Below are 569,161 nucleotides of genomic sequence, written 5' to 3'. Positions count from 1 at the left end.
TAAATCGCCCAAGTTCTACCCAGGACTATTTGATTTCAAATTCTATACTGGTAACTACCATGTTTGTCTCTGCCCTAGAATTAGTGTCTGAGAATAATTTTGACTACTCCGTGGGAGCGAAGGGGAGTTAAGGGAAGTTCTAAGTGGAAAAGTAATATGATGAGATTTATTTTTAGGAAAATAACTCTGAACGATGGGTTACAGAAGAAAGAGAGGCTGAAGGTCGGGAGAACAGTCTGGATGTTCAAAATAGACCTGAGCAGGACCTAAGCGAAGGCTTTGGCAGCAGAGATAAAGAGGGGGAGGGGCTCTTGAACCATCCCCAGGTAGAGGCGTTAGGACTTGGGGGACTGGCAGGTTGAGGGCAAAGAAGCAGGGTATGTTACCCAGGATTTTCAACTGATGATTGAATGGCTGATAAGACCAGGCTGGGACAGCACTCTCTACTCTGTCCTCTAGGGAACAGAACTCTGAAGGCTATCATTCAAAAGGAACCCATTATCAACGTGGTTGGGTTAAATAGGATTGTCTTGCAGTACTTCTCAGTATGTTTAGACACTATTGTTCATTGGAGCTTCTCAAGGGAACAACTCCATATGCATTAGGGGGTGTCTGGGAGCCTTTGGTGATCTGGGTCCATTGCTCAGGAGGGCTGGGCAGGAGCTGGAACTCTGAGGATTGATTTCTTCAGATCTTTGACAGCATCTCTGTCCCAGTGAGTGCTCACTTGATAAGTGTTGCCAAATACAGATATTTTTAAAAATTCCAAAACCAGTGGCTATAGAGAGGAGTGGGAAATGCAGTCTGGGTGAGTACTAAAATATAGCTACCTCTGGGTGGAACCAAATAGCTTTATATACGAGCCATGTATAATCCAATTCAAATCGACAAGCTTCTGGGTGGGGGATAAAATGTTTTTTGACTGAAAAAAGAACCCAGAGACAAGATGTGGTTCATTGCTTCATCTGCCTCTGAAAGAATCCGGAGGGCCCAGGGCCTCACTGGAGTGGGCTCAGGGATTCAGAGTAAATTCAGCTCGGTGGACTGGGGACTTCCTTGCTTGGCAAGAAAAGCCACCCATGCTGCTGTTTGTAGAATCACATCAGTTCTTTGTACCTTGGCAGAAGTATGCTCCCAGCTGCCCAAGTGTGTGGTTTCTCTGGTCCTACAGTAAAAGCACTTGTGACCTTAAGTAACCCACAAGGGTTTGAATGACAGAGCCCAGATTTCTTCCTGGCAACCGCAGTGCAGTCTGTTGACCCATCACTGTGTGTCAGTGTGGGGCAGGGTAACCCTCATTCTCAAAGACCTGGTATGACACCACCTTAGTGGCAGTCCCCAAACCCATATAACCCTCATGGTTTTTTTTTCCTCTTATTCTAAATGAACTCTTAACTTGTGCCAAGCAGTGTTATGAACTCTTTACAGACATTAACCATCCCCCACAAGGTAGCACCATAACTACTCCTATTTAATAAATGAGGAAAATGGGCTACAGTCTCTCACAGCAGAGAGACAACGATTCTGCTTCTTATCTTTCCATCCAAAAGGTATCCAGAGACTAATCCTATTACTTCCAGCAGAGTTTCCCAGACTTTGGTCATTCACATACCACATACCAATGATTGTTGACATACTTACATTCTGCCTTTAATATTATTTAATGTATTTTAAAACTCAACACACTCTTAAAACCTCAGTTTTCCCCCAAGATCGAGAAAATAGGAACTGACAGGACGCATGTGTTGTTTCTAATCCCCTTAAGATAAATGCCTAGCTTTTACAATTTTGTTCATGTCCTTCCTAAAACTTGTTCCCTAACCATTCACAGACATTGACTTTTCCTCTGAACAGCTTATGTTGTAAACTAGAAAGTTATTCATTCCAAACATTGAATATGTACAATCATTAGGCACTGTTACCAGTTATAAAGTATCCGCTACCACATTCAGGGCAACGTGCCCCATTAATTCCTCATTCCACACCCTCCCTCCATGAAGCCAAACCTGATAACCAGAGGCCACATGGATTTCTTCCCACCCTCCGCCAAGAGTATGCACGAGGTAATTGAGCATTTTATGGTAGACCATCCTACTCTCTAATTACGTCTTTCCCCCACAAGATGTTAAGCCCCTCTAGAAATATTACTGTTATATCCCCATACCCACCAATAAAAGAGCTTTGAACCTCGTGCTCATAGTGATTGATAAAGCCCGGGCGTTAATGCCCATGGTGAAAGTGATCAGATCTAAACACAGGAAGAGCAGAAGAAAGACACGGTAATTGAGCCCCCACTATATGCCAGGCAGCCTTCCCTTATTATCCTGTTCATTGGTAATTAATCTCCACAGCAGCACTGTGTAGGAGGAAACTGAGGTGAAGAGGGGCCAAGTGGGTTACAGAGGTTCATACTGCTGGCAGGTGGCAGAGCTGGGAGCAACCCGGAGATCTGGCTGATTCCAGGTGAGCGGCTTTTTCTCCTGCCGCTGGCTTCTGCACTCTGCCTCTAATAGAAAAAGATGGAGGAGGACAACCTCCTCCATCAAGAAAAGACATCGCAATTTCTCATTATCTCAGAACACGAGTCCTCTGCTGACAAGTACTAAATTAATAGGCAATAGCAAACTGTGACCATTGGCAAAAGACTATGGAAAGAAAGCCTCAGCGTGGATGGCCAAGGTAATTAACCATCAACACAATAAATTCCATGGGCAAGAGTCTTGGGCAGCCTCTCATTCTCTGCTCTGAGTCATACAAATTCCCGACTAGAGCATGGCCAATTGGTTTATGTCTGAAGGAGCTGGGCACCTGTGGGCGCAGCAGCTGCAGGGTTTCTCATCTTGGCTCATTCACAGTGGATTAACAAATCATGCCTGGGAGGAAGAGACGACCAGTCCCTTCGAAGTCTCACTTAACACTCTTGGATAAGAGCGGGGCAGGAGTTGGCATGCTAGAAGGGAATGCCCAAAAGGGGAGCGGAGCGGCTTCTTGGGGGCCTCTGAGGACCTCCGCGTGTGTGAGGAAGGGGCACTGGGTGCTATCTGCTGACCTGTGGACAGTGTGGCTCCATGCACTGAGCTTTGAGAACTTTCCATAGCACGCTAAGTCCCTTCCTTTCATCTTCCCTGGAGTCAGCCTGTGTTGGTTCACTCCTGAGAGAGAGAGAGAGAGAGAGAGAGAGAGAGACGCTTCCTAAAGAGGTCTCTTTAAATATGCAGAAAGAGGTGGGACTGGAGGCATCTATTTCCCACAGAATGCAGATTGCATTAATTAAAACTAAAATAATAGCTGTTTGTCTTAAAAAGCCAAGGATATTGAATTTCAGTAGGAGCAAATGCCATTATTTTTTTAATTTGGGGGATGGTTAAGGGACTTAACTCCTGTGTGAGCTAATATCTCAGAACTCGAGTTTTTTTCTATATAAGGATAACTGTTCTCTTCATGCAGGATTATGATGGGAGTGAGGATTGAAGAGTGGCACATGAATTTTACCACAAATTGTCAGCGCTCTTCTTTTTCTTTCGTTTTCTGTGAATATCTTTTGAACTTAAAAACAATAATCTTGGGGTCCATCTGGATGGCTCAGTTGGTATAGCATGCAATTCTGATCTTGGGGTTGTGAGTTCGAGCCCCACGTTGGGTATAGGGTTTACTTATAAAAAAAAAACCTTGGCATGTAAATTACATTTCAATTAAAATATCATAATCTTATTCAGTTCAACATTGAACTTTTCTCTTACGACCTCTACCCTCCGACCTCTACCTTCAAACTATGCTCATCCTTCAGTTTCTCTTTGAACACTCATGCCCCAAGGAAAAGGGAGGGTTGGAATTGTGTATGGGTATAATAGAATGTCCTGTCCTCTGGAAGGAAAAAAAAATGTAGGAAGAACTGAATTTATTCCCTGGAACATACTTGTCCTGTAAACCACAGGATCCAGGCCATGAGGAGGCCATGTGAGAATACTTGGGGACCAAGACCTTTTCCAACTGACACCGGGCAATTTAAGCCAACTGCCTCACATAAGAAGGAGGGCTTAAGATGACAATAGCTCATGTTTAGTCAGAGGCCACAATCTTTGAAGTATTTAACACATTTGGACTCTTTGCCCTTCTTTACCAAATTATTATCCTGCTACCATCTCCATTTTCTAGATGAGTAATTTGAAGCACAGAGAGTTTAGTCCAAGATCATCCAATTGATAAGTGAAGGAGCCATATGCAAACAACCATAGCAACCAGTCGTCCATCACCCACTGCTCCCTAATGTTCAAGACATGGGGAACCATATGCTTTGCCAAGGCAATGTGGCTTCTGCCTCTCACCAGCTTGGTCATGAACAGCCTCACGCTCAGGGCTGAGCTAACCTCTCTGAGCCCACTCTCAAGAAGAAGCCAGATAAGGCTCTTTGGGTGAGAGGAGGGAAGGTTGAGAGAGAGCATCTTTCTCCAGCTTTTTAAGAAGTGGTGACTAAAAGATAAGGGTGCCTAAAAGATATTCCAGAAACATAGAACGAGAGGGGTGGCGTCAGCAAAGATACTGCGGGAAGTGTGGGGCATTGGGAAGAGCATGAATGGGAAACGGACATGAGGCTGGGAAGAAAAGACAGGCTCCAGACCTCAGAGAGCTTTGTTCACACCAAGGAGCTTGATTTCATCCTTCAGGCCCATGCTCCACTAATTTCTCTGAAGTTTTAGTTAGGAGAATGATTACTTTTCTCCTTAAGTACTGGGTCAGGAGCCAACAAGTCCAACTGTGAAATTCCTCTGGAATCCCATGTTTCTTCTTTAACAGCCAGGAAAACTATGTGTTGTATGCCACAATATATTCATATTTGTGAATATAAGGCTAAGCTTTTACACTTATCACCAGTTGCATTACAGAATATCTGTGCTGTTTATCCTGGGCCTTCCCAGGCTCCAGGAGACCCCTTTCCTCAAAGCAGCCCTTCCCTAGTTCGACAATGGTGGGTCCAGACATGAGGAGTCTGACAGTCCAAGTAGGTAGTGATATCATTGGGTTTAAATTGTAGAAAGTGGTCACAGCATGGAGAATGGAGTGGAGAGGAGGAAGACAAGACAGAGGGAGACAAATGCTCCAGAAACTGTGCCGATGTTACAGGCAAAAGATGGTGTAAAAAGCCAGAAGGCAAAAAATTTCCTGAGCCCTTTAGCTGGGTGTGTTTTTTGAAAAAATAAGAACCAAAAAAGGAGTATTTTCCTCAAGACTTGAAGAAATATCTAAAATTTGGTGTAGAAGAGGATCTTTGGCATTTCTTCTTCATAATTTGCATCATCTTAATGTTGATGCAGGATTCTCCATGGTCAGACTAGACATGCCTCTAGCAAAGCTGGGGCACAGAAAGTGAAATTACAATGCCATCATCTATTTAAGCTTTATATCATTTTGAAAGATGAGTTTATTTAACAAGTTGATACTATTTTAATTTTTACTTTCATATGGGTGTGGGAGTACTACAATCTTTTGTGATGTTCCTTAAGCTCTTAATCTAGTCCCTTAGGGGGAGGAAGCCGAGTTCCCCCATCTGTGAGCCCAGAAGGAGGGGGTGGGGGTCATTGTGCACATTCATTCCAAGGGTAAGATTCACCCAAAGACAGAATGGTTTCCCCAATTGCTGATGCACCATTACTGATGGGGAAAGGCCCAGGGAAGTTGTATTGAGTAGTTAAACATGGTTTCATTGCTGAGAAAACTGGTCTTCAATAGTGGCTGTGAGCCTGGTGGACAAACTTCAGGCTTCCCACTTCCAAACAGGTTTGGCTCTGTTTAGATCTGAGTTGAGGACATGCTTGGATTCAAGCAAAAAATTTTACCTGCCAATGGAAACACTATTTGAATAAATAGTTAATTTGCTACCATCCCTCACTGCAAAGGTGAAGCTCTCATTTTCCTTCCTAACATAAGCCAGATTTCAATCCCGATTTTTTTTTAATTTTTTATTTTTTATAAACATATATTTTTTTATAAACATATATTTTTATCCCCAGGTCTGTGAATCACCAGGTTTACACACTTCACAGCACTCACCAAATCACATACCCTCCCCAATGTCCATAATCCCACCCCCTTCTCCCCAACCCCCTTCCCCCGGCAACCCTCAGTTTGTTTTGTGAGATTAAGAGTCACTTATGGTTTGTCTCCCTCCCAATCCCATCTTGTTTCATTTATTCTTCTACCCACTTAAGCCTCCATGTTGCATCACCACTTCCTCATATCAGGGAGATCATATGATAGTTGTCTTTCTCTGCTTGACTTATTTCGCTAAGCATGATATGCTCTAGTTCCATCCACGTTGTTGCAAATGGCAAGATTTCATTTCTTTGGATGGCTGCATAGTATTCCATTGTGTATATATACCACATCTTCTTGATCCATTCATCTGTTGATGGACATCTAGGTTCTTTCCATAGTTTGGCTATTGTGGACATTGCTGCTATAAACATTCGGGTGCATGTGTCCCTTTGGATCACTACATTTGTATCTTTAGGGTAAATACCCAATAGTGCAATTGCTGGGTCATAGGGCAGTTCTATTTTCAACATTTTGAGGAACCTCCATGCTGTTTTCCAGAGTGGCTGCACCAGCTTGCATTCCCACCAACAGTGTAGGAGGGTTCCCCTTTCTCCGCATCCTCGCCAGCATCTGTCATTTCCTGACTTGTTGATTTTAGCCATTCTGACTGGTGTGAGGTGATATCTCATTGTGGTTTTGATTTGTATTTCCCTGATGCCGAGTGATATGGAGCACTTTTTCATGTGTCTGTTCGCCATCTGGATGTCTTCTTTGCAGAAATGTCTGTTCATGTCTTCTGCCCATTTCTTGATTGGATTATTTGTTCTTTGGGTGTTGAGTTTGCTAAGTTCTTTATAGATTCTGGACACTAGTCCTTTATCTGATATGTCGTTTGCAAATATCTTCTCCCATTCTGTCAGTTGTCTTTTGATTTTGTTAACTGTTTCCTTTGCTGTGCAAAAGCTTTTGATCTTGATGAAATCCCAGTAGTTCATTTTTTCCCTTGCTTCCCTTGCCTTTTGCGTTGTTCCTAGGAAGATGTTGCTGCGGCAGAGGTCGAAGAGGTTGCTGCCCGTGTTCTCCTCAAGGATTTTGATGGATTCCTTTCGTACATTGAGGTCCTTCATCCATTTTGAGTCTATTTTTGTGTGTGGTGTAAGGAAATGGTCCAATTTCATTTTTCTGCATGTGGCTGTCCAATTTTCCCAGCACCATTTATTGAAAAGGCTGTCTTTTTTCCATTGGACATTCTTTCCTGTTTTGTCGAAGATTAGTTGACCATAGAGTTGAGGGTCTATTTCTGGGCTCTCTATTCTGTTCCATTGATCTATGTGTCTGTTTTTGTGCCAGTACCATGCTGTCTTGATGATGACAGCTTTGTAATAGAGCTTGAAGTCCGGAATTGTGATGCCACCAACGTTGGCTTTCTTTTTCAATATCCCTTTGGCTATTCGAGGTCTTTTCTGGTTCCATATAAATTTTAGAATTATTTGTTCCATTTCTTTGAAAAAGATGGATGGTACTTTGATAGGAATTGCATTAAATGTGTAGATTGCTTTAGGTAGCATAGACATTTTCACAATATTTATTCTTCCAATCCAGGAGCATGGAACATTTTTCCATTTCTTTGTGTCTTCCTCAATTTCTTTCATGAGTACTTTATAGTTTTCTGAGTATAGATTCTGTGTCTCTTTGGTTAGGTTTATTCCTAGGTATCTTATGGTTTTGGATGCAATTGTAAATGGGATTGACTCCTTAATATCTCTTTCTTCTGTCTTGCTGTTGGTGTAGAGAAATGCAACTGATTTCTGTGCATTGATTTTATATCCTGACACTTTACTGAATTCCTGTATAAGTTCTAGCAGTTTTGGAGTGGAGTCTTTTGGGTTTTCCACATATAGTATCATATCATCTGCGAAGAGTGATAATTTGACTTCTTCTTTGCCGATTTGGATGCCTTTAATTTCCTTTTGTTGTCTGATTGCTGAGGCTAGGACCTCTAGTACGATGTTGAATAGCAGTGGTGATAATGGACATCCCTGCCGTGTTCCTGACCTTAGCGGAAAAGCTTTCAGTTTTTCTCCATTGAGAATGATATTTGCGGTGGGTTTTTCATAGATGGCTTTGATGATATTGAGGTATGTGCCCTCTATCCCTACACTTTGAAGAGTTTTGATCAGGAAGGGATGTTGTACTTTGTCAAATGCTTTTTCAGCATCTATTGAGAGTATCATATGGTTCTTGTTCTTACTTTTATTGATGTGTTGTATCACATTGACTGATTTGCGGATGTTGAACCAACCTTGCAGCCCTGGAATAAATCCCACTTGGTCGTGGTGAATAATCTTTTTAATGTACTGTTGAATCCTATTGGCTAGTATTTTGTTGAGTATTTTCGCATCTGTGTTCATCAAGGATATCGGTCTATAGCTCTCTTTTTTGGTGGGATCCTTGTCTGGTTTTGGGATCAAGGTGATGCTGGCCTCATAAAATGAGTTTGGAAGTTTTACTATTATTGTATTATTGTTGATGTGTTTCTTTGACAATCCCGATTTTATCAATAGAGGATGCATCATTAATTTTCCCCGACTCCTTCCAACAAGCTCTCCTCATTGTGAGCTCTTCATTCATATCTGGCATCCTCGTTTTCTGGGCCCAAAAAAAAAAAAAAAAAAAAAAGCCAATAACACTGGGGATAAGCCACAGCAATAATAAATAAAAAAAATTATTATAGTAATAATAACATAGCTCTCCTTTATTTAGCACTTAACTCTGCGCCAGAATCTGTGCTGGGTGATTTACACTCACCGTCTCAATGGATCTCCATTAACAAATCAGCACGACCTGTGATCACCATCGCCTTCATTCTATCCACAAAGAGACTGGGGTTTAGAGATGGTCATTCTGGGATTCAGACCCAGGCACATGAGCTCTGTGGACAGCTTTCTGCCAACAGGCGTGGGTCTTCCCTTTGGGGGAAACTCAGCCAGACTTGGTCTACACGTACCCCTTTTTTAAGCTCAACCCCCTTCTGTCAGTGGTACTTCCTGGGATGTTTCCGGGATGTACTTCCGGATCACCTCTCCCCTCTGTCAGCCTCATGGCCATTAAATGCCAGGGCCACGCTCGTTCTTTTTAGCTACTGCAGTTCTTTTCCTGAGGACACGCTATTTTCATTAGGATTAAAATGGCCCTCAGCAATAAATATTAAAAACCTGCCCAGTGAAAAGAGCAGTTTCCTCAGAAGCTTATGAGGATTAGAATTTTTAAGCAGGCCCCGCTACATATGATCACCCTCTCCTTCAGCAGCCCTTTGTGCGCTCCTGCATGGGTGTGCTTTCAGCATCAATCAGACCTGGTGTTTTGCTCAAATCTGTTCCTACTAATTGTCTGCCCATATTGCTGAGTGCGCCGGCTAGAATGGTCAGGGGAAAATAGGACCTCACCCCTTCTCCCACCCCCGGGGGTATTCAGATTCCATGTGCTTGATCTTTGTTGGTGGCGAGATGAAAACTCTTGCTATGCACAGCAGCTTTGCTCCTTGATGTTGATCGGGCAGCCCCGCGCATGGGGAACCTCGGCCCTTCTGTTTGTTAACAGAGCCACCCACGGAAGCCTCCGACCAGCAGAAGCCAGGAAGCCGCTAGTGGGAACCTCTGAGCCAGCAGACAGCTTTGGGAAAGCAAATTCATTTCCGTATGGATTGTGGTTCCACTGATTCGCGGCACGAGATGGTGATCCTCCATTTACTCATGTATAGGATGAAGATGGTAACATCTACCCATTGGGGCTGCCTGGAGATTAACAAAGCCTTCATAAAGTGTTGCGCATAAGGCTCGTAGCAGGAGGATGCTCTTCTGAAAATTAGTATCCTCCCCTCTCCTCTCTGGCTGCAAGCCTGAAGAGTAGGTGAGGCATTCATTATCCATGTTTCTAAACATCCCCGAAGACTTGTGGTTCCTGCATTAAAAACCACATTGACAGTTTCCAGCTAATTGGGTGTTCTTGGGTCTGAGTTTCTCCATATGAATATATGAACTTGAGAGTTTTAAAGAGTGTACAGTAATTATGTTCTTGGACAAACGGTACATTTTCTAGAGAAGCAAAGAGAATTTATTCAGCACCCGGAGCTGGGTAGGAATTGCTTGATATATGGGTGGCAACTCACAGTAACTAATGATTTACAATAAATACTTCAGCAAAGAAAAGTCTGGGTAAACTCTATATTTTATCCTTCTGGCCATGAGCTACAAAAGGCTTGCATCTTAAATCAACTGGTGGTTTGCACCAGAAGGATGTGGTCTAAATAGATTTGTATGACGGGGCAATTACTCATCATGGAAAGGATCCCAGCTGCCGTCGTGGCTTCTCCCTACGCAATCAGTGAGCAAGCAGTTATGGAATTACAGAGCTGACCTCCTGTCCACTGCCCCAAAGTCTCCCAAGCCAGAGTCACAGAGGATGTTCATCAGTGAGACCCAGGAGGCACGAAGAGCTATCAACACCCACAGCTGGGAATATACCATCTGGAAGGGACTCCTTGTCTCCCTCCTCATTTTTGTCATTGGTGCTGATTTTGGCAGGTGGCAGAAGGGCTCCACGGGGATGGCCTCAGTTCAGGATCCTTGTGAGACCATAGCTTTGCAGGGACTGGCAGCACAGTTTTATGAATCGCTAACTGTGTGACCCGGGGCGAGAAAACCACATTTCTCTGGCTTGCTATGCTTTTAGCTCCACCATGAAGATGACAATTTCTACCTAAAAAGACTTTTGTAAACTAAGGTGCACACAAGGTGTTGGCACTCAGTGAGTGTTCTTATCCCGCCTTATGTTCACAATCACTAATATTTACGAATCACTGCCATATGCCAAGAGCACATTGTGAATATAGCTCCCAACAGCTTCGTAGTATCTCTATCTAGAAGCAACAGAGGTCATAACTGACTTGCCTGTATACAGCTAGAATGGAGCTAGTAAATACCAGAGACAGCCTTGGGCTGGGGCAGGTGGGATCCAGACTGCCCTATAGCTCCAGTAGGGAGGAAACCGACCCTAGATGGGAGAGAAGACTTTCTGTGCTGGTTCTCAATACTCAACTTGCATGATCTCCATCCTCAAAGAGTTCATCCAATCTCATTGGAGGGTGATAAAGAAATAGCAGAAGACAAAAAAGCCCAGGGACAAACCCATGATAACTGTGACAGGAGCTCGAGGAAGATCCTGAGCTGACTCTAGAAAATCGGATCCCCTCTCCTACAGGTTCCGTTTCTGCCACCTTTTCACACTTCACTTGAGGTGGGGTTTTTTTGTTGTTGTTGTTTGTTTTTTCCCCCAGTGTCGTGTTTTACAGTTTTAAGGTTCTGATTTTGAACTAAAAGATGAAGGGTGGCTTTGGCTAAAGCAAAAAGAAAAGAAATACACATGCCAGAAAGAGAGAATTAATAATATTAATTCTCCTTCTTTCTCCTTCATACACAGAGATAGGTTTTATGGGAAAACAGAATCACTGTGGACAGAGAGTTATGTGTAAGGAGGTGTGGGGGAGTGAGGCAGAGAGCATCAGTTGAAATTATTGTTTTGTAAGTTCAGAAGGATTTCCCTGACCCCAGCAGATAGTAAGACAAATATTATCTTGGTATCTGAGAGCAGAGGTGACCATCCATTGCTCTGATAGTCAAACTCTCACTTTTATTTATTTTTTAAAATATTTTATTTATTTGCCAGAGAGAGTGAGGGAGAAGCAGGCTCCCCACTGAGCAGGGAGCCTGATGCAGGACATGATCCCAGGATCTTGGGATCATAACCTGAGCCAAAGGCAGAAGCTTAACCGATTGAGCCACCCAGGCATCCCCATACTCTCACTTCTAAAATAAATAACCAAAGGAAAGGTGGTAGTTGCATCCAATAGGTCACAAAGGAACAAGCCAGAGGCCAGGCTCTCAATCCCTGACAAGATGTCCTGTCCTCATAGATCCGTGCAATGAATGGGGGTGAGGGTGAGCAGGGAGTGTGCACCCACCTTTCTGAGAAGCTACGTATTGCTACGTGGACAGCACCTGCCTACCCTCACAGAATCTTCTTCCCCTCTACTAGCTGCACTTGGCGGTCCTGTGTCAGCCTGAGCCTGGCCCTATGTGGGGAGAGAGAAACCGCCCTGTGGAAGGAAACCCAGGGAGGGCATGGCAGGAAGGGGAGGGGGCCGGCACAGCCAATTAATTTTCCTGTGCTGCTTACTTCGTTATCCCCCAACCTGCTCTGATGAGAATAAGCGTAACTGTCCCCAGGATGTCAAGGTCTGGTGTTTTCAGTAAATCACACGGAAATCAGAAGTAGACTCACTGTGTCACTCTGAATAGAGGTACCTCAATCCATGCTCAGGTGGGAATGGTGAGGTTTGGTGGCTAGTCTGCTCCCCTCTGTGTCACGTGCCGTCTTTGAGACCTACTTGCCTCGTCGTGAAAGGAAATTCTGGGTATTTTCCTACTGGGCCTTTAAGACTCTTGTTACATGGATCTGGTCATGAAATAGTTATGTGTCCTATTCCTGAGATCTCCAGCTAGCAGTCACCTGGCCAAAGAAATGACAGTTTACAAAGCAACACCTACTTTGATCCAGAACTAAAGTATTTAGTAGAGCAGTTCCTCCTAAAAGGTGTTTCTTGGAAACATCATTGGTCCCATGGTACGTTTCCAGTGTATTGACGGCGGGACATATCGTTTATATGAGTTCAACCCAGCATTTCCAAAATTTATTTGGTCATTGAATTCTTTTGCTTTCCAACCTCTAGAGGCAGCCCTGAGCCCTGGTGTAGTAGGACATACTTGGGTAAGTGCCGACGCAGTCTGGAAGGATTGCTTCTGCTCCCTGCTCTCTAGTGCAGAGACAGGCTTTCTGCTTTTCACCACATGACTTCAGCATCAGAGGAGTCATCGTAATACCAATAATGCCTTCATTCTCTGCCTCATCCCAACATTGTATCTACAGAGGCTGACAAGTCAGCACTCTCCCACCAGTGACTGGGAGGTATCTCTGTGTGTTGCTTCCATGTTAGGGAAACAATTAGCATTTTCTTCTGCAAAAAGGCTCACTGCAATTTACTAACATTTTTCCCCTAGTAAAAATGATCAGTTTGATATCCCCTTGAAAAGGTAATAGTATAAGGAAAATCCGCAGCTGACCCAGGGGCATGATCAGACCTAAAAGCAGAAGGACCTTTAGGGTATGTACCACTTACCAAGCAAACCCTCCAAGGCAGGTCCTCTTATTACAACCATTTTGCAGATGAGGAAACTGAAGGTAGCTAGCTTCTCCAGGCTCCTACAGGAGCAGTCTGATTGCTTGAGAGCCCATGTGCTTAACCCCAGAAGAACAGGTAGCTGATGGGGATCCCAAGTTGGTGCCTTCAGAGTGACTGTCACCAAGAAGGCCGTGGAAGTTCCTGACGCTCCCTCTTCTAGATGCAGAGTGGTTAAGTACTTCTTCCAGATATTTCTGCTGTCCTTGCCACTGCATATGTCTAATGGTTCCCACAGAGCTTGGCCACAGGGGCAGACTGCCTTCTATTCAGCAGAATTCTTATTATCTGTGGCCTCTACATGCAGCCTCTCCCTACCTAGAGGGCTGGCTTCCTGGGCCTGCATTCACATGGGGCCCCGGACTGTGCTGTTCCCATCGTGAAACTCTCAAAAGCTTCTGAATAAGGGGCCTGCCGCATTACTTTTGCTGTAGACCCTCCCCACCCCCGCCCGTTATGAAGCTGGTCCTCCCTGCCTCTTTGATGTCATGTAAGAGGATTTGGGGTAGCAAATCTCTGTGAGAGGACCCTCCCTGAAATGTATGAAGGAGGGTCCCTAGAGATGATAGGTAGCAACTAGCTACACAATTGAACACATAACACACACTCAAGTTAGGTAAGTATGCCTGTGACAAGAATCATGCTCCCAAGTCTCGATTTCAGCAATTAGCCACGTATCCAGAGGTCAGTCCAAATCCACACCTGTTCTCTGCATCCATATGGTTCACAAGCACCCTGCTATCCAAGAAATGCATTGTTCAAGGACAAACTGCTTTGTTTCATGAAGTTTTATCTAGAAATCATGAGCTGTCCAAATATTCATACCTTTTGATGAAGTCATTCTATATTAAGGAAAGTAGGCTAAGGATATCTTTTTTTTATAATTAAAAAAATTTTTTTAATAAACATATAATGTATTATTAGCCCCAGGGGTACAGATCTGTGAATCACCAGGTTTACACACTTCACAGCACTCACCATAGCACATACCCTCCCCAATGTCCATATTCCCACCACCCTCTCCCTATCCCCGGCAACCCTGTTTGTTTTGTGAAATTAAGAGTATCTTATGGTTTGTTTCCCTCCTGATCCCATCTTGTTTCACTTATTCTTTTCCCACCCCCCAAACCCCCCATGTTGCATCTCTACTTCCTCATATCAGGGAAATCATATGATAGTTGTCTTTCTCCAATTGACTTATTTTGCTAAGCATAATACCCTCTAGTTCCATCCACGTCATCGCAAATGGCAAGATTTCATTTCTTTTGATGGCTGCATAGTATTCCATTGTGTATATATACCACATCTTCTTTATCCATTCATCTGTTGATGGACATTTAAGTTCTTTCCATAGTTTGGCTATAGTGGACATTGCTGCTATAAACATTCAGGTGCACGTGCCCTTTCGGATCACTACATTTGTATCTTTAGGGTAAATACCCAGTAGTGCAATTGCTGGGTTGTAGGGTAGCTCAATTATCAACATTTTGAGGAAACTCCATGATGTTTTCCAGAGTAGTTGCACCAGCTTGCATTCCCACCAACAGTGTAGGAAGGTTCCCTTTTCTCTGCATAAGGATATCTTTTTTAAAAAGGGGGAAAAAATCTATGAACCCTGATATTCAGTGAAGTGGTAGCAAGAAGAAAAAGAGAAAGCAAACTAAATGTTCAGAAACAGAGAGACGGTTAAATAAATTACGGAGTTCAACTTAAAGGAAAGTGCACCAGGGGTTGGTAAACTTTTTATACAAAGAGCAGAGTAGATATTTTGGGATTTGCAGGCCACAGTGTTTCTGTAACCACTAATCAATTCTGCCACTGTAACAGCCACAAACAACGCAAAAATGAATAATCATGGCCAAGTTTCAAAAACAAGCAATGGGCCAGACTTGACTTATGAGAAGTTGTTTGCTAATCCATGGCATCACCATTTGAATGATGATTGTGGAGACTGTATTACATGGGATAGTTAATGAAAATGAGCAGGATAAAAAACTGTATATCCTCAATGAGTACAACTGTGTATTTGTCTGTGTCTGTATATTTTACAATCTAGAAAGAAAACATACATATATGCAAGTAGTAGCTGGGCTGGAGAACGAGGATTGTAGGGTGATTTTCTTTTCTTTGCTCGGAGAGAGATTTTCTCAGCCTTGATGTTCTTTCATATATCTAATGCTCAATTATGTATGAAATAGATACAGGTTCCTGCTGACGAGTGCTTAGCTGGGCCCGTGGCCACTGTGTTGCTTGGCCTTTTCCAGGGAAGCTGGGCACGTCACTGAGCATTCCACAATCTGCAGTGGGGGGAGAGAGAGGAAAGAGAAGTGACATTCTTTGAAAACCATGCTAACTCTATCTTACCCGTGGATTCTTCCAGTTAATAACTGAACATAAGCGATCGTGAATTTGCGTTGGGAGACCACCTGCCTAAAAGACTCTCTTGTTTTGTTTTGCTTTATTGAACTATGGGGTGGTCTCCATTAGTGGATTTCACCGTATACAGATTTAGTCAAAGCCATTATTATATTTAAATTTGTTGAGCTGGAGTTTTATAAGAGATTTATCCCCAAAGGAAATCGACTCGCCTTTGTGTATGTATTCATTTCAAAATACAGTATCTTGTCTCATTAAATCCCAAAGAATGAGGGATTACAACAAAACAAAGCAAGGCACTGCCTTTATTAAGCAGGCTAAACAATGTGCAGTAAAGACGATGAGTTTTCTTTTCTTCCTTTGGGATTACATAATTGAACATAAGTTGATATAAAGAGAAGATTTCTGAATGAGACAGACTTGAAAACAATCTCATTTAAAAGAAAAACACATTTTTTTTCTTTTCTGGAAGGATCTGATATTAAATAAGAGATTTTCTCTCTAGTGCTCCTGTCTCTTAATTATCATAACGAAATAATTTCCCAAACTATACCTCTTGTTACTGGTTGTCATGGAAATAGTTGTGCTATATCCACAGTTGAGCATTAAAATATCACAATGAAATTCATAGAGAGGAGAGTGCCTGGAGAAGTCTCTTTAATTTTAATCTGAATGCATCTGATAATACCTCAAAGATAAATGATTACCATTCCCTTCATCCACAATTGATCAAAAAGCTGAGCAAATCATAAGGCCCTCTTCTCTTTTGCACAAATTTTTGGGTCTACCAGATTATTCTTTTGTGAGAACTGGGAGAAAGATGTTCAATCACCCAGCAATCCTCAAAGTAGAAGACTTTAGGAAATAATATTAATTAGCAATAATCACACCTTAGATAAACCTCATTGGCTATGATACTGCCACTGTACAAAGCTTAGGAAATAACATTAAAAGAAGCATCTGTTGACAGCTTGCTCTATGCTTGGTACTATGTTAAAGGTTTTGCATATATTAGCTAATTAAATCTTCATAGTAGCCCAGGGTGTAGATGCTGATGTTGTACCCATTTTATAGATGAAAAAGACAAGCAGTAAGGTAAGTAACAGAGTTACTAAGTTGTTGAGCAAAGACTTGAACTCAGGTCACTGGGATTCTAAAACCTCTTTTAGTGACTAGTCCAGTATGTTGCCTTACCAAAGGGAAATGTCCTAAAGGAGTGGGAAGGGAAGACTTGGCGGGGGGGGGGTATATCGAAAGAGGATTCTCCCTGAAAAAAGGTCTTCGGGCTAGGAGTCGAGGAAGATAATTTTACATTGTAGAATGTGAGTCTATGAAATCAAGTGCCAGTGGTTCAACCAGGCACTAAAAATGGGAGTAGAGATGGAAAAAACATGAACAGTCAAAGTTATCAGGAATTCCAGGACCTAATTCCCTGTTTCTAAAATAAAACAAAACAAACAACCAAAAACACCTTGAAAATTTTAAGATTTTTTTATCATTTGAAAATGACTTGAAAGTTGGGGATGGGCCATAGAGTCAGCTGGTAACTAGCATTTCAATAGCTTCTCTTGGGAAATTTGGACATACATTCTGTCATATCATAGCCATGTGCTTATACACACATAAACATAGTTACCCAATTTATTTGGCTTAATAATGGACTATATGATATACCATGTACAGTGTAATATAATATTATATATGTAAGAAATTCATTTTAAGGCATTTAAATTAAAAAAACTATCTACATTTACTTACCTTTCTTATTTATAGAGCATATTAATTTAATATTTACTTAATGACTTAGGGTAATCATCACAAACATTACATATTATTCTATTCTAAAATTCATGGCTTTGGGTGTCATTGAATTCTAGGGGACTCTCTGCTCCTACATCACATGACATTAGGCTACTATGCCCTTGAATCCTGAAGCTTATAATCTGGAGGTAGGATGTATCTTATGCTGTGTCAAGAAAATAGTATGTGCTTTGGAGTTTTAAACACTGGAATTGACTCCCAACTGTGTGTTCTTGTGTTGGTCACTTAAGTTTTGTGAGCCTGAGATCTTCTCATCTATAAAATGGAAATAAATTGCAATATTTCACTTAGAGTATTGTTTTGAGGATCAAAGAGAATGGATATAAAGGAACAAAGTTAAAAATGCTTAGTAAATGGAAATTTATTTTATTTATGTCACTTTCTTCTTCTTCTTCTTCTTTTTTTTTTTTATGTCGCCTTCTTTTTGTCAGTGTCCTGGCTTCCTACCATTAGTGCTATTTACTCTAGGAAAATCTCAACTCTTAATTAACTCACTCTTTAAAGCTGTGGACTGATAAATCAGATGACAGGTGATAAAACTTACTAAAATTAAGCCCTGCATAAGATTAAATAGGATCTGAGCAAATAAAAGGCATAGTTTCTATAACTGCTTAAAACTAGACTCCCTGCTCCTGATCTGTGGACTAGAATCTTGAACAGGGATGGTAAACAGGTTTCATCTTGTATGCCAACTCTAGTCTCTTCGAAGTGGCTGTCTGTAACACTGGATTGAAAAGGATTCTCTACCTGAGTCCTAGCTCAGCATGAATGAGGGCAGTGATCAATTAGTAATGTCTGCCTTGGGCAAGGGATTGGATAGGATGAGGTGGCTGGCATGTCAGTCACATATTTGCAAAACCTAATCTAGGTTCTCAAGCTTTCCAACTCAATTATCTTCCTATAAATGAGGGGTATATACATTTTGAATATGGGTGTATATATACGCACATTAGTCAGTATATGTATATATAAACAGATTCATGTGTTTTTATTGAAAAGTCTGAATGCATTGGGGATTCTCAATGAAACAGTTTTATTTTTCACTAACCAGTGTTCTCCACTGTTATGTCTAAGGTCCCTTCAGGCATCATCCATGACTTTTTGTAAAAATTGTTTTAAAAAGAATGATTTCAGCCCAGTTCGGAAGTCAAATCCCAAAACTAATAGAAATTTCCTCTCCTTTTCTCTGTAGCACAGGCTGGATTTGTATTTCAAGACATTTGCAGACACAAAGGCAAATGGGCTTCCCTTTAATTCCTCTTCCCCCTTCTTTTTCTAGGTCAGACTTTGGACACTTCCTTTGCCCCAACCCCAGCCCCATCCATTTCTGGGTCTCTGGGTTTTCTGGGAAGGGGAACTTGAGAGAGGGCAGAAATCCCTGACTGCCTACCTATAATGGAAGACAGCTTTGGTCTCACTCTGGCTTGGCCTAGTTTCATCTGCCACTGGTGACTTTTGTGTATGAGAGTTTATATGTGGTTTTAAGAGGTGATAGTCTTTACTCCCTCCCCTTCCCCCCATTGCTGATGGGTGGTTGTGCCTACGTTTGTGAACATAGTTCCTCACCTCTACCCTCTCTCCAGATGAGGTAAACTTCATTTGGTTGCCACCTGTGTAGCCCCATGGTTTTTGCGTTTTGCATTGGAGCTGTGGGTAATTGCCATTATACATTTCAAAGGTAAGGTGGGTCAACCCCTCCCTCCCCATATCCTTCTCAAGAATATACTACATTGTTTTGGACCAGCCTGCTATCATTAGAGACCTCTAGGAAGGAGGCAGACTCCAGACTCCACATTCCTTATGTCACAAACTCCAGTGGATACACTGAGCTTCCCACTCATTCCTTCTCCACTCTCTACCCCACTGGCAGGGCCAAGGAAGATCTTCAGGTTTCCAGCTCAAACGAATTCACAGTTATAGTGGGGAGATGCTAGTCTTTCCTTCATTGGGAACTCTTAATTTCTGAGCCATTCTCTTAAGTGCCCCTTCTTTATGTTTATGTGGTTTATATTCAGCTGTAGTTTTGGCATCTGGTGCTGGGCCTGACATCAGCAGCTCAGGCAGTCAGAAAGGAAAGATGGATATAAAGTGAGAGAGAGCGATCGAGGATGAGCTGGCATCTGTCAACGTTTCACTGTCTCTCACTTCAAAGATGGGGAGTCTTCTAGAAGCTGGTGCCACTTGCTATGGAGCTAAACACAGGTCTGGCCTAGGAGTTGAGCTGAAGGAGGAAATCTGATGAGAACCAGGAGAGCTGTGGGCTGTAAAAGGCTTGTAAAATAAGCTAGTGGGTTCCTGACAATATGCTTGAGCATAAGCTCAGTGTCTGAGCTTCTAAGAGATGGCTGCATCCTCCCTTCTGCTTTGTGGTTTCCTTGGGAGTTCCTCTTATGGCCAATTCCAGCCCAGACCATACTGAGAAGGGAATTCAAGAAAACACATTTCTAGCTTGGCTAAGTTACACAGTACAAAGTGCCTAAGACTTTGAATTCCAGTGATTCTTTTGTTTTCTACCCACTTTCAGTCTTCTCATCTAGACTTGGATGGGGATCAAAATTGGATGGTGGCTAGTGGCAGTACAGCTAATCTCTTAGGAGTCCTGGATGGGAACCTAGCCCCATTTGTTTGAATGTGGGTGCCCTGATTCTTCCTATTCTCAGTTTTGGACCCTGGTCACCATTTCCAAGGCAGTAGGAAATGTTTCACCAGATAAGACTGCATTTTATCACATTCTGAAAGATTCTATTTCACAACCCCATTAGATGAGATTATATTTTTAAAAGAATCTTTTGTGAAGGAAGGGACCGGTACCTGGACCATGCTAGTTTACTTTTAGCTGTTTAGACATTTCTTTCTATCATCACCTTTCAAGTATAATAAGCAAATTCACAGTGTACATGACAATTTTGCTAATTTAGATCTAAGCCAGTGCTTTTGAAAATATGAGAGGAGTGTAAAAAATGATATCAAGTAGATCCTTGTTTATCTTATATATATAATCCATGCCCTTTCTTAGAAATAGTATATTTCTATGGGACCAGAATGTTATTTTTAGCTTGATTCTATTGTATTCTATTATTAAAGAACTCAGAATCCATTCATTAGCATATTGTTATTAGGGAAAACATAAAAATGTAGTAGATACTTTATTGATATATACAATCTCTAATTCTAGGGCTTAGATTAGAAAGACAAGATTCAGGACATAAATGTAGATGTATAATAGAGACACTTATGATATAGTTCATGAGGTTAAATGAACTATACTCTACATTGATTCCTAAGTGATTTCCTGAATATGTTTTGCTTATAATTTATGCTACATTCACCCATATCCATCCACTACCAAAAAGGATCTGAGGTGACTGATTTTCTAGACTTAAACTAATCCTGTGCATAATTCAAGATAAATAAACTATGAACTATGTATGATTTATTTAACTCTTCCACTAAAGCTGTCTAAATATTTTCTCTAAGTACTAAATATTTCTAAATCATACAGGATATATTTAAATTCAGTGACTGATTTGTTGAAAGTAAATGTAATATAAACCTCCAGCTACATGCACACACATGCAAATGTTCAGAAAAAGGCATGGGAGGATTCACTCCCAAGTGTGAGTAGCAGTTCTCACTGAGGAGGAGCGAGACACTGTGTAGGGAGGAAGCAGGGGGATATTTGGTATCAGGGGAGAAAAAGAAGTGCTTTCATTTGCAATTTTTACAAAACGTGTGTGTTCATGTACTACTATTATATTTAAGGCAACAAACACTTGTAATTAAAAGATAACATCAATTTTAATTTAAAAAGGCATAGATCTGTAGAATCTTTAAATAGACTGATTACCAGCAATGAAGTTGAATCAGTAATCCAAAAGTCCCAACAAACAGAAGTTCCGGACCAGATGGCTTCACAGGAGAATCCTACCAAACATTTAAAGAAGTTAGCACCAATTCTTCTTAAACTATCCTCAAAGATTGAAGAGAAAGGAAAACTTCCAAATTCATTCTAAGAGGCCAATATTACCCTGGCCAGATGCCAAAACCAGATAAAGACACCACTAAAAATAAAAACTACAGGCCAGATCCCTGATGAACATAGATCCAAAAATCCTCAATAAAATACTAGCAACCTGAATCCAACAATACCTTAAAAAAATAATTTACTGTGATCAAGTGGGATTTATTTCTGGGATGCAAACATTTGCGAATCAATCAATGTACCACATCACACCAATAAGAGAAAGAATAAAAGCCATATAATCATTTTAATAGATGCAGAAAAAGCTTTTGACAAAGTACAACGTTCATGATAAAAACCCTCAACAAGGTAGGTCTAGAGGTAATATAGTTCTAGAGGTAATATACCTCAACTTAATAAAGTCCCTATATGAAAAACCCACATTGGACATGTACTCAATGAGGAAAACCTCATTGAGAGATTTTCCCCTAAGGTCAGGAACAAGACAAGGATATCCACTTTCATCACTTTTATTCAACGTAGGACTGGGAGTTCTAGCCACAGCAGTCAAATGACAAAAAGAAATAAAAGCATCCAAGTCAGTAAGGAAGAAGTAAAACCTTCACTATTTGAAAACCGTTGCACATGATATTATGTAGAGAAAACCCTAAAGAGTCCACTAAAAAACTGCTAGAACTGATAAACAAACTCAGTAAAGTTGCAGGATGCAAAATCAACATATAGAAATCTGTTGTATTTCTATATACCAATAATGAAGGCGCAGAAAGAAATTAAGAAAAAAATCCCATTTACAACTGCACCAATAATAATAAGACATGTAGGAATAAACCTAACCAAAGAGGTGAAAGACCTGTTCTTGGAAAATTATAACACTGGTGAAAGAAATTGAAGATGATACAAAGAAGTGGAAAGACATTCTATGCTTATGGATTGGAAGAACAAATATTGTTTAAATGTCTATTCTACCTGAAGCAATCTACATATTTGTTGCAATTCCTAGCAAAATACCAATAGCATTTTTCACAGAGGTAGAACAAACAATACTAAAATTTTTATGGACCCATAAAAGACCCCAAGTAGCCAAAGCAACCTTGAAAATGAAAGCAAAAGTGGAAGTATCACAATTCCAGACTTCAAGTTCTATTACAAAGCTGTAGTGATCCAAACAGTATGATACTGGCACAAAAGTAGACACATAAATCAATGGCCCAGAATAGAAAACCCAAAGTAAACTCACAATTATAAGGTTAGTTAATCTTTGACAAAGGAGAAAAGAATATCCAATAGGAAAAAGCATCTCTTCAACAGATGGGGCTGGGAAGACTAGATAGCTACATGCAAAAGAATGAAACTGGATTACTTTCTTTCGCCATACCCAACAATTAACTGAAAATGAATTAAAGACCTAACTATGAGACCTGAAACCATTAAAATTCTAGAAGAGAGAACAGACAGTAATTTCTGTGACATTGACTATAACAACAATTTTCTAGCTATGTCTCCTGAGCCAAGGGAAATAAAATCAAAAATAAACTATTAGGAACACATCAAAATAGTTTTTGCACAGTGAAGAAAATAATAAAACTAAAAAGCAATCTACTGAATGGGAGAAGATATTTGTTTTTTTTCTTTTTTTTAAGATTTTATTTATCCATTTGACAGACAGAGATCACAAGTAGGCAGAGAGGCAGGCAGAGAGAGAGAGAGGAGGAAGCAGGCTCCCTGCAGAGCAGAGAGCCTGATGTGGGGCTCGATCCCAGGACCCTGGGATCATGACCTAAGCCAAAGGCAGAGGCTTTAACCCACTGAGCCACCCAGGCGCCCCGGGAGAAGATATTTGTAAATGACCTATCCAATAAGGGGTTAGTACCCCCAATACATAAAGAACTTAAACAACTCAACACCCAAAAAAAACAAACAACACAACTTAAAAGTGGGCAGAAGATATGAACAGGCATTTCTCCAAAGAAGATGTACAGATGGCCAACAGACACACAAAAAGATGTTCAATAAGACTAATCATCATGGTAGTGCAGATCAAAACTACAATGACATAACACTTCACACCTGTCAGAATGGCTAAAATAAAAAACAAAAGAAATAGCAAGTGTTGTGAGGATGTGGAGAAAAAGGAAGCTTTGTGCACTGTTGGTGGGAATGCAAACTGGTGCAGCCACTGTGGAAAACAGTATGGAGGTTCCCCCAAAAGTGAAAAGAACTACCCTAAGAATGAGTAATCATACTACTGGGTATTTACCCCCAAAATACAAAGATACTAATTCAAAGGGATACACGAACCCTTGTTTTTTACAGCATTATTTGCAATAGACAAATTATGGAAGCAGCCCAACTGTCCATCAGTTGATGAATGGATAAAGAAGATGTGGTATATATATAACAGGATATTATTCAGCCATAAAAAAAGAATGAAATCTTGCAATTTGCAACAACATGGATGGAGCTAGAGAGTATAATGCTAAGTGAAGTAAGTCAGTCAGAGGAAGACAAATACCATATAATTTTACTCATATGTGGAATTTAAGAACCAAAACAAACCAACAAGGGGGCTGGGGAAGAAATTAAAAAAGAGAGAAAGACAAACCAAAAAACAGACTCTTAATTATAGAGAACAAGCTGGTGGTGACAAGATGGGAGGTGGGTGGGGGATGGGTGAAATAGGTGATGGGGATTAAGAGCACCGTTATCATGAATGCTTAGTAATGCATAGAATTGTTGTGTCACTGTATTGTATGCCTGAAACTGATACAACCCTATGTTAACTGGAATTGAAATGAAAAACTTAATAAAAAATTATATCAGTTTAAAAAAAAGAAGTCTATGTGGGAGGTGTCTGTCACCCTGAGCTCAACCCATGAGCCTGAGATTCCTGATGTTTAAACAAAGTTTAACCAGTGAATGGGCAAATTCACCCCTAGCTACATACCCTTTCTGCTCACGTGGCTGCTGTAAATATTTGATGGGGTCGTGGATATAAAACAATTTGCACAGTAACTGGCATGTAGTTAGCTCTTAATAGATATCAGGAATGATGGCTGTCATTTACGTTCTCACAACAAAATGGCATAGATGGGGATGAAAGTCGTTACATTTTATATGTATAATAATTATAATGAACTTTTCTATTTTTTGGCATGAAAAGATATTTATCATGGATTAGTAAGTGAAAACAAGCACTATTTCAAAGCATGCTTGGGGTGAGTGCAATTCTATAAAACAATCTAGAAAGTGTGTGTATGCTTGTATTTTTGCATGTGTGTAGAACTGGTCTGAGGTTAATCTATACACTAAAACACTGAAGTGATTATCTCTAAGTGGAGGTGGTAGGTAGTCTTTCTCCTTCTCTTATGCTGTTTTTACCTTTACTTTTAAAGTTTAGGAAAGTCAAAACATTTAAATCAAATACCCCGTTAAATTCAACATCATTTAAGTAAGATTTTCTGGGAAGAGTGTTTTCCAGGTAGCTCTTTCCCACTAGTCTTTATTTTTCATTTGTTCCCTTGGAGATGAGGTACTCACACTGGGTACACTCATAGACTTTTTCTTTTTTTAAAAGATTTTATTTATTTATTTGACAGACAGAGATCACAAGTAGGCAGAGAGGTAGGCGGCAGGTGGGAGGGGGAGCAGACTCCCTGCTGAGCAGAAAGCCCGATGCGGCTCCATTCAAGACCCTGGGAATCATGACCTGAGCCGAAGGCAGAGGCTTAACCCACTGAACCACCCAGGCGCTCCCACTCATAGACTTTTGAAACCACTTACTCTATGTACAGACATAATTTTTATATGCATAGTCATGTACATTTATATATGTACAAATCCTAACACAGAAATAGTAGACTAAAAAATGAACATCTTCACACTAAATAAGTAGTCATTATAATACAAATAATTAAATAATTTTCATTTTTTTAAAAAGATACATAGGGCACCTGGGTGACTCAGTCGGTTACTCGTCTGCCTTCGGTTCAGGTCGTGATCCCGGGTTCCTGGGATTGAGTCCCACATCGGGCTCCTTGTTGGGCGGGAAGCCCGTTTCTCTCTCTCCCTGCTGCTACCCCAGCTTGTGCTCTTACTCCTCTCTCTCTCTCAAATAAATAAATAAAATCTTAAAAAAAAATAAATATAATGTCTTTTTTCTCCCCTGAAAGGAACCACATCACTGGATTTCCTTACACTCCTTTCTTCCCCTACTCCATATCATCTATCAAATCTCCTTCTACTACTTTCCACAAAGATGATGGTCGTTTTGAATGATACAGAGGCGCCTGGCTGGCTGAGTCAGTAGAACACGTGACTCTTGATCTCAGGGTTGTGAGTTCAACCCAACCCAACGGTGGGCGTGTAGCCTACCTAAAATAAAATAATAATAATAATATTATTACGAAAACATACACAATTCTTACATACAACAGGTATTTTTAAGGCAATTTTTATATATTAACTTATTTAATCTGTACAAAAACCTTCAGGGTGAGTACATTATTAGCCACAGTGTCTCGGAGGGGACAGGGCCACAGAGCCATCGACAGCTTGCCCAAGGTTTCACAGCTTCTAAGTGGCCAAGGGGGGATTCAAGCCAAGTGAGTCTGGGGTCAGAGGCCAGGCGCTCAATGAGAGCACCTCCCTCCCTCACACACTCCCTATTACTGAAGTCAGGGCGGTGTGATCCCTGACCCAGGTGCTCTCTCTCAACCACGAAGCAACTGCGGCCGCTACGTTACATTCCTGAAGAAGAGGCTTTGCTGCTTCCCTCTCACCAGTTCCTTCCTGGGACCTATGTCCAGGAACGCGACCGTCAGGAATGGGAGCTGACTGTTCCTCAAAACAAAAAGTCAGTCACACAAACAATCCTGGTCTGTTGCCGTTACCCAGCCTCGACCCTGCCCTTGAGTGGTCATTTATTCACCCATAAAGATGATCGCATTCCAGATCTGAAAAGGAATACCAACAGGTTCTGAAACACCGACTACACGCGGGGCATTATTTTGGGCGTGGTGCCCTGAATTAACTTGGTTTGATTCAAGGAAATGATCGGGGCAGGTAGGACCTTGGGGAGGGTGGGAATCTGGAGTCGACCGCGAATATTAAGTTAAATTTAAATGAGAAATGCTTCAGTTACGAACAGAAGAGAAAATGAAATGGCAGCATTTCATTTAGATACTGAGCAGTCTGAAAAATCAGTCCGCTGGGTTGTGAAAGCTGTAACGGACAGACCCTCAAGTCACGCCCACCATATATTTTCATACTAGATTTGAATGAAAACATGTAAATAAAATGCGTGGCCCCGAGGTTTGAAATGACCCCTTTGACCTGATCTCAAGGTGCTGCAACTAAATAGAGTTAATAAGATCAATACACAGAGGACGGGTTTCCCTTGCTTGCTTTTAAAAATATTTCCTGTAAACCGCTCTGTATTTCCATGGAAACACAAAGAGAACCTCGCGGTGAGGTGAGCAGAAAGCAGCAGAGAAAAGGGGCAGATTAGCAGCCTTGGCTACTGTGAATAATTACCTGCGTAAAAGGGATTGCTTTTGGAAATTGCACAATCTTTGTAGCTGTCACTCACTGGTGATCTCAGGTTTCGCTGGGATTGGAAACCAATGGCTTTGGTTCATTTGATTTGCATTCAGAAAGCCCCCCCACCTCTCACCACCAATCCAAGAGATGATGAAGTCCCTTTTCTCCTGTCTTGCTTAGAAAGAGCACTCAGCCACAGGAGAAAAGGCACAATCTGTTTAGCCTTAAGGTTCCCTACTTTCTCATTTACCCAGCTCTTGGCTCCCGGGGATTTTGTTCAGGGTTAGAGAAGAGTTAGCCAAATGCCCAGAGAAGCAGCTGTTCCTTAGAAACAAACTGGGAAGATAAACAATCGACCCTCCTGTTCCTCAGCTGGGGAAGGCAAATGGCTGGCCAGCGGGTTCAGAAAGTGATGTTTCCAATGAGTGCCTACCATTCGACGTCGAGAACGTATTTTCCAACGAGTAAAGCGCCTGGGGGCTTCGGGGAGCTGGGAACTTCTGTACTGTAAAGGAATATGGTGCTCGGACATAAGAAAATGGGCTAAGAGGACCACGCTGGTTCCTCTAGCCTTTAATTAGCTGCATCTCCACGGAAACCCTTTCCCATTTTCCCAGTTGTCTCTGTAAATCAATTTAGAGCCACTTTGCGGAGGCTCCAGGCAGACAGAGCGGAATCACAGCTCTTCCAAGAGGTGTGAGTCTCTCCCATTTATCATCCTAGGGTGCTTGCTTCAAAGCCGAGTCCGAGGACTACTTAAAGGCCAAAAAATCTAAACAAAATGGGCTTGTGCCGTCTGGATGGGGTTGAAAATTTTGAGAATGCGTGGCAGAAAATTCCAAGCACAGACCTGGAAAGCGATTTGCAAGAGACCTCACAAAGGGCTTAGAAAAAATAAACAGTCGATGAACTCCCGTCCACAAACACATACACACACACAAGCAATGGGGCTGGAATAGAAATGTGAACTTTACTGGAACCCGTATTTGGCACAGGAAGAGGTTTTCCCAGCTTTGGCCTTCAGCAAGGAGGTTACTACTGAATTATTGACAACACTGCCAAGCTTGACAGCCTTTTTTACATTTATTGGTTCCCACTCCAGCCTGTAAATATTTAAGCTATTTGTGGTATTGGGAATGTGATTATGTGATTAGAATTAGCGGATCCTCTGATAAGGAAACCCGTGGGATTTATAAATTTTGAAAGAGTATAAAAATAAATGGGTGTGTGTGTGCGTGTGTTGTGTGTGTTTGTCTAGCTGATTTCAGTCACTACAAGAAAGGGTGGGAGTAAGGTTTTAAAGCCAAAACAGAAGTCTAGTCCCAAAGCATGAAGCATCTGAACCCAAAGAATTCTGGATGAGCATTTTTGAATGTTTTTCAATCCGTGGACATCTGTTGACTCACTGAGAAACACCTGAGGGGCAAAGGAAACTTGCAATTCGGCCATCTGGTCATCTTCTTGTTCAAGCATCTGTCCTTCTGGACCCTCTTCCCTAGACCACCAGATCAGTCACTTTCAGTGTTTTTTGATCTTAGCCTACTGCAAGAAATGCTTCTTTTTATCCTGCCACTCAGGATATTTGCAACACACTCACAGATATTATGGAAATGAAAGTTCCTAAAATGATACTTACCCAAAGTTCACTTTGGTATTTTCTATTCTATTCTTTAAAAAAAAAAAAAGAGTTTATTTATTTATTTGACACAGAGAGAAATCATAAATAGGCACAGAGGCAGACAGAGAGAGTGGAGGAAGCAGGCTCCCCACTGAGCAGAGAGCCCGATGCGGGGCTCGATCCCAGGACCCTGAGATCGTGACCTGAGCCAAAGGCGGAGACTTAACCCACTGAGACACCCAGGTGCCCCTTCTATTCTATTCTATTGTATTTTCTCGAGTCTTATCATGACTCACTAAATTAATTTTATGTCCCACTAATGAACTGGGTCCTGCTGTTTGAACATCACACTAGCATGAATTAGGCTTCAGTGCAGAAATTGTAATCACCCTGTATCCCAGCTCCTAACACTTGGCTGCTTGGTTAAGTATTTGCTGAAGAAATAAATGGTGAACCAATAAATGAATTAAATTGAAGTTAATACTGTCTATCCAGTATGTTAAGCAGAAATATTGGTCTGGAATATTTATTCTGGAATACCCTTTAATTTAAAATATCATTTAGTACCTGGAATAGCATTTAATTTAAAAGCCAATCAGAAAAGTTACAATCATAAAATCAAAGGGAAATGTCACCCTTCCAGTGTTGGTTTGGGATATTTCAGTGAATATTATTACCTCTTAGCCAGCTCCTCAATAGTGATAATAATTTATAATAACTATGGCAATAGCAATAACAGTAATAGTCCACACTTACTGAGCTACTATGTACCAGTTTCTGTGTGGGGAGGCGATGCTCTGGAGACGGTTGCCGCCACTTCCCGTTCTTGGAAAGCTCCTGCTATATGACCTTCTTCTTCTGATCTCCCAGTCCACAAACCAAATGTCCTGGAATTCTAATTACAGGTGAGATTACGGTCAAGTGGGAGGGACAAGACGCATGCTCCAACAGGGGGTAGAAAAGGAGCTGAGGGCATGTTGCTGCCATTAAAGAATTGTTCTGGACAACTTCTCTTGCCCTAAACAAAGACGTACTTCCATACTATCGTGTGGAAGCTTTGTTGGGACAGCAAAGGGATAGAACGCATTGGTTAAATGCTTTTCTGTGGTCAGAAGACTCTGTGTTCAAACCCTAGACCCCTTACCAACTGCGTGGCAGGGGCCAAGTTGCATATGCTTTCTTTGCCCCAGTAATGAAATGGGGACCAAGCATGGCCTATTTCATAGGGCTGTTTTAAAGCACAAGTCACAAACGCAACCACCTACTGGGGCTTGGCAATAATGTCAATGAAGTAAGAGGGTTAAAAAGTTCGGGAATAGCATGGGCTGTGGAAAACCAAAGAGCCCAGATCCTCTCTAAACACATTCAAGTTTATATCTGGGCAACAGAGTTCCCTTCTACAGGCCCGATTGGTCTGCATGCCACCAGTTTGCAATTAAATAAGACAATGGTCATAAAACACTTCGCACAGTGCCTAGCACATAGTAAGCACTCCATAAACTGAAGCTATTATTAGCTTTTTTTTTTTTTTTAAATCACATTTGTAAAATCCCTGGAACCATTTGCAGATTCTCTTTAAGAGAGAAAATAAATGTTCTCAGAATTACTCCTTCCCATGCCTCGGTTAATGGCATCATTAAAAATATAGGCGGGCCTTAGGCCAATATAGCGATAGAGGAACTAGAGGAGCCTGTGGTCTGTTGTCTGCAGATGAGAGAATAGGAAGAAGCTCACATTTAGTAAGCCAGAACCATTCCTGGGGTGTGAGGAAGTTACAGGGGAGATCTCTGGGCCCACACATCAGGGACTCCTGCAGCCTTTGCAACAATGAACAGCAAAGCAATCACTTGCAGAGCAAAATGCATTCCTACAGCTGGTACTAAACTCCTGCCTCTCCCTTCCAAGGCGCATAATAGAAGGTTCTGGAGCCGGGCAGACCTGGGTACAATCCTCCCTTCCCCCATTTGCACGGTACAAGGTGGACGTAACCAGCAGGCACAAACACCCTCTGCTCTGTTGTAATGGGTGAGCAGTAACCGTCCAGGCAGCACTCGGCAGCCCAAGAAGGGCCCAATACTTTTAACCTTCCTTCCTCCCCATTTCCTGCGAGCGGTTTTAAATGGTGATGGCTTATTATTATTATTTTTTTTTTCCTCAAACATCATCTTGATTGCCATCCATCTAAGAGTGGGGACAGGGTGGTGTCCGAAACCTCATTTGTCCCGCTCGGTCCTCACCCCTCCACTCCCTTCCCTGAGTCACTCCCATGGGTCCCGAATGACCCAGATGGCCTCCCCCCCTGCCCTAACTCTGCAGTCATTCACAGAAATGTGCCATTCCACTTGGGCTTCCGCCCAGCCTCACAGAGCCCATCAGGCTTACTAGAAAGCTCCCCAAAGGGCAATAAAAAGTCTATGTTAACCTCAGGCCCACCTGCAGCGTCTCTCGAGTACACATCCTCCTGTCTGTCCTCCTCCTTTGATTCCGGGCTTTGTAAATTTTTTACCACATGTTGTCAAAAGCCTGGCAGATCCCCAAATTCTTCCCTGATAACACCCGCTCTCTTTAAACAACCTGGCAGCACTTCTAAGTGAGAAAAAGCCCCAAAATAAAATACACTGTGTTTAGTCTCTAAGGTCATTTCCTGGCTTTGTCCTGCAGTTTCTGTTTCCTCTAACTAATCACCAGGCGACGGTCCTGGCTTTCTTGTGGAAGCTACTTGGAAGTTTGGGGGAGCCTCTGGGCCAGACCGCACACCACCTCCATCACTCTTCTTCCTGCTCCCCAGCGATTCATCATTTGCTGTGATTTAGTGCGGGGGCTTGAGGTGTAACCGTAGCAGGAGCCAGATCGTCGGCAAAGCTTTTCAGGAGGCGAAAGGGCCGAGCCAGCATGATCCACACTGCGCGTGCTGTGGTCACGGTGGGGCCCTTGGTCACGGTGGGACCCGTGTCACAGAGGGGCCCGTGGTCACTGGTGGTGTCCCAGCTGGTGTCCTCATCAGCCCATTTCCAGCTTTTATAAGAATACCTGACATGTATGAACTATTTACAAAGGCGAGGCCAATAGCTTTATTTCATTTACTACTTGCAACCAACATGTAAGGTGAGAACTCTGATTATGTAATTTTTAGAGGGTCCCCAGCTCAGCATCGCAACTCAAGCCCATCTGATGGCAGAGCCCATGCTCTCAACCCGTCTGGGCCGGTCCGCTGTACTTGACCCACAGTTCTGATCCTACCATGTGGAATGGATCCTGATCACAAGGAGAAATAATCCAGTCACATTTACTGAGCTCTTAGGAAATGTCAGGTAGCTTTTGAGAACTTCCATAGATGATCACATTACGCTCACAACAACCCGGTGAGGGTTTACTCTTAGGAGTTCCAGCCTGCCGCGGTGGAAGTAGGATTCCGTGGCAGAACTGGACTTGAACTCAGGCAACGTAACCTTTAACTCTGACTTAGCTGTCATTGCTGGGGCATGTGCTTGTGTGTGTGTGTGTGTGGTGGGTGAGTGGGTTGAAATGAGCAAACGGCATGACAAATACTAAAAGACAGTGTGACAAGCCCCATGTTGGAGTTACACAAAGGGTTCTCTAGATGTATTAAAAAATGGGCCTATTGTTTTAGTCTGTTCTGGCTGCTGTAACAAAACACCAGAGAATGGGAAGCTTAGGAACAACCAAAATTTACTTCTCACAGCTCTGCAGGCTGGCGAATCTAAGACCAAGGCGCCAGCAAATTCAGTGTCTGGTGAGAGCCCCCTTTCTGGTCTGTAGACAGCTGCCATCTTGCTGTCTGCTCGCATGGCAGAAGGTGTGAGGGAGCTCTCTTTGTCTAAGGGCTCTAATCCCAGTCCACATTAGTTTTCAACATCTGAATTTCGGGAAGGCACAAATAGTCGACCTATAGCACCTACAACGAACCTGAAGATTTTCTGAATTAGCATCACAGAGTGTGTTATGTTGGAGGTGAACCTTGAAAGAATTGAAAATTCACCACAGCAGAATGTGCTCTGGGGGTTCTCAGGAAAGCACACGTCAGATGGAAGGAACAGTACGTGGAAAGGCATAAAACATGACAGGCAGGACTGGCATAGCACTGGCATAGTGTGGCTGGAGGCAAGGATCATGGCACCGAGTGGCTTCACAGCAGAGCAGACACCAGATGTGAAAGGCCTTTTAGATTGTTCTACCACAGGTGCCTGCGTGGCTCAGTCAGTTAAGCAACTAAGACTCTTGGTTTCGGCTCAGGGTGGCGAGATTGAGCCCCACATTGGACTCCGTGCTCAGCAGAGTCTGCTCGCCCCTCTGCCTCTGTTCCTCCTCCCCCTCACTCTCTCTCTAAAATAAATAAATAAGTAAAATCTTCTTAAAAAATAAAAACAAATTGTTCTACCACACTTGAAATCCATTCTGAAAGTTATGGGGAGCTTTGAAGGGTTTTCAGGGAAAGAGTCAGGTGGTCATATGTGTTTTAGATAAATCACTATCTAAGGGGTAGATCAAAGTAGAAACCACATCTGTTTTCTGGAGAGAGGGGTCCAGGGAAGGGGCCGCTGCTGTAACTGAGCTTAGTAGTGGGAGGAGGACCTGAGCTTCTGTCACAGAATCATGCATGGGAGGTCTGTCATGGGAGAGCACAAGTGCTTCCCTTAGGAGGACCCCACTGCCATACATGAGCAGGGAGGCCACCCACCGGCTGTACCCACAGAGTGAACCGGTCATCTGGTCACTCATCACATTTCCTGTGCTGCTGTGAGCTCTGGGGTCTCTACACAACTTCTCACGCCTTCCCCCCTTCTAGCTCCATGTCTTTGCATATGCTCAATTCTTGGCCTCTGACGGCGTCTCTCACACAGTTCTCAATGTGCCCGTCACTGTAGTCAGAGCTCCATGAACGGTAACTCACTTTATTCTTAGAAGGCAGGGATGAGATCGCTATAGCCAGAATTCTTTGTACAGATGAGGAAACCATTAGTAACTATGTAGTAAAATGAACACTTTTAGAGGAACAACTAGGAGAGGGTAGAGAGAAGGGGAAGCAGCAAATGTATTTCTCGGAATGGGATGCGGTGTAGTTAAGTGATGAATTTACCCAGTCAGAACCCCCACCTACTCCCACCTCACCTCCTTGCCAGCATTTCCCACCAGAAGGAGCCCTTTCTGTGAGGAGAATGTTTTTGAGACTCCCCTGTTATTCCCTGGCCTCTAAAAATCATCTGGATTCTATGGGAAGGCCACTCTGTCTTCGATAAAACATTAAAAGAAACAACAACCTCCAAAAACCTACATTTTATTCACTCTATAGATGTACACCCACAATTTTTACAAAGAGAAAAAAAACTTACTGTTTTTTGAAATACTAAGAATTTATTACTTAAAAAAAAAAACCCAAAAAACAAAGAGTAAGCCACTAACAGATTATAACTACATTTTAAATTAGTGGAGAATAACCATGAGGGAGGTATGTCCATTTTTGTAAGTGAAAAGATTGCTAGGAACAAGAGCGATGTCTATCACAGCTGTTTGAGGATTCACTGAGAGGCTCTGTCCGGGCTGCCAGGGTCCTGGGCCTGGAGCACAGACTCAGTAAATGCTCCTTCCTTTCCTAGCTTCCCAGGGACAGAACTGCAGCCTGCAGACCAGCCCCAGAGCTGGCTCGGATTTTGGCATTTGTAGACAGTCTAGAACTCAGCCACACGTCACCTCTGCTGCTCTAGGATGCGTGTTGGGTTAGTAAATGTCGAACAACCAGTATTCAAAAAAAAATTTTTTAAAAAGGAAGAAAAAGCCATGATTTACAGTGTGCTCCAATTTCCGTGGTGTAAATTCTCCTGTGCTGACTAATTTCACACTGCTGAGGTGATGTCAGGGAACACGGAATTGGGAAGAGATTCGCACAACTGGCCATCCGTGGCCAGGTCTGTGTTTGCTTAGTACGAGCTGCATGGGGTTCTGACCCCATGTCTGGTCTCCTGAGCTCCTGCTTTGCTCCTAAGACCTGATCTGTACCCCAGACACCCCTCTATTAACCAACTGTCTTGTCTAGTTCTTAAGTGGGAGTTACTCTGGACTATTTGAATTGGTTAATGCTTTGGGTGGAAACTGATGTTGTCTCTTCCAAATGGGAGATAAGCCTTCCCCTCCCCAGAGTGTTTCTCAGAAACCCCTCATAAGCTGAAATGGCATAAAACGAAGAAGCAATTGCCATTAATGTGTGTGGAAAATATTTTGAGTGTTCTTAGACTCCCCCCGCCAAATAACCTCTCTTAGGGTTTTCCGATACCTTAGAACACATCTAGCTAGTGGATTCAGGAGATAAATCGAGATAGAGTACAGATGCTCACAAAACTCAAAAATATGATGGCTTGATGTTGAGATGCTGAGTATAGTTCCTTGGGAAGGAGCTTGGGGGTGCCACCATCGCCACTTGGGACACACACCGCCCACAAGGGAAATCCTGAACACCGGTTTCACTTTTTGTCTTTTCTTGTAACAGCAAAAATTCTCTTCAGATTTCTTCTGGTTAGAGAACACAGTGACTAATGTAGGTCTTCTGTTAAAGCGAGGCAGCATAAAGTGAACTTGCAAAAAGCAGGGGATACATGCATTTCAATTTATATTCCCTAATTCTCTGTGTTACAATGATTTCAAATCTCTGCGCTGTTTAATTAACAGAGAAGGATAGCGCTCTTGTATATTTGGCCCAGAGCAATTAAGCCACCAGCAAAGTTTGCAGGGAAAGGAAGGATGATCATTTAATTAGAGGTTAAATAATGAATTATTAATTATTGAATTGAGTTAGTATTCATTAATTAGTTTATAAAGTGCAATAATTACATCTTTTGTGTTTTAATACGGAACTGTGTTTTATAATTATCTGCTAAGTCAATTACGTAGCCATTAGCATTTTGCCCAAGGGTCAGGTTACCATTGTTTTTTGTTCTCTGCAGACTGCAGATGACAGAGAAATACGGTAACTGCGTTCTTTCATATAAATGGCATCCTGTTTACAGTAAAATGTTAGACAACTTGGGTCACCGAGTCCACAAAATCCGTGCAGTTAATGTAGACAAGAGGACAGACCATTTGGCATCATCTGCATTAGAAGGAATTCAGCCAATAGGGAAAGTTTCCTGCTGTGAATAAGGTGGCAATGGGAGCTGGTTCTAGTAGGGACAAGGAAGGACCCCAGCCAGGGAGGCGTGGGGCCAGGTGGGGTAAGGATAGATATAGGGCTGGGGGAAACACACACAGAGTAAAGACTTCAACTGCAAGCGGACTTACCTGTTTCTCGTTCCCCACAGCTGATCAAAAACTAGAAAATGACAAGACAGAATCCCAATTTCCTTTTTTTTTTTTTTTTCCAGCTGGTGTTCTTTGTCTGTTCAGGATCAAGGCCCCCTTTCCAGAATCCAATAAAAGATATTCTCTAAATAATGTATACATGACACTTGCACAAAAGGTTGAATGCAATTCACAGACCTCGAAGTGTATTCATGAGCTCCAATCTAATGATTCTCAAACTTGAATGTGAGTGAGGATTATTTGGGGGTCCATGTTAAAATGTGGATTCTGAAGTCCCATTCGCATAGATTTGGATTTCCTGGAAATACTCATTTTAAAACACATACTCAAGAGAACTGGATGTGTCTGAGAATGTGACTCCATGGCTCTGCAAGTTAAAAACCCCCTCTTTGTGTTTCCAAAAAGACCTTGAGCAGCATCATACTGGTGAAAAAAATAAGAGCATCCAGATCAGGTAGACCTGGGTCCAAAGACACATTGCTCTACTTCATTGCTAGGCATGTCATTTAGTTGTTTTTAGACTTAGTTCCTTCATCTGTGAAATGGGCATAATACCTAATATGCAGGGCTGCTAAGAAATAAATGAGAAGATGAATTGGAAAATGCTGGCCATAAATAATGTTTGGGATCTCCCTTTTAATCTTCAGTAGACAAGGTAGATACCTGATAGGGGGAAAAATATAACAATGGAAAGAATTGTCATTTCAGAGCCTGGGGAAACCTGAGTAGTTACTCAAGAAATGCAAGAGTTTTTACATGTGTTGGCAGCATTTGTTGTCAAGGTACATCAGTCTCACCTTGATAGAGTCAATGAGGACTGTCCAGGCCAAGCAGGAAGGGCATTAGCTTGGAAAAATAAGGGAACACTTTAGCACTGGAGATCTTCTTCTAAACTACACTGGAAGAGTGAGGGTGAAGTTGACCACAGAGAGAAAGTTCCAGACATGGGAGTGGTTTTGTCAAGGATGTTAAAAGTTACTGAAGATACCTCAAAAGTCCTTTCAGCTCTCTACCCCCAGCAACCCTCTCTCCCCCACGCCTGGTTATTGACCTACTCCTTCCTTACAAAATGGTTTCAATCTGTCTAACATTGTTTCTTTACTAGAGGAATGTTCATCAGGTTTTATAACAAAAGTTGATACGAAAGCATAAGCTTCCCTCTATACAGAGTTATGTGTGAACTACATCTCCGATACAATAAAAGATGCCTCTATTGACTTTTTTGGGCAACTCTTTGTTTAAGCACTGCATTACATTTGCCTTCACTCCGTTCTTCTAGATGGTTTACAAACTGACTCAGCTCCTGCGGAAAATGTGCTCATTCCTGAGTACTTTGGCTCTCTCAGATTCAAGAGCCAGTAGACACTGTTTCAAATAGAACTGGCATTGATCGATCCCGCAGTTTTCTGTGAATGCTCGATAGGGGAAAAAGACCTTCATTTTAAGGGAGCTTCTGTTACAAAATTGTATCGATGAGCATGCGTATTTGAAATTCACACTGCATTTCTACTCTAGGAATATCATAAATTGAGACATTCCCCAGAATTTCTCAACAATCCATTTCCCCAGAATGTGGCTAAAATATACCATGTAACTAAATAGAAAAGATAGAAAAGCCAATACTATGCTATTTTTAGAAATCTTAAAGGATAATGAGAAACGATGAATTGAGTGGAATTCTGATGACCAGGGCTTGAGTCCTCTTTCTGTCTTTTCCTGACTCGGGGAAAATCACTTAAGCTCTTCAAATGTCCACAATGCTTAGATTATGCAAACCTTTAATTTGATGTCCAGAATGATGTCAATTCCAAATAACTTAGTTAAATTGTGATGATGAACTAAGACAGTGCTTGTAAAGCACTTATGCCCATCATACAATATGTGCTCAATAAATACTAGCTATCATTATCAATATTGTTGAAAATTTAATTATGATACATAGGTTGGCCAAGAATATTCTAGCTCCTAGGAAAGTGGAGACTTGCAATGAAAAATGAAGCTACAGAAGAAAATCTCTCTCAAGTTTTGAAAGGGACATTTGTCCACTTTTGAAAAGCTTAAAGGTTGATGGTGGGAGGTTTTTATCTCACACGATCCCATATCAAAACATCTGTCTTTCCTTTTTCCTGGAAAGGAGATTAACAGCAGAATAGTTAATCCTTATCTGAAGTGGCTAGGATTCTGTTTTAGCTCCTATGGGAGTGAAGAGGGAGAGGAAAAAGGAAACGAAGGGGAGAAACGAAATGACTCATTAAGGTGACTCGGGGAAAGTTAGAGGAGAGAAAGAGAACATGATGAGAACATGAGGTTGCCAAGAACTGAATGATTCTCTGAAGGGAAGAAGTGAAAATAAGGAGAAGTAGTTGCCCGTATCTCTGCACACTATCTCCCCAACTCCCTAGTGGCAAGGACATTCTGGTGACGCTCTAGGGCAAGAGTGTGTTAAACACTAGTCGCATTTATTAGACTAGAAGCCAGGACTGATGATTTGGACAATGTCTAACAGAGTGGTTCTCTACTGAGGAGAGGGGTGGGGCATGATCTTGACCCCCAGGGAATATTTGGCAGTTGTCTGGAGACATTATTGATTTCATGATTTCATGATTCTGGGAAGAAGGGAAAGAAGGCAACAGATGAGGCTAGAGGCCAAGGATGCTGCTAGACATCCCACAATGGACATCCCAGCTCTTCACAATGAATGATCATCCAGCCCAAAATGTCAGTAGTGCTGAAATTAGAAATCCTGACACATGCCATCTGAAGAAATGAGTTAGGATTGTGATTACAATAAAGCTACTGTGTTTTACTTTTTGAGAGAGAAAGAGTGCACATGAGTGGGGATGGGCAGAGGGAGAGAGAGAGAATCTCAAGCAGACTCCCCACTGAGTGCAGAGCCCCACATGGGGCTGGACATGGGGTTTGATCCCCAGATCCTGAGATCATGACCTGAACCAAAACCAAGAGTCCGATGCTTAACTGACTGCATCCCCCCAGGTGCTCCTACAGCAACCCCACTTTAAAAGGCTAAGACTGGGAGTAGCAGAATTTGGCACAGTTCAGAGAAAATGTAATCATTCTGCATTGTCTGATGATGGGAAGTTGGGAATCTTCCCAGGTCTCAGCCTTTTGGGCTCATCTTAACCTCAAAGTATGGCAAAATGTTGTCAAAACCAGTTTCCCCCAAATATTCCTGTATCATTAGACATACCGGCTCTGGAGTTGCTAGTTTCCCTGTGCTTCATTTCCACCCCTGCCTACAGCAGCCGGGTAAGACTGGCCAAGCTTCACTTGCATCATCTGTGAAATGGAAGGAATGAGAAGAGAGCCCACAGGACATTGTGAGAGACGAAGGAGCTAACCGATGTAAAGTGTTTGGCCAGATACCGAGTAGGGAATTAGGGCTCCTTAAATACTAGCTGTCATCCTTTCTGTCCTTGGAGAGTTGCTTCCTTGCAGGAGACTCGGGGCTCTGTGCCCAATACCTTAGTAAGGACCTGACTGGTTCTTGGTTTCTCCTGAGGCTAGAACTACACAGAGGGGGCAGGCCCAAGACGGGAAGCCTGACTCTCAATGCAGTGCTCTCTGCAGATGACCTCAGCCCGTAATTTCAGAAATGTGGAGCGTGAGGCACTTTTACACGTGATGCGTCCCTTCTCCCATCCTCTCCCCGTCTGTGACCTTGCTGCAGCAGCATCAGTACAAGTACCAGCAAAAAGGCTTTTCCCCCACTATAAAATAAAGAATGAAACTAAAACCATAGGTTTTCTCATTTACATTCAAAAAGAAAACAGGGTTTCACAAATAATGAGCAAAAATGGGTGGTTAGATGACAGGCCTGATATGAAAGTGGTGCGGATAATAGGAGGAGCGAAACTACATGGAGGCAGAGACTAATTTCTGCTGCTTAGAAGGCAGGAAAGATAAGCCAAGAAAGGTGCTAGAATGAAAGAATCAAGCTGAATTTTGAAGAAGTTATATAAAAAATCTTAAAAGCAGATTCAAAATGTGTTTTTTAAGAAAAATGGATGGGTCTTAAGTGGAAATGGAAATTCAACATAATATAAAATGTCACAGAAATAATGGACTAAGAGAGAACAGATGTTAAAACTTAAATTAAAAAGGTGTGGGTGAGGGAGAAATGGAAAGCAAGAGGAAAATACAGACAGAAGGGGAGAAGGAGGCAGCATGGTGTGTTGGAAAGATGCTGAACCAGCCCCTGGACCTCTGTGTTCTAGCTCCGGGCCCGTGTGTCTTTCTTTGTGACCTTGGCGAAATCCCCGAACGTCCCTTGGCCTCCATCCAAATGAGGGGTGGAATAGATGGGGTCTCCTTTGTCTGGAGGTACTCTGGCCCCGTCCTGCCTAATTGCAGGGGTGCAGAGCAGACCAGGGAGAGCTGGAGTCTGGAGCTGGGCGTGCCCTCTTAAGTGGGGCACCTAGTGGAAAGGTTGGGTGGCAGGGTGGACAGGAAGACCAGTTCCAGGGCAGAAGGATTGGGAGGGTGTAAGAGCAATGGTGAGCACTAGGGGGCAGAAGGCGCTACAGCAAAAGTGTTCCTCCAGGTCTTCCTTACAAGGACAGCAGGTGAAGCAGGCCAGTAGGGAGGTTGGCGTGGTAGAGATCAGCAGCCAGCTTCCGGGTTTTGGTTTGGGGGCATATTTTCACGCCCTCAGAGTGGCTCACTAGTGGGGTAACTTGGAACTCCGTGCTGACGACATGGCGTTTCTGAGCAGAGGGGAGGAGAATGTGGACCCAGCTAGAAGGAGAAGAGAATATGGTAGCCACCCTGTCACAGAAGTGAGGATGGGAGTTCCTCATGTATGAGAGGAAGGGCAGAGCTGAAACTGTAGGGAAGACATAGCAAAATCCAGGGTGCCAGGCGTGGGGATGTGGATAAAGTTCTCTCAATCTCTGATACTCCTCCATCCATTCACTCAGTATAGGGTCGCAGTTAAATCTTGGGCTAGGAAGACGTGCCGACTCGAGGTCAAGTCTTAGGTCCTCCATCTCCCAGCTTGGTGACCTCGGGTGAGTGACTTAACATGGTGAACACTCAGTTGTAAAATATGTCTGAAAGAATCTCCAAGGTTGCTATGAAGTATGTGAATGTGTGCTTGGCACCACCCCTAACACAGGGTCTGCGCTTCACACACGGAAGCTATCCTCATTCCCTCAGCCCAGATCCACTCAGCCCTTCCCGGAGCGTGACTCCCCGTCAGGGGAGATGGAGCAACTATTTTGTTGTTATCGTAGAGCAATCTTGGTGGTAAATGACAACAGCGGGTATATGTGAGGCGTTTGGGAGAGATGCGATGCTGAGGAGGGTGTCAAGCAGCTGGAGGCACTCAGGCTAATGCATACAGTGCAGAACGATTCCAGGTTGAGGGTGGGAAAGAGGGTCGGAGAAGACGGAATAATGAATCAAACGTTGGTTGTGCCATTGCCAGGACTTCTGAGCCTATAGTGAGACATGAGAGGGCCTGGCCAGCTCCATCCCAACATGCGTCACCCGGTTCTTTTGAACGTCCACCAAATGACCAAAGCAAAATGGCTTGAAGTGCAGGAATCTGAGCTCTGTTTGGAGCTTCTCTGAGTCCCACTTGCAGACTTCTTCTTGTGGCAGTCCAGAAGCACATGAAGTAAGTTCCACGGTTCCAAGTGGTTCCAGAACCTTCTGGAATTGCCCAGAGGCCCCCTCCCCCACCCCATGGCTTCCACTCATCAATGAAGATGCAAGTAAAGTCTAACATCAGGGCTATTTACCATTGCTGATCCTCTTGGTGACCCAACACTGGGAGGGGAAAGGCGAGCTCTCTTTAGAGCCTACTTAAGGCACTTTCTTCATGCATTTAGTAGTTTCATCCTCAAGACAAACGTGAGAAGTCCACCAGTGGCAGATGAAGGGTAGACCTTTAATAAGTTTCTGCGGGTCACACGGTCTGTGGGAGATATGAGTTGAACACAAGCTTGTTTAAGTCCCAAGATGATGCTTTTATTCTCTCCTAGAAAAGACATCGCTGCTAATAATACACTTCCAGTTTTTAGGACATCTACTTTTTTCAAGGAAGTGATGTCTAAAAGTAAAGCAGGTTAACCTGTGCGTATGCGTTTGAGTGTGAGGAGCATATGTGTATATGTGTGTGTGGGGGGGGGGGGTCTTCTTTTATGTATAAGGCAGCAGACCCGTCCCTCCCTTTTTCATTCCAGTGTAATCTATGCACATGCAAAATAATTACTTCTTCCTGTAGGAAGTGTCAGTCCTCCAAGCAAAGAAGAAAAGGCTCCAGCATATGTTACCGACACATGTTTTTGCTAGTCTTGTCTCTGTTCCGCCTGCTGTGGCAATCAGCTTTTGCAAATACTGTCACTTACCAAATACAAAAAGCATGTGAATGCCCAGCCAATGGCCTGGGATAAACACAACCAGGCTTTCTGACTTGGAACATCCACCCAGAACAGAGGCTTTGTTTTAAAAGAACAAAACCAGCCTTGTATCATCAAAATCGTTTGTGGGGAGAGAGAGAGGGAGCAGTTGGGATAGCAGAAAGACATGGACCCAACCCAACAAACTGCTTCAGGGTCAGCCTCATACATATGAAGAGAAACTGATAGTATCTGATAGTGGGTTGGCTTCATCCTGCTGAGCCAAAGATGGGTGGGGCCCCAAAACACTGCTGGAGAAGTTGGTATCCGGCCAAATAGCTAAGTAGCCAGTTGGGGGTCTGAGAAGCACATGCACAGAAGGGCTTTGAGCTCTGCCTCTTGGCAGGACGCCCACCCATCAAGTTCTTTCAGAGGGAGTGTTGGCAGTGGGCACTCCTAATCCCAGAAGCTCTTGACAGGTAGGCCGGCTGCCGAGAACCGCCCCCCACCCTCCCCGTTCCCCCTCAGGTGCCAGACTCTGCACTTTGGCCACACCAGCTCCAAGCACGATGATGAGACAAAGGAGGGGAGTCTGGCACCTAGGGTGGGGAGCCTGTCATCTTGTGGTGGGGCATTTGTCGAGTGCTTCCTGGCCTGGGGAGTGTGACACCGAGGGGTGCACCATCCCCGGTGAGCAGACCGTGGCAGGAGTTGGCTGGGGTCAGGAGGGCACAGCTCTGGGCATCTCCAGCTTGCCACTGGTCCAAGACTTGTCAGAGGGCAGCCTTTAAGCATATTTAAATAATAAACAGGGAAGAGATGGTGGGCATTTGCAGCATCGGTCAAAGGAAGAGAACAGTCTCATTTAAAGATCGTGTCCCAAGGGAAATCTGAACTAAGTTTGCCCCCCTGAGGAACTCCGGGATATTGAGAAGGCATCTGGGATTCCATTTGTATAGCACATTTGGGCCTTCCAGAAGAAATGCTCGAGAGAATTTTAAGCCTACAGTTAAATTCTATAATTCTTAGAACTAATGTCCCTGAAAAAAGAGTGGAACCCCCAACTGCCTGACGTTTGGGGACCTAGTCCTGGGAGGAAGTTCTCCCTCTTCCAAGTAGCAGTGGGGTGGCTCAGACTTCCTTCTTGGGATTGAGGCCTTGTTGGTGAGGAAGGGAACATGCTTATGTGGCCTTCCAACACCCCCACTTCAGGAATGAGGAATATATATGTTATGAACTGAATTTTGTGTACCTCTGGGATTCATATGTTGAAAGCTCATCCCAGTGTGGTGATATTAGGTGAGGTCTTTGGGAATGATTAGGTCATGAGAATGGAGCCCTCGTTACCAATGGGATTCGTACCCTCATAAAAAGGGGCCAGCGAGCTGGCTCACTTGGTTTCCACCCTGTGAGGCTACAAGGAGAAGCAGGTGATCTACAACCCAGAAATAAGACCTCACTCAGAAACCAACCCTACTAGCACCCTGATCTTAGACTTCCCGTCTCCAGAGCTGTGAGATATAAATTGCTGTTTAAGCTGCCCAGTCTATGGTGTAAGCTGTCAGAGCAGCCCTAAATGATTAAGACAATATGCTAAGCTTGCAGAAGGCCTTTGGGGCCTAACGGGCTGCAATCACAGGAAGGAAAATCTATCATCTCTGCTGGGCCAGGAGCAGGATTTGTGCAAGTGGCAGCTTGAGCTGCCACAGACCTGGAGACACAGACGAGGAGATTTGGGCTCCTTTTACACTGAGGTAGGCTGTGCTCAGAGCTGTGAAGGCATCTCCCCTACCCCCTCCATCCCCCATCACCCAAACTCCCTTTGCTGGTTCACAGGAGACCAGGGGGTCCAGGAGGAAGACTGTGGACTTGGGTCCTCTCTGGATTCTTCAGAAAGTTGCAGATTTTTCTCTCATCTAGGAAATTGGTGACAAAAACTCTGCAACGACCCGAAAGATGGTAAAGAGAAACCGACATGGAACTAAAAACGTTAGATAGCTCCAGGGAAATGCAAATTGTTATTTCCTACTACGTAATTGGAATTCTTCAGATTATCCTGGTCATTTGGTTGTGTGTGTCTGCCATCATGCCACCATGCATACATCTCTTACTAATAAATTCAACTTCCATAATATGTAGTCAAGCAAAAATCACCCCAGCAGTTCATATTTGGTTGTTGTTGGACTAGCACGTGGCTTACATACATGTCCTCCTGGTAAGCTGTGACTTATCTGATACATGGCTGTTGGCCTCTTACAGGTCATCAGGCACCATCTTTTCCATTTGTGCCTCAGCAGCTTCGAGCACCATGTCTAGTACAGAGCATGTGCTCGATACATTTTTGTTGAACTGAATACAACTTCTGTTTAGTTTCTTTAAACCTTTTTCTGTGTGGGTCATTCACTCGTGCATTTGGCAGAAATTTATTGAGAACCTACTATGTGCCAGATACCATGTCAGACACTGGGTGTACAATGATAAAAGGGAGCTTACAGCCTAGTGGAGAGGACAGACATATACCAAGGGATTACACCCCTCAACCTGTGATTTTAAAAAATAGATTTATCAGAAAACATGCAGCAAGCTGAGGTAGGAAAGTTTCCCTGAGAAAGTGACACTTAAGTTGAGATGGGAAGGAAGGGCAAAGATTAATGTCGTCATTTAAGTAAGACATAAAAAGGGAACACTTATCACTTATATGCTATTACTGAGTGTCACACACCATTTTTTGATTTTAGTCTCCAACAACCCTGGGATGGAACTGCCATCATTACGCCTCATTATGCAGGTGGCAAAATCAAGGAGGTTAAATAAGAGTTTAAAAACTTGCCCGAGGGGTGCCTGGGTGGCTCAGTGGATTAAGCTGCTGCTTTCGGCTCGGGTCATGATCTTGGGGTCCTGGGATTGAGCCCTGCATCGGGCTCTCTGCTCAGCGGGGAGCCTGCTTCCCCCTCTCTCTCTGCCTGCCTCTCTGCCTGCTTGTGATCTTTCTGTCAAATAAATAAATAAAATCTTTAAAAAAATGAAAAATAAATAAAAACTTTCCCGAGGTCCCAGAGACAGTGAGTAATGGGGTTTGAACCTGGAAGGCTGTCTCTGGAGTCATGTTCCCCACATGTGGAGGAGGAGACCAGCTTGTGCAAAGGGCCTATGCCTTAGCAAGCAACGAAACAGCAAGTCTACTCACGCCGAGGCTGGACAGGCTCCTCGCTGCTGTCATATCTAGTCTTTCCCAGCAATGACAATTCCCTTTCCTAAGGAGAACTTTAGCCAGGGTACTGTCCGCCATACTGTTTTACCTGTGAGGCACCTTTCATGATGGTAACAAAAAAAATATTTTTGGAGCCAAGGCACTGAGGCCAGGTGGTGCCAAATGAAAGAGGAAAGGTAAGTGGCCACCGCATGGAGAGGCCAGAGGCAGTATCTCAACAAGGAGACTGGTTGACATCCATCTTCATAGGATCTAACTGCTTCAGGAAAAAAAAAAAAAAAAAAGAGGAAAAGGAAGGAATAGGCTGACTCGGGCAGGTTTCCCTGTTTGTTGCATCTGGTGACTGCGAGTCACAGAGTAAGGAAGTACTTACTCAGGCAGACAAAGCCAAACTTCCACCAGAATGGCAACACCGTGGGCTTTTTCATGGGCACTTAAAATCGGTTGTCAACAGAAATGCAAATGGAGCCCATCTTAGTCTTGAAGCCATATGTCCTCTGCAATAGAAACATTTTTTCCTGCTGAGAATGCTGTTCCGGGTTTACTTGGTTACAGCTTGACTGAGTACTGTGTGGTAACCAAGGGGGGGCAGTAAGAGGGAAAAGCAAATGCCCAAAGAGCTACAACTGATCGTGAACAATCTTTACAGAGACAGAAAAGAATCTGCCCACTGAGAAGCCACCTATCACCTGCGGGGACGGAGTGGAAAGCTCCTTCGCTGTGGGCTCCGCGCATCACCCTCCCCCAGGGACTCCCACTTGCTTGCGTTCTCATGCATCACCTTCTCCTTTTTTTACAGTGATGTTTCCCCTCTCCCTAAAACACTGTTTCTAAACAGTAAATCTCTGGGGTACTCCATGTCTATCTACATTCCTTTGAAACCCAGAATTCTATTCTTGGGTTGTTTTTTTTTTTTTTTTTTTTTTTTAAATTCCTCATTCTAGGGTCCACATGGAGCAGCCAGGAAGACCACTCAGGGAGTCTGTTTTTATAGGAGTGCTGTTCCTCTCCTTAATCATGTAACTCTAGTTCTTAACGCCACAGCCCGCCTGTAAGTGTCTCTTAGGACTGGAGTCCAGAAGAGCATCTGCCCAACCTGGGATTATGTCAGGTGGGGCTAACGTGAAGGCCCATGGGCCCAGGCAACATGGCCAAGCGTTTAAGAACACAAGCTCCCGAGTCAAATTGCCTGGACTCCGCTCCTGGTTCTTCTGCTTTGTAACTGTTCAGGAAGCTTGCTTAATTTCACTAAGCTTCAGTTTCTCTCTCCCTCTTTTTTTTTTTTTTTTTTTTTTTAAGATTTTATTTATTTATTTGAGAGAGAAAGAGCATGAGAAGGGGGAGAGTCAGAGGAGAAGCAGACTTTCCGCCGAGCAGGGAGCCTGATGCAAATCTGGACCCTGGAACTCCAGGATCATGACCCAAGCCAAAGGCAGTCGCTTAACCAACTGAGCTACCCAGGTGCCCTAAGTTTCAGTTTCTAATAAGTGAAAAAGGGAGGCAAGTAGGACCTATTATATAGGATTTGATGAGATAATACTTATAAACACTTACAAGCACAGTACCAGGCTAGAGTAAAAGTCAGGTTAAATGTTAGCTATTATCATTATTAAGATAAGGGGGATTAAAAGCAGGAGCTGGAACCAACGTTAAAGGAGGTTAGTTAATAGATTAGTACTGGTCTATACATAAAATAGATAGGTTGGTAGTTAGGAATTAGGTTAAAGTAGATAAAATGGGAAGAGAACATAGGGACAGTGTCACGTGGCATCTATGCTTGTCCCAGCTTGATCCTTTTGAGCAGGAAAAACCCAGGATCTGGGTATAAAACCCCAGGTCAATAATAACTACCATTTATTGATGCCAGGAACAATGTTAAGTGCTTTAAATAACTTGTTAAATATAGTCCCTGTAGTACTGTGAGGTTAGTTTTTATATTCTTGGAATGTCTAGCACCGTGCTTGGCACGTAATAGATGCTCAGTAAATATTTGTTGACTTTAAAACATTTTGCAGCATTACTAGGTTATCCCTTTTGAAGACACATAATTTGCTTGGCAAGTCAAACATGGGAGCGATTATTATAGGCGTTCACCTTCTAACCACCTAAAGCACAGGAGAATACACATATGTGATCAAATCCGTTGGTGAGAGCTTTCTACGTGGGTGAGAAGGCTTTTCTACATTGGCCTACATTGAAAAGAAGCAGCACAAGCCAGTGATGGGTCAAAGGGGGCATTATTTAGAGAAATTGCTTCAGGTTTTATAGGCACACAGGGCTAGACCGAAAAATATTCTTCTTGGCAAACGAGTAACAAAGTAATTAAAGGAGGCAACATTCAAAACAGAGAAGTGAAAATCTAAAACAGGCAGCGAGACAAATAAAACATGAGTACAGCTCAGCTGGGTGGGGAAATACCAATTAATAGAGCTATCTCTAAAAGGAAAAAACAGAATTGTAATCCCTCTTAGTACTTTTTTATTTAACCAAGGATCTCAATATTTCTCGTGTGAAAAAATTTTATAAATAGCAAAACCAAGGTTTAAAAAATCCTCCCAGAATAACTGATGTTCACGGATTTCACAAAAATTTCACAATTTTTTTCTGCCCATTCTGCCATTCTTATTTTTAGCAATCCTGGGTGTTGGGTGATTGCTGGGGTCTTCTAACCCAGTAAGAGGACAGACATCATTGAAGAACAATTCTAAGTGGCAAGGATTTCCCTGGGATTATCTAGCAGTAGAGAAGATATTAAGATGGACAGCAAACTCTATTTTCCTTCAGAGAATGAGGAAATAGTTGAAGCAGGAAAGGGACTATTTTCTATTTTGTAATGGTTATTGTTCCAGAACCATCACATCAATCAACCAGCAACTATATGTTCGAATACCTGTGAAAATGTTCATATAATTCATTGTGTCACACATCAGTGAGTGGGTACCTTAAGTCATTCAGCGACTCCAATGAATTTTTTTCCCTTGGAGTATCTTACTGGCTCATAGTTTCACAGCTACCATTTTTTGGCAGTGCATAGAAAGCCACGTACACCAAAGTGGGTGACTATACTTTAATTCATTTCTAAATATAATTTCTCTGTGTGTTTCTGTTTTTCTCCCTCCCTCCCTCTCTCTCTCTCTCTCTCTCTCACACACACACACACACACACACACAGTCACTTACATAGTTTCAGTCATGGTCCAACTAGGAAAAAGGAAGCCACACTAGGTATGGAAGAACACATTTACTCCAGGTGACCAGTTACAAAGAAGACAGAAAACCTGAGTAGTAACATGGGGATCATGTAAGTGACCCAGAGACTGGCAACATCAGGAAACGGCTGCTGTCCTAAACTAGAGGGATTAAAGGAGGTTTACCAGAGCCCAGAGGTAGAAATCACTGAATGGAAGCTAGAAACACACTGCATCTGCGCAGAGGAAATCAGAACAATGGAACGGACACAGCCACTTGGGAAGATGGCCCTGTATGCAAAGAGAAAAGGAAAATCACCCAACGTCTTCCATTTTCACCGGTGTGCTCCATTGGTCAAACCCAGCAAGAAACCAGCTGATAGAAGACACTGGGAAATACAGCTTTCAGGTATGAGCCACCCAGTAGAACTGAGCGGAGGAGGGAAGGGACATGCAACATACCTGGTATCAACAGGCCAAGGACAGACACAGCATATGTTCACATATACACACATGCACATAACTTGGTTCCAACATCAGCATGTCCCTCTCTGCATTTAAAGCATGAAGCAATGTGATATAAATGAAGCCAATCATTTGCAAAATAATTTACTTTCCAAGTTTACTTGACCTTATAATTCCAGGACTCCTCTTTCAGTTTGGTCAAGGTGCAGCTTAGAAAAAGAAAGGGGAGAATAGAAACAGAATGCTTAACCATGTGTTAGGATCAGTGTTCACTGCTTCTCAGGCATTATCTCACCTTATCTTCACATCAACCGCATAAGTTCATTATACACTTCCAAGGTTGAAGAGGGAAATTGACCTCCATGCACAAGTGAAGAAACTCAAGGAAGTGAGTACATTATCCATGATAATACAAGTAAATACTGGAACCTAGTTTTATATAGGTGGGTCTGACTCTAAATTTTTACTGACATCACGCACCCTAAGATCTAAGTGATACAAAGTTGAAAACTATTCATTTGCTTTGCATTCTGCAGTCCATTATAATGAAACGGTGATTGAAAAAAGGGGAAGAACAACTTGAACTGAAGAATAATAAAAAGATCTATGACTTTCAAATTACAGAGGAAAATGGAAAAAAAATTCAGTAATCAAAGTAGGGGAAGAAAAGGGAAAATTAATATGTAAAAGAAGATTAGAAAACATAGGAAGATAGTCGATTTAAACCCAAATATATCACTAATTATATTAAATGTAAGTGAACTAAATGTACCAGCTAAAATTAAAATTATCAAGCCGGCTAAAAACACAAAACTCAACAATATGTTGTTTACAAAGCAGGACAGAGATAGTTTAAATGTAAAAGGATAGAAAAAAAGTATTTGGTTGACTAATACCAACCAAAACAACCAAGCAAATAACTAAGCAAAAAGTATTATTAAATATAAAGAGGGACACTTCATACAATGCTAATCAATATGAAAGATCAGTCTAATTCTCTCTACATTTAACATAAAAACTTTAAAGTATATAAAGAAAAATTGCCAGAAGTACAAGAAGAAACAGACAATAATCACATACTAGGACATTTACACATCTGAGAAACTGATAGAACAGATGATAAATTAGTATGGATAGACAAGATGCAAACAACATGATTAACACACTGAATAACATGATTAAGGTACTTGACATAATAGATATCCAGAATAATACTGTCAACAATGGCACCCATCTTAGTGAAGCACACATTGAAATGTTACTAAAAATTATCAAGTACTGAGCCCTAAATTAAGACAAAAGCACTCTACCTCTGTTACTGTAGATTAATTTCTTTCTCTCTCTCTCTTTTTTTTTCTCTCTCTCCTCTTTCTTTTGCGCATTCTTCTTGTTTGCTTGTCTTGGTCTTTGTATTTCATTTTGGAGGATTTCTGAAATGTATGGTGATTTTTTTTCTACTTGTTAATATTTAGGAGAGCTTATTTTAAGCTATACATATAAGAGGAAGGGCTTTACTTATTCACTAGGGGACCTCTAATGTCACTGTCTGTGGTCTTTTCTCTGGGATGATTCAGTTTCACTGAGAACACTAATCCCCTTTTTCTCCTGTGTGAACTCAGAATAACAGTAGTTTCTAGCCCAATCCTATTGTAAGGGTTGATGAGATAATCCACATCAAGTGCTTAAAATATTTCCTAACACATTGAAGCATCCAATATATATTAACTATTATTATTTGAAGTTTTCAACTACTCTCATAGTTTCAAAATTATTAATTAGATAGGTTGATTGTACCCAAGTGTATATAACCAATCACTTTTTTAACATCTCTGCATGGATGTATCTAGGCCAAACATAACATGTTAATTCTCTTCTATCTCAGTAAATACTCACTCAATATATCATTACTGTCTTAATCAGCTCAGGCGGCCATAACAAAATACCATAGATTTGTGTGACTTAACCAATAGAAATGTATTTTCCATAGTTCTGGAGGCTGGAAGTCTAAGATCAGGGTACGAGTATGGTTGGGCTCTGGAAAGGATGCTTCTCTTGGCTTGCAGATTGCTCACTATTTCCTGATATGGTGGAGAGAGACTGAGCTCCAGTCCTTTTCTCTACTTATAACGACTCTCATCCTCTCACAGGCATCCCACCTTCATGAACGTATCTAAACCTAATTACCTCCCCAAAACCCCACTTCTAGATACCATCACACTGGAGATGAGGACTTCAAGATATGAATTTAGGGGGCTATGAAACATTAAGTCTATGAAGGAAAACTGACATAAGGAAATAGACAATAGTCAGACTACTAGGACTTTTACACATCTGAGAGACCGATAGTACAGAAAACAAATCAGGATGGATAGAGAAGATGTGAACAATATGATTAACACACTTGACATCACCTTTGCAATTGCTAAAACCCAAATCCCAACCTGTCCTTGAACCACCCCCTTTATTAGTTTATGGCCTTTCTCCCCAACCAAAATGGATGCTATTAGACTATAAAGACATTCTTTTGTCTTTTGGGCAGTATGGAAAGTATGCCTGCAATGTCTGTATCTAAACTAGCATATACAATAAAATGAGGCATTAAAATAAAGAACTGGACTTTCCAATCTTGTAGCTGTAAAACCATATTCTTTAAAGGTTGGACTTGTTTCTGTTTGATTTTCCTCTTTTCTCATTTTTTTCTGTTTTTCTTTTCTTTCTTTTTTTTTTTTTTTCTCACTTCAATCCACCACTAAATTACTTTCAGATAGAGCCTCGCTCCCTTCTCCATTTGATTGTTGCTGTATCTTCTTCTCTCTCCCTTACAGCATTTGCTGGTGAGGACTCTCTACCTGGTTCCCAGTTGTTATCCCCTGACTGCCATTTCCTGGACTCCTGGGCATCATAAAATTCCCTTGGACTCTTCACAGCAGACTGTTGAATTTGGAAACGTAGGCTTTCTTTCAGATATTTTTGGCTTTTCCTTTCAGACTGCACTGTTAGGCCTTTGAGGCTTCATATTGTTTATTCTTGGAGACTTCCTGGAGTGTCAAAAATGGCTTAAGATGATTAGTATGCTCTGCATGGGCACGTATGACATTCAGTCGCCCTATGACCGAGCTGTGGTTCAATGAGATTAGCACAGAAGAATCAGAAACACATGGATTTCATCCTCCCTGACTACCTCCACTTTTTTAAAAGCAGGGTCTCAGCTTCCCTGGATATGAAATGTTGGAACCTGAGTGAGATATGCAAATCAAAATGAGAGAGGCTTTCTCATTCCTGATGGCTGTCATATCTCTTACATCATCCTAGTTAGTGATTATATGTTTGTTCATTTCTGCCCAAATTCTCTCTCTCTCTCTTGCCTCTAGGTTTTCCTTCCTTACTCTAAGTCCCTATTAATCCCCTTCTCTCCCTCCATCCTTCATCCTAGAAAGAGCTACCTGTTGGCCTCTGCTCTGCCTTACCTAGACTCACATCCTACAGGGATGGCAGAGGGTTTTAAAACCAAGGAATTCCAACACATTGTGAAAGTATCATGATAGAGAAGCATAAAAAGAACTTTGAGGGATACAACTTCCGGGGGCATTTTGTATTTTCCTACCTTTTGTTTGCATTATTTATTACTTTCTTCACAGAAGTGCACTCCATTGTACTCCCCACCCCCTTTTTTCCTCTGTTGTCCATTTCTGGTCTTTTCTCTCCCACCTGAGTTATCTACAGCCACGCTGGCTCTTTCCAACTTCCCATTGTAAAAATTCTTTCTCTCCATCTGGTGCTGCATATGCATAAGGGGTTTGGTGCTTTCCTCTCCTAGACTCTTATCCATTGTCCTGAATGGAAGCCTCACAGTTGGAGCCTTTTGCTGCTCTTCAGTGTGGTGTAGGTCTCCGGGGACCAGAGCTAGCTCCTGGTGGGTCTATAGGCTGAGTGACTGCATTGAGATCTAAATTGCACAGCGCAGAATACATGGCCATGAGTAGACAAGACCAATGTAATTCTACCACAGTGTGGAAATAAAAGGAATGTTCCAGGACATGAGTAAATAGACACCCATAGCAGATACAATCCATGAGACAATCAACAGGTCTGATTGATATTACCGCCCCTTCCCCCCAATAATTGCGTTAACTCATCCCCCTTGGTGCCAATCATGAACGACATATCAGGAAGCATTTCTCTAAGAAGTTTTTCTTTAAACACCTCAGCAAATTAGTGTCATTTCTGTTCACCTGTACCACATTTGAAGCATTCTGCTGAAAGACAACAAAATACTATCAGTTGTGAACATGTCCCGCAAGGTATAAGATCTCTGAAGGCAAGGAATGTTACAAAATGAACATAAACTCAGATGACCATTAGGCTCTTTTCCATCTATCTGCACATTTCCTTGCTGCATCAAGCTCTTTCTCATCCCCTAATGACCCAGCTAAACATCTGTAGGTCAAGTATTCTTACGGAAGACCTAAAGGGGAAATTCTGCAAGTTGTCCATTATGGGATTCAGAAAATTAAAATTAAAATTAAAATTCTGCGCTGTGCAATTTAGATCTGAAGGAAACAATCTACATGGTCCAAGAGAGAGGTTAAAGTACATTGTACTGGATTTGATTTTTAACATTTTACCTATCAATCACTAATACACTACTTAATTATTTGCCAGGCACAAATCTAAGCATCTTACAGATATCAATATGGGTAATTTTCATAACAATGCTTCTGTAGGGGTACTACTATTATCCATGGTTTACAGATGAGGAAAGTGAGATAGAGCAAGATTAAGTGATCTGCATGCTCACGCATTTGAAGGGGCCGAGCCAGGATTTAAACCCAGGCATCCCAGCTCCAGAGCACACGTTGTTTCCCCTCTGCTCTATTGCTCTACAATGGTAGAGATTACAGATGTATATAGTAGTTAAAAGTTTAGAAACTGACTGTTGTTTTTAAATTCTAAGTGGAACCAGACATTTGCCAGAAGCCATCTGCCTCACAAAGATCATCTGTAAAATGGGAATAGAACCTATAATATAGGAAATTATGATATTTAAATTAGTTACCATTTTCAGCCTAGAGCCTGGCATTTGATAATAGTATCCATTATCCTAAGAAACAAAAGGAACACTGAGTGCTGTATATATGCATTAATGAATGAATGGATGACTGACTGAGTAGATGATTAAATAAGCAAATACATAAACAACCATATTTCCCAGATTCAAGGGGAGGGAAAAGACTCACCTAGCAACGACAGGAGTATCAAGGCCGCACTGTTTGAGAAGGATATGGGGTGGGAGGATATTGTGGGGGCCGACTGCAGAATACCATCTGCCAAACAAGGTTCTAGCCCCAGTTCTACGAGCGAAGCAATAGATGTTGGGATTAGTCATTCGAAGGGCTCACTGTGTCTGGTTATCCTGGTTATAGACTTTTTATAATGATGTAATTATGTACTAAGTAGTGGGCATTTTTTTGTTTTTGGCTCATTGATTCTCCAGAGTGTTCCTCATTTGGGAAACTTCCCTATTGAACACGTCTAAATGGAAATCAGATCCTTACTTCCACTATTTTTTTTTTTAAGATTTTATTTATTTGACAGAGAGAGAAAGAGAGCACAAGGAAGAGGAGCAGGAGAGGGAGAAGTAGGTTCATTGCTCAAGGAGCCCGACGCAGGGCTCGATCCCAGAACCCTGGGATCATGACCTGAGCCGAAGATGGACAGTTAATTGACTGTGCTACCAAGGCACCCCCTTATCTTCTGCTATTAAATCTGACAATCCAAAGCTGGGACACATGACCTGATCTCAGCTAATGCAACTTCTTTTTGTCTTTGAAGCTTGATTGAGTCACATTAAGACCTAGGCCATCTGATTTTGTTCCAGCAAAGGAATGCCCAGAAGTGATATGTATATCAACATGCTCTTGAATGACCCTAATGAGTAAATGGCCCTATATTTCCCTCTTATTTCTTTTTTTTTCAAATAAAAAGGAAAAAAACAGACCTTTCTTTACAGCATTAAATTCTCTATAAATCATTTTAAATTATTTGGAAAGAGACATTTCTTTTAGTTCTTCTTGCCTGGTGTTGGAAGAAATCTTTCTCTCTAGAGCATTGATTTCATTTTGAAACTACAATGGAGATTAAAGACATAATTTTTAAAAATCCCTAGTAACTTTTTGTTCTCCAATAGAACAATTATTGACCTAAGTGTGTATGTGTATATACATCATATAGATCCACAAATAGTGTACTAGAAGTACAAGTCCCTTATTACTCTTTAATATGGAGGTTCTTTTTTTATTTGAGAGGAAGGGTAATTCATTTCATTCGTTTAATACATTACCTTTTAAAGCATGTTTTTATAATTCTCAAAACTTTCTGAGGTGGATATTATTATCTTCATTTTACATATGAGAAAACTGAGGCTCAAAGAGATTATTTCACTTCCCCAAGGTGAGGTGGGTTTCAAGTACCAGAACCAAGACATGAAACAATACCATCTGATTGCCCTCCAGTAGGTTACCAAAACTATCACACATTATTTTCCAGGGCACTTGGTGGTTATCCTTCAAAAGTCCTCATCTTGATAAACAAAAACTTTAAAACCAGATCTAATAAAGAAGCTCAACATTTAACATTAAATTTACTGGCCAGAAAGCCCCTGGCTCACCACTAGAGATTTTTAAATGATGGAAAGAGAGTAGTTCACAGGTTGTGCTGTTCTCTTTCAACCATAACTTTTCTCCTAGGTTTATAGTTATGGCTTGGCGTTAGAGTACAAAGCAGTAAAACCTAATTGAATAGAAGTCAGATGAAGGTCTTTTCAAGCCGGACATAATGTGAGTAACACATACAGATGAGTCAACATTTAGAAAAAATTTCAGTTACAAAGACCCCAGTGGAAAACCTAACTCCTAATTTATAAAATCTTCCCACCATGAAGCATAGTTATTGTGATATACACAGGAATAGGCCCATGACTATTTTTAATGGAAATGAAAACTATACCAAAAAATTCAAATCTAGGGCCTCAAAGTATATTTCTAATACAAACCCATACCCTACCAAAACAAAACAAAACAAAAACAAAAACCCACAACAAAAAATATTTGTAGTTCCCTCAGATTTTCTCTACCTTAGTGTGTAGGAAAAAATGACTCTCCATGTAAAACCTCTTACTACATCATATTTAATACATTCAATTCAAAAAAATACATTAAATACAGTCTTCCAGTCTAATTTCCATTGTCCTATAAGTTGGAGCCCCCTTTTGTTCTGATGGAATAATATCCATCATTCTGATACTGTGGGAATTAAAAAAAAAATGCTACTTTGATATTGTATTTTGCACCATGCTATTGTAGTTGCACACGCTCCTTATTTATGAGTCAGAGCTGTCCTATCCTGGAGGTAAGGAGTGTGCTGACTATAGATAGATATTGATTTAGCCAAGACTATCCAGTTACTGTGGTAGGCTGAATAATGACCTCCCCAACATGTCCATTTCCTAATCTCTGGAACTTGTATACGTATTTCCTTAAGAGGAAAAAGGGAGACTGCAGATGTGATTAAAAGTTCTGAAATGAGATTTTTCTAGATTATTTGGGTGGGCCCAGTATATTCACAATATATGATAAATAGAGGCAGGAGGACATCTAAGAGGAGATCAGCAAGGATATAAAGGACTTGAGCAATACTATAAATGAACTGGACCTAACAGACATATATAGAACATTCCATCCAACAATAGCAAAATATATATTCTTCTCACATGGACATGGAATATTCTCCAGGATAGACCAAAAAGCCACAGAAAAGTCTCCATAAATTTTAAAAGATTGAAATCATCCAAAGTATCTTTTCAAACCACAGTGGAATAAACTGGAAATCAATAACATAGGAAAACTGGAATATTCACAAATATGTGGAAATAAAACAACACGCTATTAAGTGAACCAAAAAGGAAATCAAATGGGAAATTAGAAAATACTTGGAGATGAATGAAAATGAAAACACAACATACCAAAACTTATGATATGCAGCAAAAGCAGTGCTCACAGGGAAATTTATAGTTGTAAATTCCTACAATAAAAAGGATCTCTCTCAAATCAATACCCTAACTTTAGACCTCAAAGAAATAGAAAAAGTAGGGCAAATTAAATCCTAGTAGCAGAAGGAAGAAAATAATGAAAATTAGAGCAGAGATAAGTGAAATAGATTTTAGAAAAAATAGAATCAACAAAATCAAAAGTTGATTCTTTGAAAAGATCCACACATCTGACAACTCTTTAGCCAGACTAAGAAAAACAAAGAGAAGATGCAAATAACTAAAATCAGAAATAAAGGTGGGAACATTATTATTGACCTTACAGAAATAAAAAGAATTGTAAGAGAATACTATGAACGATTGCTAAGTCAACAAACTGGATCACATAGATGAAATGGACAGACTCCTAAAAACACACAAATTACCAAAATTGGTATTTTATTTCATGACAAAATAGAAAACCTGATCAGATTTATAACAAGTAGAGAGATTAAATCAGCAATCAAAAGCCATTCAATAAATAATAGTCCAGGACCAATGGATTTACTGGTAAATTCTACAGAACATTTATAGAATTAGCATCAATTCTCAAAACCTTCCAAAACAATAGAAGAAGGGACACTTCCTAACTCATTCTATGAAGCCAGCATTATCCTGTTACCAAAGCCAGACAAAGATATCACTAGAAAAGAAAATTATAGACCAATATTTTTTTGAGCACCAGTACAAAAATTCTTAAAATATTTGCAAACCAGGGGCACCTGGGTGGCTCAGTGGGTTAAAGCCTCTGCCTTCAGCTCAGGTCATGATCCCAAGGTCCTGGGATAGAGCCCTGAATAAGGCTCTCTGCTCAGTGGGGAGCCTGCTTCCCCCTCTATCTCTCTGCCTGCCTTTCTGCCTACTTGGGATTTCTCTCTGTCGAATAAATAAATAAAATCTTTTTTTAAAAATTTGCAAACCAAATTCAGCAACATAGAAAAGAATCGTAGTCAAAAGCCAAGTGAGATTTATCCCAGGAATGCAAGGTTGGCTTCATACATGAAAATCAATTAACATAATATGTCATTGTACCATAATAAAGGACAAAACCCATGTGGTCATCTAACAGATGCAGAAAAAGCATCTGACAAATCCAACATGCATTCATGATTACTATTTCTCAGCAAACCAAGGATAGAAGGGAATTGCCTCAACTTTATAAAGGCCATCAATGTAAAACCTTCAGCTAACATCATATTTAATGGATAAAGATTGCAAGCTATGTACTGAAGAAATGAAAGTTAACTAAATTGGGAAATAGAAGTAAACTATTTGCAAGTGACATGGTCCTATTTGTAGAAATATTTGAAGAATACATACACACATTACACATACGTACACACACACTCCACAAAAGTCCTAGAACAAATCTAAGCAAGGTTGTGGAATGCAAGAACAGTATGCAAAACTTGTTTGTATTTCTACATATCAGCAACAAACAATCCAAAAGTAAATTTAAGAAAATAATTCAATCACAGAGAACAAAAAAGAGTAAGATAGTTAGCTGTAAATTTAACAAAAGGTCATTATTTACACAATGAAAACTACAAAGCATTGCTGAAAGTAATCGCAAAATATATCAATCAATGGAGAGTTGTTTCGTGTTCATCAATTAGATTCAAGAACCTTTTATGGAAATTGACAAGATAACATTAAAATGTATATGGAAATGAAGGGACCTAAAATAGTCAAAACAATTTTGAAAAGGGAAAGGTATCAAGACCATGTCGTATTTGTATAAAAATAGCCCTATGCATCCGTGAAAGAGAATTAGATCCAGAAATAAACACTGACATTTATGTCAATTGATTTTTTTTTTAAAGATTTTACTTATTTATTTGAGAGAGTAAGTGAGCAAGAGAGCACAAGCAGGGGGAATGGCTGAAGGATGAGGACAAGCAGGTTCCCCACTGAGCAGGGAGCCTGATGCACAACTCGATCCCAGGACCCGGGATCATTACCTGACCTGAAGGCGGACACTTAACTCACTGAGCCAGCCAGGTGCCTCTGGTCAATTGATTTTTTTAACAAAGGCACCAAGACAACTCAATGAGGGAAAGGTAGGCTTGTCACAAAGGGTTGTACCAGCACCATCTACAAAAATTAATTCAAAATGGATCATAGGTATCAATATAAGAGCTGAAAGTATAAAATATCTAGAAAAAAACATAGGAGAAAATCTTCTGGTTAGACAGAGCTCTCAGATACAATAGCAAAGGTACAAACCATAAGAGAAAAAACTAATAAATTGGACTCCATCACAATTAGAGCTTCTGGGCTTCAAAAGACACCACTAAGAAAATGAAGGGACAAGACATAAAGTAGGTGAAGATATTTGCAAACCATATATCTGATGAAGGACTTGTATTCAGAATATGTAAAGAACTCTTAATGCTCAAAGAGAAAACAGTCCAGTTACAAAGTAAGCAGAACAGCACATGAATGGCTAACAAGTACATTAAAAAGCTTTCAACATTTATGAGTCATCAGAGAAATTAAAACAGGAATTTACTATTGCATACCCACCAGAGGAGCTTGAATAAAGAAGACAGACAGTATCAAGTGTTATTGAGTATTGAAGAAACTGGACCTTCATAAATTGCTAATGGAGGGTGCCTGGGTGGCTCAGTGGGTTGAGCCTCTGCCTTTAGCTCAGGTCATGATCTCAGGGTCCTGGGATCGAGCCCCGCATGGAGTTCTCTGCTCAGCAGGGAGCCTGCTTCTCTCTTTCTCTCTGCCTGCCTCTCTGCCTATTTGTGATCTCTGTCTGTCAAATAAATAAAATAAAAATCTTTTTTAAAATATTGCTAGTGGAAATGAGTAACCTTACAAAACAATTTGCGGTTTTTTAAAAAGTTACATAAACTTACCAAAGAATTCAGCCAACAATTCCCCCCTCAAAAATCTACCTGAGAAATGAAAATATATGCACAAAGACTTGAACAATATCACAAGACTGCAAGCATTACCACAACAGCCCCAAACTGGAACCAGTTCAAGTGTCTATCAACCTGAGAAGTAGATGAGTAAATGTGGTATATTCATACAATGGAATATTATTCCCAATCAAAAGGGATGAAATCATGATATTTGTTAAAATGTGGATTTAACCTCAAAAACATGGTAAATGAAAGAAACCAGATCCACGAGGATACACACCGTGTGATTCCATTTACATGAAATATACAAAAATGTGCGTTTATAGAGGCAGAAAGTTGATCAGTGGCTGCTGGGGCTGGCAGTGCGTGAGTGCAGACTGCAAATAGGCTTGAGGACAAGTTGAGGGGTGATGAAAAAGTTCAGTCCAAATCAGATTGTACTGAAAGTTGTAAAACATCATAAATTTATTAAAAATCACTGAATTGTACACTTAATTTATGGCATATGACCTATATTCCAATAAAGTTTTTTTTTCATAAGTTGTTGGAGGGGAAAAAAATTAGCCAGGAGGGGAAAAAAAATCAAGATTAAGCTTTCTTTAATCACATAGCCTGCTGTGTTTACTTTTATCGTAGCACTTAATTATACTTTTTCCAATCTCCTGCCTACTTCTCCGACTTACATTCCCCATTGGAAATGTAAACAGAAGCATCACTGATGGACACGTTAACCGTTCTTTCCTGCTCAGGACTTTTTCCCACGCTAGGTCTTTCGGTGGAGCGCGTCTGTCTCGGCCAACTGACACTTCAAGCACCTGGAGCTGAAACCAGAAGCAGAAACCAGGACGAGCCGGGCGACCAAAGAGAACAAAGGTCCACGATCCACAATTCTGAGAAGCCGTGGTTCGCAGAACTGTTCAATGCACCCTAAGAACCCAGGCTGAGAACCCCGCTGTGAGGACTCTCTGCCCTGCCAGCCAGCCCGGGGCGGGGGAAGGGTGCTAGCCTCCAGAGTGAAAGGAGGAAGTGAGGAGAGTACAAAATGTTGACGAATAACCCTGTCGCACATGCTTTCTCTTATTCCAAAAAATGGTATCCCGTGGGTGGGCCGCTAGAGGCATGTGAGGGCCATTTGTACCACCAGACAAACGGAGAACATCAGGTCCATGGCCCTAAAACACTGAATCTCAGAAGCTTACTATCACATTTCACAGTTTTGGGGAAAACCAAGCACGATCGGGCAGGGGTTTTGTCAAGGAAAGACCCCTGCCAAACCAGGTCCTAGGAGCTTCCTCTCTCTGCAGGGACTGGGATTGTGATGTCTGAAGCAGGCCTTTTAATACTCCGGACCAGACAAAGGGTCTTATCTGTGAATCAGAGTTTACAGGCTAGGAGGACAGGTTTGCATCCTATCCATATTTTTCCCTGCAGAAGGCAAAGGAGACAAGAAGATGCTAGTCCTACATGTGTGCAAGTGGAGGTTTATGTGACCTGAGCAGAGGAGGAGGAAAGGGGGAGGCCATCCTTTAGGAAACTGGCATGTCTTTTCTTTTTTCATTCTTTTTTTTTTTTTTTTTTTTTTATTTGACACATGAAGTTGGGAGCAGCAGGCAGAGAGGAGAGGGAGAAGCAGGCCTCCGGCTGAGCAGGGAGCCCAATGTGGGATTTGATCCCATGGCTCTGGGATCATGACCTGAGCTGAAGGCCGACGCTTAACCAAAGAGCCACCCAGGCCCCTGAAACTAACATTTCCTCAGAGCCCCCTCGCCAAGCACCATTTTCTTTGATGGAGTCCTTCCAGGAACCTTGTGGGATGGGGATTTTACCTACATTACAGATCAGAGACTAAGGCTCAGAAATCTGTCCTACCCATCAAATAGGTAACATTATACATCAGCTACGGGTAAGTACTTGCAGCTCCAGATTTAGAGTGATGGGCGTTATGTATTTAGTAAGTCCCTGTGAGCCCCGAGCCCCTGTGCCTTTATACCACACTGTGTCCAGTCAGGTTCCGGTAGTTTTTAAAAAAGTGTTTGGCCTTTCAGCTTCGGCTGTCTGACTTCTTGTTTCTGGATGATAATAAGCCAGCCAAAAGTCCTCCTGGGAATTCTTTCCTCCCGGTAGGGCCCGAAGAATAGAAAAAAACACCACTGTGCCCTTAAAGTTTCCCTAACAATCCCAACTATAAAGCCTGAAGTCAATGCAGAGAGGATATTATTAACAAATGTTTTCGGCAACGTCTTCAGAGGGTTCGCAGCCGCGCACGCCACTTGTGAAATCTTAGGGAAGAAACCCGATCTGGAAAATGGTTGGGAACCACAAACCCCAGTATCAGACGTCTAAGAGGAGGAGGTCCATTGCCTTCAGAGCACTTGTTTTATCATGGACAATAAAAGTGTTCCAGTTGATTCAACAAAAAATAACCCAAAACAAGGCTATTTATTTATAGGACTACGGCTTTCATTTCCTTGGCCTTCAGATCTTTAGCGGCACATTCTGAGGAGCAGATGCTGTCGTATAAGGAAGACCACCTGCTTTCCAGGGCATTTCTGCAACAAACAGCTTTGAGAGAGAGGGAAAAGAAAGATCACGGGATAAAAAGGAGAGAATTAGAAATGGGGAAACGGGAAATTAAGAAGTTGGCTTAATGCATCGCTTCTGAATTATTCAACTGCTAAAAAGCTGACAGATTTCTTTTGACACTTGACTGTCTCACTCTGGGTCTATATCCATATTCCACTTTTTAAGGACCTACTTTAAGAGAATTCTGTCCATCTGCACATATCTGTGACATATTTATCGTTCCTTGCAAAATGTAAACATAAAAAATTTATAGAACATTAGGTATTAATTAAATGGTATTTTAGTTTTAGAAAAGTTGCGCAGCTTTAAAAGAACTCCCAGGGGTGAATCTTTGGGTAAAGAAATCTTCTTTTGGAAATTAAAATAGCTTATACTCTCTGCTCCCCCTCACAACCCCATTACTTAGTACTTTCAAATTTCAAAGTTTCTAAAACTGTGTTAAACTCTTACTTGAGGCAACAGGTATGTCTTGAGTCCCTTGAAATTATAGCCTCAAAGCCTCAGTCCCCACATGCCAAGGAAAATAAGACATTAAGGAAATTATTCATATAATTCCAACCAAGTTAACACACTCACCTGAAACATACCAGTAATAAAAGTCATAAAAGGAAAAGCTTGCAGTTTGGAAGTCTCAGGAAATAATTTGTTCTAGAAAGCTGTATTTTCCATATGCTGAAATTTTTCCTTTTATTAAACACCCAAACATTGTTATTTTAAATTTTAACTGGTTTTAAGATTTTTCTCAAATATATCAGACATTACTTTGCCTTCTTAACAATGTTTATTTAACTATAATTTACTCTTATCTATACTTTCAAAAAGGATTTCAGAGAACGACTTAAACTATGCTCCACACATACTTTGAACTCTTTTTGATGTCCTGGGGTCTTCATATCAAACACCAGTGACAGTATGAGACTATAACAAGGCAATGTCCTTGGAGAGATAAGCATATCAAGTCATCGTATTCTGTGGTGGCCATATCCTCTTGTGGTTTTTTAATTCTTATGTCAGTTTTTTTTTTTTTTTTTAAGATTTTATTTGTTTATTTGACAGACAGAGATCACAAGTAGACAGAGAGGCAGGCAGAGAGAGAGAGAGAGGGAAGCAGGCTCCCTGCTGAGCAGAGAGCCCAATACGGGACTCGATCCCAGGACCCTGGGACCATGACCCGAGCCAAAGGCAGCGGCCTAACCCACTGAGCCACCCAGGCGTCCTTATGTCAGTTTTTTTTATGTTGCTCTGTCTCTTCCCTTGCTCTGTCTCTTCCCTTGTCATTCATATGACAAGGCTACATCTGATGGTTCCCTCCTTCTCACAAAGTATGGCTAATATTCCACAAGCATGGAAAGCAGATGACCCATTAGAATAAAAAGGTGCTAAGTAAGGGCTTAAGAGACGTTCTGCTGGGAGTAACACACAAACACGTTAGAGCTCTTCTGATGTGTTGCTCAGCAACCAGAAAGAAGCAGGTTGAAATAGCTTTCCTTGAATAGAGGTGACAGATGAAATGTTGAACCCACCATATTTGAGATATACTTATGCTCAAAATTATTTGTCGATCCAAATTCAAATTTCACTGGATATTCTGCATTTCTATTTGTTAAACTTGTCAACTCTAAGAGGCACTGCTGACCAAGAGCCTCCAGGCTCTTCACTGCAATGGTTAAGTGGAGGTGCCCTGACTCCAACCATGTGGCTCTCAACAAATTCTTTAATTCTAGACATTGTGGCAACAGAAATATTCATTGAACAAGGACTGAAGTGCTGGTATTGATCCTCATCTTGTTTTTGTGCCATAGCCCTTTATCTTCTTGGCTAAATGAAGAGCCTGGGGGCTAGGCTGGCTCTTCCCCATCCCCCACCCCGCTAGATTTTGCTGATGTTCTTGTGCCTATGTTGTCTATGGTTGGGGAATCTTAGAACTTGAAACTGAAGAGCATTCTTAGTTCTGCTAATGAAACTATTTAAAGTGACTTCAATATACCTATCTTCAAATGTTGATTCTTCTGGGATATTTAACTTCCTGGACCATACTCTGCAAAGTAACCATTAGAATTTACAGTCTTGCCTGGGACAGCTTAACAAAGGAGCCAAGAATATATGGTGGGGAACTGATAGTCTCTTCAATAAATGGTGTTGGGAAAACTGGACTCTTTCCTTACACCGTGCATAAAAATCAACTCAAAATAGATTAAACATTTGAATGTAAGACCTGAAACCATAAAACTCCAAGAAGAAAGCATAGGAGATAAGCCCTTTGGCATTGGTCTTGGCAACGATGTTTCAGATTAGACATTCAAGGCGAGGGCAACATCACTGGTGTCCCAGAGTTACCCATGCATCCTTAGATCACAAACTTCTCTCTCTCTTCTGAAGTAACCCATTATTGTAGTTTCTTTGGCAATAATTTCTTTTCTTTCCTTTATATTTTTACCATCTACATATGTATTCCTGAAGAATACAGTTCAGTTACCTTATTTTTTTACATTTCTAAAATGGGTTTGTGCTGTATTCATTACTCTTTCCTTTTTTTCACTCGACAATATATTTATATTCACCCATATTGTTCTGTGTAACTGAAGTTTTTTTTTTTTAATTGACTATGTCTTTCTTTCAGTGGACTCTCAGCATCACAACCCTTCTGTTCACTGCCATAGTCCCACCACTTCTTAAATTGTGCTCGAAAAATAATTTTGTGTGTGCGAAAACCAAAACCATCTATACCCACAGAGCTTACTGTCCACACCAACATAACTTCTTTATACCAGTCTTACTCAATATTATTTCATTATTCCAGGAAAATCCTGCCCAGGAACATAAAAGTTGCAAGTAGTTTTATTTTTCATTTCAGAAACTTCCTTTAAAAACTCATTTAAATAAACATTAAACTCTCCAGTTCTTCAATAGATAGCATCAAACAACTGAAACATCTAATTATTCTCCAAGATTCTTTGAGCACTTGCCTCTCTTGGCTCTGCCTGGCTGTAGCCACCAGTGCTAGACTACCATATCCCACTTCTCACCTAGCCTGAGTCATGTGCCCACATTGAATGACTCGCCTTTAACCAGACTCCAGAACCCCATATGAATCTCGTGATTTTTGCCCTCTGCACTCAGAGATGCACTCAAAATCTGTCAAGATCCTACGTGGCAATTACACAAGTATTTGCTCTATAACTAGGACCCTAACCATGGTAAAACTGAACTCAGCTTTGTATTATTAACAGGTCGTTTTGATGATATTTTCAGGCAGCCATTGTTGTGCATTTGATTGACTTTGTAAATGAACTGAAGAAACCACAGGCAGCATATTCGGGTTTGGGAGTCGGTGTGCTGTGTCCCCACGCAGCATTCCTGCTAACTGCTAAAGAAGCCAGTACTTTGCAAAGAATAACAGAGAGGCAAAGCTTTTCATGGAAATAAAATTACAAAGGCCTGATACTTAAAGATTCTACTTTATGCGGAAGCATCAGGAAAGTCTAAGAATAGATCCTCTGAACAAGATACTAATGATTCTCCGTAACTCTCCAAGGATTTACAAATAGAACGTCAAAACAAGACTGCAGAGCCCACACTTATGCTTTCTAAGGAAAAGTAGAGAGCGTACTGTCAGGGTGTCTGGAAAAATATGCTTCATGACCACTAAGCTTGCTAATGCCTAAAACATACTGACCCTGAGAAATTAGAGTTCCACTCATTGCAAGAGATGAAGGGCCCAGAGTTTCTAAGCATCGCCATTGTTAGAACCATCACTGATGTCTCACCCTCTGCTCAAAGGGTCATCTCAGGATAAAACAACAGTGTAATAATTGATGAGAACGTGGGCACCTTTGAATAGAGTTTTTTTTATCCATGGGATGGACATCCATACCCTAATCCTCAGAAACTGTGAATGTTACCTTATATGGCCAAAGGGACTTTGAAGATATGATTGTTAGGGTCTGAGACGGGGAGATTATCCTGGATTACCTAGTTGGCCTGATGGAATCACAGTAATCCCTATAAGAGATACAGAGGAGGAGCCGGAGTCAGAGTTAGGAGAAGGGGATGGATGAGAGAAGCAGAGATTGGAGTGATGGTCTTTGAAGATGGAGGGAGGGGTCATAAACCAAAGGAGGCAAAAAGCAGGAGGAGGCAGGGAAACAAATTCTCCCCTCAGAGCTTTTGGAAGGAAGCTGCCATGCTACCACCTTCCCCGTAGCCCCGTGAAACTGATTTTGGACTTCTGACTTCCACAGCTGTGAGAATAAAGGTGTTGTGGTGAAAGACACCAAGTTTGGGGTGATTTCTTACAGCAGCCATAGGAAACTTAGTCAAGCAGATACTATACATGGTCCCACTAACTATCTTAAGACTCTGTATTCCTTTTGGATCATTACATAACGAATTAGTACAAATGTGATGGTTTAAAACAACACACATTTTATTATCTTGGCTTTCGTAGATCAGTTCAGGCATGACTGAGCTGGGTTCTCTGTTCAGGGTCTCACAAAGCTGCAGTCAAGGCCTTGACTAGGGCTGGGGGTCTTTTCTGTGCCTTAGGATCTTCTTCCAGGCTCGTGAGGTCATTGGCAGAATTCATTTTCCTGCAGCTCTAGAACTCATGGTGTCCTGGAGAGAGGCTCTGTATCTTCCATATCTGACCTCTAGACCGTCTTAAAAAGGTCTCATCTGATTAGGTTGGGCTCACTCAGGATAATCTCTTTTTTGATTAATTCAAAAGTCAACCGACTTGGGATTTTAATTAATCCTCAAAATCTTGGGACACCTGGGTGGCTCAGTTGGTTAAGCAGCTGCCTTCGGCTCAGGTCTGATCCCAGCGTCCTGGGATCGAGTCCCACTTCGGGCTCCTTGCTCAGCGGGGAGCCTGCTTCTCCCTCTGCCTCTGCCTGCCATTCTGTCTGCCTGTGCTCGCTCCCCACCCCTCTGATAAATAAATAAAATCTTAAAAAAAAAAAATCCTCAAAATCTTTCCACCTTTGCCATGTAACTTAACCTGACTGTGGGAGTGATACCCCATTCTTTTCTCAGATCCTACCCACACTCAAGGGGAGGAGATTATACAAGGTGGTATATCAGGTGGTGGGGATATCGGTGGTTATCTTAGAATTCAGCCTCCTGCAGACACATAAAATGTCATTTATTCTATGCAATGTACTATTTAACATGGTTAGTGGATGCTGATATACATATATTTAAGGTCATAAATTTAGCTAAAATTCTCATTCACCAATCCTATTTTTTTTTCCATAAAGTCTCAGTTTCCTAAACTAAAAATTTTCATATTTCTAGGATTTACTGAAAATCGAACCCTGGCCATAGAGGTTGTTACTTTTCTAGATACGAATATATGTTCAGTGTGTATGTAAATATACATAATACGAACAAAATTTAAATATATATATATATATATATCTTTATGCTGGAAGCTATTCTGTTTTATTGATTAGGAATCTTGGTCAGTGAAAAACAAATTGAGTGACCTAGAATTATGAAACAAACGAGAGAGTGGAGGCCTAGAGATCAAAATCCAGGTCTGGACAATTCTTGTTCAAAGTGCTACCCACTGTACCATAATATAATCAGTGTTTGCCTCTCAGAAAACACATTATGAGCTCTATATTAGAATTCAGATTTATATGCTATTGATGGCAATAATTTCCAGCAGTACAGTATAATACAAGTCCTCACAAATGCTGGCATTTTCCCTTCACACCCCTAGGGAAGCTTTAATCTACCAACATTATCAATTAAGCGCTAATCCTGTGTTCTTTATTGCCTCGTGTGTGTGTTTAAGAAATTGACATGGCCTCATTGCTCAATGCGCACATACTATTTATAAGGTTCATGTCCTTGCCACTTAATCATGGAATCCAATAATTTATTATTCATTTCATTTAGGACAATTAATGGTTTTGTTGGCAATCATTTTACAGCTACAATTTGGCAGTCCTGATTAAGTCAAGTCCAGTGACCTAATGAAAAATAATCAGAAAGAAATAAGAAAGAGAGAGAGGAAGGAGAAAGCTCACATCTTTATTTTGTATTCTCTTCATTCAGAGCTTTTTCATAGAAGCCATGGGTCAGTATAGATCAAGTTTTTATTCAATATGCTGACCCTTTAGTCCCAGAAGGGTTAGGTTTAGAATTTTCTCTAACGTTCCATACCACAAAAATGCTTCTGGTTTTTTTTTTTTGGTTTTTTTTTTTTCCCTTCTTATTTGCCTTCTCATGGAAACCAGAATTTCTAGCGCAGAGGACACAACTCTGGGACAGAAGCTAGGGGTTGTGGCTTCTCCCTCCAGCTCTGCCTCTAACAAGTTATGTGATTTTAGCAAATAACTCAGGGCCTTGGTTGTATACCTAAGAAATACACCTAAGAAATAACAGAGGACTTGTAAGCTCCACCCAGCTCTAAAATTCTATGAATTCTCTATTGAACTAAATCCAAATGAAATTCAGAATCTTTATTACAAAACATTATTTTGTGTCACGACTTTGGTATTACTACTTTTATTTCTTTTTAATAGCTCGGAAACAACTCATATTCACTATAATAGCAAAGTAGAAATGAAACGGGGAGCAGAAATCTTGATAAAACTGCTATCTTATGAACACTTCATATGTACCTGGAAACATGCTAAATGCTTTGCAATTGTATTTGATCCTCAGGACAATGTTCTAATAGGATGATTACCTCCATTTTACAGATGAGGAACTGGAGGCTTAGGATGGTTAAGGGTCATGCCCAAGGTCTCATTGCTAAGCTGGAGAGCCACAGAGCTCAAATTGGAATGTGGACACTGAACTCCAGAAACTGTGCTTTTAGTTTTTCCCATCACTACCTGTCCCTTGTGCTGTAGTCAATCAAGCCCAACATTGCCCCACTGGGGGGTTACCCAGACTGATAGTGAACCCTGTGGTTCCCACTCTCCCTTCCACACCCTCTTTGGATAACAAGGGGTAGAGGTCGAAAGGCTTGTAGGTGTGGGCTCATTCCTTTCAGCTTTCAAGTATTCCACTTCTCAGGGTCTCGGGTTGTCTCATCAGCTTTAAGAATCAGGGTAGTTAAAAGGCAGAGCTCCCTTTGGCAAGTCTGGAAGACCGCCTAACTGTGTCCCGGATGGCTCCCCTTTACTGACATGGAACTGCCAGCAGAAATGGACCTCTGTTTTTTCCCAGTCTTGGAGAAATTATTGTCAAATGAATGCAGGACATGTCAAAATTTAAGACTGATCAAAAGGGTAAAAGTAAAAAAGTTAGAGTCCCCTAGAATTTAATAGTGGGATGAACATTAGAAATCAGTTTTTTTCCTAGATGGTTAAGAAGTGATTCAATGGGTTTGTACAAGTCACTCAGCTACGCAGCACGGTAGGAACAGAACTGACACCCAGTTTCTTGACTCTCTTGGTTTGCTGCTGTACCTGCAATGGGGGGGTTCTGATGTAGAAAGAACACAGGACACATGAGAGGGGAGTGCAGAGACTAAAAGGGGTAGTAGACTTTACAACTACAAACCAAAGAATGCCAAAGAGTGCCGGTGAGCCACCAGAAGGAGGGTGAGAGGCAAGGAAGGATTCTCCGCTACAGCCTTGAAAGTTCTTCTGACACCTTGATTTTGGACTTTTAGCCAGAACTGTGAGAAAATATGTTTCCTTTGTCGCAAGCCACCCAGTGTGTTTTGACAGCCCTGGGAGACTAATATACTTGTTGATTTAAAGTAATAATTATTGCTGCCCGTTGGACGTAATTTGTGATGGGTGTGGGAGAAGACAGAGCAGAATATTAGGAAAGCATGGGCATTGAGAGTCAAATGCCCTGAGTTCAAAAAAGGAAGAACACATTCTATGTACTATGTGCTTGGCAGTTGTTGGGGTTTTTTTGGTTTTTGTTTTTTTGCATAAACCTTCCTGCAATTTTGTGTATAAACATAGATATGCTTCTTCTTCTTTTTTTTTTTTTAACACAAGGGGAATTATCGTACTCTCTTGTCACTTTTTTCACTTATCATGGACATATTGCACATTGGCCACAAAAAGATTTGTCTCACCTTTTGATGGCTACAAAGTTTTCATTGTAGGACTCTACACAATGTATGTTACCATTCTCTGTAGAAGGACATTTTGTTTGTCTCTGGTGTTTTACTATTTTTACATACTAGTACAATGATAGCTGTATTTGGCAAATATACCTATGGGATAAATTCTTAGAACTAGAACCTATAGGTCCAAGAGCAGGTGTTACCAATCACCTTCCCAAAGGACTGCTCCCCATTTTCACCTCTCAGGATTTGAGAAGACCCGTTTCCCCACACCACTGGCCACACCAGGTGGAGTCAACAACTTTAACGTTACTGGGCAATATTTTTCATATTCCTCAGATGTTATTGGGTGTGGATAGGGAGAGAAACTTTCTATGCTGGGAACTATGACCCAACCTCAAAAATTCTACTTCATGTTATTTTTCTTCTCTAAGAGAAAATATCCTTCCCAGAGAGATTACTTTGTAGCATTGTTCCCTGAACCCTGCCGCCACCCGCGGGTTAATCCCAGCCATCCCTCATCACCTTTCAGGGGATTCTCACCATGACCAGAGAAATATTTTGACTTTCCAAATCCTGGATTGAGGACTTGAGTGAACTTCAGGCTGACCCATTAATCTTATGTCAGATAAATTTGTCTGTAGTGCATTGTACCTGAGGTCTCTTTTCCAGTTGACTCAGATTTTATTTGGTGAGTGTTTCGCATTGACTGACAACATCTCCAGGATATCAAGAAACAGACTTGATACCCTCAACCAGAGGGCCTGCCCCAGCAGGCTGCTCTATTTATTTGGGATAGCTTGCCTCTTATTCACCCTGATTCTGTATGTGTGTACATTGGCTTCTCAGCATCTGGCAGAGCCAGGTCCCAAAACCTCCTTTCCTGGCTAATTCCTCTTTTCCAGGAGACTCATGAGCAGAGTACGTTGGAGGGACCCCACAGCCTCTGTTCTTATCCCAGTTTATCCCTGTCTGCTTGCAGACCTCCGAGACTGATGCCCGGAAGCAGCAGATCTGCTATTCTGCGCAGCTAGCATACCCCCCGCCCCAAAAGGGGCCGCAGCCCCTCATGCCACCCGCCCCTGGGCTCCGCAGGGGCATCTCTCTGCGTGACTGCTCCAGGGCACCGTCACCAGCTGGCTGCCTGTCAGCTGTGTGAGATGTAAATGTCCCTGTGCTTCCAGCCCTCCTCTACCTTTTCTTGACATTTTGCAGTAATCTGGGAAAGGGAGCTAGGAGATGCTTTGAATTCCCCACCTCTAGTCCCCGTGGAGGGGGCAGGGACAGTGGGGGCTGCAGCCTGTCTCCCGGAGTGGATCTGAAATTCTTTCTCAAAACAAATCCAGATATGTAGGTTATGGATATGTTACCACAGTAAAAAAGAAGAGAAAAGGAAAAAAAAAAAGGAACAATAACAACCAAAAACAAATGAAAAGCTGAGTGCATTCTATTATTTTCCTTCCAAAAAAGTCACCAAAATTAAGGTCTTTGATCCAAATGGTATCTCTCCCTCTTGCATGATAACGTGTCTTTGTAGAGAAACAGGAGGGCAAGTGTGCCCTTCCAGGACATGACTTCCCAAATGCCAAGGATGCTGGAAATATATGTATGACAGTGGTGTAGTGCTGGGATACGAAGCTTAGCCTTTTGTAGATCTCCCTCGGACAGCAAATGATTGTCATGAATTCTGTCTCATAGTTACAGTGGAGGCGTGGATATTTTCATCTCTGGATTGCCTCGAACCTTCCCTTCCCGCGGGTCTCCGCGCCATCAGAGCACACATGGTCAGGTGGGAGGCGTAATAAACAAACAGTGCCCACAGCTTTCGTTTTCATAAGCTTCTCAGCCTGGCTGCTTGCTCTTTGGGGCTTCAGGGAAGGCTACCTTCATCTCCTGTTCCCCCTTCCCAGAAGCTTTGCACCACCTCTCGAATGGACCAGCTCTCCCTGGGAGGAAATGGCAGACACCGTGCTCTGTATACCCCAGCCCGAGTCTGGGCAGGATCTGGGCAGGGAACCACAGAAAAGATAAAAAGATGTGAGAAATGAGGTAGAGGGCCCCAAACCAGAAGGGGGTAAAACGTGGCAGCAGGAAGAACCACGGAAAAGGATGTGGATCCCAGCAATATGATCTGATTACCGCGCCTTCTCACATGCTGTATTAGAAATACATTAGCGGCTGAATTGCTATTCACTCGACTCTGCCAGTGTCTGAAAATCATTTTAAATACCATTTAGTAGCATTTAGATTATTTTATGATAACACAGTACCCATTGAAAGGATTATTAAGCTCGTATTTGCAGTGGCCTGGGAAAAAAAAATAATAAAACTTATCTCTTCGAAAGATGACTCCCACAATTGCCCCTTCAGCAATTATTCATCTAGGAGCCTCTCTGCCTACATTAGAACCTGCGGTAAATTGTCATATGCTAATTCAGGCCTCTGCTGTGGGTTTCTCCTATAGGAGTTCAGGCTCTCATTACCTACCCATTGATGCACGGGATCCTGGACTCCATTTCCTCCAGTTTGGTGTCTCTGTTACAGTGTTTGCTCTGAGCCAAAGTAATTTCTCTTCCTTTCCATATACCTATTGCTCCTCTGATAATGGGTTTCTAGGGCAATATTGCAAATAATAAGCCAATGGTCAGAGCTCGCGTGCTTGCCTCCAAAAATAATACCTCATTAGGCAGCAGATCTCAGCTTTTCCCCGTGGAACAGGGAGATTTTATAAAAAGCATCACTCTTCATGGCTCACAGAAGCCCATAACTCACTCAAGGAAGATAATGTTGCAAAGTGAAAGCTGGTGAGTTTCTTAGCAAGCATGTTGGGGGGGCTTGCAGTGATGGGCGACAGTGATACGGCTTGGTTTGGGCAGGCCAATGTTGTACATCTCTTCCCAACTCCAGGTTCAATGACTTGCTGTCAGACAGGTAGCCTATAATTGGCCATGAATATTGGGAAATGCTACAGATGGGAATTTTGTTTCTCCCTCCCATCCTCTGTCTCTGCCTTTTCTGTTTTTCATAGAGCTGATGATTAAGCATCTGCCACACTCCCCCACCTCACTGGACACTCGGAGCAAAATGGTTCCCCAGACACGGCTGGTTGGAAACCAAGACTCATTCATTGCTGGTCCCTCACCATGAAAGTGGGCTGGCTGTTCCCTGAGAAGCACCACCTCTGACACCAGACTCATTATTTCTATCCAATTCATTTAATCCAATACCTACAACTCCAGCTTCTCGCCTATTCCCCTGGACTGTAACCAAGAAGCTTCTGGAGTGAAAGTACCATGAGCCTGATTATACTTAGTTTTGAAAGGGAAAATCCTTCTTCTTTTCAGTAATTTACTTTGAGGTTGGAAGGATAGTTTAGGGTTTCACAGGCTTCAGGAAAATGGGAAAGAACTGCTTCTGTTATTACATCTATTGTTTTCCTAAAACACTGGAAGCCAAACGAGTCCCAATGTCTGTTTTTAATTCCTTTAGCTTAAGGCTTTAATTATTATTGAATCAAAATTTCATTTTCTAAAACTCTTATTATATTGTACGTGAAAGAGAAAGATTTTCGTGGGGGATGAAAGATACAGAGGAAAGGGGATTCACAAGAATGAAGTTTCCAATTCTAAATGTTCTCCCTTTATCATTATTTTTAGAACCAGCCTGGACTGTAACAGTATTGTTTAAGTAATATTTTAATTACACAAGCCCATCGTTCAAAAGTACGAAGTGTAAAGTACAAAATCAAAAGTAATATTTCCTATTGATGCTGCACCTTGACCCACCGTTCATAGTTAATTATTGGCAAAATTTTACAGAGTACCTTTCCAACTTAAAATAATACATTTGAGTGCTAAACATACTATTGTACTTGATTATTAAATATTCATCATAAACTCACAATAGTTTCCATTTTTTTTCCAAATATGCTTTTACTCATACATACAGACATCAAACAATGCTCATTAATATTAAAAACCTGGCTGGCTTGCTGCATTAATTACAAAAACCTGTGGTTTTGTTGCTTCCCCCCCCCTTGGAATATTTTTTCCACTAAACCTGAACACAGTAGAGAAAATGCGGAGGAAGTGAGAATCCAGAAGCCCACTCAGCTCTAAGGGCATTTTCTGCCCCCAAGAGATATGTGATCCCAGAAGAAGGTACCCTTCCGTGTCATCATAATTCCGCCTTCTCAGACCAGAGGAAGGGATTCTTGGATAGACTCAAGTCCATTAAAAACAACAACAACAAACGAAACAAAACAAAAAACCCTCACAAAACACTCACAACAGCAGCCCTCTGTTCTCTCCTCTCCAACCTATCAAGGGCTCATGTCTTCAGATACAAATCCCAGGGTCATTTATGGGACCACGTGGCCAATAGTATGTGTGTTGGGTGGGGGGGCATCTGCTTCAGGGCCTCTCACCTCTGTTCCCCAGGGCCTGGAAGCTTGAGATTCACCCGCAATTCATACGGAGCCCCCAGCCTCCCAGCGTACTGCTCATTTGCCTTTGCCCCTTTCTGATTCCCACAGAATCAGAATGGATCTGATTCTGATCCAAGGAAGGAGGGTGGATCTTGCTGCTTTTAAAATGGACTTTGCTGGAACGCCTGGGTGGCTCAGTTGGTTAAGCAGCTGCCTTCAGCTCAGGTCATGATCCCAGCATCCTGGGATCGAGTCCCACATCGGGCTCCTTGCTCGGCGGGGAGCCTGCTTCTCCCTCTGCCTCTGCCTGCCATTCTGTCTGCCTGTGCTCGCTCTCTCCCCCCTCTCTCTCTCTGATAAATAAATAAAATCTTAAAAAAAAAATAAAATGGACTTTGCTAAGGGCACTTGCTTAGCCTCAGGCCTTGGAGCAGTTTCCTTGTCAGGAGAAGTGGGTCGTGCCCAAGTACCTCATTAAAGGCTCCTCTGTGGCTGGGGGGAGCCTCCTCTCCTTGGTATTGTTTCCATTGTTACTGTGTCAGTCTTATCTGGGCAGCGAGCCGTCTATTTCCGTCTATTTCCGTCTATTTCCAGACCTCTCGCCTTTGCTCCTCCACTTCCCCTTCCTGTTTTGTGCATCGCTCAGCTTCCTGGAGCCCGCAGCTCTTACAGCCTGGACAGCCCTGACCTAATTGAGAAACGCTGTATGGGAATGTTTGGGCTTCACCCCAGAGCATCATGGAGCCGCTGGGAAGACGACACTGGACGCTCTCAGGGTGTGTGGTTAATATGCACACATGGGAGCGCCCTGGCAGGAGGTTATTTGAATACTTATGCACCACCCCCCACTCACACACACACTTCCACTATATGCTCTCTTCTAGAATGTTGATGCAAGGGAATGGCCGCCTTCTTGAATAAAATACAGCCCAAATCCTCCAACGGTGGCTGGTGAAGTTTAAATTTCCTACAGTGGGAAATGGCTGGGTTGTCTGTGTCTGGCTGTTGTCTAGATTTGGGGCTCCTTTTCATTGCCTCTCTGCTTCCCCATCACGCTAGTCTAAGGATTAGAAGTCAGACCCTGGTTCATTCTGGCCTCAGCTATGGATATTCATTCATTCAATAATTATTTATTGAGCACCTATAGTATACCAGACTTTGTTCTAAATGCCAGTGATATTGAAGAAGATTCCTGATTCTCTCCAGGTTTCCTATAGTACAACTGGGACAAGAATGGAATGTTTACATAAGAATAGATGTTAATAACAGGGACATAAATAGAGAGACCCCAAGAAATTGAAATTATCTGGTTTACAAGATACACTTGATCTCTGGGGTTCATATAGCAGGCCACATGAGAAATCTCAGCCTTGATATTAGACTCACCACTCAGGAAACCATTTACATAAATCTCCTACCCTCAGAGCATAGACCCCACTGCTCAAGTCTCAAAGAGAGATAATATTTCCTCTCCTTATAGCTTAAAGCCTGTCTTGTTCTGCAGGAGGCAAAACGGATATAAAGTCTTCATGTGTTTTTTGGATGCTCTGTAGCCTTCCTTTCTCTCTTTCCTACTTGATCTAAGAAAGATTTTTTTTTAATGTGTTGATTTACCATCTCTAGTATTTTTCTTTCAGCTTCTACTTGTATGTGTATGCCTGTTTTATTGTGTTTATTTTAATACATAATATATTTGGTTCATAAAGGTTTAGAGCAGTAGTTCCTTCCTTGTGGAATGAAACCATGGCCAATAAATACAGCTGTCTTTGTTCTGTTTAATGATTTCTGATGTGAATTAGCTTTCCATAACATTCTGATTCTCATTTCCTTTATATTTTCAGCTTTTTAAATACATTTATGCATCCTTTTCTTTTTATCTTTTTCGAGTCACTTTTTTTTTTTTTAGCTATGTCACTTTAAAATAGTATGTAAATGAATTTTGTTTTTTGATCTCCATGAAATATTGGTCTTTTAGCAGGGAGAATGAAGTATTTACCAAAAATATGTCAGACATCTTGGGTTACAAACTGTATCTCTCAAAATTTCTTTTGCTCCTTTATATTCTCACATTCAGTATGATAGAGGCAAGCTAAATTTTTTGTTCTTCCTTTATAGAAAGTCTTTTTGGTCTGTTTGGATGCTTATGGAACAGAACTTCTAAAAAGTGTGGTCTGTGCAACCACGGGGGTCCCTGAGACCCTTCAGGGAGTCCATGAGGTCAAAACATTTTTCTAATTTTACTAAGATACTATTTTCTTTCCCAGTGTTGACATTTGCACTTCATTTGCTAAAGCAATGAAGCCTTAGCAGGAATCAAGGCTGTGGCACCAAATTGTACTATTAGAACCTGGATATTCCAGTCACTGATAAGGAGAGGAACATATAAGTCATTTCCACAGCATGTCTAAGAATGATGACTATCTTGAGGAGAAGAAAACCCTTGGGCAATTTTTGGAGTTGCAAGTTGAGGTAGTCATGTTTTTTATAGAGCACTCCTTCTTACTTGAAGGAACAATTAACAAACTATGGAACTCAACCTTGGATTTTTGTCAAACCTTTTTTTTAATGGACCGAGACGGTCACTTTGAGGAAAAGAATTTGTTGTCACGGATAATATTTAAACTTCCTAGAAAAAATTAGAGTTTTGGACAACTTGAACCACCACTGTGAGCTTGTCAGCTTTGCAATACTTCAGGCTTTTCTGATGATATCAGCGGTGATATCAATAAATGTGATCTTTAATAATTATATGATGAAATGTGTCCACATTTGGAAGGTCTTCATAACTCAGGGAAACAATATATTTCCAAATGACCAATGAATGATGTCATAATATATGGGCAAAGATCCATTTAAAGTGTAAGACACACCAATGGATTTTGCTATAATTGAACATGGAAGTTATTTAATATAATTGCATTTTCCAAGTTATAATCAACCTTTCATAACTACCACTTTTCAAGTTTCAGTGCAGCATTTTAAAAATATCTATAATCATCTGAAAAGGCTGTTAAAATACTCTTTTTTCCAACTACACATCTGTGTGAAGCTAGATATTTTTCAAGTACTTCAACCAAAATAACATGTTAAAACAGACTGAAGGCGGAAGTAAATGCAACTCCTTCTGATTCTCCTAAGCCAGACGTTGGAGAAATTTGCAAAAATGTAAACCAATGTCTCTCTTCTCGTAATTTCTTTGTTTTGGAAAATGTAGGGCTTTTTTCATTAGAATATGCTACTTATAATAACATGTAATGGGCTTATTTTTTCAATAAATACCTAATATTTTATTCACATTCTACATTCTGGTTTCTAATATGGCAAACATTGACAGATAAAATCTATATAAGCAGGGTCCTCCTCACATATGTCCCAATTGCACCTTTCCTGACAATTTCATGAGTCTAGGTTAATAACCACTCGGCTCTGAGCATGTCAAGAAGACCTTCTGTGCTGTGCCCATTGTACAAGATAATTGCAAGAGATAACTGCTTATCTTTTATCATGAAGTTGCCTCCCATCTCATCTACCATCTTTCAGTTCTTCCCTTACATGTCCTTTTCTCAAGCAAGACTTCCCCTGATGTTCCAGATTAGATTAAGTGCCCTTACTACACACTTCATACCCAGCTGCATTTCTCTGCACACCGTTCAACAGACGTGCAGATACTCAAAAAAGGTCTGCTTCTCACAAGATTCAAAGTCCCCGAGGGTAGGAACCTTGTCCAAGTTCACAACATGATTTCCAACATCTAACATAGTGCCCAACACTTAGTAAGTATTAAACAAATGTTTTAAGTAAGTCATTCTTTAATACATTTGAATATCCCAATGTCCCTTAAGAAGGTTAGTAAGACTTCTTTTTATTACCATGTACTCATTCTCAGTCTTAATATTTCATTTTTCCAAGTAGTGTGTATTGTGTATTTAAAATTCCTTTTGCCCTGATCATTTTCCTTTTTCAGGAAGGATTTCTCATTTTGTTTTTGTTTGGTCTTTTTCATTCCTTTCCCTTACCTATCCTGCCGGCTCATTTAGCTTAGAAAGAAGTAAACTTCTTATAGCTATGCTCTTCCCAGAGACATGCATTCTGTCTAGAACCTCACTTAACCAATAAGCATGTGTCCACACAGACAATTTGTGCAGGCAGGCAAGGCCAGACTTCCTTGGAACCATGGTCTCATTTCTGAACTGTTGAGGAAGTCCCACCTGTACTTCTTTTGGATGCAGATAATTCCATTCCCAGGTGGGATGTTGAGTACCACAATCAGAGACAGGGCTTTAAATGCAAGTCCTTGCAAGCAAAATTGTACTTGTATTTAAGTCTCATTTAAGGTCTTAGTGACTTCACATCATCCTTTCTGAGAATACATTTGAAGGATGGGTATGGCCCCCGGGGACAGGCAAAGCCAGGGGAGAAGGCAGAGAAGTGCTACTGGGTCTCCATTTTATTGAGCACTGCACTGGCTCTTCACCCACGACCCTCACAGACTTTATTCAACCTATTTTTATAGTGTAGTAATGTAAGAGAAGTTGCCAAAGGAGCTGGTGCTTTCTATATGGTCTGTATTCATGGAGACTAACTACCTTGAAGCAGATCTTTGTTCTCAGAAGACTTACTGGAACAGCCCCCTTAGTTAGGAAAATAGGCAAGTTGATATTCATTGCTCTTGAAGAATAGTGTGACAGATTATTTTCGGCTTCATCAAAGCTGTCTCATCCCAGGGTGCCAGGCTGGCTCAGTCGGTAGAGCATGAAACTCTTCATCTCAAGGTTGTGAGTTTAAGCCCTACATTGGGCATGGAGACTACTTTTAAATAAATAAATAAATAAATAAAATGGCTGTTCCTACTAATACCCCTTGGACGACTGAAATCAGAGGTCTCCAGGTTAGGCAAATTTATAAGTAGGCTAAGAATTTTCCTGGAAGGAAAGGATGGAGACCTGACCCCTTCCCTTTTGAAGATCAATGATATTAACATCTCTAATGACTTAGAGTGGTTTGGGGTCAGTCTGGGGGAAAAATGTTAAAAAGAAAAAGAAAAAAGGAAAGATTCCAAAAGCTGCCAAGAAGAACTCATTGTGAGGGAAGGGGGCAACGAGCTTGGAGAGAAGACAGCAGTGAAAACCACAGCTACATCGTTGAAAGCCTGGAGAAAGATCTGTGAACATAGAACCTAGGCCTCGGTGACATGGGATAAATACATCTAAGATTAACACTGGGAGAAAGGCCTCCCTTTTCTCCCTCGGTAATAATTGTAGCCTCCTTTATGCCAGTGAAATAGAGACAATATCATTCTGTGCCAGCTCTCATGTTTTTACACCAGGTGTTAGCCACAGACACAACAGGAACAAAATCTGGGCTTTTGCTAGTGAACAAGATGCCCTACTTCTTCCTTTCTCCAAAAGGAGTTGAACTCTATCCTATGCCTTCTGGAATGAGTAAGGCCATGGAGTACTTAGTTGATTGGGGTAAAAAGGACCCTAAGAGAGACTAGACTTTCTGCTCCTCTCGATAGATATAGAATTTAAAAATTAACATAAACAGAAATAATTTCAGAAATACACGTGACCTCAGGACTCCCCCAGACCAGCGAAGCACGTTGTGCAGAAAAGTTAACATACAGGCTTGAGACTGTCACCCTCAGAAAGGCCTGTTTGTAAGGCTGGCCCTTGGCTGGCATCTGGAGACCTGGGTTTGAGGAATATTCCTACGACTCTTAACAGATGAGTGGCACACTGGGCCTAACCTGTGAAAACAACAATGTTTATCTTCCACACCTGCTTTTCTTGTGGAATCTCAAATTTTGGTACCTGCTAAGCAGAGGGCATCTGTGTGACCAGTACCAACATAAACCTTGGGCCTCAAGTTTCTACCAAACTTCCCTCACAGACACTTCACACTGGTTACAACTTGTTCTGGAGGAATGAAGTGTGTGGCTCCACTGGGAGAAGGCCTTTGGAAGCTTGTGCCTGGTTTCCTCCAGACTTTGTTCCCTACACCTTTTCCCTAGGCTTGTTTCAGCCTTTTATCCTTTCCCTGTCATAAATCATAGCCATGAGTATGGCTATGATACTCAGTCTTCCCAGGGAACCACGAAACCAAGATTGTGATCTTAGGGGCCCCCCAACACACAAGTAAAACACATTTGTTTTCAATCACAGGGGATGCCACTTTTTCAACGTGATTATCAAATTTTTGCTATTCTATGTATTTACTATTGTATTCTTTTTACACAAAAAGCTATTCATTTTTCTTACATATTAATAGAGTTATGTTAATTTTTAAATCATTTTCTATTTCGACATCAAGCCAACTGAACTGGAAGGGATTTTAGAAGAAAAAGAGTCCTATCCACTTCGTTCATGAGGAAACTGAAGCCACAGCAGAAAAAACCAGAAGATGGGTTTCAACAGACTTTAGGAATGAGAGCTTTTTTTGTATTTAAGTCTAAATACAAAATCACCATATACATTACTTAAAATAGTGACTTTAAAGTAAATACATATATTTTTATATTATATATTATAAATAAAGCAAATATATACATATGTATATAACTGGCCTACAATGTATTTTACAGCAGGAAATTTTACTCTTGCTCTGAAATTAACCCAATTATATTAGGAATTCAAGAAAATCTGTTGACATGTGATATCATCAGCATAATGAAAACTATTTAAAAGCTTCTATGAATAATCAAATCAACGGCCAAATAAAATCTCACCCAAAGTAGCTCAACTTCTTCTACTTGCATTTCTTTTTTTCTACTCTGACATTAACCTAGGTCATTGTAACAATCAAAGGGTGACTTGTGTACTTTTATCATTTTAGAGTCCTACCAGTCTTTGCCTCTCTTTGGTCTCCAGACTGCCAAAGAACATGTCTTACCTGCAACCCAAAGAGTCAGCAACATGTAAGACTACAGAGTACCTCTCGTTCTTAAATTTCCCCTGTAGTCATCTTGTGTGGACGGCATCGAGCAGGCTCCTTTGCCTACTGCTTTTGGTTGGATTTGAATAATGGGAGGCCCTGGTGGTGAGCTGCAGGGCAAGAGGAGAGTGAGGTGGGATAGTTATTCTCACTTCCCACCTGTTCCCCCTGCAGGGTCATAGTAGGTTGGTTCAGACCCCGACAGAAGGCCAAGATTGCTCTGAGTCCCGTCATCCCTCCCCAGGTTGTCCTCTGTCCTTGTTTCTTGAGATCTAGGGTTCATGTTGCCTTCCAGGTGCTGCTCCCCCAGCGGAACTACACCATTGCTTGCTGCTTTTCTGAATGATGCCCCCACCTTTATAAATCAGCCTTAAGTAATCTTTCCTCCAATGTCCAATTTGCATCTGCCGTCTGTTTCTGCCCAGGACCCTGATGGAGGCAAACATTCTTTAACCCTGGCTTTAACCTTTGATGACCAGAAGCAGCCACATTGGCTGAGAGCATTTTAGAATTGTAGGTGCTTGGGCCCTTTCCAGACATACTGAAAGAGAATCTTCTCCTTTTTAATAAGATCCTCAGATGAGTCACGTGTAATTTAAAGGTTGGAAAGCCCTGGCATAACACATCAGTGCATATAATCAAATCTAGCATCAGAATGTTAATGGCTTTATTGAAAGACTGTTATCGGGCCCTTAGTGTCCATTGAGAGCTGCTTCTCCAACTCGGAGGAGAATACAAAATCGAAAATGAAAATGTCCTGATTTGGTAAACCTAGAGAATCTCATGTTCAAAAGTTGTTGATTCTAGTCTCAAAATAATTTCATTTTAAAATCAGTAGAACATTTGGAAGGAAAATCAGAGGAAAGCAGTGCTTACAGATATAGTTATGAATAATAATTAAGTCCACCTATGCCAAACATCATGAAAAAAAGACAACAGTAGAATTAACTGGATGAAAATCTTTGCCATATTGCGTACAAGGATTGGTAAGTGGAGCCTCATTTGTCAGCACTAAGCTATTCGTGTTGATTTTTCTACCTCTGCAAACTGGAAGTCTGTGATGCAGAATGAAGAAATAATTGTCAACAAGATCTCTCTGGATTGGGGGAAAAAAAAAAAGAACATTTAGTCAAAATAAGAAAGCAATCCTCGCTAATTTTCGACGCTTGTCTACATGCAGAAAGCGAGGCAAGATCCAAGGAAGGGTTGAGAACTGTGCAATTTTGCTGGTCTGTTGAAAACACTTCGCACATTATTCAAGGGAAAATCAGACCCATCATGTATGCAGATAGCCTTAAAGGCATCCTTCCAGGTTAAAAAAAATTTATGAGAACACAGTTCAAGTTATTCATCCTCCTTACCATATAAGATTACCTCACTTTGCACCAGGTGTTCTTGAAAATAATCTGCAACTTCCTTATATTAAAGGAGAAATGTTTGATTTATAGCTTGGGTTTAAACCTATAATGAGGCATTCCATTCCGAGTGATCTCATATACCCAAAGCAATAATAACCCCAGGGTGTCCGTGCACGGGAAGCCCTGGCTGGATGGACGTTCTGTAATCTGGTGTCAGCTCTTTTTCTCCCTGCTCAGAATTGTGGGGGCATGCGGTCTTCTGGGCTGTGGAAGGGGGCTTGGCTAAAGGCATGCTCTCTCAACGGTAGCGTGCCTATCTTTAACAGACCGCCTCCCCTACCTGTACCCCTACATCGTTCTTTTATCTAGTTTGTAGGATGAGAGAAAACTAAGTGAGGCCTTCCCTCCCTAGATGCCAAGCCAACAGTCATGTGGTGAGACGCACCACAGGGGTAACAGGCTATTCTGGGCTCAGACTGTGCCTCTGTTATATGGACTGCTGGGCCCATGCCGTCGCAGGCAACAGCCCTGCCATCAGCTCGATCCCCGGAGTTTTGCACACACAGAGGGCTCACTGGCAGTTGGGCATCTCCCAGTCTTCTGGTCCACACCTTGGTCTCCCAGTCACTTGGGCTCTTTCCCCAGACTTGCCTTCCTGACTTCTCTAGCCCTTTCTATCCTCATAGCTCTGAGCGTGATGAGTAGGAACCCGCTGGGTCGCTCAGTCGGTTAAAGCCTCTGCCTTCAACCTCTGCCTTCCGCTCAGTGGGTTAAAGCCTCTGCTTTCTGCTTAAAGCCCTGATCTCAGGGTCCTCGAAGGAGCCTCGCCTTGAGCTCTCTGCTCAGCAGGGAGCCTGCTTCCTCCTCTCTCTCTGCCTGCCTCTCTGCCTACTTGTGATCTCTGTCAAATAAATAAATAAAATCTTAAAAAAAAAAAAAAGAAAAGAAAAGAAGAAGGGACTATGGACCCAGCCTGCTTAGGGTCAAATTCTGGCTTTGCCATTTAGTAGTTTGGAGAGCGTGATTTGCACTCCCAGTGCCTCAGTTTCCTTAATGGAGACATAATCATTACTATTTTAAAGGATGTTGTGAGGATTAAATCATTAACATATAAAAAAACTCTTAGAGGAGTGCCCATCAAATAGAGGAGGGCTATTTATATTTATGATGATTATTATGATGTTCATTAAAAATACATTTTTTATATGCCCTCAAAAATAAATTTACATATACCTTCTTATCAAGAAACATAATATCAAAATACATCCCTTTGTCATTAAATATTCTTTAAAAATGTGATTTTTTTAAGAGCTGTATAGTCTCACATTATATAGATACTACAATATACATTATATGATATCACGATCACACCATCTCCTGTTTTCTCTTTTTGTCTTGCTTTTTGTCTATTTCCAATTACTCTTCATAAACAATAATAATTTGGTGAGTTGTTCTTTTACATAAATTTCTATGCAATGACTGCTGCTTTCAACCAAGATGGAGTAATGGAGATCAGATTCATACTGCCCTACCAAAAATCTACAACAATGAGAAAAAACATGAAACAATGGTTTCAGACATCAAACAACAGGTAGCATAGGATGGTGACCCCCGAGAGAGGGGAAACATGAGAGCAATTCTCCCATTGCCCTACCTTATTATCTGTAAAGAGATGCCAGATCACATCCCAGGGAGACTCCAGGGCAAAGGTCTGCAGATATACTAGCTGTAAACCTGGGTTTTGGAGTTGGAGGAATTTAAGGTGGCAAAGTATTAGAGACGAGAGCTCTCCATCCAACAGAAGATTATCAGACTGACTGCTAGAATGTAGCAGATAACCTGCACGAGCACCCCACTCCAACCCAGCAAGGCCAAGGAAAGAACCACCCCCACAGGAGTAGATGGAATGACTTGTGCAATTCATACAAGGCCAGGAAGAGTCTGTGTTCCTTCCAACCACTGGCAAAATCTCATACCTGGGGGACCAACCACAGTGCTCCAGAAGCAGTCATTTCAGCGGTGGGGCAAAATTTGTCATATAAATATGACTGCTCTGGGGGCATCTGGATGGCTCAGTCGGTTAAGCATCGGCCTTCAGCTCAGGTCGTGAACTCAGAATCCTGGGATCAAGCCCCACTTCAGGCTCCCTGCTCAGAAGGGAGTCTGCTTCCTCCTCTACTTCTGCCCCACCCCTACTCCTGCTCTCTCTCTCTCTTTCTCTGTGTCAAATAAATAAATAAAATCTAAAAACAAAGAACAACAAAAGAAAGGACTACTCTGGTCCCTTTTAATGAATTCTAAATGCCATGAACAAAAAGGGCAAACTGTTCCCAAGGAACCTACCTGCATCACCTGCTAGTATTGGCTCACAGGTAAAATCAGGAGAAAGTCCCAGGAGAACGCAGTACATCATCGCCAAAGCGCCCTAGCGCACCCAAGGAGAAACGTTTGGAAGAAGATCAGCCTAGCCTGCTATGGAGAAGGGGAGGGTCTGGTTCAATAATGTTGATCAATCAATCCATCCATTCAAGTCTATACTAAGTCTCTACGAATTTTAGCACCAGTCAGTACAGACAACGCCTTCTCCACAGTGCTCAGCCACTGCTTGGGGAACCCGGACATGGCCAATTCCTTTGAACCCCCTGGCCATCTTCCCTGCAATATGCCTGTTTTATGAAGGGAAAGGAAAGCATCTGATGAATGTGAGAAATCTTGTTTCTTAAAATACAATCAAACTGCACGTCCTCTGAAGGCTCGATTTGATTTGTGCTAAACCAACAAAAGGATCTGTTGGTAGACCACCCTGTTATGAAAGTTGCTGACACTTTGTGTCCAAGACAAGATGCACTGAGAATCCGCTCTGTTCCTGTTCTTGGATCACACACTCTCTGAATGGACTGTCTGTGGTATATTGAATTTCTCCCATCATCTTCATTCCAAAAATGGCTATTAGCTGGTTTCAATTTGAGACAATTTTCAAGCCGTGATTGCATCAAACTAGAATCTAATTGGGGGAAAGTAATTTCTGGAAAAATCCCAAGCCAGGAGATTTTCTATCTGAGAAAATTATATACTGAGCCTGCCAACTCAGAATGGAGTTCTGAGCATTAAACACAACTCTGCCATTGTCCATTTCTGTACCCTGTATTTGGTGAAAAGCCTTGCAGGACAAGGCAGAAGTTGCTGAGGTTTATTCTGGGGTTGTCTTAAGACCAAAGAATGAGACATTTGAAGGAAACTTAATGATAATGTCTTGGGCCTTTTCTAACTTCAGAGACTCAGCACACGCCATGCCTTTGTTCAGACTGCTCCCACATGGGAATGCCATTCTCACGTCTCTAAATTGAGCCAACATTTTGAGACTTACATTATCCAAGAGCTTTTGCTCTCTGCTCCAGCCTCCTGGATCTTCCTTTCCTCTAAATGCCCGCATATCCTGGGAAATGTAAAATTTTAATGAGGTATGATTTGTGGAGGGGGGGGAGCATTCATTGTTTTCTGACTGTTTTGAAGGAAAGTGGCACATCATTCATCATAGGCATTCATTCAATTGAGGGGCTCTAGCTCCCTGAGTAGCAGCTCTCCACTGGTGCTCATAGCACCCAGGGCTGACTGCTTTCCCAGTAGCTACTGCCCTGTGTTGTGTGTCCAATGCCTGTCTCTCTCTTTCACTGAACAAGAGTTCCGTGGGGCCCAAGATCCTGTCTGGGAGGCATTACCACTCCCGGAACACAGTACAAAGTAAAAACTCAATAGACATATGTATGGAAGGAGAGAAAACGAATAAATGAATGCATGAATAATAAATGCATGAATAAATGAATAAATTCTAGAAGCTAATAACTACTTATTGATTGATTCATTGTTTCTGGGGCTAAAGAACAGAAGAAGTGTTTTCCTCCATGCTCAGTGAAAGTTGAAGATAACACGTCGCTGAGATCATTCCCAGCAAGCATTAGTTGGTAATAAAGGAAAGGAATGAGAAACAAAAGCAACTGCAGTCATGTTAAGCCCTGTAAATACCCAAAACATGAGCTCCGTTATGCAAGCATACCAGTCTCTTTCTTTGGAACAATCGAACACTGTTTTTTCTACTCTCATCCTCCAGGAAACTCACCTCCACCACTTTGGAGGGAAACAGAGTCTTGCACTCTCTCATTTCATCTGGCAGGATTAGGCTAGAAATGTATTTTGGCAGGGACTGATGGCCCCACCTACCGCCCCATCATCCTGCCTAGCCAAAGATAACACCTCCTTTCCTAGCAGGTAGGTGTGGTCAAATAACTAGCTTCTGGCCACTGCTACATGAGTAGAAGTGAGGCATAGGGGTTCTGAAAGTTTTCCTCAAATGAAGGAAACCTGTCTCCCCTCCCCCCATTTCCGTCGATCCCTTTCCCAGAGGCTAAAACATAGTGGAGGGCCAAGCAACAGATTGGAAGGACCCTGCCTCCCTGACACTGAGCTACGTACTAGCCTCTTGCATGAAGGAGAGATCATTTTGCAATTTTGTTATTCAGGGTCTCTTGTTCTTTACACAAGATGCCTCTAGAAGAATACTAGAGAAAAGCTGGAGAACAAAACTTGCCTTGGTAAAATGCTTTCTGTGCAACAGGCACTCTGCTAGATGACAGTCTTAGAAAGTATTATATTCCTTGTCTTAGAAACAAGGACCCTGAAGTTCAGAGAAGTCAACTACCTTGCACAAGATCACATGCCAGGGAAATGGCGGTGCCCACGTTTGTTGGTTTCCAAAGCCCATACTCTTTCCACTTGACCATAACAGTGGAAGTGATAGTTAGAGATAACATTTATTAAGTGCATATTAGGTGTCAAAATCTGTGTTGAGCATTATGCATGAATTAACTTAATTCCGACAACTCTTTGATATAGGTTCTCCTATTGCACTTATTTTATCAATGACAAAAGGACAGCTTAAGAGTTCTTTAACAAACTTCCTAAAGATACAAAACTAGGAAGAGGCAGTGTTACAATTCACACAAGGTCCGATTGACTTCAGAGCTACAAGTCTTATACCTCTGTTTGACTATAAGCACATCTTTAAATTATTCTTCAGTTACAAGAGGAATAACCAGTGCCCCAGGCTTTGCCTTAGGACAAAGAGCAAGCCATCCTTCTGAATCCAAGGGCTTAATATGCTCATATGTGACCAATTTGACCCCAGTGTAGAACCGGTAGAAATTTAAAAACAAAAAACCTTTTATTAAATTATTTAATGCACAAGAACTATGTGATAAGACTCAACTGTCATTTTGCTATTACCAGCATTTACCTTACTGTCACCAGCTGTTAATTTGCAGCCTAAATCAATAAGTCATTGTATAGAAGCTGAAAGAAATTCATTATACATGATTGAATAATTTAATTCTGCTAAAATCCTATTGAAAAGCTAGGGATGTTATGGAGTATGATGGACCAAACATAGACATAAATTAAGCTTCTGTGGGCCCTTGGCTGAGGCTGCAATGACGCTCAATACTTTTTAAGTGGCCATTGTGGCCTCACTCAAAAATGAAACTATGAACTCTGTTCTCAAATACAGAGTTTTGTTTTTGTTTTTGTTTTCATTTTTATTTTAAATCATATATTTCACTAACAGAAGCTTAGGTGTTTCTATCAAACCATCAATACAGAAAAAGGGAATTTATTCCAAAGATATAAAGTTGGCTCAACACTTATCAATAAATAATTTGCCACATTGGTAAAGGAAGTAAAGTCGTATAATCAGCACAGTAGTTGCAGAAAAGGGACTTGGCAAAATTTAACACCTCTATCACAAATATTCTTAGCAAACCAGGAAAAGAGAACTTCTTCAAGTTGATAAAGGACAACTATGAAAAACTTACAGCTAACATCATACTATATGGTGTAAAAACTGAATGTTTTCCCCAAAGATTAGGAATAAGAAAAGAGTGTCTCTCTTTTTGGGTTCAGCTTTATACTGGAGTTCCTATCCAGTGCAATAAAGAAAAACAATGAAGCAAAAGTCATTAAGGTTAGAAAGGAAGAAGGGAAATTGTCTCTATGCAGAGACAATGTGATTGCTCATGTAGAAAATCCTAAGGAATTACATTAGTTTCCTATTGCTGCTGTAACAATTACTACAAATGTGGTGGCTTAAAACAACACAGATTTGTTATCTGCCAGGTCTGTAGGTTAGATGTCCAATATGAATCTCACTGAGCTACAATGCTGAGTGCTGGCAGGACTGTGTTTCTTTCTGGAGGCTCTAGGGAAGAATCTGCTTTCTTGACTACTCTAACTTCAAGAGACCACCCACATTCCTTGCCGTGTCACCCCCTACCCTCACCTTCAGAGTCAGCAACATTACATCTCTGTAGCCACTCTTTATGTACAAATGTTTTCTCAGACTATGCATTGCCATTTGGTTTTCTTAGTGGTATCTTTTGAAGAACAGAAGTTTTAAATTTTGATTAGGTCAATTTATCATGGTTTTCTTTTATGGCTCGCTCTTTTCTATTACCTATTAACAATGTTTCCAACCCAACATTGTGTAGCTTCTAGAGGTTTTTCAGTTTTAGCTTTTATGTTAGAGTCTATGATAATTTTCAGATGCATTTCAAACTAATTTTTTTGTACAGTGAGTGACAGGCTCAAGTTGGTTATCCGATAGATCCAGACCACTTAAGAAAAAGAGTATCGGGGCGCCTGGGTGGCTCAGTGGGTTAAGCCGGCTTAACCCTTCGGCTCAGGTCATGATCTCAGGGTCCTGGGATCGAGTCCCGCATCGGGCTCTCTGCTCAGCAGGGAGCCTGCTTCCCTCTCTTTCTCTCTCTGCCTGCCTCTCCATCTACTTGTGATTTCTCTCTGTCAAATTAAAAAAAAAAAAAATCTTTAAAAGAAAAAGAGTATCTTTCTTGTCAATAAATTGTTTGTATATGAGCAGGTGTGTTTGCAAACTCTATTCTTGTCCTCTATTTGCCTATCCTTTAGCCAATCTCATACTGTCTCAATCACTGAAGTTTTATAGTAAATGTTGAAATCAGGCAGCGTGGCTCCAATAATGTTCTTCTTTCTTGATCTTTTCTCAAAATTGCTCTGGCTATTCTAGATGCTTTTCATTTCCCTATATATTTTAACACTTCCTTGCTAATTTCTACTCAAAAAAATCCTGCTGGGTTTTCATTCGGAATTGCATTGAATTTATGGGTCAATTTGGAAATAATTGACATGTCAGCAATATGCAGTCTTAGAATCCATAAACATTGTATAGCTATTTGTTGAGACCTTTAACTTTTTCAAGAAATAAAATATCGTTTTTGGCATAGACATCTTGTAGCTTTTCTGATTAGATTTATTTGATGCTGTTTTTTATTATTTATTTATTTTTTTTTTAAAAGATTTTATTTATTTATTTGACAGAGAGAAATCACAAGTAGATGGAGAGGCAGGCATAGAGAGAGAGAGGGAAGCAGACTCCCTGCTGAGCAGAGAGCCCGATGCGGGCCTCGATCCCAGGACCCTGAGATCAAGACCTGAGCCGAAGGCAGCGGCTTAACCCACTGAGCCACCCAGGCGCCCAAAATGGAATGTTTTTTAAATGTAACTTTATAATCATTAGTCCAGGGGTAAACAAAATCTTTCTTTCTTTCTTTCTCTCTCTCTCTTTCTTTCTTTCTTTTTAAGGCTGAAAAGCTTAGGTACAGATTGTGTTTACAGTGTCCTTTAACAAAGGAATTAAAGTCAAGTTCGGTCTCCCGTCAGTCAATAAAAGTTGGCTGAGTACCTACCATATGCAGAACTCTAGCTGCCCCAGGAATACAAAGTTGATTACATACAATCCTCTAGAGGATTTTTTGAAGAAATTCTATCAGTGCTTTCCAGAAGTATCCACTTCTTTCAGCAAGTTTTTAACTCAGTGGTTCCCCAGGGGCATTTTAAGAAAATACAGATACCCAGACCCCACCCAAAGCTACTCGTAAGCAGAAATTCAAAACTTCCCTATGAAGAAGTCATTCCAAAGGACAATTGTCCTCCGCACATTCATTTTGGCCATGGCGTTGTTTTTCCTTCTTAAGAAAGGCATTACTGTATTCCTTTCACCCTTACCCCTAGACCTTTCTACATAGCCTGCATTATACGTAACCTCGAAGGGTGGGTGGGTGATTGCTCGCTAACAAAAACCAAAGCAGGGAAATCTGCTAAAGCAGCATTCTGTGATCTCCTGGGGATGTGTTCATTGGACTGAGGGGCATTTCAGTGAGGTGAACTGGGGGACACCAAAGGTTCTGAGGAGGGCTGCATACATAATTTGCCAGGCTGAGTGAAAAATGAAAACCTAGGTGCCTTGTTCAAAACTTATTAGGAATTTCAAGACAGCGAGAGGAGAGCATTTACCCAAGCAGGCGGCCCTTCCAAGCGGGGCTGTAGGTTACATGAAGCCGGACCTGGTTCTGAGGCAAGCGTGTTTCATTTATACTCAGCAGTTCCACATGCTTGGTGGTAATCAGGCAGGCTAAGCAAAGGAGTTGATTGCATTTCCATGCCAATGGCCATGTTAAAAAAAAAAAATACTCTTGAGTTCCTCATTTTTTATTTAATCCTCTTCTGACTGCTAGAGAAGTCATTTGAAATGATCATCCTAGCTCCACGCTCTTATTTTGGATAAGGATACGTACGCTTAATATTGCAAGTTTACTTTTTTGGCCATATCCCATAAAAATTGAAAACCTAAGAAGAAGACATGAATTTTTACCTTTTTTTTTTAAACCTTCATTTTCACCTGAGATTTGCTCAATGCCATTCCTGTAGCTTTCAGCTTTTGTCTCGAGGAGAAGCACCAGTTATGGAGCACCCAGGGAATGTTTGGTGTTGATTCTTCCTAAGAACAAAACCAGGAAGGAGGAAATATTTTCCCTACTTTTTCAGATGGCAAACCTAAGGCTCAGAGAAGTGAAATAACTTGTCTAAGGAGGGGGTACAGAGAAGTCATTAAGATTATTGAATTAAAATCGGGCAGATTTTAAATTTCATGGTGGGACTAACATGTGTGATACTTGGGGAAAATTACTAAACTCCTGTGAATTTTATTTTCTGTCATTGTATAATGGAAAGAATAATATCAACTCAGAGGATTGCCGAGTGGATTAAGATTATATAAGTCAAGTACCCAGTATGAGGTAAGCATGTGATAAACGTGATGATTATTATTAAAGTCACATCTAGTAAGTAGCAACAGTGGTGTTTCTTTCTCCTTTGTTAAATGAAGATAGCATTGGTAAATTTCCACTCTTGTTTTAGATAATCCCTGGATTAAAGAAAAAGTAATAATCATCAACTACTTTCAAGTTGAGCTTGAGACTAGGACAAGAAACTGTTACACGCAAATACTGGCGAAGACACAAAATACAGTGCTAACTAGCATTTTGAAAATACCACACCTAACTGTTCAAAGCCTTGGCTTTCTCCTTGATTCCTGATTATTAGGTTTAAAATACCAAGAATATCAACTCACAGGAGAGTATGAAGTATTGTCTTACAGATGCACTTAAATGAGTTAACTACCTTTCTAGTACCTTCTGCCCTTCCCTGACACAATGGTAGAACACTTAGCATACTTTACCTCCTATTATAATTTTCCTTTTGGGGGAATTTTTCCAAGGGGAAGTGGAGATAAGAGCCCAGATCCTATTATATTCTTCCTGATATAACTGTGTCTTTGGCGAAGTGCCCTGTATACAGTGAGCAGGAAGATATGGTGGTTGCTTACAATAGACAAGGGAGAGAAGAATTGGACCAAAGTATTTTCAGAGCTCCTTCAAGCTAAAAAAAAAAAAAAAAAAATCTGTGATTCTGTACTGCACACCTATAGAGGGGAAAGACAGATACATTATTATTTTTTTTTTTTAAAGTAAGGCTTATCAGGTTTTTTTTTAAAATTACAAAACCCCTTCTGCTCATTGTAAAAATGTTGGATAATACAGAAAAGCAGAGAAATTTAAGAGAAAAAAATCACCCACATTTCTACCCTCAAAGCCAATCACACTTTGATATCCTTTCTTTAGGTAGCCCCTTGTTATGCAACTTATGCCTGTATTCTTCTGTCCTTTCTCTCCTTCCTTTGTCACATACTTAGTGCCCTCATGAGGTCCTTCATGCATTGCTCATCCACAGCTTTTGTCAGTTTTACCTCCAGAAGCTCAGCCAGGTTCTCACAGTGAATATCAGAGAAAAATCTCCTCTTACTTTCTGCAGGGGAAGGGGAAGAGTTGGCATAGTGAATCTCTGTGCTGTATGGATAGTCTTGTTTGAAGAGAGGGTCAAAATTTAAAATTGAGGCCTTAGATCTCCTGGCCCAATCCCAAACTCCTTTCTGTCATGGTCTAAATTGTAGACACAATTTCAAAATGGGACCCATAGTTTTGCTTCAGCAAGATGATGTTTGCTGACTAGAAACATGCCAGTGCACTCTGTTTGTAGCAAAGGGTTGCCCTTGCCCTCAGGGGAAACTGGAACCAGAACCTAACCATACATGTATTTAATTGGAGCCCAACCAGCCTGGAGAAAGGGAAACACCCAACTCCTGTTGGCTCTCGCCCTCCATTAAGAGGAGGGAAATAGCCAACTCTACCTATTTTAGCCATCCTGTCCTGCCTTACAGGGGACTGAGAAACACTTGTTAAGTTTCAAAGTCCAGAGGCACAGACTCACTAGAAGACTGAGACCTAATCATAGGATTAGCAATTACCTCTCTTCCCCTCATATTCATCACCACCTCCTACAGGCCTATTTTTAGGATTTCTTTTACCCAGTGACATCAAGTCAGCTTAGGCAGAAAATACAGTGTGCAAAGATTGAGCAGACAGCAGAACTAGACTCAGATATGACATTGATACTGGAATTATCAAACCAAGAATTTAAATCATAGGATTAATATGCTAAGGGTTCTAATGGACTACTTACTCAGAGATTGGCAATATAAAACTCCTTCCCAAAGTTATCTGACCCATATACGCTCCTGTACAAGGATCCTGCCATTGTCCATCCTTTCCAACATTTAGTATTGCCTGAGTTTTTAATTTCTGACAAACTGGTGGGTATGAAAACATCTTTCTGTGGTTTCAAATTGCAGTGTTAAGTTCAGCATCTCTTTATATGTTTATGAAACATTCATATTTCTTTTGCAAAAACCTGATTATACCTTTCACTTTTTTTTTTTTTAAACTAGATTGTTCGTCTTCTTTTTGATTTGTAGAAGTTGTTTTCCAGATATTCAATATCTTCAGTTCACTGCCCTTAATTTTCGAACTTCCCCTAATTCATCCATGGCGGTCAATCAACAAAGGTTAGCTTTCTGTGGAAACACTCACATTCATGCCTATCTAATCATCTCAAAATTCATTTCGGAATTCAGCAAGGAAAATTAAAAAAAAAAAAAAAGTTCTGAACACAATTGTTATACTTGAACATACTTTTTCTTTTCTTTTATCCTCACCCCAAAGTTAGGGAAAGTCCCGGAAATGGGTGAGTCTTTAAGGATCAAAACTTTTCAACAAAATCTTAGAAGAGGAATTTTGCTCATTCACTGCTTGACTGCTCACCTTTATCTTTTGGTTTGACAGCATAATTAAACCTACATATATTTTATGTTCATGAATAGCCTTAATTCCCCTAATTATATCAGCTCTGAACTGTAGACAGAAACAGGAGGGGGGTGACAGGGAGGGAGAATGTGGAACCAGAGGCAAGAAAGTTTATTGATGTGGCCTCTGTCTATAGGGTGTATCATATTTTTAGGAAAAGGAGGAAAAAATGCATTCTGAACTGGTTTCAGTTACTTATGTTACAGAGGGGGTCTCCATGCCTAGAACAGCTTTCATGGATTTATTTGCCAATTGACATAAATTAAAACCAGACCAAACTTCATTCCTTCTCTTGTGTTTTTCTCCGGTAGATTTTCTTTGCCTTCTCCCCGTTCTCTCTATCCTACCCCAACCTCTAGCCTCTCAACGTCTTTAAAAATAATTTTGCTTTGGACAAGTTTTCTTCTTTCTCAAGAGACATTTCCCATTGCTCTAGTTCCCATTCTGCCTGAGGGAACTTTTTCTTCTCTCCTTCCATTCCTTCATTTTCTCAATTATATGAGCCCCTGCGTAGATTCCCTAATAAACATTCAGAAAGCAGGAGAGGGCTCAGCTTTATTGACTGAGTGATTTCACTTATTTATTTATTTATTTATTGAGACAAGGAAACTTTAAGCCTAACAGGTTCTTTTAAGAAAAGAACCTTTTTATATTAAGTCAATCATTTACATTTTTTGGATCCTTTTAACAACAATTGAGGACTCCTTAAAATCACGAAAACGTCTAAGCACAAAATCTTCACCCAGCTCCGGAGAGGCAGCTTGCCATAATGGAAAAAATAAAGAACATTGTCCTTAATAAGACCTGAGTTCAAGGGCCCCTGTTCCATCTCTTTCCTGGGCAAGACTCCCTCTGAGTCTGTTTGCTTTTCTGTAAAATACTGTGCAGGTATGTTATGGAGATTTTCAACGAGCTAATGGTCAGAAAAGACTTTGCTCATCGTTCCAGTTAGAATTCAAAGTTAAGGTGAAGGGAATTTATTAGGATTTGGGGAAACAAGAGATGACTGGAAGAGGAGGGAATGCCCATCACCAGAAGCCCCAGCCACTCTGCTCTCCAGACTGAAGCATCAGCAAGTGCAATAAAATCCAGGTAGTCCACAAGGGAATGAAGAAGCCAAAACTATGTCCCGTCCCAAGGCAGTTCCCTACCCAGAGGAGAAATGGCCATCCTATTAACACCCCAATCTTTTCCCCAACCAGAAAGCCAAGTTCCCAATGAAAATTTGAATTCTTTTAGGAAGGGGAAGAGGATGCTAGATGACCAAAAAGTGACCAAGGCGGCATACATAGGTTCTCAGTGCTAATTGCGTTCTTAGGATAAAAAAGATTCAACGAATGAAATTAGACATACCTACTTCACGTAAAATGTAGCAGTCACTTCCCTCCCGGAATGATCCTGCTCTTTTGCCCAAATCTTACTGTCCTTTCTGGTTCTGTAAAAACATCACTTCATCTCTGAACTTTCCTCCACTATCCCACACGGAAAGGCTTTCCTGGGAAATCACCTCCCACCCACACTCACTCCAGTAGTGGATACCTACTACCCACTATTTGCAATCCCAGCCATTTGCCTGCGTGGACAGGTGTGTGAGAGAAACAAAAGCCTTAGAAAACAATAGTTAGCTTTAAGATGTGTGAAACATGTTGATGCTTTTTGATTATATTCTATTTTTTTTATTTTTTTATTTTTTAAGATTTTATTTATATCTGACACAGAGAGATACAGCAAGAGAGGGAACACAAGCAGAGGGAGTGGGAGAGGGAGAAGCAGGCTTCCTGCCTAGCAGGGAGCCGGTTGCAGGGTTCCATCTCAGGACCCCGGGATCATGACCCGAGCCGAAGGCAGACGCCCAACAAACTGAGCCACCCAGGTGCCCCTCTAATTTTTTTTTTTTAATGCTGATACTAAACTGATTTCTCAATACACTAATGAGTTGCGACAGTTTGAAAGTCACTGACCTAGTGGTTGAAAGGGGGCAATGGACTCAGAGGAACCAGGTTCAAGACTTGTCTCTGTCATTCAGATGTGTGGGCTTAAACAGGTCACTTTGCTTCTCTGAGCCTCAGATTTTGTCAAAGAGAAATCATAACCATTTCCTTTACCTCAAATAACTGTGAAATGATATATAGAAAGTAAGAAACATAGTGCCAGGAACATAGTAATGCTAGTTCTTATTAATATTAAATACTTAATAACCAGTAGAATTTAAACCAAAATGTAGAAAACTCACATTGGAAGAAAAAGAGAAATTTCAGTGCAAATATGGTAATGTAACATTTTTCCTCAAATGGACAGGATCTTTTTATATTGTCAGATGACAATATAACTGAGATAGGATTTTCTTCTTTTTGCCAGATTATCTGATTGGTTCTCTTTCTTGGACCATTTTATATTTTATTTTATATATTTATATATATATTTATATGTGTATAATACATACATATTTATATATAATATTTTATATATTTATATATCAAACATATCAATATTAATAATTAACATTGCCATATTATATTAATATATAAATATAATAGTTTGTTATATGTAAAGATAATAAATATAATATTTTATATTTTATATATTTATATATAAATATATTTTACTTTTTTACTTTATTTCTTTTTTCTTTTTTTATTATGTTATGTTAGCCACTAAACAGTACATCTTTAGTTTTGTTTTTTTTTTAAAGATTTTATTTATTTATTTGACAGACAGAGATCACAAGTAGGCAGAGAAGCAGGCAGATAGAGAGGAAGGGAAGCAGGCTCCCTGCTACGCAGAGAGCCCAATGTGGGACTCGATCCCAGGATCCTGAGATCATGACCTGAGCCAAAGGCAGTGGCTTAACCCACTGAGCCACCCAGGCACCCACATCTTTAGTTTTTGATGTAATGTTCTATGATTCATTGTTTGCCTATAAAACTCAGTGCTCCATGTAATCCATGCCCTCATTCATACTCATCACCTAGGTTTAGATTTTTCAACCAAGTTACAGATCTCTCCATTGGTCCATCTTCTTCCTTCCCATTCTCCTCATCCACATGGCCCAATCCTGTTTCCCTTCTTATTCTTCATTTCCTTTTTGGTATCATAATCTACACAGTTCCTCAAACTGGAAACTTGGCCTCACTCCTCAACAACCCAACATCCACCCCTAACAATAAATCCTGCCAATTCTCCCTTTAAAGTATCCTTGGGACCCATCATTTCCTTTGTATAGCCTTTGTTCAGGCTCTCTTCAGCCTTTCTTTGGACTATATCATAGGCTACTGTATGGTCTCACCACCTCTCTCCACCCACAAATCCACTTTCTACTGTGCTCTCTGAGTATTCTTTCTAAAATACAGTTAAATATTCATGTAATGGTTGTGTCCCCCACTTCTGCCACCAAACTGGGTTTATATAAGATACATAACTCCCTATAGCCGACAGAATGATCTCCAAATTTCTTAGTGTTCCATATGAGGCTCCCTATGAATTCATCCTTGGCTGCTTTTCGTCTTCATTTCCTGCTGCCCTTGAACCTTCAGACCCTTCCAACCTTGTTGAATGGATGAATCACAGTCATAAGCCTCCATGCCCTCATAACATGCTGTTCCCTCAGCCTAGAATTCTATTCTCCTTTTCTGTATGGAAAACTTCTGTTTATCATTCAAGTCTTAATCTGTCCATTTATTCAATAAATATTCATAGAGCACATAAATGCTCAAAAATTCTTCTCAGTAATGGGAGTACAAGGGTGAAGAAAGAGAGTTCCAAACCTCAAGCTCTAATAGAACTGTGAAACCCTAGGCAGGATTAATCACTCTCTTCCCCCATGCTATCTGAATACTTTATACATAATGTTTAGTGAGGCCTTTATCACATTATATCCCAGCTCTGTGCTTCTACATGTTCCTCATCAGATAATAAATATGCTCAAAACCAGGGAATATCTCATATTCTTGCAATACCCGCTCCAGAGCCCGACACTCCATAAAGAATGCTTGTTATAAGAATGAAAATATGATCTATGTTTAATGGAATAGTTTAATCTCAGATTGATTTTGGTAGGACCCATATTACCAAGTCCAGTCAACGGTTTATTTAAGTCTTAAGTCTGGTGAAAGAAAGGGTGGAAAAGACAGATGATTCATGTATTTTAGAAATGATTACATTTTATATTCCTCATGATTTTTCTGAAATTTTCTCAGGCCTTTTCCCCCAGGATCTCAAAACATATCCACAGTGTTTCCTTTAAAAAAAAAAAAAAAAAAGGCATTTTGATTTTCTCCAGAATTAAGAGACAAGAAATAAATCCATACATGCTTGGTCAATTGATTTTCCACAAGAATGCTAAGACTGCTCAATGGGAAAAGAATAGTCTCTTCAACAAACCATGCTGAGATAACTGGATATCTACATGCAAAAAAATATGAAGGTTGAACTCTACCTCACACCATATACAAAAATTATCTCAAAATGGATCAAAGATGTATAAGTTAAGAAAAAAAAAAAGCCAACATAGGGATAAATGTTCATGACCTTTGAGTTGGCAAAAGAGTCTTACTTATGACACTAAGAGCATGAGCAACAAAACTAAAAATAGATAAAATGGATTTGATCAAAATGAAAATCTTGTGTACCAAAGGACACTTTTTGTGCATCAAGAAAATGAAGATAATCTACAGAAGGAAGACAATATTTGCAACCTACTTATCTGATAAGGATCTAGTATCTAGAGTATGAGAATTGTTATAATTCAACAACAAAAAGTCAAACAAGCCAATTCAAAAAATGAGCAAAGGACTTGACTAGACTTCTCCCAAGAGAAACAGACAGACAAATGGCCAACAAGCACAAGCACGAATAATTAGTTATTAGGAAGTGCACGTGAAAACTATAATGAGATACTATTTTATCCCCACAGGGATGGCTATACTGTTTTTAAAACCCCCAAAGCAAAAAAAGCACAGGAGTTGATTAAGATGATGTGGGGAAGTTGGAATCCTCATACATTGCCAGTGGAAATGTAAAATGGTACAACTGCTATGGAAAATGACTAATGGTTCCTCAGAATTCTCTAGAGAAACAGAACAAAGATATTTATTTTCAAGAATTGGCTCACACAATTATGAAAGCCGAGGAGTCCTGCAATCTGCCATCTATAAGCCAGCGACCCAGGAAATTGCCTCATGTGAATTAGTCCAAGTCTAGGGCTCCATAACAAGGGGAGATGATGATGTTGCTTCCAGTTCAGAGTTGAAAGCCTGAGAACCAGGAACGTGGGGAGCAAGAAGAGATCAATGTGCCAGGTTAGTAGTCAGGCAAGAAGAACCATTTTTTTCCTTCCTCCACCCTTTTGTTCCATTCAGGCCTTGAATAGATTGGATGATGCCCATACTGGGGAAGGCCACGACTTTACTAACTTCACCAATTCAAATGCTAATGTCATCCAGAAACACCCTTAGAGACACACTCAGAAATAATACATAGATAAATATCTGGGCACCCTGCAGCCCCTATCGAGTTGACACATAAAATTAACCATCACAATAAGTTAAACATAGAATTACCATAAGACTGACCAATTCTACTCCCGATAATGAATGAAAAGAGTTGAAAACAGGTGTTCAAACAAAACCATTGACAAGAATATTCATATAGCACTCTTCACAATAGCCGAAAGATAGAAACAACCCAAATGTCCACCAGCTGATGAGTAGATAACAAAATGTGGTGTATCCACACAATTGAATAGTATTCAGTCATAAAAAGGAATGGAGTATTGATGCATACTACAGCATGGAGGACGGACCTTGAAAACGTTATCGGAAATGAAAGGAGCCAGACACAAAAGGCCACGTGTTATATGATTCCATTCATATGGCATGTCCAAGATCGGCAAATCCACAGAGACCAAAAAAGTAAATTAGTGGTTGCCAGGGTTTGGAGGCAGAGAGGGGAACATAGTGACTACCTCTTGGGCCCGGGGTTTCTTTGGGGTGGAGAAAATGTCCTGGATCCAGAGAGTTGCACAACATTGTGAACGTACTAAATGTCAGTAATGGTAAATTTCATGCTTTGTCTATTTTATTGCAGTAAAAAAGAAAGAAAAGATTTTCCAGCAATGGATTTTTGGGCCAGCAATTCCCCATTCAGCCTGAAGGCGCTATAGAAAGACTCTCTCTGCCTGTGGATCTAAAATGAAGTCCCCAGCCACACAGTTTTGGCCAACTCAATTCTCCAGCGTATACTAATTCTAAGAATAGCTCATAATGGAATTTTTTTTTTAATTTCTTAAATACTTGCACAATGCCTGCTATGTGGCAATCTCTATATTATGCATTAGAGAGACACCATGGTGAACAAGCCAAATGTGAAATTTACTATCAAGGAACATAAACGATGGCCAAGAGACAGGAAAGAAATGAAACAGATAATTTCACTAGGATCCGCGGTTAACAAGGAAAATGAAACAGAGTGAAGTGATGGAAAATGACAGGGGAAGAGGGGAATCCAGTTGAGTTGGGAGCCTGAATTCAGGAAGGAACAGCTCCCAAGCAGAAGAAACTGTGCATAGATGAGCCTAAGACTGGAAAGGCCGGGGCATACTCAGAAAAGACTAGAGGGGCCAAAGCAGAGTAGGTAGGAATTGTAGGCATAAACAGGTAAAAGCTATTAGTTATTGGAAGCCATCATAAGGTTTTATTTTTTTTTAAAGATTTTATTTATTTATTTGACAGATAGAGATCACAAGTAGGCAGAGAGGCACGCAGAGAGAGAGACGGGGAAGGAGGCTACCCGCTGAGCAGAGAGCCCAATGCAGGGCTGGATCCCAGGACCCTGAGATCATGACCTGAGCTGAAGGCAGAGGCTTAATCCACTGAGCCACCCAGGTGCCCCCATTGTAAGGTTTTAGGTGTGGGAAAACATGATCTGATTGGTGCCTTTAAAAGCACCCCCTCTGGCTGCTGCGCTCTGGGAGAAGGCTCTGAAGATCTCGGGGCGGAAGTAGGGTGACAGCTATGTTAGAGTCCCCATGAGAGACAGTGGTGTCCCAGAGCTGTATGGGAGCACCCAAGATTCCTCACCCTGTCCCCTGCCTTCCATTTTCAGCCATTTTTTGCCTCTTGGATATCACCTACAATGCCCCTGCCCTAAACCCAGCCTTTGTACCCTGCCCCAGCATGACTTGGCTGCCAGCATCTTGCCAGGACCTATCCTGTCCTAGTCTCCTTGCCAGGGCTGGGGTCAAAGGTCTGAAAATACCCATGACTAAACAACAACAACAACAATAAAAAAAAAAAAATACAAGAAAGAACAATAGCCTGAGGTTTCTATTTTCCAGAACGTGGGCTCTGTTACAAGTAGGTTGGTCCAGACACTTCCTGTTTATAAAAGGAGGTCCTGCAGTTCAAAGCAGGGCTTGATTTAAGGAGAGGCCATACATGCTCCTGCACACAATGGGAGCAAAGGCTCTTGGCTCTGTCATGATTCCATAAAAGCTGGTCCCTAAAGGGCACCCCATGCTACCTTGGAGAGTAGTTTATTTATCCCACTGTCAATGGTGAACCCAGACTGGGCCCCTGGATTCTCTGTTTCTTCTGCTGTTCATCCTTGAGGACTAGCCCAGGAACTAAACCAGAGACAGAGTACACTGAAGAATCCAAATGAGACAAAGAATTTGAATGAAGGGGAAAAAAGGACACCTGTCGAGAGAATAGAGCAAAACTCAGGAAGATACCTCGCACAGATTCGCAGTTTAAAGAAAAATATAGCTTTGGTGTAACAAGAAGTCAAAAGCCTAAGGAGTAAGATTGAGGAGCTTTTGTGAGATAAGAGAAGGCTCTAGGAGGTTTTGATTATTCTCATTTCAATGGATGTAACAGTTGGAAAGGAAGAGAGGCCAAAAGCTGGCGAGCCATGGTTGAATCTTGCAGAAGTTTAGAGGTGTGATAGGCTCCCCCCCCCCACCAAGTTTTCCTAATTTATAAGCAAATGATCCCATGCACATGCAGGCTACTGAGTAAAAGAAGCAGTAATCTTAGCAGAACTTTCCTAATAGACGGAATTTACCAGCAGGTTAACTTGACATACATAGTTAATGGGGTGCATAATCATGACTGTGCTTTGGAGTAATTAGGCATAAACAGTAAATAGTTTACATCATTAAGTGTAATTGGCGTTACTATTACATAACTGAACACATTTTGGCTTTTTTTCTCTGGCCTTAAGTTTTCCAGCATCCGTACTGTTATCAGTGGGACCCCGTGTCCCCGACACTCACGCTGAATGATCACTGTCCTAAAGAATAAACACACAAACCAATGGGTGTGTGAATGTCGCCCGTCTCTCCCTCTGTTCCTCCTAAGTTTGAGGTCTCCCTTGTCCTCTAGCAAGGGTCCTCCTTGGGTAGAACAACTATTTGGAGCTTTCTCATGCAGAAAAAGAAAGAAGGCAAGAAAAACAAGCCTAGGGCTGAGAATGGGAACAGGGGTGGGAATTTGCAGGGGGAAATCACAGAAGTGCTATTAAAGGGAGTTAGACAACACACAAAAGAGGCATTCTTTTAGAAGTATTCCTGTGATTCACTCTTACATCAAGAAATGCAAGCAAAACCCTCAAGTTATTTAGAAATTTCTCTTGATTGCTGGGTATTACTATCATTTTTTGCCATGATCCAGCTCAGACGCTGGATCGCACGGATCATGAGATTGAAAGGGTGTTCATCATTATCATTATCAAACACTGATACAAATATATTTGAAAGTTCTCAAATATCACTCCATAATGGCTTGAGTTCCATTTTCTGTAATTCCCATACTATGTGTCAGGACTGAGAACCCCCGTGGTGTATGTAATTCTACTCTGCCAGTCTCAATCTATTGAGGGTTTGCTTTTTTTACAAATGTGGAAAGACTTGTGCACAGAAAAGACCATTTGCAACTATTTGGTTGACTATAACCCCACAATTGTATCTACGAATCACAATCATAAATATGAAAACCTTGGCTTTCTCATGTCTTTAGGCTCATTTTATAAGTTTGTCCATCTATTTAAAAATACTAGTAATTCTTTAAAAAGGGGGGAAAAAAACCCCTAATGATTCTACCTTAAAAGAAAAATGTAGTGCAGACTTTTACTTTATGTTTCATGATAAATTCAGTAGATAAAACCCCACCAAAGGGTACAACCCATTCATAAATTAATTTAAAATATCTTTAACATTTTTTGTGATACTTTTCGATGTGTCCATTGACTATGCTATAGTCTTCCAGTTAATTAGCCAAACATTAGTCTAGGTGTTGCTGTGAAAGGATTTTGCAGATATAATTAGCACCCTTACTCAGTTCGGTGTAAGCAAAGGTGAACCTGACTTTGTCAGTGAAAAGGCCTTAAAAACATGGCTGAAGCTTTCATAGGAGGAAGAAAAAGAAATTCCTTGTCTGGACAGATTTGGCCCATGTTGATGGAGCTAGAACCTATCAGGTCAGGATCTTCTCCCCTAATGACCTGCCTTACAGACTTTGGATTTGCTCAACCCGCCCCCACAATTGCACAAGCCACTTTCCTTGTGATAAACCACACACGCACGCACACATACACACACACACACACACATGCACGCACACACCTCCTACTGGATCTGCTTTTCAGATTGAACCCTAACGGATTCACATTTCAAATCTGATAGAGCTGAAACTATTTCAAATGCCACAGGGCAGACTTACAAACCCTACCAGCACAATTTCTGTTAATCTAATAAAAGAAATTTTTAAAGGTTAAAAAAAAAAAACCCTAGGTTTTCTTAAATATGCAACACTGTTTCCAAAACTAATCATATTCTTACTTTTCTTAATTAAAAAACAATACATCTACTAATAACATCGCAAATTAAAACCACAAAGCAAGTATGCCAATTACTCTAAACTGTCAAATTTTCTTAATATTTTGAAGAATTAAAATAACAAAACAGTGGGGCGCCTGGGTGGCTCAGTGGGTTAAGCCGCTGCCTTTGGCTCAGGTCATGATCTCAGGGTCCTGGGATCGAGTCCCGCATCGGGCTCTCTGCTCAGCAGGGAGCCTGCTTCCTCCTCTCTCTCTCTCTCTGCCTGCCTCTCTGCCTACTTGTGATCTCTCTCTGTCAAATAAATAAATAATCTTAAAAAATAAAAAAAATAACAAAACAGTGAATTATGAGAATTGTTTTTTTTCCTAAAAGCACACACACACACACAAAAACCCTGTAAAGGTTTAACTTACTTTGAGATATATATATATATATATATATATATATATATACACACACACACATACATATATGTGTATATCTGTGTGTGTGTATGTGTGTGTATGTGCGTATTTGTGTAAGTTGCCAAAGCTATAATGTCACCTAACTCTTTAAAGGTCATAAAAGTAAAACTGAATTTGAATCAGGGTGAATAGTTCTATGATTGGGAAAAATGGTATGAACAACAGACAATAACCTCATTCCACTCAAGAGATTTAATTCCACAAATGTGTCAGAGAGTTTTAAAGACAAATACTTGAGAGATGTATCTAAACGTGAATTTCAGTTTAACCTAATAAGGTAAATTCTATTCGAACCTTCCTTGTTTTGACAGCCGAAGGTGTCTGAAGTGAAGAGAAGGAGCTGTCAGTAAGAAAACACAGGGGCAGAAAGCAGAGGGCAGAAATTAGAGAATGGCTGTAATGATGGACATGTTTCTGTCAAAGCCTTCATGAAAACTCTGATACGGGCGAGGGCTGGAGCTGGCGGAATGGAGAGTAAGAAGGATAGTTAAGAAAGCATCCTACAGAGAAAGTGGCAAAACTTGACGAGGCCACAGGATAACTGTAGCGTAATTTGAGAAGCAATGTTTCAGGTCAATAAATTGATTCTAAACAATACCTATATTTCAGCTTTAAAAGAAAAAAATATATATATATACATATATATATTTAATTTTTGGGTGGCTCAGTCAGGCGGCCGACTCCTGATTTAGGCTCATGATCTTAGGGTCATGAGATTGAGTCCCATGTAGGGTCCTCAGCATGGAGCCTGCTTGAGATTCTCCCTCTCTCTCTGCCCCACCCCACTCGCATATACTTTCTCTCTCAAAAAAAAAAAAAAAAGAAGAAGAAGAAGAAGAAAGAGAAAAAGAAAGAACTATATATGATGAAGTTAAGCACTTTTTTTTAAAGCAAAAAAGAGAGAGGTAAAAAGAAAAGAAAGAGAAAGAGGGAGGAAAAGAAAGAGAAAGAAGGAGAAAAAGAAAAAGAAAGAAATTTCCAAAGGTGAGGAGAAAGGATCTGGGGTCATGAAAGCCAGGAGGCTACTTCAGGAGAGGTGAGACCACTGAAACTCCAACAAGGGAAATGAAAAGAGGCCTAGGTTTAAAGACTCAAATAGAACTTTGGGTGAAGTCTGAGAATGAAGATGTAGAGACAGGTGGGGATGAGAGGAGCGAAAGACAGAAGAAAATTGGAGAAGAGAGAAAGGGGAGCATCTTCAGAAGAGTTATTAGATTCCCTTTGAACAATTCAAATAAAGCCCGGGACTACGCCGTAATGACTTTGACTTGCAGGATTGTGTGTCTAATTGCAGCAGTACACTGAGTCTGGGCCTCCAGGCAGACTGGGATTGACTCAGACTGGGATTGACTCAGATATTTTGGAAAATGATTTGCTAAATTCTTAGATCCGAAATGGGGAAGAAGGTTTTGTGTTGCTTGCAAAAGGACAGAGATCAGCTACTTTCCCCACAGAGTCAGTCTGCTTTGCAAGGGTCATCTTTTTCCTTGCATTCGAGGATAAGAAACCTATCTGCCGTTTGTAGGTTTATATACTTTCCTGGCATTACATGATGTGGATTTCAAAGGAAATCTACAATACTAGTGGCGGGGTCCATTTCTTCAGTCATTCATTCGGCAGATGTCCGTGAAGAAGCAATTGTGTGCCCAGCACTGTACTAGCTTCTGAGATTAGGGAGATAAAACATGAATTCGTCCTTCGAGAAATATGCAGGCTGGTGGACTGTGAATTCATTCTTCCGATCCTTCTGGAAAGTAGTTCAGCCACAGCTCTTAAAAAAACATATGAATTTCACACACCCCAATAAATCCACTGCCAGAAATTTGACCAAATGAAATGACTTTTGTGACTTTTATTTTTTATCAATTTCCATGTAATTTAAACTTTTAAGTTTTAACAGCCTTAGTCGAACAGATGTCTGTTCAAGTGTCTCTGCCACTTAATTACACTGTTGCCTCACTTTCTCTGGGCCGCACTGCTTGTAAGACCAAGAAAGCAATTCCAGCACATTCCAGTCACTAGAGGTGTTTACTGTGCTGGCATGTACATCATCTATCACTGTGCCTAGGACACGGAGGACGCCTAATAAACAATCCTGTCTCCCCTTAAGTGGTAGCCACGGAAGTCTGCAATTACGTACAAATCCATAAACTTGCAAACAAAGCTGAGAAAATAGGTTCTCAAACAAGTTTGCTAAGGTGATCCGGTTATTGGGTTGGTTTTTGTTTTCCCACGAATGTCTTCCTGCCGCTGAAACTCTGAGTTCCAAGTTCCAAATTATATTCACATATTTCGCCGCATTGGGGGATGCGATTGTTTTTCTTTTTCCAAAGGCCGGACCCATTTTGAAGCATCATGAGAAAGGGCAAAGAGCAATGCTTCTGGGTTTCCATGGATAATCGGGGTTGGGGATTCAGCAGAACGATGTGAACCTCGCATTTATTCACAGCTCAATAAACATTTTTTGAAGATCTATGATGGGCCAGACACTGGGCCAGGAACTCGGCATTCAGAATGAAATGATGTGATTCTTGCCCTCAAGGGGTCTATTTCTGGCCTTTATGGACAAATAAATCTGCTATTACAGAACAAGTAAATCCTACCACAGAGTCATGCCCGGTGTTACCACAGGAGCCTGGAGAAGAAGCGTCTGCACCAGACCAGCTGGGGAGGGCTTCCCAAGGTGGTGCTTAAACTGAGCTTTGAAGGATGATGAGGAGTTAGTTAAACAAAAAAGCAGAGGGGCCACGCCAGGAAGAAAGTAAAGTCTACTCAGAGAAACAGCAGGAGTGACCATGGGCGCCAGAAACCATTATTCCACACTTAACATTGACATTATGTTCTCTGGGATTGTTCTTTGGATGAATTTAAAGCAATTTTCTCAATTATTAAGTTTTCTCACAAGAGAAGAAGGGAAGTCTTCACTCTGGAATTACCTCAGAATCTCCACCTTGATCATGGCCTGTCTCTGAGGAATACAGAACCACAGTGATGATTCAGGAGTGGAAGGAGACAGAACATCTCCTAAAACAGTCATTTTCTTGGCCAGGTGAGTCTGCCATGATGGACTTCCCTGGAGGAACCAACTGCCCTGCACTTTTACTCAAAATGCATCCGCACATCTTTTCCCTTAGCACCTGCTCACCTTCCAACATGAACTTTTCGGTTACGTTAAAGGCAAGAAGTGGGGTTGGGCAAATGGAGCGTGACTGGCCAAAATGGTGTGTTTTATTATAATTGACATAAAGCTCTCTGATCCAGAGACATCATAGTAAATGGAATCTTACCTGGCATGGGATTTAGTGCCCAAATTTGCATAGAAGGCTCAGGAGTGTGGGCAAAAGTACCCTTGAATATCCCTTAAGCCATCCACAAAGAATAATGTGCGTGTTTTGTGTTGACAACCCTGTTTAGTATTATGTGTATATAGATGTATAATGCATACAATTGTGGGTGTATAAGTGTATAAGGCATAGAGCAAATGGCGTATAAGCAAAATAAAATTTAAGGTATTTTCATCTGAGTTATTTAAAAGAGTGCTTGGATAGCTGAATTTGAAAACTGAAACCTGTGATAGGTCCCCACTTTAAAATCCTAGTTCAATACTCATGCCGGTCCAGGAGCCTAGGATTTTTAAGAGATCGAAGGAATTTATTCTAGAAGAGCGAGCACGGCTCTTAAGATCAGAAGACCTGGGATCCAGTCCTGCCACTGTCCCTTATTGATAAAGAGGGCCTAAAGATTTAAAAATCTAAGCCTTTATCGGATTTGCCCAAGATAGTCTTGGAAAATGTTCATGTCTATATTTGACATCCAATGTGTTGGTACAGTGCACCAGAATAGGGTAGTGAAAGACCCATGACTTTTCTCCCTTTCTCGACTTAATAAAATTCAACCAGGGACCTTCTTATTTCCTTTGGGTACCTTCATTCATTTGCTCATTCAGTACTCAATAAATGTTTAGACTATTTTTAGAGCAGACTATTTTTAAACTGCAGCAAGATTTTTAAACAGAGTTAAAGAGGTTTCCCCACAACTTCGCGTATGGAATGAAAGATAGCCACAGGAATCATAATGTATACAATAAATTGACCACAGATAATTTTTTCAGAAAACCAGTCTCATTCAACATTGACAATGACTGTGTTGCAAAATTAGGGAACAGAGTGAACAGTCTAGTTTAAACCTATCTGCCAAACTGGTACTAAGAGGAAAATCAACATTGCCTCCACTGGTTTCTGCCCTGGGTTTCCCCAAGGTTATGTATATGATCATCACTGCCATGGGCCTCCTCCTCTGTGAAATCCCTCAGAACTAATGAAAATCAGCTTAGCTACCTTTTTATCTTGAGCTCTCTACACCCAAATGGAGAAACAGCCCTTTTTCTGTGAATGGCTCGATTTCATTTTTTAAAGATGGTCCTGTACACTAGGCTCCGCTAGGGATTTCGAAGGTATCGCCCGACTGTTTTCCAAAGAACTCAGGCGCAATTAAACTGCCAAGTATGCTTTGTCATTGGATTTTTTTTTCAAATATGAGTAATTTAATCCATGTGTTGCTCATTCATAAAAATTTCTACAATGCAGTTTAAGATTTTTAAAAGCCTCTTGTTTTCCCAGGAGGTATTGGGGCCTACTTAATACTTTTCTAGAAACTAATTTTTAAATCAAATTTCCAAGTGGGCAGCTCCCTTTCCCTTATGAAATCTGGATCCTGAAATTGTAGTTTGGGTTGGAAAACAGATTCCAAATGTTTTGCCTGTTATTTTGTTTGTCGACTACTTGTGCTAAGTTCAATTTCAGTGGGAACGTCAACTCAATTTTGTATGGAACTCAGTCTCTTTTAGAGAAAGACAGACTATTAGAGAATGCAAGCGCTATTAGTTGGATTCCACCGCGTGGTATTTTTGTTTGTTTGTTTGTTTGTTTTGAGGAAGCAAATGAAACCCTGAATCCCAAAAGCTAATGGAAAGATGTTTAATTTCCTTCCTCGTGTAGGGGCTGTATTTTCGCAGGGAACTACGGTTTCATTTAGAAAATTACTTTTTCAGGGTTCTCATTATTCTATTGCTCTGGAAGGCTAACTTACCTCCCGCGGACATGAGGTAGCATCTCTGTCTCAGCTAGAATCCTTCTCCCCTGCGCATGTGCAAAGCGGTTCCCTTCCCAGGGGAGGGCCCCACCCACTACGCCAATTCACAGGCTCTGCCTTGCTTTTCTTCTTTTTTCAGCGTCTGTCTTCAAAATGATAAGATATGCCTCAAGAACAGCCTAGAAAGCTGTTCCTCCCCCCTCCCCCCACCACTTCTCCCTGTCTCATAGTCACCCTCCGCTTTCTTTGGTCCGAAACCAACTGTGAATTCCTGTCTGCCTTGCTAAGTGCTAGGAAAGCTGAGAACTCAAGAGGCTGCAAATATTGTGTCTTTGTTTTGCTTGTCATTTTGAAGTAAAGCTAGTTTTTTCCCTGCTTTGGGGGAAAAACTCTACCATGCCAATGGAAGAGGCCTGCGAGAGTTCCCTGCTCCTTCGTGGTGAGATGGAGGGCCTCAGTTGAATTCGTAAACCACCTCCAAGAAAGAAAAGAGAAGGGGTGGCTGGGCGGCTCGGTCAGTTAAGCAGTCCGCTCATGGTTTGGGCTCAGGTCATGATCTTGGGGCTGTGGGATTGGGCCCTGCGTTGGGCTCTGTGCTGGGTTCAGAGTCTGCTTGTCCCTCTCCCTTTGCTCCTCCCCCAACTCTCTCTCTCTCTCTCTCTCTTTCTCTCTCAAATAAATAAAATCTTTTTTAAAAAAAGAAAAGGAGAAATGAAGTTATGTATTTAACGAGTGAACACGAGCAATTCACCACTGGGGGGAGGTGACTTTTCATTGGGTGTAGCTAAGTGACACTCAGCAGGTGGGGATATTGGTTGTGTATGGTTTTATTTCATTCCCAGCCTGGTTTCCTTTTATTTTGGAGCTAATGCCGGCTGTGGGTCTAGTTGTGAGGGCAATAAAACAGAATCAGCAAATCACGCTTACTTTTCATCCTTTTCCAGGATGAAAACAAACAAAAATGTTTGTTTCTATAGCAGCAACCAACTGCTTTATTCCACCAACTTTTCCTGTATCTTGTCTTTTTTGCCAGAAGGTGCTGTGTGTTTAGTAAAATGTTCTATAAAAACAAAACAAAACAAAAACACACACAAAAAAACAAACAAAACAAAACAAAACTGTAGGATCTCCAGAGGCCAACTGACAGGCCAGCCGCAGCACTCACTGTGTGACCTCAGGCAAATCATTTTAGTCCCTCTAGGGCTCAGCTTCCTCATCTGTAAAATGGGCATGACAAGAGTGCTAACCTAAAAAGATTACTGTGAGCAATGAGTGAAATGAAGGAGTGAGAAACAGGGCCTGGCACATAGTCAAGCATTCAAAAACCATCCGCTTTCCCAGAATCTCTTCTGTCTCACATGCAGTTAGAGGATAATCTTCCGAGAATTACCAAATGCTTGTTAGGAGAGACGAACACTGTATGTGGGCTTCTACCTGTCATTTGTCCCACAAATATCAACGGAGCTCTTGTTATGTGGCAGGCTCTGGATAAACACAAAGGTATTATTTCACCCCCTTGAAAACAAAGACTCAAGATTCATTTTCCTCAAATAGTAACAAAGAAAGACAAACGCTCTCCTCTGTTGCTACCCAGCTTCTGTTCTACTCCATGGGCTGAGGCTGGAGAAGGAAATTTGTCCCAAAGGATTCTCACACACCAGAGAGCCATTAAATTAAAAAGCACTGGTGCTTCTGGGAGAAAAAGCCTGGAAAATATCACCACTTTGCACTAACGGCATCTAACCCGCGGACTCAGGCTCCTGACCCAGCTAAGGAGCCCCTTTTGCATGGAAAGAGCCCACGCCGCTGAATGAGAGTAAGTGATGCGTTCCCATCCAGGTGCCCTGGGACTGATGTGTGCTGTTCATTAGCTGTAAGCTGTAGCTACATGTGGAAATCCCAGCACACAGGAAAGAGAATACAACCCTAAGGAACCATAAATCACCTGCATTGATTCTAAAATTGACTGAGATGTGGCTAGAGAGTTGTTTGTTCAGAATTTAATTTGATTCACCAGCCATTGGACAGGCCTTTATTTGGTGTTAAACTGCTACATTTCCAGCTACTGGAGCTGACTCAGGTGTTCCTGAGTTTTTGTCTTTTTTTTTTTTTTTTTTTTTCCTTCCTCTCCAGAACTGCAGGCAAGGAGAACGGAATACATTTCTTTCAAACCCCGCTTCTGTGGGCGTTGAAAACAAACAAAAATGTTTGAGTCAAAGCTGAAACACGCCAATCGAGTGACATGGGTAGCTGCGGCGCCTCCTGCATGGGTGAATTCACAGCTGGGCACAGCTGGATGTGGCTTGGGTTTAGCATCTTCCATCGGTGACCTTTCTATTCCTTTATAAAGACCAAGGGGCAGCGGAAAACACAGGGCAGCGTATTTATAGCCATCGGGTGCAGTTCCAATTGGCTGGCCGAAGTGAAAAATACCAGCCCCTTATTCCCAGCACTCAGTCAACTAACCATCTGAAGCCCTGACCTCAGAATTTACCTTGTGCTCTGTACCTTCTTCTATCTCCTTCCGTATTAGGTACTCACTGTACCAAGCTTCGCCTGAGCCATCCTGTGGTAATGTTCTGTCTCCAAGGTGGTGGAAGTCCCTGTGTCTATCTACAACCTTCCCCTTCTCCCGTTTCCTCATTTTGGCTACGGCCATTTCTCTCCTGTTCCTCCCGGCCTCCACAGTCCATTGGCAAGTTTTTGGTTGCATTTGGCCTCCTCGCTTAGCTTGTGCTCTGAGGTCAGCCATATCAGGCGACCTTCACGCACTGATGCCTTTACAGTGCTTCTGTACCCAAAGAGTAATGGCCACATCCCCCACGCTAGCCATCGGTAGAATGTCTTCTCTTTCTGGACCTATTCTACAGGACTTGGAGGGAAGTCTTGTAATAACTGTTGCCAATTATGATGTACACGCCCATACCCAGTCCTTTCAGGCTCCCCTCCAAAGCCATATCCTTCTAGATGTCCTTGTTGGTGGTCTCAGCCAGATATGACTGCTCTCACCTGCCAATACCCACAGCTGTTTTCTCATGGACCCCTTACTGCCTTATATCCTTTCATGTTTCCATTGTCTAAATAATCTTACCTTCCCTGCAAGATTATGACTCCCTAAATGTGGAAATTGTTTTATATTTCTCAAGCCTATTCCTCTGCTTTTTGCTGTAGTATGTGTTTTGTTTAATTAATTTGGGTGGGGCAAACTCTCCCTTGTTAATACTGGTAATTTTCAACCCTCACATATTAGGCATTCATAAACCCATGTTTTTACATATGATATTTGTAGCAAGTATTTCTAGACATCTCTGTGCCATTACAGCAAAATTGTGTAGCTTGAATAAGCGAGAAAGAAGTGAAAATTGAGGAAAATCCTGGCTCAATAAGAAAAAGGGATAGCAGTCCTTCTGTAAGGGAAGGGGACATCAAAGAGAATAAAAGGAAGGAGAGTAGAGATGTGAAGATACAGAGTTCCCCAGGGTTTAACTAGTTTGTGTAGGGCCCAGTTAGAAATGAGAAGCCTTAAATTGGGGAGGAAGGTAGCAAAGAAGAAATCCTAACTCACCAAGTTTATGCCATGTACTACAATCTTTAAGAAGAAGACATGATCCAACATGGAGTCACCTAGCAGTGGTGTAGGTGGTGGCTTCATGGAATTGGAGAAAGAGAGAGGGAGACGCTAAGTTAGTATCTCAGCTGCCCTTTGCTCTCTGAAAATGGAGGAGATACACACATCCCCTCATGCCAAGAGGCTTCCAGGGATACAAACTGGGAGATTGTAACCCAAAGAATGCGGTGAACTAGAGCAGAATCTTCCAGGTAAGATGGAAGATGTGAAAAAGACACAGAAAGGTGAAGAAAAGTCAACCACCGGAAGTCACTGGGCCCTGACCAATTTAAGAGAATTGCCAGGAGAACATCAACTGTAAACACAAGCTGAGGGCCCAGTATCCAGATCTGTAAGAGATAATGTTGAAAGAACTACTTTTTTTCAATTAGCAATAATCGCACCTCGGATAAACCTCATTGGCTACGATTTGATCCCAAAGGAATTCTCCCCTTAACCAAAGGGCTATGTACCTGTCTGAAAGAGATAAGGATATCATTCACTGGGAAGCTTGTGTCTTGCTCTACAAAGATATATACGTGAAGATATCTATGTTTGCACATTTATAGGTACCTAAATACACAAACACATATGCACATACACACATATACAAATATATACTGTCATGGAAGAAGACAGATCAATTTCCTCCATCCTTACCTGAGGAACCCAGCAAGTTCTAGCATGACAACATAAAGCTGTAGGCTCAAGGATCTTCCAGACTGGCCCTGAGGCTGGCTTGGGGGTGAGGCTTGGATCTAATTTGCCTATCCCCATCCCGTCCCCCCAGAAGGCAGCCCCAACTCTGGCCATGTCAAAGTGTTTCTTACCTACTGGATCACCCATGTTCAAGCAGGAAGTATCTGCTCAAGATTATCATTTGGAATTTTGTGACTTTTCTGTTCTACCTTTTAGTAGCTATGTGACCTTGAGCAAGTTCCCATGTCTGCACATTTCAGATCATCATTTCTATGACATGTAACTACGACAATGAAGAAGAAAGACAGTATTTGCTGGATCTAGCTTGTACACATAGAAGACTGCATTATGAAATCAGAGTTGCATTCCTTTCTGTCTTCTGTGAACTAAAAGAGTTGTCATGAAAATTTGACCAGACTATGCCTAGCAGATTGTCTCCTACAAAAGGTGATGAGAGAAGAAACAGAATTTCTATTACAAGTGCAGACTGTGCTTTACACTACACACTTTTATGCTACATACAAGTCTTGGTTCCTTCCCCATCTATGTTCTCTTCCTTATTCCCTTCCACTGTTTCCAGGGGCTTGATCCCACAGTTCTCCTTTCTCCCTCTAGGACCATTCACGGTCCTCTCTCTGTTGTGGTTTTCCTCATGATCATCTAAGACGCCCTCATCTTTCCGGTCCTGAATAAAACCTTCTTGAGCCACAGCTGTCTTGGCTAGGTCTCACATTCTCACTTCCAAAAAATCACAGTTAAGAGCATTCTACTACCTGCTGACTCTAAATCACAGTCTCAAATCTTCTTATTAACTGCAGTCTAGTTTGATCCTATTCATTCTACTTGGAAAAACACATTCTCTTGATTCACACCAATGACCCACCCTTTCTAAAACATGAAATACTTGAATCATGACTTTCCTTTCTAGAAATGCCAGTGCTTTTAGGGAATAGTTCTGATTCTTCACTTTAGCATTCACCTTCCATGACCCCAATCTATTTTTCTATACCTAAGATTGTCATAAAGACAAAATTAAAATAAATTAAAGAATTCCATGACTATGGAAGTCTAGAAAGCTTTGCTCACTATTCATGTCTTAAAGATTCTCAGTGTGTATTAAGATATCGAAGTCTCTATGAGGAGCTCCACAGGCAAAAAAAATAATAATAATAACTCAGTCAATGAATAATTGCTTGCTTCTTAGTAATATCCATGGAATACTTCTTTTGATTACTATTCAACCTTTTACTATACAGATTTTAGTTCAAGTTGTTTTAAAGGTACAAGAAAATGTGCTTTAGGCTATGTATTTATATCCCTCTCAGAACCTGTTCTGGGACTTGGATATAGTATGTGCTCAATACAACTGGGAATGCTAGGGTACATCCCATCACAAGAGGAGGCATAAATTTTCCTTTCTTTTTAAAAGAAATTAATTTATAGCACATTTGTGTGAAATGAACAGGAAAGCAATGAACTATAAAGTCTCTATGACACCAATATTTTCTTTGACTCTCTCAAAGGCCTCATTTCTCCATAGGACTTAAAGAAGGAAAGAGTAGGCATTTTTTTAACCACTCATTAGAACCAGGAGCCAAGCTTCAGTCAAGTACGTGATCAAGTGTCAGGTTCGTAACCCTGTGAAATAGACAAGATTATCCACATATTTACTGATGATAAATCAAAGCTCAGAGTCACCCCCCAACGAAGTGACACTGTCTGTCTTCAAATTCAGGTATGCTGATTCCAAAAATCCTTGCCCTTTGCACAGAACTGAAGCTTTCACAAACTATGAGGTGAGGAGGGACATGCAAATGTTCACGCTGAAAACCAGAGAAGGAAGTCAAGATAAGAAAAGCATTTGTCCAGTGGCCTCGGTGATAAGACTTTGCCAAGAACATTCTTTTTTTTTTTTTTTTTTTTAAGATTTTATTTATTTATTTGACAGAGAGAGATCACAAGTAGACAAAGAGGGAGGCAGAGAGAGTGGGAGGAAGCAGGTCCCTGCTGAGCAGAGAGCCCCATGCAGGACTCAATTCCAGGACCCTGAGATCATGACCTGAGCCGAAGGCAACAGCTTAACCCACTGAGCCACCCAGGCGCCCTTTGCCAAGAACATTCTAAGGAGAAGACACTGAAGGTGCAAGCTGCCAAGTCCCAATCTTAGGCCCCATGGAGAACCAAAAGAAGGAAGACTGACAAAGAAGGAAATGACAAGGCGCTCAGATTGCCTCAGCTCCTGCAAAGCAACCTGCCTTGGGGGAGCCATAAGCTGTGAACTAAAAGAGTTGTCATGAAAATTTGACCAGATTATGCCGAGCAGATTATCTCCTACAAAAGGTAATGAGAGAAGAAACAGAATTTCTATCACAACTGCAGACTGTGCTTTATACTTTTCCCCACGCTTGCTAACAATTACACTATTAAATCAGGAGTAGTCACTGAATGCCATTTGAAGAATGAATGAATGGAAATATGTTTATGCCAGAGAATCCCTTAAATTCCCTACCTCCTAGGGCCCCTGGGTGGCTCAGTGGGTTAAAGCCTCTGCCTTCAGCTCAGGTCATGATCCCGGGGTCCTGGGATCAAGCCCCACTTCAGACTCTCTGCTCAGCGGGGGCTGGCTTGCTCCTCTCTCTCTGCCTGCCTCTCTGCCTACTTGTGATCTCTGTCTGTCAAGCAGATAAATAAAATCCTTTTTTAAAAAAAAAAAAAAGATAATATATTCCCTACCTCCCCTTAATGAGTAAGGGTAGCCTCACTATCCATGAGGAACGAAACATTTATAAGTAAAACTATTTTGAAATTTGTATTCTGAGAATATAGCAACGTTCCTTATGGCTGGTTTCATACATCAGTCATCAAAACGTCAATATTCTCCACACATATGACTGTCATATTTTGATGTTGCTTTTTCAAAACACCTAGTGTCCACCCAACACTGCCACGCATTTTTAACCCGAAAAGCAAATCAGATGGTATCTTGGCAATCTGTGCTGATTGCAAGCTCCACTGATGGAAAATCCTCTCCTTCCACAGGACACCAGAAGTGCTCCTTGTATGTTACACGGTGAGCGAAAGCAGAACAATGAGAAGAACATAGCTGGGTGACAGCACATCACTGAACATTCGGATGATAGAGTCAGAAATAAAATAAGAACCCCTTTGTTCTCGGCGTTTTCTGCAGAGGATTCTTGGAGCCTCTGCGAAAACCCAATTCTACAAGGCTTTTTTCTAAAAATTACTGGCAGATAGGAACTTTTCAGCTAGCACATGCCAAAGCCTCTGCCAGGAATGTAAGCGGTACAATAATTTTTTTTATGTCTTTAGACACCTAGAACAGAAACCTTAAACACCCAAGTGTCAAAATAAGATAGATAACCCAATAAATTTGCTAGAGCAGGGACAGGGAAAACAAACACAGCCTTCTGTTATACGGATGTCTTTTAACTCTCTCCGACCACTAGCCTGAAACCTTAGCCTGCCACACGTCTTTCCTGTCGAGCTGTTTATTTAGACTCCCGTAAAGCCTCTCGGCACCCATTTTTAATTTTCAGCTTGCTTCTTGTCAGCTTTCTGAAAAGCATAGCAAGATCCACTGTTTAACAAAAACAGACACAAATCAGGGAAGGAGGAGATGGACGGCAGGAGGTGGTGGGTGGGGGTGCCTCCCAGCGAGTGTGAGAGGAAAGCGTTCCTGGTCCCATTTGCTTGCGACTGGGCGCAAGGGTTGCCCACGGAGGTCATTCAGTCTTGCGGGCTTGGGCTTTAACTCTCTGCCCACCCTTGCTTCGGCGTATTCTGCATTCCTTTCATGAAACGCTCTGTAAGTGCTCTTCGGTAACGTGGGCAAGAAAAGGAATCTTCCGTGGCAGTTCATTGCATTCTGGTCGTTTCCTGTGCTTGATTAGAGGGCTTGAGGAAGCTGCAAGCAATCATCTTGTCCTTCGAAAGAGGAAAGATAAGAGGCTTGAATTCAAAGATATCGCCAAGTAGTGTTATTTTTTTTTTTCAACGTAAGTGATAATCCACGAAGTAGCAACTGTTGATCAAGTAATGTTCCATGCAACGTGCTGTGCCTGGACCTAGGGGCAGAGGGAACATGCTTTGTGAACCAAAAATTGGAAACTCAGAGTCTCATATAAAACAACCGCGGTGGGGGGGGGGGGGCTACAACCGTGGTGGGTTTGAACGCAAGAGGTGGAGTGTGGGTGCCTCAAGTCCTGGAATCCACGGGCAGTTTGATGACCTAAGGGGAGCAGCGTGACACACTACTTAAAAGTGGGTTGCTGGTTTTGCGAAAGCAAGGCTTATGATCTCGGTAGTTGTGGGAAATAGAAAATATTTCCACCTCTTCCCTGTCTCTCAGCTCCCACTCCGATGCAGTTGGAAGCAATCTCCGTTTCCTAGAAGCGCAGACACTCAGTTTTTACTTCGTTGATAAGCAACGTGGATAGCAATCTATCCTAGAATAACTTATCATATAATATGTCCTAATAGTAGTGTATCCTATCACATAGTGATTTTCTTAAAACCGTAAGGTTTGGGGACACTGGTAGGCAAGAAGAGGAGAGAAAGAGGTTCTTAGGGGAAAAATAAAATCCAAAGTAAATTGTACCCACGATCCCACTGTGTGTGTGTGTAGGTGTGTATGCGCACATAGGTGAAAGTCTTAGATCATCTCTGACACACAATCCCACCCTCTCCCAGGGTTAGCCACTGTAGCATTTGAGGGCATCCCTTTCCTAGGTTTTTCTTGTGCTTCTATCTGATCTATAAGAATATACGTGAACATGTACAATAGATGTTTACATCATCACAAACAGCCACATGTATGTGCACTTCTTTTGCACAATGGTGGGATCTTCTATACCTATTGGTATACCACTTACTTTTATAATTATATAAAATTATATAATTTTATTTATCTATTATCTATTATATAAATATATACATATAATTATATATAATTAAATAAAAAATAAAGGTTTATCTTGGCCAGTATGCACTGTTCCATGTGCTCTTTATGACAGTTGCTTAGTGTGCCTAAATAAATATACCATTTTTATTGAACCAGTCCCACAACTGAGCTCATTGATAATTTGGGGGATTATAAACAAGGCTGCAATTAACATCCTTGTATGTATATTTTCACTGATTGGCGTAATTATTTCTGAAAGATAGATTTCTAGAAATAGTAAGGCTGATAACTGGGCCTGGCCTTTTGTTATTAATTTATCAAAAGAAAGAATTTGAGGTTGAGGGAGAAAGGATCAGAGGCAACAGAAACACGGAGAGCCTGGAAGACAAATGTTGGCAGGGTTCATCCAAACACTGTTGCGAGAACAAGAAATCTGAGTCTCTGACATCAGGTATCTGTTTCCATTGACGAGGGATCTCAAGAGCTCGGCGTCTCCAGTTTTCCTGAGTCAGCATTTTAATTTTAGGTAATAATTAGGTAAATTGAATAGTATCTAATTCTTAAGAACTTACTCAGACTTTATGCTCACTAAGCAACATTCTGAATGCAGTATGATTTCCCCAAAGATCTCACTTGAGAGAGAATTGAATAGAGGAAAAATGTAGATAGTAAGCTCTCTCCCAGTCTGTGTTTTGGGTTCACGTAAATCTGCCCCTGAGAAATGAATCCTCCCAGCATGCTCATAAAATTTGTTTTTGAAATTATGGAATTAGTTTTTGGAACTACAGAATTACCTACGGGGCTTTTGGAAAAACATTCTGTCATTAACATGTGACCATCTCGCCTCCATTATGTATCTCTGCTTTCAAAGTCCTAGAAAGCAAGACCCAGCCTTACTTGAGTCTGTCATGCCTGCAGCTAGAGGGCAATGGCGGAGTGGGCATCAGGAGCCCCGTTAATTTCTCAAGGTCCTTGACATTGAGATCTCCTGGTTCAACATCTTAACTGCAACATCAACACTGCCTGCACCTGACTCCACGGTCTTTGGTCTCACTTGCCTTGAAAGCACACAAAAATAGCATCCTGCTGTTTATAGAGCAAAGCACAGTTCCCTAAGGGCTGCCATTTAGGACCCAAGATCTGGACCCATCATGACTTTGCAGTCCAATTTCTCACTCTACCTCTCATTCCATCTCTAGGTCTCTGCTTCTGTTATTTTCTCCACCTGAAATGCCTTTCCATTCCCACCACCCTCTCCGTGGAAATCTAACATATGGATTATAGGAACAGAATTCTAATATATTTGTAAAATAGAAGGTACAAATTTTTCCCTGATGGGCCGGGGCTTCCATAGTAAAACCAAGGTTGATAAGGCTGGGAGATGGGCAGGGATGGGGGTGAGTTTTGGACTCACGAGTCACACGGGCCTACTTGCCCCTCCCCCTATCCTTGGGTTTTCTTTTGAGCTCTCGTTCCCACCAAAGAATAAGGCTTAAATGAAATTGCTTTCATAAATGGTCATGATTGTGTATCTGTATTAAGTTTTTTATAAAAGTAAATTTGGCATTATTTTTCAACCTTTCTTGGGTGAGCAAATGGAAAAAGTAAGTTTGTGAAACTCAGAAATTAAATCTGTTTGTCAGAATGACGTGAAACTGTTCCTTAGGACTGAACAAAAAGAGAATTTTTCATTGAGGGGGGAAAATCTTAATTTCTTTCTAAAATGGACCAATGTGACATTTGTTTTCTTTTTGAACCTGGTTACCCAACACCGTATTTTCTTTTTTGACCTTGGTTACCTGATACCACCACCAAGCCATCATTTATAAAGTTGTTTTAGAAAGTCTTTAGTCAAAAGCTCCATGGTAATTCTCCTCATTCTAAATTTAACTTTTTTCCTTCTCCTTGTGAAAAACAGGTAATTTTAAAAAAAAATTGTTAAATATTACTCTAATGTAAGATAATTCTAGATCTAGAGCACCTTTCTCAGGATTTTTATTTTATTTTACTATAATATATGGAATATACAATGCTTTCCAAGTTCAAAGGATTAATCTTTTCCAAAAGTTGTCCTGACTTGCTGTTTACCTTGCTGCTAAAGAACAGAAAGAATCCCAACCATGAATCCTCCACAAATGAAATATAGACTTATGTTTAGATATCTTTGCTACCAATCAGTTCTGCCCTCCCCAAAAAAAGATTAGGAAAAAATCCAGAATACTTCTCTCCTTTGACAGATGTCCAAGCCTCTCGGTATCCCCACCTCTGGAGTTGGGATACCCATATTTATATATATATATATATATATGATTAAAATTGCATAGAGAACTGAAAACTATGTGGTAAGGAATAAATAATGTATAATAAAGTTTTGAGGCAAAAATAAATGGGCACCATAATAATGACTTGATTGGTTTTTAGGTTTCTTGACATCTAGAAATATCTTACTTTAGATGAAATAAAAATTGGGCCAAAGCTAGAGAAAGGAGCTAGTCCTGAGTTCGGCAAGTGTCCAGTATAGCTGTGCAATAAAGATTGGATCAAACAGAACCCAACTCAAAGATTCAAGCCTTAATCTGAATTAAGGATTTCTTTTAAAAAAATAAACCCACCTACTGTCCTACATCAGAGGATATCCTGTGGCCAGTGCCTTATACTACCAGTCTTGAGGAAATAACATCACAAAAGAATGCAATTAGCCCGGAGCAAAGAACTAGATCTTATGTCAACCCAGTATGAATTGCTTAGGTGAGTCATGCAGTCACTTTGAGTCAATTTTCTTATTTATGAAATCTGGGTAATAACACTTGCCTCCCTGTTTCAGAGGAAAATTGAGAGTATTAAATGAGGTCATGTAAGTGACACTACCCTATGACCATAACACATTATTGTTATTATCACAATATCAGTTTCTTTTCAGCCCCAAATCATCTCCTGTGTTCTACATGGCCGGGCCGGTACTCCATGGGCAGAACAACGATATGTCCTAGATTTTCCTGGGTGACCTAACTTTCAACAGTTCTGCCCCACCGTCCTCATGAGTACACTCCTCAAATCATGTGTTCTTAGATTGGAAATCACAGCCAGTAAATCCTTAGTGAGATGTGTCCAGACACACCGTGTAATTAGAGTTCTACACGCAAACAATATTCTAACAGTGATCTCCATCTGAAAGCCATAGAGTGCTCAATACTTTTATTGGGCTTTTAGAAGAAAACTGGCCAAATGCAAAAAGGAAGAGAATGAAATAAGAACCCACCTCAAGAGAAGAAAGGGAAAGCAGCTATCACAGGTGTCTGTTGCCAACTCAGGTGCAACTTACCCTCTGACATTAGATAAAACTAACCTCCTATACTTTTGACAATGGCACCAAGCTGTGAGTATCCCCTCAAAGAGAGGTAGATGTGTGATGGCTAGTTTGGAAGAAAATGCCTTTCAGAGCAAGTCTTTGGCGGTCGTGGAAGCTGGATTAGAAAGGAGTTCATTTAAGTGCACGAATAAATAGAATCTATATACATGGGTATTAGAAATGTCATTTTGACATTTTAAAAAGAATAGATCTCGACCTCAGCTGGAATATGTACGCCCAAGCCTCCCATCTCGTTCCTAGCATTACTAACTGGTGCATTACTGCTTGGACACTAAACGAAGAGAAGTGGCATTCCATCACTGGACCAACATGTTACTTCAGAAATTCCAGTTCTAACACAAGGAGTATGTTGACAATGGATGGAGCAAGCATATACTAAAAACTTCACACAGCGCAGCTGGTAAATCACCCAGAAAACCAATTCTATTTAAACGCTTATGAAAGCTCAGAGGAAAAATCCAAAACATCTTTTTAAAATCACAGTTGAAAGTGAAATGACGTCTTCCAGCAGCAACAGGCTGGGGAAGGAAATGGTAAAACTGGGTTTTCTCCTGCAGTCGGGGAGCTCATCTTTCCTTCCTTTGTATTTTATTTCTTCATGTTAACAGAAAGCAATGAGGGCTACTGTTTGCATCCAGGTCTATTCTGAAACCCTGAGCAGATTGAGATAACAAATCCTCAGGGAGGTGAAAGACCCCAGTGAGAAACTGGTGTAGTCTAGCAGACAAGCTAATTTAGGCAGCCTCCAGGTACCTCCAATGGCCTTTGTCACATCTGGCTGTTGGGTCTCATCCTTCTTTCCATCCACGGCTCCACCACAGCCACAGTAGCTACGCACATGCACCCTGACAAGATTTAAAAAAAAAAAAAAAACTTTTTTGTTTTGAATCCAATAAGCTGAATTTGAAACATCTAGGAAATAATCACTTATAACACAAAAGCCGTCAGGCAACATTACACAAGTAACAATGGCTTTGTCCTAGTAAAACTTTATTTATGAACACACGCATGTCAGATCATTTTTTATTTGTTATACAACATTATTTTCCTTTAGAGTTTTTCCAACCTGTTCAAAATGTAAACATTCTTAACTCATAAGCCAGACAAAAGCAGAGAGCAGGGTGCATTTATTGCCATAGGCCGCAGTTTGCTGACCCTTGTCTTCAAAGCTCAGAAGGGAAAAGAGCACTAAGGAACACTTTCAGAAATCACTCTAGGAAGTTAGCTATGGAGGCAGCCCCTTCCTCCAAGGCTCAAGGTCGATCAGGTGTGCTGGTCATTAGTGCGGTCAAGTGACTATTTCCTGGTCTGCTCCTGGGCACAGAGTGGCATCGTCCTTTCCCACACCCTTGTGATCAGGGAGGTCCTATGGCTTCCTTTGGCCACAGAGTTATAAAAAGTGACATAGTCCCTTCCAGGTAAAAACTTCAGGAGCAAAAACATGACGTACCATATTCCCTTCTCAAGGTTAGAGCACTCATGGGTGGGCAAAGAGCCAACAATTGACCTGTAGTACAAGGAGACTGAGGAAGAAATAGAAGTCTATTAAAAGACTGAGATTTTAAGATGGTTTGTCATCATAGTTTAGTCCAACCTCTACTAAATGCAACCAGCTTATTATATACTATGATCAGGGGACACCTGGGGTGCCTCAAAATGAAACATTTATACCCATGTTAGCAGAAGACAGCCTCTTTGGCAACTGAAAATTAGTTAGCAGATACAGCATGGATTTATTACCCTTGTGTCTTTGGACCGTGAAGAAAACCATAAAAAGTAGTAGATAATTTTTTTTTTTTTAATGATACCGTTCAATGCAGATGAGAGTGTGGTAAGACAGGTCATCTCCTGTTCTGTTAGCCGGAAAACAAACTTCTGCAACCTTTCAAGGAAGCTGGTTTCCTGTACTCACTCGTGTCTTTTACAGATTTTCAAACTCTTTGACTTCATAGTCAAATTCTACTATTAGGAATCTTACCTAAAAAAATAATCAAGGCTAATCAATAATAACAGGCAAATATTTATGAATAATGAGATCTGTTTTTGTTAAAATAAGGAAAGGAAAAGAAAACACCCTGGAAAAATCGTGTCCAACTTTATGGGACATGCCAAAAATTGTTATATTCATATAATGAAAAAATTACAGCACAATTTAGAGGAAGTTTATGAAGAATTTTAATGGCAAAAACAGCTCACATATTATACATAGCACAAATAGTGTAATTCAACGATTTATATGTAAGTTACATATGCTGCATGTAGAGAGGTAGAGAGAAAGAGGACTGGCATGGAACACACCAGAACGTGGTGAGATTACAAATGGTTATTATTTTATTCCATTGACACTTTTATATTTTCAATTTTTCTACAAGGAATATATATTACTCTCATAATCAAAAAAGCAATAAAATGTATTTTTAAAATAGTCCCAAGCTAGCCAGCTTTAGACTCCCTTTTAGGGAGCACCAAGTTCTTTTCTCCTTTCCATAAGCTATGAAATGCCAAGTATCCCCTTTATTGAAGAAGGCCGCCTTTCCTGACATTTTTACTTTGGGCCCCAAATTAAGTTGTAAACATAAAACCAGTCCCCCCAAATCATGACTCATGGAGATCTGCACTGAAAAGAATGACCTATGCTTCTTGCTGACGCTGGCATGTATTAATTCAAACCTTATTACTATTTGATTTAATTTATTATCTTAATTCTTGTAAATGACTTGCTTCCAGAGAGTTTCATAGGCCTTTTACACCCACCCTTCCAGCCTTACCGTCTCCGCTCTAAAGCTAGCTCGCAAATTGCAGTGGCTTACAGAATAATTCTTGTTCCTTTCATGGCATCATTAGGCATCAGGAGGGCAGCCTTCTTCTGTCTGATGATTCCAGCAGCCTGGGTGCTTCCATTGTATAGAACCCCATATGCCAAGCCTTCTTCAGAGGTCTTTGTTGGAATCTATGAATTCAGCTAACCAACAAGTTAGAAAAATACGGCCTACAATCAGAAAGACGGTCCCATGATCTCATGTAACCACAGGGAGGCTGGGGAATGTAGACGATCTGTATGTTGAGGAAGGGGGGATGGAGTTGAAGGACATTAAGCCTATCTCTGCTGTAGTCAATCCAGGAGACTGACTGGAGCTCTCAGCTGTCGTTATCGCCTATGCTGGTTTACCTTAATCCCTTTACTAAAAGATCTCCCCCACCCAGCTAACCTTGTTCCCACAAAACTGCCAAATTCCCTTTGAATCTCACCTTTCAGAAGCTTTTCTAAATGTTTCAGTTCACAATGAACTTGTCCTTTTCTCCATGGGTCTCTTACAGGAATCCATACCATAATACTTCTCAGAGTCTGACGCATTAGAGAAAATCGTGTATGTTTTTTCTTCACCACAGCAAAGGGACCAGACTGAACTAGGTGTTAACCCTTCGTGGTCTCCCCTGATACCTAGCATGATGCTTTCACGTAGTAGGCACTCAGTGAAGGTTAATTTCCTTCCATGTTTTCCAATCAATATTCATTAAAGCTAACTGAACAAAAATGCACTGGCTTCCTAGTTTACATAAATGGTGGTCTTAGCTCTCCCTCTTAGTAGATATTCTATGAAGAATAATTATAGGGACGTCCAGAAGAACCATCCAAAAGTGTATGGGCTTTAAAACCTCTTCGGGGATTGATTTAAAAACCAAAGGATCTAGCTTAAGATTTCTTATTCCTCTGATAATCCCGTCGTATTTTGCAGATTTTAAAACTCTCTGTGGATTTTTTTCCTTTTCCTGCAAAATCCGAGTTCTTCAGTAAATCAACTTTTCAGTCCAGTGGGTATAAAAACAGACTGTGTAGTGAACGGGCTTCAGCTTTGCTGAGTATGCAGGCAAATGGAAAGAAAAGCAAAGAAATAAAATAAAAGTGAGAGGTGTGAACTTTCCCCATCCATCTTAATGGAGTGCTAACCTTCCTGCCTCACGGTGACCAGTCGAATTCTAGAACTATTAAACAATGAGCTGAAATCCAAACATTCAGTCTGGGAGTGAAATCTTGAGAAACGACAGCTGTGTCCAGTTTTGACTACAATTCAGGCTTAAGAAAGCAAACACATGCCAAATAAAACTGATTTTGGCTGTCCTCTGTCAGTTTTAGGCTCTAGAATCTCTCCTCTTAGCTCTGCCCTGAAAGATTCACCCTTTTTAAAAGGTGGAGAGGGCCCAGAGCGTGACCTTGCTTTTAAAGATGGCACTTGAGACAGGGAGCAGTAAGTCAGAGACCTTATCTTTCATCAAGGAGTGCCTCAAAACTCTTAGAATTTAGGATCTCAGCAATTGGTGGTGGTCACCATTTGGAGCAATCTGCATGATGTTTAGTACTAGGTTTTGTTCATTTAAATTAGGCCTACACATACACACACACACACACACACAGATGGCATGGAGGGAAAAGACACAGAGACTTCTTCATAAGAACCCAGAAAGAATAAGTAAGAACATTCATTTCCAGAGCATTCTTCTTGATAGTCTCCTTTAAAAAACACAAGGGACTGGAAGCAACTAACCAGCAACTGTCTACTGGTTCTGATGGTTTGGTAATTGCAGAAAAGCACCAGAGAAAAGAGAACACCTGCTTGGAAGCCAAGTCAGATGCGGGGTTTCATGTCCAGCATCAGGTCTTAGCTGTTTCACCTCAGGCAAACTCCTGAATTCCCTAACCTACGTACCTCATCTTTAAAATATGAAAAAGAGGGACACCTGGGTGGCTCAGTGGGTTAAGCATTTGCCTTCAGCTCAGGTCATGATCCCAGCATCCCAGGATCAAGTCCCGCATAGGGCTCTCTGCTCCTCCAGGAGCCTGCTTCTCCCTCTGCCTCTCCCCAACTTTTGTACGCACACTCTCTCTCTTTCTCTCTCTCTCTGTCTATCAAATAAATAAAATTTCAAAAAAGTAAAAATAAAATATGAAGGATAACATTGGTTCATAACTGTGTTATTTTGGGAACTCAAGAATATCATGAAATCAATAAGCGATCAAAATTATAATTATTCTTCCATGATGACTAGGGGCTCAGGAGGAGTTTTGAGGGAGCCTTTTCTAACACACCCCTTCATTTTCTCCTTCCACTTCAGTTTTGCCTGGCCAATGGTTGCAAACAAACAAACAAACAAATACACAGAAACTCCCACTGAGGGGCACCTAGGTGGCTCAATGGGGTAAGCATCCGCCTTCAGCTCGGGTCATGATCCCAGGGTCCTGGGATGGAGCCCTGCATCAGGCTCCCTGGTCAGCAGGGAGTCTGCTTCTCTCTCTCCCTTTCCCTCTGTGTGTGCTCACACTCTCTCGCTCTCTTTCTCAAATAAATAAAATCTTTGAAAGAAAGAAAGAAAAAGCAACTCCCAGTGAGATCTATACAAAGAAAAAATAATGAGACAGTAAAACACTGAAAGGTTAACAACACTATTTCAGAGTACAGGTGATTTGTGTTTCTTTTTATCTGCCTTTTCCAAATTTCCTATATAAGCATATATTGCTTTTAAATATTCTAATAAATATTTTTGCTAGAAGAAGAGGATGAATACTGAACTAAGATAGTGTGCTCAGTAGCCTAGTTATTCAGCAGCTCTTTGCAGGTTGCTAACCATAAATTAGGCAACTTTATATCCCATTTTCATGGAACAGTTATACATTGGGATTTTCTGTTCCATGTGTTTGATTTGGTCTGTTATAAACCATTATTTTATATAGCAAACACTGTAAGATTAGAGAAAAACGCCATTAAGTTTACAGAAAACACACGATTCCCACCTCTCTGGGAACTTAGATATTAAAAAGTCCTGTGTGTATATTAAAATAATAATAAAAATCAAACCATGTGACCCCTGAGCAGAAAGTAAGCACACATGGAGGCGGGGAGTGAGGAAATCACACTGGGTGCAAACAGCCCCGGCTGCTAAAGCAGGGAACCCCTCTGAATCTAATGGGCTGCTTCGTGTTGATTGGTGGGAGAGGCGGCAAAGAAATAAAGAATCTAGAGAAGGTTAAAAGGCAAGCTAGAGACGGTTAAAGGATTTTCATGAGGTTTGAAAAAATGCCATAGGGAAGGGGTGCTAAGAATTCTGGAATTACGACGATTGTAGAGAAATTCACAGACGTTGGGTTACCAAAAAGGAGAGCTGGTGAAGGCAGGTATCCATCAGGTAACAAAATGACCTATAATGCAACTATAATCGCGTTAGCCTTTTGCCAATTTAGTACTTCTTAAAAGTGAAACATAGGATGCCCTATTTAATGAAAATGTGGTTGGCTGCATGTAATAGAATGTGTAATTAAAAAGTGACCTGAGGGATGCCTGGGTGGCTCAGTCGGTTAAGCCTCTGAATCCTGATTTTGACCAGGTCATAACCTCAGGGTTATGAGATTGAGCCCTGAGTCAGGCATAGCGCTCAGCGGGGAGTCTGCTTGGGATTCTCTCCGTATCCCTCTCCTGCAGCCCCTCCCCCTGCTCATGCATACTCTCTCTCTGTCTCCCCCACCCCCCACACTAAACCAAATAAATAAATAAATCTTTTTTAAAAAGTGAACTGAATAATAGAAGCCCAGAGGCAGGTGGTCTGGAGGTTGAGTCAGTGACAACCACATCAACGATCCAGACTCTTCCAAGCGTGTTTCTCTCTGCCATCCTCCGTGTGTCAGGGTTCCCTGCAAAGCTGCAAGATGAGCACAGCCATTCCAAGCACCACATTCTCACACAACCTCCAAGAGAGTGGGAAAGAGTGGTGGGGGGTGGGTGACGCAAGGAAGGCAAGAGTAGCAAGGGAATTCTCCCCGAGTGTCTCTCTATTCTTACCAGGGAAAAAGACATTTCCCCTAAGCTCCCTGACAATCTCCCCTTATGTTTAATGGCCACAATAGAGTCAAAAGACCACCCCGGTCAAGGAAGGCAGGAAAGCAAGCATCTGCATTTTTAGTTTCTCATGGGGGCTCTTGTCTCTCCACACATGAAATAACCAGGGTAGCAACTAGCTGTTATGTAGAGAATTATCAGCGGGCATTACAACTATCATTTATTAAATAAGTTAAAATGTCTTCCTTCTGTTAATTCACTTAGAAGTTTTCTCTTCCTACAGAAAACTTGTTATTTCACCAACTGATTCAATTAAATTAGTTACTTTAGCAGATATCACGTAAAATCAATATACTTACACTCCTCATAACATCTCTCCTGCGCGTCCGTGCCTATTCACACAGCAAACACACTTAATCTTGGTTTCCAATGTTATTTTTTTATTCTTCCTACAATGTCCCTATTTGCCCCTTGGCTGACATTACGGGACAAGATCCTCTCACAATTACAAAAGATAGCATTTATTTCTTGCTCTTTAGATTCTGGTAGACTTTTCCTTTTTTGTTTCAGATGTAACTAAAGGAACTGTAACAACAACAAAAAACAGAGGCCAAGGATGTGCGGTTTCTGTGAATGTTTACCTTTCTTCTGTAAAGTTTGAAAGAAATATTTTATAAACACTTTGGAAATCGTACCATAAACGATGAAAATTGTATGCCTTTAGGCATGGAAAGAAAATGAAGCAAAATAGAAATTACAGAAAAACGCAGCCCGTAATTGGAGCAGCTCCTACGAACTTATTCAGATGCCATCAATATCATAATTTTAAAAGCAAAAGGTAACTATACATCCATCATAGTTTTGTTTTTAAACAAATAAAACTTGTTTCTGAATCGTATTCGAAATCAAAAGCCAGCTGTTCTGGATGAGTAAAGAATAATTGAAAACTGAAACTAAAAATAAGTGACAAATACCTGTTTTGTTTTGCTTTCCAATAAAAACTCAATACAATACCAAAGAAGGAGAGCAACTTAAAATTGTCATGCATTACAATAATTGCTTTGTAATTAGAACACTTCATCTTTTATAAGAGCTTATTACCCGTGTAGAGTATTCATCTGCACAAATATTCCTAAATTCCCTCAGGTAATTAGTTTCATGAAATATTGCTGGATGGCTCATTCTCCTTCACCATTACTCTGGAGATTTCATAAAATACAAGCACTCTTACCACAATGTTATGTTGAGAAATGTAATTAACAGAAAATATTATATGATATTCACGTCAAACATTACTTGGGCAAAATGCATGTAGACCCTAAGTATTCCTAGATGACCTAATTAGGAAAACCAAATTTATCTCACAAGCCTTCACACCATATTCCCTCTCCAGAGAAAACATTCAAGACCTTGGGAAGCATTCAATTCTGTGTTTAACCTCTCGGCTTCCCAAGACTCCATATCATGCAGTGAATCAATGAAATCACCCAGGAGAATTCCCTTCAGTTCCTTTTTCTGTAAAGTCCTCACGTCTCTAACCCACTAGAGCCAGTCTTAGCTCCCTGTTGGCTCCTCTTTATGACATCTTTATTTCTTGCCTTCTTGGAAGCCATGGACCATATGAGATCTTTTATTCATCAGCTGTCCACCCCAGGCACCCAGTTGCTGAATTCTCTCCAGTAATTCAGAAGAAGAGAAACTTCCTTTTGTTGGACAGTGGAATCATGCAGTTTTCTTCTTCTTTCTTGCTCATACTGAATCCTACACATGCTCTTCCATCTACCTCTCGCTCCCCCAATATCTACAGTTGTTCTGTGTAGCAGAGCCTTGCACCTTTGTACTGTTCTCTTAGCACTAAGTACAAGAAAGTTATTTCTATTTAAAGGTAACTATTGGGGCACCTGGGTGACTCAGTGGATTAAAGCCTCTGCCTTCAGCTCAGGTCATGATCCCAGGGTCCTGGGATGGAGCCCCGCATCGGGATCTCTGCTCAGCAGGGAGCCTGCTTCTTCCTCTCTCTCGCTCTCTGCCTGCCTCTCTGCCTAGTTGTGATCTCTGTTTGTCAAATAAATAAATAAAATCTTTAAAAAAATAAAAAATGAAAAATAATAAAGGTAACTATTGCTACAGTATCGCAACACATCAATTAACACTTTCCCAAGTCAATAGTACAAAGATCAAGATCAAGGCAAAGAAAGGAAGTCTTTCTATTCACCAGACTCAAAACTGCGATTGGTTTTCCAATCAAAAGTGGCTATCATGTGGGGTGCCTGGGTGGCTCAGTGGGTTAAAGCCTCTGTCTTCGGCTCATGTCATGATCCCAGGGTCCTGGTATCGAGCCCCACATTGGGCTCTCTACTCAGCGGGGAGACTCTCTGCCTACCTGTGATCTCTGTCTGTCAAATAAATAAATAAAATCTTAAAAAAAAGAAAAGTTGGCTATCATGAGAAATGATGGGCTCCGAGACTACGATGTCTACTAAAGCCACTATAACTTCTAAGCAAAGCAAGAAGACAATAAAAAATGATTCTTAAAAATATTCATTATAATTTTTTTGCCATCAATTCATTTGCTAAACATCTAGTAAGTACTCACAGCTTTGATAAATAAGTAGGGAAGACACAGCAGAAATAAAAAATACATCAACTGTATTAAAATGAAAAGGTCAGTTTCTATTAAGGATAATTATCACCACTCGAATCAAATCTCCATACAAAACTATAAGATCAGCAAGGGAGAATAGGGTAATATACATGACCCCTATATTTAGCAATACCTCAAAATACCACAAACCTCAATTACCCATAATAAATGACACCAATTTTCAAATTCCCACAGAGCTCCACATTTACATGTTTACAAATGCAGACAATAGAGCAAAATGGCTTGAGGGACTCCATAACAAGGAGAAAAGAGTAGAGTATCTGGATGGAACACAGAACAAAACAGAACAGAACACCCTCAAAAAGATAATATCTAACATTAAATGCTAAATGATCTGGGACTTGATATTCCAAAAATGCCTATAGGAAGGGACTTGAAAGTGAGAGAGGTTAGAGGTGGCAATTTCAGAGAAACATTCCTTCTGTGGGAGAATACAATAAATACAGAAAATACTGTGACCCTTGGAAATATAGCAGTGCTAAGAAAGAAAGAAAAGGGAGAAATTAAAAAAAAAATGCTACAGAAACTAGAAAAATAAGATACACCAATCTTTTTTCCTACACCTGCTACCATAAGCATCTGCCATTAGAGAAATTGCAGATACTAAAGAGGACCCTCTTGAAATGTAACCACAAACTACTTAAAAATGAAATCCAAAAAAGCAACACAGTTTTATGCAAAGATCCTTTAAGAAGTATATAAGTAAACAAAAACAATTCCAGTTGAAAATCCTCCCCAATAAACCATAAGACAGAAAAAACAATAACTAACTTCCAAAGTAAATTAAATAGCTGTAAGCAATCATTTAAAGAAGTTTTTTCAGAGATTTTTTAAATGCTTAGAATCAGAAATGTAAAAACTAAAACTAGAAAGAAATGCAGTGAGAATCACTAGAATTCAAAAAAGAACTTGAAAAAGATAAAGTCATAAAATGAGGAATAAACTATTAGTTGCACAAGGGAGAATCAGTTAAAATGAAAAGTTAGTAAGATATTAAGGAAAGAGGAAAAATAAGTGAGAGTGAAAATGAGAAAAGAAAGAAGTAACAATGATCAGAGAGTAAAGAAGGCAAAGAAGATCCAAATTGCGTATAATTGGAGGGTCTGAGGAAGGAAAACAAAACTATGGAGTCAAAGTCAATACTTAAATTAAAATCAAGTAAATAAAAGAATATTTCCAGAAATAAAAGAATATTTGAATCTATATATTGTAAGGGGCCACAATATATCTGGGAAAAAATTGGCATAGAACAATCCCAATCACACTTCTAGACCTATCCTAGTAAAACTATTATATTTTGAAGACCAAAAAAATCACCAGGGCCTTCAGGCAAATGATCAAATTATCTATGAGAGCAAAAAATTAGGCTGACATCAGATAGTTATGAGCAACATAGAAAATATGACTACAGTGGAGCTGAATTTTCAAGAAGTTCAAAGAATGAAGTGCAAGTCAAGAATTTTATGTTTAATCAAGCTTTGCTTCAAGTGTCAAAGCTGTAGAAAAACGGTTTTGAACATCAGTCACCTCTGGGAATACTATACACGTGAGCCATTCCTGAAGAGTCCACTAGAGAAATGTTTCTCAATCTTTTTTTCCCATTTTTGCTCCTCTAAAAAAAGTCTTTTTAGATATTCCTGATGTACTGCTGTCCTTTGGAAGGTTACACGCCACTGTAACATGGCCACAAGAACCAATTTGAACCCTCTTGGATGTACTGAAGGACAAACTTTTTTTAACCAAGAGATAAATGAATTCTTTTGGAAAAGGATCGATGAAGGATGTATTTAATTGTAGAGGTAGAACTAAAACAATGGTAAGGTCATGAGATGAAAAGGAGTATTTAAACATTTTATGTAGAAATACAAAGTAGAAAGACTATCAACTCCCCAAAAAGAGAAAATGAGAAAGGGTAAAGTCAAATAAGATCATTTACCATTGTATGGATAATCAGTGGATATCAACAGATAATATCTATTTAATACAGGCAAACTAGGTAATAAATTCAAGTAATATGGAGATAAAAAGAATACATTAAAAAAAAATCACATAGGCGACTCCCAACTGGATGGGAAAAAACACTATGAAAGACAGGTATTGGGATAATTAACAAAATTGGGATATGCTCTACAGATGAAAGCATTGTACCAGTGTTAACTTTCCTGGATTTGAGAGCTATATTTTGGTTTCATAAGAGAATATCCTTGTTCTTAGGAAAAACACATTGAAGTATTAAGGGATAAAAAGACATGATGCATGCAACCTATTCTCAAGTAGTGTAGGAAAAAAACGTATTTATGTTTACTGATAGATGATAGTTAAAACACTGTGACAATATGCAAAAAAATTGGTCAATCAGAGTATGTGGGAGTTCTCTTATTATACTTTCTGCTTTTCTATAAGCTTAAAATTATTTTAAAATCAAAACTTAAAAGGGGATTTAGGAGCTATGACACCAAAAGCATAGGCAACAAAAGAAAAAGTAGATAAAATGGCTTTACAAAAATTAACAACTTTTGTGCACCAAGGAGCACAATCAAGAAAGCTAAAAGTCTACAAAATGAGAGAAAATGGTTGCAAAATCATGTATCGGATAGGGGAATAATATCCAGAAAATATAAAGAAGTCCTATAATGCAACAACAATTAAAACAAAACAAAAAAACCTAGGTGTAACTGGCTGCCTCAGCCTGTTCAGTGTCCAACTCTTTTTTTTTTTTAAGATTGTATTCATTTGCCAGATAGCAAAAGAAGACAAGCAGGGGGAGTGGCAGACAGAGAGAGAGGCAGGCTCTCTACAGGGCAAGAAGCCCAATGTAGGACCCTGAAATCATGACTTGAGCTGAAGGGAGATGCCCAAACCAACTGAGTCACCCAGGTACCCCAAGTGTCCAACTTTTGATTTCTGCTCAGGTCCTGTTTTTGGGGTTGTGAGATCAACCCCCACATCACGTTCCATGTTGGGCATAGGGCCTGCTTAAGATTTTCTCTCTCCTTATCCCTCTGCCCCTCCCTAATTGTCTCTCTTAAAACAAACAAACGTCTTTTAAAAATGGGCAAAAAAACTTGAATAGACATTTTCCAAAGAAGATAGGCAAATGGCCAATAAACCCATGAAGAGAGGGGCACCTGGGTGGCTCAGTGGGTTAAGCCGCTGCCTTCGGCTCGGGTCATGATCTCAGGGTCCTGGGATCGGGTCCCGCATAGGGCTTTCTGCTTAGCAGGGAGCCTGCTTCCCTCTATCTCTCTCTCTGCCTGCCTCTCTGTCTGCTTGTGATCTCTCTCTGTCGAATAAATGAATGGGATCTTAAAAAAAAAAAAAAACCCATGAAGAGATGTTTAATAATATCTTTAGCCATTAGGGAGATGCAAATAAAAACCGCAATAAGGGGCGCCTGGGTGGCTCAGTGGGTTAAAGTCTCTGCCTTCCGCTCAGGTCATTATCCCAGGGTCCTGGGATCGAGCTCCTCATCAGGCTCTCTGCTTGGCAGGGAGCCTGCTTCTTCCTCTTTCTCTGCCTGCCTCTCTGCTTACTTGTGATCTCTATCAAATAAATAAATAAAATCTTTTAAAAAAATCCACAATAAGATAACATTTACATCTACAAGGATGGGTATAATTTTTTTAAAAACAAACAAAAAATAACATCTTGGCAAGAGTGTAGAGAAAAGAACCTCATGCATTATGGTCAGACTATCAAATGATGCAGCCACTGTGGAAAACACTTTTGTGGTTCCTCAAAAAGTTATCGAACTATCTTATGGCCCACTAATTCTACTCCCAGGTAAACATCCCAAGATGTTGAAAGCATTGTACACCAAGGATTATAGAAGCATTATTCACAATAGTCAAAAACAGAAACAACGCAAGTGTGCATTGACAGATGAATGAGTTTTTAAAGGTGGTACATTTATAAAATAGCATATTATTCAGCCATGAAAAGGAATAAAGTCCTAGTACATGATACAGCTCAGATGGAACTTGAAAACTTTGTGCTAAGTGAAATAAGCCAGATTTAGGACACATATTATAAGATTGCATTTATATGAGATCCCTAGAATAAGCAAATTCATACAGACAGAAAATAGAATCAAGATTACCAGGTGCTATCAGGACAGGGGATTAAGGGGGTACTGTTTTATGGGTACAGACTTTATTATATTGAGTTGATGAAAACATTTTGGGTTCTAGATGATAGTAATGGTTATACAACATTATGAATGTAGTTAATGAATTTTACACTTACAAATGGTTAAAATTATAAATATTATGTCTATTTTACCATAGTTGTGGAAAAAATAAAAAAGGAACATGTGGAGAAATGATTATGTCATTTCAAATACAATACAGCATGCATGAGAAACTCTTCAAATGTTCTCTGTACCTTAAATACAAAGAATCTGGCACATATTTTCCTTAAAACAAGCAAGCAAGCAAGCCAACAAAACACTTTAAAATCTTTTTTTTTTTTTTAGGAAAAAAAATAAAATCTTTTTAGGAGAGAGAAAACCCTGAGTTATGAATTAATTATACCAATCTCTATACCCTATTATATTACTTGTTAATGATAATCTAACTATACTGTAAATTCCTTCATGTTGAAAATTGCTACTCACCTCTGTGCTCCATGACCTGCCGTCAGATGAATAAGTGAATGAAGAAAGGATGAATTAGTTGGACGAAGGATGCAAGGAGCTATTACAAGTTGGAGAGAAACCAAAGTCTAAGAGGGTTGGGGAAGAGAACATGGTGGGGATCTGACCTGAGGCAGGAAGATATGGAGGATTTGGAAGGGCAGAAAGATAAAGTAGAGACCCATTGAGTGTGAAAAACAGAGAAACATGGACAAGTCACAGGATTCCATTAAGTACACAATAGCACCAGGACTTTTTTGGAAGCTTTTGCTTCTTGGGTTAGAGCCTCAGTGAAGTTCTGATTTGTCCTGGGACTGAGTAAGAAGCTTAAAAATAGAATAACAACTCTTGTCTCCTATTCAGCCGCCAAATAAGCCACTTTTTTGAGTAAAGCCATTTTTCTGATATCTTCTGATTTAGTTCATTTTAAGTTAAGGTAGAATGATTACTGATCAATAAAATTACAGCTATGATTTTAGCTAGCTGAATTAGATGGAGTAAGAGAAAGAATCAACACTCTGATGAACAAATTGTTATGCTAGTAGTCTTTTGGACCCTTAGCTACAAATTTTCTAGGCAGTTACATGCTTTATATAGAAATTATTTTTAATTTCTCTGGCTAATTTGTTGAAAATAGTCATAGTGTTCCCACCTTATTGGAATTAAGTATAACCAAAATTTATATTCTGAATCAAAAGTAGAAATTTTCCCCAAATAGTGTAGATTGTCCTCACCAATCTTGTCTCCCAGTGTTTGTTTATGAGACTGTTTTCTGAAACAGTACCAACATTACATTTCAATGTTTTAATCTTTGACAATATGGTTTTTTTTTTTTAAGATTTTTATTTATTTGACAGAGAGAGATCATAAGTAGGCAGAGCAGTAGGCAGAGAGAGGGGGGAAACAGACTCCTGCTGAGCAGGAGCTTGATCTCAGGACCCTGAGATTATGACCTGAGCCGAAGGCAGAGGTTTAACCCACTGAGCTACCCAGGCCCCCCTGACAAAGTGGTATTACAGAAAAATTGCTTTTTTTTCTCTTACTGGTCAGTTCAGTCATTTTTATATGTCTTTAAACCTTACTAGTCACTTGTTATTTCATTTTCCTCTGTGTGTTTCTTTTATTTCCCTCAGAATATTAGTGTTTTTGTTACTGGTTTCCAAGAGATCATTTATGACTAAGCATGTTACCGATTTGCCATTCATTGCAAATTAAATACCATGTGTTCTCACCACCATTTTACTGTGATGTTTTAATTTTTGGTTGTACAGAAGTTGTGTATTCAAATATAATAATGTTCTGCCTTAAAAAAAAAAAAAGAACACTCTGTGGTCCAGTCATAGATTATTCGAACTAAAATTTCAGATACAAAAAGAAAGGTCAACAAAGGTTTAGGCGAGTAGTAAGAAACCTCTTTTCAAGAATGTAGTCATTAAAATAACTTCCTGTAATCTCTCCCCCAGAAATAAACTCTGGAAGGGTCTAGAAATAGCAGTGTCTTGGGAACATAGGGTACTTTCTTGCAGATGAGAAATGCCAGCCATAGAACCTGTTGAACAAGTATAAATTTTATTTCCAGGAGTTCAGCCAGGTATATAAATAAGGGAGCTGCTAATAGACGTTGATGACTATTGTCTTGGTCTACTTTGAGTATAAACATCCACGTTCATGTCTATTCTTCCCTCACCAGTTTAAGAAAGTAACTAGTCTTGATCTATAATGTTTTGAAATTGAAAAATGTTAAAATAAAGCATGTTGCAAAATCTATAAATATGTATGTACTAATAAAAGCATTAAAATTCTGGAGAAATATACACTAAACATTTTTTCTTTTTTTTTTTTAAGATTTATTTATTTGAGAGAGAGAGTGAAAGCAAGCATGAGCATGCAAATAGGGGGAAGGGACAGGGGGAGGGAGAGAGAATCTCAAGCAGACTCCCTGCTGAGCACAGGGCCCGAATCAGGGCTTGATCTTAGGTCCCACAGATCATGATCTGAGCTAAAAATAAGACTCCGGCACTTAACCAACTGAGTCACCCAAGCGCCCCTACACAAAACTTTTAATAGTTGTCTAAACTGGGAGATGAGGAAGGTGGATGGAGAAGCAGAGAAAATTAGAGAGAACTTCCTTATTACCTATTGTTCCTCATGTGCTTTTTCCTTATGTGTTTTAGTAGCAGTAATCTTTATTAACACGTAGTGTGTACTAGGTACTCTTCTAAGTATCCTTTAGATGTATATCCACCTCAATGTCCTGAGGTCAGGAATATCATTATCCTCATTCTATAACATGGAAACTGAAGCCTAAAGAGGTTTAGCAACTTGCCTAAGGTCACAGAGCTAGTGGGTCTAGGAGTAAGGATCCAACCCTGGTGGAATAACCCCACTATACCTTCAAGCACAAAACAATCTGATAGTCAGAGAAGAGGCAAAATTATAATTCCTGAAAGGAGCACAACACTCCATTTAAAGAACTATTCCTACCCGGGGGCAGGGTTGGCTAGGGCTGGCAGGGTTTGGGAAACAACAGCACCTGACCCAAGCTGTCCAATCAGAATTGTTCTTCCAGATTCCTTCTGCTAGATCTGGAGGGGCAGGCAAGATACTCAGAGGACAAAGAAAAATGCCCGTGCACAGTAAATAAATAAATAAATAAATAAATCTCTTAAAAAAAGACTCAGTGATTCCCAGAAACTTCTATTTCAAACCATTACCATGGTTATTTTGACCATCTGTCTCCACAGCAAATATTAGATTAAATGATATTTATGTTTACTTGTTTCTGTGAAATGCTTTACTCGTTTCATTTACTCTTATTCTCCTTGATACAGCCATTTGTTAAATACACACATGTGGATTTCAGTTTTATATTTTCATAAGACTTTTTGAAGATTTATTTATCTATTTTGAGAAAGAGAGAGAGTCATGAGGGGCCGAGGGAGAGAGGATCTCAAGAAAACTCCTTGCTGAGGACAGCACCTGATGTAGGGCTTGATCTCAGGACCCATGAGATCAGGACCCATGAGATGATGAGCTGAACTCAAGAGTGGGATGCTCAATCGACTGAGCCACCCAGGAACCCCTTTCATAAGACTTTTTATATAAATTTTCAAAAATGAAAAATACCCTATCCGACCATATTTCCTGGCTTCTGATTTTTTCAATGGTCACGAGAAGTTATGCTAGTACCGTATTTTTACTGCATCTATTTCCCTGCTCACCAACTTCAAAAGGAAATATTCATTTCCTTTCTCTAAATTATTTCTCCCCAAGGAGCTGCTCTGTCTTCTCTGAAACAACAGAACAATAACTACTCCAAAGACTCAGGTCAGAGTAGCCAGAGGGGTGCAAATGACCCTTTTTTCCCCAGAGAAGCAGGAGTCCAGAAGAGTGTCACCGCTAGTTATATGATCTGATCAAATCTTAAGAGGAAGTGTATGGTGGGTTTGGAACCAGCAGATTAAGATGTGAGATTGGAAGCCAGATTCTCACCTACAGTAGCTGACAGTCTTAAGGTGCTCCTTAAAGCTTCAGGTAAATAATAAATTAATTAAAACATATTTGAAAATAGAAAGAAAATAACAGACAAGGCAAGGTTAACAAAAATAAGCATTTATTGAGTCCCAATGAACCATATACAGTAAATGTTCACAATAACTTGAAAGAAAGAATAAGCGTTCCTATTTTGAAGATACGGGAAACCGAGTCACAGAGAAATGACATAAATTGCCCAAGGATACAGTAAGTGGAGAGCCAGGATTTGGACCCCTTTCCGTCTCCCTCAAGAGTCCCTACTTTTCCACTAGACTGCATGACCTTTTTTTGTAAGCCAGTATTCTACTTCATCCATTCCAAGTAATTAACTACTCTATCATTTATAGTATCCAGTATTAATTATAGAGGCTGAATTGATAAGGCTCTGTTTATTTCTCTATTATATGCTTAAATATTTTCAACCTTACAGGTGCAAGAATTGAACTCTTCATGGCGTACCCAGATCCACAGCTCTTCTCTGAAACAAAATCACACTGGTTTTTCTATGCCAGTTTTGGCAGGGCAAAATGTTTCTTCAAAGGCAATAAAGTCATCGTCAGGGTCCTGTAGCTTATCAGCTGTAAGTGTCCTCTGCACCTCCTGTCCTCGGGTGCTAGACTGCTGTCTGCCTCCCCTCTGTGCAGACTGCAAAGGGCTTTATTATTACCAGCTGAGAGCCAAGGCAGCTGAAGGGCACATTGTCACTACAGTTTGCTTCCCCACATGTCAACATATTCTGAAAGCTAGTGACATCTGATTTTAGCTCTTTGCTGCCTTCTGTTCCTCTGGCTTTGACAGATTTTAATGAGACAAATGCTAGCCGTGGGTTTCCTTTATCCATCTTCCCCTGCCTTACCCCTCAGGAACTCGCTTTCTGCAGCCATCCTTTGCAAAACGGCAAACCCAACATGAAAACTGCTGATAAAGAGGAATAGTCTTATGCCCAGAGGAGAAACTTAGCAGAGCATTCCCAGCCTGTCTGACATTGACCCCTGCCTCTACCTTTTCAGTATCAGCCATGCTTCTGACACTCAGGAACATGGACATCAAATTGCTCTTAAGAAAGAAACAGCTGATGCTTCCAGAAGTCTTTTCTGTAATGTAAATACTAGGAAATGTGTCAAATAGGGCTCAGGTTCTTCTTACTGAAACCCAAGCAAGTCAGCAGGTATATTCTCAACCCAAATACCTAGGGGGATTCTCAGAATAACAACCATTCATTGACGATCCACCATGTGTCAAATACTTTCTATATATTTGTTTGATTGTCCTTGAAGATGAACCTGTAATATACTTCTATGATGCTGAAGACCAGTTTTGAGGTTGGACAGACTTGTGCCCAAAATTATACTTCTATCCCTTGGGGAGTTTGCTTTGTAGTTTGAAAAATGCCTTTCCAAATGGCAGACCTCCCGCTTGATGAGCTAGAATTAGTAGGACCACCTCCATTCCCTCTTTTCCTACCAGGTTTTCTAAAAATCTCAACTTGGATATTCAAGGGTTGAGGGCAGCTGGAAGAAAGAGGACACCATATAAATTCTTAGGAGGTGTGGAAGGCTTTGGGGGCACAGAATATTTGTGCCTTGCTTGCAGGGAAAGCAAATCACTCATATCTAGCTTGCCCTGGAGGGCAGATCACTGGAATGTCTTCAGGATGATGGCATGAGATAGCCCATTCCATGCCCTACAGCTTGGGCGGAGCCCACTGGAAACTAAGACGTCCCCACATGCCCCAGTAAGATGACAAAGGGAATGAAGTGGCCTGGTGTATGGATGGACAAGTGGCCCAAACTATGAGGGCATCACAACTGAAGGCTATGATAGGATTTTTCAAATATCAGTAGATGTTGGTGATGGCCAGAGACCAGGTGGGATGTGTTTTATCACCAACAAAGATTGGACAAAGACATAGAGACCAGACAGCCCTCCTCTTATGGCTGTGATGCTATTTATGAAAGGTTCCCTCTATGCACAGACATCTTCTGGAAGAAAGAAAGGTGGGGAGAGAAGGGGAGACAGTCTGGGAAAACCCATGCTTTACTCCAAAGTAAATGAATTGAGACTGAGATAATACTTAAATTGACTAGGAAAAAAATCAGCATAAAAAATGGGATAGAATAGGTTGTGAGACCTAGGGCCTAAAAGAAAAACTGAATTCAAACTGTATTTTGGTACAAGAGAGTTGCAGAGTGCACTAATATTACCTGATACACATGTTGTTCATGTTTTTATCTATTGCTTAAAATTACTGGAAAAAACTGGACAATGGAGAGAACTTGGCATATATATAACCAGAGAATTCTTTCTGAGATGACATCAATCTATAAATCAGTATTCATTAACTACATTGATTCAACCAAATACAATGCAATATTCATTATGCCCCATACTTTCCATGAGGATATCAGTGAGGATTTGGTCATTGAGTAGCTGAAATCAAGATATGCAATTATCTTCAGAGAGTATGAAGTAAGAGTCTGAGTAAGTATGAGTAAGAAATATGTATAGGCCTTGGAGTCAGAAAACCTCTTCAAATTCCATAATTTACTAGTTGAGGAAGACTGTATAAATTACTTAACTTCTCTAAGTTCCCATTTTTTTAAAGTTTTATTGTCTGTAAAATGAGGGTCAGAATCATCAATAATGCCTGACTCAAGACTTGTTATGGAGATCTGAGGATCAAGCGAGGTCATGTATGTGCTGAATATTCCTCAGCACGCACTGTTCTTCTCTTCCTATGTCAGGTGAAACACACAAATCGCAGCCACATTGGGTTGCTCCTTCCCAATTTGAGGATAATCTTCCTAAGAAGAACTCCACTTTCTCTTTAGTTCTCTTGTAGCCTAGTGTAATATGCCAAGATTGGTACAGTCTGCACGGCTTCCAGCAGCACCAAGTCACCCTGCCCTCTTGGGCACAGAAAGAAGCTTGGCAAATAAATAAATAAATATATAAATATATAAATAAATTCATGTCCATACATGAGTATGAATGTAGGGAGAACATTTTAAGTAAATAACCAAACTCTCGAGCAATCAATACGCTTGAACCACAATTTTCTCATCTGAGTATTCTAAGATCTCTTTAAGAGGCAAGAATTCATTTTGAAATTGTCTTATGAGACCAGTTTAATAGTTCGGTTCTCTCTATATGATGGTGGTAAAACAGAAGTTTTGTGGTGATTTCATTTTTTTTTTTTAAAGACCCTATCTTTAAAAAGTTGCTTATTTAAAAAAAAAAAAAAAAAAAAAGTTGCTTATAAGAAATTCTCCCTGGAAAGAATGCAATGTTGGACTTAACCTAAAATCTAGATCCATGTTAGTGACTCACGGCTGGACTTAGGAAAAGACATTTTATTTTGAGTATTTATGGAGATGGGGGGGGGCAGAGGAGATGAGAAGCTAAGTATACGATCTGATTCCTTATCTCAAAGAGCATTTGGCACATCTGAAGGAAGAAGATTAACTGTAAAATAAGTAAGTGTCCTATTTTGTATTAGGAATTGAAGTATAAGAAAGAAGTTCAGAGACTAGGAAGCTGAGCATGGACGGGAGCTATATGTTCCTGGCTGTCCTCTACAGAAACATGAGGGATCCCCCCGCCCTTGGGGAGTCCTATTGCTCGCTACCATATTTAAGCTTCTGAGAAGTCTGCAGTTAAGGGAACTGTTTAACTTCGAGTAAATACCTTTACCCAAATATAGTTGACTTCGCTTCTGATCTTCGGGCAGGGGTGGGGTGGGAGATTGCATACCGAGGGCTGGCCCCCTGCGGACCCTCCAGATGTGGCGCCTTTGAAAAGGTGATATGCTGACTAGGTTACTGTTGAGACTAGCATGAAAGATTCGAAGGGAAAACGTCTGAAAACAAGACCCTGAGGCGGTGTCCCTCACCGGCCTGTAGAGCAGGTCCTGTTCTCCCTCATCCCCTCACCCCATCCACGCACCCAGGCTCATTTCCAATGGTCAGGACCTGGTTCGGCCCTGGCCACTATTCTCTAATGGAACAGATCTTGGCTGACCTCAAATATGGCAGTGCCCTGATATGCCCATAGGCTCTAAAGAAGGTCTATTTTTTTTTTAAGGCAAAGTTTCCTGTCATTCACTTAATTGCCCTATGATTTGCCAATCAAAACAAAGGGCACATTTCCCAGAATGGGTAGTTACAGAGATAATTCTGTCTCCATTTCTCCTTCCCCTTGGTTTAAAAAAAACTTCTCCCCATTGTTTATCAGATGAAGCCCAAACTTCTTAGCCTGGGGTACAAGGTCCTCCATGATTACTCACCTCATGCCATTCCCTCGTCCTTTGCCTCTGCTACTGGCATTGCGCGATTCTTGCAGTTCTAGAACTCTCCTGTCTCCCTCCCTTGTACATGCTGTTCTGGCTGCCTGTATCCTTTCTCCCCTGATTCTTTGCCTGGAAAACATCTATTCAAATGTCATTTCCTCTAGAAATCATGCCCCATCCTTTGCCAAGCCTTGGCTAGATGTACTCTTTTGTGTTCACAACATTTGTGGATTTGGTGGCAAAACACTTAGCAGATCATATCATGATTAATTATTGGTGTAGGTCAGTCTCCCCTAGACCCTTGCTACTTGAAGTATCAGAAATGCAGACTCTTCAGGCCCACCTCAGACCCACTGAATCCGAATTTGGAGGTTTTTGGGGTGGGGGGAAGGGCAGAGAAAGAGAGAGAGAGAGAATCCCAAGCAGGCTCCCCAGCCAGCACAGAGCCCAACTGGGAGATCATGACCTAGCTCAAATCAAGAGTTGGACGCTTAACTGACTGGGCCACCCAGGTGCCCCAGACTTTTCATTTTAACAAGATTCCCATGTGATTCCTATGCTCACTAAAGCTTGAGAAGGCTTCCCTTACAGGAAGACTGTGAGGGGCCTCGAGAGGTAAAACTGTCTTTCAGCTCTGGATCCTCAGTAACTACCATGGTATCTGGCATGTCCCAGGAACTAAATTTGGCACTGTGCCTATACCTGAACCTCACCTGACCTCTTAGATTGGTCTTGAATCCCTGTCAAGAGCTATTTTCAAGATTGGTCTTGAAGAACTCCTGTCACAGTAGTTTGTGGGGCCCACATGACACGGTGCAGCCCAAAGCCATCCTCCACATCTCTCCCGTGGGATCCCCACTCTCTGGAAGGCCCACATTCCAGGCCCAGGTCTTGAAGTTATCATTTTGGTGTCAAGGTGAAGCTTCCTCAGCTCATTTTCTGGGGAGCAGCCAACTTTAACAAGGGGGAGTCTGTTGTGAGCAACTGGTAGGGGGTCAGGGCACTCCTAAGGAACTCCAAATAACCAGATAGAAACAACCGAAGGGGTCAAAGGTCCTCTATAAACAAATGGGAGCAAGACAGTGTGGCAGGCAGAACAATGGCCCTCCTAGATATGCCCAGGTCCCAGTCCCCAGAAGCTGTGAATATTATCTTATGTGGCAAAAGGGACTGGTGAATGTTAATCAAATTAAGGATCTTGAGATGAAGAGATTGTCCTGCATTGTCCAGGTGGACTTGATGGGACACAATGATCCTTATAAGTTTAAGAGGAATGCAGGGAGTGTCAGAGTCAGAGGAGTAAGAGAAATGACAACAGAAACAGGAGTTGGAATGATGTAGGAAGGTGCCATTAGCCAAAGAATGAGGACAGTCACTAGACAGGGAAGAAAGCAAGGAAAGAGAGTCGTCCCTTCAGTTTTCTGAAGAAACCAGCCCTGCTGGCACCTCGATTTTAGCCCAATGAGGCTAAATGTCCCATATGGGACGTCTAGCCTACAGAACTACAAGAGAATAAGTATGTGTTGCTTTAAATTACCAAATGTAGGGTAATTTGTTATAGCACTACTGGAAAGCTAGTAAAAGTAGGAAAGCTCAGTTATTCATATGAATGTGGATTCCCTTTTGCACACAAGCTCGGCCACATGGGAATGTCTGGGTTACTCAAAACTAAACTCCTGCCGTCCCAGGCTGCCAGAAATTGATTTTATTTCCAGCTGATCAGCTCTTGGAAAGTTCTAGAAAGAAACATACTCCCTTGAGTGAGGGGGAGTAAAAGGTTGGTTCTATCACAATTTCAAAAGATCCAGCATTTTTCAAGCAGATGTACTACTTCATATAAGAACACTCTCCCAAAGGCATCTTCCTAGCCTAAAACCCCGAGTAGTTCTTGAGAGCCAAAGCTTCCAGAGAACAACAATGAACTTGTCATCCTGTGTTGATAAATTGACTGCTGGGAGCTCTGGAGGCTTGGTGGAGAAAGCCAGTCATCATAATCATGTAGCAAAAGTCCCTGGGGCCATCAATGCAGAAAACCAGTAGCTTCTATTAATAAATCAATCCCTTCCCAGAACTTAAGGGTTTTTTTTTTTTTTTTTCTTACTGTTGGTTTATGGGGAAACCTTAAAGAAAAAAAAGGGTGGAGGGAATGTCAGATCTGTCTAGACCATGAAATCCACCTGACATTATGATTTTTATGGACCGTTGGAGCTATCCCCTTTGAAAGATCTCATTAAAAGTGGAGCTCTCAGCAGCTTTGAATTCACATGGCAGGAGCCTCCCTTTGGAGAACTAACAATGGTCTAGATGCCGGAGAATCCAAAGGCTGAACAGTTTCCTTGGTGTCCACAGCTAACGCTACTTTCTCAAGATTTCTGCAAATCGCATTACTTTAGCTACGGGTAGCTGGCTCTGAGTCTCCCAGAAGAGCTTTCTCTGGAGTTTCCAACCCTAGAAACCAGGGGCGGTAGGGTGCAATTTGGCTTCTGAAAGGGAATATCCATCTTACCTGCTCAGGGCAGTGTTCTGAGTTCGTGGCCCCCAAGAGGGGAGGGAAGATGGGCTTCTGTTCAGAATCTAAGACAACCACCGAGAGGGGCCAGATCCACACATACAGGAGGAGTGACAGCTTAATTCCCGGCCCCCCACCAGGAAACCATGGCAGGGGTTAATTAATTTCCTCTCTAGCGGTTCCCTGGGAGAGTTTGCCTTGGTTCCTAGCTGTGTGAACCCACAACACTCCCTGCGTGAGGCCTGGTGAAGGAGGAAAAAATGAGCTTTTTGTTCATTGGTGTCTTTGTTTCTCTCTGTCTGTCTTTCAGGAAGTAAGTCAGGGAACTCAGTGACTAGGCTTGGAAGGGGCAGAAGCCAGGGCTGTCTTCAGGGGAACTACAGAATAGACAACAGTTGCCTCTGGCTTCTCAAGGTAACCTTTTTAGGGCCCCTACCTTTCATATACATCCTCTCACCTCTCTCGGATCAACCAAATTAATGTAGGGGAGACTTCGAATAATATCTGAAATTTTAAAATCACCTATTCAATTCATTCAATAAATGCCAATCTACTCGGTACCAGAGATTAGAGAGAACAGATCTCCTAAGGGAAGTCACATTTACATTTACTAAGTACCTACTATGGGCCATACATTGTGCTCATTTGTACTGACAACTCTGTGAAGTACGGACCCCTGGCCCCATTTTATAGATGGGAAAAGTGAGGCTCAATAAAGTAAAGTAATTCACCCAGCATCTTATAACTAGTAAGCTGTAAGCAAAGCAAGAAATTAAACCTGGTTTGCCTGCCTCTAAGCCTTCACTTTTTCTGCACCTAGGTATGACCTAGAAATCTGGAATTAAAAACAAAAGAAATTTAAACATCTAGGTTCAACTCTTGGCTTTGCTATCTAGTAGTTGTATGACTTTGGTCAAATGATTTAAATTCTTTAAGCTTGAGTGTTTTCATCTCTAAAAAGAGATAAAATAATATCTATTTCATAGAATTGATGAGAACTAAATAAGATAATGCTTGGTGCCTTATTTAGTACAATATGTGGTACATAAGAAGTTTTCAAGAAGTATTAACTACACATCAAGATGACGATTTTCCATGCTGTTCTCTAGGAACTTATTCTGTGATGGTGACTGCCTCGTTGACACATTTCCCCTTTTCTAAAATTTTAACATTTGTAAATTGCCTTTGAGGATTGTTTCTCCATTAGCAAAAAATGTCAGACTGAGTGATCTTGAGTTATTCATGATCATAAAATGGGCCAAATCAAACTGTAGTCACTAAGTTTTCTAGACCACTTTTTCTTGGACAGACCAGAACTTTGGCTCTCTTACTCCCCCCTCATAAAACTATCTATTATTACCTTTAGTTTGTAAAATACCAGTGATGATCTCCTTCGTAAGGGCATGGTTTTTATAATTATTGTTGTAGCAGACATAAGAATATCTCAAAGCGTTTTTGTAAAATTACAACCTCAAGTTTCTCCTCTAAGGTCTTGAGTTCACAAATGGTGCCTCCCCTTGCCAGGGTGGTTTAGAGGGACAAAGATTAAGTACACCCCAGGAGGTGCGTGTCTGGGACTAGACAAGAAATGCAACTGCACAACTGCCTAGCAGATATCCTGGTAGTGTCTGGTGAAATTGAGGCAACATAAGTCCTGTGACTAGGTAACGCTGTTCTTCAGTTGGTGTTTCAGAGAGCTTCTTATGCAGATCCATCAGAGGCCACCTCTGAGAATGTTTGCTGTGGCCTCCTTAAGACAACGGAGTGTTGGCGGCCGGCTCACATCCTTTAAGAGGGAAATAGACAAGGAAAATGTAGTGAAGGCCCACTAAGGAATACTATGCAGCAAGTAAAAGTAACAGTGTGGATGGGTCATAAAAAATCTAGGGTGAAAAAGAAAAAGTGAGGTTTAGAGCATAAAATCATCTAAGTAAATTAAAAACATCTACACACAAGGTAGCATGACTTATTTTAGGAGGATACACATATATTTTTAGATACCGTTCAAACATATTGGAGGGGTCTTGCATTAACCAATGAAGAGAATATGATGGACATAAAGGAGTATGATGAACTCAGCTTTGTACAGCTCAAGTCCAACCAAACCAAACAAAATAAGGGAGATGCAGCTAGATTGCAATGGGCATAGAGAGAAAAGCATGAATTGTCTTCATTTGAAAAGATCAAAGTTTCATGAAAGTCATGGCATTCAGGTTGTTGGAGAGCAGATATAGGCTGGTCAAGGTGGGAAAGTCTTTTGAAGGTAGAGCTGACTGCATAAGCAAAGACTCTGAAAGAAGGCAGAAGTTATTTCAGGAAAGGATCTAATGTGCATGTTAAGAGATGGTTTGCAGTGGGGTACCTGGGTGGCTCAGTCAGTTAAGCATCTGATCTTGGTTTCAGTCCAGGTCATGATCTATCTCATGGGTGGGAGATGGAGCTCAGCGGGGATTCTGCACGAAGATTCTCTTCCTCTGCCCCTTGCTCCACACTCTCTGTCTCTCTCAAATAAATAAATAATTCTTCGAAAAAATAAAGGGGGAGGAGGTTTGAAATGGAATGCTTGAGAAGGTCAAGTAAATGGATGAAAGCTGGAGGTGGGGAAAGACCTTCAAAGCCACACTAAAGACTGTTTTGAATACAAGGGGCGAGCACTGAATGTTTTAGACTGGGGAAGGGATCGCTCTTTTTGAAAGATATTCTGTGAACCAAGTTAAAGGTAGAAGGGGAGAGAATGGACTGCAGTCAGACAGACCCATCCTTGGGTAGAATAGGAATCCTTTATAGCACAATCACGTAGACATATGAGAAATGCGGTTTTTTAGACCGTATCCCAGTTCACTGTGTCAGAAATTGTCTAGGGAGAGCCCTGACATCTCAGTTTTTAAATTAGGCCCAAGGTGACCCTTACTTACCTCACCAGGGGTTAAGAACTATGTCATCTTCAACCATGGCTGGATGGAAGAATCATATCAGTTAGGGAGATCTTTAGATCCTTGATGCCCGGGCTGTTGGTCAGACCAAACTGAACTCTCCACTCTCCAACCAGGAGGGGCGGGGTGGGGGGGGGTAGGGAGTCTGGGTATGAGCATTCTTTTAAACCCCCACAAGTAATTCTGCAGCCAAGGTTGAGAGCCACTGCACTCCAAGAATCCTCCTTTAGAAAGTCAGGAGCCAGCAAGACTTCTCCCTCATTCCATCTTCATTTAATCTCCAGCTAATTTGATTCTCTCCTTAATTGGTTAAAAACCTCAGGCCCTAAATCACTTATATTAAAGATATAAATTACCCACCATTTTATTTCAAGAACCCCCGGGCACACAGTACAGTGCTTTTCCATCCCTGGCAATTGACATTTGATTATCATAAAAGGACTAAAGTTGGAATTAAATAAAAGTAGTAAGATCTCTGCTCTAGTTGGGTCTGATGAAAAGCAACAGTGACAGGTGCTTGAACATGCCACATATTTTGTATATTAAGCACACCATGAAATCACATACATTTAAAAGTCAAACATACAGATATTAGCTGCATATATCAATTAACATGACAGGAGTGGGTTTGAAGTAAAGAAAGCAACAGACTGGGTTTGTAACCTTGAGCAGCACTAAGACACATAAATTAGGCCTTGGAAGTCTATTATTTATTTGTCAGTGAACAGATTTCTCATTTAAAATGGTGCCTGCCTAGACTTTCCTGGTGTGGCCTCCCCAGCTTTCTATTAAAAATATCTATGGAGACCCAGAAAAACAAGAAAACTTGAAAATTCACACCACCCAAAACAGAGACTGTCAACTCAGTGCCAGAAACTGGGAAGATTTTCCATTAAATAGAAGGAAATATAATATATTAAAAACAACAACAACTGACATTCCCAATGAAATGTAATAACAATCTTTTTTTTTTCTTTTTTTTTTTTTGACAGAGAGAGATTACAAGTAGGTAGAGGGGCAGGCAGAGAGAGGGAGAAGCAGGCTCCCCGCTGAGCAGAGAGCCCGAGGCAGGGCTCCATCCCAGAACCTTGAGACCATGACCTGAGCCAAAGGCAGAGGCTTAACTCACTGAGCCACCCAGGTGCCCCTGTAATGAGAATCTTTTAATGTAGAAACAAGTAATTATCAAAGTAGGTTCCAAATTGAATACTGAATACGGAAGCTGATAAACAAAATAGTTTGTTCAGAGATCACAAATATTTAGGATGTTGATAAAGAAAAATAAAAAATAAAAAAATAAAAAGCCCAATAGAGAGAAGTATACAAAAATAACTGACCAATTAGAGATACAAGTTTTTTTAAGAGGAATACTTTATATTGGGGTGCCTGGGTGGCTCAGTGGGGTAAGCGTTTGACTTTAGCTCAAGTCATGATCTCAAGGTCCTGGGATCGAGCCCCATTTGGGGCTCCATGCTTAGTAGGGAGCCTGTTTGTCCATCTTCCTCCCCTTCTGCCTCTCCCCGCTGCTTGTGTCTCTCTCTCAAATAAATTAATAAAATCTTTTTTTTTTTTTTAAAAGTACTTTGTACTGCTCCTGAGGTCCTGAGAATACTCTGTAAATTCAGTGATATCCGTATCAACATCCCAATACATTTTGTTCTATAATGTGGTGAAATGATTCTAAGCTGTATTTGAAAAGTATCATCAGAGGGAAAGTGCCAAGAAAATACTGACTTTTCCTATCAAATATTTAAATTTATCAACAAACTTTCATGGTTTTAAAGATAGTAGTACAGAAATAGAATGTGGAATAGAAAGCGTATCAATGTGAAGTTTAATTTTTGATTAAATGAGATGTTTAAAGTTGTCAGAAAAAAAGATTGAGCTGGCTTTCTGGAAAAAAAAAATCAAGCTCTCCCTCCAACTTTACACTAAGTAGAATTCTAGACAAACTGAGGACTTAAGTATTTTTTTTAATTAATTTTTAAATTTTTTTAGAGGACTTAAGTATCTTTAAAATAAGAAAATGTTGGGGCACCTGGGTGGCTCAGTCGGTAAGGGTCTGCCATTGGCTCAGGTCATGATCTCAGCGTCCTAGGATGGAGCCCTGCATCAGGCTCCCTGCTCAGCGGAGAGCCTGCTTCTCCCTCTCCTCCTGTTTACTGGCTCCTGCTCACTCATGCTGTCTGTCACTATCTTTGTCTCTCTCTCTCTCTCAAATAAATAAATAAGTAAATAACATCTTAAAAAATAAAATAAAATAAGAAAATGTCTTTCAAGCCTATTATAAAAAACCAGAAATCAAAAAGTAAACAGTTGATTATAAGTTGTAAATTTCTGTATGAAATAAAGAAATAGAAGGAGGAGGAGGAGACAAATCCTGCTGTAAACTAATATCTATGGACATCAGGTGAAATACCAGTCTTTGGAAATTTATATCGATTTGGCTTAAGTCCCTATTCCAGATCCATGAGACTGGCCACCCCTCACCTCTCTCGAAGAATCCTTGATCTAAATCTGCATACACCTCCCTCCTGCTTTCATGCCAACTGTATTCTTTTATTTCCCCCAAACCTCAGATAAAATATATGCATGTTTGACAAAATGTATTGAAGATTTAGAGTGAGAAGACATATACTGACATCAAATTGAATACTTGATTGTTTTGCCCTAAAAATTCCCTTGTACGCTTTCCTCTTTGGAACAAATAATTAGTACTTCTCTGCAGCTTCCCGCCCTCTGTTGTGTTGTCCAGGCCCTTCTATTACGGTATTCCTTCGGACTTCCTATATCTTCATCTCTCTGCTTTCTCTAACTCCCCAAATTTCTATTTTATTGTTAAATATAACATGAGTTAAAATGCATAAATATTAAATAGCAAATACCTACATGGAGAAAGACAACGTCATTGATACCTTGGGACTCTTCTCAAACATACGCACACATACATACACACATGCACACATGCCCCTTTTTCCTATCACAACCACCACTCCATCTGCTAAAAACAACCAGGATTCTAGTAGTTAGGATACTACTAAGATAGTAATCATACCCGGCTTTTCTTTATAGTTTTGCCACCTGAGCATACATCCTTAAACCATATCATTTAGTTTCCTTTTGAACTTGTTATACATAGAATAATCTTCGTGAATGTTCTTTATGTCTCGCTTTTCTTGCCCAACACATGTTGGGAAAATTTATCCATGCCAGTGTGCAACTTTAATGTGTTCGTAGTCACAGATATATAGTTTTCCATTATCACAATGTGTTTATCTATTCTATGTTGATGGCTATTTGAGTTGTTTCTAGTTTGGGGAAATTGTAAACCAGGCTTTGGTAACCACTATTGAACATATATATATATATATATAGAGAGAGAGAGAGAGAGAGAAAAATAGATAGATACATATATATGCAGAAAATCCCTGGATCATAGGACATGCATATCTACACTGGAAACAGTATGCTAGGAGCTTTTCCAGAAAGATTGTATAGTCACATCAACAATTGAGAGGAATTCCTGATCTATACCCTCAAAAACATTTGGTGGTGGCAAACATCTAATAGGTTTGTTTCTATTGATGTTTTAATTTACATTGATCTGGTTACTAATTAGGTTTTAGAAGATTTACATACATTTATTGGTCATTTGGATCTCTTATGAAGTTTCTGTTCAAATCTTTTGTCCATTTTTCTATTGGTTGTTTACCTTTTTCTCTCAATTTGTAGCATTTCTTTATATAAACTAAAAACTAATACTTCATGAATTCTATGTGCTGCAAAAATCCCCTGTTTCTCTCCTTCTATTGTGTCTTTTGTTAAACATTTGCCGGCACTGCACTGAGTTTGGCTGACCCTTTGTTTCCCTCTTTTAGTACAAACTGCACTCTCATTGTCTACAGTCTAAGTGGTTCCTTAAACTACTCTCCTAATTTCGCACTCAAAATACTCTCAGGACAAATGTTAAAATAATAAAAATGTTACCCCATTATATAAGGTTAAAAGACAAATGACAGATTCTCTTACAATGTAATTCATATGAGAGAAACAATGAATAACCATAATATATAAAAAAGAAAAAGTTTATATAAAACCATCAGAAAAAGTCCAAGAGACTATTTTTAATTGGGAAAAAGATAAGAACAGGCAATTCATAAAAGAAAGATCAATAAACATGAGATCAGTTTAATAGTATTCATTAAAGAAATCCAAGTTGACATGATTTGATATAAACATTCATCTCTAAGATCAGTGATAAATAAAATCTTGAGCAAACTCCCAGTTAGAGTGTGAGAAATGGAGAGCAATTAATGAACAGTTAATGGAAATATAAATGTGCTTACTTATTGAGAAGCTATTTGACAATGTGTGTGCCAAATAACTCCCCAAACACTATGTCCGTAACTTTTGAATCTCAAATATTCTTTCTTAAAGTTTACCTTAAGGAGATAATTGCCTAGATATGAAAAGACAGATACAGAAGGCTCTTCACTGCAGCATTAGTAATAGTAATGGAGTCTCTGGACACTCCCTAGGCTGATGGATATCGCCCCAAGAGTATGCTATCATTGACTAACAAGTAGGTTTCAGAGAGATGCCCTGGAGGCAGGATATTTTTGTTTGCCCAAAACATGTAGCTGACTTCTGTTTAATGTGAGTTTGTTGCCTTCATTTAAAAATCAGTCAATTTCAGGGCACCAGCATGGTGCATTCGGTTGCGCGTCTGACTCTTGATTTCAGCTTGGGTCATGATCTTAGGGTCTTGGAATCAGGCCCTGAATGGGGCTCTGTTCTCAGCGTAGAGTCTACTTGGGTTTCTCTCTCCTTCTTCCTCTGCCCCTCCACACCATTCTCCTTCTCTCTCCAGAATGGATAGATGAATCTTTAAAAAGAAAAACAAAATTAAATTAAAAATCAGTCAATTTCACTTAAAAATATTAAGGACTTCTCTGGAAAAATTTAGTTGCCACTTATATTTCCATATGATAAACATCAGCAGGATAAGCTTTCCTGTGGTTTGCCATTTTCTTTTCCAGCCCTGGCTCATTCATTTATATTATCTGCCTAATACCTACACCATTTTAGTGTACAATTCCCGGGCTAACAATTCATTACGTCCTGCCAAGGGCACGGATCTGCCAAAGATTTTATTTTTACCTCTTTTAAAATAACTTTTTTTCTTAATTATAAAAGTAAGGCACACTCACTATATAAAATTTAAAAGTGCAGAAAGCCCTAAAAAAGACAGATATTAGTAATAGTATCCCCTTCTAAAAATAACTCCTGTGGAAAGGGTGTACATATTCTTTTAATCCCTCGCCCGTGCATGTATCATCTCATACAAGTTGAAATTATTTTGTATTCTAGAATGTTCCAGCACAGCATGTCCCAACCACTGCAGCATAAACAGCTCATCATTTTTCATGACTGCATAATGTTCCATGTTATGACCATAAAAGTTATTTATTTCTCTAATGTTGGGCATTTAATTAGATTCTTTATGATTAGGGGGGCTGTTTTGTTTTTCTTTTTACTATAATAAAAAATGCTGGAGTGAAGATCATCACCATGGTTTAGCGCATGTCTGTATTATACGTAGGAGAGAGTCCCAGAAATAGAACTGTGGATCAAAGCATACAAGCATTTTTAAGGCCCTTGCTATCTAGAGGATTGCCAAATGGCCTTTTTGAGGGTTTGAGGGTTTGTTGGATCAACTGATACTCTAGCAATAAGGCAAAGGGTTTCTTCTTGAGTTTGTACCCTTTCCCCTAAGGTACAGACACTATGGTACCATTCTTAATTCTGTTCATTGGGGTCGTTATCCGTATCAGCTAACACCGTAATAGTCCTTGTCAGCCAGGGCCTTGCCAGACTATACAACAAACACCGGCAGGATGGATTCAAAAGACCAATATCATGTCTAAAGTCAGTTCCGCAATCACTCATGAGTGTAAGCATGAAAAATGAAAATTATCCCAAACGCTAACCCGGACCTCACTGCTTTCCCCTGCAAATCCCTTACTGCAGGAAGCCCAGAGAGCTATCGTCCAAGGAAGAAAACTGCCCTGCCCCTTGGCTGCATCAATAAGAGTGAGAGGGGGTCACAATACCCTCGCATTTCCAGAGACTGTTCCGTCCAGATGTGCCCGCCCCAGGTATCGAGGCTCTGCACCAGATGTGATTCCCTGGGAGCTGAAGTCGGGGGGGGGGGGGGGGGGGGAGCGGGTGGCAAGCTCAGGAGGACACAGCTGCAGCTGATGAGGTCATCAGCACAATTTGGGGGGACTAGATGAGTTCACTGGGGAAAGGGAAAAAAAAAATGTCACTTTTCTTTTTTCTTGTTTGAAGTCACTAAGCTTCAGGGTTCGGGAGGGAATTGTTGCTCTGACTTTATTCTTTGGGAGGCGGGTGGCGGCCTGCCAGAGGCAGCTGCTGGAGGGGTCATTTGCATCGCATGCGGGCTGTGGTTTTAGAGGAAGCTCTTCCTTTCCTTAGATCGGCTGTTTCTTTAGAGTCGGGCGGGCGGGCGCACTGCCTCACACAAATTGCGCTCCCCTCTTTCATCTTTTCCCAGCCCCTCCCTCTCCCTGACTTCCTCGGTGCAGTTTAACAAGCTTCCCAGACAGGTCCAGCAGGCTCATCCCGACAGCTTTGAAAGCCAGCTGGTGGACAAAGGAGGAATTATTTCATACACTCATGGCTGGGTGCAGGAGCGAGGCACTTTGCAGAACACACGGGGTCCCCCTGCCTCCCCGCCCTCTCTCCCTCTCTGCCTCTCTCTCCCTTGCTCTCTGCCCTCAGTCCACCCCTAGGCGCTAACACCTTACAGCCGGGACCTTGGCTGGATCTGACGTCCCAAAGTACCGTTAAGATCACTGAACTTTCAGCGGGTTCCGCCAAACCTGATGGGGGCCCTGAGGCAGCAGTTTCCCAGAAGGAGGAGCAAATTCTCTTTTGTGTAGGGGCACATTCTTGAAGTTTCACCAAGGTGATGCACAGGCTAAAAGGACCAGGGATCTGGTTCTCCAATGCAGGGAAAGTTGCTTTCAGTTCAGTGAGGCACCTCTTTTCTTTTGGACGAGGCAGGGGGAAAAAAAGCGGAAAAAAAGTGTAACAGAAGGTAGCTTGGGCAGAGGACAGGGCCGCGTGGCCTTTTCTCTGCAGTGGAAAGTGTGTTTCTAGCCTGTCGGTTGTTGCCTCACTGACAAGAATGTTTCAGGTGTCATTTTACTTTTTATCGCTGGAGCTAGAGATGATTTCAGCCATTACTTCAGAAATGGGAACAAATGGACACTAAGTGGTCCATTTCAATTTCATCTTTAAAGCTCGGTCTGGGGCGCCTGGGTGGCTCAGTGGGTTAAGCCGCTGCCTTCAGCTCAGGTCATGATCCCAGCGTCCTGGGATCAAGTCCCACATCGGGCTCCTTGCTCAGCAGGGAGCCTGCTTCTCCCTCTGTCTCTGCCTGCCACTCTGTCTGCCTGTGCTCACTCTCGCTCCCTCTCTCTCTCTCTGACAAATAAATAAAATCTTTAAAAAAAAAAAAAAAAAAAAAAAGATTCTTTAAAGCTCGGTCTGGATAGAGGCCAGGGAGCGGGAGCCAATAGAAAGAACAATCAGGGATGTGTAACAGTCCCTGTTGAGGTGTCTGTGTCACGGGACAGGCACCATATATTACTCAGTCCCCAAATGGTCTTCCTCTCCTCAGAGAATCTAGCAATAGATAAAGCAAAGAGCTGATTAATCATATCGCATGTGCTCCGCTTCTCACTGGGAGCGTTTGGAAGGTCTTGATTCCTAATACTAATGTTGCTGGGAAGCAGCTTGAGGATGTTGAACATTTTAATTTCTTTAGAATGAGGGCACTTCTATTAGCTGGAATCCAAAGAACCAGCATTCTCAATATTTTCTCCCATAAGTTGTTTTGAGAATAAGGAGGCAAAAAAAGAGGAAAAAATCACATGAGGTTTTTTTTTTTAGAATAATTTGTTTCAAGGGCTATCATAATCGCCCAGGTATCCTGCCGCCTGGTTTTCATAGTGATGATACCAACATGCCCCAAGTCAGAAATGAAAGTAACTTTATTTCCCAACCAACACCAAACACTGGTTACCACACCCAACACACCTTATTTTGTTGAATCTTCATTATAAGCTCACGATGTATTTTATGCCCATTTCACAGACTAGACTCTGGCTCTGCACATTTCTCCTCCTGCATGGCCCATATATTTCCAGGCCCAACCACCTTGGAGTACTTTCCTATAGAGAGTCAATTTCCGGGCCTGCCAGCAACCAAGTGGCCAGACATGGAAGTGACTTGGACCCTCATAAATATATCTCATTAAACTCAGATTAAATCTATCTCTAACTCAACTGCTTGGGATCCCTCTGACCCCATGCAACAGGAGGAGAAATACAGCAGAGGGGACTTGGAAATGGAGGTGGTGGTTGACTCATTGAGCCTTGGCCTTAGCAGAATTTGCAACAAAAATGCAAACATGTGAACACATTGTTAGGATCCCTCTCAGGGCCTCAAAAGGGGCCCAGGAGCTTAAGCTTTATTAGCTTCATGGTAAATTGGCCTCTGCCCAGGGTTCCTGCCATTGTCCAAAGCATTTGGCATTGACTTCAGAGCTCACTTCATGCTTGTCTGAATAGTCTCACTGGTAGCTTTAAGGGTTGATTGGACTTTTGGAAACAGCCACAATCCTTTGGACTCAAGTGTTATGGTTCAGGTAATTGGCCAGGCTGTGGAGCCCCGTTTTCAGGTCAGAAGTTTGGGTGGCGTTCCGCCGATCATTAACTCTATCTGAGAACAGTTCTCTGAAACAGGGGGGTTGCCCTGACAATAGGAGGTACAGCCCAGGATTATTCCAAGAGCATTCAGCAAAGAAGTGGCAGATTCCAGTTTGCAGTTCCCAGGACCCAAAGTCCAGCCTGTAACACAGTCAACTGTCTGCCTCTGTCAAGTGCACAGGGAGTGGAACCCAGGACGGGAGCGCCCCTTGGCTATCCTCTCCAGACACTGGGAATTAGCTTATCCTTACAGCTAACAACTATCATGAGCTGTCTTTGGGGAAGGGTTTTGTTTTGCCCCAACTTCATCCCATGGCTTTAATCCCACTGCATTTGTCATCTTCAGCCTCACTGAATACAGAGAAAGAAAGGCTTCAACCAGCTTGCCAGAGAGGTAAATAGGTTTAAACTTCACCACAGATGGTCTCATCTCTCGGTGCCAGATTTTCGTCAACAACTGGTGTAGCTAGTGACATGGCAAAGAACCACTGCTAAGCCTGGCTTTTGTCCACCTCTCAGATAACAGAGACCAACAGGGAGATGGAGAGAACAGACAGTTTGGGGTGGCGGAAGGAAAAGGGAACCGAGGGAGTGAAGGGAAAAAGAGATCTGTCACATAACAAGCTGGGACAGCCATCTTAACAGACCAAGAATGGGAACTTAAGCATGGTGTGTGTCCAAGCTGTTTACTTATTTAATGCCCCGATCCACAAAGGACGATGCCCCCCCCCCTTTTATTTGAGTTAAGGCTCTATCAAGCTGAAACCATTCTTTTCCGTTCTCTTCTTTGGGTGTATGGAGAGGGGAAAGGTAGCTTTCACCATTTATCATTTTAAATGTTCATTCTTTCTCTTTCCCTATGTACTCACCACCCCCCTGCCCATTTTCTCACTGTGGCTAATGTCTTTCCCTCAAACACATGGTGATGAGAGGAAGTACGTATTTGCCACTGCTGTGTGGCCACACCCCAGTGGTTGACTAGAATGGGGAGAGAAGAGAGGGAATAGCAACAAAAGAAAGATAAAAGGAAAACTGGGACTTGGTCCATAATCTTCAGGTGTCAGAATCCTCCAGCGAACCAAGTCCATCCTATGGTGTGCGTGTGCGCACGTGCGCACGCCTGTGTGGGTCCTGCTCCCCCTCTAAGCCTGGGTGAGCACAGAACACTCAGATCTCCATCCATTCCTGGGATACATGAGGCTGAAGAAGTGCTCCTAGCAGCCGTCACGGTCCAACCAATTATCAAAGAACTGCTGTCCTGATCAGGTTTTGTGCTCAACACGCCAGAGGAAGAAAGGAAGGACTGGCGACGGCTTGTTTGGCATTTCTTTGTAGTTGGGGGACTTTTCTTCCCCTGAGGTGGTGGTTGTTGTTCACCGGGGTTGTGTGAAACCCCTTCTGTGCAGAAACTGGGGCTTCCGCTTTGAAGCCGGAGTGTCTTTGTTCTTCACCTAAGTTGGTGCCATTTTCGACAGGAGTGTTTGTATTGAAGTCTGGTCAATGGCCGCCACCCAGAAGTCAGGGAGGCTACTTGCCAGGTGGGAAAACACAGTGATGGTGAGGCCGGAGGGGATGGTTCTGGGGTGGGGGCAGAGGAGAGATGGGGAGGCATTGCCTGCATATAAAAATACAGAATATGATGCTGTCAAAGTTGGCCTGGATTGGTGGGTCAGAGTTCGCAGTTCCCTGGAATGTGCATGTTAAAAGGAGTGTTTAGGGTCAGGAAGAGGAGGGAAGAAGGCACATGGGATGTATTGTTGGATCACGGAAGAAGAAAAGGGAGTGTAGGTAGATGTTTACAAAATACAATCACAGTAGAACCCCCTGATAACTGGCATTGAAACCAGGAATGGGTTTAAGAGGTATTGACACAGACAGCAATAGCTTCTAGGGTTTCCCCCCAAACATGCCAAGCTTATTTTCTGAAATTTTTATTCAAAATTTTAACTTAGGAAATAACTCAAATGTATTAAATGCTAAGTTTCAAATGCACAAAAGCTGATTTCCATCTTCTCCAGAATTAGGCTTCAAGGTTGGCAAATTTTGCTTATTAGCAAAGTTGGCTTGAATAACCTTAAATTTCCCATGAATTACACACATCTCTGAATAATAATTCCTCTGCACACTAAAGTTGGAAAACCAGTGACCTCACAGGAGAAACAAACAAACTAACAAACAAGCCTGGGTTAGGATGTTGTTTTTCCCTTAACAGTGCTACCAAATCCAGGTGTGACTGGGACAAGAGAGGAGACCTCTGTAGTGCTCAGTGATAGTCTCCCTGGGCACGGAGCCCCTATTGCCTCATCACGTGCTATGGTTTGTTTGTTGTTGTGACAATTAGGCTAGGCCTTGTAGTTCTTCTTACGGCAGGGAGTTGCCTCTCAAGTTGGTATGTGAATTCGCTCCTGATTCAGCTCCACTGTACATCAAAGCATTAACTTGTTGGCTCAGCCCTACCACTAATTAGTGGAGGAACTCAGGCAAGTTCTCAGCACTTCTATGTATTTGTGGGCTTCGTGGCTTCTAAATCCCTTGAGGACTAACAGTCTGTGCTGCTACAATTAGAACCTTACCTTTAGGCTCCTAGCATCAATTTGGGTTTTAACTGTATGCCACACATTAGGACTGCAAAAGGGTCACTCAAGTAGGGAAAGATCATCGGCATATAGGACAGCAAATCTGGCTCTGTTCTGGAGCTAGAGGTTGTTCCCCACACTGGTTGGACACCTCCAACCCTGGACCTTGGGGGCTCGGTGATACCTTATAAAAATGGGCAAATACACTATTACTAACTGGGGAAAAAAAAGCATCTCAGCCCAAACTCTGGGGCAGTGGCCCTTCTTGTTCGTGTTTTTTTGGGATGACCACATTCACAGACTCCTAATGTGGCACACTTCGAACCAATATTCTTTGAATAGTTATTCAAAATGTGGAGTTGGTGGATGGAGAGAACTCTTCCTGGTAACAAAAAATTATTTTCTGGAATAGATTCATTTTCCTAATTTACTCTCCTGGGCTGAATTAGACTTAATAGAAAATTCAACAAAATACAGTAGATACAATAATATAGATATAATGAGCTCTTAAATGCAAAAAAAAAAAGTACTACTTACACCTTTGAGCTACAAGTGGAGAATATGCAAGAGGTATTTCATGGGGTAAATCATCAAATTGTATTGACTGGAGATGCAGCCACAGTGAGACCATAAAGCCTCCTATAGTCGAAGAGCTGAACGCCTGCTGGATGCAAAGTCAGTAAAAAGAATTCACAGCACTGCCACTTTTCAACAACTCGGTCACCTGATGAATTAAAGATTTAGCTGGAAACAAGAAGACTGAGTTATTCTCCCTTTTGCACAGTTGTACCTTTGCCTTATAAATGGAAGAATCTAGAAACGTAACTATATTGCTTGCATTGATCCAACATCAGCACCAAGGGATCATTAACAAAGGTCGTCTTTTATGTGAATACTTGATGACAAATATGAATGGTGCTGAAATGTTCAAAGTGCTCAATCCCTTTTAAAAAAATCTATTGATTAATCCCTGGAACCACCACGTCTGCAGAGCGCTGATGTTGCAAAAGCAATGGTAGATAAAACTGCCGGCCTCCCGTCTGGGCACCAATCATGGCGCCAAACGGTGCCAGGAACCATTGAGCTCTTCACCACCACACATGAAAAGGAAAGACAAACAAACACTTGTTTCACTTAATATTATGTTTGGTAACACAAGAAAAATACTGCTGTTACTAAACTTGGCTCTTCCGTATGCATTTTTTAACTTATATGGCAAAAAGGGAAGTAGGCGCCAAGTACTTCTGCATGTGGAAACGTGAGAGTTGACTTCTAGGGATGTTTTGAAGAAAAGCACTCGTGTGCCTAAGTGGCAGGCTGAACTTTTCTCGTAGAATGCCATTTTTACTTGCAAGAATGACTTATGTAAAAGCTGTGGCTGTTTAGACTTGAGTATTTACCCGACATTTTCTAGAAGAAGAATACAGTGAGCCAGTCACTTGTCACTTGAAAGAAAACAGCGGACGGTATTTGTTGCCAGGGAGGAAACTTGTGCTTCCGAGCACAACTTAGAATTCTGGTGAACTTGTCACCATGAACTTTTTAGCTTCCCAGTACTTACAGACTTTTCTGATAAAGTTGGCAGTAATATTAATAAATCTTTTTTTAAAATTTTATTTATGATGTATCATTATGTTATGATATTTATATTATATAAATATATTATGACCTGATGTTTTATAATGAAGCATATCTATCTCTGGTTCCCTCAGTGAACCAGTATTTTCCAAATGACTAATACCTGATGTTACAAAATCACACCAAGTTAAAAGATCCATTCAAAGTACAAAGTAGACTAATACATTTTCATATGATAGAGTACCAAAAGTTTATTAATTGATTTCAGATTCCACATTGCAACTACTTTTAAGAAACTAACACTTGTCAAGTTTTGGTGAAATGTCAGAGAGGAATATCCATAATTATTGGGAAGGGTTGTTGAAATCCCCCCCCCTTCCAACTACATAACAGTATGAGCCTGGATTTTCTTCATGACCTTCAACAAAACAACAGCTCACATCAGACTGAATACAGAAAACAAATATGAGAATTCAACACTTATGAAGCTAGGCTTGGAGACTTGTGAAAACATGAAACAATGGTAACCTTTTCATTAAATTATTTGTGAAAGAAAAATAACAAGATACAGTTATTTTCACTAAAATACATTATTTATATTAATGTGATATTGGTTTATAATTTTCAATTAGTTAATAAATCTTTTTTAAAATTTCTGTTTTAATTTTCAGTACTATGCATATGTAGTACTATATATGCCTCATCAACAAAAGTCCTTTGGGGGCCCTCAATAATATTCAGGACAAAATAAAGGAGTCCTAACACCAAAATATTTGACCACTGCTAACTTATACTTTTATACTCATTTTTTACTCTTGATTATTCTCCTCTCTCATTATACTGAACTCCTTAGATAGGATAAACACTGTATCTTATTTGAATCTGTAACTATCTTCAGTGCCTAGTTCTCAGCAGATATTAAGCAAACATTCACTAAAGGAAAAAAAATGAATAAATTATTCAACATTAGGATCTGAAATTTTCCTGCATTTTATAATATTGGCCTTCATCTCATTGACCAAGAAAATCCTCAGCAATTACAATGCCTGGGTTGTAGAGAAAAATATAAAGGAAAACCACACATTCTTTTATCTATCTCCTAAGATCATGCATGGCTAACCCTTCACCTCACCATCCCCACTCCCTGCCTGCTGCTGGATCATTCTTTAGCATTGTCCTACCCCCAGTATCTGGAAGCTGTACACACAGACACACACACACACACACACACACACACACTTCACAGTTATAACTCTGAACTATGAAGATTCAGATCAGGCTAGGCAGTGAGGCTTCCCTCTGTTCTCTGAGCTACTGTAATACACTGTATAATACACTGTAATACTACTACTGTAGATCTTTTTAATTGCTCAGGCAATATTTTGCCTGTAATTATCCCTTTGTGTGTCTGTCTTCCTTTCTCATTCATGCATTCCTGTATCTTTAGTACCTTACCTAAAGTCCGACGCTCAATGAGTGCTTAATAATATTAGTTAAATTGAACTGAAATGCTCCCCAACCACGTGGTAGTGTTGAGGTGTACGTCATGCAAAGTCCATTCCACTTCACTTTTATTGAGCACTTACATGTGCCAACCACTATGATTGGCATTGGGGGATTACAAATATTTATATCAATGGGGGAGAAAGAGAGAGAGAAAGAGAGAGATGGCAGCATATTATAAACAAGCTACATGCGCATGTTTCTGTAGAGCCCAGGAAAAGCACATTCTTTCAACAAATATTTAGGACCCCTTCTATGTGGCAAGACATTGTGCAAAATACTAATGGAAGCGTGTCCCTTCAGTGAACTTAAAGTCAAGCCTTGTGAAGGAGACAGGCATTAAACAAATGTCACATAAATAAATATATAAATTACAAGGGGTGTGCAGGGCCAAGGAGGTAAAAGAGTATACAGGCGCCATTATTCGGGGTCTAATGTAGATGGAGGAGGGAACAAGGATCAGAATAGAGGTTTCTGAGGAAATGATTGACATGTACCAGAGTGTAGGCATGTGCAGGAGCAAACCACAGGTGTACTGGGAAAGGCATTCCATGCAGTGGGCAGGGTGGTTAATTTGACTGGGGCGGAGGGCATGGCACGAAAGTAAGCATTTGCCAGTGTCACCAGGCTAGTGAGCTAGAGAGTGAGGTCTGGAGAATGGGAGAGGGATGCTATGGTACAGCACAGAGACCTAAAAGAAGCCTCGAGCTAAGTTCGGATACTTCATTTTCTTCTCGTGATATGCAGAACCACAATTCTGGGTGGTCTATATTCATCTCACATAAGCCCTCACAAGATAAATGGAGCCCGTTTCCTCAAGTAACTACTGTTAAGAGAAAAGATTTCTTCAGATGGATTTCTCTGTCAGCCCTATCCCCATAGGGCACCTAAAAGTCTTGATTTATCATAAATGTTTCGCCCAGAATACACACACAGTAATACAAATGTGGCATATTTAAATGCACTCCTCAGAGAAATTTGCTGGCAGTGATCACAAACCATAAATAAAGGAAAAAATAGCCCAGCTATGGTTGTTTCCAGAATGAGTAGATAGACCCCTACTCGGGCTATTACCTGGAAACCAAAACATAACTCAAGAGAGTCGTGGCAATGTTATGGGAACACCCACCCTGGAGTTGGGACCAACTCTTACTGAAGGGTCAGCCACTCGATTGGGAGGATACTAGCAAAGCTCCAGAGTTGCTTCTACCGGTTTGTTAGAACTGGGGAGGAAGGAAATGGAGGCTGGCTAATCAGCGGCCTAGGTCCCGCAGGTTGATTAAAGTACACTACCTATGTTCAAACTTCAGCTCAACCAGGTGTGTGTCCCAGTTAAGATATTTGACCTATCTGTCACTTGTTTCTTCCTCTGTAAAACGAAGTCATGCCTATTTCATAGACCACTGTGAGCATTCAATGAGATAATATAAAATCGATGTGTAGCAAAGCCTTCATTTAAATGTCAGCTATGATCAGGATTGACCATAACCAATCAGGCAAGAGTTTTTCCAGGTCTCAACACACCAGGCCTCAAGACCAGCCTAACTGCCTTTTTATTTCCATCTGCAACCACTTGTTTGGCACCTTAAAGACACAGTTTTTGTAATGAATCACCGTGTTTTTAGTCTCCTTGCAGATATAACACTCATTTGATGAAATCCTAGCCAACCAGCCATGCAAGAAAACTACTTGGTTTTTTCCTCCCTTTCCTTATTGCTCAGAACTTTTATATCCTGTTAAAAACATTCTAAGAAAGCCCTCTCTATTAATTCCTAAAACATGATTCCAAAGAGCCCTTTCTTCTCCGAATTTGCCCACAGCCTCCTTTCTGCTCTGAACAGACACAGCAGTCTGAGAACCGCAGGTCCCTTCTGCTGTCACTCACCAGCGTGAACCCCCACCCAGACGCGGGCACGTCGCAAGTCCTCATCTCACATCCAGCAACACCTGGAAGCCAAGAGCCGGCCATGTTTACTGAGAAGGCACGGCCTGAAGGAATCACAGACTTTGATATTTTTCCAACCTCAAGGCCCCTCAAAGTCCGATGTGTCCGTGAGAGAAAAGTGACTCTTTCTTACCTAAGCCACAGTGGAACAAGGCTCAATAGAGATCACATCAAATTGTGCCGGGCAAGAAATAAGACTTTCACAAGTATAGGTTTGGTTGAAGCAGGCCCAGAATATGAAATAGCAAAAACAACACCCTTGACCTTCGTGTGAAGACTTTCATAGCAATATCTCTGCGTCTCAAATGAAAGAAAGTACTTAGAACCTTGAAACACTTTTTAAAACCTGCAGACAGCTTAATTTAAGGGGGCTTGTGAAAGGTTCGTTGTCAGGAGTTTCGACCAACTGTTATTTCTTCCTGAATTCCAAGAACCAAGTACTCTGAAGTTTACGTTCATAGGATGAACAAACCCACCACAGCGTTAAAAGGAATAAAATACTTGATGTGGTTTTCTTTGAGGGACAGGTTTAACACCCCTACACACACACATGTAGACCCACTACCTGGCAGATGGCAGAAAGGCAGGTGGCCTCCCACGGTTGGGGCTAGGCTAACATCATACACAAAATTTAAAGCAAGTGCTGGCAACCAGAAAAGTAATTTATGACAGTAAACAAATGGCTCTCAAAAAAAAAAAAAAAAGAAATGTCTGTCAGGTGATAGAAAGCAAGGACAAAAGACAAACATTTGGCAAAATAGTATTTAAAGGAAAGAAGAAAGGATGAACCAAATCACCCCACGGAAGGTTTTGTGTACCTGAAGGTGCCATGCGAGAGAGCTCATAAGTAATGAGCGGGGAAAGAAGTCCGACGTAAGATTATCATCACAATCACAAGGCTGTGCCCAGATCCTTCCTGTCTCAGTCAGAATAGCCAACATAAGCTTTTAGGGCTAGCATGTGTGCTGGAAAACGCAGAACTATAGGTCTAATGAAGAGAAACTTGACTTTGGCAAGAGGAAGGAGGGAAAATTCATCCTGTGACAGCCATGAAACATACATCTGATTCTTGAAGACCCCTTAGAAACGACTCCTGATGCTAAATTCGAGGAAACAATGTGCAAAGTTTTATCAAGGATTTGCCCTCCTGATTGGCATCGGCCCTTGACTCCTCTCTCTTTAAAAAAAAAAAAAAACACCTTATTTTTGTGATTATAAAAAGAATACATGTTAATTGCAAAATTAAGGGACTCAGAGTGAGTATTGAAACCAGTTAGTTACAGATGTCAGTCCAAATAATTGTATCAATATGGTTGCAAAAGCAAGGGCTTCTCTAAATTGCTCTTACGGGCTAGGTAGAAAATATTAAAAATTATAGTAATAATTGAATAATAATTTAGTTATTGAATAATAATTTAGTGCTAAACCCCCAAGTTATATTTTTTTCAAAAATTGGGCAATAAGGGTAGAGCTTGAAAAAATATAAGAATATTAATTTTTTGTCTAGAAAAGGGGTCTCAAAAGATTGGTGTTTGTATTTTACTTTAATAAATAGACATTTGTCAAGGAACAGTCTTTTTAATTTAAAAAGAAATAGAATTAAAATAGAAAATGAATTTTCTAAAGCACTGTAGAAGACAGAAGAAAGTATAGTCTCTCTAAAGGGAAAAAAATTGGAAAAAGACAAAAAAGCATAGGGAGAATAATTAAAACATGATGTTAGAAGTAAAATCAAAATAGTTACATCAATAAATGGGTTGAAATTCCCTATTGAAGTGCAAAGAATTTCAAAATAAATATTTAAAATTTGGTGATAGTTTATTAAAAGTGATAAACCTGAGTTATAAAGATACAAAAATGTTAAATGTATTCCTTCCCCCTTAAAAATTGGTATCACAATACTGATACAGAAAAAAAGAAAATTTAAGGCATGAGCATAAGACAAAGTATGATTTCATGTTGATAAGTGGTTCAATTCATAATGAAAATACGAGTTAATAAATTTTATATACCAAAAACTCATGGCATCCAAATATTAAAAAAGAAAATGTAGATGCCATACAAAGAACAAAAAAAATTGTTTTTAAAAAAAACTGGTAGAAGGGATTAAGGAAGATAGCACAAACAAATGACTTAAAAGCCAAAAAAGCAGAATCAATACATTGAAGCATAAAATAAAACTTTGAAAATTTCATGTAATTTACCAAGCTTTTCTCCTTAAATTTAAAAAAGAAAAAATAAGTTAGAAAAAGTGTAGGTAACCACAGACATGAAGATTTTCAAATGACAAGATAATACTCTATTTTATACTAACAGAATGAAGTGGGTAATATTCTCAAGAAATAGATCTTACCACAATTGACTGAGGAACTTAGAAACTAATATACAAACTAATAGTTATTTTTTTAAAAATGGAAAAAGTTGTCAAATAATAGTAATAATATTCTTTAGTGCCTCCTAAGTGCTCTATCTTGTATTCATTATCCCTGATCTAACAACCGTGTCAGGTAGGTATTATTATCTATATCACTCTGTCTCCACACCACTCTGTATTTCTGTTACCAAAAAACTCATTAAATTCTGTTATTATCCCCCGTCTTCCCTACGGTAGTCTAAGCTCCACCAGGACACTGCTGGATGTTTTGTGTCTACATAACCATCCCTAGATCCCCAGTACCTGTATTTGCATAGAGCCTGTCACAGAGAGTAAATCAATAAACCATTGAAAGAATGAGAACTGTGGAAGATCATACTATAGTAGAGTATAGAGTAGTATAGTTTGGTATAGAAAAATTAGTCTTGTCTCATTTATATATATGGATGCAAAGATCTTAACTTATATATCCTATCCAAAAGATAGGTAGGTAGGTATATAGACAGATACTATAGATCCTATCATATACATATGTGTTCAACTATAATGTCATAGTTGCATTTCTAAGAAACCTCATATTATTGAGAACTACATTTAAAGGCAATTATTTCGGGGCGCCTGGGTGGTACAGTTGGTTGGACATCCAACTCCAGATTTCAGCTCAGTTCATGATCTCAGGGTTGTGAGATCGAGCCCCACATTCAGCTTTGTGCTCAGCGCCAGTCTGCTTAAGATTCCCCTGCCTTCTCCCTCTGCCCCCTCCCCCATGTGCTCACACGCATGCTCTCTCTCTCCCCCAAATAAATCTTAAAAAATAAAAAATAAATAAAGACAATTATTTCAATGGGAAGAATGAGAAGAGTCACAACAACAAAGTTACTTTCCTGCAGGAAGTTTAATATTTTTAATAGAAAAAATGTATAGCTACAGCAAACATATACTGAGCAAATCTAGTCTTTGATTAGGGTATGTGCTTAAGTAAAGCCTTGAACTGTATCTTCCAGTCCTGTCATTATCCCAGGACTTCTTTTTTCTTTTTTTTCTTTTTTTAAAAAATTTATATGTTTTCAGAAAAACAGTTTTCATTATTTTTTTCACCACACCCAGTGCTCTATGCAATCTGTGCCCTCTGTAATACCCACCACCTAGTACCCCAACCTCCCACACCCCCGCCACTTCAAACCCCTCAGATTGTTTTTCAGTGTCCCAGGACTTCTTATACTCACTTAACAATGCTATCACCTTTATCAGACCACTTTTCCTTTTTTCTTGTGCTATTTCCATCAGTGAGCTGATATCTTCAGCTGTCACCCTTAAAGTGCTAGGCTATTGCTTTTGTCTGCCAGTGCCTCCCCTGAGCATTTTCTGGTAGCAAACCCCCCGCTGAGGTGGAGGGCCCAGGACCCAGGCTGGACCTGGAGACTGCCGCGGCCCATGCAGTCCCAGCCCCAACGAGTGGCCCCCAGAGTGAGCTTGGGCATGTCAGTGTTGAGACACTGCTTATCCCTTATCTTGAGATCTTACTATGCAGCCATTACTTCAAGTCTGCAATGTTCCTAATATCCTCAAAATAACACCTTTTGGTGGTGTTTATGTTTTTCAAGTTACCCTGAGTCCATTTCTGTTACGGGGTGCAAAAAAAGAGCCATCTTAATTGATAGACCCATTTTTTAATGATAAATCACAAAAGCATTCAAACAAAATGAGAGGTTTTTTTTTCTTCTATTTTCTATTGCAGTGTTAGTTCCTAGGATCAACGGGGCCTGGGGCAGTCAGTCTAATGCAAAATGTGTTTTCTAAATAATGCATCATATTGTATCCAGTTTGCCTCAGGAAAATGTGTCCTGGAAGAAAATGCAACACTGGAAAAGGATAACCTGTCAGAGATTAAATTTGATTTGGGCTTCTTTCTCTCTGTCTTCTCTCAAAGAGGAAACAGAGGACAGCCTGGGTCTTCCTTGGAAAATGAATTCCTTCTAAGACAAGAAGAGGGAGTGGGAGGTCGGGGAGGCTTCAGAGGCTTGTGTTATACAAGTCTTGGCTTCCCTTCGGTAATAAGTCCTATGGTTTCTATCAGAGAAGGGAGAATTGTCGAGTGTATCTGTTAAAGAGTGTCAGAAAGGAGCATTTCTTTTTGATTTAACGGCACACACAGACCATGATAATATTTGAATGTACAATGGGGTAAAAAAAGAGGTTGATCAACCTCTTCAAGGTTGGTTGGGGGTTCCCAAGAGATAATCCAGGGAGTAACTCTTCATTTTGACCCTCTTTTATTGTCTCTCCTGGGACAGTGATGACATCCAATGCCTCATTTGTGGTAGGTTCAATATACAGGTTTCCCTCTGTTTTTTGATTGTACCATTGAATGAAAAGCTGGCTCAATTTTTGAACCAAGGTCTCTCACAGGATGCTTGTAAACACTGTGCATTCCACTTGTAATAATACTTTAGAGAAAGATATACAGAGGTCTTGTTGTGCCTTAGTTGAGCATGATAGTTACTCTTCACAATCAATGGTTTCCATCTTTTCCCAAGGAAGAGAGAGGAGAAGAAATACTTAAATGTGTTTTGACCTCATGGGGACTTCAGGCACAAAAACAAAATTGGAGAATGTTATCGCAAAAGACTCTTAAAAGCTGATTAAGCCTAAAAGAACTGTGTGCATATGCTTACCAAGAAAACAAAAATGTTCATGATAGACTAAAACGGAAACAGCCCAACGTTCATCACCATTAGAAAGTGTAAAGATGGTCACACAATGGAATACTATACAACAATGAAAGTGGAAAAGGTAAAACTGCAGGCAACAAGGCACATGAAACCTCACAAAGCTAATGCTGAACAAAAGAAGGCAGACATGAAAATTGCCAACTGTGTGGTGAGGATGTGGAGAGAAAGGAGCCCTGGTGCGCTCTTGGTGGGACTGCAAACCAGTGCAGCCACTGTAGAAAACAGTATGGAGATTCCTCAAAAAATTAAAAATCGACTTACCATATGACCCAGTAGTTTCACTATTGAGTATTTACCCAAAGACTACAAAAACACTAATTCAAAAAGGTATACATACTCCTATGTTTATTGCAGCATTGTTTACCATAGCCAAGATATGGAAGCAACCTAAGTGCCAATGATAGAAGAGTAGATAAAGAAGATATGACATATCTATCTATCTATCTGTCTATAATGATATTACTCAGTCATTAAAAAAGAGTGATACCCTGCCATTTACAATGACAACGGAATTAGAGTGTATGATGCTAAGTGAAATAAGTCAGAGAAAGACAAATACCATATGATTTCGCTCATGTGTGGAATTCAAGAAACAAACAAAAAATGGGATTCTTAAATACAGAGAGGATAAACCAGTGGCTGAAAGAAGGGAGGCTGGGTGAGGGAATGGTTGAAATAAGGGGACTAAGAGAGGGGCATTAAGAAATAGATAGAATTGTTGAGTTATATCCAAAATGTACAAAGAACTGATACCACTCAACAATGAAAAAACAAATAATTCAATTTAAAAAAAAGGCAGAAGACATGAGCAGACATGTCTCCAAAGAAGACATACGGAGGGCCAACAGACACATTAAAAAGATGTTCATGTCTAATCATCAAGGAAATGCAAATCAAAACTACAATGAGATACCACTTCACAACTGTCAGAATGGCTACCATCAAAAATGCAAGAAACACTTGTTGGCAAGGATGTGGAGAAAAAGGAACCCTCATGCCCTCTTGGTGGGAATGCAAACTGGTGCAGCCACTCTGGAAAATAGAGTGAAGAAAACAGTATGGAGATTTCTCAAAAAGTGAAAAATAGAACTACCCTAAAATCTAGTAATCACACTACTGGGTATTTACCCCCAAAACACAAAGACACTAATTCAAAAGGATACATGCACCCCACTGTTTATTGAAGCATTACTTGCAACAGCTAAATTATGGAAGCAACCCAAGTGTCCATCAATAGATGAGTGAAGAGAGAAGAGTACCATATGTGTATAGACACACACACACACACACACACACACGAATAATTATACAGCCATAAAAAGAATAGCCTCTTGCCATTTGCAACAACATGGATGGAGCTACAAAGTATAATGCTAAGTGAAATAAGTCAGAAAAAGATAAATGCCGTATGATTTCACTCATATGTGGAATTTAAGAAACAAAACAAACAAGCAAAGGAAGAAAAAAAGAGAAAGAAACAAACCGAGAAGCAGACTCTTAACAATGGAGAACAAACTAGTGGTTACCAGAGGGGAAGTGGGGGGAGGATGGGTGAAACAGGTGAAGGGAATTAAAGAGGGCACCTACCATGATGAACACTGAATAATATATAGATCCGTTGAATCACTATATTGCATACCTGAAACTAACATAACTATTAACTATCCTAGAATTAAAATTAAAAACTTAAAAAAACAAAAACAAAAAACAAATAAAAATACAAAATATTTTATAGTTTATACTTGCAAATAAAAAAGAATTGTTGAATGCTATACTGTACTCCTGAAACTAATATTACACTCTATGTTAATTATACTTGAACCAAAAAAGAAAAGAGAAAGAAAAATTGCCAATTGTATATAAAGTTCATATTCAGACAGAACTGATCTATGTTGTTGGGGGGTGAGTAGTGATCAGAAAAATGTTAACCTAGGAGCGTGAGGGAAGGGGTACTTCCGGAGTTCTGTTGATGTTCAACATCTTAACCTGGGTGCTGGTTACATAGGTGTGCTCAGTTTTTATAATTCACTGAGCTGGAAACCTACTATTAGCTCTTCTTTATATGTGTACAATACTTTGATACAAAAAATTTAATTGATAGGATTTAGAAAGAAGAACAAACAGAAGGTGGGGGTGGTTTTCTCGGCCAGTGAGTCCTAACCTTTTTAAATGTATGGCACAGAGAGACCATGATAATATTTAAGTGCATATTGGGATAAAAAAATTTTTAAAAAGAGTTTGGTCAAACCTGAAGAACTGGTCCTGTGGCCCCAGCTGCTCGGAGGGCTGAGAGGATCAATTCCTTAGAACTGTCCCTCGTCTTTGTTAGTATGTCATCTGTGACTTCCCCTTCTAGCCAGACAGATCTGAGTGCATAGCCAAGGACTGGAAGAGCATGGCTTCAGACACTTAGGCTTGCAAAAATGCATCCTCCCTCTATATCCATTGACCTTCTCCAGCTGTGGCTTCCAAATCCAGTGTGGCCAGTTTTGGCTGCTGCACAAGCATTAGAGACCCCATTTGTTTTCACAGGCCTATCCAGGTCTCACCACACGAATGCTTTCCAAACTGCTTTCTCCTGGAGAGTATCTGTTTCAAATTATTATTCCCCAGATGTTTTGGGTTCTCGTTCTCCAATCTGAATGACATCTAGCTATTTCCTGCCCATATTCCTGATCTCGGTCGGCTTTTGGTATTGCCTTTCGATCTTCACTGGAACTTTCAACACCTCCCACTTTTGCATCCTCCAAGCATTTTGTTAAATCAATTATATCCATTTTTCAGTGATCTCAAAGAAAGCAGTCAGCTGGAAGTTAGAAGCCCCGGATTTATTTCCTGAGATGATGCTTTGGGGCTTTAGGCAAACATTTTGCCTTCTCTAAAAGGGTATGATCTGTGAATTGAGATAACCATTTTCCTAGATCTCCAGCGTAGGAGCATAGGAGTACTTGCACCATTAAGCCCTGAGGCTCCAAAAGGTACTCAAAGAAAAAATTAATTTGAAACAAGGTAGTCACCACAGGCCCCCAAGATTAAAACCTACATCTCCAATCTACTCATTTGCTCCGATTTTCACACCAAAATCTCTATGAATTTGACTTCTTAGATTCATCCATTCGGTTACTGATGTCTCTGATTCAACTCCTGGTAATAGAATTGTTTCCATGTCATTGATCTATTATTAGATTTTGCTCTTCTATTCTACATTCCCTTGGATTTCTAATGCTTCATCCAAACTATTCTGGCCCCATTAAATAAGTTGCTCTACACACACACACCCACTCACCTCCCCCCCCACTACACACACCCACTCACCTCCCCACCCCCACCACACACACCCACTCACCACCCCCCAACACACACACACCCACTCACCTTCCCCTCACATACACACTCACTCAAGCTTGTGTTGGGAGCAAACCACTCCAGAAGTTTCTGCACTCCACTTTTAGAATGTCTTCAAGCCAGGGATTTTTAGACTTAGACTTTCTGAATCAGTAGGAAAAAAAACAAAGATAACAGGGATCACTGTCACAAGATTATTCCCTGGAGTTCTAACATCCTATGAAGTTCTAGTTCTGATGCCGGTCATGGCAAAATAACTTATTCAAGTTCATATGGGATTGGCTCAAGGAAAGGGGCCCATATCTTTTTGTACCAGTTGTGTTAGTTTTCTATGCCATGTAACAAATTATCACAAACTTAACAACTTAAATCAACATGCACATGCATTTTATCTCCCAGTTTCCACAGTTCTGAAGTGAAGGCAGAGTTTAACTGGGTTCCCCCGCCACAGGATCTCATCAAGCTGAGGTCTCATCAGAGGCTCAATGAGGAAAGATCTGCTTCTAAGCTCTCTTGTTGTTGGCAGAAATCATCTATTTGCACTTGTAAGACTGAGGTCCCGATCTTGCTGGCTGTTGGCTATTTGTTATTCTCAACTCTGAGAGGCTGCCCAGAGTTCCTCCTCATGAGGTCTTTCCTATGAGCCCTCTTATAATCTGATAGTTTACTTCTTCAAAGCCAGCAATGGAGAGACATTGTTTTTTATTTCCAGTTTTACTGAGATATAATTGTGTAATTGTATAATTGTATAATATTGTGTAAGTTTAAGGTGTACAATACATTGATTCAATAGATTTATATATTGCCAAATGATTGGCAATATCATATGAGCTAACATCTCCATCCTGTCACACAATTAGCATTTCTTTTTTAGTGCTAAGAACACTTGAGATCTACTCTCTTAACAACTTTTAAGTATATAATATAGTAGTATTAGCTACACTACATTAGGTCCCAGTACTCATTAATCAAGTTAATCTAATCAACTAGAAAGAGAAACATTTTCTTTACTAAAATAAAAATATACCATCCTGAGGATCTGTTAGGCTTCCTCCATTCTGCTATCGAAAGCTGGATAACTGACCATATGGCCCCTTTTCCCTAAAAGCTAGGAAACTGAGTTACTCAATGAATTTTGGTAGACCCCAGAACATCCGCATTAATAGATGGTTTTGCACACACATTGTTAATATGGATAGCAGAGAGTATGAAGAAGGCCATGTATACTTGCTGGGGAAATGAACTAAGAGGAAGCTCCCTGGTAGCAGGTGGATACCCCCAGTGTGAAGCAGGTTTCCACTGAAATATAGGAACACACTGGAAAGCTACAATGAGGAGGTCTGTTACCTATGTCAGTGTTGGAGCTAGACACTGACTTGAAGAGAAAAGAGGAGACTATTCAAGAAAATCACCTAGGACTGGAAAAAAAAAATTGTTCTTCTTGAGACCCTTTGGCACTGGTTCTTGAGGTTAGACCAATTTTGGAGATTTTAATAAAATTTCCTGGTTTGTATGGACTTGGACATTGGCTGTGCCAAGGTTCTCTCAATTGGCAAGTTTTGCTTATGTTTAGCAATTCTTGGTAGTGCCTTCACTGGTAGATGATTAAACTTCAGGTAAATCAGCAATAGCTCTTCATCAAGATCATAGACCCTTGGGCACAGGATAATTGCCAAGAACACTTATATTTCCTATTCCTGAATCTGGGTGGTCTTCGGATGTTGGCAGGTTTGGCAGGGCACATGATAGAATACTGAGTGCACAACACTTAAAATTGCTAGATTTGTTCCTGGGTTCTAGGTGTGCCAATACTGGTTATGTGATGTTTGGCAACTAACAATAATTATAATTCATAAATCCTCTTGATCTTAACTATAAAGTGGAAATTGATGTAATAAAGGATGATTAAAAGCACTTTGTTCATCCAGCACTGTACTAGATTCTAGTGGAGTTAGGAGGGTAGGAGAATATGATTAAAGAATTATGGCTCAGTTCTTGCTTTCAAATGAGCTGTCCTACCTATCTCATAGGGTTGAAAATACCAAGTGAAGTGGTTTATATGCTTCAAAGAAGTGTAATATGCTATGTAAATGCAATTATTGCTTTTACTGAAGAAAACATGCTGGTTCCTATAGTTCAAAATAATTTGTTTCCCTGACAACATGATGCTTCCATGTATTTCTGACCAATTTCCTATCCCCCCAAAATGTCTGCCTCTCTAGGTCAGTGACACATCCTATAATGTTGTCACTTGGAGAAATGGAGGTCATTCTGTCCTTCTTTGTCATTCCTTCTTCAATTTCCAAGACTTTGGCTACCCTTAGCTCTCCCTTACAAGGGCTTGGTGGAAAAGTAATTCCTTTGCCTCAACACCACCTCTGATGTACCCCATGCTGACTCCAAACAGCTCATATTCGCTAAAATTGAGCTTTCCTCCTATTCTCACATATTCAATCAGAGATCCATATGGATAAGCAGGAGATCCCAGATGGTCTGACCACTTCCTGGATCATAAAGCGTCTCAGTATATAAAATAGAAAACTCTTTGAGGATCCACGTATTTGTCAAGATTTGTTACACAACACATGTCCCAGGAAAGTCTCCTGTGAGTTCCAGCACCTCTATCATAAGCCCAGAAAGACAGTTGGTTGGGCTGTTTGTTTATTTAGCTTTCACTTGGGCAGTTGGTCGCAAAGTTTCCTCTTTCTTTTTCTTCTGCATACCTCATCATCTCCTAACTTAGAATACAGTCATGAAGACCTTATTTTAAAAAACACATGAATGTTAAGATCTAGGATGGAATGCTAATTCTCTAAAATAGTGTCATGTTCTTAGTTATTTGAAATATATTTCTCATCATGTATTTGAGTTCCCTGGCTCTCATCTACCCAAGTGGCAAATACCCAATCTGAGTAAATTTTGGCACAATAGGAAATGCCCAAGACTTGCTAAATCTAAGATAAATTTTACTTTAAATATATGTACTTATTTAACAAATATGTAATGGGGGGCACCTGGGTGGCTCAGCTGGTTAACTGTCCGACTCTTGGCTTGGGCTCAGGTTATGATCTCAGAGTCCTAGGATCAAGCCCCATGTTAGGCTCAGAGGTCAACACAGAATCTGCTTGAGATTCCCTCTCTCTCCCTCTGTCCCTCCTGATCATGTTCTCTCTCTCTCTCTCTCTCTCTCTCTCAAATAAATAAATAAAACCTTAAAAAGAAAACAAAAAGCAAATATGTAAAGAATTCTTACTATGTGTGACACTATTGTGGGTGCTGAGCAGAGTAACAAACAAATATCCTTATCTTTCCTAAGCATCCTTATTCTTATCTCACTGGAACTTATATACTAGTGAGAAAGAGAAGACTATGACAGAGAAGAAGAAGGAGGAAGAGGAGGAGGAAGAGGAAGAAGAAGACAAGGAAGGGGGAGGGGTGGGGGGAGAGAAAAGGAGGGGGAGTAGGAAAGGGAGAGAGAGAAGAGGAGAAGGGGGAGGGGTAGAAGAAGAAGACAACGACAACAGAGAAGAAGAAGAAGATGAAGGAGGAGGAGGAGGGGAAGAAAACAGGTTCACTGTGATAAGTACCACGGAGAAAAAAAGAACGACAGGAGTTGGCATGAAATTTAACATTGTAAATGCTAACAACAGACTATGAGGACGAGGGAGAAGCAGGTATAATGGTGGCTTAGGGCAAGTGGTGACAGTGCGAGAGGTAAGAAGATGTCACTTTCTGGGTTTATGTTTAGTGCCCACAGGATTGGTGATAAAGTGAATTGGAGAGAAAGAAAAGACAGTGACCATGAGAGAATCGAACTTGGGGTAGAAAGTGAGGGATGCGTCTTGAATGAGGAAGGTCGAGGAGGTGTTAGATGTTTGGAGAAAGAGAAAAAAGTATGAAATAGAAATTTAGGAAGGAAGAGAAAGGAGAAAATAAAGACCCAAACCATAATAAATAGTCATTTTCTAAAATTGAAAAAAGACATAAGTTCTCAGTTTGGAAGTGCATCCCCAAGTCTTGAACAGGATATATAACAATAAAGTCACATCAGGGGCACCTGGCTGGCTCAGTCAGTTAAGCGTCCAACTCTTGATTTTGGCTCAGGTCATGATCTCAAGGTGGTGAGATCGAGCACCACATCGGGATCTGTGCTGATCATGGAGCCTGCTTAAGATTCTCTCTGCCCTTCCCTCCTCTCTAAAATAAAAGATAAAACAGATTCATAACTGGACACATCATAATGAACCTGCAGACCACCAAAGAAAACTAGAAGACAATTAAAGCTCTCAGACAGCAGACTTTTCCTTCATTGCAATCAATGCCAAAAATAACAGAAAAAGATCCTCAGGGTTTATAGGAAATAACTGTCAATCCACAATTTTTATGCCCCATCTTTCAACTGTATAGACAAATAATGTCATTTTTTACCAAAGAAAGAGTTGGGGCTAAGTTTACCACCAACAGACCCTTACAAAAGAAACTATGAAATGATTACCTCAATCAGGAAGAAAAATTAACCCAGAAGGAAGAAATGAAGCAGTGAACACACACACACACACACACACACACACACACACACACACGCACACACACAAAGAATGAAAAATAACTATTTTTGAATTTTCAAAGTTACAACAAAAAACTCTAAACAAAATTAAAAGATGAGAGTGGGGGCATTATTCATTGTTGGTAAAGGCGGGCTATGGAGCTTGTTATATTTAGCAGGAAGACAAATGTTAAGTACTGAAAGCTGGTAGAAAAAGATATGCTTAAATATTTTGGCAAACATCTAAGAATAGCAGCTAAAATGGTAGGCAAACAATCTGGCTTATAAAACAGCAGGATAGTGGCACCTGGGTGGCTCAGTGGGTTAAGCCTCTGCCTTCGGCTCAGGTCATGATCTCAGGGTCCTGGGATCGAGTCCCACATCTGGCTCTGTGCCCGGCGGGGAGCCTGCTTCCTCCTCCTCTCTCTCTCTCTCTCTGCCTGCCTCTCTGCCTACTTGTGATCTCTGTCTCTCTATCAAGTAAATAAATAAAATCTTTAAAAAAAAAAAAAAAAGCAAATCAGCAGAAGAGAAGGGCGCCTGTGTGGCTCAGTTGATCAGTTGATTAGGCATCTGATTCTTACTTAGTTTTGGCTCAGGTCACAATCTCAGGGTCTTGGGATTGAGTCCTAGATCAGTCTCTCTGTGCTCAGCGCAGAGTTGGCTTCCGACCTCTCTTCCTCTTTCTTCCTCCCACCCCCCACTCTCTCTCTCCAAAATAAGTAAATCTTAAAAAAAAAAAGGAGAAAGGAGAAAAGAATGTATATATCCTATCTACCAGAATAAAGGAAGTAAAAGAAAGTAAGCAAGAATAAAGAAGATAATCAGAAAACCTAAAATAAAAGAGTAGGAAGAAAGATATATCTGAAAATGCAACCAATGTAAGTATTCCAACCTACCTAATAAAAAACATAGCTTGGCTTCCAGAGTCTTTTGTAGGCAATATAAAACTAGACTGTTTCCCATATGGTAATCTCTACTTCAGAGAATAAAAGAAAAGGTAACATTTTCAGCTCATTGTGCGAGGTTAGTATAATAACATTGATATTAAAACCAGACAAGGACTGTAGGATTGTAAGATTGTACAAGAAAAAGATATATTTGCAAAGAGATGCAAAATCCTAAATAAAATATTAACAAATCACTAAACAGTGTATAAAAACCAAACAGTTTAACTCAGGAAAGTTCAGGATGGTTCAACATAAGGCAATCTCTCATATACCTTAAATACAGATAAAAGGAGATAAATATATATAACTATCTTAATACATGCAGAAAAAAATCAATTGATAAAATCCAATATTTGTCAATATTTCTGAAAATCTCTGTAAACCAGAATAAGGGAAATTCCTTAACACCATAAATCTGTAGCAAGCATTATCTTAATAAAACATTTCACCTGCTGTGACTGATTCTCTCCAATATTGTAAAAGTCCTAACTGACAAAATAAGAGAAAAAAGGAAATAAGAAGTCTAAAACTTGGAAAGGAACAAGCCAGCTTCTCTTTGCTTGCTGATGATTTTATGATTGTCTAAGAAAGAATCTAGATGAAGTTAGAATCAATAAGAGAGTTTAAGATACGAAAACATCGGTGGTGTTCCAGTAGACTGGCAATAACCACATAGAAAATGTAATAGACGGGCACCTGGGTGGCTTAATCAGTTAAGCATCTGACTCTTGGTTTCAGCTGAGGTCATGATCTCATAGGTCATGCTCAGCAGGGAGTCTGCTTGAAGATTCTCTCCCCCTGCCCTTCCCTCTACTCATACATGCACCTGTGCTTTCTCTCGCTCTCAAATAAATAAATAAATCTTTTCAAAAAAGAAAATGTAATAGGAAAAGAAGGTACCACTTAAATATCAGTGAAATGTAAAAAAAAAAAAAACAAACAAACAAACAACTAACAACAAACTAAGGACAGATATGCTACAATTTTATGAGAAAGGCTTGAAAATAGCATTGAAGGACACACAGACCTGAATAAATACAGTGACATGCCCTATTCATTGATGGAAAAAATTCAATAATAGAAAAACATCTAGTCTTCTCAAATTAACATGTTAATTAAATTCCAATCAAAGCCCATTAGAAATTTTTATGATACTTAAAGGGCTGATCCTAAAATTTATATGGAAAAAAAAGAAAGATAAAAAGTATCCCAGAAAACTTGGAAGAAAAAATGAGTAGTTTAGCCCCATCAAATATGATTTTTCATAAGTTGGAACAGTTAAGAGAATGTAGGGGCACGGGGGTGGTTCAGTCAGTTAAGCGGCTGCCTTCGGCTTAGGTCGTGATCCCAGGGTCCTAGGAATCAAGCTTCACATCAGGCTCCCTGCTCCACAGAGAGCCTGCTTCTCTCCCTCTGCCTGCTGCTCTACTTGTGCTCTCTCTCTGTCAAATAAATAAATAAAATCTCAAAAAAAAAAAAGTGTGATATTGGTGCAGGTAAATAAACACATAGGTCAACGGCATAGGATAGCAAGACAGAGAAACAGACGTGTGTAGATCAAACAAATTGACCGATTTCTAATTAGTGGGGATAAGATGGCTTATTCAATAAATGCCGTTAGAAAAATGGACCTTTTTTAGGAGGGAGGGGCAGAGGGAGAGAGAGAAGATCTTAAGCAGACTCAGCATAGGACTCCATCTCACAACCTTGAGATAATGACCTGAGTTGAAATCAAGAGTCAGATGCCTAATGAACCAAAACACTTAGCTGGCTGAGTCACCCAGGTGCCCCAGAATAACTGGCTATTTATATAGAAACTGAAATTATATTCTTTACTCTACAGCCCCCCTAAATTCATGTATGAATCAAGATTAAATATGACAAATAAAAACCTAAATTGTTTATAAGAAAACGAAGTATGTCTTTATGTCTCTAAGCTAGAAAATAATTGCACCCCAAAAAGGCATAAAACCTAAAGGAAAATATAAAGTTGATTTTATAAAAATGTAACACTTCTGCACATCACATCAAAACACACCACAATGTAAAAAGCTATACACAGGGAAAAGGGATTTGCAACATATTTAACATAGATGTACATAGATAGATACAGATAGGTAGATACAGATACACCTTCAACTGCTTGAAAGAACCAGGCAGATGTATCTACTAAAGTATATGTTTATATTCCAGCAATTCTCCTCCTGAGTATTTCCTAGAACAGTGTTTCAAAAACTTTAGGTTGTCTGCCCTGGACAGAGAACAAAATCAATTTCAGTGAGCCCTAAGGGAAAGAGAGGGTTGGGGAAAGAGAGCAAGAACAACTATACATTGAGATCTTTATTCATCCATGAATGTGTGTGTGTGTGTGTGTGTATTAGGGACACAATTTTGCTTTGTTTTCTACATAAATAGCCATTTTCCTAGCACCATTTATTTTATCCCCCACTAGTTCACTGCATCAATGAAGTCAACTTGGTAAGCAAGGAATAGAAGGAAGGGGGAGGGGAGGAGAGCAGAAACTCCTGTGGGAATGTATCACAGGCGGGAAGGTGTAGTCAAGGCCGGCGAGGACAGCCTACTACTGCACTCTTCCAGAGACTTGCCATTGGCCGATGGGAACCACCTCAACAGGAAATGCCTGAGAGATTACAATACCCCCCAACCCCACCACGTGGAAACCTACAGCCAATGGTTTATAAATAAGCGGCATGAAAGCCAAGAGCCTTTGTCTCAGTCAGACGGATTCATGGAGCTGGCAAGGCCCAGAATTCTCTTAAGAGCTCGGACTGAGGCTAGACTTGGGCAAAAATCTTACCTTTGCTCCACTCCTTCCTCTCTTCTTTCTTCCCTCGCTTTCTTAAAGATTTTCTCTTTCACAAGCAACTCTCTCCCAGGCTCTGCTGTCAGGAAACCTAACGTTGAGGGTAAATGCTTTTAAGAGTTCCTAGTTGCTACTTAGGTAAGATCCATTGTTACAAGTTTGAGGGGTGTCTGGGGGGCTCAGTGGGTTAAGTGTCTCTTGGTTTCAGCTCAGGTCCTGAACTCATGGGTGGTGGGATGGATCCCAGGAAGGCTCCCCTTGCGAGGCTGGGAGTCCGCTTGAGATTCTCCCTGCTCCTCCCCCACTGCTCTAAAACTAAATCTTAAAGTCTGGGAGCTTCAGCTCTAGGGAGAATCCGGCAAAGGAGAGGAGGGAGGAAGTGAACGTGAGGAGAGGTGGCAGCAGTTCTCACTCCTCTAAAATACTATCCTTACAAATGTTGAAGCAATTTGGGCAAGTTTGGTTTTATTAAGGCTGGGACACCAATGGGTACACCTGGTATCTTCTACACTCTATGGGGTTGATGATCCTTCTGATACTTTCTCTACTTACCTGTTTGCTTAGAATGCTTCATAAAAAATAAAAGCTGGGTTCTGAATCATTCAAACTTGTCCCATTCTCCTCCCCTATTACACTCCCATGCAGACCTCTATGTGGAAGCAACTTTTCTTTTTTTGAAGGTTTACTAGAGCGCAAACAAGTGGGGGAGGAGCACAGGGAGACCGTCTCAGGCTGACTCCCCAGTGAGCGGGGAGCAGGACCTGGGGCTAGAACTCACGACCCTGAGATGGTGATCTGAGCATAAAACCCAGAGTGCTTGCTTAACTGACTGAGCCACTCAGACAATCCCACTTTAACTTTTTGTTAACAAAACGTTATGTGAAAGGTTTCCCTCCTCCAATCTTCATCGTAAGGTCCCTCTGGAGTTCTATGGAGATTCACTAACGCTAACCTCTGCTGGTCTTCATGGTGAGCTTGTGCTCTCAGCTGCCGTGGTGCGGAGATTGAGTAATCGCATCTGGTCTTTGTGATCCCACATCCTCTTACGAAGTGAGCAAAATAATGTGTACCTCCATGGGAAGGAGGGACGGGGAGAAGACGCGAAGGGGAAAAAAACAAAAGTTCGAGAAACTGGGAATCGCAACCTTTATCGGGGGAACAAAATCTACACCGTGAAGATGGCTATTTCCTTTCCGTTTCTAAGGCTCAGTCAGAACTAACGGCTTTGGAGAAAGCCCCAGTGGCCAGTTATATTTTTGACTGCAGGGTTAGCTTTTTTTTTTTTTTCCTAGTTGACTTTTGAATGTGTAAGGAAATCAAGAAACAGTTGTCTCCCCCGACCCCCACCGCACCCCACCCCCATCATCATGGTCCAGTGTAGCTTCACATACTGAGACTGCGCGAGCATAGGCTTCCCATATTCTCCGTCAAAAACTCCCCGCGCTGCGTGTTTACCTCCACCACGTTTCAGAGTAAGGTGAAACATATGGGGAATTCGCAGGAGATCCAGTGCATCAGCCAGGCATCAGTCTGTAGTGATTTGTGGCCATGTACATATAAAGAGACCATAGTCGTCTGCTAACTGCATACATATGGCATTCGGGAACATAAACTCCCAGCCTTTGCCTTCAACACCACATGCTATCCAGGGAGGTAAAAATTGTGGTTCACAACATGTGGGTTGTGACCCTGAGTTGTCTGCCAACGTCTGGCAGGTGGGCTAGAGATGAATTGTGTGCCTACTGCAATTTCCTCTCTTTGGGGCTCCCTTGGGTGTGTGCGTGCCCACATTCTCTAGGCCATGACCTATACCTGGCATGGAGCTCCAACAATAGGGACGATGACCCAGAGCCACATACATATTCCTGTCTTGTCATCTAGTGGGCACATTCTTCCATCTGTCTTTGCTTTAAATACATTAGATACATGTTTCTATATTGCATGGACCTAGGCAACTTCTGTAATCGCTCTCAACCATGTGTGCGTCTTACAGCCCCGATGGGGAAACCTGACCATTTGTGAATATGTACGTCCAGCCAGAGCGATGGACTCTGACTAGAATCGGGGAAATTATTTAGGACTAGAACACTTGTTCTGATTTGAGCTGACAGAAGGGGGCGGGAGATGTCGTCGTAAAAACCTACTTGAATAGCTTTTTTACTTGTTATTTTGCACTCCCATCCAAGGGAAATCCCCAGAACCTTTCTAATAAATTAATTACATTGTCCATTCTATAAATCCAAACATCTGCAGTAACTTCATTTTATTAACTTCTAGATGGTTCATGCTCTGGTTCTGAACGACCTTGAAACGGGGGCCTTTCTGCAAATGGTCAGGTTTTCCTATATGCCAGGACACAGAGTCAATGGTTTTAAAATATAAATATGATATGTTGATTCTGCCGGACTCAAATATTTTAACTACACTTTGCCAACAAAAACCCCTGGTTTGTTTATGGTTTTTTTGGGTATGTGATGGTGTAGAACTTCACTTTTCTTCAGCCTTGTGGTTCTCTAATAATCTGGCAAAGTGGTCCATACCTATTTGCATCACCTTACTGGTGTTCTAATATCAAATCAGCCATAAAAATACTTAATGACAACTCAGCCATTCGGTTGAAGGTCTAATGGAGAACTAAAAGCCTATACTTATGCGTGCTTACACATCTCTAAGGAAAAGCCTGAGCAGAATGAACTGCCGATGCCTGGTACCATGAAGCAGCCACATTTCCATAACGCTCTGTCACAAAAATAGTGTCTTCTGTACGCTTCCATGCACAGCTATCAGCGAGACCTTGGAGCATTCCAGAACGGTCTAGGCACCGAATTGGGCTCAAACACCTGAGCTCAGGCTGGAGACTTGATCTCTTAATATTGCTTCCCCCACCCCTCCTGGGACCACTGCCCCAATGAAGTCTTGCACATGTCTCCCAACTAATATTCAGGAACTGTGTGTTATGAAATAGACCTTTTCTCCCAAAAGGAAATAGTTACAGAAAGGCCCTCCATCCATGGTGAAAATAACCTGGTCCATTTTCTCTTTTTGGAGTTCAAATCTGGACCCTCTTTGTTTGAAACCCCATTTTCATTTCCCTTTGCAAAATTAAAAGGCTCAATGAAGTTGTCTAAATCTCCACCTCCTGTAACACGAAGAAATGCTAGAAGCTTTGAAACGACACTTTCCTTCAATTGCACATTCTCTGTTAACTTTGCTTAAGTACTGGAGAACTGTTTTTGTTTTTTGGTCACAGGACCTAAGAACAAATGAAATTTGGAACGGTTTTCACATAATGTCCCCATAACCAGAGGAGATTCTAAACCATGTTTTCCAGGGATCCAACCTCAGGGCTCAAAGTCAAAGCCCTTGGGTTCCCTTTTCTCCTTTGGGACATACAGGCTTTTCTGTCGCTCTTACTCTCTGGTACAAAGACCGTCTCTGATGGGAGAGTCACAGATCTGGCAGCTACTGTTATGGTAAACACACTTGACTTCCATCTACACCAAAAGCAGGCAAGTTGAAGATAGTTCATGAATCCCCATGTAAGGGAGTAGGCACCCAAAACTTAAAAACAAAAAAAAAAAGGTCTGGAGAATGAGAGGTGATGCTAACTCCGTAGAAGGGCATAGACTAGAACATGGGCATTTTCTGTGACGATTTTCTCTGCTCTCTATGACCCCAAAAGGGAAGGAGAGGAACGCCCCTATTCTCCCTGACCCAGATAGAGGTTGAGACCTAGAAGAAAAAGATTGTGATGACCCCCATTGTGGGTACAATCCAGTCTGGCACCCAGGCCCCAGTCTGTCATGGCCCCCCACTCCATGTATAGCTGGGAACCTGTGGAAGAGAAGGGCCCGCAGGCAAAGGAGAGAGATGGTGATGCTGAGGAGTTTGGTCTAGATAAGGGCATCTGAACAGCCATAAATGGAAAATAAAGCATTGTGGTGGTTGCAGCGTGTGAAGTCCCAAAGGCCAGCAACCAGGGCCAGTCCCCCCTGGGAACATGGACTCGTGTGGAGTTATAGAAGCAGATGCTTGCTTTGGGTCAAAGAAAGGGATTTAGGGAAGCTGCAGGACTTGGGGCAGGAGATGGGGTTTAGCCACACTGTTACACTCTATGGCTCTCCTGTAACCCCCAATGTGCTAATCTTCAGGAAAATACAGGCTATCCAAGTTCCACTTCCATGTGTTTCTTGTTAAACACCGCTCATCACATTCCTATGGTCAAGACAGAGCCTGTTAACTTGCAGGAAGCAGTGTAGTACAGAGACTAAAAATTGCGACCCCAAAGTCTGAGCCACGGTTCAAATACAAATTCTACCACGGAATTGTGACCTTGATTCTTAGTGCTTTAGCCTCGTGGTGCCTTGATTTTTCTTATCTGCGTAATGAAAGCAAAAGACTTTTTATTTTAGAGAGCATGTGCACGAGCTGGGAAGGGGCAGAGGAAGAGGGAGAATCCCAAGAGGACTCTGAGCGGAGTGTGGAGCCCAACATGAGGCTCGATCCCAGGACCCTGAGATCATGACCTGAGCTGAAATCAGGAGTCAGATGCTTAACCGACCGAGCCACCCAGGTGCCCCAGTTAAAGCATAATATTAATACCACCTTAGACTTCAAGGAAGTAGTGATTCAGCTAATAAGCCTGAGAAACCATGACAGGACCTCATCCACGCTAGGCCCTCAGTAAACGGTCTTGTTTAAATTGGAGACTCTTCGAGTGCCTCAATTTCACTCACATGGTAGAAAATGTTCCAGACAATGAGCAAGGGCCAGATCAGACAATAACACGGCTCTGTTCATGACCTCATCAGCCTCTCCTGGTAGCAGTCCAGCCTTGGGTTCATTCTCATAGGCTTTTTTTTTTTTTTTTTGCTATTTTTGCATCAAAGTGTCTAAACTTAGACTTCGTGATTTTTTTTTATATTTTTCTCCCCTCCCAAAAGCGCGGACTAGGATCTAGAGATCGTTGTATCCACCTTGTCCAACCCCAAATCAACATCTTAGACACTCAAAGAATGTTAAATGATCCCTAGTTACCTTTAGTTCATCTGTGTACTTTCTAGATGTCCTCATGAGAACACAACACATCAGAGGGGAAACAGGGTGAGTGTTAAATATCTTAGCACCAGCAGTGGTTTCTTTAAAAAAAAAAAAAAAAAAAAACCCACATGCTTCCCTGTGCTAATCATTTCTCCAAAGAGAAATAAAGAGCACTTGGAACTCCTGGTGCTTTAGCCTCAAGTTGTTTTCTCACTTGAAACAGGAAAACCTGGTGTCCTGGTCGGCAAGACGGAAACCTAACCTCCATCTGAAATTCTCAAGTGGATACGTTGATACCATTCAGTAGAGGGTCAAGAGGAAGAACTCACTGGAAATTAATGTCTGCATTATACATAAATAGCTGTTGGATTTCCAAACGTCTTTTTGCCAGTGTTGGCTTAAAAGGGAAAAGACTCCTGCACGTAAGCACTCCATTATATTGGCAAGAGGCTGTGAATCCAACATTTTCAAAGATCAGTTTTCCTCTGCTTGATTCTGTCCAAGAGCTGTCCACTTCTCTTGTCCTACTCACCGTCGTGTTTGAGACCGACTGAGCAGGTTGGATCTAAACCAATCGAGGCCGAGCTCTAGGACCAGCAAAATGCTGAATTCACAATCCTGTACTCAGAAACCCCTGAATAATTGAACTAAAAAAGACGCCAGCATCCTGAATAATTGAAAAGGCTTCTGCACCAAATCCGTCTTCTCTGGCCCTGAAAAGCAGAAGTGTTTTCACCTGTGGTGGGTGGAACTCTTTGCAGAGTGGACCGCAGAGGGAAGCTTGTCGGGGCACTGGTACCAGACTGTAGGGCGATTATGCGATGTGGAAAGTATGTGTCCGTGATGTCTTAATTATGGCTCCCTACTTGTTGGGTCCTGCAGGTAATCAGGGATGGTTACAGGTAAACGTGACCCAGATCCACGAGGGCTGGAGGAGGTGGGGATGAACACAGTGAGCCGGGAGAAGGGAGGTGTGTCGCACGCTGTCAGACCAAACTAAGGACTGTGATTCATCAACGTGAGACCCAAAGGAGCCCTCCAGTCTGGGGGCTCAGGACAGGACGGGGAACTCCCTTCAGGCTACTTCTTTGGCTGACTCTCTGCTTTTGTGTCAGAGAACATGTCAAAGTATTCCATTCATTTTTAAAAGATCTTTCTCTTGTGCTCCCTCTCACGAGTAAATAAGAAGACATGAGCAGAAGGGGGAGCAGACACAAGGGGAAGCAGGCTCCCCACTGAGCAGGGAGCCCAACATGGGGCTCGATCCCAGGACCCTGGGATTACAACCTGAGCTGAAGACCAACACCTAACCATCTGTGCCACCCAGGCGCCCCTCTGTTCATTCTTTCATGCTTCACCAAGCATCTACCATTCATGCTTTATTGAGCATGAGGTCTAATCTTAAATACCTTCTGTAATGGCCGCCATTTGATGAGCACCTTCTAGGCACAGGCACTATGCTAAGTTAAAGTAGGTTGTAGAATTCTGTTGGGCACAGCAAAGATGGCGCTGGCCTGCCTTCTCTTCCGGCTAGAAAAGGCGCCACCGTGGCAGTATTGGCGCCAACGTGGCGGTTTTGGTTCCGCGTATCTCTGATATTTCCTCCTCTCGCCCAACACACCCTACCCAGTTACTGACTACGTAACCAAACCCCATAGGCTCTCTCCCCGCTGACCTCATTTCCCATCCCCTACCCAATATAAGCTGCAACCCCGCTCAATAAAGTGAGATCCTGCTTTGACAGATCCCCCGAGTCTGGTGTGGTTCGTTAATGCGCCTGGACTCGCGACACTCGCCATCCCGCTCAGCCCCAAGGGGAGCTACCGGCTGGCCCGGACGCTCTCCTCGTGCCTGTCGGCCCGCAAAACCTACCGGAGTCCGACAGAATTCACTGTTAAAAAAAAGAAACTGAGGCTCAAACGGTTAAGTACTACTAGCCAGTGGGTGGCAGGGCTGGTATTGGGACCTAAGTCTTTCCAAAACCAGAATCTACCTTTTCTGCATCACAGTATGCAGACCATTGGTTTGCAATGGGGAAGAGAATGAAGTTGGAGAGGGACTGTTTTGGAAGGTGTTCACACCAACTAGAGGAGGCTAGGCAAGCACCGAGAACACTGTTCTACCATGTATTGGAAATAAGAGCACTTACCTGGCACTAGAAAGGAGTTGGGTTTTTAATAATTCTTGTTAAGACTTGATCTCAGCAGTCTTCATAGGAATGATTCAGCTCTGTTCTGATGAATGATTGAGCTGTCTTGGGGGGCAGGGTCTCTCTTGTCCTCTAGACAAAGGGCCCAGTTCCCATGGTGTAGAGTAATTCTCCGTTGCAGCCCTACATTTGGATAGTTCTGGAAGGCCTTATTCCTGGGTTCATTCATCACAATGCTCCAGAAAACTGGGATGGAGGTGACCTCCCTGCTCTGTAAACAGGGGTGTGGGTGGTCCAGCTGAGGCTGACAGAAAGGAGAAGCCTGGGTTCTAATTCTACCTATTCAGATCTCAACTACATTTATGGGAGGCTTAACACCAGCCAAGGAGAGAGATGCTTTCACATGTTATTTCATATCACCCCTATACCCCTCCAGGAGGCAGGTATATTTGTCACCTGTTTATGAATGGGGCGGGGTGGGGGGAATGGCCTCCAAGAGATGAATGGCTGCTTATAGTCAAGCACCCTTGACACAGTAAAACCGAAAGTTTGACCCTCACATCCAGCAGTTTTTTCACTTCCTAGAAGGAGAAACCCCTGAAGCCATCTGCACCAACATTTACATTTCTCTTAGATGGGGACTTTAAGCTGCTCCTTCTAGCCCCCACCCCTTACCCCGCCAGATGAAGTCAGAGGTGAGCCAGATAAAAGAGGTCACGTTCTGTGAGCACAATGGGCCATGGAAATCACAAATGTGAAATTTGAGAATAAAGAAATCTATAAAGTTCAGGAAACCAGCACACCCCTAACAGGGGTACAGTTGAAGGGTTCTTGTCAGTCCCCCTTCTCTGACTTTTTCTGGCCCGGAGAGGGCTCTTGCTTGCATGCCTTTTGGATGCCCAAGGGTGCCTATCTGAGTTCTGTGTACATCCCTACCCAAATTACCACCAGGAAAGAGTCCACCTGGTCCAGGAAGTGAGCTGAGCCTAGGGTTGCCAGAAAAACCTACAGAATTCCCATTTAAATTTGAATTTCAGATAATTTTTTAGCTTTAAATATGTTCTAAATATTTCATTGCACACATTTATACTAACAAATTACTGCTTATCTGAAATTCAAATTTAACTGGGCATCCTGTGTTTTTACTTGATAAATCTGGCAATCCCTGCTGGAGCCCTGTGGTCTGGGAGTTCCAAAAGCCTGGGTGTCCAGAGTAGAGTCCAAAATAGAATGGGGCCAGGTAAGGGGAAGGTGGGCCCTGGGTAGGCAGAGCCTCCTGGCCCCTCTAGACTCCTAGCTCCTGGGGAGAACTTAATCCCTGTGACTATAACTCAGGGCTGTAGGCTTCTTACCTCTACAGCTCTGGGCCTGAACCAGGGACATCTCCTGCTGAGGCTTGGATGGGGACACAGGACAGTAACTGAGCTTGAACTTCGGAACAAAGAGACTTGGGCTCCATCCTGGGTCTTGGGCAGTCTCTTAAACTCTGAGCCCCAGTAATCTGAACTGTGTGTAAAATGAAGCCTTGCTTGGATTAATATTTGTAAGAAACCTAGCCCCGTGCTCCATATACAGTAGGTCTTTCACTCTCACCTGGAAAGAGTGATCTAGGAAAATGCTTTTAGTTCTCTGCCTTCTTGTTTCTTGTCATTGAGTTGATTTGCCTCAGCTGAACTGGAGAAAAAGGGGTTTCTATTGCCTATTCCTGGGATGGGAAAGTGGCGCTCTATTCTGTAGTAGCTTCCGGTGAAGCTTAGGGAGAGAAACTAGGGCTGAGGACTTGAACTCTTCCCTGAAATCCATATCCCTTTTTCTCCCTCTTCCCTTCTCTCCCTCACTGCTGTTCAGACCCATTCCTGGGGCCTCCTGGGAAGGTGAAGGCCCCATCCTCCCCGAGAAATCCGGGAAGGAGAGGGAGAAGAGCGACCACCTTCCCTGGCCTGAGGTGCTATTTGCTTAATTCGTGTCTTTGCTCTGTCTTGGAAGAAGTCTGCCTTGGATGAGAATTTGATCCCTGTGACTGTAACTCAGGGCTGCACACAAAGGGGGCCCAACAAGCTCACCCCGAGGCAAAGTGCTGAGTGTGGGAGGAGAGATGTAAATGAACTTGGAACTTCAGGAAAGCTAAGAACCCTCTGGTGTTGTTTCACTGCCAACCACCACTCCGGGTATCTTTCTGCTCGAAAGTCAAGAGAAGTGGAAGAGTGGAGGCAGGTCGAGGGTCAACTGGCTCAGAGCCTAACTAAGCCACTTCCTCTTTTAATTCAGGTGATGTAATGGAAATAGAAATATCTTGAACTCTAAGACATTCAGGTCCATTTCTTTCACAGATTATAGCAGGGTTTAAAATGACTAGGGACTAAAACATCCGTGGAGTTCTCTTCTAACCTAGGCCAGTCTTTGCCCTGAAAGCCCACTACATTGGTGGCCCTTCTGTCATAGCCATGTAAGTCAGAGCATAGACTTATGAGTCTTACTTTCTCTAAAAATGGATCTTTCTCTTCCCTCCTCCTCCTCTTCCCTTTGGATCCAGCATCCTCCCAGTAAGGGACATGCACCTTTAAGTTACAATAAGAAAGAAATACAAAAAAAAAATATAGAGATTCCCTAAGCCAAGAAAAAACATGTCTCCAGACTTCAACACTACCTTTTGAGACCTGCAAACATTTGTTCACCTGGTGGTAACATTGGGGTTTTCCTTCACCTATTCATGTTAGAATCTAAGACCCGACCTTTAGAGGAATACACAACTTTTCCAATGAGTTCTGAAATCCTCAAATAATTAGGCATCCACTACATGTAGTAAAATAAATACTATACAAATTACCAGGTGAATTTAGCAAATGTTCATTGAGAGTCCACTAGGGAAGTGGTTAGCATAATGATTAAGAGCAGGGACTCTGAACTCCCCTGTGGCTTCATCTGGACTCCACCTACTAATTGTGTGACCTTGATTGCTTTAATCCCTTGGAGCCTAGCTCCACCGTAACATGAACTATGAGAGTACTACTTCATTGCGTTGTTGTAAGGATTAATTGAAATAATGGCAAGAATCTGTAGTGCCTGGCACTAAGTAATTGTTCAATAAATTGGTCAGGGCCTACAAGGATGATCACATGGTCTCTGTCCTCAAAGTCTGTCTCTCTACTTACTACCTTGAGTAATAATAAAAGCTAGAAACTGCCATGTATCTTGTGAGTAGGGTACCCCACCATGTTCAGGGGCCATATTAATCAGGGTTCTCTGAACAAACAGCACCAACAGGAGATATACAGAGATATAGAAGAGATGATGGACTGGTTCATGTCAAATAATCAGGGGAACTGAGAAGACCTACCATTTGCCGTCTGTAAGCTGGAGGGCCAGGAAAGCCAGCGGTTCAGTTCTAGCCCCAGCCTGAAGGCCTGAGAAGCCAGAGAACTGATGATCTAAGTCCTAGGGCCAAAGAGCCCAGGGGATCCAATGGTATAAGATCCAGTCTAAGTACAAAAATGAACCATGGTCACTGATGTCCAAAGGCAAGAGAGGATGGATGACCCAGCTTAAGCAGGCACCAATTCCTCCTCCTGCCTTCTCTTGAGATGCATTGGAGGATCCACACTGGTGAGGAGAATCTTTACTCAGCCTACCAGTGAAACTCTAAGAGCACCTGCCCAGACATTTTTACCAGCTCTCCGGGCATCCCTTCATCCAGAAGCTGACACATAAAATTAACTGTGACATGGGACTATGAGCCACTAAACCCAGGATAAAGATGGGTGGAGGGAAGCTGGAGGAGAATGTGGCAATCCAACCAAGCCTTGAACGTTCATTGGCCTGGACTGTGTGCCAGAAGGAACAAGGGTAGCAGAGGCAAGACATAGTGCTAGGACTTCTTAAAAACAGGGTCCCTACGTTATTGCTGTCCTTTCTCTTTCCACCAATACCGGATCCCCTCCAAACTGAATCTAGTTGCAACTACTCTAGTTGCTACTCTTCATTCTCCTATAAAGTCCAAAGTCTAAGGACTTACCAGCCGCCTTCACCAAACACCGCTTCCGCCCAGAGCACCCTATCCCCATCCCCCATTCTACAGACTGAAGCACCCCACCCCAGAAGGTTCCCGCTATCAGACCAGCTTCAGGAGATTCACCATTCTTTGTCCTTCCTCTCCACAACCTGCAACATGGACTTGGCTCAAAGGCTTTTTTGCCTCACTTTTCCTGTCCATAAAATGGAAGCATGTGCTCTCTCCACTTGATTAAAAGACTCCTAAGCTACAAAGGCCCTTGAAATCTCCAGAAATAAGGCTGAAGAAACACTACTTACAAATAAGCAGCGGGGGCACCTGGGTGGCTCAGTTAAGCATTAGACTCTTGATTTCCGCTCAGATCATGATCTGAGACATTGAGCCCAACCACACTGGGGTGGGCTCCACACTGGGCATGGAACCTCTTGGGATTCTCTCTCCCTCTCCACCCCCGTTCATGCACGTGACGTGCACATGTGTTTGCTCTCTCTCCCTTTCTCTCTCTCTCCACAAAAGTAAATAAAATAGGCAGTGAAAAAGGAAGGATTATCTGACTCAAGACTTTGCTGGGTTAGCAGGTTGCTTTGATCATGTCTAAGGTTGAATGTTATCGATCAGCTGGAAGCAAGGAAATCCAGAGCTCGGACTCCAGCAAGGGAAAGCTGCTGTATATGTTCAGAATTATTCTCCAAGTCAACTGCAGCGGGTCCAGCGGGAGGAGCCAGCTGTCCTGGAATAGGGCTTCTATCTCTGCTGCTGTGCAGGGAGGGGAAGGGCTAATTCAGGCATGGGGGTGGGTATGGGGGGGGGTCTTCCTCTTCTCCCCTGACCTGACTTGGGGATGCAACACCTGACAAGGGGCAGAATCCCCTCCTAAAGGGTTGTGGTGAAAACCTCCTGATGCTAATTAAAGACAGTGGAAGTGGAAGTGAATATTGCTCAGTGGATGGCTTTGTCATTTGCAGAAACCTTACTTGGTCACTGCCTTCATGTAGTTAGTCCTTCACTGTTGACCTACTGTCAACTAAGCAGCATATGCAAACCACATCTCTAACTCCGACCTGTTCCTCCAGCCTTGGAAAGATGGGAGGGCGGGGCTTAGAACAAATCAACGAACCAATTGCAGAATGAAAAGTTTCATTTCCCGTGCTTAAGGTGCCAAGACCTTTCTTCAATAACACAGCGGTGTTTTAGTTCTCAGCCGGTGGAATTTCAAATTAGCAGCAGCTTTCATGGTTTTTTACAGACCTCCTTGGTTAGATGAAGAGACTCAGTGCCCACCCCTATATTGTTTTCACTTATTTCTAAGGTTGCACTCACATTCTTTGTCTTTGCATAGGTTTTAAAACTATAAATTAGCACCTTCATTCCCTCATGGCTGACCATTTCAAGTGAGAAAGCATTAAAAACCCCCTTTTCATGAAACCGTCATAATCAGAAAAGTACACAAGCAGAATGTTGATCTCCTGGTTTCCTTTTTTGTGATTATATTTATGAAATACTTGAAACCATGAGGTACTACTTAATTTTTACAGCATACTAAATAGTATATGGTACTGTTTGGATACATACATAACAAGTAGTAAAAATATTTAAACATAGGGTGCCTGGGTGGCTCAGTCGGTTAAGTATCGGCCTTCAGCTCCAGTCATGATCCTGGGGTCCTAGGATCGAGCCCCACATCAGGCTCCCTGCTTGGTGGGGAGTCTGCTTCTCCCTCCTCCTCTGCCCCACCCCCTGCTCTTCTCACATGCGGACGCTCGCTTGCTCTCTCTCTCTCTCTCTCAAAATCTTTAAAATATTTAAACATACTTGAATCATAAACATCTCTTTTGGTAAGTAAGGAGACCTGGGACCTAGGATCATTTTACTAGCCAACTTGTAAATCTGCTTACGCGCGCACACACACACACACACACACACACACACGTATATCTACATGTGCACACCCATCCTTTTGATTTTGTTCTCAGTACGATCAAGGAATTCTGGAATTTTCTTAGTAGCCTAGAGAAAGTCTTAGGAAACTTAGTTTATCCTTTAAAGAAAAGGAAGGCAGAGGAGATGAGTTTGTTGGTGGGGGTAATTAATGACCTCAGATTTGGAGGGTTCTAAATGCTTTCCACTAACTCCACTCATGGCCTCATTTGGAGGCTCAGACTTGGCTTGAAGCCAGTGTGGCAATCCAGCTTCACGAAGTGTCCCCTTTTGGAGATCATTTCTTAAGTCTCTTTAGGTTTTGTATTGGCGGACAGAAGGAGACAGGAACAGGGAAGGAGGAGGTCAGGGCTGGGATTTCTGAATTCAAGAAGGATGTCCTGCTGCCTCACAGCCCAGGAAAGTATGCTTGCATCAGCCCTGTGGCCCATGAGGGAGGGTTAAGCTAATTCAGGGAGTCTGGACAGCTCTGAACGGATTCCTTTGAGAGGCTTCAAGCCTCCAAGGAACACCCCTGACTCTGGCAGGCCGGTCAAAGTAGTTTCAAAGAACAATGAACTCCAGGGCAAAAGGAAAAAATCATCGGGTTAAAACATGTACCTTTGAACAGCCATGGGCCAGACTCCAAAATGAATCTTTATGAGCTTCCAAGGAGACAATGAAGGGAAGTGGGAACAAGTGAAAAGTCAGATGAGGATTTCAGCTTTGGAAGCTGCAGGAAGGTGGGAGCGGTGTCCATAAAGGGAGCGCTTAAGCCAGCAGGGAAGGATAAAGAAGGCCAGATGGCCCTCACCCCCTCGCTGGCCAGAGCACCCGCCCAGCCCTACACACTGCCCTCCTGAGAAATGCAGGTGGGTAGTCCTCAGGTCCTGCCAGCTTGACACCCTGCCTTCAGTGGCGACTCAGGGAAGGGACCCCAGTGCTGAACATCCTTGAAACTCTGCTTGGGTTCCCAGTGAAAAATTGTTCTGCCTTCAAAGCCGAATGAAGTTTGGTCAAGGCATGGGCTTTCTCCTTAGGTTCAAAAGTTAAATTAATATCCCCACCATCTTGTGCATTTGTATTTTCCTTTTGTAAGTGGAATCGAGAAATGGAGGCATTTTATAAAAACAGAAGGTATTACAGAAAAACCATATCATTTCTTTAGAGGAGCAAGTGTCTACTTTTTTAAAAAGTGCTATTTACTCCAGTCCATCAAACCTAGCACAGGTTTATCTCTGAAATACAAAACATATCCTCTATTTTTGATAGGGTATCATCCTGGTTATTTACGCTCATTCCATTTTAGAACAGGTACAGTGTTAATGGTCGCATGGCAAATATCTGAAATTATGTCCATCCATGTTGGAGGAAGTTAACACCCAGCAACAGAGGTTAGAGGGAAATCCCATCCTCGGCCACTTATTTTGATAGAGATTTTAATTTTGGCAGAATATCTGAATTCTATATGAACTGCAATCTTGTATCGGGCCCTAGGAACACAACAATGGATAGAGAAGGATCTCCTGGTCCGTGGTCACTGCCCCCAAGGAGCCCCTACCTAAGGAAGGCAGGCGGAGAGGGACAAGGAGAAAGGCAAGAGGCTCGGCGTTGTTATCGAGCTGTTACCAGTTGTGTGGAGTACACCTAAGATGCAATGGTTTCTGGAGGGCTATAAGCGTTTCCAGGAAAACTACACCTAGACGATACCGTGAAACAAAAGGGAAGCCCAGAGACCATAACAAAGGCTAAGAGGACTGGAAGTGTGAGCTTCTCTGGGATCAGGCAGGAGCCCAGTGTGGCCGGTGGATGGAGAGCGGCTGGGAACGTGGGTCTAGAGCTCCAGAGGAGTTTGTCAGAGGCTTGGCTGCTTGGCTGTGTCAAGCAAGGTGGCCTCTCAGGATAGAGGGAGGGGAGAACTCAATGGAGAAAAGAACAGCCCAGTCCACCTGGGTTGTGCTGGAAGAGGAAAGATCAAGATATTGCAGTAAAGTGCACTTGCACTATGGCAGTGCTAGGATGAACAAAAACAGGAAGAGATGAAGTCCAATTAGATTTGGAGAGGAGGTGGACGTGAGCTTGAGGGCCAAGTTCCTGACCGGGTGCTTGGCTAGAATAGGAAACAAGAGTTCACCTCTATGGTGCGCTATTCCATGCCAGATCCACACTCCCCATTCTAACTTCATTCTCACTCCAGCCCTCCAAGGTAGGCACTACTGCTCTACCCACTTTACAGATGAGGCAAAGGAGGCAGAGAGCGCCTTGGTAAATATCCTGAGCTCCCAGATGAGCACACCAGGATGCCAGAATTCAAACCAAGCTTGGAGTGAGTGGCAAGGGAGACCAGACATACTACCCTCAAAGGAGGAGATGGGATATCTAAGGGAAAGAAGTTTCGATCACGTGTATATGTAATTTTGAGACCACAGGCTACCAACACAGAGATGGCCACTTAAGAGTTGGGGGAAAATAGGGTTGGCATGTGCAGATTTGTTCCTTCAACAAATATTTCTTCAGCACTTACTGTGGTTGTACCTGTCCCATGTCAGAGGCAGAGTTCGACATCACCAAAATATTGACTGAACACCCACAAAGCAAAGTGCGCGTGGTGTCAGATTTTAGTAAAGCAAATAATTTTCATCACACAGCTGAACACATGCCCTTTAAAATAATCTGGAGATAGCTCCTTCCATAAAGCAAATGATTTACCCCGTAAGTACCTGTTTTTGCAATTTTGGAATTACTCATACCGGCTCTCCTGAAAGCCAAACACCCTATAAATGTATACAAATTCAGTCAGGAAGAAAGAGTTCATTTTTAACCTTATGAATGATTCAGCACATGTGTTGGGCTCAGGAAATAATAAAATAAATAGATCTCAGTCGGTCCTGTTGAATTTAACAGGAAGGGCACTGTAATGAAGGGTTACCCCTAAGTGAACAGAAGGCAGATGCCCTTCAGGAAGAGAGGGAAGAAACTCAATCCTGAAGTTCAAGGACCCTGGCAGGGTGGGAACAGGGCCCACTTTCTGGCCTGTCCTGGCCCCTTAGCTTTGGTTGTATCATCTGCACAACCGGGCCTGTCGGCCACAGACACCCCTCAGATATCCTGGCCCAGCAGGAGAGCCGGTGAGGGTTCCCAGCATTCCCACCCGGCCCTTCTAGACCTGCCACCCCCTCCCCACACCGACACCAATACAGCCTCTGAGTGAAATCTGCTCCAGCTCAGCCTTGAAAGGGGGAGGGGAGGGGGGAACAGCACTGGGATCCCTGTTTCCAGAGAACACGGTTTTCTGGTACCATTTTTCTGCACCAAATGACCGTGATACAGAGTGCTACATAATTACACAATGATAGGCCTTTTGCAGGAAAACACCTGAGACCATTTATATCTTGAACTTAAATGACCTCTTCTGCCAAGGACTTCAACTGGACTTCGATAGACTTTCAGCTCTCATCCTATTAAGTCTCCAGAGATGTCTATACTGAAAATATTTTTCAGTCGTAGCCTGAAAATCAAGGCCTTTGCATGAATCCGCACTCTAGCTGAGAGCCATTACTGACCGATTCACCCACTGGAGAATCAACACATGGTTTGCTTTTAGAGCAAATCCATGGCGGTATCCTTCTCACGTTGGCCTGGCAGACCTTTATCAGGATCGCTAAGATCCTCTAGGTGGTCTGGCCTCTCCCACCTCACTCCTTACTTCAACTGTGTTCCAGTTAGGGGCCTTTCAAGTGATTGTCGCAAAAACCAAGAGGCCACCTAATGGATGGGTTAGAGCATGGGCTTGAGGCCAACCTACCTTCCTGTGCAAACTTGCCAATCTCTGTGAGGCTTAGCTTTCCAATCTATAAAATGGAAATGAGCGTGCCTCCCAATATACCCACGAGAACTGCGTTCTTACAGAGTGTTTGGATATTGTAAGTGCATGGCAAACACTCACCAGACACCGCTTGATCAGCTCGACATGCACAAGAAGCAAAGGACACCAGAAAATCTGGACTCTAGACCCAGGCCTCACCCCCACTAGGTGTGTGTTCTTGAGCAACTCCACCTCTCGGAGCCCCCCGTTTCTGATTCTTGAGCTACTTCTGAGGGGATGGCTCTGGCTGGGACCAGACGTGATGCCGCAGACCGCTGTGGGGGTTTCCACGGGGTCATAGTTTGGATCTTCCAGGTTAAGACTTGCTGTCTTGCCTCAGGGCCCTAATAAGTATTGAAGAAAGATCCTAGAAAGGAATGCGCATTTCTCTGGCTCTGCCTCACAGAGCTTCCCTTCTTACCAGGAACAAATCAACTGCCCAACCGCAATCCTAGGTTCAACTATTTCTGGCATTTATTTTTCAGAGACCTCTACATGGCAGAGCTCCTGAAGAGCCTTTGTAAGCAATAAGAGATGTTCTAAATGGTCATTTCCTCTGGAGATCTGCCCAAGGTTCTTCCTGCTCCTCATCTCTCTTCTCCCCCATAGAAGCTGCTAGATGTATAGCCACGGTCTGCCCAGGTGAGGGAGCATAGTGGAGCAGAGGCTCGGATCCCACAGTCCTGTGCTCAAGGTGAAGACAACAGTGTTGTGGCCCCCCAAGACAACCTTCCTGCCTAGGAGCCCTACAAGCTGTGTGACCTTGGGCAAGTAATTAGCTTCTCTGAGCCTCCACTTTCTCAGGGGATAAATACTTAAATAATAAAGGATCTACCTAACCTGGTTGCCTCATAGATCAAATGAAACAGTGCATGTCAACACTTAGGGTAGTGCCAGCCCAAAGTGCATGCCTAATAAACATTAGCTAGGATTAGATTTATCACCATTTGGCCATTTTATGTCTGGGAACTATGGACTCGTTACCTTAATTCCCTAAGTCTCCATTCCTCAACTGTAATCTGGGGACAATAAACACCTTCTATGTTTATCATAAAGATGAAAAGAGATGATTGGTCCATCTGAAGTCTCTTCACTACTAGTAGATATTTTCTCCATGCTTACTATGATCCTATTAGCATGGTAATGAAACCTAATGGGACGTGGGGAAGAGTTAATTACAGTACCTGAGCAGATTCCCAACACTGACCTCTTGGAATCAGGAAATCGACTGTACACAGATCTAGGCTGATCAACATAGATTCCTGCACCCTTCCCCCAACTCAGCTCTACATTTAAATTAAAAAAAATGTATTACAGAATTTTCTTAGTAACTCAAAACCCAGAAAAGTTAAATCTACAAGTGGTCTTGGGTGGAGGCCCATTTCCAAAGTTTGCTAAATGATATACACACTTGAAGGGTTCCAAGTCCAATCAATACAAGAGAACAGCAATAGTCATTCTTGTTAGGGTTATCCCAACCCTCCTGTGCACAACATCTTACTTAATTCTCAGAGCATCACTATCCTGTGGTTAGAGAAAGGATTTCTAATCCCATTTTGCAGGAGAGAAAACTGGGAACTCGAGAAATCAATCCTGCCTCTACTGGTTAGGGAGCGGTGGTATTAAAAGACGGGTAGCCCAGGGCACCTGGGTGGCTCTGTCAGTTGAGCCTCTGACTCTTGGTTTGGGTTTAAGTCAGGATCTCAGGGTCGTGACAGTGAGATTGAGCTAGAGCGCCTCACTTGGCGGGGGTCTGCTTGAGATTCTCTCTCCCTTCCTGTCCTTCCTCCCTTGCTCCTCCCCTACTTTCTCTCTTTCTAAGTCAATAAATGAATAAAATATTTTTAAACACAGGTAGCCTGGCCCACTGCTCTGTAAGCCATCTGCTCAAATGTGCAGTGGTTGACGTTTGGACCACGGGTGACGAGCCCCCACCTGGTACCCACAGCAGACCCCACCGATCCATAGCAGTTCTTTTTTAATGAGCCCCAGAATCTTTTCAACACAGCCCTTTGGGACACATGACCACTTGATCAAATCTGTCAGGTGGGGAGAAACCTCTCCATCACTCAGGCATAGAACCTTAACGAACACTCCAGTCCCCCAAGCAGGGACCCGTGGGATCGTAGAAATAGTGTATACGTGCACATCTCATGGGAGTGCACTGACTACATAAGCCTAGGTCTTAGGTGAAGGAGAAGCCAAGTCCTCTTCAACGAACGTCTCCCTATGGTGAAGTGCTAGTTCCACACTGCCCCTTCTTCATATTTTAAAAAACCTTTTATCTGGGCATACGTGTGAAATCTCCCAATTCTCTGCCGGCCCAAATAAAATGTACATATGGGTCACGCCCAGCTCAGAGGCCCTCCGTTTGCAACCTCTGCCATGAATCAAGTCTTGTGATCCTTGCCTTTGTCTAAATTCTGAGCATCCGTTTAAGCTTCGTGCCCTGATTCCTGGAAGCATAGCTCTCACCTCGATTAATGAGATCACTAAGATGTATCTGGAAAAGCTGCTCAAAATATGCAAGGCGCCAGCCGGCTCCAGCGGTTGCCTCCTCCAGACAGAGGGGTCAAGGTGAGTTGCTATCAGGTTAGCCCACGCGGAGGGAAAAACAGTGGAAAAGACAAGACCCCTCTTTAACACAGCGAGGAAAGCAGGAGAGAGGGGCACAGCCAACCTCTGGGAAAATCTTGAAGGTTACATTTTGTCTGAGAATTTCCCCTCCACTTTCTTCTCTCCCTAAACCTCTGATACTCTTCAGTATTTCCTCCCAACAAGGTTTCCTAGATTTCCCCCACCCTCATCCCTTCTTCAGCATCCCTTCTAGAAGGACATGAGTCCAGTAAATCCTGTTGTGTGTTTCCTCCCTCCCTCTCCAATCTGTTCCAGCAAGTGTAATAGGTTAATGTAAACAACAAGGAGAAAATGATCAAAAGGTTAGCTGAAGCTTTCTCCAATAGAAAGCTATTACGATTTCTATTCATTAAACACCTCCACATTTGCCAACTCGATGGTCATTAACAATCAGCATTTTTATAATAGGGGAGTTATAGTTTTCACAAAGATAATATTAAGGAAATAAAAATATGTTTATAAAAAATTAAAAATTAAAAAAAGATAATATTAAGGAAAAGTATCAAGAATTAATGTAACATTGTTCTAGTCTTACAATGATGACAACTGAAAGTCTTATCAGATAAGATACCTTGGGCCACAGCAACTTTTTTAAGAGGTTGGGGAGGGACAGAGAAAGAATCTTAAGCTGGGCATGGAGCCCAATGTGGGGCTTGATCCTACAACCCTGAGATGGTGATCTAAGCCAAAATCAAGAGTTGGATGCTTAACTAACTGAGCCGCCCCAGGCACCCCTAGGGCTATAGCAATTTTTAAAACCTCAGACTGACAAGCAAAAAAATAAACAAATGTATCTTTTAAAATGTCTAGCGGTGGGATGGCTGCAGAGACGGTTCCAGCACAATGATTCTCAAAGTGTTCTTGCTGGCTTCCCTCTGCCCCCCACAATATATCAGTTGTGCCAGAAGGCAGCTTTCCACATAGACTCAAGATGCTGCTGAGGTCCCAGACATCCCAGCCAGGTACCCCAGTGCCCACAGGTAGAGTGGTGTTCTGTCTCCTGGGAGTAAGGACATGTTTTCCAGAAGTCTCTGGGTTCACAGACCAGGACTTCAATCACTGCCCATTCTTAGAGCAATCATTGGCAAAGAGAAGGACATTGCCATGATTAGCTTAGGCAAATTATCTGGGATGGAACAGATATGGGGAAGCCAGCCACAAGGACTACAAGACACCATGTTCACATTGTAAATAAAAGTAGACTGCAAAGGGGGTGCCTGGGTGGCCCAGCCTTGCCTTTGGCTCAGGTCATGGTCCCAGGGTCCTGGAATTGAGTCCCGCATTGGGCTCCTCGCTCAGTGGGGAGCCTGTTTCTCCCTCTCCCCCACTCTCCCCTCCCCGACTCGTGTGTGCTCAGTCTCTCTCTCGCTCGCTTGTTCACTCTCTCAAATCTTTAAAAAAAAGACTGCTATGAACAAGAAGATAATTTTGAAAGTCCTTTTGAAGAGCTCAAAGTCTATAAGTCAGACAACATTCAGTCAAAAGAGTGAGTCTGGAAAGGCACATGGGTTGTAATTCTAATGTTACTTAATATTTATGTAGTAACTAACAGTTTGCACTTTTCTTACCAGTTTCTCCCCTGGGTGTCCTACCTCTAGGGACAGCACTGCAAGCATTATTCCATCTCCCAGAGAAGAAAGCGCTTGATCATTTTGTCTGTTAAATGACCAGGAAGGGATCAAGGGGGAGCATGCCAGGCTTTTTCTGCTAGTTCACACATCCTTTGAATACACCATATCCCTATCTCCAGAAAAATGTCCAACAGGGGCAGAGCGCCCAGATTCTTTCCCCCAAGTACACACATCTATAATCTCATTTCCTTCTCAGAACAACACTGAGACCTCCACCAAGGGTGAAATTACTTTTTAAAAAAATTTTTTAACAGATAAAGGATATTGAGGACCAAACAGACTGATAGAAAAAACAAAAAAACAAAACTCAGGTTTGTGTGAGTTGAACCAATTTTCACTTGTTTCGTTTTTTACTACCAAATGGTAGTTTTTTTCCCCTTCTTCGATATCCCTAGCTGTCTCTCAGTACCTAGTCTTAAATCCGCAAGGATGTCTCCCAAATACGAGCCCTCATTCCAACTGTTGACACCCCATAGCCCCTTCTGGCTCCACGTTCCATCGTCCTTCTGTTGCACCTGACGTAGCAACCTGTGTGGCCTCACGAGCTCCTGACCACTTTCCCTTCATGGCTGCCTTAAGGCTCTCTGACCTTCCATGGGATCATTAGCTAATCCTACCCACAAATTGTCTGAGGAAAGACTCCAGCCTCGTGGCCTTCCAAGGAAGAACAGCAACATTCTAGAGACCAGGCACCCACTTAGGTAGTCTATCCCCAGGCAGTCATCCCTCCAGGGAGGATGTTAGGGCAAGATGGAGGGAAGTCTTGGCCCTTGGAGTTGAGGTGGGAGCCACCACTCCTGTCATGATCCTAGAGGCCGAAAAAGGGAACAGTGTGAGATACCCAGAAAGAGCCCTGACCTGAGTGATAGTAGGCATGCCTACTCTATGATCCGAGGACCTAAGGTACCATTTGCAAAAATAGATTAGCTGCAGCTCAGTCCTCTTGGAATTCACTTGTGAGTGAGATTGAAGTCAAACAGATGTTTGGTTCTTTGATTTCATTGTGGCCTCTGAGTGGATGCCTTTTAATTTGGCGTTACTCTAGCAATGGCTGCTTACACTGTCTCCCTTCTGAGTGTAACAGGAAGACAAGAGCCGAAAGATGAGATCCCACTGCTACTTATCCAAGTCTAAGGTTCTGGGATGGGGTTCTTCACCCTGGCTCTATGTCTGAATCCTCTGGAGAGACGCTGGCTCTCTGACAGTCTGGACTCCATTCCAAACCAATTAAGAGGTGGGGGTCCAGGCATCTGCCCTCTTCATAGCTCCTTGGGTGATTCTCTGAGTAGCCAGGGTTGAGAACCACTGCACTGGGGCAATCCAACAGCCGAGAGATGAATTGAAGTCTATTTCTCCAATTGTGCAACCACACCTGAGGAATGGAGTGACAATGGCCCATTCACAAGGGGTCAGAACAGTGCTCGCTTCGGCAGCACATATACTAAAATTGGAACGACACAAGGGGTCAGAACATCCTTGGTCCCCCTTCCCGGCAAGTGGATGCGTGCAGGCAATGTGAGGTCATGACCCATTCTGGCCACTGCAATTACTTCTCAGAACTACTGGAGCTTTCCTGTCAAAGGCTATAAAATGTGACTTGGGCTTGAAGAAGGGAGGCCATTGAGGGAGCATCGTGTGGGAGAGAGGGAATACGAGGTTGGAAGAGCTAAATGCAAAAAAAAAAAAAAAAGAATGAGAGAGAGAGACAAAGGCAGGCAGCGGGTGGGACGCAGAGAAGCAGCAGCAGAAAATAAAATTGCTGATAGGGGCTTTCAAAATTCAGACCTGCTTTCAAACCATATGGCGGAGACATAAGCTTGCCTGTAATTACCACGACATTCTCCACTGCAGAATGACTTTCATTAAAACCCATGGATTGAGGCACTTGGAATTTGTGAATAATTTTGCTTTGAGCTCTGGCTCTATTATGCTTCTGTTTGGAGTTGATATTTTTTAAGGAGAGAGATTCCCCTTGTTCATCAAGCACCTATTTTGGAAATAATGCCATCAAGACCCATGTAATGAGTATTAGTTTGACACCCGTTGTGTGCCAGGCTCGGTCCTAAGAGCTGGGGGTGGGAGGAGATAGAGGGCTGACCCTCCTCCCTTGGCCGATCATCTGTTTGACAAATACATTCCTGTCAGCGCATCAGGCCCCCTGTGAGCTGCGAAGGAGATGGGATATCCCTAGAAGACGATACAGACATTGACTTGTGGGGTCACACGGGCATAACCCTCTCAGACCTCCATTAGTCTGCTTCAGGGGATGAGTGGAGGAGAATGGCAAACGCATTCCTCCTCGACTCCAGGAGCCCCTGGGCTAAGTCGATAGTGACCTCCAGCCAGCAAGCCGTGAAACCGGCAGAAATGGCAACCTTTGGTCTCATGATGCAGTGAGGTTCTAAGCAGGCTTTGGGGGTGGGGGAGAGTGCTATTACTGTCTCTCTAGAATGTGACCAAAAGGACATCCAAGTTCAGAGATTAGCACATCTAATTATCTCTATGCTATTTCTCAGCCATTCGTCACTTAGCCCAGAGATGACCAAGAGTTTCATTTTTCACGTTCTCTCATCCGTTGGTAATCAATGCCGGGGTGCTGCTGCTCAGGTTTCTGGGCTCTGGGAGGCGAGACGTCTGGTGACTGATTATTAATGTCTGCTATGGGTGGGGCATGAAAGAGCGTTTCTGCCCTTCACTTAGTGCAGGCTCAGCTCTTGTTATCTATTGACATCCAACAAACCACTGCCAACAACAGTCCTTAACCAGAGGCTTCAAACGGTAGTTCTTTATCTTTCTTTTCAGTCTGCCATCTGGGAGAGCTTGGGGGAGACCATTCACATCTGACCCACACAGCCTTAGTGGGCCAGCTCCTCTGAAGCTGGAGGATTCGCTTCTGGGATGGCTCGGTCGCATGGCTGGCTAGGTGGTCCTGCCTCTCGGTGGGGAGCTTAGCCAGGGCTATCTGCCAGGAGCCTCCATTCCCCTCCATGTGAGCCTCTTTAAGGGGCAACTTGGATTTCCTTACAGCATAGTAACTGGTTCCCGAGAGACAATGGCAAGTACAAGGGTCTTAAGACCTGGTCCTTGAAACTGATCCAAGGTCACTGTTGACATCTTCCATTAATCTGCCACACTGTTCTTGTATTTCGGAAAGCAGGCTGAGCCCAAACCTCAGTTGTCTAACCTTATGATGAAAGAGTGAGGGGAAGATCAAGACAATGGGCTTGAGGGGGGAAATGATTTGAATGTGAGACTTACTCCTGTAATCGACTCTGCTGTGCTACATCCTACGGCTAAGGATCGGCTCTGTGTTCCATTCTCAAAAACTTCAAAGGCTACACAGTGAATGTCGAGAGTCCTGCCAAGACTTTGCCATCATTCCAGGAAAGGGGTGTCTTCTCCTGCACTTCATAACTTTTTCTTGCTCTCCCTTACCCACTGAACCCTACACTTTCCCTAGCGTGTCTTCCGCCCAGCCCCTACCTTTTTTACTTCTCTGCTCACCCAAGGCTTCTCTTCCCTTTTCCTGCCCTTACAGGCTCTGCTATCAGGCATTATAAACTCTGTGGTCTGGCAGATCCAACTTCCAGTCATTTGTGTTTGCAGGTGAAAGACTAGGCTCTGATTTTCTAGAGCTGTGCAATCAGTGAGGGTTTTCCGATGACCGTGTTGATGATTCCTCTACCTTCTCCAGATAGTAAAGGCAACCTTTGGAGTCAGTGAATTCCAAACAAGCTTGTGGCTCTTTATTTTTATGTGTTCCTGTCGTGCCCATTGAGCATGGAATGGACCCCAAGGGAAGGAAGAAAAGAAACTGAGAAGAAAAAAACAAAACCCTAAGACACATGTGTGCGCGCGCGCGCACACACACACACACACACACACACACTTCTCTAAGGTGCATAAGTGTGTATACGGCAGTACTGTTCTCTTCACATAATAAAAAGACTCTTCTTTGCCTTTGATTACCAAAAAGCTTAATCATTCAGATTACCAGAAGATTCGGCACATTCGGCTAGTGTAAATTAGAGGCTCCATCAACCTGGTTTTAAAATTGGTTATGGGTTTTCTGAAGCCTATATTTTCAGCTTCTACCCAATACCCAGAAATCCTCCCAAGGCTCCAAGTTTATCATGTACATGACCAGACAGGTTTTATCCTCACTGCAATTAATAATATAGTATGGCTAAATATTTTTGAAAGCTTAAAGATTTATAAACAGACAAAAATAGAAGCAAATACTGGCCTAACTTTGAGAAATGTTAAGGTCCTGAGATTAAAACCTACCTCATTATAGAAGTTAGCCAAGCTGAAGAGTCTTGCATACTTCTGGAGCTGGCTTCCTCTACACCAGTGGTCCAAAGCCTTCTAATCCTGCCGATGCATTCAGACAGAACACATAAAAAAGCACTGCTATTAGAACAAAGTTCCTCCTCAAACGCGCAGTGTGAACTTGGCCTCTGGGAGATGGCATGTATGGAAATATGGAAAGAGAGCCAAATTTAAAACCAACTGAATGGAGTTTGAATCCCCACTCTGCTACTCACTGGCTCCTTTAACCTGACTGGTTCACTTAACATCTTCTACTTTTTCTCATCTGTAAAATGAGGGCCAAAGTCTGCAATTCATCAGTTTCTCATGATTGAGTAAAATAAAATATAAAAACAACCTGGCACAAAGCAAACCCTTAATGATGGTGGGGGTCCCCTGGGCCTCTTTCCCTAAAAGGAGTGGACCCATTGGATCTAGATCACCACAGAGAAACAGTGTTTCTGGTTATGACCCTGGCATAGGCCCTCAGGTCACAGTCTGGTTATGAGTAATTGAGAAGGAGGCCATCCAGAAAGATCTTCAAAAACTAACTTGAATAAGGCCACGGTTTCTGTGCCTTAAAACTCTTTTGCATTATAATTTCCCTCTCTCCAATTCCCTTTTCTACTACATGGATGCACATGCGCGCGCACACACACACACGCACACACTCAGAATGGTAGGCATAATCATGGTCCCCCAAAGTTGTCCATGTCCTCTTAATCCCAAGAACATATGGATATGTTACCTTACATAGCAAAGAGGACTTTGCAGAGGTAATTAAGACCATGAGATGGGCAGTTACCCTAGATCATCTGGGTGGTCCCAACATAATCACAAGTGCCCTAGAAGGTGCAAGAGGAGTCCGAGTCAGTGGGACATGTGACCATAGAAGAATGGTCAGAAAGATGAAAGGTCCCCCTTCCTCCCTCTTCAAAAATGGAAGCCTCTAAGAACTAGGAAAGGTAAGAATGGATTTTTCTCCTAGAACCTCTAGAAAGAAACAGCTCTACTGACTGCTTTATTTTATCTTCTTTTATTTTTAAAAGATTTTATTCATTTGAGAGAGAGAGAGAGAGCACAAACAGGAGAAGTGACAGAGGGAGAGGGAAAAGCAGACTCTTTGCTGAGCAGGGAGCCCAATGCAGGTCTTGATCCTAGGACCCTGGGATTATGACCTGAGCCACAGGCAGAGGCTTAACCATCTGAGCCACCCAGGCACTCAGACCCCTTGATTTTTTTTTAGCCCAGCGTGGCCCCATTTTAGATTCTGGATCTCCAGAACTGTAAAATTTAAGTCAGTGAATTTGTGGTATTTTTTGTTACAGCAGCAATAGAAAATGAATACATAGGAAGATGAAAATATCCTCAAACAAAAAAATTTTTTCAATAAAACTTTGCCTTTAATACACCCACAATGCCCCCTCCCCTAAGGTGAGGGTTAAGTGGCTATTGGAGAAAACCCTTGGATGCTCCCCAGCAGATCAGTGAATCCTATACCTACTGTTTGGGAAGTCATCAGAAGCAGTACCTAGAGATTCATCGTCTCAAGTAATTGTAAAATCCTAGAGCCCTATTCAAAAGAAAGCTGTCTCACTGAGAGAACTAGAGGGGAAACTGATAAATTTTAAAGATTGGGGGTTAGGAGGGACATCTATTACACTAGAAATCTTTGGCTTCTGGATAGCTAAATATAATTAGATATCAATTCTCAATTTCCTTTTTTAGAAACATAGAAGACACAGGTCAGGATTAAAATACTGTCATAATTTAATTTTCTTTTTGATATAAAGTTTACTGTTTTCTATTGGTATAGTAAAGCCTGGCCATTCTGGAAAATGCAGAAAACACCAAATCATTTAATCACCCCATAAATGAAAGACAGCATAAGAAAAGCACAAATAACACTGGAGTACCATTATTCTCTGACCAAGCTTGCTTCCAGCTTCCTCAGAATATTCCTTACAGGGAACTAAAACTGACAGTCCCAGAGAAGGGTTCCAATGGGGTCAGACACACATAGTTGAATATGGGTTTTGGCTTTTCCTACCTGTGCAACTCCGTTCTTTCCAGCAGGCTCTGTTTCCTTATCTGTGAATAAAGCCTCTTTGGCTTTTTGTGAGGGTCAGAGATAAATTATGTAAAGCATTTAGCACATAAAGGACAGTGGCTATTGTTGGATCAAAGTAGTTTTTCAGGAATTTGTCAACTGGGATCTTTCAGGATTCTTGATCACTTTGCCTGTCATGGGTCTTGAGCAGGGAGTCTTTCTTCCTCTTCCTCTCCCCCTGGCTTGTGCTCTCTCTCGTGCACGCTCTCAAGTCTTTATTAAAAAAATAATAATTAAAAATTAATAAATCCACCACGTGGATGTTTCACTCTAGTTCCCCTTAACAGACTCCCTCTGCTGGAATGTTCTCCCCCATTCTCTTCCCAATGCCTACCTTCATCACTCCCTCCTTGGTGTCCACATTAGAGTTTGTACATTTCTCTACAGCCATGTGTCTCAACCCAACAATTGGTTTTAATTTTTTTCTGATATTGAGAACAGAAACTATAACCCTTTTATCCTAGTGCCTGGCAGAGCAGCCCATAGTAGACTTCAGTAAACGTTCACTGAGTGACTAAGTAAGAGTTGAGTAAATGAGTGGATAAACAGAAGGAGTAGTTAGTGGACCGCTTCTAGTCAGTGGGAATCTGTGCGTCTGGTAACACTGGATCCGTTCCATAACCCAAGACCCTACCCATTCTCCAGCTCATGAGGATTTCTAAAACTCACGTGTATTTTCCCTTCCTTTACTGCTGATTCATTGTGAGGTTAACCTGTGGGAGGGCCTACTAGCCAATGAGATTAAGACCTGGGTAGGGGAACTGAGGGGAAGGATTCTTCATAGTTGAGGTCACATGCTTTCTAGCGAGAAACTAGAACACTTTCGACATTGTAGAGACCTCCTTCATGATGCGCTCCATGAACACGGCAGCCCTTGAATCACCATGCCCTACATTTCTTTATGAATGAATGATGCCCTCTGGAGAATGCAATGTCCAACCCTAGTTTTGCCCTATAATGTGTGTCCCCTTATGAAGACTTTAGCAATGTTCCTTGGTGCCACTAGGGCAAAGCCAACCCTGAACACTTCCATTGTTGTAGGGAGTAAACCTTTTCTTCTCCCCTTATGTCCTCCTGGATGTGCTCTTTGTACACTCCTGTACAATGAAGGCTCTGAGTGAATGTCAAATCTGACTGAGATACAGATCTCCTCCTCTCTTGCCCTGGGCTCTTGTCTCCTCCTTGCTCTGTACTTCTGGGCTGGTTAGGGTCTGGAATGACTAATTTTTGACAAGAGAGATCCAGATACCACTTCCTGCTGCCAATCTTCTATCATGGTCAGCCCCGAGGCCCCCATCTCTAGCAACACAAGGCAAATTTCCAGGGCTCCATAAATAATGCAAGAGAACCACTGGAGTTGAACTCTGCTCTGATAGAAGCTGAGCAACTGAATGGGACAAGTCCCATAAACCACCCGGCCACAGCTTCCATACCTGTAAAATGAGGATAATGAGATTTTTTTTTTTAAAGATTTTATTTATTTATTCGACAGAGAGAGATCACAAGTAGGCAGAGAGAGAGAGAGGAGGAAGCAGGCTCCCTGCTGAGCAGAGAGCCCGATGCGGAACTCGATCCCAGGACCCTGAGATCATGACCTGAGCTGAAGGCAGCAGCTTAACCCACTGAGCCACCCAGGCGCCCAAGGATAATGAGATCTACTTCACAGGGTCACTGAGAGAATTAAATGTGTTCCTCATTATTGAAAGGGCTTTGAACTAAGCCTAAGCCCTGGATAATCAAGAATTGTCAGCTATTATTTCTCAGATAATTCAGTCCGCTCTTCTACAGTGGGCAAGACCAGCAAAACAATAGGTCAGGGCAGTTGACGCTGGCTCACCTACTATAGTGGAAATGTATCCTGGCTCAAAGATTTTCCTGAAGATACCAATTGAAGAGTTTCTATCTTCAATCTCTCCTTTGTGGAATGGTGTAGTGAACAAATGTGAGCACCCATTTCAATTGGTCTCATGTTAAGTTTGGAATAACAAGATGGCGGCTGCTTGTCCATATCCTGTAGGGAATGCCCCCTCAAGGTCCATGTGGCCAGAGTGGTGAGTTCTCTTAGCCCACTGCACAGGGCAGCCCCCTTCCAGGCCTCCACCATCCTACAGTTGTACATTTCCTGGCGTTTGTTGGTGGAGGTGGAAAAATCATTCTGTCAAATAAAGGGGGCCCGTCCTTTGAAGGGCCCTAGGGTAGGCAGTCAGGGGAGACTCTGAGGTGAGTTAGAGGCCCCACCTCCCCAGAGACTCCCATAACAAGCTTTCAATGCACATTCCCAGAGCCCAGAATAGTGTGTGCTTCGTGGTAGGTGATGGGTGAATGAATGTCCGGCAATGTGCCCAGTGCAATTCAATATTCCACTGATGGGAGAATCTTTGCTTCTCCATGAACTCCTCGAGGGGAAACAGGATTTCTTTTAATTTTGTATGCCTAATATCTGTAATGGGCCTGGTTCATAGACTTAACAAATGAGTGTGTGGTAGAGTGAATGAAATCAGTGAATGAACTTGAGTTTCTTCTTGGACCTCCCTTCTGGGTGCCAAGAAATGGGAATAGAGCACTCAACCCTCTCCCAATTACTCAAAGCTCCCTACCCCACAGAGTGGGCCTGGTCCCTCACTCCTGTTCTTCCCCCAGGCCATTTCCACCACCTTCCCTTCAGCTAAGTTCTCTACTCTTCTGCTCCTCTGCCAGACAGAGGAAATGGGTAGTCCCTGGTCTGAGGTGCAAGCCAACCACTTTAGCCTCATTTGCTTGAGAAGATGAACACTGATGTGGGAAGCAGGGCTTGGGGATTGGCTCCCTCTCACACTCAGGTGAGCCTGTAAACAGCACACACACAGGCCACACCTGGAAACTGAAGGAGTGGGGAGAGGTGAGAGTGAGACAGCCCCAAAGACGACTTCCTATCCCAACTCTGCAGGATCTACACTCTTGTGTAAAGGCTTCTGGCATTCTTCCAGGGCCTATTGAAGATACTTAAGACCTTCTCTCACCTGCCCCTTCAGTACTGGAAATAGGTGCTGTGTAGGGAGAGGAAGAGAAAAGAGGTCGCTCTGAGGGGAGTGCCATTCTGGGACATCATCTCCAACAATTAGCTGGCAAGAGTGGGGCTCACTATGGACCCTTTTCAGTTAGGTATTTTGCTGTTTTTGAGGTACAATTTTGCAGCTAAGGAATTAAAATCTGCTGCTTTGACAATTTGCAAGTGACCCCAGTGGGCTAGGAGGGAAGAAGAGCCCTTTACTTTGCCTGAGACGTGAATTTCAGTGTTGCACCAATCCTGGCTGATGTGGAGGAAGGAGTCTTAACCAGGGAGCAGTCTAGACCACACCTAAAATCTCAACACTTCTGTAGCTCTCCCTTAATATAAGTAGATAGGACCCTTTTAGCCACCCTAGAGGGCAAATGTTGTACTGGTTGTACTGTTAAGGAAATGAGCTACCTCCGTGATTTGGAAAATTGGGGATAGAAATGTCTCCCAAATATTCCCACTGTACCTTGGTCCTGGATCCAACCCCAGTACCCCATTCCTCAGCTCATCTCTCCCCTCTGACTCCTAAAACTCTCAAACTTCCTTCTCTTTGTTCTCAGCTCTTAAAAGTTTCAAAGGGAGGTAGGGGTCAGTTAGAAGGGGACAGGAAGAGAGTGGGATTCTGGGCACCTCTCTTCAGCCCCCGCAGCTCTGCTGCTGCTTTCTGTGTATTCCTAATCCCAGCTGCCCTTTAGCATCCATACAAAGGCAGCCCCAACCTCCGTTCTACAGTCAGAAGAAGGAAATACAAGCTCCCCTCAAGATTTCCTCAACTATTTCAAAGCCTACCTTTGTCTAGTCACTTTGATCTCATTTTTTGATTTTACTGAATTTGTCAACCTCGGCCATCGAGCCTTTATTTTGTTGTTTTTTCATCATCCTCTTGGTATTGACCCAAAATAAGAATGCAGCCCCTTTCCTCTTGGTATCCTTTCCATTTCTCACCCATAAAGGGAGAGTTCTGGATTATATTTTTACTGGAGAGTTGGGGATCCTAATAAGTTTCCACATAGTACTACACAGCCTATAATTCAAGAGTATTAGTCATGACTATTTATAATAAGCCGTCAGCCTTCCTATCCTCCTCCCTCCCTCTCCAATCCCTTAAATTGCTACCCATCTTCCCACCATTGACTCAAGTTTACTTCTACAAATCCTTGAATTGTGTCTTGGTTGCCTTCAAGAGACTTATCCAGGAGGTATTCCACTAAAGTTCTTTACCTAAGGAACTCTGGTATCTGCTGGAAGGGTAATGATAAAGGATCATTACCCTTCCAGTCCTTCTCAGTCCAATTACATACCTGCTCACTCATTCATTCATTCATTCATTCACTCATCCATTTAACAAATATTCATTGAGTGCCTACTAGGTGACAGATCCTTAAGATGCAGGACAAAAGTCCCAGTTCTCATGGAGATGACATTCTACTGGAACTCTGCATCAATTGCCTTTAGAAAATAAAAAGGTGTCAACACCATGAAAGCTGGAGAGCTGAGGTCTTAGAATATTTTTAAACGTTGAGTTGTCCATCATGGGTTGTTACTTCTGCTGCTTATCCTTCTTAAATGGAATAGGGGATAGAGGGGGAACTTGGTTCCATTCTTTGAAATCCATTTTCTTTTTTCACTCTCCTCCTTTTTGAAAAGACCATTTCTTCCTCCGTTCCTCTGAGTGGTTACCAGCCTAACCCTGGTCGCCCGCCTAACCCTCCCTGAACTGCATAAAGCAGCACAAACCTTTCACGTGGGCCACTCTTGCCTTGAAGGTTGTTATTCCCAAGAGCTTCTTCCCAAAGTACTTTTGTCCACCCATTCACCTCCCCACTCTCCCTCTTCTCCCACCTAAAGTAATTTTCTTGCCCTATTTTGAAGGTGCTATCTGTGCTGGGTGGATGTGCTGCTTTGTAGGTCATTAAACTGTCCCCTACATAATTTATAGATCCCTCCAGTGATGCATGTCTGTCTGTAGATGTCACCAACAGATGTCTGGGGAGTTAACATCCTACCCAGAATATGAGCTCCTGCAGTTTCAACAGTTAAACTGTGTGTCTTTATTCTTCCCCCTCCTGGGCTAGTGGGTTTCACCAGATACATGCTGCTGTTTCTTTTATGGGATTTCCTTTTTTATTTCTCCTGCTCCTACCCAACAGATCATCTTTGAAGAATAGCTTTACAACTGACTGGAATTATCGGCACACAGAAGGCCTCTCTCTTTGTGCTATGAGGTGCAACAGAAGAAATGCATTCAATGTATTTCTACAAGGGCTTGTGTTCCCAAAGCATCTTAGGAAAGCTCAAACAAGAGCCTGGGACAAATGTCAGAGCTAGAAGAAAAGCCTCAAAAGCACTAAATAATTTTATGCTATTTTATTTACTTGGATTCCGTCTTAAAGATTTTCAGAGGCTTACAGAAATGCATATACTATGTAAAAATAAAAACTGATTAGGAAATTTAACTAAAAAGAGATGAAACACCCTTTTGCAAGGATAATAGAAATTTTGCCTGTTAGGAGATTTTTTGTTGTAGTTCTTGAGATTGCTTGCCAGGTAGCTCCCAGAGCTTCCTAACAGCCAAAGCAAAGAGGGAAACCTATCAGTTTCAGACGTCCCCCATTCTGCAAGGGAGAAGGTGGAAAAGCACATTTCTTTCCTCACTATGATTTGGGGCTGCTCCTGCATTTAGTGGATGACGTCAGCAAGGATACATATCCTGCAGCATATAGCACAGTCCTACACAGAACTGACCCAACCAAAATCCCAGCTACACACCTTGGACCAGCTTGTAGAATTCATAGTGTCCAAAAGTCACAAACAAGGTGGTAATTTGAAAGAAGCACTGATACTGAGACCAGAAAGCAATGTCCTTCTGAGAACTTCTTAAAGAGACACACATTGAGACTGTCTCACAGATCTAAGAAGGAGACTTCTGTGACTATTCTTATATCCCCCAGGGAGAATTGCTATTGAGAGTCTCATGGTTTGACCTATCCCTTCATGTGGATGAGTCAGTCTAGCTCAGACTGCCCAGTTTTCATTCTAATCCCACAGATGTGAGCTGGAGTTACCCCATAGTGTTCCAGACCCTGCCCTGGTCCCCAGGGAGTTGCAAAGCTGAACAGGACCCCAGCCCTCTCTCAAGGAGCAGATCTTCTAATACGGCCACAGTCCCACCTAAAGCAAGTTGGTAAATTGATCAGATAAAACACGAAAACTGTCTGCTTTCTCTCCTCTCCGCCTATAAAGTAGACTTGGAAATAAGCCAATAAACTGACTGGGCACTTCAGAACAAAAGAAGAAAATGCATGGCAGGGGCCTTTGAGGAAGCCAAAATGAGTGACACCACCTGCTCCAGTCCAGGTCCTTGGTGGCAAGCTCTAGAAATTGACTCTGGTTCTCTTCTACACAAAAGATGTTTCGCAGAAGATTATCTAGGGCCCAGAATACACAAGAAACTGGAGGCCACCAAAAAGACCGTAGACTTGCCGTGGAGCCCCACAGTGGCACCCCGGGCCTGCTGCAGGTATTGTGCATGACGATAAAGAGCCATCAGCATTGGACCCCTCTGTCCTGAGCCACAGTTCCAGGCTGGGATCTGATTGACCAGACCTCCATCATATGCCCATCTTCTGGCTGCCAGTAGGTGGGATGAAGAGAATCGATCCTCTGGGACTTCTACAGTGGAAGACAGGGAGTGTGTCCAACCATTCCCACACACAGTGGAGGATGTGGACAGCCAAAAAGCTGAACTTTCTTCCAAGACCTGTGCACTTACATCTCTGCTCACTCAACAGATGTGTTCTAGATGCCGTTGTGAATGCTGAGGATAGGACAGTGAGCAGACCCACATTCCTGCTCTCTTGAAACTCCTCCTCTAGTGTGTGGGTTGGGGCATAGGGGTAGACAATGAGCAAATGAGTAGATATATATGCCAGTTGTTGTGGCCTCAAGGAATATGGGTTTAACTAGGACAGGGGAAGTGAGCTGGGGAGTGCTGGGAGCTGCTATCCTATATGGAGTGGTTGTGGAGGGATCATGTGGATATCTGGGGAAGAGTATTCCCAGCCAAGGGCACAGCAAGTGTAAAATGCAAGAGAACACATTTAAAGACCAGGAAGGGGGACTGTGGCTGGTGTGGAGTGAGGAGGATTAAGTGGGAGGTGAGTCTAGAAAGGAGGTGAGGGGGCAAGACTGTGCAGGGGGGTCTAGGCCATATTAGCTCAGTGCACAGTGCAGAACTTGGTCCCAAACCCATCAGTCGCTGTTCCTGCCCCAGCCGCCATCCAGATGAAGAGGCAGCTCTCATGCAGCCATGTTTTATGGCACATAACTTTTCTCCCTTGACCCTCACCCTTGGATGGCAGGATCAAAACTGGATTCCTGACCCAAGCAACAAATCTGAAGGCTAGCCAGGGAGCTATGACCATGTAACCTGGCTTAAACGGCTGAGGATGACCAATCAGATTCCCTTTCTGGAATCGCAGCTGAGAAATACCAACAGAAAGAGGTCCTCAGCCAAGGGATTTGAAGCTAAAGGTAAGCCTACACCCCGGGTTGGATCAAGGCTTATGGCCAAGTAGTGAGAGAGCAGATATACAGAGTAAGCAAAGAGGCCACAAGTAAGGATCACAGCACTCCTGATGGCCACAGCAGATGACAGTGGCATCTACTCCTAGATATTCAAGCCTTAAAAGTGTCCACCTCTGCTCAGCAAGTCTGGACTCCATCCCACCACCGAAAAGATCACGCCTAAGATAGCACCACACATCATCCTTTTTTTTTTTTTTTTTTTTAAAGATTTCATCTTTTATTTGACAGAGATCACAAGCAGGCAGGGAGGTTGGCAGAGAGAGAGAGGTGGAAGTAGGCTCCCTGCTGAGCAGAGAGCCCGACATGGGGCTTGATCCCAGGACCCTGGGATCATGACCCAAGCCGAAGGCAGAGGCTTTAACCCACTAAGCAACCCAGGTGCCCCCACACATCATCCTTCTTAAAACCCCATTTGCTTCCCAGCTCTGATTATAGATCCTCAAAAGCTTTTTCTTTTTTTTTTTTTAATTTTATTTATTTATTGACAGAGAGAAATCACAAGTAGATGGAGAGGCAGGCAGAGAGAGAGAGAGAGAGGGAAGCAGGCTCCCCGCTGAGCAGAGAGCCCGATGCGGGACTCGATCCCAGGACCCTGAGATCATGACCTGAGCCGAAGGCAGCGGCTTAACCCACTGAGCCACCCAGGCGCCCCTCAAAAGCTTTTTCTAATGCTGCTCTATCGAGACCAAGTTTATGGTCAATGTTGTTTTACTCTAAGCATATATTGAGATATGTCTATAGTGCTAGGTCTTTAAAATATGCTATATATTGTTTAATTAAAATGAAGGTACATTTACAAGACCTAATATGGATGATCTGGTAGGTCCATCAGCAACTCATTGATCCATTTCTAACCAAGATGTTTGGACAATCCTCCTGCCAGAATACTAGCTTACTTGGCTAATAAAATTAAATGACAAGGAGTCCTATATTCTTATTTTCTGGAAAGTACAATTAAGATCACATTTCAAAGGACAGAAAAATCTTTGTTCAGATTAATGAACTGGTTATTTCATCCTGCCCCCCACCATGCCCCCTCCCCCCACACACACCCACATACACCTACAGATGCACAAAAAACAAATGTTCCTTCCAGTGGCTTGTGTGGCTGGTCCTAAGCAGGTCTCCAGACCTCAGGGACTCACCCTCGCTGACATCAGTGATGTTCATCTTCTAAGTTGGATATTTATAAAACTTGTCAGTAAAACCATCAAGGGTCAAGACTCTGGAATTCAGCTTACTAAATGGTCCCAGCCTTCAAACCTTCACATGTGTGCACCTGCCAAACCAATAAAAGGTTCTCAGCAGCAGAGTCTGGCAGGCAAGGTGGGCCATTGCCAAGGCCAATGGCATTGTCTTAGGTTTCTCAAGAAGCAGTGTTTGAGACTGGGGTTCTTGAAAAAAGGGATTTATTGAGGGAATGCGCTTAGGAGAAAGGAAACAAGAAAAGCAGAATAGGGCAAAGATAAGCAAGAGGCTTCAGTGTGGTCCCATAATGGAGCACAAACTCCAACACAAAGTTGATACCATCTTTAGGCAAAGGGCCTCCTTGTACCCCTTGTCAGTCACCGGCCTGCGATGGAGAGTGCATAACCTCCAGACTGAAACAGAGTCCATCTCACCAAAGACAATTATCTGGAGAAGCTAGTGGCTGGGAGTTATTAGCAGGCACCAAAGTCCTGTACCACAGGATGTGTCTGCCTGGTGAAGGTCTGGGCCAGGCAACAACAGCATCTGCTACAAGCAGTGAGAGAAAATGGGTAGCAAGTTTCCAAAGCATTTTGTATCATTAAACTCAGGCATACCCAGGGAGACACTCTGGGGTACTTCAGAAGTTTCCCTGAAGATTGTTCAAGAACCATCTGTAAGCATTGTTAACAAAGAGAAGACCTTTTCGTTACTATAGTACTGAAAGTACATCAGGTCTTAGATTTAGGGTTTTTATTTTCTTTGTTTTCATTTGTAAACATTAGCCCCTATAGTGGGTTGAATGGTGTTCCTTCTAAAAGATATGTCCACATCCTAAACCACAGAACTTGTGAACATAAGCTTATTGGAGGGGAGGGAAGAAGGGGGACCTTTGCAAATATAATTAAGGATCCCAAGGTACGATCATCATGGATTATCCAGTTGGGCCCTAAATCTGATGCCAAGTGCCCTTATAAGAGAAAGAAGAGAAGACACACCACTAAGGAGAGAGCCCTGTGAAGACAGAGACAGATGAGGGTTCTACAATCAACAGCCAAGAACTGCTTAGAGCTGGTAGAAACCAGAAGAGGTGAGGAATGGAATCTTCTTCCCTAGAGCCTTTGGAGGGAGGGTGGCCCTACCAGCTCCTGGATTTTGGACTTCTAGGAACTGTGAGAGAATAAGCTTCCATTGTGTTAAGCCACCCAGTTTGTGGTGACTTCTTACAGGAGCCAGAGCAAACTCGTGTGGTCCCCTCATCTCATCTGTCTGGTCTTGACCAAGTTACTGAACTATTCAGAGCCTCGGCTTTCTAATACATAAAAGAGGGGGAATAATCTTTTCTTATTTTGTCACGTGAATGAAGAGATGGGGGGTGGAGAAGAAGCATGTGGATAGGCAGGAACTGACACAAAACAGATGTTCAATAAGTCTTCCTTTCCTGTCTCTCTTCTAACTATATTGGCTCCTAAGCAAAACTTTTTGAAGTAGTTTCTTACTCTGCCTTTCCATTGTGGAAACCTCAATGCTATAATCACTACTCATTTCCTCTCTCCATAGGACAGTGGGGTTTTGCCTCCAAAGAATGCAATAAGGCCAAGCATGAAGTCTTCAATAAAACATAACTTCGGTGAGAGACTGTCCTCAATTTTTTTTTTTTTAAGTAGAGTTGACAATGTTCTACTCATCTCAGGTGTATGATCTAGTGAGTCAGGTATACAACCTAGTGATTCACCAGATTTATTCCTTATATTGTATTCACCACAAGGGTAGTTCCCATCTGTCCCCATACAACACCCTTACCACAGTGTCATTGCTGTGCTTTTCATCCCTATGATTTTTTTCATTCCACAACTAGAAGCCTGTATCTCCCACTCTTCTTTACCCATTTTGCTCATCCCCCATACCCTTTCTTCTGTCAATTTATAGGTCTGCTTCCGCTTGGTTTGGCTTGTTTTTTAGATTCCACATATGAGTTGAAGTTCTATGGTCCTGGTCTTTCTTACTCTGACTTCACTTAGCACGATATGCTGTAGGTCCAACCGTGTTGTTGCAAATGGCATGGCTTATTTTTTTGGTTTTTTGTTTTGTTTGTTTGTTTTTTGTTTTGGGGTTGTTTTTTTTTGTTTGTTTTTGATTTTGGGGTTTTTTTGGTTTGTTTTTCATGGTTTTGTTGTTGTTGTTGTTTTAGAAAAAGAACAAATGTGTGAGCAGGGGGAGAGGCAGAGGGAGAGATGAAAGAGAATCTTAAGCAGGCTCCCCACTGAGCGTGGAGCACAACATGACCCTGAGATCAAGACCTGAGTTGAAATCAAGAGCTGGACACTTAACCAACTGAACCATCCAGGCACCCCAAGATAAATCCTTTTTAAAGGACACATAATATCTCATTGTATTTCTACATACCACATCTTCCTTATCCATTTGTATATTGATGGACATTTAGGTGGTTTCCATATCTTTGCCATTGTAAATAATTCTGCAATAAACATAGGGGTGCATGTATCTTTTCAAATGAGTGTTTTCACTTTTTTTGGGTAAACACCCAGTAGTGGAAACCTAAGGAAACTATGTTTTTGTACATTTGATTAAAGTATCAAATATACTCAAATGTATGCGTTAGTATATTGACTCTTTGGTATAGAGTTTGAGGAATTTTTACAGACCAAATACAACCATTTCATTAGCTTTCAGACCAAGAAACAGGATGTCACCAGCACCCCAGAAACTTCCTTCATGCCCCTTCCCAATCATTACTGCCCGAGGAAAACCAGGATTCTGACTTCTAATTACAGAAATCACTTCTGCCTGTTTCTGAACCTTATATACAGGGTGTTATACAATACCTATTCTTCTATGTGTCTCTCCTTTTGTGCCACATAATGTTGATGAGATTTATCCATACTGCCTCTAAAGGTAGATTGCTAATTATCATTGGTGTGTAGCATTCCATTTGAGGAATGTAGTTGAGTTGATGTACCCGCTGTAGTGAAGTTGGGAATTTGGGTTTTCAGTCAGGGGCTATTACAGATAGGGATGCTATCAGCATCCTCGTTTAGTCCATATGTATATTTGCGGAAAGATATAATCTGGGGGAAATTGACTTCTCTTCAGCACTAAGTCTTCCACAATATGAATATGGTACATCTCTTCATTTATTTAGGTGTTTTTTAATTTTTTTTCAGTGTTTTGTAGTTTTCTTTGTTGAAGTCTGTCCTATTTTTAAAATCTTTTCCTCAGTGTATTACATTTTTGATGCTGTCGTAAATGGTATTAGGACTGGGTGGGATTTTAAGGAGAAGGAAAATTTTAATAGTCTCAGCTTTCCTGTCTCTCTAGGTAAGGATCCTAAGATTTTTCTTTTCTAAAATTTGTGGAAGAATGGGACACCTGGGTGGCTCAGTTGGTTAAGCAGCTGCCTTCGGCTCAGGTCATGATCCCAGCGTCCTGGGATCGAGTCCCACATCGGGCTCCTTGCTCCGCAGGGAGCCTGCTTCTCCCTCGGACTCTGCTGCCACTCTGTCTGCCTGTGCTCGCTCTCTCTCTCTCTCTGACAAATAAATAAATTAAAAATCTTTTAAAAAAATTTGTGGAAGAAGGAAAAATACTTAAATATTCCAAACTGAAAGTTGTCAAAAGGCAAAACAAATAGAGCCAGGGGCTTTAGTTAGCCAATTAGGATGTCAACGACAAATTCCAGTGTTCACTTGCAACAGTATCTAATATGCCCTAAGAACCCTTTTCCAGAAAAAGTATCCAAAAAACACAACTTGAAATTCCATAGTTTGTGTAAAAGAAGTGAACTCTTTTGATCTTTGGCCAGAGGTTAGTTCTCTCTGATTTAAAAATTTGAAAAGGGAGACGAAATCCAACATTTATATACTCTATTATGTGTCAAGTGCATTTACATAATTATCTCTTTTAATTCTCATGACAAAACCATATGCCGTTAGCATTTCCTCAATTTTACAGTTGAGGAATCTGAGACGCGGAGGGTTGAATGCCGCAAATCACACTCCATCAGTGATGGAAATGCAAATCCAGCCCTGACAGATGCCAAATTTCATGACCCCCCCTTCTTAAAAGTAACCTTAATTAGTAACTTTCCAACTATTAAAAGACATGTTCATTACTTTTCTATATTTCTCAAAATTCCTATAAATAAATGATTTTTCTAATTTTTTCCCACTTAATATCACTTCATGATTACATCCTCATGACTTTCCCTACTCAACGCCTTTCTAACATCTGCATATTAGCTCATCAGTGAATTTACCATAATTTTTGAACCCAGAACCTGTCATGTTAGGTACTTCGACTATCTTTCACAGAATAGATGATTCTGCAGTGAAACATGCATCTGTTTCATTACAACTTCGCACATACGTGTGATTACTTCTTGACCATAACTCCCTCCTTGACATAATTCTCCTGGATCAGAACCTCTTTGGGCTCTTTAATGCCCTTGGCTAAATCTCCGTACCCCACTCCATCCTCAACCCTCTCTTCCCGGCACCTCTCCCCATGCGCCCAAGACGGGTCATAGTTCCCACTCCCGGGATGGCCACCCACTGAGTATCTGGCAGTACTGGGTATTGCCACGTAGGAAAATACTCACCAATTAGATAGGCTTAAAAATCCCATTTTAATTTATATTTCTAAGATTTTTCTTTTCTAAAATTTGTGGAAGAATGGGACACCTGGGTGGCTCAGTTGGTTAAGCAGCTGGTTTTGAGCATCGACTTCTCTCTCATTTTGGACATCAGTGTTTCTCCAAGAATGCTCTCTAGGAATACCCACATTAGAATTCCAAAGTGTATCCTGAAGACAGATTGCTGAGTCCCAACCCAGACAATTAATCAGACGCTGTGGTGGGGCCTGAGAGGGGAATCTGAGTTTGTTTGTGCTCTACTGGCAATTCACGTGCTATTAGATTTTGATAACCATCCCCCCCCGCCCCGCCCATTTCACCTCTGTCCCTTCCATACTGAGTAGCAGCAAACCAATGGCCAAGGATTTGATTCCTTGATGAGTCAAAATCAGCTGAGATGCTCACATGAAGCTCTTCTTCAGCCATAGAATCTCACAATGTGCTTTCAGGTTCATGGCTGTGGACAGACCTGTCGGGAGGTGATAGTTCAAATCTGGTCCTGTGAGGGAGTTTAGAACACCTTTTGGGGGGCAGAGTCAAGTCAATGAGTCAGGATTGGCATCCGGGCCCAGCAGGATGCTAACGAGATAGCCAAAGAAGGGGATTTTAAAGGCAGAAGCTAAATTTTTTTTTTTGAGGGCGCCTGGGTGGCTCAGTGGGTTAAGCCACTGCGTTCGGCTCAGGTCATGATCTCAGGGTCCTGGGATCGAGTCCCGCATCGGGCTCTCTGCTCAGCAGGGAGCCTGCTTCCTCCTCTCTCTCTCTCTGCCTACTTGTAATCTCTCTCTGTCAAATAAATAAATAAAATCTTTAAAAAATAAATAAATAAATAAAATAAAAAATTTTTTTGAAGTGTTCAAAACATTCTGTAGAAGCTGTGAAACCAAGGACTCCGTTATAGAATGAAGCAAAGTACCGGACTGCCCATTGCTGGTTTGCGAGGTTCGGATGGAAGTACCGCTCGATGGGCTCCTCATTCCTCCCCACCCGTCTCCCAGGTCTAAGGTCCCATGAAATAGCAACAAGAGAACTGTTTTTCCTGAGGACAGCATGTGTACATTTATAGGCATTTGGTTCCTATTTTTAATGCCTTAAAGGGAGTTTTAGGGTCATAAAAGCTATGGTGGTATTGTTTGGGAAGCAGCTTTTTTTATTAAGCCTTTGCGATGCAAACAAACAAAACTGTATTCCATTCGCCGTTTTGAAATGGTCTATAGTCCAAGGAGTACCTAAGGTTGTTGACTACCGGCCAGCGGGACCCAGACTGTACGCAAGTTAGTAGGATCAGCAGAAGACCTGCCTGTTCACGTGTGGGAAACAAACATCCGCTTCCTGGGAAGGAAGAGGAAACCGTTTTATTGTTGCCGACCATCCTGTACTAAGCTCCCTTTGCCTGCAATGAGCTGTTGTGCTTTTCGTGCTCTATCTCCTATATCCGCATGATCTTGACCTCAGGTGGCTCTGGATCCGGTAGGTATAGGTCTGGTTGGCACCCCTGCCAGCCTGGCTGCAGCAAAGGCTTGTATAGAGGGAGTGCAGAGGACATGCCAGGGACAGAACTGGTGCTCCCGTTGGTGGGTGAATGAATGACCGAAGAAGGAAGCAGGACTTGAACTCGGGTCTCGTGACACCCAAACCTCCGCTCCCATTCTATCGTGCCTCTGCTTCTAGGGCTTGGGGCCAGCAGAGCTGTCTTTCCTGTCCAGAAACTGTGTGCAAGCTTGGCCTGGAATGGAAATACTGAAAGCTTTTCCTCTGCTTCCATGAGTCTAGCATTCCTGAACCCCCGCAACAATTCAGAATTGAAGCACACACAGACACACAGAGGCCCCGACGCAGTGATCACAAGTCGGGGCCGGGCTGCCTGCTGCTGGAACACGATTGCCCCAGCCTCACCCGAGTCCTGCCCTCTAGGGCGGCGTGCGGTGCCCTCTTCAGCCCGCACCTGGGCTGAGCTGCTCTCATCATCCCTCCCTGCTGAAAACAAGGTGCAGAACCTGTTTGCTTCTCAGCCGTGTGTACTAAGGCCCAAATCGGTCAAACAATGTCGCAAACCTGAATTCATACTGAAGTGGACCCAATTCTCTGACAGGCGTGTTAAATGTGATTTAGGCTGCAGCGCGTTCCCCGCATACCCATCTGCTGTGTCGAGGAGCCCACAGCTGTTCTGATTTCCGACATACAGTTTCTTGTCAGTTGTTTCAAATAGGTCCCTTCTCGCATGTAATCAGGACCCTTCCTCGCCGGGCTGGCCTTGGCCAGCATCTCTAAGCGGCCCCTGAGAGCCACATGCCTCTGGCCGTGGGTCTGTAGAAGCATGTGTGAGCGCTGGCTGGTGCAAAAATGTGTGATCACAGGGAAAGCTTAGCGCGTTCATGGCTGGAATGCATCTCTTGGATCTGAAGCCACGGTGTCGCCTCCAGCTGCTCCGGTGGGCGGGTGCTGTGGGGTGAGAGGGAAGAATGGGGACAGATACATTTGGGGGCTACGGAGAGCTGCCTTTGAGATGTCCACCAGCCGCCAGGGAATCCATTCTGAAAGCATTCTGAAAGACCTGCGAGCTCAGTGCTGGAGGGTTCTGGGGGGAAGGTAGAGGTAGAGATCAAGACAGGCTTTGCTGGGCAGTGGACAGAGTCCGCAGAGGCCACTGGAGAAGTGATGCCAGAGGATGAGTCTAAAAACTAGGCCAGCCAGGGGGCACCTGGGTGGCTCGGTAGGTTAAAGCCTCTGCTTTCGGCTCAGGTCATGATCCCAGGGTCCTGGGATCGAGCCCCGCATTGGGCTCTCTGCTCAGCAGGAAGCCTGCTTCCTCTTCATCCTCTCTCTCTACCTGCCTCTCTGCCTACTTGTGATCTCTGTCTGTCAAATAGATAAATAAAATCTTAAAAACAAACAAACAAAAAACAAAAAACTAGGCCAGCCAGCATGGCCCCATTCGGCATTGTCATGAGAACTTTTTCTAAGAGCCTCCCCCGATGTGGCTGTGGTCCCACCCCAGAGTACATAGCCCAGCAAACATAGCAAAGGTGGGACTTTTAGCCCTACTTTCCCCTTGGCCAGGAGTCTTGTGCAGTGAGCAACGTGTGCAGCCATACACACAAACATGGGACAGGGAAAGAGTTCAAAAGTGGCAGCCTAAGGAAGTCACTATCAGAAGCACCAGGGAGACGAGATGAGTGAAAAATGCCTGCCCTCGAGTCATTAAATAGGAACACCAGCAGATGAATGTGGAAAATACAGGCGAGCATAAGAGAAAAACCAGAAGAGAAATATAAAAGAATGTCTGGTAGATTCAAAGTTGAACCTTCTTTTAGCTTCTGGTAGTTTGCAGGTAATCTTTAGTGTTTTTTGACTTCAGAATGCAGTGTCCCTCTCTGCCTTGTTTGTCACGTGGGACTCCACCTGGGTCCCTCTGTCTTCACAGGCCATCTTCTTATAAAGACACCAGTCATCCTGGTAGAAATCATTTCAAGAGGATGATCATTGCTTCGCAGCACCCTACAGAGTGAAGCGCTCTGCCTTGCTCCCCACAGCCGATCAGCCTGGACCAAGGGGCAGCTGCTCTACATTCTGGGAAAAACCTGGAGATCTTCCTGGTCTCTGGAACAGATTCCAACCTTCCCCTCAAAGTCCCAGTTCTGGGGGGCCTGAGAAGCCAGCACTATCTTAAGATGCTTAAGCCAGCACTATCTTAACATTGAAAACAAGTCTCTATGAACAAAAAAGTCTGAGTATGGTCTCTAGAGTTCTGTCTCAAACATCAGAAATCACTTCTTGATTTTTCTTAAAAAAGCATGTATTAATTGAAAGAGAAGCTGGTCACTATACAAGACTTGCAGTTTAATTTAATAAACATCTGCTGGACAGATATTCGGTTCCAGGCCTAAAGGACGCAGGAAAAATAAGATCCTATCCCCAACACCAAGGAGTGCGTGCTGGGGACAGGAGTGCCCAGGCTACTTGGGACAGTGGCGGGTCTGGGACCAAGCCTGGGGCTTCCACACATGCGCTCACAGGGCCTTACAGGTGGCTGGCACTATCCTAGCACATCTCCCCCCGTGGCATGGGGAGCCGCAGAGCCCAGCCGGAGCAGTGGTAGGCCCAGCCTGGGCCGGCTCTGGCCTGTGATAGCTCCCAGACACAACACAGATAGCTCCTAGGAGTTTCCTTGGGGAGGCTGAGCATCATCCGAACAACAGACAACAGATTTCCAGGGCCCTCCCAACCGAGCCTTTTTAGGTCACAGACGGTGCTGTGTTTATACTCGCAGGGACGGAACATCCTTTGCTCACAGCTCCCCCTTCTCCCTCCCTCTGGCAGATGTCTGGACTCAGAGCAGTCTGTGCAGATGTGTTGTGAATCACTGTCAGTCCAAGTACACAGCATTCCTCAACTTGAACCTCTATCTGCTTGCCCTGCAGACCTCTCCGTTCCAAGTGCCAGTGGAGGCAAAGCTCCCAAAGCAACAGCAACCCCCCAACACTTGGGAACGTTCAGCCGTGGCAGGCGAGACCATTACAACACCAGCGGACTGACCCACCGTGCGCAGCTTGTGGTTGGGGGCAGGAGGCAGTCCTAGAGACGTGACCTCCCCACTGCCTGGGGAGTGAGCGACGGTCAGGTGCATTGTTGGGATGAGGGAAGAGGCTCCACGAGGTTCATTTGCCCAAATATTCCAGTGAGTGAGAGCATGGAGACTCAAAACCAGTTTTTCTCATGTGGGATGTTCTGCCTCTCATCGTTAGGTTTCCAGCTCTCTGTATTGGCAGTCCTGGCAGCAGTGTGGGGACCCGATACCAGGCTAAGTGCTTTGTAGGTCTTGGGTCACGTGATCCTTCCAAAGCGCACTGAGCAAGTCATGAATGGGATTTTCATCTTAAAGAGGAAGTGAGGCAAAGAGGTTAGTGGACGCGAGAAAGTGAGCAGAGGGTGGGTGAGCTCTGCCCTCAATCCCGCGTTTCTTTTGCCCTTCTCCTGGCTGGAGGCCAGTCGGCCGTTCGGGGCAAAACCAGCCCCATAGGACTTCACCTCTTAAGACATTATGTGGCCTTGGAGTATCTGATGCATAGTCTGGAGGTTGGGATATATGTAAACTGGCCCCATAACATTGCTCCCTAAGGAAGGTAGAGAAAGAAGAGGTTGGGGCAGGGGACTCTTGAACTAAAGAAGTAAGAATGGTTGTACGGAGAAGCTTGGAAGTTTCTGAAAACCCAGAGAGTGTGCAGCAGCAGGCAGCGCAGGCCCATCAAAGGGACTAGAAAAATTAGCCCTTCCATGTGGATACCCTCTGGTCCCCAATCCCAAAGGACCTTCACAGACATGAACACATATTTTATTTGGAGCAGATTCAAAGGTTTTATGTACGAGGCAACATAACCTCTGAGAAAGTAGAAGGATGGGTTTCAGGAGCAGGTGGGGACGCACGGAGGGTGGTCCCACGAGGGGGCCAGCGGAGCCAAGGGTCTGGAATGAATCAGATGAATGCCAGAAGTAGCCACACCAGCGTCAGACATGTCCAGCCACACGCTTGGGCTTATGGGAAGAGGATTACCCTCATGAGGAGCATCCGTTATCTGGACATGTCTTCACCGCAGTCTGTCAATTCAGCCGTCACTGGCCAGGAAAGGGGGAGCTCCTGATGAACTCACTGAAATGATGATCCCTGAAGACCCAAAAGGGTCCACAGGAGAATGAAAGGCCACTCCCTCCCTACATCTTACCTCTCGACTAGAACCAATTCAGCTCTAAGTCCCCTTCACCAAGCACCTAGATGATGCCGAATACAATTTTAAGTTTGAAGACAGGAAACGTGCTCAGGGCGGGAGTTGCTCTGGGTCCCAAGGGGCAGAGCCAGCATCCAAACCTGGACCTCTGGCTCCAAGTGCATTGCTCTTCTCACCACGCTGCGCCACCTTCCAAAACAATCTGCTAAGTCTGTGCCTCCACAGTAAACCTTGTGTTCAGTAACTCTGATTACTTGGCATTTAGGGAAAGCCCCGTCATCTGGACCGGGATCTGCTTGATATACTGGTCTTTATTCCTTCTCCTTTCTGAGAAAGAGGGCAGGATTCTGAACTAGAGATGGGTGACAGACAGACAGACTGACTTTTATTTTTAAAGATTTTATTTATTTACAGAGATCACAAGCAGGCAGAGAGGCAGGCAGAGAGAGAGAGAGGGGGAAGCAGGCTCCCTGGTGAGCAGAGAGCCCGATGAGGGGCTCGATCCCAGGACTCTGGGATCATGACCTGAGCCAAAGGCAGAGGGTTTAACCCACTGAGCCACCCAGGCGCCCCGACAGACTGACTTTTAAATGCAGCTTTGGAGCTTGGCTCTTCCACCACACTTTGTGACCTTGAAAAGCAGCCACTCCATTCGTTTCTCTGTGAAATGGTCTTGTCCGAGCCTCTGTCACAGGACCATTGTGCGAAACCCGCCTCTGAGAGTGCCTGCCACGCTCAGACTCTCCTTATCCTCCTCTGTGTTCAAACCACTCTAGAATTGTGTCCAAATTCCACAAACATTGTTTGAAACATTCAGAACGTCTGTTTCTGACATCAAGTTGGCCCAGACGTTTGACAGCCTGGTACCCATGGAGTCCCACCCAAGAACATTTCCTTCAAAACAGGTTCCTGTTACAGAAACGGCCCTGGTTTTAAAGACAGTCCCTCCCCTCATAAAAATTCCCCCGGCCAGCTCAAGCCATTCGGCTTAAAATATTTAATTAATACCTTCACAGGGGTCTGGTCCTTATTAAAGACTCTCGGGGACCATGTCTTAGGGGCAACGCTTTGTTCTAAGCGGCTCTATGCGTTACAGATAAAATAAAGTGCTGGAATGTGCTTTCCATTAAAAACAGGGAGGCTCGCCTGCCCACTGCTTGCAAACCCTGTCATCACAGCGACACATTAAGGCATAATCCAAGTACAACATACAAACACAAACAGTGTAAATCCACCCACTTAGCAAAGAGAGTCCCAGTAAAACCACAAGAAAGTTCTGGTAATTAGCTGAGGGGATTAAAAACTGGATGAGCTCTCCCTTTACCTCCCCTCTCTCCTGAAGGGGTCATAAGCAAAGCAAACAAGAGCCAAAACACAAAGCAGTCCCTGGGCTCCCGCCGTCCTCCTCCAGCTTCAGGGCTTCTCGGCCTGGAGCAGGGACTCGGACCACATGTCCCCCACCTTCATCCAGGTGAAAAGCATCAGATGCTGACTTAAATTTTATTGGGAGGGGAGCAGCTTTTTTTTTTTTTTTTTTCTTTTTTCTGGTTACAGAAACTGGGTCGGCCCAATTTTGACCTCTTGGGAATGTCCAGGAAAAGATGAAAAAAGACAGTGAAGATTTAACCCTAACCCCAGCCCCGGGAGAGGATGGGTACGTTCTGCTCCTTGAGTGTGGGGTTTCCCAAAGCTATTACTGCCGTGTACACTTTATTTCCGGCCTCTTTTCCTACCACACCCCGAGCGTTTCCCCCTGTCATTTATCTTTGGTCAGCTAGGAGGATGCTGGGAAGGGCTAGGCCAATATGAATATAACCAAAGATTGCCCATACGGCAAACATGGAGGTCTTCCACATCCTTCACTGCTGTTAACAATGCAATGACAGTCTCTTCACACATCAGTCTCCGGGTGAGCTCTTTTAGACCGACTCCCAGAAAGCGACAGACCAAATCAGTCTCTGGGGATTGTCAAGGTATTGACATAAGTTTGGCAAATCTCTCCCAAAAGGCTGTACCGCTCTGTTCCCTTACCTATGCGGGAGAAGATCTATCTACCTCACCACCACCATCCTTTTTTTTCCACATTGACTAAGGTAGATATAGCTACATGATTTTTTTAAAGCATGCTTTAAACTCTCATGAGGCTTCTGCCCCTATTCACACAGTAGGGGAGCCAGTTTTCCATCCCTCGTCTTGTTCTTCCACCTACAGGAAATCGGAGTCCTGCGGGAGATGGGACCAAGAGGCCCGCGGAAGACAGGTGTACCCTCCCTCCCACCTGAGTGTATTGGGAAGGAACTCTGAGGGTCTCTTAAAAATTATAACATGGTTGAGAGCAGGAATTTCAACTCTGCCCCCACCCCGTGCTGCAGCTGAGATCCTGGAAGAGTGTGTTTATTTTTCTCTACTTTTCTATTTTGATAGTCAACAAATTTAATGCATTCATTGAAAATCCCACAAGTCTGTTGCCTTTCCCAGGAGCGGAATGAAGTCATCAAGTTCCCACGTTCTGACAGCGTGGTTTGGAGGCTACTAAAGATGATAGCCCCCAGCTCACAGAGCCAAGGTGAGTTCAAGTGCCTTGAGGTTTGCTAAAATAATCCAGCCAAGGGAGGTTTGCACTAGAGCCTTGGAGATCTTCCAAGAGTTAACTGCCCAGTTATGCCCTCCTACAAGGGTTGAAGCCTTTCTTCTACCTGCCTATCGCCCTATCTTGACATTTAATTGAGCTCTGCTATCAGACTAATCCATTTTCTCATGGTGAGAGACACAGCCAGTGCTTCTCCCAAGTAAGGGGAGCCTCGGCACATGATGTCAAGGGCTCCAGGCCTTTGCCTCCTGCCTGAAGCTAATGCAAAAAAGGGGAGGTAGGCTCTCAGCTCTGTGTGCGTGCTGAGCTCCTCCTGTTTTGGGGGTTTAAAGGGCACAAGACTTGGGAAGACCTTCAGCCTCATCAACCCCAACTGGCAGTGGCCACACAAAACGGCTGGCCGAGGTCCACTGAGCATCTCAGCTGCTTTTCACGACCTGGCTATAAAAACTATTCCAGGTATGAATTTGCTGGTCTCTGGTTTTCTGCTGAATGACTCTGGAATACCCAGTTGGAGAGCTTCCACTCTGAAGCCTCAGCTTGGCTATCTTGCTGCCTTATACTGGCAATGCCTAAGCTGGGTCTCCCTGGGCTTAGGTGACAGGCAGGTTAATTATTTCACTGCTGGACACCAGCTCCCTCCCCAGCCCTCTGACCCACAGTCCTGGAGGTACATTCTGCAAAAGCTTATGAAGCAGGTAGGAAAACTGACCATCCATCCCAAGGGCTCTTTTTTTTTTTTTAAGAGAAGTTGCTGTAGGAAGAGTCCATTGTACCAAGCATCTAAAACTTATTTTCATTTTTTAAAATACAGAGCAGAACTCTTCCTTACAAAGATTCCCAGCAGCCAAATAATCCTCACTGATATTGTACGTCAAAGCCATGTATAAGTTTAAAAGGTTGGGATCATTCAGAAAGGTATGAAATTCAAAGTGGAAAAATAATGCCAAGCCAACTTAGCCATCAGAATACACATCAAGCTTACTATATATTATTAGATAAATTATTCTAAACCTGTACACCTTGAATTGTACTAGATTTTCAGGAACGCAATCCTTACATAAAATGAAAGTACCCACACTATTTGCAACCTCTTATCTTAGGGAGGAGGAAACCAAATCAGAGGGCAGAAAAACCTTTCTAGAGTCTCAGAGATAAAGCCTTGGAGCCCTGCCTAGGTGTGATCCTAGAGTCCCCACACCAGCCCCACCAGCTGCTTCCAGTCCCTCCTCTGTCACCCCCATCCCGGGGCACTGTGGGAAGTGACCAGCATCCTCGCTACCTGAGGCCCCACACCCAGCACTTGTGCCCTTGCTCACATCTCTTCAGTGACTCTCTGCTTCATACACTCTCCCAGGCGAGCTGATGAGCTATGGAAAACATTGGGCAGAGATCTGCTTTATCAAGAAAGTGGAAATCTAACAAGCAGCCTCGTGTTAATAGTTATGAGTCACAGAAGGGGACTACCTAGCTCTGATAAGGGCTATATGGTAAGAGCTGCTCACGTCTTAGCCAGTTTTAGGCCAGGAGGTGGAATCACAGCTATCACTTTGGGCCTTAACCTCTTTGAAAATGGGAGAAGAGTGATTCACCTGAAGTAAATTGTCAATTACAACGTGTGTTATGTGTATCAGCACAGAACATCTCTATGAGGTTGGAACTATCCGAATATATAGATGAGGACACAGAGACTCAGGGATGTTGAACAAACTACCCAAGACCACCCAATGTTGAGTGTGAGCTAGGACTGGTTTGCTGGGGCAGTTGGAACATAAACCCCACACTGGGGGGCGTAAGCAATATACATTTCTTTTCTCACAGCCCTGTAGGCTAGAAATATGAGATCAAGGGGAGGGCAGGTTTCCTTTCTGAAGCTTCTCTCTGTCCCCTCTAGATGGCCCTCAGCTGTCTGTCTTCACCACATGGTTGCCCCTCTGGTCTCCTCTCCTCTCCTCTCCTTAGGGCCCACCTGAATGACCCCATGTAAAGTAACCTCTTCGAAGACCCTATCTCCAGATAGAGCCATGTGCTGAGGTACTGGGGGCCAGACTTCAGCCTGTGGAGGAGTGGGGGCACCATTTGGCCCAGGGCAAGTGGCTAAGCCAGAATTCTGCTTCAAGTCTGTGATGCTGGAAGCTGGTCTTGTTTCTGTGGCCCTCTGTTGCCTTGGAATTCCCAAAAGATTCCTTCACGTTGGCCCACTTCGGTGTGATTTAAGGAGACACAGAATACACAATGTCTATTTATAGTCCTTAAAGCTCATTTAATCATAACGAACAAAAAAATCCAAGGCCGAAGTACAACAGTCGATTTGTCCCTACTGACGGCTCACACAAGATGATGGAGCTTTTATGTCATTATGTTTATTTCTCCCCACAATGTCCCACAGAGCGAGGCCTGAAGACCTCTGCTAACCCATGGCTGGAACTTAGCTGCATGCTTTTGGCTGGGATCAAGTCTCCTCTCCATGTCCTGCCTGAGGACACTCCAGTGGGGTGAGCAGGCCACATATAGCCTCTTGCAATGTCCACAGATCTGGCAGGACGGGGTGGATCTGTCCAGGGCCTTCGTCTTCTCTGGTGAACAATCTAGCCATGCCCCTTTGAGATCCTTTATGCCACGTGCCAAGATGACCCACTTCACAATTTCTACCACATCTGCCTTCAACCTATGATATTATTTACTTTTTTAAAACCATCATACCTACTTTACTTACTTTATTTAAATGTATCTTTTAAGGAAAGGCTTCGAAAACAAAATATCACTAAAGTCTAGCTAGATACAGTTGCTTACTACCTTTCTCTCTCTCTCTGCTTAAAAAAAAAAAAAAAAATGAGAACTACCATTGATGTGAGACTTTCCTCTAAGTTAATTGGAGGGTTGAAACACACTTGAAAGGAGGGAAGAACTTTCTCACCCTGTGATCATTGCTCTCTGGGTCTTTGTCCCTCCCCAAACCCATCCCAGCCACATGCGGGAAATCTTGCTTTCTACCTCTCAAAGCACTCTTCACAACCACCCTCTATACAAGCAGAGCAGACATTTTACACTTGTTGTCAATGGAGAAAAACTTCTAGCAAATGGTAGGCACTCATAGAAACTCCTAAACCCCAGGCAAGCCACCTCTTTGGAGTTCAGAGTTGGACAACAGTGTTTGGGGGCCAGGAACACAGTCCAGGTGTGGGAGTAGGGGGGACAAGAACATGGCTAGAGAGATGGCCTTCTACAGTGGGCTCAGCCCCCTCATTGATCTTCAGCCAAGGACTACACAGCAGGAAACCAAACAGATTCCGACACACATGTTAGACCCAGGTTTCCAGGACTCTGTCTCTGACGGGGCTGCAGAAGGCGCTAGAATAACATCCGCTTCTCCCAGGGCAGGAGCAACTGCTTGCTGCTCTCTTTGCTCAGCTGTGGTAAAAGATTTGACCACAAGCTTTACCAGCTCCTTCTTTTCCTGTCTTTGTTTTACAAATAGCTGTCCAAATTCTCAAATCAGAGGACCCTTTGAACCCTGGCTCTTAAAGGGGGGCGGCAGTGGTCACCAACTCCACAGGGGAGCTTGTTAGAATGGCTGTGGGACCCACACTCCACCCTCCACACCCGCTCCCCACCTCACAGATCAATGGAATGATGACCAGGCAAACAAGTCCAGATGAACAAAATCTCGATGTAATTCGAATGCACGTTACATTTAGAGAAGCGTGACTTTAAAAAACTGCAGTCAGGACGTCACTCTGGACTTCAGTCATGGATCCTTCACACATATGGTCCTTGTGCTTGAAGCTAGGAGCAACCACTCAGTGTTGCTCCTGTTAGGAGCATGGGTTCTAATCCAGGATCTCCTACTTGCCAGCTAGAAAATCTGAAGCAAGTCACCCAGTCTCTCCAGCCTCCACTGGCTCACTTGTAAAACCAAGAGAACAAAATCTACCTCCCAGAGAGTTACCAGAAGTGTCCATGAGAAGGCCCACAGAGCACTTCAGTGTTTACCTGGTATGTAGTGGGTCCCGAGTTGAGGTGTATATTCAATAAATATGCATTGAGCACCGCCAGTGTCCAGGCTGTGCTCCAGGCTCTAGGGGTACTGCGCTGAACAGGATAGACAGGGTCCTGCTCTCATAGGGCTTACATTCAAGGGGTGATACAGAAAGAAAAAAAAAAAAAAATTCCAACTTTCAGTAGTAAGAAGGACCTGGAAGAAAATGAATTCCATGAGACGGTCAGAGGAGTGGGAGTTGGCACCATTTGCAGGGGGTCCAGCATGGTGAATCTGAGGAAATGACATTCAAGCCAAAACCCCAAATTGAGGAAGGAGACAGCCACCTGAAGGTCTAGAGGCAGAGTGTTTTGGTTAGAGTCGCCAGGCAGAGGGGCAAAAGCCATGACCTGGGACCAGAACAGTACAAGAAAGGAAGACACAGGACAGTCACACAGGCTGGAGTGCAGGTGTTATAAGGCGAGGCTGCAGAGATGGGTGGCTTCAGTTCTTGATAGAGATTGCTATCTCTCAGAGACCTCACCCTTTAGCTCTAGAAGCATCCACTGGCTCTTTTCAGAAAGCCTTCTGTGTTCACGCACAGAACAGAGGACAAAGGGCTGACTTGGAGACGAAGAGTGCTCCTTGTCCGAGTTTCCAGCTTCACAGGGGTTTACCTGAGTTCCTCCAGGAAAGCGAGGCACTTCAGGCCCAACATCAAGCGCTTTGGAGAGGACGGGAGACTATTCCAGGAAGAGAGCCCCTGACTGGAGGGAGTTGCTCTTTCCAGGGTGGGGTATATCTCCTACTGATTTCACAGAGAAGCCAATGGTGCTGGATGCTATGGAAAGCACACCCAGAGCAGCCAGCAAGCCGTGATTCAGAGTTTTCACCAAATGTGGGATGTTAGCTGGGAACTCCAAGCTTGCCTCCCCTGTGTCAGCCTGTGTCCGAGAAGCTTCAGACAAAGGGCGGAGGGTGGGGAGGACAAGTCGCTCGCTTCAGAGGCTTAAACTTCACCTGTGACATCACACCATCTTCTGGATCCCAAATCACATATTACCAAGAACTGATGCAGGCTCTTCGCATGACCCTGACAAGCCTGAGAGGCAGGGGAAGTCTCGCAGGCCTATTTTGCAAATGCTCAGAAAGATTGCAGCCTGGAGGGGTTGTAAGAAGCAGGACTACAAAGCAGATTTTCTGGCCTCTGGCCAGCCATCGCTAACCGTGCATACCTGTTGCTCCCACAGAAGAATCTCTTTCTTCCCACCATCCCGGCCTCCCATGTGCCCCCTCCTTGTCATTGCTAACTGGGGTTTATCCTCTCCTTATGCTCTTCATTTTGTCCAAAGCATAATCTAGGAAAATCTCTGTAGTTTAAGAGCAGCTACTTAACCTCTTCCCGTCCCCTTTGCCATGTAACCCAACATATTCTCAGCTTCTGGGAACTAGGAAGTGGGACATCACTTTCCTGGATTATTCAGCCTCCCACATGTAATCTTGCCCTGAGCAGCCATGTCTTAGTAACACCTTCATCCTATGGCAGATTCTAGACCACACTCTGATAAGCCACCACTACCCTCACCATCTGCATGCCTCCAAACACTCAGCCAGGTGTTTCTAGTTTGGAGTGATTGAATCTTCAATAATCTCTATAGATTTTAGTGCCCCCTGGAGGGGCATGAATCCTTAATATTTAATTTTGTAAACTCTGTTTGCTCAATTCTTTAAAAAAGGGGGGGGGGTATCTGGGTGACTCAGTGGGTTAAGCATCTGCTCTTAGTTTCAGGTCAGGTTCTCAGGGTCGCAAGATTGAGCCCTGCATCTGGCTCTGTGCTGGGCATGGAGTCTGCTTAGGATTCTCTCTCTCCCTCTGCCCTTTCTGTGCTTGTTCTCGCTCTCTCTCTCTCCAAAAAACCAACAAAATAAAACAGACAGACTCCCCCATTGGAAGGAAGAACTCCATACCCAACCCCCCAAAGTGTTAAGATTTGGAGAAAATTAAGTCCCACTTTGCGTGGTGCCCAGCCTTGCAAGATTCAGTTACAAGGGCAAGGAGCACTGAGGACATCTCTGCTGGAGAAGGGGGAGCCCTCCACAGTCTTAATTAGAGCGTGCATTCCTCTAACAACCTAGCTAGATACTGTTCATAGCTTCACAGTCTCCATACAGTGTGGTAGCATCTCCCCTCCGCCCGGTGGGGCCATTTGTTTTGAAGAACAACTCAAAAGCTGCACAAATGCATTTAGGTTGCTTTGCTAATTACATCACACTTACCTGAGTCACCATGGTGGGCTGAATCTAATTACAGTAAATGCATCTACACTGAGATTTCCACTCCAATCTGAGAGATGTTATGAAGATTTCAGACTTTGGCCAGGGCTGGGGGAAAGGAATGCCTAGAATAGAGTCTGGTTACCCAGTTCTGTTAGTCTGGAATAACATAAACACAGGGCAGGGCTCTGGGTAGGATTCTGCCTTTACGGACTCTTGAAGGGGCCATAAGACCAGGGTACACTGTCCACATTGGATGGCTCCCTTTAGAGCTGTGTGAGCGAACACAGCTGTATTCTCTCTCTGTGCTGAGAACACAAGAAGCCCAACTCTTCGGATGCCAAGGGAAAATTCAAGACTCTCACCTGCCTCTTTGATTTCACAAGCTTTTAAGTAAGCAGCAGCTTTGATCGAGAGATCTGGGTGATTGGTTTGGGGAAAAACCAAGGCAGATGAGGCCAGCTAGGGCCAGGTCAGTCTCTGTAGGATCCCAAACAGCCTAATGATTTGGTGCTACTTGAATTGAATAGTCTTTTATTTGTTTGATTTATTTAGTGGGTAGGGGGAGAAAAGAATATAATATTCTTCATTTACAGAGGTAAATTCATTGTACCTCCAATTGGCAACAATAAAATGTTAAAAAAATGTTGCAATTTACAAGAGTTTTTGTTTTCCTTATGACTTGGGCTATTAGTCCTCTGCTCTTCTGCTGCCCCACCGTTCTTCATGTGTAACACAGAATACATTGTCCAGTAACCATCTGTGTCTTTCCTTAGGCTGTGAGCCCCCTTCTATCAGCGGTCTTGTTCAGAGCTTGGTAAAGAATGGACCAGCCAAGCCACTTTGGGGAGTACTGATCTAATAAAAGACAGATCCATGGACTGAGTCTTAGAATATAATCTCTTTTGGCCTTATGACTTTAAATACTGTCTATAGGGAATGGTCTCCAATTGGTATCTCTTCCCCTGACCTGTCCACTGAGCAAGTTCATCCAACTGCCAGCTGGACTTGTACCAACTCAAGCCACACCACCACGTGTATCCTATCTAAAACAGAACTCTTAATCCCCTGTGCCTCCAAATCTGCTGCTGACCACCTTCCCGACCAACTGTCCTTGTCTCAGCCAGTGATACTAGAGGTACCCTGGACTCCTTTCTTTCTCACATCTTACACCCGACCATCAGCAAGGCCAGTGGGAGCCATTACCAAGACGGAATGTGAAAAAGTTTTAGAATAATGGGAAAAGGAATTTACCATGTCTACAGATACACAAGCATAAATGCCTGTGTATTCTTTTGCGTGTAAGAGGCCAATAGCTGGGCGCCTGGGTGGCTCAGTGGTTTAAAGCCTCTGCCTTCAGCTCAGGTCATGATCTCAGGGTCCTGGGATCGAGGCCCGCATCGGGCTTTCTGCTCAGTAGGGAGCCTGCTTCCCTCTCTCTCGATCTGCCTCTCTGCCTACTTGTGATTTCTGTCTGTCAAATAAATAAATAAAATCTTAAAAAAAAAAAAAAAAAAAAAAAAGAGGCCAATAGCTGTGGTTGCCTTTAGGGAGAGAAATGGGACGGCTGGGATACAGAAACGGGAGGAGACTAGCTTTCCACCCATCCTGCTCTGAGTTTTGAACCATGTGCATGCCTCAGCTCTTAAGTAGCAGAACGATGAAGACAGTAGTCATTTTACCTTGTGATCTGACACTAGAGTGTGCAGTGCAGCAGGCTGGGTAGGGAGACGGGGATGAAACTGAATAAGGAAACCGATCTTGTGGAATTATGAACATTAGAGAGAATGTTTTTAACACTTAAGCAGAGTGCCTGGCCCGTTTTAGGTGTCCAATAAATGTGAGCTATTATTACCCACAGATTACATAACAGAATCACACATCATTTAGTGAGGTGGGAGGTTTGATTTTGCAGGTTTAACTAGGGTAGAGTGAATTCTCCAGTTACCCTTTCGTGTTGCACATCCAGATGGCGGTGTCTGGTGAGGGCCAGCTAGGAGTCCCGAGGGCCCCCACTGGGAGGTGAGAGCCGGAACTTGGCCTGGCGCCCTATTTCCTGGCCCCGCCTTGGCCCAGAGGACATCAGCCCCAGAACACACCTTTCCTCTGGGGCAAGTGGACCCTGCAGTAAACCCCTGCCCAGCTTGAACATTGCCCTGACTTGAAGGGGGGTGTGCTCCTGCCCGCTTGGACACAGCCAGTTGGATAAGGCGTGAACACCTGACCCAAGCTGAGCCAATCAGATTTTCTTCTTTGCGAATGGAGACTTGAACCAAAGGAGAATCAGGTCATTGTCTCTCTGTGGCTAGTAGTGTGTCAGGTGGGTGTGTGAGCTGTGGGTTAGAGCAGCAGAAAAATCCAGTGCTCTGTACGACAGACGGTGGCCCGTTCTGGTCCTTTCCAGAGGCAGAGGCACACGAGTGCTTTTGTGACTTCTCAGACATCTCTGGGTGATGTATGCCCCCTTGAACTCAAGTACACTTGGTTTCTGTTTGTTTGGGCGGGAGTGGGTTGTAACTAAAACATGAAAACCAGGACAGGCATTGACAGCGATCAACCACAACCTCCCTCTGATGGTAACAGAGTTACATGGGCTGAGCCCAATTAGCGGCTATGCTCTTGGAGACCAGCTCCAACACCTCTCCTGGAAGACAAGCCCTGTGCAGGGAAAGGCAGTCTGTCTGGGGTAGTCTGGACTGAAGGTGGGTGTGGAGAGTAGGGGAAGGAGAGAGCTAGACCTAAGGGGCTTCCACAGGGAATGGGCCCTGGCTGGGGTGTTGGTTTCCTAGAGCCGCCATAACCAAGTACCAAGAGGTGGGGGTTTGGGGCACGGGAATGAAAGCAATACAAGTTCACAGTGATTCTGGAGGTTAGAGGTCTGAAATCCGTGTCAGCAGAGCCACGTTCTTTTTGAGACTTGTCAGCTTCTGGTGGTGCCTGTCTCTTCTCTAGAGCTGCTTTCCTCACCTCTGCCACCACAAGGGAAGTGCCCTGTGTGTCTGTGTTCACCTGCCATTCCTATGCATATGACTGAGGCCACATTTCCTTTTCATAAGCACACCAGTCACTGGATGAGGGCCCACCTTAATGACCTTCATTCTACCTGTAAAGATCCCTCTTGCAAATGAGGTCACATTCAGAGGTGGGGGGAGGTTAGAACCTGAGCATGTCTTTTGGGGAGCACAGCAGAGCCCATAGCAGCTGCCCATGGAAGATCACCATGGCCACTCACTGTATGGGTTCCTGTCTATCCCGGAACACAGAAACCACTTGGTGTTTAAAACAGAGAGGATAGGGACGCCTGGGTGGCTCCAGTCAGTTAAGTGTCTGCTTTCGGCTCGGGTCATGATCCCAGGGTCCTGATCAAGCCCCATATCGGACTCCCTGCTCAGTGGGGAGTCTGTCTGTCCCTCTCCCCCTCCCCCTGCTTGTGCGCTCTCTCTGTCAAATAACCCTTAAAACACACACACACACACACACAGGGATACAAGAGGCTGAACAGACAAACAAGAGGCTGTGATCAACCTAGAGATTAGCAAAAGCAGAGAGCTCCTCGCACCTCTAAGGTGAGGGATGGAGTGAGGGTCTGTGTTAGAGGAGACTGGGCCCTGGATCCCTCACTGAGTGGAAGCTAGAACATGGCAGCTCCCTCCTGAGGAAGCTGGCTCCAGAGAGAAGAGAGAAAGGAAAGAAATAGCTGGCCTTCCTACTTGTCCCATCTCTAATCTGCCACCAAGACCCTCTCACTGGCTGGGGAACAAGCAGACCCTGGAACCCACAGAGAGGGCCCTTGACACACAGAGAGAGGGAGAGAGTAGGAAGGGGAGGAGCGGAGCAGACGGCGAGCAGACCCTGCCCTGTTAACTTGAGCCTCACAAGAGCCTGTGAGCCTCAGAGCCTGAGCAGCTCATTCCAGCTCCGAGTGCCATCATCTCTTGGCTTTCCACATTGGCTTGTGGTAGGGACACCAGTTCTTTTCTTCAGCTGTTCCAGCTTCCACACGGATTCCCTCTCCTCTGTCGGTACTGCCCCCGCAAGGAGACAACACTCTTAATAAAGCAGCCAGTGGAGGGCGAACCCTTCAGTGAGGAAGAGGGCAGACCACCAACCACTGGGTCACCATCACTGTCTCCACTCTGTCCTCCTGTGCTTCGGGCTTTTTCTCAGGTCCCAGACCGCATCTGCTCCACTCGCTCTGGTTCTGTAGCAGGCCATGAGACACCTGAACCGTGCTTCCCCTGGCTAACTCCTTTTTTGTCCTTGATGTCCCAACCCTATCATGACTCTTCAAGGAGGCCCTCTCCTTTCTTCAGACCAGCCTGGTGTGTCCCCTTGGCTGGGATAATTCCTCTTGCATAATCTTCATGCATTTTCTAATCGGGGGCCCTGGTGGTGTAGCCTAGTGAACTCCTGTATGGATGCTGTTCCGCTGTCTTTCTATGTCTTCCTTTCCACCGGGTTCTAGGCTCTATACTCCTTTGTTCTGGGAGATTTTTCCAGAGAGGAAGTAGAAGCTGAATGAAGGCCCTGCTCTTCATGTAAAACACTAAACTCTGCAGGAGATGAAGGGAGAGCGCCATTCTTCCCATGACAGGAAGGGAGAGCGCCATACTTCCCATGACAGGAAGGGAGAGCGCCATTCTTCCCATGACAGGAAGGGAGAGCGCCATACTTCCCATGTGGCTCTCTGAGAAGGCAGAGTGGATGAATGTTGGCAGTGCGGGAGCTTAGGGAAACCAGACAAGAGGGTAGCCAAGTGTGGTAGAATGGTTCCCTCATGCACATTTTCTAAGAAATTAGCCTTTTTAACCATTCTAAGCCCTCTATTGGCATGGCTTCAGTGAAGAATAGGACAAAATGATGTTAGGAGAGAGTCTAAAGTACAACATAGGACAACGATGCCCAGCAGCACCCTCCCACCCAAGGGTGGTGGAGGCCCTCTCTCTAGGTGATATCCCGCATAGGGAGGGGTGGTCTATCTGCGACTGCAGGCTGCCATGTGGCCATGTCCGGGGAGCTGTGACTAGACCTCAGTGCCCACTCATGGCCTTCCCTGTTCTGGCCAAGGCTCAGGTGCCCAAGAGCGGCAGGAAAACAGAGGCGCAGTTCTGAGCTGCCTGCCGTCTTGAGCCTCTGAGTCCTTCGAAGGCCTGAGAGGCCATAGGGATGCCTGCAGCAGCTCCCATGGACCTGGGACCAGAGGCCCCGCATTCTCAAAATCCTCTTAAAAACGCTGGGCTTTCAGGACAAACCTACGAGCTGGAATTTCCTGCTGCTCTGGCCAAATGAGAGCTTAGTCAGCTTTGAGTTCAAGAAAATAAACAGAAGTGTGTATTTTTACACACGAATCGTAGACTGAGGTTCATGGCCACTCAGTTGCACGTCTGACTTCCCCAAGTCCCTGGCAGCCAACACTGTCTGCCTCCCCTCACCGCCTACGCCTAGCAAGTGCTCCGGCAACATTGGCAGGCCCTGGTGAATGGGCAGCTGCGGCCGTCAAGTCTCAGGAGGGCATTGCTCTACTTGCAGCAGCCGTGGCCTGCGGGCATCAGCCCCAGGAGGACTCAGCCCTGACTGCCCTCTAAACCCCACTGACACAGGAGGGGGCAACCCGGGCAGTCTCTGTCCAGGCAGGCATCCCCTCCGGGGTGAGGAACGCCTCCGAAGTTGCCTCGCATTCTCAGGGCTCTTGGCCCAGCCTCTGAATTTTCAAGTGCCCCAAGCTATTATGAGGGCCTTCTATGTTTATATTCCAAGCGGCTTGACTCTGTGCCTTGCAAAAATGCAAGTTGGAAAGTTAATTCATCCCTTTATGTCAAGGTAATTGCAATTTCCCCCTAATCCTCTCTTGTCAAAGACATTGCTACAATGCAGGGAGTTATCTTTTACAAGAGACACTTCAAGGTGATTTAATAACAACACCTGCTATGAGTCACATTTTTCCTGTAGTCTTCCACTCTCTGGCTTGGGAGAATAGGGTTTTAAGTACAGAAGAGAGAAGGCGTTTGGCTGAGTGGTGTAAGTGGGCTATGAGCCTAGCCGAAGACACACCTTCGAGAAAAGTGAAAACTCTTAATGAGCACCTGTGGTGACTAAGAGGCTAAAGGAATCTTCCAGAGCAATACTATTTTGGTTTTGTTTGCTTTAGGGCAACCTATATTCATCCCATGCTCCGAAGCTTAAGACACTTAGGAATTTGACAATTGTGGAGAAAGAGGAAATTTCATATGGAAATCAGTGATGAATGCCACAAATGTTTACGGAGCCCTTGCTACTCACTCCGAGCCCAGCACTGTATCCGAGGCTTGTCTGCTAGCGGCCCTCGCTGAGCTGAGCATTTACTGGAGCAGCTCGCGCGCCCGCGCATGCTCACTTTCTCTGTCGCATCCTCCCCCCGACCCCACCCCCACCACCGCCCTTTCTCTGAGTTGGAAAACTAGAAATTTATGTCACAGATACTCCTTTGGTTTTTTTGAACCCTACTGCCCCATAAAAGGAATCAGAGTGAGTTTTTCTCATCTAACCAAACACAGTATGCGGCGGGAAAACGTTCGCTTGTGCTTCACACTTTCTCATTCTTGTCACACACTCGATCAGACCGAGAGGCAAAGAGCACTGGCTGGACAGTGGCCAAGCTCCAGGAGATGTGGGTAGGAAAGGCCAGCAGGAGGCCCAACCTTGAAGACTGTTAGGCTCCAGAGGGGGGTGAGGTCTTCTCCCACCGGCCATGCCTTGAGAAGTGTTAGCCTCGCCCTGAGAGAAAATCAGGCTGGAGAGGAGATCTGTGGGAACCGTCTTTGAAAAGCTTACCGTACTGTCTCCCTGAAAAACATACATCCACAAAACACATTTTTTTTAAAAGATTTTATTTATTTATCTGACAGAGAGAGATCACAAGTAGGCAGAGAGGCAGGCAGAGAGAGAGAGGGAAGCAGGCTCCCCGCTGAGCAGAGAGCCCGATGTGGGGCTCGATCCCAGACCCTGAGATTATGACCTGAGCCGAAGGCAGCGGCTCAACCCACTGAGCCACCCAGGCGCCCCCACAAAACACATTTTTAAAACCAAGACTAGCCAATTAAGACAAGAGGACAACTTTGCCAAGTGCCACTTACCCCCTCTTCCAGGTGGAATTTTCTGGGCATGCCAGCACTGGTATGGCTTGCCACAGGCAGATTCCCTACCCATACCCATAAAAACTCACACTGGCTACTCCTCATGGATTTCTTCATGTGTTTCTTTCAACTGGATTTCTAAAACAAGAAACAGTGCACCTGGCATGCAATGACAGGTTAACAGGATTGTCTTAACAGATACTGTGTATTTTCAGTTCAGACTTTCACCAGCCAGCATGTTCTCTGTACAGAAGAAAAGTGACCCGTCAGAGCCATGAGAAGAGATGCCAACGTGCTGGAGAGCTGGGACCCAGACTATAAGGGTCAAGTTTGCACCTTGATTAGAAAAAACAAAGCAAAACAAAATCCTGCTGTTCTTATCCATGTGTGATGTCATATTCTGAAAATGGTCATTTCAGGTATAAAATTACTTGGAGTTTGGCCACCTTGAACCCTCTGAAATGAAATCGGAGAGAAGTGAATTTAAATCTTTGGAGGTTTGAGCTGTAAAGTTAGAAAAACAAAAAGCACCAGCGCTGCCTCCGTGTTCACGATGATTTCTTCCCCCGGCCATTGGCTTGCCTTGGTTGGACTGAATCCTCAGTCATAAGAGACTCTAAACTACCAGCAAAGCACCCCTGTGTCCGGGAGTCATTCCAGGGAAAACAGAGCAGAACATTTGAACCTGGGATGCTTACTCAAGTCCCCCATGAGTCTGAGTGTCCAAGGGTCTCTGCATGAGGCCCTTGCAATCACCAGCCATGGTCCTTGGGGGGCGGTGGAAGGGGGGGTGGAGGAGCAACTCTCCACTCTTGCGTTCCACTCCCTCGTGGGTGACCTTTGAGCTAAGGATCCCACCTGAAATGCACAAACACTCCTCCTGTGATCTCAAGACCGGGACAAAAGCTGAAGCTGAAGGAACCATGTAGGTTTTTAAAGGCACAATTAAACCTCTAGGTGTGGGGCCCAGGCATGGGTGCAGCTGGGGCTGAGGACCACTGGTTTAGCATAGAACAGCTGCCTTTGTCACCCAAAGGAAATGGGTGAATAGTGTGCCCCATCTTCCAGACGAATAATGCATATAAGTGCTCTGATAAAGTGCTTTTGGTGTGTCCCTCAGGGATGGTGGCAGGACAGCTGGAGAATGATGGCCCGAGGTTGGGGACAGAGTACCATGAGCTACTAGACATGGCATCCCGAAGCAGAAGCCAATGCCCCAGGTGAACAGGAATGGGAGAGCCAAAGCCAGATCTTTGCCATCAGATAGAAGTGTTGGACCCAAAAAGGGAGTCCAGAGAAGGAAAAAAGGAGGACCCAGAGGGGACGCTTTCAGAAGCCTGTGGTTTATATGACAGAAGGAAGCTGGATTCCATGCTGTACATCCCGTGGGACCGCCACGGAAACAGACCTTTATCCCTGAGTGTTCCTGCCCTCAGCTCTTTGGCTGGTTAGTCTTCAGTAGCTTTAGTTTTGTTCTGGGTCAGAGAAGCAACTCAGGGGGTTGTAACCTTGAGTTCAGATCAACAAGCATTGGTATCCATTGACTGGATCTGTTCGCAGGATTTCAAAGCACTGGGTATTGAGGCAATACAGGGATAAAGAACGGAAATCTAAACCACTCTGGGAAATCCAAGATGGTCCCTGAATCAGTTGGGGTTCTCCAGAGAAACAGAACCAGTAGGATATAGATCGACATATAAGAGATTTATTATGCGCTCTGGATAATGTGACTATGGAGGCTGAGCTCTGCCACGATATGCAGTCTACAAGCCAGAGAACCAGGAAAGTTGGTGGTATAATTCAGCCTGAATTAGAGAAGTGACGTATGTAGTCTTTTCAGAAACAAACGTCTTTTTAGAAAAATCTACTCCCAAATTCTGCCACCTTTTCATTCTAACAAACAAGAAACTGTCGAGTGTTTGGTCTGCTTGGATCTTTTTATTACAAGGAATGTTTTTTTTTTTTTTTTTTAAATGTTAGTGTATCAGGAGAAATGGTGAGGATTGGATTCATTCCAGGCTCACTTCTATTTTCTCAGTGAACTTTGAATATATGCTGTCTCCTGATACTTGTAATTTAATCCTGGTAATTAAAGGGGGAAGGGGGACGTTGCCACCATGCAGGAATATCTCCAGACTCTTTCATCCTGGAGTAAAAACACCAGGTCGTAATTCTGAGAAACTCCCCAGACTGAGGTGTGCCTCTGAGGTCTTCAGTACATTTTGTCTTGATCTCGGCCAAGTTCATGATCTGATTTTCACTGGCTGGGTCTGTTTCGTCTACCTCCTGTGAGGTCCTTTGGGGCTAAGTCTGCCTCTTCTACATATATCCAATCGGACACAGGGTAGGTACTCAAATGTGTGGCAAGAAATGAGTGAACAAATAAAGAATGCATTCCCCCAAAGCTAGCTGAGAGTAGTCTGGTTGGAGGACAAGAGCGAAAGTTCAGGGCTGTGGGTGCCCCGTGCGGAGGCAGGCTTCTGAGATTTATTGTGCGGCCTTGTGCCTCCATCTGTCCCCCGTTGTGTTGCTGGTCAATATCAGTAGTTGTTGAATCACATTCATTTATACATTATTTAGTAGGGGCAATCAGTCAAAGTCTCCATGATCGTGGCCCGGCTTTTTCAACTCGCCTCTTATCTGTAAACACATTTCCTGAGCTGCTCTATCTTTTCATCTTGTCTGGGTGATCTATAGCAATACCCCAGAACCTGCCTATTTTCTCTTTAATCCCCTGATGGATTATAAATAGCCCGTGTTCCACCTTCCCAAAGCTTTTGAAGGCAAATTCCTGCTTTCTGAATTACTATCAGCCTCTTGCTCCACACTCAGACCCCTTCAGGAGGCCACCCTCCGCCCCCAGGGCAGACACAAAGCCCTCTACGCATCTCTGCCCTTGTGCTGAAGTAACACCATGGGCGAGAACCAGCGTCTGGATGGAGGCCTGGGATCACACGCATTGCTCGCGGCTTCAAACACTTTACAGAGGTGAATACAGAAGAGAAATCTAGCATAGAAGATAGGCAGGGGAGAATGCCAGCAAAAGAGAACGAGAAGGGATAGGAAATGGACGGGGCAAGAAGCAGCATGAAGGAAATTTGGGGGGACAGACAGGGGTTAATGAATAATGGGGTGGGGGTGAGAGCCGGGCTCATGCTCTTTCTGAGACCCTGCACACTTGCTAGCCCACCGAAGTGTGTCCAACCACCTCTGTAGTAGCCGCTGCCCTAAGAGACAAAAGTGGCCTGGGAAGAACACAGCACTCTGATATCTTCCGATCCTTTTTATTTTACGCACAGAGAAAAGAACTCCATCGCTGGACTTCCCACGTTTCAGAGAAACTCCTTCATCCAGGCACGTAGTGGATCCTGGGACCCACTTTTCAAGGGCTCCCTTTAATGAACACTTTGAGTTGTTCACTTAGGACAGAAGTGAGCTGCCAAGACTCACCCCATCCTCCGCGTTTAAAATTCACTCACACTGCAGACCTGTATCCTCTCCTGCCAGGCTCCGGCGGCTGCCTTCCAGGCCAGGGGTTGAACCACCAGGTCGCCCTTCTCTGAGCTCACTTCTCCTGCGTATTCATTTTTAATTTCCAGTTACTGCCTAATCCATTAAAAAGCACTTATTCTAGCAAACCTCTTGAGCAAGCGCTAATCTGCTGTTTCTCAGCATACGCTCATTTTTACTTTCAGGTCAGTTTACTAAATTAAGCCGAATAGAGGAGGCTCACAGCCTCCTTCGCCACTGCCCCTTCTGCCTCTCCGTTCACGGGTCTCAGGCTGGCTGTCTCCTGCTTGCACGCCCTCAGAGTCAGCCTTGGTTCCTCTGAATAACTGTGGGGCTTAGCGGATGGGGTGGAACTTAATCCAATGTCTACAAAGCCATTGGCAGGAATGCACACAGGGCCATCTCAGCTTTCCGTGGGCATGTTCCAAGTGACTCCGGCAGCATCCTTAAACAGTTACCATTTTCAGCCACCAACCTCTGAGCAGCCAAGGCTTCTCTGCCATGAATGCCCCTTCCTACCTGTTTTAGGAAGTAACCCCCACTGGTATGGAATGAACACCCTTTAGAAGAAAAAGTCAGTTTCTTAAGATCCAGGGCTGTTCATCTGGAAGACAACGAACTTCGTGAATATGTTTCCAAAGACCTGATGCTTTGCGATCCGAGGCCCCTCGTGAACCAACATTTATGTGTTTCATGCAGATTTCCTTTGATTGTCTCATTGAATCCACCCCAAACTCCAGTGATTTTTTTTTTTAAAGATTTTATTTATTTATTTGACAGACAGAGATCACAAGTAGGCAGAGAGGCAGGCAGAGAGAGAGAGGAGGAAGCAGTCTCCCCACTGAGCAGAGAGCCTGATGCAGGGCTCGATCCCAGGACCTTGGGATCATGACCTGAGCTGAAGGCAGAGGCTTTAACCCACTGAGCCACCCAGGCGCCCCTCCGCAGTGATTTTTTAAAAGAGAAGTCAGGTGATGACACTCATCTGTCCAGAACTCTCCAGTGGCTTCCTGTCTCACTCAGAGGAAAAGCCACGTCCTCACTCTAAGCCATGGTCACTCTAAGCCATCCTTCCGTCTCTCCCGTCCACCTGTGCTGGTCTTCATGGTGCTCCTCTAGCCCCTTGTCACCTCACTTGTCCTTCTGACTGCCCCTGGTCTCTGTTCAAATGTCGTGGCCTCCGTGGACCTTCCTTGGCCATTAGATACCCAGCGCAGCCTACCTCCACCCTATCTTCCAGACCCTGCCTACATGTTCTCTATTCCAGTCCCGCCCACAGCCTCTTCTCTATTAACTTACTGTGACCGCCCCCTCACTAGAAAGTACCTGCACAAGGCTGGGAGTTTGCTTTGTTCACTTCTGAATCCCCGCAGTCTAGAAGAGGGTTTCCAATAAAACACACTTGAGTAAATAGATGAATTGCAGTATTGCTATTATCTCCATTTTACAGTTGAAAAATGAGTTTAGGGTAATTTATGAACTTCTCTGAGGTCACAAAAACCACTCTAGGGAAGAGCTACGCCAACTGTACTAAGGGTATACTGAGCCCTTCCCCTCCTTTCCATGTCCAAATGCCTTCGAGGGAAACATTTTTTCTAGGTTCATTCATTGGAAGGTGGTTTTGACCAAAAGAGGAAGCAGAGAGAAGACAATGAACAAGAAGCCAGCGAGGGAGCTGGGTCTGGGTCTGCCGTGTGATCTCATACTACGTTCAAACTCACCTCTGAGTTCTCCTCTCGATCTTTTCTTTCTTTTCTTTTTTTTTTTTTAATTAATTTTTTCTTATTTACTTAAATGATCCCTATACCCTACATGGGGCTCAAACTCACGACCCTGAGATCAACAGTTGCATGCTCTTCCAGCTGAGTCAGCCAGGCGCCCCTCTTCTCCTTGCTCTTGACATGGACCAAAGTCAATCATTCCTCACTTCACCAAAGTCAAATGAAGAGAAGATCACATACATTTTTTCAACAATTTGAGGAGTAATTGGTTAGTTGCAAATATTTTGAAACCATTTACCAGATGGCATTTTTGTAGGAAGGGAAAGATTATATAAAATGAGACAAGCCCATCTCAGTATATGCTAGCGTCTGTGATTTCCTACAGGGTGCACACTGTTCGTTATTCTCCCAGTGACCCATAGTAGACAAGCAATAGATGTTTAGTAACTCAATGCATGTCACTGGGAAAATTGAGTGTAAGAGCAGGTTTGGATTCTGGTCATCTTAGCGGACCTGCTAATGAGAGATTTGCCAATTTGCCAATTTACCAATTTGACTGGGGGATGGAGAGCAAACCACATTTAAGAGAAACTCCCAATGCCAAAGGAAAGTTTGAAAAACAAAATCTATCACTAGTAGAACGGAATCTCCTCATTAAGAGAGCGACACCCTGAGCAGAATCTCTCCCCTTAGTGTGATACAGGGACCACATGGGGTGGGATGAGCGCTCAAACAGCCAAGTCAGGAGGGGGGTTGCTTTCCAGCCACAAGAAACATCCCAGAGGGAAAGGCAAAGTGGCCATGGTTTACACACCAGAAAGCTGAGTTGGTGAAGTGTAAACAGGCAGTCTAAAGAGATCCTAGCTGACGCTTTCTAACACGTCTATCTTCTCTTTCTCTTTTCCCCTTGTGCAGGCTTCGGAGCTCTGCCACATTTTCCTTCAGGAGGATGGAGCTGCCCCAAGGAACAAAATTGCTTCCCCGGCTTCCTTGAGTCTTTCGGACATTCTAGAATATCAGGAAGGGTCTCCAGGCACTCGGCACTCTCAGGTCAAGAAACAATATTGCTCCTTATCCAACTACCAAGCTCCATCTTAGAGGAAGGCTAGCTGTCCAAAGGAGGAATCATCCTGACATGTCCAGATTTTTCCTACTGACGCGGTAACAGAGGTAATTTCTCCCTCAGTGAAGGCTGGAGCTACCGACATGCTTCTCATCAACAGAATACAGAGCAAGGGACGGGTGTCACTTCCACGACTGGTTTTAAAGAACTGGCTTCCCTTTGCTAGCACACACTCTCTCTGCTGGCTTTATCAAAGCCAACTGTCCATTAGAGAAGCCCAGGCAGCAAGATAGTGAGGGCATCATCTGGCCACAAGCCAACAAGGGACTGAGGCCCTCAGTCCCACAGGCTGTGAGGCACTGTGAGTCCCCCTACAACCACTAAATGAATTAGAAAGCACATCACACCCAAGTGGAAGCTTGGGCTGCTCATGGCCTTGCCAGCATCTTGACTGCAGCCTTGTGAGAGATCTGACCCAGAGGGTCCAGCTAGGCCATGTCAAGATTCCACAGAAACTGAAAAATACATGGTGTGTTAACCTGCTAAACACTGGGGTCATTTTGTTACACAGCAGTAGGTAACACAAGTGGGAGATGCATGTAGCAGAGGCTCACAAACACAGCAACTTGGAGCCATAGGCACGTAGGATGTATACTCCATGGAGGACAGGAGTGTGGGATCGTACTTCACAATGCAAAGCCGTCCATGCTCCTCCCACCCACCACAGCTGGCTATCTAGCCAGTGTCCGTCTAGTCTAAGACCCAAACGTCTTAGTCTGGCGAAAAGGACTGCCATCCTCTGGCCTCCACCTTCTTCTCCAGTTTCATCTCCTGTCTTCTCCTCCCTGCACCCTCTTTGAATCACGCCAAGTTACATGTTCTTGTTCCAAAATCATTCTTTGTCTATGCCATTCCCCCTTCCCAGAATAACCTTTCTGTACGCTTGGTTCCATGCCTCCCTGGTACTCTGGAACTCCACGCAAACCCCTACACTTGCCTCTCCAATGACTCTCTCATCTCCCCACACCCCCTTGTCCTGCAACCTTTGAACTTCTATTCTAGCACCGTCTCTAGCTGTAAGCTCTCTACTGAGCCTCTTCTTCAACTTGGTATCTCCGAGGCTGCTCACAGGCTGGAAAATCACTTGGCATCAACAACTGATGAAAGAATAACCATAGGCTAGACCTGCCAGGACAACAAACAATTATTTATTGGTTTTATTCTATTTTATACCATGCTGTTGAAATAATAATAGGGCAGCTTACAATAAAAAAAGACTGGTATTCAAGATCAGGGGCACACAAAACCAAACACCCAATTGGAAGATGAAAAGGCAAGGCCTCCAAACTGCAGGCACATTTGCCACAGTGAAGGATTACGTTCCACTCCGCCCTTCGACAAACAAGAACATTCCAAGAACTATTAATGTGCCTGTACCTTGCACTTTGTTCCTGTTGAGAAATCCATTAAGAGAATGGCTTTCCCTGGATTTGTCACAATTCCGGTTCCTATCCTACATATCCATTCTTTTCACCAATATTCCAATCACTTGAAAGAAAGGGGAGGGGGTTGAAGAGTCAACATCTATATGTTCATGCCTTTCAAGAAATCTGCTTTCCTCCTCACTTGCTACCACTGAAATTGACAGGCTGACCCAGGCTTAGATTGAGACATTGGTTTCACTCCTTGCGGGATCCTACCACCCTCCTCATAAAGAAACGCTTGGGAAGAAGGTAGCTGTGACACTATGTTAGAGAAAATGTCTTTCTTACGAGGTGCAGCCTAGCAGATGGAGATATTTGATGACTCTCTTAAAATACCTCTAATCAGTGGTGCCTTAGTATGAACAGCTTCCATTTTGAAGAAAGAGAAAATATTGATAACGTGGACAGTTCAGCAAAAATTTGTTTCTGTATAATGGTCTTATTTTTGTGAGGGATTTTCATGTAAGATTAGCAATGAGCCTTGGAGAAAAGGCTTTGAATCCTATAAAAGTAAATGACTTAGGGGCACCTGGGTGGCTCACTCAGTTAAGCATCTGCCTTTGGCTCAGGTCATGATCCCAGGGTTATGGGATGGAACCCACTTCCTGCTCAGTGGGGGGTCTGCTTCTCCTTCTGCCTCTCCACCCATTTGTGCTCTCTTTCTCTTGCTTGTGCTCTTTCGCTCTCTCAAATCTTAAAAAACAAAACAAAACCTAGAATGACTTAAAATAAAATCTTATTCACACTCACCATCACTTTGGGTCCACAAAAGAGAATACATCCAAAACCTGAGCCAAAATCTCTACAGGGTTGACTTATGACCTAAAGGAACACTCAGACCATGGGGACTCCTTGCAGGGCAAATGACTCTGAGTTTTTACAAACTGTGTGAGCACATGATCAATGGGTTGATGATTTGACTATCTAATGTGCTGAATATCACCTGTAAAGAGGACATGGTTGTCTCTGTATGAAAATTCTTGCACCTGAAAATCCAAACTGTGAGTCCTATGCAGGTTCACAAAGCTACTATACACCACCACAGGCAGAAGGCTAGATAATTTCGGGGAAACAATTTGTTGACCTTGGTTACTAAGCAGAGACATGAGGAAATAATGTATTCATAAACTAAAGGAGAATAAAGTTATCTTCTTATACCAGAATTGCTAACAAATTTGATTATATAAAAGAAACTTGAAACATTTATACCGGGTGCACGTTGGCAAAATCAGAACAGACTAAAGCCTTCAGTGGTAACATCTTGTCTCCATCAGGGAAATTTCGATTGGTGCATTCTTAAGTACTTCTGGGTTATTTTTATCCAGATGGATTTGCATCTGATTTGCTTCTTTCAATGCACAGCTCTTTAGAACACCCTCCCCCCTTTCTTACTGATAACACACGACCTAACAGGGAACTACACATCCCTTCCCTGACAGCTCTCAACCCACAGAAAGTCAGGACGATCACTCAGGAACCAAAGTATCCGGTGCTACTCGCAAATGCCCCATCCAAGCCACCCCAGGAGTACTGACCCCAAATGTCAGGACTGAGAGTGGGTTTGTGGGCTACACTCCTCCATGTAGGTAAAGGCACGGCTTGAATTCATTTGCCTCGGGAATCTGAAAGGCTATGTAGTGTCTCCTCATCTGGAGCACATGTTGGACCCGCAGCATTTTAGGCCCAGGCCCCAGAGTCTGGGTCAGGAAGCCAGGGACTGAGATGGGGCCCAGGAATCTGGGTTCATAACAAGTCCCTAATTAGCATCCTGAACCCCTGGGAAGTAGAATTAAGATAGCTGAAAGTGCCAGAAGATGGAGACTAACATCATAGCCTCCTAAACTGGCTGTGCGTTAGGATAACCAGAGGAACTGTAACCACTGGGATTCCTGTCCCCCTCTGCTCTAGGCCTACTGACGCAATATCGCTGGCAGCAGGACCTGGGACTTTATTTTTTAGGTTCCCACCCCAGCTGCACATTAGAATAATCCGAGGGGCACTGAAAAATCCCCATATCCTTGGGGAACCTGGGGGGCTCAGTCGATCAGCGTCTGCCTTCAGCTCAGGTCATGATCCCAGGACCCTTGGATCAAGCCCAGCATCGAGCTCCTTGCTCTGTAGGGAGCCTGCTTCTCCCTCTGCCTTCTGTTCCCCTGGCCTGTGCTCTCTGTCAAATAAATGAAATCTTAAAAACAAACAAACAAACAAACAGAAAAACAATATTCAAGGCCCTGTGCAGAAAAATTGAATCAGGGACCTTGGTGATTCTCAAGAAACCAGACCAGAGCTCAGCGTCCAGAAACCATGGCATGCAATGGTGTACCATGGGGCTGAGGTCACTGGGCTTCATCTTTATTCAACAAACCAGAGCAGCAAGGAGCAACTATATACCGACCCTGTGACAGACACAGTAAGGCGGGTTCCTTTGTTCCCTCGGCGCCCCAGACCGCTCGCTCCCTGAGCATTTGCTCTAAGTTGAACTATTTATTCAGGGCTATCCTTTAAAAAGCTTGTGAAACTCAGATAAGATTAAGTTTGCCATCAGCAATGGGAATGAGAAGGCTGAGAGCCCAGAAGGGCTGTTGAGTCTGCCTGCCAGTAAAGGATTTCCATATAGCTTCAAAGAAGTTCTAACCACATGATGACATTGTTGCTCCGGAGTCAGGAGTCTCTATCCCAGCAAAATGGAAAGGAGATCCTGTCGCCACAGCTGCTACGTTTTCACAAGCTCTTCAAGAGACTGGCTGGCACATGGTAGGCACTCAATAAATATCTGTTGAATGACTGACTGAATTTCCATCACCTCAGCGGAAACCTTAAATAACCTCCGAGGTACCTCACTACGGAGTTTTCTCTGGTTTCTGAAAAAACTCCCCGCCATGGCCATCATCCCAGTATGACCCCATGAACAACTGGAACTAGTAGCAAAATTGCTTTAATGTTTCATGTGGGGCACAAAAGTTCTGCTGAGCGATGTAAGGAGGTTTTACTTAAATTTCCAAAATGCTGGGGATTTCAACACTGGCATTTCCCCATCTGTGATAGGCACAATCATGGTCTCCCCAAGATAATGACACCCTAATCCCTCAAACCTGTGACTAGATTACCCTAAATGACAGATGGGCAGTTATGGTTATGGCTGGTTAGGGATTTTGAGATGAGGGAATTATTCTGGATTATCTGGGTGGTTCAAAGGTAATTACAAGACCCATCAAAGAATGATGGAGGATGGGGCGCCTGGGGGGCTCAGTGGGTTAAAGCCTCTGCCTTCAGCTCAGGTTATGATCCCAGGGTCCTGGGATCAAGCCCCACATTGTGTTCTCTGGTCAGCAGAGAGCCTGCTTCCCTTTCCTTCTCTCTCTGCCTGCCTCTCCACGTGCTTGTGATCTCTGTCTGTCAAATAAATAAGTAAAAATCTTAAAAAAAAAAAAAAAAAAAAAAAAGGATGGAGGAGACAGAAGTTCAGGGTCAGAGGGAAGTTTTAGGATGCCACACTGATGGTTTTGAAGGAGGAAGGGGCCACGAGCCAAGGAATGCAGGCAGCCTCTGCAAGCTAGAAAAGATAAATTGATTTTCCCCTCCCTCCACCCCAGAACCTCTAGAAGGAATGCATTCCTACTGACACTCTGATTTTAGACCAGGGAGACCCATTTCAGAGTCCTGAACTCCAGAACTCTAAAAGAAAAAGATTTGTGTTGGTCTAAGTCACTAGTTTGTGGTAACTTGTTACAGGAGTAATAGGAAGATAATACACCACATCATTATTTAAGGGGAAAAATACAGGAACTAAGTATAACTATAGTAGCATTTCAACATAGCAAGTGCTGCACTGGTTCCCTGACAAAGTGATATGGCCAATAATACCCCATCGAAACTGTGGCATGCTTTTAAAAGAGTTGCTGAAATAAGAGTTTCAGAGATCTGGGGTGCCTGGGTGGCTCAGTGGGCTAAGCCTCTGCCTTCGGCTCAGGTCATAATCTCAGGGTCCTGGGATCGAGTCCCGCATTGGGCTCTCTGCCTAGCAGGGAGCCTGCTTCCTCCTCTCTCTCTCTGCCTGCCACTCTGCCTACTTGTGATCTCTGTCAAATAAATAAATTCTTTAAAAAAAAAAAAAGTTTCGGAGATCTTTGTTGTAAATCAAATCCCAGGATACAATGGCCACTTCTCCATGGCATGCATGATTGTCTTAAAAAAAAAAGTGTGGGGGTACTTGGGTGGCTCAATGGGTTAAGCCTCTGCCTTTGGCACAGGTCATGATCCAGGGTCCTAGGATCGAGCCCCGCATTGGGCTCTCTGCTCAGTGGAGAACCTGCTTCCCCTTTCTCTCTCTGCCTACTGCTCTACTTATTTGTGATCTCTGTCAAATAAATAAATAAAAATCTTAAAAAAAAAAAAAAGTGTGTATCATTCTAAAGGTCTATGTGGTAATAGATCAGAATGTCTGGCTAACCAAGGCCACACACCTTTGCTCAGCCCAGGTGAAATGGCCAAGCACTGGTCTCCCATCCAAACACCCCTCACCAAAATGGTAAGCCACAGTTGTGTAAGGTGAGGAATATGCTGTATAATGACCACCTTCAGAAGATGTTAGGAAGTCATGTTTGGAAGAGCTTGCAGTCACCCTGTCCTTGCCTGACCCAGGACACTCGCTCACAGCATGGCTGTGCAGGATTGTAAGTTTGTAGCCATGAAAGGGGCTCCCAAGGGGCTTGAACCTGTGACTTTGGGTTTGCCAACATTAGCACTAGCAACTGAACTCATCGGGTAGAAATGTGTTTGATTTGGTCTTCCATGACCTCAGTCTGAGGCCAAAAAGAGAACTGAAAACTGGGATGTTTTACTTCTGTCTTCATGTCCTCCCCATGGGCTGAAAACAGCTTTAAAGGAGGCAGTTGGTCATATAGCTGATGACCTGCTGGAGGTGTGAGTGAGGACGGCCAAGAACCATGGGTGTGAGGGTAAGGGGCACACTACAATAAGCCAACAATTAGGATAAAGACACTTGAGGCTGAATGGCAAACAGCACCAGGACAATCTCATGGGCTGACCAAATTCTCCACCAAGAGAATAGAAGGTTCTTATCAGACTCCACCAATAAAAGTCAAAGTCACTGCCATGTATTGAGCACATTACTAGAGGGCTGGATCAGAGTGCTGGGTGCTCTATGAACCTCCAATTTTCATAAAAGCCGTCAAACAGAGATACACTGTTCAGTCCATTTCCCAGATGAGAAAACTGAGGTTCGGGAAAGGTCAATTTACAGAGCTAGAAGTGGCAGATCTGGGATTCAAAGTCAAGCTTTTCTGTCTGATTTTTGTCACCATACTATGCATGACCTTGAGTAGCAGACAAAGACATACTTTGGGGGAAAGAGGCAATAGAGAATGACATCAATGTAAGGCAAGAGATTCATTCATTTATTCAACTTCTTTTGAGTGTGTGTCCTATTTGAGAAATTGTGCCCACCCAGACTGCAACCACTAAAATAGCAAAGGATATCAGGCAGTAGGACCTGGAGACAGAGTGAAGAGCAGCAGAATTTCAGAACATGTTCCACCAGTGAGAGAACCTGCCCACTGTCCAGCAATGGGCGGTTCCCCAGGGAACAGCAGCAGGCAGAGTGACTCAGTAGGTGACCACGAAGCGGGAGCAGCTCCGGCAGGGGAGTCTGTTATCCTGTGCAGAGAAAAACAACCTCAACAGGCAGTAGGCTCTGGGAAGGGGACGCAGGACCCAATACAAAGAATGGGTCTTCCCTGCACATGGCGTAGAAAGAACCCATGGCTTATGCTGGGACAGTGTTGGGGAACTGAAGTATGGCCCAGGGACCCTTGCAACTACCAAGGCTCCTGAGCAACACTAAAAGCATCCTTTACAGTCTGGATCCTAAGGTCCTGTCTCTACCTTGAAAGAGATACACTCCTATCGCCATAAAAAGCCCAACCCAACACTTTTATCATTATCGTGCATGTACCTAAATAACAAAGAATGGAAGGATGGATTTTCAGTTCAGCAGGTTCCAAAGTATGTTCTTTAAAAATAGGGTGACCACATGTCCTGGCTTGCCAAAGACAGTCTTGGTTTGCTCACGTTGTCCTGGGATAATTATTAAGTGTCCCATTTCATTCTCAAAAATGGTCCAGTTTCGACAATAAGCTAAATGGACACCTAACCCAGAAAACCACTTCTGGGGATATTAATAGTTGTGTTGTCCTTCTCTGGACCTGTAAGCTCCCAAGTCGTGTTACAAACCCCAAAGAATGAAATATAGTATAAAAACTATTTTATCAAGGAACTTAAAAAGAAAACCTATGTTATCTTGTGCAACACCTGTTGAGTGATATACAATTTGGGCAATAGTGCATTAAATAAAGTTGAACAAGTTTCGTTGTTGTCAGAACATAGGGCTTCCCCAGAGACTGAATACAGCAGCCTGTCATGAACATACAATGGAGGGTCATTTGATGGGCAGCTTTGCCAGCCTTAACACCTTCTTTTCATAACCTATCTTAAGAGATCGATATTTACAAAATGCACCCACATTTTTGCTCATCAAATAGGAGCGCTTAGTATGTCTAGGAATTGTTCTAGGTCCTAGAGAGAGCCACCAGTGAACTAGAAAAAGTCCTGGTCCTCATGGGGCTTACATGCTACTGGGGGAGATAGGTAATAAATCTGTAAAATATTGTTATGTGAAAACTAATGATCTACCACCCAAGTGACCGAAAGTCAAAATAAAAACCACACCATCTGCCAATTCTGAGTATTCATGAAGCAACCTGTCTTCAGACATGAGTTAGCAATGATTCATGTCTGTCAAAAGCCAGGCATGGGGACCATGTTTTCTTAGTAGAAACAAGTCTCTTTAAACAAGTCTCCCCCTACCCTGGAACTGAGTGGACTCCTTGTATCATTCTCCTTAACATAAATGTGCCTGTGGGGGAGTCCATCTTCCATCAGCTACTGTTTGGGAACTATTTTCGTAATAGGTACCTTTAAGTTAATACTCCTTTGTGTTCTATCTAGAACTGAGGTGTTATTGAAAATAGCATCACTTTCAAAGGAGGTGTTTATAACTGCCAGGACCCAGGGAATAAGTCAGAACAAATGGAGAGTTACTCCATTCGATCCCACACATCCCACCCCCTAGGGCTGGGACGAGGGACAAGGAGGTGCTTTAAAAAAAAAAGAAAGAAAGAAAGAAAGAAAAACCATGCACACACACAAAACTCCTACCCTTTGATTGATTCTGTGCAGAATGGAGACTCATATTTAAATGAATAAGCCAAGTTAAAACTTTCCCTCCTAGAACAAAGCAAAAGGAAAGCCTCTTTATGTTGCAGCAGCTATAGCTGCCACGGGCTGAGCCTGTCCCAAAGCTTCCCTCCACTGCTCAAAAACTAAGCCATCTTGCTGCATTTAGCACTTCTCACCAGACCACCCACCCAGACGCGGATACACAAACCACATGTGTGAGGAATGCTGTTCGGCTAGGAAATCAGTATCACTATTTCAACCTTATTACTTGCACAGACAGCCCTTTTAGTGCAACTCATTTGTTTTATCTTTTCAATAGCTTTGATTATTTTCTTTTAATGGCCTGGATTTATCCTTTTCTACCCTTTTGAAACTTCAGAACTCTTGGGCGGGGGCTGCATGGGGTGGAAGACATGATTACGAGGGGAAAATGAGCAAACAGCTTTGCCTTGACTCCCCCCCCGACACCCCTCCCCGCTTCTTGGGGCCATCTCTTCCGTGCAGACTGCCCAGTGCTCTAAGTGATCATAAAAGGGGACCCAGCAGCCTTCCCACTCAGGTGGCAGACTATTTCTGTGGTTACTTAACAGTTATGGGGCTCAGTTATCATTACTGCAACATCTTGTCATCTGTGCCATGTACTTCTCTCCCTTGCCCTTGGGAACCATATTGGTTACCCTCCTTTAATTAAGGGGGAAATGAAGACCAAAAGGCCGAGCAGACTGCCCAGGGCAAGTTAACAACTTCTGGAAGAGCCTGGAAATGCCGCTACAAAAGGGGACCACGTAAACAGGAAGGTGTGGATACTATTACCTGGCAGAGAGCACAGAAGCCCTGGAATGTGCTCAGGATTTTCTATTTGGGTGGCATCCGGACAAGGACACCTATAAATACCCTCTCGTTGCTCCACTAATCAGAACAAACAAGTCCATTAGTTTGGCACACTTTGTCCCCGGATTACCAAGCAGACAGGTCTGGGCATCTGGCCTTGGTTCAACTGCCAACCTTTTCCAGGACCCCTTGCCTATCCAAACGGGAACACAATTCAGAGAGAGCTGGTGGAACAAATGGACTGGGGCAAACGGTGGCTCAGCACACCTCGCGAGTGAGAGTGCTCGGGGACGGCATCCTGAGTTGTTTTCAGCACACCCAAGCTGCCTGTCTTGACTTTCTCTGCGCTGGGGGAAATGCAAGGCCATTATTTTCAAGTAACAAAATGAGCATCTAGGCTGAAACAAGGGAAGAGATGAGTCCAGTTTGAGCACTGTCCTTAGAAAGCTCTGCTGCGAGCCCAGCCCATCTGGGACTGATTTTTCCACGCCTAAAACCAGCTTTTAGTTGATACTGCACAAGGCAATCCGCTATCCTCTCCTCCGTGGCTTCTCAGCCTGAAGATAAGGTGACCTTGTCAAACTTGCTGTTAAGTCTCTTTACTATTAACTAGAGCATTATATCCAACTGCTGGGGTATTTGCCAAACTGAAAGTATTCTATTCTCTTTGAAGTGCAGTTTCTCCTTCCTGTCTAATCAAGGTAGCATTTCTTGCTGCTAAAGTAAACGCAGAGCCTTTCACGGTCGTACTTTGTCCAGTGATAGTGCATTGTTTAATTTATGTACCAAACCTTCCAGAGAAACAGGGGGGAAGAGAAAAAAATGCCACGTATAAGGAACCTGGTTTATTCTACGAATGGGCCCCACTGTTTCTTGCCCAGTCTCTGCAGAGCTTAAGAAAGGGCTGGTTTGAGGACACAGAAAATGCTGTTAGGCCCACGGGACTCAAAGATGAAGGGGGGGGGGGCGGCAGGACTGTGCCCTCAGCTGGTTCTGATCTCTCCATTCAGTCTTCTTGGGACCAGTGTCACTTCTTGAAAAAGGCCAAGGGCTTGTTTTCCCCCGTATGCAAAGTGGAAACCAAAATCTGGTCAGATGACTCTTTGACAATTAGTAAGACTATACATTGTAAAGAACATGGAGCCACAGTAGATTAAATATGAATTTAAGTAAAACACCTATTTCTGTCAATCTGTACTTATATTTCAACATGGGTTTTAGAGATGGGAAATACATCTTACGAATGCCTTGTAGTTCACATAATAGTATCTACACACACATACACAGTGTATCTTTCAACATAACTACACATACACACTCCATTAAAAAAGATACTGACAGATTTAGAAAACGTATTGGCCTTGCACTGTTCATCTCAAGAATACGTTTTTGCTTAATTTAGTTTTGCACCGCCCAGTAGCTCTGGCCACCGTGACGGATCTGTCAGCATTTCCATCATAACTCTATTTGCAGATACTGGAGTACAAGTGCCAAAATACATATTTACAGTTTACAGACCACGGTGGTTTTGTCTTCCTTTGAAATTGACTTCTTCAATGCATCTTTCCAAAGAATATCCAGGGATGGCAGTGCCTACACGATCAAAAGCATCATATGAAACAAAAGGGGTCAAAGATGTAGACTTCCAGCCCAAGAGTAAACTAAATCATGGGTAAGGGACTCCGCGTTCTCTGCAGCTGGAGTTGTCTTTACAGCAGAGTCCCCAGTTGGCAGGCTCCCCTGCCACAGTCTGATGCAACCTTAGAACAGGAGCATGTGCGTGTGTGTGCTATACACAGTGTGAGAACACAAAACGCGAAAGGCGGGACGCCATGCACAGACAGCAAACTATTCCAGAGCCGATCACTTTCAAAGTGCGATACATGAACACAAGCCACCAAACGCGAATGCCGACCATTTCCAAAACGCCGACCATCCAATTCTGTTACCTAGGCAGAGTTAAAACATTTAAGAGCAAGGTCTCTCGTAAAATTAATGGTAACTAACGTTAACGTGTGGGGTTTGAAATGCACAGTATGTGACGTCACGCAGGCCTGAACTGTAAGTGGTCTAGTAGACAAAGGTGGGCTGGGTTTGTAAAAGGTTATCGGCATAAACATTTTTTGGTGGAAGAAAACCAACTTCTTTGACTTTTTCCACAATCTTATCGGATTGTTCAGATCAGAGAGACTGGCTAATCAATTTTAAAATGTTTAGAACACTCTCTTAGGACTTATTTCTTTTAGAGTTTTGGTCCCCTGATCGGTAGTTTTTACACTTCTCCCTACTTTGACACTTCTCCCTACTTTCTGACATAATATGCAAGCACATACAGACACACCCTTTTGTCTGTATAAAGGGAGAGGGAGAAGTGGACATTTTTGTTCCTGACATAATTGCTCTATGTTAACTAACACGGAAGCATCTCCTCATACAGAACCAAACCAGAAGTCAGCCAATTTATAAGGGGGGAAAATGCTCTGTACATAGGTCTTTACTCCCTCAAAGTACAGGAGGAAAATGCAAAGAAAATTTCTCATATTTGGCTGGCTCAAACCATATTCACACTCACCCAATCGATTTTACTTGAAACCTATCTAAGAAATTAAACCCTGCCATTCTCCCTTTGTGCTTAAAAAGCCAAAGCCACCATCAGGATACACATGTGCCAAATATAATTTTTAACAGATTTCAATGGTGTTTATAAACGTGGCAGAACCAAGAGGGTTACTGGAAGAGAAGTGTAACTATTTGAAATCAATTGAAAGGGGATTTATTATTTCCACGTTTAAAGATTCGATAAGAGTAAGAATACAACTTGCAAAAAAATCAACAATGTGACCCTCACTCTCTTGAAATTTTGTGGAAAACTCATTCTGCTCTCTCCATGAGGATTAAAGGATGGGGAGTTTTCTTGAATTTTGTTACTGATTTACAAACTTCCATTCTGACGATATTCTGAAGACATCTGCTTTATTGCCTAAATTTTAGGTCTAGAGTTTACCACTGCAATAGCTTCCCTTCTTGTTGTCCATTTTTGTTTGATTGCTTATGTTACCTAGTTGCCTGGTAAGTGGTCAGAGGAAGGAGAAAAATCTTCACACTGTCAGATCATTTTACCACACAACTTAGTTACAAAAATAAAAATGGCCCAAACTACATATATACATTTCTAGATACACTACACAGATATTTTAGTTAAACCACATCCATTTCTGGCTTAATGAGCATATGTGGATTAGCAGTTAGAAATGTTTAAAGATTATTAAATTTTGCAAACAATTCATGTAAGCATCGCCCTCCCCGTTCATCCGCAAGTTAAAAATGAAACCAAACAAAACTAAAACCACGCCTAAAACCACACACTTCAGTCACCTAATATCCAAAATGACTCTACAAGTTTCTCTGGAGTTAAACATTGAGCAGAGGACACACAACAAATGCTTCAAGGACTGTTCATGTCAGCCATCAAGAATCGTAACATTACCGAAAAAGTACACTTGTCCTTGGGGAGGACGCTTCACAAGTAATTTACAAGGAGCATGGCTGTATTATCATTTTTTTTTTAAAGGAAAAAAATAGTGTCTTTGGATAGAAAGAAACAATGTAAAAAAAAAAAATCCCCTCTTTAAAATGCAGAAAATAACTTCATTATCAATCTGCATTTACATTACTGCCCAAAAGAATGGGTCTGGAAAGACCATTTTCTGTACAGACACTAGTTAATCTCTGTATGAAAAGACAGCATCTGGCACGGGAATAAACAAGGGAGAGCCTAGAGACTGGTCTATTCGCACACATAGAGGCTTTCTTAAGGCTGATCCAGTGAATGAACCTTTGGATCCAGAAGTATTTCTTCATTTTCCTTCTTTTCGGTTGAGTTCCTAGCAAAAACTTGGAAGATGAGCTGTTCTCACTTGGCAGATCTCCACTTACGGAGAGGATCGAATAAAGACACCAAAAGAACTTTGGGTTTTTTTTTTTTTTCTTTTAAAAATAATTCGCTTTCTTTTGCATGCCACAGGACAGATTTCTAGTTTTAAAACAGGGTACATCAAGAACAAAAATAACCCCCCCCACCCCAACCATCTTTATTTTCACCAATATAAGAAATCCTTCTGGAAACATAAGCAAGTGACTAAACAGGCTCGAACCACTGAATCTACAAGTTAATACATGATCTGTTATGGCAGAATAACCAAGGATTTTCCCCCAAAGAAAGATTTTAATTTTCCAAATATAAAAGAGTCTACGAGGATCATACGTGAACAAAAATCTCTTATTCCAGGTTTTATGGTAAAGATGGATAACACACTGGCAGCTGAAGAAAGCTGAAACTCTTACTAATAAATAGATCCAAATTAAGAATTTCTACAACATTTCTTTAGAAAACAGAACCAGAATTCTTTTTTTTTTTTTTAAACGATGATCCTGTGGAATGCCTTTACTTCCGTCTTTCTCTAGTATTAGAAACAGTAAAACAGACACAAGGATGTTGATTGACAGCTCAACAATGCTGGATGCAGGACGTTTACAGGTACACTTGTTTAAAAGTCCTACAGGTTTATTGACTAAGGCTAGACAACAACTCATATGATCCTATTTGGTGCATTTCCTACCATGGTCCAAGATCATTATATGGATACAGCCAAGAGCTGGGCCCCAACTTTCAGGAGAAAGACCACAAAGAAGAAAATCAGGGTGGCAATTTGGTCCCCCCAGTTGATTATTTGTGTCCTGGAACTGGAAAAACAAAAGGTGGCAAATACAGACTGCAACGAGTAAAAGGACTTGGAAAAGTTGGCGGAGAGTGGCACGGTATACGAATAAGGTCACTGGGCTTGGGATGGCAAGGGCGCTGCACTGAAAGAGCATCCGTGGGACCAAGTACTTATAATGTCTTGTGGTGTCATTCCCTCAACGACTTTAGAATATCTGTATGCGATAATAAATAGATCAGTTATGTAATAAGGCAGTGTGTTGAATATGCATTCGTCCTGTGGAATGAACCACCACAGAGAGAGAGACAAGGATACCATACACATTCTTGAAAGTTTTCTTGTGTTGTGTTTGATTTGTTTGTTTTCAAGGCTATCCAGGCTAACTCTTCCCGGGGATTTCCTTGGAGAGAAGAGTGGTCCGCTGAGGCTGGTTTGCTTAACCTCTCCTTTATCAAGAGATGATGACTGGCTTTAAAGAAAAATAAAGCTGAAGGTTGTTTGATTTTTATTTTTTTCCCTTTTGGTTGCATCATTCTGAGTGTTTTCATATAAACAAACAAAAAAAAATCACAACCAAAAAAAAAAAAACCAACAACAGTTTTTGATGCATCCAGTTGTTGTATCCTCAGGAAGTTCCAGATGTTTCCAGGTAACTCTGTAGTTTACGGACTGTGGTTTTGTCCAACGAGCAAAGGTCAAAATCAAATGTCGTGTTTGTGATATGAAAGTGTCCAGTTTCTTCTATAAGGTTCACGATCTAAGGAAGTAGAGAAGAGAAAGATTGGGCATGAGCAATGGACATCACAAGGCAGAGAGAGAGGTGGATGGTATCAGATATGGAACCAAGAGACTAATATTCTCCTTTCTAGTAAGAGGATCCTATGCTACGGATGGCATGGAACCATCCTTTAGCCAATCTGGTAAGCCAAAGGACTATTAACCCTTTGAAATTCTTAATCAAAGCGGATTTCCTGTTCTCCTCATTCACAGCCTTTAAACTGATTCCTCCTTTCAAGCCATCAATAGATTATTTTACTGTCAGGGTGGTTAGGGGGAGATACAATTTCAAAACCCTTTTTAAAAATACTCAATGGGTAGCGACTTTCCTTATTAAACATAAGGAAATTCCATCCTAGAGATAGCAGCATTCCTTATAAAATAAAGTACACACACACACACGTAATAATGATCCTTTTTTCTTTCTGACTATGTTACTGAAAACTCAGAAAGCATAAAACCCACAAAGGGAAAAAGAGAAACCATCTATAATCCCACCCCCTGAAGACCACGGGTAGTAACTGGAAGGGGCCGGAACTGTTTCACTGCTTGATTTGGGTGCTGGTTACAAAAGATGTGTTCACTGTTAAAATTCAGCTTGCCATACCTTTATTTTACCTCAAATAAAATGAATAAAAACCTCTCTTTATTACTTACCGTCATGTTCCGTTTATGCCCTTGGATATTTGGGGGTAACAAGTATTATCTATAATAAGAAAAACCCTTTCTCTCCTCGTGTGGAATAGTCCTGCCCCATTTCTTACTGTATGGGCTCCAACTTTCAGACACAAAAGTGGTGGCAGAGGTACTGCTATGGTCTTGCCTTTTGAGAGGTACTTCTTAAGGTTCCAATGTTAAGAACGATGTCGGTCACTGGTCTGAATCCTCCATCATGTCATGTGTTGTTTCTATTCTAATTTTACTCATAATTTTATCAGAAATGGACGCTATGCTGAGGTAGCATGGACTCGAGGTATGTATGTTGTGGGTAAATTGAGATGGAGGGGGTAATTTTACCAAGTTTTGTGGGAGAGAGAAAAAAAAAAAGGATCAGGATGAAAGAAAAAAAATTTGCAGAGAGAAAATGGGCAAGCTCCATTCATTTGTTAGTTGTCTGTTATGCCCCTCTTATCACTTCTCATTCTCTTTAGTTCACCTTAAAAAAGAACAATTTTAATTATTTGGCCTATTATTTATTCAGTGGAGTTTCAGATTACCCAATTTCAGGTGGAAAACAGCAGAAAGGAAACCTTTGAACCTCTATTAGTTTTCTTTAAAAAATGGTAAATTTGTGAACTATTCCCTATGGGTCAATGGCTCTCAACAGCAACTGTGCTCCCCATTCCTGACATACCTGACTTCCCCAGAAGAATAAAAGACATACTGAACCCCAACCCAAGTAACCGTCCAGCTCCAGACTGAGCTATTATTACCTTATTCAATGTCTGGAACTCTTTTTTTTACAGATTAACTATGGGTTCATAATAAAACAAGTTACTCTCACTGTGAAATCCTGACCGATACAGCAAAATGCCTACCTACTATCCTTTTATCCTTCCTCCCTCACCTTTTTTTGGTTTGTTTGTTTTCTTTTTACTAAAAGAAGCTTGATTTTTTCAGGAAGTAGCCATAAGCCCAACTGAAATGCCTGCCTCCCCAGACCCACTCACAGCATTTGGCAGATACTGCTACCTACAATCTATTTGTCAGAAGTCACTGGGATTTCAGGACTGTTTTTGAAAAGGTTATAAACCCTGAGTATGTGTCTTCTGGCCTCTGTCCCCCCTTGCCGTCTGGAATAAAGATGGAAGCCATCTTCCCCCTCAAGAGGATGAATGCAAGATGGGAGAGATGGCAGATCAGGAGCCTGCATCCTCGTGACCTCTTACTTTAAACCACTGCACCCAGGCTTCTAACTCTAGCTCATGAGTCAAGAGATGACCAGAAAGGGTGTGCTACATTATGGTTAAAGTAGTACATTCACATAAGAACTTATCAAGCAACGGCTCATTAACACTAAGAGATCTAAAATGGACACTCGTTTGTTTTATTAGTTACCAGTTACCGAGCTCTGGATAAGTAACCCCCACAAGAAAACTTTTCCCAAGGCTATCAAATAATTCAACTGATGCTAAAGACATACTAACAGCAGTTTCCAGAATAAATTATGTTTTTCTGGGATACCATAAAGAAATACTATATGGTGAGTGAAAATGTTTATCATTTTCAGGACAAAAAGAGCTAGGCTTTCAGTGTACCCAGTGAAGGCAAGTAACCATGATCCCAGAGTGTGACCTCTCCCCCCAGTGAGCTGGCCAGGAGGGAAGTGCCCAGGTGTCCAGAACCGAGTCCCAAATTTCGTGTATCAGTTCTGACTCGGCTCACTATTTGAAGGGCACCGCATGGAACACGATAACCTGAGCCATTTCTTCTTGACCTACCAAATAGGTCTTTGTTTGTTTGTGGCTGGGGGTGGGTGCCACCTGTGGAGGAGGGAGGAGGCCTGTCATCAGAGCACTGGAAACCTACTGCGCAGTCCCATGCACTTGAGACACCCTGTTTCCTAGAGGGCAGGTGGGTTTATTTGCTTTAAAATCAAGTGGCTTGATTGACTGGTTGATAGAACAACTCCTGTTCTATTACACGGGGTTGTACAGAGGATCAAATAAGGTAATAGGATAAATAAAGTTTCTTTATAAACTGAATTGCTACACAGATCAGGGCAACATGATTATGATTACCATATAAATATAAACGTATCCTTAATGATCTGGGAGGTAAATGTACAGCACAAGACTACCAGACCCAGCGCGTCCTCCGCCTCCCCTCATTGACTGTTAGCCATTCCATTAGCACTAAAACAAATGAAGCAGGGAAAATGCCAGGAGCTAAAACTCAGAAAAGGCCTACTTGAATTTAAAAAAAAAATAATAGTTATCATGAAAGTTGCAGGGGTAAGGGAAGAGAGCAGGGAGGGCCGGAGAGGAAGGAGAGGAGTAGTATCACAATGCATGCGAGTGGGTAAAGGATAGTCCCAGGTTCTCCCCTTGAAATGGTAACTCAGTCCTTTAAGAAGATAGTTTTCTGTGACTCACTATAGCTACTAATTACTTAACAATATGGAGAAAGCAGAGCAATAAAAATACCTTGTAGAGAAAGCCACTTGATTTTAAAGCAAATAAACCCACCTGCCCTCTAGGAAACAGGGTGTCTCAAGTGCATGGGACTGCGCAGTAGGTTTCCAGTGCTCTGATGACAGGCCTCCTCCCTCCTCCACAGGTGGCACCCACCCCCAGCCACAAACAAAGAAATGAAGGGGATCCAATCAAACTCACTAAATGAGCCCCACATTTTTGGGGAGCTTGTAAGAATACATCAAGGTAGATGCAGAGGCAGCCTTAAAGTAGCAGTTAACAGTAGTGGCAGCAGTCGGGGCATTCGGGATGGTTCGCCAAAGGGAACGACATTAACGACTCAAATTACTAGAGCATGTACCCATGTCCCCAATTAAGTAGAGACTTCATAAAAAAAATAAATGCACATTCTGAGAGAACATCAGAAACAGCATTCATATGCCTTATTTCGATGACACAAGCCCTAAAGCCTAGAAACACCCCACGGGTCCCCTAAGGATGCCTCTCTGCCTGGCCACAGGAATGGCCTTGCACTGCTGATGGGGTGGGGCTTGGCTCCACCTTGCCGTGGTCAGCCCACGTCACCCTCCATGATGTGAGAAGGACTACTCTAACACCCCTCCGCCCCGGCATTTTCCATCTCCCTGAAGACGATTTTAAAAGTAGAGAAGCAGCCAAACTATGGAAAGAACCTGTATGTCCATCAACAGATGAATGGATAAAGAAGATGTGGTATATATACACAATGGAATACTATGCAGCCATCAAAAGAAATGAATCTTGCCATTTGCGATGGCATGGATGGAACTAGAGGGTATTATGCTTAGTGAAATAAGTCAATCGGAGAAAGACAATTATCATATGATCTTCCTGATATGTGGAATTTGAGAGACAACATGGGGGGTTTTGGGGGTAGGAAAGGAATAAATGAAACAAGAAGGGATTGGGAGGGAGGCAACCCGTACGAGACTCTTAATCTCACAAAACAAACTGAGGGCTGCCGGGGCAGGGGGTGGTAGGGAGAGGGGGGTGGGGTTATGGACATTGGGGAGGGTATGTGATATGATGAGTGCTGTGAAGTGTGTAAACCTGGCGATTCACAGACCTGTGCCCTTGGGGCTAATAATACAGTATATGTTAATTAAAAAATTTAAAAAAAAATAAAAGTAGAAAAGCTGTTATCTAAGTTGTCAGCGTGTCTTCTAAGGAAGCCCCGGTTCTCCTCAGGGTTTTTGCTGCACCCTAAGAGGCCAAACTCAGACTCAGAGCTCAATCGCTGGGGGAGGTTAGAAGGGCTCCATCTTCCTTTCCAAACAATTGTGGAATGCATGGTTTGACGAAAAATCAAATTATTAGTCGTCCTAGGTACTCCGATCTCAGGGTTTGATTGTATCCCCTATACTCTATTTTTACCTTAAGGGAAGGTGGCTTAAGAACACAGGCTCTCCTGATCCAGGACTTTCTGCTCATTAAGCTAGACGCTGGGTGCCAACACGACTCATCCCCAGAGTAAAACAAAGGCATTAAGCACTTTTTGTGAGCCAAATAAAACTGTCAGACCCGAGTTTTTGATGGGATGGGTTTAATACTATAAGATCTCAGATGTGATCCTGGCCTCCCCAGAAACCTCGTCGCAGGGGCTCAGGTCCACGTGGCGGAGAATACGTGGACTTTGCGGGATGCATTCCACGAGATGGGCAGCTCTCGAGGTGGAGAATTACATTAGTCCTCAACAGTGCTATGTTTTACAATAGGAATTAATTAAGCAGTAAACCGTGACAGGGCATGCATCATGGTATCATAATCACAAGCCTCAGCTGCATTACAAGGCAAAAGGCCAAAGACTGAGAGCTTTCAACTGGCCTGGGAATGCAATTAGGCCGAAACGCTGTGTGTCCTGGAGTGCCTTGATGCCAGGCTAAAAATTCAGAGCCATCACTCTCTCCCTCTAGGACACTAAAATAATCCACTTGGCTAGTATTCTCGAGTAAGCCACCTTCCCTCAAGATTCTTTCAAAGGTCAAATTAAAGGACAATGGGAAATCAGGAATGCCAATGGCACCCCAAGGCAAGGCCCCACCGAAGGCCTGCTTCCTCCACGCATGCGCTGGGCTTGCTTTGTGAAGGTGTCCCAGCCCTGCCCAGACATCTGTCTCACTCTCCTGCGAGACTCACTGTTTGGGCCCGGCTTGTGCATTAATAGCTTTATTGGACAATTACTCCACAGTGGTTCAGAGCTGGTGCTTAAAAAGGGATAGAAAGGGATGGGAATATCAGCTAATAGATTTACCATCACCGTTCAGTCAATTAACCCCACGTAATTGGTAAATGGCAGCCTGAACAATTTTCAGTTCTACAAAAGAATATTGAGGAAAGATACGAGCAGAGGACTAGAATAATGCTGAGGTAAACCACTCCAACCCTGCTCCCCTGCTCATATTCCCTTATAAACGGAAATGCAAGAAATGCAACTCCTCCCACTTAAGAATCATAGGTCTGTAATAGTTTCATTCAAATCTGAAACTCTAGAAGGGTTAAAAAAAAAAACCCACAAAACTTATCAGAAAAATCAGGGAACTTGGCAGGTTTGAGTGTGCATATTTATAAATTTCAGCAAAAAATGTACACAGGATATAAATGTGACCATCAGCCATTAAACATTAAAAAAAAAAATAACCCACACACAGCTGGGGTAGATTAAGTACTACTTCAAGTCATTTGAAAGTAGTAATAAAACTAAATTCCAACAGTGAACTAATCTACAAACCCACCCTGGAATTTAGAATGCAACCTCCTCTTTGGGTGTTAAAGAAAAGGTATTTATCAGCAGCCACTGTTAATGCAGCAGACACGTGTACTATAACTACAGTAAAATTAAAAAGCACCCTTATCTTCGCAAAACATCGAATTGTACTAATAGAAGTTTCCCCACTCCACAAGCATTTCACAGTTGAGTTCATAATAATAGATGTATGTTGTACAAGATAAGAGAAATGAGGAAAATATTTCTTTCCCTTAAAAGAGCACTGGCAAAAGGTTACTCCATTGAATCACGAATGTTTACAACACTTGACTGAAATTCTTATCACTGTTTTCTCATGAAACTAGAAGCCTGGCCCCTGAGGCTTTGTGTTCCCACTCTGCCTCTCACTCAGCCCACAGGCCAGGGTGGGCCAGAGGAGAAACCCCTGCATTCTGGCCTCATCACCTCCATAAGTGCCCGGTTTCCCCCCACCTGTAACAGCAGCAGGGAGATCCTCTGTGCCAAGCTCCAGAGCTGACTTCCGGGTAGCCTCAGCAAGGAATATTCCCTGCTCCCTGAAATACTTCTGTAGGTGGCACCAGCCCAGTGCTAACAGCACTGGGCTGGTGTGACCTCCAGGGGCTAGGATGCCACCCCAGGATGCAGCAGGCCTCGCAGCATCTGGAAAGGCCTGTGCTAAAAAGCATTTCTCACCTGCTGCAGAATGTGTCTCTCCCTCAGCGTCATTAACCTTCTGTGAAGCTCGACCAGTTCGTCTAGGTAGGCCTGTAAGGGTAGTCACCAAAAGAACAAGCACTTTAGGAAGCAATCCCAAAATAACACAACAAAGAGACAGGAACAGACAAGCAGCTTCTGGAGGTTCCCCATTCTACTTCCCTTGCCTACACTGTGTGGACTTGGTACCCAAGGCTCCCACAGACAGAGTCTCTCTGGACCAACTGTTATCCCTACAAAGCCTGCTTTTTTAATGAAGGGCAAATTCTTTTTTTTCTTTTTTTAAGATTTTTTTTAATTTATTTGACAGAGATCACAAGTAGGCAGAGAGGCAGGCAGAGAGAGTGAGAGGGAAGCAGGCTCCCTGCTGAGCAGAGAGCACAATGCAGGACTCAATCCCAGGACCCTGAGATCATGACCTGAGCTGAAGGCAACAGCTTAACCCACTGAGCCACCCAGGTGCCCCTGAAGGGCAAATTCTTGCACTTAATTTACTCTCAAGATTCAAGGGAGCAGACCCACCCTTTTCCAGTAACACCAGGGAGAGAGGATACTCAATGGTAAATTCTGAGCTTAAACATATTAGCACAGGCTTTTTTTTTTTTTTTTTAATACTTCCATCTCAGAAGATTTAAAACTAAGAGAACAGTCTAAATTTGAACATGGAAGTATAAATGCACGTAACCAAGGACGAATTCTTTAAAAAAAAAAAATAAATAAAGGAGGTTTCCCAGTCATACCTAACAATATCGCCAGTAAACACCAAGTGACAGAAGAGAGTATCTTATGAAAAACAGAGATGATTATCCAAATTAGCTCTGGTTTGTCAAAAGCTCCCCTGAAGGGGCCGAAGCACACCTCTCTTCCCATATGCTCAGATTCCGGAATCTTTTAATGTAACTGCATGGGCTTTCCTAGCGCTGTTGGCCATGAAGGCAAAGGAAAGAAAGGTTTGTGAAGCTTTAGTCAGGCCTGCCTTGATCCTGCAAAGCATGTTATGACCCTGCCTACAACGGGAGACTAACCCCCGACAGGTCTTGAAGTCATATCTTAAATGCACGATGAACACTTGGAAAGCACACTAAACGAGGATCAGGTGTCCCGCTCACTTATGGCTGCAATTCCTCAATCCTCTACCGTGGTGTTCTTACCTCCCAGTTCAATGCGCCCAAAACCCCTTGGCACTGCAGGGCATCATGGAAAACGGTAGCATGAGGGCCCAGTATCACACTGAAGATATAAGCGAGATGTGGAAAACAAACAAACACCAAAGCACCAAGAATAAGTGCCCATCATTTGGGGGTGTGGGACACTTCCAATGAAGACATGGAAGGGGAGCCGGCAAGGACTAGTCAAGGAATACACCAAGGGAAGCTGGTCAATGCTACTGCACACCCAGGAACACCCTGGAAACCTACCTTGTCACATTCACCATTCTTTATTTGCTTATCTGATTTGCTTTGCTTTATTGGACTTTTCACTTCAAGAATCTAGGGATCGAAGAGAACACAGGTAAATTTGATTTAGGCACTTCGTAGCAAGCCCCCCACCCCCCAAACAAAGGCACAGAGGCATGAAATGTCACACAGTAATATCACTTTCCAAAGAGCACTTCTCCTCTCTACATTTTCTTTCTTTTCTTCTAATCTCACTCTTTCTTGGAAAATAAAGGACTTCTATCTGAAATGCTGAGTCAGGGCAACAGACTTTAAAAAAAGGAAAAAAAGTTGATGATAAGGAAATTGATCTAAGCTTCCAAGGCTGTTTTTTTGTGACAACACTCTCACACATATGCACAGCAGCTGAGTTATACTGGATTCTAGTCCCCTCTGGCAAGGATTTTTTTCATACTCATTCTGCTGTTTCAGCATGACTACCGGTGCTCAGCATGCTGGGGATGATAAAACAAACACTCAAATGCCCTTTTTAGTACCTGACTTTCAGATTCTTAAAATTACTCCTACCCACTAAATGGATGCAGCTTTGGAAATGAAGATGGCCATCGGTTACACGGGTCGCTCCCAACGTGGGATCCTCCCACACAAGAAATAGAGAGGGCAGAACTATTTTCTGCAGTTCAAGAAACGATGTGTTTACTCATGATAAAATACCAAGTGTCTGCCCTTCCATCTGACCCGATTACAGTTTAGGGTATGAATGGTAGTCCTGCGTGCTGTTTAGAAGCTTCCATGGGGAGCTAGGGTTTTAATGAATTAGAAGGCAAAACAAATTATTATTTAATAAATACAGTTAGTTTATTAGAGTCCTCAACATTAAGGATTATAAGGGAAATATTTTTAAACAGGCCTTGTTTAAAACCGCTGAGATCCACTAAATTTATTGATGAGTGTTTACAAATGTATATAAACATAAAAAGCAAAGTACTTTGTCTTTTCATGATAACCTCATTAGCAAGTGAGTTATAATCGGAAGCTAATATTAAGGAGGAAAATACCAAATAAAGGATGTATTTAAGAAGTCTCATATTCCTACTGTTTTTTATCTATTCGCTGCTCTCTCACAAACACACACACACACACACACACACACACACACACACACAGAGTTCTGTTCAAAAGTCTACCATATTTCATAACACAAAAAGGACTTTTCAAATGAGCCACTTTTAGTATGTAGTGGAAAGAGCCCTGATTAGGCTCAGAAACCTAAGTTCAGGTCCTGGTCCTATTACTTAACATTTTTGGATCTCAAAAAAGGTGAGATGAAATAAATAAGAGAAACACAATGAACGAGATTTGGCTGTAAATGTTCTACTACCAACAAACCGTTTACCTGTTGGGGATATAGGACCGTGACACTCTGGGAAAGACCAAATACTTCTAAAAGGATATATTTTCCTTTGTATTTAGAATAACGCATGGGTAAGAAGTGAGCTTCAACAGAGTCTTTCCTGAGAATCGCCACTATTTTTTCATTTTTAACATCAAGATAACCAGATGACCAACCTGACCAGGCTCAGTCACTTAAAATACAATGCTTTGGGCAACACAAGGAAATTACTTAATTGCGGGGGCAAGGTAATCTTTTTTAACGTGCTGCACTGTAAGGAAACCCAACACTCCACTACATTCAGAATTTCCTTCTCTATTGTTGTTGGAAATGAGACCTCAAGGGGAAACTCTGAGCTTGGAGACCTAGGAGTAAGTAGGTCAGTAGATGGCACTCCTCGCCAATTCAGACACGCGGCTGGGCAACACAGGGACAGCCAGCCAAGATTCCAGGCCAGAGAGAAAAACAGCGCCTGCGTGCTTGCCTTGTGCAGAAGAAAACTGAATTGTGTTGCCATCATAGCCCACTCTGCCTGCCCCTCCTTCACTGGACTCTGGGGGGTCAAAGTCACTAAGGGCTCTATATTTGTATGGCAACACTGCTAACTAGGTTTAGAGAGTTCTACCACCTTCTCTCCAGAGCAGAAAATAGAACATTCGGGCACTTAAGTCCCACCCTACACATTCCGTAAGTGCTACAGCACAGAAGGCCAAACTACATTGAAATCCTCGTTTCTTTCTTCTGAAGCTGCAGTGGGGCAGGAACAAAAGCTCCGGGTGTCAGTGATCCGCCTCAAGTTACTGAGTGGCTGCCCAGAGAGGGCTCAGTTAATCTTCCTTCTTTGATCTCTCCCTGCTCCAAAATAAACAGCTTTGTCAAAACCTCATTCTGAGAGAGCTGAGCCATGCTGAAGACAATTGTTTTATTTATGATCATTTCTTATCTTTAAGGAAACGACTCCAGAATACAAAAGTACAGCACCTTGTCTTCCCCGGGCTTATTTCAAACCAGTTTAACTGGATCAACTCTTTAATTTCATCCAACATGCCTTGCAGGCTGAGAAGTAATTTATGATATTCTGAATATTAACTTGGGTCCAGTGGATCACTTCCTTCCCTCAAGGGCCCCTTCCTCCCCACCCCCTTCTCTATACTTTCAGCCAGAAAGGATCTGGAATTTTGATTTTGTTTGAAACTCGTGTACGGGAGGTTTGGAGTCTAATAATACACACACAGGTATACACACACAGCCCCTTTGATTAAAATGGCACTGTACTCACTAATATTCCCTTATTAAGCTTTACTGAAGGAGACAGCCACCCAGCCTAAGATGCACCATTTACACACATGACAGTCCCCTAAAACAGAACTCAGATTAGCTGCACTTCAATCCTTAATCTGAGGATATAGCTTGAGAATCAAACTTCCAAGATTATTATTTTTTTCTGTATCCCTTTGTGAGGACTGACAACTCAATTATTCAGCAGATGGATTCTCTACTGATAGGTCTTTCATGTTAATGATCGTGAGTAGCTCCTAACAATGCTCAGGTTAATTACTTGCTTTGTTGACATGTGCCTCTCTGTCTGTTCACTTTTTTTCAATAGTTAAAAAATGTTTGACTCAATTAGCACTTTCTCTCTTCCCTAGTCCCTGGAAGATTTGAGAACCAGTAAGGGAAACTCGGCTTTGTCTCATAATTTACAGAAATTTCAGAGATCATTATCAACTTGCAGACAGAGAGCAACCAAGGAAACTCATACTCTTAGAAGCCTGCGAAACATGAAGTCTGTTTTCATCTATTTTATTTGATGTGAAATTTCAAATTATCACACATACATTCAAATAAAGATGGTAAACACATTCCAGGATGAAATTCAGAGGACTTTTCCATTTTTTAATTAATTCTTACTCTTCCACTTCACCAGCATGGAGAACTAAGACTAGCTAATTTTTAAGAAGTCCTAGAACATGGACGTAAAGGGACAGCAACACACCTGACCCAAAGCAGGTGACTGGAGGGGTTAAGAAATCAATACTCAACCAAGTTTTAAACCCTTCTGCTCCCTGTTCCAAGACAGCCCCAAGAAGGTAAGTGCTCTTGCGGTACTACACGTATTTCCTCGCCTAGACTAGCTAAAAGTGAAAGCATATGGACTTTCTTATTATGCTTATAGGTGCATGAAGGAAGTGACATATAACTGAGTATTCCTGACAGATTGATGATTCACATGTGTGAAGTTACATTTGTCGAATAAACATATGCCAAGGAACCAGTGGTATGCTATCTAATTGGAGAAAGTAATTTTTACCCTCACCAGATAGATGATACCATTCATTTTTTAGTCTCGTTTTGCTAGACAGGTTTAAAAAAAAAAAAAAAAAATCTGACAACCCAAAACCTCTCCATGAAACCAAGACTTGAGCCAAGTCAGCTGAAGGCTGCCCAACCAGGAAGTGGCGAGGGTGGTTTGAAAGGCAAGATGGGGGCTTCATAGAGCTGCATTTCTTTATCAAGCACAGTCTTCACTGGGAAGGAAGCTGAAGGGGCTTGAGGAAGGGCTTACCTAAGGCCGCTAACTCCTGACAGTGCCCTGCTGCCGCCCATGGGGGACCCTGGTTCTAACACCGTCCCGCCCTCCACCGGAAGCGGAAATCAGGGTGCCCCGGGCTTAAATTAAATATGCAAATATATTCAAAGTCCAAATTCTATCCTTTCACCAGCTTATACTGAAGCACGGGTTTATAAAAGAAACTCAAGTTATCTAGTTAGCCAGCCCAGGGCTCTTTCCAACTGATCAGCGAGGATGGTTACTCTGTAGTAACCGTCATCTTCGTCTTCACCTGCCCAGGAAGTGCTTGATGTGTGGCTGGCCGGACCAAGGGCATGGCTGGCACTGCAGCTGGGGGAACACCGGGACGCGGGGAGGTAGGGTAAGGAGTAAGAACACACTAACTCCTTGGACAGCCAGTCCACAACAGACGATGAGACTGGCCTTGCACTCACATGCAGGCCACAAAGACACTGCAGCTGAACGAACACGGTGCAGTGGAGGACACTCATATTATTCCTATGCATAATGAAGGCTTTAAGTTGTGGATAAACTTCATAAATGAGGTATTTTAAATTTTAGGAGATCTTATGCTTTATGCAAAATTTAAAAAGAGAAAATCTTCAGCTATAAAAATCACATTTCTCAGTAAAGCAAAGATCACAAATTCAAGGACAAAGCTGTTTAAAATTGTAGGACATCTGTGAAAGAGAATAATTTCAGAAAAGCGCAGTTCTTTCATTCTCGAGTTCATAATATTCATAGGGTAACTTGGATTAAGCAATTATTTTAGAGGTCACAGGGAATCTGCCTAAACAAAGAGATAAGAATAGCTTACGTAAATGAGTGTATCAACTCAAGGCACTATGAGGCTTTTACAATATTCATGATACTTGAAATTAGTTTATTTTAGTATTTAAAATATCCCATTCTTAATCATTTGTTTAACAAAAGCTCTTCATCTTTGCTTTCGAAGTTCTGCCTAGACCTTATCTAAATAACTATATTCTGAATTGACTATTAAATTAGTAAGGCCTCCTCTTTGCTTGATTTATAACAATGATAATGACCATTATTTATATCTGCATTTTATTAACTGTTCCTTACAAGTCCAAATGATGACACTCTTTTCCTGGATGAGCCCACAGAGGCAATGCACCTACAATAACAAACATCTACTCCCATCAGCTGAGTGCCACGTAGGCCTGAGCATGGCCCCATGCTCTTTACAAATACAGTATCCAACATTGTTCCAAGAATTGACAGGTATTAATATCCCCATTTATGGATGAGGAAACTGAGAATCAAAAGTTCAGAGTTAATTTCCCACCAGTACACTACTGTCAATTAGTAAAACAAAGAACCAGGTTTTATCCTAGCTCCAAAGATTATATTCTTTCTAATTCATTAAATTAGTCCACTTAACTGCTGAGAAAAAAAACCAAAACCACACCAAAACAAAAAAAAACACACAGCAATCCGGAGCACATGAGCAGCACCTTCTGTCACCATCCCTTCCTGCACGGATGTAATTAACCCATCTAATGGGATATACTTCTCATGACAATAGAAATTCTTTCAGCTCAACTATGTGCTTTTCCAAAGGTGGTAGACTCCTATTGATTTTCTAGTGAGAGAAACATTGTTTAAAATTAAAGGATAAAAAGCTTTGTGTGCTTTGTAAAAATGATCACACCTAGTTGGGTGAGTCCTGAAGAGTGCAAACCCAGCAATTTACCTGGTTGTTGTTGGTTTTTAATAAAGGTGGCGGGGGTTCGTGATGGAGGGGCGAAGAAGCTGAGCTGCTTTCACTGTCGCTGCCGTCACTTAAGCTAACTCTGAAAAGACACAGAAGTCACACGCATCAGTACAGGTAGTTCTTGAAACATCTACGGACGTAGGCGCAGAGAGCAAAGAATCCAAACACTAAGCACCAGAAACTTGCTTCGACTCCCACAACCGCTAACCCACACTGGCACTGACTTTGTATGGAACCGTGCTAAGTGTTTTAGTAGCTGTTTCTCACTGAATGACCCTTATTTCAACAGATGAGCAAAGAGACTTAGACTAGGTCACTCGCCTCCGGTGAAGAGGCAAAAGGGGTGGTTCTGGGATTCAAACCCAGGCAACGGAACCCAAGGTTGGTGCTCAGCCCCTATATTGTACTGGCCCTATTTAGTCTTGTTATCTCCCTGCTCGAACTCCACCCCACTACTATCACCCAGTGTGCTACCCAAGCTGGCAGGTCAGCAAAATTAGATTGTTTGTAGGTTACTGCCTTTTAGTTTCTTTTCCGCCCTGCTTCTTTGCTACATGTGAACCCAGGCTGTGGGAGTGGAAGCAACTGCTGAGAATCGGGGCAACAGGCCTGTATGACTGAGAGCTCGGGGTGACACTGAGGACAGGCTGTGTGAACCCCACCAAGTATTTCTACTCCATAATGATGCAAGGCTGTCCCCAGTTTTGACCACTGCTACAATTCACCAGAAATATACTGCAGCAACATGAAGAGACAATGTGTTTGGGGTAACCGCTTTTGAGAGAGAGAGTATCTTTCAACAACCAAAGACAATACAAAAACATCACCCCTCCCCTGTCTCTTTTCAAAACAAAATGGAATTTTCTTTTTACCCAGGGTAGGAGATATTTCTTTATTCTACTCTACTGAATGTATACCCTCCTTCTGAAACGTCCTTCAGTGTTTGCTCTCTCTTTGGCTATACAGACACCTAATATAATATTCTTTTCAGAAACAGAAAATGCTTTAGAAATCAGGAGAGTTTTTCTTTCACTCTGAATAGGCAATCACATTCCAGCTCTATAATATATTCAGATAGACAAGATACAAGATAGGAAATGAAAAGGATACGCCGGGACATCCTTTTAGCAAAAACGGATGGAACTTGTTTTTCTTAACTAAATTACATTAATGAAGTGTTCTGTTGAAGCGCTGCTTTAAAATGCTTCTTGACTGAAGTGGAAGGCTGAGTATTTAAACTGATTAAACAGTTGAGACTTCGCAAGTGCAAGGAAGACCAAATGTTACACTGGCGCTGCCGTACTAACAGCCCATGTCAGGCGGGGGGAGAAGCAGGCAATCTGCAACAACGGAGATCCCATCAGACAGCTCACAAGCCTGTGTGATTTGACCCACCCCGACTCAGGGCACAGGGCAGTGAGTGGGTGGGCCATAGCCCATCACGGCATATCTAGATTTTCTAAATAAGAGTGTAACTGGAAATTGCCTAAATAGGTCATGCGTTTCTCATCAGGTAAATCTGAGAGCTGCCAGCAGTCAGGTGGGTATCAATATGCTCACTGCCATGTTCCAGTCCATTTTTAGATCTTCCTGTCCTACGAGTTAGTTTCTGTCTTGTCAGATTAAAGAGTTCTGAAGGGAAATGTTATAACACCAAGGCTCTAAGGCTCCTTGTTTTCTCCTGTTGAGAAAAAAAATACATATAGATAGAGAGCGAGGGAGCTGGGTGAGTTTGGGAGACAAGGTGGAGAAAGAGAAGGTGGGTGTTAAACACTGATTATGGCCGCAGGGAAGCTTTGCCAAAAGATCTGATAGGGCGCATATACTCACTCCGGGAGCCCTTCTCCCGAGATCCCAAGGAATTACCAATTAGGAAACACATGATCTGTCCAGCTGGGATTAAGAAGGTATTCTTTTGAGGAATTCTAGGGCCTTCTACACAGTAATGGATAACGGGAAAAGATTTAATGCGATGTATTACAAATGTAATTGGATTTTAAGTTCAAGTAGATTCATATTTTTTCTACTCAAACACATTCAAGTAAGCATGCCTATTTGTTTTCCTCATGATAAAGAAATAAAACCCTCAAGGCAATTTCAAGTTGACTATTAATTATAAGTGACATGAATTACCATCTTATAATGTGGAATTATGCCTCACAGCATTAAAGCTACTTAAGGAACCTAATTGTCAGTACACTTAAAAGGAATTTATTTGCTGGAAAACACACACAGGTGATCCTAGTTTTAATTAGGTCACACACATAATTCACTGACGCTAATTATGTCTTTCTAACTACAAACAGCAAACATGTTGCCTCAAACTCTGAGGCTATAGCAGTGGCTCTCCAGAAACTCTTCAAATGAAAATGGAGTTGATTTCAACAGTCAGTCCTGCCACCTTGGAACAGACTTTAAAGAACAAGGACTCCTGATAGGATGTTCTCCCTATAGAATTTGTAGAGAAAAAGCCTCTGCTTTCTGAGAAAAGGGATACACAGTTCCCTGTAGAAAGGATGACGATAAGCATGCCTAGGTGACCCAATTTAAATGAATGTGACCATTTTCTACCACTGTTTTGGGTATTGCACACCTTCACCATGTTTATGCTGGTAAGTCTGGGGAAAAGGCATGATTGCATTGCAGGGAGACGCGTTCGTGCCAAGACACTCACCTGCGGCTTCGGCTGCCTCCTCTATTTACAGGTCTCTCCATTTCGGAGTCATTGTCATTATCCTCTGCCTCATCTGATTCCTCCTCATTGTCATCAGAATGCAGATCTTTCATTATAGATCTCAAAGGACCTGAGGAATGACAGCGTGCCACAATTAAACATACTACTTCATACACCCTTAGCCATACTGGACATAGGGGACTGCTCGCCAGCACTGAACGTTGGCCCCCCTCCCCCCAAACCCCCCCAAATGGCTATATATATTTATACAATTGACAAAACAAATTTGGTAGTTTCTGGAATGTAACACATAACCAAAACACTACTGTTTTCACAACAGATGCCCTAGGATATTCACTGGAAAATCTCTATGTCCTAGGAATGTTTTTCTATGTATTTTTTCTTCCCTAAGAAAAATTACACCTAAAGAGGAACAGAAAGATCTATTAGTAAATTGAATGTTTTGTTAGGTTAATCCATGTATTGAAAAGTTGAGGCTAATAAATCACCGTGGTTGTAACTTGTTCTTGGCAATGCAGCCTTTGTGTGGTAGTTTTTGATCTATTAAGGTTTAGCTGTTCCTTTTATTTCAAGGTCAATTTTAGGTCAAGCAAGCATTTCAGTCAAGTTCAGATTATAAAGTATTTCAATTCCATGGTGTAATGTCCTATCTCTGATCTTCATATTGATCTTGGACACAAGGTCTTGTTCAAGCAACAATTTTATGCAGCCAATTTTTATTTTACCTTTTAAGAAATTCCTGGCAAAATACCAGCATATATTTACATAAATAAAACCATGCAATAAGTCAGGTGCCCAGAAAGTTCAAGAGAGTATCCAGTATTAGATGCGAGAGAAAAAAAAACTAAGTCATAACTAGTTTTTATTCTAGAACAGGACCTAACTGGGGGGAAAAAAATAAAAATAAAAAACAAAATTCAGTGTGGCTTATTTTCACGTGACTGCTCTAAATGTGATGAAAACAAGATCACTCTTTTATGTTAAAGAAGAGATTGTGGAGGCAATCAAGAGAGTGAGAGGCACTTTTATTCTGGATTAGGCAATTCCTAAAGTCTAATCTAGGACATGAATATCTGAGTTATCGGTCAACTCTAAAATAAGTATTGATTCTCTGCAGTTTCCCACTCTGCAAAACCCAAATTTCTCTGCTTTTGTAGTGGGCTTGTATATTTGGAAATGAATGTAAGAAGAAATCTGAGTAGTCCAAATCATCAGTGTCTTTTATTTTTTCCTGGAAGTTTAGCCGTAGCTCAAATACACGCAACAATTTAATCCTTGTCCCCTCTCTCTCTCTCTGCCTGCCTCTCCGACTACTTGTGATTTCTCTCTGTCAAATAAATAAATAAAATCTTTAAAACAAACAAACAAACAAACAAAAAAACAATTTAATCCTTGTCAAAACTTACACGAGGCCATCGGGAACTGAGTGCGGCCACTGAAAGAGCTAATGTGTAACACGATGCTTAAAACCAAATTACTCCTTCATATGATCTCACTTCTCATGTTGGGGGAAAAAAAAAGGAGCCCTTATTTGAAGATTTCCACACACCAAAAAAATATAAAATATATATTTAACATTCTGGCTTACATTTGTTAGATTTCTTTACATTTAAATTTAAGTTCAAGTAGAGGGAAAACAAATTTTAAAGACCGCAAACTAACACTTGCCAAAGAAAACAGGTCTATTAATCTGTAGAATAAATAAATAAATAAAATGAAAGACATCCGGAAGGGAGAGTAAAAACCTATTTCTCTATGTCAGAGCCTCTCAACTCCAGCTTTTGCTATTGTATTTCCTTTGGGAGCTCCCTGGAATGGGCTGTGTCTATAATCCTTTTGTAAAATGGGACCCTGATGGCAGGGACTGGCAAAAGGGGAATTTCTAGAGGTTGGCCTCATACATCAGAACAATACTCAAGTGCATTCCTAGGGGAAATAAATACAACTGCATAAAAGCCAAGTTATCATTCAAATAATAAAACAGTAGAAAACAGACCATAAATCAACTCATTAAGATGTTTTATGAGAAAAAGGTCTCATCGTTTGCCTGGGAGATACGGATACCTTGTTGCCTGGTCTGGGATGGCGTGAAGCTGGAGCTGGAGCTGGAGCTGGAGCTGGCAGGGCTGGGCTGTTCAGACTTTAAAGAAGAAGAGAAAGCCATCATCAATAAATTGATGGTACACAACACATCTAACATTAAAAAAACAACATTACTGCTCAAAAACAGTTTCCTTTGCAAAAACAGTCCCACTCTGTGCAAGAAAAATTAACACACATTGCATTATGCCAAAAACAGTGGCCCAGGAGGACTATGGTATCCTTTTTGTTTTGTCCACCATGTTTTTACTAGATGCAGAAACAAGGATGATGAGACCAACACCTGGGTGTTACAGGACAGAAGAACCTGGCTTTGATTTCACTCCTGTGTTTACTGCTATCCAAATCTCTTTTAAAAGATTACCTTGATTACCCTTTCTGCAATGTTTGATTGACTCAACCAGCTAAAACATAGTGGTAATGAGGCCAAGGTCATTAGTTCAATCACATTATGAGCCAGTTAATTTCACTCTGGTCCAAGGCCATGACCCAACCCTAACCCCATTCATCCAGAGTTCACAAATAGAGGTAATGTTCACAACGAGATCTGGCCAAGTCACACACATGAGTCAGTGGGAAATGTTGCCACTACTTTAAACACATACATACACACACACACCCACACCCACACACCACTCTCTATTCCACAGCCTACGAATGCAGGGAAAGAACATCATACATGTGCCCTACTCTCTCATCATGAATTCTCCTCAACCTCTGATACCCAGAACAAGTTCCGCATCCTCCCTGACCTGCCCAACTCACAGCTGTCTTCCTTCTCCAAACCCACGGAAAATGTGGATCTCATCGGTTTGTTTATCTGATACGCTGTGGTGTTATGCTGCCTCTGATGTTTGTCCTTCCTCTCCAGTAGACTGCAGGGACTTGAAAAGGCAGGGGTGTGGGGCTCTCTCCTGAGCTTATTATCCTCTCATACTTAGCAAATGCATGCATACAGCAAGCACTCTGTATCTGGGACTGAAGGCAGAGCATGAGGTCCTCTGCTCTATCATCTGCCAGGTTTTATGAGGCTTCACAGTAGGTAAAGGTGGGAAGAACAAATACATGGAAAGAACTGTGCAAAGAAATTGATCATACGATCAACACACTTGAATTTTATGTATTTAGGCCAAATTTAAAATAATAACTTAATGTTGGACTGCTTCTATCCCATTTCTAATGTGCTTACAGTCTCAACTTGTTATCTGAGACATAGATGAGGTCTTTTCATGCCCAAGATCAATCCCTCTCCTTCCAACTTGGTTCTCTTGGGGACTAAGTTACGGGGCCATGTGGAAGACAAACTAAGAGCACCATGGGCACCAACAGAGGCCACTAAATGAGGAGGAGAATATCAGTTCAGCTTATAATGAGGTTTTCTCACCACAGATTCCTTTTCATCTCCGTTCCCAGCACTGAATCCCAACCCCCTTCTCTGCAGGCAACACCAAGATCCAGACTCGGACACAAGGAAGCACTTTCAGGCATTCCTACTGCACACTTCACATCCTCAGGCTGGATGGGAAAACAGGTGTCAGCAATCTACCACTCATTCCGCAGGAAAAGAGCCAGACAGGATCTCTAATGAGCAGCAGACGGCCACCAGCCCTTCACCACTGAGAGATTTACTTGAGATTTGCAGTACAATGTCCGACACGTTGCGGTCCATGGCCCACAAAGAAGAGCCGGTGTACAAGCACAAACGCCCGTGTGAGGGACCCTTCATTTCTGTTGAGTGGTTCTTCCACTGTTGAACCACAAAGGGGAGCTACACTGTGCAAGGGCACTCAGTGAGCAGTTCTGTGCAATGCCCAGCTGCAAAACATTTCTCCCTGCAGCCGTGGAGTACTCCTTTTCCTCTCCAAGTTGCTCTTTTCAGCCATGAAAAGTGTCTGCAAACGGTATTATTTTGATAGCTCTGGAAACCATTTGGGAGCCAAAAGAGAGGTTTCCTTACAGTGAGTGGAGAGAGCTCTAATTCCCCCTCCTGCTGGACCAGTCATGTTGCACCAGACTTAAAGGGGCCATTCTGCCAGAGCTATTTGCTGAGAGTGACATTAATTAGGAAAGCAAGAGGGGATGGTGGCCATCTCCCCAACCACCCCACGCTAAACTTGATCCATCTGTCTCAAGCATCATGCCAATGCCAGAACCAAACCTGCAGGCAGCCTTCTTTTAGCTTCTTAACCACAAACAAGGTTAATAAATCCAGTTACCAACCATCAGAAAACTGACGAAGAGTGAAGAACATAATACAACAGGAGACAGAGGCTTTCACTCAATGTTTATCACAACCACCATGCCTGATCCACAAAGCATTTGCGGTTCATGATAGAAGACACATTAATTCACTGACAATATTAAAATAGAAACGTTAAAGCAACAGAGGTGAATGGAGAAGATAAAATGTTGAATGATGGGCAGCAAATCCCATGTCCTGGAATGTTTTTGTAACCAGGACAAGGACTTACAGTTTGGGAGCCAAGGAGACAAGGAGTCTCACACTTCCATGGGCATTAGAATTACCTGGAGGACTTGTTAAGACACAGACAGCTGGGTCCACTCCAGAGTTCCTGAATCAATAATTCTGGGATTGGGATGAGAACTTGGATTCCATAAAGATTTTCTGAGCGATGCTGCTGCTGCTGTTCTGAGGACCAACCAGACTTTTAAGACCCAATGATCAAGGTTCTGGAGAGCTACGGCCATGGATACTGACCAGAATCAGTTGGGGGATTCTCTACATGAAGAAATTCTGATTAAATGGGTTTGGTGTAGGGGTCCAGGTATATTTATATTATAAAAGTTCAAACAAATGATATTAACGAAAATTCCAAGTAGAACACCACTGATACTATGTTAGTCATTTTGTTCCTCTAAATGCAGAAGCATGTTTGGGAAAGAATCATAAATTTAAGAAAGTGTCTGAGGGAAAAGAAAAAAAAGCATCACAAGAAAAATGAGAAACTTACCGATGTAAGTAGTATCCCTTTATACTCATCAAAGTGTTTTGCAAGAAAACACTCAGAAAGAATGCAGTTACCTCTCAATAAAAACATCTAAGAAGCATGTACAAAATCATGTCATAGTGGATGGACCTTCAACTCACCCAGCCAGACCATGAACTCAACTACATGTTAACTGTTTGAAAGCCATTCTGCTACTAGATGAGGCCGACATGGTCTTATATTTTATCAAATCCAGCCAAATGGAGCTGTTCTTCACTTTAAATATGATTTTATTTTAAAATAAAATACAGACCTACTCTCCAAAAATGCAAATCCAGGATGATTTTATGAACTAGGAAAGGTGCATTTTATATATATACATTATATATATATATATATATATATATATATATATACACACACACACACACACACACCATAAAACAGGGCTACATTAAGGTCTTTTTTTTTTTTTTAAGATTTTTAAGATTTATTTATTTGACAGACAGAGATCACAAGTAGGCAGAGAGGCAGGCAGAGAGAGAGAGAGAGAGAGGAAACAGGCTCCCCGCTGAGCAGAGAGTCCAATGCGGGACTCGATCCCAGAACCCTGAGATCATGACCTGAGCCAAAGGCAGAGGCTTAACCCACTGGGCCCCTCAGGCGCCCCTAGATTAAGGTCTCTAAGGTACCCAAGGACTGAAAAGATTATTGCATCCTCTTTTCCCCTCCTTATGTCTACATGTGCCAAACCTATGTATAGGAAACTTTAATGAGGTTCTGATTTCTCCCATTACTAATTTGATACTTTTTTTTTGAAATATCAAAACTCTCCCCACCCACACACAAAAAAAATTTCTGGCTTTTTCCTGTTGCTGCCCCAATGCACATGTTTATAGCTGACCTTCTGAGTAATCAAACACTAGACATGAAGTGTCTTTAAATGGCATGCTCCACAGTGACAAAAGTCTAGTCTTAAGAACCTCAAATTCGGGACACAAACCATAAGAGACTCTTCCCTACAGGAAACGGTGGTAAGAGAGGAGGTAGGTGGAGGGATGGTAAAGGAGGGATGGGCACTAAGGAGGGCACTTGATGTAAGGAGCGTTGGGTGCTACGCGCAAGTGATGTATCACTAAACTCTACCTCTGAAACTAATAATACATTATATGTTAATTAATTGAATTTAAATTTTTAAAAACTCAAATTCTATGACAATCATTATCATATCAAACATTCATTAAGTGTTAAATTTAGAGATTTCTCACCTTGCCTGCTCAAGCCTTTTTACAGTATCTAATAAAAACCTGACTTTATTCAGATTAAAAAAAAAAAATCTTTAGTTCTATAGCTTAGTGTGTAGGTTTCTTGGAAAGACTGCTTAGGCGTTAATGTCCTCACAGAGTGAGGGCACTAAGCCTCCTGTAGAAGTAAGGCAAAAACTCCCAGCCCATGACTCTTCCAGTGGAAGCTAATCAGCTTTTGGTTGCTACTACTACTTTTTTTTTTTTTTTTTTTTTTTTTTAACAATAGACCACATATTCCTCTTTTGCCTCAAAGAAGATATATCTTTACTACCAAAACGATGGCCTACCAAGATTTGCAATGGAATTGTCAACATGAAATGGCTATGCAAAATCATTTTGTAATAGATTTTCTACAGAAGATTATTTTTGTCCAAGACAAGTAAGAAAAACCACATGTTTACAACTGCTACAAGTTATGTGCTTCCAAAGAGAACACCTGTCAAGGCAGGTCACATGAGAGGGCTTTTACAATCTGGCATTGTTTCTTAACACTGGGAGCAGGCTTCCTCCTCAGGTAATCAGAAGACAGAAGTTCCACCTTTTCTCACAGGCAACATGTACTTATGAACAGAACTTCAACTTGATCTTTAAAACAATCAAAATAAAGAAAAAGGGGAAGAATAACCTACTCCTTTCTTTTTCCCCTTCAGGGGAAAGGGAGAAAATACAGTCTAAGAGTTAAACAGAAATTATTTTAGACACATTGCTATGTTTTTCACAAAATTTCTACCTTGTTTATTAAAAGAAAACACAAAGCCTGCAATAGAAATTCTTTTTTGCAGAAATATCCAGAAAGACTATGTCAAGGGTGAGTATTAATCAAAGAAAACACAAGGGTAAATATACTTTTATTTTTGTCTCTATTCAATTTTCATGACAGAACCACTAGGTTCTTGTCAGTTTAGTGTTTCCTTCACTAAAAATTAATAATCAGGGGCGCCTGGGTGGCTCAGTGGGTTAAAGCCTCTGCCTTCGGCTCGGGTCATGATTCCAGAGTCCTGGGATCGAGCCCCCCATCCTGCTCTCTGCTCCGCGGGGAGCCTGTCTCTCTGCCTGCCTCTCTGCCTACTTGTGATCTCTGTCTGTCAAATAAATAAATAAAATCTTTAAAAAAGTTAATAATCATTGGACACCTTTTTTTCACAGCATATAGTATCTTTTAAAAGACTGTCTCATTTAAAATGGATGTGGACTGAACTTAAGTGGCAGTCACGTCACAATATAAACAGGTTTAACACTGTATTAATTAAGGTATAGAACATGATTTGATACATCAATTATAGCTTGATAAAACTGAAAAAAGGGGGGGGCACTGGGCTCAGTGGGTTAAACCTCTGCCTTCGGCTGGGGTCGTGATCTCAGGGTCCTGGGATCGAACCCCTCGTCGGACTCTCTGCTCAGCAGGGAGCCTGCTTCCTCCTCTCTCTCTGCCTGCCTCTCTGCCCCCTTGTGATCTCTGTCAAATAAATAAAAATCTTAAAAAAAAAAAAAAACTACCTTACTTAATTCCTCTTCTATAAGAAAGTGAAGATAATCCCACTCAACTTTCAAATATACATTTAACACATTTTTTTTAAATAAAGATTTTGTCTATTTGACAGACAGAGATCACAAGTAGGCAGAGAGGCAGGCAGAGAGAGAGGGAGGGGGAAGCAGGCTCCCCAGCGAGCAGAAAGTCTGAAGCGGGGTTTGATCCCAGGACCCTGGGATCATGACCCCAGCCGAAGGCAGAGGCTTTAACCCACTGAGCCACCCAGGCGCCCCCATTTAACACATTTTAAAAGAAAAATGACATCTATTTCAAACAAGTATGGAAAAAGGTTCATCACATGAATGCATTCTCTTGCCAATTCCCATTAATAGCTAATATATTGTGATAGCTGTTTCAATAAAAGGTAAGCTCAGAGTTAAGCATTGAAAAGTTAAGTATTGAAAAGTTGTGAAATAACACTTAGATCAGTTAATCTAACAAGAATGACATAAGAGTGACTTGTCAAAAAGCTAGAAATGAGAACTTCTTTCGTTTAGTTTTATATTAATACCTGCTTCAAAATAAATATGTTAAAAGAACAGAATTTTATGGTTTTAAAGATTTTATTTATTTATTTGACAGAGAGAAAGAGGGAGGGAACATGAGCCAGGGGGAGAGGGAGAAGCAGACTCTTTGCTAAGCAGGGAGCTGGCAGGCGGCTCTATCCAGGAACCCTGAGATCATGACCTGAGTGGAAGGCAGATATTTAACTGATAAGAGCCACCCGGGTGCCCCAAGACAAAAACTTTATGATATAGAAAAGTAGACATAAGAAAATCTGAGGGAACAAATGCCAGTCAATAACTTTAACCTCTTAATATATCTTTGTGTAACCTTCCCATATTATTCATTTGCTCTATCATGAGAAAGGCAAGTGCTACAGACTATGTCCCTCCAAAATTCCTATGTTAAAGTCCTAAACCCCCATATGATGGTATTTGGAGATGGGGCCTTTGGGAAGTGATTAGGTTTAGATGTGGTCATGAGAGTGGGGCTTTCATGATGCAATTAGTGCCCTAATTTAGAAGAGACACCAAAGAGCTTGCCCACCCCCCACACCCAACTCACTCCTTGCCCCGTATGTGAAGACAGGGTGAGAAGGTAGCCAGATCCAAGTCAAGAAAAGAACACTCAGAGGGGAACCAAGTCAGAAAGCGTCTTGATCTTGGCCCTCCCAGCCTCCAGAATGGTAGGAAATAAACCCCTGTGGCTTAAGCCACCTACTCTATGCTATTTTGTTAAGGCAGCCCAAGCTGCTTAAGACAAAAAGATGTATTTTTACCCCCATTTTACCGCAGATGGAACTAAAGCACAATAAGACTAAGAGGCCAGGAGGGGATATTAAGGTGGACAGCACAGCACCCAGTTCTTTCTACCACACTGATTATCCTTGAAAAAGTGGAATTAATTTAAAGCAGTATTCCGAACACACTAACACCCTTTTATAACACCAGTCAGGGAATAGTTTTTTATGTCACTGTGAAAGCTATACTGAATATCCCTCTGTCCCTAATGTCCTCTAATGTCCCTAGTATCTTGTGTGACATCTTGCAATCAGCACCCAAAACAAACCAGTGATAAAACAAGACACTTCATCCCTGGGTCTGAATGTGTGCGTCTGTGTCAATTGCTTTTAACATTTGTCCAGTCAATACTACAAGAGATCCTGGCTACTCACCTCACTAGTTTGATACGTTTTGTTTAAAAAGAAGGGACTTTTCTCCTAGAATGGTACTGGTACTGGTCACAAAGACTGACATCAGACAAAACACTAAGCTCATTTATTTTATTTGCCTTCTAAAGTGATCTAGTCTTCTTAATCAACTTTTCCATACAATCTATATATACAACCTCCAGGGGGAAAAAAAAAAAATAGATGTAATGCTTCAAATAATCTGCCAAAGGTCTTTCTTTGGAAACAAGGTGAAATTGGGGAAAGAACATTGGAGTACGAACTTACAAATTGCTGGACAATCACTCCAGTTACTGCTGGACAGTTACTCAAGTCTGTGACCACGGGGAAGACACCCCATCTCTCTTTGGCAAGCCCTCTCCATTTGTAGATATTATGACAAATTAAATGAGCTTGATGATAAATTTTACATGCATTCAGTCTGCTGGGCCCTTATAGTACCAAAAGCTATTGTCATGCCCGTCATGCCCATCATTTGCTTTTAAGAGACAAAGATCTGAAGAATTATCATCTCTACCATTAGCAAACCAGGAAAGGTCCTTATTTCTGTCACATATTCAACTTACGGACAAAATCATCCTGGATGCCAAGATAATTGGCTTTACATTGTGGTGCCTCTGTTTAGAGCAAGTGCATTTGCTTTCTTCCTTATTATTGTCATCCTCACTGCTGTCATTACATGCGGTCATCATTTGTGCCCATCACCCCCTGTCTGAGAACACAGAATCCCATTAGGAAACAAAATGGCCTTGGGGAACAAGGGTCTATAAATCTTTCCAGGAGACCCTTTTCCACACTTAGGGATGGCTATAATTTTCTTTTAGCTTCCTCTCTTTTAAACAGAAGAGTCCCAAGTCTTTTATCTCTCATCACCAGTTGTACTTCGAAGGCTGCTACTGACTAGTGTGGCCAGAACATATGATCTTTCAAAAAATCCGGTTGTTGCAAGATGGCATATGTGCCAGATGTTTTCCAAAAATCCCTCACTTGTTGAGAGCTGTAGGAATGAGAAATCCTCTGGAAACAGGCCATTTACACTTGCACCACCCCTAAGCATTTTGCTATTCCTTGAGCAAAGGCTGTGTGCAGAGAAGTTGTGTTTCACAACTGGCCATAAAATACACCACTGCGTTGTAATACCAGAGACGTATCTTTTAACCCGTCTTTCTACCCCCACCCCCCGCTTTTGTGTATTTTGAGGATTAAGGCAGAGAAAGAAAAAAGTTACAAGTCAGAGGGCTTAGAAGCTATAATGCCTCAAAACAAAACAAAAGAGAAAGAAAAAACAAGTTTCCTCATAGAATTGCCCCATAAATAACCATTACTGAAGCTGACCAATGAACGTCAAAACTCCACCGCTCATCAGTTAACAATAAGACCCGAAACTGTTGTCAGAACAACCATTCAGTAACTTGTGAAATAACCCACCTGTGCGGAGCACTTGCAGGACGCTCAAAATAATGTGCAAGTATTATATTCCCTCTCTCTGTAAGGGTAGTGCTGAACTGAATTCAGAGTTCTAAATGTCCATTATATGTGGCCATAGCTCTAAGCTTTGGAATATAAAATTTAAAATAGTCAAGTAAATTAAATAGAATGAATTCAGGGTATCATAAAGATAGAAATTAATTGAAATGAAGTAAAACACAGATACACCTGAAGAGATAATTTGACAAGACATTTAACTGCATTTTCTCATTAACTTTAGACCGTTTTTTTAAAAAAATGGCTTACGTGAAAATGGCCAAAGAGCATTTGATTGACACCTATAGAATCTTTATAGACTTACACAAACGTCAAGAAGTCTTATTAATTTTCATCTTTGGACATCTCAGAGAATTTTCCCCATTAAATGTGAAGCTTAGATTTACGATCATAGCAGCGGCATCAAGGTTTTGTTTTATTTGCCAAGACCTTTATTTCCATGGTGTTTTGACTTCCAAAATAACCAAAGTCCACTGGGGGAAAAAAAAAAGTACTGATTTGAAACTATCCAATCATCACCAGGTCAAAATGCAACATTTCTCATTATCAGTCTATTATTTATCACAAAGACTGTTGATAGTTGCAAGGAATAAGTCTTTACAAGCCTTGTATCTTCCTAATTAAAATAATAGTGCATTTTTCTCAGGTAACACTTTGAATCCCTTTCTTCTAGATTAGAGTGCTCCACAAGTTCTTAGGTGTGGGTGTGCATGTAAGGTGAGCCACAGGGGTAAAAGAAAAGAATAGAACCTTTATTTGCATAATACTTATTTCCTTGTTCTTTTAATTTTTCAAGTATTTCTATGTACCTTCTTGTACATGGTATGTTAGCACAGCTATAACTACAATTTAAAAATATACATACACTGGGGATGTGTGTTTACTGAAAGAGATAAGCTTTAAGATCAATCATTGATTTGAAACCTGTACAGATTTCAATCATTGGTTAGATAATAGATAATCATCGGTTTGAAATCTGTAATTTGTCTGTTCAAATCTGAATTATGTCACATAGATTTCAAATTCAGGAGTGCTAGGTGCTAAATATACCAGGTCAGTATCATATCAATTTTTTTAATAGACCATCCAGATTTTTGTGTTTTATAATATTTTATGCTCAAAATTTACTTAGAGCTTAAATTTTAACTTTTAAGTTAAGCAGAAATCCTCTAACAAAGCTTCTTACTAAATAAAAAGTAACACAGACTTATTTAAAAGATTTAAAATGCAGAAAGACCTTCTTAAAAACGCAACACAAAATACTTAACGTGACCTCCCACACCCCCAAAATTTGAAATTATCTTCACTGTGGGTCTATCTGGTAATTGTATAGTGTTTGCTGAAAATGACACATTAAGTGAAACTGAAAATTTTATAAACAGCTTAACATCTAAATATGCTCTACTTACACTTATTTTTATTTAAACTGTTAGGTACTAACACAGAGTTGATAAAAATAAAAGTATTTTTGAGAATTCCCTTTGCTCTTAATGAAAATGAACCGAAATAGCAAAAACACAGCCAATTTAAGAGACTGTGCTCATGTGAAAACATTCGGAGGTGGACTTTTTTTGTTTGTTTTCTTCTCAATGTACCCGTCTTAAAAACTGTGGCATTTAGAATCAACACATCCCATGTTAATAATATTAAATTCTTGTCAAGAGCAGGAGGAAAGCTACGGCTTCTCCGGCTCTAAAGGAACCAACATTTCCATGCACACATATAAGCCCAACAGTTGCCTTTCTTCATAAATCAATCCTTTGTTGCACTTCATAATGAGAAGGCAGATTTATTGCCTTTTACCGCCTTTTCTCACCATCAGAAAGATGCCTATTTGGGTAATAGGACGTTTCTCTTCTTCAAGGGTGTTTGGGATTAGGGAGGCAGGGGCAAGAACCTTTAACATCTGCTCCCTTCAAGTGAATGACACCTCCAGTTCTCACCGCCGGAATGCTGAGAAGCAAATACCCCTAAGTTGACAGAATTCTCCAACGTGAAGGAGCACAACGCTTTGAGTACACCGAAAACACAGCTCTCAAACACACATCTGGGATTTGAAGGTTATATTGTAGAACTGTAAAAACATGTCATTGTGCTGGCTAACACTGTAATTCGAATACCATAAAATCATCATCATAGAACAACAGGAGTTTGGAATAAAGACCCTTGATTCCATCGTCTTCAAGTTTCTCTAACTCTGCAAATACCTCTGAAGTACTGGCTGGTAAGACTTTAATCATCTGTGATCTCAACAGTGTACAGTAATAACAAAAGAGTTTATAATATGGACTTACATTCTTCTGGCTTTGTTTACTTATTTTTCCCTAAGGGAAAAATATGTAAGAACAGTGAACTTCAGACTTTGAATCAAAAACAAGAGAAAGGCTCGACAGCATCTAATAATTCCTAACCATCTGCCTTTAAAAAATACACACACACACACACACACACACATTCACATTCACCCACTCACTCTAGTTAGGCTAAACATTCTTAGCAAGTAAGTAGATCTTGATGGCTCTGAACAGAAGTTTCAGGAATCAAAGTGCTACTTTTGGAAACACTGCTGTCTTTAACAGGCTTCATGAGTCCTACGAGCAATATAATTAACCATAAATTAAAAGCAAAGAGACACCAGCCACTACAAATAAATAAAGTGGAACAGGTACTGGATTCAAGAAGAACCTCAATTTTTGGAGAAAACTATGTCTTCTGTCCGAGAATACAGAGTATTGCCCAGTGAGCTAGCATTTCTCGTTACTTTGGGCTATCTTTTGTCACTTAAGCAGTGCTTCTGACAGTTTTACAGGCTGTTATCCCAAGGACTTCAGTATTTATGGCCTTTATTCACTTGGGCTTTCTGCTCTTATCCACTGGTTACTAATCACTAAATAGATTTCTTTTTTTTTTTATGGGACTGAAATTAGCTCAAAGGATGTCCTTCAACAATGGTAGCTCAGGCCAGCACCGGCTAAAGGTCTTCTCCTCGGCCTCTTCCTTGCTCTCCTCAATCTTCCCTTCCCTACACACAAGTTAATGAGGATTCAGATCCACACTGTTCGATTAGAGCCGTGGCCCACATGATTTACGGCATGCTCAGAGGATGGGTTGGAAATGTTTCAGAATTGATCCTCAGAAACTCATTCAATTTCAGTATCTCAAGAATGATTTAAAGACCTAAACTTGTTGTTTAATCTTCATGGGACGAGAGCATTCCATATTCATAAAATCACTATTCAGGAAAAACTCAATTCCACAAACTTCCAGCATCCGCACTCAGGCATGTCGGCTTCAAATATATACATTATATTTTAAAACTTCATCACATTTAGCTTATAATATAGCACTCAAATTTCTTCCTATATAGTCAAGGCTACTTAGTACCTTTTAATCCCCTCTACTTAAAACACCAAGTGCTGAAAAACAAGTAGGACACACAGACTCGTCCTTCCACTTAATTGCATTTGACTTAAACATCTCCTAAGAGATTGGGTTTTATCTTATAACAATGTGAAATGCGTAATTTATCATGTCCTCTTTACCAGATGGCTGCTAGAAACCTGAAAGTCAAATTAGTCTGGAAAGTAGTGTTTTCTTATAGACTAAAAATTTGAAAGAAAATAAGAAATACTGGTATTATTCTCACAAATTTCCTGAAGAACTGAGCAAATTGCACAGCTCCCTGAGTGTGGGCCAAGCCATGGGGGAAGATTGGGGGGGGGGGGGGTAAAGGGGGGAGAAATTTAGCTGCGAAGCAACACTAAGGCTTTACTTCCTGCTCTAGAATAGAATTTACTAAATATGACTCTTCCTGGAATGAAAGGGATTTACTACGATCAGCTTCTGTTTTCTCTGAAATTGTGCTGGAATGAAAACATTTAGAAAGGAAATGCTATTCCAAAAAAAAGTTTCTTAAGCCCTCTAGATATTTCCATGCCTGGATAAAAACAGTATGTTCTACCTCATCAGAAAAAAATTTAATTTATGAGATTAGTATTTACATGAAATTACTTTGCCCACTTATATAGAAAATTAGCTATTTGGATATCTAGAGACCCATATGGTAAATTCTCCTGGAATATAGTTCCAGGAAAATTTCTTTCTGCCAATGAACATACATGCATTATGATATTCCAAATATAAAACTACGTAACTCTCATATTTCTCTAGGAAAAAAAATGATAGACCTTATTGCCCACATAGAAAATTTGCCTAATTCTGAATAAATGCTATGTTCTAACTTTGTTACTATCTACCTCAGTTTATATTTGTCACATATATTACTCTGTAAGGCAACTTCCAAACAGACATACAGTATAACTATTAAGTGAATTAAATACCTGTATTTGTGTAAGAATTTACATAGCAATAATTTAAAAAAAAAACAAAGAGACAGTCTCCCTAGGATTATCAAAAAGGTATTAAGGAAACATTTTAATGTGTAATTATGTGGTAACTAATTTTTACCAAAAACCCAGTAGACAGATGACGAGGGGTGTTATACTTTAGTAAGTTATATTTTACACTGTTTGCTCTTCTATCTAAAACCACGTGAACAGGCAAAGAAAAACATTTGGATATATGGCTCTTCAAAATACAATAAGCTATATAATTATGAAAAAATGGAAGACCAGTGTTATTCTTTTCCGAATGAAAAGAATCATTTCAGATTAGAAAAATACATAAGCCTAATCCTTAGCTTCTCTAAGAAAATAAAAGGAAGTCTATAATATGACAATCATGAGTAGAAGAAACTTAGGTAACTTCTAACTTCTTAAATATGTATTTTAGAAATTCCAGGGTAGATAAAATATAGGTATATGCTTTGAAGTCAAGGGAGAAGAGTATCTTTTTTTTTTCCTACTTAAAATCATTCTGAGGGGAAAAAAACACATATGAGGGTTTCACTCACGATGACATATTAGAAAAGCATACCTCCTATTTTATAAACTTCTCTAATTTTTAATTAGATTAGTTCATGCTATATGCAAATTAGTGATCTAAAATCAGTAAGTTTTTCCTGAATTCTCCTATAAATAGAAACACCCCCCCGTGTCTTATTTCTCTCCTCATGCTTATCCCTCTCTTTCATTACCTTGTAGAACATCCTAGAAGCCGTCTTTTCTATGAAGTGATTGCTCACTATAAATAAACTTTACATACAGCTGGCCTTTAAAAATCAGAAATACAGCAAGCAAAGAAATCATCCTCACCTCTTGTAAAAGAAAACAGAGTAGCCCTCAGGAAAACAGAAGTGCCCCAAAGTTCACGTGTGTCGGCAAGGAGTTGAGAGCTGTTAAGAATGATCCTCTTGAAAAGAAAGAAGTCTCCTTAGGCACCCACATGTATATTTAGATTAGAATGGCAGTTTAAATGACAGCAAACACATGGTCATGACTTCCCAATTGCTCATTCATCTGACACACACACCCAGGCTAATCAGAAGCAAACATCCACCCCAAACTGTTTTAGAAACTGGCTTCTTCCATCTGAGACTACCTCTGTGTGGTAAGCATACATTCTGCTAACGAGATCAGATGTCAAATACTCTCTCTCAGTATACCCAGATCTTGAATCTCAGTGCTTTAGTATTCCAGACCGTTATCTCTAAAGTCACTCTGACTTATCGACTCAAGCCAGCTGAATACACTCCTTGCCCTAGCCTGCAGTTTTATGAAGCACATAGTAAAGGAATGACCATCTGAAGGTTCAAAATCTGCTTGTGTCACAAGTATTTTAAAGGTTAGACGTGCCCGACCTATCAGTAATACACTCCTATTCTGTAAACAGGGCAAGGTCATCGCTGGGGATAACATTTTCTTGCACAAATAAAGGGTGGTAGGGTTAAAAGGTGGAAATGTAGAACATGAGCTTTGAGCTCCTGTTCATAACTGGGGCTCCAGTAACATTTTCTCGTAAATAAGAAAAAACAGGAAACACAGAGGGTGTTCTTTGGACATGGCTGTGACCTATACTTATGATACTGCTGTATCATATACATGTTCATATGTGCATATGTGTTATACGTATGCACATGTATTGAGATTCTTATAGAGTAAGATGTGTTGGGGGATGCAGAAAGCCATATGCCGTTACTGGCTCTGTGATAAAAGGACAAGCTATTAAAAAAAAAAAAAAGCAGGGCGCCTGGGTGGCTCAGTGGGTTAAGCCGCTGCCTTCGGCTCAGGTCATGATCTCAGGGTCCTGGGATCGAGTCCCGCATCGGGCTCTCTGCTCAGCAGGGAGCCTGCTTCCTCCTCTCTCTGCCTGCCTCTCTGCTTACTTGTAATTTCTCTGTCAAATAAATAAATAAAATCTTTAAAAAAAAAAAAAAAAAAGCAAACAGCAAACGGGGCACCTGGGTGGCTCAGTCGGTTAAGCATCTGACTCTTGGTTTCGGCTCAGGTCATGATCTCAGGGTTGTGAGATCGAGCCCATCGTCAGGCTCTTCCCTCAGCAGGAACTCTGCCTGAGATTCTCTCTCTCCCTCTGCCCCTCCCACCACCACTCTCATATGCTCCCCCCTTCCCCCAAAATAAGTAAATAAATAAACTTTTTTTTTTAAGTGGCCAACAATTTTAAAGTAATTATCTTACTCTTGACATGAATTTTGCACTTGTATCTGCATGTCAAATAGTCTGAAAACTCAAGGGTTATAGAGTGAAGGTAAAATGAAGAGAATAATATAATGATTTGGTGTGAATCCTGATTCCACCACTTTCTAGCAGAGTGACCTCAGGCAAGTAACACTCTCCAGGTCTTGGTTTCTTCATCTCTAAAAGGGGGAAATGAAATTAATAATGTACTAATTTGCATTGTTAGTATGAGAATGTAGATAATGCAAGTAAAGCACTGAGAAGAGAAGATGGAGTAAAGCACTGTTATCACCGACAGGAACAAGTTTAAGAGTATATATAATGCTGGGGCGCCTGGGTGGCTCAGTGGGTTAAAGCCTCTGCCTTCAGCTCAGGTCATGATCCCCGGGTTCTGGGATTGAGCCCCGCATCGGGCTCTCTGCTCGGCGAGGAGTCTGCGTCCCTTCCTTTTTCTCTCTGCCTGCCTCTCTGCCTACTTGTCTACCAAATAAGTTAAAAAAAAAAATATTAATACCAGGATATTGTTTCTGACATTTCATCTCAGTTTTACAGACACGTACATTTCTGTCATATGTTAACTTGTCTTAAGAGTAAGAAGACAGAAACGGATGCTGATGGCTTAGCAGCAGAGATAGGTGTCCTGTGGTTTTTAATACCTTATAAAAGTATTACAAGGAAATTCGGAAGTGGGTAAAACCTCAAACTTAATGGGAACTTCTTCGCGTTGTCTGACAAATTAAGACTGTAAGTAGCCTTAGAATAGAACATCTGTTCATGTGGTATCATCAATGTCAAGTTATTTCCCTTTCTTTGTCTGAAAAATCACAATCACTACATGCAGTTCCTGTGCCCCTAGGAAGACATTCTGTATATTCTGAAGCAAGCAAATTTGATATACTTGAGAAATAAGATTACTTCCAATGTTAATGCTACCCCAAAACTTGTTTTTAATGTTCCTCTGAACCTATCATTAAAATTTAATATAACCTAACACAATTACCATCAATAGAATGCAGGTGTTGGGTAATTATGTTAGTATCAACACTACAGGCAAATTAAGATTTCTTCCCATGTGATGGAGTTCTGATAAATATCAATTCATTGGTTTACTGAATCCTGAAGATCAAAAGGCCCTGCATATGGCACTAATAAATCAAATAGAGTCATCAAACCTACAGTCTGTTTTCTTTGGCTAAAACTGCAGCTTTACTTACAGAGCCTTATCTACTCCTAAAAATTCTCTGCCAAACCAAATTTAGCTCACCAAGAGTACAGAAAATATAGCACTCCCCAGCTGCTCCCTCCTGGGGCTTTTGAAGTTCAGGGATACTATTGTATGGTGGTCTAGAATATCTGGTCTGTTCCTCTCTCCCTTGCTTTTATAGATCTCATAATCAACTAAACATTAATCTGGAAAGTAACAAGTCACCTCTAGGTTCAGACCAGAAAGTTAGAAAATACTTTCATTTGTTAATGAAACCTACCATTAATAAAGGTACGAAATAAAAACCTCTAAATTATTTAGCACACACATACCCTAAAGAATAAAATCTCACAAGACTTTTTCTCACTTTACTTAATATCAATGAGAATCCCTGACGTTGGGAATTCAACTCAGGTATTCATAGTCTAAATAATCACTTGCTGATAAACTGACCTTAAACTTTGTGTGACAGCAGTATTATTTGAAAAAGAAGGGGCTAGGAACAGATAATACAGGCAGGAAGAACGCCCAGAAAAAAATTCCATTCTCTTTCAGCTGGTTTCTCTACAGAGGTTAGTCTGATGGATAAACCATTCTGTTCCATGATATATCTAATCTTGAAGGAAATGTACAAATAAGTAGTGAGATCATGTTGTCTTTAATTATTTTTTTATAAGCCTATACTGTACTTTAAAAAAAAATTTAGAAAACATAACTAATGTTTCACATAGAAGCAAAAAACAAAATATATTTTCTTGGCTTAATTGAGACTATCCTAAAGCAGTAAGAAACACTCCCTTTTTGTGTCCAAAAGGAATTCGAAAAAGTTTAATAATTGGCCCTAATAAGCTGAAATCTCAGCTAAGAATTTTTGTTCAATGTCCAAAGTTTCTCAACTATTGACATTTGGACTGGAAAATTCTTTATTGTGAGGAATGTCCCATGCATTGTAGGATGCTTAGTGGCTTCTCTGGCTTCTACCCACTAGATGCCAGTGGCACCCCCCCACCCCCAATACACACACACACACGTGCCCAGGTCATGACAATTTAAAAAAAAAAAAAAAAAGTCTCCAGGGGCACCTGGGTGGCTCAGTGGGTTAAGCCTCTGCCTTCGGCTCAGGTCATGATTCCAGGGTCCTGGGATCGAGCCCCATGTCGGGCTCTCTGCTCAGTGGGGAGCCTGCTTTCCTCCTCTCTCTCTGCCTGTCTCTCTGCCTACTTGTGATCTCTCTCCCTCTGTCAAATAAATAAATAAAATCTTTAAAAAAAAAAAAAAAGTCTCCAGACAATGCTAAATACTGGGGTGGAGGGGGGGAGGAGCAAACACAATCATCCCAGGTTGAGAACCACTACTCTAGGCTAGTATTTTCTTACAGTCGCTTATAGGGGTTTCATATAATCATGTACCATGAGAGGCACAATATTCCCTTTTAATAAAGTTCTGATTCTGAGATCACCAAGAAATGACACTTTTGGTCTAACAAAATGCATTTCAATGATCTCTCTCTGGTATTCACACAAAGATACATTTCAGAGGGAACTAGAGTGTCTGCCTTCTGAGATATTTGCATCCAATCTCTTGCTTCTATGATCTGGCCTGTAATTCCCCTTTAGTTCTCATAGGATATCACTGCCGTCCCTTTGATTGAAACCAAATTCCCATTTCCAGTTGGCACTGCCATTACTGGATTCCATATCAGAACAAGTACAGATGCACGCCATTTGGTGAACAGAGTCAAGAAAGCACCATGTGAAGACACATACTTCACCTAATTTTCTCTGAAATCAGAGTCTGTAGTTAGAATTGGTGAACAGAAGAAGACTGGTTATTATCAGTTGGTTTACATTTATAGAAAGTCTGTTCTGGACCCAAAATGACACAATATAATATTTAGAGAAGAATTTCCAAGGCACAGTGTGTCAAGAGTGGGGAGAAGGATCATTCAAATACCATTCAAAGTCGTCCCAAGCCTACCCCCTTAGAAGCCAACGAAGCCGAAGTCTGACAAGTTAGCCTCAGCCATTGGTGTGGTTTTCTTTTTCTTGGCTCTAGCTTTGCTAAAGAAAGACCAAAAAGGACTTGGTCTGGTTGCTGTCATCAAGATTTGTTTGGAGGCCCAATCACTGGAGTAATGAACCTCGTAGGAGTGAACAAAGCCTATTAATAGAAGCTCTCAGCTGCCACAGGACATCACTGGAGGTGACAGACTCCATTCCATGGATGCCCCAAGCTTCTATTCTAAAGATGTGCTGAAATGATACAGCCAAGGGAATATATGACCACATCAAATATTCCAGACCTTAGAGAATTCCCAGTAAGAAATGCCAACTGCCTTTTATGGCTATTAGTACTGGCCACACTGCTCCTATGGTAACAGGCATACTATTTTCTGGATATACATGTAAAATTCCATACTGTCCTGAACTGCACCTAGATCATGAATTTAGGCCATCTATTGCTGTTTTATCCTGATATTCATTACTCTCCAACATACAATTCTGTTCCTTTGGGCCTTAATATATTAAGGCGCCTCTCAGTCCTTTTCATCACAGGTAATTCTACTATTCTGTATTTTGCTTTGTGTATTTCCCTCTGTGATCCCATTAAGGATGGAAGATGAGGAAAGAAAGTACATTCTGCTTATTTTGCAGCCTCTATAGAGGGAGTTGGGAACCCTTCTCAACCTGTTGTTATTTTTTTTAATATTTTATTTATTTATCAGAGAGAGAGAGGGAGAGAGCGAGCACAGGCAGACAGAATGGCAGGCAGAGGCAGAGGGAGAAGCAGGCTCCCTGCTGAGCAAGGATCCCGATGTGGGACTCGATCCCAGGACGCTGGGATCATGACCTGAGCCGAAGGCAGCTGCTTAACCAACCGAGCCACCCAGGCATCCCACAACCTGTTGTTATTAAACCAACAGTAAACATTTTAGATTCATAGGTTGTATAGTCTCTGTAGGAAGTACTCAACTTTGACAGCCATGGACAATATGTAAACAAATGGGCATAGCTTTGTTCCAATAAAACTTTATTTATAAAAATAAGCAGCATGAGGATTTGGTCCAAGGGCTTTAAGTTTGCGATTCCTACCCTATGGGGGACTTACTATAACTTCTTGCTTAGAGTGGGTTAAACCAAATTGCTTTGATTTAATTTACCATATCATTTCTCCTGGTCCATTTCTGTTTGTACACACAGCATTCTCTGATTTTTTGCAAAAAAAAAAAAAAAGCTTAATGACCTCATTTTCTAGCTATGTGGTTTTCAACTCCTTTAAGACACTCTGTCCTATGGCAACTAAATAATTTTATTCCATGAAAGAACAATGTTCTGACCTTGTTGTCCAAGTTTCTCAGAGTTGTTTTGAAAGTCATAACTGTTATATATTATCCTGAAGAGTGAGCTTTCATGCCAATTATAATTGGTGCATGTGTACAAATAAAATTGTCATCAATAAATTACTTTTTACCAGATAAACAGCAGTCCTTCTGACACAGCAACATCTTGAAAAAAGCAGTTGGAAAAAGTTACAAACTTAGAATTCCAAAGCCACTGCAAATCCCTACAGAAAGGCTATCCAAAGTTCACTCATTTAGCAAAGCAATTCATTAATTGTTTTTGAAAGTCCAAGTATTTAAAATGGGTAAATTTTAGATATCTGGAAGTTCAAGTTCTATAAACAGAAACACAGGACTGGCTCATGGGGGGATGGGAGGGTAATGTCACAATTGCCCAAAATAGTATCTAGCCACATAAAATACGTATGTTTTAAGTTCAAACTGACATTTGTGAAGATTCGGGGTTTTAATTCTCACCGAGAGGAAATGTTCCAAACTAGAATCTTTAACCAAATTGATTCTTGTGTAAACTTCTGAACAAAAAAATCAAGGATTGCTGAATGAGTTAGAAAATTGGTATTTGGCTGCCTCTGTTGTATACTTACTCTAATAAACACCAACTGAGCAGTCAGCTAGAAAGAAAAATCAAAGGCTGACAAAGAAGGTAACAGATATTTTTTTTTTAAGATTTTATTTATTTACCTGTGTGTGTGAGAGAGAGAGCACAAGTAAGGGGGAGTGGCAGGCAGAGCAGGCAGAGGGAGACACAGGCTTCCCGCCAAGCAAGGAGCCGGATGTGGGACTTGATCCCAGGACCCTGGGATCATGACCTGAGCCGAAAGCAGCCGCTTAACCAACTGAGCCACCGAGGAGTCCCGAGCACTTTTTTTCCAGAGGAACCTGTTTTCCCTCAAAAGAATCTCCAATTAAAGGGCAATGATAATAAAATAATTGTCAAAGACAAACTGCAAATTTTAATAGTTTCCGTATTTTTATATAGCTGTGTAACTATACAAGAATTCTCCCCACCAGTAATAAAAATGTGGGTAGAAGCATTTAGTTTACTTTGTTTTCCGCACTGAGGATACCTAGATAATTGACCATTGACCAATGCTCTCCAGGGGCATTCCACTGGAGAGAAAAATAACCCATCTCCCTTCACATCTATCAAAATTCTCCAAAACTTTCTCAAGACACTCAGAGTCAAGTCTTCTTGTTAAAGAAAGAGACAAATTGGAGGAGTCAAGATGGCGGAGAAGTAGCAAGCTGAGACTGCTTCAGCTAGCCGGAGATCAGCTAGATAGCTTATCTAAAGATTGCAAACACCTGAAAATCCATCGGCAGATCGAAGAGAAGAAGAACAGCAATTCTGGAAACAGAAAAACAACCACTTTCTGAAAGGTAGGACCGGCGGAGAAGTGAATCCAAAGCGACGGGAAGATAGACCCCGGGGGGAGGGGCCGGCTCCCGGCAAGCGGCGGAGCAACCGCGCACAAAATCAGGACTTTTAAAAGTCTGTTCCGCGGAGGGACATCGCTCCAGAGGCTAAACCGGGGCGAAGCCCACGCGGGGTCAGCGTGGCCTCAGGTCCCGCAGGGTCACAGAAGGATCGGGGGTGTCTGAGTGTCGCAGAGCTTGCGGGTATTGGAACGGGAAAGCCGGCTACAGAGACAGAGCCGACAGTAAGCTCGCAGCTCCGTGTTACCTTGAACCGGTCGCAGGCTCGGTGAGCTCGGAGCGCGGCCGGAGGTCAGGCAGACGGGAGTAACTGGGCGCTGTTCTCTGAGGGCGCACTGAGGAGTGGGGCCCTGGGCTCTCGGCTCCTCCGGGCCGGAGACCAGGAGGCCGCCATTTGTATTCCCATCCTCTGGAACTCTACGGAAAGCGCTCAGGGAACAAAAGCTCCTGAAAGCAAACCCGAGCGGATTACTCACCCCGGCCCCGGGTAAGGGCGGTGTAATTCCGCCTGGGGCAAAGACACTTGAAAATCACTACAACAGGCCCCTCCCCCAGAAGATCAACAAGAAATCCAGCCTAGACCAAGCTCACCTACCAAGGAGTGCGGTTTCAATACCAAGGAGAGCAGCAGAATTCCAGAGGAGGAGAAAGCCAAGCACGGAACTCATGGCTTTTTTCCTGTGATTTTTTTTAGTCTTGCAGTTAATTTAATTTTTTCTTTTTCATTTTTTTTTTTTTTTTCTCGCCGTCGGGTAAATTTTTTTTTTTTTTTAACTGTTACCTTTTTCTTTTTTAACGATTTTTTACTAGTTTATCTAATATATATATATATTTTTTTACATTTTTCTTAGGTGTTTTCTTTTTTAAAAAAAAATTCTTTTCTTTTTTTTTTTTTTTTTTTCTTTTTTTTTTTCTTTTCTTTTTTCTTTTTTCTTTCTTCCTTTTTGAACCTCTTTTTATCCCCTTTCTCCCCACTCACGATTTTGGATCTCTTCTAATTTGGCTAAAGCATATTTTCCTGGGGTTGTTACCACCCTTTTAGTATTTTACTTGCCCCTTCATTTACTCTTATCTGGACAAAATGACAAGACGTAAAAATTCACCACAAAAAAAAGAACAAGAGGCAGTACCGAAGGCTAGGGACCTAATCAATACAGACATCGGTAATATGTCAGATCTAGAGTTCAGAATGACAATTCTCAAGGTTCTAGCCGGGCTCGAAAAAGGCATGGAAGATATTAGAGAAACCCTCTCGAGAGATATAAAAGCCCTTTCTGGAGAAATAAAAGAACTAAAATCTAACCAAGTTGAAATCAAAAAAGCTATTAATGAGGTGCAATCAAAAATGGAGGCTCTCACTGCTAGGATAAATGAGGCAGAAGAAAGAATTAGTGATATAGAAGACCAAATGACAGAGAATAAAGAAGCTGATCAAAAGAGGGACAAACAGCTACTGGACCACGAGGGGAGAATTCGAGAAATAAGTGACACCATAAGACGAAACAACATTAGAATAATTGGGATTCCAGAAGAAGAAGAAAGTGAGAGGGGAGCAGAAGGTATACTGGAGAGAATTATTGGGGAGAATTTCCCCAATATGGCAAAGGGAACAAGCATCAAAATTCAGGAGGTTCAGAGAATGCCCCTCAAAATAAATAAGAATAGGCCCACACCCCGTCACATAATAGTAAAATTTACAAGTCTCAATGACAAAGAGAAAATCCTGAAAGCAGCCCGGGAAAAGAAGTCTGTAACATACAATGGTAAAAATATTAGATTGGCAGCTGACTTATCCACAGAGACCTGGCAGGCCAGAAAGAGCTGGCATGATATTTTCAGAGCACTAAACGAGAAAAACATGCAGCCAAGAATACTATATCCAGCTAGGCTATCATTGAAAATAGAAGGAGAGATTAAAAGCTTCCAGGACAAACAACAACTGAAAGAATTTGCAAATACCAAACCAGCTCTACAGGAAATCTTGAAAGGGGTCCTCTAAGCAAAGAGAGAGCCTACAAGTGGTAGATCAGAAAGGAACAGAGACCATATACAGTAACAGTCACCTTACAGGCAATACAATGGCACTAAATTCATATCTCTCAATAGTTACCCTGAATGTGAATGGGCTAAATGCCCCTGTCAAAAGACACAGGGTATCAGAATGGATAAAAAAACAAAACCCATCTATATGTTGCCTCCAAGAAACACATTTTAAGCCCGAAGACACCTCCAGATTTAAAGTGAGGGGGTGGAAAAGAATTTACCATGCTAATGGACATCAGAAGAAAGCAGGAGTGGCAATCCTTATATCAGATCAATTAGATTTTAAGCCAAAGACTGTAATAAGAGATGAGGAAGGACACTATATCATACTCAAAGGGTCTGTCCAACAAGAAGATTTAACAATTTTAAATATCTATGCCCCCAACGTGGGAGCAGCCAACTATATAAACCAATTAATAACAAAATCAAAGAAACACATAAACAACAATACAATAATAGTAGGGGACTTTAATATTCCCCTCACTGAAATGGACAGGTCATCCAAGCAAAAGATCAGCAAGGAAATAAAGGCCTTAAATGACACACTGGACCAGATGGACATCACAGATATATTCAGAATATTTCATCCCAAAGCAACAGAATACACATTCTTCTCTAGTGCACATGGTACATTCTCCAGAATAGATCACATCCTCGGTCCTAAATCAGGACTCAACCGGTATCAAAAGATTGGGATCATTCCCTGCATATTTTCAGACCACAATGCTCTAAAGCTAGAACTCAACCACAAAAGGAAGTTTGGAAAGAACCCAAATACATGGAGACTAAAGAGTATCCTTCTAAAGAATGAATGGGTCAACCGGGAAATTAAAGAAGAATTGAAAAAAATCATGGAAACAAATGATAATGAAAATACAACGGTTCAAAATCTGTGGGACACAACAAAGGCAGTCCTGAGAGGAAAATATATAGCGGTACAAGCCTTTCTCAAGAAACAAGAAAGGTCTCAGGTACACAACCTAACCCTACACCTAAAGGAGCTGGAGAAGGAACAAGAAAGAAACCCTAAGCCCAGCAGGAGAAGAGAAATCATAAAGATCAGAGCAGAAATCAATGAAATAGAAACCAAAAAAACAATAGAACAAATCAACGAAACTAGGAGCTGGTTCTTTGAAAGAATTAATAAAATTGATAAACCCCTGGCCCGACTTATCAAAAAGAAAAGAGAAAGGACCCAAATAAATAAAATCATGAATGAAAGAGGAGAGATCACAACTAACACCAAGGAAATACAAACTATTATAAGAACATACTATGAGCAACTCTACGGCAATAAATTTGACAATCTGGAAGAAATGGATGCATTCCTAGAAACATATAAACTACCACAACTGAACCATGAAGAAATAGAAAGCCTGAACAGACCCATAACCAGTAAGGAGATTGAAACAGTCATTAAAAATCTCCAAACAAACAAAAGCCCAGGGCCAGACGGCTTCCCGGGGGAATTCTACCAAACATTTAAAGAAGAACTAATTCCTATTCTCCTGAAACTGTTCCAAAAAATAGAAATGGAAGGAAAACTTCCAAACTCATTTTATGAGGCCAGCATCACCTTGATCCCAAAACCAGACAAGGATCCCACCAAAAAAGAGAGCTATAGACCGATATCCTTGATGAACACAGATGCGAAAATACTCAACAAAATACTAGCCAATCGGATTCAACAGTACATTAAAAAGATTATTCACCACGACCAAGTGGGATTTATTCCAGGGCTGCAAGGTTGGTTCAACATCCGCAAATCAGTCAATGTGATACAACACATCAATAAAAGTAAGAACAAGAACCATATGATACTCTCAATAGATGCTGAAAAAGCATTTGACAAAGTACAACATCCCTTCCTGATCAAAACTCTTCAAAGTGTAGGGATAGAGGGCACATACCTCAATATCATCAAAGCCATCTATGAAAAACCCACCGCAAATATCATTCTCAATGGAGAAAAACTGAAAGCTTTTCCGCTAAGGTCAGGAACACGGCAGGGATGTCCATTATCACCACTGCTATTCAACATCGTACTAGAGGTCCTAGCCTCAGCAATCAGACAACAAAAGGAAATTAAAGGCATCCAAATCGGCAAAGAAGAAGTCAAATTATCACTCTTCGCAGATGATATGATACTATATGTGGAAAACCCAAAAGACTCCACTCCAAAACTGCTAGAACTTATACAGGAATTCAGTAAAGTGTCAGGATATAAAATCAATGCACAGAAATCAGTTGCATTTCTCTACACCAACAGCAAGACAGAAGAAAGAGATATTAAGGAGTCAATCCCATTTACAATTGCATCCAAAACCATAAGATACCTAGGAATAAACCTAACCAAAGAGACACAGAATCTATACTCAGAAAACTATAAAGTACTCATGAAAGAAATTGAGGAAGACACAAAGAAATGGAAAAATGTTCCATGCTCCTGGATTGGAAGAATAAATATTGTGAAAATGTCTATGCTACCTAAAGCAATCTACACATTTAATGCAATTCCTATCAAAGTACCATCCATCTTTTTCAAAGAAATGGAACAAATAATTCTAAAATTTATATGGAACCAGAAAAGACCTCGAATAGCCAAAGGGATATTGAAAAAGAAAGCCAACGTTGGTGGCATCACAATTCCGGACTTCAAGCTCTATTACAAAGCTGTCATCATCAAGACAGCATGGTACTGGCACAAAAACAGACACATAGATCAATGGAACAGAATAGAGAGCCCAGAAATAGACCCTCAACTCTATGGTCAACTAATCTTCGACAAAGCAGGAAAGAATGTCCAATGGAAAAAAGACAGCCTTTTCAATAAATGGTGCTGGGAAAATTGGACAGCCACATGCAGAAAAATTAAATTGGACCATTTCCTTACACCACACACAAAAATAGACTCAAAATGGATGAAGGACCTCAATGTACGAAAGGAATCCATCAAAATCCTTGAGGAGAACACGGGCAGCAACCTCTTCGACCTCTGCCGCAGCAACATCTTCCTAGGAACAACGCAAAAGGCAAGGGAAGCAAGGGAAAAAATGAACTACTGGGATTTCATCAAGATCAAAAGCTTTTGCACAGCAAAGGAAACAGTTAACAAAATCAAAAGACAACTGACAGAATGGGAGAAGATATTTGCAAACGACATATCAGATAAAGGACTAGTGTCCAGAATCTATAAAGAACTTAGCAAACTCAACACCCAAAGAACAAATAATCCAATCAAGAAATGGGCAGAAGACATGAACAGACATTTCTGCAAAGAAGACATCCAGATGGCGAACAGACACATGAAAAAGTGCTCCATATCACTTGGCATCAGGGAAATACAAATCAAAACCACAATGAGATATCACCTCACACCAGTCAGAATGGCTAAAATCAACAAGTCAGGAAATGACAGATGCTGGCGAGGATGCGGAGAAAGGGGAACCCTCCTACACTGTTGGTGGGAATGCAAGCTGGTGCAGCCACTCTGGAAAACAGCATGGAGGTTCCTCAAAATGTTGAAAATAGAACTGCCCTATGACCCAGCAATTGCACTATTGGGTATTTACCCTAAAGATACAAATGTAGTGATCCAAAGGGGCACATGCACCCGAATGTTTATAGCAGCAATGTCCACAATAGCCAAACTATGGAAAGAACCTAGATGTCCATCAACAGATGAATGGATCAAGAAGATGTGGTATATATACACAATGGAATACTATGCAGCCATCAAAAGAAATGAAATCTTGCCATTTGCAACAACATGGATGGAACTAGAGCGTATCATGCTTAGCGAAATAAGTCAAGCAGAGAAAGACAACTATCATATGATCTCCCTGATATGAGGAAGTGGTGATGCAACATGGAGGCTTAAGTGGGTAGAAGAATAAATGAAACAAGATGGGATTGGGAGGGAGACAAACCATAAGTGACTCTTAATCTCACAAAACAAACTGAGGGTTGCCGGGGGGAGGGGGTTGGGGAGAAGGGGGTGGGATTATGGACATTGGGGAGGGTATGTGATTTGGTGAGTGCTGTGAAGTGTGTAAACCTGGTGATTCACAGACCTGGGGATAAAAATATATGTATATAAAAAATATATGTTTATAAAAAAAAAAAAAAAAAAAAAAAAAGAGACAAATTATGCCAACAAGAACGTAGCATTTTATCAAAAACTCATTATGTAAAACTAGTAACACTATTCACCACAGCCAAAAGGTTAAAATAATTCAAATCCCCATTAACTCATCAACAGATAAGGAAATTGTGGTATATCCAAGTAAGGGAATATTATTTGCCCATAAAAAGAGTGAAATTTTGCTACATGCTATAGAACAGATGAGCCTTGAAAATACCACAGGGAGTAAAAAGAGCTAATCACAATAAACCATGGATTCTATGATCCCACTGATATGAGTCGTCCAGAACAGGCAAATCGATAGACAGAAAGTAGATATGTGGATGACTAGGGCTGGGGAACAAGAGAGAATCTGGGAGAGAGATGATGGCTAAAAAGTATGGAGGTTTTTGGTTAGGGAGCGGCAATGAAAATGTTCAAAAATTGATTATGCTAATGATGGTTGCACAGCTCTCTGAATACAATGAAAACCAATGAATCATGTACCTCAAATGGGTGAACTGTACATAGGTGAATTAGTATCTCAATAAAGTTGTTTTTAGAAAACGACACTAAACATTTCCTGGCAATTGCTCACTCAATTGTTTTTCCTTTTCTTACTTTGTCCAGTATGGCAATTTTATTCAAACCCTATGTTTTTAAAGACTGATGTAATTAAATTACATATACTTTAGGGATTCAGCCCATCAGATTATTACGGAAGCTTCTAAAATGGAAATGTTACAAGAATCAACCAGGAGAATTTAATGGTAAATTTGGCAGTAACCTTTCTAACAAACTACAGATAAAATGTAAAACGTTAGCCAAAGAAAACAGTAGTAGATTTGATAGTGTTAACAATAAGAAAAATAAAAATTAGAAAAATATGTTGAGAAATCTGGAGGTAGAAGTGACAAATTTAAAGAGAGAACTAAAAAGCAAGCTATCAGGGAGCCGAGTGGATCAGTCAGTTAAGAATCGGACTCTTCATTTCAACTCAGGTGTTAATCTCAGGGTTGTGAGTTCAAGCCCCAGACTGGCTCAGTGCTTGGTGGGAAGCCCACTTAAAACAAAACAAAACAACAACAATAACAAAAAGGTAGGGTATTGTTCTTTCCCCACAGTTGTAAATATAGATAGGGTTTTGAAAACATAACTTAAAACCTTGTCACACAGTCTAACTTCTACTTACTGGGGAAAAAAAAAAAAATAACACCCAGCATTAAGATAAAATGAAAACAGAGATACAAGTATACACAGATCAAAATACTGATCCTAAAATAAGCATAAATTAATTCCTTCATATAAAACACATCAGCAAATTTTGTCCATATGAAAATTGTCTTTAACGGACTTGCTCTTACATGGCTACTATGTGTCTGGAAAAGTGTCAGCAGCCTGGGGAAACAGCATTGAGCTATCATTCCTGCCCAGAGGCTTTACGGTCTTAATGGTTTAACATTTAACTGCCTTTTGCTTCAAAATTTTACATTTATAAAGAACTCTCGTGAACTGGCTGCTACTATCCAAACATTTAAAATCAAGGGCAGCAGTAGGAATTTCCAGTCAGAGAATCACTCCCTTCCTATAATAGGAGAATAAACTGAATATTACATAGGTTAAACTGAGGTATGACTTATATGCAGTAAAGTGCACATATCAAGGTGTACAGCCTGACTGATTTTTACATGCAGACACCCATGCAACTCTCATCAGATCACGAGAGAACAGTCCCCATGATGACGACTTTGGACCATGGTTTGCTAAGTGATGGTAACGGATTGAACGGTTGGCCCCAGGGACTCTCCTAGGGAACTGGGTAGAAGACTTAGTAAGAGGCCAACCAACTGTTAATAGTCAGTCATTTTGTAGTAATAAAATCCCATCGAGATGACTGATGGTCTCTGCATGGACAATATGAGGTAATTACTAGAAAAGGAGGGAAATGGTGAGAAAAAGAAAACAAAGCAGAATTGGCTTCTACAAACAGGACTCTTTTAAGTGGTAAATTTGTGAGACTTTACGTGAAAGGAGGTACATTGGTTCTGCCCACATTTATTTTTCAGGGAGGGTGGACAGTATGAGGGAATGGTTACGGTTAAGCATGGAACCAAAGACATCCAAGTAGCATTCAAGAGCAGCACACTGTGAGCCTCTGAGAATCAGAGAGCGGCTCACAACACATGGAGTAATTGTTCCATCCCTTCTATCCATCCATCTATTTACTTATTTAACATTTTCACAAGAAAATATTCCAGCTTATGAAAAGGAGCCTATGCTTATCGGTCCGGACCCACTTTCCACATCTACCTCTTTAAAATTTAATCATATGCTGTTGCATATAAGCATTAAAGAGGGCAAAGATAAAAAAAATTCTTTATCCCTATCAAATGTCATTCTCTAAAGTTTAAGTTAATCAAAGGAACACAACTATGTGACAGATGTCCAGGGAATGGCTAGAAATTACACAAGTTTGGGAAGACTAAGATTGTACTATAATCTATTATACCACTCTATTCTATTACGCTGTTTCTAATATGGTGCATATCACATAAATTGTATAACATGATATATAACTATGTAAATATAATACAGTGTACAATATGCTATAGTATATAATAATACAATTTTTCTATTACTACAATCTCAGATTAAATTAGCTTCTATTACACTGATGATCTGCTAAAAGCTCCCAAGATTTTTCTCTCCCATAAAAACTGTCTCTAAGGCTGGTCTTCCTTATCTTTTACTAATCAAAACAATTACTTGATTTTGGAAGAAGTTACTTATATTTACCTTCACTAAATTTCACTTTCTTGGGTTTTAGTCCAGCTTTCCACTTAAGAATATTTAATCATAATTCTGGGATAATATGGAATACACTATCCCTCCCATCTTTGAGTCACTGGTGACCATGACTTCTATGTTGACAAAACTCACTATAGAAATAACAAATAGGACAGGAAAAATGCAAAAAAACTCTGTGAGAGAGCTCTTTATAGGCTCTTTATAGACTCTTTAAATCCACCTGTTCAGGCCACACAAATCCATGTACCTGAACAAACACCCAGTTCTCTTATCTCCTCTACCTCTTCTGCATCATTAAAAGACTGATGAGTCACTCTAGTCTCTAGTCAAACTTATAATAAGAAAATTAGATTATTGACATATAAAAACCCATTAGAACTGATGACAGCAACAATCGTTTTCAAATGCTCCTTAACCGCATGTTTCAAATTCAACTCTGGAGTTTCACAAAGAAACAACGGAGGACTTAGGAATCTGCAGTTTCGGGAATCTAAGGATGTCACGGCTGCTCGCAGGAGGCTGTGCTCACTGCATCACTGCACACTGGCTGTTTTATTTCCAGGGCTCAATACTCCTATGACTCACTGTAACCCTGATTTAATGGCAGAATTACATTGTCTTCAGCAGACTCGCTATAAAGATTCCCTCTTAATTTCAAAGTTATTCAATGATATAATTCTGCCTGGGTGGGGGAGGAACAATGAAAATGGTCAAAAATTGAGTAACTGAGCATTTTGCCAGCATATAATTACACAAAGGGCAGAACGTTTTAGGTTATTTGCTAGGAAAAGACCAGTGACTGAGGGCAGCAAGTATGTGCAAAGCCTCCTTTTTGATCCCAATGGCAATGCCTGACATAACTACTTTTAATTGCCTAGCAAAAGTAATGCTAATTGAAAGAGAAACAAAATCATTCTTGGCCCTATGTAAAAATTAGTCATGCCTTTTTTTTCTTTTTTAAAGTACCAACCACCTAACATGAACAGGTAAATATACTTTAAGACCACAGAAAATGAGAGGAACAAGAACAAGCGATAAAACCTAACTCGTGATACACTTATAACGGATGTTATCGATTTGAAACCAATTATAATAAATTGGTTCTGGTTCTTTGATGCTTTACTTGAAAGCATTTCATCATTGATTAATAAGACTTATTATTCCCACAAAGCTTCACATCTGAAAAAGATCTGTAGCAATTTTAGCTGTCCTTTACAAAAACTCTATCAAATTCATTCAGTGCCACCATTCTTCTTTCCAGATGAGGAAAATGACTCATTTAGAATTTGCAGAATTTCCACTAACTCCTCCACAAGGAGCGGGCTGGATTCTCACATAGGCTGCAGGCTGAGAGCCCAGAGGGGATAGGATACGCCCCCTACCAAAGTAGGCAGTGGGTAGTGTTGAGGAACGGTACCTCCTCTTCCAGAATCAGAAGTAAGGTTTCAGGTACACGCCACCCATGGAGGCAGGGAAGCAGAGCAGCTCTTCCCGATCTGAATGCAAAATAAAATACTAGCTGTGCCAAGTAAGAGGATAGTGAGCAGTTCTAATAAATCCAGCTATGGTTCCTCCTACCAAGACAATGAGCCAACTGGTGACCTGGCCCTGAGGTCAAGGCTCCCACAAAGGCCTAATTGAGAAGGGGGGTGGTAAGAGAGGGTGGGTAAATAGGGGGAACCAAACAGTAATAACTTAACTCAATATCCCTAACAGGAAAACTGGGGATTTGCAAAGAAGATGCCAGTTCTATGTCTAGGAGTACAACTCTACAACGTGGAAGAAAGAACCGCTCTTCTCAGAATATCCAACTAGTTGTAACCTTCCTCCACCACTACAGAGATCACCTTGGTGGGAGGTTACCTTTATTCACAATGTGTTCAACACTAGCTATATGATATCACTGTAAAGACCATGAAACGTATTTTTAATTTCTTCCTCAGAAAATGCAAGAAAATAAGAAACAAAGTAACAGAAAATAGAAGAAAGAATTTGGAAAATAAGGCTTCCAGAGAAAAAGTCCTGGCCTATGTCACTATTTTTTTGAAAATGAGCCTACTTAAAGAAGCTGTGGCCTGAGGTCTTTTGGGGGTGGGGGGAGGTTGGTGAGGGAGAGGTTAAGTCCAAGGTGACCCATGTGAGAAAAGGGCAGATGAAAGAAAGGTCCCACAAGAGAAATGAAAAGTCATCGTCTTCCCCAAGTTCATTGGTTGCCACCTGTGAAGCTAATAGTTGGAGGAACCAACCCATAGTGTCTCCCAAAGCAACAGATGGATCAAACGAATTAGTCAGTGCCCTTCCCAGGATGCTGGACATAAAACACTTCGGAGGGAAGGTGGTTAAGCCATGTGTCCTGCCGAAACAAGCCTGACATCTGCTTAATCTTCTCCCTCAGACTCCAGCTCCATACTGGATATTTCAAATGGATAACAACTTGAAAGCTCCATGTGGACTTCTCTTTCATTATTATTATTTCAAATGCTAAATGTTATCTACTTAAAGATCTTACCTTGGCTCCATGCCCTGGCAGAATTTAAGATTTTTCCGCTAATAAGGGCCTGGAGGCTTTACAAGACCACGGGAGTTTTCAAAAATATTCCTACATATTCATAATACTCAAATTAATAGATCTGATGCCAGATGTAAAGTGGCATTTTATGGGTGGCTTTAAAAGGTACTAATGGGGTAACTTTTAAAGCTACTTTAAAACACACAGCTATGAATCTAATGCAAAACCATGTTGCCTTTTGATCTTGGCTATGTGTTCACTATTCTGCGACAAACTAATCAGAAAAGACTTGGCATGTTTCTCCCCTGGAAAGATATCTGGCATTCAGGAAAGAAATTTAGGTTAAACACCTTTAACTATTAACAATTAAAAGCTTTTCCTTTGACTTACTGACACGGTTCACAACCACACACAATGAAAGCAAAATAAATCTTTCCTATGTTATAAATTATGTGTTCTTAGATGGATTAAGCCATGCTAGCCAAGGCTGCATTTTTATAGGATTTAGGCTTCTAAGAGGCCATCAAAAGTAGTAATAGTTGAGCAGCAGGTAAACAAGGTGAAGGAAAACCACTGACACCTATATTTCAGGAACTTCTGACCCTGTAGTCGGACAGGCAGGCTTCTTGTGAGAGGGCACAGTCCGTGGCTTCAAAATTCACAACCTTAATCAGACAAGAGGAAGCATACGGGGCAAAAGTCAGCTAACACATATGAACACAAAGCGATTTCACATCAAAGCAGAACAAACCCTATCAGCTAGAAGAATGAAACATAGACCATGTTTTCCATTATTTTTACAAATCAAGTAATCTCTCAGTATCTTTTGAGCAACATCTTAAAATTTGGAGAGCCCTTTACCCATATAATCCTAGGATCCCCACTGTATTAAAATTGGGGGGGAAACGAGTTTAGAAATATTCAGAATCTCCTAGCATTAACCGACTACCAACTCCATGCCAGGTACTGTGTGCTACTCACCTGATTTACACAACAATTTGGGGAGATATTATTCACATTTCAGAGATTACAAAATCAAGACCCAAAATGGGTATTTTTGCTCCATATCACAAAGGTAGTACAACTGTCAGATCAGGAGCTCTCAAGACTTTCTGAGACACTTTTTTTCACTTGGTTTATAAAAATACAGGGTCTGTTTTCCTTGCCAAATTATGGATGACCTGCTTTCCTGGACCACACTATGGTTTATAAGCAAATTCCTGTGTCCCTGACATATACACGAGCATGCTAATGCTGGAAGGAAGTGCTGGTGGGTGTGGATACTATCAAACATGACCAAACCTGTAAATTCATCTGGAAAATGCTGCATCCAAGGTGAGCTACGAGTAAGATCACCGTTCACAAAATGGAATAATGGGGGGAAAGGAGAGGTAAGAGATTGCTGTTCTGGGAGTAAGGCTAATTCTTAACTCAAGGATCAAGAAAAAAAGTACCAGCATCACGGTTGAGGAGCAGTCAAAATATTTGGCTAGTGAACACCCATCAGATAGAAGATTCTAGAACACATTAAAAAAAAAATACACATCCCTTAAATATTTTACTTAAAGTTTATAAATACACATTAATCAACTCATCTTCTGATGTCATATCAAGGAGTTCTCTTTGACTACAATCTGAAAACCACATGTAAACCTACATGTAAACCACACTCAAGGCATTATCTGAGACCACCATCTATATATAAGCAATTGGTCAGAAACCTTCATAGCTGTTAGAATGCAGAATTGTACTAAATTCTTATGATTTTTCCCTTGGTGTTTTACACCTGTTTTGAGAGTAAATCTTCTCAAGGGACTTTCCTTCCAATTGCAACTGAGTTTCCAAACACCTGCTTTGTCCAAACAACTGTGGACATTACTGGTTTACACAACATTTAATTAAGGAATGTGATTACAAGTACAACCGACATACATGTTTAGGAACAACTGCATTGGCTTCTTGGTGAAGGTACCATTCAACCTGTGGAAGCCGAAGTCTCCAGTATCTGAAAGCATCCAGTGGGGAGAGTGCACTGGGCATGTCTCACAGGGGAACGGTGAGGAGTGTTAACAGGGCAGGCCCATCAGCTGAGCTTCCTTTGGTTACGGGACATGCAGGGTCCCGTAAGGGCTGGGTAGAAGGGCATACACCAGCATGCACACTCTAATTTAGAGGATCCCCAGAAGTGAAGACAGAAGGGAATCCATCGATTTATAAATTTTATCATACCTTACTAAAGTTTCAAGGTACATGCACCCAAGCCATGTCTTTCCCTACCATAAGATGGTTGTGATAACATATTCATTCCAAAATAATGACTGCAGTCTTTAATTTCTTTTTTCTCTTAATAAATTCAACCTCCCATGGTACAAATCACATGTGGTTATAATTTTAGTTTTATAGTGTAATCATGACTCTTAAACCACCCTTAGAAATGCTAAAAGTCTTCAATGAGTATAATTAAATATATATTTGAGAACTAAGATGCTAATTCTTCAGGAAAACTAAATGCATCCCCCACATCTTTTTTCTCTCTCCGCACAGTGTTATTGTTGAGTATAACTGGGTTTGTGTTTTTTTTTTGTTTGTTTTGTTTTGTTTTTCCAGTGCTTGCCCCTTGTGGTTAGGAACTTCAATCTTTTGTATTTTTCATTTTCCCACATATGCAATAAACATTTAATTGCATGGTTGCATATATTCAAATGTGATGGTTTAATAAATATTTAACAACCAAATTAAGGTTATTAATTTAAAACTATTCTGTCATAATAATTATGCAACCTGAGAAAACAGAAGGCGGAACAATCGTTCCTTTTTTATAGTGTTTAAGTGGTATTTTACCAGTTCCAATAACTTCAAGGGCACATATAAACATTAGAGGGAATATAATCGTATTTCATGATCACAAAGACAGCAAAAACAAGGTGGTCGTATAACTTTCGTGTTATCATGCCCCTGCACAGTCCCTATAGGAAACAGTGAAGCAGAAATTTCTTTCACTTCAACATCCTGTTATTGAGATTTCTCTGAAAACTATTTGCTTTTTTAAAATACAGAAGCAAATGTTCTGGGATTTTAAACTCTGACATCCCTCTGCTGTCTCAATAAAAGATTAATTTGTGGTCCTTGCCTTCTTTTGTTATGTTTGTGGTTTAATAGTCTTCATGGTAGGATCAGTTAAAAAAAAAAAAAAAAAATCTCAGGTCATTTTATTGGAGTTTTCAAGAACTCCAGACTGCTTGGCTAGTTTATATCTCCAACACAAAGACAGGTAAAGTCAACCTAATGTATACAACTTGATTTCTGTGGCCTCCAATTTATCGGGGGATTCTGTTGTATAAACTTATTTCTATAGGAGTATAGGGGTGCTTACACCCTGAACTGTGTACCTTTGGGATGGCCAAGACTTGTCTTCACAGTGAACTCTCCCACTCACTGGGACCTGTCTACTCCACCTCCATCAAGGAGAGAAGGAAAAAAAAATCGTATTTGCAGATTATTAGGATATATTTAAGACATCTTAACTATAAACCATAAACACATAAATTAGTGAAGAGGAGTCTTAACTGTAAACACATAAATACATACACATAAGCATAAAGAAATCTTTGCACTATGACTCCACATTTGTTGAGAGTCAAGAGCCAGGCATAGTACAAAGAGCAAAGAAATCAGATAATTAAGAGACAGTAGATACCCAATATTCTCAAAATATTCCACTGATTGGGAAAAAAAAATAGTTTAACAAGAGAGAATAACAACTATCATCAAAGCATACATACCGTTAATGGAGGAAGAGATGAATTTCGGAGGGGCTGGTAATTTAGAAACAATTCAAAGAAAAGGTGAACATTAACCAAGACATAAAAGACCAAGGGTATTTCACTAGGGCATAAAATAGCAGGGAATGATGTAACTGAAGATTGCTAATACTCTAGGAGGACTAACATATAAGGGGAGCAAAGAAAGCTGAGGTTGGAAAGGTCCTATTGAAGAGGTCTTAAAAGCAATATTTAAAAAAAAAAAAAAAAGATATTCTTGAAAGACACTATGGAACCAAACCCATTCTTTTGAAAACCGGTTAGGCCAAAAAACAAAGCACCATGTTTTCCTTTCCATGTCCAAACTGTTCTGCTGGTTACACAAAAGGGAGAAGAGGGGCAGTTTCTCTTTTCAGTGAATTCTGGCTGATGATTGAACAATGGAATAAAAATACTGTCATCTTGCAACTCCTAATGAATGAATGCATCTGGGCATGGAGCATCAATGGGTGTAAACCTCACACAAAAAAGATTAACCTCACTTTACACATCACCTTTTCATCAGGGCTCCTCCTGCAAGGCACACAACTCTACCCAGGAAATAGTCTGGCCCGAAAACTAAAATCAAAACTAAAACCAAAAACTTAACCTAAATCTGAGAGTGCTTCTGAACTTCTGTTAATTACAGAAAATACACCACAAAGATACTATCAGCACAATCTAAACTAAGAAACTCCATAAGACAAACAAGGTAGTGTTTTTTTTTTTCCCCCCTTGAACTTTTATATAAAGAAAGAGATGAGGTAGAACTTACAGATGAAAAGAAACTAACAAGACATTTTTTATACATTTCAGGATGCGAACCTTATTTGGATCCAGATTCAAACGAACTGTAAGAACATAATTCATGACATTTTGATTCTATTGGAAACTTGCCCAGAAATTTGATACTAAAATTATTAGTTTGCTCAGAGGTGATAATGATATTTTAATTCTGCCTTTTAAAAATTCTTATCTTTTAGAGATCACACTGAAATATCTATGAATGAAATAATATGACATCTCTGATTTCATTTTATTTATTTATTTGACAGAGAGAGACTGAGAGAGAGAGGGAATACAAGCAGGGGGAGTGGGAGAAGGAGAAGCAGGCTTCCTGCTGAGCAGGCGAGGCCCATAGGGGGCTCGATCCCGGGACACTGGGATCATGACCCGAGCCACCCAGGTACCCCTTGGATTTCATTTAAAAATATAATGCGGGGGGAGGGGGGCACCTGGGTGGCTCAATGGGTTAAGCCTCTCCCTTTGGCTCAGGTCATGATCTCAGGATCCTGGGATCAAGCCCCACATGGGGTTCTCTGCTCAGTAAGGAGCCTGCTTCCCCTCTCTCTCTGCCTGGCTCTCTGCCTACTTGTGATCTCTCTCTCTGTCAAATAAATAAATAAAGTCTTTAAAAAAATTAAAATATAATGGGGAAGGGTCGATGGTGCTACAGTTGAAACAAATAGGCCTTCAGTTAATAACTACTGAAGCTGAGTGTTGGAAAAATGGTGGGTTCATCACACTTTCCTGCATATTTGTGTATATTTTAAATTCTCCATTAAAAATATTATCCCCAAAAATGGTGCGTGGGTAGCTCAGTCAGTTAAGCCTCCGCCTTCAGCTCAGGTCATGATCTCAGGGTCCTGGGATTGAGCTCCATGTCAGTCTCCCTGCTCAGCAGGAAGCCTGCTTCTCCTTCTCACCCTGTCACTTCCCCCCTGGCTTGTTCCCTCTCTCACTCTCTCAAATAAATAAATAAAATATTATAAAAACATATTTCAAAAAAGGAAAAAAGGAAATGCTGAAGTAAATTTGGTATTTAGCCCATATGAGATCTGAAGTTTTGAAAACAATGAAATGCTGTATGAAAACAGCAATATTAAAGATAGTATTTTGAAAAAGACCTAGAACACCATTTTAACTAGTTATTTTATAACCTTTTGCATTATTTCCTTCCAAAATTTGTGTGTTTCAGATCATTATGTAGAGAAGGGCCTGGGAAAGAAAAGAGAGGAGACAGGAAGAATAACCCAAAGTCTCTAACCGCAGCAAAGGACAGACTCACAGACCTTTTAGAAGCAAACCTGACAGGGCATCGTAACCTACTGAAATGAGATTGAAGGGAAAAGAAATAATTTTCATTGTGTCAACCATTACCTAAAATTATATATCTCAGTAGAAAGTAAGCTCTGTGCCTATCTTATTCATTATTTTATTTCTAGGGGCAAATAATACATGAGAGGCCCTTAGTAACTGGCCGTTGAAAAAATATATTCAATAACAGCTCATATTTCTAACTTGGGTTAATAAACAGATGCAGTACATATAAACTTAAGTAGGAGACACAGACAGATGCTTGGTGATAACAGGTAGAATTGACTAAATATACTCAGCTGCTAATAACAGACATCGGAAAAATGAACTAAATGAGCGGTTTATTTTACTGAATGAGAAATCCATTGTGACAGAATCCACATGGCAGCTTCATAATGTCCTCAAAAATCCAGTCTCTTCTTGTACACTGTGCTCCTTTATCCTCAGGATATGCTTTTCACAATATAGCTGCTAGAATACCAGCTATCACATCCAAGTTCCAGGCAAGAAGTAGAAGGGAAAAGGACAAAATGGTACATGCAAGCTGAGTCAGCTCCTTTTTAAGATGTTTTCCTGTAACTTCTACCTAATAATTTCTATTTAAATCTCATTACCCAGGGGTGCCTGGGTGACTCAGTGAGCTAAGCCTCTGCCTTTGGCTCAGATCATGATCTCGGGGTCCTGGAATCAAGCCCTGCATCAGGCTCTCTGCTCAGCAGGGAGCCTGCTTTCTCCTCTCTCTCTGCCTGCCTCTCTGCCTACTTGTGATCTCTCTCTCTCTGTCAAAAAAATAAATAAAATCTTCATAAATCTCATTAGCTAGACTTAGTCATATGATCACATCTATCTGCAAGAAAGGCTGGGGAAAATGTTCTGACCATTATTCCCGTCCCAACAAAATAAAAAATTTTGTTAGTAAGCCTAAAGGTAAAATAGGGAATAAACAACAAGCACATCTGAAATATATGTAAGTTTAGAAAAATTTGGAAAAATTTGTGCCTCAAGTATCTGTTGATACTTGTGCCTCAAGTATCTGTTGGTAAGATGTGTCCAATTGGTAGCTTTTTGAGAATAGCTAGGAGGCCGAAGAAGAAAATATAAAATGTACATTGGTAAGAGAGGACTGTGCAGAGAAAGATTTGTAGCCAAAAAGGAGACTGGCAATGGCAAACTTCAGGGGGCTTAAAGAAGATCAACCAGCAGAGGAAACTCAGAAAATGGTTACTACCTAAGAATCTGGAAGAAAGATCAAATCCAGAAACTAACTTAGCAGATAGTTTCTACCTAAGAATCTGGAAGGCACTGGTGACCTTTCCAGTGGTACTTCTGAGAAGTTTCAAAAACAAAAGCCAGACCACAATGGGTTGGAGCACGGGAGCTTTTGAGGGATCTGTCAGCGAAGGGAAGGGAACGAAGGACTACAGTCTGAAGAGCATCAAGGTTAATCGGGAAGGTGGAGGCCGACGAGCAAAGGTGTGACGCTGGCTGTTTGGTAGGAGGGAAGCCCTCCACGAGAACATTTGTAGAGAGACTAAGGGCAACAGTACAGGACACAGAAGCAAATACTAAAGATACTGGAAAGCAGGCGGCAGTAGGATTTAGGTTTCACCTGTTAAAATACTAGCTTGTCCAAGGAAAGGCTTCATTTATTTAAAAAAAAAAAAGGAAGAAGAAGAAGAAGAAGGAGAAGGAGAAGAAGAAGAAGAAGAAGAAGAAGAAGAAGAAGAAGAAGAAGAAAAACTGAGGGCAAATGTTAAAAAGGGTTTGAATGCTCTTTCCATTTTTTTATTATGGAACAATATTAAGACTTTTGATTTGCCACATACTTAAATGAGTCATTTTCTGTTTAGCCTAGTGATATTTTCCCCCCTGAAATATAGCAAGCCATGACTATGCTGCTTTTTAATTTCCTGGAGATAATCCAGGATGACCAGGGCATCAAATTTTTCCACCAATTAATCTCTGTAACGTTTACTGAGACTTCAACAATACCCTCTCTGAGATAGAACATCAGGTATTTCAGGTGGGAATCTGCAGGGGATATGAAATGTGAGGCTCATTCATTCAACAGACGGGCACAAATTCAAATGCAGGGCCAAGAGCTGACACCAACCATATGCCCGATGAGCATAAACTACCCATTAGGAACTACTTGGGGATATTCAAGTGGAGGAGAGTTTAGGGCAGGAAGCGAGGGACATGTGAGGGATTATAAACTGTTCAAACTGGAAGTGATGATGGCATGCCAATAAGGGACCTGCACGGTAGCCATCCCCTCTTCTTTTTTTCCAGCAATGAGAGCTGCATGGTCTTGGGCAGTTATGAAACTTGGCTTCAAGTTCTCCCCTGCAAAACTGAAGTTCTTAAAGGAAATTTCTGAAGTCTCTTTCTTCTTTAAAATTCCTATGACGTTTTTAAATCATGAAGTAAATGCCATCTTAAAGACAGTTGTTCATGGTTTCTAAATTCGGCCTTAAACCTTTCACAGAGGGCATATTAAGACACAGTGGGTTTTTTAAAGAAAGGAGAGACAACAGAACTATTAATATGATGGGGATAAAGAAATGGGAAGCACAGGACACACCACCTCCTTCCTTCAAACCTTTGTTTTTGGCAATAAACTGGACGCAATGGTTTTCTTACACAAAACAAGGAAGACTGTGCGTGACTGATCTTTACGAGGGGAAGGGACTTGTTGCAAGTCTGAAAGCTGCTGGACAATGGAAGCAGGCTTGGTAATAAGCAAGAGTAAAAGCATGACTTGGGTCCAAAATAACCTAGCACTCTGAAAGGACCCATCACAAGATCATCACAAGAAACCCATCACAACATCAGCCAGAAGTGTGATGTTAACCTTCAATTTAAAAAAACTCCTGGAAAATAATAAGGAAGGGGAGAAAGCTTAAAAATACAGCAAGCACTTTTTAACACTAAAAATGTGTTGGGTCACCTTGAGTAGAATTTGTCAGATACTAAGCATTTTAAACTAGGGTGGACTTTCAGCACGACTAGGCTTTGACTCCTGATATAATCTAAGGTTAGGCTATTGGAGATGTCACTGGAAATTGACTTTTTAAAAAATTTAATTAATTAACTAATGAATTTTTAAAGATTTTACTTACTTATTTGACAGACAGAGATCACAAGTAGGCAGAGAGGCAGGCGAGAGAGGTGGGGGGAGCAGACTCCCTACCAAGCAGAGAGCCCGATGTGGGACTTGATTCCAGGACGTGGGATCATGACCTGAGCCAAAGGCAGAGGCTTAACCAACTGAGCCACCCAGGAGCTCTATTTTAATTTCTTTTTTAAGACATTTATTTTTAAACTTTCTTTAAAAGATTTTATTTATTTATTTGTCAGAGAGAGAGAGAGCACAAAGCAGGGGGAGTGGCAGGCAAAGGGAGAAGCAGTCTCCCCCGAGCAAGGAGCTCCACATGGGATTCGATCCCAGGATCCTGGGATCATGACCTGAGCTAAAGGCAGATATTTAATCTACTGAACCACTCAGGCATCCCAAGATTTATTTATTTGAGAAAGAGAGAGAGACATAAAACGCATGTGCACGTGCAAGCCTAAGATGGGGAGGGGCAGAGGGAGAAAAAGAAAGAATTTTCAGTAGTCTCCTCACTGATCAGGAAGCCCGATGCAGGTCTCAACCTCAGCACCCTGAGATCATGCCTGCAGCCAAGATCAAAAGCCAGATGCTTTTCCAACTGAGCTGCCCAGAAGCCCCAGGAGATGATACTTTAGAAACAAATGCAGAAATTAAAAACAAACAAAAAACAACTATGACCACAGATGATAAATCACTAGCTTCCTAGACTGCAGCTGTGCATCTCCCATCTTTATGAGAACATCTACTAACACCAGGTTTTTATGGGATACAATTCATCAGTTACCAAACAAAAAAGGTTAAGTTTTTGTCTATGACACAATCAATATTTTTGCTTGACCTGATTGATACCTGAGTGGCAAGTGTGCTTCAAAAATCTCATCATCATTATTAAAATCCATGTTTTATAGTTCCAGCTGAACCTGTCTAGTCTTTGGATTCCAAGCATCTGCTGTTGGACCATGCCTCCTGGACTACTGGACTACCCATCCCAGGCCTAGGAAGGTAAGAAAATTTATTAGCCAGATTTGGCTATGTTCCAAGAAAAAAGAGAGAGTTTACCTTCCTTCTTTTTTCTTTACTTAAGGCAAAAGCAGCATACCATATTCTATCAGTTTCAGGTGTTTAACATAGTAAATCAACATTTGGATACATTGTGAAGTGATCACCACAGTAAGTCTAGTTACCATCTGTCACCATACAAAGTTATTACAATGTTATGGGCTATATTGTCCATGGTGTACATTATAGCCCCATGACTTACTTATTTTATAACAGGAAGCTTGCATTCCTTTATACAGGTCACCCTCCCTCTGTCATCGCCCCTCCCCTTTGAAAACCACCAAATTTTTCTCTTTATCTAAAAATCTGGGTTTTCTTTTGTTTTTTAGATTCTACGTATAAGTGAAATCATTTGCTATTTGTCTTCCTCTGACTTATTTTGCTTAGCAGAATACTATTAGGTAATACCCTTGTTATCACAAATGACACAATTTCATTCTTTTTTATGGCTGAATGGTATTCCATTGTGTATATCTATACTGCATTCATTCCTCCATCAATGGACACTTAGCTTGTTTCCGTATCTTGACTGCTATTATTAATACTGCAGTGAACATATGGGTGCGTGTATCTTTTCAAATTAGTGTTTTCCTTTTCTTCAGATAAATAACCATGAGTGGGGGGATTATTGGATCATATGGTAGTTCTAGTTTTGATTTTTCTGAGGAACCTCTATACCATTTTCCATAACGGCTGCACCATTTTGCATTCCCATCAACAGTGCACAAGGGCTCCCTTTTTTCCTTATACCCTCACTAACACGTTCAATTCTTGTCTCTTTCATAATAGCCATTCTGACAGATGTAAGGTGATCTCATTGCAGGTTTGATTTGCATTTCTCTGTTGATTAGTGAGTTGCGCACCATTTTTGTCTCTGTTGGCCATCTGTGATCTTCTTTGTAAAAATCTCTATTTAGGTCCTTTGCCCATTTTTAATTGGATTTTTAATTGAATTGTAGGAGTTCTTAATATACTTTAGATAAACCTTTTATCAGATATATGATTTGTAAATATTTTATCCCAATCAGCAGGATGCTTTTTCATTTTGTTGATGGCTCCCTTGGCTGTACAGAAGCCTTAGTTTGATGTAGTCACAATAGTTCATTTTGCTTTTGTTTCTTTTGCCTTTGGAGTCAGATTCAAAAAACATGCTTAAGACTGCTTTTAAGGATTTTGGTGTGTATGTTTTCTTATAGGAGTTTTATGGTTTCAGGTGTCACATTCAAGTCTGTTAATCCATTTTGAGTTAATTTTTATATCTGGTTTAAGGCAGTGGTACAGTTTCATTCTTTTGCATGTAGCTGTCCAGTTTTCCCACCACCATTTTCTGAAGCAAATGTCCTTTCCCTATTGTACCTTCTTGCCACATTGGTCATAAACTGTTTGATGATATATCTGTGGGTTTATTTCGGAGCTCTTGATTTTGTTCCATTATCCTATGTGTCTGCTTTTATGTCAATACCATACAGTTGGATTATTATAACTCTGTAGTGTAGTTTGAAAACAGAGAGCATGATACCTCCAGTCCTGTTCTTTCTCATTTTTTGGATATATTTGACTCTATTTAAGTTTTAAAATTATTTGTTCTAGTTCTGTGAAAAATGTCATTTGAATTTGGATAGGGATTGCACTGAATCTGTAGATTGCTTTTGGTATTATGGACATTTTAACAATATTAATTCTTCCAACACATACATATGGAATATCTTTCCACTTATTTTTTTATCTTCTTCAATTTCTTTAGTCAATGTCTTGTAGTTTTCAGAGTACAGGTCTTTCACCTCCTTGGTTACATTTATTCCTAGGTATTCTGGGATGCAATTATAAATGGATTGTTTTCTTAATTTCTCTAGTAGTTTATTAATGTGTTGAAATGCCGCAGATTTCTATTAATTTTGTATCCTGCAAATTTACTGAATTTGATTATTAGTTCTAAAAGTTTTTTGGTGTTGTTAGGGTTTTCTATACATAGTATCATATTATCTACAAATAGTTGGTGGTTTTCCTTCTTCCGTTCCAATTTGGATGCCTCATTTATTTTTCTTTCCTAACTGCTGTGGCTGGAACTTCTAATATCATGGTGAATAAAAACAGAAAGTGCAGGCATCCTTGTCTTGTTCCTGACCTTAATGGAAAAGCTTTTGGCTTTTTACCCCTTTTTATGATACTGATTGTGGGTTTGCCATTTATGGCCTTTATTAGGTTGAAGTACATTTCCTCTATACCTTTATTGAGAGTTTTTATCACAGATGGATATTGGAACTTTATCAAATGCTTTTTACACATGTACTCAGATGGTCACATGATTTTTATCTCTCATTATGTTAATGTGATGTATCACACTGATGGATTTACAGATGTTGAGCCATTCCTGCATACCTGGAACATATCCTATCTGATCACGGTGTTTAATTCTTTTAATGCATTGCTAAATCCAGTTTGCTAATATCTGTTGAGGATTTTTGCATCTTTGTTTGTCAGATATACTGGCCTTTAATTTTCTTTCTCTGTGGTTTCTTTGTCTGGTTTTGTTTGGGTATTAGGATAATGCTGGCCTTCTAAAACAAGATATTTTATAAGAGTTTGAGAAGGACGGGTACTAAATCTTCTTTGAATGTTTGGTAGAATTAGCAGTGAAGCCATCTCGTCCAGGATTTTTGTTTGTTGGGAAGTTTTTGACCACTGAATCAATCTCCTCACCAGTAATTCATATTTTTAGATTTTCTATTTCTTCATATCTGATTTTGGAAGATTTTAAGTCTCTAGAAATTTACCTATTTCTTCTAACCTCCAAAGTTTCTGCTGAGAAATCTGCTCATTATCTCCTGGAGTTTCCCTTATGTGTAACAATTTGTTTTTCTCTTGCTGCCTTTAAGATTCCCTTTTTATCTTTAACTTTTGACAGTTTGATTATAATGTGTCTTGATGTGGTTCTCTTTGGTTCATCTTACTTGGAACTCTCTGGAATTCTTAAACCTGAATGTCTGTTTCCTTCCCTAGGTTAGGAAAATTTTCAGCCCTTATTTCTTCAAGTCACTTTTCTGCCCTTTCCTCTCTCTTGTCTCTCTCTGGGACCTCTGTAAAGCAAATATCATTCCACTTATGTTTCACAGGTCTCTTAAGTTATCATCTTTTAAAAGATCTTTTTCCAGGACACCTGAGTGGCTCAGTCAGTTAAGCGTTTGCCTTGGGCTCAGGTCGTGATCTAGGGCAAGTCCCACATTAGGCTCCTTGCTCAGCAGGAGCCTATACTCCCTCTGCCTGCCATTCTCTACTCTCTCTGACAAATAAATAAAATCTTAAACATTAAAAAATAAATTAAAAATCTTTTTCCTTTCTGGTGTCTGAGAAATTAATTTCATTGCTTTGTCTCCCAGCTCACTGATCATGTATATTCCAATTCAGCTACTGTATTCTTCAGCTCTGTGATTTTTGTTTGCTAGGGTTTTTTGGGGGGGCGGGGTGGATGGAGAGACAGAGAGAATCTTAAGCATGTAGTGTGGAGCCTGACACAGGGCTCAGTCTCAAAACCCTGAGACCATGACCTGAGCTGAAATAGAGTCAGATACTGAATCAGCTGGACCACCCAGGAGCCCCTGTTTGCTACTTTCTCATATACTCTCTCTTTTTATCAAAGTTTTTACTATGTTCCTCCATTCTTCTGAGTTCAGTGGGCATCTCTGTGACCATTACTTTGAGTTCTTTATCAGATAAAGGACTTAACTCTGTATCATTAAGGTCTTTTTCTGAGATTTTATCTTATTGTTTGATTTGGAACATATTTCTCTTTCCTCACTTTGCTGGATGCTCTGTGTTTGTTTCTATGTATTAGGTTGAACAGCTACCTCTCTCAGGCTTGAAGGTGTGGTCATGCGTAGGTGATAAACCTCATTCAACATTGCCCTAGCTCTTGGTTGTCTCTCAAACCTTTGTGATTTTCTAAACTGCCTGATTTATTCTTGATGTGTCCCCATTGCTGACGGTGTGCAAAACCTATCACTGCTCCAAGGGGAGGAATCTCATTTAGCACCTAGTTTCAGGCTGACTGGGAGACAGACCACTAGGAAGGAGCTTTTAGAGTATGAAAATATGTATAGTGTTATGGGGCTGTAATTTTAAACCCTTCTGGCTTCTAGACCAGAAGATCTGGAAGTGTCCCACAAGTGACAGATGCAAAAATCAGGGCTCTAGAAAAATGTGTAAGTGCCTTTCTGGGAGGCCTTTTTGAGCTGTAGTGAGGCCATGGGGGTTTAAAAGAATGTGCCTCCCTGTTTACATTCCCTGAAAGCACCTCCCTAGCCTCTAGATGCATGGGAAACCTGAAGCCTTCTTCTTAAGCTGAGGCTCCATTCTAAGTAAAGAGGGCTTTTTCATAGGAGGGCCAGGGTTTAAGTCCACTATCTGCAGTGCCCAGGCAGTTGTTGTAGTCTCCCAAGAACTGTCTGATTATTACATTCTTGTGGAGCTCAGGACTACCTGCCCCTTTGGCCACCAGGGCCAGGCGATAAAAGGGCATCCTCTGTGTGGACTGCATGTGCTCACTGGCTTTATGTAGGCAGCTGGAGGTGCAGCACACTCACCAACTTCAGAAAGGCAGCAGCAAAATGTCTTGACTGTAAGCATCTGTAGACCAAGAATATAGTGGGAGAGTGCCCCTGGCTTTGGGCTGGGAGTGGGAAAATGCCATAATCACTCATGTTTGCCTGCCCCAGCCAGGGAGTGGGGGAGTACTACACTGCATTCTCTAGCTTCAGCAAAGCAGCAGGATAGTGCTGCAACTGCTCACCCCCCACCCCTGTCTTAGCAAGGCAGTGGGAGGGTGCCAAAACAGAGCTCGCCTACCTATGCCAGCGGGGTAGTCTGAGAGTGCAAAAATAGTGTCCACTAGTGCCTCCATCTCCAGAGAGAGTTTCAACTGTCCCCTGCCCCCCCCCCCAGCAGATACTTTTAGATTAGAAACTGAATCTCCTTCCTATTTAGGAACTTTTCAAACTGCTCTTTTTTGCTGCATCTCAGAGTGAATAAGACCACATGCCAGCCCTTTCAAAGGGGAATCTCAGTTTCCTCCAGCATCCTGGGTCTCTTGGACCTACCTGTCTTGATGTGGTTATTTTATCTCTTTTTCTGGAGAAACAGTTCATCTAGTTTTCACATCTTTTTCAGAGGGAAATGGTGCATATATAGCTGTAGATTGGTGTGTCCATGGAAAGAGGCAAGTCCAGGATCTTCCTACACCACTATCTTGTAAAAGTCTGACCCTACCTTCCTTCTTCAGATCCTTCATGAGTAAAATCCTTAGATGATGAAGTAAAGTACATGGGACCTCTCAAACTTGTAAGTAAAGTACGTGGGACCTCTCAACACTTGCCATGTCTTGTCCCAAGGGCAAAGTATATGATACATATCTAATAACATTGTGAACAAGTGCCCTGGTATAGACTCCAAGGTAGCACAGCTTTTCAATACTTTCTGTAATTCTCCTTCTTAGAAAAAGCATGGATGCATAGGAAGCAGGAGTTGATCATTTTGGAAATCACAGGTGGATCTTCTTGCTCCCTATTATTTACAGCCGAGTATCCAAGTGTTGTGGCTACATCTTATTTCTTACTCTACCCCTTTCACTGAACTGTGGTATCCTTACCTAATTAGTCTTCCCAACTAGATTTTTTTCTGGAAAAGGTTTTGTCAGTACCTTAGTGGTTTTCACTTGACATGATTTCTCTCTCAGTAAGGTCTAATTGTTGGTATGGTACAAAAAAACATGGGGTTTGGCATTAGTGAAAACTGGATTCAAATTCTGCCTCTGCCACATCCACACGTGTAAGATGAGAACAAAAGCTATCACACACATTGCATGGATTTTAAAAAGGCTATCAAGGGGCACCTAGGTGGCTCAGTCGGTTAAGCATCTGCCTTTGGCTTGGGCCATGATCTCAGGGTCCTGGGATCAAGCCCCATGTCAGGCTCTGCACTCGGCATGGAGTCCACTTGTCCCTTTCCCTCTGCTCCTCTCTCTCTCTACTTGTGTTTTGTCTCCCTCTTTCTCTCAATCTTTAAATAAATAATTTTTTAAAGGTCAGTGCCCAGCACACTCTTAGCAAGAACAGAATTTGATAAGCCTTCTTCCTTCATTCCTGGCAAGCCAGTTTGATAAATTCGTGGCAGCATTCACTTATAAGATCTCTCTTCATTCTCAGTAAGGACAACATAGAATTAGCTATGTTTGCCATCAGTTCCTTTTTTCCAAGTTGTTTCCTCTGATCAAGAATGGCTTGTCCTTCCTACTTCGCCCCTCACCCCATCCTACTCATGCTTTTATTTCTTCTAAGCTCAGCCCAAATTCTAATTTTGTACCATCTGTACCATCTAACACAGTGTTTATATACAGGAGTACCTACCACATAAATATTTGTGAATGTTACTGAACACTAAGGTAATCAAAAAATATTTTAAAGAATTAAACTTGTTTAGAAGGAAATGTTTGTAGGTACTCAAAGTGATACAGCAGTTGATCACATGTTAAAAAAATAAACACATAAAAGAGCCACAGAATAAAGCACGTGTCAAGAATTTAATTTTTTAAAAAAGTACTGTAATTCTAAACATTGAGGTCCCAAACCAGGGCAGACTATTAATTCATTTATTAATTTTCTTTTAAGATTTTATGTATTTATTTATTTGTCACAGAGAGAGAGAGAGAGAGGGAAAGCACAAGCAGGCAGAGGCAGAGAGAGAAGCAGGCTCCCTGCTGAGCAAGAAGCCCTACATGGGACTCGATCCCAGGATCCTGGGATCATGACCTGAGCTGAAGGCAGCGGCTTAACTGACTGAGCCACCCAGGTGTCTCAATTTATTTATTAATTTAAAGTAACATCTTCCATGCTCACTGATTGGAAGAACCAATATCATTACAACATCCATACTAACCAAAGCAATGTACAGAGTTAATGCAAACCGTATTAAAATACCAACAGCATTTTTCACAGAACTAGAACAAATAACACTAAAATTTGTATGGAACTATAAAAGACCCCAAATAGCCAAAATGATCTTGAAACAAAGAAAAAAACTGTAGGTGTCACAATCCTAACTTTCAAGATATACTACAAAGCTGTAGTAATCAGAACAGTATGGAGTAACACAAAAACAGATATATAAATCAATGGAACAGAATACAAAGGAGACAAGAATATACAATGGGAAAAATCTCTTCAACAAATGGTGCTGGGAAAACTTGACTGCTACAGGCAAAAACAAACAAACAAATCAACAACAACATACACAAAATAAACTCAAAATGACTTAAGAACCTAAATCTGAGACCTGAAACCATAAAGTTCCTAGAAGAAAACATGGGCAGTAGTTTCTTTTACATTAACCATAGAAACATTTTTCCAGGTATATCTCTTCTGGCAAAATTAAATTACCGGGACTATACCAAAATAAAAAGCTTTTGCACAAGAAGGAAACCATTAACAAAACAAAAATGGGAACCTAATGGGAAAAGATATTTGCAAATGATATATCTGATAAGGGGTTAATATCTAAAATATGTAAAGAACTTATACAACTCAATACCAAAAAGAACCAAATAATCCAATTTAAAAAATGACTATAGGACCTGAACAGACATTTCTCCAAAGAGGATATCCAGATGGCCAACAGACTAACATCAGAAAAATGTAAATCAAAACCATGATGCTCTATCACCTCATACCTGTCAGAATGGCTAAAATCAAAAACATAAGAAACAAGTGTTGATGAGGATATGAAGAAAAAGGAACCTTGTGTACTGTTGGTGGGAATGCAAACTGGCACAGCTCCTGTGAGAAACAGTATGGAGGTACCTCAAAAAATTATAAATAGAATTACCATATGATCCAGTAACTCAACTACAGGGTACTTATCAAAAGAAAATGAAAACACTAATTCAAAAAGATAATTGCACCCCTATGTTTACTGCAGCATTATTTCCAAGAGCCAAGATATGGAAGCAGCCCAAGTACCCATCAACAGATGAACGACTGTAGAAGATGTGATATATACCACCATTTTCTACCACAATGGAATACTACTCAGTCATAAAAAAGAATGACATGTTGCCATTTGCGACAATATGAATGGATCTATAGGATATAATGCCATTATAAGCAAAAATAAGTCAGAGAAAGACAAATACCATATGATTTCACTCATTTCTAAAACTTAAGAAACAAATGAACAAAGAGAAAAGGAGAAACATAAAAAAGCAGACTCTTAAATATAGAGAACAAACTGGTGGTTGCAAGAGGGGAGGTGGGTAGGAGAAATGCGTGAAATAGGTGAAGAAGATTAACAGCTAACGTGATGAGTGCTAATGTATAGAACTGTTGTATCATTATACTTGAAACTAATATAACACGGTATGGTAATTATACTTGAACCAAAAAATGGTTATATAAATATGTAACATAACATAACATCACATCCAAGGATCTCATACATTTTTTCTCATAACTAAGAAAGGCAAGAAAATTTCCTTTTCTCTGTGTCACCAATTCTGAATATTTCTCCCTATCCCAATTCCCCCACATCTCTATCCTCTCTATCTTCAGAATTCAAAGGCAAAGTTTGTTGTCCCCAAATAAATTAGTAAATGCTTTCCCATATTCTCCTAATAGAAGGATCTTTGACTTTATCTGGAAGAACATCTCACTGTGCAGTCACCTTTAGTGACCTAAAGTAGCCTCACAGGGGTGATTTTTCTTTGTGGACCTTGATGCTGCCTTGGAAGTTTACAGTCATAAATTGTTACCTACTGAGGACAATTTCTCAAACTTGATGAAATAATTACCTAGACACCAAAAGAAAACCACCCTCCAACCTATGCCATTGCATTATCTTGCCTCATGATTCACAGGAAGCATAGCCTACATTTTGAGTAACTTACAGACAGTATAACCTGGAATTACAAAATATAGCTAGGAGATTCAAAAAGAAGTGATTGTCGGACTATAAGACACCATTTGTTATTTGGTGGCACCTTCTGGGAAAGCCTGATATTACAACTCAGCTCTGTTAAACACAAATACTTGCAAAATCAAGAGAGAGAATTCTGGGAGCAGGGAAACAGTGCTGCTGATGTAATAATGTGAACTCCAGAACCAGGAGAGTCTGCCGTACTTGCAGCAAGCCTGTGTGAGAAGTCAGATTCCTGGACATTTCAAAGCTCCTCCCTCATTTTGGGATGCGTGCCAAACCCAGCTCAAAGGACAGCCTGTCACTTCCTGAGGGCTGTTGGTAAAAGCCCAAATCAACAGGTAGGTCAGAGAACCATGACTCATAAATGGAACAAGGCTATGACATCAAAGGCTTTCACAGCAGTGAGGCCAACTTCATTGAGCCCATCTCTGCAAATGCAGTATGAATTCGTGGGAAAATCAGATTTGCTTCATTCCAAAATTCCTCTTGAGTGAACATGCTAACAAGTGGGATCAAATTCTGGATCCACCAGCTGGCAACTCTGGGCAAGTCTCTAAACCTTTGGGCCTCAGTTTCCCTATCTATAAAATGGGAATAATAGTGCCTATTTCATAAAGTTGTTTGGAGGGTAAAGTGAGTTAAAATGAGTCAAGTGCTTAGACTGGTGACTGGCACACAAAAAGCACTCAAGACATGTTCAACTACAGGCATACGATGTCTCTGTGGAATGGGAATGCAGGTCACGCAAAGACCATGTTGAATCACATCTTTGTGTCTAAAGATGACAGGTGAGACAATTAGGTAAAGAGCATGGGCCCTGGAGTAAGGAACAGTAGTGCAATGAACAGGCAATGGAGCTCTCTTAAAGGAAGCTCATGGACTTTATTGAGAGATTCAATTCAATACAAGTAAGTAAAAATGAGGAGTGTTGGCAATTACTGATGGTAACCAACTCTGCAATGATAGAACCTCCTGTTCTGTCCACGGCCCTCAGCTACTGAAAGACTTCTAAGGAATTATTTAATTTAAAAACTGAGAAACAATTGAGGCTGAGTATGGTACCCAAACAAGAAAGAGAGGAAGCCCCTAATTCTGTCTTAAAGTAAAAATCACCCTTGCAACTGCTCCAAATTCCTTTTTTGGACTAAGTTAGGAACATGGCTGAAGAAACCAACAGTTGATTGGCTGGGCCATTTCCTCCCCTCTGCCCATCACATCTTACACAGAATCTACCCGAGGAAGAACTGCAACCCTTCAGATAAATTTACCTCCAGTTATGAAATGCAGAGAACAGGAGTCCAAAATCAGAGTCATCCCCCCCCACCCCCACCAGGCAGGGCAGCCCTTTAATGAATGGCCTCTCTAGCTGCTCCCTCACCATACTTGCAGACTTTACAGCTCTTGCATGTGCTGGAATTACAAGTCATTAAAGAGCCACTTTGAAAACACAATAAAGACCTTCTTCTCTGACTGCCACAACCTTCTATCCCATAAAAACCTCAGGCCAAGGCTTCAACAGCAGGACATTTACGGCCAGCTCCCGAACAGTTTAAGCAGGGCAAGGAACAGGGTGGGGTGGGAGGAAATGAGGCACAACAAAAGAAGGGAAGTTTCTTTTTCCTTCTTTTTTTCTTTTCAAAAGAAACTTGGGCTAAGGTGATTTGCAGCTTTTATCCTGTAGCTGAACCACCACCACCCAACCCTTGGTAAAAGGCATCTGAGATTTCATCCTTTTTCCTCAGGAAGATTTTAGCCAAGAAAGCACTCTGCTGAGGCCAAGTGAGGAAAGACAGGATTACAATCTCTGCAGGCTGAAGTACGTAACATTGTACCAAATGTAATCTGCCCATTTTCAAGGAGAAAGACAATTAAAACTTTTAACGACTATGCTTTTAAATTACAATTAAATCTCTATTAAAGCAAGGCAAAAAGCAAAGGCAATGATAAGGAAATTACTACCATAACCAAATCTGCTTATAAACAGTTATTCCAATTTTATTTTATTCTTTTTCCTCTCCTTCTCTGCTATAAATACCAAGCTTTCTCTATCACAAAACAAGATCAACTCCACAGACTTCTCTTTCAGAAGCTGAATTATATGGAAAAAACAAAACCTAGGAAATTATGGGAAAGGGGAGATAATTTGGGTTCTTTCTAATTGTCAATTAAAGTTGAAACAAGTGAATACAAACTCCAATAATAAACTTTTAATTGATGCTAATATGATCCTCACCCTTCCAGCTGCATTAGTGAGGTCACTTTCCATAAATAACCATTATGACCCCAAAATGATAATTTCCTAAACCAAGACAGCTTTACTCCAACAGGATTACCTAAGTTCTTGAAGGTAAAATATTCTTAATGCTAACACTTACGGACCTAGTGAAAACATGCTCTTATCATGATTTCTGTATTTGCGAAATGCTCACCCAACTATAAACCAGTCCTTCTGCCTCCCTATCCAACCACCGTGTAACTCTTGAATTCTGTAGGGGGAAAAAAATCACTGATGGGCTTTCATGTGTAATATTAAATTTCTTTAGAAAAGAAAAAACACTTCAGGGATTGCAAAACGTATTTAAAAATTATTCTGTGTAACATTAATAATCACCCAAAGGTAAGTAATTTCTTCGGATGTCTTCCTTTAATAGGAACAAGAATAAAGAAACAACTGAGTGCCTCCCTAATGCAGTGCTAGCTATGTTCTTGTCCTTTACCTATTTTAATTTAAAAGCTAAAAGATCCTGGGAAACTCTGGATTAACTTTTGATTTAAAACTTAGACTCTTCATCCTGTATTTTTCCTGTTACCATGCAACAAATGCATATCAAGGCCATTTGCCTCAAGACAAAATTCAGAGCAATAGGACATAGATGCCAAGTACTTTTTCCCCTGAAAAACATATAACCCACACCCTTGAAAAGGGACTCTAGAATTCCACATTATTTTTGAAGAGCAAAAGATCTCTTCCAAAGCTATAGGTTATAAAGATTTCTAGAAGCCACATCATACATAATCATAGTTAACTAGTATTTTTTGGTTAACGTGATACATACTTTACCCAGACTGACAATTTTCATAATAATACTACGTAATAAACACTATTATGATCTCCATCTTACAAAAGAATTAAGAAATACAGAAGGTTAAAAACATTTGCCTAAGATCCCTGAAGAGCTGGGGTTCAAAACATAGCCTGTCCAACACCACAGTATAAAGTCCTAATTATTCGATTACTTGACTACCTACCTACCTGCCTTAAGCACTTACTAAGTGATCCCTCAAAAAAAACACGTAGGCATGGATGTACTTCTACTTTTCTATGCAAAGTACAAAAAATCTTAACCAAAAAGAACCATATGAATCTCAATCCGAGCTTCCAAATCCATCTTAATAACAATGATTTTATTCCCATATAAAACCTGAATCTACCTTAATTATGGGAAAAGGTTCTTTAAAAAGTTTTTCCTTTTAATTGTAACTAGAATACACTGAGGCAAGATGTGTTTGCAGGTTTACCAGCTAAATAATCTCTTCTCCCTCACCCTTCTTAATTCTTCACACTTTTCCAATTTCTTTTTGTCTCTTTCTTCTGTTTCGAAGTCCATGATCTCTGCCTGCTGTGTCTAAAATTACCCCCACTACCCCATCTGCCATAAATGAACACAAGTCTGGCTTATATTCAAATAACAAAGCTAGGAAGCATGTTAGTCTTTATCCAGTAAAGACTTACAGTCATCTTACCACACTTACTCAGATGCAGACACACTCACCATCCAGGACATCGTAAAGTTGGACCCCTGAAGTTGGGCCTGTCTCATGCTATCAAATTTGTTACTGGCCAAGGGAGGATCTGGGCTCCTCATGGCTCTTCATTGCAGTGGCCTCCCCTTCTGGCTTGCCCATAGAAGAGACACCAAGTAGGAAGAATGCCAAACAAAGGTGATTTCTACTACTGGATAAAGGGAATTTCAGTCCTTTTTTATCTCCCCTGCTCACAGAAAGGTGTTTTGGGCACTGGCTTATTTGGAACCACTTTGTCAATGCTCTTTGTCTTCACCACCTACACACAGAGAATTAAACCAACAAGAAGAAGAAGAAAAGCACTACTACCAGAAAACTGATAAAGAAAGTGTATCTGTTGGGTTTTATACCCAAATAATGCCCAAAAGTCTTTAGTGGCTTTCTCTGTACTGATGTGCAGAACCCACTGTAAAAATTCCTGTAGCAATCATCGGATATGTGGCTCATGAATTCTTTTTGAAACCTTTCTACCTATTGCAAAGAATTACAATTCTAACTCCTCACTCCAAAAGATTTTTTAAGATATTGCTTTGGGGGCATCTGGGTGGCTCAGTGGGTTAAAGCCTCTGCCTTCGGCTTGGGTCATGGTCCCAGGGTCCTCAGATTGAGCTCTCTGCTCAGCAGGGAGCCTGCTTCCTCCTCTCTCTCCACCTGCCTCTCTGCCTACTTGTGATCTCTGTCTGTCAAATAAATAAATAAAATCTTAAAAAAAAAAAAAAAAAAAAAGAAAGATACTGCTTTGGATAAATACACTAAGTTGAACATGAAGTTTATGAAAAGCTATATCTTATAAAACATACATAAAAGGAAGGGAGCAAGAGATTAAAAAACAAGAATATACAGAGTTACCTAAAGAGAATGATTATTTGGGATAATTTCATGAAGAAAGAGCTTTGCTTTATGAATGTCATTTGATCTTCTCATAAATTAGCAAACATTCAAGAAAGATGCCTTTCAGAATTTGACCATGACCTACAATAAGGAATACACACATCCCATGAAATAAAATTTTTAAAAACCATTACTTACCCTTGCTAATTACAATGCATTCTGATTTTTTTTAATACTGCTGATGACATGCTAAATCGGTTTCATGGCTCACTAGTGAATCACAAGCCACTATTTGAAAACCTCTGCTCTACAAGATTCACAACATGTCAGAATACAGAAAGACAAAGTTGCTAAACCTGACAATCTTGATGGACTAATCACACCCCAAGAGGCTCAATGAACATTTTAGTGTGATCTGAACTAAAAGTCAAACATACAAAAAAGAATTTCCAAATAACATCTGCATTAAGAACAAGTTTCGTATTAAGAAGAGCTTAAGTAAAAAGCACAGAAGGAAAAACAGATGTTTGAGATACTGAACAAACCCATCAGTTCTCATCTTCATTCAATAAACTATCACTATAAAATATGTACCAAACACTGGGACAAATGACCCCAATATCTTGTATTTTATATGCTACCCTACTCCCAATCTGATTTTCTTTTTTTTTTTTTTAAGATTTTATTTATTTATTTGACAGAGAGAGATCACAAGCAGGCAGAGAGGCAGGCTGAGAGAGAGAGGAGGAAGCAGGCTCCTTGCCAAGCAGAGAGCCCAATGTGGGACTCGATCTCAGGACCCTGAGATCATGACCTGAGCTGAAGGCAGCGGCTTAACCCACCGAGCCACCCAGGCGCCCCGCAATCTGATTTTCTTTTAATATTTCAAGGTTAGGGGGGCACCTGGGTGGCTCAGTTGGTTGGGCATCTGCCTTCGGCTCAGGTCATGATCTCCAAGTCCTGGGATTGTGCTGGCATCGGGCTCCCTGCTGTGGGGAAGCCTGCTTCTCCCTCTGCCCCTCGCCCTACTCATACATGCACACTCACTCCCTCTCTCTCTCTCACACATTCTGTCCCTAATAAATAAATAAATAATCTTTTAAACAGATTTTCAAGATTAGGGATGCCTCAGTCAGTTAGGTGACCGCCTCTTGGTTTCAGCTCAGGTCATGATTTCAAGGTTGTGGGATGCAGCCCCATATCAGGCTCCATATTGAGCATGGAGTCTGCTTCAGAGTCTCACTCCCTACCCCTCTGCTTCCCCATTCCCTGCTTGCTCACACTCTCACTAAAATAAATAAAAATGAAATCTTAAAAAAGTCTTTTTTCAAGATTAGCTGTAGAGGGTTGCACAGAAGGAAGTAGTCTCTTGCCAACTGGGATCAGTACCAACGCCAAGTCCTAACCCTGGCTGCCCTTATCTCCAGCACAAATGCAGGATAGAGAATCTGCTACGAAGTTCCCTCATCTCTGCTAGCATTTGAATTAGGAACATGTATATGGTGAACCCATGGAACAGAAAGAGAAATATTCTCAAATGGCTAGTAAGTTTTAGTTAGACACCTTCCTTGATCATCGTTTAGAAATAGTGGCAAGCCAAAGTAAAGAGATTATTTGGACTGATCATGACTAATAAGTAACTAAAGGTGGCAAAAGTTTGCAACAAAGTGAGTGTGATTTCATAGTAAATAATGTTCTTTCTCCAGAAATGGAATGTAATACCTTTTAAATTACTAATACTTCTGTTGACAGAAGCATAAGATTTCTTACACCGGTGGGAAATTAGAACAGATAATGTGAAAATTCCTTTCAACTCAAAGAAATCTGTAATTATTAGTTTAAACCTCAACATTAGATAACATTTTGGAGGGGTGTTAGATGGTCAGATCGTCTTTTAGGCATCCACAAACGATAATCCTACCAATTGGCAAAAACGTAATGAAGATTCCACTCCCCGCCCTCTCCCAAATCAATGGCTAGTCAATGAAAACAAAATTAAATGTTTCAAATTTCAAAATACCACCACCTGGTTTCACGAGTACATATGTAAGTTGAAATCTAGCAAATTATTCATTTTAAATCGATAGGAATCATTGTGACCTCGATTAAACTAAAACTGTTTGAAAAAACACTATTGCCAGCCTGTAAACAAATTACTTCATTGCACCAATCAAAAACATCAACATTAGAGCTGTACCCCAATATTTCCTAACTTTCTCTTTTAAATTCATTTTCTCATATATTCAAGTTTTATTGCATTCTTCTCACTTTCCTAAACCAGCAATCACCAAAAAGCACAGTAACTAAGCTCTAATGAGCATCTCGGTTTTTCTACTGCAATTCAAATGGCCCATTATTATACTATGGAATGTATCTCTCCTTTAACAATTTAAATCACTGCCCAAATGTGTGCAGATCCTTTAACGATTTCATTTCCTTCTTTCCATTAGTTAAGGAAATTCATTTCTAAGCGCTTCCATGCTACCATTTTATGGCTCAGCTGTCATTTTCTTCCCTGGCTCCTTATCCTGCAGCCACGTGAAACAGACTCTGAAGACTAACCAGGGAAAGGAGGGAAACCAACAAGGTTACTCACATCAGATTTGGAGGACATGTTCTCCTCCACGTCGGAATCGTTGGGATCCACGATATCGTCAAATGGCGGTAACGTTGATTTCTTCTTCTCGGAGGTCTCACTTTCAATTTTAACCTTTCCCATCTTGACATGAGATTTATCTTTTATTTGTTTTTTGTCGGCAGAACACGTGAGAATCAGTGGTGGTGCGCTAGAAAAACTCTTAAATAAAGCCTCTGAGCTACTCTTTTTCCTTTTTTTGGCAGAGAGTTCTTCGGAATCTGAAATGGGGGGCCTTTTACTAGGAGCCTTCTTGTCTTGCTGTCCACTGGTGATGGTGAGTAAGTTACTGTCCGGTTTTGGCTCTTTCGACATGGGTTTCGGTTCCTTGAAGGCCATCTTAGGAACGATTTTTTCTTCTTTCAGTGGTTTGTTTTCTTTGGGTTTCTTAGAGGATTCTTTGGAAGATTTGTTGTGATCCCTGGAAGGTTCTTTGAAGGCACTTTTATGTTCTCTGGAGTCTTTAGAAGGTTTTTCCTTGTGCTCCTTCATTAATTTGTGAGGCTTTGAAAAACTGGTGCTGCTGCTGCTGCTGCTGCTGCTACTGCTGCTGCTGCTGCTGCTGCTACAGCTGCTGCTGCTGCTGCTACTGCTGCTGCTGCTGCTGCTGCTGCAGCTGCTGCTGCTGCTGCTGCTGGTGTGGATGCTCCTGTTGGGGTCCTGCAGAAACGGGACAACAAGATGCGACTCAGAGCTGTGGAGCAAGCAGGAGGCGTCAGCCAGGATCCTGGCACGTCCCACCTGCACGAGAAGGCTCTTTGCCAACCAGAGCCTCGATCTAGCAGGTGGGGACAGGGTGCGTGAGGAGCACCATGAGCAAGGGGCACGAGGGTCAAGGAATTCAGGGAGGCCAGCTGTCTACCTCGTCCCAACAAGCGAGGCGCTCTAAGCATCTCAGGTCAACAGTTGCTCACTGAGGGCCTGTTCTGGGAGATACACAGATGCCTAACACATGGCCCTTACTCTTATTAAATAGGACACAGCTAGGAGTCATGCTGGTTCCAAGAGCCACCGATAACATGCCAGGACAACAAAACCAAGGAGGTCGTTGATTCCATTGGGGCCACTGGACAAGAATTATTCAGAAATGTGGGGAGAATTCAAGCCTGAACTAGATACTCAAGAATAAGCAGGTAATTACCAGGAAGAGAGGAATGAGAAAGTACTTGGAGAGCAGGGACTACAGTGTACCACAACAATGAGGGATCAAAGCACAGATTATACTTGGGGAGCAGCATTCAGCTCCAGTGAAGATTGAGAAGGAGGCAGAAAAAGAGCCAAGGGTCACAGACAATATTAAATTTTAAATGGCTTCTTACTATAAAGAGTCACAAGACTCAAGAAAGAAAATAATTCTCAATTTGAGATAAAAGGCAATTATTTTTTGCCATCCAAATTTCAACAGTTAAGAAATATGTCTCCCATCTACAAGCAAAGAAAAGAAAATTAACAGAAGAAAGATTTGATCTGATAGTTATTAAATGGACTGCAAAGTCCTTAGTAATTATTGTTGTGTAATAATAAGGAAAGAGTTCATCACTGCCTATTCCATTCTAAATGTTTTAAATGTTCTAAAATTCACTCATATAAGTACCCCAGAATATATAACCTACATAGAACCTTTCTATTTAGGAACAAAATTTAAATCCATATTTAATGTATTTGTGAACCTCTACCATTAATAGTAAGAGTAAGAAACAGAAGTAGATCCTTGACGTGCAAAAACTCACATCAATACTATAAAAGAAAAGCTCTTTCTTGCTTACTTTGACTTCCTAATGGGACCAAGGATGAATAAATGTTCAAATTTTCAATCAGAATTTACATCTCCATGATTTCCTTATTATGCTGTACCTCTAACTCACCCACTTAAAATCAGTAAACCCAATTTTGTATCCTTTCAATATCTGGCATGATATAGAAAAGATACTGGGCAGGAGTTATGCTTTTCCCTAAAATGAACAACATTTTTAAAATTTATGCAAAAAAAAAGCATATATATCAATAAACATCAGAAAATAATACCCTATATGAAGGAAAAAATCAACAAAACTAAAAGGCAACCTACAGAATAGGAGAAGACATTTGCAAATGACATATCTGATAAAGGATTAGTATACAAAATATATAAAGAACTTCTAAAACTCAACACCCAAAAAACAATCCAGTTAAAAAATGGGCAGAAGATATGAATAGACAGACATACAGATGGCCCACAGACACATGAAAGGATGCTCAATATCACTCATCATCAAAGAAATACAAACCAAAACTACAATGAGGTATCACCTCATACTTCTTAGAATGGCTACAATCAGAAACGCAAGAAATGACAAGTGTTGGCAAGGATATGGAATAAAAGGAACACTCTTGCTCTGTTGGTGGAAATGCAAACTGATGCAATCACTGTGGAAAACAATATGGGGGTTCCTCAAGAAGTCAAAAATAAAACTACTCTACAATCCAGCAATTGTATCATTGGGTATATATCCAAAGTATGCAAAAATACTAATTTGGGGACACCTGCGTCGCTCAGTGGGTTTAGCCTCTGCCTTTGGTTCAGGTCATGATCTCAGGCCCTGGGATTGAGCCCCACATTGGGCTCTCTGCTCAGGAGGGAACCTGCTTCCTCCTCTCCCTCTGCCTGCCTCTCTGTCTTCTTGTGATCTCTGTCAAATAAATAAGCAAAATCTTTTAAAAATAATACTAATTTGAAGGGATACATGCCCCTTTATGTTTATAGCAGCATTACTGATAAGCGTCAAATTATGGAAAAAGCCCCAATGTCCATCAACTGATAAATGGATAAAGAAGCTGTGGTATAATACACACACACGTGCACATACACACAGATACACACACTGGAATATTATTCAGCCATAAAAAGAGAATGTGAATGGGACTAGGGTTTTATGCTAACTGAAATAAGTCAGCCAGAGAAAGACAGATACTGTATGATTTCACCCACGTGTGGAAAAATTTTTTTTTAAGTAGCCCAATATGGGGCTTGAACTCATGACTCTGAGATCAAGAACTAAGCTGAGATCAAGAGACAGATGCTTAACCAAAGAGCCATCCAGGCACTCCTATAAATGGAATTTAAGAAACAAATGAATATTGGGGTGGGGGAGGAGGAAAACCCAAGAAATAAGACTCTTAACTACAGAGAATAAACAGATGTTTGGGAGGAAGGGGAATGGGTGAAATAGGTGATGGGGATTAAGGAGTACACTTGTGATGAGCACCACTTGTATGCAAGTGAGGAATCACTCAATTCTACACAAGAAACTAACATCACATTGTATGTTAACTAACTGGCATTTAAATAAAAACTTGAAAAAAAAGGTACTACTCAATGAAAAATTATTGTTCTATGTTAGTAGTGGGACTATGTATTTTTTCTTCTCACAATTTTTTTTCTCATTTGCTCAACAATAACAACAAAATGACAAATACCAATTATTCCATTTATTTTTCTCAAGTAAGCATTTGGTTTCAAACTTCTAAAATGGAGAAATTTACTATGCAATGACATGCTTTTATGCACCAAACTAGATAATTCCTTACAAAACATCTCAATTGAGATTTAAAAGCAGAATGCTAAAGATAGTATTCATATTACTGAAACTACATTATTTTATAAATTCCATTACAAGACATTTCCTGGCATGTTAAGCAATACTATGAATAATTAAAATAAAGTGTAATGGACAAACTAAATTAAGGAAGAACATTTGAAATCTAATATCCGCCAGTTTTTTTTAATTGGTTTGTTGACTCACTGAATTTTGATAATTTGCAATCAGTAGTTTAATTACGACTCTTGAACACCCAAGCATTGCTGCTTAATAATCAACCTTCAAGGAGTATTATACATAATTTTTTAACGTGACTCTTAAAAATACAGATTTTTCACCTACCAACATGTTTTCAAATATTAAGCATTAAAAAATAGTAAATTTCAGTACCAAAAAACACCAAAAGAAACAAAAAAAAACTTCTACAGAGGTCCTTCCATGACTTTTAAAACCCTTTCATAGGACAAACAAGAATTCTTAATGCAAAGTCCGTAGTGGTATATGACACAGACTTTTTTGTGACAGAAAGTTTAAATTCTTGGGACACCTGGATGGCTCAGTGGGTTAAGCCTCTGCCTTGGGCTCAGGTCATGATCCCAGGGTCCTGGAATCGAGCCCTGCATCGGCCTCTCTGCTCAGCAGGGACCTGTTTCCTCCTCTTTCCCTGCCTGCCTCTCTGCCTACTTGTGATCTCTCTCTCTGTCAAATAAATAGATAAAATCTTAAAAAAAAAAAAAAAAAGAAAGAAAGTTTAAATTCTTGTCTTAATTCCATACATATGATGTTAAGTATAAAACTCCAGAAATTTTATAACTTTTAACTCCCACGTTGGTCTAGGTATTTAATGCCCACTGTCAGCTTTTCACCAACCCAAAAAATCTTCATAAAAGCAAGGCACCCAGCTATTCTAGCACATGCCCCTTTACCAAGAAGTTTTCTTTAACTTAAGACAACTGAGAAGTAAAAAGAAAACCATATTCCGTAACAACACCCCAGATAAATAAAAATTCCAGGAATAACGAAAAGGTGGAAGAATGGTCCCTAGTATACTGGACAACATTTTCATTGTCCTTGGCCTTGTGGTAAATGGCAAAGTTCAGATATACTGTCCCCTGACTCCATAGTCATACATGCAATGACCATACAACAGAGACTTAGATGCAAAGTCAGGAATTAAACTCAGAGTAAAAGCTTTTACTAATTCTCAGCCTAGCTATCCCATATATATTGAAGATCAGGTCACTGGCTTTTTAAAATTTTTATTAAACTATTAATGTCAAGAGTGCCTGGGTGGCTCAGTGGTTAGGCCTCTGCCTTTGGCTTAGGTCCTGATCTCAGGGTCTGGGGATCGAGGCCACATCCGGCTCTCTGCTCAGCAGAGCCTGCTTCCCTGTCTCTCTCTCTCTCTGCCTGCCTCTCTGCCTACTTGTGATCTCTCTCTCTGTCAAGTAAGTAAATAAAATCTTTAAAAAAAAAAAATTTAACGGCAAAATGAAGTGCCACTAAGCAGAACAGACTAAGTACCATTCAATGTGAAGTTTACGCGTGCGTGTTGTGTAATTCAAATTCTCTTTTCCTGAGGCTCATTAGGACAAACTGAATACCAATATTAGGGAGCGCAAGTGTGAATAATTCAAATTTCAAAAATTTATGGCAAATGAGTGTTTAAACATACATATACATATTTTCACTAACTTTACTACCTGTCAATATAGGATACAGTATTTTCTTTTCTCTCAGATGCTACTGAAAGCTTCCTTGTTTTAATTTTCTGGAACAGAATGGGTCCTTTTAATGTATAATCGCTCCTAATACTACTTGTCAGCAACTCTAGTAGATAGCTTGCAAAAAGGTCTTAACTAGTGGACAAAATAAGGTTTCTGATTATAGGTGGCTTTCGATTACTGTGTTATCACCAGGTCTTCTTCCTAATACCACTGATAATGCAAAGCTGATTCTTTCTCCAGCTCCTGTCTCTTCTCTTTACTTATGCTGTTATTTTTGGTCTCTGTCCTACTTCAACTAGCTTCTGCGTGGTGCAAGATTTTCAGATCATTCTTATCTTGTTCAGTGAAATTTGAATATGGACAAATAAACTCTCCCAGAAGAGTTTTATTTATCCAAAAGTAATAAACTCTCCTCTAAACGTTTATTTGTCCACAGTACATCTGAAAAGAAACTGTAGATACTGTAATATAGTCCAAGAGGTTATGCATACGAAAGACTGGGTAAAGGAGTCAAAGACAGGCTTTCAAACTAAAAATCTCTCCTGCTACACCACTGAACACATGACAAATGGCTTGGAGGGGTGAAAGACCATTTGAAGCTAAAAATAAAGTATAAAAATTCAGGATTCTGGGAAAAAGGGGGACCTTCAATTTGACTTACCTCCCCCATCTTTAATCCCAAATCCAACCCACTGACCTTCTTGAACCAGTCAGCCCTGGGAACCAGCAGATTGTGAATGGGGCCTGAAGAATTGTGGCCATGGGATTACAGGCATCTTGAAAGAGGACTGATACGGGGCTTGCTTTACTCTGGACTCTAAGTAAGACTCAGAAGAGCTGGGCACACAGATAAGTATGGTCAGCCTCCCTGTTCCGAAGGTATTCAGGAGGTGCTCAACTGGAGGGAAAAAGGAAAAGAGTGTTCTTCTCCTGAGGCTGGAAATGCAGAGAGACTGTTAGGAAAGTAGAGGGTCTCCTAGGTGTGTACACATGAAACACAACATGCCTGCTTCTACAGTAGAGGCTGAGATGCCTGTACTGTTCATCACTTTTAGGATTACAAAAACCTAAGGTCTCCTAACAACTCAACCTGAACTCCAACGCACATATAAATAACATATCTAAGGGCTGGTGAGAGTAGGAGAGAGCAGACCTACCAGATTTTCTGAAGAGCACAGACGAAACAGTGAGGTTAAAAATAGCATCATTAGTTCAGAATAGGCACATAGAGTAAAAAACAGTTTCTATGGATTTAAAATATTATGTGAAATAAAATGTAAAACTAAAACCCTCAAGCTGAATAATTCAGTAGATAAATTAAAGGACAAGACAGACTTTAGATGATGGTATTCAGATCAACTGGAAGAAATCTCAGGCATAAAGTAAAGATACAAAAAGATGAAAATCATTAATGGAAAAGAGAAGGAATCTGAAGAACAGACTGAGGAACTCTAACTGATGTACCACCCATAGGAAAAGTTCCAGAAGAATCTCTAGAAGGAGGAAAAGGAAAAGATGGGAATGAGGCAGTAAAGTAATATGGAAAAAAAGGAAAGACTAAGTTGCAACCTCACAGGGCTCTTCAAAGATCCAGACAGGACTAGTGAAAGAGACACACTCCAGAACATCACGCTAAAATTCCTCAACTTTAATGATAAAAAGAAAACTTTACAAATTACCAGAAAGAATAATTACTTAAAACTAAAAAAGAATGAAATTACATGGGACTTTGTAACAGTGCAAATGAGAAGAACAGTAAAACTGAGAGCGCTGAGAGAAAAAGCAGAACCACCCAAACATCCTACACATACAGTCAATGTGAAAGAAGTGTTTGCCAAAATTTAAGGATTCAAAGAGCACATCACCCACTGCCCCATCTAAGAAAGGATTTGAGAAGGGATTTTAGCAAACAGTAACTGAATTAGAAATGAGACCTTTCATGTGTGGGAAGATGGAGAGGAGAGGAAATAGGAGTGCAATGTACCTTACTTTCTATATAGAACTAAATCCAAGTAGATAATCAACAATCTGGAATATGTAATAGAAGTGCTGAATGTGAGTTACACATACACACACACACACACACAGCTAACCAAAATCTGGATCTAAAAAATTAAATTATCTCTGTAGAAATTCAGGTATGTTAGAGAAGGTTGGAGTGTTAACGTGAGGGAAAATGTTGGTATCATTTTTACATGGCAAAGTAGAAAAAAAATTGGATTATGGGCCATTGAAAGGGAAAGTGGCCAATAATGAAATGGAAAAGTACAGAACTGCCACATAAACAGGAGGAAACTCAGAAATGAACATCAACATGAAAATGAAAGTGAAATCCAGAAAAATGGAAAAGTCACAAATATAAATAATGAACAAGGCAAAAAGTAATAAAAATCAAATGTTACTCACAGAATAAAAAAGGAAGTTGGATTTTCCCACTGAAAGACAGATTGTTAGCCTGGGTTAAAAAGACAAAGGGCATATACAGACTGTTCGTAAGAAATACAACATCAAACAACTGAGAACAGTTTCAAGATGAAGGAATGGCCCAAGAACTATCTGCTAATTGGCCCCAAAAGAAAGCAAGCATGAGTGCTACATTCATATCACACAACGTAGAATTCAAGATTAAGAGGACCAAAGAGCATAAACAGTTTAAAAGCTATACCATATAAACCAAAAGGTATTGAATACTTAAGAAAAACGTGAAAAACATTTCACTGAAACAAAAAATCACTATATCTTTGTCAGAAATGGACAGATTTAAGGAAATGAGGTAGACATAGTGAACATGGCGGAAACAATCCTGAAATTTGGTTTAATAATTATATATAAAACTCTCCATCTCTTGTACAGAGTTTACAATTTTGTATGTGCCCATGAAACAATGAAAAAAAAAAAAACAATTGTAAAGGTATCATAAAATGAACTTTAAAATAATCTTTTTGGGGCACCTGGGTGGCTCAGTGGGTTAAGCCTCTACCTTCGGCTCGGGTCATGATCCCAGGGTCCTCGGGCTCTCTGCTCTGCAGGAAGCCTGCTTCCCCCTCTCTCTCTCTGCCTACCTCTCTGCCTACTTGTGATCTCTCTCTGTCAAATAAATAAATAAAATCTTAAAAAAATAATAATAATCTTTTTAAAATGCTTGAAATTGATTGGTCATACTCTAATAAAATTAGAAAAATCAAGACAAATCAGTCAAAAGAAAATAATGAAAAGCTCATTTCATGTAAAAAAAAAAAATCTAGCACCACAGCAAAGCATATGCTGAAAAGAAAATGTACACTTTTTATTGTATTTATTTTAAAAAGGAAAAGAAGGGGCAAGGTGAAAGGGTCAGGGGAACCAAGCTTAAGAATACACTTAGTACTCACTCTGAAAAACTAGAAAAAGATCCATAAATATGCAATTATAATACCAAATATAATGAAGAAAGTAAAAGAAACAAATTTCATGAACATTCATGCTTTAAAATAATGACCTTAAATGTATATTTAAGGTTCAAATTTTAAGGAGAAATTTACCAAGTTAATTCTGACTTAAAGAAGATCTACAATTTCTTTTTAAAATCAACTAGAAAAGGTGAAATTTCTTGAATTTAAAATCATGATCTACTATAAAAGAAATAAAATTGAGGGAATAGTCACTTACAAATATTTCAAAATGCACAGATAAATACCCCCAAAAAACAGCCACAGAGTTGGGGTGGGGGGAGGTAAGATTAGGAGAATGGTAGAGCAAAGTGGACTGCTGATAATTTTTATGGGCTTTTTAGCATCATTTGACTTTGTAAATCTTCTATGAAAAAATATTAAGACTGTACAACAGAAAACATCTCAACAACAACTGGTAATACTAATGAGGAAAAAAAAATTAACCAAAATTAGGAACACGAAGGCTAAAACTGGAAGTGACAAGGCCCAAAATATAACATTTATCAGTCAGCGGGTAGGGAACTAAAAGAACATTATGCAAGTGGAAAAGAAATAGTACTTGAGAAGAGCAACAGGGGTCTTTCATTCACTAACAATCTAAATGGCCTGTACATAAAAAGCACATCAAATATTTATACATACATATAAGGAAGAAAAAGAAAAGTGTGCCGTTACCAGGAAACAATGCTCTGGAAGGTTTTACTTGTTTTTATTTTATGTTTTATAATGTTGCATCATTTTGGGAGGTGATAACCAGAAGTTAGAAGGAGCTCTACAGTATACCTGCACAGCTCAGGGAAGAAAAAATAAAGCCTCTTCTAGACCTAACCAGGGAGGAGCAAGAGACAGATTGAGAAAAATGAAGAATCACATCCTCAAATTCCTCCATTTGCCTAGATCTGTATACTAGTCCACTAATAAAGATATAACTCCACCTACAGAAATATAGCAAAGGCTGGCTTTTGCACAAATGACAAAAGATACAGCAATCGCCCTCTTAGGTAAGCGTAAACCAACAAATAACATGAAAGACAATCAAAAGATGATACTGAGCATTCAAGGACAGAATCTAGAAGAGTAATGGATTCCCCTCAGCTATACCAGGCTGAGTTCTGCCAATTCTTTAAGACAGATTGGTCCTCATAACAAAAGCAGAAGAGACACACTTGAGGACATTAAGGAGAAAGTGTGTATGAACAACTATTCATTTTAGTAAGATCAGCTGGTAGCAATGTGGTAGAGAGGCTCCAGATGGGTACAGAGTGAAAAAAGGCCACTTAGAGGACTACTGCCCTGGGGCGATGGTGATCATGGAGGCAGTGGAAATGGTTTACTAAATGTTTACGAGTTCAGACTCTGATGTAGCAAGCCGCTTTGTAATGACTAACTCAACAGTCTTGTGCAGTAGCTATTATTAGTTCCGTTTAACCAGGGAAGAGTCTGAGGCACAGAAAATGACATGCCCAAAGACCAATCTATAGTTAGTGGTAGAACTGAGATTCAAGCCCAGGTAGCCGGGCTCCAGGGCCCATACTCTCAACCAGTAGACTCTTACCAATGTTTCAGAGGTTAACTGATTTTGAAACCAACCTGCCAACATAACCTGAGCTGGAAAGGAAAAAAGGATGGGTGGAAAGGAAGAGGGTCTCGAAGACTTTAAAACAACCACACTGAACATGCCTGCCATCTAGACAGAACCACATAAAGGAACTTCAGCTTAGTTCCATTACAGGGGTACAACATATTAGTTTTTGGAAGGTGGCAAATCACTTCTTCTGAAATCAGAGGCTCTTCTATACATGTTTCATACGGCTTAAACTTTGAGTCTTTCATTACCAAATAACTGTTTTAAACTTAACAGACATTAAAATGGCTAAATTCAGAGGGCTTGTGTATACCTCCAATTGTTACAAAGAGTATTACGAAAGTGTAAGATCCATCTCCTCTCACAATTTAACGTTTTCAAATCAATGTAAAAGCCTGCCACACTACATAATTTGAAGTGGCAGAAATGCAGAGTGCTCAAATAAAGGATCACCCCCATAGTGAGTAGGGTAGGGAAGTCACTGAATATGAAAACTAAAGGATCCCACAAGGGCCTCCATAAAAGGTATTTAAAAAGAAGAGGGAATTTGAGAAATTTAGCACAAAAACATGGAGGCAATTTTAAAGGCCCAAAACAAATGAATGTGCAAGGAAATACAGTAACAGTGCCTAGCTTAGCTGTCAAGAAACATTTTAACTACTCGTAACTGTGCACCGTGTTTACTGATTTTCAACTTATAGAAATTAATCTAATCAGCTTGAACACTTTCTAAGAGACTTAAATTTGTCAGTAAAATGGAGACCATATCACCTAAACCATCAAGGTCAACTTGATGATTGATGATTAAATAAATTTAAAATATGTAAAGTTCTGTGTGTATGTCTATTTGTATGAAACGTACATAAATAATTTACTTCTTATAATTAATGTGCTTGGCACATAGCAGAAACTCTGTAAGTGCTTTCATTACTACTATTATTACTACTACAGATAACCAAGAAAACTTAAACTATGTTACGTGACACAATGTTATCAAGTGCGACAATGAAGAAATAAATGTCTGCATGACAAACGCAGAAGGCAGAAACAGGAACAGAGAAGGGAAAGAAAGGGACTTAGGATACTCTGAGATTCCACAGTTGAGAAGCAAGAGGCACCATCCAGAGTTGGGGGAACAAAAAGTGAGGTTCTAGGCTCAATATCTTGAAAATTAGGGACACCCAGCTGGCTCAGTCAGAGGAACATGCAGCTTTTGATCCTGGGGTTGTGAGTTTGAGACTCACACTACGTACAGAGGTTACTTAAAATAAAGGCCTTAAAAATGTGTATATCTCCAAGTTATATCCAAGACAAGAATTTAAAATGGTGTCACATACTAGGAGGAAAAGGAGATGGAGCAAATGGGTTAGAGTCTCTTATAGAAAGAAGCAAAAGCATATAGTTGGAAATTCTGGGCAATAACTATAAAGCTTTAAAAAAAAAAAGGAAAAAGAAAAAGGAAAGGAAAAATGAGAAAGGAAAAGAAAAGAGAGAAAGAGAAGACACAGTTAAATTGTTTCCTTCCAGGAAGTGGAAAGATCAGGAAAAAATACAATACAGGACTTCTGGGTTTTGCTAAATACCATCCTTTGCTATTTAATTCTTTCAAACCACGCACACGAATTATTTTGATATAAAATAAATGTTTTCATGAACTTTTACATTCTCTCTTCTTTCATGTACCCATTTGCACTTCAGAGACTTTGTGAAATAAATTTTGCATTAGAAAAAAGAGAAACTATTGAAGTAAATGACCACTATCTTCCTGTGTTTTACAATTTGTTCTATTTACCTACTGATGTAGTCTGAAAGTCTTTTTGTTTTTGTTTTTGAGCAAACTGCAATCAAGCGCTAATCTACAGATTTAGCTTAGGATACTTAGATTCCATTCCGAGTTTTATTCATTAGACTTACAGAATTTAAAGATGAAGAAAATAATCTGTAAATCATATTAACAATTGAGAAATGGAACAAATGAACATTCTTTCAGTTCTAAAATGAAGAGAAAAGGTAGTATATAAATTTTCATTTCCCTAGCCCTTTGTTCAAAAGCACTAAAAGTAAACCCAATGAATATTTTCTTCAATATTAAAAATATATCGAGGGGCGCCTGGGTGGCTCAGTGGGTTAAGCCTCTGCCTTCGGCTCAGGTCATGATCCCAGGGTCCTGGGATCGAGCACCGCATCGGGCTCTCTGCTTAGCAGGGAGCCTGCTTCCCTTCTTCTCTCTCTGCCTTCCTTTCTCTCTGCCTGCCTCTCGGTCTACTTGTGATCTCTCTCCGTCAAATAAATAAAATTTTTTTAAAAATTTATCAAAGTACTATATTTGCATGTAAATATAAATGTAACTGTAAAGTATCAATGGCAAAAATATTCAGTATTCTACAAAATAATATTCCAAGGAGACAAAATTTTAAAATGCCCTCCTTTCTCAAATGATGGCTTTCAGCTATGTAGTATATACTATAAAGTACTTTTGTTTCAGAATCCAATCTCGTTTAAAATGTTCCTATTCATAGACCATTCCCTGACTTGCTATGGCTTAAATTTGAAATTATACTTAAATACCGTTAACAGTTAGTTATATTTAGAAGACTTTGCAGTTTCAAGTAAACTTCTGTTTACTTATGTGGTTTGAAACTAGAAACTTGAAGTAATAATTATAGCACTTCTCTTTCTAGGTTTATATAAATCTAGCGTTGTACAATTTCCTTTTTCTTCAACAAGCTTTAAAACATATTGGCCAGATCACTGTAGTCTTCTCTTTTAGTACTAGCTAAATTGCTGACAATGAGGCTTGATAAGCAATTGTTACTCATAGAGAATAGTCAATCTTCAACATATACGGGGATGGATTAGCTGGGAGTTCCTGGCACACAGAAATTCAACAAATCATTGCAAAAATAAAAAATCCCAAAGAAGACACAATTAAATAATAGGGAAATATAATCATAGTTATGCTCTCTTGTCTCAGTAGTTATTCATTACAGCTCAGGTCATGATCCCAAGGTCCCAGGATCAAGTCCCACAGGACTCTTTGCTCAGTGGGAGGCCTGCTTAACCCTCTGCCTACTGCTCCCCCTGCTTGTGCATGTGCACACGCTCTCTCTCTCTCTCTCTCTCCCTGACAAATAAATAAATAAAATCTTTAAAAAAAAAAATACATTTTGGGCACCTGGGTGGCTCAGTCAGTTAAGCGACTGCCTTCAGCTCAGGACATGATCCCGGAGTCCCGGGATCCTGAGATCGAGTCACGCTTTGGGCTCCCAGCTCCACAGGAAGTCTGTTTCTCCCTCTGATCTTCTTCTTCACTCTCTCTCTCACTCAACTGAGCCTCCAGCATATGGCAAGACCTTTGTTAAAACTAGATATACAATGGTTTCTGGGGGAAAAAACCTAACTTGGGCAATATGGGAGACTCTTTGGGAACTCTTACTATAAGACAATTAGATTTTGGATAATTATAAAATTCCTCCTTGCTGGGCTTATTTTTAAAAAAGAAAAACTCTGGGGTGCCTGGGTGGCTCAGTGGGTTGGGCCTCTGCCTTCCACCCACATCATGATCTCAGGATCCTGACATTGGGCTCTCTACTTGGTGGGGAGCCTACTTTCCCCTCTCTCTCTGCCTGCCTCTCTCTGTCTACTTCTGATCTCTGTCTGTCAAATAAATAAAATTTAAAAAGAAAAGAAAAACTCTAAGAATGAAAAGTATATGAAAGAGAAAAAGAAAAAGAGGTGAAAAAGAAAAAGAGGTGAAGAGGTGAATGTGAACGGTGAGCCACACTTTTATTAGAGATGAGGTTGCCTAAAGGGCACACAGCTCTGTGTTTTCACAGGTCTCCAAAGACCAAACCTGGAGTCTACAGCTGATTTGGAAACCTGAACCTCAGAGTCTTTCAGAAATTAAGGAGAAGGGGGCACCTGGGTGGCTCAGAAGATTCAGGTGACTCTGCCTTTGGCTTGGGTCATGATCCCAGGGTCCTGGGATTGAGTCCTGCATCAGGCTCCCTGCTCGGTGGGGAGTCTGCTTCTCCCTCTCCTTCTCCTGCTCCCCCTGTTTGTGCTCTCTCTCTGTGTCAAATAAATAAATAAAATCTCTAAGAAGAAAGAAAGGAAGGAAGAAAGAAAAGAAATTGAGGAGAAGCCTTCACATATCTGTTACTAAAGAAAAGTACCCTGAATTCAGACTTCAGGATTCCCAAAGTTCAGTTAAATCAAATATAAACTCACAATTTTAAAACATTCCTGAACACAAAGAAACAAGCCACCATGATCTGAGTCTGCAGAAAGGCCCTAAGGATCTCATATACTGGAATCATAAGATGCAGAATATATAAGTGTGAAAAAGAAAAAAGTGGGAATCTAAAAAGTGATCAAGCAGTAAGAAATGAATAAGAATGACCAAGACACTGAAAAGAAACAAGAACTTAAAAAATTAGGGAGGGGGGAATATCACTGTTGGAATTAATATCTCAATGGATTAAACAGCAAATTAAACACAGCCAAGACACCTTTTTAGCGCAGTGGGCAGCGCGTGAGTCTCATAAACACAGCCAAAAACAATTAATGAACTGGAAGATAGAAATGAAGAATCTGCCAGAAAGCACACAAAAATACCAGAAAATGGAAACTATAAAAGCTATTAAGAGACATGGAAAACAGAATAAAAATAATAAGTATCTAATTAGGGAATCAGAAAAAAAATATGGAATGCAGGTGACATAATGGCTGAGAATTTTCCAAAACCATAGAAATCATGAATTCATAGAAAGAGTAAGTACAATATAAAAAAAAAGACATATACATAAATGAAAAGGAATTTACTCCTAGACACATTGTACTAAATAATGAAGAAATACTAAAGACAAAAAAGATTACAAAAGCAATAAAAAGACAAGGTATCAGCTACTGAAGAGAGAACAAGTAAAAATGATAAACCTTTATTAAACTCAAGTAGTTTAAAAATCTTTCCACAAAGAAAATATCGGGCCCATAAGGGTTTACAAATTCTAGAAAACCATCATTTCAATCCCACAAAAACTCTTCCAAAAGATGGAAAACAGAAAACATTTCTCATTTCATGTGGTGACTATTCTCAAAGTTACAAAACTTGCCAAGAAGAGTAACAAAACATAAATCAAGAATATGGATGCAAAATTTTTAAAGAAAATATCACTACAATTAACCCATTTGGGAGTGGACCCTAAGAGAGCAAAACCGAACTGGTTTTGTCAAGAATTCCAAGAATATCCCAAGAATTTATCCCAAATAGTTCAGCATGATAAAAATGCTCGTCAACCACCATATTAACAAATTAATGAACAAAACCATCTGTTCATCTCAAGAGCTGCTAAAAAGTTGTATGATAGAAAAAAATCCATGTATGACTTCTTTTAAAAAGAAAGAAAACAAAACTCATAACAAAACAGGCCTGAAGATAACTTCTTACCGTGACAAAAAGTAGCTACTAAAATTCCATGCAAACAATATTCTAAATGGTGAATTACTAGAAATATTTCCTTTAAAATAAAAAACATTTATACTTAATGGTAGTCCTACTAACAGAAGACCACAAAAGGCAGGGGGGAAAAGGATAGAAAAATACAAAATAAGAAAAACATATGTCATTATTTACATATTATGACTGTCCCCGTAGAAAACTAAAGGACAAACACCAGAATTAGGGGCTCTGTGTAGCTCAGTCAGTTATGCAACTAACTCTTGGTTTTAGTTCAGGTCATGATCTCAGAGGTCATGAGATGGAGCCCCATGATGGGCTCCACACTCAGCAGGGAATCTGCTTGAAGATTTTCTCCCTCTGCCCCACCCCTCCTATGTAAAAGCACACATGCTCTCTCTCTAAAAGAAATGATAAGCTGGGGCGCCTGGGTGGCTCAGTGGGTTAAGCCGTTGCGTTCGGCTCAGGTCATGATCCCAGGGTCCTGGGATTGAGCCCCACATCAGGCTCTCTGCTCAGCAGGGAGCCTGCTTCCTCCTCTCTCTTTCCTGCCTCTCTGCCTACTTGTGATCTCTCTCTGTCAAATAAATAAATAAAATCTTAAAAAAAAAAAAAATGATAAGCCAAAAAAGAATTTACCAGGATAAGTTTAGTAAGACAGGATCATCAATCTGCAAACATAAACTGCCTATTTTTAATTAATTTTTAATTCCAGTATGTATATTTACACAACAGCAACACACAGAAAATAATCTGCTGCTTACAATAGCAATTAAAAAAAAAATGAAAGAACCTAGGAATAAACAAAAACTACTTAGACCTTTATCAAAAATGTCCTAACCATTTTAACAACTTTAAAGAAAGCCTAAGTAAACTGATAGACTATCTTCATGGATAAGAACATGCATTATCTGCATATTCAATGTAATTTCAATCCAAATCCTAGTAGTTTTCCAACGAACTTAAACTGATTCTAAAATTTATATGAAGAAAAAAGAATGATGTAATGGAACTTGTCACATTTTATAGAAAACCTCATTTTAAAACTATAGCAATTACAACATCATAGTATTACTACACAGATCAACAAACTGACCAATGGAATAGAAATGAACCACATCCCCCAACAGTTTCACAAATATATGAAAATCTGACATTGGACAAGGTAGTCACTGTAGATTCTTGGGTAAAGTATAGACAACTCAATAAAATGTACTGGGACTGCTTTTCTACAGAAGAAAAAACTTAAATTAGACTCTTACCTCATACCATGTATAAAATCAGTTCCAGATGTTTGAAAATATTTAAATGTTAGGCAAAACTTCTAAAACATGTTAGAAAAAAATACAGGAGATTATCTATATGACCTTGGGGTAGAGAAGAACATAAGAAGCAGGACATAAAAGAACTAACCATAAAAAATCTGACCACATTGAAATTAAGAATTTCTGTTTATCAAAAAATATCATAAACAACATAAAAACGCTGCTAAATGAGTGAACCAGAAAAAGATACCAATGGACCAATATCTCCAGAATATAAAAGACCCCCAACAAATAAACAGAAAAATAAGCAGAAGACGTGAACGCATTTCACAGAGAGAGAAACATGATTGGCCACTGAAATATACGCTTAGTCATATATTAACCACTGAAATACAAGATAAGATGGGGCGCCTGGGTGGCTCAGTGGGTTGAGCCGCTGCCTTCGGCTCGGGTCATGATCTCGGGGTCCTGGGATCGAGTCCCGCATCGGGCTCTCTGCTTAGCGGGGAGCCTGCTTCCTCCTTTCTCTCTCTGTCTGCCTCTCTGCCTACTTGTGATCTCTGTCTCTCTCTCTGTTCAATAAATAAATAAAATATTAAAAAAAAAATGAAATACAAGATAAGACAATGGTAAGATATAATTTTGTGCCTACAAAATGGGCATAGATGAACAAACTGTCTACAAAAGAGAGCAATGGGATTTCTTTACATATTGCTGACACAGGACCCAAAATTGTTACAAATACTATATAAAATATTTAAAAGTGAAATATTTAAATGCCTTATGACTCGGCAATTCCACCATAAAGCAGTATTTCTCTAAGTGGGCCAGAAGAGCAGCAACATCATTATTACTTGGATGGTTTTTAGAAATTCAGATTCTTTTTTTATTATTATTTGTTTAAGAATTATTTATTTAGGGGCACCTGAGTGGCTCAGTGGGTTAAACATCTGCCTTCAGCTCAGGTCATGATCAGAGGGTCCTGGGAAGGAGCCCCACAGTAGGCTCTCTGCTTAGCAGGGAGCCTGCTTCCCCCTCTCCCTTGGCCCCAGCTCCTGCTCTCTTTCACATGCATGCATGCGGTCTCTCAAAAATAAAATCTTTTAAAAAAAATTATTTTTGAGAGACAGCACATGTGCACGCAAGTGAGTGTGGGGTGGAGGGCAGAGGGAAAGGGAGAGAGAGAATCGCAAGGAGTCCTGCGCCCTGAGCACAGAGCCCTAAGCAGGGTTCAACCCCAAGACCCCAAGAATAAGACCTGAGCCAAAACCAAGAATTGGACAATTAACCCACTGCCACTTAGGTGCCTACTGATTAAGAATCTGTATCACGGGACACATAAGTCCTCAGGTTTACTAACTGTCCACTTGAGTCTCATGTGCCCAGCAGTTTGAAAGCCGCTGACTCAGAGCACTATTACTCAAACAGAACCTATTAGTGAAACTGGAAAGCAATGTGATGGATTGCATCACTATCTATAAGTCAACTGGTATAATACAAAATAGATTGAGTCCTTTGTAGAAAAGTTAAAAAAATAATAATAATAGGGGCACCTGGGTGGCTCAGTGGGTTAAGCCTCTGAGTTCGGCTCAGGTCATGATCCTAGGCTCCTGGGATCGAGCCCCACATCGGGCTCTCTGCTCAGCAGGGAGCCTGCTTCCTCCTCTTTCTCTTTGCCTGCCTCTCTGCCTACTTGTGATCTCTCCCTCTCAAATAAATAAATAAAATCTTTAAAATAATAATAATAATAAAAATAATTTACAAAGCTTTTGTCTTATTGGTCTACATATATTTATATATGTGGGTCTTTTCATTATGGAGAACATATTCTTTTGTTTGTTTTTTAAGAATGTATTTCTTACTATGGATCACAGTCATAAAGTTTGAAATTCCACTAGCCTAGAGAAACTCCTCTACATGTGTACTGGCAATGTGCCCAAGGAGGCTCATAACTATTGTTCACAGCAGTAGAAAACAAAAACAAAATAAAAAGGGGGGAGTCTAGGGCACCTGGGTGGCTCAGTTGGTTAAGCAACTAGCTTCGGCTCAGGTCATGATCCTGGAGTCCCAGGATCGAGTCCCACATCAGACCCTCTGCTCATCAGGGAGCCGGCTTCTCCTTCTGCTCCTCTCCCCTTTCATGCTCACTCTCTCTCTCTCAAATAAATAAAATCTTTTTAAAAAGGGTGGGAGGAGTCTAGATAGCTAAGTAACAAGGGAACAGATACACAAATCATGCTATATGGACCATTATAGAGCAGTGAAATCAATAACTAAACAAGAACAAATCTTACACAGTACTGAGTAAATAAAGCAAGTTACAGAAAATTACCTTCCATTTTCCTAAAGACCAAAAATAAGCAAAGCTGAACAAATGGACAGACACATTCATGGTAAAAACCACATTTAAAAAGTTCAGGAAAATCCTGGGAGAGGCAAAGGATGGACTAGAAAGGTATATATGGGTAGTTTGAACCCTACTAGTTATGTTGGAATCCTCATTCTTAAGTTGAATGATAGGTTTATAGTGTTTGTTTTGTAATTTACATATGAAACATACACAATTCTCAGATGTATCCATCATAAAGTAGTAACATTTTTATGTTAAGAAAAACTTAAAACTCCTGATATCACAACGTCACAGGCTAGCAAGAGAATTTCACATTTCAATTCTACAGATATTTATTAGGTGTTACCAACAAACCATAAACATTGTCTCGTTTAATCCTTTAAGAGTCCTGTGAGGTAGGTACTTGGCAAAGGTAGGTAGGCAGATTCTTGGCAAAGCACAGGCAGTGAAATATATGCTTGAATAATTTTACAATACAAAAGAGAAAGAGTTTGATTATAGGCTATGTAGGATAACTCTCCCCTCAGGAGTTAAATGAAATAAGAGATGATTAACTCTGTTAACAGAAAGCAGCTTATGATCTATTCTTATGATTTCTCCATTCTATTACTTAGTACCAGAAGTATAATGAGAGAAATCACTTTTTTTTCTCTGAAAGTATCCTTAGTCAAAGGTAAAGAAACTAATAGATTATGGGGTGGAGTGTAACATTTGTGTGTTGCTAGAATTTCCATTTTGCCCTTAAAAGCAGTTAGCCATATGCAAGGCAGCAGCACTCTTCATGGGGAAAAGAAGAGCTAGAGTAATACAAGAAAATAAATTACCAAGGCTTTAAAAAAAAATCTGTGACACATTGAGTCTGTGCACTCTAAGAACTACAGTTAAAAAAGTGCAAAGTCAAAACCTTTTATTTATTGAATACAAACTACTGTAAATGAACACAGTTGGGGAAATGGTTGCCTTAGAAAATTATCTCCATCCTCCACAAAGAACTATTTCTATTCACAGGGCTTCTGCAAATGGATGGGTTTTTTGCTTGTTTTTAAATTTGGTTCACTGTTGTGTCCACCCAGCGCCTGGAATGACGTAGTCCTAATACATGCACAGTAAGGGATTTGTCTTTGAATGAATTTATACCCTAACTGACCATTTACTATATTATGTATTAGTACCTCAGGGATGACAGATCAACGGTGTATTATAGTTCCCCTACCCCCAACCACACAGAGCTAATGTGATTAAATCAAAACAAAATGTGCCCTTCCTCTTCCTGAATATTTCAGTCCAAAAGCTGTTAGGTAGGGCCAAGCAAAGTAAGCAACAGCAGGGGAGGGAGGGTGGTAATATCAGGAGAGGCAACCATGCAGGGTCTCAGAGCCACTAAAAAGGGGCTGCTCCTTGAAGAGATGGCTGGATCTAGGGTTGAGACAAGCAAAATAGAAAATAAGCCTAGACCACCTTGCAGCAGAAAGTCAGGAAGTGTGAAAACACTGATCAGAGCATGTCAAAAAGACACAGAAACCAGACTGAAGGGGCTTCCATGGACCAAATCAAGATAATTTAAGCATGAAAATAAATAATGATAGTAACAGATTATAACTCAGTGGAAAAGATACATATCCATGAGTCCATGATGATACAATAAATATAAGAATGAACTTAGGCTTGAGGAGGAATGAGATATTTACATTTTCTCAAAATACCTCCCAGTAAAATACTCATTAATTACAAAAGAAAGGGGGGGGAGTAATTTACAGTGGAGGGGCCTGGTAGACACCATCTGAAGCACATCATCAGAGTAGTATCACAGCAGTAAGGAGTCCAATGAAACTCATGATCGTGTGAGCAGGGGCTGGGCGAAGAGTCCCGCTTCACTTCTGGAATATTCCTGCCAGGAATGCATAACCCAAATCTGGCCATGAGAACTAGCATACAAACCTAAACAGGGGGCCATCTACTAAGTAATTGGCCCCAAATCTTCAAAACCTTTCAAGTGTATGATAGTCAAGGAATTATTCTCAGTTCAAAGGAGACAAAAGAGACATGACAACCGGATGACACACTGATTCTAGACTGGATCTTACTGCTGTGAAAATAAACGACATCAGTAGCACAACCTGAAAAACTGGAATGGGGTCTGAGGAGCAGAGGTTGGTACTGTATCCCTACTAACTCCTGATTTCAATACTTGTATTACAGATGTAGAAGAGAATGTCCTCGTTTGCAGGAAACAAACACTCAAGTATTTAAAGATATCAGAGCATCCCATGCTGGCAACTTCCTCTCAGTTGGCTCAGGAAAGAAAAGCTTTTTGTACTGTATTTGCAACTTTTCTATAGGTTTGTGATTATTTCAAAATAAAAACTAAGTAATAATATTTGGAATGGCCCAAGCACAGAAGACTAAGGGAAGGGCATTAAAAAGAAGGTATCCAGGAAGCATTCCCTAGTCTGGTCAACCCACTACACTTTGCTCTCTCTCTAATGGCCCGTATCACATTGAGAAGACCTAGTATGTACCCTGTTCTTCTAAGAAGAATTTAGATGCCATCCCAAAAGGAATCAAGGATTCCTTACACACAAGTTAGATTTGTCAGCTAAATCAAGGCTTTCCTAAGGGAAGACATGGTCTGCTTTCAAAAATTCCCAATGAGGTTGTAGTTTAATACCACATACAAAAGCAAAGAAAACAAACAAAAACACACATGGTCTGAAGTCCTCGCATCTCCTCTCAACTAAAACCAGTTGTTTCTGTTGAAGAAAAAGATTACAACCTTGTAACAAATATTCAGAGATGTATTTGGCAACGACCTATCTCTGGCTTCTCTGGGAAAATCTGCTCCACTTGGTAGAATTTGTTGTGGAAACAAGACAGTTTTATATACATTCGACTGGACCATCTAACCATCTACACAAAAGACCGGCTTTCCAAAAGAGAAAATACCGAGTTTTTGCCACCCTTGGTCTTCAGAAGCCCTATGGGGATAGGGTCCAATAATGAAGTCGCTGGCACCCTACTAAAAGAAGTAGATGCCTTGGGGTGCCTGGGTGGTTCGATGGGTTAAAGCCTCTGCTTTCAGCTCAGGTCATGATCCCAGGGTCCTGGGATGGAGCCCCACATCGGGCTCTCTGCTCAGCAGGGAGCCTGCTTCCCCCTCTCTCTGCCTGCCTCTCTGCCTACTTGTGATCTCTCTCTCTGTCAAATAAATGAATAAAATCTTAAAAAAAAAAAAAAAAAACTTAAAAAAAAAGTAAATACCTTAAAGTACTATAATTTTTTCTCCTACAAGCACACCAGCACTCTGGTCCAGTGGCTAGCAACTTTTTTCTTTCCTTTTCTTTTCTCTCTCCCACCTACCCTCCACTTCCCTCCAACCTTTCCTTCTTTCCTCCTTTCCTTTTCTTTCTGTCAGAAACTGAGCAGGGTTATTCTGAGTTGATGAAACGATCTTATCCCCTGAAAACCGGCCAGGGGTTAGAGTTTGGTAGGAAGAAGCAAAAAACAAACAAACAAACAAAAAAAAATCCAGTGTTCACTTACTGCACATCCAGCATGAGCATTGAACTTGGCCCACGGTAGGTACTTGAACATTTTAAAAGTACTAATATTTCTTCTCCGGATAAGGTAAGCACAAAGCAACAAAGGCAAAATTATAAGAATCCGCTTCCTGGAAGGGAATTTTTATTTATCTCAACACTTAGAATTCAGTTGGTTCAGTGTCTGCCTTCGGCTCAGGTTGTGATCCCGAGGTCCCGGGATCCAGCCCCTGTCAGGCTGCTTGCTCAGTGGGAAGTCTGCTTCTCCTTCCTCCTACTGCTCCTCCTGCTTCTGCTCTCTCTCTCTCTGTCAAATAAATAAATAAAATCTTCAAAAATAAATAAATAAATAGATAGATAAAAATGATCACTTAGTACTACCTGGCAGGAGGTAGGAGCAATACGGGTTAAAAGCAAAAAGCATAGGGCAGGACTCAGGAAAAGTCATTTCAAATCCGATTTTCAGAAGGAAGAAAAGTCCGTCTCGTTCACCGAATTTCAGTCTGTGAAGTAAGATGCAAAAGGACAAAAGTCTCCTACCACAAGTCTTCCAGGACTTGAAAATTATCTTGATTTCCTGAACCTGTCCTATCTATCCTAAATCAGAATTCTCTGAACCAATTTCTAGGTCATGTGTCTTGATTCTGTAATGTGTGTGTGTGTGTGTGTGTGTGAGAGAGAGAGACAGACCGATGGTGAGAATACCAAGAAGTCAAAACAGCTTCCCCAAAGAAGTGGCAAGCCAGTCACATTAAGATGATTCCAATTAAGCATATTACCATCTAACTTTCCAGTCTCAAAGAGAAAATCTTTTCGGATTGAGACACTCAAAGAATCACCACTACCCCATGACTTATTTGCATCTCTGCTTTCAAAACCTGGTAGATTACAAAGTTATCAGCTAACTTTATCATAGTCTTTTTCATAAGCTATTTAATGCTAAGGAACACCACTTCTAAAATCATGCATATTCTTGCTCTTTAGCTGGGGGTGGGGGGGGGAGACTCCAGAAAGTTAAGCTTGCCTCTAATTTATGGAAATCAAAAATGTAACCAACCCCCACAGATACATTGATGCTGGCTTCAGAAAGTTTGGGTGGTGGGGGAGCAGACTCCTAATTATCATTTTCTCCACGCAAATTGGATTTCAGAAGCAAGAGAAATACAGAGAACTTTATGAAGAAAGACACAAAAGATTGAAGTCAGCTGCTATCCACAAGTGAGCTGCTCCACTCCAGACTGTCTTCAGGAAGGAGACTCACACAAAACTGCTTGAGTGACCCTACGGTAACTAGAAGCGGCAGCTCTGGGGATCTGTTTTAATTTCTTGCCTCTTTTAATTGCATTTTCGAAAGAAAACTAGCATTACTCTGTATTACTGTAGAAAGAAGCTAGAAGAACAGTGAACCAAAAACCCTGATTCAATTCTCCCCTGATCAATCATCTCAGTATTCGATGCCTTAGTTTACCCATCTGCAAAACGGGGAGCTTGACCTATCACATCAAAGAATGCCTTCAGCAATAAAACACACATACATGTTTTCCACATTTGTGAATGGAATTTACAAACGAGGAAACAGGCCAAGAGAGATCACTAATTTGGCCAATGTTACAGAGCCAGTGCCAGTCTTTTAAAAAAAGGGGGGGGGGGGTCTGTTTCATAACAGACTCTGCCCTTTTAACTGCTGGGCTATGTTCTCTTCACCAAAAGAGATCAGAATAGGTATACAGAAAATCAAGCAGTGAGAAAACTACTGCATCCTTCAATAATTCATACAGCTTTTATTATTACTCTCAAGGCTGATTAACCAAGTATAGCATTTATTTTTGTGCCTGTGAGACATTCACACCTTGTGTTGCTCTGCAGTGTAGATACACATATATCATTTACCTCGGGGCATTTTAATTTCAGAAAAGCAAACCAGAAAAGATGTAACTACAACATGCTTTTTTAATTAAAAAGAAAAAAAGAACTGAAGTCAAAATCATGAGTACATATACAAACCGCAAAAATCCCTTCAGGAGAAGAACTAAAAAGAACAGGATTCAGATAAGATGATCCCAGGGGATAGTGTGGATTCAGAGAGATAGAGAGAGAGAGAGAGAAGCTCCAGAAACCTGACCCTGGGAGAAGGGAATGATAGACAAAAGAAGTCAGTCCCTTCTTTATCACAAGGAGGAACAGAAATCTAAAAAGAAAAAATACAGAAGGGACAGAAGGGAAATGAGATGCAATAAGAAAAAGTTTCTGGCCTTAGCCCTGGGACCTATGTAGAGTCAAAGCAGATAAAGTCCATCTTAAAACTGGAACAGAATGGAAGGCATGCTTGCTGACGGTGACTGTTATTAAGATCTAGAGTTTCCCCAATCCGGAGTTCACTGATGCTCTCTTTACCAAAGCATTCAAAGGTCAAAATTACCTGAAAGGAAAATCCCACTTTATTTAATTTTTTAACTTTAAAAAATAATATATCACTGGGGCACCTGGGTGGCTCAGTGGGTTAAAACCTCGGCCTTCGGCTCAGGGCATGATCCCAGGGTCCTGGGATTGAGCCCTACATAGGGCTCTCTGCTAGGCAGGGAGCCTGCTTCCCTTCCGCTCTCTTTGCCTCTGTCTCTGCCTACTTATGATCTCTCTCTCTCTGTCAAATAAATAAATAAAATCTTTAAAAATAATAATAATAATAATATATCACTACCCATTGTATGAAATTCCTAATAGCAAGACCTGTATTAAACTATTCAGATAGTCTTCCAGTTTTTGTAGGTACATTCTTTCAAAGGGTCATCGCCTGGTCCTATAGTCACTGACATTTGAAACCCCTGATTTAGCACAATGGTCTTATGAAAAGTCCTCTCGCTTCCTCTGCTTAAACCAGACCCGTGTAGATATCTATGGATGTGGCACAGTAATGTCATAAGCTAAAAAACACGAAGCAGAAATATCAGAACAGGAGGCTAGGCTAAACCTCTGAAAGAACATGGCTATTAAAAACTGGAATTTCTTTTTGATTTTTTAGTTAAATTCAATCTGGTTAACATATAGCATATTATTAGTTAATACTGGAATATGCTGATTAATGAAATTTAGATGAAGTTTTATTATTTCCCCAGATGCTCTTGTCCAGACTATCTCAGACAAGATAGTTTTAACATCAAAAACCATCTCTGTCTGGACCTATAAATAGTGCCGTTCCTGTAAGTGGTGGTTCAAATGGTCCCCTGCACAAAGATGCTTGGCCAATGGGATGAGGCCAAGGTGAAATGCCGGTATGCGATGCTAGCTATGCCATGTTCTCCAGGCTAAGGCTCCATGGGGCATGCAGAGGTGGGGATGTTTATTTCTAATTCACCCAATGGCACTATAGACACCAACATATGGGTAGACTTGTCTAAATGATCCACCCAAATCTATCTCCTGAATCACTGAGAGTTATTGTTAAGACTGAAGTTTGTAGGGGCACCTGGGTGGCTCAGTGGGTTAAGCCTCTGCCTTCGGCTCAGGTCATGATCTCTGGGTCCTGGGATCTAGTCCCGCATCGGGTTCTCTGCTTGACAGGGAGCCTGCTTCCCTCTCTCTCTCTGCCTGCCTCTCTTTGCCTGCTTGTGATCTGTCAAATAAATAAATAAAACCTAAAAAAAAAAGACTAAAGTTTGTAAAATTAACTAGATTTTCATTATATTCCATTTTTACTTTGGCAATAGTTGAATGGACCAGGTTGTTTTATGGCTAGGGCACCCTAGTATTACTCAGTCTTTCCACTAATGACACTTTTGTATTTAACCATTTCACATCACCACCGGCCTCCAGTCTACCTGTTAAGAGAGGGAAGGCAAGAATGACATTTATAAGGACACATTCCAAAATCCACACCTATAATTATTTAAATACAAAATTTTTCAAATAACAGATCTAATATGGTCCATCCAATCACAAAAAAACACTAGACCATATTTCCATGAGAGCCATCAGAGACATAAAGAGAAAACAAAAACACAGAACACCTCACTGGTAACTTCTTAACAAACAACTGAAATCTTCACAGCAATCCTCTGAGGTGTGAGGACATTTTTGAACAATAATAGTATCACACAGTTTAAAACACAAAATTCATGTGTGATACATTAAGTGCAAATACAAACATCCTGTGAGATCTCATCTGCCTGAGAAATATAATGGCGACAATTACTAGAAGGACTAAAATGATGTATTTTCTTCCTTCTGCTTTTCTAGAAATTCTACATTTTTCTTAAGTTAGCAATATTTATTTTAAAAACACGTAAAAAGTCAGATTCCCTCTTCGGGCTCAAAACATGTTCTTTCCAGTAGAACACCATTATTATGTCAAAGTCTTATTTTCACCTAAGTAACAAAAACTATGATTTAAACAAAGCATAATAAAAATCTACAGGGGAAAAAAAGAGGTTGTTTCAATAAATAAAGAATTACTTGCTGACTGGTTAACTAGGTTCCATATTTTATTTAATAATCTCAAGTGGAAGAAGGGGATATTACGCTTATTTTAGATTTATACCAACCTAAAGCCCAAGGTAAATTAGCAGCAGATCTGAGAATTGAATTTGTGCCTTCAGATTTCAAATCCAACATTCTTTCAATCACAGCATGGCTGTGTCCCTTGTGGTGATAAAGATTATTATAGTAGGGGCGCCTGGGTGGCTCAATGGGTTAAAGCCTCTGCCTTCAGCTTGGGTCATGATCCCAGGGTCCTGGGATCGAACCCCACATCGGAGGTCTCTGCTCAGCGGGGAACCCGCTTCCCTCTCTCTCTGCCTGCCTCTCTGCCTACTTGTGATCTCTGTCTGTCAAATAAATACACAAAATCTTTTTTAAAAAATCATTATAGTAAACCACCTACCATTTATCCTTACTCCTCAAAAATGAAACACAAATATCTATTTCAAGAGTCTCAGACCTGTATTTTTTTAAGTTACTGTCAGATCCCACCACTGTCAGGTTTTTGTATAACTTACAAGGACAATAAAAACTCAGCTAATAAAATAAAATAAAATGTTAATTTCAATTTCTTTTCTCTACCCCCCCATCACAAAAATTACTTTTATTTATTATTATAGAGCATGAGCCAAAAACAATATCCAGTGGGGACAGCCAAGGCAGACAGCTGCTCTCATAAGCAGTTCCTTTACTAGGATGCTAGAAGTTAAGGCAACAGATTAGGTATATTAGATAAGCTTTGTAAGCAACTTTAAAAACAAGTATATAATGAACTACATGAGCCAAGAAGAGAGGGAAAAACTGAACCAACGGTTTTCAACTGTAATATGTGTATATTTAAAAAGAGAAAGAATTGGAGTGCTTCAGTGGCTCAGTTGGTTAAGTGTCTGCCTTCAGCTGAGGTCATAATCCCAGCGTCCTGGGATCGAGTCCCCAATCTAGCTCCCTGCTCAGCAGGGAGTCGGCTTCTCCCTCTCCCTCTATTACTCTCTCCTTCTCTTCCTCTCTCTGTCAAATAAATAAAATCTTAACCTCCTACACTGTTGGTGGGAATGCAAGCTGGTGCAGCCACTCTGGAAAACAGCATGGAGGTTCCTCAAAATGTTGAAAATAGAACTGCCCTATGACCCAGCAATTGCACTATTGGGTATTTACCCTAAAGATACAAATGTAGTGATCCAAAGGGACACATGCACCCGAATGTTTATAGCAGCAATGTCCACAATAGCCAAACTATGGAAAGAACCTAGATGTCCATCAACAGATGAATGGATCAAGAAGATGTGGTATATATACACAATGGAATACTATGCAGCCATCAAAAGAAATGAAATCTTGCCATTTGCAACAACATGGATGGAACTAGAGCGTATCATGCTTAGCGAAATAAGTCAAGCAGAGAAAGACAACTATCATATGATCTCCCTGATATGAGGAAGTGGTGATGCAACATGGAGGCTTAAGTGGGTAGAAGAAGAATAAATGAAACAAGATGGGATTGGGAGGGAGACAAACCATAAGTGACTCTTAATCTCACAAAACAAACTGAGGGTTGCCGGGGGGAGGGGGTTTGGGAGAAGGGGTTGGGATTATGGACATTGGGGAGGGCATGTGATTTGGTGAGTGCTGTGAAGTGTGTAAACCTGGTGATTCACAGACCTGTACCCCTGGGGATAAAAATATATGTTTATAAAAAATAAAAAAATTAAAAAAACAAAACAAAACAAAACAAAACAAAAATAAAAAAATAAAAAAATAAAAAAAAAAAGAGAGAAAGAATTGTTCATTTTTTAATTTGAAAATCTCCAAGATTGACACGTTTTCGGTTTGGGGTTTTTTTCCCCCCCTTTTCTAGTCACTTCTTATTTTCTTAACTTTTTGTGCACTGGGGGTGAGAATTAGAGGTAGGCTTCCGTGTTGCTTTCCTTCCAAATATCACAGCATTTCTTTCAAGACTAAATTAAGTCTCTACATCTAGTCGGCTAAACTGCCGCTCCTGGGAGATCTGCCAGAAGAACCACGGCATGCCCTCCAATGCTGGGAGTTTAGACACTCGCCGGAGTTCTTCCTAATACACACTAAGAAACATCTACCTGTACCCACCCCCGCCACATTGAGCCTTTGTTCAGTTTATTCAGTAAGTATATCTGGGCTATGGACCTTGTGAAAAGTGTGCCTCGCTTTCTTCCTCCCTTACTGAAAAGGGAAGTAGTAGGTAATTAGGAAAGAAGGAACAAATGAAAGCAGATTGTGTTAGACCACAGCTATTTTTTGGTGCATATTTTTAAAAGTCCGCAATGTCCCGCCGTCAACTTCTGTGACTTTAGGTGAAATTAAACCATAAAAACCACCAAATATGTTGAGTGACATAACTTTCTACTATGACCATGCTTTCCCTAAAAATTTACGAGACCAATGTTACATTTGGAATGAAGCCTCACAACTCTGACATTCTATTTATCATTTATACGTATGTTCTACTTTCACGATTTAATCTTCTGGGCTTGGGATGGCAGGGGGGCATGGGGAAGGGGATATAGAAAAGAGCAAATAGCATATATGACAGAAAATTAACCTCAATTCTGAGAAACAACCAAATAAATGAGGCAGCCTACTTGATGTTACATTTATTTAAATAAATCAGCTTTTATTGGTGCTGGTGAAAAACAGCAGCATCCTTTTATCTTTTGAGGAAGGTAATTACAGAATGATATATATCAGAAAATAACAAAGAGGCACACTTGTCCCAAAACAAATATCCAAAAAATCAAATGAAGCTGTCCAGGAACAGCGACTAACATAATCTTCCGTGCATTATTTTCTTTGAGTCATTTTGAAAATAAGCAGCCAGCTATCCATCCTCTGGGCACTCCTGGGATGAGTTTGCCACAAAAGCCACTTATATTTTTAGAAGCCTAAGTCTTGACAAATCAGTTCCTAAGAACATAATTTGTTACATGTTGAAGAAAGCCTGAAAACATGGACCTCGGTGAACTAGGCTTCCCTATCTTGTTGTAACCTTTCCAAATGCAAGTATGTGGGAAGAATACCCATAAATTTAAGTTGAAACTGAAACACTTAGAATATTTCCAATTTAAAATACATTAAAATGTGGTCTTCGAGAGGAAATGAAAATAGCTTTTAAACATATGAAAAGATGCTCATCATCATTCATAAGAGAAATCTGAGTTAAAAATTAGATCTCATTTTTCACTCATCCAATGGGGGGGCTGGAAGGGAGTTTAATAAATCACTGTGAGGAGAACTAGGTACTCTCACACATTCTTGAAGCAAGCAGAGTAGTATAACCTCTCTGACAGGCAATTTGTAAATGTCCGTCAAAATTTAAATTCCACTTTGCCTCCGAGCCATGATTTTACTCCTAGGAATTTCTCCTGCAGATATACTCATCTTTGTGCACAAAGAGCTATGGAAAAGGTTATTCACGCCAGCTTTGTTGGTGGCCTGAAGGAAGACTGACTGTACGTCACTTTGTATGATGTGGGTATTTACCTATTTCAAAAAACAACGTAAAGTTTGGTGAGGGGAGGGGAGAACGTGATCTACACTGTTTAGAAATTCAAAATGTTCTAAATCGCCCTACAAAAGGAAATACTAAAGGGCCCCAGACAAGATTCATTCCAGAACCCTGCAATAAAATGCTATGTTCAGATGGCTGGCACAGCTGCATTGGGGAACGTTCCTTATCAAGAGCTCCCTCTGATCCTTTAATAACCAAAACCCCTTGGTGGGATCTGCCGTGGACTTGAATGCCACTTCACAGCAAGCAGTGTTTCAGAAAGATTCCAATTTATTCCTTGCAAAAACGTATCATATATAAATGTAACTGTCACTCTGAGAAGCAGGACTACATTATGCTGCAGACTTAACACAGACTGAAAGCATGTTCCCCATGTCTTCTCCAGCAACGCCTGCCAAATGGGCGTCTGAAATGTCCTATTGAAACAGGTGGTGTCTGAACGGAATTGGATTTCTGCCTATAGAAACCCTAGTTTTAACAACTGCTGTGGTTAGTTTTAATTTTCAGTCCTCAAAATTAACTGCTTGCCAGTGATTCAGAAATAGACTGAACAACATGTTTAGACTTTGGCCTGTTTAATTGAGGAAAGCAAGCAAGCAAGACAAAAAAAAAAAAAAAAAAAATCTACCAGTATCCTACCACCATTCCATAAAGAACAACAGAACCACAGCAGACCATTTGATTTCCAGGCCAAAAACAGGGGAGCAGCTGTAACATAAACTCGATTCTCCAAAGATACTTGTCCCTTTTGTGCTTTCTCCCCAGAAGCATAAGGATACAACCACCGTGCTGAACATACTACTTAGGAAATCTTCTAAGGGCTTTAAGAAGCCTTATTAGATCTGCTAGAAATTCAGAATTAAGAACAATGATGAAAACTAGTAATTTCTCTAATGAAATCTTACATCTTAAAAAAAAGAACAGATCTGAACAGATCTTCATTTCACTTTATATAAGCAAAATAGGGTGCCTGGGTGGCTCAGTGGGTTAAGTCGCTGCCTTCGGCTCAGGTCATGATCTCAGGGTCCTGGGATGGAGCCCCACCCACATCGGGCTCTCTGCTCAGCAGGGAGCCTGCTTCCTCCTTTCTCTCTGCCTGCCTCTCTGCCTGCTTGTGATCTCTGTCAGTCAAATAAATAAATAAAATCTTTATATAAGCAAAATATAAGCTGCCAGAGTTAAACTCCTTGAAGGGAGATACCATGGGCTATTATCCTTTAAATCCAACACAGGTCCACCAGTATGCGAGTCACACTCACCGATAGTAAAGACGGCTTCCTATGACTAAATTTAGAGCGCCTTATGCCACAGAGCAAATCTTTCTCATAGTCCTTTAATGCTTGACATAAATGTAGTTAAAGATCTGTTGATTTTCTAAACCAACAAAGGAAAAAGAACCAAGGGGTCGGGTATCTGCTAACCAAACTGGAATTTAATGTTTGGACATTCCCACTGAGGAAAACACAGTCTCACCCATTTCACGGCTGACAAACTGAGATTCAAAGAGATGTCATCATTTTTTTCAGCTGGAAGATGGCAAAGACGAGCTTTTTATTTAAGTCTACCTGATTTTAAAACTTTTTCCAACGGTATCACACTCCCTCCTCACAGGAATCCCCAGAGAGCTGTTAGGAGAATGACGACTTTCAGCTATAGGTACACGATATCTGCATCTTAACTGCCAACACCCAAAAGAAAAACTCATCTTTCAGTCAAACGTAATAGATGTCAAGCCCCTCAGCATTTTTTTCAGTAGGATTGAATTCTAGCTACTAAGAAAGTGATCAGTAAAAACAAATTCATCTATTGTGATCAAAAATCTTTAAAAAAAAAAAAAAAAAAAAAAAACCCGAAATCCTAAACAGCATTTTGAAAATCATTCAAAAAGGATTCAACATTTTATACAAAAAGAAGTAGAGGGGCACCTGAGTGGCTCAGTGGGTTAAAGCCTCTGCCTTTGGCTCAGGTCATGATCCCAAGGGTCCTGGGATCAAGCCCCGCATCGGGCTCTCTGCTCAGCAGGGAGCCTGCTTCCCCCTCTCTCTGCCTACTTGTGACCTCTGTCTGTCAAATTAAAAAAAAAAAAAAAAAAGTAGAAATTCTCAGCGGAATTCAGAGGTGCTTCCCAATGGAGTATATTTGGTCCTTTTGTTTAAAATCCAAGGACAAATAGACTACATCATGTCTTACCCTCAAAAGTTTATTGCTCATGGTCTCTACCCTTCCTACCAAACAAAAAATAGAATAAGATCTCAAAATAAAAGCAATCTCCTCTCAGGAGCTCCCAGGTTGTTCTTTTGTATGTCCAGACCCCTGCCTTCTGTCTTTTACTTAAGGCCTGACAGGGGCTAGATCCTAAACCAAATCTACAAGTTCCCTATAGCAGTTCCAATAAGGTCTCTCATTTAGGGTCTTGAAAATGAAATCATTCTGTAGTCCAATATTATCAGAGAACAATGCTTCATTACAAAAGTATCCTTCCCTCAAAAGTTACTATTTTTTCTTTTAAAGCAAAATATCCGAAATATATACTATATATATATATATATACTATATATATAATATATATATAATATATATACTATATAATATATATATAATATATATACTATAATATATATATATATATATATAAAACTTCTGCTATTCAACAGAAGAGTACATTTCTTTGAGACTATTTAGAATGAGCTTCAACACTTTAAAAAAAAAAAAAAAAAAAGAGGAAGAAATCCAGAGGAAAAAAGGAATGTTGTGGGAACACCTGCCTCAAGAAAAAAGTTGTCATGTAGTTTATGACATATTGGTTTATAGATTCTAAAGTAGAAAAAAAAAATCTAAAATCTTTCAAGATCTTCTGGCAGAAAGCTCTTTGGAATTATTTTCTTCTAATAGTTAAAAGTATTTTTCTAAGATGCTACTACCTCTAAAAACAACCTTTCTGATCTCTTGAAAAGCCAAGTTCAACTTTTTTTTTTTTTTTTAAGATTTTATTTATATATTTGACAGAGATCACAAGCAGGCAGAGAGGCAGAAGAGAGAGAGGAGGAAGCAGGCTCCCTGCTCAGCAGAGAGCCTGATGCGGGGCTTGATCCCGGGACCCTAGAAACATGACCTGAGGTGAAGGCAGAGGCTTTAACCCATTGAGCCACCCAGGTGCCCCACCAAGTTCAACTTTTAATAGTGTTATGTACTTTTGGTTTAAAAGAAAAAGTCAGGAGAAGGACCCAGAGCCCAAACAGTAGGTTTACTCTTTCATGCCTCATGCTATAATGATTTCACACAGTATGATATGGGATTGAGATTTTCCTGTAAAGACAGAATATAAACATCTATATCACACATGTAATGTTTAAGTGTAAGAAACTTAGCACCCCTCTTTGCCCTAAAATCCAGCGGGGGGGGGGGGGATTTATCTGAAGAGACATAGTCATAACAAGAGTTCTAATAAACATCAAAACAAAGGCAACAAAATAAAAAATAAACAAGTACAATTACATCAAACAAAAAACTTCTGCAAAGCAAGGGAAATCAGACACAAAATGAAAAAGGAAACCTACAGAGGAAAGTATTTACAAATCATCTAAGGGGTTAATATCCAAAATATATAAAGAATTCATATGGCAGAAACTACATCCTGATTTTTAAAAATCTGCCTAAGAAGATACACGATGGCCAACAGGTACATAAAAAGGTACTTAAGATCATTAATCATCAGGGAAATGCAAAATAAAATCACGATTTTGCCCCTGAGAAAGATCACCTCACACTTGTTAGATAGGCTATTATCAAAATGATAAGAAATGATAAGTATTGGAGAGGATGTGGAAAAAAATAAAATCCTCAATGCAATGTTGGTGGGACTGTACACTGGTACAGCCACTATGGAAAACAATATATAGAGGTTCCTCAAAAAATTAAAAACAGAACTACCATAGGATCCAGCAATCCCAAGTGCGTGTGTGCGTGTATGTGTGTGTTTAAACAAAGGAAATAAAACCAGCATACTGAAAAGATATCTGTGCTTCTATGTCCACAGCAGCACTATTCACAATAGCTAAGATGTGGAAACAACCTAAGTGAATCGACAGAATAATGGAGTATTATTCAGCCCTGAGAAAGGACATCGTGCCATTGGTGACAACATGGGAGAAACTTGAAAGCATTACACTAAGTGAAAGTCAGACTGAGAAAGACAGATACTCTATGATATCACTTATATGTGGAATCTTAAAAAGCTGAACTCCTAGAAACAGAGACTAGAATGGCAGCTACCAGGTGCTGGAGAGTGGGGGAAGGGAGGAGATGCTGGTCAAACAGGACGAACGGTCACTTATAAGAGGAGCAAGTGGAATGCAATGAAAAGCAAGTATATATGGCAATTATAATTAATATTATCATATAGTGTATTTTAAAATTATTAAGAGTGTAGATCTTAAATGTTTTCACCAAAAAAGAAATGGTAATTATGTAACGTGACGGAGGTGATAGCTAATACTATGGGAGTGATCTTTCTGCAATATACAAGTGTGTCAAATCAATACATCTTAAACTTATACAATGGTATATGCATGTCAATGATGTTAATAGAGCTTAAAAGAAAGATTTCAACAGCGCCTGGTGGCTCTTCAGCTCAGGATATGATCCCAGAGTCCCAGGATTGAGTCCTGCATCAGGCTCCCGGCTCTATGGGGAGTCTACTTCTCCCTCTGACCTTCTCCCCGCTCAAGCTTTCTCACTCTCTCTCTCAAATAAATAAAATCTTAAAAAAAAAAAAAAAAAAAGAAGAAGAAGAAGAAGAAAGAAAGAAAGAATATTTCTAATAAAATCAAAATGGTTCATAAGTTAGTAACACTATAGCAGTCTGCATTAATATCAAGACAATGATAAATATTTACATATCAGGCAAAAACAATACAAGGTAGACAAAAATCTAGGCAGCCAAAAAAATGTTCATTAGTCTACAGATGCCCAGATTTCCATAAAAGACTAATTTTCCCGTACTACCTGGACAGAATCTAGAGGATTTCTATTATTTCAAACACATTTTCAAATTTTAATTTTACCCCAAAATCCACTGGCATCAGTCTCTTAAAGAATTTTTGTTAAGTAACTGATTTGCCTGAACAGTTCACATTTCAACCTATTTTAGAGGTGTCAAGACACAATCCAAGTCTAACAGAAAAAAATCCGCAGGCTTCAAACTGCCCTCCAAAAAATACAATGAAGGAGAGTCAAGGAGGGCAGTTCTGAGATAGAGCTGAGAAGAGGGAGAGAGAACTCTACCCGAGATCTTATCGACAACGCGCTCATCTGTATTATCAGTGACCTGTAACCCCTTCTCCAGCGGGCCAGCAAGCCCTGAGTACTCTGGGACTAAGAAGTGTTTTATAAAGTTCTTGTGTCGTATTTACTCTTTCCTACGACTCTTATCAGAAGCCTCACATATTCAAGCTCCAGAATCCACGGGCTCTGATCACCCACCTGAAGACACAGCCAAGAGGAATAATGAGAAGCATAAAATGCCACCATCATAAAACGGAAATATTAACAATCAGGATTTTAAATAGACCAGCTCTTTTTTTTTTTTTTTTTTTTTGATTCAACAGCGCCTGGTGGCTCAGCTGGTCTTCAGCTCAGGATATGATCCCAAAGTCCCAGGATTGAGTCCTGCATCAGGACTCAATTGTTGACCGACAATATCATCTTAGTTTCAGGTGTACAACATAGTAATTCGCCAGCTATCTACATTATGAAATGCTCGCCATGATAAGTGTATCTGTCGCCATATACATTTATCACAGTCCTACTAACTAAATTCCCTATGCTCTATTTTCATTCCCATGACTTATTGACTTTATAACTAGAAGGCTGTACCTCTTAATCCCCTTCATATTTTTCACCAGTCCCCTACCCTCCCCCCCTCTGGTGACCAACAAAATTTGTTCTCTGTCTTTGCAAGTCTGTTTCTGTTAGTTTTATTTTGTTTGGTTGGTTGGCTGCCAGTTTTTTTCATTCCATATATAAGTAAAGTCATGGTATTTGTCTTTGTTTTTGAGATTCCAAATACGAGTAAAATCATGGTATTTGTCTTTCTCTGTCTGACTTACTACACTTAGCAGAATATCCATCTACGAGGTCCATCCAATGAAATCCTCTTGGCAGGATTTCATTCTTCCTTTACTGCAAAGTAATATCCCATTACGTATATATAGCACATCTTCTTTACCCATTCTTCTATCAATGGACACATAGCGTGCTTCTTGGCTATTATAAATAATGCTGCAATAAACATAAGAGCACATATATCTTTTCAAACTAGTGTTTTCATTTTTGTTGGGTAGATAACCAGGAATGGACCAGTTCATTTTTAAGGGCATAGCCAGAGGTAAATAGCATCAACACTGTGGTTTTGATAACTATAAAAAGAATAAAACAGGTTTTTTAAAAAAACACCATTCCTTAATAAATATATAATAAATCTCTAAGTTTAAAAATGAGTCGTATTACAAGGGTGCCTGGGTGCCTCAGGCAGTTAAGTATCTGACTCTTGATTTCAGCTCAGGTCATGATCTCAGGGCCTTAAGATCAGGCCCCATATCTGGCTCCCTGCTCAGCAGGGAGTCTGCTTAAGGATTCTCTCTCTCCCTCCCTTCGCTGCCCCTCCCCCACTCACGCTTGTTCACTCTCCCCTAAAATAAGTAAATTAAAAAAAAAAAAAAAAAGGAAAATGAGTTGTATCACAAAAGGCCGTTTCTTCATGAAGATACATTTCCCCATAAAGTACTGTACGTGGTGGTTCATTTCCAAAGCTGGCCCAATAACCTATTTAACCCATAATGTACTGACACAGTACATTAAGACAAATAAAGACAAAAGTACCATGAGATGGGGGCGTCTGGGTGGCTCAGTGGGTTAAGCCTCTGCCTTTGGCTCAGGTCATGATCTCAGGGTCCTGGGATAGAGCCCCACATCGGGCTCTCTGCTCAGCGGGGAGCCTGCTTCCCTCTCTCTCTTTCTCTGCCTGCCTCTCTGCCTACTTGTGATCTCTGTCAAATAAATAAAATCTTTAAAAAAAAAACAAACCATGAGATGGTATTTATGACAAATACCATTTTATTCAGAGTGCTGAATGAAATGTGGTAAAGGGACTTACAATGCTTCAAATGCATTAGTATTTCAACTGAACGGATGGGTGCTTGGCAAAAAAAAAGATTCCAAAAAATGGACTCCACAAGTTCTACATAAACCAAAAAGTTCACAGAAGTGAACATATGGGTGATTTTCTTATGAGAGGCTCCACATCCTCTCAAAATGGTTGTCTCTAACCCCACTGAAAGGGGTTTCAATAAAGGGAAAAAATTCCCGTGCTGTATAAAGCCAAACTCTTCCCTGCATAGCCCTCAGATAGAGCTTATAGGAGAAATGAGGCATTTTGCAAAGTTATGGTCCACACATGTTTACACATATGATACGTGCATTGAGGCAAAGCTATCAAAAACCTTCCAGGAAAACGAAGTGAAGGAAATTCTGAAATAAAGAACCTATTTTAACATTTTACAGGGTCAGAACCGCCCACAGAAGATGACACAGGAAGTTCACATGAAGCGGAATGAGGATGATGGTCCCAACGGTGCCCACTGCAGACTTTCACGAGTCAGTAAGCAAGTACTCCACGCTTTATTATCTGTACAAAACCCCTTGCTCCCCAACCAAGCCAAATCACACAAGCAAAACTTGGCTACCATGATCTTTTATAAATAGACAGATAGATAGAAAGAAAGAAAGAAAGAAAGGAAGAAATCCGGGGCACCTGGGTGGCTCAGCCAGCTAAGTGTCTGCCTTCAGCTCAGGTCATGATCCCAGAGTCCTGGGATCGAGCCCCGTGTTAGGCTCCCTACTCAGCAGGGAGTCTGCTTCTCCTCCTCCCTATGCCTCTGAACCTCCCCTGCTCATGCTCTCTCTCTCCTTCTCTTTCTATCTCAAATAAATAAAATCTTGAAAGAAAAAAAAAGAAAGAAAGAAAGAAAGAAGGATCCATCTTTTACCTACACACAATTCAAATAAACAAAAATGTGCATTTAAATACCCAAGCCTGTCATATGAATGACTATACCTTTTCTATTAATTTTTCACAAGAAAATCTGGACAACAACCTCTTTTTATATTATTTTATTTGTTTATTTATTTATTTATTTATTTATTTATTTATTTATTTTTTTGGTCAGAGAGAGAGAGTGGGCACAGGCAGACAGAATGGCAGTCAGAGGCAGAGGGAGAAGCAGGCTCCCTGCCGAGCAAGGAGCCTGATATGGGACTCGATCCCAGGACGCTGGGACCATGCCCTGAGCCGAAGGCAGACGCTTAACACAACTGAGCCACCCAATCATCCCTCTTTTTATATAATTTTAAACAGGACTTTCAAATTTACCTAAAAGTTTCTATAAACTGGTATGACAAAGTTCAGACACTATCCTTAACTGAGGAAAGTTAATTGTTTTCGGCTTTTTGTTAAAATAGATTGGAGTTGCACAGACTATCAAGTTATTCTTAGAAACAGTGGAATTTCAGATTCAGACCTACTTAAAATATTCGTGTTGGCTTACCTCTTCCTCCCAAACCAGGAGTCCATAGCTAAGTCATTAAGGTCCTTCCTCTCTCTCACCTCTCTCAAAACACTAGGATACCTCTTAACACAGTAGCAACTAGTTTTTGATATGAAGGTTTTTCACAAGGCAGTGCCAACTTACCCCTCCTGCCTTCAGCAACTTTCTTCTAAACTCCTCTGTGGGGTTGTTGAAAGTTAGCTTTTCACAGCGGAGGTGATTCACTGGTGGATGGCCTTCAAGATGCAGGAATAAGTCATAATCAAAGCGGACTTTCTTAGGTTCTTCCTAGAGATTTAAAAAAAAAAAAAATGAGAAAGAAAAGAGAAGAGTCAAGCACATACAAATTTTGAAAGCAAAGTTTCATTCTTCAGAAAAAACAGAAAAGACCCAGGTATCCAACAGCTATTGTGTCAAAGACCTGGAAAAAGAAAATTATCATGGGATTATCTACCGAGCAAAAAGCAAATACCTAATGAATCAGTGTCTTGTTTCTGAGAGAACCAACTCATCATTTTTCCTGTAATATCTCAAGTGGTACAACGCCACCAACACAGCCACCCAACTAGAAACCGAAGATACCCCTGAAGCCACTTCCTCCCTTTCCCACTCCACCCCTCCACCCATTAGCAACAACTGCCATTTTCTCTCCTAAATATTTCTCTAACAAACCCTCTAACCTGTAACTCTTCTCACTGCCCAAACTAGAATAAGCTCCTTTCTCTAGCAGGTCTTCCTACTTCAGAACAGATTGATCTTCAATTCCTCCTTCATCCAGGCCTCAAAATTATCCACATGGAACAAAAATCTAGCCACTCCACAGCTTGATTAAAACTTAAAAAGCTAGGGCACCTGGGTGGCTCAGTAGATAAGGGTCTGCCGCCTTCAGCTCAGGTCCTGGGCTCTGCAGCAAGCCTGCTTCTCCCACTCCCACTCCCCCCTGCTTGTGCTCCCTCTCTCGCGGTCTCTGTCAAATAAACAAACAGAATCTTTAAAAAAAAAAAAAAAAAAAACACGCACTTTAAAAGTTGCCAACTGCCATTAGGATAAAAATCAAAGCTCACTTGAAGGCCTCCTAAGAAAGGCTTTCAGAACCTGGCTCTCGGCTCATCATCCCGCTACACAACATCTACCCATCTCCTGGTGCAGCAAACACATGCTGTTGGGTATTCCCAGCATCCCTTATGTTCTAGGCTAGCTCTGAGTTTCACCCCTGCTTCACGTTACCACCCTCATTGCCCACCTCCATTCCTCCACCTTTTTGTCACTTGGACAACTTGTACTCCTCCTTCTCCACTCAGGTTTCACTTTGGGGACGGATTCCTAGGACTCCACTCCCAATTTCCCGCTGCCTCGCCTCTGCCCTCTGAGCGTCTCTCTTCTCCTTGCCACATCTTAGGGTAAGCATCCTGTCTTTCCCTTTATCCTACTTAACCATGAGAGACTGTGGACTCTGAGAAACAAACTGAGGGTTTGGGAGGGGAAGGCGGCAGAGGATTGGGTGAGCCTGGTGGTGGGTATTAAGGAGGGCACATATTGCATGGAGCACTGGGTGTGGTGCATAAACAATTAATTCTGGAATACACACACAGACACAAATTAAATTAAATTTAAAAATGATGTATTGTATGGTGACTAACATAACAGTAAAATAAAGAAAGAAATAATAAAAGAAATAAGAAAATTTTTTTAAAAACACAAAAACTTTGACACTGTCATCAGTTTTCTCAAAGAGGCTTTCAGTTTTTTGACACTTAAACTGTTTTCTTTTGAAAGCTTATTTTGCTTTAACCCTGATTTTCTGTGCCTCAGTTGCTAACCAGTTTAATTACGAATGTATTATGTAATATTTGAATGTTTCCCCAGTGTCATGTTCAATGGCTTCATTAAACTTGTTTTAAAAAAAAAAAATATTGAAAGCAGGAGCAATGGTTGAATCATCCTTGCATCCTTGACAATTAGCTTAGCACCTGTGCATAGCAGAAATCCAATAAACATCTGTGAAATGAACCAGGAGGAGGAAACAGCATCAGATCCACAAGAACGCAATCATCAGAATTTCACGATACTCAAGTTCTACTCTCGAGCTACTACCGTAGTTAGCTAAACACTTAAACCTCTCTACACACAGATTCTTAAGCATCCCAGGTGCAATGAAGACTAAGAATAATGACAGTGACTAATACGAATGTTAACAGTTATCTCATTTAATTCTCATAGCTCGCCTCTAGGTCAACTGTGAGCCCTGTTTCCCAGGTATGGAAATTAAAGCACTGGAATTTGTTGCATTACTTTATATAAAAACGCCTCTGTGTTACAAATATTAACCATCTCTGTGAAGGGTTACCATTTTCTTTCATTTGTCATTAGCTTTGCCATTTTGTTTACTTTTAACTGCTTTATTGAGAAATAATTCACGGACCATAAAATCTATCCTTAAAAGGATACAATTTAGTGGTTTTTACTATATTCACAGAATTATGAGACCATCACCACCACCTAATTTTAGATTGACATTCTCATCATTCCAGAAATAAAACTCAAATACATCAGGAGTCACACCCCATTCCCCCAGATCCTAGATCACCACCTACCACTAATCTACTTCAGTTTCCCTAAAGGTGCCTGTTCTGCAGACTTGGCATTTCATACAAATATATGAACATACACAATATGTAGTCCTTTGTCTTCTTTCACTTGGCATGATGTTTCCAGGGTTCATCCATGTTGTCATATGTCAGTAGTTAGTTCCTTTTTACGGCTGAATAATATTCCACTGTATGAGGTATCCCAGTTACTGTTTATTCACTTCTCGGATAGACATGTGTATTTTTTTCTTTTTAGCCACTGCGAATAGTGCTGGTATGAACATCTGTGTTTAAGTTTTTATGCAGACATGTATTTTCATTTCTCTTGGGTAAACACCTAAGGGCAGAACCTCTGAGTCATAAAGTAACTCCGTGTTTCAACATTTTTTACAAACTGCCTTACTCGTTTCCAGAGTGGCTGCACCATTTTAAAATCTCAATAGCAATGTATGAGGTAGTTCTGTTTTTTAATAGAGAATGTATTCAAATAAAGCAATGCTTGTCTTTAAAAAAGAAAAATTTGTGGGGCACCTGGTGGCTCAGAGGGTTAAGCAACTGTCTCTTCATTCTGGCTCAGCTCATAATGTCAGGATCCTGAAACAGAGCCCCACAACGCACTCTGCGCTGGCTGTGGAGCCTGCCTGGCATTCTCTCTCTCTCTCCCTGGACCCCTCCCTCCCCAATGCACTCTAAAAAAATCTTTCTTTATTTAAAAAAAAGGATTTGTTATATTACTATTGTGATGAAACAACGTGATTTGAACCTACTTTTTTTGACTCAAAAATCTTAGCACCTAAAACTGTTAAAATGTAAGCATTACAGACTACAAATTCAGTTTCCACCTCCTAGTCCACACCTCCCCAAATCAGTCTCCACTCATTCGCTCACTAGCAAGCAGCCCTGAACCCTGGTCTTTCCCCTCTTTCATCAGGATACCCCTCTCTCCTGGTTTTCCTCACACTTAACTGGCATTCCTTCCCAGTCTTCTTTTCAGGCTTCCCATCTCTTGTCACTGACCCTTAGACCTCCTTTAACTGCAGGCAAGTTCCCCAAGAAGCTGACACACATTCACAGGGTGTCACTTCTTCCTATAGGACAGTTACTCCCTTATCCATACCTCCAGCCCAGCAACCACCTGACGGCCAGATACTCATGTTGCACAATCTGCCCACATCTCCACTGAGTTGACCCACAGCAACAGCAAAGTCACGGATTATCTTTTTTTTCTTTTTAAAGATTTTTTAATTTATTTGACACAGAGAGAGAAATCACAAGTAGGCAGAGAGGCAGGCAGAGAGAGAGAGGGGAGGAAGCAGGCTCCCCGCAGAGCAGAGAGCCCAACGTGGGGCTCGATCCCAGGACCCTGTGATCATGACCTGAGTTGAAGGCAGAGGCTTCAACCCACTGAGCCACCCAGGTGCCCCAAAAGTCACAGGTTATCTTAACTTGAGCTTATCTTTATCTGTCCTTTCTCCTACTCGCTACATCTTGGCAAGCAGAAGTCCTAATTTCTTATCAAAGTTAAAAATACAAAAAAAAATTCCCAGCTCTTCCTCCCACTTCACTCATCACACTCAAATAGTCTCCCAATTTCTACTCAGAATTCCCCCTTAGGAACTCTCAAATTCAGCTCCTTTGTCCAGTCACCATACCTTTGCCTTAGCTTAGACCTTCATCATTCCTCACCTGGTCACCTCCCCTATGTCTGAACCCACCCCATTCTACCTCCCACAGTGACAAGGCAGTGATCTTCCCAGTAGAAAAATCAGATTACATCCTTTCATTGATATAAATGCCTTTAATGACTCATCATTTTCCAAAGGATAAAATCCTACTTCCTTGGAATAACCATCTTCCTTTAATACTTTCCCTGCATTTCCTTTGTTTTCTCACGACACCCTGTGCTCCTGGAATTGTGTAGCACTTGCGGTTCCCAATACTTCGCATTATTTCATTCATTTTGCCTTTCACATGTACTGCTCCCCACGCCTACACTCTACTCCCTCCCAACACACCTCTCCTGCCTTGCTTGCTTAATGCACTCATTATTCAAAACACAGCTAAAGCATGAAATCTGCTGAAGTCTTCCTAATACTTCCAATCCAATCTGGATTAGACATTCCTCTTAGAGCATTCCTTTATTAATGTAATTATCACATTGAATTATGATCATTTTTTATTTACCTGCCTCTCTTCTAAACTGTAAAACAGTCAACACAACCTTAGAATTTAATTAAAAACATAAGGACTGCTTTCTGCCTTATAATTGGGACTGTAAATTTGTAGAGCCTTCTGGGAAGACAATTTGGCAGTCAGCATGCTAACCCAGTAATTCTAAGAATCTCTTCTACAGAAATAGTCAAATATGTGTGCAAAGACAGATACAGATGATAAAATGTTTGTGGTAGCATTGTTTGTAATGGTAGGAAAAAAATGAAATGCTCTTCAAGTGAGTATATCATATCACTGAATACCAATCAGATGTTTAAAAATACAAATTTGGAAATACTGCCAAGTGGAGTAAAGGTAAGTCACAGATCTATAAAATATATCATATTTTAATATTATGCCCCTGACAATCTCTACTTGACATAGATTTTATCTGTGCAAGTGCATGGGGGTTAATCAGGAAAGGCTGTACCAAACAGTTAATAATGACTAAATGGAGTAAAAAAATATACTCCTGCAGGGGCACTGGGTGGCTCAGTCAGTTAAGTGTCTTCCTTCAGCTCAGGTTTGATCTTGGGGATACCAAGATCAAGCCCCGTGTCTGGCTCTGTGCTCAGCGGGGAGTCTGCTTCTCCCTCTCAGTCTCCCTCTGTGCTCTCTCTCTCTCCCAAATGAATAATAAAATCTTTAAAATATATATATTCTGCATACTTTTTTTAAAAATAAAAATGTATTGATGTATATATAAACCATTACCAGCAGGAAAAGAATGAATAACAATATCACTTCACAACACTTAAATATATATTTAAAAAAAGAAAAAACACGTTTCCATAAAACTAAGGGTAAGGACCACAGAGAATGATTCTTTCTAAGAACCTGAGTGCAATTTTCTTTTAAAGATTTTTCTTTTGAGAAGAGAAAAGCGTACTCACAAATCTTGTGTTCTAGCCAAATGAACTCCTTCTTGGAAGGCAGACTTCAATATTATGTCAATCTATGCACCTTGGGAAAGAGTCTTCTCAAATTGCAAACAAGAAAGTATGCTTCTATTCTATATACGCAGCTAATACATTTCCACCTCGAGGTGGAAATCTGTTCCGGCAGAATCAAACTGTCCCTCTCGTTCCGCTTCAGTCCTTGGCATCTACTCAGGTAGATGTCCTTCTCTAAGGACAGAATGAAAGAGAGAAGCCGGGTATCCTTTCAACCTAAAATGCTACAGTCAAGTACGGTTCAGTGGGCCTACTGGTTTAATTTCTGCAACACTCATCATTCTCATAGAGAAGCTTATTCTGTTGAAAACAAATGCAAAACAAGAGAGAATAAACATACAAGAATGGAAAAGCAGCACTGACAGACACTCTACCTCCCCTTTTGGGGTAATGACTCTGACCTCTCAAATAAAGGAGCAAAACTGAAAACAGGCTTATTTAGAGGCAGGGAAAGTAGAAGGATGGAGATAGACCTGAGGACAGGATGATATAGTCCTTAACATACAGTAGCAGGACTCTCCTCAAGATCACATGGAAGTCTTTCTGCAGCTTTCTCTCATCTTCTCTGAAAACGCTGAAGAATACTTTTCATAAACCATTACTGTAATGGATGTTCATTCTTTGAGACAGAGCTGAAGCAACTCCAGGGGTGAATAAAATGATAAAGACTCAAAAGAAATAAAATGTACATTCTGGAGGAAGAGCCCAGACTCCTAAATTTTTACCCACACATCATTTCAGTAAGAAGAGAAATGTATCTGGCTCAGAGAATACAGCAAAACTTTGGTTTCTTAAAAAACAACAACAACAGGGCCTGGGTGGCTCAGTGGGTTAAAGCCTCTGCCTTCGGCTCAGGTCATCATCCCAGATCCCTGGGATCGAGCCCTGTCAGGCTCTCTGCTCCGTGGGGGGGCCTGCTTTCTCCTCTCTCTCTGCCTGCCTCTCTGCCTACTTGTGATCTCTGTTTGTCAAATAAATAAATAAAATCTTTTAAAAAACAACAACAATAAAATAACTCCAAGATAAATGAAAAGAGATGACAAAGCAATAAATTCTAATTAAAAAATTAGTAACATACAGAAAAGAACTTGAAATACTACACCCATGTACCCTCCACTGAGATTAAGCAGATGTTAACATTTTCACTGCTTACCTTTTCCTTGAAGGATACAATTTTATTTTATTTTTTAAAGATTTTATTTGAGAGGGGCACCTGGGTGGCTCAGTGGGTTAAAGCCTCTGCCTTCGGTTCAGGTCATGATCCCAGGGTCCTGGGATCGAGCCATGCATCGGGCTCTCCACTCAGCCAGGAGCCTGCTTCCTCCTCTCTCTCTCTCTCTCTCTCTGCCTGCCTCTATGCCTACTTGTGATCTCTGTCAAATAAATAAATAAAAATCTTAGTTATCTGCAAAAGAGAGCAAGGGAGAGAGAAAGCACAAGCAGGGGGAGAGCCAGAGGGAGAGTAAGAAGCAGGCTCCCTGCTGAGAATCTGATGTGGGGCTCCATCCCAGGACCCAGGGATCATGACCTGAGCTGAAGGCAGACCCTTAACTGTCTGAGCCCCAGGAGCCCCTAAAGGATACAATTTTATAAATATAAGCTGCTCTACGGCTCCTCCCCAGTAACCAATGATACTTAGTTCCCGTGCTGTCATTTCAATTCACACTCTTGTGCTACGTATGTGTATTTCTAGAACATTATTTATTCTCAGCTTCAGTGGCTTCTAAAAACATATAAAAATGGCATCATAACCATATACTTACACTTCTGTAACTTTCAAGTTGTCATGATTCTTGTTTCTGAGACTTATCCATGTTGCTACATTAACTGCTATACAGCATTTTGTGTATTCCTAACCCACCATTGAGGGATCCACATCTCTATATAGGATCAATTAGGTACAGCCCACTTTTTCATATCACAAACACTGAAATATAGATGTCTCACTGTGTACCTATAAAAACAGCAATTGTTATTAAGTATAAAATCTTAAAGACAATCTAAACCCAGAAAACTGAAGCTAATATGGATGCTGAACAGAAAATCTATTCAACGGTGTTCAGCTCAAGTGTCTACTTCACACTGGCCCCAAAGAAATGACTGCTTTCCATCTCATGTGCCTCCTCCTTCCTTCATTTTTTAGTAAACTATAATTCCTCACAAACTGAGTCAATAAGATGAATCATAGGCATGACTACAAAGTGCCGAGAAGACTGAACCCGTGTGTGTGTGTGTGTGTGTACATGGACGTATGTGTGGTGTTAGGAGATTCTGGTGATTTCTATAAAAAAGGAAATTGGGTAATACAGAAAAAAAAATTTTTTTGTTGAAAAGATAGCCTGTAAAAATGACCAGAAAAGGTTAAAAAAAAAGGGAGAGAAGATACTTCACTACAGCATTATTTCCAAACTGAAGCCAATGCAATGTTCAATTGACTTAAGGAGACGGGAATAGAACTGTACAGCCATTATGAGCCTCCCACAAGAGATCTTACTGTCTAGTCCCTAATTACTTTAGAACAACACATTTTCTGGCTTGAAATGCTAGACTCTTCCTAATGCCTAGATGAAATAAAACACTAGATGTGTGACAAGAGGGAAGAAAGGCACCACATGATCTTTATTAATTAAACTTCTAGAATACTGAGGGGCACCTGAGTGGCTCTGTCGGTTAAGTCTGCCTCCGGCTCAAGTCATGATCCCTGGGTCCTGGGATCAAGCCCCGCCCGCATCAGGCCCATGCTCAGCAAGGAACCTGCTTCTCCCTCTCCCTCTGCCTGCGGCTCCTCCTGCTTGTGCTCTCCCCTTCTCTCTGTCAAATAAATAAGATCTATAAAAATAAAAAAAATAAAGTTCTAGAATATTGAAAACAGGGATGGTGGAAAGAAAAGCTCTTGAACCGCCCCATAAATACAACCACTTTAATTAAAAATCAATACATTAAAAAATGGACAAAAGATTTAAAGAGTCATTTCTCCAAAGAAAATAAACAAATGGACAACAAGCATGTGAAAAGATGTTCAAAACCATAAGTCATCAGGCAAATACATATCAAAACCATTTCACATGCACCACAATAACTATAATTTGAAAAATGGAAAATGACAAGTGTTTTCCAGGATGTGGAGAAACTGGATCCTTCCCCACCACTGCTGATGGGAATGTAAAATAGTACAGTCATTTTGGAAAATAGTTGGCAGTTCTTCAGAAAGTAAAACAGAGTTACCATATGACCCAACCACTCCACCTAGGTGTATACCCAAGAGATCTGAAAATGTATGTCCACACAAAAACTTATGTAGGAATAGTCACAACAGCATTATTCATAGTAACCAAAAATGGGAGAAAGTCAAATGTTAAGCAAATTATGAACTGATGAACAAAATGTGGTATATTTATACAATGGGATGTTATTCTGTTATTTAAAAAAAATAGTAAGCATATCAATGCATCCTATAATGTGGTAAACCTCAAAGACATATTAAGTGAAAGAAGCCAGGCACAGAAGACCACACATTTACATAAAATCACCAGAACAGGAAATTACATCGAGAAAGGAAGTAGATTAATCATTGCCGGGGGCGGGAGATGGGAGGAATGAGATACTGCTAATAGTTACAGGGTTTCATTATGGGTTGGTGAAAATCCTAAGAAAGTCATAAAATTAGATAGTGGTGATTTTTGCACAATATGCTAAAACCCGAACACTTGCATACTTTTTAAAGATGAATTTGATGATATGCAAATTATGTATCAATTTCTCAAATAAAAAATGCTAAAAGCCAGTTTAGAGAAATCCAAATTGAAATGAGAAAAAAAAAAGTCAATACATTAATGAGAAGGCATATTACATGAGCAGACATAATGTATCCCAACAAATTCTGATTTGATAAAAAAACAAGAACATTTCAGTGGTATTACTAAGAAAGGTATCTACCAAGTGCTTACTTATACATGAAGCATTATTTTCAATATTCTATACAGACATATTGTATCTAATCTTCCTAGCCCCCTTATGAGGTAGATACTCTTATCCATCCCCATTTTATAAATAAGAAAAGTGAACCCCACAGAGGTTGAGCAATTTGTAATATTATATAGTCTGTGTGTTTTGCTACATATATATTTTTAAATCCAGTAGAATCTATATGTCAAGCTGATATAATGGTTTAGTATGCTGTGCGTGGCAGCTAACGATAAATGAGATATTATTCTTTCCCAAGTGTCTAAAATTCTAAAAATATAAAAATGAGAAAAGCAGCATTTCACTGAAAAAAACCTTAATTTCTCTTTTCTGTTTTACAAACATATAATAATTTTCTTCAAATGGCAATCATTCTTCTCTTAATAAAGAAAGTTTAATGAATTTCATATAACCTGGCTTCACAGAATTGAAATTATCCTTTTTAGCCACTTCCTTTATAATTAAGGGTAATAATAGCCAAAATTCCTAGAAGACATATTTAGCTTTTATTTTCAAATAATCTAGTGATAGAAGTGTTTATGAATCAAAATTACTTTAAACATCATCTGTTTAATGGAGGATCTTCCACTGAAAGATTAATGGGTAAAGATTACATACCTTGTTTTTAAAATAAACCTCAATTGGCAAAATGAAACCAGCATACCCAGATTCTTCTACTTTGTAAGGTGGATCTTTGCACACTGCAACATTAAAAAGAGAAAACAGGTGAGAGGAGAATAAAAGACAGAAAGACCATCTTTCTTTTGAAAACTAAACAAAACAAAACAAAACAAAAACCAAAAACACCCAGTCTACTATCTAGATCATGCTCCCTTCTCACACCCTTTGCGAAATCCCCATGTGCCTCTCTGATCTAGCCTTTACTTCCCCGGAATCTACAATAATTTTCCTAGGCAAAGCAAATCTGTGAGCTCTTTGTTAAAATCTTGATGGCGGCATCTCATCGCAGTCCACCGTGATCATTAATAACTTGACTTCAGTTGTTGTCCTCCTGCCCCAAAGCTTTAGGGAAACTGAGGATAGCTCCTACCACCCAAAGCTTGAAAGTTTCCGACCAAAAGTACTATCTGGGTCAGGCCTTTGATGTAAATTACTCCGTCCTTATACCCTTCACTTTTTGGAGATACCCTGATTTCTCTGTCAAAAGGTGCCATGACAGCCTCCTTCCTTAGGAAATCCTAAATCCAGACTCTTCCAGTATTACTGGTGCCCATAACGTCACTATCCCCAGTCCCCCTCCCCTCCAAAAAAGAATTAGACAAGACTATTTAGGCCAGTTCTTAGGAAATAAGAGACACCCTCAAGAAGCTAAATATGATTTCATACCATAAGACTATCGAGTAAATCAAAACCACAAGCCAACTGAAATTATTCTAGTTAAGATTGCATTTGGTAGTATCATAAAGTAAAAATGTAGATGCTGAACATCAAGGTGACACCGTCCTCGACGTGGCAGCTCAAGTCGTCTGCAGCAGGGCTCCCGGCTACCTTTCAGCCCTCCTCTTTTGTCACCCATCCATGCTCCTGTGCGACATTCAAGTGCACCAACTGCTCCCCCCCCCAGCATTTCCCAACTTTGACCCGTCCTCCTGTCATTCCTTTCAACACACATTGATACTACTGTTAGTATCCTCTCCTAGTTCAAATTCAAATTTCATCACAAATTTGGTGCCCTTTCCAGACCAGAAAATACTATCTATCATCTCTTCTCCTTTGGCCCTCCTAAAGCATTCACTGTCTGAATCAGGGGTTTGATACTCAACAGATTTCCCCATTACCATATATTCAGGCATTTCATCTGTATTTCCTTCCATTATTCAAGGACAGAAGTGTTTACCTCAGGAAGATACTGAGCATCAAGTGTCAAGGGTTCAGGCACATGTGCGTGCCAGTCTGGACTCTACCTCAGACTAACCAGGCTACCTGTGGTTACTGAGTTACTCTAATTCTCCGTACATTGGATTTTCCTCCAGTATAAGGATTCAACAGGATAATGTAAATATAAGACACAGCACAGATCCTAGCCCACTTAAGTTCTCAAAAAGTGACTGAAGTGAGGCAGGAAACCTAATCCATGAAACACCCAAATGTCATATAAACTTTTGAGATGAAAATGTAAAGAAGGAAGCAAGTAAAGCCCTGGATTTTTTTATAAGACTCAGGTCCATGGCCCCTGGCCTAAGAATTCTCCAGACAGCTTCCATTTTCTTTCCCTTTAAAAAAGAGAACACCATCAGGGTCTGTGGGTGGCTCAGTCAGTTAAGTGTCTGACTCTTGGTTTCACCTCAGGTCATGATCTCAGGCTTGTGAGATAGAGCCCCACATCCAACCCTGCACTGGGCATGGGGCCTACTTAAGATTCTCTCTCTCCCTCTCCCTCTTCGAGAGAGAAAAGGAGTACCATATACCCAACTGTAAGCATGGCCGTCAAGATGCAAGAAGACTATATATGTGCAGAAATTCAAGGATAAGTTATTTTTCTTCTAGACAATGGTGATGATGTACATGAAAGCTGGTCAGACAGTCTGCAAGTAGAACTACGGTTATAAAGAGGTATACTGACGATGGGATTTTAATACTTGGACATTTCCTTTGACCCTCCTCAGGAACCCTTCCCCAAACGGACATCAGAAGTCAATCAGGAATAAGGAATCTCACCTGACCTTACAAGTGTCTCTAATTTAAGAGGGGGGGGGGGGGCACCTGGGTGGCTCAATGGGTTAAGCCTCTGCCTTCAGCTCAGGTCATGGTCTCAGGGTCCTGAGATCCAGCCCCACATCTGGCTCTCTGCTCGGCAGGGAGACTGCTTCCCCTCTCTCTCTGCCTGCCTCTCTGCCTACTTGTAATCTCAATCTCTTTCTGTCAAACAAATTAAATCTAGAAAGAAAGAAAGACAGACCGACAACTCAGAGTAGCTTCAGTCCTGTATCCACTAACCACCTGCCAACCTGTCATGAATATTCAAATATCTTGGACCCTTGGGAGGGGTACCTGACCCCAAAAGTACTGAGCACCCCCCACCTCATACCAAACAGAAAGCTCGTATTACACCCAAGACATTTCCAGACTGCAAAGCCTCTCTGCCACACAGCACTTTCAGTGTCCAGGTCGTTGGGGATTAATTGTGCCAATGTTTATTCTGAAGGAAGTTTATTCTGTGGGCTGCTGTACATGCCAGGGAAGTTATAGCTGTTCCTCTATACTCCCTGTTGTTGAATTCATTTTCTCTATTCTACATGCAAATTGCTTCTATTATAGGAAACAGCTGTTAGTGAGCACATCTTCTGGTTGAAAGTTTGAGATTTTTTTTTCCCACCCTCTAAAGGAAATGATTTACTATATATTAATATTCCCTAAAAATCTGGTTTATAAGAAACTGTTTATCAATGCATACCTCAATTATTTTTAAATGCAGTATTTTCACAAATAACAATAAACGATGTCTGTAGAGCACCTTGAGTTCTTAATTAGAACTTCTTAAATAGAAGCAAACAATAGAAACATTTTATACATACTAAATATGCCAGAAAATCTGTAGCAATACAAATATAAATTACAGTCCCAATATAAAGAAAGCCAAACTAGAGCAAGTAGTTTATTTATTCAAGTATCTTATAACCTAAAACATTAACATGAGTTTCTAACCTAGTGCTTAAAAAGAAAACAGGAGTTCAAACCAAGAAACATTTTAGCCAGGGACAACAGATTAGACATAAAGCAATTATTGTTAAACTAATAGGACCACCTCTGGGACCTCCTTGTGTCACTCAGCAACACTTCTTCATTAAGAATCCCTGCTCATCATCACTGGCCACTGGGTCACCTTCACACTATCTAAAGCATCCTAAACCCTTCAACTCATTCTTCCTCTGAATTGTTCAAGAACCAGATCATCTTAAAATCTATGTAATAAAACTTTCAGAAGTTATTAAAGGGACATTCATCTTTGGAATGCCATCAGATTTTTTTTTAGGTGACAGTAAAGTGGGAGGATTAACATCCATTCTTTAAACTATGCAAATCGATTCGACAGAAATCACTGGAAGCTCTCACTCCTGTCAAAATCCAGCCCAGATGTTAGCTCTTTGAGAATGTCTCCCTCGCTCCCCTTTCCAAGCTTCTCGTGTTGCATTTATCAGGCTGGTGCATTTATCAGACTGGCAAGATAACACTCACTCACCTCTCCGCCTCCTCCACTAGACTGAGCCCCCTTGAGGTCAGCAACCCCATTATTACTCCTATCTGTAACTGCCGACAGGAACACTGAGCCAAGTAAAGCAAAAATGTTTGTTGAATTGAATTTTTTAAAGAGACACACCATCCTTCACTGATTCACCATTGCTAAAGAAGTTGCTTTCCGGGAGCCCTCCAATTCTTCTCCAAACTCCCACTTCTGACAATTGACAGGAACTTAAAAAAAAAAAAAAAAGGCGGGGGGGGGGGGGGCGCGGGGCGGGGGGCAGAGGTAATAGGTAGTGTGGTCAGAGAGGAGCCTTCTCCTGAAAGCTGACTACCCAATCTGGAATGGTTTTAATCTGACAGTACCAAACTTAGAGAAACTGAGTAAACAAACTGAGCCAGAAGATTCCCACTGTCATTCTGAAACTAACATTATAGAGTCAGAAACAACGTCCCTCTCCTCTCCTTCCACGCACTTCTGCTCATGTCTTCTAAGGCTCTAACTAGGAGACATTTCCAAAACGTTCTATTTCCAAGTAATCACATGTACCATGAAGGTCTACCAGCACACAACAGTCATGCCTGAGAGGAACCACCCAAAGTGTGGGTAAATAATGAGTAATTGTGTTTTGTTCCCTAAAATACCTTCTCAAAAGTAGGCACACTCCCCATATACATATGCAGTACAATGCTAGCTACGTACATTGACCATTAATCTACTTAAGTTGAGCAAAAAATGCACACAAGGAAGAAAAAAACATGAAAGGGGGAAAGGTCATATTTTAGCTAATGTGTAATAAGTTAAAAATCTTACTCCCTTACCTGAAATTTTTAATGTTCTTCATTTAGGAGAAAAAGGCTTCAAAACAAAACAAAACAAACACCTGTGCTTGGTACAGGGAAGTAAGTGCTCCTTAGATGAAAAAATAAACGTGTGCTATTACTATACAGTTCATATACAAACACAAAAAATGAACTTAATTAAAACATTCCATTGTTTAGCACCAAAAAAAAGAAAAGAAGCTTTTACAAATTCATAATACCCTCTTTAAAGCTTTAAAAAACTATCACTGGGCAATCATTTTTTTCCCTAATCCTCAAGAAAAGAGCTGGTGGACTCCTCCCCACTCTGTTCGCTTAGACACTACGATTCATGCCCATTTGAATACTTTGGTTTAGGACACGGCCCAGCTGACCATTGATAATTATTGGTTTTACTTTATTTACTGTACAGAGCCCCTTCAGGAAGGAAACACACCAAACTCTCTATATAGACCGGTTATTATCCATGCTTTGTGCTGAACGTCCCTTCCAGTTTGAGGATGTTGGACTCCTTCCGTTCTGGCTTGAGTTCTGCCATTTCAGAGCCCCTCAACAGGGAGGGGGCTGCCTGGACCATGTCTCTGCCCTCAGCGGTCCTGTGGGAGCATTAAGAAGTCTAAAGCTAGCATCCAGCAGTCTGAGCACCTCACTGCCATGAGCACGGTAGCCTTTATGCTCGTGACATTTTGAAAAGAACAAAAATCAACAGTTGGATTTTGTTTTTGTTTTTATAAGGACACACACACATATAACTCGCACATAAAGGTTCTGCCACGATTTCTATTCAGCCCATTTCAGTATTTGTGCTGCGGAAGAAGCACTATTCGGCCCATTTCAAAACAGGTATTTTTTAAGGGCAAAAAAGTATTTTCCCCATTTGGGCCATTTCCTTGTTTCCTGGAGAAACAACTAAAGGTAACATCAGGCAACTTTCCAGTTCCACTGTTGAGGTTTTAACCTTGTTGTGGTTGTTGTTTGTTTGTTTGTTTGTTTTTAAATTCAAAAGCAATTCTAAAAACCTAATTGCTTCATAAGCAAAAAAAGAACTTTGGTCACACAAATGTCCAATTAACTTTAATGAACTTTTAAGAAACCAGCTAGATACAGTTAAGAGACTGAGTTAGGTGGATTCACCTCTTCCAGATTTACCACTCAAGGACCAACTCAAATACCACCTCCTCCAGAGAGCCCTCTGCCAATATCACAAAACAGCAATGGTAGATTCCCTCTTCTGGGTTTAACCCTCTCTTCTCCTTGATCCTATTACCTAGTCTATTATAAATGCTACTATCAAGCTCCATCCTCAGCCCCATTTCATTCTATGCTTTCCAAGAGCTACAGCTGTGCCTCCAGCCACTTCTCATCTCTGAACCCAGCCCATCATTTAAGAAATGGAGTTGAGTCAATGGAACATAACTTTAGTATGAACTTCAAAGGAAGAGACGGAACAAGGTTGGCAGTTGAGAAGAAAGGCCTGGATGGAAGGAAAGTATGAGCAAAGGCATTAGGAAAGATCAACGGCGTGATTCAGCAGTCACTCTAAGTGGAAACACAGAAAACGATGAAGAAAAAATGGATAATATGGATCAAGTTTATACCTGTATGGAGAACCTCACACCACACATACTCAGAAAGCCCAGGTGGGCAAGAAGTGGATTACACATACAAAAGAGGGATCATTAATTGTGAAATATTACAGAAAACTCCTAGATTTGGAAAAAGAATTTAAGACTCCAAATTGGCCATGTTGAAAAAACCTTAATGGTGAACATAAAAGTGACTTCATTTGTTAGTAACTTGGAATCTTTAGTTATAGACTTAGAATATTTCTAGCCTTTCTCTCCAGAAGGGAAAAAAAGGTAGGATTTTTTTTTTTAAAAACATACGCACATTTTTAGCTTTCAGAGCAGTTACATCATTACAGTTAGCAAGAGCCCATCTAACAGAGATTAAGTCAAAACATTTCACCTGTAGAGAATATAACTGTGATGTTAAAACAAGACTCCCTTCATGATCTTCAAGGAATGCCATATAACAAATGAACCAACAAAATACAAAAGTTGCCCCAAACCAGACAACATTTTGAATTGTTAGGAAATACTAAATACAAATACTCAATCTTACATCTTTCACTAAAATTGATAGTACTTCTGCCAACTTGCCTCACAATAACTCAGTATATGGCACTGCTTCAAAAAGTGGCCTGGTGGAAATATACTTCCACACTAATTTGATAGGAAATAGCAAGAGTATATCTTTAAAGAAACTGTACCTTAGGACAAACCTAATTCTTTCATTGAGAATTAGTCAAATGGAAAAATCTTAAGATTTCTTTCTCAAAGATAGCCATCATTATTAAAGTTAAACCTTGGGCACACCTGGGTTGGTGCAGTAGCGTAAGTATCCAACTCTTGGTTTCAGCTCAGGTCAGGATCTTAGCAGTGAAATCGAGCCCCACATCAGGCTCTGTGCTGACCATGGAGTCTGCTTGAGACTCTCACCCTCTCTCTCTGCCCCTCCCCCACCAGACCCAAGCACACATGCATGTGTGTGTGCCCGCTCTCTCAAATAAATAAATCTTTTTTTTTTTTTTTTAAGTTTAAAGTCAAACCTTGGATAAAATATTTTTCAGAATACCATATTTCAGAAGGTCCATCTGGAAAAGCAACATGAGCACATGGAAAATGGTCTTCCTTTTTTTTTTTTTAAGATTTTATTCATTTATTTGACACAGAGAGATCACAAGTAGGCAGAGGAGGAAGCAAGTTTCCCTGCTGAGCAGAGAGCCCGATGGGGGACTCGATCCCAGGACCCTGAGATCATGACCTGAGCCAAAGGCAGCGGCTTAAACCACTGAGCCACCCAGGCGCCCTGGAAAATGGTCTTCTTAAAAAGTAACTAAGAATCTCTCAATATGTAGCAGAAGCAACTTCATTTCAGTGTGTATTACCACATCAAAAAGCTGGCCATCAGAAACAGAGCTTCCCCTCTATGGCTTTTTATTATTTAAACAAATATCTAAGGAGCTATTGAAGAATCACATTTCCTAAAATAATCACCTTGTGACTTCTGGATGTAGCAGAAGTTGTTTAACCCTTGGGACAGCCTCCGGCATCAAAGTTTTACCCATGTTTTATACTTGGCCCAGCTGTCACTAAGCTTGGTGCTGCTTTTTATTTAAAGGTCAAAAAAAAAAAAAAAAAGGAGCTGCCTGGGTGGCTCAGTTGGTTGAACACCCAGCTCTTAGTTTCGGATCAGGTCGAGAGCTCAGGGTCCCGAGATCAAGCCCTATGTGGGTCTGGCCCTGCATTCAACAGGGAGTCTGCTTGAGATTCTCCTCCTGCCCTCCCACCCCTAACCCCACACTCACTCACCCCTTCTCTCTCTCAAATAAATAAACGGGCGGGGGGGATGTAATGTCTTCACTTATAAAATTATCCTATTTTCTCATTCATAGTAATTCATTTTTTTCTCAATAATATTAGCCTAATTAATTCAAGCTAACAGGGGCCACAAATCCTAAGGCTACAAAGGTAAGGTGGAATTCTTGCTCTTGAGCAGATGACAGTCTAGCCAGAGACACTGTCATCTGAGTACAGATTCTATGCTGGAGACAAGACAGAGTAGTGAACACATATTAAACTAACATCCACTGATGGGAGACAAGCTGGACAAGGAGGAAAGAGAGAAGACGCATCAAGAAAATATTGAGAAAGTACTGAGTATTAGTGCTATGGTGGAAAGGAAGCAGGCTCATGTGAGGAGACTGGAGAGCTCCTTCTTATTTTACATTAATACTCCCTTCTCTGAGAAGGGGACAGTAAAGCTGAGACCTGTGCTGGATCGGCAGGAAACAAATGCTTTGTATGCTGCTTACAGAGGAAGATATGAAAACAACCTAAGGAAAGTCTATCCTTATGTCAGCCCCCAGGGCTGCTTAGCCCCTCACCTGGATTTTCTAACTGAGGTGAAGGCACTTCCTCCTTCCTGAGCATCACTTGCTTGAACTTCTCTTCCAGCCTGAATACACCATTAATACTCACACAGGCTTGGCTATTCTGATTTCACAACTTCCTTTCTCCAATCTTACATTCTCCCAATGCTACAAACTCCCAAGAAAACAATGTTCTACTTGTAAAATCTACATTATGAGTCTTCATTTGTGAAGGTTTTATAGATAGGTATCATTCTTCAGAATTGTGTAACCTAATCTTAAGTGACATATATATGTATTTTTTAATCTTTTCTTGAAATCTCAGCGTTCTTAAACACAGTACAAAAGGAAGTGTCCAGACTAAGGGCCACCAGCCTTAAAAAGTCATGGGTTTTAAATGCAATGTGAGAAAAAGAAAGATCACAAATGAGAAGCTGTCTACTCAAGGAGAAACCTGTGTTACAAGGAAAACAATCACATGAGCCAGGAGAGAAATGAAGAACACAAGAGTGATGCCATTCAAAATAACTTAAAATTTTCTCAAACACACAGACCCTCATTTGAAAGGAATACTTTAACTAAAATAAAAACGTACTTTCAATAAGTGCACAGTGTGTAAGAGACACTTTAAAATGTATTGCCCCGATTTCTTGTACAGCATACAATTCCATTTTCAATACTTGCTAAATTCATACTTGCTAATTAATTTTTACTTTATCCCTTTCAGTAGGAATAACGAGTGCATCCAGGGAAGGAACAAAAACTGTTCTAACTTCAGAGGAAGGGTTAGGACAAGATTTCTTTCCGACATCTTGGGGACTCTACTCTGTTTCTTCGATTTAGCATTTGGCACACAGCCTATCCTAAGTACCTTAATTGATTTAAGCTCCATTAGATGATTCAAATGAAGACAGAATGAGGGTGAAGCTCATACGGAGGCAATGGTTTAAGCCTTGGACATACAGGAATGTGGCTCCTGTTTAGCCCAACAACCTTTCAATCTCCTCAAATAAACCAGGGAAATTTTCCATCACCACCCTTCTAAGGCAAGAATTTTCAAACTATGTTCCAGGAATCCCTACAGCCCTGTAGTGTCTATTGCTTTCACAAAAGCAATAAGGTGTTTGATCCAAATAATGAAAATTTAAACAGCCTAAGGAGCAATCCTGAGTTTTAGATACAATATTAGGCTCCTTTGGATTATGTGAGAGAGGGGGAAAAAAGGAAGTATAAACATAAAATCTGATATTAATGTTCAAAAGTAAATAAAAATTAACCTATATCATTAAAGTAAATCTTTTAGAGTTTTTTTGTTTTTTGGTGGTTTTTGTTTTTTTTTTTTTTTTTTTTTTTTGCTTGCTCTTATGATCCATGGTGTGATCTACTATTTTCTGCCTACACTGACTATGAAAGTGGGCTACATTGATTTCTCAGTTTGATTTGTAGCTCTAACATGTCTTTGGGCTAAATAGAAAGAGACAGGAACAGGATAAAAACAGCTCCTACTTTTCTTTGTAGGTCAAATTTTACAAAATACCTTCTGATTAACAAATGCAGTGCTAACTCCATGGTACCTCTCATGGTCTCTGAAACCCAGGAATTACTTAGAGGAAGAAACAGTATCAATATAAATGAAAGAGAAATCAGAACCAACACAAAAACTATTAATAGCCAGAATTCTAGATAAGAACTCGCAAACTGAAAAGCTTAGGGGACAAATCAGGGAGCAGCAGAGAGAATCAGTCATTGGTTTAATTTAGGCTTGTCTAAAGAAAGCAGGTATGACAGTGCCCCCAAAACCAGGAAGAAAGAACACTGCAATGAGTGAGAATGATTCTAGAAAAAGCTTATGAGGAAAAGATTAAAGTACAAGCTGGAGTGCATGAGACACCCTCCACTAGATGAGTAGCTGAATTAGTATTTCTTCATGGTTCCTTTCGATCTTGAGATACCCAATAAACATAGTTTTCTAAGGGGAAGGTTAAAAAAAAAACACTGGATATTAGTAAAGAATTTGGGAGCCAATGACTAGCAGCTTTAATCTCATTTGGAAATAAGAGAGAATCACTTACTCTTTTGAGAACAGAAAGAAGGTATCCAAATAAGGCACAAGGCACACGAACCACTGCTCCGAATAAACCAAGGAGAATGGGAAGTGAGGAAAATTTGGATGGAGTATGAAAAAAGAGGAGGAAGCTTAGTGTATGAATCATAAAAGTGTTTACTAACTTAAACCAGATTTAGTTTCACAACAGCAGAGTTTGTGGAAGAAATTGTCTGTGATGTGGAGGCAGAGCTTAATGGTCAACCAGAGCTTTTAAGAAGAAGCCCTTGGTTCAGATCCCACCTTGGATCCTCACGTAATACACTGTGTTCCCCTGGTTATAAAAATGGAGCTAACGTGATTACCTACATCATACAGCTCCTTAAGCTTTAAGAGAGCATCCAGCTAAAGACATAAATGAGATAATCCCCAAAAAGCTTCAGACACTTTCTGGAAACTAGAAATCATCCAGTTATCTAACAGCAATCAAATTCAAACTGTAAACAGTAGAGAACTTATTTTGGACTGTTGCAAAAATCTGCCCCCCCCCCCAAAAAAACAAATATAATTTAAATATACATATTTACAACCAGTTTAACTAAACATTCTTAGTCCTGGTTTTATTGTTGGCCTTAGAGATCTCAACAAAGATAAATGAAAAAAAAAAAGAAAATATTCTTCTTTTTGGAATTCTTTCAGCTCAATCCACCACTAAAAGTAGTAGCATTCGGTCCACAATGTCTGCCCACTTCAAACTCATAATGCTCTAGTTAGGACATACTGTGGGGAAAAAAAGCAGTAAATAAAGCTTCCAAGGTTGTGTATTACAAAACAGCAAAACAAAGACACTGCAATTAAACAAACAAATAGAAAATACAAATGGAGGGGCGCCTGAATGGCTCAGTTGGTTAAGTGTCTGCCTTCTTTCAGCTCAGGTCATGATCCCAGGATCTTGGAATGGATCCCCAGGTCCGGCTCCCTGCTCCACGGGGAGCCTGCTTCTCCCTCTCCCTCTGCTTGCTGCTCCCCCTGCTTATGCATGCTCTCTTTGTCAAATAAATAAATAAAATCTAAAAGAAAGGAAGGGAGGGAGGGAGAGAGGGAAAAAGAAAAGAAAACACAAATGTAATCTGAATTTGAGCACTGTGATGTAGCCAACGAAAAACTGGCAAGGAATCAAGAGGCATGATTCTGGCGCCATTTCCACCACAACCTCACCATATGACCTTTGGAGAGTCCCTCTGACCACTCACTCATGGCCTTCTCAGTCACATAAAGAGCCATTCCACTTCAGAGGTGGCTTCTACATTTAAAATTCTAGTATTCCAATGACAAGTCCTAATGTGTGACTTCTATCTGAACCAGAAGGCAACTGCACTGTCCTCTTTAGTATCAGTGCTTAAATACAAACCATCCACTGGTTAAACATCTCATCTGCTATAACACAATCAGGAAACTAGAACAAAACAAACAAAAGAACAAGAAAACCAAAACAGATTTGGAATCACACAATTTTTTTTTAAATGTCTCCTGGTAAAGCCTCTTTCTTTTTTTTTTTTTTTTAAAGATTTTATTTATTATTCAACAGACAAAGATTACAAATAGGCAGAGAGGCAGTCAGAGAGAGGAGGAAGCAGGCTCCCTGCAGAGCAGAGAGCAGGATGCCAGGCTCGATCCCAGGACCCTGAGATCATGACCTGAGCTGAAGGCAGAGGCTTTAACCTAGTGAGCCACCCAGGCGCCCCTAAAGCCTCTTTCTTAATGGATTAGTTTATTTGTATTAGACCAAGACATAAGTGAATATTTAATTTCCTTAACAGAGGCTGTCCCATACCAAAAAAAAAAAAATTTTTTTTCTATAAATTAGATTTTCATCTTCTTGTTTCCATTTCAATTAGGAAGTCAGATTAAATCCACTGAGTAGGACCCTGTTTTACATGTATAAATCAAACTAGAAATTTGATTCCTCAGGAACTTGATATAATTTAGTTATAGCAGCAGATCAACTCAAGTATTAAGGAATGAAAGATCAGAACATACTGGCAGCATTTATGAGAAACATCATGCTCTTAGAAAGCTAAAGTAAAAAATTAAATCAACTGTTTGCGCATTAGGAATAGCACATTATGTAAAAAGCCCTTGAGTGTTATGATTTTACTATATATTACACTTGTAACACTCTTGTTCTTAATCACACTGAAACATATTACATTGCTTTTTAAATGGAATGCACCCTGCCACAATGCACTCAATCTTAATAGTATTCCAGAACAGCATGCCCATATGAAAGATAGGTTGATGAATAGGTTTATGCCTTATTCAAGGAGATGAAACAGCTCAATAGAAAGATTAAATAAGGCTCCTGCCAGTGGCTGAATCTTAAAGTCAAAGAGAAGAACACAACTCAAACCAAATGTTACAGGCAAAGGTCAAACAAGAGAATAATTAAGACCCTAACCTGAAGAGCTAGCTAATGTTCATTCATTCAGTGTAAATCAGAAGAAAAATTCTTCCTCTTAAAGTGTGATCATGGTAACTTTCACTGAGTCAGTTCTGAAAGATAAATTATAAAACTGAATGAAGGTGAGCTGTGTTCCCAAACCAACTTTACAGGGAACCACTCCTCTTATGAAACTAATGAAACTTGCACGCAAAACTACCCAGTAAAATCATTAATATCACACTTTTAAAATTAACCCTAGAATTATTAAATATCAAATATCAATAAAATATAAATTTTGCTAAGAGACTTTCAGTTCATTTTTTTTGGTGTGGAATTCTATTATAACCTAATTCATATATATATATAAAAAAGATGAAGTTTACAAAGGGTAAACTAGCAATTTATGTTTCCAGAGTAGTCTTCCTGTTTATTGACTTCAATGTCCGGCCACCAGTCTCAGCCCATTCTAACAGGGGATCTAATTAAATGGATGAATGTATCTCACTCCATGTAAACTACTACCTACACAATGGAAACATTAACTCAGCTAATAGAAAATCTGGGTGAGGCATAAAATAGTACTAAAACAATAGGAAAAAGAAAAGTTGTTTATCACGCTTGTAAATATTTTAGAAGCATTAAAATCCCATCTGGAGAAAAATCTGGTTTACTTAAATTTATCATAAGACAACAGGTACATCTGGGATGCCTGGGTAGCTCAGTTGTTAAGCATCTGCCTTCAGCTCAAGTCATGATCCCAGGGTACTGGGATCGAGTCCCACATCGCATCACATGGCATCGGGCTCCCTGCTCGGTGGGGAGCCTGCTTCTCCCTCTCCTACTCTCCCTGCTTGTATTCCCTATCTCCCTGTGTCTCTTCCTGTCAAATAAATAAATAAAATCTCAATTAAAAAAAAAGACAACAGGTACATCTGTGTTTTATAAAAGTCATTCTCCTCATGTGCTTTCATATCCTATATGTAGAAAACCCACTGTCTAATTTAGTTTCTCTTCCATATGGTCAAATTTTTTGGACAATAACATCTAATTAGGATAGCATCTAAGTGAACTAAGTAAACTGTGTGAATTAATACATGTTTGTATCATGCCCATGGAGCAAACACAATCAACCAGAAAAAGACTACAAAGAAATCAAGCAAGCTTTTCCTACTTTAGTAATTCCTTTTCCTTGTAATTCTATTTTCATGAAGAAATGCTGAGAAACTCTGAGTCCATTTGACCGTAGTCTGGGGTCAGGGAGGGCGGAAACTAAACAATATAACTTGAAATATCACAGGAAGAAGTTTTTAAGTGTTTCATAATGATAATTTATTTATAAATAAATACAACCGCTCTCATACATACTGTTACCCCTCCAGATAAACATGTACCATATACTCCAAAGAAGTCATTTTCTTTCCTCCTTAGGATAAGGAGCAGTAAGATATTTAAAGACAGAAAATTTCAAATAATGTCCTCCTTAGAGATAATAATAAAGGTATGATTTATTTAACACCTTTCACCAAGTCCCTGAAAGATCGCTGATGTCACATAAATCCATAACATAAGGAAATAAGTAGCCCAAGATCCCTGCCAGCCACCCGGTTTTTACAGATGGAATATGACAACTTAAGCAATTTACCCAGAGGTCAGGGAGCTAATTCCTGGCATTCAATCAATAGATACTTATTAATGGCTTCTGTGCCCAGCACTCTGTGCTGAATGCTTGGATGAAAAGTTACTTTCTTCTTTGCGCTTATTATTTGTCTTCTCATTTTTCCACCTCCCTCCCCCCCCAAAAAAAACCCAAATACGAAAATTCTTACTCTAATAAAAAATTGTTTAAAACAAGAAGGTGATGCTGAATGAAGTTCAGAGAAATTCAGAGAAGAGCAAGGTTTCTAGACTTTGAAATATTTGAAAGTCAAGGAAAACTGGTATCACTTATGTATACCTTCCACTATACACATTGTCCAATGGGTGGGGAACCAGTATGTTCATAGTTGAGTTCTGTAAGAGAAACCAGATTTAGAGCTAGCAAATCTGTGTTCTCTGCCTGGCTCTGACATTTCCTAGCTCAAGTGACTAACTTTAGGCGTGTTACATAACTTCTTTCTACCCCAGATTCTTCTATCCCTAAAATAACAGAAAGCATCGTGCACATCCAGGGTAGTATTTTAGGTATGTTACAAGAAAATCATTTTCTAAATGCTAAATTCCTACCAAACATTAGTCTTAACACATGACTATTTTGCCAACAGTTATGCATACTTCCACTAAATGGAGTCAAAGAAAAGATGCCATTTAGCCAAAATTTCTGACTAACCAAGAGGTAGGTGTTAAGACATTAAAAACATCGTCCCCACCCTTAAGAACACCTCCCACCATTTTACAGATATAGGAGTCTTAGGGATGTGGATACTATGCCCCATTACCAATAAAGAAAGGAAAATGAAGACTGCGGAAAAAAGATTAGGATAACACGATTCTGCTAAACTATTAAGATTAAATTAACAATCTAAATTTGTAAGTTTCTTTGACAAATACGGTTTACTAGGACTTTGTATTTCAGTTTAACACTTCTGTCCTCACTCCATGGCTTTTAATCCCAGCTTCATTTAGATAATGTGTTATGGCTACCAAAATGTATGTTTCTAGAGATTTCTGTTGATATTAAAAACCCTAATATTTTTCAATTCTATTAGGATTTTCATTTGCCTTATATTTCTTGAGGTAACATAAACTATATTAATAAGCTAGTAAGCAAATTTTTCAAGTCACTAATGGATTTTTGTGGGGTAGGTTAATCTTCTGTGATACCCAGCATCACTACCTAATTATCTGCAAAACAAGTACAGTGCTAGTCACTCACAAACATTGTGCTTATTACACACCAGGACTAAAAATACAAGCATGAATAAAATAAACACTTACCCTCAAAGAAATCATAGTTAGGTATTTTTGGATCCAGATATTTTAGAGCCCAACTAAAAACTAAGCCCCTTTCCCCACCTATCCCCAGGTTGTACCATTAAATCAAAGTGCCCCATCTAGTAGCAATAGTTCATTTTCTGGATGGAACAAACATCTATGGTTAAACTAACCATAGCGAAACCACATGCATGTTTTGAAGATAGCAGTTCTTGTTAAAAGAATAACCATTTATAATCTATAATACAAAGTAAACCAAATTTAGAAATAAGTTCTAAACATAATATTTCCTTAATATGAGTTCAGCAACTTAATGACAATTCAATCTTCTTCTAGTCAACCAAAAGTCAGACACCCTCACTAACAAAGTTTAATTCTGTCCCTTCTCTGTGGTGTTACTACCACTGAAACAGAAGGAGGAGGAGGAAGAAGAGGAGGAGGAGGAGGAGGAAGAGAGGTGGGAGGGAGGGAGGGAAAGGAGGAGAGGAGGGATACAGGGATGAAGGGAGGACGGAGAGGAGAAAGGAGAGGATGGAGGGGAGGGGGAAGAAGAAGAAAGAAGAAAAAAAATCAAAACCATAGCTAAGACTCCATTAGTTTAATTTTACTAGAGCCGTTGTCCTTGGATCAGCCATGTGAGACATCACCTGGGCAACTCATGAGAAATGCCAATTCTCCGTCCCTACCCCAGTCCTCTTGAAGCAGAAACACTAGGGTAGGTAAGCCCCAACAATCTGTTATCCCAAATCTTTCAGGGGATTCTGATGCCTGCTTAAGTGTGAGAGCTGCAGCCCTAGAGATGCTCTCATATACTAATCCTCATCCAAGCAGAGTGGCTCTTTCTGGGATTCAGTTTTTTTTCATTGCTTCAGTTAACAAGCTGTTTCTTCCTCCACCAACTGGGTAAGGTACCTCCTTCAACCCATAAATTCCACCATTTTCTAAGACATCACTATTTTTGAAAGGACTGAAGGAATGTATGTATACAATTGCTCCCCCCCCCCAAATTTTTTCTAACACTATTTTAATAATACAGAAATTGTTGTAACACCTAATTTCACCAACTGTATTTGGAAAAAGAAAAAAAAAAAAACAGAATGAACAATAAAACAAATAAAATGCTCTAGAGTAAGCTTATGGCTCTTCATGTGATAATAGCACAAAAGGTACATCTGTTTACTGCTCAAGCAGACCCTGCCAGGAAAATATGGACATGGTCACAGAAGAACTTTCTAAACATCAGAGGCTAAACAAGTTGCTTTTCATTGGTCGGCAAGGAATAGGAAGGAACTGGATCCAAAATTCAAGCATAATCCACCAGATAATATGCAAACTTTTCCCATAAGAAATGTCAAGAACACAGCAATCCCATAATGTCACTGCTATGAAAACCATAATCCTTTAAAAAAAAAAAAAAAAAAAAAAGGCCAAAAAACCCAACTGTGCTAATAAACTCAAAGAGCAAAGTAGCTTCAGGCTCTATAACAGTAACAGACTCAAAGCCTGGCCCGTGTACAACGATGAAGCACAATACATAAATAATTATTGTGCAACTTGCAAATTACTACTGTACTTTCTAGTCATTGCGTAAGTAGAATTTATTGTACCACATTCTTGACATCTGTTCCTAGAAGGCTAGAGATGATGCCCAATAGAAGTGTCAAATGCCTAGAAACATGGAACAAAGTCGATTTCTTTCACTGATGATAAAATAACCAGCCCCTTGACACACGGGGACTCTGACCTTGCTGCAGCTGCTTCTGATTTGTAAGTGTTGGCCGGGAGTATCTTTTTCTGTCTCTTGGCTCCCAGACTTGCAATATATCATTTCTGAGGACCCTGACATTATTTCTATAACTCTTTTTAATTATTAGACTGATTAGAAACAAAAGATTCTTCAGTAACTTAAACTCCAGACCACGCAGAAACTTTTATAACTACCTACTTAAATAAATGGGTTGAGTGAGTGAGTACACTGGAGGAGGGGGTTTGGAGGAGTGATAAAGAGCTTGCATCTGTTATTATGTAAATGCTAGCTAAATTTAGAAGACTAGAACACCTTAACAATTAGCTTTCAGTAGATATTAAAGTCCAAATGCAGTTGTGAGTACTTTCATTTTCAACGACTAGCTGGCCCACAAATAATATTTAGTATACTAAGTCAATTATTTGTCAAGTCCTTGCTTATAAACAGACCTGCTGTAACTTGTCAGTCTGTTCCTGTGCATGAATGTCCTCACTCATATGCTACAAGCCTCAGTCTACCCCTCAAAGCTTCTGCCTTCATTCAGCAAAGACCCTGAGCATCACATCTTAGCTTCTATGCCATCCTGATTCCAATTCATCCTACATACAGCCAGCCTCCTCTCTGATCTAGTTGTTAGCTCAAGAAGATAGTGCCCTACAAGCACTTTGACCAAAAAGGGAATCAAAGCAGACCAAATATATGTCCTAGGACTCTAATTTATTGAAAGCAATTTTCTTCCACAGCTTGTAAAGGGATTCTGAAGGCAGCGACCATGAAAAGCACTTTAAATAAACATACGCATTTGCAAGAAAATCTTCTAAATATTTCGATTCTAAATCCCATCTGGACTCGTTGAATATTTTCAAATAGTTGATAGGTGCTGAGAACAGTGTTCTTGCCAATGGAGGACTTTATTGTCATAAGTCAATACCCAAGACTTGTGGCTGACCTAGAATAACTTGATTCTATGAATTCACCAAAAGACTATGAGCCTATTATAATGTCCACTTATCAAGCCAAAGCTTTAAGGCTACTTGACATTATAAAGCAATGGCAAGAGAAAAGGAACAGAAAGAATGAAGAATCCATTGCCTTAAGAGTTGATTCATGCATTTTAAAGGTCGGTGTGATTTATACAACCTTAAGGCTCAAGGTGAAGTTATTTGTGCTGATGGGAAGGCAGTCCAGAAAGCAAAAATTCAAACACAGCAGAAATGCCAACTATTTGATTGGTAATGGCTATGTTTTCTACAGTAACTTTTTATAATGTGAAAGAGTGCAGCTAAACAGATATTCCTCAGTAATCTACCTTTAAAAAGCAACATCACATACCACTAACTCTTTACAAATTTTTACAGAGATTCACATCAAATCTCCCCTCCTAGAAACAAGCCTGAATTTTATTAACTTGATGGTATAATTTCAAATTCTGAACTGTTGTATTAAAAAAGCACAAATGGTCTCTGGTTAAGAAATATGCAAGAATGTGTTAATGTATTTTAAACAATTTCATACAACCTGCTACTATTAGACTGCTATATTAAAATGAGTCGTGCATATTAAAGACAATCCAACAGGATCAGAAATACACCATTTACAGTTGATCAAATATGGTGCTTGGCTCATTTATTTAAAAACAAAAACAAAAACAAAAACCTGGCTCAAAGTCCTTGAGTCATGGGCGCCTGGGTGGCTCAGTGGGTTAAGCCACTGCCTTCGGCTCAGGTCATGATCTCAGGATCCTGGGATCGAGTCCCACATCAGCAGGGAGCCTGCTTCCTCCTCTCTCTCTCTCTCTTTCTCTCTCTACCTGCCTTTCTGCCTACTTGTGATCTCTCTCTGTCAAATAAATAAATAAAATCTTTAAAAAAAAAAAAAAAGTCCTTGAGTCAGGAATGGAAGCCACCATTTTCATTTTAGCTTTATGACAAAATCACACTTGACTTTCATTGCTTTGATTTACATTACCTATATTTTCCAGGAATTTGGTATGACCTAAATATGAAGGCTACCAATCCACCAAAATTGAGTCCTTCTCCAAAATATAGGTACTTGATTTTGATGGGGTGAAGACAGCCATACCAGTAAAGTGATCAGTCAGAGTGTTATTTCAGTTAGCAACAAAACTGTCCTACTGGAGCAAACTACACATTTCGCTAGTGCTTATTTTCCTAAATAGCAAGTAAGAGAATGCTACCTAAAAAATTTCCTAAGTATTCCAAAAACAGTTAGGAAATGACTATTCCAACATTAAATGCTGCTATTTGGGGAAGACATTTCTGGATAAAAGGCCTCGTGATAAATAAGGCTAACAAAACAGAAGGGAAAACTGCTATACACTCTCATGGTTTTGTGCCATCTTCTCTAGGAGAACTAAAAAGGCAAGTCGGTGGGTTTGTTTTCTAAACAAGCTAGAAAGACCCAAATCAGAGAAATACTTTTTTTTTTAAATTTCTACTTTTATTTATTTATTTTTATCAGTGTTCCAAAATTCATCCTTTATGCACCACACCCAATGCTTCACGCAATACGTGCCCTCCGTAATACCCACCACCAGGCTCACCCCACCCTCCACACAGAGCCCTCAAGACAGCAACTTTACTTTGATGAATGAATCTCAGAGTCAAATACGTCATGTAGCAAAGTTTCTTTGTAGACTTCAGCATACCTCATTCCTCCTTTATTATGCAAATATAAGTTAAAGCAGCAGTCACTTGTAAAATAGTATCCCCAAAACCCCCAATGAATTTATACCTTTAAAATAAAGTGATGGGGGACGCCTGGGTGGCTCAGTTGGTTAGGCAGCTGCCTTCGGCTCAGGTCATGATCCCAGCGTCCTGGGATCGGGTCCCACATCGGACTCCTTGCTCAGCAGGGAACCTGCTTCTCCCTCTGCCTCTGCCTGCCATTCTGTCTGCCTGTGCTCGCTCTCTCCCCCCCTCTCTCTCTGATAAATAAATAAAATCTTTAAAAAAAAAATAAAAAAAATTTAAAAAAAAATAAAAATAAAAAAAAAATAAAATAAAGTGATGGTACCTTAATTCAAAAGCAAGGAGATGGGGGCTAGAATAAGTGATAATATATAGCTATAAAGCAAAAATTCAATGAAAAGTTCACAGAATTATATTGGAAGCTCTATTAATCATATCCTACCTGGTTGAAATTCCTTGGAAATGCCAATGAAACCCAATTTTCTAAGTATTTAAAATGAAAAATATTTTACATTCTAAGACAATATCCTGAAGCCCCTCTATTTCTATCTAAAAATTAGTCATGTCTTCATCGTAAAGACTGACATTTCCTTGGGGTATCTGGGTGGCTCAATAGTTAAACGTCTGCCTTCGGCTCAGGTCATAATCCCGGGGTCCTGGGATCGAGCCCCGCATCCAGCTCTCTGCTTGAAGGGAAGCCTGCTTCTCTCTCTCCCACTCCCCCTGCTTGGTTCCCTCTCTCACTGTGTCTATCTCTGTCAAATAAATAAAATAAATTAAAAAAAAAAAAAAGACTGACATTTCCTTAACTTCTCAACATGAAACACAAATTGTTAATAATGAATAGGATAACAATTACCAAATTAGCTAACATATCATGGTTTAAATTCTTACCAATTACTATAGAGCATGTTAGGGAATCTATCCTTTAAAACAAAAAGTCTTTACTATCTGTGAATAAAGGCCGGGCTTCAAAACCTATGGTCTTTTGTTTTTTCCATCATGTTATAAACATGCTATAAATAGTCTGACAGACAGTTTCACCTTTAATTGAACCAACTCTGACTACAACAGGGATATGGACTTTTGTCTCCTCCCTTCCCTGGGGCCTAGTGGAATAAATGCCGGAGGGATTCCACACAAGCTTTAGATGTCTTGGACTTAGACCCTATTTGTTTTGGAACCATGGGTTCCTTTCTTATTAAATTCTTCTATTTGTGAGGAGAAAACTGGAACAAAAATGAAAAAGTCTAATGTGTTGACTTCAAGGTTTGTTCCATCAGTCATCATAGGAAATCTCAAAGCCTTTTTTTTTTCTCTTTCAGGCAATCAACTCACAAGGTGCTTATGCTTTGTTTTTGTTTTGTTTTGTTTTGTTTTTTTCATTTGTTTTAAAGTAGTATTTGAGAGAGAATGGGAAACAGAGGTTCTGGGTTACAAAGGCAGTGGGCTACAGACCCTGATGTAGTCTCACAGACCCAGTTAAAGTCTTTGAAAGCAGACCTCTCCAACATGGAAGCCATCCCCAGAACTGAAGCTGACCACCAACCTGAGCATAAAGGAAGATAAAAGAGGACAGGAGAAACCCCTCCGAAACGCCCCCTCTCTTCCCTGCTCTGGGACCCAAGGTCCAAGCAGAGCAACATCCTTTCTCCCCAGGACTCAGTTCCTTCTATAAAATGAGGGCTGGAGCTGGTGTCTTCCAGCCTCCGCCGTCCCATTCAATGATGCGCTGAGAGGAACGAATCCCAGTGTCGTGCGTTGTATCTCCAAGCTCACTTTTACCCTAAAATTAGATGAGCAATCATGGGGATAGAAAAGCTACAAAGAAAATCCCAAAGAAAAAGGAATATTTTCTCTGACTGTATGTTTCATAGATTACTAACCTGTAAAACAGTTACAATTTGTTGTTGTTGGTTTTTTGTTTTTGTTTTGTTTTAAGTGAGTAGCAGAGGGAGTGCTTCTGTTCTAGCCTTTGTCAACTTTATCCCCTATTTACAACTGCCCAAGGAAGAAGTCCAGTCATCATCCGGGCTGGATCCAGAGAAACACAGCCTTGCTCAAATACAAGGACACCCTCAGCCCTGCCCCAGAGCTGAGTGAATATGGCTGTGGTTCCAGCAGCCTGCTGGAGATCTGGCATTCCCTCCACACTGGTAGCAATGCACTCGGGGGCAGCCCCTCACGCCTCTAGCTCATATATGTGAACTGAAGTTAACGTGATGTACTTGGCCGTGCCTGCAGGGCTCTATAAACAGTGCTGGCTCTCACTGAACAGGTGCGCAGAGGAGAGGGGAGGTGGGTTCTGTGAAAGCACAGGACTCGGGGCCGAGCACCATACCCAACACAGAACAGGTGCTCAATAACCATCGGCCCACTGACAGACACACACCTCTTGAAAGTAAGCCAGAAATAGGATGCAGAATTATGGCTGGTGAACTGCGGGGTGTGACACCGTACTCTGTCAAGGGACATCTCCAACTACCCATCATGGTCTCACGAAGCCCTACCAGTCTAGGATCAGAGTGACCTCGGCTTCCCTTCCGCCTCAAACTTTCACTGCAGTTAAGACACAACTCCGGGAATAAGACGACCAGGTGTCCATTCTAAATCCACCACGTAATAGCTATGACGGGGGCAAGTCACTTTAATCTCTCAGCTCTCCTCCTGTGTGGTGAGTGACTCCTACTTACTTCACAGTCTAGTTGCACTTAGAAATAAGGCTGTGTTTGTGCAAGCACCTGGAGGGAAGGGGGGAGGGCTGGCTTCTGCAGAGGCACAGTCCCATCTCTAGGAACTCTGAACCCACGCTCCACAGAGGGCTCCGAGGGGAACAACAGCTGTGCCAATGAACTTCAGAGACTATGAAGGAAGAGATTGACAGCACCTCATGACGGTTTGGATTTGAAGACTCTGGATTAAAGAGATCCTGGTCTGCCCTCATCTGGCAGGGCCTGAATTTGTTTTCTCTGTTACTCCTAACATGAGGGATCTCTTTAATTACTGAGGGGGTGGGGGTGGGGGGATGGCTCATCTGGAAGAAACTGCTTAAAATGGTTTCCTCCGTAAATTTAATATTCTAATATGACATAATGCTGTTGGCTGTTTGGGGAGGTTGGGGGGAGGGAGTTGCTGGCTCTTTATATGCTTTTAAATTTCTTATGAAAGTTTTTAACTTTGTACTTACACCCCAAGGCAATTACTGTGAAGGGTGATTTTAAGCACAACTATTCCCTAATTCATTTGCTTTTTATGTTGTTACTGCTGTTGGTGTCTCTTTACATCTACAAAAGAGCTTTTTTTCCTGTAACATCATCATTATTATTATTGTTGTTGTATTTTACAAGAGGGAATACAGATGATCCCCTGTCCCTGCCTCAAACAAATCCTGAAAAAGAAACCAGAAGGTTTTCAAATTAGCTGAGACCTTCCCCTGGGAAGAGTTAACCTATTTGACTCAAAGCTAGCAGTTCAGAGAGAGCAAGAGGAATAAAGCTTAGAGAAGTCAGGTACTTCGGTTTAAAGTTCTGCGTCGCCCTAACTGAATAAGTATGACATTTCAGGCTATGTCACAACTTTTCTGTGACTCAGTTTCCTTAGCTTGACTTGGGTAGTAATCTGCCCTAGCTTGCTTTCTGGGGATGCTGTGAATAACACTGTTTTGAAAGGTAAAGGCATTGGAAGTACACAGTTATCAAAATCCACATCTGAAATGTCACAGAGATAACAATATTCATCTGTGGACAGAACCAAATTTGAATAAATTTGTGAAATATTTTTCAGAGAAATAATGTACCACAATGGTTTAATTCCTATAACTTTGAACAGTGCTGTAATACCTACAATACACAGGATAAATTATGTGCAAATATAAGTAGAAATTATCTAAAGCCTATCACTGTGACACAATACTTCCGCAGTACTGAGTTAAGCTTCCGGTGTCCCGAAAACATAAAATGTGAAAATATCGCAGCCTGTAACAAGGTGCAGTCCTTTCTACAAATACAAAAGGTATTTTATCTGCTCCCTTCCTTTGCCAAACCCTGGATCTTCTCTCCCCCTGCCTCCGTCTTTGGAAAGTAGATTTAAGACAACAAAGCAAGCAAAATGTAGATGAAAAAATATGAGAGCTAAAATAAAATCATAAGTTAGCACAAACAACTGTTGCTGCTTCCATGACAGCCAAATCATAGGCCACAAACCTGTTGTTGGGGCATACTGGGGCCTTTCCATTTTAATCCTTCCTACGTCTTCAAAGAAAGGGGACCCAGAAATACATAAGCATGGGAAACGACGCCTCCACTACCCCGGGACAAGGCCTCCACTGCTTTCACTCCTGGCTCCTTGCCTTTCATCTTAGTGCTTCCAGTTCTGGAAGTTTCCCTCCATGCAAACTGAACCACTTGAGTAATCGCCAGGTTGACTTGAGCAAAGACAAATTTCCATCTGGAAACTCCACAATGGTGGAATGACAGAGCCAGTCTACTGCTGACCTGCCTCTGCCAAGAGGGTCAGGATTCCTTTTCCTCTATGTTGGCGAGGCAGCCTCACCCTATGGGCTGGGCACTTCAGGGCCATTTGACTCTTTAAGACACAAGTGCATTTCAGTACAGCCCAACAGAATCAACTAGCAATAATTGCACCTCAGATAAACCTCATTGGCTGCGATACTGCCACTGCACAAAGCTAGCCCAATGGAATCAGAAAGATGACTGCTTAATTCACAAAGGATTCATGCACTAAATCACTGGATAAACCTTCCTACCCTTCTAGAAATAAGAACCCATTTAAGATCTCAGAATGCCTCATGTAGTGATGTGTAGACAGCAGATGCTCAATAAGTTCTCTACTAACCGCCTATTTATTAAGTGCTAGGTGCTACAAATACAAAGACAGCCAGAGCAGATGACTCTGTTTGAAGAACAGGCTTGTAAATAAATGATTATAGTGTCAGCAGCAGTGGCAAGGTGCAGGGGTAACACAGACACACACACACACACACACTCTCACACACACACTCACACAAGATCACAGTGGGTTTCAGAAGAGGTATTTAATAGATATTCCTAAAGGTAAGCCTTGAAAAGTATTATTGGTAAAAACTTACTTGTGATTCAAGAACCTAAAGGAAGAAGAGAATCAGAAGGAGCAAACTATTGCCAGTCACCTGCTACTGAACACCAAGCTTTCCTTGATGAACTCTCAAAGGGCAATTCTGAGGAAATGGAATATCCATATATTTTTCCTAATGGGGAAACTATGTATTTCAGTCACACAGCTGAAACAGCGAAATTGGCTAAATTTCCATCTCAGACTCTTGGGCACTTCTTGATTTAATTCCCCAAATGGTGTCACAACAGCCATTTTCCTATTTTCCTCAGGAATCTGAAAGACCTCGGACCTGCAACAATTTAATTTGAGATACCTGAGGAATAGCCTCTCATTCCACCATTACCTGATTTTGCCATCCCTGATGTCACTGTGAGATGCCTACGGCGAGTAGGAATCAAATTGCTCTCTACCCACTCCCACCACCGCCCACCCCAGCTCAACATCCTGTAGATCCTTCTTTCAACAACATATTGCCAGTTAAGAATTCCTCCCACTTCCTAGTCATGGAGCACTGGAGAAAATTCAGTTACTTCACTTTTACTTCAAAGAGGCTACAAGCTACTTAGCAAAGTCAAGACTGTCTGAAGAGCTAAAGCAGAATTTTTTTCCTTCAGTCAAACAAAAGAAAAGTTCCTTCCTTAGCACTAAAAAATGTGCATTGTCACTGATTTGGGCCAGATCACACTGTGGTCACCAAGTAGTGACAACTTCAGAGAACCAGGTCTTGACGTCTTCCTGTCACTGCCAGGGTGATGGAAGGTTTTCTACTCAGTTAAAGGACAGAAACACAAAAGGAAATGATTTAAAGGGTTATTACTCACATGAGGACATGATTCAAAAAAAGAGATTATGGATACTACAGAGCCACCGGTATGGGGAAAGAGTTGGCTGTCCATTAAAATAACTGTGGTGAGCCAAATCCTCACCACATGTTCTTTCACAGCCTCATCTGGTTAACTTTCCTACAATTTCACCACTAGAATCAAACTGGCAAACTGTCATTCAAAAGTGTATTCAACTCTAGGGCCAGAAGGAACAAGGAAGTCATTCAAAACACCTCTCTCTAATTCAAGATGACCACACCTTAAAGCCAATCCAAATAAATAAGAACTTAATGGCTTCTTAAAATTATGCAGAGAAGGCCTTTTTAAATGCCTTCCTCAACTGGCATCATTTCTAGAGTTCCGTATTTCAGGAAATAGTTACTTACTTCTCACCTAAGTCCCTCCTGCTGCAGCTTATTCTCATTTCATCATTTTAGGCTATTGTCAATCATATATTAGGATTCACATATTTCGAGATCTTTTCATTTCCACATCAAGGAATTATATGTCCATTTTTACTCTAGTTTTGGACAACATACAACTTTGTACTATTCTGGATATTTTTTTCCTTAGAAATTTCAGTACTAACTTTGAATTAGACAAGTTCCAACGAGTAGGTCTCCACTTTATTGTGCAAACAAGAAAACAACGCCCTTAATATGTAAGAGAGGACACATGAATGCAAAAGATTTTATTAAACAATGCCTTTTGAAATTTCAGCTCCTAATTTTACCTTATTACCTTGACAATACAGTATTGGCCTCTCCCAACTCTTCACCATCTACAGCTGAGGACATCCCGCTTCCAGAGGCTAAAAGCCTCTGACATCTAAAACCTCCAACCTACATGTGTTGAAGAAACGTACTCCAAATTCAGTCTTCTCTTATCCTGTCCAGTTTAACCAATTCTACAGATTCCTCTAGATGCCTGTTTAGACCTTTATTGACCAACCTAAGAAATCTAGACTCTCTATCATAACATCCTCTATTTCCCTATCTTAGTCACTGCTGAATTTAAGAGGCGGTATATGAACATTAGGAATTCCTTACCTATTACCAGTCAGGAGGTTTAACAATAGATTATCATAAAACTACAGAGAGCTCTCTTAAGTCCCAAAGAGGAGAATGCTTATTGACTAAGAAGATAATTAGTATAAGAGGCATTAAAGGAGTGGTTTCATTTTATTATTTTTATCCGAGAGGAATTCCAATGACTGTGCATTTATTTCTCAGGTAATAAACCCTTCTCATAATGGGGGACACCAAACATCTGTCCTTGCCATTTACTTATTCCTATTGTTTCCAATACTAATTGTGTTTAACACATTATATTACACCTCTTGACTGTTTAAAACCTAAAAAACAGACCTACCCTCTTGCCTCACCCCACCTTCAATTGTCTCTGTTGATCTTAGAATTATTATACCTGACTACTCAGCTGCTGAGTATGGGAACTGCCAAATGACAAGCAGTCACGGCTTCCTCAGACACAAAAAAAAGTTGTAAAAAAAAAAGAAACAGACAATTAGAGGGCAACAACCATAAATCATGTCAGACCCTAAAAGCAAAATGACCGTTCCAAACTCTGTAATCTGTATTGCAGCAATGATCAGAAATGTTCAGTGACATACCACCACAGATACTCATGTATCACTGCAGATAATCACAATTTTTAAAAGTAGAAAATACATATGCAGGGGCGCCTGGGTGGCTCAGTGGTTGGGCCGCTGCCTTCGGCTCGGGTCATGATCTCAGGGTCCTGGGATCGAGTCCCGCATCGGGCTCTCTGCTCAGCAGGGAGCCTGCTTCCTTCTCTCTCTCTCTGCCTGCCTCTCAGTGTACTTGTAATTTCTCTCTGTCAAATAAATAAATAAAATCTTAAAAAAAAAAAAAAACTTAAAAAAAAAAAAAAGAAAATACATATGCATACACAAAAGACCTCAAATAGCCACAGCAATCTTGAAAAAGAAATATAAAACTGAAGGTATCACAATCCCAGACTTCAAGTTTTATTCCAAAACTACAGTGATCAAAACAGTATGGGACTAGCACAAAAATGGACAAATAGATCAATGGGACAGAACAGAAAACCCAGAAACAAACCCATAATTATATGGTCAATAAATCTTCGACAAAGGAGGCAAGAACACTGAGTGGGAAAAAATAGTCTTTTCAACAAATGGTGTTAGAAAAACTGAACAAATAGCTACATGCAAAAGAATGAAACTGGACCACTTTCTCAGACCATAGATAAAAATAAGCTCAAGTAGATTAAGGACCAAAATCTGATACCTGAAACCATAAAAATCCTAGAGAGAGCATAGCGGTAATTTTTCTGACATCGACTGTAGCAACATCTTTCTAGATATATCTCTTCAGGCAAGGGAAACAAAACCAAAAATAAACTATTGGGACAATAACAAAATAAAAAGCTTCTGCACAGCAAAGGAAACAACCAACGAAACTAAAAGACAACCTACTGAATGAGAGAAGATATTTACAAATTACATACCCAATAAAGGGTTAGTATCCAAAATATATAAAGAATGGATATAAGACAAAAAAAAAAAAAAAACCCAAAAAATCCAATTTCCAATGAAAAAATAGGCAGAAGACATGAACAAACATTTTTCCAAGGAAGACATACGCAGATGGCCAAGACACATGGAAAGATGCTCAACATCACTCGTCATCAGGGAAATGCAAATCAAAACTACAAGGAGCTATCACCTCAAACCTGTCAAAAGGATTAAAATCAAAAACACAAGAAACAAGGGTTATCAAGGATGTGGAGGAAAAGGAACCCTTGTGCACTGCTGGTAGGAATGCAAACTGATGCAGCCCCTGTGGAAAACAGTATGGAGGTTCCTCAAAAAGTTACAAATAGAACAACCCTATGATCCATTAATTGTACTAATCAACATTTATCCAAAAATTTGAAAAAAAAATTCAAAGAAATACACGCACACTTGTGCTTACTGCAGCATTATTCACAACAGCCAAATTATGGAAGCAGCCCAAGTGTCCATCAACAGAGGAATGGATAAAGATATGGCATGTATATATAACAGAATACTACTCAGTCATAAAAAAAGAATGAAGCCTTATTATCTACAACTACATGAATAGAACTATAGAGTATAAGGTTATGCAAAATAAGTCAGAGAAAGTACCATATGATTTCACTCCTATGTGGAATTTAAGTAACAAAATAAATAGAGGTGGCTTGGGGGAGAGACACAATCCAAGTAACAGACTCTTAACTAGAAGAGAACAAATTGATGGTTACTAGAGGTGGGGTGGGTGCAGTGATGAGTGAAACAGGCGATGGGGAGTAAGAGTACATTCATCATGGTGAGCACTGAGGAATACAGGATTGTTGGAAGATGGTATTACACACCTGAAACTAATATAACACTACATTAACCACAAGGAGATTAAAATAGAAAACTTAATTTAAAAATAATACACATGATTTTTTAAATGACAATCAGCGAAATATTAATGTATTTCAAGTGTAAGATGCCATTGATCATAAACAGATTCAACATTATTGTATGCCACACAAAGAAGAAAATACAGCCAGAAAAAATCCTACTACCAGACATATCCCCAGCTTCAAAGATATTAAAATGCAGATCTCACCATCTATGAAACACAACAATAATATCATTGTAGTTGATTGATTATTCACAGGCATATGAACGTATCATAAAAGATTTGGCTCAAGATGGTGTGCACAAAAGGGCAATCCAGCCAACTGATCTTTGGGAGAAATCTTATCAAGGAAGGTTGGGGGGGGTATTTATTTTAGAGAGGGGGGAGAGCGAGAGGGAGAGAGAGAGACTACGGCAAGGAGACGCCTCTCTGAGCGCAGAGCCTGACGTGGGGCTCCCTCCCACAACCCCGAGATCATGACCTGAGCTGAAATCAAGAGTCGGACGTTTACTAACTGAGCCTCCCAGGGGCCCTCAACTTTTCCTTCTGGTGTCACTGTATTTTCCATTTAGGCCTCTTCGAAGTTTTCATGAAGAAGCTATCATGGCAGAATTCTAATACATTCTCCCCCATGCTCTCCACCTTATTCCTTTAACTTTCCACTCTTGTTTGCGAACACAGAACAGTCATTCTACCACCATGACCCTGTACTGCTGAGCTGGAGGAAGGTCTCCATTGCATAATGCTTCCTCAATGGACACACCTGACTGCCTACAGCTCACAGAACCAGAAAGGTTTCTATTCTTTTGGCTTTTATGCCCTCAGAGCACTGTGAGACTTTCCTAATTACCCACCTGCCTGGGAGAAACTCACTCATCTTTTAAAACTCAATCCCCAAAGTACTTCTCTTTCCTGTCTTCCCCATTCAGAATCTTCTTCATAAGTGCCCCTCTCCCCAAATTATAAATTTCCCCTCCATATCCTATATATAAGCAACATTTTAGTGCACTTGAAATCTGCTTCTCTGGTCCCCTACTAGTCTGTAACCTATAAAATCTATAAAAAGAACCCCCCCCCTTTTTTCCCCTTTAATTCTGCTTAGTACTGCCAGGACCTAGTATGGTACTTACCCCAAGTATTCAAAACATTTAATGATATTCTGAAAACAAATTGTGAACATAAGAACACTATGACCCAGAAAACAATAATTATATAATCACACTCACATCCTGAACTCAGTTAAATATTTTCAAAAGATAAGGAGTATGGCAAAGGTCTTTGAAAATACGAATCAAACTTGTAAGACCCCTGGTACAAAATCTGTATTTTTCTTAATCAGATTTTTAAAGCAAAAAGCATATTTATGACTTGAGTTAATGACTGGATTTTACATATCTAAATTGCTTGTAATTGGTAAAATTCTCTTAGGGAAATATATATCTCACACATGATTTTAAGACAGTTTTTCACTAACTGGCTCCTAACAGTTGATTTATATAAATAAGGAAACCTAAACAATACCTCCTATTCTCAAGTAAGTTATTTGCTGTGATATACTTTCACCTGCTTATTTCTCATATGCTCCAAAAATAGCTATGAAATGTTACGACCATAATAATGTAGTACAGAACACTAAGCCAAGACATTTAAAATCATCAATCACATAAAAAGAGATGCACAATATATTTTACTGCTAAGTTTCTAAGAAGTTACTACACTTTCTGCTCTAAATTATCCTGTTTTTGTGAAAGAATATATAAACACATGCAGACGTGAGTGTGTGTACACAGAGTGATTAAATATCTACAGAAAAGACTAGAAGGGTAAACAACAAACTTAACAATGATTTCCCCCTGGAGTGGGACTTAAAAATAAGGACAGTATTTTTAGATTTTTTAATGACAAATAAATCAGTGTCATTAATTGTAATTGTGCTGTGCAAACAGATTTCACCTGATCTAAAATGTGCACTAGATCTGTAGAACACATCAATACACAATTGCCAAAATAATGATAAAATAATAGTAGACGCTTGCACAAGTGTACATATCATTCTCAGCCATAAAGTAACACTTCCTTCACACACAAGCCATAGTTAATCATACATTTCCTAAAACGCATTTTTGTCTGTCATCAGTTCTATTCAAGTGTTGAGCTCTCCTTTTTTGTTTGCCAAAATATTTTCACTGAACTCTTGTAGCATTCAACAAGAATGACCACTAATGCCAGCATGATTCAAAACTGTTTTGAAACCCCCAGCGCATATAATAAATATAACAAACAAAGATGATCCATACGTAATTAACTTGTAGAAAATTACTATTTGGAAAAAACACAGAAAGTTCACTGAAAAAGTACTGGAATCAAAAGAATCTCCAGAAACAAGGTAACACACAAAAAATATATATATAGCTTTTCTCCAGAGTACAATAATCACATTCTGGAATAACAACTTCCGAAATACAATGGAACAAAAGGGCTCCATTTACAAAAGCTACAAAAACTTAACAAACTCAAAACACATATTACCCATAAATAAAGCTCTATCACTTTATCGAGAGAGCTAGGACACCTGAATAAACGAAAAACTACAGCATGCTCTTCGGTAGGGAAGATGGAATATGACAAAAAAAGGTTAATTTCCCATAAATCAATCTATACCTTTACCACAATTCCAACAAACATCCTGTCTTCTATATGCTAACACGAACAAAAAGCAGTCATGACAATAAATGAGAGAAATGGAGGAAGCCCGCTAACCGGCAACCCTCCAAGGAGTGAGTAGTAAATAAATATATGAAACGATAGTCCAACTCGCTAGTTTAAAAGGGGGGGGGGTCAAAAGGCAGTATTTCTAGAAGATTGGCAAAGAATTGAAAATAAAATAACGTCACACTCCTACAACGCAAATTGGTATCAGGTACATGGCAATAAATCTTTTGACTTATTCTTCAAGGGCTAGATCACGGCCCACCTTTACGAAACTTTGAACTGTCAGGAAGAGCGGTCATTACTGTAGGAGAGCCCTGCACACTCCCTCTTCCAGGGGAGGTCTAAGGGCCTCCACCAGCTGGTTTATGCCCCAAAGGCAAGGAACGGAAGTTTCACTGTCTCTGTGTATCAGCATTTGTTGATTAATAGAAGACTGGAATAGAGAGGAATCTGGAGTAAATAAGAACTCACTAGGCATTCTGTAATGACAACAAAACCACCCTCACTTGAGAAATGTTATAGAGGGGCGCCTGGGTGGCTCAGTGGGTTAAAGCCTCTGCCTTCGGCTCAGGTCATGATCCCAGGGCCCTGGGATCGAGCCCCGCATCAGGCTCTCTGCTCAGCAGGGAGCCTGCTTCCTCCTCTCTGCCTACTTGTGATCTCAGTCTGTCAAATAAATAAATTAAATCTTAAAAAAAAAAAAAAAAAAAAAGAAATGTTATAGAAATGTGGCGTGGCTAATGACTGTTTGATGCTGCGATTCTAAAACAGAATTACTGAATCAGAACAAGGAAAAACAAGGGGGGGGGCATATGTGTGTGAGTGGATCCATATTTGTCTAGACTTATTACCTAAAATCATGGCAGAAAAGACATTAGCTGATAAGATGCTGAAGCTGGTGCTTAAAGTTTCCAGAAAGAACTAGTTTGTACTACGAGGTCCCCTGCCTCATCTTCCAGCTGCTCTCCTGGTCTCCCACAGGTAAGGAACGAAGGGGAGAAACTGTGGTCTCTAGTTACCTTTAACTCTGTCTATCCAAGGCTAAAAACTTGCTGCTGTTTAGGAAAATCATAGGACCTTCACTACTGGAATGGAATTCTATTCATAGCCAACGTATCACTCGATTGTTTACAAAATGAATGAACCATCCTGCCTTTGGAGAAGCTTACAGCCACTCCTGAAAAGACAAACAACCTAACCAGTTTTGAACTCAAGCCATGCTTTCCCAAAACCCAGAAAATTGCTTTATATTCCCTAATCAGTATCATTCAGGAAAACTTCCATCTTCGTGCAATGAAAAAGAGAACCATTCCCCCAACCTAGGAAAACGGTCAGTCTGTACCAGTAATGTAGTTATCAGGCAAAATATCCACAACCCAAATGGTATAATTTATGAACATCTCACTCTTATCAAACTAATTTCAAAACAATTTTGTGGCATGTGAGGCATATCTATGTCAAAAATCAAGACATTAGCTGTCTAAAAAAAACAAGGAATTATTCCCATTGAACTCTAGGAGTCATAGACTAAACATTCAAGATGGGAAGTAAAATGATCTGAAGAAAAGCCAAATTGAAAAAATATATATATTTAAGAGAGATGAATATCAGCAAAGCCCATAACTCAAAGTTCAAAGCTTTATTTTCTTTTCTTCAAAGACATAGCATTTTAAAGGCAAGTAATATTCATATATTCCCAGTGTTCAAATCCTGCAGATAAAAAAAAAAAAAAAATCAAATACACAACACAGGTAAAGGTTACTTATTAATTCCCTAGGCAGTAAATTTAATCTGATACCTATAAATCAAATCTTCCTCCCTGTCCCCAGACCATACCCTCCACTCACACCTTAGAAGGATAAATGTTTTGTTAAGGTAAACATTATAAAAACAAATCAATTAAGTCAAATTCATAGAGACAGAAAGTAGAATGGTGGTTGCCAGGAGAAGCAGGGGGAAAGGAAAGGGGAGTTATTGTTTCCCTGCATAAAGACCTTAGGTTTGGGAAGACGGAAAAGTTCTGGAGATGGATGTGGACAAAGTTATGCAACAATGTATATGTGCTTAATGCCACCGAACTGCGTACTTCACAACAGTGGAAATGAAATTTTACACTATGTGTATTTTACAATTTTAAAAAAAATCAATAATCATGGGGTACCTGGGTGGCCCAGTTAGTTAAGCACCTGCCTTTGGCTCAGGTCAGGATCTCAGGGTCCTGGGCTAGAGCCCCGCATCAGGCTCCCTGCTCCACGGTAAGCCTGCTTCTCCCCTCCCTCTGCCCCCCACCCCCGTTAGTGTACATGCTCTTGCTCTCAAATAAAATCTTTAAGGAAAATTAATCACCAATCTGGCAAACTATAAGACAAACTGAACAATGTAAAACAATTAAAAGAAAATTGAAAAATTGTCAAGAATTTAGAAGACTCTAAATAAAGAGTACTAATCCCTCTTTTGATTACAGACTAATGATCACAGAAAGAATGATAACCTCCTCAACATATTAAATAAATAATGCTTTTAACTTATTTAGATAACATGGATAACTTTTAAAAATAGTTTCAAAAAATCAATACACAGAGGTGCCTGGTTGGCTCAGTCGATGGAGCATGTGACACACTTGATCTTGGGGTCATGAGTTCAAGCCCCATGGTGGGCAAAGATCTGACTTTTATTTAAAAAACAAAACACGGGGCGCCTGGGTGGCTCAGTGGGTTAAGCCGCTGCCTTCAGCTCAGGTCATGATCTCAGGGTCCTGGGATCGAGTCCCGCATCGGGCTCTCTGCTCAGCAGGGAGCCTGCTTCCCTCTCTCTCTCTGCCTGCTTCTCCGACTACTTGTGATTTCTCTCTGTCAAATAAATAAATAAAAATCTTAAAAAAAAAAATAAAAATAAAAATAAAAAAACAGAATCTGATTCTTTCAGGGTCCCTGGGTGGCTCAGCAGGTTAGGCATTTGCCTTTGGCTCAGGTCATGATCCCAGGGTCCTGGAATCAATTCCCATATCTGGCTCCCTGCTCAGTGGAGAGTCTGCTTCTCCCTCAACCCCTCCCTCCACCACTCGTGCTCTCTCCCTCTCGCAAAAATAAATAAAATCTTCCAGGAAAATAAAAGCGGGTGGTGGGGGAATCTGAGTCTTTCAAAGAGCTTCTAAAAGACCTGTTCTCCTTAAATGAAATTGGGTAAAAGAAGGCTCAAATTCAAGTTTATAAGTAGTAAAGGAAAAAGGCAAATGCCCAGTTTTCCATGAGAGAAACTAGATTGCCAGGTAAGTCTGCAAAACATAAAGATCAAAGGAACAATGAATGGACATTGTTGATCCCAGATTTAGACAGAAAAGCATTCTTGAAAGAACTAACCATATGAATGCCCTGCCAGTCCTCATTATCAAATTCAAAGGCAGCAAGGTAACCAAGGTACTTTGGTAAAAAGTGTTTAAACTTTTTAGCACAAAGGGCTTATTTCATGTTATGCATCTTTTTAGGAAGGAGAGGACAGACATATATTTTTGGACAACAAAGCATCAGAAAAAATGGAAAAGATTCCAAGACATCACTTATGAATGAAAGGAAGTAACAAAGTGAACACTATTCCACAAAAGTATATTAAATAAACTCCTCTTTTCTCTCTGCCTCACAAAGAATTAAGGCGGTAGAGGCTACAGGGGGTGTAGGGATGAATGAGCCGATCTGATGGAAAGATAATAAGAAAAAATAAATTTTTTTTAAAAATTGTAATGAGGAGGGTTCCCAAGACAAATTGGTTTCCATATCTACAAACTGGCCTATGTAAATATCCTAAAAACACTGTCATTAAAATGCTTAACCCTTTTCAAAGATCTTGGCTTCCTAAAGTTGATGATACATACTCTTCTTTCTTGGCAGGTCTCCAATACGTCTAATTAAAATCATTAAAGGAAGTACTAGATTTGTTGACTGGGAAAATGTCCCAAGACGGTAAGAGAAATGCTGAGTATCACCTTGCCAATCACTGCGGTTATCGGTTCAGTGGTTAAGGAGGCCACCCTGAAAACAGCAATAAGGACGCCCCCTTCTGCCAGGGCAGGTGGAGAACTTTACGTTCAACTACTGACAGTATGCTCTACTTAAACAACCTATCTTCAAATACAAGTCATGGGAGACAAAGCTCAGAGAACAAGGAAGACTAACAAATCCTTAAAGAGTACAAGACAAAATAACTCAAAATTCCTGTTCCAGTAACAAAACGTTGTTGGCAGCTTATAACACAAGAACAAGCTATTTTATCCCTGTGATTTGATGAAAATGAAAAGTAGGGGAAAAGGAGTGCCTGGGTGGTCAGTTGTTAAGTGTCTGCTTTCAGCTCAGGTCATGACCCCAGAGTCCTGAGATTGAGCCCCACATCAGGCTCCCTGCTCCACAGGAAGCCTGCTTCTCCCTCTCCCACCACCCCTGCTTGTGTTCCCTCTCTCGTTGTCTTGCTCTTTGTCAAATAAATAATAAAATCTTTTTTTAAAGATTTTTATTCATTTATTTGACAGAGATCACAAGTAGGCAGAGAGGCAGGAAGGGAGGTGGGGTGGAAGCAGGCTCCCTGCTGAGCAGAGAGCCTGCTGTAGGGCTGGATCACAGGACCCTGAGATAATGACCTAAGCCAAAGGCATAGGCTTAACCCACTGAGCCACCCAGGTACACCTAAATAATAAAATCTTAACAACAACTACAAAAAAAAAAAAAAAAAAAAAAGCCCACAAAAGAAAGAGAAGTTGGACAAAAGGTAAGGGGAAACTAAATGTAATTAACCATTCCAGGGTGGTACCAGAAATATTTAAAAAAAAAAAAAAAAGTCCTACAGTACTTGTACTAATTCCAAGGAATAAAATGAATAAAATCAAAAGAGAAATTACATTCAACCTATCAACCAACGGCATGTATTTAAATAAATATATGGCAAGCCGTAGAGTCCTAAACAGACAAATTTTAATGTAAAACCAATTTTCTTTTTATTCTTAATCCACAAACCCATTAAAATTTGGCATTTTAAGAAGAAAAAGGTTAAGGGGCATCTGGTTGGCTCAGATGGCTAAGCGTTTGACCCCTGGTTTTGGCGAGAGTCATGATCTCAGGGCTGTGATACCGAGCCGCACGCTGAGTGTGAAATCTGCCCCCAAATCTCTCTCCCTCTACCTCTCATTGCACTGGCACTCTCTCTCTCTAAAGTAAACAAATCTTTAAAAAAAAAAAAAAAAAGAAGAAGAAGAAGAAGAAGAAGAAGAGGAGGAGGAGGAGGAAGAGGAGGAAGAGGAAGAGGAAGAAGAAGAACAAGAAGAACAAAAAGAAGAACAAGAAGAAGAAGAAGAAAGTTAAATTAAAGCTGGGGCCCCAGGGTGGCTCAGATGGTCAAGCACCTGCCTTTGGCTCAGGTCATGGTCCTGGGACTGGGACTGAGCCCCGTGTCAGGCTCCTTGTTCAGCAGAGAACCTGCCTCTTTGCCTATCTGTGATGTCTGTCTCTCTGTCAAATAAATAAATAAATGAAATCTTAAAAAATAAGAAAGAAAGAAAGAAAGAAAGAAAGAAAGAAAGAAAGAAAGTAAGTTAAAGCCTCATGTGCACTTTCCTAAAGGAAGAATAAAATGAGGAAAAGCACCACACTTGCACCACACTATACAATTGCGTATATTCCTGCTCAAGAAAGCAGAAAATTCCAGATAAAGGCAATGATAATATGGAAAGAAATCGGAGGGAAAATATAAGCCAAAATTGAAATCTATTCTTTATTTTATGAGGAAGACAGACTCTGAGAGACAATCACCTGCAATGGTTTTATAAGATGAATAAAATTTTTTTCCCAATCTTCAAAGTGTTACTGCTAAAGACAACAAAAAAATTTTAAAACAATTTGTGTTTCTACTCTTTGAGATTCAGCCAAAAATCAATTTGGAAAATCAAACACTCTATTCTCAAATAGTAATTAGCAAAAGTAGAAATGGGGAAAATATTCCACAGTGGGGCAAAGAAAACCTTTAAATAATCACAAAATCTACCTGGAATTTTATCAATCAATAGCATTTTCCTTTAGTGGTAATTTTTTTTAAACATGCCTTTTATAGGTTTGTTTGTTCGCTTTTAAGATTTTATTTATTTATGTATTTGTCAGAGAGAGAGAGCTCACAAGCAGGGGAAGCAGCAGGCAGAGCAGGCAGAAGGAGAAGCAGGCTCCCCGCTAGGCAGAGAGCCTGATATGGGACTCGATCCCACAACCCTGGGATCATGACCTAAGCCAAAGGTAGTCACCTAACAGAATGAGCCACCCAGCATCCTGATAATTTTGTTTGTGTAACTTTTAACCTTGAAATCTTGATTCCCAGAAATGCGGCAAAGATCTGCGAACACAGAAGGACCTTGGTGGATGAGATACATAATTTCCTCTTAAAAACATAAACAAAAACAAAACCTGGATTTCCAACATGTAATGTGAATTTATGTTGTTAAATGAACACATATTTGGTGTTTTATATATAAATAACGTGTTCATGTTGTTTTTACATTCAGTGATATTTTGAAAATAGCCTCTTTAGATATAGATAATTTCTCATCTAAGAAGTATTTTTTAAAAGTTTAAATCAGCACAGGTAACAATTTCAATGCTAATGTCCTATTTTTAAACGTTTGTCATTATGAATTATGTATATGCACTGACATCAATCATTAATCTGCAGGTGTTCCTAATGTAAATTGCATATACCTGTTTAGATTTCTTCCGAAGGCTAGTAGCATACTAATTCTCATTTAGAAAAGTAGGCACCAAGATCTTTTTGAACCTGAAAGCTCTGCGAAACTGAATGGGCTAAGAAAGGAACTTGGAGATAATTTGGTCATGTTCTAGTTCCAGTTGAATGGTAGCTTCATGGATGTTCATTTTATTATTCTGCTTTTTACTTTACATGTTACTTACATTCTCTTATATGTACCAAATGTTATGTAGTTAAAAATTAACTTAACAGGGAGCCTTGATGTCTCAGTAGGCTAAGCATGCAACTCTTGATTTTGGCTCAGGTCATTATATCAGGGTTGTGAGATGGAGCCCCACATCAAATTCCCCATGGGGCACAAAGCCTATTTAAGATTCTCTCCCTCTCCCTCTGCCCCTTCCCCCAGTGCCCCCTCCCTCCCCCATCTAAAAAAATTATTTTATGGTTGATATAAGTTCTGAAAATACAGTCACAAACATAAAAAACGATTAAAATAGTCCATTATTTCCTAGATTTATGTATACATCAGTACCTTGGAACTAACTGAAAAATTTTCTTTACAGACATTTCATTATACAGAAGAGATCGTTACAATCCAGAAAAATTAAAAACCACGTGAAAACTAGAATTTCTCAACTAAAGTAAGAACTCTAGTAAGATATACATAGAAAATATAGTTTATAGGTCTGGTCTTGCAAACCTTCTCTTCTGGCTATAGATCTATTATTAGAAGACACTAGGGCAACTAAAATGATGTCTGCAAATTAGAACCCCTAATTAGGCATTGTTTGAAACTTTATGGAGCAACTAGGAGGGATTTATGGCTTACCTATCCAACTGACTGTCTTCTGTTTAATGTGTCTAACAACAAATATTACAAATCAGTCTATAGTCTAATTTGTGAGACAGTTTCTATTTTTTCCTAAGGCAGTATTGTTCATGTTTCCCTCTTTTGTTTTTTCAACTTGCTTAGTAAATCACAACTATCGCAATACATTTGCCCTAAATTAAAGTTAAGAGGGCTAGAAGTTAAACATTATAAACTTATTATCAGAAATTTCATCTTCAAGTGTCCTCCTTCTCTTATTTACTAGCAAAATATTTTATAGGCATTTGCCACATAAACAACTCACTTCCTCAGAAAGAATATAACCTATCAAAACTTATCAAAAGACCAATTTCTAGCCTTAATTTTTTTTTCCCTTTTCAACAAGTGTTAAAAACAGGTGTCAAAGATAGAACCAGGTTAATCTGACCTGTCCAACCCAGCTTAGCTTTTAACACCTTGTCATAACATCCTTATCTTTTAACACTCAGGAAGGGTTAGTATTTCTTTGAAAACAGTCCCTCAACTTCACAAACAGGTTTTAGTCCTATAAAAATATGAATTTCAGTTCTGGCAATCTGACCTAAGAAGATAATTCTGATCAAAGAAAAGCATTACACACAGATATTCATTACAGTATTATTCATTATACACAGATGTCCATTATAATACTATTCATCTTAGAAAAACATATAAATCCACGTAAATGTTTAAGAAGGAATGACTACCCAAATGATATTTCTTTTGTAAGTAGAATATTACACAGCCATAGAAAATAACGTTCACCCCAAAAAATGTGCAATCATATGGGAAATAAGTTACATTACAGTGAAGAAAAGGGCAATTATATTTTTTAAACCACAAATTTGGGTTTTCAAATTTTTATTGTCTTCTCCCAAATGGCCAACATTGTGCATGTATAACTGTTTCATCTGTAACACCACAGCTATTTTCCTACTGTTCGTACTTTAAAATAGGTTACTGTCAAACAATAAAAAATAGAAATAAAAACAGGGGCTCCTGGGTGGCTGAGTCAGTTAAGTATCCAACTCTTGATTTTGCCTTAGCTCATGATCTCAGGGTTATGAGATCAATCCACACCTTGGGCTCTGCGCCGAACATGGAGCCTGTTTGCAATTCTCTCTCTCCCTCTACCCCTCTCTGGCTCTCCCTTTCCCTAGAAAAAAAAAAAAAAAATGTTACTGTCATTTTAACACTTAGCCCCCATGGAGTATATGCCTTCTTCCTTACTTTCCTAGAACACATATTTCCACACACTTGACCATCTGAAACACAGGTGAAAATTTTTCAGATATCAACTACAGCCTCCCTCTTTTAGAAGATGTACTTAGGAGAGATAATTTATTAACTGAAGACTACAAAAGTATCATAGTTAAAATTAATGTGACCTTGTACTAGATAAACACAACTTAGCCTCCAGAATCACTGGGAATTTTTTCCCACCTGCGACCGATCCTAGGGGATTTTCACTGCTGTGGGTGATTTCTATAGCCTCTCACATCATTTACAGAGATAAGAGCCATTTGGTTACCTCTTTTCCAATTCCTCAGGGAAGATCAGATGGATGCACTAATCCAGAGAGCTTGAAAGACATTCATTTTTATGTCTTTTGTTTTTAATTTTCAGTTACATAAAGGCTCAACTTAAAGGCTCAATTTCAACTTAAAATTAAGAAAACTGCATCATTTTTGTAAGAAGTAAGCAAATAATTCTTTGAAGTATTTGACTTTCTCTCTCTAAACATGTTTTCCTCGCCTCAAATCTGTATTTCCATATTTCCCAGATAAATCCAACTGCCTGAAGTTTTCTCTGAAATTATTCAAGACCAGTATATTTCAGTATCACTCGGTACAATTTTGCTAACATCTTCAGGTTGCCCACCCAGCCACCTGGGTGGCTCAGTGGGTTAAGCCTCTGCCTTCAGCTCAGGTCATGATCCCAGGGTCCTGGAATCAAGCCCCACATTGGGCTCTCCACTCAGCAGAGAGCCTGCTTCTCCCCCTCTCTCTGCCTGCCTCTCTGCCTACTTGTGATCTCTGTCAAATAAACAAATAAAATCTTTTTTTAAAAACGGTGATGGGGGGGCACCTGGGTGGCTCAGTGGGTTGGGCCTCTGCCTTCAGCTCAGATCATGATCGCAGGGTCCTGGGATCGAGTGCCGCATCGGGATCTCTGCTCAGCAGAAAGCCTGCTACCCCCTATCTCTCTGCCTGCCTCTCTGCCTACGTGTGATCTCTCTCTCTGTCAAATAAATAAATAATCTTTTTTTAAAAATGGTGACAGTTAAAAATTATTTTCAAATTAGTTCTGCATTTTTATCCTTCAAGCAAGCAAGTTTTCCCACCATGAACATTTCCTCAATATTAAACTCTTCTCTTCTTGCTTGTCATCCTTAACTCATCTCCTCTGTGTCGTTCCAATTTTAGTCTATGTGCTGTGAAAAAACCACAGACACTTCTCAAAAAAAAAAAAAAAGTCAGACCTGAACTTCTTTTAAAACCACCAAAAAAATCATTTAATTTTATATATATTAACATTCAAAAATGTAATTATTTTATTAGTTTTATAGATACAAAGAGAGCTTTCCAGAGGAAAGAAGTAATCTTGTAGTTGTACTCCACATACATACAAAAGGATTTTTTCTCCTCCTGGGGTAAATGGCACCTCAATGAGACGTTGGCTTTTATTTATTTTTTTTTTTTTGAGACGTTGGCTTTTAAAACTACACCACTTTCATAAATTTAAAAATGTACTTACAGCTAGTTGAATGGGAAATGCCTAGACTTCATTCCTGCCAAACTATTAGCAAGCACTTAATTAATGGGAGTCTACCAAAACTTTTTGTCCTCCAAACAAAAACTGGGCATATTGTGAAAACAATCATTTTTCTCTGTCTCTACTACACTTACTGTAAAATGCTGAATACTATGGACAACCACACCAAACTCAGAAAAGCCACTAACTTGCTTCTCAGAGTGTGTTCTACAAATCTGGGAACTTATCAGAAATTAAAAATCTCAGACCTCACCCCAAACGTATTGAATCACAACCTACATTTACCAACAAGATGCCTAGGTCAGGGTACCTGGGTGGCTCAGTCGGTTAAGCATCTGCTCGTGATCCCAGGGTCCTGGTACCAACCCTATATTGGGCTCCCTGCTCAGTGGGTTCTCCCTCTCCCTGTCCCCCTCCCTCTCCCCCTGCTCATGCTGTCTCTCTTCCTCTCTATTAAATAAATAAAATCTTCAAAAAAAAAAAAAATGCCTAGATCATTTGTCTGCACTTTAAAGTTTTGAGAAGCACTAGCCCAGAAGTTAAAATAAAAGGCAGCATGATAAACCATCTCCTGCGTCCATATTCTAAGTGGTGCAAAGCTACCCAAAATCTAGCTAGCAATGAATAAGTCATTCCTATAGATTGGTGGTAAATCTTTTAATTAAATCGAGACTTTCCTCAAAGGTTTAAAAAAAAAAAAAAAAAGGTGTGTGGCTGATGCTTTGTTTCTATTAACATTCACTGCACTACCAAAACTATGTCTTCTTTAATAACCTGCAGAAAATAGGTATATCTGTTCTCCATCCTCAGTTAAGTTTAGCATTACTGCTAAAGAATTTACCTCTTCTTTTCAAACCTATAATGGGTCTTGTGGATGAATTCTACTTCCAATTGCTTGAGGTTACAAATATTAAAGAAGTTAAGGAATTTTAACATAACATCCGATTAGGACCAACTTTAGGAAGTATTTATTCATTGTACAAATGCATTAATTAGGTATAGTTGAAGTAAATACATAGATGGCCCCTATCATTGTCCCTGGCCTCAGGGACAGTATCTATACTGTAGATAGTATGTTATACCTGTAACAAAGAGTCTTCACACTTTCAAGAAAGATTTTCAGACGAAAAAATCAAATCACAGCCTACTGGGAAGTGGTAATACAATCTGTATCACAGAAGTATGATTGATAGAACTTTCCAGAGGTGTTATCTAAAATATAACATGGTACACCTATACTGACCCCTGCTCCACAGATTTTTAAACAAGATGCCTCTATAAGGACTTCAACTAGAACCTGCCACAAAAGTGCTCTGGGAATAACTTTATCCCTCTACAATCATAGCCTTGTTCTAAACAGAGCCCTTAAGTAAATTAAATCTTAAGAAAAACACACTTTTTTGTTTGTAAAGAAAGAAACATTTCCTGAATGCCAGAGAATGTTTCCTTGAGAAACTGTTTATGTTACTGCGCTGAAAAGGTGTTTATGTTGCTATAAACACCTTCCTTTTAAGAGGGGATAGAGAGTCTCCCTATTGTTTACATTGTAATCAGCCCTGATTCTGAAAAGATCTAGACGATCTTACTGCATTCTGTCCTGATTAGATCACTCCCAAAGATATTCTGTATTTGTTTAGCATAATCGACCCATTACATAAGAACAGCTGACCACGGGTTCATAACCAGTACTACAATTACCAAGGCCATCAATTAGCAGGTTGTGGTAGTTTATGTTGTGTCAAATCTGTTGAACACGAACTGCATTTCCTGAAATCTCTTCCCTGTATAGATGCAGCTCAGAGTTCACCAAGAGTAAAACTTGCATAGATCTGGAGAGATCTCTAAGGACTTGGAAGCCACGACTCTCTGAAGGCTGTTATGGTTAGAACAGTAGCCAGATTGGGCTCTGTGGGTGGGTTCAAGCTGATCTTTGCTCTTCTCAGATCCCTATCCACCTTTCCAAACGGGTCCAGTAAGTCAACAGCAACTCCAGCCCCACCAACAGACACAAAGAGCTGGTAGTTACACAGAGGTACAAGCCTCCACGGCTCCCTGCCCCAGGAGCCTCCTCACAAGTGTTGCTTCTCAGACTGACTAGATGGGGACCCCACTCATCCTCCAGTTTGCCTCCTGGCCCTTTCTTTCTCAAGCTCCTCCCATAAATCTTCAAGGTTTAACTTCCATAATCAATCCCTTATTCGATAACCTGCTATGGTCTTCTATGATTAAACCCCAATTGATTCTAAAGGTTTGCTTTATTTGGTGGCTCTAGATTTAAATGGTCTCTTGCCATTAAAGCCATGGTATATTCAACAGTAAATGGCAAAGCAAACCATACCTGCTCGTGCTCAGCTGGTAAATGTTAGTAGAATAGGGCCCGGAGTTTACAACCCTCCTTAACCCTAATTTTTCCCATATAACTTTTCTCTTTTTGTTCTGGCTTTGAGACACAGCTGACATATTTAAAAAAAAAAAAAAAATCACATATGTGAGGTGCATAATTAGATGTTTGGGCATAAACAGACACCAAGGAAACCATCACTACACTCAAGGTCATGAACATATCCATCAACCCTAAATGTTTTTTCATGTCTCCTTAAAATCTTTCCCCTCCCTGCCCTACCTCCCATAACCACTGATCATCACTCTGTCACTATAATTACTTGGAATTTTCTAAAATTTGATATGTCTACATATGGAATCATACAATATATAGTCTTCTGGGAAGGGGATTGGCTTATTTTACTCAATGTAATTATTACTCAATTATAACGATTATATTTATATATTATATATAATGTTATGTTATATATCATAATCACAATTTTATAATTATAATTATGTAATTATAATTATATGTACAATATATATTATATATGATAATTACAATTATATAATTATTACTCAATTATAATTATTTAATTATATTAAGCTCCATCCAGACTGTTGCAAATATCAATAGCTGATTCCTTTTTGTTGCTGTGTAGTATTTCATTACACCACAATATGTTTACCCACCTCCCTGCTGGCAGACAATGGGGTTACTTTCAGTTGAAGGCTAATACAGATAACACTCTTAGGAACATTTGTGTAAAAGTCTTCCTAGGAAGGTATGCGTTCAAGTCTCTTGGGTAAATGCCTGTGAACAGAACCACCAAGTGGTTGTGTCCTTAATATTTTAAGAAAATAAAACACGGTCTTTCAAAGGGCTATACGGTTTTAAGTACTGACCACCAGCGCACAGGAGTTCCATTTGCTCCCGTATCCTCATCAACATGTGGTATGGCCATTCCTTTCAACTTTCACCATTCTAGGCGTAGTGCAGTATCTCCAGGTAGTTTTCATTCCTATTTTCCTAAAAACTCGTGGTACTGAGCATCACTGCATGTGCTTCCTAGACGTGTGGATCTCCTTTCTTGAAATGACTTCAAATCTTTTGCCTACTTTTAAGTGGGGATTTCTTATTATTGGGTTATATATTCTTTATATATTTTAGATCCAAGTCCTTTGCCAGATATATATTTGGCAAATATTTTCTCCCAGCCTGTGGCTCTTCATCTCTGGAACTTTTGAAGAGTAATATTTTTTCATTGTCCCTATCTAACTTCAGGCACCACAGCAGTTTCCTAGGGTTGCCATAACAAAGTACCAGAAACAGGGTGGCTTGAGACGACAAAAATTTAATCCTAGAAGACAGAAATCAATGGGATCAAAGTGTTGGCAGGGTCAACCTCCCTCTGAAACCTGTAGGAAGAATCCTTCCTTCACTCTGTTAGCTTCTGGCTTCCAGTGGTGGCTGGCATACTGCATTCCTTGGCTGTGGTGGCCTAACTCCAGTCTCTACCTTGTCTTCGCATAGCTTTCTTCCCCGTGTCTCTCTGGATCCTCCTTAGGAAGACATGAGCCATTGGTCTTAGGGCCCACACTAATCCACTATGATCTCTACAAAAGACCCTATTTCTTTTTTTTTTTTTTAAACATATTTCTTTTTTTTTTTTTAAAGATTTTTTTTTATTTATTTGACAGAGAGATTACAAGTAGGCAGAGAGGCAGACAGAGAGAGAGGAGGAAGCAGACTCCCTGCTGAGCAGAGAGACCCATGCGGGGCTCGATCCCAGGACCCTGAGATCATGACCTGAGTTGAAGGCAGAGGCTTAACCCACTGAACCACCCAGGCGCCCCGGCAAAAGACCCTATTTCAAAATAAGGTCACGTACGCAAGTATGTGGGGGTAACAGTGTCATCTTATCTTTTGGCAGGGGACAAATTCAACTTATAAAAGGCACTCCAATTTTAGTATTTTAAAAAGCACACTGAACGATAAATCATTCAACATGAATTCTGGCCTCCTTGACAACAGCCTGGTCTTGCCTCATTCACTTTTCCCATAGCAATATCCCCTACACTCATCTGCAGGACTTCTGCCCATGGCCTTACCTCCCCAAAACAGATTCCCGGGATAGAGTCAGTTTAGTTTAAGCATCTATTCCAGGCTAACCCCTCTTTATCAACTCTTAGGTAGAGGTATATGAAAAGGAAAATACTGTTGTTACATGGTCTTCTCTTTTACGTTCTCCCCTCCTTGACCTACGCCCAACTAGGGTATGAAAGCTTGGAGGAACAGGGTTAGGGCAGTGACAACTCTCAGTCTGCACCAAGAGGTGCTTCTTCTAGTTCTAGCCCTATCTTCTTTCAATATCACCTGGAAGAAAATCGAAAATGCTTTTCCAAGAAACATGTCCCAAACTCAATTTAAAAGGACAACAGCCATTTTACTATGTTTCATGGTTTCTGGGTCAGGAATTCAGAAGGGCTTGGCTGAGCGGCTCTAGCTTAAAATTTCTATTTGGCTGTAGTCAGATGGTGGCTGGAGCAGCTGGGGTCCAGGGAAGCAGAAGGCAGGCTGAACGTCTCAAGGCAGAGAGTCTTCCCAGTCTTGCCTCACAACTTGATGGCCTTAGGCTAAATGGAATGCTCATATGGTGGCTGCAGATTTCGTAACCAAACATTACATTCCAACCAACCAAGAGGAAGCCACATAGCCTTTTGTGATCTAGCTTCCAAAATCACCTAGAATCATTTCTGCAGTTCTTTTTAAGACTGCAAAAGCCACAAGAACTCACTCAGTTTCAAAGGGGAGAAACATCACCCACTTCTTGATAGGAGTGTCAAAATCGAATTATAAGAAGAACATGTATAATGGGAGATAATGAGGAAATATTTATAAAATACAATTTGCCCCAGAACATACCATTTTGGGGCTGTGAGAACAGGGGACTGCTCCATACATATCAAAGGACAAGGACAAGGTATATACTAAAATCCCTAAGGCTCGATGTTGTGCCCATTGTTTGTGCCAGTACTCTTTTCTTTCTTGACTACTTATAGTCTAGAATACACTATTGACTCAGTTACTCAGGTGCAGTGTGTTATAAAAAGTAGTCAGAAAAATTACTTACTCTAGGTCACACAGAGAAACTGATGGCAATCACTTCCTTCTCAGCTGTGTCATTCACAACCCCTTCCACTCCAACATTCTTCCTTAAGACCAAGGCTCAGAAACCTAGGCTCCACTCTACCCTACCAATACATAATTATTAAGAACTACTGGGGCACCTGGGTGGCTCAGTCGGTTAAGCATCTGCCTTCAGCTCAGGTCATTATCTCGGGGTCCTAGGATGGAGCCCCATATTGGGCTTCCTGCTCAGCAGGGAGTCTGCTTCTCTCTCTCTCTCTCCTTCTCCGCTCATTCTCTCTCTCTCTCTCAATAAATATATATATATATATATATATATATATATATATATATATATTTTAAGAACTATTTATAATTCAGCATTTCAAGTCATTTTTTCACTGGTTTCAAGTTAACATCTCACTGAAACACAGACACAGACACACACACAGACACACACACACGCTTTCCTTGGCCAAAGGTGAAAGTGCTTTGGATAACTCACCAATTATGGTTCATGGTATCCACTGATTTGAGTGCCAAGGAATTGTGATATCTCCCTTTCTACTTCCATAAATCATGATAAACCACAATCTTCAAAGATACCATTTTTAGATACTTCATTTACTTTAAGATTCACTCATTCTCTATAAAATGCAATGGAAAATAAACTAAATTCCATACAATAAATATTTATGGAACACCAACTGCGTGCCAGGCCTTCTGCTATGTGCCAGATAACAAAGTTGAGTAAGGCACAGTCTCCTGGATCTTAGACAGCTAAGCATCTAACCATGAAGGCAAATTTACCAACAACCATTAGATAACCACACTACAGGCAGGCCTTCATTAAGGCTTAGGAGATTCAGTAAAAATCAGACACAAAAGAGATTACCTTTAAGGAAAAGTAGGTAAGTACTTGAAAAGAAAATGAAAGGCACCTATTGTAAGCAAACGGAAAAGCCTAAGTAAATAATACAGGTTAGAGGGACAATACAGCTTGATAAGAAAGTACAAGTGAACTTGAAGTATGCCTATTTGCGACCCACCCTGAGGCTAGAAAAAGCAGCAAGTGCCAACCTGCGAGTTCCTTACAGAGTACCATCAGGAGCTGAATTCTAGAGGCAAGAAACAGCCACCAAATACTTTTAAGAGGCAGAAAAACTTGAGGGAGACCCATATTTTCAAAATGGTAACTGGCCAAAATGTTTAAAAAAAAAAAAATGGTTTGAGGGAAGGGAGCCTGGAAGTAGGAAAAACTTCCAGGTTTGGGTGAAAGAAAAGGAGGATCCAAAAACTGAGTCAACAAAACAGATACAAGAACATCTGATCTGGTGACTGATACATTGAAACAGGGCTGGCGGGGAGGGGTAAGAATCCAAGTATCCTGTCAGAGTGAGAATCTACAGAAGTTGGTAAGAAGCATGTGTCAAAGTCAAATGGATCAAAGGCTAAGAGAGGAAATAAACCAAGACGACAGTGATTTTAAACTTACTTTCTGCAGGAAGCTCGGTTAATTATAAAACAATATCCATAAATGGCATCCTGAGTGACAGAACATGTGCTAAGGACATAATCACAAACCCAAGCAGTGCAACTTTTCATCCTGGTGATCATCTTAGTCCCTTCATAAACCATTCTTCTCCTACTATGACAAAATTGGAAGGTAGAAACCAGAGCGCCTGAGAGGTCAGGGAACAAGAAACTTTAAAAACAAAGTTGGGGAGAGAAAGAACAGAATAAAAATGACATTTGTACAAAATACACATATATAACTGCAAAAGCAGCAACGAGCAGGGGATAAGATTTTGAAAAGGTTAGCCTGTGAGCTTTAAAATACAACCTTTCAGATGTAGTAATTCCTCATTGGTTCTCACCTGGCTGGAGCCCTGCTTCCCTTGGCTCACTAGAAGACGCCTGAAAGGCCTGTGGTGAAATGCACTTCTCTTCCTACAGAGAATGGTACTATCAATGGGCTGATTTGCACAAACGGTAGGTCGATCGATTTTCTTCTCTTCTCCTTTGCTTCTACATCCTCACCTTGGGAGGCTTATATTACAGGTCACCACTAGGCCTGACATGTAACATTAGACTATCTCCAAGCACTAAGGGCTCACATTAGCTACTAGCGTTAAGATGCTACCTACACCTGCCAGGGCACCTGGGTGGGTCAGTGGGTTAAGCCTCTGCCTTCATTTCAGGTCATGATCCCAGGGTCCTGGGATCGAGTCCCACATTGGGCTCTCTGCTCGGTGGGGGGCCTGCTTCTCCCTCTCTCTCTGCCTGCCTCTCTGCCTGCTCGTGATCTCTGTCTGTCAAATAAATAAATAAAATCGTTTAAAAAATTAAAAGAACATTTAAAAAAAAAAAAAAAAAAAAGATGCTACCTATGCCTGACCTCAGCTTGGTCATTTCTCAGCTCTTTTTTACGTGAGCTGGAATGTCCCTTCCTGGTCCCCATCTTCAAATTCCCAAAGGAAGTGGGGAAAACACACATTTCTGTTTTGCCATCTCTGAAATATGAGGGACAGTATTCACTAGTCCAAAGTCACCTGCCTTGCTTACTTACACAAGGAGGAGGATGCCGATGAGCCTTCTGGGGCCAACGGTGAAGACTGCTGGCTCTCCCTTGCCTCTGCAGCCTCTCCGTCCTGAACATAGTTTCCAGAGCCATAACCATCGAGTAAATACTATTTTTTTAAACTTTTAAATATTAAACAACCATACAAAGCCAGTCTTCAGTGAAACATGTTGTTGGTATAAGGATACAGATTTCTGGCTTTGAATCGCTTCCAGTTATTATGCATTCCAAATCACATGCCAAAATTTTAATGAACTTTCAAATTTACATTTATGAAAACAGACCTTGGCACACATAAATGGGCTATTTTGCCATATCACTTTTCAAAAGGTGCCTCATAGCTAAAATGATTCTGAGCTGTCTTCCATCATTCAAGATGAACTCTACAAAAGAACTAAGTGTTCTTACTTTTACGCTAATTTATTCTACATTGGTTTACTCAGCATATGGTAAGCATATGGGAAAGAGAAGTGTATCTGGAAGCTGTTAGAACTGCATGTAATCAAAATTTACCAGTAGAAACCTAATTTGATTAATTGAAAATTAAAGTAGCAGTTAATCACTTGCTATTTAAAAGAGAAGGGGAATATCACTTAAAAATGAGTCCTTCATAAACACGTAACATTAATTTTCTTTGTTGCAAATCAATAGTTACTATTCAATTGGCAGGAGCAAGAGTGCAAGGCATCCCTAAAATCTTCAGCAGGGTAGGCCCTAGCTCACTGCTAAAGTGAATAGTTGATTTTAAGGGCAATATCTACTTTTGACAAAGAGCCCTATTTCTTAAAACATACCTCTAACAGGTAACTGATCTTTAAAGGGGGAAGGGGACAAGCTGAGTTCAGGTCAAGTTTTCCACCCATGCTAAACTCTAATCTGAGTGCCTTTATACAGTCCACACATTTATATAATCTGTTGGTTCAGCATCTTCAGCAACCCCCCTCTCTCACCTCTACAAGGTACCAAAAGAACATCAGCCTCTGGTGAAAACTGATGATCTGAGGTAATACTTCTTAAGCCTAAAATTGCCTGCTCCAAGTGACCAGGGCCCATGCTCAAAAGTTCTATTATTTTTTTTTTTAAATGAGAATGGTGTCACTATAAAAAGATCTTTATATGAAGATCAAATCTCACATAATCTTCCTAAAGCTTGCCTTAAAAACCAGACCCTTACATGTTTCTTCTTCCCCCACCCCCCAACCTCTGGTACAACACAGTAATCAAAACCAAAATTAATCTCATGTTCAAAGCTAGCATATGATTTCTCAGGATTACCCAATTTCCTCCTGCCCATGCATGCAAGGTTTTGCTCACTAACTATATAGCAAGTTCATTGTCTTCTGCAAAGGCAGAGTGGCAGTATTAGAAGAACATTAACCAATCACAGAATACTATGCAACCTATTCCAAAAATGGAAACACACACACACACCTCAAGCAAAACAACAAATATGTCAACAGGCTCAATATTTTAAATGTTAAAATCATAATAAAATAAAAGTAAAAATACATTTTATAGTAACAACATATCATCAATCCAAATGAAGTGTGCCCAATAAGCGTTAAAATATAACACATTAAAAAAAGAATAAAAGAAAGAAAGCAGCTATTATAGGGAGAGAAGCAGGCATACTAAAGCTGGAAATTAATTAGTAACATTAAGATATTCAAATTTACATTCCCTGCACTTAATCACAAAAAGGGAGGTTCTGTTACAGTGTATCACAATAAATTATTTTAGGATCTCCTACTGACCAGATTCACAGTACCATGCTTTTAAGACTGCTTTAAATTGAAAATATTTTCAACTTCCCTGTCATAAAGTCCATTAGTATTGGTCTCACAAAACCCCAAGAAAAGGCAAGACCCACAGAATGCTTGAAATGCATGAGTAATAATGACAACAGATCTATTCCCTTACCTTTCCCCACATTCCACCCCGCCTCCTTTATAAAGGAAAATGTCTTCAGTCTTATCAGTTTCCTTTCACAAACACTCTGCTTCGTGTATCCTCAGGAGGCCCATCCACTAAAGGCAGAATGAAAGTGTTTACAGATGGTAGAAAGAGATAGGGGAGGACACTACCCCAGAGCCAACACTATCATCCCATGATCTAGAGACCTAAAGAGAAGAAATTCTAGTCAACAAAACCCCAGTCAGGGCTTTAGTGAGGAACTGAAAGTAAATCTGGAGGTAAAGAATGAAGAAGACAAAAGATGGTTAAAGATTCAGGCTGTAAGAAAGGACTGAACAGATAAGCACAAACTACTGCTTTATAAAGTCAGACTCCATGCAATTCAACTTTACAGAGACTGGCCTCTTGAATGAGAAAGAACTAAGTAAAACAAGAAGTATTAAATTTTCTTTTAAAAAAAAAATCTTTTTAAACACAGATGGCAAACTATAGTTGGCTGGTCACTAAATAAGTATAAAATATACAGACCCCACAGACTGAGCTTTAAAAAAAAAAAAAAAAAAAAAAAAAAGCTAAGGATCCCAATTTTACTGTACTCAAATCCTTTTTAACTTACGGCATCACTAATTCATACACCTGTCACCTCTATAGCCTCGAGGGACTCAGCAACCAAAAGAACATGTTACATGATTTCATTTCAAGCCATTTCATTTCAAAAGTCGGGAGATTTTGTATTTAGAGAATCGTGGTGAAGACATGACAAGGAATTACAACCCAAAATAAACCAATGGGAATTATAAGAATCAGGGCCCTGCTCTTTCCATACGGGAGAGGTAACTATTGTATTAAGCTCCCTCTTTTCCCTAGTATACACAGTGTCCACAACAGTTTGTATTTTTATATAAACTGTTTTGTATAAATTTTATATAAAATTTATTTATTTATTTATTTATTTATTTATTTTGCGAAGATCTAAATGAACATCAGGATCAGGTCTGCTTCGATCTGTCAAACTCTCCATTCAGAGTCCAGATTAGGTCCCCCCAACATCTGGTAGCACAATCACTAAAGCCTATCTAAGATGGTGATCAATTTTTTAGCATGTTCCCTACAGGCAGTATATCCAATAAAATATGGACAGAAAGGTATATTTACTCTGCTTAAATTTCAGGTGAATATAGTGGAAAGAAGTGTGAATTCTTTATCTCTGGAAAAAAGTGGTTATCACTCTCCAGCAAGACCTAGTCTGAGTCATTAAAACACCATTGGTGGGGATGTCTGGGTGGCTCAATCATTTGAGAATCTGCCTTCAGCGGAGGTCATGATCACAGAGTCCTGGGATCAAGTCCCACTCTGGGCTCCCAGCTCAGGGCGGAGCCTGCTTCTCCCTCTGTCTGTCACTCCTCCTGCTTGTCCCTGCTTGCTCTCCGACAAATAAATAAATAAAATCTTTAAAAAAAAAAAAAAACTTGTTGGAGGGTTGTTTCTCTTCTACCTTGCTTTTTCTCTGGAGACAACTATTTATTAATATCTACACTTGAGGTTTCTGGTTGTTTTAAGCATAAACAATTGAACTACTGTGTGTGATATCATGTTAAAAACAGCTCACCACGGAAAGGCTATAATTATAGCACAGCCCAAATCACTTCTGTTATGTACACATCAGTGCATCTTTCACTAGCAAAATAGCTGGTATTTTATATCCACCGACATCTTTGAAAACAGATTACAATTATGTTTCATTAATACCACAGATTTTTGCTTTATATTCTGCCAAGTGATTAAGTAACTTTTGTTGTAAAAAGAACCATATCCATTAGAGCACAGTACAATGGCCAGGATACAGAATTTTTAAAACAACTTAATTTGAATCTGATATGAACCCCTTACAAACCTGGGCAGGCCAGTTGGCTTCTTCGAAGACTGGGGTTATCAACAATACTCCCCATATCTCAGGTAAATTATAAGGATCAAATGTGAAAATGTATATACTCAAAATTCCTATGCAAACCCATGAAGGAAAGAACTGACAGATTTTATTATATAAACATTTAATACTTCTATATGGCAAAAAACAAAGAGACCACTATCAAAGGAGTAACTCCAAGAAAATAATTGCAAAAACACATCTGACAAAGGATTAATACCTTTAAAGAACTCCAAAAACTGAGTATGCAAAAGAACCCAAGAGAAAAAAAATGAGCAAGAAATAGAAGAAACACAAAAAAATGAAAAACAAATGAAATGGTAGTCTACAGGGCACCTGGGTGGCTCAGTGGGTTAAGCCACTGCCTTCAGCTCGGGTCATGATCTCAGGGTCCTGGGATCGAGTCCCGCGTCAGGCTCCCTGCTCAGAGGGGAGCCTGCTTCCCTTCCTCTCTCTCTGTCTGCCTCTCTGCCTACTTGTGATCTCTCTCTGTCAAATAAATAAATAAAATCTTTAAAAAAAAAAAAAAAAGAAAGAAAGAAAGAAAAAAAGAAATGGTAGTCTACCTCACTGGAAAGCACAGAAATGAAAGTAAAGATGAATTTCACAAAAGCTGGTGATTGTTAATATTCAAAATTGGAAGCACTATACGGAAATGGGCATTCTCATACACTGCCCTTGGTGGGGGGAGGGATTTATTTAGGTCTATACAATCTTCTAGAAAGACATATGGTAAAATGCTATTAAATTTTAAAAGTCATACATCCTTCCATCACTCTTAATATTCATTCAACTGAACGTTAAGCACCAATATTCAAAGACAATATACTTAGGGATATTTTTCCATTACTGTTTAGAAAACACCGGAAGTGTGACTGTCATCAATAGTAGAATGGCTGAATAAATCAGTTGATTCTCTCCATAGAATATTATTTTGCCATTAGAAATAACAAATTCTGAGAAAGTGTCCTAGAAACACACAATCTTCCAAAATTGAATCTGGAAGAAACAGAAAATCAGAACAGACTAGTAACAAAATTGAATCAGTGATCAAAAAAACTACCAAAAACTAAAAGTTCAGGACTGGACAGATACAGATAAATTACACCAAACTTTCTCCTCTAACTATTAAAAAAAAAAAAAAAAAAAACCCAGAAGAAGGAAAGCTTCCAGATATATTCCACAAGGCCAGCAGCACCTGATACCAAAAACAGAGAAAGTCACCACAAAAGAAAAAAAACTACAGGCCAATATCCCTGATAAATGGAGATGTTAAAATCTTCCACAAAATGAGAGCAAACCACATTCAACAATACATTTAAAAGATCATTTACCACAATCAAGTGGGATTTATTCCAGAGACACAAGGATGGTTCAATATTTGTAAATCAATCAAAGTGACCACATCAACAAAACAAATAAAAATCTTAGGATCATCTCAACAGATGCAGACAAAGCATGTGACAAAATTCAACACAACTGTGCATGATAAAAACTCAATGAAGTAGGTTTAGAGGGAACATTCCTAAACATTAAAAGACCATATATAAAAATCTCACAGCTAAACTCACACATAATGGCCAAAACTTGACAGCTTTCCCTCTAAAATTAGCAAAAAGATAAGGTTTTCATTCCTGCCACCTTTATTCAACATAGTACTAGAAGTTCTGGCCACAGCTATCAGACAAGAAAAAGAAATAAGAGGCACCCATATCAGTATAGTTCTTAAACTGTCACTATTTGCAGATGACATGACACTATACACAGAAAATCCTAAAGACACCACCAAAAAACTACAATAATGTACAAAGTTGCAGGATGCAAAATTAATACCCAGAAACCCGTAACATCTTTATACACTAATGACAAAGTAGCAGGGGTGAAATTAAAAAAATAATTCTATTTACAATTGCACCAAAGAGAATGAAACACCTAGGCATAAACTTAACCCAGAAGTGAAAGACCTGTACTCTGAGAACTATAAAACACTGAGGAAAGAACTGAAGATGCCATAAACAAATGTGAAGATACTCCATACTTGTGGATTGGAAGAATACTGTTAAAATGTCCACACTACCCAAAGCAATCTATAGTCAATGCAATCCCTATCAAAATACCAACATTTTTCACAGAACTAGAACAAATAATAAACTTTGTATGAAACGACAAAAGACCCTGAATAGCCAAAGCAATCTTGGGACAAAAAAAAAGAAAGAAAAAAGAAAAAAATTGGAAGTCTCACAATCACAGATTTCATGATATACCACAAAGCTACAATAATCAAAACAGTATGGCATTGGCACAAAAATGGAAATATAGGTCAATGGAACAAAACAGAAAGCTCAGAAATAGACCCATACTTATAGGGTTAATTCATATGTAAGAAAGCAGGCAAGACTGAAATGGGGAAGACAGTCTCTTCAATAAATGGTGGGTAAACTGGACAGCTACATGACTAAGAATGAAACTGGACCAAAACAAACTCAAAACGGATTAAAGACCTAACTGTAAGACTCAAAACCACAAAAACCTTAGAAGAAAGCACAAGCAATAATTTCTCTGGCATCAGCTGCAGCAGCATTCTTCTAGCTATGTCTCCTCAAGAAAGGGAAACAAAAGCAAAAATGAACTATTGGAACTACATCAAAATAAAAAGCTTTTGCACAGCAAAGGAACCATCAACAAAACAAAAAGGCGACCTACTGAATGGGAGAAGATATGTGCAGATGATATATCCAACAAGAAATCAACATCCAAAATATATAAAACTCGGCACAAGAAAGGAGGAGGAAGAAGGGAAGGAAAGGGACGTGGGTAGGAGGAGGGGAAGGAGGAGAAAATATGGCAGAGAACCTGAACAGATATTTCTCCAAAGAAAACACACAGATGGCCAAAAGACACATAAAAAGATGTCCAACGTCACTAACCACCAGGGAAATGCAAATCAAAACCACAATGATAATCTTACACCTGTCAGAATGGGGGAACTGGTGGGAATGTAAACTGGGGCCGCCACGGTGGAAAACAATATGGAAATTCCTCCAAAACATTAAAAATAGAAATATCATATGATCTAATAATTTCACTGCTGGGTATTTACCCAAAGAAAATGAAAACACTAATTCAAACAAATATATGAACCTTCGTTTATTGCAGCATTATTTACAACAGCTGAGATAACGAAGGAAACAATGTAAGTGTCCATCAACAGAGGAATGGATAATGAAGATGTGGGGGGTATGTGTGTGTGTGTGCGTGTGTGTGTGTGCGCGCGCGCACATACATTCATACAATGGAATATTGCACAACCCTAAAAAAAGGGATGAGATCCTGCCATTTGTGACAACATGGATGGACCTAAAGAGTACTGTCAGATTGAGAAAGATAAATACCAAATGATTCCACTCATATGTGGAATCTCAAAAAAATAAACAAAAAAGCAGAAGCAGACATATAAATATAGAGAAAAACGTGGTTGCCAGAGGTGATAGGAGTGGGGTTTAGGTAAAATGGGTGAAGGGGAGTGGGAAATATAGGCCTCCACTCATGAAATGAGTAAGTCATGGGGATAAAAGGCAGAGCATAGGCAATACCAGTCATTGATACTCTAATAGTGCTGTATTGTGACAGAAGGTAGCTACACTTGTGGTCAGCACAGCATAAAGTAGAGAGAAGCTGAAGAACTATGTCATACACCTGGAACTAATGTGACACTGTATGTCAACTATACTTATAAAAAATTAGGAATCAGCATTCTCTGCATCTACCAATCTTGAAATATGTCCAAGACACGTTTAACTAAAAAATTCAAGTTTGAGAATCATGTAAATGGTATTAATTTAGTTTTGTAAAATATTCATTTTTTAATTTTTTTAAATGTGTCTGTATGACCATGTGAGACCATATGACCATATGAGAAAGATGTGGAAGAAACAAATCACAATGTTAATTCTGGTCACCACAAGAAGTTGATAAAGGAAAGGCTATGGGTGTTTATGTGTACATATGTATAGAGGGATGTTTCGATTTCTGGGGTGAATAATTTATAAAAATTAAACGTGCTACTTTTATAATAAAAAAAAAAAAGCTTCAAGAAAAAATAGGTAAGACCAAATGAAACTGACCATACCCAGTACTGCAAAGAATATAGCCATAGAAAAAATTAAAATAGTAATAAAATACTGCCATATTTATTTTCAAATAGGAAAAAATTAATCTACCAGAGAGTATAATATAGTGAGTTCTATGCTGGATGTCTTACAAAACACTACCTCTCTATTCTTTGCCCCAAACTATTACCAGAAGTAGAAAAGGGGTTAAGCTATAAAACATCATTAAACATATCATTTATAGACATAATGATACCCAAGATGCTTAGGTGTATATACTCACACATCCTTAAAGGAGAGGCAAAGGTTAAAAGAGGCAGGTTGGGGGCAAAGGATGGCAAAAGTAGGGACAATAGACATGCATAATCAATCATGGTACTTTTCTCAGTGTTGCTGAGGGCAGCCTCAGAATTCCACTACCACCTCAGAACTGTGAAGCAGGAGACACCCATCTTCTTTCCCTGGCTGAGAAAGGCCAATAGCTGAACTCGCTGGAGGAAAAAAACCTTACAAGTCTGAACCAAGGATGAAACACATACCTCCTTTCTTACCCTAGCACTTCAAGAGCAAGCGTTCAAAGTATTCCTTCAATAAATACTTCTAAAACATTCATTCTTGATCTACCTCCAAGAAAGACTGCAATGGTATAATTTTAAGGACCGAGGAATAATAGATGTCTCGCTTTCTGGTGGCGATCTGAACTTCCATGAACATACAACTTTTCAGGGCGCCTGGGTGGCTCAGTCGTTAAGTGTCTGCCTTCCACTCAGGTCATGATCCCAGAGTCCTGGGATTGAGCCCCAATGTCAGGCTCCCTGCTCCACAGGACGCCTACTTCTCCCCTCCCACTCCCCCTGCTTGTGTTCCCGCTCTTGCTGCCTTTCTCTCTGTCAAATAAATAAATATAATCTTTAAAAAAAAAAAAAATACATGTTTTCATTCCATAACAGATTTTTCTTAGAAGTTTTACGTGGCAACAGCATACAGCATGAATTGGTAATAACAGGTACTTCCCCATTTTGATAGGTTGTTATGCTCCCCTTACCTTAATCCTATAGTTCTCAAACTGTGACCTCAAGACTAGCAGCACCAACCCCACCTGGAAACTTGCTGGAAATGCAAATTCTCAGGCCTCCCCCCCCCACCCCCAAACAAATGAATCAGAAACTTTGGAGGGGGAGGAGTTTGAATCATGTTATAACAAGCTCCCCAGCTTGTTCTGATTCTGATACTCACTGAGTTTCAGAACCACTGCCTCAGACTATCCATGTAAAAACAGCATGTATGTGTACAAGTGCTTTTATCCCACACACCTGCAAAGTTTAACAGTAATAATGCTGTTTCAATAGCATAACATGTAACATCATCATCCAGTAACGTTCGTTTGTTATTTTTGGTTTTTTAATGCAACTGATTTGTTTTCAAGAAACTTTGTTCCTTTAAGTTGGTAACTGAGGCTACTAAAATAGCTGTGACCATCACCAAAAAGGTTTCTAACTTCACTGCCACAGAGCAGAATACATGACCAAATCCATCCCCTATTTAAGCATGTAGTGTGCAGAACCTGCCTTTTGGCTTGAACTCCTGCTGTTTATGGCACTTGCATTTTTGTATCACCAGCTGTAAAATAACTTTACTTAAATACATACATACACACTCCACTGTAGAAGACAATTCAGCAAACACAGATGATCTAACATCTACCATACAAAAGATACAATAAGATACTACACATAAGACAACAAGTAAGGCCCTGACTTCAGCAAATGTGCAAACCAGTTGGAGAAAACCATACAGAATGTGGCAGAGACTCAGAGCTCTCCACCAAAAATCTGTTCCTGCTTCCACACTACACGGTATTCCCCCGCTTCCTCTGCAGGAGAGTAGTTGTATGAAGAGTTCCTACCAAGAGTGTGAGAAGTGATACATGACTTTGGAAGTCTTAGACTTTAAACATCAGATACGCTTCTCCTTTTGTCCCACGATCGCCCTGCCCCCCAACCTAGACCCAGTGGCCGCAGAGCTGCAGTCTTGTAAATGACAACATGTCCAGATGGGGACAAAAAGACTTGGAAGGAACCAGGATCTTGGAGGAAACAAAGATTGCCCCAACCTGGACATCTATCAGGACTTGCATAAAAGAGAAAAACATCTTTGTTATGGAAGTTACTATATTCTTAGGTGTCTTTGTTGGAACATAAAGGGCTCCTTTATGTTCTTTTATGTTCCGCATAGTGTGACTTACAAACCCTATAAATCCTTATAGACTGACTAGTATGCAATATACAAGGGCTACAGACACGAGCTTCCCTGTATAGGAGCTCCTGGAGGGAAAACAAGAATTGCTGGAGCACAGTAGTGGACAAGATGGTCCTGTGGCTGCCCACTTCCCTTCCCAACCCCAGGAGAGGGAAGTCTCTAGAGAGATGGCAGGGTTGCCTTTCTAGGGAACTAGTCCCTGTATCTGGTGCTGAGTCCTAAGGGCATTGACAAAGAATTCAGTTTGATGGCCCTACTTACACTGTGTCTCAGTGAACATGGGGACTGCCGTGGTTTTGAAACAATTTTAGAAACCCTGATGAAACCTCAGACTATCCACTCCCAAAAAATACATGTGCAAAAAATGTTCTCACACATAAATGTTCCATGCTACTGCAAGGGGCTTGCTCCCCAGTCCCCACCCCAAAACTCATGCACAGAACTCCCAAAAGGAAGATTTTGTGGTTGGGAGTATGTCTGAACACAAATGAGCTGATGAACATTCTGCACCAAAGGGCAGGGGGAAAGGGCAAAGCCAGTAAGAGATTGCAATTCAAAAGATATATGCCAAAAACCCAGATCCACTCCCACATCCTCACTGCTGTGAAATGCTAGTCTGCCTCAAATATCATCTCCTTATTCCTCCAAGGCTTCACCAACTCCACCTGTGGTCCACATGAAGTAGAAAGTAGTTGCATCACAAAAGCTTAGAAACCAATGTTAACATAAATAGCTCTTCTAATCACAACTAGCACAAAAGACATAGCAATTTTTTTTTTTAAATCATCCTTAGTCCAATCTGACAGGTAGCCTGATCAAAAAAAAAAAAAAAAAAAAAGAGAGAGAGAGAGAGAAGCTTAAAAATCTGTATGTATACACACCCAATACTTTAAATTACAGTTAATCAGAGAGGTTCAACAGTCTTACTGTTCTCATTCCTTGGCTTACCTCCAAAACTTTCATTACCTGTCAGGTCTCCTCTGTTATTCCTCACTTTCTCCGACTCTGGAATGTTATTTTATTAAATAATTGTCATGCCAAAAGGCACATAGTACTATAAAAGTTTATTTGCTAGGCTGAGCAGAAACATCTATTTCTTTTTTGTCAAAATCTATTATAATACTCTATTGCCTACAGAGTGTGTAGAATCATTTCCAGGTACACTTGAACCAAAAAACAACGTGTTCCTCCCAACAGGGCACCAAGTAGTTGCAATAATGTAGAAAGATTATGTGGGAATCTTGAATTGGTAACAGATTTCACCTGAACTCTGTTTCAAAAATCTCTGTAGCAGGTTTGACAGGCAGGCAAAAGGTAAAATCTTTCCCAAGGAAAGTATATTATTTTTACAATATCATGAGATAATTGAAAATGTGTTGTAATAAATTCAACCCACGTATTTTAAGTACCTACTAAGTTTCCAGTAATATGCTGGAAATTACTATCCACTTTAAGGCCATGTGTTCTACCTTATTAATTAGCTGGAAGAAACAACGATACTTACATAGCATTTCTGTTTTTTATACTAGTCTGATTCAACTTGTTAATAAACATTTATTTACTGTTCATGTGCAACTACAGATATCTTTTTAGACCTTAAAGAGCCCATTGTCTGCTGCATATGTAAGGCTCATTCAGTATTATAATGCCATTGCAATTTCAGACAAATTTCCTTAGTGACAGAGAATGGGAGAAAAATTCTCTTGCGGGATTAAAAAAAAAAAAATAGGCCAATAGTTACTGCCTACTCTAGAGGGCTATAAAAACAGCAACCAAAAAGAGTCTCACATACTTACATCATAGCTCTATCCACCACAAGGGACTAGAAGCTGTGGGCCCCAGTAGCAAGGATCACAGGAAGCACCCAGAGCTTGGTTTCTAAATGCTATTCCCCAATAAAAGAAACAAAGGCTCTTTGGAAAATTGGTTGAATCCAGGGCTGAAGCAGAGAACATATGAGATGCACCTGGACAATCTCATGGAGTCACAAAATAAAGAAGCAAGGGAGAAAAAAAGATGGATACATGTCAAAAGGCACAGAAGCCAAAAGAACACCCATGTAGCACACTGATATAAGTAAGTAACTATATGAGTAAACAGGGAAAATGAACAACTTTTGTCTATGGAAGAATTCCAATTAAAAAATGAGAATAAGGGAAGGGCGCCTGCGTGGCTCAGTCGGTTAAGCGTCCCATTCTCGGTTTCCACTCAGATTTCAGGGGCATGAGATCCAGCCCAGAGTCCGGCTCTGCACTCAGCAGGGATTCGCTTGAGATTCTCTCTCTCCCACTCGTGCTCACTCGTTCTCTCTACAATAAATAACTTTTTTTTAAATAAATAAACAGATAAATGAGAATAAGGGAAACAGAAAATCACCATTAGAACTCCACAGTAGCAGGATGCCTGGGTGGCTCAGCGGGTTAAGCCGCTGCCTTCGGCACAGGTCATGATCCCAGCATCTTGGGATCTAGTCCCCCATCAAGCTCCTTGCTTAGCAGGGAGCCTGCTTCTCTCTCCACCTCTGCCTGCCACTCTGCCTGGCTTGCGCGTTCTCTCTCTCTCTCTCTCTCTCTGACAAATAAATAAATAAAATCTTAAAAAACAAACAAACAAAAAACCCTCCACAGTGGTAAGTGCTACGTGCTATAGGCAAAGAGGTCTGAAGTTTAAGCAGAAACCAAATATGCAATCTCAAAGTATCTCTCCAACAATATCATAGAGGAAAAACAGGAACTTGATAGTAGAGAATCTTAACCATCTTAACCAAGTGAACCAGGTTAACACCCAGTTGCTGACATGGGGCACTCCCTGGTATGATGCACTGAGAAGCCTTCATCAGGGCGGTGGTTTTCTTCCTAACAGACATACCACACCACAACCGAATCATAAGACAAACCCCAGGGGCGCCTGGGTGACTCAGTGGGTTAAAGCCTCTGCCTTGGGCTCAGGTCATGGACTCAGAGCCCTGGGATCAAGCCCCAAATCGCTCTCTGCTTGGCAGGGAGCCTGCCTCCTCTCTCTCTCTCTTTCTCTCTCTCTCTCTGCCTGTGTCTCTGCCTACTTGTGGTCTCTGTCTGTCAAATAAATAAATAAAATCTTTAAAAAAAAAAAGAGAGAGAGAGAGAGAGAAACCCCAAATGGAGGGACAGTCTACAGAATACCTGGTCAATGCTCCTTTTTCTATTGCTGCAAATCTTCATAAAATTATCTCACAATGAAAGTTTTTAAAATACAACAGGAAAAAAAAAAAAAGATCCCAATCACAACAGCAACAAAGAAAATACTAGATATAAACCAGATGAAAACTGAAATATAATTATGGAGAAAGTTGTAAGATTTTATAGAACATAAAAATAGGACAGGATTCAAAAAAAAGAAAAATATATTTTAAAAAAGAAAAATACACTAAAATCACAGACTAAAGGAAGCTAACAATTCTCAATAAAGGTTAAGATGCATTACTACTTTGAATGTAAAAGGGTAAGGGGCTATTTTGATTTTGTTGACCCTGTAATACTTTCTAAATTAACAACCATCCAGTTAGTTAAGAATAAGTTCAATCTTTTTTTCATGAAAAAGATAAAGGAAAAAATGGCATTTTTTTAAAAAACCAAAGAAGAAAAACTGTAAGAAATACTTATTAACCAGAAGAAATTTAGATTATTGAAATTACAACCTTTTAAAGTTAATATTTTCTAAATGCAATGTGGTACATAGATTTGATCTGAAACACAGAAAGGATATTAGTGGGAAAAACTAAGGAAATCGGAATAAAGTCTGCAGTTTTGTTGATAACGATGTGTCAATATTAGTTTCTTAATTTTTACAAAAATACCATGGTAATATAAGACTTTAACAACGAAGTAAACAGTGAGAGGTACATAGGAACTCTGTGTATTATCTCTGCAACTTTTCTGTAAACCTAAATTTACTCCAGGTAAAAACTTTGGTAATATGTCTTATCACTTTCAGTCATACAAATGATGCCTTGATGGGAGCATATACTGTGCCACATTGGCTTACTTCACTATCTGAAATACACATAGATGTATGTATTTCATATACACACGTACCTCTCATGATACACGTGGTTAAACTCACAAAATAAACTCACAAAATATCCTTAAGTCTCAAATGGAATAAGGTGGGCTACCGGCACATATTTGGCTCACAAATCCTATCAATCTATCAATCATAAAGTACTTATTCTGAGTGTCCTTTGTACCATCAAGTCCCATCCTAAATGCTTTGAATTGCAATTTCTCTCGTGCAACAAAACTCCTAGTAAAATAGAAAATGTATCAATGAGACTAACACAAGCAAAAGACTGGAGATTAATGTAAAGAGCACAATAAAAACATGCAAGGGTTGGGCATACAGAAAGAAGGGATGACTGACTACCTGGGAGGAAATACAGATGGTTTCCTTGAAAAGCCTTGAGTTGAACTAGTCTGCACTGAGCAGGAGTCCACCAACCATAACGAATAGAGACTATTCTGAGAAAGGGGATAACATCTCACAGACACAGGGCAGGAGAATCGAATGCAGATTTGGAAATGACTACGTTACCAGAGAATGCTGGCCCACAGCCACACACAACACTGTCCCAACAAGCCAGAGACGCAGTGGGGTGGGGTGGGGTGGGGTGGAGTGGAGTGGGGTGTGTGTGTGTGTGTGTGTAGATGGGAGACAATACATGTGAAGTGACTTCAAAACTTCCAAGATGACAGAGGAAGGAATAATTTAATTGTACCTCAAATCCAAATCTCCATCAAGACTTTTGGTTCAATACCACAATTACGGTAACTCTACCATAAAAGAAAGGCTTAAACTGCCAAAGAATTTTAAACGTGGATGCTCAGAGCAAAAAGAAAAAGTTGGAAAATGTCTTCTCATGGAATGTATGAAAACGACGACTCTGTGCTTTCTGTTCTTTAAATCAGTATTAAGTCCTCACTGAATGAACTTTATTGTTCATGATGTCATAAACAATTAAGACCAGCTAGGACTCATTAATTGCTGAAAAAATAGCCATTTATATTCTCAATCCTTTTATCCAATGCAGCTTGTTATAGGTAAACACAATCTAAAAGAAGAGATTAAGGGGAAAAAAATGAAGTAGAAGAAATGCATATAGGAACTGAAGGAAGATGCCATTTAATACCAAAAGCAAAAAACTTACAATTTAATTCTGTCACAGTTTTTTAATACCCTGAAATCATGCTGTGGGAGGTTTCTTCATAAAACCAAATATAAAAATATAAAACACAGTTATTTTTAGAACCCAGAATCAAATTTTGATACAAAAGAATTTTTAGAAAGGCCGTCCTACCATCACCACTAAACTGTAATTTTTTTAAAGATTATTTATTTATTTGAGAGAGAATGTGAGAGCACACAAGCAGGGGTAAAGGGCAGAGGGAAAGGGAGAAGCAGACTCCCTGCTGAGCAGAGAACCCAACATGGGGCTCAATCGCAGGACCCTAGGATCAAGACCTGAGCCAAAAGCAGCGGCTTAACCCACTGAGCCACCGGGGCACCCCTGTCAATGTTTTTTAAAGTATCAATGAAATAGAGGAACACATTCCATACAGAAACCTTTTGTTAATTCACACTTCAAGTAAGACCTGCTAAGTCATCTCTTTCAGCTTTAAAAAAGCCACAAAAGGAAACAGTAATTTAAAAAATTGAAATAACTCTGTATTATACTTAGGAATAGATAAATTGAACATTAAAGCTTTAACATTACGTGAAACAAAGCAATGGTGCATTTTAAAACAAGCTTTTCCTCTCCTAAAAATTGATATAACCATTCTGGACCACAATACTAAAGTAATTACTCCTTAGAAGATACAATTATTGCCTCCTAATGCTTTCTTTCTTTTTTTTTTTAAAATACTTTAAGGCAACTCTGTTTTTCTGATATTAAATTTTGAGGTCACGTGTGACATTTATTTCCTCTTATTTCAAATATTCAGGGAAGCTCATGCCCAGTATGTGCTTCTGGAGGGAAACAGTAACTCTGCAGTACAGCATAAGAATAAGAAAACAAAAATAAATAAAAATAAATGTTGTGTCTCTATTTGTATCGACACGGAATTAGTATTATCCTTATCCTCGTTCTTATAGGACAATCTCCATGAAACTGTCTATAACACTGCTCCATAGTACAATAAATAATGAAATGTTTCTGCCGGATAAAACGTACCATGCAAAATAAAAATTATCTTTCATACTTTTTTAAAGCAGTGGAACAGAATTACTGTGACTAACTAGAAACAACATTCTTCAATAAAAATAATAAAGGAAATGCCTCTGGCACAGAGTAGCTGTGATGAATGACCCAACCCATTTTACCAGGGGTCTCAGGTGGGACGGCCATTCATCCTAGCTCCCCTTGCCATTCATAAGTGTCCAGCAGAATGGTGAATGAGCTCCTGCTGGCCACTCCTTTTCACTGAAGATTTCCCAACTCCAAAGCCTCTCCACCCCTGTTTTTTTTGTTGTTGTTGTTTTTGCTTTTTTTTTTTTTTTTTTAAAAAAAAAAGCATTCCCAAAGGGAGACCAAAAGTTGAAACTTTTCCTTCCAAGAGGAAAAAAAAAAAACAAATGATAGACCCTGGGAAAGGACCCCCTCAGGCTACAGCAGGAGCCAAGACATCGTCCACAATCTGGAAGGCCACCTACCAGCTAGGGAGGCGGAGGGGTAGGGAAAGAGAAGGGAGAGCAGAAGAAGGAGAGGAAGAGGGGAGAATGGGAAGAGGGCATGAACAACAAAGTGAGGAACTAAAGAAGACCGAGACACAAAGGAACAAGCGGAAAAAAGTACCTAGCTCCTTAACATTTATGAGTTCTGCTAACAGAGAGACAAATTCGATTCTTAGGGCTTGGGTATTTTGGTTTTTTTTTTTTAAAGTACCAAAGTTTTAAATGAAATTTAAAGCTCTTGTTTTCATTCCTCCTATCAAATGTAACAGTATCCCCACTACACATGCTTTTTATTTCATTCATCTGTAAACCATTCCCGTCAACTCTCAAATGCAGGTCTAGTCAATCCCAAGGTCACTGGGCACACATGCTTCTCCATTTAATAGGTTTGGGATACAACCTCCTTGCTGTAAGATTTTTTTTTTTTAGCTCTTTTAATGTGTCAGTCCAGGCTTTTAATACCTTTCATCAAACTATTACTCATAACTGGTCTCACAAGACCCATAATAGTTTAGCTTGAAGTCTGACCCTCTAAATTTACATGTTGTGACATTCTTTGAAGGCATTTATTAAAAATCATGGCAAGGATATTTGTACTGAGACCAAATAAGCAATATCTTCTGTAATTCTGGCCACAGCAAAGAAAGGCTTGGATGTTGACCAGGTAGGAGGAAGGTTGCTATGCAGAAGATATGTGTGCTTAAGACCAGAGAGCACCATAATATTTCAAATAAAAAATTTCATAAAGTACTCAGAATGTAAAAATCAAGTAAAACCAACAAATGTTTATTAGGCAATTAGGCAACCATGAGCTATCTAAGCACTCTGCTATCAATGATGAACTTTTTGTACACTTACTAAAGTTTGGTGTACACGCATACAGAAAAGTGTAACAAAATCCTAAGTATATAGCTTAAAGAACTTGCATTAAATCAACAAACCAGAGTAACCACTACCTGATTCAAAACAGAACACTGTGAGCTTCTCAGAACCTGCCCCAGTGTTCCCTACCAGGTCTATGCTCCTTCAACCTGGATGTGCCCAAAGGGTAGCACGATTCTTTTTTTTGAACTTCACTGAACCACAGAATACGCATTCTTCTGTGTCTCGCTTCTTAAGTTACTATTAAGTTTGTGAGGTTTTTTTCACGTTGTTGAATATAACAGTAGTTAGTTCATTTTCACTAATGTATAGAAGAAAGACATTTTCCACAGTAGGAACATTCTGCGACATACTTATCCATTCTCCTACTAATAGACACTTTAGGCTATTTTGAGTAGTTCTGCTATGAATATTCTTGTGTGTCTTGTACATGTACTCACACATACATACACACACTCCCAGGAGTAGAACAACCGGATCATTAGGTATGTCTAAGTTTAACTTTACTGGCAATTTTCCAAAATGGTCATACCAATGTACATTCCCACTAACACAGTATGAGAGTTTCAACTGTCTACATTCCCATCAACACTTTGTCTTTCTTAATCTTCGCCACCGTGGTGGGTGTGTGGAAGAATCAGACTGTGGTTTAAGTTGCCTCTAAGAACTAAGAAGGTTAGGCAACTTTCAACATGTTTATTGCACATACTGGACACTTTCATGAAGTCAAGTGTCTGTTAAACTCTTTTTTTTTAAGATTTTATTTATTTATTTGACAGAGAGAGATCACAAGTAGGCAGGGAGGCAGACAGAGAGAGAAGGAGAAGCAGTCTCCCCACTGAGCAGAGAGCCCGATGTGGGACTCGATCCCAGGACCCTGAGATCATGACCCGAGCTGAAGAAGAGGGCTCAACTTGCCACTGAGCCACCCAGGTGCCCCTGTTAAACTCTCTTATCCACGGTTTCTATCTGGTTGACTATTCTGTATTGATTTGGCCAAGTCCTTTATATATTATGGATCTAAGTGCTTAGGAGGAAGCTTTGAACAAACATGATATACACACATTAAAAAAAAGACCCAGGACAGGGTAAAGTCAAAGGTTAAGATTCTGTCTTCAGCCTACACGTGTATGAGAAAGGATCAATCTAAAGCTCTTGTGGACAGAGAAAGACACATGGAAAAGGGAGAACCTGAGGTGGGCCATGAAGAAATAAATCAATTTACATAAGTGGAACAAGATGAAAGAATCACAGCAGGAGAATAAAGAGCCGTGAGCAGCAAAATTCAAGTCAGAATGAGCCTTATTCGTGGGTGAGCACTGGTTTTCCTAAAGCTCAAGTCTCTACTGGGCACCAGACAGGTTGGATAAAAATAAAGGCAGATAAAGGTAGGCTATGGAGCTATTTTCGACAGACCTTTTTTTTAACATTTTAAGTACATTACCTTATTTAATCACCCCAAGTGTGCAATATGGGTATTATCCCCTCATTTACCAATGCAGAAGTCAAACAGCTTGCCTCATATCATAGCTAAAGAGCAACAGAACCAGACTAGAATCAAGGTCTGCCTATATCTAAAGCCTTTGATTGTTCTACTAAAGATTCTAGATCTCTACAAGCACCATTATTATAAAATTTAGTTTCTACTATGGAAGCTCCCAGGAACTGAATCCAAAAACAGTCATTAAACTGACAGGTTAGAAGCTTCAGAACTTCATACAGACACTACGTGTCTTCTGACAAAAGGCATTTCAAAAAATGTGCTCTAATCAAAAATGCAAGAGGCAAATCTGAAAAGTCAAACAACAGAGCTGCTCTAATGCCACACATCGAAAACATCAATGCTGTCGTATCTTTGGGTGAGGGAAAAAGATAGGAAATGAAAACATTTATTGTAAGACACCCTGATTTCAGAAATAAGAAAAGTGGTACGCCTCCGAATCAAAGAAGCACAGGAAATGCTATAAGACCTGATCTATTCCCAGCAAAAGAAGTTTATTAAAATCCCTAATTATCTCTTGAGTCTTTAGAAACAATCTTCAACAAAATAGTTCCAGCATTCAGTACATGTTCATTAATTGTGGTTGTGGTTTTTTTCTTTCTTTTTCCATTTTTTTTTTTTTTTGCTTCATCATTAAACACAGCTTAAATCTAATGAGCATCTAATTGAGGTTAAAGACCCATCCTAATGATTTCCATCTCTATTTCAATCACGTTAAGATTACAGGCTGCACCACCAAATCTGTGTACGAATATATACACGTGTGCACTCACACACATACACAGCACTTCTCCGTGCTTTCAACTTATTTTTTAAAAATGGGGTAATACAATAAAATAGTTAATCTATGACACTATTACATATTTCTGTACAGACAGGAAAACATGCCACCAAAATCCCACTGTTAGCTAAAAAGCAATTTTATTAGTTTCCTAGGGCTGCTGTAACAAATTACCAGAAACGTGGTGACGCAGAACAACAGGAATTTATTCTCTCACAATTTTGGAGATGAGGGGTCCAAAATCAGTTTCAAAGGGCAGAAATGAAGGTGTCAGCAGGACTGTGTTCCCTCCAAAGGCTCTATAGAAGAATCTATCTGCTCCTTGCCTCTTTTGGCTTCTAGTGGCTAAAGGTATCCCTTGCCTTGTGACCACATCACTCCAAACCATGCCTCCATCTTCCACCATCTTCTCTGGGTATCTCTCAAATCTCCCTCTCCTTTCCCTTACAAGGATACTTACGATGGTATGCATAGAAATCTCAGGAACACAGATAATCTAGATGATCTCCTCCTCTAAACCTCATAACTTAATCCTATAGGCAAACTATTTCTCACTTTCCAAAGAGGTAACATTTACAGATTCCAGGGATTAGAACATGAAACTATCTTTGGGCCATCATTCAGCCCACTCCAGCGGCCTACTGTAGGACTGTTCAAATTACTCATCAGTTAACATATTAAAGCCCCAAGGGTCAAAAAGGAGTGCAGGAAAGTCAACCTGTACTGCCATGAAGTTCAGGGTGCACCCAAGTCCAATGTCCAGAAAAATCAGACCGCCCATGTCCTACTATAGACGTCCATTAATAGTAAACACCTGCCTCCTGCTTATTAACTGCAGCTAAACATTAAATCACCTGGAACATTTTACAACTCCTGATAGTAGGTCCCCACCCAGAACCCCTAAAATTAGAATATGGGTGTGCAGCCCAGGTCTGGGGTATTTTGCTTGTTTGTTTCTTAAACTCGAGTGACTCAAATGTGAAACAGAGTTGAAAAACCAGAAGTTAAGATGGATGAATACAAAAAAAAAAAAAAAAAAAAAAAAAGGATGGATGAATACCTTAATTATACAGGGAAAGGAGTTTTTACTTGTTTTATCATTATAACCAATTGTACACGACCAATTTTCCTTCTTAGGGAGAAAGGATCCCTTTAATAATCCTGTTCTTCGTTTAATTTGAAATACGTTGATATGAGAAGTTCTAAAAACTTACCTCTATAACTCAAACCAGAATATGTGAACAGGATGGCTAACCAAGAAATAGTACAAAATGAATGCCTCGTTTCATTACAAGGAACCATCCGTTCATTTAATCAACACTGCTTTAACAGTACCAAGCATTGCTTGCTTAGAAGGAACAGCTCATGAAAATATTCATACTATTTTGAGATCATTTCAGAATTATGCTTACTGTTTCACAATTTTTTTTTTTTTAAATATATGAAGGACCACTGCTAAGGCATGGAAAATGAGAGTCAAGATTTCAAGACGGGGCGGAGGGGGGCAGGTATCGGGGTGGCTCAGTTGGTTAAGCAGCTGCCTTCAGCTCAGGTCATGATCCCAGGGTCCTGGGATCGAGTCCCACATCAGGCTTCCTGCTCAGCAGAGAGCCTGCTCCTCCCTCTCCCTCTGCCTGCCACTCTGCCTACTTGTGATCTCTATCTCTCTGCCAAACAAATAAATAAAATCTTAAAAAAAAAAAAAAATCCAAGACAGTAAATCTAATTTTCAATCACCCAGGCGAATTATTCAAACTGAGGATTTTCTTTTCATGTGTCTCATTCCTCTTCCTTCTTTTGGGGGCCTGCTCTTTTATCCATCTCTCTTGGGATTTTCTTACCACCTCCACTACAGAGAAAAAGAAGAGAAACTTAAAAGTCAGTTGATTCTGTCACTGTTTCTCTTTGGAAATGCTTCGTATGAAACAAAAGTAAGCCTAAAAAGAACAAAGGTAGGGCAGAGAATCTTGTTTGTTAAGTTTGCCTAGAAATATCATGCTTTATTTTGTTGATCAATGTGATAAATAAGTACAAAATTGGTAATCACGGTACCTCCACAAATGGATTTCACAAATGGATTTCACAAATCAGGAAATAATATAAAGGTTGAATATCCAGTGTTACCCTTACTTCTCATTACATGGATAAAAAATTACCAAGAGTAGAACACACATGTTTCCATATGAAAACCGTACGTAAGTAAGAATGAATAAAGTTTTGATTGAGATATGCAATTTTGTTTTTCTACAGTGCAAGGCAAAATATATGCCCAGTGGAAAAAGAACTTCAAAGTTCCTTAGGGAATATTCCATCCAACTCACCTTTAGAATTTTTCAGAGCTTAAATCTGGCAAGATACAGAGGTTAAGGAGTCAGTCCCTAGATGGCAGAACTGTCTTTTGAAATCTCAAAAATGTTCTTCAGAAATTCACATCTATTTTATGCATCCTTTTATCTGGTAAACATCGTCACAAAAACAATTACTAAATATAAACCGGTATTCAGTCTGCCTCAATCCAAAAGTCCTTGGTAAACTGCTTACTCATTTTTAATGAAGTACGCATTATATATTTATGTTGTACTTTTTAAAATTATTATTATTTATTTTAGGCGTGCCTGGGTGGCTCAGTGGGTTAAGTTTCTGCCTTCGGCTCAGGTCATGATCTCAGGGTCCTGGGATCAAGTCCCACATCGGGCTCTCTGCTCAGCAGGGAGCCTGCTTCCTCCTCTCGCTCTCTCTGCCTGCCTCTCTGCCTACTTGTGATCTCTGTCAAATAAATAAATAAAATCTTAAAAAAACAATTTAGTTATTTTAGAAATGGGGAGAGAAAGCAAACATATGAGTGGGGGGAGGACCAGAGGGAGAGGAAGAGAATCTAAAGCAGACTCCCCACTGAGTACAAAGCCTGACCTGGGGCTCCATCTCAAGACCCTGAGATCAGGACCTCAGCTAAAACCAAGAATCATAGTCTTAACCAACTGCGCCACCCAGGCACCTCTATTTCATACTTCCTTTTAACCCAAATTTGCTTTAACATACCTACTCATATTTGTAGATACCTCATTTCTTACCCCAAAAAGAAAAATCCAAGAAAGCTTTTTTCATGACACACCACCCCTTGTTTCTTCCCTTCTACCCATTACACAGTTGCTTTTTCAAATATATTTTCCTTTCAACTTCGTATTCATCTGTTTTCTTTTATCTTTTTTTTAAAGCACTGCTTGTCTTTATTTTAATTCTCTGTCAACTACTTAATTAGGATTTTATCCTGCTGGCAGCCACTCTAATTCTATAGTTTCCCCACTGAAAAGCAAGTTTCACTTCTCATTTATCTTCCCCCAAACTTTTTCCTTTTCTCTCACTTTCACTCACAATATTAATTTCAACTAATTTCTAAGACAGGAAGTATTATGCCATTAAATGTATAATTGCATTTCACATCAGACTAAGATAAGAAACTGTTGATTCTCCATCATTTTTGAAATATAAAATATACAAAACACTAATTAAAAACAAATTTTAAAAATCTTTGGAGAGAAGATGGCTTGAGGTCTCCTTCCATATTTCCAAAAGGTCTTTCCATCGTAACTGTGTAATAATCTGTATAAACTACTGATTCACGGAAAGCTAAGAAACTTAATTTTCGTTTACACTAAATAACTAAAATATTCACAAAACATCCACTCTGTTAATATAATGATAAGCAGCATTATTCAAAAATCCCACAAAACCAAATTAAATCAGAAAGCTGTTTTCACAGCTGTGTTCAATTACGGATTTGGTATTGGTCCCTAAACGTTATGACTTCAAGTAAAAGATTAAACATTATCAGTTATCATTTAATCTGTGAAATTAAGACATTCAAGTATATGAATGTTTTTATAGTCATCTAGAAAATATTGTCGACTAAAGTGACCCATAAAAACACTCACCAGCAACACTTCAAAAAGGTATTTGTTGGGGCACCTGGGTGGCTCAGTGGGTTAAAGCCTCTGCCTTCAGCTCAGGTCATGATCCCAGGGTCCTGGGATGGAGCCCCACATAGGGCTTTCTGCTCAGGAGGGAGCCTGCTTCTCTCCCTCTCTCTCTGCCTGCCTCTCTGCCTACCTGTGATCTGTCAAATAAATAAAATCTTTTTTTAAAAAGGTATTTGTTGTTAGAAATACAGTTACCGAAAATCTAGGAAATTTAGAAATACACATGTAATTTTAAATTCACTCACAGTCCTGCCAACCAGAAGTAACTACCATTAACATTTACGGAACAGAAAAAGCCATCAAAATGTTATATATTCATATAAGTGAAAAACTAACATAGTTGGAGTCATATGGTGTATAATTTGGGCCTACTTTTTCATATCATGAACTTTGCCCCAGGTCATTAGGGTATCTAAGAAAATGTCATCTTATTGGCTGCAGAGGGGGTTGGGGAGTAATTTACCAAGAGAAAATCCAACACTTAGTACACAAATAGTAGATTCCAAAGGAGAAATATTTAGCAAATATATTAGTGAAAATTTTCTAAGACATGTCTTTGGAAAGTCACTACTGTGGAGAAATTGCTCCAACTTCTCAAAGTAAGGCAAACAGCAACGGCAAGGATGGAAAAATGTTTTCATTATAGATTCGTCTTCGGAGTTTTCCACCTCTGAAAAAGTTGAAGAAAGAAAGGTTCAACTGAAATCGTGGTCCTGGGTTTCTACTTCAGTCCTATATATATAAGCTATAAAATGGGTCATTTCAAATATCTTAAAGTTTAAATTAGTTATGAAATAACACAGAGAGAAGTGGAATCACTACCTTGTACACCTAAAACTAATGTAACACTGTCAACTACACTCAAATTTTAAAAAGCATTATTTTTTAATTAGTTATGACTTGACAGAATTACATGAAAAGCTCTAAACTTTGAAAGAATTGCCCTTCATGCCTACCCTGCCTTGCCCTACCTGGATGAGTAGAAAATGAGAGTTTAAATTAAAAATACACTGCTGGGATGCCTGGATGGTTCAGTGGGTTAAAGCCTCTGCCTTCAGCTCAGGTCATGATCTCAGGGTCCTGGAATTGAGCCCCACATTAGGTTCTCTACTCAGCAGGGAGCCTGCTTCCCCCTCTTTCTCTGCCTGCCTGTGATCTCTGTCAAATAAATAAATAAATAAAAATACACTGCTTGCACAAGAGTACTGTCAACAGGCACACTACCCCTGCCAGCAGTGACAAGACTACAATACAAATAGTTAAAACCAGGCTCAAATCATGGTCTACATGAACAAGGATGAGCATTCTCAATGACAAATACCACGTCTTTCTCAGTAACATAACCCCGAGAAAAGATACTCAGTAACAAGCACGGTGAATCAGGTCTACCCCAGAAAACACGGGTGCCAAAGAGGCCAGGGCCCACAGTGCTTGTTTAGAAATGTCGTACTTTTAATAGAAACCAAGAGGAAGGAAGGAAATGCGCATCCAAAAAAAAAAAAAAATCAATCATGAAATATTTGAGTCATGAGAGACAACACAGTTACTGAAAGAAAAACCGCACTGGCTAAGCAAGCACAGGCTGTGAAGAGAGCACGTGCAGGGTGACAGCAGGTCCTGATGAGTACTGAAGCGGGGAGGGGGTGGCCGGGGGTGTCCTCACGGGAGCAGAGGTGCTCGCCACAATGAAGTCCACTCCAGACGACCCGGGAGCTCCGTAAAACCCCCACACACTCCACATCCTTTAAGACATCACCATGTGCTCAAAAACTGTTTGATACTGGCAAAGGTAAAAACAGACACCAGTGGGAGGATGCCCATCCCTATCTCAGCTAGAAATAGCCCAGCAAGGCATACATTAGACCCAATGAGGTTGCCTCTTCATCCGTCAAGAGGCAGCCAGGGAAGATGTGATTCTATTACAAAACAGGGAGTCAGGGTAGTAAGGGGAGAATGCCTCAACTCAAAAGGACCTCCCGCACTTATTAAATATAAAACAGCTTTTAAAAGTCCATCACAGGTATATTTCTGGCTGTAATTTTGAAAGGGGGATTTTTTTTTTCTTAATGTAGTCAAGCAGGCAAAGAGCCAATCAATCCATTAGAAAAATCAAAGAGACAGGAATCTATGCTCCCTCATTAATTCAGCCATGTGAAGAGCAATAGTACTAGCATCTTTTTTTAAAAAACTGGACAGCAGGGGCGCCTGGGTGGCTCAGTGGGTTAAGCCACTGCCTTCGGCTCGGGTCATGATCTCAGGGTCCTGGGATCGAGCCCCCATCTGGCTCTCTGCTCAGTGGGGAGCCTGCTTCCTCCTCTCTCTCTCTGTCTACCTCTCTGCCTACTTGTGATCTCTCTCTGTCAAATAAATAAATGAAATCTTAAAAAAAAAAAAAAACTGGACAGCAGAGGATACACGGATAGCAGAACAGAAAGTGGAAAACGCCCTTGTGGCACCTATCCTACAACTCTGGCCCATGCCAGAGGAATGGTGGTATTTGTCCTTGGAAAGGAGCACGTGGCCCAGGTTTTGACAGCACATGCCGTGATCAAAGAAAAGAGCACTTCATCATGAAAAAGCCATTTCTCACTCTAGATTTGGATGGCTATAATCTAGACAGAAATAATATACTAGGCTTATCCTATCCTTTCCCACAACCCCCTTAACTGTGAGAATTTCATAAGAACCACGATGCTGGATGGGAAATTGAAAATGCCCTATCCCTCCGGTTCTTTTAGAATCAGTCTAAAGAACCATGTGGAGGCAAAGGTAGCTTAGGAAAAAAAGTTCAGCAGAGCAGAGGGTAATACCATGGTCAAGACAAAGAGGCTCTGCTTCCTGCTGGCACAACACGTTAATCAAAGCCCCTCCAATTTAAAATCACTCTTGAATGCTGATGAGCCTTCCTGGAAGACAGACCTGTTTTGTTCTAACAGAATCTACTGTGCAGCATTTTTTTTTTTTAATTACAAAATTATTGCAAACGATCCAGCCGAGGTTATTTCTTCTCCAGCTCCGGTATGTGACTCCTCCTGCAGGTAGTGGCTGTTTAACTAGAAAAACAAAAACACTGCCAACAGGCACATACTGTGCAGAAAATATAAGTGCTACATTTATAGACAGGAGCGGCTTTATAGAAAATCTAAGATTGGCAGCCCAGATGAAGAACAACCAGCTGGTTCTTCACTTCTAACTAGGGTTGCAGCCACACAAACATCCAGGAGCATGAAACCTAGGTGCCCTGCACAGCCCCTGGTAAAGCTATGGATGGGAAGCCGCTAAGTAGCCAATTATTTAAGGCCATACAGGAGGTGTTTGACCTATGCATTTACATACTCTTAACTTTCACTTTATTGCAGGTATTCAATAGATTACACATTCCAAAATGGTTTGGAAAAAAAAAAACAGACAAGCACTCAGTGTTATTACAGCTGGGCAAGACGCTGCTGAGACCCAATCGATGTATACTACGACGAGGACTGGTGCTACACACAGGTATGTCTCCCTTGATGCCAGAGACGTATGCTACCAAGTAAAAATGGTCCACTTGTATGGAGTAGGGGGTGGGCTGATTTTGCAGTACGTTAGAGAAGTCTAAAATGGAAAAGAATGGGGTTTGCATTCCTTTTGTACAAGAAAAGATACTTTAGATATACTTTGTTGGAAGAATGCTTTGACTTCCCTAGGGATGACCACCTCACACCATTCACAAACATCTTGAATCCTAAGACCCAATGCATGATTTTTCTAATAAAAGAACACTGGAGATATAACGCAGTATGTTAACTATACTGGTATTTCAAAATTTTTTTAAAAAGCTTTGTTTTACAGCTTTAAAAAAAAAAAAAAAAAGATGGGAGGAGTGAGGGAGTCCTGCTACTTGATATATTTATCATCTCAGTAAATTCTTGGTTCCAATGGGAACTTCCATGTGTTTATTTTTTCAAATAGTAAAATAGTTCAAATATAAAGCAACACAAGCTATAAAAGTTAAATGTAATTAAAACACCAAGAAATAGAATTTGAAAGCACTACCATTAAATTTATAAACTTCCGACCCTTTAGATGATTTATTGCAACGTGAAAATAAAGTCTACGTTGCAGAATTTATTTGACAGACATGGCATATCATAAGCACTCCAATATCAAAGCATAACCATGGTTTATGCTTTTCAAATACATTAATCTTCATCTTATGTTATGCTTTATACGTACATTAAAAAAACTAATTACAAGCCAGATGACAAATGATAAACTATATGGCAGCATTTATAATATCCCTTAATATAAATGCAACGTCCATATAATTACTAAAAAATTTGGAAACCTCCGCAGACCTAAGAATGTATAATTTCCCATTACACCATCTAAGTCTAAGAGTTCTTCAGGACAGCCGTAATGTGTGCCCCATTTGTTCATTCTTTCTGATGGAACTAGAAAGGTTGGCCATCTCAGAACCCAAGAATTCAGCCAGTGTCCTAGTTTTTCTTTTTAATATTCGAAGTAAAAAACACACACGTACGCATCACTTAATATGTGCAAGGCACTGTATTTAATTCACTCAGTCCTCAGAACATTCTTGTGAGGTAGCTTATAACATTAACTTCGTTTTACAGACAAGGAGAACTAAAACAGAGAAGTCGAATTACTTGCCGAAAACCTGCAACTAAGTAAGAGGCATAGCCGAGATCCAAACCTGGGCCATCTGGTTCCAGACTTGTGACTTCTTCACCAAGTTTCTAGACTATTCCATGTTAAACAATCCCAAACTTCCTCCCTGCCTTCCCACCTCCATCTGAAGATGAGGAATACCTGAGGAGGCAAACATTCCTAACTAAATTCACACCATCTGTCATCCCTTTTGAATAAGATTTACATACCCAAGTTGTTCTCAACATGCTTGAGAGGAAAGGGGAAAAGAGAAGAAAGAAATTCCCTTACACTTCCAGGAAAGCGATATGGATACAAAAATGCAGAAAGTGATAAATCATGAAGAACTGAAGAAGGCGTTTACAAGCACAACTCAAAGACTGAGTTTTCTAAGCAATCCTAGTCAGACCCTTAAAAAACATGGAAAAAAGGGCGCTTGGGTGACTCGGTCGAGCAACTTCCTTCAGCTCAGGTCATGATCCTGGAGTCCCAAATCGAGTCCCACCGGCATCTGGCGCCCTGCTCAGCAAGGTGTCTGCATCTCCCTCTGACCTTCCCCCTCTCATGCTCGCTCGCTCTCATTCTCTCTCTCTCTCAAAAAAATAAATAAAATCTTGAAAAATAAATTTAAAAAATATGGAAAAAGCCAATGCTTTTTAAAATTTAGTACAACTGAATAATCAAAGCAGTTGATATGATACTGTCAGGAAGACAGATGGATGAATGGACCAGAATAAGGAGCACAGACATAAACCCTCTGATACATGGGTTTAGCACCTTTGACAAGGATGCCAAAACTAGAGAATAGAAAATGGAGAAAGGATTGTCTCTTCCAACAAATGGTCCTGGGAAAACTGGACAGACACATGAAGGGTAAAGGACAATGACAAAGACAAAAATGAGGAAGATAAGGAAAGAAGAAGAGGAAGAGAAGGAAGTTGAGGAATAGGAGGAGGAGGAGGAAGAGGAAGAGGTAGGGGTAGTAGTTCGACCTTTATCTTACATCCAACACAAAAATTAACTCAAATGTTGTAAAGACCTACATGCAAGACCTGAAAGTATAAAACGCCTAGGAGAAAACATAAGGAGAAGACGTCATGACACTGAATTTGTCAAGGATTTCTTAGGTATGACACCGAAAGCTCTGGCAACAAAAGAAAGAATAAACAGGACTACATCAAAATTTAAAACTTCCATACAGCAGAGGAATTACCAGTAGAGTGAAAAGGCAACCTACAAAATGAGAGAAAATATCTGCAAACCATGAATCTGATAAGGAGTAAATAGGGTACACAAAGATCAATAACAACTCAATAAGGAACAAATAAAATAAGCTGTTTTTTAAAATGGGCAAAGGATTTGAATAGACATTTCTCCAAAGAAGATATGCAAATGGCCACTGAGCATATGAAAAGATGTTCAATATCACTCATCATAAAGGTATACAAATCAAAACCACAGGTGAGACATCATCTCACACCTATTACGATGGCCACTATCAGAAAAAAGAAATAATAAATGTTGACAAGGATGTGGAGAAACTGGAATCCTTGTATACTACTGGTAGGAATGTAAATTGACTTAGCCACTACGGGAAACAGTTTAGAAAATTAAAATCAAAAAATTAGGGCGCCTGGGTGGCTCAGTGGGGGTTAAGCCGCTGCCTTTAGCTCAGGTCATGATCTCAGGGTCCTGGGATGGAGTCCCGCATCGGGCTCTCTGCTCCGCAAGGAGCCTGCTTCCCTCTCTCTCTCTCTGCCTGCCTCTCCATCTACTTGTGATTTCTCTCTGTCAAATAAATAAATAAAATCTTTAAAAAAAATAAAATAAAATAATCAAAATTAAAAATAGAACTACCATGTGGTAGCAATACCACTTTGCGTATATATCTAAACTAATTAAAAATAGGATTTTTTTTGAAGAAACCAGATATTTTATTTTATTTTTTTAATATTTTATTTATTTATTTGACAGAGGCAGAGATCACAAGCAGGCAGATAGAGATGGGAAACAGGCTCCCTGCTAAGCAGAAAGCCCAATTTGGGGATCGATTCCAGGACCTTGAGATCATGACCTGAGCCGAAGGCAGAGGCTTAACCTACTGAGCCATCCAGGTGCCCCTAAAAATAGGATCTTGAAGACATGTTTACATAACCACGTTCATTGCAGCATTATTCACAACAGCCAAGAGATGGAGTGACCTGAATGTCCATGGATGGATGAGTGGATAAAGAAAATATGGGGGGGCAAGAGGCTGGCTGAGTCAGAAGGGCAATGCGACTCTTGATCTCAGGGTCATGGGTTCAAGCCCCACAATGCATGTAAAGATTACTAAAGAAATAAATAAATTTGAATAAAGAGAAAAGAAAATGTGGTATATTCATACAATAGATTATTTACCCTTAAAAAAGAAAGAAATCCTATCATATGCTACAACCTGGATAAACCTTGAGAACATTATATTAAGTGAAATAAGCCAGTCACAGGAAGACAAATACTGCATGATTCCACTTGTAGGAGGTATCAGAAACATTTCATTCATAGAAACAGAAAGCAGAGAGAGACTGGACTCTGGGAACTGAACTGAGGGTTATAGAAGGGAGGAGGTCAGGGAATGGGGTAACCGGGTAATGGGTATTAAGGAGGGCACGTGTGGTGATGAGTACTGGGTGTTATATTCAATAAATCACTGAACGCTACATCAAAAACTAATGATGCTAACTGAACACAATAAAAAATTATAAACATAATAAATTTTGAAATATCTAAGAAAGATGAACAAAATAAGCAGAACCTACTTTTCAAACAAAAAATAAATCAAATGCAAAGGGTGCAGTGAAAGGAAGGAGAGCAATACAAAGAAGAGATTAACATATTCAAAAAAAAAGAAAGAAAGTAGACTGATAGTTGGCTTGATCTGGGGGAAGGACAATGGAGAGAGTTAACAACTCTCTTGGGTGCAGAGTTTCAGTCAAGCAGGATAAGTGGATTCTGATGATCTGTTGCAAAACAATGTACATGTGGTTGACAATATTGTACTGTACTGTTCGGAAGGTGGCTTCTGTGGCCAAGAACAGGACTATACAACAGGAATATAGTACCTGGACATAAAGTCTTCTTCAATGACTTCATATTTTAGTCATGCCTCTTTAACCCCATTAGATTTAAGTCAACCTCAGCAGCAAATCTACTTATAAAACAGTCATTTGAAATTATAAAAGGGAGATGTTCAAGATGGCTTTTCATATTTGATAAATATTAAATTGGTCATTTGATATCCAAATGAGTTTTATTTCTCGTGAACTCTTCCACAACATGATCTCCCAACACACAGAAACATAGACATATACCCAAAGCTTTCAAACACAACAGATAAAGGGAAAGACAGCGTAACCCAATGCTGTTCAACAGAAACAGAACCACAGTCTACACATGTAACCTAAAGTTTTCTAGTAGCCACATATTTTTTTTAAGATTTTATTTATTTATTTGACAGAGAGAGATCACAAGCAGGCAGAGAAGCAGGCAGAGAGAGAGGAGGAAGCAGGCTCCCTGCTAAGCAGAGAGCCTGTTGCAGGGGCTCAATCACAGGACCCTGAGATCATGACCTGAGCCAAAGGCAGAGGCTTAACCCACTGAACCACCCAGGCGCCCTTCTAGTAGCCACATTTTAAGAAAGCAAAGATACTGGAGAAATTAATATTTATTATATTTCGTTTAACCCAATATCTAAAATGTTTCCAATATAATTAGCATAAAAAATTGAGATACTTTAATATTAAGTCTTTGGAATCTAGTGCATATTTTATACTTAGAGCACATTTCAATTCAGATGCTAAATATTCATTGGAACTACGTAACAAGTATCTAGAGTTCAAAAAATTAACAGTTGAAAAAGTAGATATACATACGTAAGTTGTTCCAAATACACTTTACAGTTTTCCAATAATAAAATCAAGTCTCTGATTTAAATTTACATTTCATTAAAGTTAAATAAGATTTTAGAATTCAGTCCTTCAGTATAGCCACATTTCAAAGGCTCAACAGTCACAAGTGACTGGTGGCCACCATATTGGACAGCACATCTAACAAGACCACGTGAAGGCATCTCTCCCATCGGTCTTCACTTTATTCTCGCTCTACAGCATGCATTTATGATTGTTCTGGTGGCATCTCACTGGTATAACTTGAGATTAAAGCAGTTCCTCCTTTTGAAGAAAGTTGTTTTTGTTTCCTGGAGGGCAGTCAGCATTTGGAGTTTAAAAAACAGTATACGAAAAAAGTGTGAAGGCATCCAGGGGGTTGCTAAATGCAAATTAGATTCGACATCCCATTGGAATACTTACAGTAAATGGATTGTAATTGTAATAACTAGTTGTCAGAAATACAAGCAGTAATATGTACTTGCCCTAATTATGTGAAAATGCCCTAACATCTATTTGGATGGTCCGCTTCAAAAAAATTCATCCAGGAGAAAAAAAAAAGCCATGACCCGTCCTAGGTATAATCCTTCCTGAGGGCTCTGGGCAACAGAAGGCAGCAAACAGTGGCAATGGAGAAAACTACTCACCTATTTGCCTTTGAAATTTATTCGTAGACCTCACATCATCGTTGTGGGGAACTTCAATCTGCTCAAATTGACCAACGCACTCATTTTACTCAAAGACGACAATAAAAAATAATGTAAAAGTGGGTGCCTGGGTGGCTCAGTGGGTTAAGCCGCTGCCTTCGGCTCAGGTCATGATCTCAGGCTCCTGGGATCGAGTCCCGCATCGGGCTCTCTGCTCAGCAGGGAGCCTGTTTCCTTCTCTCTCTCTCTCTGCCTGCCTCTCTGCCTACTTGTGATCTCTCTCTGTCAAATAAATAAATAAAATCTTTAAAAAAATAAATAATAATGTAAAAGTAAACAAGGTGTTACGAATACCATCTTCATTTGACAAGGAATTAAGTACTCCAATCACCAGTAAGTCATGGGAGGTTCCTTGGGAACTTCATAAAGAAAAAAGGCAGGTAGCTATAAAGTGTGTGGACCCAAACACGGGACTCAAAGGTAAAACTGACAACAGGCTTTGCTTTCTCTACAAAGAAACATCATCTCTGTCACCAACCCATCATGATTTACAACAGCAACAATGACTAACTCTTAAATAGTCCCCAGTAGTAACAGCAGTAGTAACAGTAATAATAATAGCTAGCACTGGTATGTCACTTTACTCTGTATCAGCAACTGTTCTAAGCATGTATTTCATGTATTCTACAGATACTGTTTAATCTACACAGTAACTCTGTAACTGCTCGATGATCCTCATTTTGAAGATAAGGAAAGAGAAGTTAAGGAACAAAGGTCACACAGGTAACTTGGCACAACACATGAGATTTGATCCCAAACTGCCTTGCTCCATACAACAGGCTTTTCATAGCACCACAGTGTACAGCCAGAATATCAAATTCACCTGGGCTGGTTTGAGAAGAACTGCAAAACCACTAACTCCTCAGAACCTTGAACTCCATCCTGACAGAAAGAGAAGTAGATGAAACTTCTTCCCACTCTTGCCCACCAAAGATGCCCGATGATCTTTCCACTGTGACCTCTGTCTCTTCTCCCAACACCCGCAGGTAGGAGATCTGGTGTTAATACAACCAACTTAAGGGATTCCTACTCCACTGACCTCCCTACTCCACCCGACCCACGGACTCCGAACACCGAAGTGCTGATGCCAGCAGAAATCCCGTGGCCTACCAGTTATCTATATGACCCGTGAACCAGGGACTTGCTCCCAACACCATAAGCTACAAACACTTCTAGAAATGGGGGCATGGAGGGGGGCCTGGGTGGCTCAGTGGGTTAAGCCTCTGCCTTCAAGTCATCATTTCAGGGTCCTGGGATGGAGCCCTGCGTCTGGCTCTCTGCTCGGCAAGGAGCCTGCTTCCCCCTCTCTCTCTGCCTGCCTCTCTGCCTACTTGAGATCTCTCTCTCTCTCTAATAAATAAATAAAATCTTGAAGAAAAAAAAGAAAGAAAAAAAGAAAGAAAGAAAGAAAGAAAGAAATGGGGGCATAGAGGATTATTTGAAATCTTACCTATAATTCAAAACCTCACAATTCAACTTTACACAGTAGTTCCAAACCCATGTATCAGGGCTGATAATGAACTGCCAATTGGCTATTTCAAGTTTCGCTAACCTTTATTTGCCCCAAAGCTCAAAGTACACTATGAGGGAGAGGGCTTACAAATAATAATGAGGCACCCACAGGGAAGGGAGAGAATAAAGGCCTTAGGCATGGAGCACTTCAAAATCTGAGGTGGGTATTTAGCCCTGGCATTCGACCCAACTTGTGCCTCTCTTTTCCTCCACTTGGATTTCTTCCTTGGTGCCATTTTTTTAACCACACATACTCTTCCCTGTACCATTCATTTAATATGTTAAAGTTTGCTTACTCTGTTTAAAAGTCTTCTCTAAATGACAGATTCTGTTGAGGAAAAAAATACTCATTACAAAAATTTAATAGGTGAAGAAACATAAAACATCATCGTAGCTAAGATTTTTTTTTTTTTTTAAGATTTTATTTATTTATTTGACAAGCCGAGATCACAAGTAGGCAGAGAGGCAGGCAGAGAGAGAGGAGGAAGCAGGCTCCCCGCTGAGCAGAGAGCCTGATGCGGGGCTCGATCCCAGGACCCTGGGATCATGACCTGAGCTGAAGGCAGAGGCTTCAACCCAGTGAGCCACCCAGGCGCCCCAAGATTTTCAAATGACCTTCTCAGCTAGCAGGCATGAGGATAAAGAAGGGACATCCCCAACCCTTGAATTTATGTTTAGGCTCCCCACAAAGAATAACGTACCTAGCGCCTAATTTCTAAGGTACTCCCACATGTGATAACTCACTTGAGCTTCTTTCTGGGGCCCGTGCAGCTCTTTAAATCAAGGGATTGTAAAGAGCAAAGACTGCCTTTAAAGCACTCTGCTCACCCACCCACTCAACCTCCTGTCACCCAAAGGTGGTATTTCCTTTTCTCAATTCCCTTTTGGTAAATTATTACATGGAACTGCCTTCCCTGGGAAAGATCCAGAAGACATATCCTCTAACTAAAGAAATCTACCAAACATTTTGCATCCTATAAATGCTCCCGGTTAGTTATGAGTTTAACGACCCCATGTCTCCCATGACATTTCAGTTCAAAAACCACCCAAAACAACCTTCAAAGCTCCAAGTGTTGACATTCCAGAATCAGAAAAAAAACTTGCTTAGTGACCAAAATGACAAGAGTTGATTTCCATATTCCACACAGAGTTAATTATACCAAAATTAAATTTCATGCACTCCCAGTGATACTACAAACTACCTGAAGGACCCAAAACACAGATTCTGTGAAAGGAAGCAAGCCACATATCTGTTTATTACAACCTCTATTTTGATAGAATTTGTTATTATTTTTATTGAGTATTACTATCGTACCCTATAGACATAGTAATATTGCCTAGGATTTATGGAGTACTTTTGTAACCACCTGACATTAACGTTAATCGTTAAGTCTATATTCAGTCCCCATCCCCCTGTGTGCACACAGAAACACATAAACCTGCTCTGATAAAATCAACAATTACAATTGCTTCTCTCTCTCAGTTGCCAAGTCATCAGATCCACCCACCCGGATCCCCTTAGGACTGTAAAGTTTATGGATTACTTATTTCTCATGTCGTTTCTTTTTTCCCTCCTGACACACTGTAACTATTTCCCTTTTATAGAACTCTGATCAAATCTCAGAAGCATTACTGAAGGAGGACAGGAAGCAACAGAAGCAAAGCTGTTTTAAGATTTTTCTTTCTTAGCCGGAATCTTGTTTGCAAAGAACTTCACAGTCTACCAGAGCCTTCTTACAACACTCTAGAAAAGGAAACATTCTTAATCCTATTTAACACAGGAAAAGTAAGGTTAAGCAAGTTGCAGAAGACCACCCAGGAGATCCAAGGTAGAGATCAGATGCCAGGCAACAATTGCTGCCTTTACAAAAAAAAAAAAAAAAAAAGAAAGAAAGAAAAGAAATCTTTTTAATTAAGGCCAATGTCACTCATGTGAAGCCGAATAATTTTTATATTGCAACCACCTCATTATCTCCAGAATCCTGCTTGGACATCTCCGGCTCCAGTTTTTGTTGAGGTTATAAAAAGAAGGAAAACATAGAGATGTTGAAGGTGAAGAGTTGGGAGAACCGAACCTACAAGCCCAGTAGCTGGTACAACATTAAGGATGAGGGTTGGGTTTCTGATAAGCTGTGGTTTTTAAGGACTGCAAACAGTCCCCGTTGGTACTCTACCCAAGTAACACATCCCTGGATATATTTGGTGACAGTGCAACTGGTATCCAAACTAACCTTACACTGACATGAGAATTTTAAATAGGAATAAGAAGTCAAACGCCAAGACTGCATTAGATAGAAAAACCTCACGGAGAATCTACCTTTTCTCACCTAGCAAGGTCCCAAGGATTCAGTAATGAGCCTTTTCAAAGTGCACCCTAAATGTTATTTTTTTTAAAAGATCTTATCTACTTATTTGACAGAGAGATCACAAGTAGGCAGTTATTTTATGTTTATTTAAAAGCTCCAAGTTTAAAAAAATTTTTAAATAAAAATGAAAACATACACACAACTTCTTTTTCTTTTTTTTAAGATTTTATTTATTTATTTATGTGATAGAGACACAGCGAGAGAGGGAACACAAGCAGGGGGAGTGGGAGAGGGAGAAGCAGGCCTCCTGCTGAGCGGGGAGCCTGATGCAGGTGTCAGGCCCAGGACCCTGGGATTATGACCGACCTGAGCCAAAGGCAGACTACCTAATGACTGAGCCACCCAGGTGCCCCACAAATACTTTTTTCTAATGCAAACTTTCTTTGTTTTGGACATCCAAAAGTACCAAAGAAAATTTGAGAATCTGACCTTTTATTAAGAGTAATGGGTGTTTTCCTTTACCACCAGAGGTCAAAATCCAGAAGTTAAGTCCTTGTTTTATGGTTACACTTTATACTTTAACCTCATGAATCTCAGGGTAGCCTTAAATGCCACTTAAAACAAAAAAGCCCTCAATTCTCAACACTAAGAATAACTCTGTAGAAAATGGATTCATAAGGGGGGGGGGGGGGATAAGAAGGCTGCCGTTTTGATCATCTCTTCTTCCAAATGACTCCGAAGAGCTTATGTTCATGTCTACAAGGAGGCAGCAGTCCTTAGGACTGACTGCATATAATCTTGTTCACAGCAAAGCATGACTGAGCACCATATGCCAGGCACAGTATTAGGTGTCCTGAACATAATGAGTCAGAATTCCTCTACTCGTGGAGCTTACCAATTCCAGCTGATCTCAATTCATCCATAACATTCACTCAGCAACATACACAGAGCACCTACTAGGGCCTGCCGCTGGTGCTTGGCATCAACATTTTGTCTATATAGATCCCATTCATTTTCCTCTTTCCCTGTTGAAGTGAGGTGTATCCCTTACCTGCGATGGAAAACACAACTCCAAATACGAATGCTAGCATTCACTGGGACTTTCTCAATGAAGCTAGTCAAATTATTTGACTTTTTCTTTCTTTAAGATTTATGTATTGGGGCGCCTGGGTGGCTCAGTGGGTTAAGCCGCTGCCTTCGGCTCAGGTCATGATCTCAGGGTCCTGGGATCGAGTCCCACATCGGGCTCTCTGCTCAGCAGGGGGCCTGCTTCCTCCTCTCTCTCTGCCTGCCTCTCTGCCTACTTGTGATCTCTCTCTGTCAAATAAATAAATAAAATCTTAAGATTTATGTATTTATTTGCGAGAGAGCAGGAGCAGAGGGAAGAGGCAGAAGCTTGAAGCAGGACTCGATCCCAGGATGCCAGGATCATGAACTGAGCCAAAGGCAGACGCTTAACAGACTGAGCCACCCAGGCACCCCATTATTTAACCTTTTTAACACTCTAACCTTACAAATCTAGAAGACTGGAAAAAAAACAAAAGCTAGAATAGGTAAGTTTTTAGAAATGCAGTAGATACTTTGCAAACATCTACAAGACAGGAAACAAACAGAAATTTACAATACACAAATATAAATATTCGTAACACTGATGGCAACAACAACAAAAAAAATCCCCAGAATACTAAATATTAATTTGTAGAAAATTTTAGAAATGAATATCACAAATCTCTGAACCAAGTATTTCTCTTCAGAGAAAGGCAAATCCATTTTAACGGTCCAGCAGCTTTCCATAGCCTTGAGAATGACAACTAATTCCTTCCACATAAATTTTCCTTTTCCTCTCTGTTCAATTCCAAATGCTGTTTGTTCAAACTAAATAAATTTCATATTTATGATTTTTAACTGGCATCACATTTTCTGCCTAACATTTTTCATATAACCCCTCATTAAAGAGACATTAATGATTTCAATCAGACCAATTTTACTTCCTTACCCCAAAATTTAATTTCCTGTACAGTACTGCTTTCATTTCACCTTTGGAGAAAAAAAAAATCTCAGTTCACAATTTTTTAAAGACCTCTGTTCCCTATTATTTAAGGAAATTCATAGCCCGGCAGAATATAAACCGATACAAGTTGTTACAAGTTCTGTTACTTGTTTCTGGAAGACGAAAGCTTCTAGCACAATCATAAAAGCTGAGTTCCACTTTCAAGCTCCTCTCCCACCTTAAAACTCATTTTAACAATTACTGTACACCAAAAACAGGTGATATGAATAAAATACGGCACGCAACAACACAGTAGGCAATAGTACATGCGATAGGAAAGATTTCTATTACCAGTTAGAGAAAGATTTCTTATTTATAGTGAAACAGACCTCAGCATAACAAAGCTAATTATATACATTTTAAATTCTCAACTGACTTCCCTTTCCTCACTCTCATAAGGATCCCAAGTTCCCGCTATAAAATACCTGGGTGATGCCTCCAAATAACAGATACTTAACAGCTACTAAGTACCTCTCCCGTAATAATACACTTACCAAAAGGTGTTTTGTTCCTTTCCAAATCCGGTTTGTTTTGTTCTTTAGGTAAGGGAGAGTGACTTTTGGGCCATGTGCCAAAACTTAATTGTAAATACATCATTTTTTTGTCCCATAAACCAACAAAAAGAGTATGAAAAGTACTACTTTTAAAATGCTGAAGCTGGGGTGCCCAGCTGGCTCAGTTGATAGAGCCTGAAACGCTTGATCCCAAGGCAGTGAGTTCAAGCCCCACACTGGGTGTAGAGATGACTTAAATATAAAATCTTTGGGTGCCTGGGTGGCTCAGTAGGTTGAGTAACTACCTTCAGCTCAAGTCATGATACCAGAGTCCCGGGATCGAGTCCAACATCGGGCTCCCTGCTCTGCAGGTAGTCTGCTTCTCCCTCTGACCTTCTCCCCTCTCATGCTCTCTCACTCCCTCTCTTTCAAATAAATAAATAAAATCTTCTAAAAAAATAAAGAACTTATTTTAAAAAATAAGAACAAACAAAAAAAATAAAATCTTTAAAGAGTGCTTGGGTGGCTCAGTCAATAGAGCTTCTGACTCTTCCTTTCATCTTAGATCATGATCTCCTGGATCAGGAGATCAGCTTCCCCACCCCCACATCAGGCTCTCTGCTCAGCAGGGAATCTGCTTGGGGATTCTCTCCCTCTGCCCCTCCCCCTACCACACAGCGCTCTAAAATTAAATAAATAAATCTTTAAAAATAAATAAAATCTTTAAAAAGGCTGAAGCAAATGCTTTGTCAATACTCAGTGAAGGGAAGTATCTTAATTAATAACTGCTCAATCAGCTGTGGAAAGAAAATTTAAGACCAGAAGAAAACATTTTAATTTGAAAGGATTCTCACCTTAGATTACAGAACTTCAAATTCGTGTTCTACCTTTTTTTTTTTTTAATATTATATTTATTTATTTATTTATTTGACAGAGAGATCACCAGTAGGCAGAGAGGCCGGCAGAGACAGAGGGGGATGCAGACTCCCCGCTGAGCTGAGCAGGGAGCCCCAAGTGGGAACTCAATCCCAGGACCCTGAAATCATGACCAGACCCTAAGGCAGACACTTAACCCACTCAGCCACCCAGGTGCCCCTAGTTATTCCTTCCTTAACTAAGAAGCCAACTAGAACTGGAGGAAGTAGCTGTCTCATGTTGAACTAGAAGGGTTTTGTGGAACAAAACAATGCTTAAGGCGGTGGCCATGCCCATCACCTTCCTTCCCTCCCCAGTGCCCCTCCAGACCAGTCTCTGGCCAGCCTCCTCCTGAACGACATCTAACTGACCCCACAAACCATCTCCTTAACCTGAACTTGAACTGGATTCTCCTGTTGATTTTCATGCTGGGAACAGTATTTTGGTCTAAAAATCAGTTTTCAGTATAAGTTTGGATGTATGTAATCCCTCAAACTATACTTCTAGAAGCTAACAATGAATCCCTGAATACACAGAGCTGGGGAACTACAAAACTTAAAATCTCCCTAGTTACACTACATCCTAAAGCAATGGTCTTCAAACTGGCCTGTGCAGACATTTAGGGTACATGAAAACTGCTCTAAAAGAAAAAGATCAGTTTCTCCATCCTTAGGTCCCCCCCCCCACCCCGTGACTACTTTCCTACAAAGGACATGCCTGAGAATATTGCCTTCTCTTTCTCAAATGCCCTTTTGTCACTTCCTCTAGAGGAAAGACATGTTGGCCACGCCCACATCTCACCAGGCATTATTACCTCCAGAGCCCCAAAGTGGAGAATCCTGGAAACAAACTCTGAGAAGAAATGTGTAAGAAATAAAAGCATCTAAAAGCAAGGAAGTAAACAAATAACAGAAAAATAATAATAAAAGCAAATGCTTTTGCGAGTCAGATCACTACAGACAAATGGAGAGCATCCAATCTTAAACCATCATTAAAAATCATTAAAAATAATTTTTGATGACAGCTCATGATGTGAGCTTTACTGTATAACTTCAGTAAGTGTCCAAGGAATTGGATGTCCTTGCTACAATACTCCTTTCTTTTTTATTTTTAGGAAGGGTTTTCTCAGTGCCTGCATATATAAAAAAAGAAAAAAATGGAAAATAGAAGTGATGCCAAATCTTTTACTATCTACTAAAAAATGCTTATGGGCTAGAAAAAGCACCCAGACACACAGTAAGGGAGAAATTTTTGAAGAGATATATTTTACTTTATGTCTTTATCATTTATCAGAATTTGCAATGTAATCATGTTATTTTGATCAACTCTGTTCTACTAATAATTGAAGTGTTTAAGCAGTTAGTTCTGGATTGCATAATCCTTGCAGGCACAAGACATTTTTAAGTTTTTATACATTTTTATTATAATGTGAAAATCAACAAAAGACCCTGAAAAGTGAACACGTACTACATAAGAATGAAACTTGGGGAGATGCAGGATTAAAAGAAAAGTTCAAGGTTAACAGAGAAAGAGGAGTTTCCCGTTAAAGAGCTTGTTCACTTTTTTGAATGCATTGGATTTCCACCGACGACACTGAAGACCACCACGTTCAAGTTTTATTTTTAAAAGTGAATTTCTACAATATGCTTGAAATATTATCTTCTGAAACAAGCTACACTTAAGGTGATAGTTTAGACAGTAAATACGAAGGCCACAGAGGCACCGCGGTGGCTGTCAGCCTGCAGCCCATGGCTCTCTTCCGAGCAGTGCTCCAGCTCCCTTTTTCAGCTCCTAACTGGAGCTTAACCAGAGCTCCCTGGTCTGTCCCTGCAGAGTCTCAGGAAGATCATTTCCTCCAACAGGCACTTTCCTTCCCACCTCGTGGCCCCTGTTCCTACTGCCAAAAAAACAGGTCCAGCCTTCCTCCGAATCCCCTCATTCTCCCTTTCAAGACCAGCCGTCAGTCAGGTGCTATGAACTGATCTGCAAGAGGGCAGAATAATATAGTAGTGTTGACAGCATGAAATCTGTGACAGGTTACTTGCTTTCAAATTCTGGCTCTGCCACTTACTAACCTAAACCAGTTACCTAATCTCTCCCTGGTCCAGTTTCCTTATCTATAAAACAGAGATTATCATCAACATTCTCTGTTTGGGGTTTGGAAATGGAATGGGTTAAAGGAGTTAAACCCCTTAAAACACGGCTCAACACACCCTTTCTGCCACATCATCATCAGTATTAGCACCACAATTATTATTAAACTACCTTAATCACACCATGGTACAGAGGCACATAGATGCTTTCCATGACCCAAGCCAGGCCTATTCAGCTGGAGGGAACAGATAAGAACATCTATCTACCACATCTGTCCCTACCCAGAGGAAGAGGGCTAACACCGACACAAGAAGGGCCCTAAAAACTCTATGTAAAAAAATAAAAAAATTTAAAAAACCTCTATATAAGTTATCTCATGGTAAGAGAAAGAAACACAAGGGAGGGTATTCTAATTAACAAATAATTCCACCCCGGCCCTTCCTTGTGGCCTTAGTCTTTATGTTTTAAAGACAGAAAAATCCTACAGCAAGAAATAGAGAAAATCCTCAGGGGAAAAAAAAAAACCTCCTAGGAGAAGTTGTATTTTCTATTCTCGGGGCTTTCCATGTCTCTTGCATTAAGAGACAATATAGGGAAATAAATGGGGGAGAGGGATAATCTGTACACATGACCAAGGCTTGGATAGCCTCTACTTTTAAGGCATGAAAACTGACAGGGATCCCACTGCCTGGCCCTCTCCAATCACTCTGGCTATGGCTGGACGTAAAAGGAAAAAGAGCCTGTTGGAAGGAAGCCAAAGAGAGGACCTACAGGAGCAGCTCTGGAGAACACGGGCTGGCAGGTGTGGCTACAGAAGGGTCGAGCTGATACATCACCACAACACCCTCACCCATCCCTCCAAAATCCCATCTCTAGTACAGAAAGTTTATTTTCAACAAATTATTTGCCATAATAAATGTGGCCCTGTGCTTGGCATTAAGAAAACCTAACTGCAACGAACTTAACTTTTTTTTTTCAAGATTTTATTTAGTTATTTATTTGACAGACACAGATCACAAGCAAACAGAGAGGTGGAGGTGGGGCGCGGGAAGCAGACTCCCTGTTGAGCAGAGAGCCCACTTTGGGGCTCCATCCCAAGATCCTGAGATCATGACCTGAGCCAAAGACAGAGGCTTAACCCACTGAGCCACCCAGGCGCCCCCGAACCTAACTTTTTAATGGCAACAAAACCTAAATGTAACCTGAAGCAAATGCTAACCCATGCCCTCCACTGCCTCGCCCATTCAACAGCACCCAGGAATATCAGAACCAAACGTCTGTTTGCAACACAGATACCAGGATCCCTACCGAGTCTGGCTGGGTCTGGTACAGGACTCAAAGGCTCCGCATTTTTAAACAGGCACCCAGAGAACTCTTGAGTACACTTTAGTTTTATAACCACTGCCTGAACACATCCCTGGAATATCACTCAGTGAATACAGTTCATAGGCACTTTGCCCGTTCTGAGAAACTGAGACAAGGCAGCATCATCTGCCTCCTCGAGGCCAGAACTCTGACCGCTAAGTGCTCTGTGTTGGAAATGTTACACCCTGCAGACAGAGAAGAAGGGGAGAGCATCTTTCTCATAGCTCAGGTGCACAGTCCTGGGGAAGAGTGTCAGTTGGCCTGACTTGGATAATATGACCACTGCTGGTCTCTTGGCTAAAAGGCTGCAGAGTGACAGTGGACGGAGGCGCAGTGGTCAGTTTATCCTCTCCTGAGCCCACCTTTATGGCCAAAGTCTGTAAAGCAGAAAAAAGGGCTTCACACAGGCATGGCATCTGGGAAATCATTCTCGATTGAGCAGTTTCCCTAACATATCTACTGTAAGCAATTTTATATAAAAAATACAAAGTTATTATACTTTATTTACAATAGGACTCCACAGATATAAATGCAAGTGTTCTGGAATATATGGGTTCCTTAAAGCAAGCAGATAAAAGACCTTAGTAGATCCAAGCCTTGAAAATGTATGTTTGGATACTTTTAAAAAGATGGAACACTTCTAACTTGTGTTACTAAAAAGCAACATGGGGACCTGGATGGCTCAGCTGGTTACACATCTGCCTTGGGCTTTGGCCATGATATCAGGGTTCTGGGATCAGCAGGAAGTCTGCTTCTTCCTCTCCCTCTGCCCTGTCCCCCGCTGCCTCCCTGCTTCGTGCTTACATGCTCTGTCTCAAATAAATGAATATTTCTTAAAAAATAAATAAAACATAAAAATAAAAAGCAACATAAAAGAAACCAAGCTCTGGCTAACTGGCTGAAGCATGTGGTCAAGTTGACATTCCAGTTTCCCGGCTATTTTTATGAAAGAATGGCTAAGAGGGGGTTCCTGCATCAGAGCAGGGGGTGGGAAGAAGCATCCTGATTGGGTGAGAGTTCCCTTTATCCTGGCATTCCACTTTCACTTATCTGATTTTCCCCTCCAAATAAATGGCTGGGTTTACCTGATGGGGGGGTCCTCGATTTCAAAGCCTCATGTGAGGGTGGCATGGAGGCGTGGTGGCAGGCCAGGTCAGAGGAACCCTGCTACTGACTGCAGAGCTTTCTACCAAATCACTCTGCCCCCATGAGATGCGCAACCGCACAGCCTTCGATCGGAGTGTCTCCTCCACCTGCTTTCTGATGGATAAAGTACTTGTACTGTCAAATGCTGGGTATCTGTTCTTACCACAGTCTGAGGGAGTATAAAACGCATATTTACGTAGCACATTCATAACTGTATGAATGTTTGCAATGTACTAACCTACTAAAGCAGTTGTGGTAAACAGAAAAACTGACTTCCAGCTAAATACAAAAGTTTCATAGCAGAAAGAATACCAACTTGGAGTCAAAAGAATACTAATTTGCAGTCGAGGGACCAGGTGCTTAACACTACTCACATACCAACCAATAACCAGTCATTTTACTTTGGGCAAAGGCAGGTAAATTCCCTGAGCCCTTGGTTTCATCAGACATAAAATGAGATGGGATTTCTACGCGCTCTCACTCTATGATCCTCTACTCTCCAAGAAATTTCAGCTCTTGTTCTCTGTGCCAACGAAGATGAAACATATTGTAAGGTTTATACAGAAATTCATTACTGTCTGCTTATTCCTGCTGTGGGTTCTGGAATTACAAGCCTAGGAAATGGCAAAATAATAGCTGCCATGCACAAGCCTAAGCAAAATAAATAAATAAATAAATAAATAACATCTGGATACCCAGGCACCAGATCTTTTTGACTATGTGCAAGCAGAAGGTACATACTCATTTAAAAAAAAAAAAAAAAAGCCACAACTGTTATTTTAGAAGATGTTCTATATGAAAATCAGCAAAAAAAGTTCTATTTATATGTATGAAGTAAGCATGATTTATACCAACTATACTGTCACCTATTCAACAAATATTTACTGAGCACACAGTATGAGTCAAGAGCTGGGATAAGAGCAGAAAATAAGACAGACACAGTTGCTGGTTTTTTGGAGCCAGATAAAGAGCAGGAGAGCCGGGTTAACCAAAATTAAAGAATTCATTATTATAGATGTGGTGGCAGCTGCCCCAGAGAATTACTGAAAGAAAACCAAATAGTGTCAGAATCTGATCTGAGGGTCCTGAAGGCTTTCCTCAGGGAATAACAGTTTACCTGAAGGTAAACTGGGGGACGGGGAGTGTAACAGAAGAGAACATTTCAACAGCAAGGATAACCTTAGAATCTATCAAATTTTATATCTATAGGGCCACGTTCCAGTCCCTGCTCGGCCCTCCAGATTTAACCCCACCTGTGAGGACTACTTTATTTTTAAAAAGGGGGAGGGCGGCAGAGGTGGCCTGGATGCCTCAGTTGGTTAAGCATCCAGACTCTTGATTTCAGCTCAGGTCAGGATCTCAGGGTCCTGGGGTGGAGCGCCGTGACAGGCTCTGCGCTCACAGGGTGTCTCCGCTGCAGATTCTCTCCCCCTGCCCAAAATAAATAATTTTTTAAAAGTCTATAAATAGGAGACAGTTTAGATACACTTTGGTACACTGTTCAATTTAATAACTAGAAAACAAAGGGGCCAGGGAATAAGCATCTAATTTAGACAAATCCAACACTATACTGAAAATTTAATTCATTGTAACCAGCATGTCAGAACGCATATATGAAGTCATTAGAAACGAGGAGGGTAGGGAGGGCACCTGGGTGGCTCAGTCAGCTGAGCCCTCTGACCTTGTCTCAGTTCGAGATCTTGGGTCCTGGAATCAAGCCCTGCCTCGGCTCTGCATGGAGTCAGTTTCTCCCTCTCCCCCTGCTCTCTCTCTCTCTGTCTCTCTCATATAAATAAATAAAATCTATTAAAAAAGAAAGGAAAAGAATGGGGGGGGGGGTAATCACTGGCACATTTATGCCATTTCCTTCTTCAAAAAAACTGGAATGAAGAAATTCAAACTCTTATTTCTGAAGACCATCCCAAAACAATCTCAAAATAAATTAGCGTAATTAAAAGTTTTCTGATTAAGAGAAAACTCCAGTGCTTTCCAGAGACCACCTGGGCAGCCTCAGAACTATTATTCTTCTATGTTAATGATTCCTGGTTTTAATCATCATCTTTATAAAAAAACAAATAATCATTGCATTCCAGTTGACAATTTGGGTTCCAAGTTTCCTTTCCAAAATTGTCTTAAGTCCAAGGCAAATAAAAGCCACCATGCATTGTTTCTTACAGAGCTGACAAGGGATCCTTGACTCCAACAGACCTGGTTGGCATCAGTGATTCAAGCACATTATGAAAATCTCCACACAACTCAAAAATTTTTTAAGTACAGAACTGAAGTTTACATCCACAAATCTGTTTGATCTCTGCAGTTGCAAAAACCATATGGCACACAGAGAAAAACAAATTATCTCTGCTTATGAAATAAGAACCTTCTGTAGGCTTTGGGCCAGACCAACAGCTACAATTGTCCTAGTTCTTACGTATCACTATAATTAACTCTCTCTGATCTTTTTGAAGAATTGAGAGCTCTGTTCTGTGTTTGTTTGTTAGTTTGTTTGTTGAGGGGTGTGGAGATGAGAGACAAAAGGTAAGGACACTCACCACTGAAAAATGGGGAGAATACTAAGAGTAACATCAGACCCAAGAACGTCAATGTTCTCTATTACATGTAACATTTTTTTGTACTTTATCTAATCACACCTATTGTTTATATCATATTTACAACGTAGTGCAGAAAGTTGTGTTGGTAAAAAGGGCTATGTCCTTATCCTAAAGTACTGTCATTTCCAGAAGAAAACCAATTTCATAATCAGTGTACTTCCTATTCAGAGGCTACACAGAACTAATTGTAAAAATATAACCTACCAAATGAAATTAAGTGATATAAAATGTGTCTGAGTATTGCCATCCCTGCTTGCATTCCTGCCACTAGCCCCCACCACAAAATTAAAGTTTAAAAATAATTTACAGCCCCCCCCCAAAAAAGGTAGTACTTTCTATCTCTAAAGTTGTTAGTAAGGGAATTTAAAATTTGATCTGTGACACTAGCAGGATTTAAGAAACTACTTCACAAATATACACACCCAAACAATGGTCTCTGAGCAGGAGCAGAGACAATCCTAAAGACAATTTGGTTAGACAGATCCAGAAATGTAACAAAAGAAAACGCCAATGTAGAGTGACAGGAAAGAAGGGGTAAATATTTTTAAAGGGAAAAGGATTACTTTCTAGAAACATATGTAATTTTATATAGAAAGGGTATTTAGAGCATGATCAGGTAGAGAGAATTTATAATTCTGATGGGCTAAGAGAAGACATTATTCTGAAAAATAATAGCTTCGGGAGGCCCATCTTTCCACTTGGTGGGACTGAAATTGTGAAAGCATCTCCCTAACATTTGATATGATTGATAGAACAGGTGACAAAGCACATTCTCTTCTGAAGGGCAAGGCTTTGAGCCCCAGCTAATGTGAGTCCTGGGATCTCCAAATCACTGGGTCATATCAGCATTCCTGCCATTTTGTCTCTATTTTACTTAATCATACCCAACCCAATACCTTCCAGGGAGTCCATCCCACCAACACCGAACACAGGTCAGAGCCCCGCTAGTGTGACCGCCAGAAGCCCAGCCACTGTCAGAGCTGTCCCACAGGCTGCGGAACACTCCCAAAAAACAAACAAAGCAGGCAGGGTGCAAGGGAGAAATTTTATCTCTTCAGCTAGGATCACCTCCAAATGTAAGTACCTTGAAAACCTGTAGATTACAAGTGTGGTTCTGAAAAAATGAGTAACATGTCATCAGGTAACAGCATGAATGGGTTTACCCGGAATCCGATCCGCTCTGTTTCTAAGCACTCTTCCACGTTTTTGTTGTGATCACTTTCTATATAGAGGTGAACTACAATGGAGAATATCTCTTCTCCATTCATGAGGCAATCTTGCTGTCTCTAAGCCAAGTCCTTACCGACGTGGGGGGCAGCATCCCATATTTATCTGGCAGCTAATAGCTGAAAACAGCCTTTCCTTTTTTTTTTTTTTTTTTGGCTTTCTTTTGGTTGACAATTTATTCAAAGAAGCCGTTCAATTCTTGATATGTGAACTTCTGGATTCTTTCTATGACCAGGGGCAAAATAGCCCCCCAAAAGGGGGTCCAGAATATGCAACACCTCTACTTACTCCAGAGTCACCACCGCTTTTCTGCCTTCCTGATGGCACTTTTAATTCCTCCCACAACCTAAAGCTTCTCAGCTGGATTAGACAGCCCATTGTTTTTCTCCCTTTCCCCTTTAGTGAAGGCCTTGTCTACACCTCTTGGCTACAGACAGAGAGAACAAAGGGTAGTCAGACCTATAGATTTCTGTACTTGACCTCCTTCTGTGGCAAAGATGTTGATGTCCAATACTGCAATAAGAAAAAGGAATGTGAGTTGCACGCATGACAAACAGAACCTACAAAAGAAGAAAAGGAATCAGCCCGAAGTTCTCACTGCCCAAGTTAGTATATAACAAAAGATGACTTTTTAAAATAAATTCATAAATTAAAGAACCCAGCCAGGACAGAAATTCATTGAGCAAGAAAAACCCATCAACAGCACAACGTTTTCATAGCAGCATGCTGGAGTTTTCATGTTTTGAAAAATGAAACACTGACTAATACACTTAGCCAAATATTCTGATCTGTCATCATTCTAAATATATGGGCCCATCTTTCAGCAAACAAATTAGCAGGTAATTATCATCACTGAATGCTCACCCTTCCTTGGAAGCTCTATAAACACTGAGTGATCATGACTGCCAATTACTGGGCTTCAAATATAAAACCCTCCTAACTTCACTGGAACCGCACTGCAAGTCCATAGTACCAGTAGGAAGAAGGGAGTCAGGAAAAGCCCTATGCATTAAAATTCTTTCAAAGGAAGAAAAACAAGCAGACAGAAAATAGATGAGGCTTACACCCCCTTTATTTGATCATGGAAAAAAAAGAATGAGTCTTGAGCGATGAATGACCCCAGTATATTTTTTCAGTGTCTAGGGTCAGATGAGCAGTCCCAAATTTGGGAAAAATTGCAAACTGGGAGGAAAACAGCCTTTCTACCCAATCTCCCCCACTGAGAGCAGTGCAAAGCACATAAGCTTCCCGATACAGTAAGAGTTGCAAAGCTAGCTAGTCTCCAGTCCTCAGAAATGACTCATGCCGCCTCCAAGATTCTGATTTAAACAACAACCAACTATTTTCTGAGGGCAAAAGGGGAGGAAAGTTCTTAAATCATTTAATTCTGCCAATTAGTTCCACAACTATGGCATTAAAGAACTATGGATATTTATCCACTGGAAGTGGATCAAAAAGTGGGCTCTCTTAATGCCTATTAAATAGTGCTGATTTTCAAGCATCACTAACCAAGGTCAAATCTGAACCAATGTGAAAGCCTCCACTTCCCCATCACTAATCCCTTGAGCCATCCATTCTTCCAAAGGGCAAATGTTTTGTAGGAAGGGGAAGAAATACCACACAGTATGTGTAGCACTTAATATGACTGCTTTCTACATTAAACTCAGCACGCAGGACTACACTTTATCTATGAAAAGTTAACCTGAAAACTTGCAGAAATGATATCACGACAATATGACATGTGCAGAGACTCAAAGAATTAAGTGCTTTTTTCCACATAAATTGGGTCAAATCTCTAGTTTATTGCCTGATCATGTGTTTTTCTTGGTATTTCGTTTTCTCCCATCAGCTGGAAGGATAAAAGGAGATCCCCTTAAGCATTTGTTTCCAATTGATGAGATTACCTTTGGTAAGTTTGTTGTAGAGAGATCAAGCTTGGGTTCCACTGGGTTATTAGCTATACTCGGAAAAGTATGAGCTCAGAAGCTGGGGAGTGGGGGGGGTTGAGGGAGAGGATGAAGGCAAAAACGAAACAGAAGCAAACAACAAAACAAAAAAATGCAGTGATCTGTAAGGTAACTGCCCTTGATAGGGCACAAATACTGAGAATTAACTTACCAAATCAATGCCCAAAAAGGGAAGTTTCCAAAGTGTCCCAGTGGACCCAAGAAACTTTATGGCAGGACAACTGTCATAAAGACCACCCCCACCCTCACAATCTGATACACACTGCTAGACATCCTTCAACTTAAAGGAATAACCTCATTGAAACAAAGTTAACTGTAGTCCAGTTCTACAGTTCGCCTATATTCATGAGTTTAAAAAGCTTACCCAGGTTCACTGGAAACCTAATCACCAAATATGGCATTTTTGCAGAAATATTTAATACGTTTAAAATATATTTAAGCAAATACATTCCAAGTCCCAAAAGAAAACATAATTGCATGTTACCTCTCTGCTCCCCAGGAAAGAAAAGATATCTGTAATAAGAAATCTGTAATAAGCTAGTCACTACTGAAACTCCTAACAAAATGAGCTGTTTTGTCAGTCTTGGGCACATTCTATTCCCTTTACATGTGGAGCCTTTGCCCTATCTTCCCACTATCCCCCCTTTCTACCCAGGAGGGAAATCTGTTTTTAAAAATGTTTCTTGGTCCCCAGACTCCATGAAACTAATCACCTTTCCACCATATTTTTATATGCTTCTTATACCTATCATAATGAATCTTCTCTTTACTGTAATTGCATGAACAAGACATGCCTATAACAAGTTCAAACATTACCTAGACATACACAATGACATACACAATAAAATTAGGGGCCTCTCCTCCCTCCCACCCCTGTTAACCATTTTGGGTTATCTCCTTCCAGTCCAGTTTCTATTTTCTTAAACCTGTACCTGCTTCCGGGTTTATACATCTGTCCTATCTAACAGACCACAGACTCCATGAAAGCAAGAACCCACTCACCTCTGTATCCGGCACCTGGCACACTGCTGGTACATATAGGTGCTCAATAAATATTTAATCTATCAATGATCAAAGAATTACAGGCAACAGAAAAGCAGGTGGCTCCTGAGGCATGGGGGCTCCAGAGGCATGAGGAAACAGATAGAAGCATCCTTACGTGTGCCTCTGTCCAAAACCATGTGAGATTTGAAAAGAGAAAAGGAACACAAAGCACCTGAATCGACAGGTCCAGGTGGAACATCAAATGACCAGCAGTTAGCCCACCCAGGGACACCACAGCACAGCAGCACATCTGTCTTTTGTGAAAAATACCCAAATTAACTGACCTAAAAAAGAGATCAATTCAGGATTCTGGAAGGCTGCTCTGTCCCTCATCTCAAGGGCAGTCCTACTGTCAGAGGCACCACACAGTCCCTGCCTAGAGGGCTCTTAAGGCATCAGCCTCTCTTCGAAATAGGACACTCATGGGTAACAAACTCCGTTGGAAAATGTGTGAATTCTTCTCGCGGGGACAGGAATCTCAGATATACCCACAAAACCAAGAGAAAAAAAGTCATCATTCAAAGGCCAACAAAAAGGCATTTAGTTGTTAAAACATTTAAGTCTGAAAGTCTTAAAATTAGGGTGGGTCTCTCTTCTCCAAGCATCTAAACCTATATGGGCTTCAGTAATCAAAAGGAGAGCTGGGAGTAGCACTGTACTCAGTAAAGGTTTTTAATATAAATTATTTAGCCAATTAAGATATGACTCCATTGGGGCACCTGGGTGGCTCAGTTGGTTAAGCATCTACCTTGGGCTCAGGTCATGATCTTGGGGTCCTGGGACTGAGTCCCACATTGGACTCTCTGCTCGAAGGGGAGCTTCCCTCTCCCTCTGCCTACCGCTCTGCCTGCTTATGCTCTGTCAAATAAATAAACAGAATCTTAAAAAAAAGATATAACTCAATTTAACAGTACAAACAAACCCAATAACCTTAACTTTTTAAAGAGGTTATTACCCTTGTTAGTCATAATCTCAAATTATCAAAGTCCATTTTAGCAAATCTTCAGATTTGAGTTTTCAAATTAAAATTAACTCAGTTCAGGGCACCTGGGTACCTCAGTTAAGCGTCTGCCTTTGGCTCAGGTCATGGTCCCAGGTTGCTGGAATCAAGCCCCACATCCACTCCCCGCTCAACAGGGAACCTGCTTCTCCCTCTCCCTCTGCCAGTCACTCCCCCTGCTTATGTTCTCTGTCAAATGAATAAATAAAATCTTTATTAAAAAAAAAAAGAAAGAAAGAAAGAAATGGGGAGCCTGGGTGGCTCAGTGGGTTAAAGCCTCTGCCTTCAGCTCAGGTCATGATCCCAGGGGCCTGCTCAGCAGGGAGCCTGCTTCCCTTCCTCTCTCTGCCTGCCTCTCTGCCTACTTGTGATCTCTGTCAAATAAATAAATAAAATCTTTAAAAAAAAAAAAAAAGAATTAACTCAGTTTATCTTTACCAGTTCACCTTTTCCTTGCCAGGGTCCTAGAAACCCTAACTTCAAGAATTCATTTGGCACAAGAAACATTACACAACTTGGACAGCAAAATAGCCTTGACCACAATATCATCATTATCCAGATTTATAAAATGGCACAGTGACCAAGACATTGGGTAAACATCCAGCAGTAACATATACTTTGAAATTAAAAAACTGGCTTGTACATTAACCAAGCAGGTCTTCTGTTCAGCCAAGAATGGCTACACAGACTAAGGCTATGACTTCTAGCTCTGAAAGAAAACTGCCCTTCAGTCTCTGGAAGAGAAGACACGATGAGAGCCAAGAAGAGGAGAGAAGAAAAAACCTGTTTCAGGAACTCTTCCCACCCCTCACATCCTACCCACCAAAAGTCCCTATCTCCATCCCCACCCACAGCTGCCTTCAGAGACAAACAAGGTGTTGACTATAGAGACCTGGTTCTGTAACTCATCAACATCCCAAGTGAAAGAAGAATAACTAATGGAACCTAATAAATGAAATAATAATAAATTAATAATAAATGAAAAATAGCTAATGGAACTAACTACAGTGAACAGAAATAGCTACTTGAATATACTCTCAAGTAAAGGAGGCTGGGCTAGGGGCTGCGTTAGAACCTGTGACAGAGGGGCCCCTGGGTGGCTCCGTTCGGTGTCAAGACTCTTGGTTTTGGCTCAGGCCAGGATCTTACGGTGAGATGGAGCTTAGCATCAGGCTCCACGCTGGATGAGGAGTCTGCTTAAGATTCTCTCTCTCCAGGGCGCCTGGGTGGCTCAGTGGGTTAAGCCGCTGCCTTCGGCTCAGGTCATGATCTCAGGGTCCTGGGATCGAGTCCCGTATCGGGCTCTCTGCTCAGCAGGGAGCCTGCTTCCCTCTCTCTCTCTCTGCCTGCCTCTCCATCTACTTGTGATTTCTCTCTGTCAAATAAATAAATAAAATCTTTAAAAAAAAAAATAAATAAAAATAAAATTAAAAAAAAAAAATAAAAAAATAAAAAAAAAATAAAAAAAAATAAAAAAAAAAAATAAATAAAAATAAAAAAAAAAAAAGATTCTCTCTCTCCAGGGCGCCTGGGTGGCTCAGTGGGTTAAAGCCTCTGCCTTCGGCTGAGGTCATGGTCCCAGGGTTCTGGGATCAAGCCCCGTATCGGGCTCTCTGCTCAGCGGGGAGCCTGCTTCCTTCTCTCTCTCTGCCTGCCTCTCTGCCTACTTGTGATCTCTCTCTGTCAAATAAATAAATAAAGTCTTTAAAAAAAAAAAAGATTCTCTCTCTCCCTCTCCCTCCCAACCCGTGCATCCAATCCCTTGCTCAGAAAGAAAGAAGGAAAGAAAGAAGCTGTGACAAATAACTTTTTACAAGCACATGCCAGTGACATATTTATGGGTTAAATGAGAAGCTCTCTAGTCTGACTTCAGAATAAATTCATTGGGAGACCGTGAGGAAAGGAGGCCTAGGTGATCATACTGATGACACAAGACGGACTAAGTCTCTGAGTTGATCACTGAGGCTGAGGAATGAACACGTAAGTGTTTATTATAACTAGTCTATTTTTCCAAATATCTTTAATTTTCATAATAAAAAACGAGAAGGGGGGGTGTGGAAGTATATGCAATAAAATACTAATACTAACGACCCCTTGGTGGAATAATCTGGTAATTTTATTTTCTTCTGTGATCTTCTCAGCAAAAAATAGTATCTCTTCTGTATTCAGAAAGTAAATATTTACTATTAGCATGATGCTGACAGCGAAAACATTTCTGGTGCGAAAGGAAGAAAGGCCGCTATGACCTGGATGACTTTAGAAGCCGTGTTTCCGTGACAATGCACCAAAAGCAAGATTCAAATTTAAGAGCAAGCTACTGTGCCCTGAGGCATACACACCCAAATCCACATAAACAAAGCTTCACGTGAGGATGTAACCAGTATAGAATGAAAAGAATCTGACAAAATATCCTCATAGAAAGTTAAACAAGTTAATTCCTTTTCCTGAAGGGCAATCTCATCTGTTTTAAAAGGTTTATTTTCCCTTTTAGCTCAAGTTGATTGAGCCCTTGCTATGTTCAAATAACTTGACTATATGCTCAACTAATCCTCATAATAACCCTGAGAGAAGTACAAGCATTATCCACGTTTCAGAAATGAAGATACTGAGATTCAGAGTTTAAAGAGAGTAGGGCTGGAGCAGGGATTCCAACCAAGAATGTAAGAATCAGGTCTTTGTCTTCAGGATGTCTGAGAGAAAAACGCCCAAGAAGAAAGAGAAAAACTAATCTACTTCAAAATAAAATCCCCAAAATAAACCGGTCTGGAGCCTGGAATTCCAACCCAACCTGATTTAAGAGTAACATTTAGACTCCTCTTGTCCATCCTCAAGACCAAGGCAGTGTGGGAAGGAGAGAAATGATGGTAATCCACAAGTTGCATAAACTCCAATCAGGTTAAGGGAGACAGGAGCATTTGCAGACAGTGTATGTGCATCCCACAGTGCTACTCACAAACCCTCCATGGGAACTACCATAATTCCCATTGTACAAAAGGTGAGCCTTGGAGAAGCCAGGTAACTTGCATGTGATAGCTGCTCCTAAACAAAAACCAGTTTTCAAACTCAAAAAGCCTCCCCAGGCTACCGCACACAGCGTGACACAACATCACTCCCTGTAAAACAGGCTCATCCCCCTCTCCGGAATCAAACGTTCAGAGATCCACTCCAAAGAGTAAGCATCTACATTCCCAAATTAGGAACACCCAAACAAAATGCTCACCAAGATACCCCCAAGTCTTTGCAAAGTCCAAGAAGTGTTTTAGAAAGATGAGATTTGGGAGTCCCTAGAAGACAGTGGAAACTCGTCTTACATTTTATGGAAAATACACAAGCCCATGATGACTACCCTAAAATAACAATTCAACAAACAGGCACTACAGAAACGTCACTGGCATCCTCAGTATTCAGAACCTCCATTTTCAGAAAGCCATGTGACGTGAAGACACGATTTCAGATCTTAGCTTCTCCACTTACCAAGTTCCATGACCTTAAGCAGGTCATCACTTAGCCACTCTGGAATCTCACTTCTGGACCCTCTTCGAGGGGCTAATAATACCTATTTATATGCAAAGCGCCTACCTCTGGGCTCAGCAGAAGCTTCATCCCCACACCAAGTGCTCTGGTCTGTACCAGCAAGCAGTCTTCCCCTTTCAGGAACCCCAAGGGGAAAATGAACCTTCAGGCTCCCTATTTGTGGATCAAAGTAATGCCCCCAGGGGGCCCCAACCATCTCCCCTCTCCTCTCCTAATACAATAACATCTTTATAGTAAAGATCCTCAAATTGGGGGGATTTAGTTCAGTAAGTCTCTGATTTTGCAATACTATAATTTTACTTTATTGGAGTTTCAGATGGGCTTTGTTTGGCATTTGATTATTTCTGAGCCAATCTCCAACTTAAAATTCTAGACCTTGGCTTTGATAATGGGATATGAAAAATGCCAGGACACGGTATCTGTCCAAGGGACAAAAACTCTGTGAGCAGCCAAAGATTGTTTTATTTGTTTATACAGTGACAACAGGAACAATTCCAAAGAATCAAGTCATAGAATCTTAATTTTCTCCCATCAGCCCTACCAGCTTGATAGGAATAAATAGCGAATGGAACTCAAAGTTACTTTGGTTTTTTTTTTTTCTATTTTTGTATCATGTTATTCACTAATGCTCAATACAAATAAAACCAAAACTAATAAGGCCAAAAGACTACATTTTCAAATAAAAATAAAAATTATTTCTTGTACATCTATCAGTCTTAGCAATTTTTCAAGCTAATTACCACCAACTATTTTTGTTTGAATAAGATTTTTGGAATGTCTATGACAACAAGACACATGAGACAAATATATACTTATGACATGAGAAGGAAAAGGGATTATGAACCCTTACGAATTTTCTAGTTGTTTTTGTCAGTGTGATACAGCTATCAAACCCTGAAAAATTAAACTCCAAAGGCTCTCTGTCATGAGCGAAACTGTTTAAAAATAAATAAAAGATTAAGTATCAAATTAGTTGACAATGGTGGGAATTCTTAGCAATACTGATTGTCTCCTTTAAAAAGTAACCTTCAAAAAAAGGAAAAAAAAAAAAAAAAAAAAAACCACCCCACTGGTCTGAATCCAGACCCAACAAATATTTTTTTACTCCTTTTAACTCTCACTTCACTCAGACAAGGCAGGCTTAAGGACTAAATAGACTCTGACCTAAGTGTAACTTGAAAAAGCCATAGCCTGAAGATGAGTCACACACAGACTTTGTAAACTAAGAACACAATTGTTAGACTGTATTTCACACAAAGAAACGAGGAGTAAAACTGCTCACTGAAAATAGAAGGCATGTCTCTGTGGCTCAGTCACACAAACAAAAGGAAGGACCACCACTCACACACACATACACATCATCCCTTACTTAGCAAACAAAGACATATTTTCATAGAGAGGGCTAATTTAACTTTATAAAGAATTCAGTATTTTACTTAAATCTTAGGAACACAGGTGAGCTTCTAACTTCTGAATTTCTCATTCCACTTGTTAGTTGCAGGGGAAAAAAATTCTGACCTACTAACTGAAAGAAAATAAGAAAACCTCTTTGACTCAGTGTTTTCCCCATCCATAGACATAATCTCCCCCTTCACAAAATTATACACTTGCATACATAAAGGAGTGCCTATAGGCCACTGTCTAAAGCAACCTGAAGAAACTGATTTGGTTTATTCTGTTGATCTTTTCACATGGCACACCAAGTTTGAAAACTAGGTCAGAGTAAAACTATCACAACATCAGAAGGATTTTTAAAAACCACTAAGACACCATACAAATGGTACCACTAAAATGAAAATAAACGATATAGAAAACAAGTTAAAAGAAATTCAAATGAGGTTAATTTTTAAACGGACAAAACAAAGCTACTGATATCTGAAGTATAAGTCACAGAAACCAACACAATTGAGGAGAACTAAAACCAAACAGATTAAGTGTATGTCCATCTTAAATCTCCCCATGGTAGAATGGAATCAAGCTGCTACCTCCAAAGGTGTTTTTGAAAAACTGGAACTTAATTACAGTATTAATCACAGTTAATTGTTGAACTGTTCTATGTATACAACACTAATCACCTATCTCACTTAACCTTCGTCAAAACCCAAAACTATAAATTTTCCCATTTTACAGATAAGAAACTAAGATTCAGAGAGGTTAGGTTACATGCCAAAGGACAAACTTTGGTTTCCTTTACTGGGATAGAAAGAATTGGTGATTGGTAATCCCTTTAAAGAAGAATGAATCATTTCTTTTTTTTCTTTTTTTTTTTTTTTTTTCCTTAAGAATAATGGATAATTTCTTGCCAGTATTCTTAAACTTGAAAATCAAAATCACCTGAGGGACTTGTTAAAATGCAGGTTGTGGGGCACTGAGCGCCAACCTCCAGGGTCTCAGATTCAATAGGTTCCCCGCTGGGTCCGAGAATCTGCATTTCTAACAAATCCCAGGTGATGAGATTGCTCTGGGGATCACCTTTAGAGAGTCATTGCTTTACACTCATTATAATGAAACACACTGAACACTTAAGAGATACAACAAAAGAATGATGGGTAGTGTTCAATGGGACCTAATTCCAGTAACTGAATTTTCAAAGTAATTGATTTAAAAACCCTTTGAAGAACAAGTTCTGTGAAAAGTCACTGTGGTATAAAGTACTATATTTTTAACCAGGATTATTTCTGCAACACTCCCCAATGTCTGCATCTTGACCCACAACGGTCCTAGGAAACATAACTCTTTCTACCTCTCTCACCCAAAATTACACAGCGCTCTTTGTAATGATTTATCCCCACAGTTAGAATATATATATATGATTTTGACCGTATTGTTTTATTTTTTTAAGATTTTATTTATTTGACAGACAGAGATCACCGGTAGGCAGAGAGGCAAGCAGAGAGAGAGGAGGAAGCAGGCTCCCCACCGAGCAGAGAGCCCCATGCAGGGCTGGATCCCAGGACCCTGGGATCATGACCTGAGCAGAAGGCAGAGGCTTTAACCCACTGAGCCACCCAGGCGCCCCTTGACCGTATTGATTTGATCACATTGATATATTTGATATATTTAATAACCCCAGTTAGAACAATAGAAGGGCAAAATTTTCCATGTAATCTCCCCCCCATATTTTCAAGGCCCTAAATGTTCAGACACACAAGAACATCATAAAGTAGGCCAGAACACTAACTTTTAGTTATTTAGTTATTAGTATTTAAGCAATACTAATAATACTCATGGAGAATTGAACTTTCATATCTTTTAAAATGTGGAATAATCATGTTTGATCCAGGAATATTACCATTTGTTCTTATCTTTCCAGAAGATACTGACCTGGAGAAATGTCCTCAAGTGAAGAAAACACACACACACACACACACACACACACACAAAGAGAATAAAATACAACTTTAATAGCACCTCTTCTCTCAGCCCATGTACCTTTCTCAACATCTCTGTGACTTTACCTCAGCTAGACCAATAGCCCCAGGTTCCAGGTGAAGCCCCTGAGCTTCACCTTGACCCACCTCTGATTCCCAATTCAGCAGGCTGGCGACCCACTCTGGCAACTACTGCAGACTTGTAAATATATTCATGTCCCCTTATCACACAAGGGAGGACCATCAAGAGGAGGGTTCCACAGCCATCTGCTCCTACCAGATGCAGCTGTGCCAGATGTGAACAGCAGAAGAAACCCTATAAGGCGGGACTGTGCTTTGGAGGCTGAACTCCTGGCACTTGGTCCCCAGTTTGAAAGGCAAAGAATCAACACCCAACACCCACATCGTGTTGCCAAACAGGCGATGGGATCCTGACCTGGCTGCTGACCTGGCTGCTGTACTAATGGGAGGCTGCCTGCCTGCTCGGCATCCTGATTACGGCATAGGTACCAGTTTCCTTGGCCAGCCAGTTCTGTAATGTTATTCTGGGAATCATTCCTAGAAATTCAACGCAGAGCCGGCTCTTCCCACGCCTCCAAGATATATTAAGGACTTAATTCCCTCATTAAATCCCTCTCTGCTAAAACTGGCTAGAGTGGTCTGTTTTCAACAGGTGAATCCACACCTACATACTACAAAAAAAAGAAAAGAATTTCTTTTCATTTATTACTAGTGAAGGGAAATCACTGTAGCAAAGAGAAGTATTAGAACCTAGAGTAACAAAAGAGACAGACAACACTGGGAAGATCTGGATTCTACTCCAGACTTCTCCACTGACCTTCACTAAACAGGAACTCAAGAACTGCTGGATGAATTAAAAATTAATCTAGATAAATCATCCCTCCCCTGGTCCTATTAGGCACAAAAGAGGTTTTCAAAATGTTTGAATCATTCTGAATTAAGGTTTGTTCTAAATATTACAAAAGCATAATGAAAAAGTGATTGAATAATTGGCTTCTTCATCTGAAAATGGGAAACCTATCAAAGAAAGCACTGGGCCTGGGTGGCTCAGTCAGTTAAACATCTGCCTTCCACTCAGGGCATGATCTCAGGGTCCTGGGATCAAGCCCCACGTTGGGCTTCCTGTTCAGTAGGGAGTCTGCTTCTCCTTCACTCTCTGCCTCTCCCCTCCACTCATGTTGTCTATCTCTCTCTCTCTCTCTCTCTCTTGCTCTCACTCTCTCTGAAATAAAATCTTAAAAAAAAAAAAAAATGAATGAATGACAGATAAAGAACACTACACAGTCCCATACAGCAGCCACCACCACAAGTGACCATTAAGCATCTGGGGTGTGGCCAGTACAACCTTAAATATATGGGGAACAATCTGAGTATATGAATCTACTTTTTTAATTGTGCATTTTATAAAATTTGGTGTATAAAATACACCAGATTTTGAAGACCCGGTACAAAGAGAAATAGTTTATAACTGTTTGTACTGATTACACGCTATAATCAGTATAAGATACTGTACAGAATAATATTTTAGGTATATTAGGCTAAACAAATTATACCTGTTTATTTTTTTAAATATAGCTATGAGAAAACTTAAAATTACAACTCTGGTTTGCTTTACACTGGACAGTGCTACCTTAAGGGATATAAAACATGTAGCAAGTTTTGAAGGCAAAGGTAAGAATGAGGATCAGTCAGATTAACATCATGAAGAAATATGGAAATACACTTCCATAAAGAGCCATGAGGAAACCTAAAAAGCATCTTTCCAAATAAGACTTCTAAGTACCCAAATAATTTACTCACAATAATCCTGACATACGAATGAACAAATATAAATAAATCCTTAAAAAAAAAAAATGCTCAGCAGCAAGCTGATGAGAGTCATCACAGATGTACACAAAGTTAATTTTCTATGAAACAGCCAAGTATGAAAGGTATGAGGAAATGCAGTCTTGTGGTTAGAGGGAAAGAGCTCTTTCTCCTAACCCCACCCTTTTCATTCACTCCTAAGTCCAAAACCAGGTTAGGAACACATAGGAAAGACGAGACAGGGACACAGTACCAGCATAAATGTGAGGCAGGCCTCTAGCCTGGTGACCCAGAGAGGTCAGTGTGGCATGCCCGGGGAAGGGAAGGGGAAGAGCTGGTGGTTCTGTTTTCTTCAGGGGAGGTGCACGTACCCAGTGAATAAAGAGCTTACATGAAGGTCGTAGGTAGCTTTTTGTAAGTACAACTAATTAAGTCGCATCAGACTTGTGTGGGATTAAATGGGAAGCAATATCTCATTTATACTAATGAGGCCCAAATAGAGAAAGCCCTTGCTTGTTGTCACCTTCACAAGGCCCAAGGGCTCTGGCTTAGTTACCAGTGTCTCACAGCATAAAATGTCTACCATCTCAGTCATGCGTGCGCACACAACCACAGTCTGGCTAACGGTCATAAAGATAAACGCTACTACCCCCTTTCTCAGCGCTCCTTCTTCCCTGAGAGAATTTAATAGCTCCTTAAACCAAACAAACAAAAAGGTCAAAATCCCTTCTCTCCATTTATGGCAATTCACTGAGACCCAATCTGCTGCTGTAAGTAGACAGTGGAAGAGTGACGTTCAAGTTTTCCTGAAGCTCAGCCTGTAACGTAGAACAAATGACTTAAGAGATACCCTTCCAGAGACATGTTCCCACTCTTGGTAGTCCTGAATAAATCCCAACTGCGATCCACCCTGCAAAGCCGAGAACTGTCCTAAAATAAGCTCTTAGGCTCCTGGACAACTCTTTAATCCATTTGCTTGGAGCAATTTATCCAGAACCCACACTCTGTGTATAACGGCCAGTCCTAGAGAAGATCAAAGCTGTGAACCAAAAAGCAATCAGGGATGGAATGACTTGAAATATAAAATAGTTTTCCTTCCAGATAGGCAAGGCTAACCAATGTTTCCATTAGGCGCCCTCCCCCCAAACATGCCTAGGTAGATGAAGCCTGGAAATCAAGCAGTCAAGAGAGAGCGCTGCCTCAAGGAGAAAAGTGTACACCACCCACCAGTTTGAGAAACTGGACTGGACCTGCAACCATTTACACAAGGCTAACCTGCCTAACCACCCAAACAGAAACACTTCTGTCAACAGAGTTTATTTTTACATATACAGTATATTCCAAACAAGCAGTACAAACTAAGCTACACTGTGTTCATTAATTCAGACAGAAAGATAATGAATGCCTTTTTTTTTTTTTTAAGATTTTACTTTTATGTAATCTCTACACCTAACCTGGGACTCAAACCTCTAACACCAAGACCAAAAGTAGCATACTCTGTGGATTTTGATAGTGCCAAGTTCTAACTGAAGATTACCATGGATATACCCATTGCTTTTCAGTGCTTCTTTAAATTCAGATTAACAATGGCTTCAAAAATGATTTAGGTTTGATGAATGAACCCTTCAAGATCATGTTTTGTTTTAAAGCATGGATGAACTAAATCTCTGACTTAAATGTAGTAAGCCTCAACAGCGGGGACACTGCTGTTACTCCCTTCTTTGATACTGAAGTGAGAGCTGTAAGTTAATGTTTACCTTAGCATTACCAACATGAAGCTGGAAGGGGGGGGGCTTTTAAGCAAATGAATTACATAAACAAAATTAAAGAGGTGTTAAACAAATTCATTTCACTCCCTTCAGAAGTTCATTTACATATCAACAATGTAAACAGCAGCTACAGTTGTGCTTTGATCTGCTAATAACAAAACATTTTTATCTTTTCATTAAATTAGGAGTTCTAAGAGACCCCTTTAATGATGATAAGAGCAACCTAAGTAAGTCTTCCCTAACTCATACTAGAAATTCATTAGGAATCTGCAGGGGAGGGGGAGGGAAACTAAAAGAGGTGATGCAATTCACCTTTCACTCTTGGGATGGTAGACTCCCATTCTGAACACAACCTGACAGCCACCCCAAAAGGTGGCTCTCAAACCAAGGAGCACGGGATTAAAATGCTCAGGCTGTTAAGGTCTTGGCAGCCAATGAAAGAGATGAAGATGAGTCCGAGCTCAGTCAATGTAGCACCTTCAACTGATTTCCCAGATACTCAATGATCACCAGGAAACACTACCCAATTCTATCAGATACCAGGGAAACATGCCACACCCAACCTTTCTTTGCAGATCTAACCCTTCAATTTGGTTAAGAGCAGTATTATCACCTTTGCCTGTTTCTCTAAATAATAACAAAAAGGAGGGTCTCCATCATCTGCTCTCTCTCTCTCTCTCTTTCTCTCTTTTTAGAGAGACTGTGGATGGGATGGAAAGTGCTTGGGGGAAGGGGGAGTGGGAGGGAGAAGAAGAATCTTAAGCAGGCTCCACGCCCAGGCTGAAGCCCAAGCAGGGCTCAACCCCATGACCCTGAGTTTATAACCTGAGCAGAAATCAGAAATTGGACACTAAACCAACTGAGTCATCCAGGCAAACCTCTTTTATTTATTTTTTTTCCTTCTTTTTAAAATGAAACAAGCTCTTGGGGCACCTGGGTGGCTCAGTTGGTTAAGTGTCTGCCTTCGGCTAAGGGTCAGGGGATCCCAGGGTCAGGGGATCAAGCCCACAGTGGGCTCCCTGCTTGGCAGGGAGTCTGCTTCTCTCTCTCCCTCTGCCACTTCTCCCATCCTCTCTCTCTCAAATAATTAAAACCTTTTAAAAGAAACAGAAGAAGTCTGTATCTGGTGCTCATATCCAACTGCAATGAAAATTTTTTTTTGCATTTTTAAATCTTAATTTCAAGTTCCTCCCCCTATAAAACAAGGGTGAATGCCAAATACCTTTTTTAAAATTGACAAACTACTATTAGAGCAGTTTTAGGTTTACAAAAAAATTAGCAGAAAGTACAGAATTCCCATATGTTCCCCTCACTCCCCCTCACTTCACCCCACCCTTGCTGTCTCCCCATTAATAACATCTCACATTGGTGCGATACATTTGTTACAACTTGATGCACCAATATCAATACATTATTATTAACTTAAGTCCACAGTTTACAATCCCGTCTTTGTGCTGTATAATTCCATGGGTTTTGACGATTCATAAGGTCTTGTATACACCATCACAGGATCATACAGAATAATTTAACTGCCCTAAAAATCCAATGTTCCACCTAGTCGTCCTTTCTTTGTCCTTCTACTATACAAAACCCCTAGCAACCACTAATCTTTTTTACTGTCTCCGTAATTTTGCCTTTTCCAGAATGTCATATACCTGGAATTATGTTATATGTAGGCTTCTCAGAATGGCTTCTTTCACTTAGCAATATGCATTTAAGGCTCTTCCATATCTTTTTATGGTTTGATAGCTCATGTCTCTTTACTGCTGAATAAAATCCCACTGTATGCATACACTACAGTTTATCCAGTCACTTACTGATGGACATCTCGGTCGCTCCCAAATTTTGCCGCGTACAAATAAGGCTGTTATTGAACATTCATGTGTAGATTTGTCTGTGGAAATAAGCTAATCTGAGTAAATACTTAGGACCACCTAATCTGAGTAAATACTTAGGACATCTGATCTGCTGGATCAGATGGTGTATCAGTCTGTTATAACAAAATACTAAAAAATGGGTGGCTTGAACAACAGAAATGTATCTTTCCCAACTGTGGAGGTTGAGAAGTCCAAGATCAGCATGCCTGCTGATTTGGTTTCTGGTCAGAATTCCCTGGGTTAAGCCGCAACCTTCGGCTCAGGTCATGATCTCAGGGTCCTGGGATCCAGTCCCACATCGGGCTCTCTGCTCAGCGGGGAGCCTGCTTCCTCCTCTCTCTCTCTCTGCCGGCCTCTCTGCCTACTTGTGATCTCTCTCTGTCAAATAAATAAATAAAATCTTAAAAAAAAAAAAAAGAATTCCCTTCCGGTCTATTAGAGCACCACCACCTTCTTGTTAGGTCCTCAACATGGCTGAGGAGAGAAGACTGGCCTCACCACCACATGATTCTTTTCTTATAATGACACTAATACTATCAGATCAGGACGACACCTTTAAGAACTCTTTTAAACTGAGGTACCACCATAAAGACTCTATCTCTAAATATAGTCACAGTGAGGGTTGGCCATCCAACATAGGAATTTGAAGAGTATACGTTCAGTCCATAACATATGGTAAGAGCAAGAAATTGCCAAACTCATCCAAAATGACTGTATCATTTTGCACAAGCAATGAATGAGAATTCCTGTTGCTCCACATTCCTACCAGCAGTTGGTGGTGTCAGCATTTTAGATCTTAATCATTCTAATAGCTATGTAGTAGCATGTCCTACTGTTTTATTGATTTTTTAAAGATTTTATTTATTTATTTGACAGAGAAACAGAGATCACAATTAGGCAGAACAGCATGCGGGGGACGGCGGGGGGTGGGGGGTGGTAGAAGCAGGCTCCCTGCTGAGCAGAGAGCCTGTTGCAGGGGCTCGATCCCAGGACCCTGAGATCATGACCTGAGCCAAAGGCAAAGGCTTAACCCACTGAGCCACCCAGGCACCCCAGTCCTATTGTTTTAATTTGCAATTCCCTAATGACATGATATTGAGCATCTTTTCATATGCTTATTTGCCATCTATTTCCCATGATGAGCTATCTGCAAAACATTCTTTTCAGTATTCTAAAATTATGTTTACCAAAGTGTAGTCTGATGGCCACCTGTGAATGGAATCACCTGACTGCCTTTTAGAAATGCAGAAGACTGTGCCCTATCCAGTACCAATGCACTCAAGACTGGGAAGCATTAAATGGACAAATACAAAACTGGTCAGCCTCACTTTTACTAGATTGACTGGTTAGAGACCTGCATCCATTATCTTTTCTTCACTGGCTGCTGACTTGTAAATCACAGTCTTTTTAAAAAAAAATTAAAAAAAAAAGAATGAAAAGAGTATGAATAGGTACTGCCATGTTCAGGAAGTCAAGGCTAGTCGGTGATGGGGAAAAGAGATTGGGAATTAAGATGTTTGACCCCAATCTCCCTGGAAATCACTGGGGGTGAGAGATGGGGAGACAACTGGTTCTATTCCTTCAAAATAACCTAACCTGCCAAGAACGAGAAGAGGCAGAAGTTGTGCATGCAGCTGGGAAGCTGAGATAAGCAAAATACCATGGAAGCAAATTATTCAAACTATGACAGGTCACAAATCAAACTCAAATTTAAAGCCCCTAATAAGCCTCCAGGAGATTTTTTTTTTTTCTTTTCTTTTCTTTCTTTTATTTTTACTTCTTGCTTTCCAAGAGAGGAGAGGATGGAAGGGACAGAAGGTAGTGAAGCCCTGGGACTTGCTGGTTAGGACTTGGGGGAGGGGGAATAGTTACCCCACTCCTCAGAGGGGGTGGAGGAGGGGAGAAGAAAAAAAGCAAAAATAAAAGGAATAGGAAAGAACTATTCGTGGATTAATACTTCTTCCTTATCTATCTTTTACATCATTTATTTTGATCTTTTTAAGTTTGAAATGAAACTTAGAATCCTTTTTTTTTTAAACCAAAAGCATGATTTTTCCTCAGCAGTAAATCTGAACTAATTTTCTTCAAACTCACTAAGTAGTAGCCAGCCAAATCTTAATCTTTACCTTTATCTTATCAAACATCAAGAACAAAATAAAAGCCAGGATTCTGCAATTTAAAGTAAAGTAATGCTAGTTTCTCTTAGTTTTTTTAAACAGAAGTTTTTATTTTAATTATTGAATATTTCCAAAAGATAAGCAAATGGAGAAAATGATTTCTAATAGGTTCATAGCTGAAAATAGAGCTTTTTTAAAAAAGCAGTAAGACACAAAACAGATAAAAATTTTCTTTCATGACTAAAATATTAAGCTATAATCAACTGTAAATCAGACTATTTACTCAAAACTTAATTCTTTTGGTAATGGTAAACTGTAATAAAATTTTTTTTTAATTTTTTAAAATATTTTATTTATTTATTTGAGAGAGAGACAGTGAGAGAGAACATGAACGAGGAGGAGGTCAGAGAGAGAAGCAGACTCCCCGTGGAGCTGGGAGACCGATGCGGGACTCGATCCCCAGACTCCGGGATCATGACCTGAGCCGAAAACAGTCGTCCAACCAACTGAGCCACCCAGGCGTCCCTTTAATTTTTTTTTTAAAGATTTTATTTATTTATTTGACAGACAAAGATCACAAGTAGGCAGAGAGGCAGGCAGAGAGACAGAGAGAGAGGGAAGCAGGCTTCCCGCGGAGCAGAGAGCCCGATGCGGGGCTCGATCCCAGGACCCTGAGATCATGACCCGAGCCGAAGGCAGCAGCCCAAACCACTGAGCCACCCAGGCGCCCCTGTAATAAAATTTTTTAAATCACTGATTTATTAGCTTATTTATAACACATTCTCATACATAATCTCTTTTTTTTTTAAGATTTTCTTTATTTATTTGACAGACAGAGGTCACAAGTAGGCAGAGAGGCAGGCAGAGAGGAAGGGAAGCAGACTCCCCGCTGATCAGAGAGCCAGATGTGGGGCTCGATCCCAGGACCCTGGGATCATGACCTGGGCTGAAGGCAGAGGCTTTAACCCACTGAGCCACCCAGGTGCCCCCATAATCTCTTTTTTATTCAATCCTATTATCACTATTCTGAGTGAAGTTGGGGAAAGCTCATCTGTCTATCCTCATTTTACAGAGAAGAAAAGCAATCTCTCGGAAGTTAGGGTAACTTTTCCACTACATAGCCTTCAACACACAGCAGAGCCAAATTCAAATTCAGAACTCTACTCTCCAGGACAAAGGAATCCTCTACGCTTTCCACTTTGCAATAATACAGTAATGCTTAGGGACGCCTGGGTGGCTCAGTTGGTTAAGCAGCTGCCTTCGGCTCAGGTCATGATCCCAGCGTCCTGGGATCGAGTCCCACATCGGGCTCCTTGCTCCGCAGGGAGCCTGCTTCTCCCTCTGACTCTGCCTTCCACTCTGTCTGCCTGTGCTCGCTCTCGCTTGCTCTCTCTCTGACAGATAAATAAATAAAATCTTTAAAAAAAAAAAAAAATACAGTAATGCTTAAACTATAAAACACAAAGAAAAATCCCCATTTTAGCCATTTAAAAAAAAAAATCCATAATGTGGTTTTAGAGTACACTGGGAAATCCTTTGGGGGGAAAGTGGCTGGGAGAGAAGAATTTGAGGACTGAGCATCGGTAAGTTTTTTTCTCTCAAGTTCCTTCTGTGATGATACCAGTACTCCTGTGTTAACTGGTGATTTCTAGGCAGCCCTTTATGATGCAAAGTACCTACCAGGAAGAAATACTCTGCGGATAATGAATGGCCCGTTTACAAAGTCCTCTATGCCAGTTGTCAGAAAATGGGAAAACTTTTTTCTACCTTTCCCTTCACCAAGCTTTCAAACTTATTTTTTTTTTAAAGATTTATTTATTTATTTGAGAGGGAGAAAGAGAGACTGCGGGGGTGGGGGGGGGGGGCAGAGGAAAAGGGAGAGAGAGAATCTCAGGCTCTACCCTGAGCATAGAGCCCAAAGCTGGGCTCAATCTCAGAACCCTGAGATCATGACTTGAGCCCAAATCAAGAGTCCGACTGACCACCCAGGCATGCCTACCTTTTTTTTTTTTTTTTTCAATCTAACTGACTTTATTAAGTGATTCATGGATTCATAAATTGGGCAGCATCCCATCTATCAAGTAGGGAGGAGTTCCACCAGGCGTTCTAACTTAGCTACAGTTATACCATTTCAGTGGCTATAACCCTCCAAGCTTCTAGACATCCAGGAAGCCAGGATGGATGAAAATGGCAGTCATGCTTTCCTAGGAAATAAGAGTCCCCTTTTGGGGCACCTGGGTGGCTTAGCTGGTTAAGTGTCTACCTTCAGCTCAGGTCATGATCTTGGGGTTCTGGGATCAAGCCCCATATCAGGCTCAGCAGGGAGTCTGCTTCTCCCCCTCCCTTTGCCCTCTACCCACCTCTGCTCACTGTCTCTCTCTCACATAATAAAATCTTTTTAAAAAATAAAATAAGTTAGTAAATAAATAAATGAGTCCCCTTTTACCTTTGTAGTAAATAGAAAGAGCCCCTACACTTTTTGCCATCCTAACCTCTCAAAAGTATATCTACTACTGAGTAATAAAAAATACCAACATTTTAAAGACATGTGTTTCAGGAAGTTTCTAAGACTTTCATATTCCAAATCCGTATTATTTTCGAATAACGATGGCATGTTAGTAAATTTAATGGCATTTTGAATTTATCAAACCTTTTTTAAAATCTAGTTTATTGTTCTCCCTAACTTACTATGAGCTGGCACACTAGGGAAGATGGGTTAAGTTGCTGCCCCTACACTACAGGGGAGGTACTCCAACTTAAAGTCCCCAGGGAGCTTGTTCAAAGTGCAGGTTCCTGGGGCACCTGGGTGGCTCGGAAGCATCTCCCTTCCACTCAGGTTGTGATCCTCTGGGATGGAGCCCCACATCAGGCTCCTGGCTTAGTGGGGAGTCTGCTTCTTTCTCTTTCTCTCTCTGCTTCTCCCCCTGCTCATGCTCTCTCTCTGTATCTCTCTGTCTCAAATAAATAAAATCCTTAAAATAAATAGATAGATAGATAGATAGATAGATAAATTAAATGCAGGTTCCTGGGGCACCTGTCTGGCTGAGTTGGAAGAGCATTCAACTCTTATGTGGTCATGGGTTCAAGCCCCACAATGGGTAGAGATACCTTAAATAAATATATTTTTTAAAAATAAATATAAATAAAATGCAGTTCCCAAATTTCACTCTCAAAAGGTTCTGAGCCAATAGGACTGGGACAGTGTTCAGAAAGCAGCCTTTTTAACATGACTCCATGTTTCATGATTCATTTCATGGTGGTGACCCAACAGGTGTGTCCAGCAAACACTGGCCCACAGGACAAATGTGTAAACATTTAAAAACAACTTGTGGGGTCGCCTGGGTGGCACAGTCTGTTGTTTGACTTTTGGTTTGACTTTTGGTTTCAGCCCAGGTTGTGTGATCCCCCACTCTGGGCTCCACACTCAGCCTGAGATTCTGTCTCTGCCTTGCCTCTCCTGCTCGTTTCTTCTCTCTCTCTCTCTCTCTCTCTCTCTCTAAAATAAATCTGAAAAAATAAAATAAAATAAAAACAATCTGTGAGTGCTAAAGACCATGAAAAGGGATCTGGCTATGGGACACCTTTACAACAGCACAGAACTGTGAAATGTTTGGGACACAACGAAACTATCATCTGAAAATTAATCTACATCCAAACTGTGGACTCACACTAAAAGGGACTCTAAGACAAAGATGTATAAGGAGAGAAGATTCACAGTAATGACTGGCTGTGTATTAAATGTGAAGGGTGGTTTCAAGGGAAGATTAAACTTAAAGTAAGAAAATGACCTCCCAAATGAAAGAAAGGAAGAGTGTTTTTTAAGAAATGCTACAGAAACAGAATGATGAGGAAGTGGTAAACCACCAATCATATTAACATCCTTTCATTCCCAAGTAAAACCAATATAAAACCTACACAAGAGAGAAAGGAGGGCAAGTTCACAGGTGGACATTTTACATATTCCCATCACTTCTCTCAATAACATAAAATGAAAGGTGGGAAACTGGAATTTTTAACTCACAATCTATCCTAACTTAACCCTAGCATGTGGTTATTCCTGATCCACAGTGCCCTCCTCCCCACCCCCGCCATATGTGGCTTTCGATACAACCCAGACTCATTTACTTAACTATGTGTATAAAGACTTAGGCACGATGGCTGGATCATATGGTGTACCAGTCTGCTCAGACCGCCATAACAAAATACCACAGACTAGGTTGCTTCAACAACAGAGACTTCTTTTCTCCCAGTTCTGGAGGCTAGAAGCCCAAGATCAAGGAGTCAGCAAGGCTGATTTCTTCTCCCCCTGCTGTCACATGGTCTTTCCTCCTTATCCCTGTATCCTAATCTCTCCTTCTTACAGGGACAGTCATAATGGATTAGGGCCCACCCCAATCACCTCATTTAACCTTAATTACCTTTTCAACAACTATCTTCAAGTATAGTTAATTCTGAGGTCCCAGAGGTTAGGACTTCTACAAAGAAGGGGGAGGAGTTAAAAAAAATAAAGTACTATTACTTTAAAAAGTTTGAAAAATTCTTTAATAAAGGCTCACAAGCTCAAGAGAAATCGAGAAAGAGGAAAAAACACCTACTACTCACAGGACTAGCTACACCCCCTCCTAGAACCCATGTTCACTTCAGTCAGAGGATTACTAGAAGTCTGGTCCATACTTCCAGGATCAAGAATCAGCTCTGAAACTAACCTGGGAATTTTCACTCATTCCCTAAGGGCAACAAAATTTCAGACAAGTTGCTTTCACACCCATCCCCAATGATAAAACCAAAGAAGCAATGAAAGAGAAGGCAAAGGAAAGAAAAAAAAAAGTTTATACAGTTACATTCCAACACTTGCTTCCAAAGCTGTTAAGTGTATGATGGCATTCTTGATGTTCGTGCCCAAAACTTAAGAAAAACTCACAAAATTTTCCTGAACTGTAGCTAAATCTACAGAAGTAGAGATTTCTTTTGAAACAGCATGACTCTTCAGAAGCCATAAGCATATTTAAAACCAAGAAGCACAGGCAATGTAAATTAAAACAGACATAAACATTTGACTAAAATCAGTTTTCCCCCTCTAGAACCCACCTCCCCCAACATATCTCGACTTTTAGAAATTATTAGAGAAATTAGATTACATACAGAAATTTATATTTATACATCACATTTTCACTAAATTAACCATAAAATGAAACAGAAAGCATTTGCCATGAAACAAACTTTCAAAAACCATATATTAATGGATAAAGATGGAGGGAGGGAGGAATGGAATAGATCCTATGTCTATCCTTTTAAACTTAAGTGCTACTGAACTTCTGGAAAATCACCAGTATGCAACCTGGTGAAATAGCTCATTCAGTTTCATCCACAAGGATGGTCAATAGTTAACTAAAAACATTACATGAAAAGACCATTTTCAGAACATGACATTTGAAAGATACAAAGTATCATCACACTGGTCACTTTGTAATTACAAGGGGAAAAATTACAACAGATTCTGCCACTTCCCTTAAGTGATAAAACTCAGTATCACTGGTATTAGAGAAATCAGCACTAGATGCCTCCTGAAGTACCTCGAAAGTTTCTCACTAAAAACACTTACCCCAAACTGAACAAAGCTTGTAGATCTAATTTCAACTCACAAAAAATACAGGACATGGAGAATTCAAGTTAAATGGCTCCCCAAGGAAATGAGGCAAGTCCAAATTGCTGGAGGTTCTATAACACAACTGGCCTAGCCTCTTAAAAGATGTCAATGTGGGGGCCTGGGTGGCTCAATGGGTTAAAGCCTCAGCCTTCAGCTCGGGTCATAATTCCAGGGTCCTGGGATAGAGCCCCACATCGGACTCTCTGCTCAGCGGGGAGCCTGCTTCCTCCTCTCTCTCTGCCTATTTTTGATCTCTGCCTGTCAAATAAATAAATAAAATCTTAAAAAAAAAAAAAAAGATGTAAATGTGAAGATCAGAAGGGAAAAAGGAGGTGGCAATAGGGTAATGTCCTAGACTATAGGATACGACACCGTAAGGCTAATTTTAAATCTCAGATGTGATCCACAGGTTTGTGGTTTGTGGAATACACTGTTCTTAGGAGATACACTGCTAAGTTTTTAGGGGTGAGAGGCCAAGATATCTACAACTTACTTTCAAGTGATTGGGAGGTATAAAAATAAACAATGAGATAAAGCACTTGAAGCAAAGTACTAACAACCGATGAAACTAAGCATTCCTTGTACTATTTTTTTCAACTTTACTGTAAATTGGAAATTCTTCAAAAGAATGTTGAAGGGGTTGTCATTTCATGAAAATCAAATATAAAAGGTGTGGAGACTGCTGAAGACTAAAGATTTGCCTGGGGCCTGGCTTGGGGAAACGGGATCCTGGCTTGGGAAAAAAGAACCAAGACATATTAGGAAACAAGTAGATTTTTATATACACCTGACATTTTATGGTATTATGGACAAACTGATCACTTCTTTCCTGTGTAATAATGATATTACTATAAAGGATAACAATCCGATTCTTAGAAGATACATGCTCTAAGTATTAAAGGTTAAGTATTGTGACTCCAAGTCATTTTTAAATGATCCACAACACGACCAACTATGGCCATTATGTTAATGAATGTTTGCAAATGAACATTTGCTGCATTATTCTCTCAACATATATTTTATAGTTTGTGTCAAAACTAAATGTTTGTTAACAGTATACTACACCAAAGCCTTCATTCTTCCTTTTGCATTTAATGAATTTATTATCACTACATTCTTATGAGCATATGGGAGGGAGTAGAGACTTTATTTTACAGCATGTAATTGCATTTAACATGCAGTATAATTAATATCCTTTATCAACATTACAGTCCCCCATATTTTTTAGTTTGGGCAAGAAATTGTGAAGATCCTCTAGGGTTTTGAAAAATAGGACACAGGGAACTTTCTACACTGATGAACACAGGTTGGTTCTGGGAGAGTGGTGTACTCAGAGAGGGCGTGGAAAATCCACACTCTTTCCCCATACCTTGCCTCATGCCTTTGTTTCATCAGACTGCTCCTGAATGATATCCCTTATAATAAACTGGTAATCTACATGACAGCCTAGATGCACTTGATTAACAACTCTGTGAAAGTGGGGGGGGGGGGGGGGAGCCAGTTAAAAAAAAAAAAGGAAAAGGAATGTTATTTTAAAAATGGAACTGGCAATAAGGGACCTAATGAAAATGTGAGAGCAGACACCCCAGAGAGGTGGTAAACTCTCCTGTGAGAGGTGCCCTCCCAATAACCTGGAGTAAAAGGAGCATCCATATCTCCGAAGACAAAGGGACACCAGAAGAATCCCAACAAACAGGATTGCTAAATTTCTTCCATTTTACTACAATCACCTCATACTCCTTAATCTGTCACATTCCTCCACAATCACCTACTTTTCATCAAACCTAGCATAAAAATACACAGGCCAGGGGCGCCTGTGTGGCTCGGAGGGTTAAGTCTGCCTTCGGCTCAGGTCATGATCTCAGGGTCCTTGAATTGAGCCCCGCATTGGGTTCTCTGCTGAGCAGTGAGCCTGCTTCCCCCTCTCTCTCTGCCTGCCTCTTTGCTTGTGATCTGTCAAATAAATAAATAAAACCTTTAAAAAAAAAAAAAATACACAAGCCTAACGGTTTCTTTGGGTCATTTCCTTCCAAAAACACCTATGTCAGATGAAACTGTGTTTTTCAGTCTGGTTTGTTTTTGTTGTTATTGTTTTTGTCTTTTTGGTTTTTGGGGGGTTTTTTTGTTGTTTTTCTTTTTAAAGAAAAGTACAGGGACACCTAGCTGGCTTATTCAGAGGACTGTGTGACTCTTAATCTCGGGCCCCATGCTGACGGGAAAAATTACTTAAAAATTAAAAATCCATAAAAAACTTAAAACGAACAAAAATTAGGGTACCTGGGTGGCTCAGTCAGTTAAGCGGCTGCCTTCCGCTCAGGTCATGATCCCGGAGTCCTGGGATTGAGTCCCACATAGGGCTCCTTGCTTGGCAGGAAGCCTGCTTCTCTCTCTGCCTTTGCCTACCACTCTACCTGCGTGTGTGCTCACTCTTGCTTTCCTCCGCCCCGATAAATAAATAAATAAACAAAATCTTAAAAAAAAAAATCAATAAAAAACTAAACAAACAAAAATTAGGGCAACTGGATGGCTCAGTAGTTTAAGCCTCTGCCTTCATCTCAGGTCATGGGCTCAGGTCTTGATCCCGGGATCCTGGGACAGAGCCCCTGGATGTACTCCCTGCTCAGCGGGGAGTCTGCTTCTCCCTCTCCCACCCAGAGCTCCCACTCTCTCTCTCTCAAATAAATAAAAAAAAAATTTTTAAGTTTTTTAAAAAGTAATAAATAATTTTATATTAAAAGTTCCATTAGATCCTTTTCCTTTTATTTCTACTTTTCATTCCCCATAAAAGCACATATAGCATCTTAATTCCACTGTAAAAAGAAGTCCTAGGGATATGTTACCATTTCTCTAGCCCAGCTCTGTCCAACTATGACAGGCATTAGCTACACACAACTATTAAGCACTTAAAATAGGTTAATGACTTGGGAATTGAATTTTATTTTATCTTGATTAGTTTATATTTAAATGTCAATAGCCACATGGGTCTAGTGGCTATTGTTTTGGGCAAGGCAGCTGGTAGAGTATACACAAAACCTAGATATGAAAGGCAACATAATTTATTAGCTTACATTAAGGACAGGCTTCAAGGAAAACTATTTTATAAGCTTTTATCACCAGCTAATTCTAGATCAGAAATTGCCTCCTATGGACTTTCTTAGAGCATTTTCTCTTTACTACAAAAAATAAGTCTTAATAAAAGTTTGCAGAACAAAACTTGTACAGCTTAAAACCTACTCCAATCAAGAGAATTATCAGGGAAATTACCACATTCTATCAAATGTATAGGAGTGTCCTGATTTAAGATGTCACAATTGTCAAGATGATAAAAAGGAACGGATTTATTTGCAGTTTTCATTTAGAATAATAGGCTCCTTGAGAACACTAAAAACGGGTTTCACTTACAAAAAGTTATTTTACACACACACTACCAGAAACATTTATTGTACAACGTAAGATATGCCTGGCCTAGAACACTACGAAACATTGCTGCTACCCACTACATATTCTTCACTTAACCTACTACTTCACTTTGCTACATTACTTAAACCCCGTGCCTCAATTTCCCCATCTTTAAACTTAGGGTTACCATATTTACTTCACGTAATTATTGTGAGATTTACTAACTAACACATTAAAATCCCTTGTAATAGAGGACGCCCGGGCTGCTCAGTTGGTTAAGCAGTCTGCCTTTGGCTTGGGTCCTGAGATCAAGTCCCGTATTGGGCTCTTTGCTCAACAGGGAGTCTGCTTCTCCCTCTACCTGTAGTTCCCACTGCCTCTCTTTCCCCACCCCCTCTCGTTATCTCTCTCTCTGACAAATAAATAAATAAAATCTTAAAAAAAAAAAACCCACTTAGAATAGGACATATACATGCTAAGCATTCAATGAACATTGTTATTACTTCCCATCAACTAAGAGCTATATTTTTGATGGATGGAAACAAAACAAATAATATATAAAATTGAAACAAAATTACGAAAGTAACTAGATATACTTTTTAAATTAGGTCTTGCTCAACCTAGGAAACAATGCTCCTTTAATAAACCGTTTTGGAGCCATAAAAGACCCTGGAATGTTGACATGTGCCTCCTTTCAGAGCAAAGGCATGCCATCAAGGTTTAATTCAGTTCCCAAATGTATAATAAACATGAAGATAATGTTTTGTGTCAACATTTTTGTTAATGAACATTAGGCAAACTTTTTTTAAATAACAGCTGCATGGAGATAATTCATATGCCTTATATTCATCTATTTAAAATGTGCAGTTTGATGGCTCCCAGTGTATCTAGATATGTGCAACCATCACCATAGTCAAGTGTAGAACACTTTCATCATCTCAAAAAAGGGAATAGAGAAACCAATAAAGAAATAAAGAAATCCTGTACCCTTTAGCAATCACCTTTTCTTTCCCCCAAAACTCCCCAGCCCTAAGCAACCACTAAACTAAATTCTCTCTTTATAGATATCCCTATTCTGGACATTCAATAGAAATAAAATCATATAGTAATGTGGTCTGTGAATAGATTTTTGCCACATAGAGCATGCATTGATATTTCATTGCTTTTTAGGGCCAAATAATATCCCATTATGTGAACCACATTTTGTTTATCCATGCATTATTTGATAGACATACAGGCTGTTTCCATCTTTGGCTACTTCGGATAATATTGCTATAAACATTCCTATGCAAGCTTCTGTGTGGACATGTTTTCATTTCTCTTAAGCCGATACCCAGGAACAGAATTGCTGGGTTATGGAATAACTGAGGAACCACCAAACTGTTTTCTCAAATGGATGCACCATTTTACCTTCCCTCCAGCAGTGTGTGTGGGTTCTGATTTCTCCACATCCTCCCCAGTATAATTTATTATAGTCATCCTAGTGGATAGAATATGGCATCTCACTGTGGTTTTCATCTGCATTTCCCTAAAAACTAATCACGTTGGGCATCTTTTCACATACTTATTGGCCATGTGTCTCCCTTCTTTGAAGAACTGTCTATTCACATCCTTTGCCCATGTTTAATGGGGTTATTTTTCATATTCTTGAGTTATGTGTGTAGGTATTCTAGATATAAACCATTATCAGATAATGTGATTTTAAAAATATGTTCTCCCATTCTATGGGTTGTCTTTTCTTGAATGTCATCTGAAGCACAAAAAGTTTTGATTTTTTTATAAAATCCAATTTATCTATTTTTTTTTCTTTTGTTGCTCATGTTGTTGGTGTTATATCTAAGAATACACTGCCTGCCAAATCTAAGGTCATGAAGATGTATCCCTATGCTTTCTTCTAGGGGTTTTATAGTTACAGCTCTTAGGTCTTTGACTAATTTTGAGTTAAGTTTTATAAATAGTGTGAGGTAGCGATCCAATTTCATTCTTTTGCATGTGGATATCCAGTTCTCCTAGCACCATTTATTGAAAAGACTATTCTTTTCTTAATAAATGGTTTCGGCACTCTTGTTCACCGAAGAGACATGGGTTTATTTCTGGACTCTCAATTCTATATCATTGACCTATACATCTATTCTTATGTCTGTATCATGTCATCTTGATTGACAATGCTTTGTGGTAAGTTTTGAAATTGGCAAGTGTGAGTCCAAATTTTCTGCTATTTTTCAAATGCTTTGGCTATCCTAGGTCCACTGCAATCCCACATCTATTTGAAACCAACTTGTCAATTTCTACAAAGATACCAGATAGGATACTGACAAAGACTGGACTGAACCTGTAGATCAATTTGGGGAGGATTGCCATCTTAACAATATTAAGCCTTCTGACTGATGAAATATGGATATTTTTCTATTCATTTAGATATTCTTTAATTTCTTTAAATGTTTTCTAGTTTCAGAGGATTAGTTTCACTTCTTTTGTTAAATGTATTCATCAGTATTTATTCTTCTGATGATATTATAAATGGAATTGTTCATTTCATTCTCAGATTATTCAAGTATACAGAATACTACTGATTTTTGTACATTGACCTTTTATCCTGCAACCTTAATGAACTTGTTTATTATGTGGGCAGTACTGGTAGTATTCCAATTCACAAGGCGACCATTAGACTAATTATGTAATTCTTATATAGTACTCAGCACCTTTGGCACATCGTGGGTGTTAAATGCCAGCTATTAAGTAGCTATTAAGTGTTTTTATATATCTTAAGTATTTTTATATATCAAGGACTCTACCAAGGTATCTTACTATATGTTTATTCAACACCTCTTACGTGCAAAAATATGATAGTGATTTAAAAAGAAAAAAAATCCTATCCAGAAGGAACAAGCAGTCTTAGAGCAGAAATAGATTCCACTTGTCCCTCAAGTGATTTGTATAGATATCAGATTAAAAACAAAAATCTTAAAAAGCTTTCTTTTGCAATAGATCTGCCTTTAACATTCTTTAAGAGTCTCAATAACATAAAAATAAAAGTCTCAGGAAGCTATCTACTTTTGAGCCATGCAAATTAGGTTCAGCCCTCCTTACTTTTTCCATGTTCATTACCAGACTCTTCCACACTGCTTCCGAACACAGGTACTGTTGTTGCAGAAAAATTCTCCTGCACCACACTTGACCAAAGTGACTGGAAAATTTGAGAGTCTTGTTATTACTATCTTTAGTTTTTCTTTCTCCGAAACCTATTTCATGCTTTTCAGTTTCCAGAGAAAGGACCTAAAAGACATGGGGAACCAGAAGTGTGGGGGCATACAATATGTAAGGTTCCTGCAAGATGGCACATTCCACAGAAGTTTACTAATATTTTTTAACAAAAACAATTTCATTCCAAACAGTCCCTGGAACTTGGATATTTGCTTATTGTTCTAACACATTTTAAAAATCAATCAGACACCCTTTTGTCTCAACAACATTTGACATACTTCTAAATAATTTTTAAATTCTAGCTATTTGTTAGAACAGTAACAGTCACAACCTACAAACCACAATCTGTACCACAAAGTCCAATCTCAGCCCAGATCTATTTTTGGCTTCACAACAGCTTGAGCTAAAGAAGAATTTCACTGCATTGTTCAAGTATGGTCATAAATAGTCTGGGGGGGGGGGGTAGGGGGAGCTAAACAACATAAAATGCCGTATAAAACAAAAATGATACAAAAAATGAAAAGAGATTCAGGTTCAAACCTTTGTTACATAAACGCACACAGAACTGTGCTCATCTGTAATCTTCACTTGCCCCATTATGCTTCCATAAAACTCCATTCTTACATCAACTATCATTCTTAATTAAGTTGTACTGAAAATGTATCTGCCTCTAAGTCTACCTCCCCTCTCCCCTGGCATACAGGTCTCTGAGCTTTTCAAGGGTAGACGAGTCACATGAACAGATGTGGAAATGTGGGTGAGAAGGAGGATGAGAAACATGAGGCATTTCCATTCCACCCTAACATCACCTAACCTACAAGATCTTAAAAATGACTTTAGTTTTCTTTTTTCTTTCTTTTTTTTTTTTTTTTTTTTTTTTTTAGATTTTATTTGAGAGAGAGAGCATGCACAGAAGCAGGGGGAGGAGCAGAAGGACAGGGAGAAGCAGGCTCCCCACTGAGCAGGAAGCCTGACTTGGCACTCAATCTTAGGGCCCTGAGATCATGACCTGAGCTGAAGTCTGACATTCAACCCTCTGAGTTACTCAGGTGCCGCAGTTTGGCTTTTTGTGTTCTTGTGGGGTTTGTTTGTTTTCCAAAATTTCTTTATTTGATAGAGAAAGCACAAGCAGGGAGAGGCATAGAGGAAAAAGGACAAGCAGACTCCCCGCTGAGCACAGAACATGAGAAGGGTCCATCCCAGGACCCCGAGCTCATGACCTGAGCTGAAGAGGGATCCTTAACTGACTGAGCCACCCAGGTGCCCAAAAATGGCTTTAGTTTTGCTTGGTTTTTTGGCTTTTTAAGATCTTATTTATTTATTTGACACAGAGACAGTGAGAGAGGGAACACGAGCAGGGGAGTGGGAGAGGGTGAAGCAGGCTTCCCACCGAGCAGGAAGCCCCATGAGGGGCTGGATCCCAGAAACCTGGTTTACCACCTGAGTTGAAGGCAGACACTTAATGACTGAGCCACCCAGGTGCCTTTTAGTTTTGCTTCTACTCCTTGATTCAAACCTAACAGCTGGTTATTAGTCTATCTTTAAGTGAAGACTACAGCCTCAGTAAAGCATGTGCAGATCATACCCTCTCCTGATGGAAACTGACTCAGCATATACGAGAAATGACACAGGACAAAACAAAGCTCTTCACCAGAACTAATTCGTGAATTAAATTTATTTTAAGTAAAATTTGTAAGTTAAATACATTTCAGTTGGCCTACCTAATAGTCAGCACACCTCTAAAATTGTGTTTTCTAAAGTGTTGAGCCATTGAAATGGAACCAAATAGAAGTGATATATTCAGTATTTGTCCAGCAAACTTTGTGGAAAAGCTAACAAAACTGAGCAAATTAGAACATAAGTTTCCAATTTTCTTTTCCAAATTAGAGTTACTTTCCTCAAACCCTATTCTGGGCTCTAGGCTTCTGATTAGGTGGGGAAAGAGAAACAAAAATTACAGGGAAAGGCAACATGTTCACTGATCAAGAAATGTACCAAATTTCCATTTATTCAGAAACCCAAATCACCAGAATTTCCTTGATTAGTACCGTGCAAGGATGACTGATACTTCTCACATAATGCTAAGACCAAGTTCTCAAATGCCTTTAGAATTTGAAGGAAAATGAATTGTATTCTAAAACATTTTAGTAACAAGATATAAAACAAACATGAAAGCTACCACATTTCTCTCCATCCCTCATTTTTCTTTTTTAGTTGTTTCAGAGACAGTAAGCAAGAGAGAGCACACATGTGAGCTCAGGGGGAGGGAGAGAGGAAAATGAAGGAGAGAAATTCAAGCAGACTCCCCACTGAACACAGAGCCTGATGTGAGACTCATCCCACCACCCTGAGATCAGGACCTGAGCCGAAACCAAGAATCGGACGCTTAACCGACTGCGACACCCAGGCACTCCTCTCCATCACTCATGATAAACAATACCAAACAAGTACTGATACCATACTATGCCAGCAAATGCCTCAGAATCCTTCTCACTAGACCAAACTGGAAATACAGTATAAACAGTAAAACAGTAGTGAGCTTATGACTTGGGAGTCAAAAAGGCCTGAGATTCAATCTTAGTTACGCCACTCAGAAACATTGACCATATCATCTATCATCCAAAACGCACCCATTTTGAGAGTGACACAGGACAATAGGCATAAACTGGGACAATCCCAGGGCACCTGGGTGGCTCAGTGGATTAAGGCCTCTGCTTTCGGCTCGGGTCATGGTTCCAGGCTCCTGGGATCGAGCACCGCATTGGGCTCTCTGCTCAGCGGGGAGCCTGCTTCCTCCTCTCTCTCTCTGCCTGCCTCTCTGCCTACTTGTGATCTCTGTCTGTCAAATAAATAAATAAAATCTTTTAAAAAAATTTAAAAAAGACTGTGACAAATCCCTAGGAAATAGGACATATGGTCAGTGTACTCAAGTCATATGAACCTTGGGCAAGTTACTTAATCTTGAGTCTTGGATCCACATCTGTAAAATCCAAATAACAGAGTACAAAATTAAGCCATAGGTAACAATAAATTGCTTTCCTACTCCTTTTCAGCTATGAAACCCTATATTCTATGATACTAATCTAGACAGCTTTGAAACTCTAAAAGCACCATACAGCCTTATGGAAGGACACATCAAAGAAATGAAAATCCATCCCTGAGAGATTTTTTTTTAATCCACATTCTCTTTTTTATTAGACTTTTCTCTTGCAATTAAAAAAAAAAAAAAAAAAAAAAAAAAAAACACCCAACACCTTACTTAGTTCAAGTTTGATACCTGGGCACCATTAGTCACTCAGAACTTGGTCACCACGGCTTTGTTTTCACAGCTTCATAAAAGCACTCATCTTGTGCTTTGTTTTTGGACAAGCCTGATGCTCTTCTATATGACAAGAATTACCTCTATTCCTGCTGTTATCCTCAATGTTTAGAGCAATTCCTGGCACACAGTTAAGTGCTCCACATTGGCTGAATAAACGATCACTGTTTTAGAAATAAAACCCTTCACTACCCGGCCCTAACCCTGCTATATATTCTCCACCCACAAAGATGGTCTGCAACTGCCTATGTCCTTAACCTTTCCCCAACCTGAGTTTTCATACTCGGTGATGAGTAACAGCAATCCAGAACAATCCAGAATGCTTCTTCTCCATACAGTCCTTTCACCTATTTCCCTAAGCGGAATCCATCTTAAAATCCAATTTAGGTTTCCAACTTTTAGGAGATTCATCCCCCTCCCCCGTTTTGTGGGGTTTTGTGGGGTTTTTTGTTTTTTTTGTTTGTTTGTTTTCATTTTTTAAGAACACACTTCTCTTTCTCTTTAACCTTTTTTTATTGAAGTTTAATTGACATACAATCTCTTATTAGTTTCCGATGTTTTAAATCTTGATTAAGCCACTTATGACTCTTCACAGTTTATTTGAGAAAACAAAAAAGACTCAACTGATTGTCCCCAAACCAGACTTATCTCTACCAGTTTCCCATTCTTTTCTCCTACTCTCAGTGAATTCTTGTCATCCAATCAAAAGTAGCTCCTTTACCCAAAAATTAAGGTACACGTGCCAAAGTCCACTCTACTTATTACTGATCAGAATCCAGGGAAAAAAAAATTAAAACCAAAGCAAATTAATATAAACCCAATTTGAAAGCACTGGAACGCCTCCAATGGTAAAAAATGGTTTTAAATTGTGACAAACCCCCAGAGGTCCACAAGGCATTTCTAGGATTTCTTAAAAAAAAAAAAAAAAAAAAAAAAATGTAGTCAATCATAGACGTGTTTGCTTTTTCTCTGCCCCGCTGCCCCAGACTCAGACTGCTCTGAGGCTGGGGGTTTCGAGAAAAAACAATGAAGCATTTGACAACCTCAAAAGGTCTGAGTGACATTCTGCAGTCAAAACTTCACTTGGGGCTGCTGCACATCGAACTACAGACAAACGGTGATACACCGCCCACCTTGAGCTTGCAATATAAACTCTAGGTGAGAGTAACAGTTTAGGCACTTTGTATTCAAAAGACCTCTCTCACAGACACATCAAGAATAGTTGTGAAAATTTCCTTCTGTATATTTCCTAAATGCCATGAATCCTCACCCACCACCTCAGTAAACAACCTATGACTACTTGTTGAAAATATAACTTACGTGGAAAGAAAGAAATTCGCTCTAGCAACAGCAGATGGTTCTTATCCAAAGCTAAATAAAAACAGTAAGATGAAATTTTTAAAGTCTATTAAGATAGAGTTGGAAACTTTGTGATTTTCACTGTCCCCCTCTCCAGAGAATTCCTTTTGCTCCACAAAAATAACTTTATTCAGATGGGAATGGAGGGGGGGGACAGCAAAACAGAAAGAAGTGTAGTCTCAGTGTGAGTGCAATATTAAATGTCTTGAAAGCAGACAGATCCTCAATAACATAGCTTCAATAAAAACTTCCTAACCCTTTCCTTTTTTTGTTCCTTTGAGAAAATGGTGAAGCAATTTGCATTTACAGCTTAGTTCCTGTTTCCAAAATACCCCTTTAACTTTTTCTTTTCTCTTTTTATGGTAGGTATAAATAGCACCAAATTGTCAAATCACAGCTATTTTGTGTGCTACCTATACAAATAGGTCTGATTTCTGACCAGCCATAAAACAATTACTGCCGAATTCCTCTGGCTCTTTGATATCCAGCTTGTCCACAGGGCTTCAAAGCTAGCCTCCAGGACTTTTCTTGGGACACTGCTGAAAAACAACCTCAACAGAAACACAGAAGATAAAATGTTCCCACTCCTATAAACACACAAAGACATAACTGCAGAAATAAAACCATTCGGCAGCATTGTGGTGGGGTTTCTTCCCCCTGAGAGAATTTAAGATGTCCAAGTACTTTGAATTGTTTTTTAGATGTGGGTCAACTAGAATTTCTTCCCCCTCATGCATATGGCTATTTTCCCCATTTTCAAGCCTCCAAAAATTAAGAATCATTCTGCTTTCAGAGAAATTTTCTGATTTACTAGAACAACTCATCCCACGGGAACTTACTGGGATGGAACGAAAGTTCAGCTTCTTGAGCACATAAATAACTATACAGTACAGTATTTATTCAATGTTGCAAAACTCATTCAAGCTAGCAGCTTTGTATAAGGTTAAATCTGGTCAGCATATCCAACAGAGAAAATTTATGTATGGGGCACTGCATGTTTGGAGTAAACTAACAGACTTCAGTGCTCACATGGCTTAGGAAAAAAATCACTCTATGTGGGATGGCACAAGAGGACCTGACATACACATCACACACAGGTGCTGAGGGTACCCATCAGGCTATCTCCAATAATGAAGCTACAGCAAAAGCAATACATCCACTAAGAGAAAATACATGCTAATTCCCTTTAGAGAAACTTACACTTTGGCATTTTAGGGGATTGGCAAATGTGACATGACTATAAAATCTTCCAGGGCCCAGGTTCTTAAAGTAAAGTTTTACTAAGGTTCGTACACACACACCCCAAGAGCTACGTTCCTGCACCTAAAAAGAGAAAGACATGCTACTTTTTAAAATTCTTCTTACCAACGGCAGCATGCCAAATCAGTTTTTCCTCAATCCAGTGCTTTTGGCAGCCCTATCATAATAGGCCTGTTAAGAAAAAAGTATTTCACAAAGTAAGTAGTTGGCAAACATGTGATTCTGAACTAGCAGTACAGAGGACACAGTCTCCTCAGGATTATGAAAGATCCCAGACATGTGCATACAAGGGGAAAACTACCTTTGCAACCCAAAACCTGCCTCTTACCTTCCTCTCCTTGTCTCTCTACCACCTGTAAGAATCAAGCAATTCTAAAGCATTGATCCAGACCTGATTTTAGCACTCTTGTGGGATATTCTCCAGGGAATAACTTGTACATATTTATCCAAGGACACAGAGCCATCTTCTTTTTTGAAATCTATACATATATCAACCCTCGAAGTATGCAGATGAACCCTCTCATTATAACCCAAAAATTTACCGCTCTAAACTGGAGCTACCTGTTTTCAGCTCTGATCTCAAGTACACAGCTTTTATCTCTTAGCTCAATTCTGGCACCTAACATTAGTACTCAATTTCCTTCTAACAACTGGATTATGGAATCTCTCAAATGTAACCGTATTTTCTCTCCAGTTGTTTGTTGTTGTTTGTTGTTGTTGTTGTTGTTTTAAACCAAAGGCCAAAGGCATTAATATACAACAAAATTCTCAACGTGAGTGATAAAAATGCATTAAAAGTAACCTTTAATCCATGCTATTAACTGATTTTATTCTATTTTGGCACGTTTGAAGTAACTCATCTAAGGATTAGTTAGGCTTTTCTCCACTTCTTTTTATCAGGACTCTACCATTCTTGATTTAGTTTTGAGGGAAAAGGGTTTGCAAAAACGATAATAATCTCACAGCTGGAGATGGCTGGCAAGTCCGTTAGTGCTCATTGTGCCATTAATTTGCAGGAAGCCTTTGTGCTCCTTCTACCCCTCGTTTTACATGCTGAGCAGTTTTCACTGATAAAGTACTTATAGGCCAGTTATTTTAGATTAACGAAAAGCCCAGTAAAATTTTATGTAAAATGGCTATGAACTTTCTCTTGAAAATACTGAAATGTATCTTCCGTCTTGATTGCTTGAAAATCTTAACCGTGACCATTTGCCTCAGTAGTTCTCATGTGAGTAGGCAAAGGGAGTCTTAAAATTTTTAAGAAGTATTATTTTCAAACAGAGAAGGAATCCAAAATTTTAGACTACGAATTCAGACTGAATGGCTGAAGCCTCCGGGCAAACACACTGATTTAATCACAAGCAGCAGGTTTCAAAATCTTGCCTTCTTCAGCCTTAACAATGAAGTATTTCCCTGCCCTTCAAACCTATGGCAATGATGCAAACACATTATGCAAAAAGAATCCAATATCGTTGGGGTTTTTAACACTATGACATCAATTTCAAGAATAGGTGGCATTGTTCTAATTCGACACTTACCCAAAATGAGATTTTAAAGTCAATGACTTAGTACTTCCTCTGGACCTGAAGCCCCAAAAAGGACAGTTAAATACCCAACTGTCATGGATTTTAAGTCAAACTCCATTTTCACCACTTTTCACAATTTTCCCAATTCCCTAACAATCTTCAGGTACAAAAAACCAAGTCTAACAGAAAAGTCTCAGTTTTTAAATCTGCCACAATATATGCAAACCTGTTGAGATTTTTCATACTTTAAGACATGAAACTGTTTAGTAATGGAGTCCTAAAATTACTCATTTTCTGCTATACCACCTTTCTATAAATCACAAGCTCAAATTGCGTTCCCAGAGACTCAGATCTAACACAGAGAAGACATGGTTCATACCGAACACAGCAAGGATATCTGCAAAGTAGAAATAACGGGGTCTGAAACTAACAGGGTTAAACAACTTCTTTTGTGAGGCCACTGGCAAAATCTACAGCAGCTGTCTAACTTTGCCTTCAACAATCATAGCAAAAGCTCAAGGAAATGATCCAATACAGCGCCGGTCTTTAGTAACCAGATCGTTTCTATTTCATTTTCAGCCAAGGGAACGGATAATGAAAACAAAATTATTCGTCAGTCAGAAAGTTTACTTGACAAGCTAATTTTGAACCAACCTTTAACTTCTATTCACATGTACAGACGGACCCTAAGAGCAGTTTCTTTTTTGTGTGGAGACAATCTTAATAACTCTTAAATGCTGGCTACACAAGTTAAACTTCGGATGGCTATCACTGCTTTAAACCCACTTATTAAAAACTACTGGAAAACTTTTTAGCTGCTCAAGGACTAGTCCTGAGCTAAAAAAGAAAAGGCAAACATTTAGTGCCGTAAACTGATGAGACATTAAAAAGATGTGAATTTTGCAGTGAAGAAAACAGAAGTCACATCGTTTCATTTCTGACCTCAAACAAGTGTACAATAATTTTAAGATTTTATTTATTTGACAGACAGAGATCACAAATAGGCAGAGAGAGAGGAGAAAGCAGGCTCCCTGCTGAGCAGAGAGCCCAATGCGGGGCTTGATCCCAGGATCTTGGGATTCTGACCTGAGCTGAAGGCAGAGGCTTTAAAACCACTGAGCCACCCAGGTGCCCCAAGTGTACAATAATTTTTATACAAGAAACAAACTCAGCTCTTCCAAGCCTGTAATTTTCCACCTAAAATTACTTACATTGTTTACAATAAACACAAATGATCTCTCATCATAGAACATCTGGATTTACCAACACATCTAGGATACCTGCTCCTAAAGGCTTATCGACTTAGCTGATGGAAAACAGGTATTTCAGGACTTAAAGATATGTACTCGAAATAGAAATCCAACATTCTTCAGAAATTAATTAATTTTCTCAAGAATATAAATAAGGGGGAAAAAGTCATCAAATCAGTGACCCAACAAAGTTAAGTTATCACTCTGGTGAATAACCACAGGTTTACACTGGGAAGAAACTCCCAAAATTACTTTCAACCAAGTTAAGCAGGAATGGGCAGGATAGCAGCAGTTCCCATTTCAATATTTACAACATAGAAGTAAATACATTGTTTTATTTAAGTAAATTCACCTAAAGAAACATTTTTCTTCCCTACAGGGCAATCTCAATCCAGCATTTAATTTTTAATTCCAATCCTGCTTGCTTCCACGGAGGTTTGACCCAAAGCAATTTTAGTGAAATTTCAGGCTGGTATACATTTCGGCTATATGCCACAGGCAAAAGATACTGATTCTAAACCTATGTGATCTATTTTTTTACTGTAAGTCCTATCATCTTACAGTATCTCCCGTAGGAGAAACAGGACTTCAACAACTTAACATTTGGAAATGACTACTAGTTGCTGGCTTCCTAAAGGGAAAAAAATTAAAACAAACAAACAACCAAAAAAACCTATGAATTAAAATATACATGCAAATGGGTACTCCTGAATTGACATGTATGAATGGCTTACTTGTTTTAAAAAGGAAACCTCAAATCCTGGGTTAATAATATGTGTCACTTTTAGGGATTTAAACCATAAATTTTTCAAATAAAAACTAAATAAATTGATTTGTAAGTAATTAACTATGGGACTTCAATCATGTAAAATTATCTCTATATATTCTCTATGGCTCAGGAATTTAACTGGTTATGTTCAAAATAATACACTTAGTGGGTCATGGAACCCACTGCCTGTGAAATCTCCCATGGAGATTCAAGACCACCCATTGAAAATAGTACAACATTATTGCCTCGAGCAAGAAGCTGGTACATAGGACTGGTTATTCAAGTCTTTTAAATACTATTTTATTGAGGGATTGTGGGAGGTGGGGGAGGGAGCCAAGGGGGATTCATGAGTGGATGGGGGAGGAAACTCAGACAGAAAAAGAGAGAAATTTCTAAAGCAAAAGTTCCAGTAGTCCCCTCACAATACTAATCGCACCCTCCCCCCTTTTTAAACAGCTACATAAACAAAGTAATAAGTGCTCAATTTCAGGGAGAATTACATTATATTCCATTTGAACAGGCTACAAAGTACTTTTATTTGAAAAGCTGCTTCTCCTCTGTTATAAACAAATTTACCCGACACCAATTTCAATGAGAAGATGGCTAAGGGAGATGGGAGGCAGAGTTAGGAAAAATTCACTCAGTGTCTTAAATAGTTGATCCAATAAAGATCCTTTAGAGGAAACTGTAAGTCTATTTTTTTTTTCTCCCAGTAGGCAAATCATACAGGGGGGCTTTTCTTTTCTAGCGTACTGCACCCTGTCTCTTTAAATTCCAGGCCTGCCCCATTTCCCACGCATTCAATGAAAGCAACACGTTTGCTGGCCTCTAGCCCACAATGTCAAGTAGTTTTCTTGCTATTGAATTTCAAGATTATTCTTTTGGATCATTTGCCCTTTAGTTTTAAGCACGCCAAAGCAAAAATAATGTCTTTCTACAATAACATAAAGAAAACTCTGAGGCCTTTACAAGTCTACAAGTAGAGAACACCTTCTCCTTTAGTTCCCCTTTCACTGCAAAATATGCTCCCACTCTATATGCTCCAAATAAGGGCCATTTATACATTATCTTGGTCTACTATAGCTTTGTCTGTACTCTAATAAAATTCTAGGAGTATATTTAATTTAGTACCAAATTCGGAATTTCTACCAATCTGCAATACTCAAACCAAGTCTTCATATTACTCAAACTCTCAAAGTTTTAAGTGTGATCCCCTGAGGATTCAGTTAGAATAAGTTTTAAAACAATGACTTGATTTTCTGTATTTGCAGTAAAGCCATCTACATAAATTAATAATAAAAATAGTAAGCAAATATGGGGAGCTGTAATCATGGGGCCAAAGAGTCTATTTCCCTCATTTTCATACACATCTTAACCCTGAAAAAAATAATCCAGGCTATTATGAATCCCACTCAGAATTCTCTCCAAAGGAATAGAAATAGTTAAATAAAAATTTATCAGCAGAACTAAATGAAGACCATGGAAAATGTTACTCCGAATGCTAGCAAATGGAACTTAAAGTGGCAATTTTATTCAAACAGCTAATAAAGAAATGGTCTGATCACAAACATCAATTTTTATATTTCACATTCTGAGGTGGAGTTAATCTGTCATTTATGAATTTCATAAAAGCAGCTAAAACCAAAGGGAAAACAGACTTATTCTTAGTTGACGTACAGTTTTGATATGCATTTGCACATACTACTTTCAGTGGTTATTCTTTTTAATGTTACAAAGGTAAAGATATTAATATCCCACATATCATATCATAGACTTAACTAGATGAATTTTGGGTTGCAAGGAGACCTTTAAGACAACTAAAATTAACTCCATCTTTGCAGAAATCTTTTTTATTTTTAGAAATTTCTTTTACTTGTGTTTAAGGGATGTCTGTATTAATCTATCTGTACTGTATAGAAAACACAAAATGACAATTTTCATTTTTAAAACTTCTGGTTATTTTTGCAGTAATATACAAAATATTACTTGAACTGCTTCAATCCTAAAATATTGTTTGTGTTTACACACGTATGCATCCGTTCAAAAAGAACCATCTCTTCTTTCCCTCCCCCAAACACTATTTTTATCTTGCTTTTGGTAGTTGTCCGGGTACTTTCTATTTCTCATAATTTAACATTTAACTTCCAAATTATATACAAAGACAAGATGGAAATGGGTCTTTATTTGCAACTACAGATCCCATCTATTCCTGCCACTATGACATCTAAGCATGATTGATGCCTTTTCATTTGGTGTCAATTTTTAAAGTCAGATTTAGGCTCTGGAAAATTTTCCAATACTATACACATCAAGATAAACACACTAATTAACAAGCTTATCAAACTCAACAGGAAAAAAGAAATCGAAACTTTTCAAAACATTCTTAAGTGCTTCAAAAATGTACACTGTACTGAAATACTAAACAACGGTTGTCTTTCTGCTACAAAGAACATCGTCTATGAATCATGTACTCATAAATCAGGCTAATCTGATTCATTTTACAACTTCAACACAGCAACTTTGTTAAGAAAGGTGAGAATATCATTTAGATGTTTTTCTTAAAGTTTACAATCAACTTTTGAAACATCTGTGCATATATAAGTGCTATTAAAAGAAACACTCAAAATGACAAGGTGACTAAAATTCCAAATAACAAAATATGAAAGTGTTCCTTGGGAAAGACATTTTTATATTCTAAATGAGATTAAACTTAAAAAAAATAAAATCTTATTGTAAACATGTCCATATGTACATTTAAGTATCTAGTTTTACCTTCACACAAGATAATTATGCCTTATTCAAGAAAGCTCAAAAAACCCAGTATAAGCATTTCCTGAACTCTTTCTATTTGCTGGATGGGGGTACTGAATTTTGGAATAAAGCCAATTTAATATATATTTTTTAATTCCTGATATCCCATCTCCTAGAGATAACTTGATTAACATTTTGCTAAGTATGTTCTTTCCATCTTTTCACTGATGTATTTTTATCTCTCACACAATTCTCAAAATGTGAGTAATGAACAATTCTGGCCATTCTCATACAAAGATAATGGACTGAATCAAGTACTACAATCAATGATAAAAATAAACCATAAAAAAAAAAAAAAAAAAGCCTCTACAGAAAGCTACTATGTCAAGTAACACTAACTTCAAGCTACTAAGTGGCCTTTAAACATAATTCTCATTTATTTGCTGCTCTCTTTAAATTGTCTGCATTTCTATATTTTTGCATATTTGTGTAAATAAATCCTTTGCTCTAGCATCATTCACAATTCCCTTTAACTAGTTGGAATGATAACTAGAATTGTTTTTTACATTAGCAGCAAGTCACATGTAAAAAGTTGGAAGAGTAACTGCTTTTCAAATCAACTTCAATTAAGCATCTGAATTATTAAATAGAAAAACCCTGAAAGTAACATGAATGATCAAATATTTGAAATACCATACTTTTTTAACCTGTTTACATGGTAAGTCAAAGTCCCCAACTATTCTGTTGATAGGAGAAACACAAGCAGTTATCTGAAACATGATGCTTCAGAAAAACACAAGGACAAAATTTCAAGGTCTGGCCTACATTATATGAAAGAGAAAAAAAAATTCAGTTAATTTTCATGAAAAATTCAATGGTCTAATGACCTGGTCAAGAGCCATATTTGAAGCAGAAGTTTCAAATAAACATATGGTATCCTGAGTTCTTGGAATGTTCCAACCTACAAGTAGTGTTGATGGCTGGCATAAATGGCACTGAGATTATGAGAAAGTAACTTTTCGTAACAAAACCGTAATCACCTATCTGGTTAATTCCCCTACTTCCCTGTTAGGGTAGATGACCCAGCTTACTGTTCACTCACCATTAAAAAAGGTAAAATTGCAATATGCTGACGTTCATATCAATAATTTTCTATTTTCAAAAAAAATTATTCTCCAAACTACCACAATATAAAGCATAAGAAATTAAATACAGTAACACATGTCTATCCACAACATGATAACCAATACATAGTTGGTCTAATAAATGGTAGTTATTTCATTAGGAAACACTAGACAAAGGAAGGATATGCTCAGAACTTACCCTTAAAAGAAAAAAAAAAAAAACTAAGGAAAAATAGTATTTCAGAGCTAAAAAGACCACAGAGCTTATTCAGTCCAAACATATCCCTTCTGCCTCCCAGGACAGGGCCTTTTCTACTGCATTGCTAAATCCTGCTCTACAAGTTTCTGGAATATATCTGACTCCTTTTTTTTTTTTTTTAAGATTTTATTTAGTTATTTGACAGAGAGAGATCACAAGGAGGCAGAGAGGCAGGCAGAGAGAGCAGGGGGGCGGGGGGGGGGGGGGAAGCAGGCCCCCCACAGAGCAGAGAGCCCAACGTGAGATGTGAGGCTAGATCCTAGGACGCCAAGACCAGGACCTGAGTGGAAGGCAGAGGCCCAACCCACTGAGCCACCCAGGCACCCCCACCTGACTCCTATTTTTACAGCTAAAAGGCTAGTTGTATTTCATGAATTAAGTAGCTTTAAAAAAAATTTTTTTTAAGTGATAGACCTAGCCAAGTCTCTAAAATTTGTGGCTAGCTTTTTAAAAAGCACCAAAGTAGGTGAAAAAAAGATGAAGGAAGAAAAGACAGAAAAGGAGAAACATTCATTTTTGCCTATAACATAGGCTAAAACTCCTTCTAGAAAATGTGATTCTCAGCTGACACAATGCTTCCTGCTAAATTCAGGTGGTGGTTCTGTTTACACAAAGTCAATTATTAGAGGTACAGAAGAAATCAGTTTCTGAACATGGAGCAAAAATTTACCACTTAGGGGAGTGGAGGCTGAAGTCAGGATTCTAAAACTCTTACCTACTAGCAATACCTATCTGCATTTATGTTATACTGCTGCCAGAAACTTCCAGCATCCAGACTACACTGATGGAAGGTATGAGTGCTATCCGCAGTGATAATACAGGTCCCATCTCATCGAATGAGTAACAGCAGACATACGAGGGGAGGCCAGTGCAGGACTGATGGAGCATAGAACACGAGCTCCTGCTCAGTGTTTATATGATGAGGAAGAAGTTTCCCACTGCTCCTTACTATTTCTGCGCACAGGTAGGAAAAGTCCTACAACAAGCATCTTTAATAAGGCAATCTGGAGCTACGTCAACATTTTGAATAAACTATCCCACTAAAAGCAACCAAATCCCAACAGCCTAAACTGTTTTTCACGTAGTCACTACAAAACAACTGCTTGTAAAACAGAACAGGGAAAGAAATTGAACAAGAGAAAAATTTTGTAAAATAAAAAAAGACTTCTTCAATACAAAGAAAGCTTTCATTATGCAGCAACTCATGTTAATGAAGTATTTGGGGTAAAAGTTATGGGTATAACAAAAAGGCCAATGAACCTTACTTTTAAACATCCAAAATGTTACAAATCTATGTCAAAATAAATAGGGACATAGAATAATCTGATTGTAATCTCTCCCAACACCACTCTGGGGGAGAGAGTAGATGTAAGGGCATAAAACCTATCTTCAAAGATTAAAGGTATCATGCAGACTAAATTTATATCCAGATACATTAAGAGGCAAGCAACTCTCCCTACTGTGTAGGCCACTGTTGTTATTAATATTTTAGGAAATTGCTAATGTATAGTTTGCTTTTTAAAATCAATACATACACACAGGATTTGGCCTGGTACTGATGGGGAAATAACTAATAATTTCTGCTGAAAACAAAGAAAAAATTTACTTTTGGCAAAATCAAATATTTTAAAATTTATTTGGTTCAGAGAATATCAATCTTCTGACATGGATAATAACTCTAATTAAATCCAACTGATCATCTTTATAATCACTTATGAACATTATTTTAAATAAATGGACCTCACGATTAAGTTCAAGATAAGCCATAATTTTCTTTACTTTTTTTAAAAGATTTTATTTATTTATTTGACAAACAGAGATCACAAGTAGGCAGAAAGGCAGGCAGAGAGAGAGAGGAGGAAGTAGGCTCCCTGCTGAGCAGAGAGCCCGATGTGGGGCTCAATCCCAGGACCCTGGGATCATGACCCAAGCAGAAGGCAGAGGCTTTAACCCACTGAGCCACCCAGGCGCCCCAAGCCATAATTTTCTTTAAAAAAAAAAAAAAAAAAAGATGAGGAGAGCCTGGGTAACTCAGTGGGTTAAGCCGCTGCATCCGGCTCAGGTCAGGATCTCACGTCCCGGGATCGAGTCCCGCATCGGGCTCTCTGCTTGGCAGGGAGCCTGCTTCCTCCTCTCTCTCTCTCTCTGCCTGCCTCTCTGCCTACTTGTGATCTCTCTCTGTCAAATAAATAAATAAAATCTTAAAAAAAAAAAAAAAAAACTATGTTCTGGATCATTTGTGAATTGCAATCCCACCACAGTGGGAAGGCAAAATATCAGGGGATATCTACCATTCAGTATCAAATTTTCCTAATGATTTCATCTCAAAGGAGAACCTTAAATTAATCCACCCAATAAATTTGATTTTGCCTGAAAGTAGCTGTAGAACTTTCCCCTCTTAAGCAGTATCTACCATGGTTACCACCACTTAATTAAATCCTAGATCATGTCTACAAAAGCAGGTATTGCTGAATATTTGTCTGCTAATATAAGTGAACAATTATTCAACATTTTAAAAGTAAGCATTTACCACCATTTATTACCAGCTCTCTTTTGGCACCAGCACACCTGTGACTCGTTGTGTCTACATACAAGATCACTTCACATCTAGGCTCCAATTCAAAATAAAAAGAGGATAAACAAGGATGCAGAATCTCAAATGTCCTTCCCAGCTCTACAAGATACAAGCATGTTGAAGGCAGGAACCTCCTGTTTCTCCTACTTCTCAGCAGTCCTTTCCCTGTATCCTGCATGTAGAAAGTCTGTTGGTTAAGCATATTACTAAGTCCACAAATTATATTCTTAAACAAAACCCCAAAACCACACAGGAAAACAAAACAAAATAAAATAGGTCAATTTGGCAAAATTAAAAACTTGTGTATGACAAAGAGATACCATACATTAGGTTACAAGAAAAAGAAATAAAAATGAGGCAAGATATTTTCAAGGCAAACAACAAAGGATTAACATCCTACAGATAAGAAAAAGACAAAGATCCCAAGTTTCTTTTTTAAAAAAGACAAAGGACATTTTTAAAAGTCAATAAAGAGGAAATCCAAATGGTCAGTAAACATACAGAAAATGCTTAACCCCACAAAAAACCAGAGAAATGCAGATGAAAACAAAGGATACCATATTTCAACTAAGTATAAAAATAAGAAATCTGAAAATATCCAACGTTGGCCAAGCTGTACAGAAAATGGACCTTATTCCCTGACAGAGTATAAACCGTCACGGCCACTTTGTAGAGCAATCTGACAATGTCTAATACAAATGAAAACGCACACACAACTCAAATTCCAGGCCTATATCTAAAATCTTGTTCATCTGTACAAGGTAACACATTCAAAGATGCTCACCGCACAGAGCAGACAATGACCTATATATTCTTTAGTAGGGGAACAGAAAAGTAAGCATAGAACCTCTTCCTACCATGAAAATAGTGAACAGAAGAAATTAAAAGAAATGAATTGGCTCTCTACTGATGAACTGTGTGTGAAAAGGCTAAAATACGTGGGGGAGGGGGGAACTGTAAGCTACAAAATTATTCACTCATGAAAATGTTCTGGAATTAAAGGGTGGCAATTGTCCCACAACCGTGTGAATATACTAAAAGCCACTGAACGCTACACTTTAAAGGGGTGAATTTTACAGTATGCAAATTACATCTCGATTTTTAAAAAGGACTCATCTAGTATGATACTCTTTATAGAGATTTTATAACATAATATACTATTACTTGCAGCAGTATAAATGTGCAAATGTACATAAACAGAAAGAAAGAAAGTCTGAAGAGTTGAAAGAAAGGATGGGGAAGCATCTAAAAACTTTAGCTGCCTAGCTATAATATCTAATTCCCTAAAATCAAAACAAAGATTCGAATACGATAAAATGTAAGCATTTATCCAGCCTTGGTAGTGGGGATGTGAATGTTTGTTATATCATTCTTTCCTTTGTATTTTCATTGGGGTTTTTTTGTTTTGTTTTTTTGAGAACTAGAACAATGGCACAAAATAGGCATATCATAAACGACAAATAGTAAATATATAGACACGTGAAGACATGCAGCGCTATTAATCAAATAAATGAAAATAAAAATGAAGTTCTGCTTCATCCAGCAAATTGATGAAGAGTTACCAAAACAACAACAACAACAACAACAACGAAAAAAAAAAAAAACAACAACAAACTGTTAATTCCCAGTATTGGCAACCACATAGGGAAAAGGGAATTCATCCGATCCCTGGGGAAACATAAACCAATCTTTTTGGAGGAAAGTTTGGTAATGCATCTATCAAAATTTAAAATCTATACACCTTGTCTCAGCTACCTCCCTTCTGGTAAATATAACACAAGGAAATTACAGGAAAAAATGTAAAAATGAATGCCTCAGATGTTCATCATAGCATTAATCCTAACAAATTAAAACTAAGAGCAATCTAAATGTCTATGTGAAGTTGTAATAAATGTATATTTGATGTAATACCATAAAATCCAGCCCTAAAAAGATGCTATTTCACCATATACCAGGAGGGCAGAAATGTTCATTTATGCTATAGCCCCAGCTCCTGGAAGTGTTCTAGCCACACAGGACCTCAAAAAATTACCTATTGAATGAATTCAGGTAATTTACAGTTAATGTGTATGTGTGTGTGTGTGTGTGTTTGTATATATAGATACAGATATCTACTAAAATATGAATTATGGCTTTCTATAAAGAATTCTCAGGTAACCCTTTTCTTCATATTTCTATAGTTTGATTTTTCACAATGAACACACACCTATAAATTAATAAAATAACAATGTAAAAAATACATGGGTTCCTCATAAAAGCTGGATTGTACACTGTCAAAGTTCTACATCTGTAAATTTAAAAATACTAATGAGATACCTGTAATACCAATGGACTCTTTTTCCAGACAAACTGTATTCTCAGAAATGAATACAGCACTATAAACAAGAATGCGGAGAACCACAAAATACAAAAGAATAAAAGATTAAAGCATGAAAATGTATGTTACAAGGAAGAGAATGAACTACAGACTCTGGCCACACACACAAAGCAAAATGTTTCAAAAGAATATTAATATGTATCACTGAGATGAGAATTTCTCTTTCTACATGGTAGCTTCTTGCTTGAGGAATGAAACATAGAATCAAGCAAGTATAAAAGCCAAGGGAAAAAATTATAGAATTCTGTATTACTTCCAACCGGACAGTGAGAAACCCTGAGATCAGGGATCCAAAATGTTTGAAAATCTCTCCAATAAATATTAGAGACTAAAGTTCAGTAATACAGTAAGTCCTTGCTTAATCATGTAATTGGGACAATGGTGTTTCACATCTCCTCCTCTCCTACCTATCTAAGCTTTCCAAGTTACCTTCTGAAGATTTAAGTCACTAAGTTTTTTTGTTTGTTTTTTTTTAGATTTTATTTATTTGACAGAGATCATAAGCAGGCAGAGAGGCAGGCAGAGAGAGAGAGGATGAAGCAGGCTCCCTGCTGAGCAGAGAGCCCAATGCGGGGCTCGATCCCAGGACCCTGAGATCATGACCTGAGCCGAAGGCAGAGGCTTAACCCACTGAGCCACCTAGGCGCCCCTAAGTCACTAAGTTTAAAAAAAAAAAAAAAGAAAGAAAGAAAGAAAGAAGAAAAAAAAATTCTACATCTTAGAACTGTAAAAGCTGTGTTAAGTAGCAGAGGGTTATCTGTAATAGTTTACCAGAAAAACAACTAAAGGGCGAAGGTTGGCCCATGGAAGACCACTGGAAGGAAACTTGAAAAAAAACGAGAAAGAACAAAGAATCTTTAAGGTAAAATTATGAAACCGATTGATACCCCTGCCCTGCTCCCAGAGGGACCCTACAGAGGGTCACTTAAAATAACAGATGTAAAAGGCTTCTGCTTATACAAATAATATGCCATAAACTGGACAAGGATATTAACTATAAAATATATCCACCAAAACCCAAGTTTGGATTTTCCTTTTCTGGGAAAAAAAAAAATTGTTAGATAATTGTTATAATGGAATTTAACCATGTCAAATACCTTGGAAGACTTATCTTTCCTCTTTCCATTAAATGTTTTTATTAGCAACGATAGTAATGGCTTTAAAAACTCAGCTTCCACATATTAATAAAGGAGTTGATCTGTGTCAGGTTCTGTGTTGAATATTTTATACCAGAGGTTCTCTGAGTGTATTCAGGGATCCCAGGATCCCCAAAACCTTTCCCAGGGAAAACCTATTTTTTCAACGACTCTAAGACATTATTTGCCTCCTTCACTCCTTCTCTCAGAAGAGTACTGTGGAGGTTTCCAGAGGCTACCTGATGTGTGGTAATGCAACAGAATGAATGCAGAAGCACGTAAGCTGATCCAATTATTCCAAAACATCAAAAAGATCTGTACACACAAAAATTAATACCACACTTCTCACTCTTTTTTCTTGAAAATACTCATGTTTCATTAAGATACTTTTCACATGCTACCTTTAACGGGTTGATTATTATCTTTAAACAAATTAATAAATAACTTCTTAAATGTCTCAGGTTTCATTTCTAATACTGTATATATCGGTAGATATAACTTACATAGGAAAAGCTCTGTGGAGTCTATGTTTTGAGAGTGTAAAGCAGTCTTAAGGCAAATAAATTTGAGAACAGCTGATTCATATTTAATCCTCAATTTATGAGGTAATGGTTGTATTCTTTCATCATTCCAGGAACATAGATGAGAACCCAAGTGAGAAAACAGAGAGAGAAATGACTTGCTCAAGATCACAGAAGGAGCTGGGGAAGCGCCTGGGTGGCTCAGTTGGTTAAGCATCTGCCTTCAGCTCAGGTCATGACCTCAGGGCTCTGGGATGGAGCCCCGTGTTGGGGCTCCCTGATCAGTGGGGAGTCTGTTCCTCCCTCACCCTCCTCCTGCTTCTGCTCTCTTTCTCATTCTTTCTCTCAAATAATAAATAAAATCTTAAGGGGGGAGAATTAAAAAGATCACACTAGGAGTCTCTTAAGCCAGTATTTGAATATAAGTCTGTAATTCCTAACCATAACTTCTCACCACTGAGCAACAGTATCTACCCAAGATAGTTCTATGTTGTGCCTTTACTCTTTGACTTTTAGTCTTAAAAAGTAATGAATGCTCACTGGAATGTTTTAAATACACAGAATTAACTTTAAAAAAAAAATCAAACAGTACAAAAACACCTATCAACCTATCACTGCCAACACCATGAGCACGCATTAGAAAAACTACTGGTAGGAGCTGGGTTCCCATTCAACCAAAATTCATTTACTTATACACATACACACATGCACTTTTTAGTTGTATAAGCATATTTTTTTAAACGGGATCACACTGATTTAGCAACTTATTTCACTTAGTATCTCTTGCCGATCATCCTGCGTCTACGAATAGATTTACCCCCTTTTAACAGACCACCCATCATTTAACTGTACCCAGCTGGGGGTCCCCTATATGGCTTGCCTCCAAATTTCTGCTGTTTAAAAAAGTCACAAGCAATATGCTGTAACTTTGTGTAGCTGTGAAGCTGGATCTGCTGGAAAATCCCTGGAAGTAAAACTGCTGGGTCAAAGGGTGTAAACATTTAAAATCTTAATAGATGTTGCCAAATGCCCTCCAAAATGTCCGTGCCCAATTTACATTCCCACTAAAAGCAGGAGATTTCCTTCAATAATTCAGCTTTTAAGTGCCTTGGAAAATTATGCTGTATGTTGCTTCAAAATGCCAAGTAGTAGAACTGCTCTCAATGGTCATTTGAATTCCATACAGAACTCTACATAAATCTTCTAACACTCGATGAATGTATCAGAATAGCTAGCTATACATTTTTACTTTTTCCTGAAACCCTTTAAACACCTCAGAAGAGAAAACACACCAGGTACGTGCAGTATCTGCAACTGGTTGGTCTCAAATTTTAGGAACCCTGATAAAAAGTTACCCAAATTATTTCAGAAGACTCCTTAACACAAATCAGAACTACACAGTAATGCTGGGCTCAACCATTTAAATCAAAGGAAAGTTCTAAGTGTGGATTTATTATGCTTTATCTGCCCACTCAAAGGACTAGGGCTAGAAATAAAAAGCTATCAAATCATACCAATGGCCAAATTAGCTGACATAAAATAATAAGCAACAGATTTCATATCATAAATGTCAATGGAACAGACTGCAAGAGTTAAGAATGGCTATAATTGGAAAGAAAGTTCACTCAAACTCACATCATACTGAAGATGAAAACATTAATATTTTAAATGAAATGTTTTGAATGTGACCATTCATTTCAGTCATATCAGACTATTATAAATCTTTGGTACTAACAAATAAGATACGGTCTTTTTTTGCAAGTAGATAGTTTTAAAATGCATTATACTCTGACCTGCCTATTCTGTACCAGCTAATGGATATTCCAGGCTTCACTATTTCATCAAAATCTCTCTTCTAGTACTCTGTGCTAGTAATTTTAAGTTTAAGTCTCCAACCCATCTTCAGGACAGAGTAAACCTTCATTAATTCAAGTCCAATTAGCTCAATTCTGAAATGGTACATGTAATTCTCATTAGGCAACAAGTTGAAAATACTGTAATTTCTTCCTCTATAAGTTCTCATAATACTACTGTGAAATAAAGGAAATCAAGCTGAAAATCAATTTGCTTTTCCAAACCAAAGATTCGTAAAACTAAGGACTCATCCACCTTCGTGGCTGAGCAGTTCATCCTCAGTGGGAAGGTCCACTTCTGATTATCAGTTACTGTATACGGTGAAAGTAATTTAGCCTGTCATTATCAATAGCCACTTACAGCTGGGCATATGTGCATTTCTTTTAAATATCTTGTAACTAAGATTTTTCACAAAGCCCTTCTTGCAGTTTCTCCCCATTTCCAATTTCTCACTTACAGATCTATAAAATGGCAAATATAACACCTTAAAAGGTACTGAAGTAGACGCTACAATGATTGGCATCCTTATTCTGTATTTATTCTTACCACTTTCAAAGACTTTATAAGCCCAAAGTAAGTCCCAGGATTAAGTGGCATGTTTGGTGTTACTTGAAATTTACAACTAACTATTCCCAATAAACAGAGAAACCTTCTCTTGCAATCTGAATCATGTGTAATTACAGTATGACAAGGTCTCTCCTGGGCTATGTAAGCTGGCATTTTTCCCAGGACTTGTCACATGGGAAGCACACATACAAATAAAAATCCAAAAATAAACATTTTAAAACAATGGCGTATAGACTACATAAAGAAAGTCCACAGCTGAAAATAAAAAATTGAAGAGCCCATTCAGCAAGCAGGCATCTCTCACTAGAGATGGCTAAGACATCAGTGTTATCAAGCAGCTTACCACGCCTAGCAACAACTCCCAGGTGTGGGCTGTGCAGGCCAGCACCCTCCCGTTCCCTTGGCTGGACAGAAAATCATTAAGTAGGGGACAAGCAGGGGAACATTGCCACAGACACACTGAAGCACAGAAACAGTGCTGAAATCTGGGGAGGCTGGTCATCTTTCATTTCATAATGCCAATTGCTTGATTGTTAAAGAGCCTAAACAAAGTTATCTTAAGAGCTACATCTTCTGCCAACTGTCTTCATTTTCCTAATACAACAAATACTGCTTTTTGTTGTTGTTGTTCAATGTATTTCATTTTGAAGTGAGTAGCAGCCAAATGGTCCTAACAGTGGATACCAAGGATCTTAGAAGGTGGTTTCTTTTGTTTAAACTCCTCTGCAGTGGCTCTATAGACACATGGAAAAGGGAGAGGGAGAAGCAAGCATCAAACCCAACCTCACACAGTGACAGAAAACTTGACAATACTCATCCTAATTACAATACTGAGGAAATACGAAGTAAAAGCTCTCTGGCTATATTTTGATCTAAAATGCTAAAAAAATCAAAATGCAATTTCCTAGAGGCCACGCATATTGCTACCCCTCTATTAGAGGCTGGATTCATTTATTAACCATCCAGCAAAGCCCATCAAATTCAACTGTTCAAGTTCTCATGAGGAGCTCTAAAACAAACCACTAAAGGCAAAATATACAATCCTACAACCCATCACATGAGCTCTGGAAACAAAAATAAGCATCAGCACAAACCTCTGCCACCTCAGAGGCACACAGCATTTCGCCTTTCTTTATTCAGCTCCTCAATGCTCAATAATTTCCAGTAGCTCTAAGCAGAATGGATTTATTATGATGTTACTCTAAGAAACTGCAGGAGTTCTAGATGCCAATAAAGATTACGGATCAAATGGAAGATAACTACTAACCATTGTGTTGAGTTAGATAAATAAACCTGCTCACAAACAAAGCACCTTATTGTATTTGTACTGTTACCTCCACTAATCCAACTAAAACAACCAGACACTAGCTTTCCGGAGGCTGAAGGGAACAGAAATCAGATTTCTTAAACCCTCTTTTCCTCCAAAATAACACCCCGTTTCTTTTTTTCAAAGCCGTCCTGCGCTTTATGGGAAATGTTTGGGATCGGAGGGGCTGAGCTGGATTATGCAAACTAGAGACCCAGGCTAAAAACCAAGGTGGGGAAGGACTGAAACAGAAGGCAGGAACACATCGTTCCTCTGAAACTTAGCTTCAACCTTTGCAGGGACCCTCTTTCCCCCGGAGATTCCATGGGTAAGAGACTTCGGGACGCTGCTCAAAAATCAAAGGGGCAATCAAGTGCTATGGGGGGGGGGGGCGCTAGGGACGAGTAAGCCCCCCACCCCCGACTAAACAGAAAATGCTGACGGCGCCGGGTAGGGGTGGCTAACCCACTGAAAGGAAAATCTGACAACCAGCACCTAGTGCCGAATACACAGGCAGGAAGACCGAGAAGACCCTAAAGAGAGGCGACTTCTCGAGACGGAACAATAACTACATCCCATGCATTCCTTGCTAATAACGCAGGTAAATCTCAATTTCTCCAGGTTAAAAAAAAAAAAAAAAGGCGCAAGCTGTTTATTCCCTCCAGCTCCCCCCCACCCCCGACACTTCCAAACCCAACAACTAATTGCACCTTCCCCACAGAACCCGCGGCTAACCCCAGAGGACCGGTGAGGGCTGGCTTGGGATGAATAAACACTCGACACCTGACGGTCCTTTCTTGGCGGTGACTTTCCCGAAGCCGAAGTGGCGCGCGCGCGGGCGGGAGCCCGGACCTGGCCAGCGCGGCGCCGCGCACCCTAGTCCCGAGGCGACGCCGGCGAGCGCGACGCGGGGGGCGGGGAGAGGGGCAGGGGGACCGCCCGGGCCAAGCGATTGTTTCCTCCGCGAGCAAAGACATTTTTTATCAAGCTCCTTTTGTATTCGAGCCCTACCTCTTTTTGGCCTAGGAAAGCTTTCGTGCAAGTGGAAGACGACTTTCTCCACAAAGTGCTGTATGTTACTGTGCTCCGGGCCGCGCACGAACACCATCCAGTCGTGGGTGAAGCCCTCCACGGTGGGTTTTTTCCTCACCTGGGCGCGGTGCCCCAGCTCCAGCTTCACCTGCACGGCACACTGCGGGCAGGGGGAGGAGAGACAGCCGTGAACAACAGGAAGGCGACCGTTCGACACTGAACATTGCGCCTGACATTTTTTTTCCTCCTTCTTGAAACGCACATAAAAGGAAACGGCGGTGCCCTCTGCATCCACGTTTCACGCGCGTGGGCGCGCACACCCCACACCCCCAAATACACCCCACTCGGCCGGCCCGGATCCCGGCGCCCGGGGCCCCGCATCCACACCCGCAGGGATTGTAACGGAATGTTGCCCCCAGTCGGGAAGGGGGTCCGGGGGTCGGGGGTGGGGGTGGAAGAGGGAAAGCACACTCAGCCACTACAAGCACGACAACAAATGCATCGGAAACAAATTAGAAGACAATTAGGAGGCGATGCCAGGGCGGTTTCCCGGTGTGGGAAGGGAGGCAGTCGGGACCCCGAGGTGGGGGGATTCTGGTGAGCCCCCTCCCTGAAAGTACCGCGGCGACAGGCACACGCCGAGGAAGTCTTTGTGTACGTGTGTGTGTGCGTGCGTGTGGAGCGCTGTGCCAGGCGGAATGGAAACTACAGGCAGCCTCTGCTGATGGGTACAAACTCCCGTGCTCTTAGCACTGGTTTCGTGCACAACAAAAATGAGACGTCGTCACACACACACACACACACACACACACGCCCGCAGCAAAACACGCCGAGGCATCCATAACTTAAGGCACCCCGCACCCCCCGGCAAAAACCCCCCACGCGATCGGCGAGGCCAGCCTCACCGAGCCCCCCCGAAACACACTTCCAAGAGCCAAAGTGGCCCCAAAGTAGCTCCCACCTCCCCCAAAAAATAAAATTCAAAAAGGCAGGGCGGCGGGCGGACAGCCGCTGAGGCTCGACTGCGCACAGCCCAGCGCGGGGGCAAAGTTGCGTGCGGCCCCGCCGCTGTCAGCCCGCACACTCCGGCTCACACACGCGCGCCGCGGAGAACGCACCATCGTAGCGGCCGCCGAGGCTGCTCGCCGCGTCCCCGGACTGTGCCCGCGGCTCCCGGCGGCGGCGGCGGCTGAAATATGGCTGAGTTATTATTCGCCTCCTTCCACCGTGTGAGTGTGTGAGTGCGCGCGTGTGAGCGAGAGTGCGCTTCTTGCGATTGCAAAGAGAGGCGAGGAGAGAGGGAGGCGCGGGGGGGGTGGTGGAGGGGCGAGTGTGTGAGTGTCTGTGTGCGTGTGTGTGTGTGTGTGTGTGTGTGTGTGCGCGCGCGCGCGCGCGCGCGCCCCGGGAGGGGGGGTGGAGAGAGGGAGGGGAGCGGAGGCTGAGGGAGAGGCAGCAGCTCCCGGCAAGCCGTACCAACCTTTCTCTAATTGGAACCGCGGAGCGCTGGCGCTGTCTGGGCGGCGGCGGCGGCGCAGGGCGAGGGAGGAAAGGCGGGGAGGGGGGAATCTTTTATTATTATTTTTGCATGTACTTACCGAGCTAGCCATGCCTGGGGGCCCGGAGGTTTGCTGGGGTGTTGTGTGGTACCCCCCTCCCCCGCCCCCCTCAGCTGTAATTCATGAAGAGGCTGCTATGAATGAGAGCGCGCCCGGGAGCGGAGGGTAGATGGCGGACATTCTCTGCCTTTTTCCCCCCGCGTTCGCTTGCTCGCTCGCTCGCTCGCTTATTAAACTCAGCCCCAAAAGCAAAAGCAGCAGCAGCAGCAGCAGCAGCAGCAGCTCCAGGGCCAGAGGATGAGATTCCGGAGCATGCGCCGTGGCGCCTGACACCGGGGCTCAGAGCCTTACGGGGCGGAGGGAGGGCGCGCGGGCGGGGCGGAGCGCGCGGGGAGGCCGAGCGAGCGAGCCAGGGGGAGCTCGAAGGAGCCAATCACCGGCCACCTCCCGAAACCCCGGCGGCCCGCACCGCCACACTGGAACGCCCTGCTTAAAGTAACAGGTTCCTACTGGGGAGGGGGGGGAGGTGGAGCAGAGGGCGGAGTAGGGGCGCTAGTGGGGAGAGCGGCCAGCTGGGGAGCCATCCCAGCCCCTATGTAAACTCCTCTCGCCCTACAATAAAAAACGGATTAAAACTGCTGGAATGTAGCCACTGCCTAGAGCCCCCAGCAGCCGAAGAAGGGGTGTTAAATCAAGTCTTCGGCGTTAGCAGGCTGGGGGGGGGGGGGGCGAGGAGGAGAAGGAGGGGCTTTCTTTTACTTTCCACCGCGTCTTTTTGTGGTTTTGTGCTGAAAAGGCAAGAACTCACGCCCAAACAAACTTACTTAAGGACTGAGCGAGAGCAATGGCAGTCTACAAACAAACATCAAAAAGCAGTCGCTGAGACTGTTATAACCCGCAACAATCTCCCGGCCCCCTTCCCCACCTACTCCCAGGCACCCGCCCACCGGCTCCACTCCCCGCCCTTCTGCCACCGCCACAGAAAATTCGAAAATGAAATGAACAAAAATGCTATTTCCTTCCAAGGGAACTCCTCCCGCTTGGTAATCCCCGGCTGGGAGGCATCACAAAGCGGTGCCCAGGTGAAGGTGAGACACCTGGGAGTACCGGGTGCAGACCCTCAGGGACCAAGCTTAGAGTTGTTTTCTTCGGGAGGTTTCCCCTCCTGACAGCCTGGTGGGTTGCATCAGAACCTGGAGAATTGTCCTCCGAGGACACGCGGGGCAACTGGGAGTCTTAAAATAGCAGATAAAGTTAATACTGGCTGTAATGTGCATAAATTGGATTATAATCTTTAGGCGTATTGGTGACAGCCAGCGTAATCCAACTCTGGGTATTAATCCGGTTATGCTCCCAGGTGACAAACCGTCTCAAGAGTGTTCCCAGAGTTGCGCTCCTGCAAACGTTCCCACTCGGGTATTAGGTCTCAGTGGCCGAGGATTCAGCAGCGCAGTCACGCGTGGGGTGGTGGGGAGGAGTACTGACTAGCTTCCTTCAGCAACGCCGACAACCTTCACAAAGGAAACGGATAAGATCTAGACAATTGCTTTGAAAGTGAAAGATGGGTGTAACTCCGGTTGGTTAAAGAAAGATCCTTGCATCTTCCTAGCCCTTATTCCTTTTTTGCCCGTCTTTGTTTTCTTTCCTCCCCTTCCCTCGCCTCCCATCTTTTTTTTTTTTTTTTTTCCCCTGAATTTTCCTTTGGCTTCATTCTCTTCTCCCTGCTTTCCTGTCTTTATTTGCCTCTTTTCCTCTTTCTGGCTCAACTTTCTGGTTTTCGTCTTTTCTTAAAACCACGAAAGCAAGTTGTCTCAGCCCTTGGATTAAAGAGAGCAGTAAAGGGGGAAGGAGGTTACCTGAAGCATCTGCAGTCCTACTTGCTAGTTTTCAGTTCTCCCAGCTGCTCACAGAAAGAGAACCCAAATCAGATCCGTGCACTTCGGGCCAACTTTAATTTCCAATCCATTACTCTAAATCCAGTGGTTTGAACTACTAAAATTGACACTCTGACCTCTCCCCAGCTACAAGCTAGAAAACTTCTTTGGCTTGAGGGGAGAAACATTTTAATCCAAATCCAAGTGCTATTTCTCTACTGACCCACATGTACACAGATGCATATTATCTTGCATATCTGTACAAATAGGTGTGTGTGTGTGTGTGTGTGTATCAGAACTAAGTTTAAGTAGACAAGCTGTGTGTTGGCATCCACATGAAGGGTGGACCTTCTTGCTATGCATTATTCACTTTTTGATGAAGATAATTAGAAATCCTTCAGAATAATAAGATAGGGAACTGATGATTATCTGGATGTGCCATTACAATAAAGCCGTTTCCTTTAAGGCAGCAAGCACCGGGCAGTGAGTGTAGCTCAACACATAGGTGGAAAACAACAATCTGATTATAAGTTTGAGGTGACTTTAGAGTTTGACTAACCTCTTCCAATGCCAGCTGGACTTTCCTGTGATTCTCTCTGTAACTTGTCCCCGTGCTGAGGGACTGGTATCTCTTTTTTGAATTATGTGTTTGTTGGATTAAAATTTATTCCAGGAGGCACCAATAACCCTTAGAGTCAGAGACGGTCTTTTCCCATTACCCCTCCTCTCTCAGACTCCTTTAAAAACCCACCGTGGGGGTAAATTTCATTCCCTAGGCACTGAAAACATAAATTCGGTCAGTAGATGGCGCATGGAGCCCTTCCACCAACGTCCTTACGTGACCTCTTTACAACAAAAAGACCAGAAGGAGGAGAAAAAGAAAGAAAACACAATCCTAAATACTCTAGATTCAACTTTTGGGCAAAGGAATTTATGCCAGTCTTTCAATGTATCATTCATAAGCTGTTTTAACAAGTTGGCTATTAATTAAAAGCTATCAAAACAGGAATAACAGCAAATTAATTTTGTCCAGCATAACTGGAGATCTTTGCGCTCTAAGGTAAAAACCTGAGAAAGCTTTTGAATACTTAACAGTGCAATAGTAGAAGATATTTTGCAAATCAATTTTAAGATAATTTTCTCCAGTACTAAATATCCCCCCCCCCAAAAAAAATTTTCTAGTGGTAATGCTTAGGGATAAAAATATCCAAAAAGCAACGACTTTATTGAAATTCATACTTAGTATATAGCACAATATGCAACACTGTGGCGTTAGTTTTGAGGAGCAGACAAGAAAAGCAATTGACATCATCGTTTCAAATTAAATATGTGACGAAGAATAAAAAAAGGAGAGTGTCTGGGACAGATCTTAATTCTTGATCATCAACGTAGCTCTTCAACCATTATTTTGGCTCCAGCACTTTTATTTACAATAGTTCTGTTTACTGTGGATGTTGAGGCCAGTTTGGTTGTTTCCGGCACAAAATAAAGAGGTACTGTAAAGAGTAATTAGGTTGTTAAGGAGCAGTTATTTCTTCTTAATAGGATTTTACCTATTTATTTGTTGTGATAGATTATTCATGCATAAGCTCCAATAATCAAATCAATAAAAATTAACCACTGTTCGGGGCGCCTGGGTGGCTCAGTGGGTTAAGCCGCTGCCTTCAGCTCAGGTCATGATCTTAGGGTCCTGGGATCGAGTCCCGCATCGGGCTCTCTGCTCAGCAGGGAGCCTGCTTCCCTCTCTCTCTCTCTCTGCCCGCCTCTCCATCTACTTGTGATTTCTCTCTGTCAAAAAAAAAAAAAAAATTAACCACTGTTCATCCTTTGCCGTATGGGATTTGGGGGAAAAGGGAAGAAGATATATGGGGGGGGGGGACAGACACTCACCAGACATCTGACAAATATTAGACTCAGAATAATTAAGGATTTTTTTAAATACTAGTGCACTTTTTCTGTATACTTTATTCATGTGTTCATTCACCAAAATCATATTTTGCTCATTCCATGGGCCAGCCAGAGAGTTAGACTGTAAGAAAATAAGAATGACAGGGGAGAAGTTTCACCAAATGCTTTTTTTAAATTTCTTCTTACCTAAATTTGGGATAGAGATCTGTGTCACACATAAGCAAGCAGCATACAGATTTGTCCTGAACATCCCAAGGACAAGAAAAATAGTAGCACAGGACTGGAAGTCGGGATTCGTTGCCTTCAATTCCACTGGTTAATACTCAGATAAGGTGGGAGGGGCGTTGATATCTTTTTGCAACAGCCAAGTCCTAATTTCCTTTCCTTGATCTGAAGTGTTCTCTATGTTCACCTCATTGCAGCTCTTTTAAGAAACAAATTCACAATGAAAGAAAGCTTACTAAGCCTTTTCAAGATCCATGAGCATATTTTCTCAGTTGAAACAGTCTCCCTGTTTCTTATGGAAATTTTTGGTTCAAAATGTTACATTTTTAACATTATATTTAATTCATGATTCTAGGATAGTGTATTGGGAACCCCAGAATAGTACAAATCATTACTGCTTTGAAAAAACAATTGCTTTGATATCCATTTAAGCACCTAGTCTAGGACTATTTCCAGTGATAAGAAATATACAAAGATTTTTTTAACCACCAGAGCCTCTTCATGTGTAAATTATTCCCTGAGAGTAATTTAAGCAATGCACTTATACATTCAGAAGACAAGAGTGCCTCCACAGTGATAATTTATTAATTTAGTGGGCTGTATTCCTAATTCAAAGTATAGCACCTCAAGGCCTGAAATTTAATCAAGGATGTTATGTAAGACCAACAATATGAAACAAGATAAATATTGGAGGTCAGTTGATGTAGTATGATTGAAAACGACTTCCTAATATATACAAGAACCCCAGTGGAATATTTATAGGTAAAATACAGATTAATTTGAAACTGCTTGCTATAAAACAATCTAAAAAGTAGATTATTTGAGTATCTCTTCATGTATTTCTGGCATCTCTTCAAAGGCTACCGCGTAACTTCCTAACTTTCTTTACGTAATGATTTGACCTCCTTGGTTTTCAGTGGAAATTCTGTTTTTATATATGATTTTACTTCTCCCAGTCACGTATTATGAATGGAGAGTGAAAATAATCACTTTGTCCAAAAATCATAAACTATACTTTGTCTTATTTGATAAAAGTGGAAAAAATAACATATCAGGGTTATAAATTAATGTAGACAAGTCAAACTTCAATTAAAACTGCAAAAGAGGGGGACGCCTGGGTGGTTCAGTCATTAAGCATCGGCCTTCAGCTCAGGTCTTGATCCCAGAGTCCTGGGATCCAGTCCTGCATCAGGCTCCTTGCTCCATGGGGAGCCTGCTTCTCTCTCTGCCTGCCACTCTTCCTGCTGTGCTCTCTCTCTCTCTCTCTGACAAATACATAAATTAGATCTTAAAAAAAAAAAAAAAAAAAAAAAAGGATTGCAAAAGAGGGCACTTGGGTGGGTCAGTCTGTTGGGCCTCTGACTCTGGCTCAGGTCATGATCTCAGGGGTCCTGGGCTGGAGCCCTGACCCAGGCTCCAGGGCTCCCTGCTCAGTGGGGAATCTGCTGGCTTGCCCCTCTGCCCCTCCCCCCACTCCTGCTCTTTCTGTCTCTCTCAGATAAATAACTAAAATCTTTAAAAAAGAGAAAAGAACTACAAAACTGCAAAAAAAAATTTTAGGAAGAAGAAATTACTCCCTCCCATGTATTAAACGGTCTGACAGTGGTTTGAAAATAGTACTAAGCCTCTAAGAAGTGAATGATTTACCACCTTCTGGTAGGATCAAGTATCCCAGTTGGGTTAAACTATTTACAGTCAGCTCTGAATAATCCATGATTATATTATCCACTTTGTAGCTAATCTACAATGACACAATTTATGTGTAGGGGTTTTTTTAATGTTAATTTATGTTAGTCTTTTTTTTAACTGTACAAAATGCACATGACTGTATCTAACTGCCAGTTTCTTTCTTTTTTTCTTTTTTTTTTTTTTTTTCTAATTGCCAGTTTCAATTCATACTTTTTTCTCACAGGAGAGCATGGCTACTAGTCCATTCTATCTCTTTTAGACCCCATTTTCTGACTGTTATTAAGCAATTTGTCATCCAGGGATAGAATGCTTTGCAAACAACCTATTGATCTAGGAAGGAATACAAATTGATAGGAAAGAAGGAATATTCATTCATTCGCCAGTGTGCTGAATCAAAAGAACTCCTAGAGGTTATGGCTAATTATAGTTCTATTATGTACCCTCTGTGAAACCAGATAAGGAAAAGGTAATGAAGGACTATCTTCTCAAGGGTCGTGATAGCAATTGGGAAATCTCAAGATGTAACAGGAAGTTAAAAATCACTTATGAATAGCCAAAAAACTTTACTTATTTCTATATAATTAGAACTTCAATATGTATTATTTCAGTCTTTTGTCTTATGTTTCATGACTTTGACATTTTGGTTTTATTATTAATTCAATGCATTCTGTTAACTTGTATTGGTTGTCCACTGAATGTCAGCCCCTGTACTTGGTCCTTTGAAATCAGAGATACAAGATACCTCTAACATTCTCATTTATCTCAAGGCATTTCATAATTGCCTTAGAGTTGATAGGTTGTTACAACAACCAAAGTGTTATTTCTCTTTTTTTAAAGATTTATTTATTTATTTAAGGGGCGCCTGGGTGGCTCAGTGGGTTAAGCCTCTGCCTTCAGCTCAGGCATGATCTCAGGGTCCTGGGATCAAGCCCTGCATGGGGCTCTCTGCTCAGCAGGGAGCCTGCTTCCCCCACCCCACTCTCTGCCTACTTGTGATCTTTGTCTGTCAAATAAATAAATAAAAATCTTTAAAAATAAAAAGATTTATTTATTTAAGAGAGAAAGAGAGTAGAGAAGGGAGGAGCAGAGGGAGAGGGAGAAGTAGGCTCCCTACTGAGCAAGGAGCGCAGTGCAGCACTTGGTCCCAGGATCTTGGGATCATGACCTGAGCCGAAGGCAGATGCTTAAATGGCAGGCCCACCCAAGGGTACCAGGGAGAGTCTTAAGCAAATGCCACACAGGTCACAGAGGCCTATCCTTGGGGCTCCATCTCTGCACTCAGAGATCACAACCTGAGCTGAAACCAAGAATCAGTTGCTTAACCAACTGTGACATCCATGCATCCCACAAATAATGATGTTGTTGAGCACATACCAATAAACACTTGTTATTGACTTGTATCTCTATTTAAGAAGGATTTAAATCGAAAAATATTTAATCATAACATTGGCAGTAATTCTTAGAAAAACATAATTGAGGGGTGCCTGGGTAGCCTCAGTCAGGTAAGCATCATCCACTCCTGATTTTGACTGTTGATTTTGGCTCAGGTCATGATCTCAGGGTCATGGGACAAGCACTATGTTGGGGGAATCTTAAGATTCTCTCTCTCCCTTCCCCTCTGCCCCTCCCCTTAAATAAATAAATAAATCTTTGTGACCTTTTACTAAGGTCACAAACAAGTACTAACAGTACTTCCAAATCAAAATTTCGTTTTCAAGGCTCCAGTTGGTCAAATTTGAGACAATCTGAGTCTCAAAAAAGAACCTACGAGCTCACAATGATAATTTAAAACAATATAACAAACAGGTAAAAGCAAAAGCTTCTCCATACAGAAGGATACTAGCTAATTAATAAATGTAAGAGGAATGTTAGAATTAGAAAAATCATCATTTTGCAGGCACCAAAGCTCTAACAGATCTAGTCAAGGCTCATCAATATATGCTGGAAGTTTGGAGTGAAAATTTTTGGAAAATACATTATTCACAATGCTACGATGCCCTATAGTATTACTCCACAGATTACGTATTCTTCTTTTACAATGAAGAAATCTGGTGGACACCACTTAATGAAGTGACCAAATTTGACATCACCAATAATGAGAAGAGCTGACATCATGTGCCTCTTGATGTGGTATGATAAAAAGCATCTAACATCTAACATCATGGATGTATTATTTCTGCCAAAATGTTTGAATCTGTGAGGAAGAAATCAGACCCATCAAGATGGTGTGGGACATTTTACAAGATAACTGGCCATTTTTTGTTGTTATTTTTAAAAACAAGTTCTGTTTTTTTGTTATTATTATTATTGTTGTTATTTTAGTAATCTCCATGCCCAATGTGGGGCTTGAACTCAGGATCCCAAGATTGAGTTGCATGCTCTAATGTCTGAGCCAGCAAACCACCCCAAATAATTCACGCATTAATTTACATGAGCATACAGATTTTTTTTTTTTTTTTTTTTTTAAGTAACCATTAGGCCCAACTTGGGGCTTGAACTCTTGACCCTCAGCTCAAGAGTCACATGTTCTATCTACTGAGCCAGGGCAGTACCCCATTGGCCTAAATTCTTGAAAAAAATCAGTATCTTAAAAGACCCCCTTTGCCACCACCAAAAAGTGAGGAAGTGTTCTAGATTAAAGACAACTAAAGAAGCATGACAACTGAATACAATTCCTAATAATTAATTAGATTCTATTTTTTTTTTTTTTTTTTTATAAACATATATTTTTTATATACATATATTTTTATCCCCAGGTCTGTGAATCACCAGGTTTACACACTTCACAGCACTCACCAAATCACATACCCTCCCCAATGTCCATAATCCCACCCCCTTCTCCCCAACCCCCTCCCCCCGGCAACCCTCAGTTTGTTTTGTGAGATTAAGAGTCACTTATGGTTTGTCTCCCTCCCAATCCCATCTTGTTTCATTTATTCTTCTACCCACTTAAGCCTCCATGTTGCATCACCACTTCCTCATATCAGGGAGATCATATGATAGTTGTCTTTCTCTGCTTGACTTATTTCGCTAAGCATGATACGCTCTAGTTCCATCCATGTTGTTGCAAATGGCAAGATTTCATTTCTTTTGATGGCTGCATAGTATTCCATTGTGTATATATACCACATCTTCTTGATCCATTCATCTGTTGATGGACATCTAGGTTCTTTCCATAGTTTGGCTATTGTGGACATTGCTGCTATAAACATTCGGGTGCATGTGTCCCTTTGGATCACTACATTTGTATCTTTAGGGTAAATACCCAATAGTGCAATTGCTGGGTCATAGGGCAGTTCTATTTTCAACATTTTGAGGAACCTCCATGCTGTTTTCCAGAGTGGCTGCACCAGCTTGCATTCCCACCAACAGTGTAGGAGGGTTCCCCTTTCTCCGCATCCTCGCCAGCATCTGTCATTTCCTGACTTGTTGATTTTAGCCATTCTGACTGGTGTGAGGTGATATCTCATTGTGGTTTTGATTTGTATTTCCCTGATGCCAAGTGATATGGAGCACTTTTTCATGTGTCTGTTGGCCATCTGGATGTCTTCTTTGCAGAAATGTCTGTTCATGTCTTCTGCCCATTTCTTGATTGGATTATTTGTTCTTTGGGTGTTGAGTTTGCTAAGTTCTTTATAGATTCTGGACACTAGTCCTTTATCTGATATGTCGTTTGCAAATATCTTCTCCCATTCTGTCAGTTGTCTTTTGATTTTGTTAACTGTTTCCTTTGCTGTGCAAAAGCTTTTGATCTTGATGAAATCCCAGTAGTTCATTTTTTCCCTTGCTTCCCTTGCCTTTTGCGTTGTTCCTAGGAAGATGTTGCTGCGGCAGAGGTCGAAGAGGTTGCTGCCCGTGTTCTCCTCAAGGATTTTGATGGATTCCTTTCGTACATTGAGGTCCTTCATCCATTTTGAGTCTATTTTTGTGTGTGGTGTAAGGAAATGGTCCAATTTCATTTTTCTGCATGTGGCTGTCCAATTTTCCCAGCACCATTTATTGAAAAGGCTGTCTTTTTTCCATTGGACATTCTTTCCTGCTTTGTCGAAGATTAGTTGACCATAGAGTTGAGGGTCTATTTCTGGGCTCTCTATTCTGTTCCATTGATCTATGTGTCTGTTTTTGTGCCAGTACCATGCTGTCTTGATGATGACAGCTTTGTAATAGAGCTTGAAGTCCGGAATTGTGATGCCACCAACGTTGGCTTTCTTTTTCAATATCCCTTTGGCTATTCGAGGTCTTTTCTGGTTCCATATAAATTTTAGAATTATTTGTTCCATTTCTTTGAAAAAGATGGATGGTACTTTGATAGGAATTGCATTAAATGTGTAGATTGCTTTAGGTAGCATAGACATTTTCACAATATTTATTCTTCCAATCCAGGAGCATGGAACATTTTTCCATTTCTTTGTGTCTTCCTCAATTTCTTTCATGAGTACTTTATAGTTTTCTGAGTATAGATTCTGTGTCTCTTTGGTTAGGTTTATTCCTAGGTATCTTATGGTTTTGGATGCAATTGTAAATGGGATTGACTCCTTAATATCTCTTTCTTCTGTCTTGCTGTTGGTGTAGAGAAATGCAACTGATTTCTGTGCATTGATTTTATATCCTGACACTTTACTGAATTCCTGTATAAGTTCTAGCAGTTTTGGAGTGGAGTCTTTTGGGTTTTCCACATATAGTATCATATCATCTGCGAAGAGTGATAATTTGACTTCTTCTTTGCCGATTTGGATGCCTTTAATTTCCTTTTGTTGTCTGATTGCTGAGGCTAGGACCTCTAGTACGATGTTGAATAGCAGTGGTGATAATGGACATCCCTGCCGTGTTCCTGACCTTAGCGGAAAAGCTTTCAGTTTTTCTCCATTGAGAATGATATTTGCGGTGGGTTTTTCATAGATGGCTTTGATGATATTGAGGTATGTGCCCTCTATCCCTACACTTTGAAGAGTTTTGATCAGGAAGGGATGTTGTACTTTGTCAAATGCTTTTTCAGCATCTATTGAGAGTATCATATGGTTCTTGTTCTTACTTTTATTGATGTGTTGTATCACATTGACTGATTTGCGGATGTTGAACCAACCTTGCAGCCCTGGAATAAATCCCACTTGGTCGTGGTGAATAATCTTTTTAATGTACTGTTGAATCCGATTGGCTAGTATTTTGTTGAGTATTTTCGCATCTGTGTTCATCAAGGATATCGGTCTATAGCTCTCTTTTTTGGTGGGATCCTTGTCTGGTTTTGGGATCAAGGTGATGCTGGCCTCATAAAATGAGTTTGGAAGTTTTCCTTCCATTTCTATTTTTTGGAACAGTTTCAGGAGAATAGGAATTAGTTCTTCTTTAAATGTTTGGTAGAATTCCCCCGGGAAGCCGTCTGGCCCTGGGCTTTTGTTTGTTTGGAGATTTTTAATGACTGTTTCAATCTCCTTACTGGTTATGGGTCTGTTCAGGCTTTCTATTTCTTCATGGTTCAGTTGTGGTAGTTTATATGTTTCTAGGAATGCATCCATTTCTTCCAGATTGTCAAATTTATTGCCGTAGAGTTGCTCATAGTATGTTCTTATAATAGTTTGTATTTCCTTGGTGTTAGTTGTGATCTCTCCTCTTTCATTCATTATTTTATTTATTTGGGTCCTTTCTCTTTTCTTTTTGATAAGTCGGGCCAGGGGTTTATCAATTTTATTAATTCTTTCAAAGAACCAGCTCCTAGTTTCGTTGATTTGTTCTATTGTTTTTTTGGTTTCTATTTCATTGATTTCTGCTCTGATCTTTATGATTTCTCTTCTCCTGCTGGGCTTAGGGTTTCTTTCTTGTTCCTTCTCCAGCTCCTTTAGGTGTAGGGTTAGGTTGTGTACCTGAGACCTTTCTTGTTTCTTGAGAAAGGCTTGTACCGCTATATATTTTCCTCTCAGGACTGCCTTTGTTGTGTCCCACAGATTTTGAACCGTTGTATTTTCATTATCATTTGTTTCCATGATTTTTTTCAATTCTTCTTTAATTTCCCGGTTGACCCATTCATTCTTTAGAAGGATACTGTTTAGTCTCCATGTATTTGGGTTCTTTCCAAACTTCCTTTTGTGGTTGAGTTCTAGCTTTAGAGCATTGTGGTCTGAAAATATGCAGGGAATGATCCCAATCTTTTGATACCGGTTGAGTCCTGATTTAGGACCGAGGATGTGATCTATTCTGGAGAATGTACCATGTGCACTAGAGAAGAATGTGTATTCTGTTGCTTTGGGATGAAATATTCTGAATATATCTGTGATGTCCATCTGGTCCAGTGTGTCATTTAAGGCCTTTATTTCCTTGCTGATCTTTTGCTTGGATGACCTGTCCATTTCAGTGAGGGGAATATTAAAGTCCCCTACTATTATTGTATTGTTGTTTATGTGTTTCTTTGATTTTGTTATTAATTGGTTTATATAGTTGGCTGCTCCCACGTTGGGGGCATAGATATTTAAAATTGTTAAATCTTCTTGTTGGACAGACCCTTTGAGTATGATATAGTGTCCTTCCTCATCTCTTATTACAGTCTTTGGCTTAAAATCTAATTGATCTGATATAAGGATTGCCACTCCTGCTTTCTTCTGATGTCCATTAGCATGGTAAATTCTTTTCCACCCCCTCACTTTAAATCTGGAGGTGTCTTCGGGCTTAAAATGTGTTTCTTGGAGGCAACATATAGATGGGTTTTGTTTTTTTATCCATTCTGATACCCTGTGTCTTTTGACAGGGGCATTTAGCCCATTCACATTCAGGGTAACTATTGAGAGATATGAATTTAGTGCCATTGTATTGCCTGTAAGGTGACTGTTACTGTATATGGTCTCTGTTCCTTTCTGATCTACCACTTGTAGGCTCTCTCTTTGCTTAGAGGACCCCTTTCAATATTTCCTGTAGAGCTGGTTTGGTATTTGCAAATTCTTTCAGTTGTTGTTTGTCCTGGAAGCTTTTAATCTCTCCTTCTATTTTCAATGATAGCCTAGCTGGATATAGTATTCTTGGCTGCATGTTTTTCTCGTTTAGTGCTCTGAAAATATCATGCCAGCTCTTTCTGGCCTGCCAGGTCTCTGTGGATAAGTCAGCTGCCAATCTAATATTTTTACCATTGTATGTTACAGACTTCTTTTCCCGGGCTGCTTTCAGGATTTTCTCTTTGTCATTGAGACTTGTAAATTTTACTATTATGTGACGGGGTGTGGGCCTATTCTTATTTATTTTGAGGGGCATTCTCTGAACCTCCTGAATTTTGATGCTTGTTCCCTTTGCCATATTGGGGAAATTCTCCCCAATAATTCTCTCCAGTATACCTTCTGCTCCCCTCTCACTTTCTTCTTCTTCTGGAATCCCAATTATTCTAATGTTGTTTCGTCTTATGGTGTCACTTATTTCTCGAATTCTCCCCTCGTGGTCCAGTAGCTGTTTGTCCCTCTTTTGATCAGCTTCTTTATTCTCTGTCATTTGGTCTTCTATATCACTAATTCTTTCTTCTGCCTCATTTATCCTAGCAGTGAGAGCCTCCATTTTTTATTGCACCTCATTAATAGCTTTTTTGATTTCAACTTGGTTAGATTTTAGTTCTTTTATTTCTCCAGAAAGGGCTTTTATATCTCTCGAGAGGGTTTCTCTAATATCTTCCATGCCTTTTTCGAGCCCGGCTAGAACCTTGAGAATTGTCATTCTGAACTCTAGATCTGACATATTACCGATGTCTGTATTGATTAGGTCCCTAGCCTTCGGTACTGCCTCTTGTTCTTTTTTTTGTGGTGAATTTTTACGTCTTGTCATTTTGTCCAGATAAGAGTAAATGAAGGGGCAAGTAAAATACTAAAAGGGTGGCAACAACCCCAGGAAAATATCCTTTAGCCAAATTAGAAGAGATCCAAAATCGTGAGTGGGGAGAAAGGGGATAAAAAGAGGTTCAAAAAGGAAGAAAGAAAAAAGAAAAAAAAAAAAAAAAAAAAAAAAAAAAAAAAAAAAAAGAAAAGAATTTTTTTTTAAAAAAGAAAACACCTAAGAAAAATGTAAAAAAAAATATATATATATTAGATAAACTAGTAAAAAATCGTTAAAAAAGAAAAAGGTAACAGTTAAAAAAAAAAAAAAAATTTTACCCGAAGGCGAGAAAAAGAAAAAAAAAAAAAAAAATGAAAAAGAAAAAATTAAATTAACTGCAAGACTAAAAAAAATCACAGGAAAAAAGCCATGAGTTCCGTGCTTGGCTTTCTCCTCCTCTGGAATTCTGCTGCTCTCCTTGGTATTGAAACCGCACTCCTTGGTAGGTGAGCTTGGTCTCGGCTGGATTTCTTGTTGATCTTCTGGGGGAGGGGCCTGTTGTAGTGATTTTCAAGTGTCTTTGCCCCAGGCGGAATTACACCGCCCTTACCCGGGGCCGGGGTGAGTAATCAGCTCGGGTTTGCTTTCAGGAGCTTTTGTTCCCTGAGCGCTTTCCGTAGAGTTCCAGAGGACGGGAATACAAATGGCGGCCTCCTGGTCTCCGGCCCGGAGGAGCCGAGAGCCCAGGGCCCCACTCCTCAGTGCGCCCTCAGAGAACAGCGCCCAGTTACTCCCGTCTGCCTGACCTCCGGCCGCGCTCCGAGCTCACCGAGCCTGCGACCGGTTCAAGGTAACACGGAGCTGCGAGCTTACTGTCGGCTCTGTCTCTGTAGCCGGCTTTCCCGTTCCAATACCCGCAAGCTCTGCGACACTCAGACACCCCCGATCCTTCTGTGACCCTGCGGGACCTGAGGCCACGCTGACCCCGCGTGGGCTTCGCTCCGGTTTAGCCTCTGGAGCGATGTCCCTCCGCGGAACAGACTTTTAAAAGTCCTGATTTTGTGCGCGGTTGCTCCGCCGCTTGCCGGGAGCCGGCCCCTCCCCCCGGGGTCTATCTTCCCGTCGCTTTGGATTCACTTCTCCGCCGGTCCTACCTTTCAGAAAGTGGTTGTTTTTCTGTTTCCAGAATTGCTGTTCTTCTTCTCTTCGATCTGCCGATGGATTTTCAGGTGTTTGCAATCTTTAGATAAGCTATCTAGCTGATCTCCGGCTAGCTGAAGCAGTCTCAGCTTGCTACTTCTCCGCCATCTTGACTCCTCCTTCAATTAGATTCTATTTTTAAGTAATCTCTATACCTAACATGAGGCTCAAATTTACAAACCCCAGATCAAGAGTTGTGTCCTCTACTGACCGAACCAGCCAGGCACCCCTGAAATGTTCAGGAAAGTGCCATGTTGTCTGTAACTTACTCTCAAGTAGATCAGTCAAAGTCATAAATAAATATATAAGATTATATAGAGATATAAATTGAGGTAGAGAAAACAAATGAATTGAGGTGATCATCACACTGTCTTTCCGTAGTTTGTTTGTTTTTCAAAATACAAATTTTAAGGGGAAAAGTGATCCTCAAGACTCAAATGGAAAATGTTATAATCTAAAGTATTCTATGTGAAAGAAAAGCTAGAGGGTGAGAATCTTTGTTTGGCCATTTGAGGCTTTATAATTTCCCTTTTCTGCTCACCACCAAATTTACTTCTGAATTATAATAGTTTGATGGATTTTGGTTGACTGACATGGTTGATGTCAGCATCTTTGGTGATCTTAGCTTTTCTCTGGCAATGAAGGACTCCAAAAGGGGCAAGACACAGAACATAGGTCTGGCATAGTCTGCTGAATTAGTGACAATATTTTCTTGTGAATGTTCTTTCAAAAGTGGATGCTGTGTGTGAAAGGTTTCCTTCATGAGATTACAGCAATATAAAGGTCATTCAATTCTACAGACCGCTTAATTGTGCCCCATTAAGCATTTCTCTAAAAAAGAAGTGTGTGTGTATTTTAATAGCATTCAAGGACTGCCAATATCAGCATTGTCTAACTTAGAAAGATTATTTTTCTCATGGCTTTTATCACTGACCCTGTATATAATGCACTGACTTTCCTTTTTTATTGCTCAAGGACAGTTGGATGAGTAACCTTGACTCATTTAGAAATCATCCAAGGCTTTTGTTCTCGGTTAATATTTTTTTAAAAGGTCACCTACATCTGACACCTGTCAGGTTAGCACTTCCCAGAATCAGGAATAGGACCTTTTCTTGATCAAGTAGACAATGCAAAATCTAAAGACAGGCCGGCAGTATTAAATAACGGATTAACGCATTGTTCTTCAGGTTCTTGTTTTACAGCCAGAATCTTTAGGGTTTTTTTTTGTTGTTTTGTTTTGTTTTGTTTTTGCCAACCATGTACCAAAGAGAGGAATGTGTAAGAGTAGACAAAATAGGAATAAGGTAGAGGGCTCTGTGTTTCCTTTCCAAACTTGAAAGAATGCACAAAAGCACCACTCATTCCTTAAAATGTTGGTCAGCGGTAGAAAAGGTCGGTGAGTTAAATAAGTGGAGGGAAAAAAAAAAATCAGGCCCCAAATAAAGAACTAATAAAGTAAATTCAAACCACTCTGAGAACAAAAATGTCCAAAGTAGACCACAAAATAAAATGTATGGGAATTATAAATGTAATATCCATACTATGGAAAAATTCTTGTGCTGAAAAGGCAGAGCTTTTAGAGGGTTTTGGATTTTATTCAGCAACACCAACATGATAGCCATAATTGCATATAACACAGTCCATGAAGTCTTTTTTTTTTTTTTTTAAGATTGTATTTTTTTATTTGTTTGTCAGAGAGAGAGAATAAGCAGGGGGAGCAGCAGGCAGAGGGAGAAGTGGGCTCCCTGCTGAGCAAGGGAGATGTCTTTTGGAGATGTCAGATCTCTTAACCTTTCCTTTAGTCAAAGACCTTTACTTCTCTCACACAAACCTATATTTACAACTCTGTCCTGGTCCGACTAT

At 40.7% G+C, this 569,161-nt stretch overlaps 1 protein-coding gene, 1 long non-coding RNA gene, 1 other non-coding gene and 1 pseudogene across 5 annotated transcripts; all 4 read right to left on the bottom strand.

Annotated features, from left to right (window-relative positions):
- Window positions 1-16,494: 16,494 nt before the first annotated feature.
- LOC131813433 (U4 spliceosomal RNA) lies at window positions 16,495-16,638 on the bottom strand. Its single transcript, XR_009346817.1, has one exon. It is a non-coding gene; the product is annotated as a U4 spliceosomal RNA (small nuclear RNA).
- Window positions 16,639-118,212: 101,574 nt separating this feature from the next.
- Window positions 118,213-127,065, bottom strand: LOC131812585 (uncharacterized). 2 transcript variants are annotated; one of them, XR_009346406.1, is made up of 6 exons: window positions 126,363-127,065; window positions 125,924-126,075; window positions 124,922-125,091; window positions 124,564-124,636; window positions 123,867-123,958; window positions 118,213-118,907 (listed from the first exon to the last, which is right to left on the bottom strand). It is a non-coding gene; the product is annotated as an uncharacterized LOC131812585 (long non-coding RNA). The 2 variants fall into 2 exon arrangements; XR_009346407.1 differs by lacking the exon at window positions 124,922-125,091.
- A 140,493-nt stretch (window positions 127,066-267,558) lies between these two features.
- Window positions 267,559-552,933, bottom strand: MLLT3 (MLLT3 super elongation complex subunit). 2 transcript variants are annotated; one of them, XM_059143193.1, is made up of 11 exons: window positions 552,663-552,933; window positions 551,047-551,227; window positions 395,582-395,664; window positions 385,393-385,536; window positions 345,663-346,361; window positions 286,319-286,394; window positions 284,234-284,363; window positions 281,539-281,638; window positions 275,878-275,949; window positions 274,439-274,510; window positions 267,559-267,827 (listed from the first exon to the last, which is right to left on the bottom strand). In XM_059143193.1, the coding sequence occupies exons 1-11, from the start codon at window positions 552,672-552,674 to the stop codon at window positions 267,696-267,698; spliced, it is 1,701 nt and encodes a 566-aa protein (XP_058999176.1). In that variant the 5' UTR covers window positions 552,675-552,933; the 3' UTR covers window positions 267,559-267,695. The 2 variants fall into 2 exon arrangements, with proteins under 2 accessions (XP_058999176.1, XP_058999177.1); XM_059143194.1 differs by lacking the exon at window positions 552,663-552,933 and adding an exon at window positions 552,186-552,380.
- LOC131813432 (U4 spliceosomal RNA) lies at window positions 420,418-420,483 on the bottom strand (annotated as a pseudogene).
- Window positions 552,934-569,161: the final 16,228 nt, after the last annotated feature.

The sequence above is a fragment of the Mustela lutreola genome, chromosome 12, assembly GCF_030435805.1.
Source record: "Mustela lutreola isolate mMusLut2 chromosome 12, mMusLut2.pri, whole genome shotgun sequence".
Lineage (NCBI taxonomy): Eukaryota > Metazoa > Chordata > Mammalia > Carnivora > Mustelidae > Mustela > Mustela lutreola.
This window is presented reverse-complemented; position numbering and strand designations above follow the sequence as displayed.

What these genes read in the sequence shown, in the direction of transcription:
- MLLT3 (XM_059143193.1), bottom strand. An exon ending in AGTTGCTGAAGGCAGGAGGG is followed by an intron (nt 346,362 to 385,392) that starts GTAAGTTGGCAC and finishes CCGTTTCTGCAG; the next exon opens with GACCCCAACAGGAGCATCCA. An exon ending in ATCCCAGACCAGGCAACAAG is followed by an intron (nt 284,364 to 286,318) that starts GTATCCGTATCT and finishes GTCATTCCTCAG; the next exon opens with GTCCTTTGAGATCTATAATG.